The 491,085-nt window shown below is 44.5% G+C and overlaps 111 protein-coding genes and 2 non-coding genes across 113 annotated transcripts; 54 read left to right on the forward strand and 59 right to left on the reverse strand.

Moving 5' to 3' along the window:
- Positions 1-53,702: 53,702 nt before the first annotated feature.
- B0H65DRAFT_432727 (uncharacterized protein) lies at positions 53,703-53,864 on the forward strand (the record flags this gene model as incomplete). The annotated part of the gene is made up of 1 exon (XM_062825026.1): positions 53,703-53,864. A coding segment is annotated over one exon (162 nt), but the record flags the coding sequence as incomplete, so codon positions are not given.
- Positions 53,865-58,958: 5,094 nt separating this feature from the next.
- On the forward strand, positions 58,959-59,129 carry B0H65DRAFT_433832 (uncharacterized protein; the record flags this gene model as incomplete). Its single annotated transcript, XM_062825095.1, has 1 exon — positions 58,959-59,129. A coding segment is annotated over one exon (171 nt), but the record flags the coding sequence as incomplete, so codon positions are not given.
- A 32,001-nt stretch (positions 59,130-91,130) lies between these two features.
- Positions 91,131-91,220, reverse strand: B0H65DRAFT_t403. Its single transcript has one exon. It is a non-coding gene; the product is annotated as a tRNA-Pro (tRNA).
- A 354-nt stretch (positions 91,221-91,574) lies between these two features.
- Positions 91,575-93,125, forward strand: B0H65DRAFT_474973 (uncharacterized protein). Its single transcript, XM_062827277.1, has 3 exons — positions 91,575-92,302; positions 92,358-92,424; positions 92,482-93,125. The coding sequence occupies exons 1-3, from the start codon at positions 91,726-91,728 to the stop codon at positions 92,816-92,818; spliced, it is 981 nt and encodes a 326-aa protein (XP_062678320.1). The 5' UTR covers positions 91,575-91,725; the 3' UTR covers positions 92,819-93,125.
- A 79-nt stretch (positions 93,126-93,204) lies between these two features.
- B0H65DRAFT_285728 (uncharacterized protein) lies at positions 93,205-94,563 on the forward strand. The gene is made up of 2 exons (XM_062822942.1): positions 93,205-94,140; positions 94,292-94,563. The coding sequence occupies exon 1, from the start codon at positions 93,374-93,376 to the stop codon at positions 94,118-94,120; it is 747 nt and encodes a 248-aa protein (XP_062678321.1). The 5' UTR covers positions 93,205-93,373; the 3' UTR covers positions 94,121-94,140; positions 94,292-94,563.
- B0H65DRAFT_285747 (uncharacterized protein) lies at positions 94,231-94,905 on the forward strand. The gene has a single exon (XM_062822943.1). It carries the CDS (start codon positions 94,341-94,343, stop codon positions 94,803-94,805), a length of 465 nt encoding a protein of 154 aa, XP_062678322.1. The 5' UTR covers positions 94,231-94,340; the 3' UTR covers positions 94,806-94,905.
- On the reverse strand, positions 94,875-96,515 carry B0H65DRAFT_285765 (uncharacterized protein). The gene is made up of 4 exons (XM_062822944.1): positions 96,183-96,515; positions 95,785-96,095; positions 95,293-95,714; positions 94,875-95,197 (listed from the first exon to the last, which is right to left on the reverse strand). The coding sequence occupies exons 1-4, from the start codon at positions 96,342-96,344 to the stop codon at positions 94,944-94,946; spliced, it is 1,149 nt and encodes a 382-aa protein (XP_062678323.1). The 5' UTR covers positions 96,345-96,515; the 3' UTR covers positions 94,875-94,943.
- Positions 96,516-97,860: 1,345 nt separating this feature from the next.
- B0H65DRAFT_445218 (uncharacterized protein) lies at positions 97,861-99,930 on the reverse strand (the record flags this gene model as incomplete). The annotated part of the gene is made up of 4 exons (XM_062825728.1): positions 97,861-98,840; positions 99,054-99,709; positions 99,779-99,816; positions 99,901-99,930. The coding sequence occupies 4 exons, from the start codon at positions 99,928-99,930 to the stop codon at positions 97,861-97,863; spliced, it is 1,704 nt and encodes a 567-aa protein (XP_062678324.1).
- Positions 99,931-104,828: 4,898 nt separating this feature from the next.
- Positions 104,829-106,841, forward strand: B0H65DRAFT_445219 (uncharacterized protein; the record flags this gene model as incomplete). The annotated part of the gene is made up of 4 exons (XM_062825729.1): positions 104,829-105,224; positions 105,275-105,651; positions 106,136-106,171; positions 106,304-106,841. 4 exons carry the CDS (start codon positions 104,829-104,831, stop codon positions 106,839-106,841), a joined length of 1,347 nt encoding a protein of 448 aa, XP_062678325.1.
- Positions 106,842-108,909: 2,068 nt separating this feature from the next.
- B0H65DRAFT_392681 (uncharacterized protein) lies at positions 108,910-109,068 on the reverse strand (the record flags this gene model as incomplete). Its single annotated transcript, XM_062823755.1, has 1 exon — positions 108,910-109,068. A coding segment is annotated over one exon (159 nt), but the record flags the coding sequence as incomplete, so codon positions are not given.
- Positions 109,069-111,902: 2,834 nt separating this feature from the next.
- Positions 111,903-112,448, reverse strand: B0H65DRAFT_474984 (uncharacterized protein). Its single transcript, XM_062827278.1, has one exon. The coding sequence runs from the start codon at positions 112,249-112,251 to the stop codon at positions 112,021-112,023; it is 231 nt and encodes a 76-aa protein (XP_062678327.1). The 5' UTR covers positions 112,252-112,448; the 3' UTR covers positions 111,903-112,020.
- A 1,049-nt stretch (positions 112,449-113,497) lies between these two features.
- Positions 113,498-114,828, reverse strand: B0H65DRAFT_474989 (class II aldolase and Adducin N-terminal domain-containing protein). The gene has a single exon (XM_062827279.1). It carries the CDS (start codon positions 114,460-114,462, stop codon positions 113,659-113,661), a length of 804 nt encoding a protein of 267 aa, XP_062678328.1. The 5' UTR covers positions 114,463-114,828; the 3' UTR covers positions 113,498-113,658.
- A 241-nt stretch (positions 114,829-115,069) lies between these two features.
- Positions 115,070-117,813, forward strand: B0H65DRAFT_285926 (uncharacterized protein). The gene is made up of 2 exons (XM_062822947.1): positions 115,070-116,568; positions 116,644-117,813. Exons 1-2 carry the CDS (start codon positions 115,338-115,340, stop codon positions 117,633-117,635), a joined length of 2,223 nt encoding a protein of 740 aa, XP_062678329.1. The 5' UTR covers positions 115,070-115,337; the 3' UTR covers positions 117,636-117,813.
- On the reverse strand, positions 117,797-119,439 carry B0H65DRAFT_285852 (hemolysin-III related-domain-containing protein). The gene is made up of 4 exons (XM_062822945.1): positions 118,531-119,439; positions 118,236-118,466; positions 117,945-118,171; positions 117,797-117,889 (listed from the first exon to the last, which is right to left on the reverse strand). Exons 1-3 carry the CDS (start codon positions 119,146-119,148, stop codon positions 118,013-118,015), a joined length of 1,008 nt encoding a protein of 335 aa, XP_062678330.1. The 5' UTR covers positions 119,149-119,439; the 3' UTR covers positions 117,797-117,889; positions 117,945-118,012.
- Positions 119,440-121,624: 2,185 nt separating this feature from the next.
- B0H65DRAFT_432961 (uncharacterized protein) lies at positions 121,625-122,989 on the forward strand (the record flags this gene model as incomplete). The annotated part of the gene is made up of 2 exons (XM_062825032.1): positions 121,625-121,861; positions 122,159-122,989. The coding sequence occupies 2 exons, from the start codon at positions 121,625-121,627 to the stop codon at positions 122,987-122,989; spliced, it is 1,068 nt and encodes a 355-aa protein (XP_062678331.1).
- A 1,179-nt stretch (positions 122,990-124,168) lies between these two features.
- B0H65DRAFT_551727 (uncharacterized protein) lies at positions 124,169-126,318 on the forward strand (the record flags this gene model as incomplete). Its single annotated transcript, XM_062829838.1, has 3 exons — positions 124,169-124,255; positions 124,533-124,620; positions 126,245-126,318. 3 exons carry the CDS (start codon positions 124,169-124,171, stop codon positions 126,316-126,318), a joined length of 249 nt encoding a protein of 82 aa, XP_062678332.1.
- Positions 126,319-130,017: 3,699 nt separating this feature from the next.
- On the forward strand, positions 130,018-130,759 carry B0H65DRAFT_475005 (uncharacterized protein). The gene has a single exon (XM_062827280.1). It carries the CDS (start codon positions 130,474-130,476, stop codon positions 130,708-130,710), a length of 237 nt encoding a protein of 78 aa, XP_062678333.1. The 5' UTR covers positions 130,018-130,473; the 3' UTR covers positions 130,711-130,759.
- Positions 130,760-132,342: 1,583 nt separating this feature from the next.
- Positions 132,343-132,930, reverse strand: B0H65DRAFT_286091 (uncharacterized protein). Its single transcript, XM_062822948.1, has one exon. The coding sequence runs from the start codon at positions 132,835-132,837 to the stop codon at positions 132,520-132,522; it is 318 nt and encodes a 105-aa protein (XP_062678334.1). The 5' UTR covers positions 132,838-132,930; the 3' UTR covers positions 132,343-132,519.
- A 396-nt stretch (positions 132,931-133,326) lies between these two features.
- Positions 133,327-135,824, reverse strand: B0H65DRAFT_432509 (kinase-like domain-containing protein; the record flags this gene model as incomplete). The annotated part of the gene is made up of 4 exons (XM_062825009.1): positions 133,327-133,368; positions 133,564-134,321; positions 134,464-135,160; positions 135,792-135,824. The coding sequence occupies 4 exons, from the start codon at positions 135,822-135,824 to the stop codon at positions 133,327-133,329; spliced, it is 1,530 nt and encodes a 509-aa protein (XP_062678335.1).
- Positions 135,825-144,053: 8,229 nt separating this feature from the next.
- On the reverse strand, positions 144,054-144,321 carry B0H65DRAFT_551729 (uncharacterized protein; the record flags this gene model as incomplete). The annotated part of the gene is made up of 2 exons (XM_062829839.1): positions 144,054-144,174; positions 144,218-144,321. 2 exons carry the CDS (start codon positions 144,319-144,321, stop codon positions 144,054-144,056), a joined length of 225 nt encoding a protein of 74 aa, XP_062678336.1.
- Positions 144,322-146,544: 2,223 nt separating this feature from the next.
- On the forward strand, positions 146,545-146,936 carry B0H65DRAFT_432480 (uncharacterized protein; the record flags this gene model as incomplete). Its single annotated transcript, XM_062825008.1, has 2 exons — positions 146,545-146,761; positions 146,863-146,936. 2 exons carry the CDS (start codon positions 146,545-146,547, stop codon positions 146,934-146,936), a joined length of 291 nt encoding a protein of 96 aa, XP_062678337.1.
- Positions 146,937-151,631: 4,695 nt separating this feature from the next.
- Positions 151,632-155,939, reverse strand: B0H65DRAFT_475022 (kinase-like domain-containing protein). Its single transcript, XM_062827281.1, has 5 exons — positions 154,730-155,939; positions 154,410-154,669; positions 153,474-154,354; positions 153,049-153,417; positions 151,632-152,194 (listed from the first exon to the last, which is right to left on the reverse strand). The coding sequence occupies exons 1-5, from the start codon at positions 155,503-155,505 to the stop codon at positions 151,895-151,897; spliced, it is 2,586 nt and encodes an 861-aa protein (XP_062678338.1). The 5' UTR covers positions 155,506-155,939; the 3' UTR covers positions 151,632-151,894.
- A 146-nt stretch (positions 155,940-156,085) lies between these two features.
- B0H65DRAFT_475033 (translation machinery associated TMA7) lies at positions 156,086-157,489 on the forward strand. The gene is made up of 4 exons (XM_062827282.1): positions 156,086-156,259; positions 156,378-156,400; positions 156,653-156,719; positions 156,916-157,489. The coding sequence occupies exons 1-4, from the start codon at positions 156,238-156,240 to the stop codon at positions 157,008-157,010; spliced, it is 207 nt and encodes a 68-aa protein (XP_062678339.1). The 5' UTR covers positions 156,086-156,237; the 3' UTR covers positions 157,011-157,489.
- A 237-nt stretch (positions 157,490-157,726) lies between these two features.
- B0H65DRAFT_286351 (uncharacterized protein) lies at positions 157,727-161,686 on the reverse strand. The gene is made up of 3 exons (XM_062822949.1): positions 161,254-161,686; positions 160,632-161,171; positions 157,727-160,573 (listed from the first exon to the last, which is right to left on the reverse strand). The coding sequence occupies exons 1-3, from the start codon at positions 161,347-161,349 to the stop codon at positions 157,991-157,993; spliced, it is 3,219 nt and encodes a 1,072-aa protein (XP_062678340.1). The 5' UTR covers positions 161,350-161,686; the 3' UTR covers positions 157,727-157,990.
- Positions 161,687-165,858: 4,172 nt separating this feature from the next.
- Positions 165,859-169,839, reverse strand: B0H65DRAFT_499813 (uncharacterized protein). Its single transcript, XM_062827828.1, has 3 exons — positions 169,714-169,839; positions 168,666-169,645; positions 165,859-168,613 (listed from the first exon to the last, which is right to left on the reverse strand). The coding sequence occupies exons 2-3, from the start codon at positions 169,548-169,550 to the stop codon at positions 165,920-165,922; spliced, it is 3,579 nt and encodes a 1,192-aa protein (XP_062678341.1). The 5' UTR covers positions 169,551-169,645; positions 169,714-169,839; the 3' UTR covers positions 165,859-165,919.
- Positions 169,840-170,435: 596 nt separating this feature from the next.
- Positions 170,436-171,221, forward strand: B0H65DRAFT_551734 (uncharacterized protein; the record flags this gene model as incomplete). Its single annotated transcript, XM_062829840.1, has 2 exons — positions 170,436-170,892; positions 171,031-171,221. The coding sequence occupies 2 exons, from the start codon at positions 170,436-170,438 to the stop codon at positions 171,219-171,221; spliced, it is 648 nt and encodes a 215-aa protein (XP_062678342.1).
- B0H65DRAFT_286669 (uncharacterized protein) lies at positions 171,081-172,377 on the forward strand. Its single transcript, XM_062822951.1, has one exon. The coding sequence runs from the start codon at positions 171,246-171,248 to the stop codon at positions 172,083-172,085; it is 840 nt and encodes a 279-aa protein (XP_062678343.1). The 5' UTR covers positions 171,081-171,245; the 3' UTR covers positions 172,086-172,377.
- A 1,012-nt stretch (positions 172,378-173,389) lies between these two features.
- B0H65DRAFT_286749 (uncharacterized protein) lies at positions 173,390-174,080 on the forward strand. The gene has a single exon (XM_062822953.1). The coding sequence runs from the start codon at positions 173,570-173,572 to the stop codon at positions 173,960-173,962; it is 393 nt and encodes a 130-aa protein (XP_062678344.1). The 5' UTR covers positions 173,390-173,569; the 3' UTR covers positions 173,963-174,080.
- Positions 174,081-174,145: 65 nt separating this feature from the next.
- On the reverse strand, positions 174,146-174,818 carry B0H65DRAFT_475053 (uncharacterized protein). Its single transcript, XM_062827283.1, has 2 exons — positions 174,395-174,818; positions 174,146-174,331 (listed from the first exon to the last, which is right to left on the reverse strand). Exons 1-2 carry the CDS (start codon positions 174,587-174,589, stop codon positions 174,200-174,202), a joined length of 327 nt encoding a protein of 108 aa, XP_062678345.1. The 5' UTR covers positions 174,590-174,818; the 3' UTR covers positions 174,146-174,199.
- Positions 174,819-174,836: 18 nt separating this feature from the next.
- B0H65DRAFT_475056 (S-adenosyl-L-methionine-dependent methyltransferase) lies at positions 174,837-175,572 on the reverse strand. The gene is made up of 4 exons (XM_062827284.1): positions 175,417-175,572; positions 175,225-175,266; positions 175,070-175,164; positions 174,837-174,977 (listed from the first exon to the last, which is right to left on the reverse strand). The coding sequence occupies exons 1-4, from the start codon at positions 175,464-175,466 to the stop codon at positions 174,895-174,897; spliced, it is 270 nt and encodes an 89-aa protein (XP_062678346.1). The 5' UTR covers positions 175,467-175,572; the 3' UTR covers positions 174,837-174,894.
- An 836-nt stretch (positions 175,573-176,408) lies between these two features.
- B0H65DRAFT_475060 (S-adenosyl-L-methionine-dependent methyltransferase) lies at positions 176,409-178,299 on the reverse strand. Its single transcript, XM_062827285.1, has 6 exons — positions 178,015-178,299; positions 177,767-177,921; positions 177,654-177,695; positions 177,506-177,600; positions 176,994-177,439; positions 176,409-176,893 (listed from the first exon to the last, which is right to left on the reverse strand). The coding sequence occupies exons 1-6, from the start codon at positions 178,240-178,242 to the stop codon at positions 176,648-176,650; spliced, it is 1,212 nt and encodes a 403-aa protein (XP_062678347.1). The 5' UTR covers positions 178,243-178,299; the 3' UTR covers positions 176,409-176,647.
- Positions 178,300-180,390: 2,091 nt separating this feature from the next.
- On the forward strand, positions 180,391-181,845 carry B0H65DRAFT_591313 (uncharacterized protein; the record flags this gene model as incomplete). Its single annotated transcript, XM_062831096.1, has 4 exons — positions 180,391-180,559; positions 180,633-180,692; positions 180,719-180,995; positions 181,055-181,845. Coding segments are annotated over exons 3-4 (939 nt in total), but the record flags the coding sequence as incomplete, so codon positions are not given.
- Positions 181,846-185,930: 4,085 nt separating this feature from the next.
- On the reverse strand, positions 185,931-188,101 carry B0H65DRAFT_579994 (cryptococcal mannosyltransferase 1-domain-containing protein; the record flags this gene model as incomplete). Its single annotated transcript, XM_062830783.1, has 4 exons — positions 185,931-186,267; positions 187,049-187,083; positions 187,613-187,869; positions 187,925-188,101. 4 exons carry the CDS (start codon positions 188,099-188,101, stop codon positions 186,191-186,193), a joined length of 546 nt encoding a protein of 181 aa, XP_062678349.1. The 3' UTR covers positions 185,931-186,190.
- An 804-nt stretch (positions 188,102-188,905) lies between these two features.
- Positions 188,906-190,547, forward strand: B0H65DRAFT_475089 (glycosyl transferase family group 2-domain-containing protein; the record flags this gene model as incomplete). The annotated part of the gene is made up of 3 exons (XM_062827286.1): positions 188,906-189,374; positions 189,405-189,855; positions 189,910-190,547. Exons 1-3 carry the CDS (start codon positions 189,312-189,314, stop codon positions 190,545-190,547), a joined length of 1,152 nt encoding a protein of 383 aa, XP_062678350.1. The 5' UTR covers positions 188,906-189,311.
- Positions 190,500-191,663, forward strand: B0H65DRAFT_560274 (uncharacterized protein; the record flags this gene model as incomplete). Its single annotated transcript, XM_062830143.1, has 2 exons — positions 190,500-190,795; positions 190,923-191,663. Exons 1-2 carry the CDS (start codon positions 190,736-190,738, stop codon positions 191,661-191,663), a joined length of 801 nt encoding a protein of 266 aa, XP_062678351.1. The 5' UTR covers positions 190,500-190,735.
- A 116-nt stretch (positions 191,664-191,779) lies between these two features.
- Positions 191,780-192,322, reverse strand: B0H65DRAFT_433507 (uncharacterized protein; the record flags this gene model as incomplete). The annotated part of the gene is made up of 2 exons (XM_062825076.1): positions 191,780-192,133; positions 192,203-192,322. Coding segments are annotated over 2 exons (474 nt in total), but the record flags the coding sequence as incomplete, so codon positions are not given.
- A 127-nt stretch (positions 192,323-192,449) lies between these two features.
- B0H65DRAFT_551741 (uncharacterized protein) lies at positions 192,450-192,699 on the reverse strand (the record flags this gene model as incomplete). The annotated part of the gene is made up of 2 exons (XM_062829841.1): positions 192,450-192,577; positions 192,648-192,699. The coding sequence occupies 2 exons, from the start codon at positions 192,697-192,699 to the stop codon at positions 192,450-192,452; spliced, it is 180 nt and encodes a 59-aa protein (XP_062678353.1).
- Positions 192,700-200,262: 7,563 nt separating this feature from the next.
- B0H65DRAFT_511269 (uncharacterized protein) lies at positions 200,263-201,638 on the reverse strand (the record flags this gene model as incomplete). Its single annotated transcript, XM_062828472.1, is given in 3 exon segments — positions 200,263-201,255; positions 201,265-201,314; positions 201,617-201,638. Coding segments are annotated over 3 exon segments (1,065 nt in total).
- Positions 201,639-202,202: 564 nt separating this feature from the next.
- Positions 202,203-203,264, reverse strand: B0H65DRAFT_445238 (uncharacterized protein; the record flags this gene model as incomplete). The annotated part of the gene is made up of 2 exons (XM_062825730.1): positions 202,203-202,435; positions 203,144-203,264. 2 exons carry the CDS (start codon positions 203,262-203,264, stop codon positions 202,203-202,205), a joined length of 354 nt encoding a protein of 117 aa, XP_062678355.1.
- Positions 203,265-203,317: 53 nt separating this feature from the next.
- On the reverse strand, positions 203,318-204,214 carry B0H65DRAFT_287092 (uncharacterized protein). The gene is made up of 2 exons (XM_062822955.1): positions 204,211-204,214; positions 203,318-204,138 (listed from the first exon to the last, which is right to left on the reverse strand). Exon 2 carries the CDS (start codon positions 203,836-203,838, stop codon positions 203,368-203,370), a length of 471 nt encoding a protein of 156 aa, XP_062678356.1. The 5' UTR covers positions 203,839-204,138; positions 204,211-204,214; the 3' UTR covers positions 203,318-203,367.
- B0H65DRAFT_287033 (uncharacterized protein) lies at positions 203,853-207,602 on the forward strand. Its single transcript, XM_062822954.1, has 3 exons — positions 203,853-204,138; positions 204,218-204,417; positions 204,482-207,602. Exons 1-3 carry the CDS (start codon positions 203,932-203,934, stop codon positions 207,402-207,404), a joined length of 3,330 nt encoding a protein of 1,109 aa, XP_062678357.1. The 5' UTR covers positions 203,853-203,931; the 3' UTR covers positions 207,405-207,602.
- A 425-nt stretch (positions 207,603-208,027) lies between these two features.
- On the forward strand, positions 208,028-209,154 carry B0H65DRAFT_287107 (dolichol-phosphate mannosyltransferase). The gene is made up of 2 exons (XM_062822956.1): positions 208,028-208,355; positions 208,414-209,154. Exons 1-2 carry the CDS (start codon positions 208,240-208,242, stop codon positions 209,030-209,032), a joined length of 735 nt encoding a protein of 244 aa, XP_062678358.1. The 5' UTR covers positions 208,028-208,239; the 3' UTR covers positions 209,033-209,154.
- A 122-nt stretch (positions 209,155-209,276) lies between these two features.
- Positions 209,277-210,209, reverse strand: B0H65DRAFT_432272 (uncharacterized protein; the record flags this gene model as incomplete). Its single annotated transcript, XM_062824992.1, has 2 exons — positions 209,277-209,795; positions 209,859-210,209. The coding sequence occupies 2 exons, from the start codon at positions 210,207-210,209 to the stop codon at positions 209,277-209,279; spliced, it is 870 nt and encodes a 289-aa protein (XP_062678359.1).
- Positions 210,210-210,793: 584 nt separating this feature from the next.
- B0H65DRAFT_433667 (uncharacterized protein) lies at positions 210,794-211,828 on the forward strand (the record flags this gene model as incomplete). Its single annotated transcript, XM_062825084.1, has 2 exons — positions 210,794-210,906; positions 210,988-211,828. 2 exons carry the CDS (start codon positions 210,794-210,796, stop codon positions 211,826-211,828), a joined length of 954 nt encoding a protein of 317 aa, XP_062678360.1.
- Positions 211,829-212,184: 356 nt separating this feature from the next.
- On the reverse strand, positions 212,185-213,509 carry B0H65DRAFT_475111 (uncharacterized protein). The gene is made up of 3 exons (XM_062827287.1): positions 212,955-213,509; positions 212,697-212,858; positions 212,185-212,617 (listed from the first exon to the last, which is right to left on the reverse strand). Exons 1-3 carry the CDS (start codon positions 213,036-213,038, stop codon positions 212,306-212,308), a joined length of 558 nt encoding a protein of 185 aa, XP_062678361.1. The 5' UTR covers positions 213,039-213,509; the 3' UTR covers positions 212,185-212,305.
- Positions 213,510-214,285: 776 nt separating this feature from the next.
- B0H65DRAFT_287176 (major facilitator superfamily domain-containing protein) lies at positions 214,286-216,932 on the forward strand. The gene is made up of 5 exons (XM_062822957.1): positions 214,286-214,455; positions 214,582-214,815; positions 214,891-216,369; positions 216,457-216,630; positions 216,692-216,932. Exons 2-5 carry the CDS (start codon positions 214,770-214,772, stop codon positions 216,760-216,762), a joined length of 1,770 nt encoding a protein of 589 aa, XP_062678362.1. The 5' UTR covers positions 214,286-214,455; positions 214,582-214,769; the 3' UTR covers positions 216,763-216,932.
- Positions 216,638-218,723, reverse strand: B0H65DRAFT_287328 (histidine phosphatase superfamily). The gene is made up of 2 exons (XM_062822960.1): positions 217,989-218,723; positions 216,638-217,928 (listed from the first exon to the last, which is right to left on the reverse strand). Exons 1-2 carry the CDS (start codon positions 218,608-218,610, stop codon positions 217,102-217,104), a joined length of 1,449 nt encoding a protein of 482 aa, XP_062678363.1. The 5' UTR covers positions 218,611-218,723; the 3' UTR covers positions 216,638-217,101.
- Positions 218,724-219,773: 1,050 nt separating this feature from the next.
- Positions 219,774-220,844, reverse strand: B0H65DRAFT_434047 (sporulation protein SPS19; the record flags this gene model as incomplete). Its single annotated transcript, XM_062825105.1, has 3 exons — positions 219,774-220,478; positions 220,538-220,731; positions 220,790-220,844. The coding sequence occupies 3 exons, from the start codon at positions 220,842-220,844 to the stop codon at positions 219,774-219,776; spliced, it is 954 nt and encodes a 317-aa protein (XP_062678364.1).
- Positions 220,845-221,228: 384 nt separating this feature from the next.
- B0H65DRAFT_475122 (ubiquitin-2 like Rad60 SUMO-like-domain-containing protein) lies at positions 221,229-223,715 on the forward strand. The gene has a single exon (XM_062827288.1). The coding sequence runs from the start codon at positions 221,614-221,616 to the stop codon at positions 223,264-223,266; it is 1,653 nt and encodes a 550-aa protein (XP_062678365.1). The 5' UTR covers positions 221,229-221,613; the 3' UTR covers positions 223,267-223,715.
- A 567-nt stretch (positions 223,716-224,282) lies between these two features.
- On the reverse strand, positions 224,283-225,189 carry B0H65DRAFT_432624 (uncharacterized protein; the record flags this gene model as incomplete). Its single annotated transcript, XM_062825019.1, has 3 exons — positions 224,283-224,452; positions 224,518-224,825; positions 224,894-225,189. The coding sequence occupies 3 exons, from the start codon at positions 225,187-225,189 to the stop codon at positions 224,283-224,285; spliced, it is 774 nt and encodes a 257-aa protein (XP_062678366.1).
- A 444-nt stretch (positions 225,190-225,633) lies between these two features.
- B0H65DRAFT_287437 (uncharacterized protein) lies at positions 225,634-228,520 on the forward strand. The gene has a single exon (XM_062822962.1). The coding sequence runs from the start codon at positions 225,839-225,841 to the stop codon at positions 228,269-228,271; it is 2,433 nt and encodes an 810-aa protein (XP_062678367.1). The 5' UTR covers positions 225,634-225,838; the 3' UTR covers positions 228,272-228,520.
- A 715-nt stretch (positions 228,521-229,235) lies between these two features.
- B0H65DRAFT_287435 (translation initiation factor eIF3 subunit) lies at positions 229,236-230,646 on the reverse strand. The gene is made up of 3 exons (XM_062822961.1): positions 230,431-230,646; positions 229,378-230,167; positions 229,236-229,316 (listed from the first exon to the last, which is right to left on the reverse strand). Exons 1-3 carry the CDS (start codon positions 230,447-230,449, stop codon positions 229,301-229,303), a joined length of 825 nt encoding a protein of 274 aa, XP_062678368.1. The 5' UTR covers positions 230,450-230,646; the 3' UTR covers positions 229,236-229,300.
- Positions 230,647-239,447: 8,801 nt separating this feature from the next.
- On the forward strand, positions 239,448-241,071 carry B0H65DRAFT_287496 (mitochondrial alternative oxidase). The gene is made up of 3 exons (XM_062822963.1): positions 239,448-239,971; positions 240,087-240,192; positions 240,281-241,071. The coding sequence occupies exons 1-3, from the start codon at positions 239,613-239,615 to the stop codon at positions 240,902-240,904; spliced, it is 1,089 nt and encodes a 362-aa protein (XP_062678369.1). The 5' UTR covers positions 239,448-239,612; the 3' UTR covers positions 240,905-241,071.
- Positions 241,072-243,265: 2,194 nt separating this feature from the next.
- Positions 243,266-245,458, forward strand: B0H65DRAFT_551756 (uncharacterized protein; the record flags this gene model as incomplete). The annotated part of the gene is made up of 2 exons (XM_062829842.1): positions 243,266-244,427; positions 244,488-245,458. The coding sequence occupies 2 exons, from the start codon at positions 243,266-243,268 to the stop codon at positions 245,456-245,458; spliced, it is 2,133 nt and encodes a 710-aa protein (XP_062678370.1).
- Positions 245,459-245,793: 335 nt separating this feature from the next.
- Positions 245,794-247,063, reverse strand: B0H65DRAFT_580013 (uncharacterized protein; the record flags this gene model as incomplete). Its single annotated transcript, XM_062830784.1, has 1 exon — positions 245,794-247,063. The coding sequence occupies one exon, from the start codon at positions 247,061-247,063 to the stop codon at positions 246,128-246,130; it is 936 nt and encodes a 311-aa protein (XP_062678371.1). The 3' UTR covers positions 245,794-246,127.
- Positions 247,064-249,970: 2,907 nt separating this feature from the next.
- Positions 249,971-250,508, reverse strand: B0H65DRAFT_445251 (uncharacterized protein; the record flags this gene model as incomplete). Its single annotated transcript, XM_062825731.1, has 2 exons — positions 249,971-250,248; positions 250,292-250,508. The coding sequence occupies 2 exons, from the start codon at positions 250,506-250,508 to the stop codon at positions 249,971-249,973; spliced, it is 495 nt and encodes a 164-aa protein (XP_062678372.1).
- A 1,007-nt stretch (positions 250,509-251,515) lies between these two features.
- B0H65DRAFT_445252 (uncharacterized protein) lies at positions 251,516-260,077 on the forward strand (the record flags this gene model as incomplete). The annotated part of the gene is made up of 2 exons (XM_062825732.1): positions 251,516-258,170; positions 258,237-260,077. 2 exons carry the CDS (start codon positions 251,516-251,518, stop codon positions 260,075-260,077), a joined length of 8,496 nt encoding a protein of 2,831 aa, XP_062678373.1.
- Positions 260,078-261,973: 1,896 nt separating this feature from the next.
- B0H65DRAFT_287716 (uncharacterized protein) lies at positions 261,974-263,319 on the forward strand. The gene is made up of 3 exons (XM_062822965.1): positions 261,974-261,979; positions 262,141-262,808; positions 262,870-263,319. Exons 2-3 carry the CDS (start codon positions 262,264-262,266, stop codon positions 263,057-263,059), a joined length of 735 nt encoding a protein of 244 aa, XP_062678374.1. The 5' UTR covers positions 261,974-261,979; positions 262,141-262,263; the 3' UTR covers positions 263,060-263,319.
- A 1,229-nt stretch (positions 263,320-264,548) lies between these two features.
- On the reverse strand, positions 264,549-265,907 carry B0H65DRAFT_287674 (putative heterokaryon incompatibility protein). Its single transcript, XM_062822964.1, has 4 exons — positions 265,445-265,907; positions 265,257-265,375; positions 264,713-265,190; positions 264,549-264,551 (listed from the first exon to the last, which is right to left on the reverse strand). Exons 1-3 carry the CDS (start codon positions 265,649-265,651, stop codon positions 264,896-264,898), a joined length of 621 nt encoding a protein of 206 aa, XP_062678375.1. The 5' UTR covers positions 265,652-265,907; the 3' UTR covers positions 264,549-264,551; positions 264,713-264,895.
- A 993-nt stretch (positions 265,908-266,900) lies between these two features.
- Positions 266,901-270,519, forward strand: B0H65DRAFT_287737 (uncharacterized protein). The gene is made up of 3 exons (XM_062822966.1): positions 266,901-267,528; positions 267,582-269,772; positions 269,838-270,519. Exons 1-3 carry the CDS (start codon positions 267,199-267,201, stop codon positions 270,050-270,052), a joined length of 2,736 nt encoding a protein of 911 aa, XP_062678376.1. The 5' UTR covers positions 266,901-267,198; the 3' UTR covers positions 270,053-270,519.
- Positions 270,520-270,859: 340 nt separating this feature from the next.
- B0H65DRAFT_287756 (nucleolar protein,Nop52-domain-containing protein) lies at positions 270,860-272,443 on the reverse strand. The gene is made up of 2 exons (XM_062822967.1): positions 271,997-272,443; positions 270,860-271,801 (listed from the first exon to the last, which is right to left on the reverse strand). Exons 1-2 carry the CDS (start codon positions 272,040-272,042, stop codon positions 270,900-270,902), a joined length of 948 nt encoding a protein of 315 aa, XP_062678377.1. The 5' UTR covers positions 272,043-272,443; the 3' UTR covers positions 270,860-270,899.
- A 1,308-nt stretch (positions 272,444-273,751) lies between these two features.
- B0H65DRAFT_445257 (uncharacterized protein) lies at positions 273,752-274,460 on the forward strand (the record flags this gene model as incomplete). The annotated part of the gene is made up of 3 exons (XM_062825733.1): positions 273,752-273,815; positions 273,908-273,947; positions 274,154-274,460. 3 exons carry the CDS (start codon positions 273,752-273,754, stop codon positions 274,458-274,460), a joined length of 411 nt encoding a protein of 136 aa, XP_062678378.1.
- A 3,894-nt stretch (positions 274,461-278,354) lies between these two features.
- On the forward strand, positions 278,355-280,991 carry B0H65DRAFT_475146 (aspartate aminotransferase). Its single transcript, XM_062827289.1, has 3 exons — positions 278,355-279,116; positions 279,178-279,237; positions 279,515-280,991. The coding sequence occupies exons 1-3, from the start codon at positions 278,823-278,825 to the stop codon at positions 280,601-280,603; spliced, it is 1,443 nt and encodes a 480-aa protein (XP_062678379.1). The 5' UTR covers positions 278,355-278,822; the 3' UTR covers positions 280,604-280,991.
- A 763-nt stretch (positions 280,992-281,754) lies between these two features.
- On the reverse strand, positions 281,755-283,127 carry B0H65DRAFT_287794 (uncharacterized protein). Its single transcript, XM_062822968.1, has 2 exons — positions 283,055-283,127; positions 281,755-282,999 (listed from the first exon to the last, which is right to left on the reverse strand). Exon 2 carries the CDS (start codon positions 282,860-282,862, stop codon positions 282,086-282,088), a length of 777 nt encoding a protein of 258 aa, XP_062678380.1. The 5' UTR covers positions 282,863-282,999; positions 283,055-283,127; the 3' UTR covers positions 281,755-282,085.
- Positions 283,128-283,619: 492 nt separating this feature from the next.
- B0H65DRAFT_551764 (snare-complex protein syntaxin-18 N-terminus-domain-containing protein) lies at positions 283,620-284,812 on the reverse strand (the record flags this gene model as incomplete). Its single annotated transcript, XM_062829843.1, has 3 exons — positions 283,620-283,860; positions 283,924-284,639; positions 284,699-284,812. The coding sequence occupies 3 exons, from the start codon at positions 284,810-284,812 to the stop codon at positions 283,620-283,622; spliced, it is 1,071 nt and encodes a 356-aa protein (XP_062678381.1).
- Positions 284,813-288,933: 4,121 nt separating this feature from the next.
- Positions 288,934-292,210, forward strand: B0H65DRAFT_560298 (major facilitator superfamily domain-containing protein; the record flags this gene model as incomplete). The annotated part of the gene is given in 5 exon segments (XM_062830144.1): positions 288,934-290,169; positions 290,266-290,647; positions 290,657-290,930; positions 290,964-290,972; positions 292,162-292,210. Coding segments are annotated over 5 exon segments (1,686 nt in total). The 5' UTR covers positions 288,934-289,197.
- B0H65DRAFT_t402 lies at positions 291,754-291,860 on the reverse strand. Its single transcript has one exon. It is a non-coding gene; the product is annotated as a tRNA-Gly (tRNA).
- Positions 292,211-292,502: 292 nt separating the features above from the next.
- On the reverse strand, positions 292,503-294,872 carry B0H65DRAFT_287819 (ATP-NAD kinase-like domain-containing protein). The gene is made up of 4 exons (XM_062822969.1): positions 294,484-294,872; positions 294,313-294,354; positions 293,077-294,158; positions 292,503-293,011 (listed from the first exon to the last, which is right to left on the reverse strand). Exons 1-4 carry the CDS (start codon positions 294,665-294,667, stop codon positions 292,640-292,642), a joined length of 1,680 nt encoding a protein of 559 aa, XP_062678383.1. The 5' UTR covers positions 294,668-294,872; the 3' UTR covers positions 292,503-292,639.
- A 1,066-nt stretch (positions 294,873-295,938) lies between these two features.
- B0H65DRAFT_434068 (NMDA receptor-regulated protein 1-domain-containing protein) lies at positions 295,939-298,195 on the reverse strand (the record flags this gene model as incomplete). Its single annotated transcript, XM_062825106.1, has 2 exons — positions 295,939-296,105; positions 296,158-298,195. The coding sequence occupies 2 exons, from the start codon at positions 298,193-298,195 to the stop codon at positions 295,939-295,941; spliced, it is 2,205 nt and encodes a 734-aa protein (XP_062678384.1).
- Positions 298,196-298,845: 650 nt separating this feature from the next.
- B0H65DRAFT_475159 (caffeine-induced death protein 2) lies at positions 298,846-300,111 on the reverse strand. The gene is made up of 2 exons (XM_062827290.1): positions 299,676-300,111; positions 298,846-299,622 (listed from the first exon to the last, which is right to left on the reverse strand). Exons 1-2 carry the CDS (start codon positions 299,749-299,751, stop codon positions 299,105-299,107), a joined length of 594 nt encoding a protein of 197 aa, XP_062678385.1. The 5' UTR covers positions 299,752-300,111; the 3' UTR covers positions 298,846-299,104.
- A 1,063-nt stretch (positions 300,112-301,174) lies between these two features.
- On the forward strand, positions 301,175-304,060 carry B0H65DRAFT_287865 (ankyrin repeat-containing domain protein). Its single transcript, XM_062822970.1, has 2 exons — positions 301,175-301,658; positions 301,713-304,060. Exons 1-2 carry the CDS (start codon positions 301,513-301,515, stop codon positions 303,880-303,882), a joined length of 2,316 nt encoding a protein of 771 aa, XP_062678386.1. The 5' UTR covers positions 301,175-301,512; the 3' UTR covers positions 303,883-304,060.
- A 5,141-nt stretch (positions 304,061-309,201) lies between these two features.
- B0H65DRAFT_432601 (uncharacterized protein) lies at positions 309,202-312,763 on the forward strand (the record flags this gene model as incomplete). The annotated part of the gene is made up of 5 exons (XM_062825017.1): positions 309,202-310,179; positions 310,338-310,394; positions 311,216-311,719; positions 311,870-312,215; positions 312,321-312,763. 5 exons carry the CDS (start codon positions 309,202-309,204, stop codon positions 312,761-312,763), a joined length of 2,328 nt encoding a protein of 775 aa, XP_062678387.1.
- A 589-nt stretch (positions 312,764-313,352) lies between these two features.
- Positions 313,353-314,583, reverse strand: B0H65DRAFT_433486 (D-isomer specific 2-hydroxyacid dehydrogenase; the record flags this gene model as incomplete). The annotated part of the gene is made up of 2 exons (XM_062825074.1): positions 313,353-313,694; positions 313,834-314,583. Coding segments are annotated over 2 exons (1,092 nt in total), but the record flags the coding sequence as incomplete, so codon positions are not given.
- Positions 314,584-315,921: 1,338 nt separating this feature from the next.
- B0H65DRAFT_475176 (adenosylhomocysteinase) lies at positions 315,922-318,210 on the reverse strand. The gene is made up of 2 exons (XM_062827291.1): positions 317,949-318,210; positions 315,922-317,872 (listed from the first exon to the last, which is right to left on the reverse strand). Exon 2 carries the CDS (start codon positions 317,849-317,851, stop codon positions 316,373-316,375), a length of 1,479 nt encoding a protein of 492 aa, XP_062678389.1. The 5' UTR covers positions 317,852-317,872; positions 317,949-318,210; the 3' UTR covers positions 315,922-316,372.
- Positions 318,211-319,174: 964 nt separating this feature from the next.
- Positions 319,175-322,455, reverse strand: B0H65DRAFT_511302 (eukaryotic translation initiation factor 3 subunit-like protein; the record flags this gene model as incomplete). The annotated part of the gene is made up of 6 exons (XM_062828473.1): positions 319,175-319,736; positions 319,836-320,299; positions 320,412-320,580; positions 321,609-321,737; positions 321,798-322,125; positions 322,434-322,455. The coding sequence occupies 6 exons, from the start codon at positions 322,453-322,455 to the stop codon at positions 319,175-319,177; spliced, it is 1,674 nt and encodes a 557-aa protein (XP_062678390.1).
- A 722-nt stretch (positions 322,456-323,177) lies between these two features.
- B0H65DRAFT_433214 (mitochondrial carrier domain-containing protein) lies at positions 323,178-324,445 on the reverse strand (the record flags this gene model as incomplete). Its single annotated transcript, XM_062825053.1, has 3 exons — positions 323,178-324,019; positions 324,135-324,351; positions 324,413-324,445. The coding sequence occupies 3 exons, from the start codon at positions 324,443-324,445 to the stop codon at positions 323,178-323,180; spliced, it is 1,092 nt and encodes a 363-aa protein (XP_062678391.1).
- A 990-nt stretch (positions 324,446-325,435) lies between these two features.
- Positions 325,436-327,988, reverse strand: B0H65DRAFT_475189 (glutaminyl-tRNA synthetase). Its single transcript, XM_062827292.1, has 2 exons — positions 325,793-327,988; positions 325,436-325,733 (listed from the first exon to the last, which is right to left on the reverse strand). Exons 1-2 carry the CDS (start codon positions 327,647-327,649, stop codon positions 325,653-325,655), a joined length of 1,938 nt encoding a protein of 645 aa, XP_062678392.1. The 5' UTR covers positions 327,650-327,988; the 3' UTR covers positions 325,436-325,652.
- Positions 327,989-328,465: 477 nt separating this feature from the next.
- Positions 328,466-329,979, forward strand: B0H65DRAFT_288247 (uncharacterized protein). Its single transcript, XM_062822971.1, has 3 exons — positions 328,466-329,370; positions 329,452-329,480; positions 329,551-329,979. Exons 1-3 carry the CDS (start codon positions 328,565-328,567, stop codon positions 329,562-329,564), a joined length of 849 nt encoding a protein of 282 aa, XP_062678393.1. The 5' UTR covers positions 328,466-328,564; the 3' UTR covers positions 329,565-329,979.
- Positions 329,917-335,454, reverse strand: B0H65DRAFT_580035 (uncharacterized protein). Its single transcript, XM_062830785.1, has 6 exons — positions 334,619-335,454; positions 334,465-334,541; positions 334,316-334,406; positions 333,753-334,241; positions 333,547-333,675; positions 329,917-333,438 (listed from the first exon to the last, which is right to left on the reverse strand). The coding sequence occupies exons 1-6, from the start codon at positions 335,153-335,155 to the stop codon at positions 330,394-330,396; spliced, it is 4,368 nt and encodes a 1,455-aa protein (XP_062678394.1). The 5' UTR covers positions 335,156-335,454; the 3' UTR covers positions 329,917-330,393.
- A 765-nt stretch (positions 335,455-336,219) lies between these two features.
- Positions 336,220-338,745, forward strand: B0H65DRAFT_288278 (uncharacterized protein). The gene is made up of 2 exons (XM_062822972.1): positions 336,220-336,480; positions 336,536-338,745. The coding sequence occupies exons 1-2, from the start codon at positions 336,315-336,317 to the stop codon at positions 338,653-338,655; spliced, it is 2,286 nt and encodes a 761-aa protein (XP_062678395.1). The 5' UTR covers positions 336,220-336,314; the 3' UTR covers positions 338,656-338,745.
- Positions 338,746-339,103: 358 nt separating this feature from the next.
- On the reverse strand, positions 339,104-341,948 carry B0H65DRAFT_475201 (elongation factor 3). The gene is made up of 2 exons (XM_062827293.1): positions 339,589-341,948; positions 339,104-339,523 (listed from the first exon to the last, which is right to left on the reverse strand). Exons 1-2 carry the CDS (start codon positions 341,896-341,898, stop codon positions 339,497-339,499), a joined length of 2,337 nt encoding a protein of 778 aa, XP_062678396.1. The 5' UTR covers positions 341,899-341,948; the 3' UTR covers positions 339,104-339,496.
- Positions 341,949-342,081: 133 nt separating this feature from the next.
- B0H65DRAFT_475203 (armadillo-type protein) lies at positions 342,082-343,597 on the reverse strand (the record flags this gene model as incomplete). Its single annotated transcript, XM_062827294.1, has 2 exons — positions 342,959-343,597; positions 342,082-342,577 (listed from the first exon to the last, which is right to left on the reverse strand). Coding segments are annotated over exons 1-2 (651 nt in total), but the record flags the coding sequence as incomplete, so codon positions are not given.
- Positions 343,598-346,794: 3,197 nt separating this feature from the next.
- On the reverse strand, positions 346,795-347,502 carry B0H65DRAFT_475207 (uncharacterized protein). Its single transcript, XM_062827295.1, has 2 exons — positions 347,229-347,502; positions 346,795-347,131 (listed from the first exon to the last, which is right to left on the reverse strand). Exons 1-2 carry the CDS (start codon positions 347,349-347,351, stop codon positions 346,922-346,924), a joined length of 333 nt encoding a protein of 110 aa, XP_062678398.1. The 5' UTR covers positions 347,352-347,502; the 3' UTR covers positions 346,795-346,921.
- A 245-nt stretch (positions 347,503-347,747) lies between these two features.
- B0H65DRAFT_288302 (multicopper oxidase-domain-containing protein) lies at positions 347,748-351,152 on the reverse strand. Its single transcript, XM_062822973.1, has 9 exons — positions 350,298-351,152; positions 350,144-350,240; positions 350,054-350,077; positions 349,955-349,995; positions 349,340-349,883; positions 348,961-349,245; positions 348,777-348,898; positions 348,237-348,679; positions 347,748-348,091 (listed from the first exon to the last, which is right to left on the reverse strand). Exons 1-9 carry the CDS (start codon positions 350,730-350,732, stop codon positions 347,878-347,880), a joined length of 2,205 nt encoding a protein of 734 aa, XP_062678399.1. The 5' UTR covers positions 350,733-351,152; the 3' UTR covers positions 347,748-347,877.
- Positions 351,153-352,549, reverse strand: B0H65DRAFT_288306 (S-adenosyl-L-methionine-dependent methyltransferase). Its single transcript, XM_062822974.1, has 2 exons — positions 352,362-352,549; positions 351,153-352,299 (listed from the first exon to the last, which is right to left on the reverse strand). The coding sequence occupies exons 1-2, from the start codon at positions 352,407-352,409 to the stop codon at positions 351,574-351,576; spliced, it is 774 nt and encodes a 257-aa protein (XP_062678400.1). The 5' UTR covers positions 352,410-352,549; the 3' UTR covers positions 351,153-351,573.
- A 15,247-nt stretch (positions 352,550-367,796) lies between these two features.
- B0H65DRAFT_551786 (major facilitator superfamily domain-containing protein) lies at positions 367,797-369,969 on the forward strand (the record flags this gene model as incomplete). Its single annotated transcript, XM_062829844.1, has 2 exons — positions 367,797-368,490; positions 368,555-369,969. The coding sequence occupies 2 exons, from the start codon at positions 367,797-367,799 to the stop codon at positions 369,967-369,969; spliced, it is 2,109 nt and encodes a 702-aa protein (XP_062678401.1).
- A 472-nt stretch (positions 369,970-370,441) lies between these two features.
- B0H65DRAFT_288447 (histidine-specific methyltransferase) lies at positions 370,442-372,299 on the reverse strand. Its single transcript, XM_062822976.1, has 2 exons — positions 370,928-372,299; positions 370,442-370,856 (listed from the first exon to the last, which is right to left on the reverse strand). Exons 1-2 carry the CDS (start codon positions 372,189-372,191, stop codon positions 370,786-370,788), a joined length of 1,335 nt encoding a protein of 444 aa, XP_062678402.1. The 5' UTR covers positions 372,192-372,299; the 3' UTR covers positions 370,442-370,785.
- Positions 372,300-373,860: 1,561 nt separating this feature from the next.
- On the forward strand, positions 373,861-375,957 carry B0H65DRAFT_433795 (FAD binding domain-containing protein; the record flags this gene model as incomplete). The annotated part of the gene is made up of 4 exons (XM_062825092.1): positions 373,861-373,912; positions 373,978-374,268; positions 374,343-374,545; positions 374,605-375,957. 4 exons carry the CDS (start codon positions 373,861-373,863, stop codon positions 375,955-375,957), a joined length of 1,899 nt encoding a protein of 632 aa, XP_062678403.1.
- Positions 375,958-377,052: 1,095 nt separating this feature from the next.
- On the forward strand, positions 377,053-378,304 carry B0H65DRAFT_511316 (uncharacterized protein; the record flags this gene model as incomplete). Its single annotated transcript, XM_062828474.1, has 3 exons — positions 377,053-377,121; positions 377,348-378,118; positions 378,182-378,304. The coding sequence occupies 3 exons, from the start codon at positions 377,053-377,055 to the stop codon at positions 378,302-378,304; spliced, it is 963 nt and encodes a 320-aa protein (XP_062678404.1).
- A 961-nt stretch (positions 378,305-379,265) lies between these two features.
- Positions 379,266-381,317, forward strand: B0H65DRAFT_475249 (phosphoglycerate kinase). The gene is made up of 3 exons (XM_062827296.1): positions 379,266-379,760; positions 379,861-380,281; positions 380,345-381,317. Exons 1-3 carry the CDS (start codon positions 379,695-379,697, stop codon positions 381,112-381,114), a joined length of 1,257 nt encoding a protein of 418 aa, XP_062678405.1. The 5' UTR covers positions 379,266-379,694; the 3' UTR covers positions 381,115-381,317.
- On the reverse strand, positions 381,318-382,927 carry B0H65DRAFT_475253 (putative 26S proteasome complex subunit sem-1). The gene is made up of 3 exons (XM_062827297.1): positions 382,482-382,927; positions 382,009-382,120; positions 381,318-381,713 (listed from the first exon to the last, which is right to left on the reverse strand). The coding sequence occupies exons 1-3, from the start codon at positions 382,603-382,605 to the stop codon at positions 381,674-381,676; spliced, it is 276 nt and encodes a 91-aa protein (XP_062678406.1). The 5' UTR covers positions 382,606-382,927; the 3' UTR covers positions 381,318-381,673.
- Positions 382,928-384,868: 1,941 nt separating this feature from the next.
- On the forward strand, positions 384,869-387,364 carry B0H65DRAFT_432666 (uncharacterized protein; the record flags this gene model as incomplete). Its single annotated transcript, XM_062825020.1, has 2 exons — positions 384,869-387,012; positions 387,085-387,364. The coding sequence occupies 2 exons, from the start codon at positions 384,869-384,871 to the stop codon at positions 387,362-387,364; spliced, it is 2,424 nt and encodes an 807-aa protein (XP_062678407.1).
- Positions 387,365-388,452: 1,088 nt separating this feature from the next.
- B0H65DRAFT_288711 (uncharacterized protein) lies at positions 388,453-390,162 on the forward strand. The gene has a single exon (XM_062822978.1). The coding sequence runs from the start codon at positions 388,657-388,659 to the stop codon at positions 390,013-390,015; it is 1,359 nt and encodes a 452-aa protein (XP_062678408.1). The 5' UTR covers positions 388,453-388,656; the 3' UTR covers positions 390,016-390,162.
- Positions 390,163-404,521: 14,359 nt separating this feature from the next.
- On the forward strand, positions 404,522-407,697 carry B0H65DRAFT_511320 (uncharacterized protein; the record flags this gene model as incomplete). The annotated part of the gene is made up of 3 exons (XM_062828475.1): positions 404,522-406,094; positions 406,158-406,484; positions 406,535-407,697. 3 exons carry the CDS (start codon positions 404,522-404,524, stop codon positions 407,695-407,697), a joined length of 3,063 nt encoding a protein of 1,020 aa, XP_062678409.1.
- Positions 407,698-408,739: 1,042 nt separating this feature from the next.
- On the reverse strand, positions 408,740-409,570 carry B0H65DRAFT_433218 (uncharacterized protein; the record flags this gene model as incomplete). The annotated part of the gene is made up of 1 exon (XM_062825054.1): positions 408,740-409,570. The coding sequence occupies one exon, from the start codon at positions 409,568-409,570 to the stop codon at positions 408,740-408,742; it is 831 nt and encodes a 276-aa protein (XP_062678410.1).
- Positions 409,571-411,150: 1,580 nt separating this feature from the next.
- On the forward strand, positions 411,151-412,455 carry B0H65DRAFT_433093 (uncharacterized protein; the record flags this gene model as incomplete). Its single annotated transcript, XM_062825042.1, has 2 exons — positions 411,151-411,747; positions 411,820-412,455. 2 exons carry the CDS (start codon positions 411,151-411,153, stop codon positions 412,453-412,455), a joined length of 1,233 nt encoding a protein of 410 aa, XP_062678411.1.
- A 218-nt stretch (positions 412,456-412,673) lies between these two features.
- B0H65DRAFT_288837 (uncharacterized protein) lies at positions 412,674-414,309 on the forward strand. The gene is made up of 3 exons (XM_062822982.1): positions 412,674-412,706; positions 412,777-412,933; positions 412,988-414,309. Exon 3 carries the CDS (start codon positions 413,016-413,018, stop codon positions 414,045-414,047), a length of 1,032 nt encoding a protein of 343 aa, XP_062678412.1. The 5' UTR covers positions 412,674-412,706; positions 412,777-412,933; positions 412,988-413,015; the 3' UTR covers positions 414,048-414,309.
- A 1-nt stretch (position 414,310) lies between these two features.
- B0H65DRAFT_288817 (S-adenosyl-L-methionine-dependent methyltransferase) lies at positions 414,311-415,557 on the forward strand. Its single transcript, XM_062822981.1, has one exon. The coding sequence runs from the start codon at positions 414,596-414,598 to the stop codon at positions 415,397-415,399; it is 804 nt and encodes a 267-aa protein (XP_062678413.1). The 5' UTR covers positions 414,311-414,595; the 3' UTR covers positions 415,400-415,557.
- Positions 415,463-416,518, reverse strand: B0H65DRAFT_288758 (uncharacterized protein). The gene is made up of 4 exons (XM_062822980.1): positions 415,880-416,518; positions 415,740-415,812; positions 415,607-415,678; positions 415,463-415,547 (listed from the first exon to the last, which is right to left on the reverse strand). Exons 1-4 carry the CDS (start codon positions 416,235-416,237, stop codon positions 415,526-415,528), a joined length of 525 nt encoding a protein of 174 aa, XP_062678414.1. The 5' UTR covers positions 416,238-416,518; the 3' UTR covers positions 415,463-415,525.
- A 490-nt stretch (positions 416,519-417,008) lies between these two features.
- On the forward strand, positions 417,009-419,247 carry B0H65DRAFT_432862 (uncharacterized protein; the record flags this gene model as incomplete). Its single annotated transcript, XM_062825030.1, has 4 exons — positions 417,009-417,288; positions 417,368-417,584; positions 417,654-417,736; positions 417,839-419,247. The coding sequence occupies 4 exons, from the start codon at positions 417,009-417,011 to the stop codon at positions 419,245-419,247; spliced, it is 1,989 nt and encodes a 662-aa protein (XP_062678415.1).
- A 139-nt stretch (positions 419,248-419,386) lies between these two features.
- Positions 419,387-420,285, reverse strand: B0H65DRAFT_288746 (uncharacterized protein). The gene has a single exon (XM_062822979.1). It carries the CDS (start codon positions 420,133-420,135, stop codon positions 419,527-419,529), a length of 609 nt encoding a protein of 202 aa, XP_062678416.1. The 5' UTR covers positions 420,136-420,285; the 3' UTR covers positions 419,387-419,526.
- Positions 420,286-421,925, reverse strand: B0H65DRAFT_288891 (uncharacterized protein). Its single transcript, XM_062822983.1, has 4 exons — positions 421,620-421,925; positions 421,439-421,491; positions 421,175-421,343; positions 420,286-421,079 (listed from the first exon to the last, which is right to left on the reverse strand). Exons 1-4 carry the CDS (start codon positions 421,661-421,663, stop codon positions 420,437-420,439), a joined length of 909 nt encoding a protein of 302 aa, XP_062678417.1. The 5' UTR covers positions 421,664-421,925; the 3' UTR covers positions 420,286-420,436.
- A 262-nt stretch (positions 421,926-422,187) lies between these two features.
- B0H65DRAFT_511327 (Gar1/Naf1 RNA binding region-domain-containing protein) lies at positions 422,188-424,359 on the forward strand (the record flags this gene model as incomplete). The annotated part of the gene is made up of 4 exons (XM_062828476.1): positions 422,188-422,975; positions 423,479-423,525; positions 423,668-423,867; positions 423,940-424,359. 4 exons carry the CDS (start codon positions 422,188-422,190, stop codon positions 424,357-424,359), a joined length of 1,455 nt encoding a protein of 484 aa, XP_062678418.1.
- Positions 424,360-425,441: 1,082 nt separating this feature from the next.
- B0H65DRAFT_288936 (uncharacterized protein) lies at positions 425,442-426,476 on the forward strand. The gene is made up of 3 exons (XM_062822984.1): positions 425,442-426,116; positions 426,217-426,289; positions 426,360-426,476. The coding sequence occupies exons 1-3, from the start codon at positions 425,534-425,536 to the stop codon at positions 426,454-426,456; spliced, it is 753 nt and encodes a 250-aa protein (XP_062678419.1). The 5' UTR covers positions 425,442-425,533; the 3' UTR covers positions 426,457-426,476.
- Positions 426,477-426,496: 20 nt separating this feature from the next.
- Positions 426,497-427,706, reverse strand: B0H65DRAFT_433435 (uncharacterized protein; the record flags this gene model as incomplete). The annotated part of the gene is made up of 2 exons (XM_062825069.1): positions 426,497-427,376; positions 427,501-427,706. 2 exons carry the CDS (start codon positions 427,704-427,706, stop codon positions 426,497-426,499), a joined length of 1,086 nt encoding a protein of 361 aa, XP_062678420.1.
- A 1,364-nt stretch (positions 427,707-429,070) lies between these two features.
- On the reverse strand, positions 429,071-430,200 carry B0H65DRAFT_433903 (glycoside hydrolase; the record flags this gene model as incomplete). Its single annotated transcript, XM_062825098.1, has 5 exons — positions 429,071-429,433; positions 429,546-429,842; positions 429,941-429,970; positions 430,039-430,047; positions 430,108-430,200. 5 exons carry the CDS (start codon positions 430,198-430,200, stop codon positions 429,071-429,073), a joined length of 792 nt encoding a protein of 263 aa, XP_062678421.1.
- Positions 430,201-431,190: 990 nt separating this feature from the next.
- Positions 431,191-433,531, forward strand: B0H65DRAFT_289011 (heterokaryon incompatibility protein-domain-containing protein). Its single transcript, XM_062822985.1, has one exon. The coding sequence runs from the start codon at positions 431,519-431,521 to the stop codon at positions 433,466-433,468; it is 1,950 nt and encodes a 649-aa protein (XP_062678422.1). The 5' UTR covers positions 431,191-431,518; the 3' UTR covers positions 433,469-433,531.
- A 6,303-nt stretch (positions 433,532-439,834) lies between these two features.
- B0H65DRAFT_541864 (heterokaryon incompatibility protein-domain-containing protein) lies at positions 439,835-442,486 on the forward strand. Its single transcript, XM_062829190.1, has 2 exons — positions 439,835-440,511; positions 440,598-442,486. The coding sequence occupies exons 1-2, from the start codon at positions 439,986-439,988 to the stop codon at positions 442,445-442,447; spliced, it is 2,376 nt and encodes a 791-aa protein (XP_062678423.1). The 5' UTR covers positions 439,835-439,985; the 3' UTR covers positions 442,448-442,486.
- A 3,304-nt stretch (positions 442,487-445,790) lies between these two features.
- On the forward strand, positions 445,791-448,972 carry B0H65DRAFT_432434 (OPT oligopeptide transporter protein-domain-containing protein; the record flags this gene model as incomplete). Its single annotated transcript, XM_062825006.1, has 10 exons — positions 445,791-445,924; positions 445,980-446,140; positions 446,215-446,426; positions 446,488-446,818; positions 446,884-447,137; positions 447,190-447,234; positions 447,303-447,365; positions 447,419-447,872; positions 447,931-448,186; positions 448,243-448,972. The coding sequence occupies 10 exons, from the start codon at positions 445,791-445,793 to the stop codon at positions 448,970-448,972; spliced, it is 2,640 nt and encodes an 879-aa protein (XP_062678424.1).
- A 275-nt stretch (positions 448,973-449,247) lies between these two features.
- On the reverse strand, positions 449,248-451,159 carry B0H65DRAFT_475297 (uncharacterized protein). The gene has a single exon (XM_062827298.1). It carries the CDS (start codon positions 450,735-450,737, stop codon positions 449,304-449,306), a length of 1,434 nt encoding a protein of 477 aa, XP_062678425.1. The 5' UTR covers positions 450,738-451,159; the 3' UTR covers positions 449,248-449,303.
- An 8,453-nt stretch (positions 451,160-459,612) lies between these two features.
- On the forward strand, positions 459,613-462,408 carry B0H65DRAFT_551809 (uncharacterized protein; the record flags this gene model as incomplete). The annotated part of the gene is made up of 4 exons (XM_062829845.1): positions 459,613-459,961; positions 460,068-461,359; positions 461,904-462,063; positions 462,134-462,408. The coding sequence occupies 4 exons, from the start codon at positions 459,613-459,615 to the stop codon at positions 462,406-462,408; spliced, it is 2,076 nt and encodes a 691-aa protein (XP_062678426.1).
- A 558-nt stretch (positions 462,409-462,966) lies between these two features.
- Positions 462,967-464,353, reverse strand: B0H65DRAFT_475303 (glycoside hydrolase superfamily). The gene has a single exon (XM_062827299.1). The coding sequence runs from the start codon at positions 464,292-464,294 to the stop codon at positions 463,062-463,064; it is 1,233 nt and encodes a 410-aa protein (XP_062678427.1). The 5' UTR covers positions 464,295-464,353; the 3' UTR covers positions 462,967-463,061.
- Positions 464,354-466,336: 1,983 nt separating this feature from the next.
- Positions 466,337-468,438, forward strand: B0H65DRAFT_289208 (uncharacterized protein). The gene is made up of 2 exons (XM_062822987.1): positions 466,337-467,111; positions 467,233-468,438. The coding sequence occupies exons 1-2, from the start codon at positions 466,580-466,582 to the stop codon at positions 468,393-468,395; spliced, it is 1,695 nt and encodes a 564-aa protein (XP_062678428.1). The 5' UTR covers positions 466,337-466,579; the 3' UTR covers positions 468,396-468,438.
- Positions 468,439-491,085: the final 22,647 nt, after the last annotated feature.

A 491,085-nucleotide genomic window follows, 5' to 3' on the forward strand; every position in this document is an offset into this window, starting at 1 on the left:
CGGCTAGGGTATTAGGGTTTTTAATATCCTCAGGGATTATAGGGATAACGGACTCGGGTTCTACAAAAAACGGGGATATATTAATAGAAGTATTAATACGGTTATTAATTGCTAATTATACTATAGGATATTATTTATATTAATTATTTTAGGTTTAATTAAAATAAATTCTTAGGAAGGTTTATATTTCCTAATTTATTCTTTCCGTACTACCTGTCACAGGGCTACCGCCCAGAGGTTCATGTCAGGCTCTGCAGCCTGACTGCCTACTTGTGGCTTATACCTTGTGGTTCGCGACGGCGCTACGCCTCTACAGCGCCGTGTACGTACCTACAGCCCCCTTCAAAAGGCTGCAATTTATAGCTCCGCTTTATAGCCCGACTTTTCCCCCTTTCCTCTTTATAGAACCTTATCGATCTCATTTTGGCCCAGCATCTGTGCTATACACTGCTGTCCCCCTTACACTACCGTTAATTTAGGGTTAATAAATTATATTAAGTAATTATTTAATATTAATGAGCTTGTATAATTTTCTTCCAAACCGGCAGGTTTAATTCGAGCTCCGATTATTAATAATAAACTGGGGCTAACCGTAGTATTATATAAAATAATTTATAAATTTCTTAATATATATTTCGGTATTTATAGAGGATATATCGGTGGGCTGGAAAAGGCGACAACGAAAAAGGGCTTGATTGTTGTTATCTAATGGAAGAGGAGAAACGGAAACTAGGGCAGCCTAAATACCTGGAAGGGAGTGCCGGTGAATGGGCGAGGCCAGTGAATGGGCGGCCCAGGGCACGGACTTCCAACAGGATATGGGCTCTAATATAACGTTTTTACTAAACCGGTCCTTAATAACAAATAGGTAGGTATTACCTCCTAATAGTAGTAAATTTATAATAAAATTTATCTATATTTTTCTAAAGAATTAGTCGGGGATTAGTAATATTTTAAATATACCCCTCCTTTAATTTCTCTAACACTTAATAGAATTGTAAATATAATAGTTGTAGAGGAATTGCTGTATATATATGTTAAATAAAGGCTAATAAAAATAAGGAATAAATATTATTATAATGCCTTCTCTTCTAAAATATCCGAAAGTTTGGGAATTATAAATAATGTAAATAATACAGGTGCGGAGGGTATTGAATTCCTAGTTAAAATTAGAGAATTTAATAGCATCGGATTTAGTAATTATTAGGGATCTTGGGATCTAAAGCCAGCCTTAATATCGCAGCCGGCTAAATTATCGAGGGAATAATCTACAATTTAAATTTTAAATTTTTTAAAAAAAGAAGTAATTCTCTTTTATTATCTTTAACCGCCTGGAGGACCTATTAATATATTATATCCTTCGTAACCGTAGAATCCTAAAAGCGTTATAAATCCAAATCTTCAAATACCTTTACACCCCTCCCGCGGACCGTTCGAAAACTTTTAAAATTTATAACCGAAATACAAATATAATTATAGAAAGTCGAATCGGGAATAAATTAAAAGTTTCGAATATCGCAATTTTTATCAAGAGGCCGATCCTAGTCCCGATAAAATAGAACGTCTAATACAATAACTTCCTTATTCAGGCGGTATTAGAATTCGAAATTAAACCGGGAGAGGGATTCGGCCTAATAAGTTTAATATTCCGAAAAATATTAGCAGTTTATAAAATATTCTAAATTATAATAATCTATTAAAATAATAAAAGTCTTATAATTACAAAATTCTACTTACTATTCTTATAAATAATTAATAATCGTTAATATTTTTTGATTATAAATCGGGTAATTATATTCCGCTAACGCTAATTTTCTAGAATAGAAAATTACGGCCTTTCTTTAACTATCTACCTCTTACGTGAAGTAATTACTTAAAGCAAACCCGTTATAATCTATTTTTAAAAATATCGGCCGGTCCGGGTCCTAATCTATAAAGATATGAGTTTGAATAAATAAAGTTTTAAATAATTAAAAGGCTTCTTTATATATTATAATCTATTTGAACGGGATTCCCTTTTTAATTAGCGCTATAAGGGGAGCCGTTATAGAAGAGAATTTAAATATAAATATCTAATAATAATTAATAAAATTAAAAGAATTGCGTACGTCGTTTTAGGAAATAGGATCGGCCTATTCTGTGACGGCGCTGGCAGACTGGGTCTGGGCCTGGGTGCTATGCGCGATGGAATGAGGTATATGGAGGTTCTAGGCATAGCACGGGCCAGAGGATGCGAGCTATTCAATTGGCTATGCCAAAACTGGTTATAAGGTAGACCCTAGCACGTATAGGGGTTTATCCTACAAGTAAAAGGGATACGAATAAAGGGATTAGCTAATAGCAACCCGTATATGGGTCCCGCTATCGCTTATATAATTAAGGTATTTATTTAAATCTATATACTTATACTTAATTCTCTTCCTCTTTTCTTTTCCCTATCTAAAATCTTCTATTATAAATAGAATCTTAACTTTACCTTCGACTTACCCATATTATACCCTTACATTATTTCAAATCAACCCAATAATTACTTAGGAAGGTTAAATCCTAAACCGAATACGAAATTAAAAAGATTTATTATAAAAACTCAAAGTACCGAACATTTACAACAACAATACAATAGTACTACTACGCCAAATATATAATAACGCCGGTAGCTATAAAGGTATCGAATAGACCGAAAACTATAACGACGACCGTTATAACGATAATGTTTCGGACGACGACCTCTTTAATAAGGAGGGCGGAAATAGTAATAGAGAAGAAGGCCCTAACTCTTTTAATCTTAACCCTTTATAAGAGGAGGATATAGTTATTAAACCAAAATTTAAAAAGAAAATCGTCGTTAATAATAAAAAGCCTACTCCTAAACACTAAACTATCGATCCTATTATTAAAGATAACGCGCGCAAGGCCGTACATTTTAATAAAAAATACTATAACGGCCTCTACCCTAATAAGGAATACTCTCGTAATAAATTTATAATCCTTCGTAAAAAATCCCTACATTATATATATTGTTAGTTAAAAATAATCCGACGAAGTGTTAACCGATACAATTACTAATTTAAGAAAAAATAACGAAAAGTTAAAAATATTTTTTAACCTATTCCATTAATATATTATAATAATAATCGAGTATATTAAATCCTTCGACGCTCGTTTAATTAAATATAAAATTACCAACGATTTAAAATAAGAAATAAAAGAATTCGCTAAATTATTTATTTATAATTCTATTCTTAATATCCGTTTTTAAATATTATTCCCTTCTAACCTCCCGTTTTCTAATTACCTAATTAAAAAGAAGTTCGCTAAACTATACCGTACAAATCTATAAATTATATTCTAAAAATTTAAATTACTATTTATTATAAATATAGTACAAAAGGAATAAATATTGGAATTTCAATCGCTTCGTCTCCTACCTAAACATTAAATTCAAAATTATCTATAATTAAATCCCCGCCTTAGCCGACCGATACAACGCTACTAACCCCGCTATAATCTAATTATTAAAGGACTCCCTTATTAAAAAGGAAAATACGATTAAAAAATTAAAAGACTTTATTACTACTTTAAAAATCGGTAAGGGAGTAATTCAGAATAGAAATAAAAGAAAGGTTAAAAAAATAATACTCTCTAATATTAAAAAGGACGCTAATAAAACTCCCTTTAAAACTTTTACCTACTTTTCAACTTTATTTCCCGAAACTGACCCTAAAAACAAAAAGCACTCTAATAATTCCCGCTACTACAACGCTGAATAAACCGACCCTACCAAATATTATAACTAAAATAAGGAAAATAATATCCCTTTCGAAACTTAATACAACTTAATCTAAAATAAATTCGAAATCAACGCTAACTACTACTTAACCGACTATAATAAATTCCTATATATTAAAAGTCGTTTAACCAACTATATTTACTATAATTTAATACTATATTTATATAAAATCTACCTAAACTAAATGAAAACATTCTAATTTAATAATTTATTTATAGTACTAATATTATAATTTCAATTAAAAAGAATATACGCTTCAAAATATTACTAAATTAAAAATATAAAAAAATGTTAACTTCGATTTCTTAAAAAATAAATTTATTCGGATAATTCATAAACATTAACGCCATAAGACCGAATAAAAATAAGAATTATTTAAATACTTTCTAACCGAATATAAGAAATAAATAAATACGAAATATTACGACTTATTTATTTCCTTCGAATTATACTATATAAATCACTCCGGTTTTAAATAAATATTAAAAATTATCGCTAACAAAAATAAAATTACTTTTAAATCGAATAAAAATAATAATTTTAACGGAAATAATAAGGAATCCGGTTCTAACTCTACCCTTAAATTTACTAACGGAAATAAAAATATTAGAAGAAATACTATTTATTAAAATAGTAACCACTACGAAGAAATTATTCGATTATTTAATGAGGGTAAATACTTCCTCTATAAAAAAAAGGGTTATATTAAACGCGATTATCCCGAAAAGGAACGTTTTAATTACGAACGCCGCAACTATATTACCGCTATCGTTAACCGTAATTTAACTTACGAAAACGGAAGTAATTAAGAAATTCTAATTATTCTGGCAATTTTAATTAATAAATAAAAGAATTAATTACCCTAAATAAACTAAATTCCTTCCCAAAGGAAGTATCGGTTATAGAATAATAGACAAAGGATAGATAAAATTATAAAGGAAAGGAAAGATGTAATTTAATACCCTTTCTAAGAGGAGAACCCTTATTCATTCAATATACTTTAATTAATAATAAAATAGTTTTATCTATATTTAATACCTTAATCGATATAAGAGCAAACGGTTATTTATTTATTAGTATCACCTTTACTAAAAAGCTAAAAAAACGACTATTAATAAAATCTACGAATAACTTTCTAATTTAAAGAATTGACGATTACTAAAGAAAAACAAATTAAAATATTAAAAGAAATTATTGAAACCGCTTTAAAAATATAGAACTAAATTACCCCGCTCGATTATTTTATTATAATTAATATAATATATAATATTATTATCGGCCAAAAATAACTCGACCTTTATAATATTTAAATACATTATATAAACTATCGTCTCCTCTTTGCCCTAGAATAAAAACCGGACCCAAATTAATTAAAATATTTTAAGATTTAGAACTTATTAACTTCGGTTAACTTAACCTACTAAAAGGATTTAGAATATCGCAACGTATTAAAAATTTAAAAAAAATAAATAACGAACGGATAGGAATAATAATAAATAATTGGTTACCCGTTTTATAAGCGGATATATATTAATTAAACCTATCTTCAATAACCAATTCTTTCCCGACTATTGTAAGAAGGAATTCGATTTAGAAATACGAAATTAATACTACTATAAAGCCTACTAATATTAAAAGGATATTAAAAAACGGATTATAGAATTAGAAGCCGCCTCAATCCCTAAATCTAAAACGGTCCTTATTATACTAGCTAATTTCTAATATACCCGTAATAATATAAGAAAATTAAATTACGCCCGCCTGTATTATCTTTTTTAAAACCTTAATGTAATTCTCAAAAAGGCTAACCCTTTAAATAAAATAAAATATAATTCAATTAACTTTATTTACCTTATAATATTATCCCTAAAACTTAAAAAACTTTATTATTGAAAATAATCCGCTAAGGGAAAATCGAAATCGGACGCTTAAAATACTTATTAATTAAAATGTAATAATATAGATTAATATAAATATTATCCTACTTAAATATATATATTAAATAGAAATTCTTTTACACGTTCCGTTAAAAAAGAAAATTAAACGATTTATTTAATAAATATTTTCGAAATCGACCGATTCATTCAATAAAAATGAATTATTAATAACCCCGCTTAAAAACCGCTCCCCTATAATAAAAAGGAACTCCGCAATAAGGCCCTTCGAACAATTCCCTCCGAATACTATAATAATATCGAAGTTTTTAATAAATATAATTTAAATATATTACCCGAATACTACCCTTACAATTTTAAAATCGAATTTAATATAGGCTATTATTTAGAAGAATTTGGGTATAATCCTTCCTTTATATAAAATATGCTTTAACGATTTAAAAGTAATACGGAAGTATATTTTAAAAAACTTATTAAAGGGATTTATCGGAGCGAATTTATTATCCTAAGTAATACCTATTTTATTTATTAAGAAGGTTAATAATAATCTCTACTTCTATACAAACTATTAAAAATTTAATATAATTATTCGAAAGGACTACTTCCCATTACCATTAATTAAAAAAAACTTTTACTAAGGTAGCCAAAGTATAATAATTTATAAACATCGATATTCAACAAATATTCTACTATATTGGTATAAAATTAGAAAATAAAACATTCATTATATTCTATATTAATATAAAGGCTTTTAAATATAAAATATTACCGTTCGATCTTATTAATAACTTGGCCAATTTCTAGAATTTCATTAACTCAATCCTAAATAAATATTTAAATAACTTCTATATAGCTTATATTAATCATATCCTTATTTATTCAAATATTTTAAAAACCTACCAATCTTACGTCAAAAAAGTCCTTCGCCGATTAAAGGACGCCGGGCTCTAAACGAATTTTAAAAAATATAAATTATATATTATAATAATAAAATTCCTAAATTTTATTACAGGATGAAATAAAATTTCCATCGACCTAAAGAAAATAAAAATTATTCAAGAATAAACTATACCCTCTAACTTAAAAAGAGTCTAATCCTTTTTAAAATTCTATAACTTCTACCGAAAATGTATTAAAAATTACGGTTATATAGCTAAATTACTTACGAATCTTACGTAAAAGGGAAAGATTTTTATATAATCTAATAAATACTAAACTGCTTTCAAAAAATAAAAAAAAACCATTTGTAAAAACTCTACTTTTAAAATATTTTCGCTATAATATTAAAATGAAGGTAAAAACAAATACCAACAATAGAATCCTAACGGGAATTTTATCCTAACTATAAGAAAATACCAGAAAATAATACCTAATTACCTTCTTCTCAAAAACTATATAGGGCGCCAAATATAATTACCCTATTTATAATAAAATATTATTGATAATCATTAAAGCCCTTCAAATTTAGCGATTTAAATTTATCGGACTTTAATAAAATAAACCGCTAATAATTATTAATCATTATTAAATATTAAAATATTTTAATATTAAACGCTTTCTTAATTTACAATAAACTAAATAAATAAAATTTCTCTCCTAATATTACTTCAAAATTATTTACCGGCCCGGTACTAAAAATACAACCGCGGACGGACTATCCTACAAATCTAAAGACCTTAAAACTTAGAAGAATAAAAAGGATATATACTATATACTCTAAATATTTAAACCTATAAAAGAAAGAGGGGTCGAAATCTCTATAATTACTTCGATTTCAACGAAAAGGGGCCTTATAAAAGAATTAATCCCAATTATAATATTAAATAAAAAGAATATAAAATTAAACCTTATCGAACTAAAATAATACGAATTAATAAATACGCTTATAAAGGCCAATTACGAAAATAAATCCCTAAAAGAATATTACGTCCACGCTTACAAATTAAATTTTAATTTCGTAATATTCATTAACGGATTACTAATATATTAAAACCGTTTAATCGTCTCCAATTTAAAAAACCTACGCACCCGTATTATTAATAAAATATATTTAATATTATTCATGGCCTACCCCGGACGGAATAAAATTCGAATAATGTTTAAAACCCAATGCTAATAGCCACGTATAATTAAAAATATCAATAAATTCTTAAGAAATTATATAATATACAAAGCTAACAAAATCCCTAAAAATAAAATACTAGGCCTACTATACCTAATTCCCCCGCCAAACCGGAAATGGACGTTTATCGTTATAAACTTTAAGAAAATACTAAAAAATGAATATAATTTTAATAATACGTTAATAATAGTTAACCGCTTATGGAAATCATCCTAAATTACCCTTTATATAAAAAACATTACAATTCGCAACGCCACTCGAATATACTATAAAAGGCTATACTACATCTATAGTATACTAAAAGAAATAGTCTCCGATAAAGGACTACAATTCACGTGCGTATTTATAAATAAAATATTAAAATTAACCGGAACAAAATAAAAACTAACCACTATAGAATACAATTAAATAATAATTAAATAAAAGTAATAAACGCCTACTTTAATTAATAATTATAGCCGTTTATTAACTATTATTAAAATACTTAATCTAAGGCTATCCCTGCTTTAAATATTATATAAAATAATTTACTATAAAATACCGTAAATTTATCCCCTTATAAAATTATATTTGATTACCCTATAAAAATACTTTTTAATTAAAAAGCCTATACCTAAGACGCTAATATTCCCCGAATCAAATAATTTACCCAGGAATAAGTGTAAAATTATACTTAATATATTTGAAAATATATCGAATATAATAAAAAAATAATAATAACAGTATAAAAATAATAAATAATATAAATTAATAAAAAAAGGAAGGAACGTAATTTAAATTAAAAAATAGGGTTATTATTATTAAAAAACTCTAATCTATAACTACCCAACCTAATAACAAACTCAATTTCCCGAATACCTACCACTATTATAAATTTATTAAAAAAATAAAGTATTCCTATTGGCTAAAATTATTAAAGAGTTAAAAAAATACCAATATATTCTATATAGACCGCTTATAAAAATATAATAACGACCCGCTCTTAAGGTAAATTCTCGAATACCCCGACCTAATTAATATAAACGAAGATAAAAATCCCGAATAGGAAATTAATAAAATTACAATTTCTAAAATAAACTAATAAGAAACTCTTCTACTAAATAAATTAATAAAATTAAAACCCCAACCTAAAATAATATTCCGCTTCCAACTTCAAGTATATAGCGAAAATGCTTTAAAACTTTTACAAAATTAACCCGGATACCCCAGGCCTACCCCAATAACTAATAAACTAATTTAAAGAAGATATAAAATAATATAATAATAATAAATACCCTAAAGCGGAAAGATTAAAATATTTATAACGTATTATAAAAAAGAAATAAATACGATTTATAACGTTTCTATATAAATATTTAATAAAATTTACAAATAAATTTTCTATATAATGGGGGGTAATATAATAATACTAGTAGACTAAATTTAAACTTAAATACTATATACAATAAAATAAAATATATCAAGGTTTTAAATATAATATAAATTAAAGGATACGAATTATTTAATCAATTATATTAAAACTCATTATAAAATAAACCCTAGTACGTACAAGGGTTTATTTTATAAGTAAAGTGAATATAAATAAAGGAATTAGCTAATAATAACCCGTATATAGGTCCCGCTATTACTTATATAATTGAAATATTTATTTAAATTTATACATTTATACCTAATTCTCTTCCTCTTTTCTTTTCCCTATTTAAAATCTTCTATTATAAATAGAATCTTAGCTTTACCTTCGACTCACCTATACTATACCTTTATATATTCGAAAATTGCCTTTATTTTCTCTAAATCGATTTAAATTTTAATCCCTACGTAAATAATGAATTACAAATATTTAACCTTCTTAACAATAAATTCGTATTTTTCCGGGTTTAAATAACAATTAATATTACAAAATATTTAAATATTATCCGTACTTTCTTTATATAATTTTCTTAAAAGCCGTCCGTAAAAATAAAGATATTATTTATATATATTAGATAAAAATCGTTTGAGAATTTTCAAAATATTTAATTAATATACTATTAATATACAATTAAAATACTATATAACCCGAATAGTATAATTAATTATTTAAATAGCCCGTACTATATTTTAAATACCATTTTACTTTCTTCGCTTTTAATTATATAAATCTTTTATAAAATTTATATAAGATTTACTTTAAAAAATAGTTTATACCTTTAAATATTTTAAAGATTTCTTAAATTAATAGGGAAGGGTATTAATCGGTACGAATAATAATATTAAAAGTTTAATAATTATAATAAAATTAAAGAGCCCGCCAAACTTCTAAATAAAGAAGAATTAAACGCCCGCTTCGGAACTATTAGTATAGATAATCCTTCATCTATAAAATTCCAAAGGGTCTTCTTAAATACTAATAACTCTTCCAAAAATATATTATATAATAATCTATATAATAAGGGTATTATAAGGCAAAATAATATTAAACGTTAGGGGTAAATTAAAACTTATATATTTATACATGGAAAGAAAGAAACTATAAAATATATATGTAATTTATAAAGAATAAACCTAACGGTAAACCCATAATATATATATATATATAACTAACCCACTTACCACTTCAATACCGAAGCGGCAAGGCATTAACTATAATAATATAACTAATTAGAAAGCGTATATTAACCTAATAACTATTACCGTAATAATACCGCAACCAAATAATAATTATAAACTAACCCTATAATAAAAGGGAAATCTTTACCGTTTAATCCTTTTTCCAATTCAATTTTAAAATCGATTCTAAATTTATGATTATTAAAGCGGTCAGCCTCTTATTTTTTAAATAAAAAGAATAAATATAAATAAACTAAATAACTATAATAAAAAAATCAATAATAATAGTAATATATTAAATTATAAAGGAAAAGACTCGAACAATCTAGAAATCTAAAAATAAAGGAAAGGGAACCCTATACAATAAAACCATAACCTAGTAAAGGGAGCTATAGCTAGCCGCACGTAATATAGGATAGGATATTCTTAATATACCTCCGTAGACCGAAAAACTGTTAAATAAATTAAAGAGAATTAATTTAAACTATATTATTTATATAACAATAATTCTATTTAATATTTCTAACCCTAAAAAACCTTCTTTTGGATAAGGCTAATTAATTTTACGAACTTCGCATACTTATCCGCCTTTAATACCTTTATTAATCCGTTTATTAACATATCCTCTCCGGTTAAATAAATTGTATTAATCGCCTTCTTTTCCGCTTACTCAATTAACTACTTATACTATATATTAATATTAAATAGCTGATTCCTAACATTCTTACTATCTATATAAAGGATCTAATTAATATTAATCCTAAAACCTAAATCTATTAATATACTTCCAATCCATTCTAATAATTTAATAATAGGAACTAAATTTATAAATTCCGCTTCTATTATACTAATTACAATAAAACTTTACTTCTTAAATTTCTAATAAATAAAACTGTAAATAAGGAATATAACGTAGTTAATAATATTCTTTCTATTTAATATATTATTTACAAAAGAAATATTTGTATATACCCTAAACTACAAATTAATTTTAATATAATCGTTAATTAATAAAACGTATCCTCCAAAAATAATACCCAAATTTAAATAATTAATAAAATATTAATATAAATACTTTATTATAATAATAAAACGGTCGGTTAATTTAATATTACCCTCGTATAATTTAGTAATGATAAATGTAATATTGAAGTAAGTATTAATTAAAAAGTAATTTAATAAATTAATATTTTTAATATAAGCCTTTTACTAATTTAGAATTTCTTTACCCTAATAGATCTTAAAGTCCGGAGGCTAAAATATTTTTATCGAATAAAAGTATTATCCTTTAACAAACCCTTTTATAAATTTATGAATAATTATCCTAGTATATTATTTTTATAAAATAAAAATAGTACGCTTAATTCGATTTCTAATAATATTAAAGCCTAAAAAAGTACGGATAGGTCCCAAATATTTAAATTTAAACTATTATTTACAAACATCTTTAATATATTTAATAATCTTCTAATTAGCTATAACTATAAAGAAATCATCAATATAAAAGATTATAATAACCCCTAAAGTATTATTAATTAAAAAACAGAAATTAATATTAATAAGTGTAAAACCTAATCCTTTAAAGATTAGCAATAAAATCTCGAACTAAAAGAGGAGGCTACGTTTTAGTCTATATAGCGCTCGAACTAATTAATAAACTTATTTACAATTTTTCTTTTTAAAACCAATTAATTCTTTAATATAATAATTCTTACCGTCTTTAAAGACTAGTACGTTTAGAAATACTTTATTAAAATCGTTCTATTCACATTCAAAATCGTTAATAACTATAATACAAAGAAAATGCCTTACATTAATAGAATTAGCGACAATAGTATAAATATCCTATAACTCCCATTTATTATATTTGAAATTACTATAAACTACCCATTCAATACGGATTATATATTCCTTCAAATCGATAATATATTTTTTATTATATACTTATTTATTAAATAATATATCTATAGTAAAGGTACATTCAATTAAAAATAACTACTTGCATCTTCTAAAACTTTTACTTATTTTTCTATTATTAATAATTACTATATTTTATAATTAACTAATTTAATAATTCAATTATAATGTTTAAAAATATCATAATTTATTTTAACTCAAACAAAATTATAAAGAACCTTTATAACTATAAAACAATACTCTTAAACTCGTAAGTATAAGAAATATATTAATTATACTAAATTAAAAAGATATAAAAAGAAAAGGAATATAGAGGGCTAAAATATATAATAGTATGGGCTAATTAGGCCTACAAAATACATAATACCAATAAATAATAAAGAAGTAGAATAGACCTTACGATAATATGCTCCTATAGCCCGAAACGACTTCTAAAGACTTATTATAAATAAATAAATAAAATATTTATAACATTAAATTACGCTTAAAGAATAACCCTTTCATCTAATCTTAATAATCTAACGAATCTTATATATTTATCCGCCTTAAATAATTTTATTAATCTATCTACAATTATATCCTCCCCTTTAACATAAATAATTTCAAATTCCTTTATTTCTACTTATTCTATAATTTATTTAAACTATATATTTATATATCGATTATAATTGGAATTATTACAATTTAATACCCAATCTTTTATATTCTTACTATCCGTATAAAAGACTTTTAATAATCATTAACTAAGTTCTAATTCCTCTATTATATATATAATCTATTATAATAATTTGGCCGTTATTAGAAAATTTATAAACTCCGCTTCTATTATATTCATAATTACAAACGCCTATTTTTCAATTTTTAATATACTAATGCGCTAATAATAAATACAATATAGCCATTAATATTATAATAGGTTATAAAATTATTCATATAGAAAGTATCCCCGAATATTTTTTATATTTATATTCCCTAGGGAGAATTTACTTCCTAGAACGATTTCTATATCCGTATTCTTTATTAAATATTAAAATAAGTACTTTATAATAATTAGAAAACTAGAAATAAATTTTACGTTAGCCTTATATACTTTATTAATAGTAAAGGTAATATTTAGCCGGGTACCTATCGATAAATAATTCAAATTGCCGGTCCTTTTAATATATGGTTTCTATTATTTTAAGAATTCGTCCCCCTTTTTAAAATCCCTAACCTTTACATTTTATAATTATAATATATTAAGTCTATATAAATTATTATATCTAAACTTCTTAATAAATATTTTAGTATATTTAGTCTAGGAAATAAATATAATATACTCTTTTCGATTCCTTATAATATTAAATCCTAACAATGTTTTTACTTCTTCTATATATTTAAATTTAAAATACTAAAGTATTTAATTTCTAATCTTAAAAATTATTGTTTCTAATAGTATTACAATTCAAAAATTATTTATGAATATAGTATTAAAAAGGCCATTACCTTTCTATTATTAAATAAATATGTATCCGAATTTATTAATTCGAAGTTTAAATCCTTTAATATTAATAATAAAATATTAATTTAAAAAAATAAATTATTTTTAAATTTATATAATAACCTACGTAGTAAATAAATTAATTAATTAATACCCTTCGGTCCCTTCTCGAATCCTATTAATTACTCTATATCATATTTTCTCCCGGGAGGTATTACAATATTTAAAAACGCTATGTTAAAATTAAATTAATAATAATTAAAAAAATCTTTACATTTATTATATTCGCTACCGCCGTATAAATATTTTTGATATTGTAAGAACCCTATTTAAAATTGTTATAAATAATTTAATACGCTTTTAAATAGGTTATCTTTTAATCCCTATTTATATTCTCCTTCTTATTACATACTTATTTTCTAAATAAAATTTATATTCTTTCTTCAAAAGGCAATAATTATAAATATTCCGCTCCTCTAATACGATTAATTATTTTTCTATCGCCGGCTTCTAATAGGATTCAAAATTCTTATATTTCTTAACTTATTAATAATTCTTTAGAATAATCAGACTAGAATTAAAGTCGTATATTATTTTAATAGCTATAAAATAGAGGATTTCTATATTTTATTAAATTACCCCTTTCTTTAGTAAATTATAATAGAATTTTAAAACTTCTATATCTATAGGGTAATTATTACTATCTACTACTTTTAACCCATTAATTATAGAGCCTAATATTAGTATTACCTATTAAAGATAACGTATTCTATTTAGCAACGCCCCCGAAAATCCTTTAAATTATTCTATTATTATTATTTCCATTTTCATTATTATTACCTCTAATTCTATAATCGCTTAATATTAATTTATTATCGGGGCTTCCAATTCTATAAATAATAATTATTCGGCTAGGGATTTTATTTCTGTATCCGATATAAACTATTATAATTCTATTATTAATATCATTATTAGGATTTAAAGAGGTTTTGAAAGGGTATTTATTAGAGGGTTTAGCGACGACTATTTTATATTTCTTATTAAGATCGGTTTTTCTTCATTTAAATTATAAAGATTAATAAATAAAGAATTATTAAAAGATTCATACTTTTCCTATTTATTTACAATTAATTAGAATTTATCATCGTTATTATATTTAATCGACGTTATTCCTTCTAAATTCAATAGCTTTATTTTTTATAAAACCCTTAGAATTCCCTATATTCCTAATTTCTTTAATATTTACTTTAATAAGGTTTATTTTCCCTCCGGGCTTAGAATCTATTATCCTAGACCTAGGGGTGTCTCTATCGGACCTAAAATTTATTATTGTAAGCCTAGAATTTCATCCTTCGGTCCTAATATTTATTTTATTAAACTTAGTAATAGTACTAACGGTCTTAATTTAATATTTCGAAGGAAATTAGTAAAAATACTTTTTCTAGAATTAATTATCTCGGTTCTAATACAGGCATTACATTTAGAAATAATATAATTAAAGATAATTTAGTAATTCTCGGCTTTATACCTTTAATTAAATTAATTATTGATTATTCTAACGCCTTTTTAGGAGATAGGGCTTTTTCTAATTCTTTTTTTAGCGCCTTCTAACTATTTCCATTTATAATTTCCGCTAATTTTAATTAATTTATTATAATTTAAATTTCCTTTCTACTCTTAAATACTTTATTTACTTCCTTAATCAATTAATTAAACAATATTATAATTTAATTTAATACTTTTCCTTTAATAATTAATGTTTATTTCATTTTAGAAATTTAATTATGCTAATTTTAATTAATTCTTTATATTCTAGGTCTTAAATATATGTAATAGGCTAACGCCTAAAAATTATATTTAACTTTAAAAACCAAACTTCTACAAATATTTCGAGCTTATAAACCTTCTAAATAAACTATAGTTCCGCTTCCCCCTAATTGGCCAGGGTTCTAATATTTAAATTTTTATATAGACCTAACAAAGCCTACAAACCTTTTCCTCCTTATTAATAATCTCAAACTCTATTCTACCCCTACTACCATATATACCTAATAAGCCCGTAACAATATAAAAGATCCTCCTATTTAGATTAATATATCCAATTAAATAGCTTCGTTTTAAATACTTTATAAATTTATCCCCCTAAATTCGTTTTTATTTTTTAATATAATAATACGTTATATAGTAATATATTTTCAAATATTTAATATTTAACTTTAAATTTAGAATACCCGCGGCTTTATTAAGGATTTCGTATAAACTAATATATTTATTATTACCCTTAATAAAGAATAGATTTATTATTTAATTACCAAATTAATAATTAGTAATTAAAATTCAATAAGAATATTATATTTTAATATTATAGCCTTCGATTCTTCTATTATTACTCTACCCGCTCGTTTTAAAATACTATTTATTTAAGAAATATAAACCGGTATTTTAATAATTTCAATACTTTTTTAACGACCTTACGTAATTAATTTATCGTTTTAATAATTCCTAAACCCGAAATTAAATTCTATACTTCTATTTAAACCCAAAACCTTTACTTTTAAACTTATTTAAAGCTCGACCTATCTCCTCTATTTCTTAATAGCGACGAATCCTTCGCTCTTATCTTTTATCCATTTAATTTAAAAAAATCTTAAAACTATATATATAAAATATATAATATATTTAATTCCTAAATACCCGGCTATATCATAATTCTACGTATTAACCCTTACAAATTCTAGTAGTTTAATAGCCACCGGATTAGAGACTTTATAAATAATATCGGTTAATTTACTTCGAAAATATATATTATATCCTATCTTTCCAATATTTATTAACTTTATATTAGCATTTTAATATACTTTAACAATTTATTCTTTATTTACATATAGGAATCTAGAATATATTATTTCGTAATTAATTATAATCATCAATATTAATTTAAGCGTTTAATTCTTATATTTCTTATTAATATCCTTTAGTACCGCCGTTAAAAGAATTAGTAAGTTCGTAACCTAGTTATATTAAATTTCCTCCCTTATAAACCTTCCTTCCTTAAAAGTAATTCTATTCATTTCTATTAACTATATTATTCTACTATTCAATAAACCCGTCGTCGTAATTAAATTAATAAATATTAATAGAAAAAGTATAGCATTTTTAATTTTAATTAGATTTCTTTTTCTTAATTTAGTAGGAAGGCTTAATTTTATTACTTTTATATAATAGAATTTTATTCTTTCCCTATTAGTAATTTAATAAATAACTAATTTAGGTATGGAATATAATTTAATAAATTATTTAACGTTATTGAAAATATTTGATCTATATTTACTATTATATAATATTATATTTCGTATTACGATTATTACTTCGGGAACTTATTAAACTTTAACGAAATTATATTAAACGCTATTTATTTAATAATAAATAACTAATTCTAAATCCGCTAAGAGCTCTAATAAAAATCCTTTTCCTCCTATTCGTTATTAAATAATAATCCATTAACGCTAAATAGTAAATTAGAATTAACGGTAATAATAGGGGGATTATTAATATTATTATTATTATTTAGGACGGCGGCCGTAGTACTACCCGTATTTTTAAATTATATTAGTACTTTCTTCTTATTATTCTAAATATTAAATACTTTATCGGGTTTATACTATTAATATTTAAGGGTACTAAGAATATAATAATGATTATAAAGAAAATATTTTAAACTTTTATTAATTTTTTTACTATAAATATTATATATAATACCCTTATTTCTACCTCTATTATTCTTAATTTTAACCTTTTTAATCTCCTTAATTTTGATTTTTACCTACGTAGCAACTATATCAGTATAAATCTTCTAAATATTAACTAATATAGAAAGTTTGGCCAAAAAGAATACGGTTATTAATTCGTTCTTATTTATATTAGTAATTTATAATATAGCCTCGTATAGGAAGGATCGCTTAATAATATTAAAAGAATTAATAAATTCAACTATATCGTTGATGATATAACCAATATTCTTAACGCATTTATATAAAGATTATTAACGTATACGAAAGGCCTTTAAGGTAGCGAAAGAAAAATATTTAATAATCTAATATTCATTAAAAATATCGCTCTTAACCTTATTAATAATATTAAAAATACTATTCTTAATGAAATCGAATAAATATTTCGGGTCGTCATTATCCTTATGCTAATTATTAATAAAAAGGACGTTCCAAACCTTTTCGTTACAAATAATAAAATAAATAATAATTATAACTTTAACGCAATCTATATACTATTAATAATTATATTTCTTATCCTTATCTTTAATTTTATCATTAATTTTAAATTCTTCAATAATGTTAGTAACGTAGAACTTAAAACCCTAAGAGGCGAATTTAACTTTTAAAGCTCTAGCCTAAGTATCGATATTAAATTCGTCCTTTAAAGGAATTAAAGTACCAACGTTAAAAAATATAATATTTTAATTTTTATTATTTCAAATAAAAAAATTATATTAATTCTTATTAATCATACTTTTAATTATTGTTATTTTAAAGATGGTAATATAAAGGTAAACGTATTTTAAATCGTTTATAATCCTTATTAATTTTATTACTGAATAATTTTTATTTTTAAATTTCTAAAACTTTTACTATTTAATAAAGGTTATTAATTCGTAAAGGGTATTCGTAAGGGGGTATAACGTATATTCGATATTATAACGACGCAAAATCTTATTTTTTAAATAACTCGCACTCGATATTACTCGTCTTTTATTTTCTAAATAATTTATATTCAATATTATTCATTTTTTATTCTCCAAACAATTCGCACTCGGTATTTTTCGTCTTAATATTCGTAATAACTATATATAATAATATAATACAATACAATCGCGTATAGAGGGCTTATAACCTTTCAAATTCGGAAATATAAAAAATATATTAATTATCTTAAATTAAGAAAATAAAAAAGTAAAAGAAATAAAAAGGGCTAAAATATATAATAATACGGGCTAATTAAGTCTATATAATAAATAATACTAATAAATAATAAAAAGGTAAAACAAACCCCACTATAATAAATATTCGGAAAAAGGAATTATACAACTAACTTCCGCAATACTATAAAAGAAAGTAAATAAAATAAAATTAGGATCGATAATAATAATATTATTATTATTAGTAACTTATTAAATATTATTTAACCTTTAAATAACGAAATATACCTTTGCTTACTTTTAAAAGTACTACCGGGGAAACTTCTTTAAAAGGTTAATTACTTTATATTATCTCTAATTCGGTCAATTTATTTAACAATTATTAAAATTATTCTATAGAAAATAAGTCTAAGGATTTTAATTAGAATTCTAATTAGCGGGGCGGCTATTTTTATATTAGTGTAAGAATATTAAACTAAAATTTAACGATTTCGAATAATAAATTGGAAAATTTGATTTTAAAAGGGACGACGGTTTAAAGTACTTCTTATGCTTAATATTAAAGAATAAATTAAAATTAAAATATAATTTCTTCAATTTCAAATTTTTCGACTACACTCTCAAATCCATCAAAAGAATCATCAAACGTATTTTCTAATATATGGTTCTCCTTATCGAAATTATTGAAATTAATAAAATCATCTTTTTATTCTATAAATCGTATTAACTCATCGTAAAATTCAAGTAGGAGATCTAAAAATAACAATCCTAATATTCTAAACAATTCCGACTAAGGTTCTAAAGACTTTATTACTTCTAAAATAAAGTAATAAGTAAGCGGGAACTCGAAAACTATATCCTTCTTCTTTATAAGATTAATTTATTAATAATTTATTAAAATACGGCTAGAAAATTTACTGGTATATTTATACTAATAACGTTAATCAAATATTAAATAGTATTTTTAATAGTATCTTTAATCTTTTAAATAGTTTAATTATTAAATATAATACTGTATTAAACTACTTCCTCTTCTAAGGATTCTAATTAATTGTCCTTTTTAACGAATTTTATAACGCTAGTTCGAATAATCTAACCAATTTCAAAGTCCCAAATCCAATAAATATAGCCGTAACTATTATGATAATTAATTAAATAGCTGGGACAATTTTGTTCTTTATACTTATCGCCCTTAATACATTTTTAAAGTTTAATATAATAGTAACCAGTATAGAAATATTTATATAAGTATTTAATTTATAATTTAATTTCGTTTTCAAAGTAATTAAATATAGTTCTATAGAATAATTTATATAGATTTTTACCTTCTAAATTTAATTTCGAAGGCATCAAATTCATAATCGTAATAACGCTTTAAACTATAAATAATTAAGAATAGGGAAGTATCTTAAAATTGATTTTTAGGGCTCTAATAACTTCTATAATAATTATATTAATTCTTTTAAGTTTTCTATTTATTTATAGGGTATATATTATAATTTTATAAATTTATACACTTTCTTCGTTAGCCCAATTATATATCTAACTATTCTAAAAGTCGCTAATTAGTAAACCTTATTTTAAATTACTATTAAGGCTAATATTTTAATTTTGAAATATATTTAAAATTCAATTTATTTTTTAAATTATTTTAATTTAATAAATACTTCGCCCTTAGTCTTATAAAATTCAACCTAATAATAGCTAGAGCTTTCGTATATAAAGTAAATATAATAATATTATTCTAAGTAATTAAAATAATTATATTAAATAATATTAATTCGAATAAATTAGATGAGGATAGTAGTAATTATATAAGCGTACATAAATATAATATTAATAACCTTTACTTTTATATAGCCGTTATAAAAATAATTTTTTTCTATTATTAAGGGTAATACCTACTTCATAATAAACCTTTATAATTTATTCTTTACCTACGTATATTATTTTTTTATATATTATTACATAATTAATAAAAGCCAATATAACGTTCTTAATTTCAATCCTAAACTAATCGAAATTGTAAGGCTATATAACCGGAAGAATTACCTATTACCCCTAAGGATTTTAAATATACCCGGGACAAGGATACCGGGAAGTTGGGCTATGCTAGACCGCGCTATTTTCTTTAAAACCTTATTACGATTTTTAAAAAGTCCGACCCGTTAAGTAAAATAGAATGTAATTTAGTTAATTTTATTTATTTTATTACATTGTTTTAAAATTTAAGAAACCCCGTTATCGAAAATAATCCATTAAAGGAAAATAGGAATCGGACGTCTAAAGTAATTACTAATTAAAGCGTAATAGTATAAGTTAATATAAATATTATCCTACCTAAATATAATTAAATAGAAATCTCGTTATATAATCCGTTAAGAAAGATAATTGAATTGTTTATTCGATTAATATTTTCGAAATCGATCGATTTATTTAATAAAAACGAATTATCGACGACCCCGTTTAGGAACCGTTCCCCCGCAATGAAAAGGAACTCCGTAATAAAACCCTTCGTATAATTCCTCCCGAATATTATAACGAAATTGAAATTTTTAGTAAGTACGACTCGAATACGTTACCCAAATACTACCCTTACAATTACAAAATCGAATTCGATGAGGGTTATCGTTTAAAAGAATTCGGGTATAGCCTTCTATATAAGATATTCTTTAATAAGTTAGAGGCTATACGGAAGTATATTTTAGAAAATTTATGGAAGGGATTTATCGAAGTTAGTTTATTACTTTAGGCCGCCCTAATTTTGTTTATAAAAAAAAGTTAACAGAAGCCTCCGTTTCTATATAAATTATTATGAATTTAATATAATTATTCGAAAGGACCGCTATTTATTACCGTTAATTAAAGAAATTCTCGTTAAAGTAACTAAAGTGTAACAGTTTACAAAAATCGATATCTACTAAATTTCTTACTATATTTATATAAAGTTTGAAGACGAGGAATTAATAACCTTCCGTACTAGTATAAGAACTTTCAAATATAAAATACTACCGTTCGGCCTTATTAACGGGCTAATTAATTTCTAGAGTTTTATTAATTCAATTTTAGGCGAATACTTGGGAGATTTTTATATAACTTATATTAATAATATTTTAATTTATTCGGATATTTTAAAGGATTATAAAAATTATATTTAGAAGGTCCTTCGAAGGTTGAAGGAGGCCGGCTTGCAAATAGATTTTAAAAAATACGAATTTTATATAATTAAAATAAAATGTTTGGGCTTATTATAGGAAGAAACGGTATTTTTATCGATTTAGAGAAGGTGGAGGTTATTAAAGACTAGGTTGTACCTTCTAATTTAAGAGGAGTTTAAATTTTTTTAAGGTTCTATAATTTGTATTAAAAGTTTATTAAAGATTACAGTTATATAGCGTATTCCCTTACGAATTTAATATAAAAGTGAGAAGCGTTTATATAAATTAATAAATACCAAATTATTTTCGAAAAATTCAAGAAATTATTTGTAGAAGCCCCGCTATTAAGATATTTCTATTATAATACCAAAACGAGGGTATAGATAAATATTAGCGACGGAATATTGGCGGGAGTATTATCCTAACTATAAGAAGATATTGGAGAATGGTACCTAATTGCTTTCTTTTTAAAAATTATATAAAATGTGGAATATAATTACTTTATTTATAATAAGGAGGTGTTCGTTATTATTAGGGCTCTTTAAATTTAGCGATTTAAATTCGTCGGACTACGATAAAATGAATTATTTATAATTATCCTTAATTATTAGACCTTTAAATATCTTAGTATTAAACGCCTTCTTAACTTTTAATAAATTAGATAGGTAGAGTTTCTATCCTAGTATTATTTCGAGATTACTTACCGACTTAGTACGAAGAATACGGCCGCCGACGCATTATTTCGGAAATTAAAAGATTTTAAAATTTAAAAAGATAAGAAAAATGCGTATTGTACTTTTTAAATCTTTAAACCTATAAAGGAGAATAGGGTCGAAGTTTCAGCCCTCGCTTCTATCATTATTATTTATAGCCGTTACTAGAAGAGTCGGTTCCGATTATAATATTGAATATAGAAGAATTAAACCCCGTAGAGTTAAAGGGATACGAATTGGTAGATACTTTTATAAAGGCTAACTACGAAAACGAATCCTTAAAGGAGTATCGCGTTCGCACTTATAAATTAAACTCTAATTTCGTCGTATTAATTAACGGATTCCTAATATATTAAAATCGCTTAATTATTCCCAAATTAGATAACCTACGTACATGTATTATTAATGAGGCTTACTTAATATTAATAATAATTTACTTAGGAAGGAATAAAACCCGGGCGGTATTCAAAATATAATATTAGTAACCCCGTATAATTAAAGATATTGACCGTTTTATTAAAAACTATATAGTATATAAAGCTAATAAAGTCCCTAAAAATACAATACTAGGCTTACTTTACCCGATTCCTCCGCTAGCCCGGAAATAGACGTTTATTATTATAAATTTTAAGAAGATGCCGAAAAATAAATACAATTTCAATAATACGTTAGTAATAGTTAATTATCTATTAAAATTATTTTAGGTTACTCCATATATAGAAAATATTACGGCTTGTAACGCTATTTAAATATATTACGAAGGACTTTATCATATTTATAATATACTAGAAGAAATAATTTCTAATAGAGGACTATAATTTACGTCCGTATTTACAGACGAAAGATCGATATTAATGAAGATAAAATAGAAGTTAATTACCGTAGGATATAATTAAACGGCGGGCCAGGCGGAAGTAATAAATATTTATATTATTTAATAATTGTAACCGTTTATTAACTATTATTAAAACGATTAGTCTAAAGCTATCCCCGCTTTAAATATTATATAAAATAATTTACCATAAAATAGCGTAAATTTATCTCCTTCTAAAATTACATTTAATTGCCCTATAAGGATACTTTTTAATTAGGAGGCCCGTACTTAAAACTCTAATATTCCCTAAACGGAATAATTTACCCGGGAATAAGCGTAAGACTATACCTAATATATTCGAAGGTATATTAAATATACTAGAAAGACGATATTAAAAGTATAAGAATAATAAGTAGTATAAATTAATAAAAAGAGGAGGGAACCCGATTTCGAATCAGAAAATAGGGTTATTATTATTAAGAGGTTCTAATTTATAACGATTAAACCTAATAATAAATTCAATTTCCTTAATATTCATAATTATTATAAAATTATTAAGAAAATAGGGTATTCCTACTATTTAGAGCTATTAAAAAGTTAGAAGGGTACTAACGTCTTTTACGTAGACTGTTTACGGAAATATAATAATAACCCGCTCCCGGAATAAATATTCGAATACCCCAGCCTAATTAATACAAATGAAGATAAAAATCCCGAATAGGAAGTTAATCAAGTTATAATATTTAAGGTAGCTAACGGAAAATTCTTTTATTAGGCGGATTAGAGAGTTTAAGACCCCGATTTAGAATAATATCCCACTTCTGACTTTAAATATATACTGAAGGTACTTTAGGACTTTTACGAAACTAATCCGGATACCCCGGGCCCGCCTTGGCAATTAATAAACTAATTTAATAAGGATACGGAGCAATATAATAATAACGAATACTTTAAGGCGGAAGGATTAAAGCATTTATAACGTATTATAAAGAAGAAATAAACGTTCTATATAATTATTTAGTAAAATTTGCGGACGAATCTTTTATATAGGGGGGGGGTAATATAATGGCGTTGGTAGATTAGGTCTAAGTATTATATACGAAGTAATTGTTAGAATAAAGTATATAAAGGATTTTGGGCATAGTATAATTTAGGGGATACAAATTATTTAATTAGCTATATTAAAATTAGTTGTAGGGTAGATCTTGGTACGTATAGGGTTTATCCTATAGGTAAAGGGGATACGAGTAAAGGGATTGGCTAATAGCGACCCGTATATGGGTCCTGCTGTCGTTTGTGCGATTAGGGCATTTATTTGGGTTTGCGCGCTTGTACTTAGTTCTCTTCCTCTTTTCTTTTCCCCATCTGAAATCTTCTGTCATGGATGGAATTTTAGCTCTGCCTTCGACTTACCCATATTGTGCCCTTGCATAACTGTTTATTCGTATATTAATTAAAGTACTAAATATGAATAAGAATATTCTATTATTAACTAAAATATATTAAATAAATACAAATTCCCTTCCTAAAAAAGTTATTAAATTAAATCCTTCCGTTCCTTCATATTTCCATCTATCATTTTTCTATTACTCTATAACCGACACCTCCCCTAGAAAAGAATTTAATTTACCTAAAGTAATTAACTTCCTTATTCGTTAGTGGCTGAAATAATAACTAGGGCGGTTAAAGCTTCCTATCCGTTCTTATAAATTAAATAACGGTCAATAATAGTAGCAACGCAATTGCAACGTTTGTAATCGAAACGCTCCTTCTCGAAATAATTGTATTTAATATAACCTTTCTCTTTATACAAGAAGCATTTACCCTCGTTAAATAATCGAGTAGTTTCTTTATGATAGTTACTACTTTAACGAACGGCGCCTCCACTTCTACTAATTAATTTAAGAACGGATATAGATTTAAAACCAAATCGTTTATTACCTCTACTTGAATTATTATTCTTACTTAATTTTAAAATAAGTTCATTCTGGTTAACGATAATCTTTAATACTTATTTAAAACCGGAATAATTTATATAATACAATTCGAAGGAAATAAATAAATTATAATACTTTATACCTATTTATTTCTTATATCTAGCGTGGAAGCGTTAAAATAATTCCTATTTCTGCTTAAGTTTAAGATATGAATATTCGCTAATTATCCGAATAAACTTATTTTTTAAAGAAGTTGAAATTATTATTACCCTTTATTTTCAATTTAACAAAACTTTAAAGCGTATTCCCCTTCTAATTAGAATCATAATATTAGCACTATAAATAGGTTGTTAAATTAAAATAAATTTGAATTTAAGCTAGGTAAGTTTCGCATAAATAAAGTATCAAATTATAATATACGTAGCCGGCTAAACGGTTTTTAACGTATAGGAATTTATCGCGGTCGAATAAGTAATCATCAATATTAATTTCGAGTTTATTTTGAAATATATCGTACCAAACTTTAAATGGAACGTTGACCTCCTTATCCTAATTATAATACTTAGCGGAATCAACTTACTTAATATTATAATAATAGGAATTAGAATATTTTCCGTCATCCGGGTTAATTTCGGAGAGTAGGGTTAAAAAGTAAGTAAAGGCCCTAAGAAGGGCCTCGCTAATATCTCTCTCAATATTAAAAAATACTATTTCTTTAATTTGTCCTTTATTTTTCCTCTTATTTTTAAATACTCTTTTACTAATACTTATATCGGCAATAAAATTTCTTAATCCTTCGATAATTTCCTCTTTCTTAATGAAAGAATCCTTCAATTATTATACTATAATAGGATTAATTACAAAAACGGCGGAATTATAATAATGGGCTAAAGTAGGGACTTGTTTATAAATAATTTTAAATTTAACATTTAAATAGGAAATAAGGTAGTGAAGTTTTAACACCTACTTTACTCGTACTATATTTTTAATAAGTAGTATTTTAAATGCCTAGAATATAATTTAAAGGTCGCCGTAATATAATTTAATAAATTTGTTCGTAAAATAATCGGAAAAAGGGAAATTTAAAAAGGGGACGAATATTTAAAAAAGAACGCTAGGGACCAAATCGCGGATAAATAACTTAATAAATTCTTTTATTTTCTACTTTAAATCGTTAATAACCTCCTTCGGGGTCAAGCGGGCGTCGCAAATCTTAATATCCTCGACCACCTGAATAATATACAAATTAAACAAATCGAAAAATAGTTTAAAATCCTCATCGTCCTTATTATTAATTATCGTATCGGTTAATACCTCGTCGGGTAACTTCAATTAATATTATATATAATATAAAGCTTACTTACACAGAATTATAAATTTACTACAAAAATATTCCTCGTTTAAGTAAAAGCTATTATACTACTCCTTATCGAAATGTATAACCTTATACGTATTATCTTTAATAATAAAGTTAATAGGCTTATACTTATTATTAATAATAACTTTCTTCTTAAATTTTAATTTAATAGCCTTATATTCTTCTTATTTAGGGTCGGGATCCGGAAAGCTAAAGCCTCCTTCTCTATCGCCGTTTCCGCCCTCCTCATCGAAGAAGGTCTCGTTATAATCATCGCATCGTAATTTTTAATCTACTCGGTACTTTTGCAACTACTAACGCTATTATATATCAAACGTAGTAATACTATCGTATGATTATTGTAAGTATTCGGTACCTTAAATTCTTATAATAAATCTTTCTAGTTTCGTTTTCAGTTTAGAATTTAACCTTTCTAAGTAATTATTGAATTAATCTAAAATGATACAAAGGTACAATATAAATAAATCGAAGGCGAAACTAAAATTCCATCTATAATAAAAGACTTCAAATAGGGAAAAGAAAATAGTAAAAAAACTAAATACAAGCGTACAGACCCAAATAAATACCCTAGTCGCACAAGCGACAGCGGGACCCATATGCGAGTTACTATTAACTAATCCCTTTACTCGCATCCCCTTTACCTATAAGATAAACTGTTGGAGGTGTCCCGTGTCACGTGCGGCCAGCCATGGCTCCCTTCTCCCTTCACTGGCCATGGCCCCACCGCACAGGGACCTCCCTTGCCCTACTTTTAGACCTCCAGACTTTACACACAGTCTGACCTCTACTCTACTCAATACATCACCATCATCATTGATTCGTTCGTTGTCGTTCAGCCTATTCACATAAACCCTATACGTACTAGGATCTACCCTACAACCAATTTTGGTATAGCCAATTAAATAATTTGTATCCTCTAGACCGTACTATACCCAGAACCTCCACATATCTCATTCCATTAGCTATATCGCGCATGGCACCCAGAACCCATCGGCCAGCGCCGTTACAGAAGATATTCGAATAATTGAAAATATTACTTAGGCACGTCGGTTCGGTCTAAGAAGCGTTGCTTCTAGTTATGGTTTAGGGAGGCCGTCAATTAACTAACTTTAACGGCGTTTAACTACGAATCAATACGAACTCAATAAAATACTTCTTCGAATTTCGCGAAGAATACCGCTATAAATTCCTTAGAGCCGGATTTTAACGTAATTAATAAAGTTCCTAACTAGTCCGTTTGGCAACGTTAGGGTCCCCGTATATAAGACGGAGCTTATCGAGGAGGGCGGCGGGAGACCGTAACGAAGGGGAACTCGCGAACGTAACGAGTAGTTTCTTCACAGCAAGCGAAAGGTAGGCGAGTAACTAGTAGAATTGCGCTTCTGTATCGCTAATGGCGTATCTATTTATATAGCGCTTGGCCTGCGCGTTTAAAATCCTGGTTTTAAAATCCTCTTTATTCCTTAAAAATTTCTTAAGGTGGGGAAACATCTTGGAGTCGTGGGCACAAGTGTGTTGATTGTCCTAAGCTAGAGAAGAAAGGGAAAAGAAATGTGGAGGGCTAAAATACATGGTGGTGTGGGCTGGCTGGGCCCACGTGACAATGCCAGTGAAGGGGAGTGGGACAGACCCCACCACAACAAAACACCGTCTTGGGAGGTGGGGAGACGGCGGGCCTCGAAATGACTTCGGTCAATAACGTTTGGAAGGCGGCCGTGAATTATTACAAACGTTCCTGAGGGTCCTAAGACTAGGGGATCGCGGGGAAGGCGGTTGGTATTATTGTCGAAAGGGACGGAGGTCCGGATAGTAGCGGTATAAATAAAAATATTCGTTATTAGAGGAGACGAGAATAACGGGGAGGGGAGATTCTTTGGGCGTACTTGCGAGAGAATAATAGGTACAACGAATATTAAAAAGAGGGTTAAATATAATGTAACGGGTTTACAAGAGTATTGTACAGCGAGTAGTCGTATAAGGTTGAAATACTATATTTAATGAAGAGAGTAAGAAGGAAGATTATACTAGAAGGGTGCAATTGAGAGAAGGTTTTATATAGGGCGCTAAGGGCGCACGGGCCAGGCAGTTATGCGGGTCTGGCTAACCAAAAGGCTCGTATCGGCTTATCGGCTTATCGAGCCTGTAGGGATCCGGCTTGGCAAAGCCAAGCCAACACCCTGGGCGCTAGCCCCATGACATTAACTTTAGGTTTCTTAAACTTAAACTTAGTATTATATAAGATGTTTTTAATAACATAGCATAAATAGAAATATTATTATATATTAAGGAATATTTATATTACTAATTATGCTATTTCTTTATATTTGTCGGTTATAAGGACGGTTAATTTAGGAAGGCTATATTGTAATCGTGTTTACTTAGTAGCGTGGATAAGGAAATCGAAAGCTATTTACTTTTCGTTATTCATAATATTAAAAATATAATTGGAAATAGAATTAGTATTAGTAATATTAGAAATTTAATAAAATAGGTAATTAAAGCGATTCGTATTTGACGTATTACCGATAATTATAACTTTAAGGAATCGTTTAGCTATATAAAAATAACGTAGGAATATAAATATAATACTAAATAGCTTTATTTCGTCGTTTAAGTCTATTTTTTTAATATAGTCGACTTTATTATCATTTAAAGACTTTAATAAGGGTATTAGTAAGGGTATATATCACGTGGCGAGAGGGCACCGTTGGGGGTAGGGTAAGATATGCGTTGTTGTACGAAGGAGAGAAAGGGAAGTGTGCGTGGAGGACTGGCTATATAGGCGAGAGCCCAAGCAGGCCAGTCCGTGCGCGCGCACGTAAGGCTGCACGTGACTAAAGCATGTAACCAGTACGTAAGTATATGGCTTTGGGCTATAGCACCAGCTCTAGCTTGGCACATATACAGTCAGTGCAGTGCAACCACATCACAGGCTAGCCCTATAATACTATCCCCTCTCAAAAGAAGCTCGTAGAGTTGAAAAATCTATATACATGTGTAATCAGAGATTTATCCCTTCAAATCTAATATTCTATTATAATCCACAAACTGCGTCGTAAGGAACTTTCTTGACTATATATCCATCAACCGTCGTACAATCTTACTGAATACTAAATATAGTTTATCCTCTACCTCCTTATTGACCGTTATATTTATTTCGATTACTATGACCGAATCCGGGAGTAGTTTCGTTATGTTGATAACGGAGGCGGCCTCTCGGAAGCGGGCGGAACGGCGCCGTAGCGGCTCGGGAGCGGGAACTAGGGAGCCGGGGGCGGTTAGAGAGTCGGGGACAGCTAGACAGTCGGGGGCGGCTAGAGAATCGGAAGCGAAGCGATATAGGAGGCTCTAGAACTCTAGAAGGACCGATTTATCCGGGTTCTTACGGTAGAACTATTATAAGCAGTACTTACAATCAATAATATTACTAACGGGTTCCTAAGTTAAGTTCCCAATCTTCCACTTAACGTAATAATACTAGTGCGAATTACCGCCCAATTAGGCGCCATCAATAAACTTTTCAAAAGCCTATTCCTCGTATTCCTCCTAATCGTCCGTTCGAATTATAACGCAACCGTTATTTGCCCGGATATTTAATAACGTACTTTATCTTAACAATCCTTTACTAAATTATAACTATACTATAAAAACATAGAAAATTAGTGAATACTTTATATTAATCGGTAGGGCGAAATAAATAATATAAAATTTGGTTCGGGTAATCTTAAATAATCCTTCCTAACGAAGTAAGAATTTTACGTAAGGGTAATTATTAATAAAATTAATTATATTTAAAAGGACTATATTGCTAACGTAATATTTAAGCGAATCGATACGTTTCATATTACTATTATCTTTATACCATTCTTATATACATCGAAATTACTAGACTACGAAGCCCCAGATCTTTTAGAAGCAATTTGCGAATTCGTTAATTTTATAATACTTTCGAAGCTAAACTGGTAATAAGTCCGGCAATAGCAGGGTACGAAGCCTAATATTTATACGAGGGTAATAACCGTAATTCGTAAAGAACGGTAAAATACTTATAATCGAAGATATAGTATTATTATTTATAAACTCCGCGAAGGGTACCTATTTTACCTAATCTATTTGTACCTAATTAATATATAGGCGAAGGAACTACTCTATTTCTATATTGATACGCTCGGTTTAGGTATTAATTTACGGGTAGAAAACGGAAATTAATTTATAAATAATAAATAACCTTTTATGGAAGGAAAATTAGAAATGTAATACGAATTAAATACCCCAATTAGATAGAATATTATTTAGAAAGCTGTAAATTAAATAAATATAATCGATATAGTGGTACGCGAATTCTTCGGCCTTTCATATTATTATTAGGATATAATAATATATTTTAATAAAATAATTAATAGTAGCGGTGACTTATTTGAAAATTTATCCCAAATAAGTATTTTCCGGTAATAGGGTAATATAATCGATAGAAATAATAGTCTAGGGCGTAAAAGCGACGGCCACGGGCTTTAAATAGCCGGCGGAACCGCGCTTTAATAATTTTATTTTCGCATAAACTAAATTACCTTTAAAAGAGCTTTATATTATTATATATATTTTCCTAATAGAAATTACATTATAGGAATTTATATATAACGTCATAGCTATAGTAGCCCGCGCCGGGAGAATTATATTAACAACTAATTAATTACAACTAGAAATTCGTATCGTAAAAATTAATAATAATTCTACCTTACTACTTTACAATAATATTAACACCGTAATATTCGGAGAAGGCGCAATAGAAAACCTTTCTAATCGTTAAGGGCTATTACCGTTAGGACTCGTCTATTAAATATAATATTAATTTTTATAGAAAGACGGAAATTTCGTAATTCGTACGGATTAAATTATTAATCGATTTATTAACGAAATCGTCTATACCTAGTAAATATAACGAGAAATTTATAACGGGGTCTTCCTTAAAGAAATAACCGCTCTCAAATTAAAAAAGGTCTAAGAATAAGCATTTTCTAACCGTAAATCGGTCGTCTTCTACGTCGTTAGGGCAGTCGTTTAATTTACAATTCAACGCATTTAGGCGAAGGTTTTTAAAGCCCGGCGTATATTTAATTAAAAAATTAAACCGGGATAAGAATTAAAATTACTATACATAGTGTTAAATGAATTATTTATTAATTATAAAAGTCTATAAATTCTTATAATTTATTAAAATATCGAATAGCTATTAAGCTCCTTCGAATTCCGGCCTTTATTCTTCTAACGCTTTAATAATAGCTGGTAATTCCTTATTATAAACGTTATAATTATACTCTTAGGAAATATATTTAATTAAGAAGTAACTAACCGGGTGAAGGACGCCGTCGTTACTATATTATAAGAGGGTATCGCCGGCGGCCCAATTGGAAGTATCTATCTTAATATTTTTTTTAATCTAATTATAAATTTTAAATACGGGGCCTTCGGTAAAAACCTTCTTTAAACATTCCAGAACTTTTTAATAATTATTATTCCAAATCCAAACTGCGTTTTTTTTAATAGATTTATAAAGCGGGGTTATTATAATCGAAAAATCCTTTATAAAACGCCGATAGAAGTTCGCAAAGCCTAAAACGGATTATAAGGATTTTTTAAATTCGGGCGCCTACTAATCGGTAATTATTTTAATTTTTTTAGGTCTGTTTCGATGCCGCCCGGCGTAATAATAAGGCTTAAATATTTTATATATATCGTATAGAATTTATATTTATGGATGTTAATATTAAAGCCTACTTTAATAAAACCTTCGAATACGTTATTAATATAGCGTTCGTAGTTTCGTACGTTATTAGAGTAAATAAAGATATTATCGAAGTAAGCGGTCGCGTAGATATTAAAGATATTATAAAGGATATTATAAATATAATTCTAGAAAACCCTTAGGGCGCCTTATAAATTAAACGGTACTACTAAAAATTCATATAAATTAAACCGTATAATAAAAGCGGTTAAATATTCGTAGCCTTATTTAATACGGATATAGTTAAACGTACCGATTATATTGAATTTAATAAAAATTTTAGTATAATAGATCGCATTAAAAATCTCTTTAATTAATAATAAAAAGTAACGGAACTTAAGAATTACATTCTTAATACTTCTATAGTCGACGTATACGCGTATTCCGCCGCTTAGTTTCTTAATAAGTAAAACCGGTACTAATACTTCGGATTAGGAGGGCCTAATAAATTTCTTTCTAAAATTATCATTAATTTATTTTTTAATAATATTAAATTCGTCGGGGTTAAAAGCGCGGCCGCGAGAAGCAGGCAACGTAACTCCCGGGCGGAGTTCGAATTTGAAATTATAAAATCGAATGGGGGGAAGGACTTCAAAACCTTCTATTTAAACGTATTAATATAGTATTAATACTACTTATGGAATTTAATTTAAATTTAGGCGTCGGTCTTGGGAAGTTTGTTAACCTTTTTATAAAATTTAATAATATCCTCCGATATAATTTTATTAATAGAAACGTTATTAATTATAAAACAATTATTAATAACCTTTTCGTAGCGGGGAAAATCCTCTTCCTTACCGGTAAGGTAGATAGAGTTGGCCACCCTTATTATACGGAGCGTATCCTTATTTCCCTTACTAGCTAGAGCATCGATTTATTAATAGAAATAATTATTAAAGAATTATTTATACTTCTAACCTCTCCCTTCTAATACTTCCTTAATTATATCTTCTATCAAACCGTTACTAATATTTCTAGGGTCTAAGGGTCCTCCCTCCTCTTTTACTTTATCCTCCTCAACTATTCTCTTAATATCCTCCTCTATATTAATTCGTATTATACGGATAATTTGGAACTTATACTTTTTAATTAACTAATTAAAATTCGATATAAATAGCTCTTTAATATCGTTAAAATTAATAGGACCCTTATGGATACTATAAAATTTAATTAATATATAATAATTAACGTTACTAATATAGATTCCTTTAATTACCCGATAGGGAATTAGGGAAACGCGGGGGCCGGTTTAAGATAGTACGGCGGCGAATATAAATATTTAACCCGGGCTACTAAGGGTTTTACCGATAAGTATAATTCCTAAACAATTAATAACCTAATTCTTAAAACGGTTAAACTATTAATAAACGGTTCTCTTTACGATCGCGGAAATAAATAGACGGCGTATAAATTCCTACTATAGTAATAACTCCAATTCCCCTTCGTCGGGGACCTCCTTATAAGAAGGCTTCATATACGGGACGCGTACTAACTACTTTAATAGGAAGTATATACTATTTAACTAACGGAGCGTAACGAAAGTAAGCCGGAACTTCGTAAAGGAAGTAGCCGTATTATTCGTAAGCAAAACCGAAACGAAGGGAATCGCTAAGCTAATCGATACCGGGAATATAGTAAATTAACTAAAGATAACCTAAAATAATAAAGTTATCCTCAATTAAATCGTAAATAAATAAATCGATAACTTCGTAATAAATGCCCGCCTATATTATTAACTGGGAGAAGTAAATAATATTACTTTTAATATAGTTATTAGCAAAGTAAAGAAATTTCAAGGTCGCTAACTTAAAATAAGGGAATTAATAATAATAAACAAAACGGCGGTTAATAAACCTAAGAGCAATATAGCCACTATTAATAAAAGTAGAATAATATAGTTTATATAATCTATAGGATAAGTAAATAAAAAGACTTGATAAATTAAAGTATTTATAATAGTTATTTATTAAAAATTTATTTATTTTTATAATATTTAATTATATAGGGATAAACCCTTATCTTCTTCCTCTTTATTTTATAAATTGGGGCCTTTAAATATAATTTAGTTGGGAGGTTATATATTTCTTTAGTTATGAATAGAGCTATTCTTATTACTTATAACGGGACCAACGAAATTGGGCTAATAAATGGGGACCGGGTAGTAGTAACCGCCGGGGCCGGGGGTACCGGGAATTAGAGCATTTATAACCGAGGTAGCGCTTATAGTATTAATTTAATAGCTGCCGCCGTTATAGGGGTATTATTAATTATAATTATATTAACCCTAGGCGGGCTATTAACTACTAGTATTATTATTACCGCTATTTTTATTTTTATTCTTATTCTTATTACGGTTAAAAGGTTTAATTTCTTTTTTAAAATTAATACGAAAATAGTATTCGGGCGAAAAGTAACCCTTCTTACTATAGCGGGTATATATTTTATTTTTTGTACGGAATTCAAAAACCTTATTATTAATTATACAAAAAGAATTGGATATTAAAAGCGGATATAACCTTAAAATTTATAATATTACTACTTTAATTAATATTAGATTCGGGAATGGAGGCGTTAGTACCGGTAGTAATACCGGTTTTATAGAAGGGGTTAATATTCTTCTCGCGCTAATCTTTATCTTTTAAATTTTTAATTAAATTATGGGCTTTAGTAAATTATTCTTCGTATTTATTATTAGTGGGCTAATTGTTCTAATAAATAAAAATAATACGGATACGCTCGCTAATCTTCTAACGAAAGTAATAGACTTTTATACCGTTATTAAAATTATAATAGTTAATAAAGAAAGTAAACTTTTCTTCGAAATTTTACTACTTTATTCTTTTAATTATTTTCAACTCTTCTAATTCGTAACGAGAGTAAACGACGATATTAATATTATTATATTTTTTGTTGAATTTGTTAAATAGTTCGAAAATTATATTTTATTTAGCGGGCTCGCCGGTAAGGATTTTTTTAAATTTAGATAGTTTCGAAAGAGTCAGCAATTAATAAAAATTTAGTACGTTCGGTAATAAAAATTTTTAGTTAGTCAACCTAGGCTAATTTAACGTAGAGACGCTAGGCGCGGTATTTAGTAATATATTTAATAGAGGTACTTTTACTGTCGAAAACGGGAAATACAATAATACGTAATACTAATTTATAATTACTATTATTATTAAAAATTATTATTTCGGAATCTTCGGGGTCTTTGTCGTCGTTAGGGTCTTCGTTAGGGGGTAGGATAGCTTCGGGTTCGGGGATAGGTTCGGCCTTAGAGGCGGCGATAAAATATTAACGAAGGTCGTTAATATATTTAAGATACTTATCGCGTTATTTCTTGTATACCTTCTTTAAATTTACGCGGAAGTCGGCGAATTCTTATCTTAAGGCAATAATATTACTATTAAGGGTATTAACGATATTAGAATAAATATTATAGATAATAGCAAATTCGTTAGCGTAGCTATTACGAAGGTTATAGATAATTTTATTATAATTCTTAATTACCTCCTACGCGTAGAAGACGGTTTAAATTTAGATTATAACGATATTCTTATCGTAACGTTTAATATTATACTAGGTAATAGCGAATTTGGTTTCGTAAATTTTAAATTCTTTCTATACCTCTTAGGTTTAAATACGGACGGCGACAATATTGTCGTAGAAAAGGCAATTAAGGGCCCTAAAGATTACTTAAAAGACGGGGAATTAAATGAAGATAAATGTATATTTAGTAGCAATATTAATTTAAATTATTTCATTATTAAAGGATTTAAAGGTTTAAGTAATGTTAGAATAATATTTTTAATTGGCTAAGCTTAGAATAACGAAAGCGCCGACCGTAGTAATAGTAAAAAAATTTATTAGTTATTGGGGGAATGTATAAAATGATATCGTTAGATATTAATCGTTAAATTAATACGCTAGGTAAGTAAAAGGGAAAAGGAAAATATGAATTACTTGATAGCGATATTCGGCTTGGTAGTTTACTTAATTCGAGGCTAAGATTGCGACGCGGGGTCTTAATCGTATACGGACGAACTTTAATTACCAATTAATAATACTAAATTAGTAACGTCGTAACGATTAAAACTAATTACAATCGCTCTTCCTTTAGGTAAGCGCGCGTAGCGCAATAATTAAGTATAATAAACTATTACGGGGCGAGAGGGTATTGTTGGGGGTAGGGTAAGATATACGTTATTATACGAAGGAGAGAAAGGGAAGTGTGCGTGGAGGATTAGCTATATAGGCGAGAGCCTAGGCAGGCCAGTCCGTGCGCGCGTACGTGAGGCTATATGTAATTAAAGTATGTGACTAGTACGTGAATGCATGGCTCTGGGCTATGGCACCAGCTCTGGCATGGCACATGTGCAGTCAGTGTAGTGCAACTACATTATAGGCTAGCCCTGTGATAGTATAACTATTAAGGTTACGTCGGCGTATACGAGTGCGTATATTGTAAATATCTCTCCTCGTATACATTAATTCTAAGTATTCATTTCGTATAATAGAAGTATTTTTACGACTTCGTATAGTACTTAATTTAATAATATCGTTAATAGTTTTAAGCACCTCTAGCTTGATTTTACGGTATTAGGGATACGTAAATAAGTAGTAAGACTTCGTATAGTTATTATAACGGGTCTGAACCAGTTGAGCATAGCGAGTAGTCGTAAGGTTGAAATGCCATATTTGACAAAGAGAGCAAGAAGGAAGATTGTACCAAAAGGGTGTAATTGAAATAAGGATTTAAGGTGCGGGCGTACGGGCTAGGTAGGCCAGGTAGTCGGGCGGGTCCAGCCAACTAGAGGGGGTACATTAGCCTTAGCGCCGGCCAATTGCATGCAACTAGCTTGGTAATAACTAAGTTTAACCCCTAAGCTCTAGCCCTATAATATTACCCCCCTAATCCCCTTTAGAGAGTACGCCCCACCCTACTATATATGTCGTAGTTAAAATATACGAAATGACCAGAATCCAGCTCAACCGCACCCAACTAAATGCCTATTTAAATGACTTACTCGGGGGGCAGTGTCACTTTTATCCGGGGGCAGTGTTACAGTTAGATACTGAAGCTATCCCTCCGCCGGCGGTAGTCCCAGTTTGACGGGTGAGAGCGATAGTGAGGCTTCTATTATACCTCTAGGCTCTACCATCGAAATGTAAGTACCGAGACTAGAATCACTCTCCTTGTAAATCCATTTGCTTTAAATAACTCGATTCAAGCTCTTGCAGCGGCAGCATTGGCCGCAGCTCCCTTAAGCGACCCTCTTGCTCCCTCAAGCTCTAACGAATAGCTTGCCCGTAGGAAGCGTACTATAATACGTTCGTTAGCACCTCCAGCGGTAATTAGAAGCGGGAGGACTGTAAAACCCTTAAGAAAGAGGCTGGCAAAGTAAGGGAGAGAGAGCTGCTTTAGTTAGGTACTTAAGTAGGTAAATAATATTACTACTACTTAAATAGGCGACCTCAACACCAAGAATCTATTACCAAATATTATTAGAATATTGAAAACCACATGGAGTATCACAGGGTTAAGGGTTCCTGTGATACTGCCCGCGGATAAAAGTGACACTGCCCCCCGAGTAAGTCTCATTTAAATAGGGAAAATTAATAATACTAAGAAAAGTATATATACTAAGTCCCCAAATAAACGCTATACAACTACCTACCTACTACCCGAATCGGTAATAACGTACCCGCCGCTACCTATATAAAATTATGCCCTAATTGAGGTACTAAGATCAAATTAGGGGATATTTTTAAACATTACCTATCCGGGAATCTTTTTTGCCGTTAAATATATTTATATTTAGGAAGTAGTTGGAATTAAAGTTATTACCTAGTATTTCGTATCGTTTTACTTCTCCTACCGGTAGGAGCTTTATCTTTATTCCTATAAAGATAGCTTAATAGTTTTTGTGCCTACGAAATGTAACGTTTCGACTTGCTTCCTACGGCTATATAATTGAGGTAAATATTAATATTACGCTAGCTATATATAAAAGAGGTACGGGAAGGATTTTTACTTCGCTAATTATAAAACCATATAATAAAATGAATTAGTATTTCATTTATTACCTCTATAAAGATTTCGCCCTCCCAACTGCCTAATTCGGTTCTTCCTTCTAAATTATAATAGTATTCTCTCTACTATAGTTTTATTATGGTCGTTATTATACCTTCACTTAATTCAAGAGCCCCTCTTCTTAATCGTTACTATCATAACCGTTGAAACCCCCACTAGGTTATATTCGAACGTTATTTATCTTCGTCTTTTTATATTACTTAAACTAATAAGAGTTATCTTTATAATTCGTATACTTGGCCTCCCGCTTCTACTTATTCTTTTATTTTTAGAATAGTAAGGTTTTCAATAAGTTCGCCGAAATAATAATAGAAGTATTTATAGGGTCGTTACCTTTATTATTATTAATTGGGGTATACTTCGAAGATGACGAGGAAGTAGAAGTTAAAAGAAAGGTCTTACTATTAAACTTTCGTAGGTAAATGAATAATTCCGAATATTGTTTGAGTACGTTGGTTCGGCTTAAAAACTATTATTTCTAATTATAATATAAGGTAGCGGTAAATTAGTTAATTTTAACGGCATTAAATTAGGAATCGTACCAACACAATAAAATACTTCCTCGAAGTAGGCGAAGAAGGCCGCTATAAATTGCTTAGAGCCGGAATTTTAACGTAGTCAGTAAAGCTCTTAATTAACTCTCTTAGCAGCATTGGGGTCCCTATATGTAAGTTTAAACCTTTTAATAAATTTACAGGGTAAGCGGGTCTCCGGTGCGCTAGCGAAGGCGATTAACGGTTTTTTAACGGAGGGCGAAAGGTAAGCGAGTAAATAGTAGAATTGCGCTTTTATATCGCTAATAGTAAATTTATTTATATATAGTTTAGCTTGCGCGTTTAAAACCTAGGTTTCGAATTCTTTGTTTTTAAGAATTTTTTAAACTGGGGGAGTACCGATTTCGGGGCGGCGGGTTTCGAAATGACTTCGGTTAGTAACGTTTGGAAGGTGGCCGTGAATTGTTGTAGACGTTCTTAGGGATCCTGAAATTAGGGAATTGCGGGGAAAGTTGCTGCTATTATCGAGAGGGATGGGGGTCCGGGTAGTAGACGTGGTGGATAGAGATCGCGAACGAGGGCGGAGATTCTTTAGGCGTACTTGCGAGAGAAGGGCAACGGTATATTAAAAAGAGTGTTAAATATAATATAACGGTTCTAAACGAGTTTAATATAGCGAATAATCGTAAGGTTGGAACACTATATTTAATAAAGAGTGTAAGAAGGAAAACTGTATTACAAGGGTACAGTTGAGATAAGGTTTTAAGGTACGGGCGCACGGGCCAGGCAGGCTAGGCAGTCGGGCGGGTCCAGCCAACCAGAGGGGGTGCATTGGCCTTAGCGCCGGCCAGCTGCATGCAACTAGCTTGGCAACAGCCATGCTTAACCCCTGGGCTCTAGCCCCATGATAGTTCTATTCTTAATAATTAGGATGTAGATAAAAATATTAGAGTCCGTCTTTTAAATCCTTTTTAATAATAACTTTCTAATTATAACTATATTTCCTTAATACCGTCTTTCTAATTGTCGCTTTCAATTTGCCTAGTTAATTATACCGGTTATAGAAGAAGTAGTACCGTATATATTCGCTAGTTGGTACTTTGGGTATTATACCGCGGCCGTTTCTATGATTAACTATAAAGTTATAGTTTATTAACCGAATCGTAAAGGTCCTAAATCGTTACGCCGGGAGGTATAGTATTAGGAAGTAAATTAAAAATTACGTCCCTATAATCAATAATTATACCCTCCTCGTTTAAGTCTAATTCTAGATCGGGATCGTTGTCTTTATGTCCCTAGGGTAATTGCGTCGAGGGAGGTAGATTAGGATTAAGTGACTACGCGCTAGAATCGTTGGGAGAATCGCTAGGAGATTTGTTAGGAGAGTCGTTGGGAAAGTCGTTGGGAGAGTTGCTATTAGAAAAGCCTCCCTACTCTTCATCGATTTAATTAAAAGTAATTTTATTAATTTAATTAGTTGAACGGGGCATAGGCTAATCTTTTATAAAGTCTTAATGGTCGATAGCGAAATAATTAATGTTAATAAATTCGCTATTATTACTGCCCTCGTTATTATTATTATTAATGGCGTTATTATTAATATTATTAATTTAAATAAGGTCGATAGTAATACTAGTTGTATTTAAATTCCATAGGGGTATTTTGAGAGTCTCATACGTAATGCGCGTAGTATTTTGAAGCTTTAGGAAAGGTAGTAAATAGTTTTAGTAATTAATACGATTAATATTTACGTACCTACGGTCGATTCTAGGTTGTACTAGTGATTAAAAGTGGCTTGGTTGTAAAGACGGATAGAAAGAATGTTATAAAGGTTAAAGAAGTTCAAAATTACCAAGTGTAGAGATGGGGCTCGTGCATATGGGGCCCACTAGCTAACTGGGCTTGGTATTATCCTATATAAAAATGCTATTGTACGATTATTGTTTAATTATATGAAAGGGTTGAGAAAAATAATGTATACGTTAAACCCTCACCCGATTGGGGCTAGAATAGGCATTGGGGCCCCTATAATATAAGGCTGGGGCCGCCGGAGTAATTGCCTTATAATAGTATTACAATTAATTGGGTCTCCGAAGAAGGTTTAAAACCTATCCTAAAACGAAGCGACGTTTATTTAAATAATTTTAATTCTATTTTAGATAATGCTAATATCGTTAAGGTCCTGAATTTACTTAAGATTAAATATACTGATATCTTCCCTGTTAATTTTAATTTTAATATTGAAGTCGATAATATATAATGAGACTTACTCGGGGGGCAGTGTCACTTTTATCCGGGGGCAGTGTAACTGCCCGCGTAGGGATATTAGGGTAGGGATTACTACGCGGGTGGTATCACACTAATCGCCAACCCTATAATACTCCCTATAATATTCAACATTCTAGTGCTTGCCGTCGATATCTAGTAATAGTTTTTTGGTGTTGAAGGTTCCTATATAAAGTAGAGGTAGCTGAAAAGTCCAAATTCAATTTATAATATTATTTATTTATCTGATTAAAGTAGCTCTATCTTATTCTCCTAGCCTCTTTCCTGAGGGTTTTATAATTTTCCCGCTTCTAGTTACCGTTGGAGGTACTAAGGAACGTATTATAGTGCGCTTTTTGCGGGTAGGCTGTCTGTTAGAGTTTGAGGGTATAAGAGGGTTACTTAAGGGACTAAGAGCGTCGTTTAATGGAGTAAGAGGGTTACTTAAGGGAGCCGCAATTAACGTTACCACTACAAGAGTTAGAATCGAGTTATTTAAAGCAAAAGGATTTGACGAGGAGGGTAATTCTAGTCTCGGTATGTACACCTCGATGGTAGAGCCTCATCGACTATCTCAAACTGTGACACTGCCCGCGGAGGGATATCAGGGTAGGGATTACTACGCGGGCAGTGTACACTGCCCCCGGATAAAAGTGACACTGCCCCCCGACTAAGTATAATTGTCCAGTTTAAGGTTAGAAAGGGGCAATTCCGGTTCCTTATTAATTCAGAAAGGTAAATAGGGTCGGCTGGGGGTAACTATTAAAGTAGAGCAATTAAACAAACTTCCTAACGGTTAATACCAATTATTCTATAGGGTTAGAGCCGAATTATATACCGGCGATGAATACTATTGTAATATAATTATTATTAGGTTTAATAATATTGGCCGCGGGGTGAGATCCTTAAATACTCTAGGGGTTAAATCTTTAAGGATTCTATGATTAAAAATTAAATACTTAAATTCTAATTTAAACGGCGGTAGTATAAGCGGCGGCTTAGTCGACGGCAAATTAAACGGTAGCGGTACGGGCAATAGCAGTTTATAGAGCGGCTTAGGCAATGGTTTAGGCGGCGGTTTAATTATGAGAATTTTGCGTACTGGATTAGTTAATTTAGTTAGCGGGGGTATTTGAAGCCGAGAGATTCGAAGGAGGAAAGGGAAACGTTAGGACGTTAATATTCGTAAACAAAATAATTACCGGAATATATTATTAATATAGTAGTAATATTATCGGGGGTCGTTTAGGGGGCTGATTTCCTAATACAATAATAATAAGCGCCCTCAATCTTAGAGGGGGGGAATAACGAAAATCAGCAATTTGAAAGAAAGAATTAATCGAAAGTATTTATTATCTTAAATAATAGAATCGAAATTAAATGAGAGGATATTAATAGAAGTCCCTATAATATTCATTTCTCCCTTAATATCTTTTAACTCCTATCATTAAAATATTGTAATTATTTAAAATTATAATTTCTAAGTATTCAAGGGTGTCCTTACTCCCGCCTATCTTCGTTAATTTTACCTACAGTAATACTTTATCAAAGGTTAGGTCCGGTTCGGCTTTCATCTTTGCTTTACTGTTTAATAAATTAGTTGTAGGAATAGTTGGAATAATATTAAATATTTTTTCTTCCGACGCGTAAGCTATTTAAATTTATAATTCGTTATTGTTTTGCGGGGTTTTAAATATAATTCGCAATATCGTACGTATAATTCTTAGCACGGTAATTAGTAAGGGTTTTCTACGTTTCCCGCGGGTTAATACTTTCGTAGTTCCGTTAATATTTAATACGGGTTGAATTATAAGCGGGGTACCTATTTCGTCGTTTATTAGAGAGGTTAGACTTCCTAATAATCTTAGTGTAATAGCGTTAAAGGGTGATGGGAATTTAGGGCGCGGTTCCGTCGAGTCGGAAGGATATTTATTAGATATTTCCGTAAAGGGTTACGTTAATGGCGGGAAGTTATTCCGTAAATAAATATTACTATAAATTTTCTTAATGTTAACTAAAGTTAATAACAAGTTTAAAAACTTATATTAGTAGTAAATAATCCTTTATTTAGGTCGGTAATTTACAATTTAATATTAACCGGGTAAGAATATTTCATAGCCCTAAAAAATTGGTTGAATCAATATAACTATGAATAATATAAATAATATTTTTTAACGCGCTTATGCAAAATTTAACAGCGTATAAAAAAAGATTCGAAGAAAGTGAAGGAAGCCCGTTTAAAGGTTTAATACTTATCCCAAACGTTACTCTTAATTTTATTAATAATATTAGAAAGAGCTATGCTCGGCGCGTAGTGTCAGTTTTCTCCGCGCGCAGTGTACACTGCGTCGTTAGCTATATCTACCTTAATAGGACTACGCGCGCGGTATCCTAGTAATATCTAAGATATCTGTAGTTGAGGTATGAGAGTTAAAGAGACTTATTGACTTCGATATATCTAAACTCTTTGCTTGAAATTTTCTTACCGCGGCCTCTTCCAGGTCTAACGAATAGTTTGGCCATAGAAAATAGAAAATAACAACTTTGTCGGCACTCTTATTAGCACTTTACCTATAATTAGAAGCGGGGAGATTGTAAGGCCCTTTAAGAATGAAAAGCTTAGCAAGTAAATAAGGAAGGAAATAGAAGGGAGAAAACGATTTCTTTAAGGACATAGTTGGATTATGAAACATATATATATAATTATTTAAATCTGCAAGTTTCGACCATTATATCCTACCGTCGTTGACTCTCAATTCTGAAAAAACAACTAATAGATTAAATACTAAATATTACCTTTTAAAATGTATAAAGATATTGACTGTTAAAAGAAATATTATAGGATTAGAAATTACTATAATACTGCGCGCGGAGAAACGTGACACTGCGCGCCGAGCATGGCTCTATTAGAAATATTATCGCGAATTAAATTAAATGAATTGATACGGAATAAGTATCGAAGGCCTCACGATCCAGTAATGTGGTTAGTAAGGCAGTAAAATAAGTGATGATTCTTAGGAAGAAGAGGAAGGTCTGGAAGTAAGACCTTTGTCCTGGCTGTTAAGGACTAGAGCCTTCATAACTAAGCTAGGCTATTCTACAAGGTGCTGGAAACCCCCGGTTTCCTGTATCAAATGCCGCTCAACAAAGGAAAAGCCATTGTCCTCAATGGTTATGAACATCCAAGTCTCCTCCGAGATGTCCAAGGTTTCCTCCGATAAATGTGTTCAAGATAGTCGGGCTTTGCGATTTTCGGGATACTCCGGGGGCGGATCGGGATATATTAGTTTATTCGGGCGAAAATGCTATAAGGTCCGGTATTTATCCGTTGAAGTCCGGGGAACCGAGAGGTGGATTGGGAAGGCTATTCTATGCCGAGGTAGCGAGGGTATGGGAGTAAGGCTATAATGTTCATTTTATTATAGTTAGCCGAAAGAAAGGGGAAAAGGAGGCTAGTTGAAAGTGCTGTATAGTTTGTAAGAAGAAAGGAAAGAGAGGGTAGTTGAAAGTGCTAAAACCGTTGGGATTTCGGAAAGGGGGATTATTAGGTATAATAAAGTAAAAGGGAAAGAAATAGAAGCTAAAGAAAGGGGGTAAAGAGTTTAAGTTGTAGAGGCTATATAATAATAAGCTTTATAGTCTTTAAATATTCTCAAGTCTACTATTGTACTACGCTAATTAGTATCTTTAATCCTTAAAGGCTTTTTATTATTAATAAATATAAATAGGCGGTAATAGGCGTGTTCGTGAAGGTAGTTGAATAACAAATATCTTGGAGCAAAGGGAGTATTATAGGTACGGTAGGCAAGGTAAGGCGGCCTCGGACTAAGTATTACCGTTATTTTAATAGGAAACGGTACCGTTGTTATTTCGGGAATTACGGAAACGGGGCTAGGGTCTAGGGCGGGAATTAGAATGGACGGCGGGCGAATTATAGAAGGAGCTAGTAAAGGGGGACGAGTTGTAAAGGAAGCTAGGCAGCTACGTAAAGAAATAGTAACGTTTTCGTTGTTAGGGTAGCGTTTTTATTTTATTTTATATGTGTTTGAATATATATAGTTAAAGAGGGCGTTTCTAGAGCGAAAGTTGGTATTGCATTTCCTATAGGCGTGTTTAAGGGAAGTTTTGGGAGTAGGCGGTTTAAAAGACAATATCTTTACTATGGGGCCTTCTAAGTTACGGATTGCTTTACGAGCTGCTTTGGTAGTTTTACGATTAGTTCGAAGTTATTGCTTAATAAAGTGTAATACTTGCGTCGGTATAACAATATTCTTACTATCGTTAGGTTTAATAGAGACGGATTAGATAGTTGAAAGTATCAACACGGATATAAATTACTATAATTACTTTTATATTTCGAATAAAAGGTCTAGTTTTAGTTCTTCCTTTAACCGGGGCGGTAGAGGTATAAAGGTAAGCACTATTAGTTTACTAATCATAATAGAATAGGATTTTCTAGGAATAAGAACCTTACTTCAATTTTGAAGCCTAGTATGTTAAATTAAACCCTATTCTTTATTCGGGTTAATAAGAACGAAGTTTACAATTAACGGAAGCTTAAAGAGATATTAGTTCTAAAAGTAAAGCGTAAAAATATTATAGTATAGAGGGGGTTCCTACATAAATTTCTTTAGGTCTTCGAAATTTAAATAGTGAACGTTAGAGTAATTAAATTTAACGGTATCATACCTATAATTAGAAGTTCTAATTTGAATAAAAAAGAAGCGTTTAATAGTTTTAAAAGGTTATAAATCTAATTGAAAGTATTAGTATTAATTAGAATAGTGATTATTAATCAAATAGGCGTTTAAAAAGAAGGTACAGGGATTACGTGGTTTAGTTCTTGTACTTATATTTGAAGAAAGCTATAAAAAGATAGTTTCTTTATTTTAGATAGATAGGATACTAGTAACGGCGTAACTAAATTGGCTCAGGACGATGGAGGCTATATAGAAGTATTTTGAATAATTCGTTATTGTTAGTAGTAACTATTTAATAACGGAAAAGGAATTTAGTATTTTTAGAAGCCGTCTAAAAGGGAGCAAGGCAGGGAAATTACTAAATAGACTATAGAGAAGGTTGGGCGGCCACTAGGAGAGTTCCAACGTCTTCGTTGTCGGTAAAAGGATTTTAAAAAATTAGAAATCTAGTTCCGACGGGAAGAAGCAATTAAAAATATACAGAAATTATTCGTAAGACACAGGGAAAGTTAGCAGCTTAATAAGAAAAATAACGTCCTCGTTATTATTAACAACCGTTTAGGGGTAAAGAAATTGCTAAGCGGGTTGCAGGGAAAGTTGGCGGCTCGAAAGCAAAAGAAAACGTCCTCGTTATTAATAATGCAAAAAAGAAAACTTATCGTTATTAAAATCCGTTTAAAAGGAGGTACGGCCGGGAAGCTGCTAGAAGTATGCGGAAGAGCTAGTATAAACGAAAACTGGCCGTTTGGGCTAGCTATTTAAGAATATCCTTTACGGTTACTTTATTGAGGAGAAGAAAGTAGAGAAGAGAGGAGAAGAGAAGAGGGGAGGAAATAAGAAGCGAATAACCTTCATTCTTACTTAATAAAAGCGAATACTTAAATTCGTTACTTAGAAGAGAAATTAGTCGATAGAGGAAGCAAAGTACTCTTATAAATCTAAATTTTAAAAAGAAATTAGATTTGCGAATTAACTTCTCGAAGAGAGCCTTAATTGTAATTGGCGTTTCGGCTAGTGAACTCCGGATAGGGTTTCTAGTGATTTAACGGATCTAGTAACGAGTGTCCAGTCAAGGTAACAAATGTCCAATTAAGGATTCGCCTAGTATTTTATTTCGTAGGGACTTAAATTCGCTACAGTAGTAAATAAGGCCGTCGCTTTTTATTGTAAGCGAAGTATAGTAATTAGGGTAACGGCGGTTAAGAATCGAACGCGCGGTCGGTCGAGCTAGCTAGTACAGTTTGAGATAGGTAAGCTAGAAGGTCGAGGAGCGAGATTAATAAAAAATTTTATAGTTACTATTTAATACGGAATAAGTATCGAATGCCTCGCGATCTAATAATATAGTCAGTAAGGCAATAAAAGAAGTGATGATTCGTAAGAAGAAGAGGAAGGTCTAGAAGCCAGGCCATGCCCAGTTAAGACCTTTGTCCTGGCTGTCAAGGACCAGAGCCTTCATAACTAAGTTAGGCTATTCTATAAGGTGCTGGAAACCCCCGGTTTCCTGCATCATAAATACTTCGGGTCGCTATTGACCACGTTCTAATTATTAATTATTAGAATAAATTAAATATTATTATTATTAATGGTCAAATAAATAATACTTATAACCTTAGCACGATTTTTATAGTATTTAATTAGCGCCTTCTCGTCCTCAATCTTCGTAGCCGCTTTAACTTTAAACGTAGGGATAATCGTAATAATATACAGCTTCAAGCCGAAGGAAATAAAACAAATTTATAAGGTGTAAGCCTAAATATTAAGGTTAGACTCGCCCTTTAAAGGAATGAGGGTCGAAGTAATATTAAATTCCATTATATGGTAATCAAAGTCGATAGGAATAACGTTATCAGAGGGCTAAGTTATAATTTTAGGGTTCGTTGTAATATAAAAATAATTCATTATAGAATTACTAAGAATCTTTATTTCTTATAATAAATCGCAGTTGTATCGTAGGCTAAAGTCGATAACATTTATCAGGAGACTTCCTCGGCGGGCAGTGCTATAGTAATCCCTAACCCTAATAAATCTAAACTTAATACGTTGAATTTAGCGATTTGTAGCCCTCGTCAGATTCCAAAATTACGCGATTTCTTTGCAACGTAGAATTAATAAGACCGTACAAGCTAACCCTCCTACTGATTACTATAATTCTACTAAAACTAGTCGTATTAATACGATTTCAATGTTAGTATATTCGTTGTATTGTATTTAATTATATGCTGATTGTCTTTTATATAGTATGTCGTCGGCTATCGAGTTTAGTAGCGATTCTAGTTCTTATTATATAATTAGTAGAAATAAATTCGTACTAACCTCTCCCATTCCTACTTCGGTTCCCGCTCCCGTTTTAATTCCCGTTCCCGCTCCGGCTCCCGTTCCTATTACTATTATAACCGCGCTTACCCCTACCTTTACTTAGTACGAGAATTTATTTAGTGATAATAGTTCTTTAGGTTCTAAGAACGATGAAGGGGAGAAGTTTACTTATAACGAAGAGGATATATTTAATTTAATAATTGAAGATATTATATCTAATCCCCTCCCGCTCATATAAATTGTATGAAATACCTTTAATGTATAGGGACGTTATTATAGCGTAACTTTTAATTGTATATAGGTCATAAATTATCGAAATAACTAGTTAACGTACTACTATTTGAAGTGCGACCGCTATGGCCAATTTCGTCCTTCTATTACTAAGTTTAGAAGGATAAGAAGTTGCAAATATAATTGCTAATGATCTAGGGTAATAATTGCCCTCTAGAGAAATAATTAGTAATAAATTTATTAACCGTTTGCCGATTTTAAGTATTATATTTATAATTACCGAGGCTCTCTATACGATTCCATTCACTTATAACTCCGTAAAAGGATTGATAAGGTATATATAAGAGTGGCCGCCTTATTTTACTAACCTAATATTAAATTACGAAATATTTTAATCATTATTAAACGCGAGTTTAACATTACTACCTTTATATATAAGGATATTAATAATTAGCGTTAGCGTATTAAAAAATTGTAACGCTATAATTACGAGGCTATTACTACTATTATTAAATATTTCGATGAAATTAGCATTGTTTACGTTATTAAATAGGTTAAAAACGACCCTAATTGTTTATTTGGTATTATATAGTCTTGGAAGTTCTATTTAGGGTAATAGTAGAATTACTTAGAGTATTCGGGTGTAAATAATATTTATAAGATTAATTGGTATAGCCACTTACTTCTCTTTATTTAATTTCTTTTAATTTATTGTTATCCCTATTATAATACGCATATAATTATTAAACATAGTTACCCCTTTACTATCGTTATTGGTATAATGAATACTAATTCTATTTATCTTGCCGCGTTTAGTTTAATTAATAGTGAGAGGGCTGATAGCTTTACCTAGCTGGCCGGTGCTTTTGAAAAATTGCGTATTAAAGCGAGGGCAATTAAATTAGAGGTTATTATTATAGACTTTATTAATTAGATAAAGATGGCTTTGGTAACGGTATTCTTAGACGCTTAATAATAGATCTATATATTTTATATTAGTTATAACGTTCTATTATAGGTAAAGAAGAAATAGAAGCGGGCCGACGGCGAGGATAGCGATTCTAGTAGCGAAGGCGAGTAAGAGTCCGTTATTCTCAATTAAATTAATAAAATGACTTTATAAACGGTAGTTAAAACCCTAAGCTCCTAAACGGTGGCTAAAACCTCAAATTCCTAAAAGGGCGTTGAATACATTTATTATAGTCTTTTTAAATTTTGGAAGACGGTAATCTTTATATTTAATAAAGCTATATTTATATAACGATGGAAGTAATTGATTATTGACTTTATTAAATAATAGAAGATATTACTATATTTAAAAGATACGTATATATTATATTTCTATTAGTAGACGCATTACTATATTTATTAGTACTGTAATTTTTGGTTAATGGTTATATCCCCTAACGAATTAATTATTTCCCGGATAAAGGGATTCTTAATTAATGGGAAGACGGATCTTTTTACTTTAGTCTCCTCTATTTACGCTATAATTTAAAAGGGAGTGTAACTAATGGAGTAAAGATATTATTAATTAAAATATAAAGATACGAAGCGAGTATCACGGGGCGAGGGCACCGTTAGGTATGAGGTATGATCTTTGTTGTTGTACGAGGGAAGCAAGAAAGGTGTGCGCAGGCAGGGCAGATATAGGGCATGGGTGAGATCCACCTGTGGATCTACCCCGTGACCCCTGCCAAGGCTGCCCAGTGCCATGGCTCTGTCATGCAGCAGTGCAGTGCACTGGCCAATGGCAGCCATGGCACAACTGGCAGAGGGCATGTGATCTAGCCCTGTGACAGCGAGTTCACTAGGCTAGGAATAGAAGTATTGGGAAATTTAACCTAGCGAATTATATATTGTAGCCTTAATTTTATTTGTCGTTAATTATATATTGTTTAATTTAGAATACCTTCAGGAAAGAAATTAGTACAGGAGTTGGGGGAGTATTATTATACCGTTTAAAAGTAGTATAGTATTGATGGAGGCTGGAAGGCGACAACGAAAAGGGCTTGATTGTAGTTGTCTAACGGAAGAGGAGAAACGGAAACTAGGGCAGCCTAAATACCTGGAAGGGAGTGCCGGTGAATGGGCGAGGCCAGTGAATGGGCGGCCCAGGGCACGGACTTCCAACAAGTATCCTTTATTATTATAAAATTTTAATAAAATTTAAGATTCAAAACTAACTTGGCCGTTAGGATATTTACTATTACTATTATATCCGGGTACTAATAGTACGTAATATCCTCTTTACTTCTACTCTCTTCCCTTTTATTATTTTCCTTTCTATTCTCGTTAATTATTAATATTCTATTAATATTAGAATAAATATAATCCCTATTTATATATTAAAGACCTTGAAATTACCGATAGAACTAGGGGACGCCTAAAGCATAGTACGGTAGAGCTACCGTACGATTAGTAAGTTCCTAATATTATAAAAGGGATAGGGAAGGGGAAGGAGAAGGTAAGAAAGAAAGTAGGAAAGAAGGGTATAAAAAAGGGTATAAAGAAGGGTATAAAGAACTTGGCAAAGACTAATTAAATATTAAAACCATCGCTCCGCCGGCGCCAATCTCGCTGGAAGATAATTAATAAGGTTAATACGGGCGATAAACCTAGTAAAGCTTTTATTATAGGTTCTGCTATCGAAGTGTAAGTTTTAGAAGGATTACCCTCCTCGTTAAATCCTTTTGCTTTAGACAACGACTCTACTTCTAACCTTTAAATTGCCGCGCCCTTAAGCGATCCCCTTACTCCTTTAAATTCTAACGAATAGCCTCCCCGTAAAAAACGTACTATAATACGTTCGTTAGTACTTATAGCGGTAATTAGAATCGGGAGGCCTATTAAGCCCTTAAAAAGGAAGTTAGGAGAGTAGAAGGGAGTTTAGATAGGTAGTTAGAATATAAATACTTGAATTTCTTTTGTACAATTTGCTTATATCAGTAGGTAACCTCAATACCAATACGTTATTACGAAATATCGAATTTTAATACTACCAGAACGTTAAACACTATAAAAAATATGATAGGGTTTTATAGAGTTTTACAGGGTTAGGTATTACTGAGACACTGCCCGCCGAGGGACTCTCTTTATCAGTAGGCGGGGTTTTATAATGCGACGTATACGCAAATATAGTACGACGACGTCTTAATTGATTCTTATTAAATACGCGTAGTAATAGCGATACGATACGCAATTAGAGGGCTTATAACCTTTTGGACTAAAGGGCAAAACGATGTATAGATATATGTGTTATGGAGAAAAGACTAGAAACGGAAAAGAACTGTGGAGGGTTAGAAAATATAGGAAGGGTGTGAGGGCATAGACCTACACGATAAGACAAGGGAGGGGTAGGGACATGAACCCACCCGACAACACTATGCCATCCTGCTGCTGGTCGATCATGACCTTTACGAAGATGACGAAGACGATTTTTGCTGCGGGCGGGCTTACGGTGGTAGCAGAGTCTATATTGTCTCGTCGTCTCGCTACCATCCCGCCCTTGACACACCGGATTATTACGTTGCCGGTAGCATTGACCTGGGCCATATGTGGCCCGCCTCACATTGCCAAGCCTTCGTGGAAGGCGTCTGCTCCCTACTTGGGGGCTTCTAGGCGCCAAGCTTTCTTTGCCCCCTCCATTTCGTCAATATAGGGGGCGCCAAAAATTTGGGACAGTATTTTAATCTAGGACACCCCACATAGATATTTACTAGCAAAGTGTCCCATCTATATACTAAACACCCATACTATATACTACGATTTATTAATACAGCGTAATTAGGAAGCCTAATAAATTACTTAGATAGGAAATATATACATTGAATAAGAGATTTAATAATTTATTTTATTTATTTAAATATATTCTATAATATATACTACTAATCAAATTAAACCCCCTATTCGTACCTCCACCTCCTATTTTAATAAATTAATCCCGGCTATTGCCCGCTTAATTACCTTATTCTTAGTCGGACCGTACCCTCGATTAACGATTTTATGTTGAGAGGGCCGTCCCTGTCACGTGCCTCTGTGCCGTTGCGCCCTTTACCTATCTGGGCGCACGGCCCTAGCTCCCTCTCGTGCCCTATTTCAGCCCTCCAAACTAGCCGCCTCTCTCTCTCTCTCTATAACATCACACAATATAATCAATAACCTATACCTATTCACAAATTACAAGCCCTCCTATAACATCGTGTTCCGGGGCGCCAGCAGAATTTAACTAAAGCGCAGCTGTTATATAGGTCTAGGGTAGTATCTCAATCACCAACGCTAAATTTTAGTGGTCTACCTTAACGCTAAGTTAAATCTCAATCATTAATTCAAATTTAGGCGGTCTACTTTAAACGTCTAATTAAATCTCAATCTTATATAACTCAAATTTTAGCGGTCTGCTTTAAACGCCAAGTTAAATCTCAATCATTAACTCAAATTTTGGCGGTCTACTTTGAATTCTAAATTATATTCCAACTTCCAACGCTAAGGTTTTGCAATGCTTCCAATACTTTATTCCTTTATCGCTTCTTATTACTTTGTATTATTTTATTACTTTATTACTTTATTGCTTTAATACTTTAATATTTCAAAATTTCTATTTCCTTTTCTTCTTTACTAGGGGGACACCCCCCTAGACCCCCTATAGTATATATGGATTACGCGAAATTCAATTAATCTAAAGTACGGATTTACCTTAAATTTAATCAATTAAAGAACGCACTCTATAGAATAATAGGCAACGGACCAATTATAGCACGAAAAACTTACAAGGGTATTTAATAGGAGTTTACCCCCATTATAGAGAAGCTCCGCTGTATTTGCTCATTTCGTATTAAAATATTTCTTTCCCTAGACTATAACAGCTGCGCTTCAATTATACGCGATCTTAATCAATTGAACGTATACTCTTTAAGCCAACCGAATCCTTCGCTAAGAAAGATAGCGTCGAAGATTACGTACTTAGGTTCAGCCGCCTCGCTACCTTCAATCTTCTGCGACCGACAAGCGCGTACCCAAGCGCCCACCTCCAATAAGGGCGTGTTTGTTTCCCCTGAAATGGCCTTCTGAAGTGGGTTTTCTGAAGTGGCTTTCAGAGGAACAGCACAGACCCTCCTAAACTGGATTTTGGCGGTAAATGCCGAGATTTTGAGCTCCACCCTGTTCCTGTTCAGAGCGGACTTTCTATGTCCCGTTTGGCGCACCAGAATCAGAAAAGTCTGGATTTCGTATTTAAAGGTCCATAAATCGATATAACAATAGACTGTGCACCTCTTTAACACCCTCTTTTATACCCTCATTTATTATACCCAAAATAGCTAGTAATACCGGCCAGCGCCCTCCTCTCCCCTCTATAACACCCCTATCTATACAATCTAGTTAAATTATTAGCCAGACCGCTAGCCATATGGTAGCTAATTAGATAGCTAGTCAAATAGCCGACTAGACCGCCAATTAGACCGCTAGCTAACCGACTACGATTAGTAAAGGTAAAAAGAAGAGGTTATGGTAGTAGAGCGATAGCTAAGAGGTTATTGTACTTATTATATTAAAGGGTATAGTCGATAACGGTTTAATTAATCAAGGTAGTTATAAGGAGGTGGTATATAATTTAGTTATTAAAGCTCTCCGCAATAAATATAGCGTTGAGTTCGATATTCTACAAGTATGTAATAAGGTGGACTATTTTAAGCGTAAGTAGGGTTTATAGTAAGCCCTCGTTGGCGCGGTGGGATAGTCTGGTTTCGGGTACGAGAACGGCGTGTATATTGTAGACGATTCTATTTGGGATACTTTTCTTAAGGTTAATATTTACTCCTATACTATATTTAATCTGGTTAATAATTTACCTAATTATATTCGTAGAGCTATAAAGATTGTACGTAATTCTGTAGTAAGGAGCTACCCTATAAAGAATTAATAGAGGAGGCCTTCGTTAACGACTAGGGTGCTAGTAGGGGTAAGGCGCTAATATTAGGTATCCTACTTAATTATAAGGAGCGTCCTCTTATAACCGCGCCGTACGAATCTTTTAATAAGGACGTAGCGGGGGAATTTACAATGTCCGCTTATATACGTAACGGTAAGAAAAGGGTTACTTCTAATTTTAATCCTAAAAAAAGAAGAAGAGGAGTAATGGCGAGGCTATCGTTAAGTGCTTTAAGTATCTAACTAATACTTTAATTGCTAGGGGTAGCGAGGACCCCGCTCCTATCGAATTGTATCTATAGTTTACAAAGGCGGCTAAAATATTTGAGAAGGATTAGGAGTATAAAGTCTATCTAATTATTAGCGTTTATACCTTACGTAAGTAGAAGGATTCTAAGGCGGACGTATATTACTTCGTAATTATTTCCCAAAATATAAAGTAAGCGTACTTCGATATATTAAAAGAAAAAAAATTAGGTATTTAAAATAAAGAGCAGGAGGAGGAGGAGGAGGATTTGCCCGTGTTATAATTATAAGAAGAGGAGGATTCTTTTAATATTAGTTTAGTTGACCTAGCCCTATTTTCAATTACTTTACAATTAGACGACTTAGACCTATAAATACGCTATATTATAACGTACTATAGTAATTTATTCCTATATAAGGTTCCTATAGACGGGAAGGAGTAAGGAAGTAGGACTTACCCCGGATTTGATTTTTTTTTTATTTTTTTATTTTTCTTACATACTAAAACACTGATACGGAAAGAAATCGTATATATATAAAAAAGGTAGCGCTATAATCGCTAGATTAAGCCGAATCGATATATTTACTTTATATTAATTTTGAAGTACTTTTACCAATAATATAAGTGATTCTATAAATGTCTTCGGTAGAGGGTACGGGTCGCCAAGAGTATACAAATAGCGCTAGATAGTGCTAATATCGATTAATATATTAAATATATCGTTATATTTCAAATCTAAACTTTTTAAACTTTGTACTTTATATTTATACTCGAAGTACCAATCTTTTAAGAAGGCCATACTCTAGGGTATAATCGAGCAGTTTGAATTTATAGTTCAATAAATACGATTCTACTCGATTTAAACGATTTAAGGGGTAATTTAGGCAGCTAGCGCTAGAAGTATATATTTACTCCCCATTGTTAATTATCCTCCTCCCCCCTTCTACTTTATACTTCCCCCCTTTTTATAAACTCCTTATAATAATTCTTCTATATCCTTTTTATAATATAGTCGTAATAAAGATTCATTTGATTATTTATCCCTACAATCCGCTATCGCTATCGAAAGTAAGAAATTTACTGTCTCCTTTACAATTTGACGGGCCGCGGGGTCTACAATATTATATACTATCTCCTCCACTTCGAAATTATACCCGTACTAATCCAAAATCCAATTCAACAACGCAACAATCGCGTATACCACCTTCACTTACGTAGCGGGGTTGAAAATTAGTAATACGCAATAGATTCCAAACGTCCCCTTCAACCGACTAATCGTCTTCTTAATAATAATCCGAGCTTAAGAGTAACGAAAATTATATAATTCTTAATAAATTATTAATCTCAAACCGGCACGCTCTATTTCCTTTAAGTAGTAACGTACGTTGCGGTACGGTACGAAGAGTTTAGAATCATTACTATAGCTCGCATTAATTAAGTAAACCCATCTTTTAGGGATATTACAATTGTTAGCGTATATATGGTTTAATACCTTTATATCGTTAACCGACCCCTCCTAATTAGGCTATATATATACGATCCTACTAGAGAAATTACAAGCTAATAAAACGTTTATAAAGATACCTCCTTTATAGTTGCGCTAAAGTCTTTATTCCTTATATAGTACTTTCATATCGAAATACAAATTATCGAGAACTCCTAATACTTTACGAAGGTACGGGAAGAATTTAGGGTTAGATTCAATTTCGTATAGGGTAGCTAAGGGAGGGAGCTTAACCTTCCTGTATACTAGTACAAGGCAAGCATTAAGAACCTTATAGAATATCCTAGTATTGAGGTTTAAAGTAAATACTCTATACGATAACTACTAGTAAAGATTACTAACCGGTATACTATCTCCAAATTAAAATTAAAAATATATACGGTTATACGAAAGGTCAAGCCCTGTATTACAATAAAAAGAAAGACTAATACCTTCTCATATATCGTCGTCCTCCTCGAGCCGGATAAAGTAATATAATTACCAAACCACATTACTAACCCGTAGAAAGTACGCGGCGTTATCCTTAATAATAATTGGAAGCGGCCCGGATGCCTATAGAGGAGCTCGTATATCGTTAACCAACTATTTCTAGTAGTATTTATAGGGATACGGTAAGCCTATAATATTAAATTAGTACAAATAAGTATTACGACTACTTATATTGTACGTATACGACGGCGATATAATGCCTAACGGTATTATATTAAAGTACTAGCGGGTATAGCAATCAATTTTATCGATTTCTATTAACGTCAAGGGTAATTACGTAGCGGTTGAAAGTGTAAAAAATATGCTTTTAGAAAGCCATTCAATAGCCATCTCGATTTTGAGCAGTTCAGAATCGGTCAATTTGAATTTCAGTCGATGCACGCAATTCTATTAGCTATTTCAATAATGTGGGGAAAGAAATTTTAGAGTCCCTTTTTGGTGGGGATTCCAGTACTAAAAATTTCAGCGCGTTTCTAAACAGTACTCTAAAAAACGGCTCTGAACGGTTCAGAGCCACATTTCAGGGGAAACAAACACGCCCTAAACTCAATAAAATCAAGCCCTAGGTCCAGCCGCCTCGCTACCTTCAATCTTTCCCCTCCCCTTATTACATATTGCCTATTTTACGCTAATACGTATGAACATTTAAGGCTATAGTAAGACAATCTACTACTTAGCTACCTTACCGACCGGTCCAACCCAAAGATCCAATATAACCAATCAACCCTCCATCTCTTTCAAATTGTATCAACCCGTCAATGATATAAGCGAACCGTTTTCCCTTATCCGCTTTATAAGCGAATCCAACCTAAACGATTAATAACGCTACTTCGAAATTAAATTCGATAACTTCGATATTCCCGACTATATTTTTAGCACCGTCGAAGAACCTAATAAAGAAGAAGAGCTAAAGGATTACAAAAACTAGTGTATATCTAAAATTAAAGTATATAAAATATTATTTTCTACCCTCCGCAATAATAATATTATTACTACCTTTAAAATCAATAGCTAGGACGGTAAGAATAAAGATTCTAAATACCTATATAAGCTTATCTAATCTTATATTAATTGTATTATTAACGAGATTCGTAGCGAGGTATTCGTTAAATTCCTCGCTTTTAAGTGTACTTCTTTCGATTTCTATATTCTTTCTTTACCAGTTATATTATTTTACGTAAGCGCGTTATTATTAATACTAAATTTAAAATCGATGACCATTTCGAAATTACTTTATTATATAATACTGTTAATACGAAAGAATTAAATATTAAAAGCGGAAAAAGCTCGCGAAACGTTAAAACGCGGGTTTTTAGTCGACGACGATAGTAAAATTATTTTTGATATTAGAATCGTATTTAGGACGTCCGATTACCCCCATTTACGATGTTGTATTAATTGTGTATTGAAGATGCGGGTGTTGTGGCGGTCGGGAACGCCGGCGGCGGTTTAGCGACGAATCGATACGCGCTCGGAAATTCCGCGACTAGAATACCGACGACGACGACGACGGTTAATAGCGCCGAACCCGAAGTTTTTGCGGCTCCGAAACCCCCTTAAGAAAATAAAGAAATTCTTTTTAAGAATTATAAGTTTCCTTAATATCGATAGCCCGTTCAACGCTTACGTAACGTAAGTAGAAAGATTTTTTAATATTACTAAGGATATTTTGTATATATAAAATTAAACGTTTTAATTTTGTAATATTATTATTAAGTAATTTAAAAATAATATAAAAGAGTTGAAGAAAATAGTCGCCGATATTACAAAGAAGTAGGTAATTTTTTTGCAAATTTAAGTTGTTATAGTTGCGGATTTAAATATTCGACCGACGGGCTTAAAAAAATCCCATTTCGCCTTAATAAATACTTAAAGTTTTATCCCCTTACGAATTGAATAATGTTTAATAATTAAATTGAACGATGTATTACTCTTTATAGAGTAGGAAAAGCGTATAATAAATAACGTTATATAAATAATTAATTAAAAATATTCGAAAGCCGAAGTTAAAATTATTACGAAGTTATATTTTAACGGAAATTATATTATTATATTCGGAGAGGAAGGGAGGAAACAATATTTAAACAATTACATTTAAATAATATATATTTTCTATAAGGATGCAATAATTACATTCCATATAGTTTCGGTAATAATTTCTGGTGTATTGTAGATTTTTACTAATAATTTTAAGCGGGAGAAATTGGTTAGGGAAATATCCGAAACGAATAAAATTAAAATTATTAGAGCGAAGGTATTCCGGAGGAAGTATAGGAGCGAGAAGGGTTCTTTCCTCCTAGAGGTTACTATTATAGACGATAGGGTTCGTTTTATTACGGATTCCCTCTTTTAAATAGGTAATATATTTTATTATAAATTCTTTAAGTATAATATAATCTTTTAATAGTATTATAATTATTAGGAGTTCGGTTATTTATATAATTATTATTTTAAGGAAAGAAATATATAATATTTTTATTGTGCCGAAAAGAAATATTTAAGTAAAATAATAAAGGATATAGAAATCAATTACCCCTTTAATTAACAACCTAATTTTGTAAAATATTTCCTTTATAATCATAAAAAATATTTTGTATTCTTTCGTAATTACCCGCTTATAAAGACGGCGTTCGGTCGCTCTTTTATAATATTTATAGAACGCTTATACGTATTTACTTAATGGACGAAATTAAATATAATTAATAAAATACTAACCTTTAGGTAATTTAAAATTATTTAACCGGTTAATAAAGTTATATAGTAGTAATTCTTTTAGAAAATATAAATTATAATAATATAGGGATTCGAAAAGAAGGACCCTTTCATAACGTTTATTCGGTCTTAATTTATACCCGTTAACGAAGACGGTAATTTAAATATCTTAAATATAGATTTAAAAATTCTAGAGTCCGAAGAATAATAAATAATGGTTAATAAAAAAAGTAGCCTTTATATAAAGGTATAGAAAGAATTCCGTATTAAATTAAATATAATTAGAGTGAAATATTAAAAGAGAATTCTTATAATATTAAATATTATTACCAAGTCGAACTTTCAATTATATTAAAAGAATGTTACTTGAACGTCTATTATATGAATTTAAGGATTCTATATTAGAATATAATAATGATCTTATTCACGCTTTGACTATTCTAATCTAGTCGCCTTATTTAGGCATGCGGTCCTTCGTCGTTCAAAGCCGGGCGGAAAAACCGTATATCGCCGAATACCGGATAAAAACCTCCCGCGTCTTTACATCTAATATCTATCTTCATTCAATCCAAGCCTTCCTTCAAGGTCCTCCAATTGCCAGCCCCTCTACCCCCACCGTTTCTTCACCGCCCAGATACGTCTTATTATTGGGGTAATATTTTAGGGGGAGGGAAGAGGGGTCTTACGGATTTCGATCGGCGTTTCTTAAAGTCTTCTTTCGGCCCGAGGGCTCTAATTTAGTAGAGGCGAGGAAGCAAGCATTACCCTGCTTGCTAGTAGGGAATCGTACGCTAATTGGGCGGAGGAGCTGTGGTGCTGTCGAACGGGGTAATTACTTTTCGAAGTGGGGAGAATCGACCCGAATCCACTTTTCGGCGGGGTACCCAAAGTTTTGGATTAGGGAGAGCCCTGCAAGTTTAATTACGTGCTTAGGGTGGGGGAAGAATTCCATCCGATCTAAGAACCAGAAAAGATCGGATGGAAGAGAGGGGAGCGGGATTCGAACTTACGACCTCACGGAAACAACCGCAAGGTAAACCAAGCCCAGATCTTCCCAACTGAACTATCCCCCCTATATTAGAATATAGCGAAGTTATATAATAGGATAAAAGTTATATTAGAAATAGAAGATTATAATATTATAACGTTCTAAAAATTAAATTAAAGTACGGCCGTAAATAATATCCCTAATATTAGGGCTTCCTATTAATGGATTAGATAATATTAATTAAGGATGCGCGGTATTGTATATAAATAAATGCTTCGCAATTAATTGATAGAATTATAAATAAGGACAGGATTAGGTAATAATAAAAATCGTGGAAGGGGATAACGAAGTAAGGGTATAATTTATTTATTTATTAATTTAGGATTCGGGTCCTAAAGGTACATAATATACCCCCCTTAAAAAAATTACATCGAAATTGAAAGGAAGGGATATTATACTAGGGGATATAAACCTTTATTACTCGATATAGAATATTTATAAAAGGACGAATAGGGGTAATTATATTTTCTTTTTACTAGTAACGAATTACCGGTTCGTATTAATAATATTATAAAGCGAACCGATATAATTAAAGAAGGAAATATAGCGGGAATTTAGTAATACTATTAATTATATTTAAATAACGGAAATATTATATACTATATACTAAATAGTAGAGGACGAAGTCTTTACCGGATTAAACTATTAAATTTAATTGATCCTCATTTATATTGAAATTATTAAAGAGCCGGAGGATATTATAAAAGGTTATAGTTAAATATTTATAAATATTTAAAAAAGTTAAAGAATTTATGAAAGAATATATTATAATCCCGTCGGTAATTACTATAATCGCCGGGTTGGAAATTATAACCGACCGATTAATAGAGGAATTAATTAAGGTTACTAACAAAGCGGTTCCGAAACGGAAAAAGGGAAAGGGTAAGTATATTAATTAATCGGACTTGAATATAAAGGAGGCCGTTAAATATATAAGAAGGATAGCGAAGGCTTAGAAATAAAAGAAAATATTAATAAGGAAGCGAAAATTGGAGGAAGCGAAATAGAAATAAATTGAAATTATTTAATTTATGTAAACGAAACGGTAATATACTTTTATAGAAGATATATTAAAAAGCCGAAGAAATTTTAAACGTTTAAACGGTAGGGTAGAATATAGAATTATTTATTTTCTAACCCCCCTAAAATCCCGGCGTTATATTAAAAAAAATATACAGGAGAAACGGGGTTATAAAAATAAAGTAGAGATCTTAGTAGATATATTCTTCTTAGGGGTAAAAATACCGATAAATTATTTACTAGATTAAAAAAGGAGACGAGGGATTAAATTATTAATAAATTATAAAATTAATACGGATGACGTAATAACAATACTATATTATATAACCCCTAATAAAGTTTTAAAAAGCGACTAACTCTCTAATAAATTATTTAAAGTATATAGGAAATAGCTAGCGGAAATATTAATTATAATCGCTACCGGGAGCTTTATCCTTAATTTATTCTTAATATAGTAGCGTTATACGAAAGTAATAATATTACAAAAAACCTAAAAGAATAATAGTATAAAGGAAAATAGCGGGAATATAACGCCCTATTATATTTTTAAACTACGTAGGAAAAGTATTAGAAGCGATAAGTATATAATGGTTCGCCTTTATAGCGGAGGAATATAAATTCCTATTAAAAGGCTAAATAGGGAATAGAAAAAGGAAATTGATAGAATTCGTAGTTAGGGTAGTAATAGAAATGGTATATATAGCGTAGGAATTAAGGGCGGTAGTATTATTATTATTCTTAAATTTTAAAAGGGCGTTTAATTGGGTTAATTATAAGTAATTATTTTATACTGTATCTGAAAACGGGCTTCTATATTAATTATTTTATTAAATCGAAAATTTCTTAATAAATTAGAAAGTAAATTCATTCTTTGACGGAAAATTATTTCGGGAATTTTAAGTATTTGCAGGAATATTATAAAGCTCCCCCTTTTCGCCTATCCTCTTTTTAATTTTCATTACTATTTTATATAAAATACTAAAGGAATTAAGGAGGATAGTAATAATAAGGTTCGTAAATAATACTAATATTTTAACCTTTTCGAAATCGATAAGAGAAAATTATAATAAATCAAAGGACGCTTAATGGATTTAACATATAATTGTGCGGAAGAGTATAAAATAGAATTTAAGGTTAATAAGTCTGAATTTATCTATTTTATTAAAACCTAGCAACTATAGACCAAAATTATCGATTTCGGAGGGTGCTAATTAACCCTTACAAAATTAGTACGGTTCTTGGGGATATAATTAGACTATAAATTAATTTACCGGGTATATTTTTAAATAGTAAAGAAGAAAATATTAATATAAATTTTCGCGTTTCTATATATTATAGCGAGAATATAGGGTTATAACCTCGTTCGAATAAAGGAAATATATATAAAGTCAATTCGTAAGGCGGTAGTTTATAGAACGGTAATATATTATATATTAATGGAACCGTTAAGGGAATTACGCAATTTCGCGAAAATTCTCGCAACGATTTAAATTAATTACTTTAGGGTAATTCTTAATATTTATAAGGTAACGTTTACGTTTAATATCAAAACGTATATTTTTTACCTACCCCTTAACCTTTATTTTAATTAAAAGGTTAGAACGTTTAAAGACTAATTTATCCGCTTACTAACGGTGGCTTTTATTAAGAGGACGCCGGCTTAGGTAAGAGCGGAATTACAAAGCGAAATAGGGTGCGCCCCCTTATAATTTCTTCGTCCTGTATGTAACCTTCTCCCGAAAAATACTTTTCTGAACTGGCTCCGGCCAATTAGAATTGTTCTCCGCGGAGTAAACCAATTAGGATTGGGTATCTTGAATTGTCGTTTCAATACCAATACAACTATTACAACTTTCTACTACTACGAGAAGGGCCCCGAGTCCGATGTTTCGATAATTTGGCTACGATAGCGCCCTTTATAGCCGATATCGTAGCTACCCTACGTAAAGTTAACGAGGAGTTTATTTAGGAACTCTAAGCGCGATTAGAAGTCGCCGAAATTATTATCGAAGCTATCGATAACGTTTACAAAGGCTTTAAAACTCCTGTATAATGAAAAGCGTCCGCCCCCCTCCGAAAATAGTTTTATTCCCTCTTTAATTCGTTCTTCTATATCGATACTTCGGGTAGAACGTCCTTACCCCTTACTTACCCGGTAGCTATTAATTAAATTAATTAATTAAGACCCTTGGTTGAGCGTTAACGAAAGGATTTGACCCTACCGGTCATATAACCTATTTTGTAAACCGGTTAATTTACTTTGTAAAATACCTTTATATTGGCTAACTAGAAGACGCTATATATACCCGCTAAGGACGCTACGAAAAAGACTATTTGATAGGAGGTTAAATTAAAGAAGAATAATAAAAAGGTTAAGATAACCGGTCCGATTCCTACCGCCGACCCTACCCGCCCTACCTAAGGTAATAACCCTACCGTTTATAAAGAGAATTATAAATCTTTTTTCAAATTTAAAGAGGATGTAGAATTTTGGAAAGCAATACTTGAAGAAATTATTGCTTTCTTTATTAAAGAAATTAAATTCCTCCGCTAATAAATTAAACGCGTTTACCCTATTTAATTAAATTTTTGTATCGAAACTGCTAAATTAAATTAACGATAATTATTCGTAGACTTTAATAAAAAAATCCTAAAATATATTATTAAATTAAAAATTATAATAGTTATTTATTATTTTACCGATGTCCTTCGATATTTTATATATATAATAGCGTTCGTTCTACTGAACTATTTATTATTTAAGAAGTTTAAATTACTATTAAATAGGAGGCTAAGATTTTTACGGGTAAGAAAGATGGGGATTATATTATTATCCTTTATAAGAAGATATTTCCCTTCTAGATTTTTGGATCCGAACCGGCCTAGTTTATAGAATGTGTTTTACGTATTTATACGTACGAAAAATACTTTGGTTATTATTATACCGTAAAATATTCCTTCGCGGAAATTTATAAGGAATGTAGTATATTGAAAGTATCATAAATATATATATAAGCCCGTTCCTTAATACTCTAACTATTTTAGACCTTATAAATTTAGATATAATGATTGCCTAATTTTCCTAACCGTTGTTAAAGGCTTTATTAAAAAACATACCTAAAAATAACGCGCCTGCGTCCGTAAGGCCGGTAAGGTAATATATAAGACTACTATGAAAAAATGGAAGGAAGAAACGACGAAAGCGTCCTAAATAGAATTCGATAACGCCGAATCGGACCTAACCGACAAATAAAAACTAGATAAGCCGGAAATAACTATTACAACGGATACACTAGCCCTAAAATGGTTCCGCCCTAATAAAATGATCCTATTTAATATCTATAATAATTCTAAGGCCCCGACCCTAATATATTTTTAAACTTAATTTTGTAGCTATTTCTCTATTATTATACCCGATAATACTAATTGCCCCGGTACTATAAAGGTTAAAATCAATTAAATATTTCATTTAATCGAATCCGCCGCCCTTAAAGAACTTAGCCCCGACCCCTTATTTTAATAAAAAACAATATTAAAGTTATATCCGTTAACGTATAAAAATCCCTCGTAAATACTAATAGTATAATTGAATAGGCAATTTCTAATCGGGTCTTTATTATCTATATTTAGGAGTTAGGTATCGTTAAAGGCCGAATCTATAAATATTCCGGTTTTTATATCGTCGGACTCGACGATTATAATAAAAGGGTAGTAATTTATATTATTAAAATATACAGTTATACTATTCCCCTCCCCCTAATTATATATATAACTATAGTTATTATCAAGAGCGCTATAATTATATACGCCTATTAGTACCCTTATAACCGGCAAATAAAAATAATTAAGACCTACTTTTCGAATATCCGGTTCCGCTACTAATTTATTATTAGAGTTTTTAATACCTACTATTATACGTAGGACTTACAATTTTAACTTATGCTACGCGGCGAATTCTTTAATAATTTTATAATATTATAGGGATTTTACCTCTTTAACCCCCCTAGTACGCTAACATACCGATATGTATAAAGTTAATCTACTTTAAATTTTATATTTAATCCGGAAATTGCCTACGCTAGGGTAGGTTATTAGGTTTCTAATTACCGCCGATTCTTTATTACTATTTTAACCGAACGGAATATACCCTTACGTAAAATTTATATCTTCCCTACATTTTATATAGAGAACGCTTACACGGCCCTTATAAAAAATTGTTAAAATCCGTCCTGGTATTATAATTAGTATTTAATTTTAAAGAAACTATATAATTCTTTATAAACGTTTTTGAAGGAACCTTCTATAAATATTCAATTTCTATTAGAAGAAGACCGAAAAATATACTATAGTAGAATAATTATCTTGTTAATGTATATAATTTGGACTTGGCTATTTTCTACCAAATTTATCGAAAAATTTAGACCGATTTTTACCGAATTAAAATAAAGATTATTAAAACGCTAAAGGATTTTAGTTTTATTTTATAATAAAAAAATAACCACTTATATAACCGAGCTACTTTTATTAACGGTTAAAACGATAAAATTATAAACCCGGAAGAAATTGCTGTATATTTTATTGGCGCCGCCTTCCGGTTTACTAACGAAGCTCTACTTCCTCTTTACGAATATACCGGCCCTATCCTTCTATCCGATATAGTTTAATAAGTCTTCGATTTGCCCGATGATAATAAATTCCGTAAAATTTTCTTCCGATATAAAGTAAATACTTTAGGTCCGGATAGAATTACTCTAAATATATTTAAAAACTCTTAGGAGTTAATCCTACCTTCTATCCGAATTATTATTTACGCCTCCTTTTTCTTTAGGAAATTCCCTACTACTTTTAAAAGGGTATAAGTTGTTACTCTCTTTAAATTGGGGCGAGATTTATATTTATATAAAGGATAGCGACTAATTATATTCCTTTCTACCGTTAGTAAAAGTATTGAACGCCTATTAGCTAAATAAATAGTTACTTTCGCCTTCGTTAGAAATTTCGTCCTACGTAATATAGTAGGCGTAATCCCTATACCTTCAATTATAAATTTTATAATATTATCATTTTATAATGCGGAAAGAGTAACTTATATTAAATAGTATAGAATTATTAACACTTTCGATATCGATTCTATATTTGTTTCTACCCGGGTAGATAAATTAACGGAAATCTTCGTTAATTAAAGTTGGTTAGCCCGTTTAATTACTTTAATAATGGATTTGTATATAAATAGGAGTTTTATTTTCCGATGGGCTAAGATTAGATTTTCGTCGAATAATGGCTTTTTGTAAGGATTTTTATAATTTCCTATCTTTTTCTTTTTCTTTACTACTTCCTGTCCTCGACGATGGTAAAGGTCCGCCTTCTTTTATGTAAATAATATAATACATTTTACCGTTAGAAAAGATACTATTTAAATACTCTACCGCCTCCTATAAAGCCGTAGATTTTTATTAGCGAGTACGTAATTTCGGTTTCTGGATCGATTATTATAAAATAGAAATATTTTACTTCCCTCCCTATAGACGGGATATTAAATAAGTTTGAAGGGACTTTACCCGGATATTTATCGAAACTTTATTCGGCTCGGTCCGCCCGCAATTAGAAATGAAATAATTTAATGTATATTTAAATATTATATTTTTATTCGCTATATAAATATATTTTTACTCTCCGAAAGTTTCTATAATTGTAGGGCTTTCCGCGTGGATCAATTAAGTAGTACGTAGCCTCGACCTAATAATGGCCTAATATTTTTTTACCGCCGCCTTCCTATTGACCTTTATATACGGAGCGGTAATATTTTTCCCCGGCTATATACGAATTGGACGGAGAGGTGGACAAGTTTCTACTAATATTAAAACCGCGCTAAATGAAATCGAAACCGCTACATTAAAAGCGTTACGGAAAATAATACCCGTATAGTATACGGTACCGAAATTGGTCCCCTTTTAGTTAGCCGGAATTACCCTACCCGAAATTATTGGACGAAAAACGGTTCGGACCGCCGTATAGCTCTATACCTTCCTAAATAATTATTTACTTAGTAATTACCCTAGTCCGCCCTATATAATTAATCCCGTTTCTACTCCTTTACCGAATCCTAACCCCCGTCGGATAAAAATATACCAAACGAAATATAATTCCCTTAACTACCTAGATTCTAATAATAATTCGCCCTTGGATTGGCGGCCCCGCTTTAACGCCGAAAATTATAGACCCTCCCCCCGAAACGGATTTAGAATTCTGTTAGTTTATATATAGACTATTTTATTTTATTAATTTACCTTAGTATTATAATAACCTATGTTTCTATTTACCCTAGAAATACTTTATAAAGTAAATCGGCGAACGTATAAGCTATTAGGATTTCTATTCTTACTACGCCCGCTTTAATTACCCGGTAGAAATATTCCGTATTTATATTTATAGAGAATTATACGAAAAAGGCCACTTTTTCTAATATCCCTTCGTTATATAGAAAAACCCCCGAACTATATCTGATTCGCTATACGCCTTCGGTACTAATTACGCTACTTTCTTTGTTAGGATTAAAGTTTTAAAGGACGAAGGTTTTATTAGTATTACCGTTACCGCCGATAGTAAATTCTTCGGTACCCGAGGCCGCCGGTTAGAACCTAACGATTTTAACGACGAATTATTACTTATTATCCCCCCCCTCCCCCTTCCTAAATCCGGCTTTCTTACGTTATATACCCAAAATAGGAGGATAATCGGACCGTACGATGCCGCTATCCTAGCGGAATTTTAATAAATACGCGACGACCGATAAAAATACATAGGGTTCTCCTCTACCGGCTAATACGTATATTAATTTAACGATAGAAAGGTTTTCCCATCCCCAGCTAAGTTAACACCTAGCTTATAGGATGTTTTACCTTATTTATATATTAATACCCTACCGCCGACGTAGGCACGATTTAATATTATATATTGGTAGAACGTAATCGTAAAATACATTCTTCTTCTTCTTCTTCGTCCTATAATTGGCCGGTTTTGAATATTTTGTAGCGAAATCCGTAATTTGGATTGGTCAAAATTTTACAGTCCGTACACACCACGGGGGGTCTAGGGGGGTATCCCCCTAGTCTTGGCGCCAGAAGTTTGAGCGCCGCAGGCAAAGGGGGGGTCCCGGGGGGCGCAGCCCCCTGGTAAATAAGAAAAAGAATTAAAGAGCACCTATATAATGAACCAATGAAGCAATGGGGAGCAATGGGAAGCAATGAAGCAATGGGGAGCAATGGGAAGCAATGAAGCAATGAAGTATTGGAAGGATTGGAAGGATTGGAAGCACTGAAAGCATTGGAGGCATTGGAAGGATTGGAAGCATTGGAAGCAAACATTGGAAGCATTGGAAATATTAGTTAAAAAGAAGAAGCATTACAAAACTTTGGCGTTAGACATTGGAATATAATTGTTAAGTGTAGACTGCCAAATTTTGGCGTTAATAATTACGATATAATTAAGCGTTGAGAGTAGACCGCCAAGTTTTGGCGTTAATAATTGGGATTTAACTTGGTATTTGAATTAGACCGCCGAAATTTGGGTTGATGATTGGGATTTAACTTGGCGTTTAAAGTAGACCGCCAAAATATGAGTTGATGATTGGGATACTGCCTTAGACCTATATAACAGCTGCGCTTCAGTCCAATTCTGCCGGCGCCCCGGAAGACGATGTTTAATTTTTACCCAGCCGTTAATTAGGGGTAATTATAATTATTTACTTTTCCTGAAATTAGATACGTGCGGGCCGAGTACTATAGGAAAAAATATTGGCGTTTCTAGTCCGACCTTTATTATATAGTAGACCCGTTAGCGATTAGTATATTCTTATAACCGACCGATATGTATTACGATATATATTAAAACTATTAATAAAAGTAAGTACCAGATAGTTTAAAACTTCTAAAGTAGGATTTTTGACCTAATCCCAATATTATTCGAAGATTTCCTAATTATAAGTTTTAAATTCGATTTGTATACGAAGAGGTTGGGTTAAGGTTAGTAGAATAATCCTTCTACTACTGATGATTTCGTCCTATAAAGTACGTTTAATTAAATAATAGCCCCTTCTCTTAGTATTCTCGAGTACGGTAGTATACTTTCGAAATAGCTTTCTAGGCTCCTTTTTAAATATTTTGCCTATCTTAGTCGTATCGATTAGTAAATTTGGATTATTCAATGGATTACTATTGAAAAAGTCGATTTGTATAGGTGTAAAACCGTCGGTTAGGTATTAGGGAATTTAATATTCTTATTCTATACGCAATATTAATTCGTAACTTTTAAAATTTTTATTAATTTATATATTAAAACTAATATTAGGGAATTTATTATCGATGTTTTTAATTATTAGGCATTCTTGTATAATAAGGGTAACTTCGCCAGGATAGTAAATATATTCGTTAGTATAATTTTCGCTAACGGTTTTAATACGGCCGATATAGAGTATATAGTTTATATTCCTAAGGGGTAGTCGGCATAGGTAATTATAATTATCGATATTATTAAGATAATGGAAAAAAAGTAAAATCCGATAGAAAGATAGCTTTTTTAATATTTTTTGAATTAGTTCGATTATTACTAATAAAATGCGTATATTAATTAAATATTATACGTATTGACTTCAATTAGTATAATATATAGTATAGTTCTATAGGGTTGTTAACGAAGTAGGTTATACTCCTATATATTGCCGCGGCCGTATTAGAATTTAAAGAGGTTTGGAAAAGGGTTTTGGGATTTATGAAATATAAGTCTTATAATTATAGATAGGTCGTTGTTTTCTTTATAGTTGGAACCCGCTTTTTATTATTATTTACCTCTTTTTTTTTGCGATTAGCTAAGTCGGTCTTTATTTTGGCAATTTATAGCGGTATTTATATAATATATATATTTAGTAGTAGTAATTTGCTTGTAATCCTCTTATTGAACGTTTTGATTTATTTGGGTAGTCGTTGAATAGTTAGGATTGGTTTATTATTTTGTTTATGTAGAGTTTTGAGGATATTCAGCTATATTTTGTATGATTTTTTAGATATACGATTGAGGTGGGCATTTAAATTAAGCGTTAATTTAAAATTTAATAGTTCCTCTTATTAATTATAATAGTGATAGATTAAGGTGGATGTATTTGTAATACGGTTAGCAGATGTAGGAATTTGGGTAGTAGCCGGTTTTTTCTTTCTTTTTTTATTATTAATTTAATTAATTAAGTTTTTGTTGAAAGGTATCGATCGACGAGTGGATACGGTACGAAGGTACGGTCGATACGGCTGTGTGGAGCGTTCAAATTGGAGCAGAATGGTATGTAGAATGTGGGGAATGGTGGTAGATTGGTCGAGATATCGATAAGTGAAAAAATCTACATTGGTTTTCCTTTTCCTCGAGGGAAGCCCTCTTCAAATAGACTTTTTGGATCAATGAGTCATCGGGTGACAAAACCGTTTATACCTTTGGAATCGTCATTTTCCGATCATTCCAATGGTGTTACGTATGTCTTCGTACGCCTGACGTCGAGGCCGGAATTCTGCTTCGAAGTTCGGACTCTGGAATTTTCTTCCGGATTTTATCCAGGGTTGATCCCTGTTGTTGGCCGGAGGTTTTCTCCGGACCGGAATTTTTCTCCCGTTATATATTTCATAATTCAATGTAAAAATATAAAATATAAAACTATATTTTTAGTATACTTGTATAGTATAATATAAACCTGTAAATCCGTTATAAGTCTATAATTATTGTATATATATATATTTAGACTAACAGTTTTCGTCGGTAAAATCTTCGTCGAATACGATAGTATTAGGTCCTTTATTATTAAAGTCCCGCTTGGTATACTTTAGATCTAGTTGTAGTTAGTCTTCGTTAAACCCGGCTAGTAGAATTTCGTTATAATTAATATTATTAATTATTAAGTTTGTAAATTAGGTACGAAGTAGTGTATTTTCTTAGTTGATAGCGCCTATATTAGGTTAGTAATTAATAAGTAGGATAGGATTAATATTAATCTCACCTTTATTTTCTTTATTATTATTCTTATTAATATCCTCCTCTACGCTAGATATATTTGTATTATTATTAAATAGTAGACTATAATTTATATAGTTTAGTAATCTCTAGTTTCGTTCGTCGGGTTGTTATTGTTGGTTGGGCTTATTTTGTATATTTACTCGAAGTACGTTACGATTAGCATGACCAATGTTGAACGGTTTTCGTTAAGATCTAGGGTAATTCGGCCTAAATGAGCGAATACTTTGGGTATTCAAAGGCCGGGCATTTTGGCGTTAATACTACGGACTTGTGTTTAATAAGAGTAATAATAAAGATAAGGTAAAGTTGGGTGGGTTGTAGAGGGGAGAGTTTGTAAAAGGAAGAGTAGAGGGGAGAGTTTGGTAGAGGTGAAAGAAAGTGTAGTACTTGTAGGGGTTATAAATTTATTTACGCGTGTTTTATTTAATGTTGATAGTAAATAATTTGTATTTGTGAAGTATATTTATGTATGTTTTATATTAGGTAGAGGTAGAAGTAGTAAATAATGTTTATATATTATATAGTATAACGATGGTAAGTAGGTAGTAGCCTTTTACGTCCCTGCGGTCTTTATTTGGGAGGTAGTACGTTATTATTTTAATCCTTGTTATTATTTCGGTGGCTTGTGTTTTTTATATCTTTATTTAGTTTTAATAAAATATAGTATTTATTGATAGATTCATTAAAATATAAATCCCAAAGTGGATAATGTGAATTTGTAGTGGGGCGGGAATATAGGGGTAGTAGGGCGGGCGGGTTAGGGGTTTAATTGATTGTCGATGATTTGGTTATTTCTATTGGTCGCCTTATTGTCTTTCCCTTGTTAAGATTGCTTTTATTGTAATTTAGATGACCTTTACCCTATTACGAGCCGTTTTTGAGACTTGTTTAAATTCTTATTGAATAGTGATAGATAATCGTAAAACTATTAATACTATTAATATTATCATTATTTACCGGTATTAACGAGTATTATTAATATTACCCCGCGATTTTATTTGGTTTTATATTGTAAATAATATGAAGATTGTTTTGGGTACTTGCGTTAATACGGCGGAATTTGGTAGAATCTTCTGGCTTGCGTTGGCAGTTCTATTTATTGCCTTGCTGGCTGCCTCTGAAATTTATTGTATTAAATTCTTTCTATTTTATCTCTTCCTCTTCTTTTTTCCCCCTTCCTCTTCTTTTCCTTCGTTGTAATATATAAGTTCGTTAGATTAGGGCACGCTTTGTATAAGAATATTGCGCTTAAGATAAGACTATTGTGTACGATTTTGTAAGATTATTGCGTGTATTATTGTGCACGATAAGATTATTGCGGGCGACGATTTGATAAGATTATTGTGTATAAGACTATCGCGCTTAGGGTTATTATGCGCGGTAAGATTATTGCGGGCGTTTTGATAAGACTATTGCGCATAAGATTATTGCGTGCGATAAGGTGATTGCGTACGATAAGATTTTCGATCTTGCATTCTATCCCCGATTATAAATTTGCCGGGTTTTTAGTCCGCCGTTACCGTGAGTTATACTAACTATATTTGAATGACTATGACCCTTGATTAACGATTAGATAGACGATGATTGGTTGGAACAATAGACCTTTCCCTGACGCCGATGACAGTGATTTAGAGAATTGCGAGGTATTAGAAGAAGAGGATGATTTCGATAACTAGCGCCCCAAGGGGCTTGCTATGAATATGGCGACTATACTGGCAATGTAGTAGCGTGCTGTTATTGGCCATTTACGAGTCCCTTAAGGATACGGTTAAGTAAGTAATTAATCCTAGGTATATATGCATTGATTATATTGTTTAACTTTATTTTTATTTTAATATTATAATATTTCGTCGCCTAATACTACCGGCCGTCGAATTATAATTAATAAATAATTAGGTTATTATATTGAATTAACTACGACTTTATTAACCAATCCCCTTTAAAGGGATAGTTAAGGTTGACAATAATAACCTACGAATATAATATTATATAGCCGTTACGATATTTAGCAATAATATGGGTAGCCTATAGGTAATATACAATATAAATAGGGTTTCTAAAGCCAGTTTAGTCCCTAACCTTTTCGCGGTAGTTTCCGCAGTAGAAGTACTATGCCTCCTCCCCTAGCTTTTCGAAATCGAGGTCGAGGTCAAGGTCCTATACCTCCCTAATTGTTTCGAAGGCGAGGTTAAAATACTATATCCCGAGGATAATATCTATTAAAAGTAATAATCGAAAAACCTTCTACAAAATAATTAGAGTATAGTTGCTACCAACGATTCTTTAGATATAGGATTCGACGATTTGTTAGCTATAGTTTAATAACTAAGGTAATAAAATAAGGACAAGCGGTAAGAGAAAGGTAGGTAGAAGGAGCCTGAGGTCCTAACTACCCAACCGGTTACGATTAGTTTATCTATACCTACCGGAACCGTTACTAGATTACAAATTCTTCGAATTAATATTCGTTTACTTATACTTACCGGAACCGCTACTACTAATTCAACTTCCGCTCATACTATTAATTATAGTTCTATTAATAGAAATTCTAATAGGGGCTAGACTAGCTATACCGGTTATAGCGAATATACGGGAAACGACTATTCGGCTTAAGGGTTTAAGGCCGCTTTTAATACTAATTTTATTAATAAGAATTAGTTATAGTCCTAATATAGTACCTAATTTTAGTATAGTATTTAATTACGGTCTAGCACCCAGTCAGGCGGCAATCAGTCATAATCCCAACATGGTACCCAGTCCTAGTATAGCACCCAGTCTTAGTATAGTACCCAGCTACGGTCTAGTACCTAGTGAGGCGGTAATTAATTACAATCATAGTTAGGCACCTAGTCCTAGTATAGTAATAGTATATATAGTAGTAGTATACTATATGGTTTTTAATAAGGATGTTAATAATATGGTCCTTAAGGCTGGTCTCCCTAATTTGGTTGGCCCTACTAGGGCGATGTTTAGTATAATTAATATAGTAATGTATATGATTAATACGGTAATCTATATGGCGGTCCTTAGTATGATGGTTACTATTATGGTCCTCAGTTTCAGTATGGTGGTTAGTATAATTAATACGGTAATCCATATGGCGGTCCTTAGTATGGCGGTTTTCAATAGGGCGGTCCTTAATACGGTCCCGAACCACCCTATACACTTGGTGGTAGTCGTTAGTTTGGAAACCGTGGCCAAGGTTTTGGCTAAGGTTCTAATAGATTTGGACAATTAGTCTTTAACGACCCGAATGAGCCTCCTTTGGAAGAAAGGTTCTTTAAATACTTTTTTTGCCTACCTGTGCTAATATAATGGAGTTAAAGAGAATAGGTACGCCTAACCGTATAGATTACGACCCTATTAATAGTGATATTAACGAATCCGAAGTAAGTGTTTTATAATCTATTCCCCGGGAAGAAATTAAGGAGGTTATTAACGAAATTTATCGAAATATACGCTAATATATATTTATGTACTATTCGAATTGGTTTATTAATTGGGTGGTTATATAAGTTATACTTAATATTAATACCCGTTCTTCTAAATTGAAACGCCTTCGTATCTATATGAAAAGAACGTTCAAAATTTAAAAGAGCTAGTTCTTATAAGATAAATTCTATACTTACTTCGTTATTATATTTAAAGATTATAATTAATTACTAGAATTCGATTCTAATGACCTTGAAGACCGTTAAACTTTCGAAGAATTAGTAGTGCTTTGGATTAATGCTTATTTTTTCTAAGAAGTCTTTCTTGGAGGCTGGAAAAGGCGACAACGAAAAAGGGCTTGATTCTACAGTTGTCTAGCGGAAGAGGAGAAACGGAAACTAGGGCAGCCTAAATACCTGGAAGGGAGTGCCGGTGAATGGGCGGCCCAGTGCCATTCACTGGGAAGGGCACGGACTTCCAATATACCCCCGTAGGCTGGCCTGACGAGACCTGGCTCCGAAGAAAACCTCTAACTGGCTATATATATTGTAAAATCCTTTCCCAAAAGGGCGAAAATGAGGGTATCTCCATCTCCTTCTCCTTTCCTTTCTCAGTGTCCTCCGGCTCTCGCTTTTGCTATCGTGTTGTCACTTGGCTCCATTCGTGCTCTCTGGCATGGGCCGACAATCGGGCTCCGGCTTTCTTGGCCTTGTGGGACGGGATTTGGATCGGTTCCTCGGGTTCTTTTACTCCTCCTCTCATCTCCTTGGTTTACTCTTTGGGATCGGGGTTTGGTGAAATACTCGAGTTGGCTTCTTCTTTTGGTTGTTACCCTTGGGTACTGGCTTCTTTGGATCGGTGCCATCGAAAGGATGGGCTTTCGGTTGCCATCAAAACGAAGGATGGACTTGTCGGTTGCCACGAAACTGTGTGGACTTTAGGGGGGAGCCTGTCGGTCGCGATGCAACGTCGAGGGCTTTGGTTGAAAGAAAGAAAGCCGGGTAGATGAGAAGGTTAACTTTAGTCAAGTTTTGGTTGATGAATGAAAAGGGTGACCATCTTGGTCAAAGGGGATCTTCTGATGAGATCTAGAAAAGGTGACCGTTTATCTTTGGTCGAGGTTGATTGATCTTGAGTGATGACTGAGATCTGAGATTATCGTAGTTGCTGCAATATTTGCAGGAAGGTCGTTAGCGGGGTAACTGGCCGCTAAAAGTCGATGGCGGAAAAAACGTCGCCGTTGGAGTTGTCGAGGCGATTGTCGCCATTTCCTCCTTGAAGACGGGGATTCGCTACCCTCCTGCACCCCCGTAGATGGAAGAAGGCGCAGGAGGCTAGAATAGCTTCCGAAAAGGGTGCGCGCGATGCGCGAGGGCTCATAACCTGTTGGAGGCTGGAAAAGGCGACAACGAAAAAGGGCTTGATTGTGGTTGTCTAGCGGAAGAGGAGAAACGGAAACCAGGGCAGCCTAAATACCTGGAAGGGAGTGCCGGTGAATGGGCGGCCCAGTGCCATTCACTGGGCAGGGCACGGACTTCCAATAGTCTTTTTATATATTGCCCTTTGTATTAATTATTCGGCTACTTTTACGGATAAGGAAGATTTACCATATTTTTACCTAAAGAGTATTATTATCGATTTAGGTATTATAGTTTGTAGGGTTATTTAGGCCGAGAAAGTATTGAACGTTGGTTATAGTCTTGGTATTAATTTGGTTAAGAAAAAGGATGAGAATATTAGGATCGAATATAGGTCGATGTTTACCAGCCTTGGATTTTACGATGCCTTTATCGAGGTAGATAGGAGAATATTTAAGGAAATCCCTTTCGAGTTTGTTATTCTATAAGTTATTCGAAATAATATTGATTTGGAAATTTTCGAACGGTCTATTATTAGAGATCCGCCCCCCAGGCGTAATAGATTAGGCGATGCTAATTAGAATCTATGGCGGCCGATGCTATTATATGCGGCTCCCGAGGGTGGCTAATCTGGTGGTTAGGCTGGTGGCTAAGGAAGTGGTGGTTGTTAAGGAAGTGGTGGTCGTTAAGGAAGTAGTGGTCGTGCCGGTGGCGGCTAAAGTAGTGGTCTTCGTCGTATTTTTGGGCCTGGTTCTATATACGATAGCCCTCGCGATCGTGGTAGTCCGTACGAGCGTTCCCATGATCGCCGTGGAGATACTAGTGGAAGTCGTAGCTAGTTATGCTTTATATTTATAGAGGACGATTCTAGTTAGCGCTAGAATGTGGTGCAGGAGTGCTAAATTCTAGTTAATTATGGTCGCAATGACGATGATGACGATGATTTCCCTAACCGCCGCTATAACCGCTAGGGTAGAGATTGTTGTATATTGTCTTTGGCCAATGTCTATAAGCGCGGTAGTTGTACTGATATTGATAATACCGCCAATATTATATTTTATATTCCGAGGCGTAATTGTAAGTTGCTTGTTGCTTTATTAATTACGTTGGATTCGGCTATTCTTGAAGAGGGTTGTCAAAATGTATGCAGAAGAGGGTGGAAGAGAAGCCATAAGATTCAACTAGACTAGATAGACTACGATATGACTACCTTCCTTTTATACCCGCTTGCCTTATCTACCCTTAGAACACCCTTATCTACCATATACCAATACCTGGTAAGGCTCACGGATAAGGCTCTACTCACGTAAGCCCACGAAGCCAAAGCTCAACACCATAAGTGGCCATAATATTTGGCACTCCCCCTCAATGGACACGAATAGTACTAAAACTCCCCCTTACTCTATACCCCCGTACTTCAATATTCGTCGTCACTACTACCGGAGTCCAATTCTCATACACCAGGCAAATTCCCCGTACCTATTTTTTTCCCCCTTAAAGCTTCCAAGCACCCTACTCCTATCGACAAGGCCAAAACTATTCTTAAAACATAAAAACTAATCTTTAGCAAACGGTTTAATCAATCCATTAACTATCTATTCTTCTATTAGCATATAAATAAGCTCAATAGTACTTTCTTCGACCTTTTCTCATACGAAATAGTATTAAATATTAATATACTTCATTCTTTAATATTATATCGGTTTTTTAGCAAAAGATATAGCGCCGTTATTATCACAGTAGATAATAACTACCTTATTATTATCGTTATTACCTTCCCCCCTAAAAGTAGAATTAAATTCCATATATAATCTTTTTAACTAAACGGCCTCTTTAATTACAAATATCTATCCTATATATTCTACCTCTGTAGAAAATAAGGCTACAGTCTACTATCGCTTTAAACTCCAACTAATAACGCCACTTCTAAAGTTAAATACTAATCTAGAAGTAGATTTCCTTATATCGTAATTATCAGCCCAATCCAAATCTAAATAACCCTCTAGGGGGTTCAAATTCCCAGAGAATATCAACGCCAAACTTTTAATACCCTTAAACTACTTAAAAATCCTCTTAAATACCCGGAAATATACTTTAACAAGATTGGCGGCGTACCAACTAATTGCTAAGATAGTATATATAATATCCAGCTTCGTACCAAATATAATATATATTAAAAAACTATTAATTAACTAATACATTATCACTAACCTTTTTAGCGTACCAATTATTACCGGCCTTCTTAAAACGGTCGGTTATTATTAGAATATTAATTAGTATATGAAATACTATACTAAATTAAGCTAGGACTTTATTAATATACCCCTATTAGTCGAAATAAATAATCTTTTCTCATCGGTTTCGAATAATACGTATACCAAAATAATAATAATAGGGTCCCAAATCTATTATTTGGAACTTAGTATTTAACGCGTCTTTTAAACTCTAGATCTCGATTTTATCCTTACCTACAATTAGTAGGTTATTTACGTAAATAACTACGAAAGTACCGTTTTTAAAGAAGATGTCACAGGGCAAGATTAGCTGTGACATGTATTGTCCTGCTTATATAGTGCGTGCATTGTAGTTCTATCTAGCGAACAGAACTACGTTCCATCTTTTATAGTATGGTGTTACGGTAGTGGGCATTGCACGCCCTACTCCGTGATAGAAGATTCCGTAATCAATAGTAATAGGAGTATAGCCTAACTCTTTCAACGCTATTATTAAAGTATTGAACTAGATTCTAAGTACTTATTTTAATCCGTAGAATACTTTATATAGCTTACAAATTCGTCCGGTCTTATCGTCAAATTTTAAAGGTTATTCTACGTAAATTATCTCTTCTACATTCCTATATAGAAATACCGTTTTAATATCCATTTATTCAATTTTAAAATCTAGAGCTATAACGATAGTAAATAAGATTTTATAACTTATTAATTTAATAACCGAGGCAAACGTTTTAAAATAATCCACGCCCTCAATTTATTTGAATCCGCGGACTACCTATCGAACTTTTCGTTTAATAATTTCGTTATTTAGCCTACGTTTAAACTTATAAACCTACTTACTACGTAAAATATATATTTGTACCGTAATTATAACTAATTCCTATATATTATTTTCAATAAATAATTTATATTCATTAATTATAAGTTCTAATTATCCGTCCTAAAAGAAATTCTCTTTTACTTCCTTCAACGTTATTAATTCTATACTTTTACTTAAACCTTCGCCTCCAATATACAACATATAATACTAAATAGGATAAGTGTAGTCAACAACTCTATTCCTCAACGGGTATTTTAATTCTGGGTGACCATTAACGCTTTAGCTACTTAAGGAGGCTAGTATTTATATTTGCATACTTATATACGTTTTTAATTCGTTAATCGCCGTTAAGATACCCGGGGAGGGGTTATTTAATATTCGCTATTGACCTATTGGTACGATTCGTCTAATAATAAATCCCTAGCGTTATTATTTATAAAGTAGGGACTATATTATTAGTAAGACTAGGGTAAACGAATCAGGAGACCCCTATTTACCTTCATAACCCCTTAGCCTATCCTAACTAATTAATTATCTACTTTAGTCCGGGGTCCGGGGTTACCTACCCTACGGATTTATTTATTTACCTCCGGGAAGACTTAGTTGCTTACTTCCGAAACTTATTTATTTACCTTTATCCGGCGCCGTAACGTCGGATTTAGGCTAATCCGGATTCGGGGTTATTTGCGTAGCTGCGTCTTTCATCCCGTATCTAACTAATACTACTTCTATTTTAAAATAAACGTTATTTAATTTAATAATTCGACTATTTAGTATTAAGAATTTATAGACTATATATCCTTCGAATCCAATTAATATGTATTTAAATACTTTTTCGTCCAATTTCTTCCTATATATTTTTAAAATTAAATACCAAATAATAGTACCAATAGCCTTAATATTACTAATATCTAATTTTTATCCGTAGATTAGCTCGTAAAGTTTTTTATTAAATATTGAATAGGGACTCATATTCTTAAGGTAATTAACCGTTTTAAGGATTTCTAACTAATATTCCTTTAGAATATTCCCTCCAATCATAATAAGTAATAACTTCTCGCGGAAATATAAGTTTAAATTTTTTACTATACTATTGGATTAATACTATTCTATTATCGAACGTTCGATTTATATACCTCTCTTAGCGGCCTACTCATTAAATTTATTGCTATTAAATTCTTAGGTACCATTAATGTAGATAATACGACACTTTCTCCTTTAAGGTTCCCTTACTTCTAATATTTATATAAAAGTTTAAATAAATTACCAAACCTTTACCCTATTTCCAATTATTAATAAACTATTAAATTTACTATAGCCATCGATTAATATAATCTAATAGCGTTCTCCTCAGTACCCTACAATATTAAAAGGCCCGTAGATATCGGTATAGATTATATTTAATATATATTTAACCTATCTAAGTTTATTACGATATAATAATTCTTTTATCCGGCCTCGAACGTATACTTCGTACGTATAGTATTGCTAAGCGTTTTTTATTCTATCTATTATATTTTCTATTTTAGCGAAGTTTTCCTCTCCTGAAAAACTTATACATTCATACTAAAGTCTCATCTTTAAATTAACCGAATATAAAACTAAGACTTATTGAACTATATCAGTAGATTATAAAATAAATAAGTTATTAAAACGGGTGGTTTAAATGCCTATACCCCATTTCTCGATACGCTAGTAGTTTCTAAATAATATTATATTAATACTATAGTTAAAGAATTAGATTATAGAAATCAGGTTAATACTAAGGTCTAGGTTAAAGAGAACATTATTAAATTGAACTATAGTAATTATATTATTAAAAATATATTTCTTTTCTACTATATTAATGCCTTTTATAGGAACCTTTACGCTGCTGATACTAGAAATAGTACCACTATATGGTTTAAAATTAATAAAATTATTTCGAACGGTTATTATATATTAATTACAACCCGAACTAAGGAAATAAAACGTTTAAATTAAGTAAAGTATTTTCATCCCGTCGTAAAATATATTGTTAAAAGTGGATATAACGATTATTTTCCGTTTAATTGTAAATAAGGAACGAAGTTGGGATTGTAGGCCTTATAGTTGCAATAAAAACCGTTTGGGTTGGGGTTATTATAGTAAGAATTAATATTAAAAATATGTTTCTATCCTTTTTCCTTTATTTACGGGCATTATATTCCTTTTTTAATTTTGGGTAAAGCTCCTAATAGCCTTCCTTATCATAATATTGCTTATTATAATATATATAAAATTTATTGCGAAGGTCGTTAGCGAACGGAGTAAACATTATACTCTATTTTTTTACTAATATCGCTATCGCTACTCTATTATAGTTGCTTTCGGCGCTAACGCGTATGAATTTACCTTTGGTTAAATATAATACGTTTTGAAAGGTAGGGAATTACTTACTATAAGTAGCCTAGAAGTTCGTCTTTTAGGCGTTATATTATTTTTAGTTAAGCGTTTATAGTAGTTTTAGAATTAATTAGTTTTTAAAGAGTCGGTACTCTAAATTAATAATAGTATATTCTTCCTATAGGGAAGAGATCTTCTAGCCTGAAGTTCGAATATTATCGAATCTAGCGAATTTTAAATTATCCTACTCTTATTAAATCCGTTATAGGATATTAATACCTTCGTTTAAATATTACTGTTTAACTTTAATAAAGAACCTAATTATAATTATTTCCCCCTCTAATAATTTTTTAACTAATTCGCTAAGGGTTATAGAGAGAGTTTTAATATAACGGCGTTATTTATTTTTCTAAGCCTTTAGAAAATTAGCGGGGACTTTATCTTTAGTAGAATAGATTTCTATAATATTATAATTACCCATAACGTCGATTATAGATGATTAAAAATGGTTTTAAGCTTTGTAGTTGTCTTTTCCATTTAATTTTGGATTAGTATTAACGTTAATACTAGTAAGGGAAATTGGATTAAAAATGACTAAGGGTCTTATAATAGTTAGAACGATAAGCGGAACTACCCATCTTGTGGCCGGCCCGCTTTCTATATTAGACTTATTGTTTCTGCTAAATTTATCTAGAATCGAAGCTTTCTCGAACTGGGAATTATAGGTCTCGATGGTTTCCTTACGATCGTCTTCATTGTTAGTTCTAATACGTAGAGCTATAGCATTAACATTAATAGGGTTAATAAAATAATTATTCATATTTATTTAGTATATTAGATAGGTTATAATAATATTATTATTATAAAAATATATTATTCTAAATTAGAATAGAGATTCCGTTTATATTTGTAAATCTAATAGCAATCCAGCGGTATTTAGGGATCTGGCTTCGGTACCGAAAATATCCCTATTATTTAAAGCCTCGATTTTACTAGTTATCTCTACTTCGTAGTCCTCTAATACTAGAGATAGCGTTCCTACCGGCTCAAAAGTGCTATCACTTTCAATACCTACAAGGTTCTATAGATTTCCGTATTTTAATAGGCGTTCGATAGTCCTAACTAGCCGTAGGAATTCGTTTTATCTTATAGTGCGTATAGCGGTCGGCGGTAAGGAGCGTTTGCGTCGATAGCTACGTCGGCTATTGCCCTTACCCGCTTCCGGCCCGTTACTTATTTCTATATTTAATATAAGACGAGATTAACGGTCTGATTTTTGGAATGAAGGGATAAATACCCGATTTTTAATGGATTTTCCCGTTGGTTTTACGTTGTTTTAGTTATTTTAAATATAAGGGAGACAAGATGAATATATTTATTCTAACTAAATAGAATGTAGGGTTGGAATTAGGTTATTGTTTATTCGGAAGAACGTATTTGCCGATACGCTAAATTAAAAGCAATTTAGCGGCTTTCTAGCCCGTAGTATCGGTATAACTGCCGCTCAGCGGGAGCCGGGCTTATAACTTGTCAAAATATATATAGAAGAGGGTGGAAGAGAAGCTATAAAATTCAACTAAATTAGATAAACTACGATATAATATTGGAAGTCCGTGCCCTGCCCAGTGAATGGCACTGGGCCGCCCATTCACCGGCACTCCCTTCCAGGTATTTAGGCTGCCCTGGTTTCCGTTTCTCCTCTTCCGCTAGACAACTCTAGAATCAAGCCCTTTTTCGTTGTCGCCTTTTCCAGCCTCCAACATATAACTACCTTCCTTTTATGCCCGCTTGCCTTATCTACCCTTGGAACACCCTTATCTACCATATACCAGTACCTGGTAAGGCTCACGGATGAGGCTCTGCTCACGTAAGCCCACGAGGCTGAGGCTCAACACTATGAGTGGCCATGATGTTTGGTAAGGGTATGGGATCCTTGTGCCTTTGAGTTTTCGGTTTTTAGCGTTTAGCGTTCAGCGTTTAGTGTTTAGTTTCCTTGTCCTTTTATTGTTGGATTTCTGTCGTGATATTTATGATTGTATGCGATAGTTCATAATAGTATATTTAGTAATACTGTAATATGTATTATAATATGTATTATATTAAGTATTGTAACGCTTATTATTGTATTGCTCAATAGTATAGTATTTTATGTTGGTATTGTAATCTTTAATATTGTAATTAGTATATTAGATTATTGTGTATTAGTTAGTTGGTTTTATGTTTAAGTCGGAGGAGCGATGTTATTCCGTGTCCTAATATGTTTAGTTTAAATCGGAGGAGCGATGTTATTCCGTGTCCTAACGAGTTTAATTAATTGATATATTTATTTACGTCTATCCTATTGTCGCTATGATTGTTTTTGTTTTTGTTTTTGTTTTTGTTTTTGTTTTTGTTTTTGTTTTTGTTGTTGTTGTTGTATTTAATTGAGTAATATGATTGGTCGTTGTAATGGTGTGCGACTGTGTCGCAAATGCATTGTCTTGATTATTAAATGTAGGGGTCTAGTAGAGTCTGTAGTATTGATTGATAGGGGTCTTCGTCTAGAACGCTCGTGCGCGGGCGAGACCCGTGGTTTTGGTAGCGAGCGACCCGTAATACCCGCGAAGGGATTTGAGGAAGGACTTCGAGTTTGCCTAGCGATTTCCTTAGATGTGAGTTGGAGTTGCCGTTTAGAGATTGTTGAAATGAGCCAACGGTCTGCGGACTGTAGTTATGTATGAACTGTAGATAATATGGTAATTGCAACCAAGATCCAAACCGTAATTGTGGTTTGGAGACGGTAGATATGTGCCAACCGTCGAGGGATTGTAGTCTATAAGGTACCGTCATTTGACGGTCGCGAGGCGGTTGAGCGGCCCCTATATACGCCTAGTTAAGGTGCCCTAATTAATATCTAATATCGCCGCGTACGAGGCTATCGGCTTTTTTATACAAAAGGAAGATAGAACTTAATATAAGAGGGATAGTAGAGTACTATATAGTTGCTGGGCCAAAAAGAGATTGATAAGGTTCTATGAAGAGGAAAGGGGCAAAAATCGGGCTACAAAGCGGAACTATAAACTATAGCCTTTTAAAAGGGGCTACAAGTACGTACACGGTACTACAAAGGCGCATGCGCCGTGCTATAGGGTATGAGCTACAGGCAGTCAGGCTGTAGAGCCTGACATGAACCTCTGGGCGGCAGCCCCGTGACAAATAAATAGCGTAAACTAATAAGAAACGGAAGGAACCCGATTTCGAATTAAGAAATAAGGTTATTATTATTAAGAAATTATAATTTATAACAATTCGGCCCAATAATAAACTTAATTTCCCTAATATTCGGAACTGTAAAATTATTGAAAAAATAGGATACTCCTACCGTTTAAATTACCAAAGAATTAGAAAGGCACCAATGTCTTCTATATAGACCATTTACGGAAATATAATAATAACTTACTCTTAAGATAAATATTCGAATACCCCGGACTAATTAATATAAACGAAAATAGCGACCCCGAATAGGAAATCAATAAAATTACAACTTCTAAAGTAGCTAACGAGAAACTCTTCTACTAAGTAGACTAGAGAAATTAGGACCCTAATCTAAAATAGTATCCCGCCTCTAATTTCAAATATATACTGAAAGTATTTTAGGACTTTTATAAATCCAATCCGGATGCCTCGGGCCCGTTCCGATAATTAATATACTAATTCAACGAGGATACGGAGATTTACGACGACGACGAATTTTTAGAAATAGAAGGATTGAGGCGTTTACGGCGCATTATGAGGAAAAAATAAATTATAACGTTCTATATATATATATTTAATAAGACCCGCGGACGAATCTTCTACGTAAGGAAGGGGGGGGGGGGGGGGGGGGGGGGGGGGGGTAAGGGTAATATAACGGCGCTGGCGGATTGGGTCTAGGCCTGGGTGCTATGCGCGATGGAATGAAGTATATAAAGGTTTTAGGTATAGCACGGGCTAGAGGATATAGGGTTTGTCCTGTAGGTAAAGGGGATACGAATAAAGGGATTAGCTAATAGCGACTCGTATATAGGTCCCGCCGTCGCTTATGCGACTAGGGTATTTATTTGGGTCTATACGCTTATATTTAATTCTCTTTGTCTTTTCTTTTCCATATCTCAAATCTTCTATTATAAATAGAATCTTAGCTTTGCTTTCGACTCACCTATACTGTGCCCTTGCAATATTATTATTATTTATACTCTAATTAGAGTATATAAATAGTGAAGAAGTAAATAGGGTAGGGAATAAGGCTCTGCGCGAATTTATATATAAATAAAGGGACGAATTAAGTAAATAGTTTCTAGATATGCGGCTTTATAACCCCGCTTCCCCGAGTAAACAGTAATATTATTAATAATAATAAATAAAGTCGAAAATTAGTATTTTACCCTAAAGACGTCCGCCAAAATACTTCTATCGAACCTTTGAAAATGTAACGGGCTGACGCCCAGAGAGTATGCCTGGCTCTGGAGGCCAGGCTTCCAGAGATGCCTCGGGCTTACAGCTTCTGGGCGGGCCATGGTCGCATGCCTTCCTGATTGGCCGGCTCTGCAGGCCACCTGTATTTAGCTGTTTCGCTGCAGGCCTTCCTGGGCCTGCAGACCTTTTCCTCCTTGTCAACAATCTCAAGCTCTATTCCACCCCTACTGCCGTGCATACCCAGTAGACCCGTAATATATTGTTGACCCTCTTCATTAATCTTTACTTTCCAGACCGCCAATCGACGTCTGCCTAGAAGAGCCCTCGACCGTCTGCACGACCTTTTCTCTTGTCTGCAGAGACCGCTTCGCTTCCCCGCGTTTGTACGACCCCTTTTCCTCGTCGTCTTCGAAGACCGCTTCCCTACGGACTCGACACCTATCGAACGACCTTTTTCGTCGTTTTTAGTGGCTGCACTTAAGCCTCCAGTCTATAGCCGAAGTTAGTCTATTTCGATAAGTTTTAAGGATCGCTAAAGAAGAAGCTAAGCGGATACCGCCGCGGTTACGCCCTTGGTGATCTGGAGAGTCCGTTCCTCGCTCTAGCCCTTTCACCGTTCGATTCCGAGAGCTAGAAACCCGCCGTCTCGCTCCAAGCTTTCACTACCCATTAAGACAGCGCTGCTCCCCTTGCTACCTTGATGGTTACAAAAACTTTTTTTTGGGGGGCTGGAGGCTGCTTTTTAGCGCCCGTAGAATACGTTAGAGGTAACTTAATATAGATCGGCGCTACTAGAATAACGTAAGGAAGGATGGGAACCGTTGTATAGGCTGTAGCTCTTTTTAGTATTGGATAAAGGAATGTTTATAAATATGGCAAGGGTAAAGCCGTTTTGCGGTTGCAGCTACTACTCGAGCTGCATGGGAACTTGTTAGAGGATAACGAGATTTATAATGAAGACGAATATTGAGAAGTCTCTGGGTAGAAGTTGGCCTTCTGGTTGTAGAGACGACGCCGCTATTACCCGGGGAAGTCGAGAATTGGCCTGGAAATACCGCGTTCGATGGCTGCATATGATGCGCCTTACGATGGTCTTTGTTTACGGCGATGTTAGACCGTAATGGATCATAGCTATATATAGTGGTCTAGCAGTTATTGTAAGGAGAAATAGTATTGAGTTGTCCTGGTTACGTTTAAACTGTTGACAATTATATCGAGATTTTATATTGAGGCCCTATTGTTATTTTACGCTTCCAAGGAAGTAGGAAGGTTATAGAATACTATTGTTTAGATAGGGTAGTTTTCAAGTGTTTGCAGCGCTTCTTTGGCAGTATAGGATGGGGATTTGTACGGATGGATGGGCTGGGTTATATATGGTGATTTGGGAATGTACGTAAGGGAGGACTGACGGGTCTTTCGTTCTGGCGCCCGCGTACGCGTGCAAGTAAGGTGTTGAGATGTTATGGTTCTTGGAGGTTCGCTTCCAAGATGGGTGTAGGTAGTGTTGTTTTATTTGTTTATTTGACTGTTCGGGCTTCGTATTCATAGGTATTTGGTTGATTAGGGAGCGTTCGATGTGGAGGAGCTGGGGCACAGATGGGAGTCCGCTTGTTAGGTTCTGGGGACTTAGATTCAGACTCTGGGGATATTTTGTGTATGATAATTTTCATTCTTGTGCGTGCGGAGGAGAGGGAGGAGGGGGGGTAATGTAACGAGCTGGCGCTTAGAGAGTATGCTTGGTTTGGAGGCCAGGCTTCCAGAGATGCCTCGGGCTTACAGCTTCTGGGCGGGCCATGGTCGCATGCTTTCCTGATTGGCCGGCTCTGCAGGCCACCTGTATTTAGCTATTTCGCTACAGGCCTTCCTGGGCCTGCAGACCTTTTCCTCCTTGTCAACAATCTCAAGCTCTGTTCCACCCCTACTGCTGTGCACACCCAGTAGACCCGTGACAGAAAATAATTTACTTTCGCTTTTCAATTTGTTATGTTACTGTATATGATTTTTACAATTAAATTGTCGGTTTCGTCTTATGTAAGAGGGTTTTATTAGTGAGGGTGTTGGAATTGCTAGATGAGGCTGCAGTTGAATGATCTTTGAAATTCTAGGTATATGGGTATACCGATGAAATAAACCCGGGAATATAGTATCGGGACGCGTTAGGGATAAGGCCGCTATAGTATAAGTGATATCTAGCTAATTAGGTCGCATCGTAAAACTCTAGCGTTATCGCTATCTGTTACGCACGTAGATCTCGAGGTAAGGGACACGAATAATCTGACGTTGTTGATAAATAACTAAAGATGAAGAAGAAGGAAAGAAGCTAGTCTACATCGGATGGAAGGAATAACGTCCTTATATGCAGTGCCAGATGGGATGATGACTGAACATGCATGTGATCTGACACATGTCTGGCCACGCCATGACATTACCCCCCCCACCCTCGAAGAAGATTCAGCCCTAGAGTCGAAAAGAAGAAATCAACGCTGTTTTTGGTGTTTTGAATAATGAAAGTAATGACATGTGAATGAAGGGGACCTGACAATTTGGAAAATAAGGAAAAGGCCCGACAATTTGGATGGGTATTGATATGTGAAAAGGAAAAGTTTTATCTCAATATTTAGTGCGGCTCCTATATGCTATGCGCTTAAGTTTGCGCTCGAAATCCGGTTCCGAATTAGTAGAATGGTCGTATCTAAACTCGTGCCTAGAATTATTTGATTTATCATCTAATGGTTCTTCATTAGACGAAATCCCTTCAATGAGGTTCAGCTGTGCCCGTGACGACGAAGGTTGTCCCGAATGTCCCGACAATCTGGAAGGACCCGCTTTGGTTGATTTGGTTGAAGATGAGGCTTTGGGAGTAGCTTGGCTAAATTCAAGAGACGAGATGGAAGCCTCGATTACATTCAAATCCATGGAGTCGGGATCCTTGGCGTTCTTATAACTCCTAGTGAAGTGGATAGAGTTTAGAGCCTCTTTGAGCTGGGCTACGAACTCTACGTACGTTGTCGGTATTGGCTGGAGTTGTAGGGCTCGCTTTCGGGTCTCGTTGTTGAGAGTTTGGCGGAGGATGAAAATCTTGGATTCTTTTGTCTACTGGTTAGCGCGGGATTTATAGAAGAGTCTTTTAAATTTGGCGATAAAGATGGCAAAAGCATTATCGTGTTGCTTAAGAGTAAGGAGAGCATTCTGAGCTTGCTGGACTTTGTTGGGATTATTGAAAATCCGGTTCAACTAGTCAATGAGCTCTTCCGGGTTGAAAGAATTAGCTTCGGAAGCTTACTGAAGTTAAGGTATAACTAGGGTTTGGATCTTATTATCTAATTTATTATAGACATAGAAAAACTAAGCTTCACTATTACCAATAGCGTCTCTATTAATGCGGAGCTTAGCACGAAGGTTAGGCAATCAGGTTTCGAAGGAATAGTTAGCTCCGGTGAACTTATCGATATCTGGAAGAGAGGGTTTTGGCTTCGGCTTTTCTTTATCTTTCTTGCCAATAGTCTTGAAAAGAGAGGAAAGTTGACTGGTGAGATTGGCAACGTCGAATTTGAAGGTATTAATCTCGTTACGTTGAATCTTAATTTGAATGACGGTTTGGTTAATAACTCCTTGCACCTCTGACAACTCGTTGGAAGCTATGTCCTGGAAGTCCGAAGGTTCCCGATGATGATGGAGATGATGATAGATGTGAGATCGGACTTGATTGAATGCAAAAGGAGATGGTCCGATGTCGAAAAGAAGAGATGGAGGGTGATTAGACCCGATTGAATGGAAGCGAAGCGATTTGCTAGAACGCTGATGCAGTCCGATGTGAGGTCTGATGTTGAAGAGGATGAGAAGAAGGTTGTTGATGTTAAAGATGATCGAACCCGATTGAGTGGAATGATCGACCGCTAAGATAAAAAAGGAAAAGTGTGGTGTGGGGAAGTGGAGTAGGGCCCGGGTTTAGGGCACCGGTTGTCGCATAGACCTATAAGTATTCTTTAAACTCCGTCGGATCCGTTGGGGCGCGGTGCCTACAATTGAGATGAAAAAACCCTAATGTAGTGATAGAGTTTACTAAGCGGTCGATGGGGGCTTCGGCGTTTAATTACGATAACGAGCGGTCCTTACGATCGGGTGAAAAGGTGGGATGGTGTTGTACGATTTGCGACGGTGAGATGAGATGAGAGGCCGTAGCGTTAATTAGATTAGACTGAAGAAGAAGGATCTTTAGTTACGTGTGACGTACGTAGATTTCGAGATAAGGGATACGAATAATTTGACGTTGTTAATAAATAGCTAAAGATGAAGAAGAAGGAAAGAAGCTAGTCTATATCGGATGGAAGGAATGACGTCCTTATATGCAGTGCCAGATTGGATGATGATTGAATATGTATGTGATCTGATACATGTCTGGCCACACCATGATACTATCGAAGGTTCGATTTAAAGAGTATTGTTTACAACCCAACTAGTCTCTATCGAAAAAGATTAATCTGTGAAGGAACTTCTTATAATATCACGGCGCAATTAAACGGTACGAGTATAAGGTGATAATTGTACTATTTAGTTAACTTAGACTAAAGATAAGAAGTTGAAGAAGGAAAAAATCCCAAAAGGGAAGGCTCGATGGGAGAGGCGAGGTTTTATACCCTAACTGGGAGGCAGCTAGAGCCAAGCCCAGAACCTGCACTATAAACCATACCTGTAAATGAGACTTGTGATGGTATGTGACAGCTTAGCGGGTACTGGCCATTATAGGAAGACTATTTTTAGCTTCTACTTAGTTTGTCAAATAATAGTAAACCTGTTGTTATAAAAGAAGAAAGCAGTTAAGTCATTATGGCATTAGAAATATGACAATCGAGTTTGGAAAAAAAAAAGAAAAAAAAAAGATGGGGCCACCCGGGGATTGAACCCGGGACCTCTCGCAACGATGCTCAGGATTGAACCCTAAGCGAGAATCATACCACTAGACCAGCGGCCCTTTGATTTGTGAAATCCCGAGGCCAGATTAGACCCCCATATACGCCGACATGTGAGGCGCTCAGTCACACGTAAGTGTTTTTTTTTTTTTGTGATGTTGCAAACCATAACAAAGAGCTGTGCATATATGGAAATCTCAAAGGTTACCAACGTTATTGCCGTAGAAATAATCTCAGACAGGGAGTCGCCATTGGCTGCACTGCTGTAGACGGGAAGTGGGAGGAGTGCACGTGCTCAGGCACTCAGGGTCCATCTGGGGGCAACAGGTGACGTGCGTGCCTGCCAAGCAAGCCAAGATGAGCTGGGACCGCGACCCCTGTTGTGCCGGCGGTACCTGCTTTGCACAACACGCCACCAGCAAGCCACCGGATGTCAAGGGTCGAGATGTGCGACGGGATCTGCTGATTAGCTACCCCTTTCCCAATTTTTATATTTTCTTTCATTCGTGTGTAGGCGCACGTTTCTGTTGTTTACATCTGCTGCATGCATCGGACGGATCTGGAAAGATGGACGCAGCTTTGGAGATTCTCGATCCTCTTGTGCTGGACAGACTATACGCATACCTGTTGCCAGCTGTAACGACTCCCACGGCCGACGGCAGCGTGCTGGGCAATGGCTTCGACAACAGCACGTCTGCATTTTCAAAATCGCCATCGCAGAGTTCCTACGGGTCGGCATGGCCACGGGACAACATCCTTCGACAATGCGCCTCCATCCTGGTGATCACCCAGGTTGGTGCTACGCTCCTATACTGGGTGTTCAGCGCCTTCTCGTACTACTTCATTTTCGACCGCCGTCTTGAGTACCACCCGCGCTTCCTCAAGAACCAGGTGCGCCAGGAGATCATCTCATCCATGACCGCCGTCCCTTGGATCAACATCATGACCCTGCCATTTTTCCTGGCGGAGGTGCGCGGCAAGAGCTTCCTCTACACCCGCGTGGATGACTATGGCTGGGCATGGATGGCCATCTCAACAGTGCTCTTCATGATCTGGAATGACGTGATGATTTACTGGATTCATCGACTTGAGCACCACCCCAGTGTTTACAAGTACATTCACAAGCCACACCACAAGTGGATTGGTAGGCGCACACCCTCTGTACGCTATCCCAGCATTTTCCAGCTAACACGACATAGTGCCGACGCCGTGGGCAGCTCTGGCTTTCCACCCAGTCGATGGATATGTTCAGTCCCTCCCTTACCAGTGAGTTTCTTGCTTCCCCTGGGCTCCATTGTGGGCGACCTTTTAACGTGGTGATAGCGTGTTTGTCTTCTTTTGCCCGGTGCAAAAGTACTTGTACATGGTCCTTTTCGTTCTGGTGCAGGTCTGGACGATTCTCATCCACGATGGTGACATGATCTCGGGCCACTGGCTTGAGAAGTATATCAACAGCCCGGCCCACCACACACTGCATCACATGTATTTCACTGTCAACTATGGACAGTACTTTACATGGGCCGACAACTACTTCGAGTCGCATCGGGCGCCTCGTCCCGATTTGGATCCGCTTCATGACGCACTCAAAGTCATGAGAGAGAAGGGGCTGGTAGACGAAAAGGGACACCCAATTCCCCAGAAGAATAAGAAGGACGAGTAAATATGGTGTGACGGATGACGGAAGATGAGGACGACCAGTAATGGATGAGGTTGTACATGCGATTGATGTGTTATAGCGATGGGAGACGAGAGTACTCACGTACTAGGGAACGCCTGCCGCCCTTACAACAAACATATAGCTGCTACTATTGGAGCTAACTAACTATAATATTTGAATACTATTACACGAAAGGTCCTTACCTGACCTCTATATATCAGCCACGTCTCAGCTGCTGTGCTTTGTCATTGATAAGATACTGGAGACCTTGCGCGTTTGTCGCTGAGGATTGGAAAGAGGATGACCGAGCTACTAACAGTTTTATGTGCTAGCTCCGTATATCCTTGTTAGCGTATCCCGCTTACTAAGACGCGGGCCAACAAGCGTTTGCGCCATGAAGCTGCAGGCAGGCACCTGCTTGCATCTCTTAACACCAGCACCTGCACAGCACCGACTGACGATTTATCCATCAGCACCATCGTACACGCACACGGACATTCAGACGCATCCTTTATGGAGCTGAAGTAACAAACAGCAGCACTCTGCACGTCTCCGGCCATGCCACGACAGCTTCCCTGGAAAGTTGAATCAACCCAGAAAAAGTCCAGCGGGAGAAGCGTTGCCGTGAGGGGTGGGGTAGCTCAATCGACATCTACTGCTGCTCCCGACTCAGAACCCAGCGCATCCTCACCCTCGGCTCGGAACGCACAATCATCAAGCAAGGCGACGCTGAAGTCGAACACGGGCGCAGATGGGCTCAATATTTTATCTAGCAAAACAGCACGAGACTCAGACACAAGTCGTCGTCCACATCTGTCCCGGTTCCCATCGACATCGCCGCCGCCTGAGCCTCTGAGAGAGGAGTTCATGATTGAAGGCCCCCGCTACGATGACAGGTATCGCATGGTGGAGGATGAGTTTCTCGCCGTGGCCGGCGAGTTCACCCGTCATTTGCACGCCGCCGAATACCAGCGCCTCAAGAGCCTTGCCAGCTCCAAGAATGCCGAGACAATTGATAACATCTCACGTCCTGTCACTGGCGCACCAACGGATGCTGTGAGGCAAAGGCATGCCAGACTCGAGACAGCGGCCAGGCAACAGAAAGGGTTAACCAAGGTCTTGGGGAAACGGGTTGACCACGACTCGGACTCTGGAGACAAGCCATGGACAGGCACCTCGCTGCAGGGCCTGATGGATAGCCCGAGGAAGAAGAAGGTCCCATTAAATCGCTCATTGAGTTCCTTAAGCGCTCCAGCCCCTGGATTCTGTCAGAAAGCACGGTTGAGTGGATTGATTCAACGATAAAATGGGTAAATCTCTATATTGTATGTGTATGTCTGGGAAGAGCGCTGTGGAACCAGAGTTGGGGGCTCCCAGAATATTAGGGGGGTCTACAGCCATTTGGGGAGGCTGGGAGGCTAGTCCTCTTTCAAAACCCTCTCCTTACTAGCTGGATTTAACCCTCCAAACTGACAGATTCCGAGCTGCAAGACGGCCGAGTCCGTCGCTGGATCGGGCCGTACGTATGCAAGGGAGAGTAGGCAATCGAAAGCCACCAAGTGAAGACGAGGGCGACGACAACGAAGATGATGACTCGGCTTTGGATGGGCACACGGCGTGGTCCCCAAAGCTCCATAGGGCTCGAGTTACCGAAATGTCGTCAGTCTCAACGCTCTCTGCCCGGAATACCACCGAAAGTAGACCGTCTCAGACACCGGCGCATGCTTCGCGTGCCTCCAGTGATCAAGGCACGCGGTCAACGAGGATTTCCCTTCCTATTGCTCGTTCTCACAAACAGACCAGCAGGCTCAACAGGAATCATAGTTCCAGCGATCAGGATGAAGAGGAAGACGACATTGATTTGTTCTCTCGAATCCGTTCCCGCAGGGCAGGCCAGCGACGAAGACCCGGCTCTCCAGTTATAAAAACGGAAGTCAAGACGGAGGACAGCCAAAGTGCCACTTCATTGCACGAGATACCGTTCCTCTAATACACCACAGCTCTCTGGATAGATCTGACTTCATATACAAAACAAGCCCGCTAAAGTACAACACAAAGAACAACCTCAAAAGGACAACGCTTCTCGGATATCGTCAATACAAAGCCACTCCACTCCTTCACCCAGCCTTTAGGCCTTGGCCTGGAACGGGGTCTCATACGGCGTCTCAGCCTGGGGGGTGATTCTGGCCAGATGCCTCCTCTGGCCGTCCTTCCAGTCCACGAGTGCCGAGTGCTGAGTAACCCGGTTGTCCCAGACGACGACGGTGCCCTCCTCCCAGTGGACGCGTGCTTGGAAGTCGGCACCATAGGCAAGATGGTCGTACAGGAACTTGAGAAGAGTATCCGATTCCTCCTTCTTGAGACCGACAATCTCACGAGTGACTGCAGGAGCGTGACATGCAGATTAGCTTCTGTCTGGAATATGTTCTCGACCTCCGCTAGGCGTTGAGAGCAGCCGGGAGCAGAGGGCGACTTACACTGAGGGTTGACATAGATAGCCTTCTCGCCCGTGGCGGGGTGTGTCCTGATGATGGGGTGCTCGTTCACAACAGGCTCACGCCTCTTGATGCCGCCTCTGGCAGCCGCCGAGTTGACTTGCTCGATACCAGAATGAGTGGCCTTGAGGCCGTGCAGACGCTCCTGGAACAAGGGGCTGAGGCGGTTGTAGGCCTCCACGGCATCGACGAAGAGGGTGTCACCACCGGTCTCGGGCTTCTCGAGGATGTACAGGAAGGTAGTACCTGGAGGTTGTTGCTCATACGAGACATCCGAGTGCCAGGCGACGGATGAGGTGCGGTTGGCGAAGAAAAGGTCGACGCTGTTGTCACCGGCGCTACGATGGACCAAGTGGACCTCGGGGAAGCCTTCAGGGGAGCCCGAAGTAGGGTGGATGTGATGACTGCGTTTCCCAATATCAGTCAAATTACTTTCCCGGGTTGAAGCATGATCAGAAGATTTCCAAGACCTACCGGCCAAAGTATTCGCCAAACTTAAGGCCTTCCTCGATGGGCAGATCGGCAAAGTCCTGGCCACGGAAGGCGACAACCTTGCGCTCCGCCACGAACCGAGCAAGCTCGTCCTTGCCGGCGTTGGTCAAGGCGCTGAGCTGAATGCCCCTTACCTCGGTACCAATGGTGGGGGTGAGGTGAGTTACGGTGGTGCCCTCTGGGAGCAGGTTCTTGTACGAGGTGTCGGCATCCTTGCCGTGCTCGTAGTGCTCGAAAGGCTCCAACGGGGAATACTTTTGCTCTGGGTTCCAGGTAGGGAGGTAATGGGGATACTGCACAGGACGATTAAGTCAGCACTGGCTCTATGGAAGAGCAAAATATGTCCATCCCTGCCGTCCGCAGGGCTTGATATGTCGTACCTTGGCGGCCTGGAAGCCTTTCTTGCCAGACAATTCGGCCTCTTTGTCGAAGGCGACAGGGGCGAGCTCCTTATAGACGCCTCTGTGGTGCGCAGACTGGAGCTTCACGGGGTTCACTTCGGGAACCGGGACGATGACGGCCTCGACAGCGGAAGGGGCCATGTTGTGAAGGTTTGACTTTGTCCGACGTTGTTTGTTGGTGTAGTGTGCGGTGAGTAGTTTTCTGCTGCCAATCAGGACGGGTGCGGATTCCCTTTTATACAGCTCGCCATGGCCTTAGAATCCATCTTCTCGAGCTGTTCATCAAAACGACGTCGGTTCATTGTTTGCGGGGTTGATATGCCCATGATGAAGGGCATGGATGATATTGCGTGAGCAAGCTATGTTCCAATCAAGGATGTTGCCGAACATGAGCAATGCAGACACGGGTTTCGATTATGGCCCGTTGCTTTCGACTCTATGCGAACCGGTGCCGATCCGGTGCCTTGTTGGAGGATATGGGCGGCTACTGAGTGGTGGTAGAGTGTGAGGGGAGCGCCATGATGCTGTTATCTAGGCCTCTAGAAGCCAGCCCGCTGAGGAAGTGCATTCGCAGGCCGTTCAACCGTCCTACCAAATCGGCATGATATGCGTCGTCAATCAGAGTGTCTCGGGAGCAAATGTCGCGTGTTGTAAGCGTGCGTATCATTGGGCATTGGTGTAAAGGTGGTGATGTGAGACGCGGAGTGGATCACGCAATCGCGTCTAGTGGTGACGGAGTAGGGAGCACGTCATGGCCTTTAACGATAGACAACACCTGAAAAGAGGCAAGATACACTTATCGAGAGTCGAGATAGCCCGCGAAGCTGGCGCTTGGTAATCAGTTGTCGATGAGAAATATTTGAGGAACAATGACTTCGTGAAGTGAGTAACGGTTATGTGGGATAACTGACCGCCAACTATCATTCATTGACCTATATGATATTACAGAGGATATTCGTGGAAGCAAATGCCAAATCCATGATGAGACCTCCCTGCATCTTCTCAATTTGTTACTGAGAATCATAAAATGATCGCAAAGCCAGCTGCTATTAGGTATAACGTGCTTTATGGTGTCATCCCTCCAATTATGGTGGTGAAGCTGGGCTTCGGGAAAGGTTTGGTCGGCGGAGGGGCCGTATAACGGGATAATGATGAATGAACAGACGTCCCTTCGCTTCCAGCGCTTCTACTGTTGCGGACTAGTTCGACCTCCCATCATGTTGAATCCGTAATTAATAAGACAGGAGCGTGTTTTGACATTCGATTGAGTTTTCTAGCGGTTATCTTGTCCTCACTTGATTTTACGTGATGTTAGCTCGCTGTCACGTCACCTAGCATTGGCTTGAGTGTGATCTGGCACATCAGAAAAGTGTATGCTAGAAGAAACCAAAGAAACTTGAAGGTTTGGTCGGAAACTCTGACTTGCCTTCAACTCAAGGTGTGTGTAATTCTACTCAAATACAACGAAAAAAAAAAGTACTGTTAGCTTGGGAGTTGAAGTCGCTGACCTTGACATTCGTCCACAACTGAAGACCGCTTATATTGCGCCCAAGATTTCAGTCTGGATCCACCTCACTTCGAGCCTTCCGGTTGGGATAATGGGATCCCTCGGGTCCCTTGGTAAGCTACTCCCACACGCCGCTGACCAGTTGAGCCGCTAACCAGGCAACTCGTTGATGTGCTGGAGATGATCCCCACCGTACGGTTTGTATGTATGTCCCATAGCATAGCCCTGACCTTCCGAAGCCTCGGATATCAGCGGGGATGGCTGGAACGAGGCATGACTTGTGGTTGCTGGAGAGAAGGCCGAGGGTGATACCGTGTTTCCGTGTAACTCTGAACGCAGAGACCATGGACGGTCGGTCTGGGGGTCGAGTTCACTGATATTCGGGGACGCATGGAGATCTTGCGAGTTTCCCCCTGGCGAGATTGGCGACTTGGACTCCTTTCCTAGCACATCATCGGCCGTGTTTGCAGACCCGTCGGTACCAGACGGGCTGTGATCATCCTCTGCTCTTCGTCGGCGGACTATGAAGAAGATGGCAAGGCCAACCAGTACCAAAATGGCGCAAAAACCAGTTAAAGAGATGCCCACGATGGCACCGGTGCTGAGATTCGAGGAGTCATCAGTCGAGGAAGTTGCTATTGGTCCAGGTGGGACAGCAGATGGAGTAGACGTGGAAGAACCCGTGCCAGCCGTGGAGGTTGCCTGGGAGCTTGCTGAATCCAGAGAGGAAGTGATTGTTGGGGTCGAAGTGGTGCTGGGCGTGTGGTATACCGAGGATGGGTCGGATACGAGCCAGTTGAGGCTGCTCTTGTCCAGATCCTCAGGAAGCTTGACGACGTTGGATATAACGCTGGCAGTGAAGGTTGAGAGTGCAGGAGAGACGTCGGTGTTGGGACAGACTTTGTCCTTGTCGCATTTGGCTGGGTTTTTTGTGATGTAATCCGGATAGTCGTTGTTCTGGATGCACGGCATCCACTTTTTGTCACCGTCACAGTAGATAAGGCCGGACCAGACGGTGGCATCATAAAACTTTTGGGGGCAGATGGGATCTTGGTACTCTTTGTCTGTGCAGCCAGCGACGTAAGTGGTGACGAAATCTGGGTTGAAGCATGCACCTTCCTCGAGACAATCTGTCTCGCAGAAAGCCATCAGTCTTCATCCTCTCACATACATGATCTCAACACCTCGCACACACCCGTCCTATCCGCCCTCAGGATGTTTCTTTGCCATATGCCTGGTGAGGGATGTGAATGAAAACATCTGGCCGCAGACCGTACACTTGACCTTCACATTATGTTCATCTCGGTTATGCTTGTCAAAATCCAGCTTTGTTGCAAATTTACCTTCGCAGCCAGGCACCGTACAGTTGTATTTCTCATGTATGCGCTTGGTATGTTCGGTAAGTTCACTCTCTGTTGCAAATGCCTTACTTCTGCAGCCAGGCACCTCACACTTCAACTTGTCCTCAGGATGTTTCCTCACCATATGCCCGGTGAGGTGCTTCTTTCTTGCAAATGTCTGGCCGCAGAGCGTGCACTCGACCCTCACACCATGTACCCCTCGGTTATGCTCGCGAAGATCCTTCTCCGTTGCAAATGGCTTACTTTTGCAGCCAGGCACCGTACAGTTGAAAGGCCTCAAATTCTCATGTGTGCGCTTGATATGATCGGCGAGGATTTTTTCGGTTGTAACCTTATCGCCGCAGACCTTACATTCGAACCTCAAGTTCTCATGTTCGGTGTTGATATGCCTGGTGACTGAACGTTCATCCTTATATGTCTTGGGGCAGCCAGGCACCGTACACTTGAAAAGCTCCGAGTTCTTATGTACGGTATTGGTATGGTTGGTGAGGTGTCTTTCTATATTAAACTTCCAGCCGCAGCCAGGCTCCGTACACTCGAAAGGCTTAGGCTTAGGAGTTTCCCAGTATTGTTTGTCCTTAGCCGGTTGGTCCGGAGATGGCTTGTTTACGCTAGGTTGATCCGCAGCAGGGGGGTCGCTATATTATTAACGACAATGGTTAATCCATTCCCCAATGCTATCGAAATGAAAGTTGTATATTTCGTACTTGAAGTGGGCTGATATCTCTTCCTTATAGTCCGATATCTATAAACTTAAATCCAGTAGAGGTATAGTAAATCTTGCTACTGGGGGTCAGGGTCCGGTACCGGTAGTCGTACTTTTGCTTACCCATCTGCACTTCCCTAAAGAATTATCCATTTGCTAGAGGGGGGTTTGTACCGGTACTATACGTAGGAGTGTAAGAAGTTTGGGCCAATAGTCGATACTATAGAAGCCTATCCCTATATTAGTAGCGCTACTGTCTATTGTGATTATGTATTTCGTAAGGTTGAAATCGCTAATAGGGTTGAAGGCTATACCGTCCGGGTGAGAAACGAGGCTGAAAAGCATCGTAATACTATGCTATTAGACGATTAGCTTGGTTCTTTAATATATTAGTATGGTTTAGTATTTACGTCTTGCTTTTTGTAGAACGACGCAGAAAAAATATGGCGCATCCATAATACAATGGGCAAACCCTACCGGTCTACTAGACGCTAAGTAATGTCTTCTATTATTTTAGCCTCGCTAGAGTCCTTAATCTCTTTAATCTTATCATATATCCAGTATGTTATCCAATAAACGACGCGGCGCTTGTCTATACCCATCTCGCCGAATCCAGCCTTCTCCCTATAGCAGTTGCAGGCCTTTCTTAACCGGGAAAGCCTCTTACTCGCAAAATTAAACAAAGAAGACTAATCCCAGCCAACCTCTTTTGCTAAACCCCTTATCCGATACCAGAATAAATAGAATACTCGAGCACCAGATGGGGAATCAACGAAGTATAGTTCGTCGAACTCGTCGGGGCCTATAGTATACGCCGCTACGATCTTCTTTATATTGTTGTAGACCTTGGTCAAATTAATACCAGCCGTTACATGAATTCCCCGTTGATCTATAGAATAAAAAAGCTCCTTTACCCCAAGCTAATCTAATTCTTCTCGTCGCTCAAGAGTTAAAATCCCGGTTCGTACAGTATTTACCATTTCCTTAAGCCTGGTACTATCCCAACGTGACCATTTAGCTTGCCTATTTTAATAGGTACCTCCGAAATAGAAGAGGCGGTACATAGAATAAAAATTATCCGCCGTATTGAGAGTCCAATCCTTCTACGACTTATCCGTAGTATTCAGGAACGATAAAATAGTAAGTAGAACTAGTATTACATAATTTCTCTTAAGCATATCGAGAAATATTATATCTATAATAACATTCGAGTGTACGTAGTATTAAAGGCGTCCGCCTAATATAGTAACTAGGTATGTAGCTTCAATCGAGTAGTAGCGTAGACCTAAGCTCCAAAATATTACTTAACCGGTATAATTATAATACCGCTTTTAATAATCGTCGTTACCCTCTACTATTATTATAATAGAAGTTAAGCGTAGAATAAATTCTTCCGTAAATTTGCTAATACTTTCTTTAGTAGTATTAGGAAAGGATTCGTTTGTAACTCTTAGGTTACAACGGATATTGGTCGTTATTTCCTAAAGAGCCAAGTATTGTAGAACGCTCTAGACTAAATAAGAGTATAACTTTGGGGGCTGCTTCCCGACGTAGAAGAGGCCTTCTATATCCGGCGTTATTATTAGTGGTGCCTCTGCTACCAGCGACTCGACACTACGCTCCTCGTCCTCAAATAGCTATTCGTCGTCGACGTTAAGGAGCTATGGATCGATTAAATCAACGTATTCGTCATTGAAGCCGATATTCTCGTCGCTACTACTGTTACTATTAGAATCGTAGCCTAGATTATCCTTAACGCGCTACTTCTTAGCCGATCTTTCGGTAATGGAAGTGGATGAGGTGAAGTTTACAGCTATTAGTAAGTATGTTAGCAATTTATTTACCCGCGGAAACTTATATAATAAACTTATATCTCTTCTTTGATAAGGAGAAAGAGGTTTTACCATTTTGCAAGCTGGAAACGGTAGGTCTACGGAGAGCTTCGAAGTAGTCAATATAATCGTCCGCTGTTACCTCCCTATTATTCGAATTACAAATCTATATAATACCTATAGCGGCTGTAGTATTATTATTATTGTAGAAATTAATTCGTCCGCTCCTTATTAAGCAACTAAATACTAAATCTTACTTATAAACGCCGTACTATAGTTATAGTATATTCGCTAGTTGGTCGACGCTATAATCTTTATCTAATAGCCTAACGCCATTACCTATAGTTATATGCTTCTCCCTACTAGCCATCTCGTCACTCTGGGTGATAATATAGAATTCTTCAACAATAAGAGCTATTATACCACCGAAGTACAATTCCACGCTACAGCTAAGAGCCCATAGGCCGCACAATAGGCCTTCGCTAGAAACATTTTCGCGTTTATAACTGTTAGGGAAGCTATAGTGAAACTTGGCGATTATTTCTTTAAGTCTAGAGAACTCTTCTTTGGTAGGACTGTATTGTAGTGGGCTGCTTGGGGTTGTTGAAGTGCCAGTGCGTATAGTGCCGGAGAGGGTGGTAGGAGTAAAAGATGTGGCAGGAGTTTTGGGGGCTTCAATATTAGGCGTATATGAATCGTTAGGGCGCCCCTTATTCGCGTTTCTAGTACTTCTGCGTAGGGCCGGACTCTTCTTGCCTTTTGCCATAGTATTTTGAGAGAGAGCGGCTAGTTCGGATACTATAAGCAGTCAATCTCCCGCACTGGTAGTATAAGAGGGCGTTTTACTAATAGGAGGGGGTCTTTAGTGAGCGCCGTATGGATCTTTTGGTAGTAGAATCTGACTTGTTGGTGCTAGCTGCTAGCTTGGACGTACGTCGAGTACTGTAACGGGTCGTAGTAGTTTGTAATTCTTCTATCGTAACTGGTTTTAGGATGACGATCCGGAGTGAGCCTTCAAGGCAGCCGGGCACTTAGAGCCCCGCTCGTAATTAAGGAAAATATTCCCCAACCGTATTCGGAGAGTAAATGTGGCTCTGAATATACCGACGACCTCTTGAAACAATATTCTAGAATAAGTCAACTATGGAGACAACGGGAGCCCTCGGGATTACACGCTCGATTCGTCTTATTTAAGAGACTTCAGTGGTCTTCGATAGGGTCTTCGGAGAGGCGATGGCACTATAAGATACAGTACTCCTACGATGAAGAGAGAAACGCGAGAAAACGAGGATTTGGATTTGTGGGCGGGCATCTTGACTTACCACAATCTAGGGTAACCCTATAGGGGGAAGGAGCAGTCGTGGTCTGGCTATGGGCTGCGAGTGACCAATTTTGATCGTGTCCTGGCGATTAGAGGCGGAAGGAGCAATCGTGCCTGCTTGGTCTGGCTATCGCAACATGACCCAGGTCTCATGCTGTTTCGCTCGCAGCATCGAGTGAATCTGGTCCAACATGTCGCTATCGTCATTCTATTAATGCTTTTTTCTGGCTTCAAGAGAGCAAATGCCGGCTCACAGAGAAAGGAAAAACATTGTCCTCGATGGTCCTAGACGTCCAAGTCTTCGATAAGTTCCAGGTCTCCTCCGATATGTCCACTGCCTCCCCCGACAAATCTGTCCATTCGGGATGCTCCGGGACGGAACGGTATACATCAGAGTTGTATTAACGGAACGGTCGAAGGCCGAGGAGGTCCGTTGAACTTCGGGAAGCCAGGTGGCAGTCAGGGAAAGCCAGCTTATACTAAGGGAGCGAGGGCATGGCTAAGAAGAACGTAGGGCATAGGAAGGCCATACCAGTTGGTTGACTGACTGAAAGAGAAGGGGGTACTCGAAAGTGTCAAAACCGTAGAGAAAGCTGGTTCCATGGATAAATAAAAAAGGAGTGAAAAAAGGGGTGACAACCGACAACTTGCTGGGTCTCCGACTGACTGGCAGAATGAGCAAGGGGGTGAGCGAGCTGCTGACTGCCAAGGAGGGCAGATGAGTTGTTTATAAAAGAAAGGCAAAAGCAACGGCCCAAGCGGAGACCCAAGTCCAGGGCATGAGGTTGGCGATGTGGATGCCTTGGTGTTGTTGTTGAGAGAACCGGTTGGTTCATGGCTGTTCAGAAAAGCAAAGCAGGCAAAGGCTGCCCGCGGAGAAAGAAAGAAAGCAACGACCTCGTCGCTAAGCTGACAAAAGAGAAGCTATCACCATATCTTGGTTGGTTGTAGACCGATGGGGAGCAAGGTGGTCGCTTGGGGAGGTGGTGAGTGCTACTGAAAGCTCGAAATCCGACAAGAAAGTATTATTACATGGACAAATCCCTTCAAGCTGCAGAAGCCACTGCAGTGAGCTTAAGGCCTGTTCGGTTCCGCGTTAGAGGTTTGGGCCTTAACCACCCTCTTACTATGTAGGGTCCGCAGCTGCACTCTGCAACATTAAGACAGCGTTAAGGCATGCCAAGACCCCCATAATAGCCGTCTTACTGCGTTGTGTTGGTTAGTACTAGTTTAAAGCGATACTGAACGCCTAGCGTAGTAAGCTAGTAAAGTCGTGATACTTGGTATGGTGTTGAGGTCCCTGTTTCTGTTGGTATGGCTTTGATTTAGATGAATATAGCGGGCAGATGACGAAGTCCGTGTTGACTAAGCTGGTGTTGACTAACTACCCAACACTAGGGCATAGTGTGGTTGATTGACGTGTATATAAGGGCGAGGTTTACTGTTAAATCGATTACATCTTTCTCTTTCTTATCATCACCCCCCAGCCAGCACAGCCAACAACACCCTCAACGTTATGGGCCGTGTGGCCAAGAACACCAAATCCCCCCCTTCTACTTCCTCTAGAGCCAAGGTTACCGCCAAGGGTAACTCCAGCTCCCAGAAGGAGGTGCAGTTGCCGGTCCGTGGCAAGGCCACCCCCAAACACCAACAGACCCAAGCCTAGTCCCAAACTATCCCCTCCTCTAAGCCGTCTCGTTCCTAGACCGCGCGCGCTAAGCCTAGCCGTTATAAAGATGATATCTCTGACTACGAGAGCTTAGAGTCCGAGGCGGAGGAGACCCCAGCGAAGGATTCTGATGACGAGGGCAGAGGCCAGGGCCAGGATCGCATCTACAACTCGGACAGCGAGGAGGATCAGTCGTCTGTTGAGGAGGATCACGGCCTGGATGACGGACATGGAGGAGCTGAGGACGAATTTTGATGAGGGCGTGGATGACGACGACGACGACGACGAGCCCAAGAAGCCCGTCAAGAAGAAGTGCACCCGGGCCAACTATCCCAGAGAACTGAGGAGAATGGCCCTCGATGAGATCCTCGTGGCCGACGGCTTGGGATATCGCCATAACGGTACCTTCAAACCCTCAGTTTACATCCGGGCCGCCGATAAGGTTAGCGAGAAGTTCCCTAACTTCGAGATTACGACCAAGAACGTGAAGTCTATCGTCGAGGCGTACAAGAAGAAGTATCGTGTCTATCAGCGCTTGGGTCGTCTGTCTGGGATCGGTATTCGGATCGACGCGACTGGGCAGCAGTACATCTTGGACAACGACGTTTGGGACAAGCTGATCAAGGTTAGTATATATCTATGTAATGATATTGGACTGGACTAACCATCATCTAGAAAAACCGTGAGTACGGTCAATTCAAGGGCCGTCCTTTCCCGGAAGCAGGGGTGTGTGAGCGGCTCTGGGGTGACGTGCCCACCGCCACTGGCCAACTTGCGAGCTCCAGTGCCAACCCCGCCAAGCGCAAGGACAAGGATGGTGATGGTGATGGTGCTGGCGACGGCGACGAGGACGACGAGGACGGCGACGAGGATGGCGATGGTGACGGTCCGTCTGCTAAGAAGCAGAAGGTTAAGGAGACCCCCCGCAGAGAGGCACTGCATGCCCTGGCCGGCATCTCCAAGAGCCTGGAAATCCAAGCTCTAGCCTCTCAAACCTTGGCGGAAAGTCGTGTCAAGCGCGACGCCTTCGAGCAGGAGAGATTCAAGGAGGGGTATGGTGAGCCCGGTTACTGGATGCGCAAAGCGCTGGCTCTTCTCGATAATCAGCATCGTAACCAACCCATCCTAGTGACGAGGGAGCTGTTCGTCCTGTGGAGGCAAGAGGCTGTGGCCATGCAGTTCGCTCTGATGAGCAAGTCCCAGAGGGTCTTTTTCTTGAAAGACACTGTTGATCGACTTGTCCCGAAAGCTGCCCCGCCGTCTGCCCAGCGCGCCCCCGCGGCACCGATGGGGCTCTTTGTTGATGACGACGAGACCCAGGATGATTGGTGATCTCGCCCTGGTTGATCACAGCGTTCATGTTGTCAGCCCTGCAAGCTTACTCATCTCACTTCTTCAACCTCACTCAACCTCATTCCACAGAGGACAGCTTAAAGCTGGTTCATCTCCAGCGACTCAGGAGAAATTGCCAAATGGATCAAATCCGTTGCCGACCTTCAGGGACAGTCTCACAAACAGAGGACATCACCGGTGCAGGCAAAAGCTCTATGATCAACGCCGTCTTGGACCAAGGTACGCACCACCCACCACCCTTCTGTTCATTTCATTTCCACCAGTCACTAACCCCTCCTCACCTCCAGGTTGCCAAGGAGAACCCAGAGTACAGGATCGTGCCGTACGATGAGGAAAAGAAATCCATTACAGGACCAGCAAGTTGCCTACCAGACCTACCCTCGTCTCGCCCTCTCGAAACCATACTTTCTTCGCCTACCTCGGCCTCTCCACCCTGACCTTTTCCATCGAGGAAAGGACGTCCCTTCATTTCATGATGACACTGGGGCTTCGGCCCAGGACATCGGCGCTCCAGACCCCAACCACCAACTCTTCCAACATTCCTAGCGATCAAGTCAACAACCACGTCGCCAAGCCGAGAAGGTCAACTGCCAAAAAGGCTAGCTACGTAGAGCCTCAGACGACCACGGATAAGGACGAGTCGGCTGCGTCTGTCGACTACGACGCCTTGGATGACTCTCCCACCGACCACCTGGCTAAGAAGACGCGCACCACTCCCATCAACCAGCGCTGCAGCCGCAACAAGCAAATCAAGACTGCTTCTCGAAAGCGGCATCTTCAGCATTCCATCACTCCATCTGGGGTGGTGGCTGAAGATGCTCGACGTCAAGTCCCCAGCGACCCATCAAGCTCGGCGACCAGCGAGCGAGGACATCAGCGCTCCAGATGAAACCATCAAGCGCTTTAGAGGATGGTGGTGTTACATCAAAGTGAGTTCATTCTCATTCAATTATCTACTTCTACCCTTCTCCCTTCCTCCATTTCTCTCCCCAAACACAAACCCCCACTTGATCACATCCTTCCTCCACCCCCTAGGTTGCACCTCTGAACCATAAGTCGCGTGTAAGACCTAAACCGATGGAAGGTGCCAGAATGCCGCATCAACACCCCACTGCCCGCGGGCAAATGGGGATATGATCCGAGCCGAGGCGGGCAGATAAGCGCAGTGCCATGTGCCACAAACCCAGGGATTCCCCTTCTGTCTTTTTACCTTTTTTCTTTCCTTTTCCCCATGGCCAGTATGGTTGTTAGTCCAGAGTAAGACCTTAACCCGACGGAAGGGTAAGCTGGTACCGTGTCCTCTAACCCACTGCCTGCGGGCAAATGGGTTATGATACAGGTAGAGGCGGGCAGATAGTGCATTCCCTACTTGGCCATGGGGAGAAAAAAGAAGAAAGGAAGGAAGCAGAAGTTATGCCTCATCACCTAGTCCATCTCCAAGCCCATGCTTTTCCTACCAATCTACTCACATATAGTCCGCAATCTCCTTACGAAGACGGTACATTTCATTGGCCTCCCCTACAACCAAATTATCCCTATTGAAGTCATTTGGCTAACCCTCTTCTTGACCCGGCGTGGCTACAGTGATCAACCTCGACCGAACCCGAAATTCTGTCCTAAATTCTTCTTGCAACTCCTTGTACTCGAGCCTAAAGTTGTAGAGGCCAGCGGTAGCCAAGATAATATCCTTCTGGGTCTCGACGGGGTATTCCTGATCTGTGCGATGGATGCGGAACTTCCTGACCAGCAAACCCTATACGATTTCGATATTGACCCGAAGCGAGCTGTGGCGTTTGTTGAATAACAACTGTTTGTCTCGAAAGGCGCCATGGCCCTGTTCCGGCACATGGTATCGAACACCACGATATGGGACCAGCATCCTCTTCATCGCCGGATAACCAGTATCCCCCAAATAATACCAGCCGTCAGGGATTCGGAAATCGTCATTCACAGCATCGTGAAAGACGCGAGAGTCATTGGCAGAGCCTTCCCAACCCACGCACAGATACGTAAAGCGCCCGTCCGTATCAACAGCACCCATCACGTTCTGGGCAGTGAAGCCTTTCCGGGTAATCCATGCCAATATCTGGTCAGGGCTCACACGTGTGGCAAAGAGCTTCCCATCTACTGCGCCGAAGCAATTCTGGAAGTAGGGATACCATTTCTTGGACCGCCGGATTCTGGGTTGGACTTCCGGATCGGGTTGTTTGATGAAGACAGTCGCCAGCTTGTTGCCATGGGAACTGCCAGGGGTACTCGTCGGTTAGCGGAAAGGCTAGCTGGGTAGTCCCAAAATACGATACTTTGTGCAACGGCGGACGATGTTCGCTTGATAGGTTTCGTTTCGGGTTGCTTGCCAAGTGGTGTAGCGTCGGTGTATGTGTTTGGCTTGGATTTGAAGCAGGATGTTTTGTTTGTACAAGATATTTATATTAGATGTATGTATTATTCGTGCTCGCTTACGATGTCGTCACACCGGCTCCGGCACTTGCTCAGCAGTAGTAAAAATGGACAGACGTTGAGATTCAATCTGATAGGCGTATATTTATATATTCAAACTCGGGGTAACATCTAAACTCAAGCTATTAAGCCCCCTCAAAAATCAATATGCTCCTCGTTGTATAAGTTCCCCCATACACTCAACTTATCGCATTCAGTGAGGAAATTAGCCCGCGACTCCCTTCCTTCGCCTTTTCCTCCTCTACTAACTTCTTCTCCTCTTCTATAAGTTTCTTCTCCTCCTTTGCAAGCTTCTTCTCCTCCTTTTCCTTCTCCTTCTCCTCCTTTTCCTTGATCTCGAAGATCCGCCCCTTCTCGTTCAGCTCTACAAGTATGTCCCGGAGTGCCTTTACTTTACTGAATACCTGCTCCCCGTTCTTTTCGTAGTAAACCTTGCCCTTGGCTACCTACTTATTTGCTTGGTTTACTTCCTTTTTCGGACCCTCAAGCTTACTGGTAACGTTTTTATCTTTAACGATGAGGAAACCCGACTTTTGACGAGTCAATATAATGTTAAGCCGATTTTCGTCCGAAACGAAACCGGTGCTAAGACCTTCCTTAGTACCGGTAATAACTACTGAGATCGAGCCCTCTCGGCCTTGAAAGGAATTAGTAGTCTATATAGGCAGTATACCTTCCAGCTGCGGGAAGCGTTTTAAGATTTTGTTGCCATACTCTATATTCGGCTTGTAGGCCAAAATGACAACAAAGTCCCTTAGGGATACGCCTTTGGAGCACTTAACGAAGTTAGAGAGCAGCTTCAAGGCGCCCTTCACCTACATCCGGTTAAGTTTAAACGTTCCAACCGAATAGACCTTTGTATTCAGCATATGGAAGAACACAAGTAAGAGGCTACCTACCAGGCTCGGAGTCAAGGATTACTAGCAGCCGGCGAGGTATTTTTCGAAAGCCATACCTACGGCATAGCTAGTATAGGACGGATCACACGACTCGCTATACTCTATTTTAGCATAGTCAGAGTAGAAAAATTTATTCGCTAAATTGAACATATCTTTGCACATCCTCAACTATCGAAGTAGCCGGAACGTTAGGATCCCCGCAGCCTATAACTAGGCCAAAGCTGAAATACGACCACATATTACAAAACAGTTTATATAATTACCGTTCTCGTCCTTATTTTCGAACTCTATTATTATCGGCGGGAATTGTTTGACGTCGCTGGCAAAAATAATAGGCCTCAAAGTATTACCCTAGATCGAATAGAAGTCGGCCTTATACATATAGCCTACCTCGTCTATGGCGATAACCTTAGTTGTAGCCTAAATTTCGTAGAACTATAGCGATTATACTCCGGCCGGGGTGGTTATAATAATATCCGCGGCGTTAATAATCTATTGCAATTATTTCTCTAGGAAGTATTTGGCTGCTATAGCCTTATTGCAATAGGCCTCCTACGTTAGTTCGCCACGGGCAAACTATATAATACGAGCCACCAACCTATCCGTCCCGCCCAACGTATCGATCTCTTTCTAGAGTTTATATAAGGAAGGTACGTACTCCGGAATTAAAGTTTTGACGATACTAGCTTCCTTACTCTATTTAAAAGGCTTAGACCTTAGAACAGCTAGTAACTAATTTAATAGCGATAGCGCTAGCCGCTAATGAGGCGTGTCGTTCGGGTTTGGGGACTTGTATGTTGTGTCGTCCGCGACTTTGGTCTTGAGGATGTTTTTGAAAGTATTTAGCTTAATCTTATTCGAGTATCTGCGTACAATAAGAGGATAACGATACTGGGGGGTTGCTATATTAGATAAAGGTATGTCCTTATTGTACTTTTTGGCGACGGTATATCCCCTTGCGTAAATTCGTAATGCGAAGTTGGTGATAGCCGTGTTGGTAGGGCCCGACCCGTAGACCTTCCTACTGCCTGAATAATTGAGACTTCCGAGCATTAGAGTATTAAGGGTTGTCGTTTTCCCCGTACTACTAGGTACGCTAACTAAGGCGACGTTATAATAGCAGTTGGTTCCGTAGTTTATTATCCTAGATTTAGTATTGGGGAGTGCGTCATTTAAAATAGCCTTCTTGAGGACTAAATTTCTAATTTCGAAGAAATTGAAGATAGGAATAGAGTAGAGGGGCTTAGTCGGTCTTACTTCGTTAAGTATTAAGGTATATATTGCTTCGGAAAGGGGTTCGTAATTACGGTTTGAAGTATTGTAAAGACCCGTACCGCGCATCAAATCCTTATAGATAGCTATCCTAAATTCGAATTTAGGGCGATAATCTTCCGAAATTTTAAATAATGGGTAAAATTAATTATTAGGTAGGAAAATCTTAGCAATATTAACCTTATACTCTAAATTAGAGAGGTAAATAATAAAATTTAGCATAACGTTATTTTATTACGCTGCACTTATTTAGTAGATAGTTAGTAATTCGTTACGTTCTTTAATATATAATAAGAACGAACCTTAAATGCCTCTTCGGCCTCAATACACTCTTCGAAAGTCTTTAAATTATTTCGGTAATTATTTAATACTGGCACTTGAATAATAAGGTCGAATTCAAATTACCCTACGATAGTATACTAATTTTCGAGAGCCGGTAGAGTCTCTAGACGCTATATAATTCTATTTCGGAGATTATAATAGTTAACGCTTTTAAAATTATAAAGGTTAAGGGAAACTAATCCGTCCTTCGTCAAGCGGCTCTAGTACGACTTATATTAGTCGCGAAACGTTTTAATTAAATAAATTATAGCTAAGTATATAGTAGTGTCCAAATCAGCCGGCTCCTCGTTATACTTGTGAACGAAGTATATGGGCACTTTATTTTATAGATGTCGCGCGAGGCCTTATATAATTAGTAAGTATCTATAATGTAAGCTAAGCTATTACTATAAATACTCTATGCGTCGTTATCAAATATATAAGTAGGCTTAAATCGTTCTCTCTACAATAGTAAGAATTAGTAATTATATACGCAAGGGATACTATATGTATATACTTTATTCTTCTTAATTATATCTCTGAATGATTTAATATTGAACGATTGGCTTTCGAAGAAGAGGTAATCGAATAGGTAGTGGAATGGCGTTATTATCTCTCTTTTTCCGAACTGGATGGACTATTCGGCCTTATTAATAAAGAAGGTAAAATTATAACGACGGAGGAAATTAAGGAGATTTAGGCTGCTAATAATCGGCGTATTCTAATTGATCTAGCCGTCGCTCGGATGGTTAGGGTTGGCGAACGGCTTTCTGAAGCCCTCGATTGAGAACTTGCCACCATTAAGAAGGTCGATGTATACGTAGGTGACCTTAGAAAGTATACAGATCAGCTTAGGAAGTTCGTTATTACCTAAGATATCACGCTTGGTAATTTTGTATTCGTCTTTATTATTGGGGAGTTTGACCTGATATAAGGTTTAGTTTTATAGATATAATAGAAATCAATTATATAGGAGTAAGAATTTACAACGATGGTGTGTTGCCGATTAAGTTCGAGACGGGCACTGTCTGGATTTGCGGTATTGGGTTGATAACGGACCCTAAACCCGGTGGCCTCGTTAGTTGCGCCGTGGTCGAAGCTCAATTCGAAACCTTCCTAGGCGCTTTTTCCAGTAGGGTACGAGGTTACAAGGGTTATACCCACGTCGCTGCCTAGGTTACTGCCGAGAATGAACGCTGGCTTCGTATCTTTTTTATTACCTGGTGTCTTGTAACCGCCGATGTATGGGCCACTCAAACCAGACATGTAGATGACGGTTTGGGCGCGTGTTAAGGTATGGCTAGGGCGTGTTCCCTTTTCCTGCCCCGAAGCTATAGCTGCAGACATTGCGAAGGGTATCTGACGGTGTTGCTGGAATGCTACTGAATCGGACCGGACTACGTAGTTCTCTCACTGCCCGGCACTCCCCGTTCCGCTCACCCCGATAACACCTCGACGCGATGTTACTACCAAGACCCAATATCTTGCTAAGCGATTAAATACTCCCCAACCGGAGTCGGAGAGTCAATACTGAGTCGAGGCGTTATAGCACCACGCAAAGATGATGCTGAAGATCCGCAAAAAACAAAGGAGGATGGGACAGCGAGAGAAGTTTCGAGAACGTAGGCAATACTGGTGAGCATTACCTGGTGACAACTGCGTATGCTGGCGATATGCTGGCGTGGCTGGTTGTTGCGTTCAAGTATTGTTGAAGTTGGTGGTTGTAGTGTCTTGGACCAGAGGGAGAAGACTAGAGAAGAAAGGGAAAAAGAATGTGGGGGGGCTAAAATACGGGGGCATGGACCCACAGGGCTGGACAAGGTAGGTGGGGACATGACCCACCCGATAAGATAGTGTGAGTGCGGCCCTGATAAAGCGACTGTGTGCGATTCCAAGCGGCTTGTATGGGGACGCCCGTCTGACCAATAGCAAAGGTCAACAAACACCCCCAGCTTGGCATCCAGTGCATCGTCGCTCGCGCTGTCGGTGTCAATTCATCACCAAATGCGCACTCGAACATCGCGACAAAATTGCGACAACATCACGACCACAACATCGCAACAACAACGTCCCAATGAACACTCCTTTACAACGTAAAAGATACACTCTTACGCGGGGGCTTCTCACTAGCTCCCTGCACCCCCGGAATTAACCCTAATACTAACTTTCTGAAAGGCCCGATATAACTCTGCCATTGGTCTGACAGGCTCCACATAGGCCGTTTGGGGTGTGATCTTTTTCAGGCTGCTAGAGCTGCGCAGTTGGCAGGTGGAGCTAGCCGTTGTACCTTTTTCTAGACTGCCAGGCCTGGCTGCTTCACATTGTTCGGGGGAGCTCCAGTGTGATTTCAGCAGTCTGGCAGCAGTTTGGCACATAAAGTCTTTATTTGATTAATTGAACTTTAACGTCTTAGCAGTGTACAGTCTGACATTTCAGCCACACTTACTCCATTTGCCAAAGCCCTAGTCTCTCATAACAGAAGTTCCCAAAATGTCAGCCCCTATTTTTTCCCCCTCCGGTGGACCGCCCCGCAGCCACATGTGGCGCGTGTCTTGGAGCCTGCGGGTCCCAATGGTGTAACATCATGATTGGTGGGTGGGGGGGGGGGGGGGAAGAAACCAGGGGCCGGTGCAAGTGGCTGAGCGAATGAGACCACAATTGACATCGTCGCGCGCGCTGTCGGTGTTAATTCAACACCAAGTGCCATTACCCAGATGCGCACTCAGGTCGAACATAGCAACAATAACGTCCAAATTAACGTCCAAAAGCTCCCACCTCCCTGACCCACAGTTCCCATGGCCTGCTGATTGTGCCGGATAACGTTTCTGCTGCGTTCCAAGCTTCTGATCGATTTAGGTACCGAATGGCTGGTGACGGCGAAAAGTTATTTGTTGCGGCCGATGTTGCACTTAGGGATAACGTAGCTGACTGTATAGCGGCATTCTTCATGGTGTAGATGGCTCGAAACACGGCGTCCTCGATGGATGAAGAGATAGCAGTGAACCCATGGCCACGCATCAAGGTCACAACGTTTCCACCGTCGAAGGACTTGGCAAGACTCCTCCCCAGATGCTCATGACGGACAAGCATATCAGGAATATCGCTGCGGAGATAATGGTCGGCGATGTCCCAGACAGGCGGTCCATCGGTGCTGAGGAAGCCAGCCATGTGGTAACAGGGACGGAGAGGGACGCCTGAAATGGTGAAGGGGATGACGGCATCCGCATGGGCATGGACGACGGCAGTGACTTCATTGTGCCGCTTGTAGATTTCGGAGTGAATGAGGCGCTCGACGTACCCTTGCGGAGCGCCCTCCTCGACAGGCTCAGCGTTTTCGACCCAGTATTGAATCAAATCGTCTTGCGAGGAGACGGCGGCCGGGGGCATGTTCTTGGCCATAACAAAGATTTGGGGACGGAGTGGATGACGGAAGGAGAGGTGACCGTAGGCGTCGACAACGCCATGATAATGGAGAATATGACACCCGTGGATGAACTTGCGGATGGCACTCTCCACAATGGCAGCAGCTTCTGTGGTTGTCATTGCTGCTGTGGGCATTGTTGTACCAGTCAATCACTGATGCTACAGATGGACGGTGGTTATCATCCTCCAGCACACTCAGTTCAAAGGAGACACACGGGGTATAAGACCGGTCAAGCTCCCTTAGAGAATGAGAGTCATGCCGGAGAAAAAGGCATAACCGTAACACAGGTGGCTCTTCGTCTCGGGATGTTGGTCAGTCGGTGGCGGGAGTACGAGGCGTCGTGGTCGAACAACCTTTTCGGTGATGTATGCCAATCACACTTTCGGGTGGGGAGATAATCGAATCTGCAAGAGGAATGTTTGCGTTGTACTTCTAATGAGTGTGATGCGAGTTGTGTGCCCATTCGATGCACAAAGTGGTGATGTGGTTGGTAATGAGAAGTCAGGGAAAGGGGAGAAATGGAAGGAGCGAGGTCAGAATTTCCTGTAACTTGAGCATGAATGCCATACAAGACCCTAACCCCGATCTACTTCCTTTCCTGGCTGGACCAGCGACGTCAATTGCGGGGTTGCGGTTTGGCGATCAGGAACCCGGCGAGCCTAGAATCCACTGTTACAGGCGGTAACTCCACTAAAAATTCACTGGCGTGTGCTTGGCTCCACCCATGCTCCCTCATTGTATCTTCACCTTTGTATCAACCTCAACTTCAAGAAGTTGGAAATTTTGGAACTTGAAATCCCTCGAGTTCAGAAAGACTATACAAGAGGAAGAAGCATCAACCGGCCCGACATTGATACCGGCATCGTTAGTCATGAGCTGATCTTGACGGGCATTGTTCAAGTTTTGTTCTTGTCTCTGCCTCTCAAGTGCACCAGGGCGTCTCGACGACAAACCAAATACCCAAGGGGAACGGACAGAGACGAAAGGCCAAGTGCTTTTACTCATCGACATGGCTCGCCGAACCACAAGAGGCATAAAAAAGAGCTACGTCGAGGCTCCCATCATTTTCGATGATGAGGACGAACCCATCCCCGTCACATCCAAGGACTCGGATGATGAGGATTTCGCTGCCCTGGAGCCAGCTCAGGAGGAAGAGGAGGACAAGGATGAAGAAGCCGACATGGCCGATCCCACCAGTGAAGAAGACCAGGCCGAGGACGAGGACGATGAAGATGATCGCGACGCCGACGGCAAAAAGAACGATCCGTCCTCCCAGCCCAAGAAACACCGTAATACGGGCGCTGGCATGATCCAGAGCCGCAAAGGATTTCATGACATTCCTCATTATCCCCTCGAGACACGCATTGTAACCCGTGTCTACGCAGGTCCCTTGAGGCGATATGCGCGGTATAGTGCCCTGCGCGACTCCATGTACGGCCCAGAGTACAACCGTATCAAGATTATATGGGACTTGGAGATGCGATGGGCCGAATTTCCCGCTCTGCCACCCAGGTACTTGCCTCACGAACCCCAGGGCATCTGTCCCAGTCCATGGCTCGCGCCCGCCTTCGAGCGGACACAGGAACAAAATGCTGCTCGATGGTACAGCAACTGCTACGCCAAGAGTCCCGAGGTACAACAATCCCATTTGCTTTCCAGCCATGAGGGAGAGCATCTCATTCCTCAAGCCGGAGGCGACCTTGTTACCTTCATTGGGCCCTGGGATCGCCAGGCAGAGCTTCGGTTTACCCAAGGCCAAAGTTTACCGATAACGGCTTCTGGTCTCCCCACGAGCACATCCGAAGACCAAGAAAAGAGCTCGACCGGCTGGATGCTCGACATTGGAAGTATTCCACTTGCCATGGGCTGGGTTCCATCACTCGTCAATACCAAGCAAGTTCTCGCCATAGCAAGCATACCCTTCGCGGATCAAGAACCTAGGAAACAAGAAGACGGTGCAGATAAGCACGAAGCCCCCGATGCTATGGCTGAAGGCTGCGTCCAGCTTTGGGAGTTCACACCCAAAGAGGCAGGCAAAACGCTGGCTCGACCTTCCACCACCCCAGCGCGGCTGATCAGGACATTATGCTTCAACTGGGGCCGGCCAAAGCGACTGCAGTGGTGCCCCGTGCCTTACGAGTCAGTCGGTAGTTATGGGCTACTAGCCATACTTACAGGAGATGGAAAGGCGCGAATTATTGACGTCAAGATGGTTGAAGAAGGGAGCGCCCCCATTTACGGTAAGTCAGACGCAGTCAGATCCTTCTTCCACCCCGTGTTCTCAGGACTTGCTGGCTGATAGAACATTTATGTAGAGTGGGTACAATCTCCCGTTGTCACCCTTGGCATCGATGATGATTACAACAACAAGGTGACTTGTCTAAGCTGGGTGAATATCAACCGCATCGCCCTCGGTCACTCGGATGGTTCTGTCACACTGTGGTCCATTTTCCCCCGGAAGATGCTACAAAGGGTCGGAGTACACACCACGTATGTGATCGATATCTGTTCGGCCTACCCGTCGAATCCCTATTTGGTCGCCTCGATTCCCGTTGGCGGATGCGCAACCTTGACCGACCTGTCGCAGCCAAGCTCCGAACTCACATACTTCCCTGTTCCCGCTATCAGCTTCCAGCCGAACATGCTTTGCTGGAACGAGTCCATGCAGGGTTTCATGGCTCTCTACCCGTCCTCCACGCCCAACACTACCATTGCGTTCCTGCACCACCGCTTCTTCTGCCAGGCACGTAGTATTTGCACGGGTCCGAACACCATCACTTGCATTTCTGCCGGAACAACGCATCCGTTCGTGTTGGCTGGCTGCGCAGACGGCTCGTTGTTCTCTTGCAACGCGCTGCAGAAGCTCTTCAAGCAGAAGGGGGAGCCTTTGCAAAAGATCAAAGTAATGGAGCACGAGTACAGGCCGATTAGACGTCCTGAACTTCAAGGAAAAGACAGCGCTCGTCCCGTCAGAGGTGCGGTCCGGATCTTGCAAGGTTTTCTACCGGAGCCCAATGACGATCCCAGGACGGAGAAGCGCAAGGAGCTCGACCGGAAGAAGAAGCTAGAAAGAATGAAAACGGCGTCTGGCAAGAAAAAGGGCCGACCAAGGAAGAATGGAGGCACCGTAGAAGATCTGAATCGGGAGGCCGAGCTTGACGACAAGCTTGCTTCGCGCGTGGTCACTCATGAGCCACTGACCAGGTTGACGACGATTGTATGGAATCCGAACATGCAATACAGCTGCTGGGCGGCATGTGCAATGGCTTCGGGTATTATCAAGGTGATGGATCTTGGAGTGCAATAAACTAAGGATCTGTCGATTTTGACTAGCCACGGAGCGAGTAATGCCCAAGAAACAAAAGCGAGAAATGGCTATCACACGATCAAAAGCGTAACATGGGTACTATGCAACAATCCGCCGGACGGAGAAATAGGGTATGCACTTGGACTGAAGAATACATGTCAAACTCACAAGTTAACTCCGAATCATGACAGCGCCAATTGTATCAAGAGAAAAAGTCGGCTTCTTGTTACACATCTCGATTCGCCTCACTTGCCCTGGGCAGTGTCAGTTTCGGAAAGATGATTGAGTCTATCGCATCTACCTAGCTACCTATCTATCTATCTTTACACGCTCTATGTTTCTAGTGTGTATTGAACATGCGATACTTGTGCTGGGTCTCAGCAAGTGCCTCCCATGACGGCATGATGGTAGTCGAAAGCCTTGGCCATGCCATACAAGTGGGTGGCTGCGGCCAGGACGACAAAGACATGGAAGATCTGATGGGAGCTGCCCCAAATGTCAAAACGACCGGGATACCGGCATTCAGGCCATCGAACCTGGCGTTTACTCTAGTTAGAAAATGGCAGTGACGGTATAGAATTATGGAAGTTGAAGACTTACAGCATACAGGAAGGCACCAAAGATGTACATGGCTCCCTGAAGCATGACCCATCTGAGTCCCATGCGCTCATCCAGTTGACTGAAAGAGTTGAAGGTCAAGGCGTGAAGGATGGGAACGACTCCGGATGCGCCGAGACCGACGAACATCATGGCGCGGTAAGGGCGCCAGGCGGGAGTGCGGAAGTGCTCAAACCAAGAAACGGTGATGCACCCAAGACCCAGGAGACAGATCTGCGAGCAAAGAATGTTTTGTTAGTACCAGCTTGACAAGTGTTTCACTGTCATCAAGACTTACCATGCTCAGGTAAAAGGTCAATAAGCTAGGATAGTAAAAAAAGCCATAGTACATGGTTGGCACATAGCTTCCGATAATGAGAAAGACGATTCCGGTGTAATCCAGCTTGTTTCCCCACTTGGCCACCTCGGGGCTGTGGTTTGACAGGGTATGGTACGTAGCGCTCATACCCAGGCAGCAGAAAGCGCCCAAGAAGAAACAGGTGAAGACGAGGACGTCAGACTCGGAGGCGGACTCGTATCTCGGGGCAATGACGTTGTAGAGGAAGAAGCCGCCAAAGGTGAATAAGATGGCGCCCAGGAGATGAGTCCAGATGTTGACAAACTCATTGTGCAGGTAGAAGATGGACCAGAAGGACTTCTGATAGCTGTTGGAGGTGCGGCGGTAGCCCGAGTGGATGAAGTGGTTGTCGCGACGCCATTGGGGGAGTTCATCCCACAGCATCAATAAGGCGTCCTCGATCCGGTGTTCGACATCCTTGGCGGTTTCCAAAAGGGAGTCGGCGGCGGAGGAAAAGACTCCGGAGGCGGAAGCGGTTGAGGCGGTCGAGGGCCGGCGGCGTTCCCGGAGTGAGACGTCGGGCTGCCGGGGGTCGGATCCCGAGTCTCCGGCCGGCATCTTTTTTTATCGCGGTTGCGCTTGGATGGTGTTCGTTGTTGTGGCTTGTTTTGTTTCCAAGTCAAAACAGTGGTTGTAAAGGATTAAGATGCAGGTGAGATGAGAATCAATTTGCTAGCAGAGCTACTTGTAGCCAATGTTTTATGCACATGTCAAAAGGCAGATTCCAACTTTCTGTTGAGCTGGCCTTGGTGGGCTGTCATGTTTCCATGATCCTCAACTATTTCCACCATCACAGATCCGGACGGAGGCAACGGGAAAGATTCAGGCCAGGGTCCCCACTGCTCCGCCGAACCGCCGTGTTAATCCAGAGGAAGCTTGCAGTGGCCGCTACAAGAAAGGAAGTACACTTGGCGACTTACACCACCTTACAAAGCGATAGCTTTACAAGCTTAACTGTAAAGAGATTCTGGTCAGGCCATTTGACTAAAACCATTGGTATGTTGGATCACTTGCTTTTGAAGAAAGAAGCGCTTGTTGGGAAGACGTATCGTTGTTTGGTGTCCATGGTAACACTTTTGATGCTTTCATTTTGTGTTGGCTGCTTTGCCCGTATTTTTGTTGGGTTGACACTTGCTCTCTTTCACAAGTCAGAGCGAAAGAGTCTTGGCCCGTTGGCCGAGGCATGGGCTCTCAAGGTCTGACAGCTGTTTGCCGCCTGGTGACCGCCTGGCAGCAAGGTGCTTGGGCGCTGTAGTGTGGAGGAAGGAACGCTGTCTGGTACGACCTTGACTGGAAGTGATTGAGGAAAGATCGATTCACATTGGAAGTAGAAGCGATTTTTCTCTGGAATCTCCTCCATCGCATGCCCAAGCGGACAACACTCCGTCGCCGTTCCCTATCTGGCTACCACCTGCCATGTTGCTCCTCAAAATGATGGGACCAAGTGTGCGATTGGCTTCAAACTCTTTATTGTCAATGCAAGTGCATAAAACCATTCACTAACGATATCACATTTCTTGCCTCTTTCCCAACGACGGGATAGGAATGGGCCGTCAATGGCCTGTTCCTATTTCTGTGCCTCTCGGCCCAGACTTCTGCAGTCAGCTCAAGTGCCGATGGGAACATGACATTCCCAGGTCAAGAGAGGCACAGACAACATGACAACACTCACGGAGACACGAGGTGAGAGCTCAAACCTACCCGCCATCGTGTTCCTGGCAGATTCCCATGTGCTGTGCCGTACGAACAGCTTTCCCCGGAAAAGTCAACGGCCCCAGATAACACCGGAGGGGAAATGGAAACCAAACTCTATGTTTACCTGGATGAGCTCGAGAAAACAACCCACACGGAGCAACTTTATCTCTATTCTTGGAGACAAATTTGTGTGATCCTCAGTCTCGGCCCTTCTTCACTATACATTTTCGTTATCACATTGGCTTGGTTGGTCTGCGTCTGTTCGTCTCTGATGATGGGGTGGTGATATCTTTATCATGTTTGAGAAGGACAAGTGTCCGTGGAAAGTTCAATGGCACCTTCAAGTTCGGTTAAAAGACGCCATGCGCCCACGAACACCCAATTGCGTTTAGGCGGAAGAACTACTGATCAAGTGTCGAGACGATCCGTGTCTACTTGACGAGAGACAGCTGAGGGCTGTTGGTGAAAAACAGACAGACAGGTCGCCGACTCTCATCACTTCGGCATCATCAATCTCTTACAGAGCAAAAGTGTCCCAAATGCAACGCGGTCTCCATCTTCCAACTCCTGGGACAAATTTTACGGGTCGCCGGGAGTGTGCGCTGCAATATCTACCATCATTTATACATGAACCACGGATGGGAAGCAGCACGTCGTCCGCGCCAAGTTGGGTCAAGGTGGGTGAAAACACCACGTCAGTCCAAAAATAGCCCGTCCCCTTGCCCCTATCCATCCCTTCGCCTGAACCCCGACCAGACCACAATACGGTTGACCGCGGCCTTAAGTCGCCGCTCGACCCAAAACTGCATGCTAACGTCGACTTCAAAATGTCAGTCTAAGGTTCTGCATGTCCAGCTGCGAGTCCGGGCCACAGGTCAACAAAGCTTGGGACCTTGTGCCCTTGGGTGACGATGCCGGCCAGCCGGGTAAATAAAGCGGTTTATATCACCACCGGGCCTTCAACACTTGGGATTTCATCTATTACATATTGCCTCGATATTGTCGCCACCAAACTTCCATCACCATATCGCCATATCGCAACATGACCCACGTCCCATGCTGTTTCGCCCGCAGTATCGGATGAATCTGGTTCAAAATGTCGCTATCAATATGCTATTAATATTTTTTTTGAGATTTAAGGGGAGGTTAATGACGGCAACAATGGTCCTTGGCATACGTCGAACGACGAGCAACCGACGACGCCATGTCTATATCAACAAGACCAAGACCCGTGCGTCAATCGTGCTCAAGAGTTGCTCTCTACGGACATGGACTTTGCCCAGATCTGACGGATACCAACAACAACTAGCACCGGCAGTCCTCCCATTCCTCCGCCATCATGGTCGGATCAAGCCTCACTCTGTCACTTCTCGGCCTTGGTGTCGTCCATGCCTTGCCAGCTTCCAAGAAGGTGGAGGAGCGCCAAACCCTCATAGGAGGTGGCTGGAGCGACTTCCATCCCGGTGACGGCAAAGCCCCCCCAACCTGCTCCATCAACATCCCCATCTCTCAGCAAGCCCCCTGCATCTTCTTCCCCATTCCGGGCACCATCAGACCCGGCAAGGAGAAACGACAAGTTCTTGGACCCGGCTATAGCGACTTTCATCCGGGTGATGGCACCAGTATTCCCCGGTGTGAAATATCCCTTCCCATCAGCCAACAACCACCATGCTTCTTCTACCCTATCCCTGGACAAATCATACCAGGAAAGACAAAGCGGCAAATCCTTATCGGGCCCGGGTCCGGCGACTTCCATCCCGGTGACGGTGACGAGATCCCTACCTGCGAGATTTCTCTTCCCATCAGCGAACAACCCCCGTGTATCTTCTTCCCCATTCCGGGAGAGATCACGCCAGGAAACGGCAAGAGGCAGACACTTGGTCCTGGCTGGAGTGACTTCCACCCCGGGGATGGCAACACCATTCCCACTTGCGAGATCTCGCTGCCCATCAAGGAACAGCCACCCTGCATCTTTTTCCCAATCCCGGGGGAGATTAGGCCAGGAAAGCGATCTTTCAGCCTCCCGGCGGACTATGCCACCAACACCAAGCAAGTTATCCTTCAGCTTGAGAAGCAGCTGGTGGCTCTCCAAAACAAGAAGAACAAGACTTCCGAGGACATCGACGATATTCGCGCCATCAAGGCTGCCCTCAAGTACTTGGCAAATATCGATCAGATTTCCGCATCGCCTGGATCCGAGACTGGCTTCACTCCCGGCAAGCGGTCCTTCTCCCTGCCTGGCGATTACGCGAGCGACACCAAGAAGGTTATCCTGCAACTCGAGAAGCAGTTGATTGCCCTCCAGAACAAAAAGAACAAGACTGATGAAGACTTGGCTGATATCCAAGCCATCAAGTCCGCACTCAAGTTTCTAGCCGGCATTGACCAGATCTCTGCGCCCCCAGGAACTGAGACTGGTTTCGTTCCCGGAAAGCGCGATGCCCTCTCCGTTGGCGCTTACGCTTCAGTCTGCCCTGGGCTGGAAGGTGCTGAGATTGCTCTCGAGACTCTCTTGCACAAACCCAAGCCAACAGTGCAGGAGTACATCATCATCCAGAAGTTGACCAACTTCCTTGCCGGATGTGGCATCGCCATCGTCAAGTCTCCTGATGGCACATGGACTATCATCAAGCCCTCCGACAAGAAGCGAGGTGTCGATACCGAGGTCGCCGTTGCCACCCTTCCACTTGAGAGCAGGATGTAGTTGATGAAAGGGATGGAGTTTGGTAAGAGCTTATTGCAAAAGGGGGGGTACAGCGTTGGTGCCCGAGAGAAAAGAGGTTGCCGGTGATTTGGGCGCAGTGGGTAATGATGAAGCACCATAATGGGAGCAGCTCACAACAGCAGCTCATGGAAGGATGATGATACCTGTCGGTGTTTACCGCCGATAACCTGGGTGTGGAGGGAGAAGGAGACCTTGGCCACTCCTTTCTCATTGTGTCAACGCCGGCCTTTACTACTATTTGTTCTATCATTTCCCTTCTCTAAGACGAAAAGTTTTCTTGTATCTTCTTTTTTTTCTTTTTTTAAGAGTACCACCAAAGGCTTGATTGATCTCTTACCTCCTGATCCCAAATTGCTGTGCCCCGTGAGCTCGTGCCTTAGTCCCAGTGGAGTGTCAAGATTGTTCCTGCCCCGAGATAGCAATGTAGTCCACGACGGCAACTAGCTCCAGGCCGGAGATGGTCTCCAGGCGGTGCCGTGTGTACCGCCATTCAGCGCTTCCGTCAGTAGTATTGGACTTTGCGCCAAGCTTCTCATCACCCCAGGAGCATGTGAGATTCACATCTGTACTTGTCGGAATATGTCAAAGGTCCGTTGTCCCAACAAGTCACTTCGCCGTGGCCATGAAAGATTGCGGTAGCATCCGAGAATTGCGAATCTGATGTCATACATGATAGTCAATTTTGCTTGCCATGCGATCGCGGATGTATATGCTCTCGGGATAACCGCTTACTAAGACCAGAGGTGCAGAAGGTCAAAGCAGCGTTGTCGTCCGATGGATAGCAGAGCCGAAATTATCAGCCAACCTTACCCAGTAATGGCTCGTAACACTGGAAAACACTTTTCTCGAACTACCAAAGGCCGCATCCGATTAGTCAAACCCTCCTCATTGGGACACTCGGAGCATTCTGGCGCACATGTTGGAACGGTTATCCCAGTTACGACGATACTCACCGGGAGGCTTGACCATCTCTATTCGTCCCGAGCCTTCGAGGAACACATCGGATGGTTGCCCCATTAACATCCGCCCAGGGGACCCAGCAACCTGTCCACTCTCCAAATTCCATAGAACAACACGGTCGATGCGCCCACACGCTTGCTTAGCCCACTCGGAGATAATCGGAATCACAAATCTTCTCTCAGGCCTCGTACCGTCCATATGGCTACGGCTGCCGTCTTCGCTGAGCTGAGCGTCTGTGCGATTCCGGTGGACCTGGACCCCGAAGCGCTCATTATGCATATACTGGTAGCGTATAGGATTGAAATGTGATATTATTCATCCGATGGTTGACTTCATGTTTCCTTTCAGACACGGACTCTCCACGGTGTCTCTCAGCTCGGTGAGCAAGGCTAGAGTCAGAACTGATATCAGCTTGACTATCATATGAAACACTGAACCCGTAACGACGTAGTGTGCTTTCTTCCATGCATAAGACATGCGTCAGAAATTGATGGCCTTGACTTGCATTGCTAGATTAGTTTGCTTCGCATACCAAAGCGTCTAACCTGACTACCCTTTCTAGAACAACTACAAGACGCATGTTTCAATCTACGGCTACGGATACGGAAACTCGTATGAAAGACGGTATATAGACATGGTCTCAAGCGCTGGTAAGCCGGTGACTACCAACCGTGATTATCCATGCCTTGAACACCATCAAATTCAATCCGTCGTGATCATCAACTGCCGGACTCACACCTCGCCGAGGGCGCACTACCTGCCGTATTCAAACAAAGACGAGGTTTGGCTTCGGCAGTGATCGTCTATAATTGTCTCACTTAGCCGACCGATTGAAGCTTTCCCATCGTCCCGACGGCACACATATGACCTATGACATAAGATATGGCGCTTGAAGTCGCTTGCGCCGGACGGGAGCGGTTGACTTGGGCTTTAGTGCCGAGCTGGTAAGAACCGGACTTTTGGGAGTCATCGTGTTTCCGTTTCGTTTCCGTGCCTTTTCGGTGCGCCACGCTCGGTCATATCGTACTGGCTCTCTTTGTTGTCAGTGAAAGTACTTCTAGTCACTGGCGAAATTCGACTGTTAAAGTGGCTGATCAATAAGACCAAAGCCGAACCAGAGCGGCTTTACCTGTCTCCCTCATCTTTCTTTGTCTTTTTCGCTTGTTCGGAAGCCACCGCCAACGGCTCGGACTCTACCATTGAGGCAAAAGAGCCTCGTTCGATGCGTTACGCGTGTTAGCCAAGTCTAAGACAGACATGATCAGCGAAACCGAGACCACACAAGAGAGTTAAGGGACTACTTGTCTCGAGTCCGAGACTACTTTAAATTATCGAGTGAGTACATGACTATCCACGAACTATACTCCAAACGCGTACTACCTCCGAGCCTCGAGACACACCACCGTTCCATCTCGTCGTCTAAAACAAAGGCATGGAAGAGGAGGCCAAAGCCCATGACCGAGCCGCTTCGGTCGACTCTCAACCGTTGTTCACTTTCCCGTCTCACGGCTCGGTGGCTTCAGCCTCACTCTACCGTCATCCGGGATGGACCAAGCTCGGAAAGTTTCTTGTTTATGCCTTGCCTTTGCCCTGCTTTATCTTAACACCTCTCAGAACTTGGTAACCAACCGAGATCGACAGTAATACGCAGAGTAAGCCGGCTGCAGATCCCGCCTGCTAAGACACGGCGCGGCTGAAGTTGGGCCTTACTGCCTCCTTCCTCTCCGAGCCTCCGAGACAGCGGTAAGCTGCAAGGCCATGCTTGTTTCATGGACGGGACCACGGCCTTGCATGGCTATATGGGTTTTCACTTTGTCTAGGACTTCAGTGAACCCTACACGAGAGCTGAGCGTGCCGCTATAGATGGCGTAGAGGGATCATGCCATTGGTGGACGTAAAGAATTATAGACACGCAAACACACAATATCTGACCACTGAAACATCATCAGATGGTTGCTCCATGGGGGTAAGAGTGAGTGTATTGCTTAATACTCGGTGTACGTGAAGAGGAGGATCACCTCAAACATATCAGCATCATATGTTGCAATCAGTTCATGCGCCTTACTATCAACAAACCACCACAAAACAGCTGAAGTTACCAAGATTGAACGTGGTGTACGCCTCGCTGCCATGCCTTCGTGGGAGGACTGATATTGCTTGTGCATAATTGTGCTGCTCACAAAGAGGCACAGTCCACACAGAACACAGAGAGCCTGTGTGCGTAGCCCAGTGCATGTGCTTCCTTATGCCGTGACTACACTCTTCGTTAGCCAGAAGCAAACGGTGAGGAGGTGGAGGACGAGGCCGTGAAGGAGCAGGAAAACGGACAAACCGGCACACCCACCTAATCGGCAGCCCGGCCCTTCCGTCCCCTCCCCGCCGTCCACCTGAACTGCACACGACCGGAAACGGTCGAGACTGACTGGAGACAACCCTCACAAGCCGGGAGCCGAGATAAGAACGCCCAAGGGGGGAATGATACGATAGATCACCCAACCCACATCTTCCGGGGGGAGGAGGAGGCCCTTGCCCGAGTCCATCAAGATCAGCTCTTGAGGGTCCGGACGGGGATAGATGGAGGGGTGAGACACGGACACAAGCCAGCAACGACAAGCACCAGTAACATGATGGTATCCGTAGTCAGTAACTCTCATGAGACGGGGCCCAAAGGGCTAGACTGCCCGTCACCTCCTTCACCGCCATGTGAGGGAGCATTTCCCCTCTTCCTGTGACAGATGATGGGGAGTTAGCGGCCGAGTACCCAGCAGCAGGAGAGAGAGCTCCAGCCAATCCTGCCGGAAAGGTAGTAGCACCGATGAGATGCGATGGGGTGTTGATGGATCACCGGGCGGAGGCTTAGGGCGCAGCATAGCGGCCTTCTCTCTCTCTCTTTCCCTCTCGTTCACGCTTCACGGTACGCCCGGGCCAGTGGGGTGGCAATGCGAGATGCATCTTGGGATGGACGGTTTGTAGGTATGTGGTGTTGACGATGGTGGTTGGTTGTTGGGTTATCCAGTCCCAGTTGTATGCACGACAACAACTGTTGTTCATGCCGCTTGTCGGCTATCCCACCCAACCACCACTCAAAGTGCCTTCACACCCACGCACGCCCATGGCACTCCATGCTCGCAAGGTGCCGCATCACGATTGGCTGACAACCCCGAGGCACGATGAAGGCCGGCCAGTGTAGCCGACTGCTTGGTAAAGTACGTAGCACCCAGCAGGATGGAGAGAACGGCCGGCGACGACGATGGCGATGATGCTGAGACAAGGACGGGTCCGATCCAGTGCAGTCTCACTTGTTGACTGGACGAAAGGAGCGGAAAACAGACGCCGTCTCCTCAATCCTTCTGCCACCGGCCCCAGCCCCAAGCCTTTCCCAAGCCCCAAGATAATGCGCTAATGCAAGCACTTTAACAGCTTGATCCATGAACGCGCGGAGCTAGGGCGGCGGTTGCTTTCTTACCCCATTTTCCTGATGCGGTCCAAGCTCCAAGCTAACCCATGTACGTCGGCCCAGTTTGCTAGGTTTTTGTCGTCCGAGGCATCATGGTTTCAGGCCCTTTTCATGCTTTCGTGGTCTTTCGTCTCGTCTAGACCACTGCCGATCAATGATGTTCAGTGAGATGGCCCATTGGGACCCATTGGGACTCCGAGATCTAACAGCTATATCGGTAACATCGGCGGTTTTTTGTTTGAGAGATGGCGATCCGTTTCGTCCGTCCCCCTTCGGAGTCTCCATCAAATCATGCCGCTCTGGCATGACTGCACAGAACTGCTGCGTAGCATGTACGGGGAATGCAGGACAGCGTAGCAATACGAGACCGGTGATCCCGTAGAGCGGGCGGCACGAGAGCGGGAACAATGCCTTGGAAGATGCTCAAACATCCAGGCACGGAGGCACGGGCAGCTCAACAGGCCTGGGGCCGGATTTGGTGATAATTCCCGGTCCGGCAGGAGAAGCCGCACGCACGGTCCTTCCGAAATATTGTGACGGACTTCCGGCCGAATAAGTTACTGACACAGCCGAAAGTTTCGGCCCAAATTCAAGTGTTTGAAGGTTGCTGAATAGGCTCGACAAAGAGACAAACATGCACTCTACACATGGCACTGGGGGCGGGAGAGGCGCGGGATGTCCAGATAGCTGGGTATCTCATCGGTTGTTGGAGGCTCAAGGGGTGGAATGTGCGATTTTGTTTGGTTGATTTGGTCAAGATGTTTGATAATGAGAGCCTGACTTACAAGTGCCGAAATCAGGTGCTTCTGTTAGCGTAGAGCTGGTAGCTTCATATTCACACTAACACAAAGTACATGCGCTGTAATCGATACCTAAGCCGTGGAGTGCTTGTTGCCGATCTCAAGAGTGAAGCGTTAACATGCTACCGGCAACCGAGCATCCGGAAGTCCAAGGAATGCCCGACTGTAGTGCCGGCAAACAGCTACGACGCCGTCGACACGGCGTGGAACTCGGGTACTGAATGAGCTGAAGACAACTGTCCACTGCGCTGCAAACGACCTGCAACGCTGACTCTTGCGGTGAGTATCCTAGTGGAGGAGAAGGGACGATGGAACAGCTCATCAGTTCTCGATACTGATCACAAGGATTGAAGGAGTTTCCACAAGAGCCAAACAGTTGCAGATAGTGGTGAGAGCCTTTTTCTGAATGGAGACATGGTTGCAAGGACAACACAATGCCTGATTTGGTAATGAGAAAACAAACACGTTGAGGACTGACAAAGTCGATTGGCCAGAGACAAGAGCCATTTTCCTGAAAAGACTCTGTGAGTGGCTACCGTGAACTCTTCACCGACTTTCTGTGATATCAGTTGCTGCAACAGCTGCTGGCTTCTGGAGCCTCTTGCTAGTCAGCAGTAGTGCCAGCTGCCAGCCCAAAGTCGATGCAGCAGCAGCTTTTTAGGCCCAAGCTGGAGGGGTGGTGATCTCTCAGTGGATGTTTTTGTGAGTTGGGCGTTGGAGTCTTTGGAGAGGGCATCAACAAAACTGGAGCCCCTCCAGAGATTCTCCGTCTCCGCCCCGGAGGAACGAAACAGGTCGGAAACCGATGATCGATCAGACCGACCAACGACAGGGGCATTCCACTTTGTGAGATAGGAGTGGATTCTCACTGTCTGGCAGAGTGCCAGTGGGGTGCTTCTGGAACTCTCTCTTCGGCAGCCCCTCCAGCTCCTCCTCTGCGGCTTTTGCCAATGCCATTCCTTCTTCCTTCTTTTTTCGTTGTTTTTTGTTGATGCTTGGCTGGGAATTGGATCGAGGACCCCTGGCTCTTGTTGATGCCCCTGACCTTGTCGTTGTGACAGTCAACAGTACACAATCCACACTCAACCGAGAGGCCCAGCCAGAGGAGCCGACCGGCCGGCGTCGGCAAGATTTATCTTTTGCTCTTTTGGACCATTTTTCCGATATCTCATGATGGGTGGCCATGGAAATGGCGAAATCCTTAGCTGGATAGACTCAAATCCATGCGTGGATAGACTAAACCCACTTTTTTGGGCGCCCAGCCAATCTCTGGCTCCCAACCGCGCCCATCAACCTCACCATACCGCCAACCAAGTGCAAATCATACACACCCTCATGCTGCAATTCATTTGAAGCTATCGTCGTCTCCGTCGCTATCGATATCGCTGTCGCTGTCGATGTCAGTGGCAATGATGTCGTTGTCATTGTCGTTGTCTCCATTATTATAGGATTACCCCAAGTGCCAAGTGCTTTTAGTAAGCTGAGTAGGAGGGCGTAGAGGGCGAACTTCCAGCACCCTCCCCGGCACTTACACAGTACCTAGGCAGCACTAACAGCGATGGCTTCACGTGCAACACCCGGACCAAGGCAGCGTTCAGGTTTGAGACAGCAGTACCTCTATAGGAGGCGACAGCTTTGACGACACTGAAAAACTTCACAAACATCGTGGATTTGGTAATGCGCCCCGGAAGGTCCATTTTGCGGTGCTTATGGCTGGGCGCCCAAAAAAGTGGGTTTAGTCTATCCACGCATGGATTTGAGTCTATCCAGCTAAAGATTCCGTGGAAATGGAGAAAGTGAAAAACGAAGAAAAGGAACCCCACTGTACCATCGTTTCGTTAGGCTTGCTCCCCACTGTGAATCCTTCCCGCTTGCCGGCCCACGCCGTCGTGTTCCAGCTCCAGGGCAGAGGTAACAGAAGCGAGTTTCCACAGTTGGGCAACTTTCCGGTCCCAGAGTCAAAGACCGTCCCAGCAATCATCTCCCTCGCTTGCGTGCAGTGCCGTGAAGTTGTGCACGCACATGGCCGCACGTACGGGCAAGATCTTGATATCCCGAACAAGGATATCCACGTCTTGTTTGATGTGTGATGATTTGAAAAAAGACAATATCACAACGTTGGAATGAACCTTCTGTTAGAAACACGCAGATTAACTTCCGAGAATGGCATAGTGGTCCGAGGTTAACAGCCATATTCGTCAAGGATTATCGTGTGATTGTTTGGTTGAATTAAAGTGCTGAGAGTGATGATGATGATGGTGGTAGTGGTGATGATATTGATGATGTTGAATGAAGGGGCCCTGTGGGGATCTTCCCAACCACCAAGCCCCTTCCTCCTCAGAGCTCCTCCTAGGCATATTGCCTGGAGGCTGCACTGTGCCACAGCAATGATGATAGATGACGACCGTCAGACCGTCATCACCAGCTCGGGAAATTTGTCCGCGAATTTCTCCTTGCCGTGGTTGTTGTTGATCCCGCTGTGATAAAAAGTCGGATAAAATGATGAATTCCCATATTGGGATGGATGGATGGAGGGGCAGATGGGATGCTCGTCGTCGAGGATGTCACCTGCTTCTTTCCATGCCTTGTTGTGTGGGAGTCGGGAAGTCATGATGTCTGTGCCGTGCCGAGCAACGACGATGATGCCCTCGTCTCCAGCCTTTCCTCCCACTCTCACAGTGTCTTCCCTGGCCTCCCAAGGAACCCTACCCAGCAACATATCCAACCAATCATCAGTCTAGATGAGACAGCCAACATGCGAAGCACGCCTCACTTTTCCTTCTGATTCGTCCTCCCATCTCATCTCAATTCTCAACTTCCCTCACGACCCAGGCGACCAGGCGCAAAGCCAGTGTGAGAAATGCAAGTGCCCGCCCGCAGCAGCACAGACTCACACCCACCAGCCCACCCACACCACACACCTTCTTTCGTCCCTCTCATTTTCACTTCAGCACCAAAAAGCAGGGCGAGGTGGCACCAGCATGAATCAACCAATCGCCATCCTTCACTTCAAACAGGTCAAGATGTTCAGTCGTCGTCTTCGCTCTCTTGCGGCTTGGTTGCTTGCGCCCATTCTTCCCAACCACCGACACCAACAACAGAAGACTATCTGAGACTACCAACGGAAACAGTGAGAGCAAACATTGAGAGCAGAGACAGAGGGGTCCCTTCCTTCTTCCTTCGATGGGACCCTTTCTTTGGCGGTAGTGACTGATAGTAGCCGTTTCGTTCTATCGCTCGGCTCGGTTCAGTTCAGTTCCTATTTTCTGTTTTCGATATCGTGCATGATCCAAGGTTGAGACACACACACGCTCAAGATTTCATTCTATACCTGTTCTGGTTATATCCTGCAAACAGCTGCGACGCTACTGCATACTACGCTTACAGGAATGTATCCTTCTTGCTTGATCTTTGGTATCCTTTTTGCAGAAGAGTTCAGAGGTGCAGTGAAGTGCAGCAAGGCAGACAGGCAGGCGCCCGCTCGATGCCATCGGGCGATACGCATAACTTCTAGCGAGCGGTAACAGGGACGAGCAGCAGCAGCAGCAGCCAGTGAGGTTAGGTGCATACTTGACTGGTAGGGCATTGTTTACTCCACATTTGAGGGCGCAGGGGCATCAGCAAGCGGTTAGTTGAGGTGTTAAGGCAATATCGGATCCTCCGTCGTCTTGTCCGTCTCGAAGTCCGTCGGGTGACGGGTCTGTTGTCGCTTCCACTACTTGCGACGATAGCTGCAGGAGAGTGGATGATATTCCACTTGACTGCTAAAGTGGTGGTGGTGAGTGCCCTGCCACCACACAAAATGCACCTGTACCTTGTTTCTTCTGGCAACTGCTGGGCGCTGTTGGAAACGTTGGGAACATCTGATAGTGGAGTGACAGTGGGTGGTGTGGGTATTTGTTAGTGAGTGATTTGTAACCTTGTGTGAAAGATTGCATGTGTCACTGGGTGCAAAAATTCGTCTGCGTCGTGCATCTCGGCGTCCACACCTTTCGCTGCCAACCCCTGAATGGGCCAGCCGGGCACCAGCAACCGGCCCTTTTGCCCACCGGCACTCGTTGCCCGGGTGCCCAGCTACGGTACTGGGTCGGGGAGGGCAATTCAGGAGTGGTAAACATTGGTGCCATGCAACTATCACCAGACACCATCTCACTGCAAAAGTGCACAAATGTGTGTGTTTGGTGTGTCTCAACCATCATTTATTTGTATTTCTCTCCTCCCAAGCAACCGAGATAAGCGCGGCTGCAAGAATGAAAGCTGCTCTACCAAGCAAATTTCTTGATCAAGACAGCTCATTCCTTTTCCACTCCGTCCGTATGTACATGTGTTCCAGAGTGTATGTAAAAACGTATTTGTCTTTGCGCGCCAGGACCTCTTCCAAAGTCGCGCAATATAGCACAAAGCAGGGCTCTTGACCCGAGTAAAGTTCTAAAAAAATATGTTCGTATCCCATCATTTATGTCATTCATCCATGTCTTTTCGTCAACTCCATCATGACCCTGAGAAAAAGAAAAGAAGAAAAAAAAAACCCCCAAGAAAACAGCCGAAATTCCACTTGCCAACCCCAGTTTCGAGAACTTCAAAAGATGTACAACGGGAAGTGGTATCATTCAGCAGAAACAACGCTCTCTAAACACCACTCCGTTTCTTTCCCGACCTCCGTTTCTCTAAACAGACTTTCTGTCCACCGCAGAAAAAACAAGAGTAGCCGACAACAAGGCAAATAAGGGAATAAAAAACACATGTCTTCTAGACCCCAAACAGAGCGTAACGTTGCGTCGTGAAACCTCCAGATCTTTATATTCCTCCCCGGTTTTGTTTTTGTTGCGCCGAAAACGGAAAAATGGGAGTCTTTTCGCCCCAAAAAACCATGCAAATAATGATGGTCGACTGAAATCGACCCAGTTTTCCTTCCCAATCCCCCCTTTCCACATGTAGAAATGCGGTTGACAAACCCCAAACTCCAAACAGTGTATCGAAAAGCACAAGAGCCATCCCACCCCATCTTCGTATGTGTACAATAATACAGGTTGTTCTTTCAATGAAAACGTATAATAAAAACGGAAACAATTCCCACTGGGAAAACTTGCCGCTCCTCTTTATCCCGGGCTCCTGGGTATCATAATCCGGACAAAGACCATCTATGTGGTGGGATATTAGTTTAATCGCGAGGGAAGAAGTAACATGAAATATCTCCGGCGCCCGTGTTTGCCATCGGCCGTGGCATGGAGACATAAAAAGCTGAACGAGGTATAGCCTTTCGGCCAACCCCAAAACGTATTGCAGAATCTTGCGACCGACTAATAACAGCCTTGGATATGCGCAAAGAAAGGAACCTGGTGGAAGGGAGCGTGGTGTGAATGCGTATAGTACTTGATCGTTTCCCAAAGGTTTCCAGATGGGTACTTTGATGGTGCATAGTTCGGCTGGACCGAAATGGGCATCATCGGCTGCTGGACAGGTTGCGGGACCGTTGTTGGGTAAGGCTGCTGGAAGTAGTCGTGTTTGTACTGCGTCATAACGTTGGGATCCTCCAAGGGTTCGAAGATCACCGGCTCTCTTCCCTGCAATGGCTGCTGTGGCGGCGGTGTCTTGATCTCCGGAATATCCGAGACCAAGTCATCATCATCGTCCTCCTCCAAGTCCTCAATACTCGAGCATGCCGAGGTAAGCGACCCTTCATCCGAGGAGCAAGTAGAGCCCTCATCAGACATGGAGTCCGACGAAGAGGGTGACATGGGCGACGGGTATTCCTCGGCGTCAACATATGTAACTTGCTGCTCAAGTGATGCGGGCGACTGGGTGAACCTGGAGCAAGCAAGAATCCGGCTTCGCAGCTCGGGCAAGGTAATCCTGTGGTCAGGATTGGGCGTGAAAATCCTCCCCAAGATGTCGTTCAGTTCGTCCGACACCGGGAGAATGGTCTTGAGGAAATCCTTGCTTTTGACGTAGGCCCGGTAGGTGGAGTCCTCAAAAGACGCTTGCTTCCATGGGTTACGTCCACAGGTGAGATTCACCAGGATGACTCCAAGGCTCCAGACATCATTCGGCGCGCAATAATAGAAAGGCCTCCTTGCTGTTTGATCCAGGCACTCTAAATGAACAAGAAAAGAAAGAAGTCAGTTTGTTGTCCAGGGGATCGGATGGAAAGTGAGAAATGAGAACGAGGAATCGCATGGCCGAGATGGGCTAGGGGAGATTGACATGAGAAAGTTCGCAAAAGCATGAAAACCTACCTGGCGACATATAAAATGTTGAGCCACACCCGTAGTCCATAGATGTTGCCTGTTGTATTGCGAGGCCGAAATCTGCCAACTTGACAGTTTCGCCGTTGTCAGAGACGAGGATGTTCTCTGGCTTTAAGTCCCGGTGGTAAATTCCCCGGCTGTGGCAGTGTCCTACGGCATCCAGGATCTGGAGGAAAACACTCTTGGCGAGCTCATCTTTACCAACATATTGCCCACGTTCGGTGATATTATAGAACAGATCACCCTCCGGGCAGTACTCCAAGACAACGTAGATGCAGTCATGTTGTTCGATGATCTTGACCATCGAGACTACATTAGGGTGCCCCGAAGCCTGGTGGTGCAAACGTATCTCCTGGCGTTGAAACGTAATCTGGCGAGCATCCAGCGGGGTCCCATCGGGGTTGAACTTGCTGAGGCACTTGACGGCATAGCGAACATTGTCCTTCAGGTCGACGGCTGAATAAACCACACCATATGCACCAGACCCCAGGATCCCTGAGAGTTGGAGCGAGTTGGTGATGAACATGCCTAGTCGGTCTTCGGCTGGCATCGGGACATAGTGATGTTGCTGTAGCTGGTGAGGTGGGGGGAAGATATACTGCTGGTCGAATGATGCTGGTGATGCCGGCGGAGTGAGATATCCAAACTCTGACACATGATGCATGATCTGTTCTTGCTTCCTTGACTCCTGATACTAACTCCTTTCAGGCCTGGTTTAGGCTAAGCCGACGGTGGATGGGCGCAAAGTTAAGTCCGGAAAGGAGAAGAAATGGAAACAGCAGACAGGAAGAGAACAGAAAGACTGGATGGATCCTGCTCCTGGTTGGGTATATCCTCAAGAAGACCAAAGAAAATGAAAGTCCGGGTAACGTCCTTTTGCTCCTCTGGAATGGATGGAATGGCACTGGCTCGAGCTTTGTCCTGATGGGTTGATTGTAAATCCTAAAACGTCCAGGCTTTGGGTCGCAAACAATCCAGATGTTGACTTCGAGTGAACGGGTCAACAAGTTTTGGGTGAAGAAGGCGTATGTCTGTAAGTCGTTGGTTGAGAGTTGTTGTTTGAGTTAAGAAGGACGGAATATCATGGGAGTCGTTGACGGAGTTGTTGTGAAAGAGGATAGTCTCCACGGACACTGGACCTGGAAGAAGAACGGGGGAGTAGGAGGTGAAAAGAAGATGCCAAGTGAAGTGAGTGTCGAAAACGGTGACGATGTTGAACGAAGCTAACAGCACGAGGCAAGAGCGTAGCAAGATGCGGACCGGAGATCGTAGATATTTGACGATGCTCTCTTTCACTGGCTGGCGGGCGAGCTTACCCTGCCGCCCCGTTCTCTGTCAAAGGATGGCATGGTGCAATGCGATCCTCTTCGGCTTGCGTGGTCTGGGTGGCTTGATTGGTCCCCAAGTGCCCCATGTCAGGCTGGCTGTCCATCCACCCCCGAAGTCGTCCCAAAGACTGTGTGCAAGGGTAGGAGAGTACGAGGATACCGCGGTACATGCAGGGTGTGGTCGGTACGACGGTAAGATGGGAGGTACGAAGGCACGGAGGGTGTGAGACTTGGGGGAACCTCTGAGGAGCACCGATTTGCCCACACCCACTCACCTCCCTCTCTCCTCGCTGTCGGTACCCTCTTTTACCTTTCTCTCTGTTGCTGGACGCTGTGGCCACCGCCCGGCTCAAACCAGCGCATCCTTGCCGTGAGTCCCATGGGACCACAATGCACCATCCTATTCTTAATCTTGGGTGGACGGCACTAGAGCGGAACGAGTATGGCGGGAATGAGGGTGGATGAGGGTGAGGGATTAGAGGCGTGTGGGGCGTCTTGGAAGGTTGCGAAGGTCCATGGAGCACCAAGGAATGGCCCAATGCCTGCTTGGGGCGCCCGCTAATGCGCAGCAAGAGTGATTTGTGACGACGAGCAATAACGAGGACAAGGGTTGTCTGACACAGATCACTCAAACGCCCTGTGTCACATCTTGCCCATGCATGCGGACTAACGTCCAATGCTCATCATACACACGCCCCCCTTTCATCCTCATGCGCCCCCAGGCCGTTGATTGCTCATCAAAGAAGCAAATGGGATGTGGAGGATGATGAGATGCTGTCCTTGTCAGAGAAAGAGGGGGGTGAGCCGAGCTGCTAGTTATCAAGACGAGCACTGAGTGCAAGACGGAAAGGATCAGAGCGGCATCCACCATCGTTCAACAGGAGGACGGCGAAAACTGAAAAGCAAAAGAGCCCAGCCCAGCGCGCGTGACAGCGTGTGACGCACTCTGTTGTGCCCATTCCCGCTGTGTGAAGGTTTGCAACTTGCCCTTTGTTGTTGAGAGCAATTCTTAGTCGGCCCGTGACTTTGCGATTCTTACGTTTTCGCCGTTTGGGTGATGAAAACGTGTTTTATGTCCGTTTACACACAGCAGACGTTCTTCGCAAAAGAACAGCGGAAACATGTACGCACACAGCCATGAACGCAGACGCAGACACCTACAGGCTGCACATGAATTTCAGTCCCTGAATGAGTCCGACTGTTTGTTACCTGTTATCCGATGATGCCGTGCACTCGTAGCCGCGCTGAACCGCCGCCTTTAGGCCAGTACTCTTCAGCAAGGCGTTGTTCGAAAATAATGCTGTTACTGATACGCGTAGTGCTGATAGGAAGTGGCAAAAGGTGAACAACGGGAGGGAAGTTTGTGATTGGCATGCGGCATGTTTCTGACGGTTTCTGAAGGCAGCGCCCTTGTAGGGGAATAAGTTTCAACGCGACGAGTTGCAGCACAATGCGGCCAAGCGGCTCCAGAATTCCGATGATGTCGGGGCTCGCGGGGCTGGTGGAAAACATGCCTTTGTCTGCTGACGAATGCCTCGCCTTCAAGCCGTACCTACCGTATCGTCACCGCAGTCACCTGGACGCCCCAACGCCCCTATGGCACCGTTTAACGGAAAAAAGATGGGCGGCCTTGCGGCGGTCATCATTCATGCCTATGCCTGTCTTGCCCTGGTTGATTCGACGAAGACGTCTTGACAGATCCATGCCTGATTGGCTATGCAGCCTTCGCGGCCCTGATTCGAAACTTGATCTGTGGCCATTATGTATCTCGGCTGAAGTGCCAGTTCTGAATTGTGTAGATCGGTTATGATAACGCCTGCTAAAACCAGTACCAAGCACTATTGGACTTGTTAGTGTACATAATAGCAACCTCAGGACTCTTTATGAGATTATTGAACATCCGCAAAGTGCATGTATGGTACTGAATGGGACTGATACTGGCACGTCCCTCTACAATAACCGTTTCAGCTCAACTTGTTGTATGCCTACGGGTACGGCGGTATAGTCTCTCAAGGCAGTAGAGGATGCCAGCCGGTCGAAGCAGGGAGAGAGCCAGTTCCGACATGTTCACGCGGAGATGTTCAAGTAGATGCCTACGAGTAGTTTGCCTAGATATCGGACGACTCGGTGGGCGAGGCGTGTCCGTCCGGAGCTCTGTGCTCATATGGAATTTCAGGTAGTGAGGCTCGGGGCTTCCATATTGGGTATATAAGTGGTGAGCCAGTCCGGGCTCTTGGTTCGATGGCTGGAGATAGGTTCTCTTGCCCGAATCTTCGCTCTTGCCAGATGCTTTGGGCACCAGGTATTGCTGTATCGAATCGTATGTAGTCCGTCATACGTTGGTCACGTCTCCTGTGAGGAGGGCGAGTCAAGCTCGTCGGGGCATGTCTAAGCTCCGTTAGAGTTTTGAAGTCGAGTCAAAGAGTCGAATCTGAAGGGTCTGGATGAGGCAATGGTTGCAGTGTTTTAGCGTGGTGGATTTTCAGGCTTCCTGGACGGGTCTGAAGTTAGCGCAAGTTGCGGCTGGCTTCCAGTGGTACGTAGAGGGTGGTAAGGTGGGAGGACATGGACCAAGGGCTGGTCCCAGAAGAGGAGGGTTGCAATTCCTCCATCCTTCTATCGATTGCGGACATTAGACAGTGGGCGGTGGATGGAGATGATCGATGGCCGGAAATGAAGGCAATCAAGTGGAAGATTATCACTTGGTACGTTGTGACGGTTGCGGATTGGAAGTTGGGAATGAAAGTGGATTGGTCAAAAGAGTCAGGACGGGTGAAGAAGGCTGAGAGTTTGTTGTTGCTGTGTTTGCTTTGTGGTTGGTGGAAGTCGAAGAGACTGGAAGAAAGTTGACGCCGAGTGTCAAGCCTTGTGTTTGAGTGACGTCTAAGTGAATGCCGGCCGATAACAGTCTCGCTATGGATTTGCAGCACACTTTGTTAGTGGATGGCAGGAGCTGCACAGACCTGTGAGCCATTCCCACACTCGAGCGCCTTGTCAGTTGCCAAGACTTTGCTAAGCTGGCTATAACAACTAAGCGAGAATATATATATATATATTGTAAAATATCGTCTTTTTACATAATTTCTATATAGAATTAAAGCGCTACATAACTTCTTTTATTATACAAAGTAAATAAAGCAATTATATTTTATTAACTAATTGAACTATCGTAACAAAACAATGTCTCCTAAGTCGATCTTAAAAAAGAACCAGAAGCGGACTCGTCGCGCCAACGTTACTTCAATCTACTTCGACGAAGATTAAGGTTCGAATCCAATACGCACCTCCACCCGCCCTACGAAAAAGAGCCGTATTCTTATTAAATTTAAAGAGGGGGGAATTTATCGCTAATTTATTTAAGAAGGCTGCCCCTAAAAAGGCTACCCCTAAGAAGGCTACCCCTAAGAAGGCTACCCCTAAGAAGACCGCCCCTAAGAAGGCCGCTCCTAAGAAAGCCGCCCCCAAGAAAAAGGCTACTCTTAAAAAGGTTACCCCTAAGAATAAGGGGAAAGGGAAGGCACCCGCGCCAAAACCTTTTCTAAAATTAGCAATAGCGTTTCTAAAGCCCGAAATTAAAGCTACCCCCATATTCTCCTCCCCGCCTATACAACTAGCCCCTATCAAATTCTCTAACAACCCTAATAACGACCTCGATAGCGAACTCAATAACGACAAAGAAGAAAAGAAAGAAGAAGAGGAACAACAACTCCCTAATTTTCTTATCTGCTTTACCATTAAAAAGAAGGCTATTAATATATTATTTTACTTCTTTAATAACAATAAAAACGTAATATCCCCAACCTAACCGTATATTTTAACCTAACTACGTACCCGCAAATAAATCGTATTAGTTCCTAAGCCCGCTCTCCCTTCTTATATTTAAATAAAGTTTACAATAATAGGGTTATGCCCTACTACTCTTAAAATCAAACCTCCCACTATTCTTAACCGCGGAAACTATTAAAAAATCGAAATCGAATAAGAAAACGGTAAAATTTATAATTAACGGTTTAAGATAACCGTATTTAGTAAGGTCCTTCGTTTATAAATAAAATATACCTAAAAGATTATCGCTAACGCAGCCGCTGCTAAAGTTAAATATTAAGTTATCCTTTATAATATTACGTATACTACTAATATTTATAATAATAATAAGAAGAATAAAATTATAATTTATATAAAAACTATTATAATTACTTAATTCAATAATAATAATTATAACTTTAATAGCGAAGGTATTATAAAGGTATATATCTGTAATAATACTACTTAGTACTATACTTTTACGCTTGCCTTTACTTTTACCTTCGTCGACCCGCTTATTATAATATTAACGCCTATCCTTATTATTAACGTACCCTTTACCCCTACTCCCTTTCGTAATATAATTAATCCCTTTATAACTATTACACTACAATTATTATTATACGCGTCTAATACTTCTAAATCTAATATAAGGAGGAAGAATATAATTAATATGATATTAAAGGAAATTAATAAATTTAATAAATAAGATTACGAGTAAGAAGTACGCGGAGAGTATAAGTCCTATGGTACTACGTACTATAAATTCTTTTAAACGTAGAAGTATAATATTAGGTATAATTATAAGAATTATAATAAGGGAATTAACTATTAAATATATTACTTTATTAATAGTAATAAAATATATTATAACTTCTCTACTAAAAATGTAGGTAAGTAAGTAAAGGTTATTGCGGCTAGGTATATTACTATACGAAATCCCTATATTTTAATTATTTAAAAGATAATTATAATAAAGACCGCTGCAGTTAGTACTAATTCGAATAGCGGGAAATATAGCAGTAATAAACTCCTAATATACATTAATATTATTAATATTATTAATAGTAATAATAGTAATACTAATATAAAATCTATTAATAATCTTTTGTAAACAACGTTAAAAAGAAAGAGAGGCTATTAATACTATATTACTCCCTATACTAATTATACCTATACCTACTATATTAGTTAATATATTACCCTCTATATAGTTACTTTTATTACCTAACTCTCCCGCCTCTTCCTCTTTTCTCTATTATAACTACCTCTACTATTACTATACCGGCACTGGGTACTATAATAACCCTACTAAACGCCGCTTTAAATATACTATTTAATTATTAGATTATTACGTTCTATAATTACCCTATTAATGATAAAATCCTAGTGGTTAAATATAACCTTCTACCCTCATTTACTATATTTATACAAATACTCTTTATTTTACTTTTAATTATACTTCTAATACCTTTTTAATTATACTACCTTTTATCGCCGACGAAAATAAATTAATATAGCCGTAATCCCTTCTAATTCCTTCCTCCCCACTACCGCCCCCGCTATATAACCGTACCCTAAGCGAACTCATTATTAAATTCTTCAAAACCTTCTGCCAGGAATATTATTTTAGGAAAATTATAGTAGCAGCACAAGCATTGCGGGTTCTAATTATACTATAGGAAGTATTTAAAAAATTAAACGCCCCCGTTACGGATATTATAGCGCTCAAAGACTAACTAATCGAATAATTTATAAAATTAGGTTTTATAATAAAATTCTATACTTTCCTAAAAAATAATATTAAAACCTTCTTTAAATAAAAATAATTAATAATCGCCTGAGTAAATAGCTTCTATAATATACCCTCTACCCTTTAATTAATAAATTTAATTAACTATTATTATATACTAAACTCCCAATACGGCTTCATAATACGACCGACTAATATTACCACCTTCGAACTTAGCCTTATAAGAGTATTTACTTCTCTAACGGGTAATACGACCGCTAGCGGTAGCGTACTAAATAAATTATAACGAATCAATATATAATAAAAGAAGTAAACTATTCTAATTATAAGGAGGGATTTTATATATTTCTAGTACTTTTATACACTCTTTTTATTATTATATAATTAAATACTACTACTCTACTTAATATTTCTAATATTTTTAGCACTTTTAATACTTCTAATACCTTTAGTATTTTTAGCATTTTTGGTACTAGATTATAGGAAAAATCATACATTAACCCTCATATTACCTAGTTACCCTCCCTATCTACCCTCGCCTAATAATATTACTAGTCTTTTTAAATTCTTCTAATTAGCTAGTATATAAAATCGTATAATTTTTATTAATATTATTAATACCCTTTATAATTAATTTCGCATTCTTAAAGTAGCTACGGATCTATTATACTCTATACCTAATACTTTTAATAATTCGATAGAGGAAAATAGGGAAATCTTTATTAGCTATCCTATCGCTACCCTCGTCGTTATATACCCGCTTTATATACTTCTTAAAATCGCTAAAGTATACATCGATCGGGTTAAATTCTAGGGAATATAGCAATAAATACTAGAATAATATACCTATACTTATATACGTATAATAGAATCTATTACGTAAATACCAATTCGTATTATCTATTACTAAAATACTATTACGACCAGGAAAGGGATTTATTATAGGGAGGAAGCGATTTCTCAACTATTTAATAAACCCCAAGGCATTTATCTATCCCTTAAAGACTAATATTTCGAGTACACTATCAACCAATATAATTAAGAGAATATAATACTACTTACTATACTTAAAGCAGCTCGATATTATTATAACAGTATTACGGGGAATCTAACTAATATAATAAGCTCTATCACATCGATTTATACTAAATTTATTATAAAAAACGAATATCTTTATAATAAATAATAATAATTTTATTATCTACTCTATTACTAGCCTAGGCTCCTATTATACTACTTTAAACGCTAGCTTCTTTTTCTTCTAACGCTCCTAATATAGATAGCGCCGTATAATTTCAATCAATACGTATACATCGTATTCGTTAGCTAAGAAGCTATAAATTTCGTTGAAGTATAAGGATAGTTTCAATATTAATAACTTTATAACCTCCTTTACGATGTTAATAATAATATAGTGATTACGAACGGTTACTATAATTACGAATATATTTCTATAGCCTACATAGGGAACTTTCTAGAATTTTAGGACGCTCGAAAGGGTAGTATTAACTTACTAGTAATACTAAAGTTGCATTTATATCAATATATTATATGCTCGTAAACGCTAATAGTTATAGTGATATCTTTAATAGGTTTGTTGTTATAGAGTATTAAGTTTACGACGGTTCGCTAATTCGAATTAAGAAAGTTTACTATATTATATAGCATAATAAGAATAAATATAATAAAAACGCTAAATAAAATGATAGCTAATATACTAATATTAAAATACTAGTTTTTTGGTGCAGATTTCAATATTTTACAATGCAATATAATTAATTTACGTTAATTAAAACGGTTAAATCTAATCAATCTATCAAATTTATATTCAAGTCGGTATTGTGGCCAACTCAACACAACTAGCGCGCCAAGACTGATAAGGCGTTTGAGTGTGGGAACATCGATCAGACGCCCCAGTGCAAGTTAATCGAAAGATGTCCCTTGAATCGGCAGGTGCCCCGCATCCCTTGAACTTCAATTACAAAACACCAGTGTTCGCTCCTGCCATGTACAACTGCAAAACTGAAGAGTCTTTTCAATTGTAATATTTGATTGGCCAGGCAGCCATCATGAGCTCTTCAGTCTACGCAGGCAGTACCTCTAGGCAGTAGGTCCTTCCTCCTCATCTCCCCGCTAGCAGGAGGTAACGTAGAAGTCCCATCTCGATTCCTTCTTCCTCTTTCCATGAACCAAGTGATAGGATGCAACCACGCTCGCTCTTTCACGGTTCCATTGCAGCAAATGATGCGCAGCTTCCTGCATCCCTCATCTGTCAACTCTCAACCCTCCCCCCATCCCCCTTCTCGAAATTTATCCTTTGTTGGATGCTCGACGGCTGGGCGGGCGTCTAGGTAATTTCACCAGACTCTCCCAGTTTGATATCTCGAGCCGCTTGCAACATGGCCGTCGAAGCCGTGGCCCGCCGTGGCCGCATCCCGACAAGCTTCCAAGGCCTTATCCGAGTATCCACGAGTACAACAGATATGATATCTGCAAGACCGTCAACAGGTGCTCATTTCAGGGCCTGCCTATTTTAGGAAGCATCGACGACGAGCAGAAAGAAGCAACAACAGAAAGCTCCCTGGTGATCCAAGTCTGCAGTATAGGGTTTCATTATTGGCCGCCTCCCTGCAATTCCTTCCATTCGAGTGCCATTCGACTCCCACACTATGAGAATTGGCAGAATGCACTCATCACACTGACGGCACAACAATTGGTGGACCAACAACCTTCTCGTCAGCCGAGGCCACCCCTTCTTCCTTTTCTTCGACGGCCATAACCACGCCCACGCCCACGGTCCCACGGGTGGCGGCGCTGTGACGGCGCTAACTGTGGCAGCTTGAGACGGTCCCAGAACCACTCCGGCGGCATGTTCCAGAAGGCCGGGTCCCGTTTTGAATCTCGGGCCAAGACAGCCTGGTCTGAGCGGCCCACGATGACGACGGGCACGGCGACGAGCATGGCTTTATGAAGATCTTCCCCGCCCATACTACAGCCGAGCACATCAACTAGTCCCCGCATAACGCCCGTCAATCACGGCTCACAACATCATGCCGGCGAGTCCATGGGCTGCTGAGTCAGACATCAATCTCGCCATAAGTACGCTTGCTTCGAGAACCCTGGCCGAAGGATCCGCGAACACCAACGAATTCTACCTCAAGATATCCAGGCGCCTATCATCCCCAAGAACACTTTTGTTGACGCACCGCGGTCGTCGATCTCGATGGAAGCTCGTCACCGTCGTTAGGAACAGACAAGGCGGGGCAAATTACCATCCTGGACATTTACATCATTTGCAACCACTCACAAGTTGCTCCCTTGGAGGGGAACTACAGCCGCACGTCATCGGTAACGGCCGATCTGTGACCATCCACTGACTCTGCATGGCGGTGATCAGAAAATAATTTGGGCTAATCGTGCCAGCTTCCAACCAAAGCCTCCAAACGGAAGAAACGATTCCGGATTCCCGTCTAAGCCAGCCATGACCAACTTCCAGCTACGCCGACCGGAGCCACCGTGATTGTCATCTTATGCTCTTCTCGCTTCCATGTAGGGCCTCCCCGTATCATAGCAAGGCTCTATCAGCTATGGTCCATGAATGGTCATGCTGTCTTCAAAGAAACGGAACAAGCTTCATCAAACCCAATCGAACCCCGTCAGGCGTTATGTCAGGCATGAATGGGTGGGGTCTAGATGGATTCAGTGTAGAGGGCGCGGCATATGTCTCTCACATCATCCAGCATGTCTGTGTACGCACGTGTTCAGGCTGGTGGAAGGAGGGCTCCGTGGAAATGCAAAGCTTCCACTACTCCCTCCTTCTAGGTAGCCCAACCATCCAAGTGGCTCGGCCTTGGGAATGGGTTGGCTGTGTGCTCATATTTCAATAGCCAACCGCAGCATTGGATTTGATATAGGGTTGGACGAGCCACTAGTGGATGGGCAAGCGCTCTCGCCAACATCACGATACTAGTTGTCAAACACGGCATGTACAACCCCGTGACTTCCAGGACATGCAAATCAGCATAGCCGCATTTCGCGGAGTTCGGAATGCCATCTCAGCGAGGGCCAATGCGAAACAATGATCGCCGCCTACCATGATCTGGCTCACTCGTCCCTTCTTCGACTTGGGGCGTGAGAACTAACTCGTCGTGTATCCTTCACCTCATATTTTTCCATCCAAAATGCGTAAGTACGCAGGCTGACAGGAAATTACTTCGTACCAACAAGAACACCTGAACAATTCTCTTTTCACCTAGCTAGGAGCGCTGCCATCATTAAGTCTGAGGCATTGTGGTACGTCTCTTCTGGTCAACTCATATGAGAACCAAATATTCGGCAGGACCACGCGTTGAGCACGTCAAAGCCTTAATAAGTGCCCTGGTATTTCTTTTGCTTCTTGGACCCGGCCACCTCCGATGTACACAAGTTTCCAATAACAAGCAGCTCGTCATTTCACAACAGTCCTAAGTCAGTATCAGCAATTGGCAGCAATATATCCACAATGGTGCTCCCATTATATCTTCAATATGATACTAAAAATGGCATGAGCAGTACTTTCAAAGAAATGCAGCGAAGAGAAGTCAATCAGCTAGGAACACTGTACGATGCGAAATGAATATCTGGGCTCTGTCACAACGGTGCAGATGACTGAAAAAAAGGCAGGGCGAACTCTGAAGAACTTCTGTATACGGATATTCACACCGACCTGTCCGCAATTGGACTCAAAAGAAGGTCAATCTCCACCGAAACCCGGTAACGCTCGTGGTCGCCTCACAAAACAACGGAATAATACGTTGGAACCCCGGTGGTGACATCCTACTGAAGTGCATCGCAATTGTACGACTTCGTTGGTGCCGTTGATAGGGGCGGCTCTTCCTGTTTGAAGGTTCAAGTAAGGCGCTCCATCCAGTGATGCCAGGCGTTGAACTAACCTGGTCATCACATCTCGATTTCATCACTCATCGATCACGAACTCACCTTTAGCTCAATCCCAATCTCGGTGGCCCTGCTTCTTCATCAGGCCTGTTGCGCTACGCACACACCTACAAAGGCCTCATATCGGCGTGTATCTGTGCCCTACGACGACAGCAATCGCACATTTTAGCTCGTGGCACAGTCGGAAAGGGCAGCGTCAACTCAACATGACCGATCCCTGCCAAGAATTGGCTCCGAACCAACAGCAGCATGCACGGCAGACAGGAGGGAGCACATAGAAACGCGGTGGAACAGTTGAGGCCGCCGCAAGATCCTGTCGTGATACGCGACACTCCGCTCGAGGGTCGAAGAAACTGGACACATGAACCAACCAACTTCACGGTGAGACTTGCGAGATCGGGTGGACGGTCTTCAGAGTCGAGACAGCGAATGGTCTTCTTCACTAATTTCGATGCTGTGGCCTTCGGTAAATGGGGAGCAAAGTTGCTAGCAGTTGTCAGTTTATTGATCCAGGCCTGTCATGAAAACATCAACCAGAAAGGGGCCACCACCCGTAGCAAAGACAAGATATTGACTTCTTGATCAAGCATATCAAGCCGGATGAGCCCAACTTGCTGTCCACGCTCGGGGAGAAGATCTGAATGCGCAAGAAAGGGAAATGAAAACTCGATTTGGACCTACTGACATTTTGGGTACCTCTAGTCTATACCCAGCTTGACAATTCCAAGTTGAACATATCCTTTCCACAGACAGCACCCTCCTACTTCTGTGATCTCAACGCACGGCTGAAGGAATATCAGAATAACCCTTGTACGGCGACACCCATTATGTAGCTACCCGCTCACAAGCTACCCGCCGTCCCGGGGTGATACTTCCAGCAGCAGTAGCAGCACTTGAAGGCAGGGCGGACAATCGACTCAACAAAACATACGAATCCGAAATCGCATACTTACTTACACCTACCTCCCTTGCGCTCAATATCAGCAGTTCCCGCTGGCAGGCGTCGACCTGAATGGCGTCCCGAGCGAAATAGCGGCCTATGCAGTCATTGATCTGCCATCATAGCCTCCTTAGCGGCACCCTATCTCCAAGGGCGTCCCGATGTGTCACACATACACATCCACGCACTACATTTGCACTACTTGGCTATTTGCCCTACCTGACTGGGTTTTCGCCAGATGTACAACACTGACTGCCTGCGCACAGGTATTTCCCGGGAACTGGACGACGTTGTGTCCGCGAAATTCTCAGCTTCGTCGGGCCTGTCATCCGCCTTACCAGCCGACTGACCTAAAGCCGTGGGTCTGTACGCCGCAGTATGCCCCGTATAGAGGCGGGCTCTGTACTTGTGAGCCGGCGGGAAAACAGGATGCGTACGCATGCTCTACGTTTTTGCTCCCTGCGGGGAAGAATGGACGGCAACAGTAACACTCACTTATCGGTCGGGTCCGACTCAGGATGAGACAAAACCATGGTTCTCTATAGGTTAGACACTGGACGCTGTCTGGCTCAGTGGCTGAGTGACCTTCTCAGTGTTATGTTGAGCTAGATTACTGACATCCGTCGCATATTGTGAGCAACGAGTCTTTGCCACAGTTGCCATTACGTTGCTCTTCATAACTGGCTTGTAGGGAAGTCATTGCATGTTCCGAACCTCCGTGCTCCTAGAATGGATGATCTCCAGTCACATAACCCTGTGATGATAGCCCTCGTGAAAAGGGCCAAGCCATTCAAGCCTCTGGAGTTGTCCGTGCCACCTGTCGAACAGGAGCCTCCGGTTTATGACCTGTTAATAAACACTTAGCCGCAACTTAATCAACGCAGCAAGAATTACTGTTTGACCCATATTGATTTAGCCTCATGGAAATACCACCTCTAATGGAGGACTCGTTCTCCGCAAGAAGGGGTCAGTTTCACTGGTAAACAGTATTCCGGGGCCTCGCCACCGGCCTTGGACACTTGAAACACGCCCCATAACCACGTTTACCGTTGGTACTCATTTCAGCGTTCATTAACATAGATTAAATAGTCTGGCTATAGAAGCCGTATGGCGGCGCCTCATCTTATAGATCTCCAGCTCCGTCTGTCGTCTATCGCAGGATGTAACACGACCGAGCAATGACTGTCTTATGGCTAGGTTTTGCTCACTCAAGGGTTACGGCTTACAGAATGAATTCTGTCACTTCTTCTCATTACGGGGGCATTGCAATTGAGGCCAGAGCACACGAATCGCCGCCTCACTCGTGCACGCCACATCTGATCTCACTTCACTGCTGATGAGCATTTCACCAACGGCACAGTTGTCTGCAATTCGGAGTTTACACGGAACAGACGATTATCGAAGAAGTTGTTTCAGTGTACGGCCAACCAATAACGGACAAGCAGGCGGATGAGCGGTTGATCACCACAACACCACAACGGGAGATCTCCCGCGGCTGATGATGTTGGTGGCGGGCATGTAAAAAGACATGGCCAGTGGTTGGTTCGTCAATCCCAACCAGCCAACGTCAGGTGCGTGGAAAAACGAAGGCAACTCTCATCATCAACGTCCTGGTACATGGTCAGTCCAACGTCAAAGAATAGACACCAACGCCATTGACTGGCTGTGTGTTGACAGAAACACCACAATCCGGCTGTATAGGATGTTCCATCCGGACAGCATAATCGTACAAGTATCACACAGCCAGCAATGGTAAGGCGGATTTACTTTCCCGTAGTATGCTGCTGTGCACTGGAAACACAAATGGGCCCAGGACTGGAAGAAAGAGGCCCGTTACCAGACGGTCAAGTGCGCCCAGGTTATGTCCATTGCTGTGACTACAGGCCCCTTTTCCCACCAGGCAACTTTCCGCTTGATCGGATGGTGATGAGCCAGCTTTGTGCACCACTCGATCTTTCAGAGTTGGATATGCTGGGGTGGTGATGAGGATCTACCGTGACACTTGATATGGCGGGGGGCTCACACTATCCCGTAACTCCTTGCTCTTGAATTCGCCTAGCCACTCGCTGCATCCTATAGTGAAAGGTTGCCAACCAAGCACGACATCCCTCAAGGCAAAGAGGATTAGACCACCGGATGTCTATTCCAGGCAATAAACCCCGAACGCATATCGACCTACTTGTCACCAACCTCAATTACTAAGACCAACACAGCGTCAAACATGGTCACTGCTCCCGAACCAAAACCTGGACTAAACCCAAACCACATACCCTATACAACAAGAGACACCGAGAGAAGGTCTTCGCGCTCCTTTCTGTTTGACGATAGATGGACAAACTTTCGAGACCTACATCCTTCGATACATAAAACAGAACCTCCACATCCACTGCTTCACCAGTCACCACAAACTGAATCCAAACGCACCGAACCGAACCGGCAGAGACACACCGAGGTCCGAAACAGGAAGCGCCAGAATAGTTAGTAGAGCATTACTTGGAGTATCCCAAAAGCGCACAGGTGCTACGGAGAATAGATTGCGATGTGCTACGGTACGGTGTCAGTGCGGTCGGTCGGTAGATGGAAGGAGCAATGTTTTACTTTTACCACAGAGCAAGTGAGCCAGTGAGTGAGTGAGTGAACACTGAAGCGGGTAAGTGAACACTACCTACCTTAAACACGGGTCCTGATTGAAGTCAAGGTAAGCAAGTAAGAGCAACTAGAAGTGAGCAAGTGGCACGCCCCGGCCGTCCGAGATGTCTGAGGCGGGTAACTACACTGCACCTTGCTACACCACATGAGAGACAGAGAGAGACATAGCAAAGCGGCTGGCTGCCGGTCCGGTAGCCGGGACGCACGCGCGCGGCCTACCAGGCTGAATGACTTGACTGAGTGAGTAAGTGACTGAGGCGCGAGGAGGCGACGCGGGAAGAATTACAATACACACTTTCGGGTTGTGATTGATCACTTTTTCTGTGTGCAAGTTTCAAGCCAGCAAGCCAAACTCCGAGGGTGGTAGTGAAGCCTCATTTTCAGGACAAGGTCCAATATGGAGGCGGGTGAGAGTGAGATTGTATCAGATTCAGATTGTGCCCTGGCGAGAGATTGGCGGCTTCCCGCTATGTTTCCAACAGGTCCGGAAACGTAGAAATATGCATGGAAAGAAGGAAGGAACGGCGTGGGGTGAGACTGTAAGTGACTTGAAGAGATTTTTCTTGATGGACCCTTGATGTGAGGGGCACTTTCCTTGAACATTTTATCACGGGTGATGATATTTTGTTGCGCAGTTCGCGCCTTCCATAATTCGAAGAATTGTCACCAGTGCTTGCAAGATCAGACCGAGACTTACGTATGACTTCATGTCTCCGCCAGAAAGAGCAAATAAAGAGCGTCCAGTCCGAGTCCGGTCTTCATAACATTCATTCCCTCGTCCATTTTGCTATTCCAGTCCCGCTTTCACCATGTGGTATCTTACGTATTTCCAACCTGAAATCAATCCCACTCAGAACGAAGAAATCGGATAGCACCAACAAATGCATCAAGATGGATACAAGTATCTACACCGTTTCGTCATACACTACCATGTACAAGACACTTGACGGCCCTTGAGGCTCCTCAAACTCAAATTCAAAGGGACCTGTAGACGGCCTTCATAGAACGACTCCCCTCCCTCCTCTTCCTTCCAGGGCGTTAATTTCCATCAGGAATGTTAAAGTTACCAACGGACATATTCAGCATAATATCAGCACAGATACACGTACCCCAAGGCAGAAAGCAGAGTTGGTATAACATAGGTACCTGTTCAGTCAACCAACACCACACACTATCACCAAGGCAGAATGTCCACCACTGCTGCACTTCACTCACTCCTTCGTCCTTCACGCCTCTCTATCCCTGCTGTGCTTGCTTGTTCTCATCATTCGGACTTGTTGGTGTTGGTCCGAATCTCCTGTGATATGAAACCAAGCAATGTTGGAAATATTAGCCCGACTATATGTTATTTTGTTGACCTGTCATTTTTTATACCCGCTCCCTCTCGGCTCCCTGCGGATCCAAATACAGGCACTAACAACACAAGTTGGAAAAAACCGAGTGAATGTGTGATGTGATGTGACGTCCATCGGGATACGCTCCATGCGGCTTCCCGGCGAGGCGAGCGAGATGCTGCTGCTGCTGCTGCTGCTAGTTGGGACGGGAAGCGGCAAGGGGAATTTGGAAATATCAAATGTGTGGACGGGATACGCAACGAGATGACGGTAAAGCATAGCACAGTATAGCACAACACACAAAGTATCTTTTAGTGGGAAGAGAAAGGGAGAGCCAACAGACAACGACCATGCTGTTGGGCTGTATGGAAGATTCAGCTTGAATGGATGTGCGGAAGAGGATGCATGAAAAAAGTAGTAATGAATGCAGTTAAGCGATTAATTAACGCCGTTCGCCTCCTTCTTGTATGTGTTTTATCTCACCTCACTTCACTGTGTGTGTACAACCGCTCTATGGAAGTCCCTATCGTACTTGTCGCTCACGAAAGCATCATACCTATGCTCAGCCTTGCCTAACAGCATATGCCTAGTCATATACAAAAATGATACCTTGATAATATAGTATACCGATATACCATTCACGGCCAGCCACACGTCTGCCTCAAAATATGCCCATCTAAGCTCTGGCATGACCCGCCGTGCGCTGCGCATGCGCATGAGCGTGGCCATGTGAGAAGTGACTTGAAGCCGACGGACCCGCTGCCGTCGCCGCCACCGCCTGGCCGAAGAAGGGATGCTTGAGGGCCTCCAATGGCGTGATCCTCTTGTCCGGATTGAGCGCCAAACAGCGTTCCAGGAGGTCAATAAAGTGGTTGAGCTCCTTGGTTTCCGCATCGCTCATGCCGCTGGAGGCGGCCAGGAGACGGGCCCGCAGATCGCGGGTCGGCTTAACGGTGGCCAGGGTCTTGACCGTGGTCTGTAGCAGGAAGGAGCAATAAAGTTAGTTTGATGCTCGATTCGGGTAGGTATATTTGGCAAATATTGTTGGAAGAAGAAAGGAAGTGAAAAGGGGGGATGTGTGGTCACGGAGTGGAGGTGTGAAGAAAGCGTATCGAAGAAGCAAAGCGTAGCAGTCGTTTCCCGCGTGCCGCCGTCACAAGAAACAACGACAACGGGAAGGACTGCATGCTCTCCAGTTGGGATAGGGGAAGAAGCGCCACGATGCCCCGGGGGTATGCGGGTGGAGTTACATTGCCAAGCGGTCAATGTGAAGACGAGGCACAGCACGACGCCCACTGGGGATGTCATCAAATCCTCTCTGTCCATCCCTTCTCTCATGCACGTCGGAAGATTGCTGAGCAAACCAACCACGCGGGATGTCCACATCGGATCTAGGATGCAAGCCGCCTAGCCTCATCATCCTCTCACATCAGATCCTCATGATGCCGGAAGACCGAACCAACAAGAGAGGGAGAGGATGAGGTGATACTCAGACAACACCGCAGATGGGGATGGGAGACATCATGCCGGGCCGCACACAAGCGCCGTCCCAATCAACCGACCTCCGCGTCCAGACCAAAAAAAGAAGCGCGGCAGAGGCGGCCAGAAAGGTCCGACCTGATGCCAGGGGCATCTCCGGTCACCCATTACCATCTTCCGTACCACCCTCCTCCATAAACAGAAGCGAACATGGTGAACTCGGATGGTGACGGTCGGGGAATATCATCTCATGGGTTGGTTGCAATGTGATTGCCTCCGTGCCCCGTGCAGATGCAGGACGGAAGCGCTCAGGAAAATGAAAACAGACAAAAAGGAAAGAAAACAACGTACCTTTCCAAGGACCTTGTCCCGCTCAACACTGAGGAAGTTGCCCATGTCGTCCCAGTGCATGCCCCATAAGTCACCACGGCGGTACAACTTGGCGTTCAGTTTGCCGCGAATCTCCATGATGGTCTTCAACATCTGGTTGTTGCTGTCGCCCGTAAATAGAATCTTGCCCGTGTACAGCTCATATAAGGTGCAGCCAATGGACCACATGTCTACCGAGTAGTCATATGGTATGCCTAGGATGACCTCTGGCGCGCGGTAGAATCGACTGACGAGATACGGTGTCACCTCCGTCGAAGCCGTGGCCGCGTCAGACCGGTCGATCGCCGTACCCAAGTCACAGATCTTCAAGAGATTGCGTGCCTCATTTACCTACATCAGAAGTTAGCATCCTGTCTCTTCATCGCAGTGTGTTCGAGAGGACCTACCAGGATATTGTCAGGCTTCAAATCAGCATGAATGATGCTGCAGTTGCGCATATGCGCAAGGGCAAGGAAGATCTGGTAAGCGTAGACGCGTGTGGCACGCAAGTTGATGCCAACGTTGTTTCCGAACTTCTTTAGCACCTCGCGGAGGTTCATGCTTAGATTTTCAAATACCATGCACAGATGGCTCTTGTACTCGAAGGATCGCTCAAACCTGACGATATGCTTCTTGTCCTCAGGATCAGCTTCATTCAGCTTCTGTAGAATGGCAATTTCGGTAAAACCGCCCTTCCGCAAAGCGTCGTTGTTACGCATGATCTTGATGGCGACAGTCTGCTGCGTCGTGAGGTCCAAAGCGCGGGCGACTCCCGAGAACATACCACGACCGAGAGCCGTCGACAGCTGGTATCGTCCGTCCAACAGCTCGCCGGGCCTAATCTTGTAGTAACCGTCTTTGTCGTCACCTTCAAGCTTACCGCCGCCGCCATTAGCCTGGCCATCGTTTCCAGCTTTCTTCGAAACTGCAGGAGCCAGAAGCTTCTCTTCGTCGAAATCGTCTGCGAACATATCAAACTCGTCGTCGTCGTCTCCGCCCTTCTCAGGCTGCTTCTCATCATTTTGCTCTTTGGCAGCATCTGCCAGAGCAGGATGTTTAGCTTCTCCATGCAAACCAACATGTCCGTGGCGCAGCTCGTCACGACGCTCGTCTTCCTTCATATCAGCGGTAGGATCATAATCAGCGGCAGAGGGGCCATCAACTTCCACTTTATCGTTTCCGTTGGCTCTCGCAAGATCTTGCTCAGCCAGGAAGAAGTTGAATGAAGAAGGGGACATGGCGTCTGGCACCTGGGCGGGTGACTGGATAGGCGACGTGGTAGCATTTGCTAAAGATGGTTAGCGGCTGGAGTAGACAGGTAAAAGAAGGACTTGGAGACTTACTCGACTTGGGACTGCTGGGCTCTGTCTTCTGGGGAGCTGGAGTATTGAAGCGGCTCGACGAGGGGGTGGGCGATGGCTTATCACCTTGTAATGACTGGACACTGGGGCTTGCCGCACCCAGACCACGCTGAAGAGCAGCCTGTCTAGCGCGTCTCCGTCGCTCGATCTCGGCTTGGACACGGGCTTCCTCGTCCATTGCCTCAGACGGGTCCCAGTCCATGTCGGGTTCGGGCTCTTTAGATGCCTCCTGTTGATGTTGACTGTATGTAATATTAGCAAGGTATTCGACTAGTAATGAAAATGACAACAGAATAACCTACCCGTCCTGTGAGATAGCAAGTTCCTTGACGCCTCGTTCAACCGGGACACCCTGACCAGATTTAGCATTTTCCTTGGTAGAATAAGAAGCCGCCGTGTGAGCATTTCCTTTAGACATTTCTTGTCCACGCCTGTCATCCTTGCCATCTTGGTAGGTTCCTTCTGGTTGAAAGGTAACGACGCGGCCCCTATTATCACGCCGTCCTCTGTTTCGGTTATTGCGAGGCCTCTTGGTGGAGTATGAGTCGTAGTCGCGCTCGCGGTCGTAGTCTAGTGGCTCGCGGCCACGGCCACGGTCATCTACACGGTCGGCGGCCGGACGAGAGGGAGGAGGGGCGTCCCTGGCTGAGGCGTACCGGCTACGGGCCGAAGATGACCAGTCGTCATTATAAGTTGTCGAGCCGCGCGAGGGCGGACGGTCTAGGTCGCGGTACCGGCTACTACCCCTATCATCGTCGTGGTGAACGCGGAATTGTCGGGGATCGCGGCGGTCCCGGTCCCGGTCTCGGTCTCGGTCATGGCGATCATCATCGCGCGGACGCTTGAAGCCCCTGGGCGAACGGGGAGGAGGAGGAGAGCGTGGCGACCTGCTGTGACGACTGAAGGAGGCGACTCTTGGTGACTGACGATGGTCAGGGAGCTTGGAGGGTTCGGGAGTGCGCTCGAGTCTGGCTCTTGGTCTGCCGGTCCGGTCAATATCACCGTTCAACTTAGAGTGAGGCAGGGGAGTTGCCTCTGCGATTTCCCCATAATCCAAGCCACCATCGGGAAATGCCATTGTGTGCAAACCGACCGCTTGAATGTGAACGTCCGACTTTAGAGAACTAACGCAAAAATAGCCCGTCTGGTTGTGCCAGCTTTGAAGAACCGAGAGAACTGAACAAGAAGCGATTTCGCTGCTGGCTGTTTTGGGGGAATGGGCAGATGGGAGAAAGTGTCAGCTTCTTGATCGATAAGCAGTGATTTCGTGAGACGGAGAGCAGAGCCCGACCAGTTTAGCTTTTCAACTTCGTCACCGAAAGTGGTAGCGTTGAAGATGGAGTTGGAAAGTGTGTTGTAGGAGACTTGGTTGGAGTGGCCACTGAAGGCCGAAGACGGTGCTGGATGGAGACTTTGGGATCATCTGGCAATGGACGATAATGACGGAACGAGTTGCAATCCAAATGCACTGAAGTCAGTCGCGCTTCAGGGGTTACGCAAAGCCTTACAGCATGCTGCACTAACAGCTGACCCTATTCACTGCAGTGCTTAGCTGTTAGCGGCCAAGCGCGGCCGAAGTTCAGCCGCGCCACCGCCCAGTCGCAAGGGTGCCTTTGCCGTTCTAGCCTTCTTATCGGCGGCCGCTTTCACCTGTTGATCGGTGGGGCACTTTGTCTTTCTCGCCTGAAACCATTTCCCCAAATCGTCAATTCTTCTCTCTTTTTGTTGTCGCAAAGACTTCAACGTCCCACCAATAAACAGCACCTTCTTCCTCTTTTCTTACTCTCTATACCAACCGTAAACCGACAAAATGGGTGGCGCTGACAGAGCTGGTATGTTTTCTCCCTTGTCGCTTATTGGTCATCGCTCGCTGTGCTGTGCGACGGCGCTTACTCTGGTGATCAACGAAAATCTGGTGACAGCCTCATGCTGACATTATTTCCTCTCTAGGTGGCAAGGCCAAGCCCCTCAAGGTGCGTTCTTTCGTGTAACGATTTAAGACAACGAACTATGGACAAGAGCGGACGACACTCGATATCACTGAGCCGCGACTACTGGAGGGATTAAACACTTGCTGGCGGCTCTTGCGGACAATCATCACCATAGGAGGTCGCGGGAAGCCTTCACAGAGTGTCCAAACTCTCCTTAGCCACGGCCCAGTTTGGCGGAAATACCACAGATCTCCGGCGACGCAGAATGAAGGACTGACTCTGGTTCACGAACAGGCTCCCAAGAAGGACAAGAAGGAGCTCGATGAGGATGACAAGGCTTTCCTCGAGAGGAAGAAGGCCGGTACGCAACGCACCCATCACATCTCCCTCCCTCCCTCCCTACAGCATCGCATTGCATTGCACCAGCATACCGCATAAACACTTCCATCACTTTCAGTCTACAACCACTCTATTCCCACCACCTACACAACCATCAAAACCCCAAACACCCGAGCAAACAAAAACACGAGGCTAACATATTCCACCCCCAACAACAGAGGAGAAGGCCCGCAAGGATCTCGCCGCCAAGGCCGGCGGCAAGGGCCCGCTCAACACCGGTGCCCAGGGCATCAAGAAGTCCGGCAAGAAGTAAAGAATAAAAATCCATCTATCTTCATTACCACGAACCGAACCGGACCGAACCGAACCGCACAGACAATAGGAACGGACGGATAAGATGGACGGATGAACGGACATGGAGAAGCAGAAAGGAAAGTGCAGTGTTGTTACACAACGGCGTTTTTACAGAGCAAAAGGGTTTAACGGGATGTTTTTTGCGTGTCTTCCAGAACGCAGTCTTCCCTTTATTGATGAGTTAGAGCATGCAGCGAGGAGCGACAAAAGATGGGATACCAAATGGGAATATATATGAATGGCACGTACAGTTTTGGGTATATTTCGCGTGTTTTTGATATTGGTGTGACATGTGTTGTGTGATGTGTTGGTGTTGGTGTCGAGCGTTTATACTTAGCCAACCGAGGTGGTTATTTGTTCGATGTGGCATTGATCCTCCTCTGTTACAACTTTGGGAACACTCAATGTCCATCAACGAATTAGTATACAAGTATAAATGGTTTGTTCTAAGTACCGTAGCTCATTCCCGGCAATGTATGATGTAAAGCGTCTAATTAAAACATATTATGTATATAAACGTTTTCTTGACGCCTTCTTGGGCCTGCTGCTGGTCTCTCTATGTCAAACTGAGAGTTCATATAATAGAGGCACCAGCCCATCTTTGCTTTTGCTATCCAAAACCCAACAACCCTTCCAGGGCATTTTCAGATTCTGATTCTCATGATCTATCGTTTCTCACATACCCATATCAAAACGCCGAAACAATGCTTGTTAAGGGACCTAGAATGCCCATAAATGCAAACTGCCCGTCCTAAGTCTCTTTCAATGATCCCCGTTTCCGGGAGATGGGGAAGCCAGCCGTTCATGCTCCAACTCGGCAGTCCTCCTCCGCATCCAAAACTTGAGGATATCCCTCTTCCTCCCCTTATTCAACGAAGACGACTCAACGCCTTCACCAACCGTCCTTCTCGACCTCCCTCTTCCAGAAACACGGATCTTCTAGTTCCCGCCCCAGAAGCTATTTCCGCTCACGCTCCCATTTCCACCCCTACCCGGCGCACCAGGCGCAGGTCCCTGCCGCCTGTTCCCCCTGAAATAGTCATACTGCATGGGGTCGTTCTGGCCCTGATTCGGCTGGAAATGTGGGCTTTGCATCGCGTTCAGCGGCGTGTGCATCATGTCGTCGTCCGTTTGCGGCACGTTGCCGTAACCATATCTGGAAGTACCCAGCACGCCTGGCGCGCGTGGGTTGGGGATACTAAACCCGCCCAGTGCACTGCGAGACCCCGGCCTGGAGCTATCGAAGCTCCGTTCCCGGTGGAGGCCAGCGTCGGAGACATCGACACCTGCTGGTGTTGAAGTCGGCATGCCCGCCGCGTTATAGACGAGGTTGCTCGAGCTATCGTTGCCGTTGTCACCCATGTGATACAGGGGGCTTCGGCCTCGACCGGGCGCCTCGCCGGGACCTAGCGTGGGTGGTGAGTAGGGCGCCTGGTTGTTATACGAGTATTGTTGCGACGGAGACATGTATCCGCCACCATAAGCGGTGTTAGCCATATCGGACTGGTTCGAAAAGAGTCTGCGGTTGGTGCCAAAGCCCATTCCCCCTACTGGTGTACCTGGTCGAGAGTTGTTGTCGGATCCCGTAGCTATGGTTCCTGGTGTGTCTGGCCGGACGATATCAGATGCATGTCCAAACAACTCGCCAGCACCATGGTCCGCAGCAAATTCGTCGCGATTCTTGTAGAACTCAAAGTCCAGTCGGGACTCGGGGACGACCTCGAACCCGGGCACCGTGGACGACAGTTTCCCGACCTTTCCAGAAGCCATACTGTCCAGGGCAAAAGTGTCGCTGTACCCGCTCACAGACATTGAGTCGCCAGGGCCTGCATCACGGCCATCGGATAGCCGGCCCTGGTAAACGCTTGCCAGTATATTCTGAGCTTTGGCGTGTACCATGGGTGTGATCAGTGGCTTGTATAGGGCAGGGTGGCCGAAGCGCGAGGCAAGACGATCGTTTCTGGGGGCTTGTTCTTTTAGGCCGAAACCTTCCTCACCGTTGCCGTGCTTGATGATGCGCGTCGAGTAGTACGTGAGCTTATTATCGTACATCCATGAGCAGACAAACTTGAAGATGATCATCAGAAATGGTAGCGGGACGACGGCGTACGCTTGAGTTTTGTACCCAAAGCCTCTAACCCACACTACAAGGAAGACGACCAGGTGAGATAGCATCAATCCAAAGAGGATGCGGTTGAACAATATGCGCCAGAACATTCCTCCGCTCTCCGTTTTCGTGACAAAGACGTACATCAGCAAATACTTTTTGAGCGCAACGTCAATGGCGAAGTACATGCCTGCCGCCGGGAGAACAAGCGGCATGATGGGAGCGTAACAGAGGGCGGCAGTGGCGTAGAAGAGGAAATAATTATAGTAGCTAGCGTAATCGAAAGGCGGCGGTGCCGTGAGCTCGATCAGCTCTCTGGGAGTCGGATTCGTGAACTTTCGCATAATAGAGCCGTAAATCAACTTCCAAAGCTGCGATAGATCGATGGCAGCACCTAGTTGACGCTGAATGAGCCAAACAACCCAGAAGGGCGAAATGGAGCAAAGCGAGACGAAGACGGTGGTCCCAAAGTCCGCATCAAGGATAGCTTGCCACGCATCATGATCCGTGGCAGTGTTCTTAACCACCGTGGCCCCGAAAGACCAAAGAGCGCTGAACAGAGAGAACACAAAGAGATTGTTAAAGACGAAGAATGAGTATAGTTTGGCGACAACGTGGCGTTCTCGACCGGTCTTGGTCATGTCGCCGGCCTTCATAGATAGCCGCCGGAAAATGATGGGGAGAACCATATAAACCAAGGAAGTCAAGGCTGGAGAAGCAATACCCTGTACAATAGCCCAAAAGTTTCTGTTCTTTTCCAGAGACTTCTGAAAGTCGGGCCAAACACGTGCGAGATTGCTCAGGTTGACCAAAAAGATGGCGATCATGGCGTTGGGAGCAACCCATACCACGGTGAGAACAGTAATCCATAAGTTGTTCCACAGTGTCCTCGTAAAACGAGAGGCCGAGCTGAGTGGCATATTTTCCCAGACGATGTCGTTAGGCTTGGGAGCGAGAGTAACTCTTGCGCCTAGTGGTTTTTTGCTTCGGCAGAGATAGGCAATTGCATGCGCTTCGCTTATATCAGAATAAGACGCGAAGCCGTACGGCATGGAACCTCTCTTGTCTATCCGTTGGCGAACCTCCTTGATCTCGAGCTCCAGCAACTTGATCCGTTGCGTGAGATAGTCGATAGCATCCAGTTTCTTGTCCTTCGGATAGGTTGAGAATGAAGGATCTTGCTTGGAGGGCCGGCAGACTGGCCTAGTAACTGGGAGGTTCTTGGGGTCCTTGAGGTACTTGGCTAGCACCTGTTCCAGCTTCCGGACGGTCTTTCCGTGCTCCTCGATCAAAGTGGGCAAAATCTTGACGTCGCGTGCGACAGCAGTCCTCGAGAAGGATGAGCTCGGTGCTGCGCTGTCAATGATTCGAGCGATACCTTCATCTGAAGTCAAATTTTTGGGGATGTCGTACAACTGGTAGTCGTTTGGTTAGGACAGAGAAACGATGTGATGGGGGACGGGTGTAACATACCATGAGCGTACGGGCGTGGAGGCTCTGCTGGTACTCCTCGCTTTTGAGATACTGGATCCTTAACTGACAAACCTTGCTGTAGTTCCACCAGAGAAAGAAGCACACAATCAGGGTAGTTACCCAGGACATGACGACTGTGGCCCATTGCCACTGGTTCCACACGTTCATGGGCGTAACCTTTTGCAGCCAAGGCGACTGAGGTGCAGCGTTCTTATACCAGTTTATGGGAATTTGAATGCAACAACACAGGACGGCTAGGCACAAGAAGATATTGCGACACATCCTGGTGAAGCGCATGAAGATGGTGGCGTCCATGCCAACCAGCCTCACCAAATCCTGCTCCGTGGTCGTCCACAGCGGCTTGATCCAGGAGAAGAAGCCCTTCCCGAGCTGGGGCGGGGCGTGCTTTTCGTCGGCATGTTTGAGTTTGGGTGCGTATACGACAGTGTTGAGTGGCCTAACCAAGGAGAAACCCAAGGCGACGGCGGCGGTGATGCTCACGGAAGAAGCAAGGGCAGCGTAGATGGAATTGGAAGAGAGCTGAGAGCGCAGTTGCATCAGCAATCTGTAGGTACGAGCATGACATGACTACATATTTTCTGGATAGAGGCATGACACGTACCTGGGCGGCAAAGGGATCCTGTAAGAGTTGGAGGAATTCGCTAATAGGGTCACGGCTTTGGAGCACGTTGGCCTTCATGCCCAGCATTTCCACCATGTTGTTTGCCAGTAACGAGCCCAACCAGGGCAGTCGGAGCAGAAGTTGTGATCAGAGCGACAGCGATCGAGGGGGGGTGGGTTGTAGTTCGTCGAGATAGCCGTGTTAGCGCAGGCCCGTGAGTCGTCTGGTCGACAAAGCGCGAGTTGGGATGAACTGGTTTTGTTCCACGACTTTCAGTTGGTTCGGCGGATTCGAAAGACACCGATAGATTCAAAATCCCTTCCCCGTCTGCAGTTATCGCCAAAGAAAGATGTTTGTTGTATGTAGGCGTCGAATGCCGGTTGGAGGCGTGCTGTTGATGGCGAACGTGACCGGCTCTATTTCAAAGGCGTGTCGCGCAACCACAAACAAAGAGATCAGGACTCTCTTTGGCGCCGGCGATCAAAGAGAACAGTTTCGTCGTATGCTGTGCGCATAACAATTGGAACCGAACGATTGTCGTCGTGTGTAACTCGTGCCGGGGCACTCGGACAGAATAGGGTCAATAGGGAAAAAGACCACCACGATCTGGAACGAATGTGACGTATGGTGGATGCCAAGTCCCAGCGCTAACAAATTGATTCTGGAAAATCCGTGGCCGATCGGGACTCTGCCGCCAGTGCTGAATAGGAGGAGAGGGAGCCCAGTCAGTAAGCGAGAGGGGCGACAAGAGCCGGTATTAGTGAGGGTATTCTAGTAGCAAGGTCTTGAGGGTTGTTGCTTTGGTCGAAGGTTGGGTACAGTGGGAAAAACGAAGGTGGTGGTGGTGGTGGTGGTGGTGGTGGATGATAAACGAGCGTCCAAGTCGAGTCCATCAGATCGGGCCCATGTCATTGATTGATGGGGATGGATGATGATATCAATTCGGCCACTTGTGCACGCGTGTCGGAAGATCGTCAAAAGGATGATGGACAGCGACAGACACTGCACAGGCAAGCAACAGGCAAGTGACAGCCAAACGATTGGGGATGGACGGGTTCTGGAAGGAGGGATGAACGGGCCAATAACTGCTTTTGCCCATCTTTGTGCATCAATCATGGGGAGGCTTCGGGCCGCTAAGAGGCTCGTGTGGTGGTTCCTCCCCCTGCTCGCATCCACATGCCGTTGGATCTGTGACCGCCCGTGGGGCCGGATTGTCAGATTGGCAGTGTGTGTGCGCGTTGCAGCGACTGCAGTGTGCTAAGAATGGAACTTGGAACTCGTTGCTTCCCGTTCACAAATGGAGTTCAGGGTCTTTTACCTTAATTAGCTCCCACATCTTCACCCCATATTCAACGCTTTCTTTTTCTTAACTTCTCCGTCGTCCATCTTCAAAAGGGTTCTTCTGTTGATCAAGGGATTCCATCACGCTCCAGTAGTTATTGGCTGCCCCTGACATAACATAATCCACCAAACGGCAGCAAAGCGGCTCAAGAATGGGCCTGGAATGGACACTCCAAGACCTCACCCAAGACCGCCGCGCCGCAAGGTTGCCGCCCTGCCGTCGTCAGGCATTGGAAGTGGAAGCCAGGGAGGGTTTTGGCATCAGCCTGTAACAAGCAGACGACCCAGTCAAGATCCAAGCAGGCCAATCACCGGTCAGATAAAGGTTGTCATGTCACACGCTGCCAACTGGCCGCTGTCAAGGGTGTCAGTGTGTGTCTACTGGCGGCCATTTGAGCATGTCAGCATGTCCCACCACATTCCATTCGAACGCTTCAGAGAGAAATACGAGGATTTGGATCCCTTTGACGATTCCGTACATGAAGATCTGACTGAGAACGCGATGCAACAAGTCAAGATCTTCACTGTCCAGGTACCAATGCAACATTTCCATACGAGACTGAACTTTTACAAGACTGTTCATCGGCTGCCTCTCTTTTTAGTCTTTGCTTCTTTCCATTTTCCACGACTCCAACGATACCGCAGTGTCCATCCGGCATGGTTTCCGCGTATCAGACTCTATCCGCTGCAAGACTGTCGCATCCACAAACAACTCCTCAGGACATGAACAAAGACCCATCCTAGAAGAGATCGGCGCAATATTAAGCAGGGTCGTTGACTCGTTTCGTCCTTCGGTTTAGCACCTGGAGTTTGTTTGACCTTTCTGGGTCTCAACAATGGCATCTATGGATGAACCTTGGGCACTTGTTCCTCGGCCTATCTGTTATCGCTGTCGTTTCATCAAACAATCTAATGAGTCAGGGATCACTTCAGCAACGGCGAAACACCGTCGTTTTCAGTTGTATAAACGTGGACGGAATCCATTTAAGGTAACTATCATTGAGCGCATTCATTCCAAAGGTCGAGAACCGATCACCGTCAGATCCGGCTAAATGTCCGAATTTCCATATCCATCACAATAAACTTAAACACAGTGTAGCGAACTGAGGGCGCTAGGGGCGGGCAGAAGACATATATACACCGGCCCCTCAGAGACAACTCTCGAGCGACTCCGACACGAGTTTGTTGAGTCGAAATACAGTCTCGTAAAAATTCACCGACACAGTGTCATTGTCTATCGAAGTGGTCTTTCAGCTAGCCGCTGGTTAATACTCATCCCCTCTTTTGATATAGAGACTCATAGAGACACCACTGCCTCGACTTGGAATGTTGTGCATTGAGAAAAGGAGACAACGTCTTTCCCGATTCAGCTGGGTTTGTGTGCAGACAGTTTCCGGCCTATTAGTCGAAACTCATTCGCAATGCACCACTAAGAGGATTCTACCTTGAAGTTATGGACGGACAGACCCATGATGTCGCGTTGTAACTATAGAGAGCTCCAGCAACTCGATGTGTTAAGTTAGTTGGTTCATTTCAGTTGGAACTACTGTGTATGGACACAGCACATCTGTCCGCCTGTCCGTTCTTTCCATCGTAAGTGGTGGCTGGTGATCATGCCTACCTCAACCCGCCTCTCGTTGGTCGGTCCTGCCGTTAAAGGACGTAAACCTCTTCTTCCCCTCTATGATATCTCGACTGATTAGGAAGAGTACAAATGACACTATAATCATATTGATCGTTTGTGTTAACGAAAGCCACGAGCACATGTAGACCTTATCAAGTAAGTAACCCGATCTCTTCAGTTTGTAGGTCGACAAAGTAGGACAAGAAATGTCAAAGGAATGATCCAGAGGCTGTTCAAGTATTTGACCCATACCCTCTGTTCTACCTCTCTCCGACATCACTCCCACTCCTCCCAGAAGCAACTCGCCATTGACCAAACCAGAAAACATTTGGAGTAATTAACATATGCAGAGGAACATACATACCTGTATCCATCCATATGTTCCAGGACCTCAAGGGGGCTATTCAATAACCTCGGGTTTAGGCGACTCAGCACGTGAGCTCTACTAAGTATTCGCCCTCTTCCTTGACTCCGAAAACCCACACGTTTCAGTTGCAAAGGAGAAAAACAAAAAGAAGATCAATTATATCCCATTGTCATCCGCGGAAACACGTTAGCGCGCCGCCAAGTCCCCTGACCCTTCAATTTCCCGATTCTCAAACCCAACTGCTAAAGCAGCATCATCCCAACTCTCCCTCACAGAGGTTGCAAAGTACAACCCGCCAACCATTCCAAAAGTAACTCGGCTACATAAGCAATGGAACTGCGCAAAACAAGCACATACGACCACAGATGGTAGAAAACTCGGGATCCCGTCCGCTCTCCCATAGATAAGCTACCAATCGGAAGATTATCTTTGGGAGTAGTTTTTTACAGGGGTTTGGATGACTGAGGCAAAAATGCCGCCGCCGTGTCTAGAAACGTTTTCATCGCCTTCGCACACGCCAAGCTCACCGTTCCACCCACTCATGCCAAGCCCAGCTGAGGCCATGAAGCAGAGCTGAACGTAGGGGATGCCGGATTCGTTGGTGCACAGGCTCCATCCAGCGGGGTTTGGTAGCTTATCCTTTTGAGGGATGCTGCACGAACCATCGGGGGAGTTAATGCAATATGACCATTGTCAGTCTGGCAACCTGCCAGACATCAACTCAAAGCACTAAGCCTATGACACCCACGAATGGGCGTGGAGCCACTGAAGACTTGTTCACTAGATATTTCGCCCCAACAGAGACGTAAATTTAGAAAGGCAAATGATATCGCAGATCGCTTCAGAGAAATCTTTGACTGGGTTATCATCATGGCGAAGCAAGCGAAGCACTGGTACGAGGCGGGCGCAAACACCAGGCGTTTGGACACCCCCAAAGTACAAGCCGAGCGACATGGTGTTACTAGAATACGACTGTGACGGCGTGGCCTAGCCACCACCGTGCCTGACACTGGTTTAACGCCGACCTGGTATGGCTTGTGATGTGTGTAGTTGCACAAGGGGAGGAAAGTGGGAGTGTATGCCTAGCTGGGAATAAGGGCACTAGTATATCCTACCAAGGCACGTAACAAGTACGTACAACGTATACTGGTAATTGTATTGGGACCACCAAAAGGCTTCACAGCTATAAAAAGGACAAGAAGACCCAGCTAGCCAGATAATTCTGCAGTAAGCAATAAAGGTTGTTCACCACCGAGAATAGTATCTATAATTCGCAAGCGATACTCATTTTATACCTTTTGGCTATACCGAACAGCACCTGATAGTCTTTACCTTCAGCTATCCCATTTAGGCAGATCAGACCTGCCGTTCGTCACACCCGTAGATGAAATCCCTTGCCTTGCTCTTGTCACCATGTTCATAAACTCCTTTCCATCATCAATGCTAGTACTTTCGACCCATTCTGGCATGTTAACGTAAGATCTCTTATCTATAACATACCAACTCCACTGCTCATCAAAGCTACCTCGCAAGAGAAATTTGAATAGTGGTTCAACAAACGGCCTATTAAGAAGAGTAGTGTAAAATTCCTTATATCTTCTTAATAGAGCCTCTGCTAAGTCGCCTGCACGTTCGGATTCCAGTAACAATGCTAGGGCCGTAAGAACGTCGTTAGATAAACTGGACTGAGCTTGCAAGATACGTAAGGCAGCCAGTCTAACAATCCTGTTCTCGTCTCCTAAACGTGCTATTACAGCCGTAATGAGCTCGTCGGATAAGCTCGACTGGGCTTGCAAGACACCTAAGGCAGCCTTTCTAACATCCCAGTCCTCGTCTCCTAAACGTGCTATTACAGCCGTAATGAGCTCGTCGGATAAGCTGGACTGGGCTTGCAAGACACGTAAGGCAGCCAGTCTAACATTACTGTCCTCGTCTTCTAAACGTGCTACTACAGCCGTAAGGAGCTCGTCGGATAAGCTGGACTGGGCTTGCAACGCAAGTAAGACATCCCTTTTCCCGGTTATAAATTCGCCGTCTTCTAGCCAAGAAGTAACCAGGATGACGATGGGTGGCGGGATCGTTGGTCGTGTTGCTACCCCCTTCAAAATTCTGATCTTTTCATCGATCCCTACTTCCTGCATGGTGTCCAACAAAGCTGACTCTGGAAATTCCACCTCGCTTGCTAGACGTGTTTTGCCTGTGAATTTGTATTCAAAGAGTAGCCACTCTTTTAGCTTGACTTCCAGCCTCTTTCGCAGTGACATCTCCGTCGACACTTCACTCAAACAATGCATAACCAGCCGTTGGTGCGTAGGACCTAACAAATCATGCGGTTCGTCCTCGATCGCTTGGAAGAACTTCTCTGCCTTGCCCTCGGCATCAAGCAAGCCGGCAACAAAGCGCCATAGGATGTCGTAACGGGCTGTGTATTTGTTCTCGCCAAGAAACTGGATAGCCTCGATGGGAGTAGGATTTTCATTCTTCTGACCATTGAGTGCCAGGTATTCGAGGGGCTTGTTAGCCTTCCATTGCCGTACAAAATACCTAGCCGCAAAGTATTCTTGGTAGGTCAGATGTAGAAAGTGATAGGTTCGGTGGCTGGTTTCCATCAAGAAATCTGATGTTCGGAGAAAGGAGAGGTGCGGCATGGTCTTACTGGGTAAGAAACCGGGTGAGATGTCGGCAAAGTGGTGCAATATTTGGCTGAGATGTGTTGAGTCGAATTCAATTGTATCATTCTGCAACCCAGTAAAAGCAAGGATCTCTAGAAACAAAATCTCGGTTGAAACGAGATTTTCAATTTCGGTCCAACCAGACTCTTGGATGTAAGCTGCTTCCACTAGCTCGTTGTCGTGCTTCTTTCCTAACCGTAGGATATCCTTCTTCCATAGACTTTGATCGATGGCTTGGTAAACATCCGTCATGGTGTTAAGTTCCGAGCTGGAATTAATACTTCCGTTCCAGGCGAAACAAAGCGCATCTAGCTGGATTGGGATCCGCATAAGGCCTTGGAGAAGGCTGCGAGCTTTTAGGAATGACTGAACGCGGACAGCTGTGTCTGAGTATTTGGTGAAAACCTTGTTGATATAAGCCTCCACTTGGTTTGGATAAAACCCGATCGTTTCCAATTCGAGATGCAGGCCAGCCAGAGGCTTGCCGTACGGCCGGGAGGTGATGATGACATTCGGCTGATCTAGCAACACATCAAGGAAGCTAGACATACCGCCTTCGCTCAAGCCTTGCGATACCTCATCTAGGCCATCAAGGAGAAATAAAGTCCTGCTCCTCTTCTCCGGTGCATCGAGCAATGTGTTGTATAATGCTTGGGCAAGGTCCTCTCTGCAATTCGACATGGAGAAATATTCATGAATAAAGAGGTCGGTAAAGCGGTAATCAGCCCGGCGTCTGTCTTCCAGCTTCAGATTCCGCAGAGGTACCCAGAGTACGCGGTCGAATAATTCAGTCCATTTGGGCAATTCGCCATGCATGAATGAATAGACAATCTTCTTACACAGAGTAGTCTTCCCTACTCCAGCGCGTCCTCGAATCAATATTCGTCTTGGTTGTATCTTGCGACCGTCAGGTTCTTCGCGTTCCTTGAAGAGCGATGGTAAGTCGACTTGAATTGTTGCATTTGGCGTTTCCACTTTCAATGGAGTGTTGAGTGAAAACGGGGAATATCGCGACGTTAACTCCGTTTTTGTTTGCTTTTCCGAACGGTCTTTGTTTTCGCCAGTCGACTCTATAATGGAAAGGTTGATGTAACACTGATCCATCGACAGTGACTTGCCTGAGAGCCGTTCAATGTTAAGCCTTTTCTCCGTATAGACTTTCTCATGTATCCAAGCATCTGCTTGCTTGAGAGGCGTTCCATTACGGATCTTCTCAAGAAATTCTTCAATTTTTCCAGCAACAAGTTTATAATCAGTGCATTTATTGCTGTCGAACTTATTCATCAGAACATGGGGCCGACTGAGTGGTAGTGGATTTCGAACAATGTCTAGTCTTGCTGAGGAACTATCAACTAGCTGGCAAGCGTTAGTTATAGTACGGGAGACGGTGGTACTTTAGGATTCTTACCGGTTTTCCTTTGAAGAACAAAGCCGGTAGCCAAGGGAATAACTTGCGCCACAAACTCGTCCTTCCAAGTTCATAAAAGTTGAATACTAGAAAGGGCCAGTTCGGATGCTGACACAATTGTGTGAATTCGGATACGAGTGTGCCAAGATCAGAGGTCGAACCCTTCACACTGTCGAGTAGCTTGCTCACTGTTCGGCCGCAGATGAATGCCCATGCGGTCAGACCTGGATCTGCCCAGAACGCTACATCTTCGAACGAAGTCCCTCGAAACGGGGTAGCGAGGAAGATAATGCCACGTGTTGCTTTCCTGAGGCAATAACAGCTCGTGGTGCATTCATGATCGGCGGCGGTTGTGAGAGCCCTCATTAAGATGATTCCCCCAAGACAAGAAGCGATAAAGAGGATCGGTCTGTCTCTTGTCTTGTTCTTTGCCAAGAGTTCTCTGTCGATGCCATCAATTAGGAGCGTAACGATCTCGCCATCAAGCTTCGGGACTAAATCTGAGGGTTGAAGTAGGTCGGCAGGCCAGTCCAAAGTAAAGATACGTGCCTTTTCTACGTCGACCGGGAGCAAATCGGCTAGCCAATTGACGCTAACGTTGGGATTCCGCCGATCCCGCCATGTCCACGTATCCGGTGATTTTGTATCGAGGCCATGGATAGCAATAATGTCAATGTCGGTGTCTCCATTGTCCTTGTTGACTTGATTGAGATGGACGCCTCGCTGCGTGGATCGTGTAGAATCTGAAGCAGGCTTCGCTAGAGACGACGGTGCGGTACCGGAACCCGCTGGCGCATAGAACCAAAGCCAAGCGGCGGTCGCACAGACAAAAAGACATAAGACAGTGGTCCATACCGCCAAAGAAATGCCTTCATTAACGTCCATGGTAATCAAGGTTCGGCTACCGGGAGAGGAGCTTGTACGGCCACGACTGAGAATGGTACTAGTATATACCCGTACGGCGGATATTGCGTATTGCCCTTTGACAAACGTTAGCGGGGTTACTCCCAAGTGGATATTGCTTTGGCCTTTGTGTTTAATAGCGTACATAAAATGTTTGATAGCGCAGATGGAGTGTTTGATACCGATCGCTTCTCGTAGGCAGAGGCTCAAATGCTTGGTGTTAAAAGTCGATATCTCGATCTGAGGGGTTAGATATGAGGGGTTTGGTGCCCCCAATGTTGACTTGGCTTATGTGCTAGGCTGGAGCCTTTGACTGGGTGTATGTAACCATCGAGACTAGCTCGGTTAGGTACACTTTTGGTTGGCCTACCAACGGCGCCAGTAGGTTAGCGATTTGAGACTTGGAGGATTGGTTGTGCCCTATGGTGCATCTGCTGCTGTAGTTGAAATGATAGCGCGATGGGCTTTAGGCAATGAATTAAACTTTAATGGGCTGGAGGTCCTGTTGCGCGGGTAATGGAGGGTATTTGAAGGGGATCTTTTTATTTTTCTTTTGGTATTACGCTCTATCTATATATTTTCTTACTTTTATAAAAGCATCAACCGCGCAGTTGAAGTTCTATTGCAACTACATCGACGTAGCTACCACCGACTGAAGACGGGAAACGGCACGAAATACCAACGCCGCGAGCACGATCATTATCACCATAAACGCGATAGCTCCTGAGCCGGACATGGACCAAAACCCCCCATCAAGTCCAAACCGGATAATATCCTCCGACAGTTCCAAACCTCAAATCCAAATGACGTACAGAACAGTACGTCCTACCAATTGCCATCCTCATCATTCACTTCCACTTGACGTCCATGTCCTCGCCGAGCATTAACAGTCCATCCTATCAGGTATCATCAACTCCTTTCCAAACAGCCCTCTTTCCCCTCTCCTTTACCACCCACTCCACCATCCATTCCACTACCCACCCTCCCTCCTCAACATCCTACACACACTTCTTCCCAGCCTCGCACCGCAACATCCGCCCTCATGAAGCAATCGACGACCTCGAATCGCTTTACAAAGGCCCTTCGCCCTCTTTTATCGCCCGCGAATTCGACCTCTCCCGGCTACACTCCATTCGCCATCTGCTCTGGCTAGCCGGGCGTCCGGTACCGCCCCACCCTTTGCACCAACAAGTGCTTATGAATCGGGAGCCGATAGTGACTAAAAAGCTCGACCAACACTTAGTATGGGGAGGAGGCAGGGTGTTTCTGAAGCCTGTCAGCAAGTTTTTGTTTACGAGGGAGTTTTGGACAAGGGAGTTGACATGTAAAGGCAAAGGGGGCTGTTGAGGAGGAGTGGTGGAGCTGGGTGACGGGGAACGGGAAAGAGAACGGGAAGCAAACGACAATGCACGAAAGAAGGATGACGCGGGAGTATGCAAACGATGCGAAAGCCGGCAAGCAGCGCTTGGGTTTTTGTTCAGTTATGTTGGTCTGGTGCAAAGGGAGACCGACTTTGATCTCGCCACCGTCAAGGGCCTCCTCCCGCGCGAAGTAACCTGGGGTCAATGGCGTCTCTTCGTGGACGAGCTGCTCGCCTCGCCAGACGCGATATACAAGAACATCGCCGTTCGGTTCATCTACGGCGAATTATGACTGAACCGACTTAACCTCATTTACATGTTCACGCGGGGGCCTTTGTCTCCATTCCCTACGGCCAACACCTTGGGGCTGTTGGTGTCAGCGGCCTCCCCGGCTCTACGGAAGATTCTCCTGGCCCAATACCATCGTGGTTACACTTACGGTCACCATCAAGCCCCGCCGCCGACTAGTCATAAACAGTACTTCCCTGCCACAGCCACTTACGCGTCGGCTCCCAACCCCTACAGCGATCCTACCGCTATTGGTGTAGGCAGTCAAGTTGCTGATTATACGGCAGCGGGGTACCCGCCGGTGCATGCCATGGCTCATGAGATTGTGGGTATGGTTCCTAGTTGGGGTTCTAGAACAACTACTCCTTATGGCGGTGTATATATGGACTCAGCTCCAGAATCTTACGGGGGATATGGCAGCTCGAGCCTCGTCCATTGCCCGGCACCCTATAGTGGTGCCCATTATGGCCACGGAACTCCTACTACAACCGAATCCCAGTCCCCCAGCTTTTCCTTCTCCGGTGCTGCGTCCCTACCTACCACTAGTACCGGCGCCGGTCGCTTATTGCCAAACCCCACAGCCGGAACCGGTACCTCCCACTCCTCCCTCCCTTATGCCGGCGGCACAGCCATGAAGACCTCTTCCCAACCAGGAGTATCGAGCCCCCCCGCCAATGTCGCTGCTTCTGCAACTGCCTACGGCGGCTTTGATGGTCTTCCCGCGTCTTACGGATCAGCTAGCACCGTCAGTGCCGGACACACCTCATTGGTCCGCCCCCACTCTACTTCTATGAATTCGTCTGTTTCGGAAACAAGCACAGGCGCCGGGGAACCTCAAAGCACCTTTGGCAAAGAGGGAGGTCACTGACCATTATTTGCATTCGTATCTGATAAGTGCAGACGATGCGCATTCGCGAGGAGGGAGGATGGGGGTGGTAGGAGGTAGGATGGCCGGAAGGGGACAGTTCGGGCGGGTAACTGGCCCAACTCGTGACCTTAATTCGAGTGCCCTCAATAAGTTTTGGCGGCATCAATGGTCGGTCTCCAGTCTCAAACCTCTTTGTTAGCCCGTTGCTTGACTGTCTTTGGCTTTTTTTGTCCCGCCTCGGTTAGTTTGGTGAGAAAATTTGTGTTGAGAGGAAGGTCGAAATAAGAGTCGGATAACAGCATGACAGGAAGGCGCCCGTCTCTTCATAATCTCGGCGTCAGCGCAGGAAGGCGCTGTCATCTATATGTTTCTAGGATTGTGGAAGGAATAATGGTTAGGAACAAACTGTTTAAATGATATCGAACAACCTTAACTCCTCGTCCTGCTCCTCGTCCTGCTCCGGGGTCTCGGGAGGTTGACGCGGACAAGCATGTCCGGTCCATGGACATGGAGACGGGTACTGGGTGCTGAGGCCAAATCTATCCGTATCTGATCTACCCGTCGTCCACTTACACCCACTTGACATGAATTCCATCCTTGCGGTTGTTACGGCACTGGCGGACAGGGTCTGGGATAGCCAGCACTGGAACTGCTGCGTGCACGTGGAGGATCCACCGCACTGGCCGCACAAGGCTCTGGGTCAAAACCCTAGACCCTGCCCACACCTTTGCACGTTTTTCTCTTTTCTTCTTTATCTTGTGATTCTAGTATAGACCTGGAATCAACGTGTTAAGCTTGTCTCTCGTGACCACGTCGCTCGTGACAGCGGTGTTGGTACAGGTGCTCATCAGGGCAGGTTTTTGAGTTCACTATAGAAACCCCATACTACGTTTCAAAAAAAAGTTTTAGAGCGTGCGGCTTAGCTTACACCGCGAGTGTAACGGCCATGACGAGGCTCGACTAGGATTGGCAGGACTGCGACTTATGCAGCCTTGTATGATAAGATAAGGATTAGCCAAGTTGGGTATGACTTCTACGCGTCCTGTACCAATATTAGCGGCAACATCCCAACACCCTTTTAGAAGCTACGGGTAGATCCGACCGTCCCATTCAGGCACCAGGATGTGGGGCAGCTCTTGTCGATTGGCTTGAGAGAGCTGCAGGCTGCGAAACGGGGGTAGCGTTGAGAGCGACGAACCAACCACAGCTCTTGGATCCGAAGCCGGCAGCCTACAACTCCACTTAGAATATGCACGTGCCCGACTTTTCACTTGTCTGCCTTGACCTACCTCCTTCATCTTCCTGCCGTAACCTGCCTGCATTTGGCTGCCTCTTTCATCTGCCTACCTTGCCCTACTTCCTTGGTCCGACTATTCGTCGCTCGGTAAAATCTAACGCCCGCCAATGAGTAGGCTGGGCAGACAAAAGTAGCTTCGGCGTAGATGTTGTAGCCGCGCTGCTGTTGGTCGTTGGCACCTCCAGACATGTTCAGCGCGTTGGCGCCGGAAAGACCGTTCGTTTCAAAGAAGGGGAAGATCCTTGTTGTTCAACTCCTTCTTCAAATGCTGGATGTAGATGGTGATCTCTGTAGTCCACCCCATGACCTTACCAAACATGAATTGATATCACGGGGCGAGAGGGCACCGTTGAGGTATGGTAAGATATGCGTTGTTGTGCGAAGGAGAGGAAAGGAAGATGTGCGTGGAGGACTGGCTATATGGGCGAGAGCCCCAGACAGGCCAGTCCGTGCGCGCGCACGTGCAGCTGCACGTAACTGCTGTGCATGTAGCCAGTGCGTGCATGGCTCTGGGCCATGGCACCAGCTCTGGACACGGCACATGAGGCAGTCAGTGCAGTGCGACAATGTCACAGGCTAACCCTGTGACAATTGAAGAGTACCTTCAAGGTCTTGGGTAAGCATGGTATAGAAGTATGTTACGATCCAATCAAGGATCACTTATGTAAGCCAGACTAGGTAGAACCAACAGACCAATTAGGTAGGACCCGAAGCGTTCGGGTCCGATATATTCGGGTCCCTGAAGGCCTAGTATATAAGAAGGCCCCGGCCTTCTTATATAGAGGGCTCTTCAGCAAGCAACAGTTTCTACAATCAATCAGTACCTTTTGGCTACTACTACCGTTGTTCTTATTCCCAGCGATATACTCTTGTGCTTGTAGTGGTTCATCACAAAGTAGAGACCAACTTCGTACAACTTCTTGTCCTTGGACCATAGGGAGACAGAGACCTACAAGTATCCCGTAGTTAGAGTCTCTGGGATAAGTAGACGTTGTGGAAGCGGAGAACTTACCTTATAATCCTTCGATACTATATTTACAAAACCTGCCTCTTTCATTACGTTTTCTATCATGTTGTTACTGTGCAGATCAATTTCATACCCAGTCTTCCTCCCACCCTCCTGCCACATGGGGCTCCATTGGCTCAGGGCATGAACCTTATTATTCAAGGAACCATCGTCCGAGAGAGCAGTACCGGAGGCGTCCATATGCTCAATGTAACCGCCTAGCTTGCAGCACCAGTAAGCCTCCTTATAAAAAGCAGACCAATCCTTGACCGTACCACTAATCCAACGAAGGTGGATGAAGTCGAAGAAATCAGACTTATAGGCCCATTCCTGTCATGGCGGTGGCAGACCACTACGCTAGCCAGCCCATGTCCCAGCAAAAGGGTACAAGTAACCGAAGCTGGCAATTCGGTTGCTCAAGTGGTCTTATATAGTTGCGACGGATGACCAGGCCGTCACAATTCCTTATTGTAGTTGTTAATCTCGAAACGGAGATTGGGAGGTATCTAACTGGGTTGGATGGGCGAGATATCAGTGCCGATGACGTTGCAGTTAGGGAATTCATCGGCAAAATCGATTGCCCACAGCCCTAAATGTCGAGTTAGTATTTAAGGAACAACTAAGTACCAAGACAATGCAGAAGGGGAACAACCACCACGACCGTGCAGAAAGTCGGCGTACCTGTGCCTGTGCCAAGATCAATTGCATTCTCGGGATTTTTTGGAAGAGGGGCATCATAAAGCCTGCCATCCAGACAAATGGTCATCGCATGATGGCTAAGGTAGGCAATATTTGGTCAGCTGTGAAACCGATGGTGGGAAGCATGTTTCATTCACAAAATATCCAGCATTTCATTCTGCTTGTCGTCGTTGGGGCCCCTGCATGAATGTTTCGTTAGCGTTGGCTGTTTCCTTCCACATGCGCAGTGCTTCATCCATACTCGTCTGGGCTAGAAACGCCTCACAAACCCAATGCAAAGGTCAGACTGGGCGCTTCGAGCCCTGACGAGTAATCCCAAACAGACTTACCAGTACTCTCCATCCGTTACGCTGTCGCTATGGTAAGTACGGCCGTTCATGGTACGGTATTTGAGGATACTCGAATTAATCGAAGCAGTCGAGCTCTTGACATCACTTCCAAGGGTCGAATTCCCATCATCTCCCTCCTCTTCCGGAAGTCCCTGTAGCGCGTAAGTAACCAAGGTATGTCAGTAAAAATTCCAATTATGATTGGGCTTGTGACCGGGCAACGGGGAACGTGAGAGGGCCGTACCTGTTCAGCTCAGTGAGATCCAGGAAGAGGGCCAGTCGTTTCAGCAGCGGGAGATGCAGGAGCAGGCGTGAGTTCTCTCGCAGCAGCGGGAGACCGGGATGCAGGACTGGGCGTGGGTGGTTTGGGTGCTGGCGACTGAGCCTTTTCCGCCGGAGAACTCATGGTCGAATCTTGGATACCTTATCTTCTACCTGAACTTCAAGTTCGGGTGAAGAAGATGGAACGGCCAAGAAGTGGTTCGGGTGCCAGAGCCGTCCCATTTATAGAATGTATCATCTACCCCTCACCACTTAAATTGGTATTAGTCTAGGTAAGGAAGGAAGCATCCTACACAGTATGTGGTATAACCGCAGCGTCTCACCAAATAGAACACAGTCGCTTCAAAATAGTACACAGTCGATTTATCAGGCCCAAAGTTCGCCGTAATGAATATTGTGCAATATCCTCACCAAAAAAAGTCGTTGGTTCTTGCTTCCCTTGCCCTTCTACCGCCCTCGCTTCCTGCTCTCTTTGGCTCGCTACGATCTGTACCCTACTTTTGGCCATGCTTCTACCACCCTGCACGTACTAGTACTCTACAGCATCTTGGTAGAGCGGGAGGCCGGGTAAGGCTGAAGGCATACGCACGATCTGGGATCTACCCTGTTGAACAATTGCGAAGGTCACCGGAGGATTCAACCACCACGTATGTTGTCATGGCAGTACCAGACATGTGCCAGATCACATGCATGTTCAGTCTTCCATTTTATCTGTTATTGCAGACAAGGATGTCATCTCTCTCATCCGATGTAGACTTGATTCTCCTTTTTTCTTCATCTTTAGTTAATTACCAACAACGTCAGATTATTTGTGTGCCACGGCCGCTAGATCCACGTGCGTGACACATGTCAGACTATGTACAGAAAAAGGTATGAAGCTTGTCCCAATCCAGCCGCCTATTGTGATAAGAACAACCAGCTCCGGCCGGTGATCTCGTCCAGCCACACCTCAATCCTCAGCATCCAACGGCTTCTGTGCGTACACCACGCGGAAGTCGATGAGCCCGTGAAGGCTCATATTCTTCAACTCGGCTCTCAAGTGGGCCAAGTAAATGGCAATCTGCTCTTGCGGCCAGCCCATGACGGTGCCAAACATATACTGGCAGAGGCCCTCAAGATCTTGCGTGTAGACGAGGTAAAAGAATTGGCCGAACTCCTTCCTCTTCTCCTCCTTGGGCCATTGCGAAACCGGGATCTGATATGCAACAGATTTTTCTGGTTAGCTTCTTTCGTTGTTCTTAGAGACAAGTCCTTCAAACAGCTTATGGGATGAGAACAAGAGATGTACAACTTACCGGGTAATCCTTCTTCGTAACATTTACGAAACCGGCCTCTTTCATGCCCTGTTCCTGCAAATTCCTTTCGAGTAGATCAACTGGGTTTCCGGATTTTCTTCCAGCCTCCTGCCAAATCTTTCCCCATTGAACCATAGCATTTTCCTCATTTATAGTATTGTCCTCCGAGTAGATCGTACCCGACGCATCGATGTGTTCGATCCAACCTCCAGGCTTCAGGCAGCGGTAAGCCTCCTTATATGCAGCAGTCCAATCCTTGGTAGTGCCAGTAAGCCAGCGCATATGGATATAATCGAAATGGTTAGATTTATAGGCCCACTCTTTAGTATAATCGTCGATGTCGAAGCGTAGATTAGGGGGTACCCAGGTAGGCTGAATCGGCGAAATATCGGTACCGATCACAGTGCAGTTGGGAAACTTGTCGGCAAAGTCAATAGCCCACAATCCTATACACTGAGTCAGTACCTCTATCTGGTTACTCATTTCTGGGGATCCTTGAATACATGGCTTACCCGTTCCAGTGCCAATATCAACAACATGCTTAGGGTCATCTGTAATTGGAGCCGTATACAACTGACCATCAAAGACAAGAGTCATCGTATGATGGCTAAGCGTGGGTTAGTAAGCTACCACAGAATTTGATTGTTGACGTCTACTCACTAGATGTCCAGCATCTCATTCTGCTCCTCATCATTGGGGCCCCTGTATCATGAAATGGTAGTTAGCTTCAGAAGCGCTACAACACAGTTCCCCAGGTCCCAAAAGAGACTTGCCAATACTCTCCGTTCGTAACAGTATCGCTGTGATAAGTGCGGCCGTTAAGAGTACGATAGTGGAGGATACTCGAAGCAATCGAGGCAGTCGAGCTCTCGGTATCGCTTCCTAGGGTTGAGTCCCAGTCACTCTCTGGGTTCGCTGTCGGGAGGCCCTATGAGGCGTGTGACACTTGTGTCAGTAACAAGCCCGGCAATCTTAACCGTTACGCAAAGGGTGGCAATGGGCACAGAGAAAGAAAGCATACCTGCTCCAGCCAGTGAGCGCCAGATAGAAGCTCAGGGATTTCTGGTGCCGGCGTGGACTCTCTCGCAGCCGTTGAAGTTGCGGGAGCAGGTGTGGGTGATTTGGGTGCCGCCGATGATGCTCTCGCAGTAGCCGGGGACGCAGGACCAGGCGTGGGAGAGTTCGCCTTTCCCTTTGGCGAAGCTGCTTCGGGTGCTGGCGACTGAGCTTTTTTCGCCGGAGAACTCATGGTCGGATACGCGATGACTTCTCTCTGAAAAGTTAGGTATGGTTGAAGAAGGTAAAACGGCCAAGATGTCCTTCGGGTGCCAGAGCCGCCCGGTTTATGGAATCTTGCCAGCCCCAAAATCACCCGGCTCGTTACAATCCTGTCAAATGTGACAGTGGATGCGAGCTAGAGCGGTCAACCACCTCAGTTCGTTTTGATAAAAAAAAAAAAAAAAAAAAAAAAAACGGTGCTGTCTGATAGAACAACAGTACCTAGCCAAATGAAGACGTATGTGAGCTATGCTGGTTGGCTAAACGGGGTACTACACCGGCCTACCAACCTTGTTTTGGATTAGTTACTCTTCCTTATCCTTGAGCACTTTGCCCTTATCCAAAGTTGCTATGAGCAAGGGTTGTGCCTATCCGGAGTTATCTCGTCTCAGTAAAAGCCGTCCACCATACCAATTTCCACTCAACGTGCATGAGATGCCGGCAGGGTCACAGCACTATATTGTGACCCGGCAGCACCTGACCAGTGAGAAGCAAGACCGTTCTAACCCAACTGTTTGGCCACTATAAATTCACGCTTTTTATGGGCAGTTGTTCATTGCCGACATGACCAGACTGGTTCCGGTATCCGGTACCCAACAAGGGGTCGTGGCGTGCAACCCCTGCGAGACGGTAGACCCCGCTCGGGGTACAGCACACCGGGAAAGTGTTCCGCAACCCCCCTGAAGCCGATTTTGATACACGGCTCTTATTTCACAGTCCGGTTGAGTGATCTCGAGTTGGTGGTGCTATGCCGTCCATGTCGGGCCGAGGTGCGCGAAACAGAGACTTAGCTCAGAAACAGTGGCATGAAACAAAGCTTCCGATCTTTGTTGCCATCGTCAGCATATGCGCCATACCTGAACATTGGAGGGCCCAAAGTACCCTCTCGATATGTGACCACTCGGAAGAAAGCGACGCATGCGCGGGGCACCATGGGCGGCCGAGTGGCTTGAAGTATTGTCTGTCCCACATGAGAAGATGAAGAGCGGAAGGGGATCGGACTTACAAGAGAAGGCATGCTGGGATCTTGGACAAAACGCCATCAGCGATAATTGGTTACCGAGCAGCCACATTGGCTCGAGATTGCGCCACAAGGACCTGGGAGGGTGTGAAGACGGCCCCAAAGATGTGAGAGAAGCTGGAGGGGTTGTGACGGCGCGGCTCAACCGCTGGTCAGCATTGCTCCCATGGCTGCATTTAGCGCAGTGGCTCCACCGGATCCACTGCAGGGTTCTTGGTAGCGCACAGGATTATATCCTTTGCGCCGCAGCTATTCTTTATATTCTAGTTCTTCTTTTTCCTCATCTTTCGATCTTCATACAATAGTAGGGTCATTGTCGCTTTGTCGCATTCCTTCTCCGCTATTTGCCATGACAGGTATAGGCTATATATAAGGTACTGAACACTACGCAGTAAGATGGCTATTATAAGAGTCTTAGTATGCCTTAACGCTTGCATTAATGCTGTAGAGTGCAGTTGCGGACCCTGCACGGTAAGAGTGTAGTTAAGGCCCAAACTTCTAACGCTGAACCAAACAGGCCTCTAAGGTTTTTGACAGGAGTAATACCAAAATTACATTCGGTTAGACCGGGTTATTTAAGTAGGTTGTGTAGCAGTTTGGGCCCATTTAGAAGGCTAGCATCGCATTTCTAACCGCCAAGTAGGCTGCAGAGCTGTGGTAGATGAAGGGGCTAATAGGAAGGGCGGTCATCTAACACCCTTGGGGCATGCGGAAGTGGACAGATCTTAACTCTGGTTATTGACACAACATCGTGCTTATAGGACAAAGAAACGTCGCAAAAAAGCACATACGACCATATATGGTAGAAAACTCGAGATCCCGTCCGCTCTCCCATAGATAAGCTACCGATATAGTAGTTTATCTATCAGAGTCAGAAGGATATGAACCGGGTCTTTTAATCACGTGGTAGGGTCAAAAAACTGAACAACAACCTCCCGTATCTATATCGTTCGGATGGAAGCATTATGGTGAGTGGGGAGCCGGCGCTAAAAAGATGAATATAATTGGGCGGATTACGAGAAAAGTTGACCGTCCTGACACTGCGGCTAGCCCCGTTAACGTTTGTCAAAGCGCAATATCCGTGGTATAGGTATACTAGCACAATTCTCAGTCGCGGCCGTACAAGCTCCTCTTCTGGTAGCTGAACCTTGGACTTTAACGAAAGCATTTCTTTGGCAGTATGAACAGCTGCTTTATGTCTTACTGTCAGTGCGATCGCCATTTGGCGTCGGTTCCATGCGCCTACAGGTCCCAAAGGAAATGAAAAGTAAGGTATCAATGCATTGTCTGCTTAAGGACACTAGTTATCGCAACGGCTTGGTTGTTGACAGCACTGGCAGCCTAGGCTCTACTGCAATTTGCAGGTTCCACTCGGATTTACAGCCCTACCCGCGCCACGCCCCCATAAGTGATGCAAGCTACCAGGCCGCTGCTGGTACACAATAGCCAACCCTGTAGACCCCGTGACAGAAAGCCACGACCCTCGCCCAAGTCGAGTTTATTGATTGGCGCCCTGAAGTCTCTGGGCCCAGAATGCCCGGCCTCTAGAAAAGAAATGTCCTTTGGGCTATTGGCGTGTAGTTGGGAGGGAGCCGCCAGCCATCCTACGCCTAACAAGGTGACAACACAGAAAGCCCCATGCTCCATCATGGCCTCGAGAAAACACAGTGTTCTAGTTTCTTTTCCTTTTCTTGTCCTAGATGGTAGGAGAGAGGAATTCCCGGCACTTTCATAAACTCGATTTATTAATCATCAACCATAGCATCCTCACCGCAGTCAAGACGTTCCTTCCTCAAAGCTACGATGCCTCGACGACTGCGCTCATGGTTCCAGACGCATTTCAAGCGACACGGAAATGCGGAGGATAGGGAAGGTTCTAAGGACCAAGAGCAGTCTCGCCCTGCACCTCTGCTCGAGTTGCCGACGTCTACACAGCACATCCCCGCCACTCCCTCTACGTCCTCCCTCCCCCTCACGGCCGCTCTGGCTACCGGTTCTACCGACGTAGAGACGTCCGCCTCACGGCTTCGAGTCGCTCCGGCTACCGGTTCCATCAACATAAAGACGTCCACCCCACGACCCCCAGCCGCTCCAGCTACCAGTTGCACCGACGTAGAGACGTCCGCCTCACGGTTCTCAGCCGCTCCGGCTACTGGTTCCGTCGACATAGAGACGTCCGCTGGTACGGATGACACCACTACCAGCTTACCTGTACGACTCTGGGAGTGTGCCTATAATGAGCTTAAACAAGAAGAGGTCAAATTGGTGGACGCATATGAGAAGATACTGTCCCGACAGCTACAGGATAGCCCCGGCTCAACGGTGCCCGAGTCCCAGTCGAACACCATCGCCCAAAACACCTTGGACAGGCGCCGCCAAATGACCCAGCTTATCAATGCTGGCCTAGCCAAGACTGAGAGGGAGGTCAAGGTGAAAGAGAGCCTTGGCGTGGCCGTAGATGTCGTTCTATCTGCAAAGAACACTATAAGTGCGGCAATCCAGGCCGTGCCCCAAGCCGCGCTCGCTTGGACCGGCATTTGTATCGCTTTAGAGGTATGTCTACTTGGAGCGTGATACTTCACATGCTAACTTCTGCAGATATTCATCAATCCTATAAAAGCGACCGAAGCCAACCACAAAGGGATCGACTACGTTGTTAAGAGAATGGACTGGTATTGGAATTTGTCGACTAGCCTTCTTAGGGATCCCATCAACAACATCAGCGAACTCGATGGAATGAGAGGCGAATTGGAGATCCAAATTGTTGACCTCTACAAAGCACTCCTCTCTTATCAGATTAAGAGTGTTTGTGCTTATTATCGCAACCGCGGCTTAGTCTTTCTGCGGGATATAATCACGCTTGATGACTGGAAAGCTGATTTGGGGGCTATCCAAGACGCCGAAAACTGCTTCCAAAACGACACCCAAACATACACCAATCAGCAAGTGACGTCTCGTCTCGAGCAGCTCGTTAGCTATACAAGGCACCAAGAAATACAACAAATGTCAGAGAAGGACCAGCAATGTCTAAAGCACGTACGCCTTACCAATCCTCGCCACGATAAAACCCGCATCGAACAGACCAAAGGCGGCCTTTTGCAAGACTCGTATCGTTGGGTCCTCGATAATGCTGACTTTCAGCGATGGCGTGACTACCCGCAGCATCGATTACTATGGATTAAGGGCGACCCCGGCAAAGGGAAGACTATGTTGCTGTGCGGCATCATCAAGGAACTGGATCAAGGCGATACTGCCAACGCGCGCCACTGCAATGTGGCCTACTTCTTCTGCTAAGCTACCGACTCTCGCATCAACAATGCAACCGCCGTACTGCGCGGCCTAATCTACCTGCTTATCGAGCAGCAGCCATCTGTCCTCCCACACCTGCGGAGGGAGTATGACCGTGCAGGCGAGAACCTCTTCAAAGATGCAAATACGTGGGTCGCCCTATCGAACATTTTCACCGATATTTTACAAGACCCAAGCCTCCGAACAACCTACCTAGTCATTGACGCGCTTGACAAGTGCATTACAACAGACCTGCCACAGCTTCTCGACTTCATTGCTCAGCAATCATCATCTGGATCTCGAGTCAAGTGGATAGTCTCAAGCCGTAATTGGCCGCAAATTGAGGAACGGTTGAAGAAAGCCGCAGATAAAGTGAAGGTCTCCCTGGAGCTAAATGCGGAATCCGTCGCAGCGGCTGTTAATGCGTTTATTCTGCAGAAGGTGGATTACCTAAAAGAGCTGAAGGAGTACGACCCAATTACGAAAAAGACCGTTCAGGACTACCTGTGCTCTAACGCGCAAGATACCTTCCTTTGGGTGGCGTTGGTCTGCCAAGCGCTTGAAAAAGTCCAGAAAGGATTTGCCGTAGAAAAGCTACGCATGTTTCCATCTGGACTGGATGCTCTATATGCGCGGATGAGAGAGGATATGAGTCAGTTCGATGAATCCGATTACTGCAAGCACATTCTTGCTGTTGTCGCAATTGTTCGCCGGCCAATCAGCCTTCAAGAACTAGCCTCTCTCGCTGAGTTGCCCAATACCATTTGCAACAATCTTGAATCTCTAAAAGATATTATAGGGCTTTGCGTTTCATTTCTAACTTTACGAGAACAAACCATCTATTTTGTTCATCAATCAGCCAAGGACTTTCTATTGGGCAATGCTTCTGATAAAGCTGGTAACCAAGCTTCTCTGGAGACATTCAAGTGGATTTTTCCTTCTGGGAAAGAAGATGTGAATTATACCATCTTCTCCAGGTCACTTAAAGCCATGTCTACAGTATTGCGACGCGACATGTACGGCTTAAGCGCACCGGGATTTCCGAGCGACAAGGTCCAAGTACCAGATCCGGACCCGCTAGCGATGGTGCGGTACTCGTGCGTCTACTGGGTTGATCACTTGTGTGACTCAGTTTCTGGCACGAATACAAAACGGCATGATCCTTTACGGGATGAGGAGATTGTCCAGATATTTCTTAAGACGAAGTACCTTTACTGGCTAGAAGCTCTAAGTCTACTCCAAGCTATGCCTGCGGGCGTTGTTGCTATTAGAAAGCTCAAGGGCCTGCTAGTAAGTATAAGTCTAACTCCGTCCTAGGAACTTGGTCTAACTAAAGATATAGGGAGGTAATGATCAGTCGCAGTTATCAAAGCTTGTTTGAGATGCTTACTGGTTTGCTCTATCTTATAAGTCAATAATAGAGCAAGCTCCACTTCAAGCATACATATCAGCGCTTGTATTTGCTCCAAGCGGTAGCTTGATAAAGAGGAATTTCAGGGCAGAAGAACCTGAATGGATTCGAACTAAGCCGGCTGTAGAATTGGATTGGAATGCATGCCTCCAGACCTTAGAAGGCCATAGCGACTTCGTTACCTCAGTGGCATTCTCGCCTGATGGCCAGCGGCTTGCGTCCGGTTCGGCGGACAACATGATCAAGATCTGGGATCCAGTGTCGGGGAGCTGCCTCCAAACGATTATTACTAGTACTATGATGACCCATATATCATTTGACCATACTAATCGCTACCTACGTACTAACGTTGGACGTATTAATATAGTTACAGAAACTACCAAAAGCCAAGTTGTACTAGATAATCCAGAGAGCCATGGCTATGGCTTGGGACAGGATGGGTCTTGGATTACTTGCAACAGCCAGAACGTACTCTGGCTGCCACCGAATTACCGACCGTCTCGTTGTGACCTCCAGCAACGGATGATATCCATCGGCAGCGTATCAGGACGGGTTTGGTTTATTGATTTCTCACAAGACATATAATGTATTCCATGTCTTTCTCAATTCCTTTCCCTTTGTTTCATTTTTCTAGCGTGCCGCCAGAAAGGTCTGAGGGGATAGGCAAATTTATAGGAATCTTGTAAATTCTAGTAACTTCTATTAATGTCAAGATGACGTATTCCATTACGAAGAAGCAAGACTATTCCATCCCTTGACTCTCCTTTTGCAGGTGCCTGTGCGGTCCAGATGCCACGGGATTAACCCGTGACTGCCCAGTCATGGCCAAGGTTGGTACAACGGTAGAAGCCTCGATTCTCCTCGATCGGATAAGTGGTCTCTTCCTTGGTGGTGCTTGGGTGAGCTAACACACTTGCAGTAGCTTCGTCACAGCTACATGGTCTTGATTTGGATGCAGGGAATCGCGGTTTAACCTGTGGCTTTATACCACTGACTAGGTGTTGAAGGTACTCCAAGACTGACTTCACACTAGGTAGTAATTCGGCTCGTATAGGTGACGAAATGCTATCCCTCTTTCTGGATTAACCATGCTGACTGATGGGAAGAAGCTCAGTCTTGTGAATGGTCGTTACTGCCACTCCGACATCTCCGGTTCAGAATTCCGCCTGCGGCTTTGAACTTGGTTGTGATAACCCAGAATAGGACAGCGAGTTCTACAACTTTACGCCCCCGCCGCTGGAGGATAAAGTGAGGAACACTTGTGATCTATTGCGCGGTGGAGTCTACTATAGGCCTAGGTTCTTAGGTTCTAGTCGGATTCGCCTGCCCAAATATCTCGGGTTCTTACGCTTCGTAGTGTCGGCGGGGACGTTTTAATTGCGAGAAGGACGGCTCCCAATCTATCGTTCTGCGAGCGTAGCTGAGGGATGTTGCAGTAAGGGCAAAGGGAATAATGGTTGAGTATTTCTAATCGTCGGCCTGGATTTTGTATCGGCTGTCGATGCGCTGAGGTTGAAAGATGCAGCTTCACCCAAGTGTGCGACGTGTCACGGTTGAAGCATCGTAGGTATGCGCCGTTACAACTATATGAGACCACTTGAGCGACCGAACTGCCAGCTTCGGTTACTTGTATCCTTTTGCAGGAACATGGCCTGGTTAGTGTAGTGGTCTGCCACCGCCGTGACAGCTATCAGTGTCGGTTGCGGTGATGCCCAAATCAACGTTGACAGCAACACGAAGGATACTAATACCGATACCGATATCGAATCAGGTCGTCAACTCGCAAGCCTGACGATAGACAATGATGCGATCTTGCGATTCATGTCAATCGTATACGCTTGGGACAGTGCGGACGTCACATTGAAAAGCTCGTTCGCCTCGAGAAAGCCTACGGACGAGTTGTCAACTGCTAAGCACTACGATAATCTACGACGAAAAGCACAAAATCTCAGTATTTTGTACCCCGTTTTGGGCATGTCAGCCAGTTTTCGGCTTTCCAAAGTCATGAAAGAAAATCAACATCGACATCGAGCAAGCGGAAGTTGTATATCAGCTGTGTTAGCAGGTCGTGGCATCGAAGACACTCCTAAAGCGAGGAAGGCATTCGCGAGGGAAATATCTGAGGCTCGGAAGATCATGAAGATGGTAGAAGGATACGATGGGCTTCTCTGCTTTTACCCCTTGGGTTTGGTAGTGGGTTCACGTTAAGAGCTTTGACGAGGTTTTCGAACAAAGACCTCGAGACCTTCCGTGCCACCATTGCTTGGTATAAAAGCCTAATGTTGTTGAGTGAGGTGGGCAATGAGTTTCTACTCTCTGTTTGGGGTGAAGGAGAGTTCAAAGAAAGATTGTTCCAAAGGAGACAGCTTGGCGAACTGCAAAACCTACCCAACGAAGACCTCATTAAGTTTCTGACACCCATTCAGCCCGAGGATGGTATATAGGGTAGTCTCATAAGGCTGGACATTGCGTTCAAAATAAGCAGTATCAACCGTAGCTGTATGATTTTTTTTTCTGCTAGTTTTTGTTCTTAATCAAGTCCCTCGTGGTACAGTTAGCGGGACTCGAATCCCGAACACGCAAATCAGCACTGCGAATCTTGTACGATAGGTGCCATAAACACCATCGTGAACGCAATTGATCCATAGAATCGCGTAATGAAAAGATGCCCAGGATGTGCTTGGTTGTGTTCGCCTTCTAGTGGAACAAATCCAGCTCCGACAACTTGGACGTTCGCTTTGGAAGCCGATAGTCCGTTTATTGAAGTGTCGGGTGCTCCATAAGGTGTTGAATATTCCCCTTCTAACTCGTTTCATACGTAGGCACAAGAGAAAAGTTGGGACAGATTCCCGTTCCGGGCTGAGAAATGGCGTTTGCTCGTTCTTTTCTCGCATCTCTTTAATCAATCAATCCTTCGAGAGAGGTGCGGAAATGTAGCCGATAGTGATTGTGGGGAGCTGTGTTTCTAGATATGGCGGTCAGAACCCTAACCCTAGCGCTGGCTGAGCCAGAGTTAGGGTTAGGGTTCCTCAACCGCAAAGAAGAAAAGGATGTTACCCCACAAAACAGGCATGCCGGGCTTGATAACTATACTATATCTCAAACATTGATAGGGCCTGCAAGCGAGAAAAGCTAGTAGCCAGAGAAGGGGTGGGGTTAGAGTAGCTAGGTACTTGGTGTGTTTGGCCCTAGAATGATTTATCACAGCATAAATGATAGTATTGCATATTAGGAGGAGTGATGTACAAGCGCCCGATGGGCATGAGGTCCTTCACCTATTCCCCGAGAGAAAACCGTAGAGACTTCTGTCGAATGAAAACCGCCGCCCCTTCCCCGGCTGTAAGGCCGGCCCCTACATTTCCTACCGTAACGTTGCTTCACCCACCGCCCGGTGAATATACACAATTAGCTTAGTATCTTCAACCCTGGTTTCTACGAGTTTAATATCTATTATATATGAGTTCTGATTTCTTAGAAGGACTTCCCACTAAATTACACCAGCTCGTCCTATTCAAGAGCGAAACAAAGCTTCTTTTTAGGGTTCTTGGGTCGCGGCCGACATAGGTCCAATCCATAGCGCATGTCATGTCAGCACCGAGGAAGCGACGCTGATGGACTAACTCAAGAATATCATCTGTGCAAGCGGCAACATCGTTAAGGAAAATAACAGTCATGTTTGCTTCGGCGGGATAGAGCTTCGAGTCCTTAGGGTCGAGCATGGGTTGCAGCGCCAGATTGCGGAGTTCGGCGAGCTTCTCAATGCGGGCTCCTTGCTTCCGGTTGATGTCGTTCGATTTGAAGTAGTATGCTGTGGTCAGGGCATCAAGCTCCGGACGCAATGCCTCCAGGACCTCAGCTGTGCCGTCATGGGAGTTACTCTCTTATGATGGAGAGTGCACAGCTTTGTGGACCGAAGAACCGGATGGCTTCTACGATGCTTCCAATGAAGCGGGGCAGCAGATGAAGGCATTCGCGGAGGTCGAGGGCAAAGAGGTATTGGATCCCCGATGAATCAGCATCGCCATCACCGTCTTGGACCGCAAGATATTCGTATTGCAAAGGATTGAAGGCGGGATATTCGAATCGTGGAAGGTTCTTTTCAGGGTTCATGATTGTGACGACGCAGGCAGTGCGGTTTGCGGCCGAGAGAACGGTCGGATTCGGGACTGGCACAGAAGGACATCAGATAAAGATAACATCAAGGCAACTGAAGGACTCACCATTGTTGGCGGGCTTGGTTGTGGTCACTCTGGTGGCGGTGATGGTCGCAATCGTGGTTCAAGTAAAAGATATCTCGGTGGGAGAGACGGAGCCCCTCCTCAACTACATTAACAATCGAACCCTCAGAAACTTCCGAGCCTGCTTGGAATACAGCGTTTTATTCCGGGCTAACATTGTGTGAATTAGGGCACGAAACGAACGTCAACAACTGCACATTATCGCACCACGGTCTAGCGGGCTTTCGTTATTTATTCATTGCCAACCTTTATTGCTCGGTCCGTCCGCACAGCACCTTCACCTCACCTCGATCATCCTTTTGTCTAGGAAAACCCGAAAAAATCATCATTCCCTACTAAGCCATAGGAGGGAAGGGAGGGTCGGGCTGCCGTCATCATCATGGGATTAAAGAGTTATTTCATAGCAAAAAAAGCCCGAGCCGGCTGCCGGGCAGAATGAGAAACCACAACGAGGTCGACCACCTGCCACCGGGGATCCGATATTTAATCCACTGACTCCGAATCACGATGTACTCGCTCTACCTCACGCTCACTATAGTGCCAGAGCCCGCTCGGAAGCACGCTCGTTCCTGTCGACGACGAGCTCGATAATGCTCGAAGACATCAAGCATGAGATCATGGTCAACTGGCTCTATCAGCAGCAGTGCTCCTACCTCTGGGTAGCAAGCGGCAGCGGCGATATTGAGGGCGTGATGCTTCGAAAGTCAAGAGGTCGATATATGACCTGCCTGCCGACACTTGGGAATTCTCCCTTGGCTGCTGCCTGTGCTGTGCTCAACGTCCAGGTGAGAATGATTACCCAGAATATGTTCAGGTGTTATGTGCTGACAAGGGGCTTGGAATAATGTGCCATGTCGGTCAACTCACGAGTCATCAAAACGTTCCTACAGTGGTCTCCGGAGGCTATCGAGGTTCCTCTTAACGACGGCTTGCGCATCCAAATCCTTCCCACCGTCGACGATCTTCTTCGTGCCCGAAAACATCAGTTTGCGGCTTTTGTTGCCTCAGAAGGCTTGCTCGTCGTTTAGGATGACGATCCCCTCCATCTGATTCCCAGAGCCAAGCATATCGAGTCAGCGCTCATGCAGCTCGTATGGAAGGACGGCAATGAGGTTGACGACGAGGAGGAGAGTGCTCCTCCCATGGTGGAATGAATCGTTGAAGTCGATGCGGAGAGCGGCGAGCCGAAACGAGAAAAGCGACCGGTTCACTTGCTCAACACCTATCTCGTCAGCATCACGCTCTTGATCGTTACAGTATCCCTTAGGTCCGCCTGGAGGCAGCTCGCTATTGAAGTCATGGTTGATGGTAACTTTGTCCGTCTTGCTCTCGTCGTCCTGGCACCGGTCCAAATCTTCTTCACTCTATTCTTCGCTCAGGTCATTGTCGGCTGCTTGGCTCAGATATTTGGACCTATTCAACAGCTCTCGGTCAACTCAAAGTTTTACTCGGCCAAACTGCCGCCGAGGCTGCAGACCCCTACCCTGCCTCACGTTACGGTGCAGTGTCCTGTCTACAAAGAAGGCCTCGCCGGTGTCATTGCTCCCACAGTCAAGTCGATCAAGCACGCCATCTCCACGTACGAGCTCCAGGGTGGTGCGGCAAACATGTTTATCAATGACGATGGTCTTCAACTGATCTCCGAGGAAGACCGCCAGGAACGAATTGAGTTCTATGCAGACCACAGCATCGGTTGGGTTGCCCGCCCTAGGCACGGCGAAAACGGCTTCCAGCGCCGTGGCAAGTTCAAGAAGGCACCCAACATGAACTTTGCCCTCATGATCTCGTGCAAGGTGGAAGAAAAGCTTAGCCAAATCCAGAGATCCCCGGAATGGTCCCAGCATGACGAAGCTCAAGCCTATGAGCGCGCCCTCCAAGAGGTTCTCGAGGAAGATGGCCGTGCCTGGACTGACGGCAATATTCGGATGGGCGACTACATTCTCTTAATTGACTCGGATACCCGTGTACCGGCCGACTGCTTGCTTGATACTGTCTCGGAGATGGAGCAGTCCCTCGACGTTGGTATCATGCAGTTCTCATCAGGTGTTATGCAGGTTGTCCACACGTATTTCGAGAACGGTATCACCTTCTTCACCAATCTGATTTACAGCGCTATTCGGTATACCGTCTCCAACGGCGATGTTGCTCCCTTCGTTGGTTACAACGCCATTCTTCGTTGGTCTGCCATCCAGCAAGTCTCGTACGAGGATGAAGATGGCTACGAGAAGTTCTGGTCCGAGAGTCACGTGTCGGAGGATTTCGACATGGCTCTACGAGGCCTCTGGTTGGTCGAATTAGTCACGACTTTCCATTGTTGAGGTATTTAGACCTGGGATTGGCAACCCATTCCTCTTCTCTCCCTCAAGCCACCAATCAAGCATTTTCCCCATCATCGGAATCACTTCGTTTCACCGCCTGAAAAAGCACACACACAAATTACGCACACACAGATACCCAGATACCGCCACTCCGTAGCCTTGTCCGAAACTCGTTTAAGATCCGCACCATGACAGGACTACAAGACCGGAATCGAGAGTTTCTGCCTCACATAGAAGATACCAGAAAGGTAAGGCTGGGGTTCCTGCTAGGTATTACACATCTAGACTCACACGTGAAATAGACTAGACGAGCAGCACATTTTCACCACAAAGACGCTTGGATTTCTCATCCACCCAAACATCCGGATCACCTAGCCCACTGCCAAGATCGCAGACATAGGTACCGGTTCTGAGGCTTGGCTTCTCGACGTCGCCAAAAGCCTGCCGTCAACATGCCAATTCACCGGTTTTGACCTGAGGTCATCCGCTTTTCCTCCACGAGATACCTGGCCGTCAAACGTGTCATTCAACATCCACGACATGTACCTCCCCTTTCCAGCCTCAGAAAGAGGGACCTATGATGTGGTTGCCGTCCGGTTCATTAGCAGCGTCGCCGGGCGTGAGGAATGGGCTCGTTCCATTGCGAACTTGATAACGTTGTTGAAACCGGGCGGCTGGCTGCAGTGGATCGATTCCTGCAATTTTGCACTCTACAACTCTATGCCTGGCACGTCCCGTGCCGCGTGCCAGGAGATCTATGACGGCCTGGACCTCTTTCGCGACAAAGCTGACCCGGTAATTGGCCTCATGATGCAAGAGACGAAGAATCCGAGAAGGGAAGACGTATTTCGAGGACTTGGCTTGGTGGATGTCCACGAAGACGTCTTTTCGTCGGACAGATTGCAAGACCTGGAGGCGAACGCAAGGGATAAGGGGACCCGAAATATTATCGCTTGCTTTCTGGGATGTTTGGAGGGCTTGGTGACGGTTGATGGCAGTGGATGGACGGCTGAGAGAATTGAGAGGCTGAAGGAGGAGGCGATGAGGGAGATTGATAGCGGGGTTTACCATACACTCAATCAGGTGTGTATTATCGGGAGAAAATGTGAGGCTTAGTACTGTTTCACAGGAGGATTTTGGGTTGATGTACAAGTTCTGGGCCAAATCACCTACTTGCTCAGCATGATCTTGCCAGAGGCCTGCCATCCTCCGCACAGCTCCTCTTCCAGTACTCACAACAACCACGCCATGAGCCCAACGATACTTTCAATAACAATTGCACTCGTTGCAATTGTCGTCAAAGCACCAATCGCGCCGTTTCCTGTTTCTTTCCTGGTTTCCCTGGTGCCAGGTCCCAAAGGATTCACAACTGCACGTCCCGATCTCGAACTTCGAGGGAGCCGGGATGCCTGAGCAGCGCCTGATTCGGCACCCCGACCATCCGCAGCTTTACCGGTGCCAAAGCCAGCAGCACCGAGGACGGGACCGATGAGCAACTTGGGAAGTGGTATACCAAAGCCTTCGGCCACCAAAGTCAAGCCGACAGGGACTAGCCCTCGTATCACCTTTCGTTCGGCTGGGGATGCCTAAACCGCAGGGTATCAGTCTCTCTGTCGGGGACGAAGTATCGACGAGAAATCGGGGGTCACTCAAACCTGTTCATAGTGCCATTCCGCGTTCTTTGCAACCTCTGCAGCGTTGTGAGCTAATCCGGTGGCAGTAGGAACAAAGTGGTGAGTACCCCAGTGGGCGACGTGTCCGGAGATCTGAGAGCTGTCAATGAACGATGCTGAATAGGATGAGACATGGTGTCTCGATGTTGATTCCGGTTATTCAGTCCCCCTGAAGGAGCCAAATAGGGCGGAAGCAATCGCCATTATTGCCGTTCCAAAGCCCAAATGCCTATCCCAACATCCTTCCTAGGGTTGTGGGAAGGCCAGCACTTGTGACTCCCAGATTTTGGAGGATGCCAACCCACCGACCGCCGGGAACAATTCCAATCGAGGAGAGAATCCAGGCCGCAATAGATACTGTGTTTGGCGGCGTAACAATGTTAGTAGACACTCTATGTTCATGACTTCATAAATGGGTAGCACTCACCAGCCTTGACGCCAGCGGCAACCCATTTCAGGATGGATTGAACCCAGTACATTTCGGAGTATCTTCAAGATTTGCTTGACGGGAAAGGTTAACATCGGCTTTGATGTATTTGCACTATCAAAACTTCACGTTAAGTCGTACGAACTTTCGTGGTTTTGGTCACCAGTGAGGAAATTAACTGAGGAGTATGTTAGAGGCGGTAGCGTAGAGAAGAGGTCGAAGGAAAAGTTGGCGAAGAAGTGAGAAAGTGTCTTCACGTTGAGCTGATATAACGCCAAAAGCCTTCTGTAGGCGTCATTCCGTCATGATGGTAGATACGCAAACGACGAAAGCCGGCGATGCAATGACCAACGTCATGTCCCCGTCCGGAGGCCGGAGCTGGATGCAGGATCCCGAGTGAAGCGAGAGCCTTTCCATGGGAACTGACTCATGAAGTGACGAAACAAATAGCGGAATGGAAACACCGAGAGTTCCATATGTATAGCCAACAGCACAGCTGCTCCATAACCCGACTTCCCGCGAGGGATACGCATAGCCAGAGTGATAACGAGCAAGTTCTGACAAGGCGTCCACCAAAGAAGGATAAAGATAAATATTGTCATGTCTTTTGTGAATCCGAGTAACGCAACATATTTCCGCCCCAGACTGTTAGCATGATCGGCACTCGTCTGATGATGCCTTTTCTCCTCACTTCTTGTCCTTTCCGCAACCCGAGATCAAGCACTCAGCACTGGAGATTCCAGTAATGAGCAATCCGGCTCCTTGGACAGCTCCGTTGACAATTGCGGCACCGTATCCGCCCATCGCAGCACTCTGAGCAATAGAAAAGGCACTTCCAGCAACAGCATTGCCAAGGGCGGCCTGAGCTGCGGCTGCGGCAGTTCCTGGTTTATATCAGCACTTGATCACCGACCAGAACAGCATAAATGCGCTTCATGTGTAGGTGGCACTGACCAGCAACGGGCCCAGCGGCACCAAATCCCAGTGCGGCAAGAATGGGTGCGGTAACTATCGCGGGTGCAGCGACAGCGGCTAGCCCAGCAATGACAGGAATCAAAGGAATCTTGGGGGCATGGTCAGCTCTGGCACAAGCAGGAATGGGAGTAGAGAGTTCTCAGTGTACCATCTTGAAAAGGGTTGTGCAGTGTTCAGTGCGATAAGCTCTTCGTGTTTCAAAAATGCAGGATGAACCGGTGACTTTGAGATGAGTGTTGGTGTTCGTCTCAACGCCTGGAATCTCGAGCCCTGCGTGGAATTTTATAGAGAGCCAGTTTCTGTAACACCACTCGGCGTCTTCCTATACAGATGTACGATGCAGCTAGAAGCTTTAAGCAAAACCTTTCTGTGGCAAGGCATTCAACTGATGATGGCCTTCACAGGACAAGATCGGTTACTAGGACGTCAAAGACCTCTTGTCTTTCGTGGACAAAATCGATGACTTCACAAACGGAAACATGAGAGGCCTGCCGAAACATAGGGAAAGATGACTGCTTTCGTTGTTTGTAGGCAAACGCTGTAAACATGTTCAGGCCTGGGTAGAAGTCGTTGATGTGTCGGCCGCGTGATGACAAGAATTCTCGGTGTTTCGATTGGTAATGTTGGTACCTGCAGCGTAAACGCAAGATTCAACCGTCCTCTGCCTGCTCCTGTTCCCGGAAGTACGTAAATGACTCTCGGGTATAGCCATTCATAGGAGGTCGGCCGGGAGGCAAGCAACATCGGCACGGCCGGGAATGTGATTGGCACAGGTCTCGGATGTCGTTGATGACTTGGATCAATGCCGCATCACAAACAGCCGGGCAGAGGGTACAAACACTCAACTCCGGACTCCGTGGTCCACTCGGTTGACGGAGTGAGGCGTGCTCGGTGTCTCGTGTGATGCAGGGATGTTGACGCCTCGCTTGGGAAATGCCAAGAAACTCATCGACATCTGATCGAGGGCATTCCGGGGTGAGTTGACAAGGCACGCGGAGTAGGCGACACCGAGAGGCAGTCCGGAGCTCAGTCCCAGGGATGGCATTGCCCAAGCTGTCGGGAGCCATTGCACGCCATTCGACGCCTTACGCCTTGTTGACTCTCGCCTGGGTAACCCCGCCTGACCACCCAAGGACCTCTTTCCTGGTTCAGCGCAAACAAAGAGCAGCTGACTCGGTCCGGAAGTTGTGGAATGGTGGGTGAAGTAACGAACAGCGGCGCATTCTTTCTCGGGTAGGGACCAGAGAACAATTATAAGTCTTGTGAGACGCTCTTCAACTTTGAGACTCGCCATCCAATCTTCCCTCACCCAAAGTCACCATATTCCAGAATCCATTCTCATATATCGATCTTATAACGCAGCACTATCGACCTAGTCCACCATATTAGATAAACCATGAATCTGGACAGCTACTCATGACTCATCCCCTCGGACCAAGACGAGGACGTCAAGGCAGAGAACAAGGCTGGCGCGATGCTCGTGGCGCTCTTGATGCTCGTTGGGGTCCTCACGCTGGGCGCAATGATGTGGCACTGGAACAGCTAGAGAGTTGAATCGCTGAAGCGTTTCTGTAGGTGCTCAGACTACAACCCCGTCTTATTTAAAGGTATCAGTTGTCCTAATGAGAGGAAGATCCAGATTCGAAGACCAGCGACAACGGACGGGGCTGAATAGCCAACCGGAGATAATGTCGAATGAGAGCTCGCTGGTCATGAGCTGAGGGACGGCTGGAGGACGACTTGATTATATCTTGGATTACGGGCGGGCGGGCAAATTGATAACCAGGTCTGAGGAACTGGATGGAAGTGGAGGGAGGAGGACATTGTCGATTTCTGGATGATGGCGTTTTGGAGTTTCGAGGTTGAACATTCCTTAGGTGTAGGACCCGGAAACTCCAAACGGTCCTCCTACGGTCGATTGACGGTCGCACTATTTTAGACGTCTTATTCTCTAAACTAAAGATTTCCCGTTTCCTTTTCGGTAACAGTTTATATATATAGATGGTCGCTCTAAGGATAGACCGTCAATTATATGTTTATTAAAAGTAAGTAGTCGAAGAGCAGTTAGAAAAGTTAAACGTTTGGGAAAAAAGACAGTTTATGCGCTGAAACGTCCCTTAGCTAAGTATATTTAAACTTAGTAATCCCACTTCAAATCAGTTACGTACAAGCCATAATACGTATTACTAATTCTATCTAGCTAGCTCCGCACCTACACCTAGCGTACGTACGTACCCCAGGTATTGCCTAGTACGCCCCCATACAGCGTACTTAGTATTCTAATTTTTAATATACATATTTTTATATATACTACTAATTAATAATACGTGGATAGAAGGGAGTATATTCAATTGAAAATAGTAATAAGTATATGAATATGATTAGAATCATCCTTAAACTATACGTAAATTAATTTATAATATATTACTACCAAATAGGGCCTATCTAAGAATGAAAGAGCAATTATTTATATCGTCTTTAGTAAATAGTATTAAATACTCTATTTTGAAACTAAAAGAAAAAAGACTGATATGGACTGCTTTCGCCTCAAAGAACAACCCTGCAATTGATGTAAAAGCAATGATATTATTCCTGTGTAAAGCGTGATATCCAAGGAAGGATCAAGAAGAGTGGGAGCCGCGCGCAGATGGATTGAGGTAATCCGTCTAGGCGGACCCATTTCCTTATCTTATCCTTATCTTATCGCCAGGACCCACCTGTCTTTGATGCAATACTATATATATATATATAAATGATCCGTATCAAAGACTAATAACGACTTACTTATTAGATAAAGCATCCTTATTACGCAATAAAGTGATACGTAACCATGATGATAATAGGATTGATAATGATTGTTAGTACTGCTAGGAGCCTCTACCTAGAACCTTATATAGCGATTATAAGTAATTGTGTAAGATATGGTAGATAGATGATTGATTGATAGTTAGAGTTAACGCCAAAGGCGATAGTAAAGTAGAGCTGTCTTATATTATAATAATAGGAGCCTAATTTAATAAAAGTAGGCCTAACTATATTATAACTAATTCTAGTAAAGTAAGTCAACTATGATCTATAACAAACTATAGTATCTCCCCCTTTCCTAGAGAAAAAATTAGTTATTTATCTATTAAAGACTATATATAAGTAAAATAGGTTTACGTTAAGAAAGTAGAGTAATATATATATAAATTTTATATCCTCTATTAAAAATATTTATTATCATATGGTTGGTAAAAGCATGATCCTACAAGTGATAAGACAACAAGACTAGAAGCCACAAATCAAAGTAATATTAAGTGTAAGGAGGAAAAGGAAGCTGTCAAACGAGGGCATCACGGTTCTGGACATATAAGTCAGAACTGCTACTCGTTTCCGCCTTCCCTTTTCGTACGGTCTCATCGATAAGAACATGAGCCTCATTCCATCTGATGTATTATGGTGCCCTGTACCCAGCACCCCATTGCCCAGTGGCCAGTGCTCTGGTAACCTGTCCAGCTATGCCATGACACAGTTTTTTATTTTACATTTCTATTAATAAGTCCTCCTCTTTATTTTTATTTATTTTGAAATCTATTTTGTAAACTAGACGCATTTACTAATAATTAGGTTTGAAGAGATTATTATTAAGAGTAAATTGTAGCGTACGATACTTTATAGAAGTAATTATTTAATTTTTGGGATAGTTTAGGAATGACGGTTTTTAATAGTAGAATAAATAGTAATTAATAGAATTAGTTAATAGGAAACTATTATGGAAGGATTGGGATATAATTAATTACAGACGTAAGGTAAATAGGCGAACGATAGAAGTTATAATTTTATTAATTTTTGTTTGTACTTATTTTTAATTTTTTATACGTTTTGTCACAGGCATTGCCTACCTTATTCCTATATATAAGTGCATATGCACATGTGCTGCATTAGTGCAGCCAGCTAAGTACAGCTGTCTGGCTGCAGCACATTCACTAGTCTAGGCACAGACTGGCTGTCATATGACATAGTGGCTCTGGGTGGGTCCATGTAGTGGACCCACTGCCCCATACCCTACATAGTTCTCGTGCGCGCACAGGACTCTCTTCCTGTTCCTCGCACAACAATCAAAGTCTTACCATAGTGCTTGCTCGCGCCCCGTAACACGTTTATCCTTAATTATTTTATTTATTTTGACGTGAGAGATGCCAGCGGGAATATTAGTAGGAATAAATAATATTTAGCTAATATTGTAAATATTAATAGTATTAAGTAATTAGGCCTAAGTAAAATCTATTATAGTTAGAATATTAATAATAGTATTATTGAATTTATCATTAGTATTAGCGATATAAAAGATTACAATATGTATACGCGAAAGTATTTTCTTTTTCTAATTAGCTGTACGAATTAATTTAAAAATAGTATAACGAAATAAAATAAGTATATTATTGAAGTTATTTTTAACTTTGTGAATATAATTCGTTTAAGTAAAAGATTAATTAAATTGGAAGATTTGAAGAATATTATTAATATTATCATCTCTAGAGAATTTTGCGAAGTAAATACGAGATTTATCGTAGAAGTTTTATTATAGGGTAGTTAATTCGGGGGTATTTTTATTAAATTTAAATTTTTTGGCCTTATTATTAAAGATTTTAAAGTATTTATTGAAAGAAGGGTAGGCTGGTTTGTTTTTGTTGGTTTGAGGGCGCTTTAGAATTCTTTTAAATTCTTTTAAAGTAATAATAAGGTTAATAATTTAAAAAAGTATTTAACGAGCCTTATTTTTAATTTAAAATTACGCTAGATTTAGCTAGGACCGACGCAAACAGGTCAACCCGAATGCTTATTGCGAGGTAGTCGAATCCATTAATGACTGAAGATTCTAGGGGAGGAAGTAAAACAAGGAAACACGCAGAAGGCCTACGATTGTATGACTTGTCAAGTGCCAAGGGTAAATAACTTTGGATGGTCCCAACCAATAGAACCAAAACGCAGGTGACCATCGTATAATGCATTCGAACCGACCAGTCATAGCACCGCCGAGCACCGAGAGGAAGTTTTGCCCAGGAGCGTGGAAGGGCCGGGCGGCGCGTCATTCCGTTGAGATAGTATCGATTATAGCCGTGGCTAGAATTCCCGGAACAGGCTCTCCATCGCAATTGGTCCTCGCCATCTATTGCTGAAAGATTAAGCGTGTCTAAGTGTCTCGGAGACCGACCGAAACGCGATTTTACTGTAAGCGGCATCAAGCGCGGCCGCGGCCGCCCACGCAAGGTGCTGACAGGGGATAGAACAGTACGTCCTCTCGACGATGGGCCGATCACCAGCTACCTCACCCGAAATACGGTACGCTCCCGGAGTACACCGGCACGCTCGTCTTCGGGCGCCGGAGGGATCACCAGGAGCCAAACAAGGCCGGCGACAACGAGACCAGAGGGAACCCCTTCTTAGAGTAACTAATGGTTAAGTCGAAAATACTCTATTGGAACGAATACAGAAGAGGAAAGGTGCGAAGGCTTGTGCGGGATGGAGCCAATAGGACTGCGTGCATCACTTGCCATTCCCTTGCCACGCTCTCATCAGATTCGGCGACTAACTGCATACACATAACTGGGCCGAGGAGTACTAGGAACCAATCAGTAATGGTCTTCTGACCGAGTGCAATCTTGGTGTTACCCGTGTAAAAAATCTAGCCGCAGTGTTGGGACGGTCAACTTTTCTCGTAATCCGCCCAATTATATTCATCTTTTTAGCGCCGGCTCCCCACTCACCGTAATGCCTCCGTCCGAACGATATGGATACGGGAGGTTGTTGTTCAGTTTTTTGACCCTACCACGTGATTAAAAGACCCGGTTCATATCCTTCCGACTCCGATAGATAAGCTACCATATCGCCTGACTAGTAGTTGGGTCGGTGACGACCAGCGAATCCCAGGTGTTGTATGTTTTTTTCTCTTGTTTTCCCTTTTTTTCTTCCCTTTTTGCATGTCATGCTTCAATCGTTGTTTCCGGCATTGCATGCTTCATTTCCAAATGTTCGTGTTCAACATCAATTTCGTGGCGATAGGTGTTGCGAAAAAAAATGGTCAACTTTATTACTGTCTCGCCTCTCGAGACTTATGGTTTCGACGCTGAACGAGCTGGTTGAAGCGTAAGATGTGTTACATGCATTCGTACTTGAATGTTTTATCAACACTGTTGCTTCCAAGATGAACATTGGAAACAAACAGGGGGATGTATAACATGAACAGACCTATTCTGCTATCATCCGGATTTCGCTTGTCCACCCACCATCCACCCAGCTATAACAGTATAAGTACTGAACCATCCATTCTCGTCAACGCGAGCAAGACAGATAAACGCCCGGAACAGAAGGGAGAAATACACAGACAAACAGAAAACGAAGCGGTAACTAGCTAATTGGTTGCTTTATACCCAAGTAAGCTTTCCATCGCTGTTACCAGAGTGCCGAGTTCCATCGGCCAACCTCCGGTCCTTTAGCTATAACGTAAACCTTTCCCTTAAGCCAAAAGATACGCCTCATCACTGTTTCCCACGTGCCCTGCCTCATCGTACAACCTGACACTTCCCATTAGCTCACCTTTTGTGTATCTCGCTTCTTCCCCCTTTCACCCCACCCAGAAACTTGGCGAAACCAAAATTTAGGCAGGCCCCTGACTCCTCGTCTTCCTCTGCGTCATACCCACAGGCCTCAGAATCTTCCTCGCCGCCTTATTAACCTTATCCGCCGCCGTCTTCTTGGGTCTTCCCGGCGCCCTCTTCACCGGAGATGTTGCACCATCAGCAGCGCCATCACCATTCGTCTGCTCAGTCTTGGCCTTCTTCGCTTGGCCATTGACCGCCTCGTTATCATCGTCCTCATCGTATTCCTCCGCCTTCCTCTTCTTACCAGCAGCAGCAGCAGGAGCAGGAGCAGCCTTGACCCCTTCCTTGGCTTGTGTAGGATCCGAGGCTTTGGCGATGGTTTCCGAGGGGATGTTCTTCATCTCCGTATCGCCCTCCTCGTCCTTCTTTGCGGCACCAGCTACTTCGTTCGTGCCGTTCTCTCCCAGTGGCGCAGCGGCTACTGGTTGGCCGGGGTTGGTCGCCGCAGCCTCCTTTGCTTCGTTGACTTTCTTCTCGACCTTTCCCTCGGTAGACTCCTCCTTGGCAGCCTTCTCCACATCCGGAGCCGCCTCCCCGTTAGGCAGAACCGTCCCTGCGCCCGCGGGGTCATCGGCCAAGGCGTTTTCTATATCTTCTATATCGTCCGGCAAGCCGTCACCGGTGGGCACGGCATCCGAGCGAGGGTTCTCGTGAACGAGATCCTGTTCGGGAGCCGGGTCGAAGATGGCGTGGGTCGGGGCGGAGGGGGTGACGGTTTCGAAGCCGTGGAATTCGGAGCCGGCGTGGACGGGCTCTAGAGCCATCTTTGCGGCGACGACTTCGTCTTCGGTGGGGAAGGTCTTGGGTTTCTCGGCATCCTTCTTGTCGTCGGGATGAGCGTCGGTGGCGGGTTTGAGGTTGTCGGTTGCCGCAGTGGGCTTACTTTCGGTGGTGGTAGCGGCTACGTCTGCCATTGAGACGGGAGCGGAGGCCGAGGCGGAGCCGGTGTCGTCTGGTTTGGTGGTGGTGGTGGAGGGAACGGTGGGTTGCTGCTCAACTGTATGATGAACGCCAAGAGGAAGGAGGCTAGGTGTCAGTTTGACTGTAACTATTGTGTTTTGGGGGTTGCTCGGGAGTTTGATCGGTAGTTCGATTGGAATGGGCAATGGGAAATCGGGTGTCGAGGTTGATGTTGTAAAGGTTATTGTTGTCAAGGGCGGATGGCGCGTGGGCGAATCAGAAGAGGAGCGCACAGGGATTCGCCAATGCGCTCCGTGTAACAAGTAGATGGCGCGAAACCGTGTAGTCCCGTCTCTTTGATGACGAATTCGAAGCACCAGTCTAAATCCTAAATCCAATTGTTCTCATACAGAATATTGTGCTCGTGTCGCGAGGGCATCTCCGACTCACCTTTGTTGACTTGGGCGGACATCGTGATGTTGAAGAGGGCGATGACGTAGTTCGGGAGGATACCGCGTAGAGTGGGTGCGCTGTGTGATTTGAGTGGAGGAGGAAAGGCTCGGCGGGTCTAGAATCTGGGGAAATGCGCAGGGGTTCGTTCGACGTTGGGACGGTGATGCTGACGATGGAAGCAATTGCTGATAATGTCGATGATGGAAAGCACGCAAAAACGATGGTTGGTTGTAAAGTTGAAAAATGTCTTGAAAGTCGGATATGGAATTCAGTTGCAGGAGCATGGTCAGGAACAGGAAGATGGACAACATGGAAGGTCCGCGGTGGCTTCCAGGGTTCCCGTTATGGCTGGTGATGTGCACTGATCGACTGCGAGATCCCCCATTCGTTCATTAGAGCTCCTCGGGCTGACGAATCAGATGGCGAGAATAGTCGGAACAATAGGAGGGCCGGGAGCTGGTTATATGTACGAGTTACATACCTCTACCTTTTTGACTGTGTTATGGAGGCATTGATCACCACCACAAACTGGAGAACTGTACCCCTCCCCAGTTGCGGAACGGGAGGACCAGAGGATCAGGCATCAGGACAGGCACTCGTACAAGAAACGAGCCTCATCAACCATGACAAAGTTGAAGCACTTGGCGGCTGAACTTTGACCTTGACGTTCCAAAAATGACCAAGCCATGGCCTCCCCAACAACCTTGAATATACGCGCCGCAGAACAATCGCTCACAATCGTGTTTGACGTGATATTGGGTCGTCTTGCTCGGTGTTCGGTCGATTGTGTATAAGGGACCAAATACTTGGCTCCACCTACCGTGGGAAGCTTTCCCCGCCATGACGTGAGCTCCGAGCTGACACAGCATCTGAGCTCGGGTAATACTCTGACTCAACGCCTAACGCTCTTGAGGCCTTTGTCTGCTTCACCACGAGCTGAACTGAGCTGATCGAGCTGAATACCTTCCAGAAGGCTGGCAATCACACAAAAGGAGATACTGACCTTCCCAAATCTGTTAGGATTCCAAACCGAAGGCAAGCGTATCTCGTGGTCGAGATTCCTTGGCTGCTTTCTAAGGCTGCACACCAAGACCCATCCAGACTCAAGATATCGTGCTTGAGAAAAAAAAAAAGGTTATCAATGGCGTCAGTCAAGGATGCCAATGTGAACCGCTCTTGGTGTTAGTTGAACCGGCAAAAGGGTGAGCGCCAACACTAACATCGACCACCTCTTTCACTTTCAACCTTCCTGATTTCATCATAATTTCCACAACCAGCGACCTCCATAGCTTCATCCCAACCCCGCGATTCCACCTGCCGGCACTCTGACCGTAAATAGTTTCCATCCCATTGCGGCAGCCAAGCACGACGCCAAGATGGGCCAAGATGGGCCAAGATGGGCCAAGATGGGCCAAGATAGGGCCAAGAGAGATTCGCGTCACGTTCTTCGCCACGTGAAGCATTCCGTGGATGAGATCCTCCGCCAGCGCCAAGAGTGCTATCAAAAGGGGGCTGTGTACGTACCTGGTCGGTGCTGGGCGTTCTCGGCCGTCACATTCCTTCGAAATGCGGTTCCACCATGCGCCGCGGCGGCGCATGCATGGACGGCGCCGTCGACCACGGAAACCCCACTCTTGCGTGCCATGTAAACCCTAGTGCTCCGTCCGGCCTTCCAGAACGTCAAGTCGGTCACACCTCCCAAGCCAACGCCGAGCCTTGGTGCCAAGACCGATAACTTCTGAGAACATCTATGCCAAGAGGCTTCGCTTTATCGAATTCCCGCACTTGGAGAACTTGGATACTCCATTGTCTGAGGTTGAGCTCATCGAGATTGCCACTCCCTTCCCACCACTGCAACAGGGTCTTATCAAGCCCAGGCCGAATCTCACTGGAAGAACTGCTCTGCCGCGCCCAAAACCTTCTTGGCCGGGAGCATCAAAGATCTTGGGCGACTGGAATAAACTTCTTGGTGTTTGCTTGGCTGTCGTTATGCCCAGACATGTCGCTGCGAGGTTGACCGGTGGGTGGTTGAAGATGTTGGAAGTTGGTCCCAGCTTGACGGCACTGGGGAGAATCGGCGGAGAAGCAATCATGACGGCGATGCCCGCGTATGTACTTAAGAAAGTCATGTACCCAACTTCCGAATTGACCTGAAAACACCTGTTGATGTACCCCAAATTCCAACTTGGACCCCTCCTCCTCCAAACGAGGCAACACATCTGTGAGCCGTTCTCAGCTCAGACCGTCAACCATTTTGCAATATTGGCGACAACCCAGAGTGCTGTTCCAAACCCGTCAACCCAACTGCCATAATGGCAGAATCCCAATACCCCAAACACCCCTTCCTTCTCTCTGTACCAGAGGTCGAGAAGGCCCTCGACACACGAATCGACAATGGTCTCTCAACGAACCAGGTGCCAAAGCTGCAGGAGCAGTATGGCGACAACGAGTTGGACGTAGGCAATACCATTGCCTGGTATACCATCTTCATCAGACAGCTATGCAATGCCATGGTTTTGGTTCGTACCCCATTCCCCCAAATCCTCCCAGCCATCGTACCGGTAGAGCTCAATACTGACTTCTGAATATATATGCTAGGTCTTGATATTCGCCATGGCTCTGAGCTTTGGTGTCCAGGATTGGGTCGAGGCGGGCGTTCTCGCGGCTGTCATCATCCTCAATGTCGGAATCGGTTTCTGGCAAGAATATCGTGCCGAGAAGAAGATGGACGCCCTTCGCGCCCTCTCCTCCCCCAGTGCTAGCGTACTTCGTGATGGCAAGACATCTGTTATTCCAAAGTAAGTTGCAGACACCCGCCGAAAAGACAACCGAATAGTTTGCTGACCCATGACCGTACCACAGCGCTCAAGTAGTTCCTGGTGATATTGTCCTCCTCAAGATGGGTGACACCGTTCCTGCCGACCTCCGCATCTTCGAGGCCATGAACCTGACCTGCGACGAGTCCTCTTTGACGGGCGAAGCCGAGCCTGTCGAGAAAATTACGACCAACGATATTGTGGTTCCGGGCACCGAGAAGCCAGCACTCTCCGAAGGCGACCTTGGCATCGGTGATCGCATCAACATTGCGTATGCCACCACCATCGTTCGCAAGGGCCGCGGCCGCGGTATCGTTATTGCGACTGGCATGAAGACCGAAGTTGGCAAGATCGCTGCTTCCACGAATAAGAAGCAACGCAAGGCCGGTAGGTCGATGAGCACCAAGCATGGTCACCTCCAGCCGGTCAAGGGCGCTGGCTTGCGTACGTGGGATTTCATCGGCAAGTTCCTCGGTTTGACCGAGGGCACGCCGCTCCAGATCAAGCTGTCCAAGCTTGCGTATATCCTGTTCTTCTGCGCCATCTTGCTGGCCATCATCGTCTTTGCCGTCAACAAGTTCAACATCCCCACCGAAGTCATTCTGTATGCCATTTCCACTGGTATTGCCATCATCCCGGAGTCTCTGGTTGCTGTCTTGACCATGACCATGGTCGTGGCCACTGCTGTTATGAGAAAGGCCAATGTGGTTGTGCGAGATCTCTCTGCTCTCGAGGCCCTAGGAGGCGTTACCAACATTTGCTCCGACAAGACGGGCACGCTAACACAGGGCGCCATGATCGTCAAGAAGGCATGGCTCCCACCGTCCAACGTTTACACCGTCCGCGATTCCACCAACCCCAGCAACCCAACTGAGGGCAAGGTAACTTTCTCTCCGGATGATGGCAAGGCCAAGAAGGAGGAAAAGAAGCGCGATTATGACCAGGAGAGAACCACCCAGGCTATCAAGTTTGATGTACCGGAAAGCGAGAACGAGAAGCCGAAACAGCCCAAGACATCGGAGATCGATGCCGAGGTCACTCCTGAGCTCAGGTTATTCCTTCATGCGACCGCGCTCTGCAACCTTGCCACGGTCCGGTATGACGAAGAAGCTGACGGGTGGAAGACCACCGGAGAACCCACCGAAATTGCCATTCAAGTATTCGCCCACCGGTTTGACCACGGAAAAAAGTCCCTCGAGGCTAAGGGCTGGAAGCAGGTTGCCGAGTTCCCTTTCGACAGCAGCATCAAGCGCATGTCGGTCGTCTACAACGCGCCCAAGGACAACGAGCTCGAGTATTCTTCCGAGAACAGCATTGTTTTCACCAAGGGTGCCGTTGAGCGTGTCCTGGATTTGTGCTCCCACATTGGAACCGGCGACGCCCAGCAGCCCATGTCCGAAGATGTTAGGGATCGCATTCTGGACCAGATGACTGACTTTGCCTCCCAAGGCCAGCGTGTCCTTGCTGTGGCGTACAAGCCGTGGGATGGACAGTACTCTGCTCCGGAGGAAGCCAACAAAGGCGATGATTCCGTCCGTGCTCAAGTTGAGAAAAACCTGGTACTGCTTGGTCTGGTCGGCATCTACGACCCGCCTCGCCGTGAGACGACTGGTTCCATTCACACCTGCGCCGAAGCTGGTATCAAGGTTCACATGCTCACAGGAGACCACCCGGAAACCGCCAAAGCCATCGCTAGGGAAATTGGCATCATTCCTCGCAACCTTGGTGTGCTGCCGGCGGGCGTGGCTGAGAGTGCCGTCATGAAAGCCACCGATTTCGACAAGCTGTCAGACGAAGAGATCGACAACTTGCAAGAGCTCCCCCTGGTTATTGCCCGTTGCGCCCCTGAGACCAAGACGAAAATGATCGAGGCCCTGAGACGAAGGGGGGCTTTCATGGCCATGACTGGTGACGGCGTTAACGATGCGCCATCGCTCAGCAGAGCGGACGTTGGTATCGCCATGGGATCTGGTTCGGATGTCGCCAAGTCGGCGGCCAAGATCGTGCTGACTGATGACAAGTTCAACAGTATCGTTGCCGCTATCCAGGAGGGTCGCCGCATGTTTGAGAACATCCAGAAGTTCATCCTCCACTTGTTGAGCAGCAACGTCGGCGAAGTCATCTTGCTCATTGCCGGTCTCGGGTTCCGCGACCAGGACGGATTCTCCGTCTTCCCCATCTCGCCTCTTGCCATTCTGTGGATTAACATGGTTACCTCGTCCTTCCCGGCCTTCGGCTTGAGCAAAGAGCCCGCTTCCCAGGAAGTGATGAGGAAGCCCCCGCACGACCGCAAGAGGGGTGTGTTCTCGAACCAGATCCTGTGGGACATGATCGTGTACGGCATTCTTATGGGGACCTGCACGCTCATGACCTTCGTCATAGTCGTCTACGGCAAGTACGGCGGAGATCTGGGCAAGGACTGCAACCGCAAGTACAGCGAATCGTGCATCCCCGTGTTCCGGGCCCGAGCCGCCGTGTTTGCGCTGCTGACCTGGTTGATCCTGCTCAGCGCCTGGGAGTTCAAGAGCATTCGCCGGAGCATGTTCCGTCTCAACTCGGACAACCACAAGAAGTTCGCCGTGTTCCACGACCTCTGGTCCAACAATTTTTTGTTTTGGGCCGTCCTCATCGGCCTCATCAGCGTGTTTCCCACCGTCTACATCCCCGGCCTGAACAGGAACGTGTTCAAACACACCAACATCAGCTGGGAGTGGGGCGTCATCATCGGCATGTCTATCGTGTATGTTGTGGGTATCGAGTGCTGGAAGGCCATCAAGCGCCACACGGGCATCCTGGATGACCACAAGGTGCCCAAGAGCGCGTGGAGCCAGGGTGATGATGGTGGGAGGAGAGAGCGAACCATGAGCTTCTCACTTTCTAGGAGCTTTGGGAGGACCAAGAGCTTCTTGGCCAGGACCATGACCAGCTCGACGGCAGGAAACCCTGCTGCTGATGATCGACAGGCCTAAAGGGCGCATGTTGATGTCTTTGACGTTGTTGTCTTGATTTTGAGTTTTGTTTTGTTGTTGTCGTTATGTTTGCGACAGATACCCGGCCTCGGCTCGACTTGCGAGCACCTGGCTAACGAGTGGATGCCTGATGTTGGGTCTGATATTGCCCGTGGTGGTTGGATATTGTTATGGCCCTTTTTTTTTTTTTTTTTTTTTTTTTTTTTTTTTGGATAGTTCGATGTTGACGAAGATGAGGGATGCCATAAACGAGTGTACGATTTATTTTCTTGTCATGTGTTCCAGCGTTGATACCACGACATTCTGTGCCTTATTGTTCCGAGTGTTGTTTTCTGTATATAACGAAGAGGTAGTGAAGTCAGAACACTTTATGTAGCGTAGTTGGAAATGAACGAGTCGTCAAGAACATGAAACTTGCCTCGTTGTTGTCTTCTTGATATCGTCCAGTGGTGTGACGAGTACTTCATCTATGCTCGTCTCTTGGTGGTGTTTCTCCTCCAGCAAAAAAAAGGGGGGGCCGTTGAGACGTTGGGAGCTTATCGATAAGGGAATCAGCGTCACCTCAGGGGTAGATTTCAGTGCGGCCCTGGCCCTGGCAGGCATTAATTACAGGGCAGGCACCACGTAGCCTAGCGCTTCCCCAGCGTAACAGTGACCGGGTCCCCTGAGCCAGCCCGCGTAAAGGACACCTCGAACCTCCACTGACGCGAGCATCATCCATCATCGAGACATCGACACCCCTTCCTTCCATATCACGACAATTCAATTCCATCCACTCCTTCGTCGACAGCCGCTCGTTTCTCCAAATTCGATAATTCCGTAATAATCACTCACCATGGCTCCCACCAAGACCACCGGCAAGGATGTGTACTCGGTCATCCTGCCGACCTTCAATGAGCGCCAGAACCTCCCCATCATCACCTGGCTGCTCAACCGCACCTTTACCGAGCAGTATGTCACTTGTCTACCAATTGGCGTCAATGTAGTCTACTAACTTGCCTTCCGCCAGAAACATCGACTGGGAGCTCGTAATCGTCGACGACGGCTCCCCCGACGGCACCCAAGATGTCGCCGCCCAGCTCGTCAAGCTCTACGCTCCCCACGTGCAACTGCAGACCCGCACAGGCAAGCTCGGCCTCGGCACCGCCTACGTCCACGGCCTCCAGTTCGCCAAGGGCAACTACATCATCATCATGGACGCCGACTTCAGCCACCACCCCAAGTTCATCCCCCAGATGATCGCCAAGCAGAAGGCCGGCAACTACGACATTGTCACGGGCACCCGCTACGCCGGCGACGGCGGCGTCTATGGCTGGGACCTCAAGCGCAAGCTCACCTCCAAGGGCGCCAACATCTTTGCCGATACCGTGCTCCGTCCCGGCGTGAGCGACTTGACCGGATCGTTCCGGTTGTACAAGAGAGATGTGCTGGAGAAGCTGTTCCAGAGCACGGATATCCGTGGTTTCACCATGCAGATGGCTCTGGCTGTTACGGCAAAGTCCCAGGGCTTCTCGATTGCCGAGGTGCCCATCTCTTTTGTCGACAGAGTTTATGGCGACAGCAAGCTTGGTGGCGAGGAGATTGTGGAATACGCCAAGGGCGTCCTGCAGCTTTGGTGGTCCACGTAAACAGGACAAGGAGTGCGTCAACAACACAAGCAAAGGAAGCTACAAGATATATAAAAGCTAATGGTTGGGCTGGGCCGATGTACAAGTAAGGTTGGGATCTGGGTTGCATGGCGTTTTCGTTCTCGTTCCGCGTTACATATCTTTCTGGGGGGTTCACTAATTGACTGATGATAACGTCGAGTTTTGGTCATGAATCATTTGGATATCTCGCTTTACGCTACAACATAACAACAGCCTCAAACGCTCAGCAATTCCTGCCGCCCGTCACGCTAATAGTCTGTCCAGAGATGTACGAGCTCAGAGGTGAAGCAATGGCAAGCACAGCACTGGCAGCCTCAGTTGCTGAACCGGGCCTCCTCATGGGGATATCCGCAAAGGGGACCGGTTCGCCAGTCTTCTGAGCGTTCTGCTTCTGAGGAATACCCAAAGCAACCTTTTGACCATCAACCTCGATAAACGCACCAGCCTCCTTGTTGGCAGTCAACCGGGTCTCGATGTGTCCGAAAGCAATGGTGTTCGCCCTGACACCGAAGGCCGGACCCCATTCCTTGGCTATCGTCTTGCTGAGGCCGACCACGCCGGCCTTGGCCATGGCGTAGTTGAGCTGGCCGGCGTTGCCGTGCAGACCAGAGGTAGAAGAGATGTTGATGATGTTGCGTGGCTCGCCGTCCTTGACGCGGAAGAAGGGGGCGGCTTCGCGAATGAGCTTGAAGGGGGCCGTGCCGTGGAGGGCGATGATGGTTTCCCATTGCTTGTCGGTCATCTTTTGTTTGTACCCGTTAGCATGAACAACTCCTTTTCCCCCCAATAAGAGATCTTGTCCTACCTTGTGAATGACAGCATCCCACGTGAAACCGGCATTGTTCACGATAATGTGAATCTTGCCATTGCCAAACTCGGCAGCCTTCTTCACCAGCTCCTTGATATAGTCGTCCTTGAGAAGGTCACCGGGGACAGAGATGGCCTTGCCTCCGTTGGCATTGATCTTGTCCACAGTAGCTTGGGCTTTGGCGGCGTCGATGTCAGAGACAACAACCTTGGCTCCTTCGTTGGCGAAGAGTCTGGCACACTCGGCTCCGATACCTTGGGCGGCACCGGTGATGATGGCTACCTGGCCGGCGAGGAGGCCTTGTGGGTAGTTGAGGTGGCTGGCGATTTGCTTTATCCTGTCGGCCATGGTGATGGTTGTGTATAGTTCTCTGGTGGAGTTATGCTAGGATCACCATTGATATGTACTCCAACACCTTCAACAAGGGATAGAACCAAGAAGCCGAGGTACCCCATACCCCGCATATTTGATCTGAAGGTTGCAGATGTCATCCCATCGGCGCTTAACCCTTCCCATCTTGTGGTTCTCTTTCAGATGGAGATATTGGACATTGACTTTTTCCTCTTTTTTCTGAAATGCTTGACGTCTTGAATACCACACAGTTTTCTCTCAAAATGAACTGTCAACTTCCACCGAAACTTTTGTTGTTTAATAGGGATATCAATGGATAAACAAACATGACCGGATCACGGCAGTTGTTGCCCTGGCAATGTTTCTCCAGGCCATCAGGGTGTCAAGGCACGACCTGGCACGCAACAGCAACCCTGCCACAGCGTGGAGAAGCCGCCGTGCTGCCCCGCAACCCACTGCGGGAGCGACTCCATCCGATTGACAGTGACACAATCCGCGATCCTGGGGGGTGGGCAACCGTGACTGGATTTAGCTCCCAACATCCAAAGTCAACAAAAACACCACACAACACACCAACAGAGATGCAGAGAAACAAGACCGGCAGAACGCCCTCAGGGCACCAGTTCTCACGGCTGAAGCCCGCCGAGATCGATCCTTTGGCCGAATATGGCCTCCCCTCTAAGGGAGAGAAGAGGTGATGTTCTACTCTTAACTCTAGCTTACCTAGCTCTCACGAAAGCACGCCCGCTGACATCATCAACACCAAACCAAACAGACTCCTAAACCACAAAACCCAAGAAGCCTACTACTCCAAGATCGCCGAGCGCTACCTCGCCTTCTGCACCGACGCCGGCGACCGCGACTCTCTCCAAAGGCAATTCTCCCGTCTAGCCCTCGGCGACAGCACCAACACCAACACCAACACCTCAACACCGCTCCTCCCAGCCGGCTCGACATCAACACCGCCATCCTCCTCGCACTCCCACGACTCTCCAACACCACGACTCCCCCCACCCTCGGACCTCTCCCAAATCCTCTCCGCCCTCCGCAAGCTCCGCGAAGCCCTCGTCGCCTCCTCGCGTCTCGACGACTTCACCACACAAGTTTACCTCTTCGCCGTGCGCTTGGGGATTCTCTCCTCCTCCTTCGAGACCTACCTCCCCTCTTTACTCTACCTCCTCCGCGTCATCCACCGCTCCCCCACGCACCCCCTGACCTCGGTCGAATACCACGAAGTCGTCTCGTATCTTGTGTTGGACACAGCCTGTCGCCGCGGCGACCTGGCCGAGGCTTATGCGCTGAGGAATCGGTATAAACTGAAGGACCCAAAAGTGGATGCTACGCTCAAGGCGCTGGTGATGGATGACTGGGTCAGTTGGAGACGGACGAAGAGGAGCGTGGATGGGTACAGAGTTAGGTTGATGGAGTTTGCGGAGCCGGGGGTTAGGGGACATGTCCTGAAAGCGTTTGGGAGGGCGTATTTGAGTGTGGGGGTGGAGTATTTGGAGGAGGTGATGGGGATGAAGTGGGAGGACATGGTGGAGAGGTTTGGGGTCGGGTGGGAGTTGAACAATGGAAGGGTGGTGATTAGGAAGATTGGGGGGAGGACGCAGTGAGTGAGTGGGAGGCAGTTTGGGTGGGTGGCAGTTGAAGTAATGGGAGGGTTGTGATAAGGGGGATTAAGGCCAGGCAGGACACAAACGGGTGTGAAGCGGTGGGTGGTGAGAGTCCGAGGATGGATAAGAAGTGGACGGCTTGGGAGAGGTGAGGAGTTGGCGAGCGTGCTTTGTTTATGGTGCGATACATTTACCGGATACCCCTTTTTCCTTGCTATTTCGTCAGAGGTTTTGTACAAGTCGAGGTGCTGGGTTGTTGGTTGTGCGACTGCACTGAGCTCCTGGTGTATTCTTGTTGCCAGTTACCACTGCTTTCTTCATATCAGTTGCCGTCTTCACAAACATCGTATAACGGTACGTAATAAAAGTTGCTGTGGTATTATCATTCCATTATATCGTATCCTGTTCTCATACATATCCAAGGTCCGTCACCCCATCATGGCCATTAAATATTACGTATCCAACCATATTCACCCCTTAAAGAAGGGCAACGGCAGCCATGAGGCCACCAATGGCACCAAGACCGGCAGCGGCAGTCTGCCTGGGGCCGGGGTTGCTGCTGTGGGTACTGCTAGCCGCGCTGCTGGCAGCGCTCTTAATGCTGCTGGCGGCCGAGGACACGGCAGCGCTGTTGGAACCAGTGACGGTAGTGGCAGCAGCGGTACCGGTACCGGTGGTGACGACGACGGCGGTGGCGGTAGAGGAAGCGCTGCCGGTAGAGGTGGTGGCAGCGGCGGTCGCGCAGGTGGCCTTGGTAGGGAAGTTCGTGGCACCGTTGTTCTTGCAGAACTGTTTGTGGAAGTTGAGGGTTAGAAGCTGATCTAATGCGAGAGGAGAAGAGGACCGCATTAACGAGGTGTAAACTTACAGTGACAGCGAAACTGGCGGCAGCATCGATCTGGTCAGGCGAGCACGTCTTAATGAGACAGCATTGGATGTCCTTGATGAAGGTCTCGTCCGTGCAGATGCACTTGGGGTCGCGACCGCAGTTACCGATGCCGTTGGTGAGGTAGGGTGTGGCACATTCGGTCTGTTTATGGGTTGTCAATATTGTTAATTCCACTCTTCACTTCAACGGGGTACGATTACAGAGTATGGAAGGCGACCAAGGTGAATGGAAACTTACAGCGCAACTGGGGAGGTTACCAAGGTCCTGGGCAGCAGCGAAGCTGGCGAAAGCGAGGGAGAAGAGGGCAGCGGTGACCTTCATGTTTGCGGTGTTTGTGATGATGGTTTTGGTGGTTGGATGGGATGTTATTGAACGGAGGAGACAGAGGAGGATAAAACACAAGAGAGACAATACAACACGAACGGGAATGGGGATTCAAGTCATATAAAGATCCGGTGTCATTCTCCCCCAATTGGCGATGCCCATTGAAGGGACGGACACCAATCAAGGAACGCCCCCAGAGTGACAGCGGCGGCCGCGGGCCCCTGGCAGCTCGCCTGGCCACTCGATCCAAGCCAAGATGGAGGTACCTGACCGTAGTGGTACATGGTGGTAGACTAGTGGAAACCAATGAGAAGCTGAGGTTGAGCTAGGCAACGTGGTGAGAAACCGGACTGACGCTAAGCCATTGTGTTGAAACACTCCCTTTTTTTCACTTTGATCAGATGCTTGGGTGGAATAGAAATGTATTTGTATATTTACCCGCCCCTTCAACTTTGTAGAACGAAGAACGTGAACCGTGTTACCTAGAAACCATAATTGCGTATATCCGATGGTGTTGATGGAAAACAGGACCCAAAGGAAAACGAACCATGGAATGACGGTGACCAATAGAGCTGCTGATCGGGCCCGGAGTTACTCTCTCGAATGTCTCACCATGTAGGGATCTTTGACACCTGGAATCCGATCTTCGGTACCTGAGCTTGGCTGACCGACCGTCTGACTAGTGGCGGGCCCGTTTCTTTTCAAACCGCAAGAATTGCAACTATCCTCAACTATCGTTCAGCCACAGCGCATTTATTATATGAACTACATGTGGGAAAACTTATAAGCTTCCACCGTGTCGGGTTATGCCCTGTTCACGATCGCCAAAATGATGGACACCGACTCCGCTACAGCGCCAATAGAACGGTGGAGAGAGTCCACTAACTGAGTCCAGCTTTCAGGGGCTCCATGGTTCCGGGGTTCAATGCAGTCCCCAGATTCTTTTTCGCGGGTTGCTGATCATCCAGGGCTGAATCGATAGCGTATGTTGAGAAACCGCAAGTCGGTCAAGATGGCGGTGGTTTCACTTGAATGTCAAGCAAGAAGAAATGCCATGGATATTTACAAAGCGAACATAACTGGAGAAGAGCGGTACAGTAGAAACCCCTGCAACTGCATCCTCCAGAAACTGCATATACACCAAAATATGCCCTCTAACTGCATCCCCACGCGTGGTCACAAAATCCCTGTCTCTCACCAAAAGTCAGCTCCCTATTCTGCATATATGCTAGTTAGTGCATGAGTTTTGGAGGGCCCCCATAGTGCCTGAATTACACGCAGTTTCATGGGATTCTACTGTATCTCAACAAGTAAGACCAAAATCATCAGATCCGGCACTCTCGTGAGATTTTGGTGGCTGACATCTGCGGCACTTTTCCCGCCAAGACACAAAGACACTCGGTGATATTGGCCGGTAAGCTCCGAGCAGGCGTGTGAATAGCCCTGGAAAAGGGAACCTTGGGTTTCAGCAGCTAGCTGGAAGACCAGTCAGAGACAGTTCCCGTCTCCTCGAAATTTCCACTTGCTTACATGCAAGTAGACAAGGCCTCGTCGACATCATTGTTGTGTTTTCTTGCCGTCATCATAGCTCCAGTTTGACGACCTTGACGGCACGAGCCACGCACCCAGCAGGGAGTCTGTCTTGGTCGGGATGCCACTCACGCTTTGAAAGCTTCTCGAGCTCTTTATCTCACTTAATCCACACCCGGAATCATACCGAGGCGCAAGATGGGTTTGGGAATTCTCGAGGATCGAGTCCTCGAACATGTCCCTGGTGTGTGAAGATATTCATGGTTCCCAAGCCTTCAACAACTCAAACAAACTGTGTGCTAACCAACCTACCTACCAGGCACAACACAATACTTCGATGACCCAGAGAGACCACAATATGCCACCGACGGCACTCATGAACACCTCAAGTGCGACCGAAGCGGCCCAGTGCCCATCGTCCTCGTCCCTCAACCAACAGATGACCCAAACGATCCTTTGAACTGGCCGCTCTGGCGTCGCGACCTCATCACCCTCGTCCTCTCCATCACTTCAGTCTTCGCCACCGCTTTGGGTCCCATCCTCGCTGCCGACACCGTTCTGCTGGTTAGCACCCTCAAAGACGTCACATTCGTCAAGGCTTCCCTCCTGACTGGTTACTTCCTCCTCGGTTGCGGCGCAGGTGCCTTCCTGTTTGTCCCATCCAGTCGCATATGGGGCAAAAGACACTTGTTTGTCCTGGCCACGATCCTTTTGATTGTCACCAGCGTGTGGACAGCTGCTTCGGGCAGTAAAAGCTATACGAACTTCCTATGGTCGAGGATCATCCAGGGCGTTGCGGCCGCCCCCTTCGAGTCCCTCGTCAACGCGGCCGTTGGCGACCTGTACTTCGTCCATGAGCGCGGCAAGCGCATGGCCTTCACTAATCTGGCTGTCTTTGGAGGTGCCTTTTTTACACCCATTCTTGTCGGCAAGATCAGCAATGACATGGGGTGGCAATGGACTTTCTACTTCGTCGCCATCTTCTCTGGCGTGTGTCTCCCGGCTGTTTACTTGTTCTGTCCGGAGACCGCCTACCGTCGTGACCCGACACCACGCTTCTCGGCAACGAAGAACGGCGACGCCCCCAAAGATGGTGTTGACCAAGAGCAGGAACCCAAACAAGCTCCACCCCCATATCAACAAACCGCCAGCACAAGCACCTCCAGCACCGCTCCCGAAGAACCCACCGCCACCAAGGACGAAGAACAAATCCACACCTCATCAGAAGCCCCCATCGACACCACCGGCACTCACACCACCATCCCACCAAAAGCCACATTCCTTCAATCCCTCGCCCTCTTCAACGGCCGCAAATCCTCCGACTCCTTCTGGAAACTCACCCTCCGCCCTCTCCCCCTCCTCCTGCACCCCGCCTTCCTCTGGGCCTGCCTGATCCAAGGCCTTCTAATCGGATGGACCGTCTTCATCGGCGTGCTCATGGCCTTCTTCTTCATCTCCGTTCCCCTCTGGTGGGACGAAGTACAGACGGGGTACGCCTACACCGGTGCCTTTGTCGGCGCGCTGATCGGGTTCGCTATCGCTGGTGGGTTGTCGGATTGGACGGCGCGGTTGATGACCAAGTGGAATGGGGGTGTTTATGAGCCCGAGTTTAGGTTGGTGTTGGTTATCCCCCAGATGGTGCTGGGGTGTGCGGGACTGTATGGGTTTGGGATTACGTTGGATGGCATGTTGTTTGGCAAGTATCATTATGCGGTGCCGTTGACTTTCTTTGGACTGGAGGTTGCCGGGATGGTGATTGGAGCGGTGGCGGGGAGTCTTTATATTGTTGATGCTTATCGTGAGTTGTTCCATGTCCTTGGAAAGAAGTTGGTGGCCGCCCGGGGGCGTTGAAGACTGATTGCTGACTTAACTTTTTTGAAAACAGGTGATGTTGTGATCGAAGGGTTTACGGCCATGATCATCTTCAAGAACTTCTTCAGCTTTGCGTTGACGTTTAAGGCCTGGCCTTGGCTTATCCAGAGCAGTGTTAAGGCTGAGAAGATCTTTAATGCCTTGGGGAGTGTGCAGCTTGTTGTTTGCTTGCTTACTATTCCGCTGTGTAAGTTGATCGACCAAGTTGAGAAAATGGATGGACTACTTACTGACAACTTGATGTCCAGATATCTACGGAAAGCGCATGCGCAGCTTCTCCTATCGCCACGACATTCTGGAGCTTCTCCATTTGCGATAGCCGGCTGGCGGCACCATTATTATTAGTACACGATTTAATCTCTAATATGATACCCTCGTTTTTGTTCTGTACGAAGTTATGGGAGAGAAGATGTGAAGAGGTTGCTCATGATGGTTCTTGGATATGAGACGCTGGTATGAATCAAATACACAATCACCATATCTCTTACGTCCATCACCGTCATGTGAAAACGTCATCGTGATTCTGTTTCAAGCGGGTATCTGCTTTTCACTCGCTATAACATCCCCTTTTCTCGCTATCATACTCATAACAACATGTCATGTCATCATATCAATGTCAACATTAACATCAACTACCATTCCCCTCAACCCCTTTGACTTAAACCTTCTGAACAGACGAAGTATCGGAAACGCTAGTTCCCTTAGTAGCCGGCACCTGCATAACTTCACCGGTACCCTGCTTTCTCCTCTTAGTCAACCTCAAACCACCAAAACCCAGAATCAAAGCCTGCAGACCAAGCACAACACCCAGGGTAACCATAGCGCCAATGACACCAGCAACAGCATTGCTCATGCCACCCTTCTTGGCCTCACTCACGCTCGCACTCCCCTCAGGGAAGTAAGCAGCGCATTGCCCCGTCGTCTCCCCACAAGCATCACACCACTCCTTACTTCCTCCCTCGAGCGCAATCTTGTTCATCTCGCTGACAAAGGTCGTCCACGGCAACTCCGTCTTGTCCTGGCCGAACAAGGGGTAGGCCTTGGCGGGGTTGCTATCGGAGGCAGTGCCGTTGGCGAACAAGAAACGGACAAAGACCTCGTCTGCCGAAGGGGTAGGAGAACCAGAAGTGGTGAATAGCTCAAAAGTCATGGAGCTGGCGTAGTCGACGATGGCGGTGAAGTCCTGCGACACGGCAGGGAGCTGGGAGAGGCCGAAGAAGGAGGTGAAAGTGCCGTAGGGACCGAATTGGATGTTGAGCTTTTGGGAAGAAGAAGGAGAAGAGATGGAGGAGTTGAGGGTGGAGACGATGTGCGAGGCCAGGACGGAGCCGACGACGGCGCGGATGGGCGAGGAGGCGTTGTAGGCGAGGCCGAACTCGTGGATGTTGGCGAGGTCGGAGAGGGTTTGGAGGGTGGAAGGGGTGAGGAGGTTGGAGGAGGGGATGGTGGCGTTGTGGATGGTGGAGACGTGGACGTAGTCGAAGACTGTTTTGACGGTTAGCTACAGGCGAATGGGCTGAGGGGAGGAGTATAAGGGATACGTACTGCTGTAAGCGTTCTTGAAGGTGGCATTCGCGCTGGGGAAGGTCGACTCATAAACGGGCAACAAGTTCTGGTAGAACTCCTTGGTGCTCCCCAGAAGCTCGAGGTACTCCTTGCTCTGGAAGTACGCCTGACTGCTGTTCACGGCAGCCGGGCACCCGCTGTTTCCCTGCAACCAGGCACTAGACTCGGCCTGGGTGGTGGTCCCCGCCGCCGCAGTGTTGACGGGAATGTACTGGTATCCGCTCAGAGGAGCCTCGATGGTGGTGCCATTGGCAAGCTTCTGAGAGTTGACAGAGCCAGCGGGAGGGTACAAGCCCTGGAGGAAGTTGCCTGCGCTACCCTGGAGAACATTGTCGACGGGGGCAGTGACGGAGAGCTGAGTGAGATCGGCGAGGTCGGAGGAGATGCCGTTGATGCGGGTGGAGGACTTCTCGTCGATGTAGCGGGAGCGGTACCAGGAGCCGGAGAGGTAGACTTGCTCAGCACCGAGAGCAGTGAGCTTCGTTGGGGAGTAGGCCTTGGTGGTGCGGTCACCGTGACGGCTGAAGATGTAGGCACCGAGGATAGTCTCGGCAGCCGTAGCCGCGGGGATGGAGGCGAGGAGAAGAGCTTTGGTGTGCATGGTGACTGACGGGTGGTACTATACCGAATTACCGAGATGTGATGACCAAGGCGATGGACAAGACCTCCAGTGACAGGCTTCTTTTGTGAAAGAAGCTTGAGCAAGAAGAGAGAAACTGTTTCTCAAAGCCAAGGGCAGAAGAGTTTTATTTAAACCTAGCCTGGACTTCAAATCGTATGATAAGAAAGAGAAACTATCACGCCCGAGCACGCCGTTGCCCCTCATGTTCAACCACTGATCGACATGGTGGGAAGGAAAAACAGCATGGCAAGCATGGCCAACCCCACTTGGAAAGCTTGTTTTTGGGCATCGAACACGGATTTGACTTCTTTCTTTGTAAAGTGCCAGTGGACTGGACCAGAGAGAGTGGACAGCAGGTGCCACTGAGGAGTCTGGAGATGCAGGTGTTGAGGTTGGCAGGGGGTGGCCATTGGCCAAGGATAGAGCACTTCCTCGGGGGATTCTGTGTGCCTCCGTTGGAGTTATCGTGTTGTGATACGACCTTGAAAGCTGACTAGCTCGGGATATTTGTGGTGATGTACAGAGTGATGAATCATCACTTTGAGGGAAATTGAGAGAAACAGGTATAAAATACCAGATTACCGCGGAGAAACGATTCATCTGTAGTCAAGATATAAGCAGATCTGGAAGAACATAAACAAAAGACACTCAACAACATCCACATCATATCTGAACCGCAAATGTGAAATTCCATCAGATAAGCCCTATAAATTTGTCAAGGGCCCTGACTAACGGGTATTCTTCAGTGGTGGGGTATCTGATCGGGCTCCCGGCTCGCCCTCTTGAGATTTTTAGTGACCAGGGAATCGCCGCCCCCGGACTGCCGGCAGCGGAGATAACACTATCAGGTCCCGGTGTGGATCACGAACCTGGCTCGACCCGGGGACACATGGAACTCGCACCTCACAGTCTCGACCGATATCCGTCTTTGTAGCTGCTCATGGTTTGTCTGGAAACACTCTTCAAGAATCTTTGTTTGATTTGCCTGATATTTGCCTGAAAAAGCACCGAATTCGTGAACAGTAGCTGAGAAATATGCAATCATTTAGCACGCCTGCTCCGACCCAAACGCCTTGCATGGCCCGATGGTATCACAAACGCTCCGGTGTGACAAACTGATAACACTTTTGGAATCCTATGTTTTAGAGCTTGGACTTGGGCTTTCTTCCGTCCTTCAGGTTCTTGCTGATCTGGCCAGCAAGCAGGAAGTCGGGATACTCCATGCCTTCGTCAATGCCAATGTTGTTTCCTCCCTGTCGCCTCCAGCCAGCGCCATCAACGACGAGAGTGGTACCGTTGACGTAGTTGCCGGCATCACTGAATAGGTAAACGGTAGCGTCGGCAATGTCACGGCGGCTTCCCCATCTGCCGCTGGGAACGGCCTTGGTCATCTTCTGCTTATCGACAGCGCTGCTGGCGAGACGCTCCATACCCTCGGTGCCCTCGATAGCACCGGGAGCAATCACGTTGGCAGTAATACCGTAGGGGCCGTATTCGAGAGAGACGCTGGCCATGAGGGAATCCACGGCGGCCTTGGCAGCGGCCACATGGGCCTGCAGGGGCATGCCTGTGTAGTGGAAGGTAGCGGAGATCGAGATGATACGACCGCCAGTGAGACCATTGGGGTTGGGGTTCGGGTTCCTGGCAGCGGACTCAATGAGGTAAGGGATAGTGGCCTTGACGGTGTTGAAAGTACCAATGGTGTCGATGTCGATGACAGTCTTGAAGGCGTTGGGGCTCAAACCGGCGATGGGAGCAATGAAGTTTCCAGCAGCACCAGCGACGACAAAGTCGATGGCTCCCAGCTCCTTGACGCAACGCTCAGCGGCCGCCTTGAGGTTGTCGAACTGTGAAATTGGTCAGCGAGACTTGTTCAACCATGATTCATCCAAGCAACAACACTCACGTTCCTGACATCAACATTGCCAATGCCAATGACACGAGCTCCAGAGCGGACCTTGGCAATGTCTTTGGCAGCCTTCTCCGTCTTCTCCGGGTTGCGACCAATGATGCACGCATCAGCTCCCAAATAGACCATGGCGCGAGTTTGCGCACTGCAGATGGTACCGGCACCACCGGTGATGAAGAGCACCCGGTTGGCTGTGACCATGATTGTTAGCTATACTGTCTTCTCCGCACGAATTCATCCGGGACTTACCAAAGATGCCGGGCGCCCATACGGAGCTGAGATATTCTGATTTGGGGACACTCATGTTGGCTGATATTGACCGATGGAAGATGCAGTCACTAACAATTATTTGTTGTGATGTTGCTGATGGAAACAGGCAAGCAACCGAGATGGAAACAGATGGAGTATATAAGACAACCAAAATATCGAGATCCGATGCCAAGAGGACCTTCAACACCACGTCAACTGTTTCATTCGTTCCTTTGGCGAGTGCGAACTAGTGCATGGGGTCGGGGCGGGTGTTAGAGAAGCCCGGGATCTCCATCTTCGCCCCGTCCATGGTGGTGGACTCGATGGTGGTCACTCGGCAGTGTCAGAGGTACCTCGGCTAAGACCCACCTTCTCCAGACCGGCCCAGCCTTGCGGTCCCCCACCCCCCGCCGCGCTGTCTGTTTAGCGACCACACTGTGCGTCGCCCAGCAAAGTTCGGATGGTCTGCCGTTAGCGGATCGCATTTTGCCCCACTATAACATTCATCAACGCCTTCTTTTTTTGTCCAGCCTCGTCTTCTTTGATTCACGATATCTTCAACCTAACAGCCAGACGAAAATCATTGTACGAACCTGCACGTCCGAATTTTCGACGCGACTATAAACAAACCCCGAAAACAATCAACAACCGACCCTTTACTTCTCCCTCGACAACAATCCATCACCACCCTGTTGGTCATCCCACTTTCTCGTTTTCTCTGCGCATCCGAACCGCATCTACATAGGTTTGCGAAACATCACTGCGCACCTCACCTCACTCTCTCATTTCTTTGTCTAAACATACCACATCACCATTTGCCCACCATGGACACGGCAACTGACGTACCAAAGAAAAGGAGAGCGCTGCCCTTCAAGCGCACCGTTGCACGCACACCAGTCAACGAGCCACCCCCAAGCCATGCGCCAGAGAACAATTCTGACGAAGATGACCCTCTCGCCTTCTTTCGGCGATCCAAGGACGTCTTCCCAATGGTCCTGGAGGATCTGCAGCGGGCATCATCAGAAGAAAAGGTGAAGCCTTCCGAGTCGCCAAAGGAAGGACATGTCAACAAGAAAAGGAGGGTGTCGTCCAATGCCGAAGGTGACAATGAAGCACCTATCGGCGCCAGCTCTTCCAGCGTATCAGCACCAAGCAGAACGTCTGCATCGCGCGTTGACTCGGACGATGATGACTTGATTATGGACGTCAAGGGCAAAGGCAAAGAGATCGTACGACCCGACAAAGCCCGAGTACCGACTCCAAGAAAGCCGCTTTCAACCACACCACGAAAGTTGGGGACACCATCCAAGAAACGTTTCGCCTTTAGCGACGACGAAGACGACCACGGAAAGGATGACCTCTACTCCCCGCACTCCAAGCGTCGCAACCCCGACCGCTTCTCTTCAAAACCCACCGCGCTCGGCCGCAGCACCCGGGCCACTCAGCGCGGCAGCTCGCCGTTGGAAGGCTTCGAGACATCCTTCAACCTCCCCGGCGCCTCCTCCACATCCAAGCGGAGACCCTTCCAATCCGCCGCCCTCGACTCCGACAACGACTCGGACCTCGAAGTCTCCGAAGTCCGTCCCAAGAAGCGCTCCGCTTCTTTTTCATCCTCCCCACCACCAGCATCATCCGCAGCCGACCCAGATAATGAAGCCGCCACCGTCGCCGATAAGGCCGACGACGACGATGACTTCGCCAAATGGGTCACCAAAGCCGCCGCGCTAGAAGCCGACCAGGCCAACTGGACAATCGACGTTCTAGTCACTTCCCGAATGCCGCACACCAAGCCGCTTACTGCGCGGCGACGGATGAAGCAGGGCCTGAAGCTGATCCTAGACACGTGGATCCGACAGCAGGTGATCAACGGTTGCGAAATCCCAGAAGAGATATTGGGCAAGCTGTTCTTGACGTTTAAAGGGAACCGAATTTACAGCAACAGCACCATAGCTTCGCTGGGCGTCAAAGTGGATGCGAATGGCGTTTTGCAGCTGCCTCCTGGGGCCATGACTAGTAGAGAGGCTATGGATGGATATGTCATCCAGGGGAGGAATCCCGGGCTCGTGCTGGAGGTTTGGCACGAGGAGTTTTACGAGGAGGAACTTGCAAAGGAGAAGAGGCGGAGGGAGAGGGAGTTGGGGCTGATTGATGATGATGAGGAGGAAGATCAGCAAAGCGGAACTGGTGCGTCTGGTGCCAATGGGATGTCGCGAGGTGGAAGCGAGGCTGCTGAAGTCAAAAAGACCAAGATTAGGGTGGTTCTCAAGGCGAAGGACTTGCAGCCGCTCAAGATTGCGGTCTATGAGGACACGCCGGTGGGTACCATGGTGCAAGTTTTCCGGAAGCAGAGAGATATTAAGCCGGAGCAGACTGTTGTGATACAGTTTGATGGCGAGGAACTGAGGGAGAACATGCTCGTTGGAGCGATGGATATTGAGAGGGACGAGACCAACCAGTTCGAGGTCTACATCAAGTGATATTCGGCCTGAAGCACCTTGCTCTATGTACTTGCTTTGTGTCTAGTTGCCGTTTGCAGAATATTACCATTTTGGAGGAGTTGGGAGGCGGGATTTTCAGAGTATATCTTTTAACGATGGGACACAACATCACTGGGGAGTTTCTAAGGATTCGGATCAGATTCGCGTTTGCCAGGTCAACATGGCTTGGGGGCGCGAAGGTATTAGCTATTCATAATGATGCCCATACCTTATTTATGAAGTCGCTTTCTACTACAATTGCTGCTCTTCACTGTCTCTTGATTAGATAACGTAACTTCTACATGAAACCTCACCGGATATAGGGCACAGAAGACATCTTTTTTTCGTTTAGCTCCGTGTGATATAATCACAGGGGACACTCAGGATGTGGTTGTTTAGTATTTGTCAGAGAATCATGTAGTAGTAGCCGAATTCACTTTATCATGTCCGAACTCTTCACTATTTCCTCAAAAGCATTTGTGATCATGGCCTGAAATTCTGCCCCCCCAGGTTATGAAGCCCACTTCTGTCTGATCAGCAACTCAGTATCTACGAACATTTATGACGTGATTTTCGCTTCACGTTGCTAGACAAAACGCACACGGACTCGCTCTTTTTGTTGTAAAATGCCTTTAATTCTCTTCTCACTTCGTCCCCCCCGGGTATAGATCATAACCACACATTGAAAAAATCGCAAGGCGGTAGCTCCCCAATATCCCGTCTCCTCTTCCCATTTTTCCACACACCTTCGTAGATATCTCCAGCATGATTGATTGGATCGTCCATTTCAGATCCTCCAGACTTCAAAACAAAAGCATAAATCGACTCCTGAACGCCAGAACCCTTTTTAAGTGTAGCTCCCGAAATGCCACCTCCGTTCCCTTATGTGATAAAAAAACCGTCGATTTTTGTTGACTGAACCGTACACCACCCCGCGCGTGAACCATTCATTAGGTGAAAATAGCGGCAACAGCATTTGACACAAACGATAATTGCCTTCTCGTGAAAGAGAGAGCTTAGAATCTCTCCTTTTGCCTCGAGGCAATGATCCTGAGGTTGTTGTACACCTTGCCGGGCTGGTGACCGAGAATGAGGGAGACGACGGACTCGCGGGCCATGCCAATGTTCTCGAAGGCGCCGAGGATGTGGACGCGGGAGCCGGCGAGGACGATTCTGGTTTTTGTGGCTGTTTTCCATCTTGTCAGCATCTCTGTGCATTTTCCTCAATTCTCCTCCTCCAGTAAAACATACCGTTCTCAATCGCAAACTTGGTCTTTCCGTCCTTGCCTGCAATACGACCAATCGCACGTCCCAAAGCATCGGGGCCGAGGGTCTGGCGGACATCCTTGACGTCGAAGGACTGGATATAGAGCGAATCGAGACGGAGCAGGGCAATGGCGTCGTCAATGTCGAAGCCCATGGCGAAGGCGGAGACGAAATCGGCGCCCATCTGCAGGGACTCGGGGGTGGTGGTGTGTCTGCTGGAGCGGAGCTCGACGCGCTTCTCCTTGATGTTCATGCGGACTTGGAGCTTGCAGTGCTCTACGAGTGGGGGGTAGCTGATTGAAAACAGTCAGTCTTCCTTGCCGCCCAAATATTCACATGTTTCCCGTAGTTTCTCCCTCACATCTTGGTCCAGTTGGCCTTGAGAGCCGACATGCGGTTTGGCGGGATGCCGATCTTTCTGGTCTCTGCGCGGCGAATGATCTGGACGTCCTGGCCGGGGGCGAAACGGGGGCGGCCCTCCTCGTCGACAGCCATCTGCACATCTTGGTCGTTGGAAGGGGGAGCGGCGGCGCTGGGATCGGTGAGGTTGGCGGCCTCGTTGACGTCGAGAATGAGCTCGTCCTCTTGCTCGGTCTGGATGGGGATCTGGGCGGTGGGAGCCTCGACGGGCTGACGAAGTGCTGTTGGCGCAGGCATATTGGGCGAGATGTGATTATCGGTGGGTGATCGTCAAGGTGTTGAGTCGAGTTGTTTGTAGAAGTCGGCGATAGTATTCTCGGAAATCGGCGAGCCAAGAGGGATGACAGAATCTATCGAAGAATTGGCGGAGGAGAGACTGGTGACGGGCGACGGGAAGTGGTGTCGGGATGCTGGGTTGCAGTCGTGAATTACGGAGATCTGGGAGTCGAGGTCTGCCTTTTGCGCCGTCGGTCTCTTAGAATTTTGTTAGTGTTTATCGGTTTTGATAGCGCAGAGGGGAAATTCTTGACAAAAAGCAGTGGGCCCACAAAAGAGCGCCAGAGCGAAGCTTATCGATTGGCTGGACGTGGTTAAGGCCGCTAGGACCCTTGCCAATCGCAACGCCCATGCACTAACATTCACTGAGGAATCCCTGTAATCACAAGGTTAGCGTCATTGACGCACTTTCAGCAGCTTTTTCAAACTCCAGGTTCTTGGTCAGAGCAGCACCACCTATGTCATTCTAAACTCGGCCACCACCAAGCAACAACATCTTCACCCTCGAGAACCGACCATGGATACGACACCTAGCTGTCGTCACCACCATCGTCGCTGAAAGCAAAAAGAAACAGGGTCCCTTCCTCCGTCGACAGTATGAATTTCAACAATGTCTTCTAGCGCTACGACGACCCAGCTGGGCCGCCAGTTATGGTCTTCCATACGCGATCCTCACGTCACCTCGACTCTCTTCACAGCCGCGATACTGCTTCCAACATGTCAGCCATTACTTAGCCGTCACCGCGTTGGCCTCGGCCACTGGAATTTGTTTGGGACACATCAACAATACGGACAACAGCAGAGCACGCGACAATTTACCTCTTCCGCAAGTCGCTTTTTCTCCCCAGCAACAAAGTCGCAAAGACTACACTATCAACAGTCACAACCATCCCATAATGTCCGACGAAGCTGTACCTCCGGAGGTCTACTCCTCCTTGGGCTCACCACCAGCCCCTCTCCAACGAGTGCGGTAGAGGCGTCCGCACTATCCGGCAATGCCGCGCAAAAGGCAAAAATGAGCCACCTGGCTCGGCAGGCTCTGCTCTTGCGAAGGATACGAAACATCACAACCGCAACGATATGTATAGCAGGAAAGCGATATCAAAGTTCTGGCAAAGAGACCAAGGGCGACCATGACGAGACCAAGGCCGAAGCCAAGGCTTCTACAACGTCTCCTCAGCAAAAGTCCGAGCAACCACAGCAACTACCGCATACCGAGACGACTTCCGGTCCTGGTCCCCATCCGACTCCTGAGCATGAATCACTAGCAGATTCCATGTCCAAATACCTCCACCTTCCTCACCTCCCCCATCTGCCCCATCGACCAACAAAAGAGGAGCTTCTGGCGGCAGCAAGCGGGTTCTGGTCACGTCTCAAGGTCCGGTTCAAGTGGTTCTCCATCAGGAGTATGCGCCCCTGGAACGCCGACGAATGGGGAGCGTTTGTCTCTTTCTTCTTGTTCGGTCACCTGGTCTGGATTCTTGTGGGAACGACTACCTTCTTCTCCCTCATCATCCTCTTTATCAACACGGTGTTTGCCCAGGAAACGCTGGCCAAGTGGATCGGAGACTACCTGACCCAATCTGCTGGACTTACTGTTGTCTTCGAGTCGGCTATTGTGCCCAAGTGGGGAGATGGTGTCATCACTTTCCGCAATGTCTTCGTTTCTCGGAGACCTGGTCAGCTCAAGTCTTCCGTCAAGAAGGGTTCTTCCGAAGCTGCGGCCGAGGCAGCGGCTGCTAAACAAGCCGCCGAGCAAGAAGGCACTGCCGTGGAAGAGGACGATGGCAATTACACCCAGTTCGACATCACTATAGACACCGTGAACGTGGCATTGTCATTCCTTAAGTGGTGGAACGGAAAGGGTCTCCTCAAGGATGTCGAAATTAAGGGTGTCCGAGGCGTTGTTGACAGGACTTCGGTTGTCTGGGGCAACGAGGACCTCAACCCCCTTGACTTCAGACAAGAACATAACCCTGGCGACTTTGAACTGGATTACTTCAAGATGGAAGACTTGCTGGTCACCGTCCACCAACCGGGCGGTTTCCGGCCCTTCTCCGTGTCCATCTTCTCCTGCGAGCTTCCTCAGCTACGGAAACAATGGCTTTTCTACGACTTCCTCTCAGCAAACCATATGTCAGGCTCCTTCGATGGCTCACTTTTCACCATTCATCCCAGACAGATCCACGGTGTGTCCTCAGCAGACAACGGCCGTCACCACCAAGAAGAGTTCGGTTCTCCCTCGGCCTGGAAGAAATTCTCCAGACTACGGATTGATGGACTAAAGATCGACCACCTGAACCGCGGCGTCGAAGGTCCATTCGGTTGGATTTACGAAGGCAACGTGGACATTGTCGCCGACGTCATGTTCCCCTCGGACCCCGATGAGGGTCTAGGCAAGGTCGTCGCCGAGTTCTACGACAAGATGGAAGAAGCGGTAACCAGCAACCGCTACCTCAAGATCCTAGACGGCAACATCTCCCCCAACAGCCGTATCAACACCGACAACACCAACACCAACAGCCCTACCCTCGAAAGCGGGCCAATCCCCGACTCTGCCTCTGTCATGGACCTCACCGGCCACCACGACGAGCTCCCCACCTCCGAACAGCACTTTCCCCCCTTGATCCCTCCCGCGACCCCCAAGGAGCCAGCCCCTATCGAAGAAACCCCCTCCTACCTTGTAATGGACCTTCGAATCCACCTCAACGACGTCCGCGCCGCTGTTCCGTTGTTCAACAACCCGCACATGAGTTACGTCAACCAAGCCCTGGTGCGGCCCATCGTCGCGTACATCAACGCCAAGCGCACATACATCCCCATCAGCTGCCGGATTGTCAAGCGGCTGACGGACTTTGACGGGGCCTGGACCGTCTGGGATTGTGGCCTGATGGACGATCTGGGTGCTGAAGTCTACTCGGCTTTTGCAAGGAACGTAGAGGATCAACAAAGTCGGGTGAGGAGATTCAAGCGCGTGGGACTCTGGACAGTTAGTCTGGTCGTGCATGCGTTGTTAGCAGGCGTGGCGGGGGATTTGGTTTGAGCTGTCATTGAATATGACACTCACGATATAGACCTTTGGCCTGTGTTTACCAGGCGGATAGAGGAGAAGTCCTGTTTGTGACGATACGGAGTTGTACTATCCTTTCTCTCTCTTCTCTACTTTACTGTTGGGGGTTATCAAACCTTTCCAAGCGGTACTTTACTGTACTATACATACCTACATATATGGCTCTGAAAAAAAAACAGGCGCACGAAGAAACAGGCAGGCAGGCAGACAGGTTATGGTTATGGATAGGAGGGAGGGGAGGTGGAACTGTTTACGCTCTTAATGACCCGGACGGAAAGATGATTACTGGCTGGATTCATATAAAGGCGGGAGGCGGGGTGTTTTGAGTGTACGGGTTTTATTGTTAGTTGATGATGCACATCATCACCACCGGAGTTTTAGTGTTTTTGGTTAGGGTATAACAACATTGTTCAAAAAGTTCATATGGTGTTACTGGTTTGGATATCCACTTGTCTTGTGTAAAGTTCCGAGATGGTTACTGGAGTAGGGGTTGAGGATCAAATTCTTAACAGTGACATCGACAGCATATCTCACACCCATTTAATATGCAATCTAGGCTTTCAGAACGCAATGCTCGCCTTCACTATCGAATGCTCCATAAATCTTCCCTATGCTATATGGTATCTGCCAATTTTCCCCTCCTCCACCCCATTCGCGACTCGATCACTGCCCCAAGAGGCGTTCGTCCACCTTTTATTTGGCCTGACTAATGACGCCCGCTGCTCTCTAACCCATCCAATCCAAGACATCATGCCACTGAACCATGCGTCCGGACGCCGGACGCGCCATGACCGTTGCGCGGGCGTCGTGGTAGTCTATGCTTCTTTTTTCACGCCATCAAACACACGCAACCGCTACTTCTTGCTTCGCTGAACGCTCCCAGATAGGGATGAGGATTCTACTGGGTGATAAGGATGGTTCTACATCCTTTTAGGGGGAGAGAGGACTCGAGGCCTCTCTTCCACACGAAGCGGACGATCGTGATTTTTCGGTAGAAGCCTTTCACATGAAGTCGTCACTAGAAGATGGGTTAGCAATCAAATCCGAGAAAGGTATCTCTCCACTTCAAGGCAACTTACTCTCCGAAAGCATCCTCCTCGTAGGTGTCGTGAGCCTCAGCCATGGCACCACCACGGCCAACACCAGCGAGCGAGGTCTTGGTCTTGGCAGCCTTGCTCTTTTTGCCACCCTTCTCGGCAGCCTTCTCCTCCTTGAGCTTCTCGTTGCTGAGAGCAGTCAAGGTGCTAGCAATCTTCTTGATCTCGTCGCTCTTGAGGTCCTTGGCGAGCTGCTTGGCGAACTCCTGGAGGAAGAGGGTGTAGTGCGGCTTGGGCGAGAGCTTGCCGACCATGGGGCCGAGGGTGGTGCGGAGGGTCTCGAACTGGGTCTTGGTGGTGGGGTTGAAGAGGGCGAGGGTCGAGATGTCGATGGTGTTGTTGGGGTCCTTGGGGTCGATCTGGACAATGGTGCCCTTGCTGACGACCTTGCGGTCGTTACTGATGCCGATGCCGGAAAACAGGTCCTCGGCGTGCTTGAGATCGGACTCCTTCTGCTCGCGGCGGAGGCGCTCGCGGCGCTCGGCCTCGGTCTCCTCCTCCGCATCCGAATCCTCGGCCAGCTGGCGGGCGCGCTCGGCCTGGCGCTCGGCGATGCGCTGCGCCTTGGACTTCTTGTTGGCGGCGGCTTCGGCCTCGGCCTTGGCCTTGGCCTCTTCAGCCTTCTTCGCCTTCTCGCGCTCTACCTCGGAGTCCTCGGCGGCATCCCACGAGTCGAGAACGTCGCTCTCGTTACCCTCCTCATCGTCGAAGCGGCGGCGGCCGGGGGCAAGGACGGGCGAGTTGGGGGCGGAAGACTCCTCCTCTTCCTCGTCTGTGGTGATGAGGGGTTAGTTAGTCTGGGTTTCGAATAAGGTGGTGGCGCAACAGGAAAGTCGACGCGCAAGAGTTGTTTCTTTGGTTGGTTTATATATATATATATGGGCTGCCAGCGCTGGAGGCATATGGCAATGTGACGAAGACTATCGCAAGCAGGAGCAGGCATCAGGCAGCCTTGCCACAACCATCGACGGCTACTGTTCGCGGGGTTCGTCTGGCGCAAAGAGGGAAAAGGCAAGCAGAGCGAGGAAGACTTACCCCACTTCTTTCCAGGCATGTTTGCGATTTGGTAGTGATGATCTAGAAAACCGAACGGGTCTTTGCGACAACGATGTCTGGCGAGACGAGGAAAAGTTTGCGTGGTGGTTGTGTCCAACTGCAAAAGAGAAGCCGATCGCTGTCTGAGAAGTCGAAAAAGCGAGCAGGGTTCAGGCACCTTGTGGTTCAGGTAGTGGGCGAAATAATTGTTAGCGGGGTTGGAGGTGTCAGATTCTAGGGTGGCATTCTGGCTAGATGTAGGTTAGATGCCAGAGTTCCAGCCACCTGATTTAACAGGTCTTGGCAAATATAGGTTACCCCCAGAACCCTCCATACCAGAGCGCTCAAGTTAGACACACAGAATCAATTAATTACGAGCAAATCTGACAATTAACAATCTGATATATAACCTATTAATACAATAATTAGTATATTTAAATAATAAATAATAACCGAATTATAATATCCCTCTCAAAGCTTACTAAAACGAAAGAAAATGTTGCTTATTTTAAAGATAGTAATAATTAATTATAATAGGAGTTTATATTCTAGTCGAAATATATCCTTAATATCTTTAAAGACTAGCTTTAAAGAAAAATTAAAAAGACTTTCCGCACTGAAATAGCCTTATCCTAATTACTACCCCTTAATTAAGAAAGTAAAGACCCGTATTAATAATATAAAAATAGAGTTCCTATATTTTAACGGCGGTATTAATACCTAATTCGTTATTTATAAAAATGGAACTAACTATAAAGAACCTATTAAATACTACGACCGAAATGAAATCGTAATCGACACTTTTATTACCGAGGACGACTCTATTAATAAACAACTTTACAAATTAAAAATTAATTTCTATCCTGATAATAAAAAAGATTAGAAGGAATCTGTAATTAGTAATAAAGTCGTATATATTTAAATAAAATCGTTAATTAATTATAAATTATAAAATGGAATCATAAAGAAAGAATATAATATTAATAAATAGTATTAAAATTTTAAATAAATAATGAACTATCAAACGGTCGACGATTAAATTAAAGTAAAGAAAATATATTATAAGACTGTCGCTATCTTTACGGAAGAATCTAAGAATTAAATTAATTAGTTATAAATTTAATCTACTGCTATAAGTAACAGTTAGAATAAGGGAATCGGAAAGATTTTTATTGTTAGCTTATAGTATTTTAATTTTATTAATGTAATTAAGATTGTTCGCTTGGAATAATATAATAGCGCTTAGAAATTCAATAAAGAAATAGCTGCTAATACCTTCAAATATATAAAAGTTTATAAGGATTTTAAATGGTATAGCATCGATAATACCAGTTGTAAGGTCGCTGCTGGAAGAGGAAGAATTTATTGGAATACTTTTAACGTTAGTGAATAATCTAATATTGAATATAATAGTTAAAAATATAATAATAAAAATTATAATTATATTAAAGATAAGGACGCTCGTTACGAAGGCAAAAATAACAAGCCTAAGGGTTTTAATACTAAGAAAAGAAAACTCCCGTCGAATAAATTCGAAATTTAATTGTATAAGAAGAGTAATAATATAATATACAAAACATATTAAAAAGGCCATTATTCTCTTAAAAAATTATTAATATATTAATTTAAATATAAAGTCTTTATATATTAAGTTATACTCCTCTATTAAACGTATTATTAAAACTAACTTTGCGAAAAATCTAACGCTTACTAAAAAAATAACTAAATTCTCTAAGAAAGAAGAGCAAATTAAAAAGAAAGAATTAGTGTTAATGTGATTAATTGAATCGGACTCATAAAGTACCTTTCTAAATTAATAGAATATTTAAAGTTAAAAATAAAATTTAGTTTTTTTAAAAATTTAGTAATATTTAATTTAAATAATTTGTTTTATATATTTAATAAAACCATTCATTTTCTTCATTTTCGTTATATTAATTCGGATAATTTTTTGTAAGTTAGTAATATTTAAATAGAAATTAAAGGGTTTAAGGAAATTAATATTGTTATTAAGGGTAAAAATGGTCTCTTAAAGCTACAGTTAAAGGAAATCGCTTTTTACCTTAATTTTATTACTAATTTCGTTTCTTATTTTTAATTATAAAGGTAAAGTTTTTATTAGGATTATTGATTATTAAATAATTATTTAAAGAAGGTTAACAGTTTATTCTTTTATTATTTGAATACTATTTATAATTAAATAATTATTGAAATTATCACTCTTTTATTTATTAAAGCTTCGTTTGTAGCGTATTATTATTAAATTAATTTATATATGCGATAATTTTCGAAATAATTGATAGAAGTATAGTATTAGCGGTTCAGTTACTTAAATCCTTAAACATTCAACTATTTATAAAATATTAATAGAATACAACTATATAATATATCTTTAATTAAATATAATGTATATAGGATGGTAAAAATAAAATGATAAATTAGCTGCGTTTCGAAAGACCGAAGCTACGGCCTAAAAAAAGAATTCGCCGTCGACTTCCTCGACTTTAAATTAGAATTTAAAAGATCATATTACTTTCTTCTAATTATTTATCGATATAACGAGTCTACAAGAGTGTTGCACAGCGAGCAGTCGTGTAAAGTTGAAATACTATATTTGATAAGGAAAGTAGGAAAGGAAGATTGTACTAGAAGGGTGTAGTTGAGATAAGGTTTTAGGGTGCAGCGTACGGGCTAAGCAGGCTAGGCAGTTGGGTGGGTCTAGCCAACCAGAGGGGGTATATTGGCCTTAGCGCCGGCTAGTTATATACAACTAATTTAGTAATAGCGAGTTTAACCCTTGGGCTCTAGCCCTATAATATTACCCCCCTGTTCCCTTTTGGAAAATACGGTTTATAATATAAGGTACCGTAGCCTACCCTATAAAATATATTGTAGCTAAATATACGAAAATAATTAAAATCTAGTCAATTAACCGCACCTAACCAAATGCCTATTTAAACGGGGAAGAAATTAATAATATTAAGAAAAATATTTACATTGAGCCCCTAAATAAACGTTATATAATTATTTACCTCCTACCTAAATTGGTGACGATGCGCCTATCGCCTACCTTTATAGAATTATACTATAGCCTAGTACTAAAACTAAATTAAGGGATATTTTTAGATTTTACCTAATTCCGGAGCCCTCTTTTACTGTATTATATTAGTAATTTGTAACGGAAATAATTAGAATTAAGGCTATTACCTAGTATTTCATATCACTCTACTTCTTCTGCTAGTAGTTAGTTACTCTCTCGTTCCTTCGCTAAGGAATAATTTTAATAATTCTTATACCTACAAAATATAATACTTATTCTCTTTAATAGTACGTCTAAGTAGGCACTATTAATATAATTGGGCGGCGAAGGGTACTACTCTATAACCTACCTATTTAATTAGTAAATAGTATACCGTAGCAAACTAACCAGCGAATATAGTAGTATTCCTTTACCCCTAATATTATTAGGGTCGTTTTCAATAAAACCTTATTTAATTTAAAAACTCATCTTCTTAATTATTATTATTGTAACCGCCTAGGCCCCTAATTAAACTATTAATTCGAACGTTATTTATTTTCATCTTTTTATATTATTTAAATTAATAAAAGCTATTCCTATAATTTATATATTTACTCTCTTTCTTTTATTTATTCTTTTATTTCTAGGAGGGTTCGGTACTCCTCCTTATTTTTATTATAGAAGCGTTGATCGAAGTATCTATAGGATTTCCACTGTTATCGTTAACTGGAGGCTTCGATATCGAGGCTAAAAGAAAGGTATTATTATTAAACTTCCTAAAGTAGGGAAGTAATTAAGAATATTACTTAGGTACGTCGGTTCGATCGGAGAGGCGTTACTTCTAATTATAGTTTAAAGTAGTAGTAAACTAGTTAACCTTAGTGGCGTTAAATTAGGAATCTATACAAATATAGTAAAGTATTTCCTCAAATTGGGCGAGGAAGGCCGTAATAGATTCCTTAGAGCCGGGCTTTTAATATAATTAGTAAAGCTTTTGACCGGCTCTTATGGCTGCGTTGGGATCCCTATATATAAATTTGAATTTATCGATAAATTTATAGTGAGAACGAAAACTATAAATAATAAAAGTAACGAGTAACTTTTTAATAGCGGGTAATAAATAAGTAAATAAATAGTAAAACTACGTTTCTAAATCGCTAATAGCTAGCCTATTTATATAGAATTTTATTTACGCGCTTAAAACCTAGGTTTCGAAGTCCTTTTTATTACCCGAAAATTTTTCGAAGTAGGGGAGGATTAGCTTCCGTATTGGTTCGTAGGGAGCCGAGGTTTTGAGGTTGGAGATTTCGAGGATTAATTACTCAATCGAAGAGGCGAATTATCGTTAGTATTCTTAGGAATTCGTAGATTAAACGATTTGAGGGAGCGGCTATTATTGAAATATTGTGGATGGGGTAGGGAATTCTTTCGGGCGTACCTACGAGAGAATAATAATAGAAGTAATGAAGGTCGTTTTAAAACGAGGGTTAAATATAATGTAACGAGTCTGTAAGAGTATTGTATAGCGAGCAGTCATGTAAGGTTGAAATACTATATTTGATAAGGAAAGTAAGAAAGGAAGATTGTATTAGAAGGGTACAATTGAAATAAAGTTTTAAAGTGCGGCGCACGGGCCAAGTAGGCCAGGCAGTCGGGTAGGTCTAGCCAACTAGAGGGGGTATATTAGCCTTAGCGCCGGCTAGCTGTATACAACTGGCTTGGCAATAGCTAAGCTTAACCCCTGGGCTCTAGCCCTATGACAATCGATAATCAAAACTAATCTAGGATTACTACTTATTAAATTGAGAAGCTATTACGATAATTAATATTTTAATTAACTATATTTAAATATATAAATACTGATATAATATTAATGTTAAGACTGTCGAATATAATAATAAATTTATAAATAATAAAATTAAGGATAAATTCGCCCAGTATAATATAATTTTTAAACTTTCTATTCCTAATACCTAAGTATAAAATAAAAAGGTAAAATATTCAAGGGGTATAATTAAAGAGAAATACTATATAATATTATTAAAGTTAAAAATATTAGAAGATTTATAGCTAAAAATCATTTATACGGCCGTTTACTTTATTAATCGTTTCCTTCGTTACTTATATAATTAGAAATTTCCCTTTAAATGATTCTATATTTATATTACGAATTAATATATTTAATAAGAATTACGTAAACTAAATTTAAATTACCTTCGAATTTATAAGTATAAAGTATTTACTATAATAAACGCTACTTAAAAGAAAAAGTAAAGATTTTAAAAGTACAATTTAAAAGCGTAGATTGGGTATTTTATTAATTATTTAACGACTTCTATCTATTGTATATAAAATCCCTATATAAATTGGATCGTTTAGGTTAAAGATGTAATATTTGATGAAAATATTACTACCTATTTAAATATTAAAAAATTTAAAAACGATTTCAAAATTACTAAAGAAGAATTTACCGACCTACTTAATAAAATAAATAAACCCGCCAACTAACCCTCGGGAATATTTAAACTATCTTATATCGAAAATTATATACTACTAAACGACGTTAATAATAGTAATATTAAACCTTTCCCGTCGAATTTCCTTAATTAAAATTAAGAAGATTATTAAAGGAATTAAAAGGTTTTCTAAAATAAGAGTAATCGGTTATAGGAAATAATAATTTAGAAAATTTATTTATAATAAAATATTTATTGAATATATTATAGGTTTATACCCATCACTTTTATTTACCCCACTAATTGTACTTTATACTAATTATTCTATTAACTGAATTATCGATTAATACTCTTATTATTAAGAATTATAAGAAGTTACTTTTAATGTAGGTAGATTAGCCTAACTAATAATTAAAATAAATGAAAAGATAATTATTAAAGTGGAAATTGAAAAATTAATTATAAAATACAATCGTTTTAATAAGGTATACCGACGTAATCTTCCTCTAATACTTAAGAAATACTATAATTTTAATAATTATATATTATATATATTCGGTTAATAATTTAAGGAAGTAGAGGAAATTTATTTTAAAAGTTATTAAGATATAAAAATATAAATTAAAGTTGATAAAAGTATCCGTTATTTTAAATACAAATAAATCTTCGACTATATATAGGTTTATACTTACAAATTTAATAAAAACGGGATATTTAATAAAGTAAAAGCGAAGTTCGTCGTAAGGGGTAATTAATAGAAGAAAATAGGAGCAAATATATATACGTTTACTCTAATTAATCGATTATTTCGTACTATTATTGCTCTTGCTATTCGCTTTAATTTCAAATTTATTTAATATAACGTAATTAACCCTTTCGTAAATACTTACCTTGATAAAGAAATTTATATATATATACTACTAAGGCATCAAATACCTAAGAAAGTTCTTAAACTTATTAAGGCTCTATATAATCTCTAATAAATTCCCTTACTATAATAATAAAAACTAAGTAGGGCATTCAAATCGATAAGATTTAAAGCAATCCCTAAAGACCTATATATTATAATAAAAAACAATATTCTCATACTATACTACATCGATAACATCATTTTTATATTCGATAAAAATAAAATAGAAGAGGTTAAGAAGTATATAATAGAATTATAATTATAATATTATTTAATAAGAAGAAATAAATTCTAATAATTTTTAAGTATTAAAATTATATGTAATTGAAACTAAGGAAAAGTCTAGTTATTTTAAGAGATATATATCGATAACATTATTAAACTATTCAAATCCAATTACCGTCCTACCCTAATACTTATAGGATATAAGGAATTAGTTCCTTATAAAAGTACTACTAATTATATAAAAATATAAATGTATTAAAATAAGATAAATTCTTTACTATATGTAATAATTAATATTCGAGCAAATATCGGGTTCTTATTAGATAAATTAATTAAATATAATTACAATCCTAATCCTACTTACTTAGCGGCGAGCGAAAAAGTTATACGGTATTTAAAAATAATACAAATATAGGTATTCTATTTTGGTAAGAGTAATAAATTCGAAATTACTTTTAACGCCTCTCGTTTACTAATAATAAAAGTAACTACAAGAGTTCCTAAAAAATTTTAATTAAATTATATAATAATTTAATCTACTAGGGAATAACTAAATAAATCGTAGTTACTACGTTAATAGTAAAAATAAAACTATATATAGTCGAAAAGGTGGCTAAGGAAACCCTTTTTATAAACTAACTAATATTAATATTAGGGGTAAATTTATTAGAGGATCCTATTCCTACTCTATATTATAATAATTAATAAACTATTAGGGCATTCATAGAAAAAACGCCTACCTTCAACATAAAAATAAAGCACGTAAATATCTACAAATACTAATTAAAAAGAGAGATTTTCCGAAAAAAAAAAACTTTTAATATCGAATATTTAGAAATGAAGTTAATGCCAATAGATAGACTAATAAAGGCACTAAATATTCTAGAATATAGGAGATTTAGGGAGTTATTAGGTATAGTTGAGGTGCCGCTGTAAAGAAACGGAGGAGGAAATAATCTAATACTGGAAAAAATAGATTTTGACGATTTAAATAAAATATTAGGACTAGGGATATAAAACAACGAGAATAATGTGTAAATAGCTTCACTTTTGACCTCAAAGAGGAAAAAGAGGTCTGTAAGTAAGGAGGTATATTAAATTCTAGGGTGGTATTCTAGCCAGATGTGAGCTAGATGCCAGAGTCCTAGCTACCTGATTTAACAGGTCTTGGCAAATATAGGTTACCCCCAGAACCCCCCATACTAGAGCGCTCGAGTCAGATATATAGAATCAATCAATCACCAGCAAATCTGATAGGAGGACCAGCATAGGACTCGGAACTGAAACAGCGCTTCACAAGTTCTTCAAGGTTCTTCAACGTCTAGGATTTTAATACCATGCCAAGACCTTCAGTCTCAACTCCGGTTGCACCTTGAAGACTCGCATATGTTCGATGCTTTACTGCATCTCGAAGTCGTCTCTTTTTTTCGGACTTCTTGTATATGCACGAAATATTTATGGCTTCGGTCAAGCGAGTATCCGGTACCTAAGCCCTCTGCCATGTACCAGGTGCAGCCTCGAAGGACGGCGGTTTGTTAGACGTTTGTTAACACATGTGAAGAGAGGAATTCATAAACAGCTAGATAGAGACTAAGGCTTTAAGCTTCGACATGATATCCAATCCTTGGGCCACTGAGAAAGGCTCTGCGCCGTCAATATTCCGTACAGCACTCACGCCCCACTTCCGACGCGGGATAATATTTGGAGGCTTGCAATTATTCCTACCGCTCCTCGATCTCAAACTGTACCGACAACTATCACTAACGTCACAGCAAAGTTGAAATTCAACATGAAGCCATTCGCAACACTGCTCGAAGAAATTTTTTTAAGTTTGGAGGTCTGGAATCTATCAAGCCAATTCCCGATCTTGCTGAGTGTCCTATGACACAAATTTGACTGACGTTCCGTTTCCCTCCGTGCGCTATTACTGTCAGCAGAAGCTCCAGTACACAATTCAAGAAATTGCCATTTCAACCAACCAACCAACCACCACTGTTCCGAGTCTTGTGTGGTTGTCTTTGTTCTAGAAAATGTTGCGGAACTGCGCCCTGTCGCTTCTCAGGGGCTCGCTACACTTAGTATAAGGCTGGTCCCGAAAATGTTGCGGAACTGCGCCCTATCGCTTCTCACCCGGGAGGTCCCGACACCGCAAAACAAAACACTGCAAACCAAAAACATCCAGCTGACCATCACAATTAGATGCCCGGTTGCCATTTTGAGAACTGAGACGGAGATCCCCATCCTGGTTGATGATCTGGTTTCCGAGTTCCCTTCGTGAGCGGCCGCTTGTTTGCTAGTTAGTGAGCACGCGGCGGTATTCCCAATTGTCCGAATGCCGTAAGCTAGGGATCGCTTGTGTAGTGTCGGAATCCCCTATTGCTCCTTTGAGACAAGAGACGGACGAACTCGGTGATTTCAGTCAGCTCTCGTATTCCAAGGGCTCATCGATATGAGCTGCAACTAGCGGTAAGAAAGGATGATATAAACGTCGTGTGTCTCTTGTGCTGTCTTATGGACCACCATCACAAACCTCAAGCCAGATTACATCTATACATCACTCTTCATACTCTCGATGAACACCCCCAAAACAAATCTACTCTACGCTCCAGGACAAGCGGCGCACCTAAGCCGTGCCCTGATATCGACCTGCCACACCCGGCCTCTCCTGCTTGGTGGTCTTCGAGTGACCACTTCTTTGCATCCGACACAGACAAACCTCTCTTCACCACCACCTCGCAGCTTCACGACAACAAGCGTTGCTAGACTGAAGGACTTCTTCCCAGCCAAAGAGACGGCATACATCCGGCAGACACCACCTGCATGGCCTCATCATGGATGGACTGAGGAAGAGATGACCTCGGTTGTTCCCGAGCACCGGAAACCCGAAACTGTGGGCGACTGGCTCGCATGGAAACTCGTTCGGATCTGTCGGTAGGTTATTCCCCGAGGAAGTTTTTCCATTTTACTCCTCAAGAGCCTTGCAGACGCGGAAGCAGACGCAGAAGCAGACGCAGAAGCAGAAGCAGATAGTTCTAACATCGAGCAGATGGGGTACCGATATAGCGACCGGCATACGTCCAGAACAGCAAGTTGACAAAAACCACCCGACGACCGCCACCAGTGCGGATAAACCTCTGACAGAAGCCCAATGGGTACGTCCTGTGCAGCCCTGCGACATTCATGATGAAAGTCGCCATTAAGTAGCACATCACTTGCTAACAGAATTTCTCGATTTTATAGCTAGTCCGCTTCATCTTCCTCGAATCCATCGCCGGCGTTCCCGGCATGGTAGCCGGCATGCTCCGGCACCTGCACTCCCTCCGGCGACTCAAACGAGACAACGGCTGGATCGAGACTTTACTCGAAGAGTCCTACAACGAGCGAATGCACCTCCTCACCTTCATGAAGATGTGCGAACCAGGCTTGCTCATGAAGACGCTCATCCTCGGCGCACAAGGCGTCTTCTTCAACGCCGTGTTCATCAGCTACCTGATCTCCCCCAAAATCACCCACCGGTTCGTCGGCTACCTTGAGGAGGAAGCCGTGCATACCTACACGCGGTGCATCAGGGAGATCGAGGAGGGGCACTTGCCAAAGTGGTCCGATGAAAAGTTTGAGATCCCGGAGATGGCGGTCAGGTATTGGCGCATGCCGGAGGGGAAGAGGACGATGAAGGACTTGATTTATTATATCCGCGCGGACGAGGCGACGCATAGGGGCGTTAATCATACGCTGAGTAATTTGGATCAGAAGGAGGATCCGAATCCGTTTGTGAGCGACTATAAGGAGGGCGAAGGGGGGAGGAGACCGGTTAATCCGGCGTTGAAGCCGACGGGGTTTGAAAGGGCGGAGGTCATCGGTTGATCTTGGGCGGAAGGTTTTGACAGATGGTTGTGGTTTGGGTTCATAAAGCCAGGCGTTTTTGGACTACATGTAAGTTGTATTGGGCGTGTTAGATATCCCACTCTCTTTGCTGTTTGTGGCGTTTTGGTAGAAGATACTGGGTTCTATCTGTGCAGCTAGCTGTTCACTGTTCCAAGTGTGTATGTACTTTGGATCTTCATCCCGAAAGTCGTTGGTCTCTTATGAGGCAGTATATCAGCAACAAACCTGATATGTCAAGCTTTCTCGTTTCGTCCCCCGAATAACTGTCTGGTCCGAGTTCACACATCGCAACTTCTACCAAATGCATGGAAAATTAGTCGATCGTGCTCAGTTGAGTTCGATCAAGGATCATGTGCTCAGCCATGATCAACTGAATATATCGTGAAGACGAGTTAGGGACCTTCATGTGGTATGTTGACGTATAGGATGATAGCTCAAGACTTCCATTAGAGTGTCTATATTTACACACACGTCTAGGCATCCTCGAAAGCAATCGAAGAATGATGAAACAGTGGTATTTTGGAGCGATATATCGGTGTCAATAAGGGCTCGAGGAAGAAATGGTCGTTGAATGAAATTGCAGGGCTGTGGCTGTGTACAAGCCACTGAAGTGCAATTTGTTAGCGTGGTGAACTTTTGGTAACAGATCTTGCCGGAGATCTCACCATAGGCTGATAGCGCCGAGGACTAGACCCACCAGAGGATAGAACCGACGGGATGGATACGACTGCAAGGTACCAGCAAGAACAGATGAGCCAGAATAGGAACATTTCCAGGAACCGGAGGCTGAGGCTGAGGCTGAGCACCGCGATGGACGGGATATGCCCAGATGGATACTGACGGCGCGTTTCAGAAGAGCCGTTGGGTCAAGTGCCTTGGCAACGGGCATGTCAAGTTCACGATGTCGACCTGTTGCTTGCTTGTCCATGGTACCTGTCCGTGGTACCGGCCCGAACGAATACCACGGTACTCTTGGACGGCCCCAATCTCGACATGTGAGTGGTCCGCTGACGAGAAGATATTTCTTCACTAGGTAAGAATCTGGAAGGGTTGTGTTGCAATTTCACTCATGACACTGAGGGCCACCCTTCACAGGCACTTGACGATGACAGCGAGATCCAGGCATGCCAGGACAGGCCCCTCCACACCTTCCAGGCTCTGTGCCTGTGAGTGGACGGAATGCGAACCGGCAGAAGGAGTCCAGAAAGACAGGACAGGTTATCCATGCCCAGGAAGATCAAGTTGACATTGTTCCCGTCGTTTGGGGGTTCATGCCCAGGGATTCTCGCATTCATTGCAAAGAGAAGAATGAAGAACACAAGTTTGGGCATCAATGAATTGACTTTTATAAGCTCTGCAAGGTACCTCTACCTCTTTAAGACGCCAACCCGAGCGGCAGCCCCACCAAAAGCAGAGTGGGTCTACTCAACAGCAGCCTTACGAGCGAACCCAACCATTCAGAGAATTGACAGCGTCTGAACCCCAATCACCCCAACTTGTCCCTGCCATGCCCTGCCATGCCCTGCCCTGACCAGCGTACGACCCCGCGGTTGTGGTTTCGTGCCTGAAGTGGAAGCCGAGAAGGAAGCAGCAAAGCTTACAACCTTCCATTCCCGATTTCCCCTTCAATCTCGACTCTTCCCGAGTCCAAGTCACGGTTGTCGTCGGGGCAAACGAAGCAGAGGACGGACCCACAACGACATTCATACAAACATAACATCCATCGCATCCCCGAGCATCCATTCACTCATCATTCGGCTAACTGGGATCATACACTATTCGTCCTCCAAACGCAACAAACTTGTGATCCCCTTTCGTCGTCGGGTCAAAGGGTCCAGTCCACTCCAGTTAACCAGTCCAGTCCTCCACGCAACCACTCAAACCCGACTTCCTCACAATCACAGTCCTAGGCACACAGGCGCTTAACACGGCAACTGTACCTACTCTTTCGTCATCCCGATCACCCTAGAGGTATCTCAATCAACCAAGTCCCAACACTGCACATCCAGTGTAGCTTTCAGTTTGGACCTTCCACAGCCCAGCACTTGAGCCCGGAAATAGGCTCCGGATTCCATCATTTGGTCCTAATCGCCCGATCCCGCACTGCTCACGAAGCTATTATTGCCGGTGTCAGTCCCATCACTGACTGGTTGACCCGGTGTTCTCTGGTGTCGCAAGCTTGTAAGCACAGCCCCAACGCACCCACGCACCTAGCGCACTGCCACTGTCCCGGAAGGCTGACTCGAGGGAAACTGCCTCGCAACTCGCAGCGCTTCTAAAGACAGAAACACCACACACTCTCCATCCCGTCCGCTTGCCGGCGGCTACCACGCGATCCCCATGGACCAACACTATACCGACGCCCGTGGGCGATCGCTTTCGGCCGCGTCCACCGACGGAGGACAGGTCCACGATCAACAGCAACAGTCTCATATAAGGAACCACTCGCCGTCTCCGGCTCCCTTTCCCAATTCGAACGATGGCGTCAACACCGGTTTGGGACTCGGCCTTATCGATCCCTCTGCCTCACAGCCTTTCCAACCTGAATTCTCCTACGGCGGCCCGAACCCGTTCCAGCAACATTCGCCCTTCTCTCAGCCTGGTTTGGATTTCAACCAAGGTTATACAAGCCAATTAGAAAATCAGGACAACTCGTTCGGTGGTCTGTCGCAACCCGCCTATTCTCCGAATCTCATGGCGTCAAACTTTGGCGACGCCGACTACAGCCTTTTCCCCACGACCACGACCGCGGGCCAGTTCAACGGATCGCTCTTCATAACCGATAACCAGTCCCTCAACAATTCTGATCCAAACATGATGGCCCAAGGCTCTCACAGCCCGGAGCCGCCTCATCTGCTCAGTCCCGAGATGAACTCTCCGGCCTTTGCCCAGGGCCGTTTCCCCATGACAGCAGGAAGGCATTCGCGCAATGCGTCTCTGGGTCCAGAGGCTGCTCTTCTTCCAGGGCAGGACTGGAGCCATATGCCTCAGTTTCAGGGTCACCGACGCTCAGCCTCGGAGCTTAGTGATGTCTCCTCGGTAGCCCATTCGCCCAACCTTGGCGGATTGGATAGCTTCGACCCGATTGAGAACAACCACTCGCCTCTTCAAGGGCCGCAGGCCGATGCCCTGTACAATCAGTTGAACGGGATCAGCAACTTTAGTCTGTCGGACGACCACATCGGCAGGAGTCCGTCACATAGTCCGGCGGTCTCCCCTCGTATCCCTCCCCAGCAATCACCGGACGAGAACGATCCGAACCATCCTAGCCATTTTATGCTACACACACCAGCAAACAGTTTTGGTCCGCCAGCGACATACATGCAGCCGCAACAGGAGGCTTTCCCGCAACTGTCACTGGACGACCCATCTGGTATGCAGGCCCAGCAGAGCATGCCAGCTCCTCCGGCGATCAACATCGATTTCGCTCCAGCGCCCACTAAGAACGGGCTTGATCAGCCCAACAACCTGGACAATAATTCACTAGCCCTACCAAACAGAGGTACGTAGCCTAGAGATAATGCGATGGAAAACGGGACATTAGCTAACGATTTGGTGCTAGCTCGAGGGCGGATGCGACCACGAGCGGTCACGGACCCTTTCAACAATGGCGGTTACCGGTCTCCTTCTCCTTCGGGAGGCCTTTCGCCGAGCTCGGCTGCGGACCTCAGACCGTCAAACGCGCGTTCACTTTCGCCCATGGACCGTTCCGGAGCCGGCTCTATTAATAGTAGGAGACGCCAGTCCACGTCGTCAGTACCCAACAACGTGATAGCACTTCGTCTTGCCGACCCCAACTACAATGGCTCTGGGGAGAATGGGGGTGGCCCGAGAAGGGCTCAGAAGCACCCCGCTACTTTCCAATGCAAAGTATGTCCCAAGCGCTTTACCAGGGCGTACAACCTGCGCTCCCACTTGCGTACACACACCGATGAGAGGCCCTTCAAATGTACCGTCTGCGATAAGGCTTTCGCGCGCCAGCACGATCGCAAGCGTCACGAAGGTTTACACTCGGGCGAGAAGAAGTTCATATGTAAGGGTGAACTTCCTGTTGTTGGTCAACAGTGGGGCTGCGGCCGAAGATTTGCGCGGGCGGATGCTCTGGGTCGCCATTTCCGGTCGGAGGCAGGAAGAATATGTATCAGACCTCTTCTGGAAGCCGAGAACCGCGAACGGCAACGTCAGTATGCTGAGGCAATGCAGAATGCAGCCCAAGGCATGATGCAACACCAGGGCGGTATGATGATGTCGCCCGGTATGGACCCCAATGGCGACTTCCAGATGGACCCCTTTGTGCTTCCACAGGCGCTGTTGGCACAGTATCCTGCCCTGGCCCTCCTGCCCGCTGGGCCTGCTGCCATGGGTGATGGAGCAGGCTTAGAAGAGGATTTGGCAAGTAATTATGAAGCTAGCGACTACGATGATGTTGAGGAGGGAGGCTATGTTAGTGGTCCAGGGACAGGGTTCGGGCCCGGAAGCATGCAAGAAGGGTATGGGGAGTTGGGTTATGCGAGTGACTACGGCGGCCGTTAGTTTTAGGCAAAGCTTCGCAAGTTTTCAAGTGATAACCCTTTAGGGACAGAGAGGGCGTTGGGAGGTATATTCTTTTTGCCGCTGAAGTTCAATCATTGTTTGGGTGAGATGAGCTTGTACGGTGCTGCGCGGTGTGGTTATCTTTGTCTTATACATACACTTGTCTGTTTTGATACTCTTATTCCCAGCGTTTTCACAATTCCTCTTTTATTATTTTGGGTTTATTCTTGGCTATGAGACCTAGGCGGTAGCGGTTGCATGCGCGGATGTTGAGCGAACATAGGAGAGATTGTCTGATGCGGCCAAACCAATGCCACACTATCAAGATATACTCCTCGTTGTTCATATAGAGTTGTCGAATAAACCAACTACAATACCCATACCTTTGCAGACATTAATATGAAGAGCTTTATAGGCGCCCTCCATTAGTTGAATTCATCATTCGTGCTGATAGATCAAGTTCATAGACAATACGACTGGTAAACCCGTATTCACTTCCTTGTTCCCTAAAAGTAGTCTTATTCTGAGACCTCGCCCCAAGTTATGCAATGACTACCGCCCCGAATGTCATGACTGGTCACAAACCCGCCCATACCATGGCACATCAGCGCTGATACCAGCACTATATCACCATCACCATCCCTCTCACCCATCCACCCATCCACCCATCTAACTCTGCTGTATCTCCTGCAACAAAGTCCTCCCCCTCCCCGTCCCCGACGCCGCCCCAGACCCCTTGGACGACCTCAACTCCTCCATCCAATCCGCCACCACCTGATCCACCACCCGCTGCAGAACCTCCTGGTGACCCTTTTCGAACTTGGCCTTGACGAAGGGGCGCACGATGGCCGGACACTCGATTGTGGCGATCTCGACTAGTTCGTACTCGTAGTTTTCGATGCTCGTGCCGGTTGCTTTGTTGATTAGTTTTGTTCCTGGGGGTTTGGATTTGCTGTTGGGGTTGGGGTTGTTCGCAAGGTCGTCGGGGCCGCCTTTTCGGAGGCCGGCTCTTAGACCTTGACCTAGTCCCAGCCCTACTTCTTCCCTATCCTGCTGCCCTTCTTTCCCTGGTTGCTGCCCACCACTGCTCTGTGCTTCTGCTTGTGCTGCTTGTGTTTGTGGACTATGCTTAGGCCGATACCGATGTCTCACCTCATAGCTACTCCTCACCACTACCGCCCCCGCCCCAGCTGCCGCAACCGCCTTACAACGAACTCCGTACCCGAAACTCTGGAAGGTACAAGGTACCGAGACTTCTTTACTCCCCAAGAGAGAACCACCGCCTAGCCAGTCGGGAAGCGGGAGAAGGGGCACGGAGTCGGTGATGAGGTAGGAGGCCGGGTTGTAACCGTCGGGACCGGAGGGTTGGAAAAATTGGGGGTCGTCGGTGAGGGAAGGGGGAATGGGGTGGGGATAATCAGAGGGGGAGGGGGAGGGGGAGGAAGAGGAAGAGGAGCCACAGGGGAGGGGAAGGGAGATGTAGGATTTTAGGTAGGGGTTGGCGGTTATGAGGGGGGTGTACGCGTGGAGGGCGGAGAGGAGGGTGGAGGGTGGGGTGGGTGGGGGGAGGGGGATGCGGGTTGTTATTTTGAGGGGGTGGGACATTTTGTTGTTTACTGTTGGGTGTTGGTTGGTGTTGAGGGTTGGTTTGGTGATTGTTGTTGATGGTTGATGGTTGAGGAAGCGGTGGTAGGCTGCTGTGGTGATGAGAGTGCCAAGTCCGTACAGGACACGGAGGCCGATGCGGAGACCCGACCGGAGGAGGTGAACAGTGAACGGGGCCGGACGTCGATGCCAGGGTGACTGCAGTACCAATAGGTTGATGAAAGCTTCCGCTTTACGTCAATTTCAATGGAGGATGTCTCAAAGACAAGAGGTTGATATCAGGCTGTTGAGCTGGGCTGGCTGGGTCGACTGGACAACCGGAGGGTGCTTTGGGTTGTAAACAGGTAGGAGTGTGGGCGATGCCTGATCAGCGATGCCGACAAAGCGTGTATCACGAACTGATCACCAAAAATCTGTGACTGTATATGAGAGTTGAGATGCTTTGTATAGGTAAGCAAACGATAGGAAACCCAAACAAAAGACCGATGTGCTCTGTTTTAATCTTGGCAGCCAGTCCGAAACATAAGCACAGCTCACGAATAGGCAGCCATCGCGACCCAATTTTAGCGGCTGAAGTGGACGTTTTGATGTCGGATCGTTTGAGATGTAGGAGGGGCGGGACAAGCGAGTATGTAGTAGACAGCGCCTATATTGCCCAACCGGTAGCTAGAAAGCCTCAAATCGTGTCTTGATTTGCTATTCTGGTACGGAGCTCAGTCAGCTGTTGTTGCTGCGCCATCATCGCATCATTGGTGATTTAATGCTGTGTGGTTCACGCTGATGCATGAGGTGGTTGTTAAATTGGACTGTGAAGGAACTAACACTTGGACCTGGTTAAAGGCTGGTTGACGTGTTAACGCACTATCTTATCTTGGGGGTGTCTGTGGCTCCAATCAGGGCCCGGAGTCGGCCGGAAAGTCATCCGGTGTCTTGGTTTGTCGGACCCGGAAGATGAACGGTGTTCGGGGTCCAAGCTCCGGGTAGCTTACGGGCCGTGCCGAGGTTCCTGATTGTTCATGACGGCATCCATACTTTAGTCTATGGTGTCCGTTTGCTGAGAACGACGAGACCTCCAAGAAAAGTGAAGAGCGAGGTCGGACCGCAACATCAAATCTGTTTGCGAAACTGCAAGTGCAACTGAAGTTGTCCTCCTGCTCGCAAGGAAGGAGCTTCACAGACCTGAAGCCCTAATTCAGGGCTTTGCTTTTCCCTCTCTCATTGTGAGCTTCCATTTTCGCCGCTTGAAAGCTTCCACTTCTTTGTCTCTTGACTTCTCAGACACCAACTCTCCATTTCAGACATACCTCTACTCAACTGAGCACAAACAACACGACCACCCTCCCGCACCCAATTCCATGAGTTTAGATCCAGAAATTGCAACTTTGCAATGAGTATCCCAGACACAACTCTTCGCCTCCTCGGGTTGGTCGACCAACTGCAGGCCAAACAAGCGTTCATTTGACGCTCGATTCCAGAACAAGGACGGGAAAAGTTTTGGCGGTGAGCCCCATGATCCAATCCCGCCAAACCCGCTGAAGCTCAAGGCCTTCTGCATGCAGTGGACCGCTGTCGACAAGGCGGAGACAGCAGCAAGGGACATCGAAGTATCTTCCCCGCATCCCATGAACCCAAAAGTCCCTCGATCCCTCTCGCTATCCACCACTCATGACGCAGACTTGTTGACGGCTTCAGGTTCCCGCTGAAACATGCCGTCGAATTGCGCCGAAGAGGGTCTGTCGGAAACATGCCAGTTCATCCGAGCAAACAACAGGACGAACGACTCCTGAGTTACCCGAGAACAGGGAATATTCGCATTCGACTCCTCCATCATCGTTCCTCCCCTCCACGGCCACAGGGCCGTTATCAAGATGGAGCCCGCCGCAAGATGTCGCGCAGCGTTCTGATGCAGCCCAACTATCTCGCGGGCCCAGTGGCTACCAGGTCAGGAATAGCTTCCTGCGCTACCCGTCAAAGCAGCCACTCTTGTCCCTCGCAAACACCACTCGCTGTCGCTGCTCGGCCATGTGCAGTAGTTGGGTACGGGTAGGCGCTGTCACTGCCGCATGGCTCGCATGATGCGTGCTGCAAACTGCAAACTGCAAAGGCCAATTTCGACATGACTCCAATTGCACCTTTGCCGTAGAGGAAGGCCCAGGGACCGTCAATTCAAACTCTCATTCCACAGCGAAGAGCAAAGCTCTTTATATCGTCTGTTCCGGGATCATGACGCCATCCCTAGCACACATGGCTTGTCTCGAAATGACGGGCAGTTCTGGGATGATAGACCCACCAGCACTAACACTGGCCCTAAAAGTTAGCGGCTCCAGCCAACACCAGATGGAACCTACAAGCAAGAAGTCGCGGAGCCGCCCACGGCGCGATAGGCACACAGCGATAGGGAGGGGTCGTCGAGTCAATGCCTTTTTTTCCACCTCCTCAAAGCCAATTTCTCACCTAGACCGAAGCCCATTGGCTATCCGACTTGAGGCAATGGTGTGCACCAGCAGGTCAGCAGGTAGCAAGAGGCTGCCGCGACCGGCCTCGGGCTGCATCAAGTAGCGTCCAACAATCGGGCGTGATGCAGGTAGGGTCCGATTCAGTGGGCGACTGGTCTGCCTGGGCGGGGAAACTACAAGCTTATCTTTTCTTCGCCAACTTCAAGGTAAAATACTTATCAAAATGTTGAGGGGAAAGCTCGGCAAGAAAATGAGAAAATGGACAAGTTGAAACGGTGGGCTGTCATCAGCCTGGATCAACTGGATCATCCCGCCCTTCAACTTGACTGGAACCAAAAGCACCCCTCCAGATACAACAGCCAATAATGCTTCTCCCCAGCCATCCAACAAACACAGCCGGATACACCATTTTCACCTGGTGAAACAGGAAAGCATTGGTGCCATGATGGTGTCAACAGGGGTAAACCGCACCTCCAGACTGACAGTGCCAGACAGAGCCTCTGCTGGCCCACCTTGCTGCCAACTTCGTGACTCGGCCGCGCTTATCGACCTGCCTTCTCTTCATCATAGCCGAGCCGGGGGAGGGGGTCAATTGGAGCTGGGTTGGATTCGAACGAGTATCCCCGCAGATTGTAGCTTCGAAGCCGAAAAGAGTTGTGTTCTCTTGCCACTTCAACGGTGTGTTCAGAAGCTGGAGAGCGACACAGAAGAGAACCAAGGCCAACACCACTACATTCGTATATCGTCGCGTCCCTCACCGCGACTGTGTTACCTCTGCGCCTTACAGGAGCAAATGGTACCTCAGTGTACTTGTTGTCCTGCATGACTACTTGACGGTCTTGTCTTGCCGACTGTCGGCCTCTGTTTGGCGATCGCCCCTCAACCATCAAGCTGTTCAGCACGGCTTCTTTGCCTCCCTTGACTCCCAGCTGCGCCAGCGTAGGAGGCAATCCGAGAATAAGATTAACTGCGGTGTGGTCGCACAGCATAACCAGAAAGACGCATCTTCCCTCGTCCAACCCGTCTTCTCTTCACGATCCGAGCGGACCATTGGCTCATTTTGCAACGCCAATTACAGCCAGGCGACGAACCTCATTCCAGTAAGGAAAAAAAAAAAGTTTGTGCAAGTCAAAGGGGAAGTGGGTGGAGAGACTGAACGAGAGAACCGGAATCCCAAGAAACAGATGTCCGTCTATCAGAATACTATACCAGATTCTGTTTGACTGGTTGTTTGTTTCTTCGAGCTACTTGGAGAACGAGCCGATGGTGATTTTCTCTCCGGAGAGTAGCCTCTTTACGCGCCTTCTTCGAACCTCACCTAACAACTCTCGCCGTCACTATCCAACTTCTCTACTCGACATTGGCCTCCGCGCATCCACCAAAACGCCTCATGAATTGGTAGTTTTCTCAACGATCCAGATCAGTAGGCCCAACTGCCGATATGGCCGCCGCTCAAGTTTCGACATTCCGCGAGAGCTGGGCAATATGCAACACATATGAGTCGGGTACGGGGCCTTGTCCGGCAGGGCCAACATGGCGGTATGGGTGGAATAAAGAATTGGAAGAGACTGTGAGGAGCGATGTGATAAAGTCGAGGTTGAACATAGTTGCGCAACGCTGGGTAGAGTTACGTGGTCCAAGAACAGTGAGTTTTATATACCTTCAACTTTCGTCCCAACCTTGGCTGTTCTCGTCTCTGCCTTTGTGGAACTGCCCCAGGGGATCGCCTCTAAAACACTGGCGTGCTTCGGACTTCCATGGTGGCAAGTGGAAAATGGGGGCCTGGGGTGCTCCAAAACTCCACTGGCACCTCCGCCCGCACGTTGCGTGGTGGGGATGCTTGACCCATGTCGGCCCGCTCGATCTGGAAAGTCACCAGATCGTCTGGTCTGGTCATTAGCTCGTCCGAACTCTGGTTTATATATGCTAACCGGGCGCATCACAGCGAGCTGTAACGTCTCCCTCACGTTCCCATCCAGTCACCACGCTCGACGGAATGTCAAGACGATCCCGCCTCCCATCATCATTGTATGCCCCACAAGAAGAGGACTTGGGATGGTCTTCTTATACTCCCCGCGACCCGACTGCAGCCGCTCAGCGGGCGCAAAAGTCACAGCCCTCCCGGAGCAACCTCCCTAGACCTGTCTCCAGCAGTATCCCCCGACCGGCTGCGACAATATCTCGACCCGATCCGAAGCGGCTTGATAAAGACGATGGTTCATATCCCGACTCGAGTCCATGGCCTTGGCTTGACCCCGACGAGGATGACAATTTTCGACAAGTTGGAAAGAAGAGTAAACAGAAAAAGAAGGCCGGAGGAGGTGGTGGTGGCGGTGCACAGCAGCCCAAGCAGACAAATAATGATGGTGGTGAAGGTTCGCAAAAGGAAGGCGCCGATGATGGTGACGACGGCAAATCCAATGGCGGCGATGCCAGCAACGGTCCTGGAGGAGGTCCAGGCAAGTCCGGCAATGATGGAGACAAAGGCGACGGTGATAAAAAGGACGACAAGCTCAAGAAAGAAGCCGTCGACGATGATGACAAAAAGAATGATGACGAAGAGAAGAAGGCAGAAAATGCAAATCAATCGCCGCTCGACGAAGACTGGAATCAAGCAACCAGCAAGATAAGGCAAAAAGCAAAGCGAGGCGATGTTATTGGTTCTGTCACCGAAGATAAGCCTACCCCGCGGTCATTGGATGACAAGGCGAAGAGTCATGGCAACTCGGACAAATCCAATGGCCTTGATGAGGTCAAACTCAACACTGCAACCTCAATAAACGCCAATCGCGTCTCTACAGACAACGCGTCCATCGACAACCGGTCTTCAGGTAACAGCAGGATTGAAGAGACCAAATCTTCCGGGGAGCGAACGTTATCAGATAGCAAACCTGCCGGATTTCCCTGGAGCGCTCTTTGGGGCGGCGGTCTCAAATGGGGAGCGAGCAGCCACAAGGAGCAGCCGAAGACGCAGGTGAAGCATGAAGACGAGCTTGAAAGCAACCCGTGGTCAAAGTCCAAGAACACCAAAACCTTCCCAGGCTCTTTTGATGCCGCTGAAGAGACAAAGGAGGAACCTGCTGTAACTGAGCCAAAGTCGGAGAAAAAACGCGACCTGGACGAAAAGGGACAAGATCGTGATGAGAAAGCGCGCCGTCAAAAGGACACCAAGGACGACAAGGACGACAAGCAAAACGGCATTAATGAAAAGTACTCGGCAAACGAGAAGAAACAAGACAAGGACGATGAGAAGTACCGGGTCGACAACATGTATGCCAAGGGGGTAAAGAAGGATGAGCGCAAAGATGATCACGATGACGGCTTCGTGGTTTCCACCAAGAAAAGCAAAAAGTCAAAGAACAACACTAGCGCATGGGATGTGGAACCAGATGCATGGCAAGAGCCAGGAGTGGAACCGAAAATAGAGCCAAAGCCGGAGCTAACAAAAACCACTGAGCTCGAGCCTGAGGATGACTTTTTCGAAAGCTTTCCTGCTGTGAAGAAGAATGAGAAAAGCTCGACTCGGTTGGGACAATCATCCTCAAGGCTCGCACCATTCGCACCCACGCTCAAGAAAGCGAATCCAGATCCCTGGGAAGTCTTCGGCGCCAAGAAGAATAAGGCGAGGGTCGGCGCCGCCGAAGAGCCTATGGTTAGGACACGGAAGGCCGATCCGGAACTGTTACCGGCAACACGATCATCTCCCATTCCCGAACCCGAACCTGAGATTGAGCCAGAAGACGATGAAAAGCTGGAGCCAATCTTGCCCTACAAACCGCCAACGAAAAAGGCTTGGTGGGACGAGCCCCCAGCTCCACCGAGCCCCGTGAAGAACAAAAAGAAGAAAGGTAAGTACGATGTTGCTGACGAACCTCCCAGGGACCCAGATCCGGAACCGAAGCCCATAGAAGAGTCCAAAGTTGAGACCGATTTGCCAGTGGAGGAGGACGATTTCTGGGGCAACTACAGTAAGACGGTCAAGAAGGACAAGAGGAAGAGCAAGAGAGCTGGACTTTCAGAAGAACCGGCACCGCCGCCACCACCACCGCCGCCACCACCACCGCCGCCGCCTCCTCCGGTAGAACCAGCCGAGACTTTTCCGTGGGATGATGTCCCGATCAAGAAGACCAAGAAGGGGAGAAGGGGACAGACGGAGCCTGAACCACCACCGCCACCGCCAGTCGAACTTGAACCGGTAGCTGAACCGGACCCGGAGCCCGAGCCAGTTTCTGGGCCGCCCCAATTCCCTGAATCAGATGAGGAGGACGAGCACCCCGGCGGCTGGTTTTCCTCTTTTCTTCACAAGACGGATAAGAAGAAGATCAGGCAAACATCTCCCATGCCTCCACCTCTTGAAGAGCCAGAACCGGAGCCTGAGCCGGTCCAACCAGAACCAGAGCCGGAACCGGAGAAGGAAGAGGACGACCCTTGGGATTATCCCATCTCAAAAAAGGACAAGAGAAAGAAGAAGGGAAAAACCAGTGAGCCCGAACCACCACCGCCACCACCGCCTCCTGAACCCCCAAAGAGATCCAAATCATCAAAGTACGACAAGGAGGATGAATACGACTTCTGGAGTGGTTCAACATCGAAGAAGAACAAGAGGGACAAGAAGGGGCACGCCGAACGTGTGTCATCTCCTGAGCCGTATGTCCCTGAGCCAGTGGAAGAGGTCATCTCTGAGCTGGAGGACCCAGAGCCCGAGTTTGATGCGGAACCCGAGCCGGAAGCACAACCTGAACCCGCTGCTGTGTCGGATCGCGAAGACAGACTATCAGACGACGGATGGGGCTACTCCAAGAGAGACAAGGACAAGAAGAAGAAGAAGGGCATTGAACCTGAAGTCAAGTCAAAAAAGGAGTCCAGGTCAAGTCGAAAAACCGAGCCAGAACCCGAGCCCGACTCAAAACGGAAGAAAGCGAAAGACAGCATCTGGAGCTTGCCTAGTGACCCAAAGAAGGACAAAAAGAAGAGGAGAGGTGATTTGGATGAGGACAGCAAGCCGCTGGCTTCACCTGCACCAGACCCGCCTGATGTCTGGGATGACGACTATCAGGACAAGAAGAAGAAAAGCGCCATCTCGGACGAATGGGCAAATTACTCGAACAAGGATAAGAAGAAGGGCAAAAACGCCATGGATGTCCTCATGGGGCTAAACAAATCGGGCGATCCACTAGCTGACTCAGCTCGGCAATCACCGCCAAGCCCTCCTCACCGTACCGGTGGCTTCTTCGGATCTTGGGAAACCGACAGTGACCGTGACGACAACCGTAGACACAGAAAGCGGTCCAAAGACAGTTCACAAAAGCCATACAGCATCGAGGAGCCTACTTTAGACGACGTCTGGGGCGCTACCATGCCCGGCAAGCGCAAGAAGAAGGCTAATGCCGGCACCGACAACGAACCGGTGGAGATAGTGGAGGACCTTACCCCGGACCCCATCCAGCCGGACTCTGTGGAGGAGACCAGGGACGACAGATACAACCAGGAAGACAGCAAACCCGAAAGCAACAGCTATGGCAGCAGTTTCTGGGGCTGGGGCGGCTTCGCCAAGAGCAGCAGCAAATCATCCAACAAGGAGTCATCGCTTCATGATGAGCCAGCACCACCTCCGCCGCCACCTCCAGCGCCAACTCCTCCATTAGACGAACCGGAGCTCGACATCTGGGCCGATGACGATGACGAACCTCAGCCGGTTGTCAAGGCTGAGAAAGAGGACAAGAAAAAGTCCAAGGACAAGAAGTCTAAGGACAAGGAGCCCAAACTTAGCGAGAAGGAGCTGAAGAAGCTAGAGAAGGAGAAGAAGAAGGCCGAGAAAGAGGAAGCGAGGCGCAGACTCAAGGAAGCCAAGGAGTTGGAGGAAGAACTGAAACGCAATGCTCGAGAAGCAAAGGAGTTGGATGAGGCCTTGAGGCGGAAGGCTGAGAGGGAGAGGGAGTTGGAGGAGCAAGCTCAGCGTGAGGCTGAAGAGCAAGCAGCCCGTGAGGAAGAGGAGCAAAGACTGCGAGAGGAAGAAGAGCAGAGGCAACGAGAGGAAGAAGAGCGTCGACTTCAAGAAGAGGAGGAGTGTCGACAACGGGAGGCCGAAGAGCAAGCTCGGATCGCTGAAGAAGAGGCTCGCATTGCTGCCGAGGAGCAAGCCCGCAGAGAGGAGGAAAAGAAAGTTGCAAAAGAGAAGGAAAAGCTCGATGAAGAAGCAGCGGAGCTCGAAACACTTAGGCTCAAGAAGGAGAAAACGCCTCGGAGATTCACGACAAGAGAGCAGCGCCGGCTCGACATCCTCGCTAGCAAATTCGAGGAGATAGCGCGCAAGCGACAAGAAGAGGAAGAGGAGCGGCAGCGAGCAGAAGAAGAAGCAGCCCGTATCGCCGAAGAGGAGGCTCGCATTGCTGCTGAAGAACAAGCTCGGAAAGACGAAGAAGAGAGGATTGCCAGAGAAATAGCAGAACTTGAAGAGGAGGAGGCTGAGCTTCAGGCACTCCGGTTCAAGAAGGCAAACTCGCCGAGAAGGTTTACAACAAAGGACCAACAGAGGCTTCAGCAGATCATCAAGCAACGCAGAGAGAGGAAACGCCTGAAGCAAGAGGAAGAGGAACGCAAGCAACGAGAGGAGGAAGAGGAGAGGCAACGGCAGGCTGACGAAGAAGCCCGTCTTGCTGCCGAGGAACAGGCGCGGAAGGATGAGGAGGCCAGGCTTGCTGAAGAAGCGAGGATCGCAGAGGAGGAAGCTAGGATTGCGAAGGAGGAAGCACAACTTGCGAAGGATGAGGCCGAACTTGAAACCCTCACAAACAAGAAAGCAAAAACGCCTCGCCGGTTTACCCTCATGGACGGACGGAGGCTCGATGTCGTTACTAAGGATGTCAACCGGCGACGGGAGGAGAAGGCTGCTCGAGAGGCTGCGAAGAAGGCTGCGGAGGAGGTTCCGCCAGAGGCTGCAGACCAGCCCGGAGACGAATGGCAAGACGCGGATGAAGGTCAAGGTGCAAACAACGACGAAGACCCCGAGGCAGCTGCTCTCAGGGAAGCAACAGAGAGGGCAATCCGCCAAGCCGAGGAGGAGGCCGAAGCCAAACAGGCAAGGAAAGCGAGCAGAACCAAGGGCAAATCCAAGGCTGATCCACTCGACGACATCCAGCTCACTCCCGAGCAGGTTGACGAATTGCTTGGAGAGTCTTCGAAACGGGACAAAAGTGTTGACAGCCAACCTAAGGAGGATAAGCCTGATAACAACAACCACAACAATGCCGCGCCTGGCGGGTTCAGCCTCTGGGGAGCTGCCAAAAGGGGCATCTTTGGCTTTGGAGGAGGCGGCGGATGGGAAGACCACAATGAGCAGCCTGCTCCGGAACCTGAGCCGTCAGCCGAAGATGATAAGGCAGCTGAGTCATCCAGAATGGTAGAGGCAGCCATGGCTGCTGGTGGTGTGATTGGAGGCGTTCCTCCTGGGCTATGGGATGCAACCCCCAAGGCCGTCTCACCGTCGCCTGAACCAACTGCTGAGCCAGTGGTCTACCCCGCCAAGCCCACCAAGTCCAAGAAGGCTGCGGGGAGCAAGAGCAAGAGCAAGATTGCCGACCGCCTGCGCGTCTTCGAGTCACTTGACGCCGGGGCCGACACACCTGCTGATGCTGATGGTGGCCCACCAGCCGCACCGTCGACGCCACCACCACACTTTGGTCGTCCCCCTCCCCCGCCCGCGCCATATATGGTGCGCTCGCCACCGTCACCTGCCATCTCACCCGTTGTCGCAGTTGCCGTATCTCCGCCAGCGCAGAGGGAGGAACGACGCAAGTCATCAAGAAAGAGCAGAGACAAGGACAATCACGACTATTACTTATCGGTCCCTCCACCATCGCCGCCGCCTGTTGCGCCGTCGGGCGCACCACCTGGGGGTTTCCCCGGCGGATTTCCGACCGACAACGATTACCGACCCAGTCGCGACATGCATGGTGATCACCATGATAACGACCCCGATAACCACCGAGAACCTGAACTTGTCGATTCTGCAGCCGAACGCGCAGCCGAACGAAGAGCAAAGAGACGATCGAAAAGAATCTCGCCGGAAGGTGTCGAGTTCGACTTGCCGCCTGCGCCGCCCTCACCCCCACCTCTCGCGCCCGATGCGCCAATTGACGACGAAATGGCAGAGTCAAAATCGCCTCGAAAGGAGAGGCCCAAGATAAATCGCCAAGGCACAGCTTGGGGTATGGATGGAAAGAAGCCATCATCGAGGCCCAAGGTCGAGCGAGAGCCAAGCGCAAAGAGGAAGACTGCGCACATCGAGACGCCCGAAAAGCCACCACGGTCCAGAGATAAGGAAGCGCCAGCACCGACGGCGCCAGCTCCGATGCAAGCGCGCTTCGCTAGCGTGTTCACCAGCACCCCTCCATTGTCGCGATCCATGTCCCAGCGCGAGAAACGCCTTGGTCCCAACGGCAAGCCCATCGCACGCAGATATTCGGATAGCACAAATGCCGTCGCAACCCCTCCTGCCCCTGCTCCTCCGCCAGATGATATCTCATCGAAGGCGGCAAAGGTCTTAGGCGTCGGTGCCCGCGGTCTCGGAGTTGGCCTTGGCCTTGCGAATGGAATCCTTCCCAATGGCTTTGGGCGAGGGGCTCCTGCTGCACCTGCGCGCAACAAGCAGGGTAAGTTTTTGTGTTGCCGTTTGTTGTGAGACAAAGATGTCGCTAACTCGTTTGTGCAACACGCAGACTTGAACGACAACACGCCTGTGTCAGGTGCTATCGATCCCGATTTCAGCCCGACCAAGTCGGAACGACGCAGGGCAAAGGTATGCGACAGCCCAACATTCGCCGCGTCGCAATCGAATCAGTCAGTTGCTAATAACAAGTCACAACAGCAATACATGTCCGAAGACGACCACGTCATGTTCGAGATGCCCGATGCTGCACCCCCCGCTCGTCCCCCGGTTCGCCGCGTCAGCACCAGCAACGCCAACAAGAAGCCGGGCTTTAGCCTCTTTGGCGTCTTTGGCTCGAAGCAACAGCAAGAACCGCCACCACGCCCCGAACCTCCTCGTCGAAGCCGAACAGTTCCCACATATCAGACTACAGATGATGAAGGTGGCCGACAGCCCGCAGCCGCATTCGTCCCCGAGACCGACGCCGATCGCGAAGCCCGCAGAGCCGCCCGTCGCGCACGCCGTGCAGAGAAAGAGGCAGCCGAGAGAGGCGCCGCCGTACATTCTGCTGAAGAGGCTCGTCGCCAAAAGGATGAAGCCCGTCGCGAACGGCGCAGAAAGCAGGAGGAAGAGGAAGAGGCTCGGAGGCTAGAAGAGAAGGAGGCCCGTCGTGCCGAACGAAGAGCCCGTAAGGCCAGAGAGGAAGAGGATCGTCGTGCGAGAGAAGAGGAAGAACGCCGAGCTGAAGACCAAAGGGAAGCTGAGCGCGCCGAGCGGAGGAGGATACGAGCCGAACGAGCTGCTGCCGAGGCCGACGCCGGACACCGTGACGTCAATGGTGGTAGACAAGATGAGCGACACCGGAGCAGTCGGCGCATGCCTCCTGAGTCTGACCGTGAGCACGACCGCGACCGCGAAGATGACGAGGAACGGCGAAGGAGGAGAGAGGCCCGCCGCGCTGCCAAGGCCGCTCAGCTTGCCGCTGAAGCTGCTGCCGATGAGATGGACAGGGCCAGGAGGGAGCGAAGGCCGAGGGAAAAGAGCACTGCCAGACCCGAACCGAGAGATGCGCCGCCAGATGAATACGTCTATCCAACATCAAGGCAGCAATCCAAGGCTCGAAAACATGGGCAAGGACAACATGATGGATGGCCACACTCGGGAACCACGTCCTGGGTCAAGGACCATGCTGACGCTCCTGCTCCTCCATCGCCGCCCAGACCTCCAGGTACCTTTGTCGACGACCATGCCAACGGGCACGCCAATGGCGGTGCACCACCACCGCCTCCTCCTGTTATGCGTCACGAGCTAGATGAGGAAGAGGCTGCTCGGCACGCAAGGAGGGAGAGGAGAGCTCGCAGGGAGCAGAAGTATCATGCCGCTCAAGCGGCCGCTGAGGAAGCCGAGCGCGAGCGAGAGCGCGAGAGGGAAAGGGAGGGGGCATATGTTAGTGCGCATGATGATGAGAGGAGACGGAGGAGGAGAAGACGCGGAGATGAAGAACGACCTGAGCGTGCCGAGCGCGAGCGCGAGCGCGAGCGTGACCATCCTCGTGAGCAAGACCACAGAGATCGCGACCCCAGAGACCGTCCCGAACGCAGTCAACGCGAACAAGACCAACGCGAGTACTACAGCGCCCGCGACGACAGGGAACAGCTTCCCCGGCCTCGGGAGCGGAAGCGTGGAGAACGGGCGGCCGATTACGATGACCGTGACCCCCGGGATCCTCGCGAATACCGCGATTCTCGCGCGGAGAGGGGAGAAAGAGGAGACCACGGCGGGGACCGGACTGGATCCGGCTCCGGCAGTGATGGGAGGGAGAACAGGAAGAGTGGTGGTGGTGCTGGGTTTGGGGACCAGAGTACCACGCCGAGGAGTAGTTGGTGGAAGAAGATTGCTAGGTTTGGCTAGTTGATCTTGCTTTCCCTTTTTCTCTCCATTTGCTTGTTGCTTGTTTGTAACGAATTTGGTTCGGACTGGAGTTCTATGTTTGGGGGTTATTGTTGTATGACTTGATGGCTTAGGGCATTACCACCATATGTGGATGGGATGATTGTGGGAATTGGGAGGGGCATGGAGTTTAACGGATTTCTCTGTTGGGTCGGTTTGGAAGCAAAGGGCCTGGTGTCTGTCCCCCGTCCGGTCGCTTGTTACATTTCTTGTCCTGAAGTGTCATGATATATACGGATGATGATGAAGAGATGAATGATGATGCTGTTCAACAACAAGATACTACTACGGATACAGGTGTATGGAGCTATTACTGCAGGACAACTGTTTGAATTGTATCTGTCACTGTGTCATTGTGTTGTCACCGTTACTCTCTACTTGTGCGATTGTTGCTGTGCCGATGGGTTGGTATTGAGTAGTTCATCTCGTCTTTGTTCTTATCTCGAGAGCTTGTGCTGCGTCCTGTCCTGGATGGAGTAATCACACTAAGAAGTGAGAAGAAGAAGTACGCACATGCTGCCTACTTATTGAATTCACGAGAGACGAGAGATTGGAAACTGGAGAAACTGGAGGCTGGAATTTTGTTTTTTTTTGTTTTTCACTGAGAGAAAGACCTAGTGTACGCTGCTAGTGTTCCGACCGGAGTGAGCGGTGAACTTCTGGAATATATCCACGGCCCGCCATTACGCAAGGGGTGTTTTGAACCATGTGGAGTTCCTTAAATCCACGATTGAACTTTGAGGGTCAGAGGGTCAAAAGAGCCCCTAACCACAACATTCTTAAAAATCTGAGTAACCATACTCGTGGAATACTTCGATCATTCTCGAGTTGAGACAAGAACTCTACGGCGAAGCCGTTGCCATACCACATTCCGCACCGAACGCAGCAATAAACCAGCCGCCTCCTTCCCCATTCATTTCTTCCACTCTTCCATCAAATCCCAAAACTCCCAAAGCAATCCCAAAGTAGTCAAACTCCGCTCCGAAAGAAAACATGAGGGGGCTGAGAATGGGATGCGTAGATTTCCACCATGCAAGCCATCCCATTCAGCTTACCACCCTGCCACCTCATAAACTCCATAGGCCTCCATTAAAAGTCCATTCAGGTGTTCCCCAGCACGCCAACACTAACCAATAGGGGGTGACGGCTTACACCAGTCCCCTGGACTATCACTACCGTAGCTCCTCCGTAGTCACTAAAAAGATCCACGGATCGACAAAGCCAAGACCGGGAAGAGACTAAGGGGTCCCTCAATTCAGCTCAGCTCGGAGCTCATGCAGGGACAAATCGAGGTTTTTCTTCTTTTCTCGTGATCTTCTTCGGGGGTCGGGGTCAACAAATTCAAGTACAAGGCCAAGGCCAAGCACAAGGGAAGGTCTCACAACAGCACGAGACATGAAAGCACCAAGCACGAAGCACGGTAGTGTAAGTAAGCATGTCTCAAAATCATTGGCGGCTCTCGTTCTTTGTATGACCCCCAAAGTATATCAACCGAGTCGAGTGCCATTCATTCTTGTTTCCACGCGGGACCGGGCACAGCTTGTTGGGATCTTACACCAGCCATTCTTTAGCCAGGTACAAGTGAGCGATATGTGTGATGTGACCGGGGAAATGGGTGATCTAAGTGGACTCCTTGACATGGGGTTGTTTTTTCAGCTACGCTACGCAAAGAAGAACGCGGTGTGGAATTTTATCTCTGCCAATATTTCCACCGGGACATGTGCATAGGCGGGAAGGGGAAGGGGGAAGAAGATCTCAGATCAGATCCGGCATGGAACTATGGATCTGGGTACCTTACTAGTCAGCTCCACGGTTCGGGGACCTTTGAACCGGGGATCTTTGAACCGGGGATAGGGGATACAGGTACGGAGTTTCTGTTGATCACACAGATTCACAGATGGCTGATAACGCTACCTACGTTCTCTCGGGGGATATATAACTCTCACAACGTCCTCCCATCTCTCTGTCTCGTCCCTCCCTTTTGTTGTTTCCTCTCTAGCCCACTCACCATCTTCAACCCCCAGGCCAGTCCAACCAGCCAGCTCCGGCATTCCTCTCGAGAGGATCCAGGACGAACTTCACATCCATCCATCCATCCATCCATCCACCTTAATATTTAATACCCTTAATTCCAATAAACCGTCAAAATGAAGTTCACCCTCCTCTCCACCGCCCTCACCCTCCTGACCGTCACCGCCGTCGCCCTCCCCACCGGCTCCTCCTCCTCCTCCTCGGAGAAACTCGACGAACGCTCCTACGTCAACGCCTCCTCCACCGCCACCACCTGCCCCCACCACCCCTCCTCCCCCTCCTACTGCGCCGGCACCAAGGAAAACGCGACCCTCGCCACGACCTACATCTGCGGCGACTCCCGCCTCGGCCCCGTCGTCCTTCCCCAGTTCTTCCTTCCCTTGGACCCCATCCTGGACATCTACGACCGCTTCGGCGGCCTTTGCCCGGGAGCCTTTCTGGAGAAGTGGTTCAACAAGACCGGAGGCGGGTGGTGGGATTACCCGCCTCAGAGCGGGTTCAGCGTGGATGATGAGGGGGAGATCATTGCGGCCAACTTGACGCTGCAGGTCGGGACTTTCCTGGATCGGTTCGGAAGTGAATATGGCGCCTTTTTGGCCCCGGCTGCGGCGCCGTATTTGCAGAGGAGTTTGCCGCCTAGTAACTTGAATGGGGATGATAAGTGAGTTTTGTTTCCTGGGGTTGGTCTTTGAAGGGAGAGAAATGCTAACGGAAATGATTAGGTTCCCATACAACTACCACGTCTACAGCGTCATCAAGCCCTTCAAGGTCCTTGCTGGACCCATCGCCCCTTGGTTCGGTCAGCCTGGTCAGGGCGTGCAGTACCAGACTACTGTCAACGTTGCGACGCTTATTGCTGATGGGTATCTGAAGGCTGAGGATCCCCAGAAGTTGGTTCCTAAGCACTACTAATTGGGCAAGGTGGTGAAGATGGTGAAGATGGTGAAAAAGGGGTCGTGGATGGATGGGGGCTTCCAATGTCCTTGTTTGACATGGTTAACGGTTTTGTAATGGATAATGTCTGGTTGTATATACCCAGGGGTGAAGTGGAAACGGGGATCATGGAGAATGATGATCTGGTTTGGAGTATTCATCACAGTGTATGGTGACTGCCGTGACTGCCTATAGAGCGATCAGTGAGTGAAGACGTCAGACTTCGTGGGGGCTTCTTTCGATATATGTAAGACAGTGAGATCCGCGCCAGACAGAACGGAAACCTTGAGAGTGTTCAGTTCACCCTCTCAAGCGGCCTATACTGAAGGGGAGGATTGCTGCTGCCGATTCTTTCTTCTGCACAAGCCCTCAAGTTTCATATAGCAAGGTGGAAGATACCCAGTGGCGTGGCTGAGCGAGTTGTGGTCCTTGTCACTTATGAACTTGATGATGATGTTGTCATGTTGTTCTGTCGGTAGCTTGTGTCGGTAACAGCTCGATGTGGGATTTGATGCGGTACCGTCTGTCCTCAACCCAGTGGTCGAACCACCAACCACTCGCTCTTGATCGTGCAATATTTTTCTTTCTGTGTCCCGTGTCTCTCCTTACAGGAAGCTTCCAAACAGGGCTTCAAGTCTGTATGTCAGTCATATCTTATTTCCCTTCCTCTCAACTTTTTATCCCAACTTCCAGCTCATTCCCCGGTCCCGTGCCTGCCTCCCAAACCCGCCGCTGACCAACTGAAGCCCAGTGCCCCCTACGGGTAACACTGATAAGGGGTATATGTATTACCTCGACCGCACCACATCACAACGCCCCCTGGGGATGAACGGTGCCCTGGTAGTGGTGTTGCCCTTCCCCAATCTTCCCTTCCCTTCCTTGAGCCCTCCGCTAAGGCGTTCGAACCAGGGTGGTGGCACTTCCATGAAGTTTTTTTTTGCAGTTTTTTTTCATTCCTGTTTTCCGGGAGACCGACATTGCCTTTTGCTTCCTGTCTGCTTGCTGCCCTGCTCTTGACGTAAATGGCTGGCTTTAATTCCCAGTCGGGAGTGTGGCTCCATCCGCCACACGCAAGTAGTCGTGTCTGGAACTGAAGGGCCCAAGGAGAGAATGAATGACTTATAGATGTGTCTGCATAGAGATGTGTGTTGATAACGGTTTTTAATAGTGTCTTTGGACGGGAGAAATAGAATACTAGAGGAAGAACACAATGGTAGTAGGTGGTCTCATATGCAATGCTCATTGTCTGGACTACCAGTCGGCTGGCCTTGTCAACAAGCATGAAAGCGTTCAAACCCAGCAACAATCGTTTGAAAGGCCCTTCTACTCCAGACGAGTACAACCACGAGTAGACAGTAGGTCGACCATGGTCGTCACCGTGACCGTGGCCAACCAGCAGAATGTGTAGAAGGAGGACTTGACGGCCACATGACTACCAACACGGACACAGCTCATGTCAGGCATGGAGACACTGTCCTGGTCAGCTCCACTTCAGTCTTGATTAAAAAGGAGGAAGCACCGATGGCGACATAAGACAGGCTGGGAGTGGGTATTCAAGAATAGGCATTAACAATACCAGACACCACGCAACGCGATGCGGACTAACTACTACTAATGATAAAGATAACTGACAGACAAAAAGGCCTGCGGTGCTACGGTGCTGCAGCCCCCTCTAGCCCGTGATCGTCCCGTCTCTGGCCGGACGGGAAACCGGTTCCGCCTCTCGATATAGGTATAAATGCTGGCTCGTTATTAAATGATATTTGGCGCCACCTTGCCGTCGCGTCGTGTGCGTGTCTTTTGGACGTTCTCCGTCTATTTCTTGATGCCCTTGCTGTCGAGGAAGGCCTTGAGGATGTTGACAAAGTTCTCGAGAGCGGCAAGGTACTCCTTGAGCTGAGCGTTGACCTTGTCCTGGTCATCGCCGAGCTTGCTGTAAAAGTCGGTGCGGTAAGGGCAGGCGCTCATGGCGGCGCTGAAGATGGGCTTGATGAGGAAGCTGTGGTGGGGCTTGAGGGTGACATCGTAGGCGGCGCGGAAGGAGGTAGAGAGCTCCTGGTCAGCGGCGGCGACGTTGTTGGCGAGACCCTTGCATGTGAACTCGAGACCTCTGGAGGATTGCTTGTTAGCATACCGTTCCTTCTTCCTGGAGCCGTCTATTCTAATGTTCCCTTACCTGACGAGCCAGAGGAGGGCCTGGCCGGCCTTGTTCTGCTTGGCCTTTTGCTCGTTGTTAACAAGGTCCTGGAGAGTCTCGGACTCGGTCGGGGTGGCAAGAAAACGCTGGCGGATTTTCTATAACAAATGAGAGCACATTGTTAGCTAGCTGTACTCGGCGTATGCTGGACAGGACAGTTGACGCACCTCGACATTGCCGAGCATGTCGCTCTTAACGGGGGAGAAGGCGGTAGAGCCGAGGACATCGAAGATGGAGACTAGCGACTCGGCAGCCTCGAGGAACTCGGTGGTAGGGATGGCATTCTCCTTGTCGGCCTGGACGGGGACGTCGGTGAAGGAGCGCTTGAGGGTGTCGAGGTAGGTACCTCCGGGGGGGATCTGGACGGTAGACATGGTGGTGGTTGTTGTGTGGGTTGGTGGTGATGGATGGTGATGACGATGAAGATGGTTTGGAGAAAGAGAAGAAAGACAACTTGAATGTTTAGAAACAGCAACGGACTCGACGGGACGAGGTGGGAAAGGGGGTCCCAGGTCGGTCACTGGCGAGTGGAACAGTGGAACTTGAAACTGTCACGATCCCCAATCATTCGACCGTGCCCCGCCCAGAGCTAGGGGACAGGTACCTAAAGGCGGCTGTGCTAGGCTCGCTGGGGCAAAGAGTACATGCCCTGAGACACGGCAAGTTTCCCCTCCCCCGCAAATCTGATGTGTCCCAAGTTCATCTACTGAAGTCGATGTTCCATTGGACACGGAGTTGAATGTTTATGCGGGGTTACAAAAACAGAGATGGAATGGAAACGTTCAATATGTCTGATTGACAGGTTTTGAACACGAGAGACACATTGAGAGCCCTTGATGTGGTGTTGATGAAAGCTTCTCCTTGTTGGACTCGTAATCCTTATCGATTAGGGAGGAGGACCCTTGTGGTTCAGGCCACCGGTAGGCACGGGATGCCTTTTAACATGACGAGGATACCGCGGACTGTTAGCTATTCAGTGTCTGTCTTCCCATTGGTCAACGTAGGGTTCAAGACCCACTATTTACGCTGGAGCTTTCCAGTGGACTCGCGTTCCTGAAAGTCTCGAACTTTGTCTTTGACTCTGAGAACTTCCATGACTGAAGACACTCTTTCCTTCCATGACATCGAGGCGCAGTTGTCTTGTCTTGGACCCTTAGGGTCTCTTCAGAACATAACAATTTCTTTGATCGACATCCTTAACTGGAACCGGTTCAATTCTTTGAATTTGACGGAACAGCATGCGGTGCACACACACACATGCATTTACGCACACAGGCCACCCGGTCGCATCAATGCATTGCAGCAACACAAGAATTGCTAGCATGACGTCATTCCGAAGCGGTGTTAGTGATGAAGCCTCCCAACATGCTCTTTAGCCTCTTCCTTTGATGTTGTTTTTCCACTCTTTTAACCCGGTCTGTCTTTGCGCCTCTTGTGTATTGGCCTTTTCACTCGGCCAACCACAAACACGGGAAGCAAGAAAAGGCATGACCAAGTCGGATCAGAGATGCCGAGGGTTGGGGAAGTCGCATCACTCGCATGTTATTCCGCCCTGAACCGTCCCTCTCCATCTTTTTCGGCACCACCTGAACACCCTGGGCACACGTATTTTCCGTATTCTCGAACCTGTTATTCTCCGAGTCACCTTGCTTTCTCGACTCTCGTCATCCTCACCCTGGTCCAGCGGGCTTCCCTTCCACTCAGCATCCTTGCTGCGCTTACCGTTCCGCTTCCTAAAAGGAACATGATGCTACGGCTTCCGTCGTTATAAACGCCGGCCCTACCTATCATCCAGCACCCTACGTACTTTAGCGCTCCCGTCTTGCTGGCCAAGAACTCCTTTGATACCCTTTCGATTCTTTACCAAAGTAAACATTGTCTCTCCAGAGTGTACTTCTGAGGACCAAGCACTACCACAACAATGACTACCGAGCTGGCTGCAGGTGGTCCTGCTCAAAGCGGTAAACACGAGCACAAAAAGAGCACCAGCGAAAAGCTCAAACATCCCATTCGTGAGATCCGCGAGAAGCTGGCCAACAGCAGTTTACACGAACATCTGGTCCATGAGAAGAACAAAATCGGAAAGTTCAAGAACTTGATCAATCCCCAGCATCGCCATGACGAGGCCCACGAAAAGGCCTGCGACGACAAGCGAACAAACATCTGCCTCTCCCATCGGTTCGAGTCCTTCTTCCCCGAGCGTGATGGCAACAATATCAAGTGGTATGTCGACGGCAGAGACTACTTTTGGGTAAGTTGACTTCCTCTGATCATTCAAATAACTCCAGCTTACAACCATTCTAGGCTGTCTCGGTAGCTCTCGAAAAGGCAAAAGAGACCATCTACATTGCCGATTGGTGGCTTTCTCCCGAACTCTTCCTGCGTCGTCCTCCCGCCTATAACCAAGAATGGAGGCTCGACCAAATCCTCAAACGCCGTGCTGAAGCCGGCGTCAAGATCTATGTCATCGTATACCGCGAAGTCGAAGCCGCGCTTACTTGCAATTCTGCTCATACCAAGCATGCCCTACAGGCCCTCTGCCCAGAAGGCTCACCAGGACACGGAAATATCAAAATCATGCGCCATCCCGACCACAATGTCTTGGAAAACGTTGCCGACATGACCTTTTACTGGGCCCACCACGAAAAGTTCATTGTCATTGACTACGAGATGGCCTTCATTGGTGGCCTCGATCTCTGCTTCGGCCGTTGGGACTACCATCAACACAGCTTGGCAGATATGCACCCTGAAGGCGTCGCCAACGAGATCTGGCCCGGCCAAGACTTCAACAACAATCGTATCATGGACTTCAAAAACGTCCAGGATTGGAAGCAGAATGAGCTGTCCAAGGCAGACCATGGCCGTATGCCGTGGCATGATGTCGCCCAGGGAGTGGTGGGTCCCTGTGTCTACGACATTGCTGAACACTTCGTCCTTCGCTGGAATTTCATCAAGAGAGACAAGTACAAGCGTGACAAGCGCTATGATTGGATTGAGCTACAAGGCCGGCAAGGGCAAGAGGAAGATCTAGTCGGAGTTCAGAGGCCCAAATTCCCCGTGGGCGAGTACGTCGTTCATCCACTCACTCCCCTCACCAGCAAACCTATCGTAGACCGAGGCACCATACACGCCCAAATCGTCCGCTCCAGTGCTGACTGGTCGAGCGGAATCCTTACCGAACACTCGATCCAGAATGCTTATAGCGAGATCATTCGCAACGCACAGCACTACGTTTACATCGAGAACCAATTCTTCATCACGGCCACTGGAGACCAACAGTCACCCATCCACAACACTATAGGCCGCGCCATTGTAGACGCCGTAGTCCGTGCTGCTAAGGAAGGCAGAAAGTTCCGCGTCATTATTATCATCCCTGCTATTCCTGGATTTGCGGGTGACCTTCGCGATAATGCCGCTTTGGGTACCCGTGCCATCATGGACTACCAGTACAAGTCCATCTGCCGTGGAGAGCACAGCATCTTTGAGCAGATCCGCAAGGAAGGAGTTGATCCCAACCAGCACATCTTTTTCTTCAACTTGCGAAGTTACGATCGACTAAACAGGACCGCTGCCGAGAAAAAGATGGAAAAGGAAGCCGGACTATCATACCAGGAACTTCAGCGAGCCCAGGCGGAAGAAGTCATGACAGAGGGAATCCACGGCACCAACGACCCCCAAGGTGGCCGTGACTCTCACATGGGCAGCCGAAGAGACCAAAACGGCACCCCGCAGGAATCCGAAGACCAGAAGCACAGCCGTGATACGAAGAAGCGGTTCGAGGAAGCTAGGAACAAAGTAGAGAAAGAAGGGACCGGCGGCGATGAAAACGTGAGCGCATATGTCAACGCCGACGGCGAGCTGGATGGCAACATCAACGGAGGCCACTTCAACGGCAGCAACCCGAACGCATCAGAAACGAATAGCCCTCCTAGGGGTAAAGATAACACCCGCGCCCAATCCAGTTTTACCGTCGCCCACCACGCCATGGCCCGCACAGGATCCGTAGCCGAAGTCACATGGAACGGCGACCCGGAAGACGAAATCAACAACTGGATCCAGGAGGAGCTCTACGTGCACGCCAAGGTGCTCATCGCCGATGACCGCATCGTCGTCTGCGGCTCCAGCAACCTCAACGATCGTAGCCAGCTGGGCTATCACGACAGCGAGCTGAGCATCGTCATGGAGGACAAGAAGACGGTCCAGACCACCATGGACGGCCAGCCGTTCGAGGCCGGGTGGCACGCTACCTCGCTGCGTCGGTACTTATGGCGGGAGCACCTGGGTCTCCTGCCGCCGCAGGACCTGGACGCTAGTAATGATCCGAATGCGCAGCCACCGGGCGATGACTCGCCCAATGATGCGTGGGAGCGGGATGAGAGCTGGAAGCTGGTGGAGGATCCCCTGAGCGATGAACTGTGGGAGATGTGGACGAGTAGAGCGACCAAGAATACCGAAGTGTTTAGGCACTTGTTCCATGCTGATCCTGATGATCATGGTAAGCTTTTCCCTACCTACAACCCCTCTTTTTCTCGTAATGACTCACTAACCATCAACAAAAAGTCAAAACCTTCGACGACTACAACGCCTTCCTCCCCGCCAAGGGTGTCAAACCAGGACACATCTTTGACCGATTCATGCCGCCCACCGACGCCCGGAACAAGCTGGAGCAAGTAAAGGGGCATCTGGTCTGGATGCCGCTCGACTTCCTCAAGGATGCGGACATGGCAGAGCGCGGGCTTCAGGTGAACTCGTGGACTGAGAGTGTTTATACTTAGGTGGGCGTGCCACGGTGGGTGCGATTGAGGGTTATTGACTGGATTGAGAGAGTGTATGTTTGAGTACTGTGGAAATGAAGGGGGGAAGCTTGAGGAGGTATGTTTTATAAGTGATGTCTTACGACAGACAGGTTCTCATAATGATGATGAATGGTCTACAAACGGGAAATGGATGGGTTGGGTGGCGCGCGGTGGTATTGTTATCATTCCTAGGTGTAATATTGTTAGTGAATATGAGTACAATGACTGATAATGTATCTGGAGTGTACTCGTAGTATGTTGGTCGCTTTCTGAATGGTTAAGGTGCTGAAGAGACACTGGTGATTTAGCAGGACCAAAGGACGGCAGGGTGCACAGGGTGAAGGTCGTTAGTTTTAAGGTACCACCACAACTACAAACGGAGAGCAAAAAAGGAAACCCAAGGCAAGAAAACATGTAGTTCGATTCGAGCAGTATCAACATGCATGATGTTGCGATGGTGGTCAAGGAGAAAAAAGTTGCAAAAAACATACAACACCAGGGATTCGCTGGTCGTCACCGACCCAACTACTAGTCTGGCGATTGGTAGCTTATCTATGGGAGAGCGGACGGGATCCCGAGTTTTCTACCATCTATGGTCGTATGTACTTGTTATTTTCCAAAGCAGTACCTATAAACACAAATGGGATCCGTCGGTTAATGTTAACTACAGAAACTGTCATTGAAGCTCATTATTCAACACACCAGGTAACATACATCACGACAAATACCAAATCTGCTAACAGATGATTAAACAGAACAATCAAACAAGCACTCTATTACGCCAGCCATGATATCTCCAACAGAAACCATTATTCACAAAACAAAATCAGTTATCAAACCCGCCCCATCCCTCATCCTCCTTCTCCTCCACAGGCTGCTTGTCATTCCCCGGTAGCCTCTCATCCGCCAACGAGTCCTTGGACCTCACCCTTATCGCAGGGCTCACCGTGCGCTGCTCCAGCTCCTCGATCTTCTCGATGATCCGCTGCACAATCTTGAGCGCCTCCTCGTCGCCCTCAAAGTCCAGCATGCCGACCTTCTCGGCCTCGTCCACCCAGATGTCCAGCACGTGGATCTTGAGTCCGGCCGGTATCTTTTTGGCGAGGAGGTGGAGCGGGTCCCGGTTTTCCTTCTTCTTGGGTTTCTCTTTCCTGAGGGATTCGTGTTGGGGCTTGGCGTCTTCGTCGTCTTCGGATTCGGGTTCTTCTTCGGACTCGCTGCTGTCCTCCTTGACGTCCTCGTCCAGCGCAAACGGCCACTCGGCGAGCATGTCGAGGATCTGATCGACTCTTTTGGCGTCCCACGCGCTCTTCTCCTTTCCGCTTCCCTTCTTTCCACCCTTTTTGGTTTTGGTAGCAGTAGCAGCACTAACATCCTCCCTCCCATCCTGCGCGCCCTTCATCCACCTGAAAGAAGCACCCACCACCCGTCTGACCAGCAACAGGAACTTCTCCATGCGCAGCACGTCGATCGACGTCCACTCGCGCGACATGGTCGCCCAGAACCCGCGGAGCCACGGCACGACGGATTCGCGCGGGAGGATGTAGATGAGGTCGGCTAGCTCCTGGGCAAGGGTCTGCTGGGGGATGGCGCGGTCGCACATCCACATGGCGTAGAAGAGACCCTTCCACAGCTTGAGGATGTCGATGGGCGAGAGCGTGGTGGCGATGTGCTTGGCGGAGAGGAAGGTTTGCAGGGAGGTGAGGGCTGATTTGCGGATTTTGCTGTCTGTCAGGCGAGGAGGGAGAATGTCAGTAGTGAATGGGTAAACATTGAGTTGTTGGGCAGAATCCGATTGATTGTATGTAGGAGTGGTAGGAATTGTCAAGAGGTATAAGGTAGGTATCCCCGGTGGTGATGTAGCTTGTACTACTACAATCACATGGCAGCGATTTACTGGTGGCCGGTGGGATGTAAACGTACCGCTCGAGGCGAGGTTCTTGATGAACGGCATGTTTTGCGACGCCATCTTGACTGATTTTGTTGTGGTGTTTCCACTCAACTCTCTTGTTTTGACGGTTTGTTGTTGTGTAAAACTAAACGCAAATTGGGTATACGCTGTGTGTAAAAAGACGAAGTACTGGGATCGGTTTCCTAGAGGCGACGAGATGCTGCTGCAGGGCGGGCTGGAGATGATGGTGGATGGAGTTCAAGCCGATTGAAACGAAATCTTGTCCGCCCGGCAGAAAAAACTGGTGGACCTAGGTACCGTACCTCTAAGCTTCGAGAGGTGACGATTGGAGATAAGCAGCTGATAAGACCCCGCGGCAGGCATTTGGCTGTCCAGCTCGCCAAGATGCGGAGGAATGCGCTCGCTTTGTGATTGGTGAATGACAGTTATGGTGGGGTAGATGTCTCAATACGGGAATGATCAGTGGTCACAGGTGACAGCCGAGTCGATGGCAGAGTGAAGCATGGCATCCAGTCGCCAGCGGCCATCGTCGGCAGGACGGCAGGGCGGCAGGACGGAAGGTCCATCACGATGATTTCGATGATCCGTCCATGTCGATTCCGGCTCCATCCATTCTCCTCGTCTTCCCCGCCTTGCCCGCCCACCCGCCTTCCGCTATCCGGATTCGGGATCTTCTCCTTCCCGCTTGCCGGTTCCCCTGATCCCCAGACTCTGTCCGGACTTCTTCTGGAATCCTGCTTCTTTCGTCCAAGCACCGGACCTAACGTCGTCCTCACCGCATCAACTGTCATGTGGTCCAGAGACTGTGCTTTCATTGAAGGAATTAGTTTGAAAACTGGCGGTCTTGCTAGTCACTTTGATACTCTCAAACTCTCGGTGTTTCTCAGTCCTGCAAATGGTCATGTGAACTTGGTGCTATCTTTGTCTAGATAACGTATTCCAGCGGGCCGTCAAGCCTATCAAATTCACATGAAGTCAAGGGGAACCGAGGACCAACCAGTGTCGTATTTCAGGGCTGTGAACCGTTGACCAATGGACAAAAACAAGATCCAGTGACAATCAGGGGTAGATCGACGCTCTAACCCCGCGGATACATACCATTGGCGATGGCGGCGGCGGCAGTCTTTACCCCGGATTGCGGTCGGGTTTGTCCGGGGCGGGGAGAAAAACTTGAAAAAGAGGCTTGTGACAAAAAGGAAAGCGCGGGGACGTATCTGACATTGTATCGTCTTATTGGAGCGCTTGCAGGTGGAAATGCGCCAAAAGATAAAACAAGCTCTCTCAGCCAAGTAATATCTACATGTGTTCGACCTATCTGACCACTTGGCGTCTCTTTTAGTTTTGATTATCGGGGTTGATTCGGAGACATATCGAATGGTTATCTTGACGGTATGGTACTTTATCTGATACGAGATTGTTGTGTTGTGTTGGAAAGGGGAGACGTCCAAAACCCGGACTTTGGACGAAAACAGCTTGATTAGTGTAGCGGTCATCAAAATCTCCTACAGCTTCCGACAACCCTGGTTCGATCTTTTCTGACATTTTGACCGTCATGAATCGCTTCTTTTTTGTTCTCCAGAGTCCAAGATTGCCAAAAGATTGTCCAGTCCCAAAATAGCCGATTCTCCACAGGTACCACGCACGTGCCAAGCACAGCCTGTAAAGTCGCAGGTGGTGGAGGATTCTGAGGTCACTGCAATGTTTGGTCTCCACGGGCAGTGGTCCCCACCGTTCGTGCTTGGACGGGACGCCGTTATGTTCCCGCCATGCTGCAAGTGCTGCAAGCTCTTTGTGCAGTGGAAGCACCTTCCGCATTCCTCGAGGCTCTGTGTGCGTTGCTTGGCGTTTGGGCCCTGATCCGGTCGCGCGCGCAACGTCCTCGAGGGGGGAAGAAAGTGACCAAATTGCTTATTTTAGTATAGTGGATTCTTTACATGGATGGGCATTTGTACTGCAGATTTGGTATGTGGAACCACCAAGACTGGCCAACTCCAAACGGGTATAATATACTAGAGTGCTATATAGAGTAGTCAAGCTACTCTCCAGCCACTGTATAGCTGGCTGAAATCGATATTTTTATTATCTTTACTATAAATACTATAATTCGTATAAAGTACTAAAAACTCCTAATATCGATGACAGCGAGTTTAATAATCGATAAAATATAGCCACTACCCTCCAGGCAATATCAATACCCTTAATAGAGCTCTCAACAGCTATCATAGTATCCCCAGCACCCTTAACAACTATTATAGTACTCCCAACAATTATTATAATATTTCTAGCACCCTCAATAGCTATACTCCTAGTAGTCCTAGTACTCCTAGTACTCCTAGTACTCCTAGTAGTCCTAATACTAATACTCCCAGCAATCCTAATACTCCCAACAATATTACCCTTATTAATCCCAGTCTTAATATACCCTCTAGTCCTAATTCGACTCCTAAAACAATCTCCTATTACTTTAATAATTAAAGGATTTACCCCGCTATAAAGAAATTATTATCGTAGACGATATTTTTATATATAATAATAACAAGGAATATATCGTTAAAACGATTAATTATTATAAACTATATTAGTTTGCTAATACTCCTATTTTTTTTTTTAATAATATTAAACTAGAGAATAACCCTATTGCCTGCGCGCTAAATAGCAAGGCCCCCGTCGAAGTTAGCGATAACGATAACGCTTAAGATTTAATACCTAAAATACAAAAGCGTACGTAGCGGCCTAATAACAAGGGTACTAATTAAACCCCTAAATTTAATAAGAAGTAAAATTCTAAATATATTTAGACTCTAGTAGCGTAGTATAAACTTATTAAATTCACTAAAATTGCCTTCAATTAGAATAAATTCGAAATGATAAAGTCAGGTAAAGGGTTCTTGCGTAATATATACGAGGAGTAGGCAGTTAATATAATTAAATAGATCCGTACTAACGAATTTAATAAGGAGAATCGAATAATTTTTATAGACTCCGTTACTAAATAATAGAAGAAATTGAAAAAAAGACTAAAATAATAGAATAGATAGTATACAGTCGTACTAGCACCTCTTTTAACTTTGAATTTAGTAAAATTTAGTATTTTAATACTTATTAGGATTTATATATTAAAAAGTAAGGTATTAAAGAGGGTAATTAAATAAAAAGGAACATATTTATTTTACTAGGAAATAAGAAATATAATTTTTTAATAGAAGTACTATATAGAAAGACCGTTATTAATTTATAATATCAGTCTATAGAAACTACAATAGGAAACGATTTTGAAGAAACTAAAATAAAGGCGCGTCGTTAAAAAGTAAGAGAGTAAGCGAATGTTAAACGTAACGAACGTAAAATTAAAATTAACCCCGACCTCGCTTTTAGTAAATTTAGTAATAAAAATACAGAGGCGTTCCCTATTATTAACTATACAAAAAGAATTTAGCCCGTAAGGAAAGTAACAATAGGATAGGGTAGCGCCCTTATCACAAAATCGATTAGTTAAGTAGTCAAAACCTTAGGTAACGCGAAACCCATTAATACCGTTAATATAGAAACGGCCGTAGCGGACTTCTAGAAGAACTATACGAAGGATCTATCGCTTAATACAATATTGGATATTTCCGAAAAATTTAAGAATAAAAAAAAAATTATCGTTTAGAATACTTTAGAAGCTAGGTTTAAGTCCGCTAAAGTAAAGCGATTTATTAGAATAATTAGAAAGGAGAGGAGGGTAAAAAGAAGGGCGCACTATAATAATAGCGGTAGTAATTAGAAGTAGAGGAGGGGTGGCGTATAATATAAAGTAAAACGTATAAAATCTTAAAATATTTAAAAATCCAAAAATTTAATATATTAATTATTATCAAATTTATACTCAAGGTTTATAGAAACTACTTCCCCAGATTATTTATAAATAACTTACTATATTTAATAACTTATATTTACTAATATAAACTATTTTATTAATCTGAATTTTTAATATCGTATTAATTCCTGTCTTAGTAAAGTCTTTAATACTATAAATTCAATTCTATAATTATAATCTATATATTTATACCTTATAATTTATATTTATAATTTATACGTTCAACGCATCTTTTTTACATTTATTTCTATATTATTTTCAATTATAACTCCTTATTTTCAATTAATCCTTCTATAATAACTAAATACCAACTACGACCTTCAATTGTAAAATTTTAACATTATCTTCTACATACGTATTTACTCTTACTTTAGCGGTAGCAAATAAAATTATAAATACTTCCTCCTCTTTATATAATTTTTAATTATATTAATAATAGATAAAACTATATAGTCCCATAATAATATATATAAAATCGATTTAAATTAGTAATGGGTATTCTAATACCGATTCCCGTAATAACCTCGCTATACGCTTTAACTAACCGAATACTTACTCAACCTTAACGCGACTCTAATTATACCACTTATTATATAACTCCTTCCTAATTTTAGGAATCTTATTGCTAAATACTTCGATTTAATTTTAAAAATAGTATCAGATATTAGAGAATAGGATTCTAATACTTCGTTATATTACAAACCCTATATTAGCGAAGTAATACCGGTTAAAAGGGATTTTAAAACCGTATTATAATGCGAATCTTAATAACTTCGAATTTTATATAAACCTTTCCACCCCCGCTAATATATAAGAAAGGATTTATTAAATCGAATAATAATAAATACGTTCTAAGAAGTAAATCCCTTTCTATTATACTAGCGCTATACTTTATTAGTAAATACTTTTATGTAGATATAAATGCTGTCGATAGTACCGATAGCGCTAGTAAACTATTATTTTACTAAGTTAAATTCGATTTTTAGCGAAATATAATCGTCGTCGAATTATACTACATATATAATATAAAAGCGTATAAAGGCGAACAATATAACGTTAACGATACGGGAAATAGAGGATTGGCCGATCTTAAAGAAGTATACCGCTTACCATTGATTTTTATTAAAAACTACAATCTATAAGAAGATTATAACTTTCAAATTTAGAATATAATATTTATTATTACCGATACCGCTATTATTACGCAGCTATATCGTTAAAACTTTATACTCCTCCTTCATTATACGAAAGAGTTTAAAGAAGTATTTACTAGAGCCGTTAAAAAAGTATTAAGTATAATCATTAGCGGTTTCTAATCCACCCTCGTTATATATATCTATAGTATTATTATTTATTCTACCGCTAAATAATATAGAAACGGCGGCGATTACCTATATTAAAAAGAGGATTAAGTGATTCTTCCTCTATAAATTGTAATCGGGTTTAACTGCTTCTTCTAGTAGTATAATAACTAATTTATTAATATCGAAGGTTATTTTACTAGATTGCCTATATAAATTACCGCTATTAGTAAAATATTACGGCCGCTAATATAAATGGTATATCTCGAGCTACATAATTACGTATTATATAAGCCCAGTTACCTATATTCTATATGAGAAATCCACCCTCGCCACTCGAAATACCTATATCCTCTCCTCCTTTTACGTACAAAACCTATTTTAAGGGAGGATAAGGAAATAAATCCCATCCTACAATAATTCTACTATGAATAAAATTAACTTTACCTCTTTAAGAAATTATTAAACCTTTCTAAGCACTTGTATAAACTCTATACTCGAGGTACGAGGTGGGTTTTGTGTATATGTCCCCCGATGGATACGAACTGAAAAGGGCTCCATTTTGCGGTCAAAAGAGGGAAAGTCAGTTCCTCGCTAAAATTAAGCGAGTGTATATATCCCCCTCTGCCCTCTCCCCCAAAGGTGTACGCTCGACCGGATCAGGCCCTTGGGCAGTGGAAACTCTGACTGTCTCGAAATATTCAATCATCTGGCATCACGATGCATGGCAACTTGGGGTTAGTGACAAAGATTTACTCACCGTCTCCTCCCTATTATGGATCTGGGAAACCAGGCCCGACAGGTTTTTCAAGTCACAAGAACGGTTGGCAAATCTCACAAGGGCCTCAAGGGGAAGCTCAGCTATCCCAAGTCCGACTTCCGAGCAAAGTCCAGTGTCATTGGGCTCCAAGTGGACCAGATGGGGACCTTGGGGTGGACTACTACAGTGGGCATCCTCCACATTCAGTCACGCATTGTTAGTCCGTTGACGAACGTCTTCACGATGCTTCCAAGCGTTCCAGGCTCGATGAAAATCCACGTTTATCCGTATAATTAGAGGGCCAACAAGGTATCGCGCTGGATCCGTCTTAGGAAGCTGTCAAGTGACGGCCCTTATCATGCGATTCATCATGCCTCGGTCGCAAATCGGCCGGACCCGGTATGGGCTTCACATGCCGCCCCCGAGTGGCCTGTATACTGTGAATCTGACCTCATACCAAAACTACATAATGTCATAGTCCTACGGGCTGTTTGCTCTGTCTGTTCTCGTAGATTCCTACTTTTGAAACAAATCGGCTTGATTCTCGTCTGTCTTGACATCCTACTACTACGGCACCCTACCGCCTAGACACACCATCCTACACAACAACTACCCACAAGACCAATCGCACAGTCCGTGTTAGTCACGACTTGCAAACCTGGACCAGAGTGCTACGATCCCCAGCTTCTAGCCAGAAAGAAACCAGTCATCTTCCCGCCCTTCCGTACAGGCTGAAGAGCTAAAAGGAGAACCGCTTACCGACCGTTGAACCTTCCTTGTTCGACCCGAACTTCTGGCCAGATCCGACCGAGTCTGCTGATTGTAACCCCCCGAAACTTTGGCCTGTTCAATCCCCCGTCCGTTGTCGGTGTATCAACATACCTCTACCGAAACCGCCTCATATACAAACAGACAAGATGGCGCCTGCCTCGAGTTTATTGCTTGCTGCCGCTCCCGCTCCTCACGCCCACACTTCCTTCTCCTCCCACCACACACCAACGTCATCGTCAAATCGCACAACCATTACCAACACCAACCCTACCACCACCTCTTCTACTCCCCTCCTCAGAATCCAGACCATCGCCAAACACATGGCGCTGCCACAAACAACAAGTTTCCCCGCCCAGGTGGTGCCTCAAGCCCCCGAGGATCCTCTCTTTGGGTTGGCGAGAGCTTTCAAGGCGGACACAAGTCCCCAAAAGGTTGATTTGGTACGTTGCTTTGCGTCGCGTGGTGCAACTATCACAGCAATTGCTAACTTGCTGCTTCCAGGGCATTGGCGCGTACAGAGATGAGAATGCGAAGCCGTGGGTATTACCAGTTGTCAAGAAGGTGAGTTTCACTTTATTTCTATTTCACTTCCATCTGGCCATGTGGCGCAATGGAGTTCCCGTCAGTTCCATCGTGAGAACTGTCAATCCGGGGAAGCCTGTAGGCGTTTGGGCGGGATAGGGTGGTCCCCGCCCTGAAGCTAGGCACCTTGTGCGACATACAGAACCCCTCATTTGGACCCCTCCTCCACCTTCCAGGGCACTTACAGCTCTCCCTGCACTATCGCCATCATCACCGTCGTGCAGCAAACAGAACACTAACTTCCTAAAAAAAACAGGCGGATGAAATCATACGAAATGACCCCGAAGCCAACCACGAATACCTCCCCATCGCCGGTCTCGCTTCCTTTACCAGCAAAGCCGCCGAGATCGTTCTCGGTGCCTCCGCTCCCGCCATCGCCGAGGGGCGCGTCGCCTCGATCCAGACCATCTCCGGCACCGGCGCCTGCCATCTCGGCGGTCTCTTCCTCTCGCGCTTCTACAACCCGTACGGCAATGCCTCCAAGAAGCCCACCGTCTACCTCAGCAACCCAACATGGGCCAACCACAACCAGATCTTCTCCAATGTCGGCCTCCCCATCGCCCAGTACCCTTACTTCGACAAGAAGACCAGGGGCCTCGACATCGTCGGCATGAAGAAGGCCCTCTCTGACGCCCCCGAGCGCTCCATCATCCTCCTCCACGCCTGCGCCCACAACCCCACCGGCGTCGACCCTACGCCCGCCCAGTGGCGCGAGATCGCCGAGATCATGGCCGCCAAGGGCCACTTCCCCTTCTTCGACACCGCCTACCAGGGTTTCGCCTCGGGCGACCTCGACCGGGACGCCGCCGCCATCCGGCTCTTCGTCGAGCTCGGCTTCGAGCTCGTAATCGCCCAATCCTTCGCCAAGAACTTTGGTCTCTACGGTGAACGCGCCGGCTGCTTCCACTTCGTCTCCGCCCCTTCGTTGGACGCCGCGTCCGTGACCACCCGCGTGGCCTCCCAGCTCACCCTACTCCAGCGCTCCGAGATTTCCAACCCGCCCATCTACGGCGCCAAGGTGGCCTCGATCGTGCTCAACGACCCCGCGCTCTTCGCCGAGTGGAAGGAGAACCTGCGCACCATGTCGGGCCGCATTATCGACATGAGGAAAGCTCTGCGGGCCAAGCTCGAGGAGCTGGGCACCCCGGGGACGTGGAATCACATTACCGACCAGATCGGCATGTTCTCGTTTACCGGGTTGAATGAGAACCAGGTGGCTAAGATCAGGGAGGAGTTCCATATTTACATGACCAAGAACGGGCGCATCAGCATGGCCGGTCTAAATACGCGGAACGTGGATTACGTTGCGGGAGCGGTAGATAAGGTTGTTAGGGAGGTGCAGTAGACCCTGTTTACCTCTCTACTTTATTTTCTGCTCCAGGTCTTTATTATTCTTTGGACATGTCTCTTACTTTTTCTTGTTCTCTGCTTTTCCCTTTTCGTCAACGAATAAGCGGTTGTCAGGTTGTCATGCTGTCTGTCTGCTTGGGGATAAGCGAAGATTACAGCTATCTTTTCTTTTATCATTACTACGGGTTGTGTTTGCTGGTTGTTGGTGGGATATTATATGGTAACGAGGTCCAAGATGCCTCATGGGTATTACTTGCTGCTGAATGGCAACAGTCACGGGGAGGTTGGGAGACACAGTACCTATCGATACTTAAGAGGATTGATAGGACAGAGGCACACTAGATATTTACGTGCTCGAATGGTTAATCAAAATATTTGGTTTGTTTTTGGTCCTTGCGGACTTTCTGATCCGTCAAACTATTGTTCCTTTCTTCGTCCCTTGACTTGTGTGTGATGTGACTGGTAAAGCCTTTGGTTCCACTCAGCCCCTGACATGAAGTAAACAAACTGTAGGAGGATATCCACAACTGAGGACGGGTACGTACGGTCATGATCAACATTACTCACTATATGGAAGACTGGCTGATCTCTAAACTGACACCGCAATGCCCACCAATCTCACTTGTGTACCGGCCCCAGAACTGTGCACAATCCCGTATAAACTCATCAAACTCGCCTATCCGTTCTGCCACGCTGCTCTGGGATAAGGCAACTAGACGGCCGATGAAGCACATTCGCAGATGCTGTAAAATGCTAGGGAACGCAGGGGATCTGGTGGAAGTCTATGTGTTTCTGTCGACCCTGAATTCTTTGTAACTGTTTTGGCGTACCCAAGCCTGTAACTGTCTATATGGGCATCACCAAGTCTTATAAGCACAGAACGGACAGACGAGTTTGATGAGTTTATACGGTATAGGCTGTATCTAAAGTGCTACACAAAATCCGCTGTTATCGCTTGCAACTCATCACCATAATCCCTCGCTAAGTTACTCCCAACCCCAATCCATATCCTGCACCGTCTGCGCCCTTTCGTCTACTTTTCCACCTTTCAACCGACCGGTGAGCCCTTCCGCCCAGTGACCATCTTCCTTCTCCTATACTGCCGTGACACAACGATCCAAAATTCCTCACCAACCGAACGTGTTTCCAACGGTGATCCTGCCCGTTTACCCGGATGCCATACCCCCAACACGCTCCATGGTTGAAAGCATCCATATCGGGTACTTCAATGTTCATGCTGATGTATTGGTTAGCGAAATTCTGAAGACGACACCAGAGACATCTGTGGGGTTGGGACAGGGGAGGAAGTTCGACGGCCACGACAAATGAGACAGAGCCACTCGTCAACCGTCCTTGCTCGATACAAGTAGGAAGGCCCCCATTACCCTGAGAGGTAGACAGCATCGCTTGATCCGGAGTGTACTGTGTATATGTGCTTTGATGTCGGGAATCTTTCAATGACAAAACCCACCGATGATTAGTTATTTCGTTCCGCCATTCGCATCAGCCCTTCACGAGTTATCACTTCCAAGGAATTTATAGGAGGCACAAAACCTCTGAGATCGATAAACAGCCTCTCGTCGTCAGCGTCCCGAAGCCACATCAAGGTGTGTGGCCAGAACCATGCCATCGTCGCACCATGCCGTGGCCCTTCGCCAAACCCCATGCCTATGATGGGGCCGAGGTTTAATAATATGGGTTCGTAAAGTCCCGCCATGTGCCTATTCATGTCATGATTATTGAGGATAATACCTTCGATGTATCTGTATAGTCGATAACCGAACCGGAGCGTGGGTTTGATCAACCTGATCAGGAGTGGATAGCATGGGAGTATCCCCAGACGGGGGTAGCCGAAGCAGGGGCATGGGACTAGGTCTACTAGGTCGTGGTACATAGTATGACCTCGAGGTCGATCTCGATCTCCTCGAATTCTATCGTCAACTGCCAGCTCCGTCCGAAGTAACGAGTTGAAAAGTATTTGCTCAAGGACCATGATGTTATGGTTGCGTTCGACGAAGCTGGACACGGTGTCCGGGTTGCGTACGGTGAAGCGCCCGCGTAGGGAAAGGTAGTGCGTAGTTATCGGAAAACTGAAATTGTCCACTGTTGCAAATAGGTAGAACGCCAGGACCTGGGCGGCAGTGAAGAAGACAGTGCCGGTTACTTTCGACGATGGTGACTTCCACGCATTTGCAATATTCACTGTCGAGCATACATGGTGAAGGATGTTCGAGGATATTTGACTAAGCGACATTTTGAACGGGATGTTGACACAACTGTTTTGGAAAATCGAAGAGAAGTTGAAGCTGGCCTTCCTGTAACAGGAACGCGTGCGTGGGCGGTCGGAAGCGAGGGCTTCGATAACGACGAGAGTATAGTAGTCGTGGTCACCTGCTCGTAATCGATTAGATTTTGATCGGCAAAGATCTCCTTGGAAGACACTTACAGGCACTTTTCACTTTGATTCAGCTTGCTCCGAATGCTGGTGTCCATGTGTACTCGGAAGAACTTGATCTACCACTGCTGGATGATTGACGGCGGCAGCAGCGTGATGCAGAATGGGATCCGAAATGGAAGGAATAAGCAGAACCAGATGAGAAGAGTCCAATAAGCCCCGAAATAACAAGCGTTCCCGGTGATGAGGATGGGGTCGACGTCGAGGAGTAGATGATACTTGGTACATCTGAACAAGTCAAAGTTGACACGGCTTGGTGAAGGGGGAATAAGACATGATTTATCAGATGAGGATTATGAGTACTAGTTGGGCAAGCGTCGAGGAAGGAAGGGACATGTGGTTTCTGATGATGGCAACACAAGAAGCTCCTGCACTTTGCAGGTTGAGGGTAAGACAAACTGGAAACAACAACTGCCAACACAGTCGAGTTAACGCAGAAGGATGTAGTCAGTGGGAGAAGTAACGATGGAGTAAAATCAGTAAGTGGCTTCCATTTCAACCCGAATTTTGATCAAGCGCTTGCCGCCTATGATCCGAATTGCGGAAACCAACGATCTTAAATGATCAGATCCCATATAACAAGGAAAGCGCAGAGTCCAGTAGCAGCAAAGAAGGTATACCGAGCTGGACTGGCCCTGTTAGTGCTCTTCTTGAGCTCCTTGTTACCCCTGTCGACGCCCTCCGTGGTTTCGAAGGACTCAGCAACAAGCTGGTCAATATGCGCCGATTGAGTCGTGAGGTTGCTAACCAGCATGTTTTGTAGTTCGGAAATCTCGAGGAGTGATTGTTCGGCGGCCCTGTAACGCAATTAGCCCCTGATACAAATCTGGATAGTCCTCCTTTCTAGACATGCTCCATACCTGACTTTGTCCAGCGTGCTTTCAAAGTGCTTCACCATATCCTGATTCCCTTTCTCGAACATTTGTATTTGTTCGTCCGTCAGGTCTTCTGTAGGCAGCGACGATTTTCTCTCGTGCTCATCCACAGGCAGATGAGAGGCATTCCCCTGGGCCACGCTTCCGGACCGCCTCCGTGAGCCAAAGTCGTTTCCAGCACCAAATCCAGCACTGCTCCTCGCCTTGGCCAATACGCTCCTGTTCTTTTCCATCTCCCGTGTTAACCTGGTCTCCATCATAGCTTGCTGTGTCCTTGCTGTCTCCTGCAGGCGCTGCCTCAAGTACCAGATAACACTCTCGCGATGTGCGCCCAGCTGACGGGCAACGGCCTCGGCAGCAGCATGTTCTTTGCTCTTTGAGCTTCCTACCGGGCCACCGCCAGCAGCCCAGGATCCCAATGCGCCAAGCCCGCGGGCATATTTCTTCTGGATCAGGGCAGTCTCGGTGCTCTGGCGCAGCTGCTCGGCGTCCTCGAGGGCGCGAATGCGGGCATTGAGGTCGCGCAGTGTCGCTTTGGCATTGGCATCGATCTCCTCGCGGTCGCGATCGCTAAGGTAGACTGGCTGGGAAGAGCCGTTACGAGCGGATGTGTGAAGGTGTGTCTTGCGCGGAGCAGCAGTCGAGAGGTAGGCTTGGCGAAGATTGCGAAGCTCGGAGTGTAATTGGGCGACAAGAGTGGTCTGAGCATGTACGTTAGGATAGTTCCGTGGAGATGTCAGGAGTGGAGGGAATGGCTTACAATTCTGTAAGCCTCCTTCAGGAACTCGTCGGCGGTATCAGTAGTAAAGGGCTTTGTGGGAGGTGCATCGTGGCCTTTGAGGAGCTCGTTGAAGGTGGAGGTAAGGTCCGCCATGATGTCTTGAAGTTGGGGGCTTTGTATTAAGAATTATGGCTGATATAGTGTATTTAGAGAGCACCTTGTCATGCAGGTCCGGAATTAGTTCCCGAGGCCATCAAGGTGTCACGATGTCAGAGGGAAGTTGAACTTGGAGACGGGACGATCCCATGCTGCCGCTGCTGTAGCTCAACGTGGCTGGAATGACGCCAAGCGATGACGGAGTGCATCGACGACGAGCAGTGGCTGATGCTTGATGTGGCTTTGGCATCAGGCGTAAATTCCGTGCCTGCCAAGAACACCAAGATGCCAAGATGCGCGTCTTGCCGTTGTGGGGTGTCGTTGGGCCCCGACCGGAGCGGGAAAACGGCAAAAACGGCACCGATGTCGTCAAGCTCGGTGTTATTTCCGCCGTTTCGGCAACTTTTGCATTTTCATATCATTCCTACAGACAAACTCCAATTCAAGATTCCAAAACTGATAGAATCGATATTGCCGCAAAGAGAGCAGTGGTACAAAAGTGGAGAGTTGTCGTATCGAGGTATTCGTACGTTGATATGAACGGACGTTGAGTTAATCTGTTGACCACGGGCACGGTGTCAAGTGTAAACATGACATCTCCATTGAATGCTTTGTGCTCTACTTGGGGGGTTCTGGGCGCCAAGCTTTCTTTCCCCCCTACTCGTTAAGTAGGGGGTAGCGAAAATCTAGGACAGGTTTTTATTTTGGGACATCTGAAATGTTAGCGTTCACCACAGAAAATTGTTAGCGACAATCGCGATGAACCATTCAACCACGAAACCATTTTTTAAAAATCTGAAAAAAGTCAGGAAGCAAAAGGAAGTATTCAAGAAGGCATCCTCAAAGTTGCATCAATTTTGAATGAGGCGTTGGTGAGAAAACGCGAGCGCTCTCTCTTTTGCTGTTAAAATGTCGGTTCGGTTTGGCGGTTGGTGCAACTAAGAAACGACGACATTGGTGGTTGATAGAGATTCCGGAAGCAACCAATTACTCAATTTCCTAGATGAAGTCTCCAAACTTTGAGATGCAATTCCTCTATGTTGGGTATTGCTTCCAAAATTTTCCTAGAATTTTAGAAAATAGTGGTGGTTGAAATGGTTCCCGTTCAATGCTATACTAACAGGTTTCTTGGTCTTTTGGCGCCAGTTCAGATGTCCCAAAATAAAAACGTGTCCCACGTTTTCCGTGCCCCCTACTTAACGAGTAGGGGGGAAAGAAAGCTTGGCGCCCAGAATCCCCCAAGTATAAGTCAAACTTACATTGCCCAGATTCATCTCTTCAACTGCTGTTACGGGGCTGGCGCCCAGAGGTGTTGGCCTAGCTTGCACTCGTGTAAGCCAAGCCTATGCTTGCCATGGGCTTGCCTGCTACGGGCTTGCCTGCCATGGACTTGCCTACCGCGGGCTTGCCTACCGCCTGTAGTCTTTTGGTACATTCTATGCCCCACCTTTATTATATATTTAGCTATGGCTCTGTGCTGTGCTGGCACAAATCCTCATTTTTCCTCTTTATCGATAATTACAAGCTCTTTTCAAGGCCTACCTATATATATACTATGTAGAACCCTTATATTATTATCAAACCTCTTCTTCAATTATTTCTCTAACTCCCTCAAGCGGTTTTATAGCTTACTCGCCGCCGCCTATTGAACCCGTGTCTCTCGAGACCCCGCCTGTTTATTACTCTGTATTTCTCGATATTCCGTTCGTCATTTCCAACTGCCAAAAGAGTCTCCTATTCCTGACCATTACGCTTGCCAAATTTTTTCTCCCTAATTCATGACAACAACCATAGCTTTTATTACTTAGTTTTAGAATGCTAACAAACGCCAATAGTAGTTTACTATAGCTATTTAGACCTTAATCGGAGAGATTAGCCGTCTCTAAACCTCTACCCCGAAGCCCATTTTTCTACATTTCGATAAATATTCTGGGAATAAGAAGGAATTCGATACTTAAATTTATACAGCCAAAACTAAACTATACGTTAATAGTCACGCTATTAGTAATTTAGAAACCTAATTCCATTACTTCTACTCTAGCTTTTTACCCGACGTCCGCTGGATTTTATTTTCCTTTACTTAATTCTCGGCCAACTATATACCAGCCAAATTATTAAAGAAATTCTATATTAAATACGGGGAGGTAAACTAGGATAAGAAGGCCGGGCTCGAATTTTTTATTTTATAATAGAGGTCTCGAAAATCTATCTTATCCTTCTTTATTCGTTTCAAAGAAATTCTTTACTGGGCTAAAACTAATATTTAATTAAATTAGGCTATTATTAATTCCTTAATATCTTTTTTAAATAACGAATAGTTCGGGCGCTTCCGTAGACGGCTAAAAGCTTTAAATAATTATTCGGAATTATACACTTACTTCTAGCGTCTTAACGGTAATAATTTTTTAAATTCAGCGCCTAGCACCGCCTATAATAATAAAGGGGAGCCGATGGAAATTGGTATTACCCGGACTCGGCTTACTACTTAAATAAGGAATTCTAATAGCCTGGCATCTAATATATAACGAAAGAGGTAGAAGAAGAAGGGTGCTTATACTACTTATGGTTTACCTTCATATTGGGCTAAGGAATATACGGCTAAGACTCGTATTTAGTACGTTCGTATCGACCTAAATAGGAGCCTAGAGGAAGACAACGAGATTTACAATAACGATAAATATTAAGGAACGAGAATAGTTTAGTAATACTATTATCAGGGAGGGCTCTAATTCCTAGACCCGGTGGTAATTCCTACCGAAGAGGTAAGAGTAGCCCTTATATACCCTATTTATACAAGTTTAATCGTTAAAAATCCTATTAAAATATATTGAAACTTGCCATTACTAAGGATGGTTTCTATAAAGAGATTAGCAGGACGGAGTATCTTTACGGATGGATAGAATTAGGCGTTACGGAATTAAAGTTTACGGAGCTGGCCCGCTATAGGTTTGGAGGTGCCCAAAACACTTGATTTAGTATGGCGGCTGCTGTTGCAGCTCGAAGGTATTGCTAGTACTAACGTATGCGTAAAAATAAGATATCGAAATTAAAAAACTTTCCTAGGAATTCGTTTTATTTTATAGTATTTTTATCGTTAATTATGTACTTAATTATTATTCTCTTATATAAACCTAGGTATTTGGAAGACTAGGGAGCGGTCGGCTCGAGGGTTCTAGAGACGTCGTCTTAGGATATTGGAGAGTACTAGTTCTGTCTTTTATGTATCTAGCAGTTCTTTTCTTTAGCTATATTAAGGGGGGAGAAAGGGAGTAATATCATGGGGCTGGCGCCCAGAGGTATTGGCCTAGCTTACACTCATATAAGCTAGGCCTGTGCCTACCACGGGCTTGCCTGCCGCGGACTTGCCTGCCGCGGGCTTGCCTGCTGCCTGCAGTCTTCTAGTACATTCTATGCCTCACCTCTATTGTGTATTTAACCATGGCTCTGTGCCATACCGGCACAGATCCTCCTTTTTCCTCTTTGTCTATAATTACAAGCTCTTTTCAAGGCCTACCTGTGTGTATACCACGTAGAACCCTTACAACCGCACAACTGGCAATCGATCATACTGAGAATGACACCTGGTCAAAGGAAAAGACACAAAGTGATCCATTCGCTCTATACGTTCTCCAAGTGACCTCGCACAATCGTCATGGCCTCCGGACTTCAGCTACTATCACGGAGGGCATTACAAAAAGAAGGTTTTATCATGTGATAAGTTCCTGTTTGTATCTTTTCAGTAAATTACATATTAGTGTTAGAGTTAGTTGGAGTTAGTTAGGGTTAGTTAGGGTTAGTTAGGATTAGGGTTAGCTCTGGGGGTGCAGGGGACCGGTGAGAGGCCCCCGCGTGTGAATGTCTTATCAATCGAACATATATTAGTCATATGCTGGTCATATGTCTGTAAATTACCGTAATTACACAAAGGGTACGGCCGGTACTTTTTCATGAATAAAAGTGGAATACGCACGGACCTTTCTGGTGCCCCCCGTTACCCACCCCCCGGACTTCTGCCCGCCGTCCGGCCAGTACGGATCGACATGATTGGACGGATGCTGACCGAGTTGTTAGTGATAAGCCCAACCACCTTCCTCCTCTGTCAAGCTTAACAATCCTCCATTTTTAAGTCAGACACTTTGCGACTCGTACATCCATCTATCTATCCAACCCCTCACTCCCCTTCCTCTTTTTGTCCTCGCTTTTCAAACACAGATTGGGTCTCGCTGCCAGTGTAAAAGTAGTGGCGGTGAGTTTTAAAATCCAGCATAAGTATTCTGGGTCTTTCGTTCCCTTCATAGAAGCATCAGACATCCTGCTCTATCTCTACCTAGCCACAACCTAAAAACAAACCCGCGCGGGTTTCAAGACTAGAACCACCCATCATGAGTGGTTCCCGTCCTTCATCAGTCTCCTCAGAGGCCTCAGTAGGTCGAGGTGTCGATTCCTCCAACTCAACACTGCAAGAGCAGCAGCCAGCAATAATAGCATCCGCACAAGAAAAGGACATCCCAACAACATCACCTAGCAATGATTCTCACTACCGGCCGGGCCCCCCCATAGCCGGGAACGAGCCACCGGACAGCCAAGAAGACCCCCGTCCGGGCCCGTACCCGAATCCAAACCCGGACCCAGACCCCGACCTATTATCCTCCTCAGACACCAACACCAACCCCGACCCCGACCTCGACCCCGAAGCCAGCCTCACCCGCCTCCCCTCCGGGCCCGCCTACACCGTCTTCCCCCCCTCCACCCGCAAATGGATCGTAACCATGATCACCTTCGCCGGCTTCATCTCTCCCATGACGGCCAACATCTATTTCCCCGTTCTCGACGCCGTCGCCACCGACTTGTCGGTCTCCATCAGCAAAGCCAACCTGACACTAACAACCTACATGATCATGCAAGCCTTTTCGCCCACCTTGTACGGCGACTTCGGGAACGCGGCCGGTCGCAGACCGGCTTTTATTATATCCTTTTTGGTTTACATTGCCGCCAACTTGGGATTGGCGCTGCTGCAAAAGAATTACGCGGCGCTGTTGGTGTTGAGGATGGTGCAGAGTTTTGGGTCCAGTGGGAGCTTGGCGCTTTGTTATGCGGTGGTGGCTGATGTCGCGGTGTCGGCGGAGAGGGGCAAGTACATGGGTTTTGTAAGTGCGGGGACCAACGTCGGGCCGTCGTTGAGTCCGGTGATTGGCGGGCTGATAGGGCAGTATCTGGGGTGGCACGCCATCTTTTGGTTTTGTCTGATTTATACCGGGGTGTGGCTGGTGCCGTATGTTTTGCTGGTGCCGGAGACGTGCAGGAATGTGGTGGGTAATGGGTCGGTGAAGCCGCAGGCGTGGTGGAATATGACGGTGGTGGATTATGTGAGGGGGAGGAGGCATCCTCCGCCTGCTGCTCCTGGGTCTGAGGAGGAAGAGGAGGAGGAGGAGGAGGAGGAGGTGATGCAGAAGGCGAGGAAGACTGCGAGACCGAAGTTGAGGTTTCCGAATCCGTTTAATACGCTGAGGGTGGTGTTCAACCCGGACCTGGGCCTGCTGATTTCGTACGGAACGATCGTTTACCTGGTTTTTATCCTCATCTGCGTCACGCTGGGCACCCAGTTCGCCGATCGGTACGGGTACGACCAGCTCGAGACGGGACTGTGTTATTTGCCGTATGGCATCGGCTGCACCGTCGCCGCTGTCGTGCAGGGCAGGATCCTGGATTGGAATTATCGCCGCTTGGCCAAGAAGACGGGCATGACGATCGACTACAAGCGCGGCGACGACCTGTCCAAGTTCCCGATCGAGAAGGCCAGGTTGCAACCTGTTATTCCCATCTTGGGTGTTGGTGTCATAGCGACGATCGGATACGCCTGGGCACTCGAGACTACCACGCATGTGGCCGGCCCGTTGGTGCTGTTGTTCGTTGTCGGCTTGTGTGTCACGGGGAGTTTCAGTCTGGTGAATACCCTCGTCGTGGACTTGTACCCGGAGGCGCCGGCGACGGCGGTGGCGGCGACGAACTTGGTCAGGTGCTTGTGCGGCGCGGGGGCGACGGCGTTTATCGATGCCATGTTGCAGATGATGGGCGTGGGCTGGACGTTCACGTTTTGGCCGCTGGTGGTGGTGGTGTTTAGCCCGATTATTTATCTGTTGATGACGAGGGGACCCGGGTGGAGGGCGCAGAGGAAGGCAAGGTTTCAGAGGGAGAGGGAGAGGAGAGAGGAAAGGGAGAGGTTAGCTAATAAGGAGAGTTTAGAGAGCTCGGATAGTTCTTCGGCGAGTGTTAAGAAGGCGGAGGACGGTGAAGGTGAGAAGAGGGTGGAGGATGGGATACAGGTACCCGTGGTTGACGGGAAGAAAGGGGAAGGCTCAAGCAGCTAGGCCCTCCTTTGTGGTATTTTCATTGTTGTGATACCTTACGTTTGTGCATGTTGAGCGTTTGAGCGTTTGGGTGTTTGGGTGTTTTTTTTTTTTTTTTTTTTTTTTTTTTTGTGGCTTGCTGTTCTTGATGATGATACCACAAAGCACAGAAAATGGATGGCCTTAAATGGATAGAAAGGGGCTGCGCACGCATGGACGATGAACGCCATTGAATGAAGGACGGGGAGGAACCCATAGAGCGAGGAAGCATGAAGATACGCATATAGATCGACGGGCAACTACCTTAGCTACCGTCACCAAAAGTTATAGCATTGCCCTTACAGTTTTAGTCTTAATTTCGTAATCCCGACGAGTTACCTGTTTACGTTACTTCATATCTGGTATCTGGAAGTCAGCCTCGGTGTAAGATATGGTTTCACTCTCCAAGTGTCTTGCGACCTGCAACTGTCGACTTCCGCGGACTCTACTACAAAACAAGAAAGCAGAAGAAGAAAAAGTCCAGCAACATTCTGGATACCTGGGAGCCTCTTTAGACCCAAATATAGACGTGCAAAAAAGAAAAAAAAGTTGTGCTAGAGCCGGGATTCGCACCCGGGTCTCCGCCTGAATCTCCTTGCCTCCCCCTTTTCGGGATCGGTTTGGGAGGGCGACGAGTTAAACTACTACTCCACTCTAACTGTTTTTGTGCTGTTGTTATTAGGGGTCAGATGTCGGTGCTTATAAACCGGCGTGCTTGGTGTAAGTGACGGGTAGGTGCCGTGTTTGCCTGAGGTGGTGATGGTGGTGAAGTGCTTGTCCCCGCCGGCTGGCGGCGGTGGTGATGCCAGCTGGTAAGGTTTCGAAAGCTTCATCTTGTCATTCAAGGGCGTCAGGTCCAGTGTACTCCGGTACCGTTTGCTCTGTGCCCAGCTGGCTGGTAGTCTTGAGTCCATTCGGATTAACTAGAAAATAGGTGTGCCATGGTATTCTGATTGCCAGTCGACAGCCAGCTCTCCCCATCATCATCAACAAGGAATCCAACAACTAGCACAGCCACGAACGCATTCTTTTCTCAATCTAAACACATCTGAAACGCAAAGTCTTTCGCTCTATCTACCATCTTCGCTTATCAACAAAGGGTATCATCAATATTATGTACTTGAACCTGTATCTCGCCCATATCTCGTCCACTCTTCCAGCTGAGCCGACCAGCCCAGACCCGCAGCCCTCCTCATCAAATATCAACCACCTTTTCTCATAACCATCCTATCCCATTACCATCCCGCTCACGAAAACCCATCATAGCCTCCTACATTAGCAGCACATTTTCCCATTTCCCATTAGCCTTCTTCGTCCACTCAGCATCATCACTCCCCCAGCACCAGGTCCCTCGTGGACTGAACCTCACGCTGCTCCAAACGCTTCCCATGATGTTCAAAGCCTTCCAAACTCTCATCCTCACCGCCGTCCGAACCGTCTAGGCCCTCAGTCGCTCTGTCGTCGTGACCTCATCCCACCCATGCGGCCCCGGCGCTTCGAACACACCCCTCTTACTGAGGGTCAGCCCAAGGCCCTTGTGTACCTCCACCTGGAAGGGGGCAAACGGTCTGGCCTCGCCGTCAATGCTGATTACGCCGTTCGGGTCCTGGTATCGGGGGGTCAAGCGGAAGGCGGACACTTTGCGGTAAGAAACCAAAGGGTTGTCGAAGAAGTGGCCCGATTCGACCCCGAGTTGGAGGTTGATGTTCTTCCAGAGAGAGATGTCGCCGTCGGTGGTGATCACGTCTAGCAAACCGTCGTTGGCGAGGGCGGCGGAGAAGAAGTTGGCGTCTGGGGCCATGTAGGCCATCTGTGGGGGTTGTTAGTATGACTGAAAGAGCAAGAAAAAGGGTGTGTGTGGGGCGGAAAACGCACATTACCGCAGTAAAAACTGCCCAACTTTTCATGAGGAACCACCTCCCAATCCTCGGGCAACTTATCATTCACCGTCCCGTACTTCAAACCCGGCATCCCGTCTCCCTCTCCCTCCCCTTCTCCTTCCCCACTAGCCTCCCCATTCCCAACCTCACTCTCGGCCCCCTTCACCCCCCTAGCATAATGCCCCCTAATCTCCTCCTTCCCGACCACCTCCACCTTCATCGCGACATCACACGGATACGTCTTCTTCCTGATCGCCAGCGTCAGAAACCCGTACGTAAACCTCGCCGCCCCCATCCACCTCAGATGCTCTGTAGTAATATCCAAATCGGCAATCAGGCCGTACGCCTGGCTCAAAAAGCTCGTCAGGCGCTCTCCATCTTGCAGCGTGACGCTGCACAGGTCCAGCTTCGTCGGCACGCCCTTGACGATGGCTAGCGCCGCTAGCGAAGGGCGGTGCGTGCCGTAGAGGTTGCATGACATGGCGTTGCCGGAGCCGCAGGGGATGTGGCAGACTGCTACTTTGGAAAGCGCCCTTTTAGCGTCGGGACGCTCGGAGAGGCCGTTGAAGACTTCGTGTGGTAAGCCGTCGCCGGAGCAGGGGACTGCGATGTCGTACCCCGAAATATCCAGGTCCTGAGCGAGAGTGACGGCTTCGCCTGAGTAGGTGGTGCGGATGACGGTCAAAGGCATGCGCGCCGCTTCGAAGATGGGGCGGACTTTCTTTTCGAAAATCTTGTCGGCGCCGCCGGGGCCGGCTTGGGGGTTGACCAGGACCCAGGCGCGCTTGCGGCGCTGGATGGGGGAAGGGTAGGCGAGGTCGAGGACGCGGGCGACGAAGGCGTCTAAGGTGGCGGCGGAGGGGGGAGGGATGGAGGGTGGTGAGAGAAGCGGCTCGCGCTCATGGGAGGTAGCTGAGGGGAGAGGGAACTCGAGTTGGCGGACGATGAGTTGGTGTTTCTTGGGAGAGGTCTCTTCGGCGAAGTCGATGCAGAGGTAGTTGCGGTCGGGGGTGATGTAGGCCCAGAGGATGTTGTAGAAGGGTACGGACCCGGGAGGGAGGCGGCGCGGAGGGGTGACTGTGGAGGAGGGGAGGAATCGTGTTAGTATACTGTCGAGAGGGATGTGGTTTAGGAATCCGGTTGAGCTTGAAGGTTGGGCCTCTTCCCAGTGGGCGTTTGTGTGACTGTAATGAGGATTCTTGTGTAAGAGGGACTTGATGTTTTTATATACCTGAACAACACGAACGTGACTTCTTGGTGGCAGCGGCATGTTCTGTACATGCGTTGCGGTTAGTCTAAGGACGAACGTAGGTCTTATGAGGAAGAAGAAGAGATGTCCAGTCAAAGAAAATGTGTATGTAGGAGTGATCAGGTGTGTGAAGTATATGGAGGGTTGACCTACCTTGAATAACCAATTCATCCTTCTCGCAAGTGAGTGTGACCGCAGGCAGTTCGAGAATATTGACATTCTTTCCCGAAGCAGAAGTAGTAGCTTGCGATGTCAAGGCCTGAATAGACGGCTCTTGTGCGCTCGCCTTCGCAATGGCTGCCGCGTGTTCGTCTTGTAGTTGTCGAACGTCCCCCATATTTTCCTCTGTGTGTTGCGATTCTCTTTCGACTTTCTTTGGTGTATATAGTTCTGTTTGTATCACGGTGACGGTCAGGCAAGAACCTCAATGGATCCTGTGCCGAGGTATGCGCAGAGGAGTGTACAAGTGGAATGGATGGATGCGGGTGCCTTTTTAAGCTTAACGGCAACGCGCGGATCCCGGCAACGGAGCTGATGATGATGGGCCACAAAGAAGCCAAACGACAAATTCGAAACCTCCAGACCAAAACACTGAAGATGTTGAAGAGTGAAAGTAGAGATCGGATGAATGACAGACTTGTTGCTGACTCGGGTCGCACTCTCGGACGAAAGCACCGTTGACACTCACTCAAAAACAGTGCTTGGCTTGGCACTTCGTTGTTGAGACAGGGGCAGGGGCAGTTTCTGTCAGGGGTCAACTGTGGACCCCGTCATCGCTGGCTGCTGGCTGCTGCACCTAAAAATCGTGCATCCATCAACTGCAGCAGGAAGCATGCCCGCCGTGCCCGCCGTGCATGGCGGGGTGGCAGGTGCTGACGGCGACTGGTAGACTGGACGAATCGCTCCCGCACCGCGGTTGGGCCTATCCGGGCAAATGCCCGAGACCCGGCACCGCTTAACCGCTAAGCGACAGCACACCCGGCACCAGATACGCCGGATATTTCGGAGATTAAACCGTGCCTACTAGACATCTTCGTGCCTCTACGTAGCCCATCACAGCTAGGTAGGTACTGAGAGAGAACACCGCTGAACAGATAATGCGGTTTGTGTATATACCTGCACAAAGAAAAAGTTGATAAAAACTCCGGCGTCCAAAAGAGTCCATGCTCCCTCGCCTCGCCCCGTCTACATACCTTCCTATAGGCAACCAAGTATGCAAATCAACCTAACTTTTGGAATACCTTTCTTTGCCCCGGCCGGATAACCCTCCTGCTAGTGAAACTCTGATCCTTTTAGTCAACTCAGGCAGTCCCCGCTAGCTGTATCAGCCACTCATACCCATCTACCTCGGTCCATCTCCCGGCACATATGAAGTAGTGAATGGAGATACCTCAGGACCTCTGATAACCTAGTTCTACTCCCCAAGCTTTGACTCTGCGGCTCGTTGGCTTTTAGGCTGGCTGACGGCTGACTTCAAATCTCGAGGTGCGAAAGCGCATCGCTCACGTATTTCGACGGCGTTGATACGGGTTCGGCTGGTGGAACTTCCCGCTTGTTCAGGTCCGACTCTGCCAATATGTCCATAACAGCCCACCAGTCCTGCTTCCTCTAAGAGCTGAACTTGGCCTTGAGCACTTCCTTGACCTTGGCCGACTGAGCATCGTCAAGAGACTCGACCGCCTTCTGAAGCTCAGCGAACTGCTCCTTAACACGAGGGTGCTCGGGGTTGAGCGCCTGAGCAGCGTTCAGGCAGCGCAGTGCAAGAAGGTACTTCTCTGTAGAATTTGTTAGTAAGAAATCAGGTAGCGGGGCTGTACCAAAACTTACTCCTGCGCATGTAAACATCGAATCCAGCAATCTGGCCCTCAATGTTCTTGGGGCTGAACTGCAAAATGTTGTTGAGGAACTTCATGGCATCGCCCAAAGGATCCGTCGTGGCAGCGAGCTTGAGGCCGTTCGGGTCGTCGTCTTTCTTCTTAGGTTCCTCGTCCTTCTTGGCCGTCGCCTTGTTGGGATCTTGCTTGGCAGTCTTCTCAGCGGCCTCGCGCTCGGCCTTCTGAGCCTCCTTGCGGGCCTTCTTGGCAGCCTTCTTCTTCTCAGCGGCATCATCTCCGTTGGTGGCCTCGCCAGTGCCGTTGGTGCCATTGGCGGCAGCCTGCTGCTTCTCGAACATATCGAGGTACAGCTTGACAGCGTCAAGAGCAGCGCGGAAGTAGAAGGGGTGCTCGCGGATGCTATCCTCCCAGCGGATCATGTCGACATAGGCACGGATCTGACCCTTGCGAAGGGAGAAGCTGTGGAAGTCGAACTGGTCTTCTTGCCAGATGTCGAAAATGTTGTTGATGGTGGTGAAACGCTTGAGGGCCAAGCCGGTGTTGCCGCGCCGTTGCCAGGCCTCACCGTCCTCAGTCAAGAACCACATGCACTGCATGTCGGTCAAGTCAGCGAGGGGTCCGCCAACGGTCTCGGCCCTAGTGAAAAGACCCATGGTCTCGAGAGCCTTCTCGTTCTCGTTGTTCCGTAGCTGGTACTTGGCGGCCTTGGAGTTGATGTAACGATCCTTGGTATCGAGCGAACGGGCATGGTCCATGGCCTCGGAGGCCTTGGCGGTATCGCCCTGGTGCTTGAATATCCTAGCCTTGGTCATGTGGAAGTCGACGTTCTTGGGATCGAGCTCGATAGCCTGCTCAACGTACTCCATGGCCTTGGCAAGGTCGCGGCTGAGGTGGTAGTTGTAATGCTGCGCCAGGAAGTAAAGAGCAGCACCGACACCCTTGGAGCTGTCGCCGTTCGCTTGCTCAGACCCCTTATGCTCCTTCAGATACTCCTCGGCGAGGGCGAGGACGGCCTCCTTCTTGGCAACATCAGAGTAGAGGTGCTTCAGGTTGGCGAACACCGAAGGCACACCCCTGTCCAACATGTTGGTAAGATAGCTCTTGGCAGCAGCCTTGAAGCTATCGCCAGTGAGGAAGTTGAGAGGCAACCTCTTGGCGGCATCCGAGCGAGGGTACTTGGCAGCATACTCGTCGTAGATGGCCTTGAGGGCAGCCTCGTCCTTCTCGTCAATCTCCAAAGCCCCAATCAGACCCTCGTAGTACTCAGGGTGCTCGGGGTTCCTGTCCAGCAGTGCCCGCCACGCCTTTGCCGCCTCCTCTTTCCTGTTGAGCTGACCCAAGTAGCGCGCCCGCATCTCCATAACAGCCAACCTGTCCAGGCAGTTCTTGCAGTCGGAGTCGAGGTGCTCGAGCGCCCGCTGGATGTCGCCCCGCTCGGCAATAATGGTGTTCTTGTAGAGGAGAGCCTCAGAGTGCTCCTGGTCGGTCTTGAGGGGAACGTTGGTCATGGACTTCTCGTAGGTGGTAAGGATGTTCTCGGCCTGTTCGAGGCTGCCTTCGAGCTGATAGGCGATCGCAAGAGCAGTCCAGTTCTGGCGGAGATGGGGCTTGGCCTTGAGCATGGCGAACCTGCTCTGGACGTAGCCCTGGTAGTCGCGGATCTGGACCTGGAGGACGGCGAGGTCGCGCTGGATCTGTTGGGACTCGGGCTCGAGCTTGAGGGCGAACTTGTAGGCCTTGATGGCCTCGTCGAAGTTCTTGTGCTGGCGGTAGAGGATGCCGTAGACGTGCCAGCAGATGTGGGACTTCATGTCGATGGTGAGAGCCTCCTTGGCGAGGGCAAAGGCCTCCTCGGTCTTGCCCTGGGAGTTCATAATCAGAGCCTTCATGGACATGGTGTCGCCATGCCTGGGGTTCTTCTTGAGAATCTGCTCGGCGGCCTTCAAGCCGCGCTTGTACTGCTTCTCCTCATAGTGGCGGATGACGGTACGAAAGAGGTTGGCCTCTCTCGTGCTCAGGGTTTGCGGCATCGAGGAATGGACTGCGGGGTGGGACGATGAGGGACGGTTGTGTTTCGGAGTCGAAGATGACCGCGGGGTTGGGTTGCGGCGGGGGAACGGTTGTCGCGGAGTGTGTTGTTGTTGAGCTCGGGAGGATGTAGAGGTAAACTCGCGAATTGAGTCGGAGACTGCCACTATGTCAGGTCAGGGATCAGTTCGTGGGGGAGGGGGACGAGGGGCCGGCCGAGAGTGGACTGGTGGTTTTGGTGAAAGTGGGTGTCGCTGTTCGGTGTCGGGGAGTGGAGCGGAGCCTGGTGGGACAACTCTCTTGCTCTGACAGCCAACACAGAGGAACACAGAGGGTTTGCACCGCACAAGTACCGGAACCACCTAAGCTTGGGAAATGTGTATACTTACACTCTGCAGCAAAAGGAAATACGCGTGACGGCCTTATGTGCTTGACAGACGTGACTATTCCAGTCCTTGTCGGCGTCGACGTTGCACTTTCCCCAAACTGCAAGTGGGAGTTTACAGCTGACAATTTGATGAGATGGCGGCGGCAGGCGCAGAAACAAAAAGATACTTTCCGCTGATTGGCCAACAGTCGGCGAAGCTCTCCCACTCACCTCCCTATAAGTGGGGTCAACCCTTTATGTAGCTAAACTCCGGCTCGGCCCTCTCGGTAACGACACCGAAGACACGGAAGCCTCCCGCCAGGCCCCGCGACAACTCCTTCCGAGACAATGAGGCATTCTTACAAGCTTGAGTGTAGATGGTTTCGCTTTTTTCTTCCCATATCTCTACAATTACAATCATTCCAGTCATATCGTTACAAACATCCCAATACGCCATACCCAATGCTATACAAACACTTCACTTACACCTCTTCCCTTTATACCTTCCTGCCTTCATATCCCAACCTCACCACCATCATCATCATCACGCCAACGGCAAATGCTTATCCCTCCTCCACTCCCCCAACGCCTGCTCCCACGTCCTCCCATCACTCCCACACCTCTCCCCCACAATCCCCCACGTCCTCGTCCGAACAATATTCTCCACGCCCTGCTCCATCCTGATCACGCTCGCAAGTTGCTCCGTCCTCGGCTCCCTAGGGAAAAACCTGGCCGAGTAGGGGTCTAGCCGCTCATTCACCACCCTCTCCCGATCCTTCTGCTTCTCGGCCTCCCGGATCGCCGCCTCCGGGTCGTCCGGATCCGGCGAGGTGGCCACCAGCGCGCAGTAGCTGAGAACTTGCGACCGCGCTTGCCACGAGGGGAACAACACTTGGTCTTTGAATTCTTGGCACGCCGAGGGGTCGATTTGTCGGGATAAGGGCCGCGGAGCCCGTTGGGTGGTGGAGGAGGGGTCGAAGCCCGCGCGGGAGGGAGTGACGAGGGCGTTGAGGTTTTGGGTTATGGTGTCGTCGATGGCGGAGCGGGAGACTCGTAGGAAGTCTAGGGTTATTAGTGAATGAATGGTAAATGTAATGTTTGTAAGGAGATCTTACCTCGTAGGGTTGCTGTCGAAAAGCAGAACTGGGGAGTCAGCGCCGGCGCGGACGGCGTGCTTGTTGGCTGGACCATGGTGTTCTTGGGCTTGGGCTTTTCGGCTGGAGGCGCTGCAGTCTGGCCGGTCGTTGCAGCAGCTTCCCCCTTTTGCGCTGTCCAAAGAAGGTTCGCCACTTTGTCGCTTTTTGCTGAATGTGTTTACTGAGGGTATCACGAAGGTTTTGCCCTTTGAAGTCGAAATGCGCTGATAATCGTTGATATGGTAATAGGGTATCGTACGTTTAACGATCTGTCAAAAGTCCCAATGACGATGGAAGCAACTGGTGACGATCATGGAAGCGGCTGGGTGGGGAGCTGCTGTGGAGTAAGCTGGGGTAGCTTTTGGAGCCGGTGCCAACCAGCTGCCAGCTGTCCGCCAAGCGAGTTATTTTGTCATGTACACACCATGCCGTCACCATAGCGATATCATCTCACCTCTCTTCGGCGTCGTCCATCAATCACATCGTGATCCCACGGCTGAAGAGTCCCAAATCTCCCGAGAGACAACCCACTTGCTATGAGATTGGTTATGCACCACTCTGAATCTCCCCTTTCTTCCACTCGACCCTCTTTCTATTAGCTCATGATCACATCCTCTCAAATACCATCCGTCACCATCCCCAACTTCACCAAGTACCTCTACTCTACCTATCCTATCTACTACCACAACCCTCATCGAAATCCCAAAAACGCCAGGGGATTCTGCACGTCAACCTCAAAGGCTCAGAAAGAAAGAAAGAAAGGGAAAAAAACCCCTTCCGACCCCACTCCCAGATCCGAAACCGACGCCGCTCGCCGTTTAACCAACACCGACCATCTGCGATCTGCCCGTCTTGCGTCTTGGTTTATTCCGATCGATATCCCCCAGATTTTGCGTTATCGTCCGTCCTCCTCTGAGGGTCCAGTCCGGTCCCCCTCTCGTTCAAGCCTCCAATCCGGGGCGGGCGGGCGCCGTTCCCTCAAGGGCCTCAAGGGGACGGACGCCATTCAGCCATGCAGACATGCAGCCATGCAGACATGCAGCCATGCAGCCATCTCCCCCCTTCAAAAGAAAAAAAAAAACCCTTCTTCCCGACAGCCTCTTCTGAACCGAACCCCCTTTTTTTCTGAACGGGCATGAGATTGGAAATTACCTGCAGAAAATATCAAGTGATGTTTACATACTAGCCCATTAGTCCTATGGTCTCAGCCAGCCATCTTTTTGTCTCTGGTGCACCTTTGGTGTCATTCAGCAAGCGCCCCACGAACGCCTCAATTGGTCCCGATTGGGAAATCCCCCAAGAGATATTGGCGACGATGTGATTGCACATTGCGGGAAGTTAGTCTAACAAAAAAGAGGCGCCGCACCTGATGTCGACGCCTCTCGTCCGACGCTCGGTGAAAAGCCACCAATTTCCCTTCGTTTTTTTAGTTCGATGTGCTTGCTTGCTGTTGAAGAGAGAGTTGAACTAGTAGTTCAACACTAGTGCTGAGTGCCGAACATTTGTAGGATTGGTACCTGACTAGTACACGAGGTAAACCAGGTCTTACCAGGCAACCTTTCTTTTGTGATCCCACTAGCGTGGTTGGTCGGTTGGTTTGTTTTTCTTCCTTGGTTAGACTCCTTGTCTGGTTGCTCGGCGAAGGTGGACGTGGATTGTTTATAAGCTACACAATTGTACGACATGTCGTCGATCTGCACATCTCCTTCCCCTTTTCGCTTTTGCTTCATTCATTTTACCTTGTTTACCCTTTCGTACGTAATTTTGTCCAATTCATATGTTTTAATGTCTATGTCCGGAGTCAACAACAAAAGCCATGTTTCATCACGTCAGACCTTCAAGGATAGAGCTAGACGATGGCCTCAGTCTCGATAGCGGTCTGGGCATGGCGTCTCAGCCATCCTCGCCCATGACCCCAAAGCACCTCGCATCTTTTGAGTATATGACGAGGAGCTTGTCGCCGTAAGTCAGAAACCTACCCTTGGTCCTCAATAATTTTACTAAAAAGCTGGTTAGCACGAACCCATTCAGCACAAACCCGTTCAGCGATGATGCTGCCGCCGGTCTAGACGACCTCTTCCCTGGCGAGGGAAGCCAACCATCACCAGTACCACAACCGAGCACCCCATTGAGGGGACTCACTCACCCATCCACACCAAAGACTCAACCACAACCACACACCAGCCCCCTCCTCACCGCAGACCGCCGGGTAACCAGGACCCTATCACTCAAACTCGGTCCAGTACCAAAAAAGCGTCGCCAAAGCACCACCCAACTCGCCGAGCAGCTTCACCACGCCATTGATAAGAACGATACCGGCGCAATCCTCAAGCTCATCAAAGAGGGCCGCATCGACCCCAACATCCAACGGCGGGGATCAAGCCTACCACCCCTTCATGAGGCCCTCGCCGCTCGTTCCATCGATGCCGCCAACTTCCTCGCCCTCTCAGGCGCAGACCTAGAAGCAACCAACAGGACGAAAGAGACAGCCATCATCACCGCCACCAAGAACGGATTCCCCAGTGCATCCATCACCTTACTATGCGAACTCGGCGCCAAGGTAGATGCTGTTGACACATTCGGCCGATCAGCGCTTCACTACGCAGCAAGCAGCCACGGTTCGGCTTCGTCTCCTCCATCCTCTTCGTCTGGGAAATCCAGCGAGGATGACAAGGTAGAAACGGTCAAGATCCTCTGCTCCCACGGCGCCAACCCAAACCTGCCAGACGAAACAGGCCACATGCCTCTCCACCAAGCGGTCCATAACATCCACCTAGCCGCAGCCAGGCAACTCCTTGACTGCGGTGCCGACATCAACGCCGCGACCAAGAGTGGAAGAACCCCTCTTTACTTGGCCATCGCCAAACGCAGCACCGACATTGTCTCCCTTCTCTGCGAGCGTGGTGCCGTCATCAATCGCTGTGTTGGCGATTCCATACCCTTGCTGGCCGCCATCACGGCGGGTTGTACCGACATTGCTCGGGTGTTGATACAGGCAGGTGCTGCCGACCCTAACCTGTCTGGAGGGAAGGGGAACTTTCCCTTGCTTATGGCTTCGGCACTGGGGAATGAGGAGTTAGTTGAAATGCTACTGGCTCATGGTGCTGACGTTCATGTGGCGAGCAGCTCGACCGGGATGACGCCGTTGCATGTGGCATGTCAAGGTGGACATGAGGGGATAGTGGGCATGTTGATCAGGGCCAGGATGCCAGTGGATGGTGTAAATAACGACGGACTGACGCCTCTCGCGCTGGCGGTGGAGGGTGTCCATGATGAGATTGTGCAGATGCTGTTGATGCATGGCCGTGCGGATCCGAATCATACTTATGCTGAGCAGTCACTGCTCTGGAGGGCTTTGAAGCGACTGATTGCTGCCGCCAACCTCGCCTCCAGGACTACAAGCAGCCCGGGGACCTCAACAGCGGTAGCTCATGCCAAGTACGTGACGGTGACTGCGATTGAGAGGATCATCCATCTTCTGATAGCGTCCGGCGCCGATGTCATTGCTCCGCAGGGCGAGCTCGGGATCACTCCGCTGCATGAGGCTTGCCGACTAGGGCTGGACTCGATCGTCGAGATGATGCTCTCCCCACCACAAGGTGCCCACGCATCCGCCCCGTTCCACAGCGAGAAGCATGGTCACAGTGGTATCGTCGAAACACATCTCTGGTCAGGCCACACACCCCTCTTCTTCGCCGTTGAAGGTGGTCACTTGACCACAACCAAGCTCCTAATCGAGAAATACCACGCGGATATCAACGCCCGAACAGCAGTTGACGCAACCGTGCTATGGGCGGCTATCGGACACCCACATATACTACGCTACCTCTTAACCCTGAAGCCTTTGCAAGGACAAGGGGTTAACAGAACGGGAAGTGTCCGCAAGCGGCTAAGGCTGATGAGCTTTGGGCGCAGTAGCGAAGATGGGACATTGGGAGCAGAAGGATTTGGGGTGAACCATAGAGATCATGGAGGAGCAACGGTTCTTCATGCTGCCGCTGCGGCGGGTCAGATGGAAGATGTGAGGATACTGCTAAGGAAAGGGGCAAAGCAGTTTGCTGCTCATGAGGTGTATGATGATTTGGCGGGCAGGAAGGGAGGTACGTACCGACAAGGAACACCGGCTGGGATTGCCAGACAAAAAGGCCATGATAGGATTGCGGAGATGATAGAAGGCTGGCGGTAAAAAAGGGTTTCTTGGTGACTTGGGGGCGCGGTCAGTAAGCGCATTTGGTTCAGCGCATAGTCAAAGCACCAGTTTCAATATGGTATTCCCCGCTTCCCTCTCTTTCAGATCATCGGTAGTGACTAACGGCAAAGCTTTGAACCTGACAGTGTAGATGCCCTTTGATGTTGTGGTTTCCGTGTAGCTTGCTCACACATCATTTGCGAGTGTGATAGGGACAAAAAGTGATTTGCAGCTCGTCGATATTGCATCTCTTGGATATTTGAAGAGCGAACCCTGGGGAATATTGGCCAATAAAGCACTCACAGAGTAAACAACACTGTCTGGCCTGTATACCTTGTCTCATCACGGGAACATGTCGCATCTTTCCCGAGCCATATGGACACGGACGCGACTCCGTACATCGTCTAGCACTCGCCTAAGGGACAACGGGTGTTCCCGTCGACACTCGTTTATCCATGGGTGCTGGCTTCTGGAAGCTCCGGGTGGAAGAATACGAACTGGCAGCCCGGGCCGCGATGCATGGCCAAAGCACGCAGGAGCACGTAAGGAACCATCTGTGACGCTTTGATGAACACCGGTATTAGAGGGACATATTGACCAGCGCCACGGTACCGGTAAATGGTTGAAGAAGGTGAAACAGATATTGGATGTGTCTTTGTTGACAGGGCAATCCTTGGCCGCCGCGACCACACCACCAAGCCATCGGGTCTTGGTTAAGCAGTGCCGGGAGAAGCAGATATGTCGTCTGTTACATTTGGGTAAAAACAAACGAAAACCATGAGCTCAAATATGGCTGTATAGCGAAGGGGGGCTACACGGACGGGATGAGTAGCCGCTAGGCGCAAGGTAACCGCGGTAAGCACATCCGCTTCAGACGGGCCGCACAGCCGAATCGACCACACGAAACATGATGCATATCTTCCGTGCCCGGCTCTCTACCAGCCCTTCACCGGCCCTACGGTAGATTGACCCACAGAACACCCAGTTATGTAGCGTCTCGATAACAGACCTTCCGAACTGCCATGAATGACGGATGGAAAAGCCAGGACAGAGAAATGGGGGTTTGTGTTTTGAATCAACAAGCACAACTCCTCGATCAGATCATGTCCCCCGGTATGCAAAAGCCTGAAGGCCGCATATGAGAAAACGGGCCAAAGCCGTGCACACACCTTGATGGGCACGAATCGTAGTTAAAGGGGTTCGTTTGGTCAACGGCATCCAGAGAGGCACAAGAGAGGCATCGAAAAGGCTATATGCCACGTTGAGTTCAGCCGGAACCCAGCAATTTGGCCGAAGACATGTCCGTGGCCTCTTTGATCACGGGAAGTATGCAACACAAATCAGGGGATAGATAAGGGGAAATGACGCCTGTGTCCAAGGTACGGCTACTCCGAGTATCTTGACAGAAGCGTCGAAGGTCTGAAGCAGCCGTCCACCAGGAGCTGTGTGACGGACCGGTTGAGATGCTGAAATGTAACCGCTTGGGGCAGCTTTCTCCGTCTTGAGGAAGGGAGATGAGGAGAAGACACATGGCAACTTGCTTGTATCGTCACTATCGTGTCCTGAGGGAGAAAGAGGTGTGAAGGCATGGAAAACTATTGGCGGTCCTGGATGCAACCACCACCGCCTCCATACTCAATCGCTAGGCGAGAACCACGACGTCCTGAAGACAGCCAGAAGGCCGGATAATCTTGCTCGACGTGGGGCGTAGCCGCTGGCGTTTCCAAGATCGACATCTTGATGTTGACACCCATTGCTATTGTAGCACTTGTCATCCTGGACGGGTTCACCCCGTTCCGTGTGGTCCGACCTGCGCATGTGGGTTTGGACTTTGGGCCAGTGGGACTCCACGATGGTTGGGTTGGAGCAGCTTGCTTGTGAAATTCGGAGTTGCAATCTGTTTACGAGAGAGAAAGCATGTGATCCGTGTCTTAAGTTGTCTCTTGACTGAGAAAGTATGGTTGACTCGGAGTTTAACTACCTTCCAGGTTAGTTTCCATCAAGCCGAAACAAAAAGAGGGCCGCAAGAATACTCTGAGATGATGAAGAGATCATGGTGAAGAAGCCCTGACCTTGAAGATCGTACCGCGATACAATCTTTTTGCATCTTTGGTCGCGAGCCCCCGGCAAGGCAGGTGTACCTTGCTTGGGCTGGAGTAGGGGAGTAGTAAGGTACCGTTACGGTCTCCGCTTGCAGTGCACCTGCACCTGTCAGAAACTGACCGAGGCTGATTCTGGAAGCTGCACGACGTGGTGCCTCATCTAGGACAAAGGCAACATGGATTCAACAAGGGCTGCATCACGGATGCCGTCGGCGTGCAGAGGTACGATGAGACGATGAGGGCTTTGCCGCGTTGCATGGCGCTTAGACACACGACTGGACCGCACACACAAGAAAAAGAAGGTTGTACTCGACAAAGTGATCGTCGTTTGAAGGCAACAGGGGGACTGTAATCATCTGTAATTGTTGCTCCGATGAGCCGTTGAAGAGAAGTGAAATCGGAGGGATCAAGGGAGAGGGGAAAGACTGCCGTGGGGTGGAAGTGGAAGCTGTGTGGAACTGAAGTGGAAGGTCGTGACTTGTGTGCCCCTGGTGCCCTAGAATTAGGTACCTCGATGGCTCCTTCCTTCCGCATCGTACACCAGGATCAAGATCAAAACAGCACCTGCCTTTTGAGTCTCCAAGTGGTCCGTCTCCTGGCCGCCGTGGTCGGAAACTAACAGACCATCCGTCTCGATCTTGACGGGAGTGATCAAGATCACATCACTGTGCAGTAGTAGCAACAGCCGGCCCGTTTCCTGTCAACTCTAACTGAGAAAAGCACTCACTCAGCACGGACAGAGGGCCGGACAATCATCTCGGCCCCAGCCCCGGCCCGTCAAGCTGCGAGTGACGGGACTGACCGTTACCCAAGAATTAATACATAGGGCGGTCGACAAGAAGAGCGAATCTTCATGATGGTGCGCATCCGGGCTAGTTTCTCCATCAAATCTTGCAGAGTCGGTCCCTATCTGGCAATGACTTGACGATATTAATCCCGGGGACTTGCTATACGGACGATCATGGAGGGATCTTGGAGGGAACATGAGGGCACTTGGACAGAAGGAGGGACGCTTTGGAGGATGGGGGAGCACGGTAGCACAGGCGAGCGAAGATTCGACAGAGGTTCCTGGCGAGTTCTGGCGAGGTTCCTGGCTGGGCGCTCGCTAATCGGAAAGCCTCATGGAGATTGATGACGGTCTCGCTCGAGTGGATCTGAGACTGCGAGCATCACACTCACCCACAGACCGTCCCTCCAAAGTCCAAACCGTTCAAGCCGTATTGTGTCGATCCATGGATAGCAGTCAAGTGGCTCTCTCAGGGGGTAAAAACAGTTGGAACAGTTCCGCGGCCTTCTGCCAGTTGATCCGGGAGTGTCTGTGAAATTGTCAAGTGCCATAAATACTCGTGAAATTACTCTTCTCCTATTTCCCTTCATCTGGTGTCAATTGACGTGTGGATTTGCCAAAGACTGCGCCTCCTTTTGACGGGACGAGCTTCCCCGAGTTCGCTTGCCGTGCGCCCTTTTGGCTATCCAAACCATGCTGACTAACCCAGTCTAACTCGGTCTGTTACTTCAACTCGCTCAGATGCGGCAGGCGTTGCGTGCATTCGTACCTGACACACTTCACCGTTCCTGAGTCCCTGTTTTTTGGCGGACAAGGAGGAGGACCCACGGACCCACTAGTCCACTCGGCTTAAATTCCCACTCGCTTGTGCCCGTGGTTGGCTCCAAAAGAAGATGCAGAAGGTACAGTTTGTGCCAGGAGGGAAGGAGACGGGAGTTGGAGAGACGGGAGACGGAACAAAGAGTGGAAAACAATGTTTTTCACTTGAAGTTTATGTTGATCTTTGCTAGCCTACACTGGATAGAGTAAAGACTTGCGAAGAGTCAAGGAACTTGCCGCGTGTCTTGCACTCCCATCTTCTCTCCGCATCACAAGTCCCGCCCGTTCAATTCGCGTCTCTCTCCCACCTCGACGACGAGGATCATGGAAGAAGATCCACATTATTCTCTCCAAAGGCTCGTCGACCCTGGACAGGGGCTACATAGCGTCGTACTGTACACCCTCCTTCCTCCTCCGCCAAAACGACGAGGTTTTGGACGCCCCTTGGCAACCCGCTTAATCGAATACCAAGAACAACCTCGTGGAAATCCCCGGTCGAACATCGGAAGAAACGGGGTTAAAAAGATTGCGTTAAGCTTCTTTGGCACATTGTGTCTCCATCCTCAGGTCCCATCTGCACCTAAAATCCAAACTGGGGCCTGCCAACGGTCTGGATTCCTATTTTAGCGGAGCCAGGATCGTGCGCAAGGGAATGGTGACCCCTCTCTCCAAGAGAGCCCACACCAACCCACCACCCCCTCGTATAGGTAAGCCTCGTTAGGAGCATCTGCCATTGACATTGACCTTCCCCCCTGACGACTGTACCTAACACCACTTGAACTGCACTCCAGGAACAAGGGGACCTACATATTGTCTTTCCACCACTTGTCTCTCACTTTCAGACCAGCATATTATCGACTAGCCCCAGGGGTCAGGGGGAACAAGCCAAGCAATTCCGTCTCTTTTGTCCACTGCAGTTCACAGGAACTGGAGAGTAGGAGACCGTGAAGGAGAGAGACAGAGAGACGAGGAAAGGGACAGAGAAGGGGGAAAAAAGACACACACCCACACCTACACACAGTACGTACATACATACACATACATATGTAGAGTCTGGGACATGCAGCTTCTGCTTGGATGCTTGGGCGCTGCAGCAGTCTGTCTGGCCGTCGTCGTATCGGCTGCATTCGCTGAGAAGCGCGCATTGCATGTTTCCACAGATTCGGCCCATTCCCAAGATAACCTTGGATGAGTCGAGGAAGAGCCCCCCATTCACCAATCCATTGACCACTCATTGACCATTCACTTTCGACCGCAACAGGAGCCCTTTTTGTAAAGTTGGACGGCAAGGTACCATACCACCTTACCTTACCACCGTACAACCACCTCCTACACCCTACACCCTACATCATACACCCTACACACATTACACCTCGTACCTACATACCTACATACATCCCACACTACATACGCCTACCTGGTAGAAAATAGGCTCGTCAAGTAGGTAGACTACCAATCCGCAATCCGCTCAGGAAACCCGGGCCAGGAGAGCCAGGGTCGCGTCTGCCCCTAGCCCTCCTAGCACTCCCTCCCACTCCGTCCCCCGGTCGCTTCTCCTGGCCCTTGCTAGGAATCGGTCTCCATTAAAATTCTAATTAAATTCCCAGTATGGCTCAACGGAGAACTGTAGAGGCGATCCAGTCTCGACCGTCTACCCCCCAGCCTCAAGACTCCAGTCTGAGCGAGCCGCACCCCGACCAGTCGGCCCAGGACGAAGGGAAGCATCGACATCATCTACAACAAAAGCTCCGATCGCCTGCACCCCAACCTGATCAAGAAAAACCACAACCACTTCCAGGTCCCTCACCTTCAGCGTCACCAGCACCGGCACTACTAGTACCACAACCCTCCTCCGCCGGATCAGCACAGGCACAGACATTGTCATCCACTCCAGGGACAGCCACAACAGCTACATCAACAGCAACAACAACATCAACAACATCTACTCCGGATCTACAGCAACCAAGCAAAGACGCGAGCTCGGCTACCACTTGCACGCCTCCGGTTGAGATAGTCGAAACAGGGGCTGGACAGAGCATCACCACCAGCACTCACCAAGATCCCCGCGCGCCCTCGGAAACCGCTCCTCCTTTGGCCGATACGGTCTCCGGGCAGCACCAGCAGTATAACCAGCAACAGATCGGAGCACCGCACAACGGCAGTGCACCCCGTGTTCTAGTGCCCACGCCCATGTCCCATCCGCAACAACCACCTAGCCCACCTACTCCTCGCCAGACACCGACCATGAACTATCCCGCCCCGTCTCCGTATCCGCCTGCGGGCATGCCCCCGGGTGCGCAGTACGCCTACGGAGCGCAAGCGGTTGCCCATGTTGACCCCTACCGAACGAACCAGACGGCGCTCCCGAGCATGCGGACGTTCGACCATGTACAGCAACAACACCCTCAACACCAGATGCCCCTACCGAACCATATGACGGTCTCGATGGCCCCAAATCAGATGAGCTACTACGCGCCGATGCACCCAGCATACCAGATGCATCCGGGACAGAGCGTGGTACACTATGCCTTGACAGGCCTCACGCCGGATCCGCGCATCGCTCTGAGCGGAGGAAGGCACAAGAAGGTACCTATACACTGCACTGCTATAGCCCGCCGCAATATAGCCCTCACATGCCACCCTCCCCTCTTCCCTCTCTTCTCATCCTCCTCTTCCTGGGACCCATGCTCGCTCGCGCAACACACTAGAGTGCTGACCGATGTTGTTTGTTGCGTTGCTGACAGGAGATCAAGCGCCGAACCAAGACGGGGTGCCTAACGTGCCGCAAGCGCAGGATAAAGGTGCGTCACATTCTCTTTCGGATCCATTTCCTGATTTGCCTTTTTCGTATTCTGTCCGATTTCTTCCATCTTGGGTTCCTTTTCGGACCTACTGCAACGAGGCGGGGGATGGGGTAGGATGGGGTTCGGGCCGGACGGTGTCGAGCCAGGGAAGCGACGCGCGGAGGGAGTGGGTCGTCATGTTGCAATTGGGGCATTCGGTTGAAGAAGCGCCATGGTTCGATGTGACGATAACGGGTGTGTGCAAAAGGCGCGCTCGCTCGCTTGCTCGCTTGTGGTCTCGATCGTTGGGGGTTGTTGCAAGTGCAACTGGGGGAGCGCATGCGCTGGGGGAGCAGTTGGGTTGTGGTTGTGTTGGTTGGGTTGTGTTGCCTTGACCGACGGCTTGCTCGCTTGACTCGGGTGTCGGGTCTGCACTGAAGCGAGCAAGCCCACGGCAGTGTTCACAGTGACGGCTGCCAACCCGCCATTTGCCTGCCCGCCTGTCACTGCCCGCTTGCCCTCGCCTACCTCGCTTGCCTGCCACAGCAAGCGCAAGCGACGGGAAGCAACCGCAACTTCCATGTTTCGGTCGGCGCCGACACAAAAGTCCCCGCGGCGAGCGAGCGATCAACGCACCTGCCGGTTGTTAGGCCCACCCTGAGCTCCAGCTATCTGCTATCCACTACAAAAGCACCTAGAACCTCATCCCTGCAACACTCTCGAGCTCCATCATCTCATCGCTCTACAAGTTGCAAAGCCGCAACAAACCATCATCTTCCCATTATTTTTCTCACCAGCATCAAAGTACTCGACATCGTCTAACTCGGATTTTTCTCTAGTGCGACGAAGCCCATCCCGCCTGCAACAATTGCAAAAAATCGAAGCGTGATTGTTTGGGATACGACCCCATCTTCAAGCAGCAACAGCAGCAACAACAGCAACAACACCAGCAGAATCTTACTGCCCAGTCGACTCCCAAGTCTCAACACTCTGCTCCCGCTTCTCTCACGTCTACTCCGACTGTTCCATCTTCCAGCGTCCCTCCAAGCCCATACCAGTCACAGGCTCAACCTTACCAGCAGCAGTCTCCGCCGCCTCATCACTATCACCAGCAGTCACAGCAACACCTCCCTGCTTACCAACACCAACCACACCCTACCTCGTACCCCCCATCTCATTCCTCCAACACACCCTACGAGTCTCCAGTGTCGTCCACTTCCCCGGGGTTCGATTACGGAAGTGCCATTGACCCGGCCCTCTCAGGCACCGACACGCCAAGCGCTTCCGGAACGCCTACACCAAACTCGCAGCTGGCTAGGCCTGACGACAGGAATTTTGGGACTGTGGGTCATTTCCAAGGCGGAACTCCTGCTGGCTCCCCTTTGTCGGCTTCGTTTGCGCACCAGAGATAATCGAGTCTCGCGGTGTCGAGGGATCCGCTTCAGAGCTGTACGACTATTTTACCCAACATGACTGGCTTACCCACCAACAAGAAAACGGTGGATGATCTTATTGCGCTGGGGGGCGCAGAACCTCCTATTATGAACTCTCCGCCATCACAGGCCGTCATCCAGGAGATCAAAAAACTGTATGGAGAGATATACGTTACGGGGCTATCGTATTTCTTTGAGACGCAGTGGTACGATTTGAAATACGACAGGGGCATCCTGGCGCACCATTCCATCCAAGTCCTACTTAATAACCAGCCATTGATGGGTCTTTTTGGTTCCTTTGTCGAACACATCTCCCAGCCCCGGGCGGACCACAAGTACGCTTCCCAGCTGGAGGAGTGTATCGTCTGGGGGTTAGCAAAGCTACCCCTCTGTACTAGAGGTAGAGGTTTGGCTCTCCCCGGAACTTCAATTTCTTCAAACCCAATTCCGTCCCTGGATGATCCATACGAAGCGTTAGGCCGTGTGCAAGTGTTCGAGGCGTTCCTGTTAGGCAACAACTCCACGTTGACGGAGAATCCGCTTTGTAATCCTATGGTGCTCGGGGATCTCAACACCTCACGGCGCAATGAGCTTGAGTTCTGGTGGTATCTGGCTGAGTTGGCCATTAGAAAGCCCAACCGTGACCTCCAGAACCTGCGACGCCTACTGGACGGTCAGGAGAACCGTGATTTCCTGTATAGCCTCGCCGTGCTTCGCGAATATTCGCATCATTGGAATCCTGCCAACATCGAGCAACAGTTGCCGTCGCAGTTGGCCGAGTCGGACCCGCGCTGCAGGCTTGCGGTGGCGGCCAGGTTTATTCGCACCGCCATGGAAGAGGGAACCACGAACGTGGTGAGGCGGTTTGCTCAGCTTGCGTATCGTGCGTACGTTCATCCGGGAGCCAGTTTGCCCGCGAACGCGGCTTGGCGCTACGAACAGGAAAGCGATTAAGTGATTGCAAGTCGGGAAATGGATGGCATGGTCATCGGCTTTGGGGGTCTCTTTCGTTGGTGATAGAGTCAGGCTAACCACTCTCGTTGGGGGTTGATGCCATTGAAGATAGATAGCCCGCTCGAGCGTTTCTCTCTTCATCTTTAGGTGGTCTCTCTGTCTTTTTGTTTCTTTCATGTCTATACTTGCATCGGATAGATGGCGTTCTTAAAGGTTTTTTTTTTCTCGACTTTTTTTCTGTTCACTCCTTCTATAGCATCTGGGAGGCTTCGCCATGGATTTCTCATTCAAAAAATTGGGATGCTCTCTGTTTTTTCCCAACCGTTTGTTTGTATCAAGTGGCATTCTTTCTTTCTTACAGCATTATGAGAGCGACTAAAATTGGGGCGCGGCTTATATAAAATTCAACACCACTTAGTTTTACTTGCTGATACACGATAGTCTGAAGTTTGTCTTTCCTGTCCTGCTCTTTACTTAAGCTGACTTGAACGTGAAATGTTGTCCTGGATGATCAACTCTGGCTTATATACGTAGAGACTAACCAAGTCTAGCTCTATCCTGACTTACATCCCTACACACACCAATTCCCTCATTGCATATCCCTCTGCTCCGGCACAATACTCCTCAACTTCCCTTCCTCAATCGCCATCCGCACATTACTAATCGCCCACTCCTCCATCTTGGTCTCCGTCTCGACCGTCCACGTCCCCATGTGCGGCACCAACATGACATTCGGGTTCGCCAGCAAACCCGGGTGAATTTCCGGCTCGTTCTCGTACACGTCCAAACCAACCGAGTGCACCTGTCCAGACTCCAACGCTTCCACCAGCGCCGCCTCGTCCATCACCGCTCCGCGAGCGGTGTTGATGATGACTACCCCCCGCTTCATCATCGCGAATTCCTTGGTGGAGATGATGTGTCTTGTTTCGGCCTGTTTGTTTGTTTTTTTGTTAGCCCCCAACCTATCTCATCCTCCATCATCACCCCTCGGGGCATCAAGCAAAAAAAAAAAAAAAAAAAAAAAAAAAAAAAAAACCGAAAAGAAAGAGAAAGGAAAGAAAGAAACTCACATTCAAAGGCAAATTCAAACTCAAAACATCACTCCCCCCCAAAAGTTCCTCCATCGTCTCAACCCACTCAACCTCCACCCCTTGGTCTCTCAACTCCCTCTCCCCCTCCTCATCCCTCCTCCGATTCAAGTACCTCACCCTCATCCCAAACGCCCCCGCCACTTTTCGCGCCAAACACTTGCCAATCCCGCCCATGCCCAAAATCCCCAATGTCTTCCCCCTAGGATCCCTCCCCAGTCCCGGCATCCTCACCCCCCTTTTTTGTGTCTGCACCTCTTCCTCGGTCCCCCCGCGCCACTCCCCCCTCCTTAGCGCCGTCATCCCCGCATTGAAATTCCTCATAGCCCCCAACAACAAAAAAAGCGCACAATCGGCTGTCGCCTCGTCCACCGCGCCGGGGGTGTTTGACACCTTGATCCCGCGCGCGGTAGCAGCGGGGATCGAAATGGCGTCGTAGCCGGCGCCGACGTGGATGATGAACCTAAGAGAGGGGGGCAGGGCGGAGAGTAACTGGGAATCGAGGGGGCCGGTGAGGGAAGTGGAGTCGAAGGTGCGGTAGGCTAGGAGGCAGGAGGAGAAGGCGCCCGAGGCACATTCTTGGAGGAAGGACGAGCGGGAGGTGGATTTGGGGTGGATGATGTCGGCTATTTGGGTGATGCGCGACCAGGCGGCGTGGGCGCTGGAAGGGGAAGTGTTAGTATGGATGGAGTTGGACGGGTGGAGGGAGGTAAGGGAGGTAAGGTAGGAGGGTGGGAATGGGAATGGGCAATGGGGACCGATGATGAGGTGAGGTGAGATGATGAAGTGTTGTAGCTGGCTGGAGCCTGTAATGAGACAGTGACGAGATAATGCTTCTTGCTGTTGCTGGTGTTGAGCGCAATATCTCGTTCTCTTGTCACCGTATCGTCTTGAATGGTTCAAAGCAAAAGTGTGAAAACTTGATAACTCACTGCTCAATAGTACCCAGCAACAAGATCTTAGGCTTCTGATGCTCTGCGGAACCCATTTTGAACGTCTTTTCACAATTCTCTTGACTCTCGATCGTATTGTGTTTTGTCTTGTTCAATCGTCAAAGTATCCGCTTAGCTGCCGTCTGAAATGGGATTTTCAACACCGAGTATCCACGGAGTTTGGTATCCGGAAGTATGATGCTCTGCAGACTATGTCGTAACCGGAAAACTGGCTAGAAGGAACTCGTCTGTGGCTTGAGGTCTTAAGACCGTTTGTCGTCGTTCAAAAACCCGAAACCGGAGGCGTAAGAGGGCGTCAGGGTGTGTAGGACCAAAGCCGGTGACGTATATACCGTTGTGACGTTCCGTTCGCTCGAGTTGGTGTTACGGAAGACGAAAAGAAAGCTTCCGAGTGTGTGGGTGTGGGTGTGGGTGACACTCGTGGAGACTCAAGGTCTTGGAAGTAATTTTGTTGCATTTAACACCTTCTCTCCCTTTCACAAAACAAGATAACCTTCAAAAGTTGCTGGAGCGTTAATAACAAGTCAACTAGTTCGACTTTATATATCGATCAACAACCCAAACCCGGACCAGCTTACCAAATCGAGTCAAAACAAAAGAAGCAACGATGATCGCGGGGTTATCTTCGACCGGTGAAAGTGGTAAACTACATGACATGCTACCAAGAGAGCCAATAGCGGGGTAATGGCTGGGCTGATAACAACCTGGAAGAAGTTAGACAAGTCCAGTGAAAAGAAGTTTTATGCAGAACACTTTTTTGGTAGGAAGGCACGCTGCTAGGTCCCGTTGCAGGCACCTAGGTAGTCATGTAGTATATAAAAGGCGGCGATGCAATTATCGTGGCATGGAACGGAACGGACGCCGAATGGTTGAATAAAACCACAACATGCAAGATCACTATTTGTTGTGAGTGGAAGCGTCCGTTCGCGGGCGGGAAACCAAAGACGAAGCGTGAGGGGTACTCGGATGATTGGAGAGCCAAACTTACCCGCGTGGCTGCTGCGGCCGTTCGTCGTAACACGCAGCAACCCCTTGCTTCCCCGAGAGGAACAGTGTAGCAATAGAATACATAGCGATACAAAAAAACAAACACAAGTCACGTAACAGAAAGTGTGAGTGTGAGCCATAACCACATATTATTAACTTCGGTGGCTTCTTTGGTACCACAAAAGACATGCCCAAAAAAACATTGTCTTTCTATCCCGTATCTAATTGTTCCCAGGCCTCGGTTGACGGGCCTTTGATATAACCTTCTTCTCTTTATCGTCTCCTTGCACTTCGTCAGGTGCAGCACCAGCTACTAACGTTTCGAAAACACACCCGTCTCAAATGCCTTGAGGGTGTGTGTTGTGGGATATCATGTGCCAAAGCCAACGCCGTACTTTTGTTGAAAATTTGTACCCGAACCATCCCTAATATTCCTTTTTTGAAAACCCCTAGTGAAAGACCCCCATATTGAACCCGGTTTTGTCATGCAAATCATGCCTGTTGAAAACGATGCTTTGTGGAAATCCCAAACATGCCGCTGAGAATGTTTTGTCCATAACCCAAAGTGTTGAAGGAGATCCTCAGTAAATTACCTCCCCCTTCCTAGCCAAATACGGCGGGAGAGGGCGGATATATGGTATTGAAAAGGAAATTAGTAGCGGTAGCTGTGACTTGGTTAGCATGTTGTTCATCAGACACGAGAGAGAACAGGGAATAACATACTGGTCGCTCTTGTAAGGACCCTCGGAGGCGAGGCCGAGGTACTCAGCCTGGACGTCAGTGAGCTGGGTAAGCTCGACGTTGCAGTGGTCGAGGTGGAGACGGGCGACCTCCTCGTCGAGGATCTTGGGAAGGACGTAGACCTGCTTCTCGAGCTTGCCGGTCTTGCCGAACTCGACGTACTTGTTGGAGAACTCCTCGTCGTTGGCCTTGAACAGCATGATCTGGGCGAGGACCTGGTTGGTGAAAGAGCAGGACATGACGAAAGAAGAGTGGCCAGTGGCGCAGCCAAGGTTGACAAGACGACCCTCAGCAAGGAGGATGATGTGGCGGCCGTTCTTCATGAGGAAGCGGTCAACCTGGGGCTTGATGTTCGAGACGGAAGCAGCGTTGGCCTTGAGCCACGCGACGTCGATCTCGACATCGAAGTGACCAATGTTGCAGACAATGGCATCGTTGGGCATGGCCTCGAAGTGCTTGCCGACGAGAATGTCACGGCAGCCGGTGGTGGTGACGAAGATCTGACCAAGAGGAGCAGCCTTCTCCATGGTGGTGACCTGGTAACCGGCCATGGCAGCCTGGAGGGCGTTGATGGGGTCGACCTCAGTGACGATGACGCGGGCACCCATGCCGGAAAGGGCCATAGCGCAGCCCTTGCCGACATCACCGAAACCAGCGACGACAGCGATCTTGCCAGCAATCATAACATCGGTGGCGCGCTTGATACCGTCGACGAGGGACTCACGGCAGCCGTAGAGGTTGTCGAACTTGGACTTGGTGACGGAGTCGTTGACGTTGATGGCGGGGACAAGGAGCTTGCCCTCCTTGAGCATGCGGTAAAGGTGGTGGACACCGGTGGTGGTCTCCTCCGAGACACCGAAGCAGTCCTCGAGCATCGCGGGGTACTTGGTGTGGACGAGGTGGGTAAGGTCACCACCGTCGTCGAGGATGAGGTTGAGCTTCTTGTTGTCCTTGAAGGCAACGAGCTGCTGCTCCAAGCACCACTGGTACTCCTCCTCGGTCTCACCCTTCCAGGCGAAGACGGGGACACCGGCAGCGGCGATGGCAGCGGCGGCGTGGTCCTGGGTGGAGAAGATGTTGCAGGAAGTCCAGGTGACCTCAGCACCGAGAGCAGTGAGGGTCTCGATGAGGACGGCGGTCTGGATGGTCATGTGAAGGCAGCCAGCAATGCGGGCGCCCTTGAGGGGCTGGTCAGCGGCATACTTGACGCGAGTAGCCATGAGACCAGGCATCTCGTTCTCAGCGAGCTCGATCTCCTTGCGGCCGAAGGCGGCAAGGGAAAGGTCGGCGACCTTGAACTTGTGGGCGGGAGCAGACATGTTGGGTGGATATGGGGGTATCTGTTGATGAGGGTACAGGTTAGAATTGGTGATGTTTTGAAGGAAGGACAGACAGATGGGGGGCAGGAGCACTCACGATGAGGGGGATGGATGGACAAAAAGTGAGAATGCTCTTCCTGGCAAGGGGAGAGCAATGGATTTATTTAAAGGAAGGGAGGGGGTGAAAAGTGGATATCAAATGGCACAGCTCAGCACAGGCAGAAGAGAGGACACGGGGGAGCAAGGGAAAGGGGAAAGTCCAATGGCACAACTCACAAGCAAAATGTGCAGAGCCTGAACTGCCTGACTGACAGAAAGCCAAAACTGCCTGTGCAGACTGTGCAGAAAGTGGGGAGGGGTCGACGGGGTTCAGAAAAAAATGAGAACCCCGCGGATCTGTCGAACCAGCAGCTCTGTCGGTGTGCATCAGACAAGGAGCTAGGCCTAATTGAGCTTGTTTCCCCACCACAATGCGAGTGCTTGCCCCTCCTTTGCCTGCCAGCCGTTCTCGTCGACGCGGCAATGAGCTTCTGCCACCAATTCGACACCACGTTGTTCTCTTTCAGCTGCCTGTTATGGCTTGCTAGCGCTGATGCCGCCGGCCCGGGCGGATGGGCAAGGACATTCATTCACTTTTGTTTCGGCCGACACGTTGCGAAGACATCGGGTGAGTTTGAGGTTGAGTTCAACAATTGTTATCGGTGATCATCGTATCCGGCCCCGAATGCGGTGCCCAAAGCCAACCTCCCGTCAACAGGGTCTGCTGCAGCAAAGCGCGGACATGGCGTCCAGCAGATGTCCAACCAAAGCCATCCCCGATACCGATGAGACAACCATTTCATAACAATTCAGTTTCGGACTTTCTTTCTCGGAGGTCTTCTCTTCAAGTCATCCCATCCCGGCCGCATCTTTTTCATGATTATAGGCAATTCATTACATATACGGAAAGCTGAAAAAAGGCTGGCCCCTTTAACATAGTAGAAGATAACGGCTTATCGCTTGATTGACGGAATCTCATGTCTGATAATTCATCCAACGCGTCCCTCCTCGCTTTTTTGGACGCATCCCTTTTTGTTTTCTCTAGTGCCTCAATGCCTCCCCCCACGTCAGATCAGCAAGGCCACCACAAGATACTGGATGTGATTGCAGCTCTCCCTCCCGTCCCGCTTTACGTAGGCTGCATGGCCAACCTTGCCCTAGACCTTGCAAGGTAAATAACACGCCGACAACCCGGAACGCCAAAACCAAATGCGGCTGAGATATCGTGGCCACCGTCCTCTATCGTCCCATCAAAAAACACCACCACAACCCCTGGATCCCCATTTACTCGGGGAGAAGGTTGCCCCGGACGGCGAACATCTTGGCCGTGATGTTGGCCGTGAAGGCATCCACTTGCCTGGCGTACTGGTCGACCTGGCGGGCGTTGAGCATACCCTCGAGTCTGCTGGGCTCCTGGGGAAGCTTGAACAGCCTCTGCCACTCGTCCTCGGGAAGGGGCTGCTGCTTAGCCGCCAACCGCGCCGCGTTCTCAGCCTTGCGCTTAGCCTGCCATTGGGTGATCTTGAACTGCTCACGGGTGAGCTGTCTCTGGTAGTACTGGTGGTTGTTCAGGTCGGTGTAGTGCGACTCGATGCTGTCGAGGAGCAGGTCGCACGTCTTCTCGAGGAAGGGGTCGATGGAGAGGTCGAGAGACTCGAAGCCGGGGTGGGCGGGGATCTGGACGGGATCGCGGCGGATGTCGTCGAGAGATGCGGGCATGGGGATCTCGGCGCTCTTGGGGGGAGCGGGTATTTGGTGGAGAAAGGAGGTAAGGAGGTGGGAGTTGTGGACGTTGACGGGGAGCTCGACGAAGATGTCCTTGTAGGTGAGCTTGGAGTTCCGAAGGCTGTATCATGTAAGGTCAGTCATGTGTGCTTTGTGACATGCGATATGCGACCTGCGCCCCAAAAGATTGGCGACGGCAGGATCTCGGCGGTGTGCTGACCTCTCGGTGGTGAACTTGGCCTCCTTGTAGGCAGTCATGAACTCGGGGGAGAGCTTGAAGGCGCGAAGGCTGAGGGCGCCCTGGGAGCTCCTGCTAACATCGTGGACGAGGGCGACGGTCTTCTCGTTCTCCTTCTGGTAGTGGTACTGGTTCTCGATGAAGCTCATGTTGATGAAGTTGCCCATGGTGGCGCTGGTGTACCAGCCGACGTTGTTGGCGTCGACGTTGACCTCCTTGAGGTGCCTGATCATCTCGTTCTGGTAGACGATGTTGGCCTTGGCGCGGGGAGCGGCGGCGGCGAGGGACGAGGCATCGCTGTGGCTGTCGCTGCTGGAGGTGTCGACGGTGGGGAACTGGAAGGTGTTGGTGACCTCAATGACACCGTTGTTGTCCATGCCAACGACGGAGCCGGTGGCGACGGTAGGGAAGCTGGTCGAGCAGTGCTTCACGATCTTCATGACCACCTATGGTGCCGACGCTGGTTAACAAAGGGGGCCTTATGGCGGGCGGCAGGCATGGCGGGGCTCCGGCGACAGGAGAAGACGACGACGTAGAAGAGAGCTATCTCCAACTTACAAGGGCCTCGACCTGGACCGACTTGATCGGCGCATCCTTCTGAACTTCGGCCATGATTGCGGATTGACGGGACTCGATTCTCACGTGAAGACGCGACGGTGTGGTTGGGTATGCCGTTGCGGTGGTAAGGCTGCTGCTGGGGGAGTTCGTCAGTCGTGGAGGACTTGAACTTTTCGCAACTGAATTCTCTCGCTTCGTTTGTGGGCACCGCTGGGCGCTGGCCACCAACCGGCTGCACTGGGGTGTCCTGCCGGAAACAGACTGCCAGCAAAGATTGTTGCCGGCGGCTGGCAGGTGGCGGGCGGTCGAGACTCAAAGAAAACATGTCGTGGCCTGTGCTTTACGATTGTTTGGCTGTGACTTTTGTTTTAGGCAAGGGACGTACCGCGGAAGTACCTCTCACCTTCAGCTGCGAGGAACAGTGCTCACTCGGTGTCTGTCGCACTGCCGACTGTGTGGTCTCAGAGCTCAACCCCACTGACCAAATTTGGTCCCACTTGGACATCTCGTCGACTTCTGCAATGATGGAGTCTGGGGAGAGCATCCACTCTTGACGAATTTCCTCACGATGCGGAGAGCACTCGAGCTTCAATGAGAAACCCCTCCTTCAAAGCCCCGCGCGAGGTCACAACTTCCACAACGGGACTCGGACTTTGGTGGTGGTCGCCAACTCGCCATAGTGGTGATCCGTGATTCGACATGGAGCAAGCAACATCCCACGCTTCCCCCACGCCGAGCCTAGTTTCGCTCCTCGCCTTCAAGTTCACGTCATCTTTAATATACGACACCGACGTCTTCACTGGACTCCTCATCAGACCCCCCCTTTTCTCTCAACTTTCACCCTTGCAAATATTCTCATCACGACTTAAAAGTTCACTTCAGCTCTCAACTTGAAAGACAAAGCAAGAGTCTATTCTACTAGGTATCGATGCCTCTAAGGATGTCTCTATTGTCATCACAATCATCATAATTCCCTTCGATGTATGGTTACCACATCGCCTTGTTACCGTCATTTCCCACCTAAACGCCAACCTCGACGCCCAACCCGTTCCCAAGTCCCAACCGTCATGTCCAGCGTCCAGCACCGGAGACAAGTGTACCTTGCCTCTATTACCTCACTTCCACTCGGTGAGATCCCAGCTCTCAACGTTGTCTCGGATGGTCAATCGATGGCGATCAATCTGCCAGAAGGAATACAGCGACCTGGTTGCTCCGGCCGCTTTTCGATGCGCAGGGCCAGTGCCCCCCTTCTTTGCATCTTCTGGGGATCTCCAGATGCAAGTTGCAAGGTTGCGACGCTCCTCATTTGGCGTGCCGAACCAATACCTGAACCGTCACTGTTAGCTTGCTGCTTGCTGCGGAGGAATATGGCTGTTTGTCACTCACTTCAAGAACCCTCCACTCGCAGTGGCTTCAGCATGGGCAGCCTTGTCCAGCTCACCCAGGTCCGCATAGTTCTCGACTGTCGACTCCAACACTTGCGACCGGAAAGCGACAACAAAGAAGGAAGTCTCCTTCCACGTGTGGTTACGTTTTTGTGCGAGTGCGCGAACGTGTTCGATGATCTGGTCCCAGTTGAAGGTGTCGCGGTATGGCGCAGTTGCGTAGTCCTCGCGAAGGCACGTCAACTGAGTTAGGGCAAGTGCCAAGATCTGGTTCTCGATGTCAAGGGTTGTGAGGTCGAGAAGGTGTTGTTGTTCGGTGTAGGGTGATACTACAATGTATCGCTCCTTATCCGGTAGCTCCTCGGGTGTGGTTTGAATCTCAATCTCAGAGATGATGCTGGAAGTCTTCTCAGTATGGGCCAGCACATGATCGGCCACAGCTACGCTGACGGGGCCTTGGGATATGGCCATGGTGTCGAGAAGCAGATGGTCAGGCTGATGCAGCAGAAGGGGAACGAGATAATGCGACAGCGTTCGCACGAGGACAGGGACTTTGGGTGAAGTGATCTGGGGACAGCAAGAGAATGGACTAATAGGGATGAACAGGGACGAACCGGTACGAACTCTGGTGACATACCGCTCTCGAATCGCGAGTTCATATGGATGTGATACTCGAGGGATGCGGCCGACCGCGCGCATGCACAATTGCTGATCGCGCAATCGGTCACAAGGGTGGTGCCATATCAAAAACCCCAAGCTGACTCGGGCGGATCCTTGGTCATCATAACCAAGAAAACTCAGAGTGAAACAAATTGCACATCACTTTCGGGCACTCCTGTTTGAAGGTCTGGAAGGGACGATGGGATTGTGCGGAAAGGATGGGTGCCTTTTCCATTCAGTTTGGCGCTTCACCGCTGACTTAGTCCGGGGTGGCCGGTTCCCGCAATGATGGGATTGCAATTGCGAATCTGACAGCAGCGCTTTCGTCAACAATGGTCAGGTACACAAAACCATGAACGTGGCAGTCCCGCTGCGATTTTGGCTTGTTCTTTATCTTGTCCTTCACTGAAAAAAAGCCTTTGTGGTGCCGACTCGAGTCCAAACCCAAGTCAAACTTTAGCCGGGCGGCCAGTCAATGTGACAAGACTCAGTCGATAAGGGCGATTCTCGAGTCATGAAACCTCCGGCAGCGGCTTGATACCTCATTTTTGACCATCAGATATGAACGAAGTCTTGCTCGTCTCTGCAGCGCTGCGCGGCCAACGGCGATTTCGGAATTCGGACCGGCTACGGACATCAGATAAGACGGAATTGAGCCGGGATAATCGATAATGGAGAGGTCGAGCATACCAAGATACCAGCCTGTCATCCGAAGCATCTATCATTCCTTTTTCAACCACACCTTGGCCACCTCATACGACCCGAGATAGAGACCGCTGCCGAACGCCGCCCACGTCGTGCGCAACGCGCCGCCCCGAAACAGCCCTCGGATCCCTCGCTCCCGAAAAATCTCCTTTGCGACCTGGAATCCGCTTGCGCCGCTTTTGCTTTTGCTTTTGCTTTTGTGCTGTTGTCGACCTTGACCATTCTCGAGGAGCACCTTCTTCTCACCAGAGGAAGAGGACTCTGGCTGCTTCTGCTTCTGCTTCTTCTTCTCCCCGCCGGCCGCAAGCATCATCCGCGTCTTGACCACATCCATAGGCGTCGTCACAAACGCAGCCAGGGAGCCCGACACGGCGGCGCTCAGTCCGGTGACTAATCCCGTTTCGACCAGACTTCGACTTCGTTCGACTTCGGACCGATTGTCGTTCTCTAGAGGTACCCTGCCCTTCTTCCGATCCCGATCCCGATCCCTAACCTCCCAAATTCTCGTTCGAACCCCCTCAAATAACGGAAACTGCAGAGCCGTAAACGGCAAATTCCTCGCCGCCAGCGCTGTGTACCCCGAAAACAATCGCCTCCATACGCCGCCTGAGGTGTGGCGGAGCATGTTGAGGGCTTCGAGGGAGGTTGATTTGCTCTGAGAGCTACCGGGGCCGCTGGAGGATCGTCGAAGCATTTGCGCGTTTTGCTTGATTACTTCGGCAGGAGTGAGGACGAGGCAGGAGGCTAGTTCGGCGCCGGCTGAGGCGAGGGAGTGGGTGAAGGGTATTGGGATGGATGTGGGGAGGGTGGTGGAGAGAAAGGATTTGGAAGATTCGTAGGTGTAGAAGAAGACGCCGGCTGTTTTGTGGATTGGTAAGTGAGTGAGTGAGTGATGACTAGATGGTGGGTTCATGTGGGGTAGGTCATGATGAGGAGGAGGAGGTGAAAGAAAGGTAAGGTAAGGGAAACTCACCAGCAGGCAAAGTAGCAAAGATCACACTGCCTATCCCCTGGTATAACCCCTTGAACAGCGCTCGCTTGGGAGGCTGCACGCCTAGTGCCCCCTTTATCGCCGAGTTCGCTTTCTGAGAAGCGTAGACATCTTGGTAATCGCGGCTTTGCATGCGGGTCTTGATGGTGTCGAGGGGGTAGACGAGGAGATCGACGGTGAAGGCTGCTATTGAGCCGGCCTGGTTGTGTAAGTGAGTGAGTGATGTGAGGCTGTCGATTTTAAAGGATATGAAGACTCACGATTAACACCTGATGCGCGGCACTGTCGCCCATCTCTACTCAATAATTCAATTTTTTAAGGAAAATGTGAGGCGAGGTGAGGTAGCAAGTAGCAAGTAGCTAGAACAGAACCTCCAGAGTCTAATCAGAAAGTATCAACGCGGCTTTGTACTACGCAGCAAATGCAGACACGTGTGAGATTTGAGATGAGATGAGAAATAGCAGGCAATTAATCTAGGCCCGTTCCGAACTCTGTCTTCTGGATGGGATCGAAATCTGTCATATGCAAAAAGGGACGGACCATGGGATGGGATCGTCAATCGGTTCGATGACATCATAAGCATTGGATATGGGCTGCTGAGTCAGCCGAAAAGGGATGTGTGTAAGTGTTAGAGACACAATGTCAAAAAAACGCTGTTGCTATTTAACAGATGGAGAATACTTCAAATGAAACATCTTGAAACATTCTTGAACTTTGCTAAGTGTAGACGGAAAGATCACCAACCACTATTACTGCATCATAAACGGTCACGACATTGATGTTTGAAAGGAAGCGCTAACAGCACAACCACATTCGGTCTTTTGTGGTCTCCCTTGAGGAAAAAGGAACCTAAACCCCAAAGCCTAGTCTGGTCTCATCAAAGTCCTTCTAACAAGAACTGCGCGTCGAGGAGAATATGCCAAAAGAATCCAGTGCAGACAATGAATGGCCATGTCTTGAGTATGTCTGTGCTACCGAGTCTGTACCCAGAGCTTGAACTAGCTAGCCCGTGTAAACCAGAATGGCAAGGAGTATCCAACTGCAAGGAGTATCCAACTGCAAGAAGTAAGTCGTAAGCCGGCTTGCGTGATGCGCTATTTGCCCTCTCAATTCTGTACGGAAAGTGGATTGTGCTAGGTAAGCATGGATGAGCATGGGCAAGTGAAATGTGTACACAATAGTTGAGGCATTGGCAGTTGTTGAGCATGATGGTGACGGTTCCCGATAGCAGAGACCAACAAAAAGATTTCGGCAAAACAAGCCAAAGAGTTAGGAAAGCGAGGAAAAAAAAAAAAAAAAAAAGGGCGTGAAAATCAACGTACGACAATGGTTGATCGAAAAGTAAGTAGATGTGATATCATTCCATTTTTAACTCCACTACTCCATCTGGACACCGTAACCAAAAAACATGATATCTTCGGACTGAAATCTGCTCATACACTCATCATCATTCTATTCTATAATTTTTTTCGACAATTTTTTTGCTTTGCTGACAAACGCTTAGTTCTTCTCCTTATCCTCCTTGAGCGAGACAATACGGTTAAGGATGATCTTTTCATCGGTGCTTTCCTTGTCAAGAGCCTGCAAAATAGTCTGTTAGCCACAATCGCGACATGTGTGTCGGACAAGGGAGAACTTACAAAGTAGGCAACACGCATAGCCTGGAAGCGGACACTCTCGGGACCGCCCTTGCCCAGCTCGCTCTCACCAGCCGCCTCAGGCCAAGGAGCACGGCGCTTGACCTCATCAAAGCCAGACTCGATGAGGGCATCAGGGTAGACGACCTCGCTCTCGGGGTTGATGTCGCTCAACCAGCCGCCCTCAGCAGCAGCGGGGTTCTCGGACTTGAACAGGGGGTTGTAAACGCGGACCTCGCACTTGCGAGAGCCATCGGTGCCGACCCACTGGATGAAAGTCTTGGGCTTCTTGGTCTCGCGGTCGAAGACGGCGCGGATCTCGGTGACCTTGCCGGTGGTCTCGTCCTTGGTGAAGCTGGTGGCCTTGATGGGGAAGGGGGCCTGGAGAAGGCCGACGGTCTTGCCGGGGGCGAGACGGAAGTAGTCCTTGCTGTCGACCTCGCGGAAGTCGGAGCGGTCGATGTAGACGGTCTTGGTGAACTTGATCTTGTGGTCGCCCATGGCGGCGTTCTTGGACGAGAAGGGCACGGTGAGCTCGGAACCGTCGAACTCGTCGGCGTCCTCGATCACGACGGGGACGGGGTCGAGCACGAGCATCAGGCGGGGCACGGTGCGCTCGAGGTAGCGGCGGATGGTCTGCTCGAAGCGGACGATCTGGATGATGCTGTTGGAGGTGGTGACGCCGAGCTCGTTGACGAACTCGAGGATGGCGCCGGGAGGAACACCTCTGCGGCGAACGGCGATCAGGGTGTACAGACGGGGGTCGTCCCAGCCGCGGACGATCTTGCGGTCAACCAGCTCCTTGAGCTTGCGCTTGGAGAGCACGGTGCCGGACAAGCTGAGACGGCCGTACTCACGCTGCATGGGCTCGTAGACGCCGAGGGACTTGTTGAGCCACTCGTACGAGACACGGCTGAGAACGAACTCGGTGGTGCAGAGGGAGTGGGTGATATCCTCGAAGCTATCGCAAAGACAGTGGGTGAAGTCGTAGGTGGGGTAGATCTTCCACTGGCTTCCAGTCCTGTGGTGAGGCTTGTCAAGGACTCTGTAAGCGGCGAGATCCCACATCTGGGGGTTGCCGTCGGTGATATCCTGCTTCATGCGGAGGAAAGCTTCCCTGGGCTTGTATTTCCCGTCGCGCATGTCGCGGAACTTCTGGAGGTTCTCCTCGATGGACTGCTCGGCGTGCTTGCAGCGGAAGCGCGGGCTGGCGCCCTTCTCACCTCCGCGCTGGAGCTTGATCTCGTCATCGTTGCAGTGGCAGACGTAGGCCTTGTCGAGGCCAATCAACTTTTCGGCCAAGTCGTACAGCTTCTGGAAGTTGTCGGACGAGTAGGTGATCTTGTAGGGGGTGAAGCCGAGCCAGCGGACGGTGTCCTCGATGGCGGTGAAGTAGATTTCCTCCTCGGCCTCGGGGTTGGTGTCGTCGAATCGGAGGTAGCAGTTGCCGCCGTGGTATTTGGCAAAGCCGAAGTTGATAGCGATGGCCTTGGCGTGGCCGATATGGAGGAAGCCGTTGGGCTCGGGAGGGAAACGGGTGAAGACGGGCTTGACGGGGCGCTCGTTGTAGACGTCGTTAAGGAAGCCCTGCTTGAACATGGCCTGGGTGTCGATGGGGGCCTCTTCGGGCTTGGGGGTCTGCTTCTTGGGGCCGGCACCGTCCTGGGCAGCGGGCTTCTTCTCGTCCTTGTTCTTCTCCTTGATGGCCTTCTTTGCGCGCTTGGCCAGACGCTTCTTGAGCTCTCCCTTGGAGACCATCTCGCCGGTCTCCTCGTCGAGAACGAGCTTGGGGGCGTTGGGGTCGACGGGGCCATCGGCCAGCTGCATCTTGGCAGCGGCATCTACTACGGCGTCGGTCATGATGTGTTTGTGTGTGATGTGCGGTTTGCGACTGGGCGGTGTGTGTGGCGGTCGTGGGCTGTCGCAAAGTCTCTCAAATGTCGAGATGCGATTGCGATGCGCAGAAAGACGGGCGGGCTCTCTGGAGGGTATATGGAGGACGGCGACAGGACCTGCTATCGCAACGGGATAGAGTCAGCCGGGGTGATTGTCGGTCGGACAGAGGATGGCTGGGCGGGCGGTGATGTGTGGTGGTGAGTGAGTCAAAGGACGACGGCAACACTCGAATCAGACGGCGACAAGTTGGAACCGCGATAAGTTAGGCGGCTGTCTGGCAAAATTGTCTGAGACGGGTAGACACGACGGGCGCCAGCGAGGGAGGGGTACGGGCCAGAACGTCCAGGTACCTACAAGGGGCATGAGAGTATCCCTAGCGCTGTACCCCGCCTCAGCCCGCCTACCTATGCTAGGGGCGGTGACACGAGATAAGATAAGGACTGGTACCTTATCTTTCCTTCCTTCTATCCCGTCGACCTTCCGTCATCCCGTACAACATCAACAGCCATATAGATGACCAACTGACAAGTGGAATGACTGACCCAGTTGTTGTTCCTACACCAAACCACCAAGCGTTGGATGTCATGATGGAATTTTCACAGAAATGGCAAGAAAGTGCTTGACTCAACAGGGGCATCCTTTGGGCTTGAGCTGGTGAGTCCAGACGGGTGTTATAGCAATGACACCGGCGTCGGTTTCCCTCAATGGGCCTGTGCGGTCGGAAGGTGTTCAACGTCATTGGCCCTGCCTCTCTTTACCTCTCTACTCATACGAGTACTTATAAGCTTATAAGGACTATGTAGCATCAACTCTTCTCCATCCTCACTTACCCACAACTTATATCTTTTCTGCACAACCATAGACCATTTGCTACCATTCATGTCCTCCGCTCGACTTTTATCCCGGGTGTTTCAAGTCTCCCTACGTAATCAAAGTCGACGTTCACTCACAACTCGAACTGTTCCAACCATCACAAGTACACTTACCTCACAAGCAACGAGAAGTATGGCGTTCTCAGCCCGTGTAGCGGCCCATGAGATCCCCAGCATCCATGACCTCTACAGCAAGGGCGTACTCCCCAAGGAGGCTTTCTACGCGGCAGAGTCCAAGCAAACGCTCCCCGTTGTCGTCAACGGCGGCCCTATTGCCTTACCTATCCCGTCGCCTGAGCTCAACAAGCGCCTTGCCATCCACAACGGAGACATCACCAAGCTCCAGGTTGACGCCATTGTCAACGCCGCAAACAACTCCCTCCTTGGTGGCGGAGGCGTAGATGGCGCCATCCATCGTGCCGCCGGTCCCCAGCTGCTTCGCGAGTGCCGCACCAAGCGTGGATGTGACACCGGTGACGCCGTCATGACTGAAGCCTACAACTTGCCCTGCATGAAGGTCATCCACACGGTCGGCCCCATCTATTCATCGGCTAACCACCAGGAGTGCGAGAAACTCCTGATCTCCTGCTACCTACGCTCTCTGCAGACAGCAGCAGAGGCTGGACTCACCACCATCGCTTTTCCCGCCATCAGCACCGGCGTCTACGGTTACCCGAGCAGAAAGGCAGCTCAAGCAGCCCTTGGTGCCATTCGTCATTTCCTGCTAGACCCCAAAACACAAAACACAATCACAAAGGTCATCATTGTCACCTTCGTCGACCAGGATACGCGTGCCTACCACGAATGGCTACCGTGAGTTATTATCGACACTCCTAGTGTAGAACCAGCAAGTTCAGTGTCAGAGACATGAGTGAGCTAACAAATCACCTCCAGGACCTACTTCCCTCCCTCAATTTCCGAAGGTAAGAGAAATTCTTCCCATACATCTCAGGGGTGACGAACCTACAAGCTCACCAAAAGCAAAAGGTGAAGATGGCAGAGACTAAATGAACTTCCAGCCCTGATGGCCACGAGGTGCGTTGTCCCTAATTTGCCCCGCTGGCATCCTCAACAACCCTTTCCTTGGATGTTTGAGGACTATACCCCTTTTCTCGACGCAGTAATCGAGGAACACATAAGGAATGGCTTCAGAAAAGCGAACGAAGGGTTGGTGGCAGTGCCAGAACAATTCCGGAAAGTAATCAAACAGAAAATCATCTGGACGCGGATGGAGGCCCAGGCGGCTCTGCAAAACCGGCGAGTTGACTCAGGAGGAGGAAATCGACAGGCCTCAGAAGTAGCTGCAATCGAAGAGGAGATTGTAAAATCGGTCAAGATGTTTGCGTCTTTGTATTAGCAGACATGCAAGTCCGAGGGAATCAGGAACGCCAGTGGGGGACAATAGTTCTCTCTGCTCGGTTTTGTTTAACACTCAGCGCGGTCTTGGTTCGATAAGCGGAAGATTTGGTTTGCTAGCGACTGGCTCTTTTTCTGGACATCCTCGTCTCATTAGTTACCACTAACGGTATAACACAATCATACAATAGCTAACAATTACAAACAGAAGTCGATTCCCCCAAAAAAAAAAGGCCAATGTGTCTAACTAATTAACCAAGCATAAAACGCAGAATATACCACAAACCCAAACCAAATCACTGACCCGGTCATGTTGCGCCATCCCAGGTAGTCGGCCCTCCCGACTTACATAACTGAATACAACCTGATTTCACCCCCCCCCCCCAAGCCTCCATCCTCCATCCTCTATCCCCTTCCACCAGCTTCGTACCCTCTCAACAACCAGTCATGTCTCCTTCCCATCCTCATTACAACGGCGACCTACTCTATCCCATCATCCATATCCAAATCCTCCCTCTGCCCTGCTGTTTGACTCCCCTCATCACCAAAAACATCTCCCAGACCACCCCACCCGACACTTGGCCCTCCAGCATTCGCACCAGTACCAGCCCCTCGAGCACCCCTACCACCCCGAGCACCCCTCGGAGCACCAGAAGTACCCGTTCCACCCGTCCTACCTCTCGGAACATTCGGAATACTCATCTCAGCAAAGGGAGCTCTACGCCGCTCATAGATCCCCGTGCCCCTTCGCCCGGGCGCTGCTCCCGCTCCAGGATTGACAACATTCCCCCGTCTAGGCGCCGCAGGTGCCGCAGGTGGAGAACCACCACCATCACCACCACCATCACCACCAAAAAAGTTCAACCGCCCCAAAGGAGCAAGTAACCCCCGCATAGCAGACGTCGGCGTCCTCACTTGTGTGGGAGAATCTCTACCCCTCGGAGCCCGAAGCTCAGGGGACGAAGGCGTGCGAGCATTGCGAATGTCGCCGTCGGTGGCAGGGCGTCCGCCACTGGGGCTGCCGAGGCCGCCGCTGAAGCCAAAGAGGCCGCCGACTGCGTTGAGGAAAGAGGGCGGGGGAGTTTCGTTGGGTTGGGCTTGACGGCGAGATCGGCCGCGGGGGCTCTCAAGAGGGGAGTGACCGGGGGACCGGCGACGGGGGCGAGGGCCTTCCATAATGTGACGTGGCGTTTGGGAGTGTACGGGGGGAGTCTTTTGGTAAGCGGGGGGAGGGGTGCGGTAGGGGGAGCGGGAGGGGGCGCGCATGTGGGGGGTGCGGAGGGGGGTGGTGCGAGGAGGGGGGTTACGTTGGGGAGTGGTGGTGGTAGTGGTGGTGGTGGTGTTAGGTTGAGGGGGGGCGTCCATGAAGGGGTCGGCGAGGTTGGGGTCGTTGGTTACGAGGCCGGTTTCGGATTCGGAAGAGGAGGAGCAGGTTGAGCAGTAGGAGGATGAGGAAGAGGAATAGGAGTGGGAATGGGAATGATGGTGGTGGTGGTGGTGGTGGTGGGTAGAGGAAGAAGGCGCTGCTTGCCTTCTTCCTCTGCTGCGTCCGTTGCCGCTGTCGCTGATTTCCATCGGATCTCCGGGGCTGTAGCCAGGCTCGGGGCCCTCGGGGATCTCGGGGCTCCTGGGGCTGCTGCCTCCGCTATAGCTCCCTTCGGGTATCAACTCTTCGTCTTCGGAAGCACCTTCCGCACCAGCACCTGGTGAACCACCAGAGCTACCACCAGAATCACCACCAGGACCACCACCGGATTCATCACTAGAATCATCACCAACACCATCATCAGACCCAGAACTAGAAGAAGAAGTCCAAGCAGAACCGGTAGCAGAACGGGAAGCACCAGCCGCAGGAGACGTAGACGGAGCAGCACCAGCAGCACCAGGAGCACGAGCAAATCTCTGCGGCGGGAGGACCTGACTCGGGCGCAGCTGTCGTTTAGTAGCGGGCAACTGTGGTTCATCGTCATCATCATCGTCCCGTCCGCGCTTAGCGCCGGCCGCTGATGGTAAAGGTCGTGACCTGATTTCCAGATTTCCAAAGTTATGGCCTGAGAAGGTGATTCCTTGCCCTGGTAGGTTGTTGCTAGCCCGAGGTGGTGGTTGTCCTCCTGCCCGTGGTCTAATCTGCAGCCCTGCAAAAGCGTGTCCTGACAAGATTGCTTCCTGCTCTGGGTTGTTAGCCGACATGACTCTTGTCGTTGGCCTTGGTGCCGGTGCCGGTGCCGGTGCCTGTGGGAAAGCTGATCTTGGTGATCTTCTTGATTGCGGGCTTCTGAGGGTAAGTCGTGATAGTGACAGGTCAGAGTCATAGTCGGTGCCAGGGCTCCTCGCAGCCTTCTTCTTCTTCTTCTGCTTCTTCCTGTATGGCTTCACCCTCAACGTCCCCGTGCGAAGTTTCGTCGTGATTCTCCCAAAGATCACATGGAACTTATCCCACAGCTGACGAAACATGAGCGGCATGTTAAACACCTCTCGCTGAGCGATCTTCTGCAGGCGCTGGGACCGGTTGCGGAAGACGGTGTCCCCAATGGAGGGCATCGTCTTTGCTATCTCGTCGAATTCGCGCTGCGAGAGGGTGTTCTTGTCCAGGTAGTTTCTGGTCCGCTTGAGAGAGTGGAAAAGCAACGTGATGCTTGTGATGCTCTCATTGATGGACGAGAGGAGCTGGTTATCGAGAAACACGATTTGCGTCCAGCGTGTGATCTTGGCTGGGAGAGACAGGTTCATGATTCTGTGCACTTTGCGCCCGTAGGACTCGATCCGCTGCTGAAGCTTCCAGAGCTGAACTTGGAGCCAGCTCTTGTCGAGGTCAGATAGCTGCAGATATTCGACCGCCATGCGCTGGGAGTGCTGGAGCTCGGCTAGCACTGAACTGCGGAAGTCTTGCAGGGCGGAGAGCAATTCCTGGGTGGTAGAGCGTGCGTTGAGCTGGGTGACGCTGACTGCGGCATCTCCGGGCATGCTCGACAAGGCGTTGTCTCCGATCTTTTCCATTTGTTCTTTCACCTCTGCGTCACGGCTAGACCACCGCTTTTTCTCCTCGTCCCAGCGGCTCTTGGTCCTCACGCCCACCAGCTCCTCGTCGATGAGATGGCTGAGGTACTCAGATACCATGCCATATCCAGCGGCCCTGAACGCTCTCACTGCCAAATTGAGCCATTTACCCTTGGATTGGCCGAACGTTTCGTACCAGTCCTGTTTCCTCTGTTCCGCATCGTGCGGCACGGTAAAAGAAGGTCTTCCGGCGGTGGTGAACCTCAGAGCCCTGTGGCCGTAGATCGGAACGTTGGTGTCCCAGAAGCTCTGCTGGAATAGTCGGTGGACGTCCTTGAGCTGGATAAGTGTCCCGACCCGCGATGTGGGCAAGACAGCGTCGCGGAGGTAGTTTGCGCTGTTCGCGTAGTCCTTGTCGTCCGGTGGGTCTGGCCATTGCCAGAGGCTGATGTCTATGGGCCAGGTACGGTAGGGATAGAATCTGGCGATGCCGGTTTTGTGAGGCGGTTTGAGGGTGCCGCCCCATAGCTGTGTTGGTTGTCTTGTCAGCATCTACATATCTCGGTGGTATCGTGTAAATGGTTAAGTGACTAATGGCCACGGTCACGACGGGTTGATAGGTAGTGATTTGCTTACTTGGTTCTCAAATGCATAACCGATTTCAGCTTTCCCCTCGTTGGCCCAGAAGGGATCGTCCCAGGCTCGACGAACTTCTGGGTTTAGAGTGTCTGTGGTATTGCAATACATGGCAAAATGGGCGGCATGCTATCAACGACGGACGGTGCCTGAGTCAGCTACAAAGCGGCAGGACATTAAAAAAGGATACGGGGCAAAAAACATACAGCCAGCTCGTGAAGAATGACAGTCGCAATGACGAGTGAACAATTCTGTTTTTCGACGACGGTGTACTCCGGAACAAGCAGAGGCCACATGATCTCGGCTGCAATCGCGACTTCCAGACGAAAATTGACAGCGTCGCGTCGATGGTATGGCTGCGTCTCACCGAAGAGGTCGTCTCCGTTCAATCCCCATTTATATGCAAGCGTAAATTGATGGCTTGACTTGATGCTGAAGCTTACTCTTTCTTGGATATATTCGAGGGCGAGGCTTGCCCTCATGTGAGCGCCCTGCTTCGTGAACCAGTCCTTGGGCTCGTTGGGGTCGATGTAGATGAGTCTTTTGTCCTTGTGCTTCTTGCTTTTGCGATGAGGGGGAACTTCGATCCCGCAGAGAGAATCCAGACATGCGCGCCAGAAGGGATGGTCCATCTGCAAGACCCGGGTGACGAGCTGGAGGGCTGGTTGTAGGGCTTTCCAGAGTTCTTCGTCGTTCTGTAAAGATTTCAACATTCATATCCTTCTACCCAGTAGTATGGTGGGAATACACCTAGATGCTGCTAACGTACCACAGAATATTCGCCTGTCTTGCCGCAAATATTGTATCTCGGCCGACCGCCCTCGTCCATATTCAGCCATTTTTGGTCTCGTGCGAGCAAACTATAGACAAGTCAACTCTGCTGCTCGTGCCAATCGCAAGTTAGGGGTCAATGCGTACTCGTGAAGTTTCCCATTGAGGTTACTCTCCTGAGGCTCAAAGTCCGGGTGCAAAGGCTCAGCTTTCCAATCGATTCTCTAAACCAGTGGACGTCAGCTGTTCTAATCTCTTGATCACATTATCGGGCAGGGTAACCAAATGTGGTTGAAAATACCTCTTTGGTCGTGAATCCATAGAACAAGGCCCTTTGATAGTCCTCATCATCTGCATAGACCTCTTCTTCTACAAATTTGCTCTTGAAAGCGGCAATGTTTGCATGCGAGTACGATGCCGGACCTTGATCCAGATTCTGGAATTCGTGCTCGAAAGCCTCCGTTATCGGGGACATGCGTGACCGGCCGTGTCGAGGACCACGGAAGTCATCATCGGGGAAAATGCCATATCGCAGGGCATATCTGGTAGGATTGTGCGCCCTGTCACCGGGCAGGAGAGCTGGTCGCAGCCGAGATGTTGCGTCACCCTTGATGACAGCCGTTGAACCGTCCTGCGGGACTATTTTTCCTGGGGGGAGTGTGACGCCCTCGTGTGGCCAGTTGGAACGGGTCCATCGTGGGACAAGAAAGGGAGCGTTCGGATCCTGCGTTGCCTCGAGGACTGTGTCATAGGTGTTCTCCTTGATGGTGTTGATTGCTCCTGAGAACGGTTCCCATTTCCAGTCCCTGATGTCGTCGTCGGACTCGTCGGCGTTCATGTTTGCGAAATTTGGTGGTAGCAATGACGGAAAGAGGAAAAAGCATGATGTTGAGCAAACGAAAGACGTATATTGAGTATATCATGTACATAACGAGTAAACTTTCCACACAAAGAGTTTGTTGCTGGCGTCGTGAAGCTGGCCATTCTTGCCCTTGTTCGATTCCGCTTCCGGCACGCTTTGACAAGCCATGAATGAAGACAATGGTGAGAGAGGCTCAAACAACGCATCTGGATGTATCAGGTATCTCTCTGTCAATGTTCTTTGGATTCATGATTTGGAGTTCAGGACATGAAGATGTGAAGGAGGAGAAAACAGAAAGAGAGGTACGTACCTCGCATGTTGTCGTTGAGTGTGGACCCAGCCCAGCATCTGTCAAGTGCCAAGCTTGCTTGCCCAGCTGTCAGCTGTCAGGTACCGCCGTGGTTCATGCACGCACTGTACCGGCACCGCAACTCCTCTCCACTGCAGGTCGGGTTCTCCAATTGTTAGTGCAGCTGCTAGCGTACCTCTAGTGCTACTGTTAGTGTTAGTGCAGTTGTTACTTGTTAGTGAAGCTGTTAGTGTTTATCTCCTCGATCTCCTAACAGTCAACACGGCAACGCTCGAGAACCGCGCATCAACATTACATGTGCAATGAGTAATGCACGACGGGATGTAGATTAAGATTGATCGTCTCTGCGACCTTTCGGATTACTTGCTCTCGTATTTGCCTTTCCAATGCTTCCCAGAGTCGGCATCCGTTCTCTGCATCGACGGACCATGGTACCCCATGTTTACCCCCCTTTTCTCGGAGTTTTCCCGCTAACAGATGCAACTTCCACCTTCCGCAACGAGAAGGTGACTCTGTCGTCCCCTGTCTTCACGCCTTTTTTACTCTCCGTCCGAGTTCCAATTTCTCTTCAACTTCCAGGGGTTTATGCACCATGGCCGGGACCGCCAGGCACAAGTCCTCGAAATGGTTCCTAGTTGCCGGATTCTATCCTGGCTGGCCGGGCTCGAGCCGGGGACTTATTGCGTGATATGACAAGAGACGGCGTTGAACCGCTAGACTAGTTCTAGATCGCAAGGTATAAAAGAGTCATGATGCCTCCAGAACTGGAGGTTTGGCTCTTGGGCCTCTTGTTTACGCGCCGTCAAGCCTTTCCCAAGTATCAAGATGCGTGGACACTTCTGGGCCGTCCCGGCCGTACTGGCCGCCGTCATTGACTCGGCCGCTTCCAAGCCAGTCACCACCACAACGGCCAGCCCAACTGTCCCTACCAGTGAGCCTTGTGCCATTGTGAGCAGCTCATGGGCTACCCAGAAGGCCGCCAACCCGGCAGGTGAGTTGAAATATCGACAAACTATCTTCGAGAACGTAAGCTGACAGACATCAAGCTACCCCGACTGTGGCAGCAGCTCTTGCTTACGAGTGTCTGAACTCGATCCCTCTCGGAAAGGCTGCCGCCATCGAGCTCGTGGATTCGCTCAGGCCCTACCTCGACTGGCAGAGTGACTCGGCCTACAAGGCCAAGCCGCCCAGGGAGTACCCTTACCCGGGTTACGATCTCTTCGGCGCTCTTGACAACGTCAAGGCCAAGCTGCAGGCGGACAAGTACGCCAACGAGTACCAGTTCCAGCAGGAGCTGTACACCACCGTCTGGGGCCCCGGCCACGACGGCCACTTCGTCTTCTACCCGGACGCCCTGACGCGGGTCTTTGAGTGGCGCCGCCAGCGCTCCCTGGTGTCCATCAGCGAGGATGGCAAGTCCCTACCCGTCATCAAGGTGTACGAGGACGTCCTCGCCAACCCCAAGACCGCCTCCGTCGTCAAGCTGATCAACGGCATCGACGCCGCCACCTATCTGGCCAAGACCATCGACGCCGCCGGCTTCAGCCAGGACCCCGACGCCAACTACAACTCCATGTTCTACCAGAAGGCCACCTTCGCCAACAGCGGGTCTACCGGCTACTTCGCCAACGGCGGCCGCATCCGGTACATCTACCAGGGCGCCAACACCACGCTGACCTTCGCCAACGGCACCAGCTTGACTCTCGAGAACCAGGCGGCCGTCAAGGCCGACATGACGGGCGTCACCTCGGGCGCGGCCTACTACGCCAAGTTCTGCGACCCCAACGGCGTCTCCACCGTCGCAAGCACGGAGTCCGCCGCCGCCGCTCCCGCAGCGAACGTCCCCGGCTATCCCAAGCCGGTGATCATCACCTCCGACGCCGTCGTATCCGGCTACTTCCTCGAAGGCGCGGGTTACGAAGACGTAGCCGTGATCGCCCTCCTCGCCTTCGAGTCCAACTCCATCGCCGAGTTCCAAGCCGTCGTGCAGGATTTCATCGCCGAGGCCGTAGCAGCCGGCAAAACAAAACTAATCGTCGATTTCCAGAACAACGGCGGCGGCTACATCCTCCAGGGTTACGACTTCTTCCGCCAGTTGTTCCCCTCCATCGTCCAAGACGGCTACTCCCGGTGGAAGGAAACCGATCCCTACAACGCCATGGCCCAAATCGTCAGCGACCGCGTCGCCGGCATCAATCCCTATACCAACCCCGACGGCGACCTAGTAGAGGACTACGAGTCCTCGTTCAACTACCGCTACGACCTCAACCTGACCAACCAACCCTTCCGCTCCTTCGACGCCAAATTCTCCCCGCATGTCTACCAGGGAACCAAATACACCAACCTGATGCGCTGGGACCTCAACGACAACCTGACCACCACCAACTCCACCTACGGCATGGGCATCGAGATCACCGGCTACGGCTCGCTCAACCCCTCGGCCGTGTCCCAACCTTTTGACTCCGAAAACATCGTCATCCTCTACGACGGCGTGTGCGCCTCCACCTGCACTCTCGCCTCCGAGTTTTTGCGAGTCCAAGCAGGCATCCAATCCATCGCCATGGGCGGCCGTCCCAACCACCGCAATCTGATCCAAGGCGTCGGCGGCGTCAAGGGCGCCCAAGTCCTGCAGTATCGCAACATTTACTCGTACGCTCAGAAGTACCTCCCCCTCGCCAAGACCGAATCCCAAAGGGAAGCTCTCTCCCAGTTTTCTGACCTACCCATCAACCGGAGTTCCTCGGCGGCCGTCAACGTGCGCGACCAGATCCTGCGGGATCACGTCAACGACGGCACGCCCGCGCAGTTCGTGGTGGAGGAGAGCGAGTGTCGCTTGTTTTGGACGCTGGATATGGTTAGGGATGTGAGCGCTGTGTGGAAGCGGGCGGCGGATGTGGCTTTTAACAAAGGAAAATGCAACGTTGGTGGGATTAAGCCTGGTAAGGGCAAGGGACCTAAGCCTACGAATCCGGGTCATGGTAATGGTAATGGTGGTGGACGGCCGGGAGCCGGTAAGGGCAATGGGAAGGGTGGAAAGAGATTGTCGGAGATTGTGAGGGAGGAGGAGTCGAAGATGGGTGTGTCGAGCTTTGGTGGAAAGGGAGGTAAGACGCAGCAGCAGATTGAGGATTGGGAGGCTGTTTATCGGTTGCAGGTTATTCCTTGAATCGGGGTAAGATGTTTTGGATATGAAGAATTGGATAAGGGAAGGGGACGGTGTTGTATATATGAAGAGGGGAGTACTTCTTTGTATAAGCGAACTGCGTACATAGTGATACCCAAAGACAATGAACAGCACGATGCTAACTTGCCCATTGTTGTGAAGTGTGAATAGAGAGGTGACTCGATGTATCACTGGATACCGAGCAACAAGGATCGCTTTTTTACCTTGTCGAACCTGCGCTGCTTCACATTGTCATTGTTCATCAGGGGACGAACAAATGTGATCGTCAGTGCTGGAGACGTGATGTTGAAACTGAAGTGTCGTGTCGCCAAAGATCTGCCCGGTCTTTATCTTGATGTGTTAGTCACGTGACGTCTTCCGGCTGGCTCAAAACACAGAAGAAATGCATCCAAGATATCACAAGATTCAAGTTCAAAAAAGACAAAGCACATTGCACAAATAGACATGCGTTGTTGTAATCAAGTGTGACTTTTAAGTCGTCTATCATCTAGAACATCATGCATCTCTTTCGTAATATCCACGTTGGGTATCCTCCTTTTTTCCTCCATACGGGCCACACCATGAAGACATCAGAATGGACAGGACCATCTCGGGGGTCTCCAGTCCCCAACCGTTCCCAATCCTTGCCTCCCGGTCACCCAGTAGAACGATACGCTGCAACGGTCGTCACGCAAGAGAAATTATGATCTAAAAAGCTCATAACACCGAAGTAGACGCAAAACCCACGATGCCTGACCATGCAAACCGGACCCAGAAAAAGCAACTTTTGATCTCCGTTGACAAAGTGAAATCAGTCTTGTACCACCCATCAGCAACGAGTGATTTAGAAGTCGTCCTCGTCAGAGAAGACCTATTGAAAACGAGTTAGTGAACCTGTTGACAGAACATCAAGGGACAGTGGATTGTTAAACGTACCTCCTCACCACGCTTGCGGCGAGCCATACGCTCCTTCTTCTTCTTGCGGAGCTCGGCAGAAGAGAGCTTGGCCTTCTTCTTGGTGGAGACGATCTTGTTGCCCATGGCATCGAACTTGTCCTCCTCCTCGCCATCATCCTCCTTGAGGCGGGGACCAGAGCCCTGGCCCTGGACCCAGTTGTGGCCGGAAGGAGTCATCTTGCCGTCCAAGACAGCCCAGACTTCCTCAGTCAAGTCCTTGGTGAACTCGGCAGAGTGAGTAATGATGATGACACCACCCTCGAACTTCTTGAGGGCCTTGGAAAGGGCACCAAGAGAGTCACGATCGAGATAGTTGGTAGGCTCGTCAAGGACGATCAAGTGAGGACGCTGCCAAGAGCAGGCGGCAAGGACGACCTTGACACGCTGACCACCGGAGAGACCGCGCATGCGGGAGTGAGAAACAAGCTCGGCATCGAGACCGAAGTTGGCGCAGTGAGACTCGATCTCCTTGCGGACAAGGGGACGGAACTGACCGGAGGCGAGGGCCTCCTTCATATCGACATCGGCAACCATCTTCTGGTGAGAAGCGAGAAGCTCGTTACGGGGCAACCAAGCGTTGTCAGCGGTCATCATGGGGACCCAGCGCTCGTTCTTCATGCCAATGTTCTCGCCGAGGGCGAAAGAGCACTCGTACTCGTAGGAGTTCTTGAACTTTCTACGGCTGTGAATGCCAATGACACGACGGGCAGTACCCTCGACCTTGAAAACCTTGTTCATGGCCTCCTCATCGGCCTCGGTGATGATCTTGTTGGCACGATCCATGGTCTCACGATCCTCACCAGTCTGGAAACGCCACTGGATGTACTCGGAGGGAGTCTTGTCGAGGTGGTTATCGATATGGGCGAAAGCGTGCTGCTTGATGTAGGCGATACGGATGTTCTCGTGCTGGTAGATCTCACCTTCGGTGGGGATGAGCTCACCAGTGAGGACGTTGATGAGGGTGGACTTGCCGGCACCGTTGGGGCCAATGACGGCAATACGGGAGCCGAGCGAGCACTGGAAGGAGATGTTGGAGATCTGGGGCTTGGCAGTACCGGGGTACTGGAAGGACATCTTGGTGGCACGGAGAATGGCCTTGGCCTTGGTCTTGACACCCTCAAGGAAACCGGGCTCGGGGAAGGAGAACTCCATCTCGGAGGCACCGAGCTCGTAGTAGGACTTGGCAGAGGGGACACGAGAGACGAAGTCCTTGAGGTTACCACGGTAACGCTTAAGCTTGAAGCGCTCGTAGTGGATAATGTGCTGGCAGACGTTGTCGAGGAAGCCAGAGTCGTGAGAAACGATGATGGAAGTGCAAGGGGAGCTCTTGAGGTAATCCTCGAGCCACTTAACGTTCTTGACATCCAAATGGTTAGTAGGCTCGTCGAGGAGAAGAATATCGGGAGCCTCGAAGACGGCACGGCACAAGGCAAGCTTCATCTTCCAACCACCGGAAAGAGCAGAGATGTCGTTCTTGATCATGTCGGTGCTGAAGCCGAACTCAGCGAGCTTGGCCTCGACATCCTCGCGGGAGGTGTCGACACCAGCCTCCTTGAGCTTCTTCATGGTCCAGTCAATGGTGGTCATCTCAGTATCCTCGGAGTCAAGGTCGTGCTCAACGAAGACGGTCTTGACCTCGGACTGCTTGGGGAAACCCTCGACCTGCTCGTTGTTGATGGCGCGCATGAGGGTGGACTTGCCGGAACCGTTGGGACCGCAAAGACCGTAGCGCTGGCCACGCTTGAGACGAAGGTGGGTCTGGTTGAGAAGAATCTTGGCACCGTAGGCAAGGGAGAAGGTGCAGTTGCAGAGATCCTCACCCTCCTCGTCGTCAGCCTCAGCCTCATCGGCCTCAGCGGCACCGGGGGTAGCCTTCTTGCGGAGGGCATCGGTGAGAGCCTCGGACTCAGCGTCACCAACGATGACAGTGAGGTAGGGCTTGACGGCCTCAGCCCAGATGGAGGACTCGGTGGCCTTCTCGTCGACAAGCTGACCGGCAACGGCGGCAACGTACTCGACAATGGGGGCGAACTTGTCGAAAGCAGAGGCGTACTTGCTGCCGAGGATCTCCTTGAGGTGGGCGAGGACGATGTTGACATCACCGGGGTTCTGAGCCTCGGGGATCTTGCCGTCAACAACGTTACCGACACGGGTGAGGGTGTCGAGAGCCTGCTTGGTCTTCTCACGGGCCTCGGGATCAGCGAGGTTGTCGTAGTTCTTCTGGAGACCGGGCATCATCTTGGGCAAGAAAGGAGCAACGATGTTGGGGTCGTCGACGAGCTTGCACATGTTGTCGACAATGACAGCGGCCTTACGCTTGATGGCGGTGTCGCGCTCACCGAGACCACGATCAAGGAGAGGAACCATGAGGGCAAGAGTGGGCTCGGTGACCTCAGTGACGAAAGTGGTGGCACCGAGCAAGTGAACGGTCTCGGGGACGTTCTCGGGCTTGGCGATACACTTGATGAGCTCGGGAATGAAACGCTCGATATCGCGGTTGACGATAAGCTGGCAGAGCTTCTCCATGGTCTGGTAGGCGCGGTCCTTGACCTCCTTCTTGGTATCCCACATGGCCTCAGAGACGACGGGGATGAGCTCGGGGACACGGAGACCGAGCTGGACGGGGGCGGTGCGGATGAGGGTATCGATGAAGTCAAGGGCGGTCATCTTCTCGGGCCACTTCTGGGCGTTGCGGATGGTGTCGATGAGGGGGTTGAGGGTGGCCTTGACAGCGTTGGGGTTGATGGCCTCGGCGATGGCAAGAGCGGCAGCAATGGCGGCGTTCTTGACAGCGGTGATCTTGTCACCAGCGGCAGCGAAGACGCTGGGGAGGAGGGAGATCAGGTAGGGCTCAACATGGGCGGAAACCTCGCTGTGCTGAGCGATAGCCTGGATGGCAGAAAGAGCCTTCTCGCGAGCGGTGGCATCCTTCTTGTTGGCGAGCTGCTTCTTGAGCGCCTCGACAGTCCTATTGGTGATTCACATGTTAGCACAGGGTTCTCCAAATTTTTGGTGTCTGTGTTTGTGCGTTGAGGGGATTGCCCGACTGGGACACTGGTGCCTGCATCGAATGCACAATGCTCATTCGACGTCGGTTCCTCCAATTCGGCACCGTAGTGCTGGGAGGCCACCACTGGTGACCGATCCTTCGGAGAGGCATTTGTGGTCCATGTCTTTCAGCACCAAACACAAAGCGAGGCCCCACTCCACTTTTGGCGGGGCGGGCACGCTTCGAGCGCTAAATGCGATGCTGAAATTTTTCCCAGCGCCAAGGCAGGCGCCATGGGAGGGCAATCGAGGGGCTGATGCGACCCAACAAAATTCAAGGGAAAATGTGAGGGAGTCTTACTTGACGGGGGTATCAAGGTCCTCGATGCGACCGTTGATGAAAGAGGCAACAGCTTGGGAAGCCTCCTTGACGGCATCGGCCTCGTTGGCGATGGTGAGCTTCTGCATGAGCTCATCAAGAACCTTGAGGCTCTGGGCGTTCTCCTTGGCGGACATGATGACTGATTTGGTCGTGGAGTCGACTGAAAAAGTTGTTGTCTAGGTCGGAGATCAAAAAAGAACAAGTGCCGTCGGTCTGATCGAAGCAAGCGACTTGAATGGAAGAGTCGTGGAGGTTTTCGATGGAGGGTCGAAAAGGATTCCTGACTCGAGATCGGCTCTTCTGAAGAAGTCGCGCGAAGAAGTAAAAGACTGAGTGGAGGGCGTTCGCGGAGAACGAAACAGTCGGGTAGAAAAGAATGGAGGTCAAACCTGAGAAAAAAGGAAGAGGGAGGAGGGCAGTGGATGGGGCCGGGGGACGGAGCAAAATATTTAACCAAGTCCCTGTGGAGTGGTTTTGGCTGGGCGGCGGATTTTGCTGCAGGCGGCGACGGATGTGCGCACAGGCTTTTTTCGGTAGTCGCAACCTTTTCCAGCAGCAAAAAAAAGCTTGGGTCGGGTGTGGTGAAGTGGTTGAGGGATCCACTTGTATGGCGCTGGTGGAGGGGGGTAGAGGGGCTAAAGAGGGGGGGTCTGAGTCTAGGAGGCGGAGCGATTGGAGGGGCGTCGTGGCCGAAAGAAGTTTTTTCTCTTTCCCTTCACTCCGTCCGTCCAGTCTCTGGGCCAGGTTTTGCTGCAGCCTCTTTTCGTTCGCCGGCCAGGCAAGAACGGGAACCTGGACAACGTGGCCAGGGTTTTACAAACCCCCCAGCCCACGCAACCGGGTCCAATTCACTGACTTCACGGATTGGCATCACCAAATTTGGGATTTTTGCCTCTCGTCGGCTCTGCTACTATTACTTCATGTCTCTGGGGCAATCCCAGTTCTTCGGTCTGAACTCGGGCACTCTTGGCACTCTTCCAACTGAAGCAAAATGATCACAAGCGTCTGTGGTTGACAAGAATTCAACGACTCCCTCTCTTTGCCCCTCCATTGATTGGCTCCAGGCCCAAACACGCTACCAGACATCCCTGCTTATCCTTGACGATCCCTGCTTATCTCTTTATCAGACGCCCCCACCATTCCTGATTTGGCCGTCGAGGAGGGCGGTGAGCCGGAGCGTTATGCAAAAGTTTGAGTGCTGGCCAGAAATTCACACTCGCCGTTGCCTCTGCATTGATTATCATCATCGTTCATGTCTGTCCGTTATTGGAGACCCTTCCTCGGCAAAAAGGGCCACGGCAAAAAGGGCCAAGCACTTCGAGTCCCAGACGCTCAGCATCAAACCTGTGTGGCAAGTTGATGGGGTTTGTTCGAGCGCACACTCCATCGCCAACGCCATGGCCGCCTTGGTGGGGCAGCGGTTTGAGCATCTGGATGGGAAAACAAGCAATGACAAGTGTCTCCCTGCTTCTTCACTGCAATCCATACCACCACCTTTGGTGTTTTTGTGTGTACATCGTACCAGGACAGTTGAGGCGCGGCGGACTGTACAATGCAATTTCGGGGATAGGCCTCACAGAGGTTGGGGAATCACAAGCAGCACAGTGGACGTGGGATGGTGGGTGAGATGGATGATTTCGATAGAAGACATCAGCAACAGAAACCAGATCCGGATGCGACACACTCATCACCTTTGATCCGTATTCTGCCCAGAAAGTGTACAAATTGGTACCCTTTACCAGCCTCAGATATGGTTGCACGCCGACGAGACTCATAAAGGACCAGTCCTTCTCTTGTTCTTTCTTTGCCACACAGAGTACTATGTACGTTTCCTCGTTCATTCGTTGCCTTGACGACAATAATCCAGCTTATGGTACCTGTTGAGATTTGCCCACACAAGCCATCTGGCTAGAGATATCTTTGCCTCCCTACAAACGTTGCCACCGAGGCCAGTCTCTGCTGTCTGGGATTCTGACAAAGAAAAGCCAAAGGGTAAAACTTCGAGAACACTCCTCAAGTTGTTAGAGAGACGGGCCTCGTCCGTTTGTCATGTACTTCCCGGTACCTACCTCCTGCCTATCAAAGGTCAGCTCGCATCCCACATGTGCGTACGGGACCCGCTTCATGCCATCCAGCGGGCAGCTGCGACACCTCACTTCTACCGACCTGAAGTCCATTCGTCCTCCAACCCCAATTTCCCATTACAGCACATTTTGGCCCTGCTTCTCTTTGCTGGACTCCGGCTGTGCAGCCACGTCTCTCACCGCATCTTTTCCTTCCAAACATCGTCCCTTTCTTACCATCGCGAATATCGATGATGCTCATGATGAACACGTATACGGTACCCCTCTCTCTTACACATAGACACCCAAGTCGGGTCTGGCCCCTCCGTTCCCGTCTGCCAAAATCCGGGGCATACAACGATGCCTGCTAGCTCACGATAAACAATGCAGTGTCAACTTTTCTATGGGTCCTTGTTAAGGCACTGCGGCAGCTGTGGGGAAGGTGGAAGGGGGGGTCGGGAGATTTCTTTTGCTGCTGCGTGTTGCATCTTTGCATGCTGACCTCAGACACTGCAGCAGTGCAGCGGTCTCGTTGCCCTACGGTCCCGTGGGTCCCTTTGCACATTTTTGTCCCTGGCAGGCTGCCGCGGCGGCAGGCAAGTGCGTCTCGGGCGGCAGGGCCTCTTTGTGTGTGCGTCTGTGTGCGCGGCACTGCGGTTCAGGCGTGTGCCAAGACCTCAAAGAGATACCCAGGGCCCAGGACTAGATGAGTCTTCGAGAATGTCTTGGCAAAGCCTTGTTGAAACTTTAGCCCAACGGGCTTTGTCTCGACCCCCCCAAGAACAAACTGACAAACGAGATGTTTCGGAACTTCCTCTTCCAGTATTCCTTCGATACCCGTCTCAAGCCGCAAGTCCGACCCGTGCAGTCTCGCCACCACGCCCGCCGTGCGCCGGAACGGGTACCATCACCGCTCCGGCCGACAACGACGCCATCCGGCTTTTATCAGGCAACATCAGGAGTGTTTGCCCCGGTATAGATCCGGCTTGGCCGAGAATATCGGGCGGTTGCGCCGGCGCCGCGAGTTGCGGTCCCGTGAACCATCACGAGGACTTCTCATTCGAAGAGCGATGGTGATTCACCTCTTCCTGTTCGTGTCGCCTTAATCTGGGTTTCGACCGAGGTGTCTCTCAAAGTCTATACTACCGGGTCTGGACAGCAAAGATGAAGGTTATCAAAGCTGGGAACTCATACGTAATCAGCCATCAAGGTCCTCAAACGACATACTTGCTGTCATAGGAGGCAATGCCTCTGACCTCTTCAAAAGAGGATTGGATAATCTACTGCAGCAGTCATCATGGACGCAGTTCTTAGACTAGACACTTGCGATTATCCACGAGTTGCCATGAAAGAAAAACCATTTTATCTACTTTCTCAGCAGATTAGCTTGCCCATGACACTACCTATCCATGACCGGCATATCTATCCTCTTGAGCGCCAGCCAGACGGATAGTCTCCTCTTCAGCTCTCTGGTGAATACCTTCTTACAAGAATTGGTGAAAAAGTTCCGAAGAATCAGTTTTGGGCTTCATTTGCCAAGAGACCGAGATATCCTGACGAACGCCTGCCTGCTGGAGTTCAAAGTTGAAGTATTCCAACCACGGAACATATGAATGACCGCAAAAACATACGTATGTGTATGTCACCTCAGGACTGTCAGTAAATTGTCTGTCTTCGATTATTCAGCCCTCTCGAAACAGGCAGATTGGTATCGTTCTGCAAACACCCTTATCATACACCCCCCCCCCCCCCCCAATCCACCTAATTATACAGTCTCTGATGTCTCCTTATGTCGTAAAATCATTAAACTTCCTTCTCTCGTTCTTTCATTCCTCCCTGTATCCGCAGCATCAAAAACCTCCATTCTTCAGTTTACTCCTTACTCCTGATGACTCTTACTAGCCGCCCCCTCCTTCTTCATCCACTCGCAGCCGGTAAGCTTGCCCGCCGTCTCCTCGACCGATCCGTACCCCGACGCGGCCGGGTCGCGGCCCTCGGACGCCGCTTGTAGAGACGCCTTGGCGTGCGCCTTGTCTTGCTCGCCTGAGGTGGTCCAGGCGTGGGAGCCGGTGATGTTGCCGATTGCGGCCTGTCGCCGCAGGAAGCAATTGTTAGTATCCCAAAGAGCTAAGCTAGGTGGTTTAAAGGGCAGGCAGGGCAGAGGAGGGCAGAGGAGAAAGACGAACCTCAGCAGCGCCCTTGATGTACTCGGCGTGTCCGGCGATCATGCCGGGCTGGGGCTGGTTGGCGTTGGTGTTGGAAGAAGAAGGGTTGGTGTTGGTGTTGGTGTTCTGGTTGGAGGAAGACATCTTGGTGGTGGTTTTGGCTTTTGTTTGTTGACTGAGTGTATTTGGAGTATTGTTTTGGTAGTCTTTGATGTATACTTTGACGGATTTGGAAGAAGAAAATTGCGAATTGGGAAGAGGAGTGTTTTGTAGTTTGCGATTGCGATGCGAACTGAACCGCCGCTGTGGAAAGGGAGGGTCTAATGATGACGTCGATTCGCTGACGTCACTGGGTACCTCTACGGCATCGGCATCTGCACCCCTGAGGCTCTCCGACATCAACGGCACCATTCCGCTTCTTTAGAGACGGAGTGACATTGAGATTTTCGGTATTTCAAATCGAGGAACTGATATAGATCGATTTGAGATCATCGTGGTTGTGTTTGGATGTTTAAAGCATGGGCTAAGTTGCGGTCAATCAACATGGGAAGCAGCCACTTCATGCACGAGCTAGGTCTAGATCTAACTAATTCCCTCCCGTTCGAGAGGTTCACAATAATCGTAGCTCGTTCGAATCAATCTGGCGGTCTCGCCACTCACTTACATATACCTACACGCCCGAATCATCCTGGAAATGCTTCGGCTCCTCATAATCCCACAGATTCCTCGGTTCCCCATGCCACTCCCTCCACTTCCTACACTTCTCCTCAATAACCGGCTTATCCTTCTCCATAATAGCCGGAATCAACTCCTTGTTCTCAATGATTTGCATAGCCAGACCAGAGGAAGCATGGAAGGCGATGTGGCAGTGGAGGATCCAGGCGCTGTTTGAGTTGAGGGTTAGTCAGTAAGTATGGAGAGAACAAAGGTCAAATCGAGCAAGGTAAGGTGGGGAAAGGGGGGGAAAGGGAAAAGCAGAGGGAGAAGAAAGGGGGATGAAAAAAAAAAAAAAAAAAAAAAGACACATACCCAGGGTTATCAGCCTTAAAAGCAACAACCACATACCCGCTAGCCGGCAAAAGCACCACGTCCCTCCTAGTAGGATTGTCACAATCCAGCCTCTCATTCTCGCAATTCAACTTGTCGGGGGTAAACCACCTCCCTTCGCCAATGTGACTAATATCCGGATCATCATACCAATTCTTGCTACTCTGCCTCAACACCGCAAAGTCGTGGCCATGCAAGTGAATCGGGTGCGCAGCGGGGAAGAAGATCCTTTGTCCCTCGGTCGGGACCTTGTCGGGAGCGGTGATCACCATCCAGATCCATTTGTCGTCGTTGGGATCGGTGGTGGGGAGGGTGACGATGTCGAGGTGCGGTTGGGTGATGAGGGAGTCGAGAGAGGAGAGGGCGAGGAGCGTGGGGTCGGAGAAGTTGATGCGGAAGGGGGCGATGTGCATGTCCCAGCGGGCCTGGTGGTACGTTAGTAGTAGGACAAAAGGGAAGGGAAGGGGAAAAAAAGGGGGGAGGGGGAGGGGGAGAGGGCGTTGGTGGTGAGATAATACGTACGTAAGCCTTGTCATCGGGGATATAAGGCGTGCTGGTGTTGGGACCGCCGGACATGGTCAGGCCGACGTTGAAGATGTAGCGCTTGTTGGGTGGGAGTGTTGTTTGGTTGACGACGTTGGGATCTTGAATCATCGGTCAGAACCAAGGTACCATTTATTCCTCCGGACACATGCATCGAACTCACCGATATTCACCGGATTCCCAACCGTCCACGGTATCTTCGGCACCAGCTTTTCCAGTGGCTCATCCGCACAGGTAGTCTCGTACAGAGGCGGTTCCGACATGGGATCAGGCGCCTTTTCCATGGTCTGGAAAGTCCTGTTATACCTGATGATACCCATCTGCTCATCGGGACCGTAGGTGAACTTGCTGCATTTTCGTGCCGGGGTCACTCTCATCCAGTAGTTGCCGTATCTCTCGGCTTCGTACGGGTTTTTTAGGCCGTGAACGAGGACGTGGTATCTTTGGCCTTCATGTGTTTCGCTTCAAGTTAGTACATGTGCCTAACGAGACTGGTTGGAACAAGAAGGGGGAAGGAGAAGGAGAGAAAAGACTGAACCCACCAATACCAATCTTGAGATTAGTAGTATTATACGGCACGATCGGCACAAAATCCATCTCAATAACCTCCATCGTATGATTATCAATCGAGAAAACAAACGTCGTATCAACCGCCGTGTTAATCAGAATCAGCAAGTGCTTCTTCCTCTCGTCCAAATAAAGCGTATACTTCTTCTTCTTACTCCCAGCAGAGCCAAACTGTCCCACCCCGTTAATCAGGATATTCGTCATCGACGGCGCCACGCCCGATTTAAGCATAAGCGGCCAGTCCTCGAACACGCTGCGATGGTTCCAGTCTGTTAATAACAAAGGCTTGAACGCTTCGTTCGCCTCAAAGTTGGCTGTCGAGGGGCCGTAGATGGTGATGGGACCTAGCAGGCCGTCTCCGTATTGTAAGGAGTAGTGGCTGTGGTACCAGGCTGAGCCGTATTGCATGGCGCGGAACCGGTAGGTGAAGGTGTCGCCGGGGGCGATGGGACATTCGGTAATGCCGTTGACGCCGTCCATGTGGAAGGACTCTAATTGGCGGAAGCCGTGCCAGTGGACCTGATGGGATTTGTTAGTGGTGGGAAAGGGAAAGGAGGTTCAGGGAGCTGTGAAGTGGGTTGAGAACTTACGGATGTGCCGTTCCAGCGGAGATTGTTCTTTACGGTTACCTCTGTGGTCCTGTCAGTGACAACAACCTTCGTGATGGGTGGGAATGTATGTGTACGTACCAAGCCAGTCCCCCCAGCACGCCTCTGTTTGCGATCAGTCAGCATGGAGCTATTCTGAAGGGCTTCTCGAAGGGGATGGATGCTACTTACCAATCCAAGGCCCTGGATATGTGCGGTTGAACACCTTGCCATGTTCCATCGTGGTACCATCCGGGGAAATAGGTTGCTCCGAGACTTCCAAGTAGAACTTGAAGATGTGTCAGCTCTGATACCTCAAGACAAGTGTGGATGATGATATACCAACCTTTCTAACCTTCCCCTTAGGAATCTCCCACTCATTCTCATAATCAGTCATAATATCAATTCTCTTATCCTCATACTTATGCTTCAGCCAGCACGTCCTATTCTCAGGGCCATAGCAAGGCTCCCAATCCTTCATGTCGGGGTAATGGCAGTTAAGCCCTCCGCCGGGGCCTCCTTCCTGGGGACTCTTGGGTGTTCCGACGACGGGGTGGTCGTTCACCATGTAGGAGCGTTCTTTGCCGCCGGTGTAGAGGGGGACTACATCGTCGACGGCATTGTTGGAGCTGGGGGGGAAAGGGTGGTGATGATGGACATCTTCCAGTGCGATGGGGACTTGGGGACGCTGTGATGAGAGATCACTGCCGTCCTCTGGGGAAGAGAAGGTGAGGAAACTGAAGACCTGCACGACGCTGGTCCACACTGAGGCGAGCCTCATGGTGGGCGTCAATGAAGGTTTGGGGCGTTTGAGTCAAGGACAAGAAGATTCGTGAAGGATGTGATTGATATAGCTTTAGGCGAGAGAAGGGGTATAGGAAGCGAACAAAGTTAGACATGTTCTCCGAACCAAACAGCTCAGCTTTGAAGCTCTTTATAAGCTTTCACCACCTCGTCTACCAGATGTCTCATCCATAAACATGGCGGTCTCGCCTATGAGCTGTGTCAGGTAGCCTCAAACCGTTAGCATAGTGCTTGTGGGGTAGGCAGACGCAGAAAGGTTACAATGCAACCTGTGATATAAGGTAAACTATTGAAGCTACCTGTTCAGCTTCCCCGCCGTCTGTACCTAACCGTCAGTATGTCCCAGAAGTGATGGGCCAGCGTGAGGGGTTGTGGGTTTTAACGTAATGATCGACTCTCACAGGTAGCCATGATTCTCGCGGTTTCAATCGTTGACCAATGAAGCATGAAAACACAACACAAGTTCTCGGATACTCTAACAATGAATTATCGTGTGTCTTGGACCCTTGTGCCAGAGTGTCTTGCGCGGCTCATGCTAGAGCCAACCCGGTCATCCACTCACTAAGAAAGCAGCTGTAGCTCCATTGAGCGGTAGCCCGATGAAGAGGCGGGCTGAACCGTAATGTTCCAGAAAAAAGTAGCGTCTAACGCCTCAACAAGCATGTCTGAGGTGTGATATCCCATTGTGGACAGCTGAATCTGGGGTTTGTGGCTGGCTGGCGAGTCTCTCTCCCCCTTCACAGGTTTCTGCAGTGATCAACCGCGTTATTCCCGAGACCATGGGTGTCAACGTCAAATGGGTGTATAGGAGACTTGATTCAAGCTTTAACGCCCACGCACTCAGTAATCTCCAGAGCATCCTCATTGCCACTCGGCTCCCAGCTCTTGATAGACCTGCTGTTGTATTGCAGATTCGGATTTCCCTTCTCTTCGGAATTCTTGTCAAGCTCTTGCTTCTCGGCAACACTGGCTCTGACCCACTCAGCATATGGCGGGTTTCCCGGTAGGATCATGTTGTCGGCAACCAAGACGGTGCCTGGGCCGACAAGACCGAGTCTCTCACATCGCTTGAGATCACTGGTGTAGCTTGGCTTGTGATGGTCAAAGAAAGCCATGGCAAGCTGGGACTTGAGCGCGCCTGAATCGTAAAGACGTTGGATACCCTCAGCACCAGTGCCAACAGTGATTCTGACGACATCCCTGAGGCCAGCCAAGTCGACGAGACTTGCGGCAACAGCGGCAAAGAGGGGGCTTTTCTCGACGCTATGGTATTGCTTTCCGCCAGCCTTTCTCAGGGCGTCACCGAACATGATGGCAGAGTAGCCGACATAGCCGCCCAGCTCGAGGATGGAGTCAGGCTTATAGTCGGTAATGAGTTTCGTGACAACAGCGCCTTTGGTCTCGCCAATGTTGATCAGGCCGGTGACAGAGCGGGCAAAGTCGTCGATGGCCTGTAGGACCTTTTGTGGGTTCCCGCGCAGCTGGTCGATGTCGGGACGGCTGTAGATGGACTCGAGCAGGGCAACTTCGCGGCCATCACTATGCTGTAATGCTCATGTTAGCCATGCCGTCACAGGAGGGAATTGAGCAAAGTATGACTACCGACAAATTTGCCGTCCACCTCCCAGCTAAGGTAGACCTTGGAGCGGTCCATGATACGAATCTGCGTTGATGTGCGTAGACTTTCCCCTTGTGGTGTGTGTAACCGTTGAAGCTTTCACTCCTGTCCCGAACTTGGGTAGGTGGAAATGTCTTGACGCTGGAATGAGGAGTAGAAGCGGATTTGTACCTCTCTCTAGAATGTGATCCGAAGAGGTGCATGACACAGAATGCGGACTTTTACCAATCTCGTCTCGCGGGTTCTGCGGTACACGTGTACGATCCTGGAAGCAGCAATGAGGAGTTGTACGCAACACGGAGCTCTCAATGTGATGGTCAGCGCGGGGGAGTGCAGCCGCAGCTCTGAAGGAAGCAATTGACTGGATGAAGTTGCCAACTCGGTAGCTCTCCGTCCAGCCCCGTGATGTCGCCCCAGCTGAGCCCGACAAGGTACGGTCTTTCGCTATCTTCCATGGCACGGGGACAGATCATTCAATGATCATCATTGATTGTGACTGCTGTAGCACGCACTTGACAGGACAGCAGCCGGGACAAGAATGGACAGTCGACCGGAAGTAGAGGGAGCTGAGAGCGAAACCCGAATGGACAGAGGCGTGGTTAATGAAAACCGATGATGATATGCGGGAGTTGCTGCTTATTGGCATCTGGCATGTTGAGTGGTGCGGGAGGAAGATAAATCCGAATGGACTTGCCGATTGGAAGTTGAGGCCGACTGGCCGAGAAAGGAAAGCGGAGATGAAAAGGTACGTACCCACCGGAACTCCACCCCTCACTCTTGCCTAATCTCATTGGCCAATCTTCACTTGCAGGCGGTGATCGACAGCAGGGTTAGGGGCTGAAAAGACAAAGTGGCTGTCGCTAAGACTGCGACAAGGTTATCGCCCCACACCGTAAGCAAAATCCAGCCGACTTCGGAAGCCTTAACAATTAATTTTGACTATTTCCAATTGTTGCAAATAAAAAGATTTTACTAAACTAATTGGGAACTAGTTCGGAACTAATTATACCTTAGTACATTTAGAATGTACTATACAAATACTAGACTTTAAAATAATAAGTATAAACTAGTTAGGAATTAGTTGAGAATATGTCTTTGCTTAATTAATTTAATTAAATAAAATAATAATTTATACTTTATTAATCTTACTATATTTTATAGTTACTATAGTATAATTATATTAATATAATACTTTATATTAGAAAATGGATTAATAAATAACTTTTATATAGAAAATTTAAATAAATTCTTTTTATTTATAAAAAAGTATATAATAGAAACCTATTTAATAGAAATAGTGAAAATACTACTAATAATTTACTAAATAAAAAGTTTATATTTTAGAAGACTATTATAATTATTTTTTATAATAAATTTAATAATTAATAAGTATATAATCCTAAATAGTGCCTTTATTATAAAGATATTAATTTAACGCCTTTAGAACTAGTTCTGAACAAGTCTTCTTATAATTTAAATAATATTAGAAAATTAATAATTAACGTTATATATATTAATTATATTAAATATTTCTTTGGATATATATATTATATTCTTATATTTTCCTCTTAATATAGGTTTTTAAATTGCTATTATATAAAGAAATTTAATAAATTTCATTTTTAAAAGAACAAAATATAAAAAAAGAGTTTTCTTGTAAAATGTAATTAAATATGATAAGAAAGATTAAAAATATAATAGAATTATAGTTAATAGGTATTATAAATAACGATTTAAATTAATTAAATAATTTATATAATATATAATTTTAAATAGCGCTTTTATTTTAATAATTTTACTTTATCACCGTTAGAACTAATTCGGAACAAGTTCCTTTATAAGTTAAGTAATTTATAAGATTAATATATAACGGCGTTTATATTAATTATAGTATATCTTTATTTATTTATATTTTTTCAATTATAATTCTCCTTATTATTAATAAAGTTAATTTTGTTACTTGAATAGGAGATATCCTAATATATTTCATTTTTAAATAAAAAGAATATAGAAAAATGTTCTATTATATTGAATTAACAAATATAATTCTTAAATTTAGAAATAAAATACATATAGGTATTAATAGAATATTATTATTCTTAGTTTTATTTAATTGAGTAGTGTATATAATATATAATTTTATATAGCGCTTTTATTTTAATAATTTTACTTTATTATCGTTAGAATTAGTTCGGAACAAGTTCTTTACTAATTAAATAATATTATAAGATTAATATATAACGCTATTTGTTTTACTTATATTTTATTTATTATTAGATATTTTTCGAATTATGATGGTATTTATTTGTAGAAAAGATAATTTTATAGCTTATATATAAAAAACTATAATAAATTCATTTTTAAGGAATAAAGGCTAGAAAAAGAAGATTTTTAATAGAAAATAATTAAATAAAATGAGAAATATCAAAAATATAATATATATATATAATAAAGGAGTAATATAATTGAAAATTTAATTTAATAAAGTAATTTATATAATATATAACTTTATATAACGATTTACATTAAGAATATTTATTTAATGGTTTAAAACCAGTTTAGAATAAGTGCTAATATAATTTAAATCATGCTATAATACGAGTGATTAATACTAAATATATTTATTATATTCAATATTAAAAAATATATTTCAATAAAATTATTATTTTCTTTAGTATTAAAACGGGTTATTAAATAAGTTTTATAAGAAGAGTTCTAAAAAATGCTTATTTTAAATAAAAAGGATTAGAGAAAGAAGTTCTTTTAAAAAATATAATTAAATATAACACGAAATAGTAAATATATAATATATACATATATATTTAATAGGAATTAACTTTCAGAATCTTAATTAATTTAATAATTTACATAATATATAGCTACTATTAGAACTAGTTCGGAACAAATTCAATTACAATTTAATTAATATTATAAAATGAGTATTTAATTATATATCTTTTATATTTTATATTTATTATTATACTTGAAAGGAATTATATTATTATTTAATATTAAATAAGTTTATTTTAAATTATTTATGAGAAGAATTCTCTAAATTAATTTAACATAAATATATTTTAATTTTAAATATATTATGGAATTCATAATTAAAATTATATTTAAATCATATCCAAAGGTATAAAAATATAAAAAAGGGAATTGAAATATAATATTGAAGGGTAACTAAACGAATATAATTAATACAATATAGAATATTAAACAATCTTTATATTAACTATATTATATTAATATACATAAAGTTATTTTAAAATGAATTTAATTTTTAAAGAAATTTATATATATAAAAAATTAATTATTTCTATAATAAAGGATAGATAAACACTTATTAATATATTTTGATTTACCATATATTTTAAACTATAATAATAGTACGACCAAATAAATTATTATTTATATTATTGTTTTATTAGATTAATTCTAAATTAAATATATATTAATTATAAAATTAGTAATTATCGATTTGCTTTTGAATTTAATATTATTTAATTATATATTACATGCAATATTATATATAATATCACATGCAATATTACGTATATAATTACGTAATATAATTAGCGTGATACATTACCTTTGGTAGAATTCTTGGGTATAAAATCCCTCTTCGAATTTTATTTCTAAATTTAAACCTTCTCTTCTTTTCTTCCTATATTAACCTTATTTCGATTCCGGTACGTGTGACATCTTTCTCAGATTCTTTTCAGATTTATTTTAGAAATTCTTTAGATTCTTTTCACTTTAATTGAAAATACTAATATTTAATAGTACTAATCCAATACTAATTAAAGACTAATTAGAATTATAGCCCCTAACTACTCCAAATATAACGTTTACTAGCGTTATATTACTTTGGAGAAGCGTCCGGAGAGTTTCCCTCCTTTTATTTTTAATAATATAAATTTAATTTATTATTAGTCTATAATTAATTTAAAACTAATTCTTGATTTATTTTAGAATAGAAAGGTTTAGATCGCTATTAGCAAATTCTTCTACCGTTTTGAATAGCCCGGTAGTACTATATTAACCGACGTTATAAATTATATTTATTCATAATTTATTAATTACCAATCCCTATTTAATATTATATTAATCTTATTTTTTTTTTTTAATATAAGTGGAACTTAACTTCTAATTTACGTAAGTACGTAGCAAAGTGTAAACTACTTAATAAGACCAAAGTTATTATTAAGAGTAATAGCGTTAGTAGCCCCTCTTTAAAAGAAAATTAGGAATTTATTAGTAAATAATTAATTATAATTAGTCTTTAATTTATTCGAGATTAATTTAAAATAGACTATTACGTTAATTTAATAAAATTTGTCGATAATAATGACGACGAATCCGAAACTAATTCGGACGCTAATTTAGCCCTAGCCCCGCCTTCCCAACCGAAGAAGGGGAAAGGTTTTAATAAAGAAGCGTACTATAGATAAAAATAACGAGGGTAGTAATAAGAGTAGTAAGGACGATAAAATAGTTCGTTTTCCGAAGAAGAAAGCGAAGATTTCTTTTTCCCTTTAATTAATTTAGAATAAGAATAGTATAATAAGTAATCTAGATTTATTTAGAATTAATTACGAATTAATATAGAATTTAATGTATATTTAGTTTTCGTACTATTAAATAAGGAAGGCCTTTATTAAGAACGTCCTTAATAAGCCTATAATTAAGGATATAAAGGTTCAGAAGTATCCGGGGTATATCAGATTCGGTATTTCGTATAAAATTTTTAATTTATCCCGGACTCGTTTAGAATTAATATAGAATTAATTTAGGCACTAGAATTAAACGTCCTCTTAAAAACGAGGAGGAAGAGTATAATATATAGAAGTATTTCCCTTTTAAGCCGGAGGCTAAAGATAACCTTAGCACTCTCTTAATAAAGAACGCTATTAAGAAGTAAATTATTAATACTTTTTTAAAGCTAAAATTAGTAATAAATTTAATTAGGTACAATCCTAGATTAATTATTATAGTTTAATTCTTAATTATGACCGGTCAAATTCTTTAATATATTAATTTTATATTATATTTATAATTGCTAGTGAATTTTATATACTACTATATAATACTAATAAGTTTTTAAGTATAAATTTAATAATATAGTAATATTTAATTGGAAAGATTAGTTCGGAACCCGTTAAGGACTAGGAAAAGACTAATTTAAAACTAGTTCTATTAAATATTATTTATAAGATTTTATGAAATATATAATTAATTATAAATATTCCTTATAGTAAAGTAAAAAAGTATATAATTATATGATTTAGCATAAAAAGGTTTAATTTTTTAAAACTTTAATAAATTATATTCTTTAGGTTTAATAAATTAAAGAAATTAAATTTATTTAACAATACCTATTATTTAAAGAATATTAATATCTATTATTATATTATATAATATATTACAATAAATTATATTATATTCATTATTATTATTAATATTATTATTAAATTATATTAATTTAATTACATTAATTATAATCTAATTCTAATTTAAATCCCATTATAATATATTAATTTACGTAATCTTATTTATATCCTATAAATTACCCTAACTATATATATTCTTATTATTTTTTTTATATAATAAAAGAAATTATATTTTATATTTTATAATACCCTCGCTATATAAAAATTAATAAAGAAGAAGAAATCTAACTTTTAAATCAATATTCTAAATTTAATAATAGAAATATTTATATATATATATATATATCCAATAACATTTAAATTCTATAAATAATGTATTATTAATCAAAAATCGATTAAGAATTATTTTAAATTTATTTTATATTAATACTAGAAGAAGATATTAAAATTATTGAGAAATACCTTTCTATATAATTCTATATTAGTAAAAAATCAAACTTAATTGAAAGGGTAAAATATAAATAAATTTTAAAAAAGTAAGTATTTATAGCGAATTTCTTATAAGGTCGTACGGTAGGATAATAAAATTAATAATTAATATTTCTTATTTCTCTATAATAAATGAATTATAAATTAATATAAGGATATAGGTTAGAGGGCTTGGGGAGCTATTTATATATATATATTTAGTAGTATTGAAAATAGGAAAATTTAAATCTAATAAATTGAAAGCGAATTCAAAATCAAAATAGAATGAATTCCCCTATTATTTCTTTTATAATTTAAATATTTAAATATTCACTTTAATCTTTCTTTCTAACCACAATCTAATTATTCCAATTCAATTAAATTTAAAGTTTTTAAATTAAAATATAGTTAATTAAAAACAAATTTAAAACTGAATTAAAACCGATTCCTTTCTTATTTCTTTTGTAATTTTAGAATTTTAAGCTTAGATTTAGCCTTTTTAGCTTTAACTTCAGCCTTTTCAATTTTAATTTTAACCTTTTTAATTTTAGCTTTAACTTTTTCTATTTCCAATTCTAAAATCCTTAGCTGACAATCTTCTCCTTTACTATTATACGGTATTGGTTTAGATTCTAATCGCTTCTATTTCCTAAGAAATTTGTTATTATTTAAGAATTCGTTAAGAACTAATTTAAAATTCATTTAGTAATAATATTAGATGAAAATATTAAAGCTATCGAAAATTGCCCTTCTATATTACTTTACGCTGGCGATAAATAAAGGTTAATTGAAGGGGTAGAATATAAAGGTAAATTCTAAAAGAAATGATTATTTAAATAAGTAAATTTCAATAGAGTAAGTATTTGTGGCGAATTTCCTATAAGGTTATATATTGGAATAGTAAAGTTAATAATTAAATTCATTACTTCTCTATATTAAATTATTTCTAAATTAATTTTTAATATACTTAGAATTAAATAATTTACTAATTTTATTATTTTACCATTAGAATCCTCTTATAAAGCGTTTATTCTTCAATTGAAATTTGTAATTGAAATTAATATTAAACTTCCTTTTAATTTTAGTATATTAAAGAATACTCGTATCCAACCGAATATTACTAAATATTAATTATAAATTAATTTGAAATAAATCCAAAACTAGTTCAAATTAAGTATTTTACTTATTTATATATAGTATAAGGTCAACCAAACGAGTATTCTAATTATATAATTATTAGTATAGAATTTCAATAGTATTAATATAGGAATTTATTTAATTCTAATGTTCTAATGGTATTTTAGAATACGCTAAATTAAGGCTAGCCCAAATAATTGGGGATAATTTATATTTAGCCTATTTTTAAATTTTGATTTATTTGTTATCTAATACTAAATTAGTTCTTAATTAATCCCGAACTTATTCTATACAAAATATACCAATTAGCTATTAGCAAACTAAAATATAATTATTTAAAATATAGCACTTCGAAAGATTTAATATCCGTTATTCTAATACTTTATTATTCCAAACAAACCTTTTTATACTACGTTGAAAATAAATATAGTATAAGCGAACGTTCTTTTAAATATAATATAGCTAATTACGGCCGTATTAATCAAAGTTAGAAAGGTAGTTTTTAAAACCTAGTAAAAAGAATATTAGTATATAATTTATTTGGAACTAGTTCTAAACCTAATATAAATTAGAAAGAAAATAATATTAGTAATTACTTTATAATCCTAATTAATAGCAATACTATGTAGGCCTTTCACGTAGAGGTTTACCTACTTTACTTTATAGCCATATTATTTTTGAAAAATATTAAAAACAATTTCGAAAATATATTAATATATTAACGTAATATTAGAGTTTATTAGGATTCTAATAAGAGGAATAGTTATAAAAAAGATAAGATTAGTTTAAGGTTAGTAAAGAACCTGTACGGAATTAATCTAAAATTAATTTAAATATATATTTCGTTATATTAATTCAAAATAAGTACCCTATATAATTTTACAATTATCCTTCCTTAAAAAGTATTTATAATTTATATCCAAGTGAAAGGATTTAAGTAAATCCTTTCTAAAAAATTCTATTTGGTCTTTATAGAAGTAGATGATAATAAAGTTTTTACCATCGTCGAAAAAATGCTAAATATATTATAAATATATTAATTATGAATTCTAAACTCGTTAAGAATTAATATAGAACTAATTTAAAAAAAATTTGAAAAATTTTTATTCGATTAGAATTGTTCTTATATCGAACTTGCTACTAATAAGCGATGATAATATTAGAAGTACTAAGCGGCTAATAAATTACTCGATACTTTTTAATAAGAAGTTATAATTGTTTAATATTATTATAATTTGAATGTAATTTATGAATAGTAAATTTATTCTATTTCGCTAAATATTTTTAAAAGAAGGGATTCCGAGTTAGGCTAACTATAAGAAGGAATTTAGTCTTGATTAGTTTAGAACTAAATATAAATTAGATTAGAATTTAATTCAAATTTATTATAAATAATATTCGGATTATTAATCCGGCTAAGAAGGTAGGAAATTTCCTCTTGGATTTTTTGTAGTATCTTAAATAGTAGGGGGCGAGGGTAGTAATAAAGATCGTAAAAAGTAAAAATAATATAACGAATATTATTTTGATCTATTAGAATATAATAATTCTAAATTACTTTATAATTATTAAATTGTATTATATTTCCTTATCCTTAGGGATAATCGGTACTTAAAACCTAAATTAGTCTCGAACTAATTCAAAAATAGAATAGAACTAAAAAAAAAGTTAATATATATTATATAATTTCCGGCGTTAATTATTAGAAGACTATTCGGTATAATTCTCCTTTTTAATTACTTTTTGCGGTTAGGTAATTCTATTAAAAATAGGCTTTATTAATACCTAAGAAGGATAATATTTTTGAGGTATAAAATGATTCTAATAGCTTTACGAACCGCTTTTCTAATTTAAATATTTTAAAGAATAAATAAATTGACTATTATACTACCCCTTTAAAAGAATTAGTTTATATTTAATTCTTAATTAATTAGTTATTATTATTTATAGTAAAATTATATTATACGAAGCAGTAGCTATTAATAATTATAAAATAGCCTTTTTTATACTAATCGTTAATTGCGGCTAATACAAATCTAAAAATAAAATTTATTGGTAATAAGTCTTAATTAAGTCTAGAATTAATTTATATTAAAAATAGAATAAATCTTATAATATTACTTAATTTCCTACTAAGCTATTATTCCTAACCATTTGAATTTAGAACCTTATTTCGATAAATTTCTTATCGATTTTATGAGAATTACTATTCTTATAAAGTTCCTAAATCTTCGAATCGAAATATTAATAATATTTAAATCCTATATAAATTAAGACGAAATAATAATAAGGAGCTCCGCCGAGAAAAATAGAATTTATTAATTTCTTGCTCCCTATTTACTCCTTATAACATTGGAATTAAAATAATTATATTAGATCCGAAATAAATATAGAATTAACTTAAGATTAATTTATATTAACTTTGATTTATATCCTGGTACGGCTTTTCAATTATACTAGGGATGAGAGTTTCCGTATTAATTATATACCTAACGCTACTAATAGATATCTTTAAGTATTCTAGGAGGATAGATATATAAATTAAACGTTCTATTTTGACTATTTATTCGGAATTCTTTCTATTTAATAATATACAATACGGCCCAACTTCGTTGACCTAGATTCATTAAATTAAATTAAATTCAAAACCTATCTTGAATTAGTCTTAAATAAGTTTAATAAAATAATAAATAAATTAATGAAATATTAATTTATAAGGCTATTATTTGTATGGGTTAAATTTAGAACAGTACATTTAATAATTACGTTGTATTAATTATATTAGGTTATAATAAAATTAATTATATTGTTATTTTTAATAAGATTCTTCTATTTAATAATAGATTTAAATTCTGTATTAGTTTTGGATAGGTTAGGTATAGTATTGTTACTATAGATGAAAGAAATATAGGAGTTGAAAGTAGTAAAAAATATATTGAGAATTGGTTTAGAATAAATAACGAATTAGTTTTGGATAAATGGGTTTATATAAAACTTCTTAATAAGTTTAAAATATTAAGGAAGAAGTTTTGGAAAAAAAATTCAATTTCGAAAAAGATTATTTAAATTTTAAAAAGTTATATAATATTAATGACAAATTATTTATAGCCCTAATCCTACTTACTAATATATAGTACTAATTCCAGACTAATTTAGAATGAATTTGGTATATAAAATTAATTTTAATAAATTATTTAACCTTTTTATAATTATATAATTTTTTAAAATAAAAATTTTTTTATTTAATTATAAAAGAATTAGTTAAGGATTGGTCCCGAACGAGATCTGGATAAGTTCGAATATTTATTTTAAATTCTTTTATTATTAGTTAAGATTATTAATTTTAAATTTAAATATTACCAATCCTAAATAAATTATGAACTAATTTAATTCATTTAGCCTTATTCGTTAAAATATATATACATATATATATATAAATATAAAAGCGGTTTATGAATTAAATAATATTTAATTTAAAACTAATTATAAATTAATTTATTAGAAGAATTAGTTGATGATTGGTCCTGAACGAGATCCGAACAGGTTCGAATGCTTACTTTAAATTCTTTTATTTTTATTTAGGATTATTAATTTTAAATTTAAATACTATTAGTCCTGAATAAGTTACAAAGTAATTTAATATATTTAGCTTCATTCGTTAAAGTACATATATATATATAAATATAAAAGCGGTATATAAATTAAATAATATCTAATTCAAAACTAAATGTAAATTAATATATTTAAAGAAATATAAAATAAAAAACCCTTCTATTTAATTTTTAACCTTCGGCTTTCTAATACGAGTCGATATACGAGTAGGGCCTACTTAGATTATAATTTATTTATTATAAAAATTAATACCTTATAAATCCGGAACTTATTTTAGACCCGTTTTTATTTAATCCGTATTCTAATCTTTTTATATTTAAATTAATTCTATAGGCTTACCAAGATTAATTTTGAAAAAGTACTATACTAAGTAAAAAGGTTAAATAGAACGAATAGGAATAAAACCTATAATAATTCAAAATAAATTTCATTTTAATTGCAAATTAATAAAATATTTACATTTCCTACTCTGTCTTTAATAAAGAGGACACTTAATTAATACTATACGAATATCTAGCCAATTATAAAATTTAATTATTTACCGCTTTATAATATTATAATTAATTTTTAAATTAATATTAGTATATAATTAGTTCGGAATAAATTCCTAATAAATATAAATAATATTTAACGAATAATTTACTTAATTCTTCATCTTTAAATTACTTTTAAAAAAATTTATTTCGAACAAAATTATAAGTCTCTTATTATACTATTTATAGAAATAATAAAGCGGAGAAGTAATAGTATTAATTCGCAATAAATTCCGGATAAATCCTACTTTTCCTTAATTAAATAAAGGTTCTTCCCTTTAATTAAATAATTTGGAGGTAATAATATTAATTCGTAATAAATTCCGAATGGGTTCTACCTCTCTTTAATTAAATAAAAATCCCTCTTTATTAAATAATTCGGGGATAATAATATTAATTCGTAACCGTTTCCAAACAAATTCTACCTCCCCTTAATTAAATAATTCTGGAATAATAATATTAGTTCGCAACCGTTTCCGAACAAACTCTACTTCCCTTTAATTAGGTAATTTGGGGGTAGCAATATTAGTTCGTAATAAATTCCGAATAGGTTTTACCTCTCTTTAATTAAATAGAAATTCCTCTCCTTAATTAAATAACTTAGGGGTAATAATATTAATTCGTAATTATTTTTAAATAAATTCTACTTCCTTTTAATTAAATAGTTTAGGGGTAATAATATTAATTCGCAATAAGTTTTAAATAAATTCTACATCTTCTTAATTAAATAAAGGTTCTTCCCTTTAATTAGATAGCTCGGGAGTAATAATACTAATTCGTAATAAATTTCGAATTAATATATCCTCCCTTTAATTAAATAGTTCGGAGGTAGTAGTACTAATTTATAACTGATCCCGAATTAATATTTTCTTTATAAAAGTAAATAACCGATTATATATCTCTTTAAAGAGAGATAAACTGTCGTAAATATCATTGTTAATACTATTTATTATTTTATTATAATCGAAAGGATATCCGGACCCTAAACTATAATTAATGTAAAATTAATTAGGAATTTATTTTAAACAGAACTATAATTAACCTTTATTAAGTTATAAAGGTAACGAAGGGGATAAGACTTTATTATCCCTTATTTCTATATATTCTTTTACTCTTTACGCTTTTAAGGCTCTTGCCTCTACTAATCGTCTTAAGGCTTTTTACCGCTTTTTTATTTATTTCGTAGATAGCAATTTCTTTATTTCCTTTTTGACAGTTGTAATTTTGCTAGTAAGAGAATTATTATAATATTTAATAAGCTAAGGATAAAAGGTTATAAGGAATTAATCCCGAGTTTATTTATAATTAATTATAATTTAATTACGAACATTTAATTTCCTAATAAATTTCGACACTCAATTTAAACCCCTTCTTTATAATATTATTCTTATTAATACTATTTTAGGAAACGATTTTATAGAATTTACTTCTTTTATTGCAATGCTGCCTAATATACTTTAAAAAAGTATTTTGGTTATAAAATTATTATTAAATTAATTCGTAATTAATTATAAATTCATTCGGGAATATTAAATATAATCACTTACGGTATTAGTATATAAATCTTTACTAATTCAAACTCGGTAATATACTTTACTTAAATAAATAAATAATTTTCCGTCCTAAGAATCTTATATTAGAATTGGTTCCGAATTTGTTATAAACTAAATATAAATTAGTATTTACCTTATTTTAGTCAAATAGTAGAAGGCTTTTTAACCTTTTACTATTATCGCTCTTTATATAATATTTAAAGGTATTTAATTATTAATACGCTAGTATTATAGTACGTTAGAGGTGAACGAATTGTAAATAAGTTTTATATTTATTTTGGGTAGAAATAGAAGAGGATTGAAGATAGAGGAAGTGGATGAATATTAAAATAAAAATTAATTTCAATTAATTTGGGAATTTATTTGAAATTTATACCTTTTTTTAATTATTTCTTTTATTTGCTGATTGGAATGGTCGTCGTCGTTTGAGATTGGTTTATTAATAATTATACCTATTTATCATTATAACTAATAATTATACCTAAGACGTAAATCGATATAGGATAGATTTAGTATTAATTCGGTATCGATTATAAACTTTTAGTCCTATTATAATCTAAATAATAATATCAGTTATAATTAGTTGGCCGCTTATATATTGCATTAAACTAATCCAAAATCGGTATTGGTTACGAGATTTGTAATAAATGACTAAAATGATACAATATAACTAATTTTAAACTAATTCCAAATTAAGTATATAATTCGATTAATTATTTATTATAGCATATAATTAGACTAGTTTTAATTAGGCTATAAGTATAGTAAATAATTAAAATCATATAATAATTTAAATTTAATATTAATAAGAAGTAAAATATATATACGGAACAGGTTCGGAATTAGTCGTTAAATACTTCATTAATTTAATTCCTATATAATTTTTAATTATAATAACAGTTTAAGAATTAATTAATTCCGAAATAATTTCTTTATATAATATTTAATTAAATATAATATTAAATTTCAATATTAATCAATAGGTAATTCTTACAAAAGTTTTTAGATAAAATCTTTATAAAATTTCAATAGGTAGACTCGTTCTGAATTAGTTCGCGTCTAGTTTCAAACTAATTTTTCAAAATTAATACTAATATAAAATAGGCGCTCATTTATTATTTTTAGTAATTTGAAAATAAACGAGTATAAATTAATAGCTTTTATAACTATTATTTATGAATTTATTTATAACTAGTTCTGAACTAGTCTTATATAAATAATATTAGTCTTAAATAGGTAGTTACTATAGTTTCTCCAACGTTAATTATTGTTAAGCGAGCACAGTATAAATTTACATTTCTATATACGTTATAGTGCTCCGATTGAGGGCCGAGGTCTGTCTTGGCGCGTCTTGGCGCCCTCTTGGCGCTCCGATTGAGGGCCGAGGTCAAGGGCATGTGTGAGGTGAGCTAGTAATTCGACATCCTTGCGAGACTCTCTGCCCATACCATCCAGACTATTGGTATCATGCTACGTTACACGAAAGTCGGTCTTGGGCGATTCCAAGCCATTGTGGTGATGACTGCAAACATTTTGCATTGTCGTGGGTTTCAGACCCCCACTCCATTTTGCTTCTCTTGAATGGATATTCCCAGTCCTGAAGAGTTGCTTCTTCAAGCTGTTTGTTGGGCATCAAATTCGACCATATGAGTGTGAAGATGGAGGGCTGAGACTGTGTACCTGACGGGTCAAAGGCCGGACACGGTGGAGTGGACGCGTCGACTCTCTTCTCGACGACAACGATGAAATCATCACTTCCTCCAGCAGCTCCTGTCCAATGGCCTCTCAAGCTCACCACAGTGAGGTCTGCTCAGGTATGAGACATGCTTCGTTGTATTGGTTGGCTGACTGCCTGGCTGGCTGGCAAAAGGGGTGGGAAAGGGATTCGAGTCATTATCAGAGAACAAAGGCTGCCAAACAGAACAGGACCAATGAAAAGATCGTTTTATCAAAGCTGACAGTTGCTAGGTGGACAGGCTAAAGGCATCAGGAAAGTTAGGATTAGCCATCCTGCTCTTTATTACCTCGTTACATCTTCCCAACACCATACACACACCGAGGACCACATCATACAGCCGTATTGGACTGATGAGGAAGGGAAGGTACAAAGAGTAGCAAGTGCTTGATGCCGATCACAATTTCCTTCGACGTTCTGATGGCAGCAAAGGAAGCCTTCGCTGTCATGGTTGCCTCTACGGCAGACAATGGGGCCAGGCACGATCGGCTGTCCGATGAGCCGACCCGCACTGAACCCTCTAATGAAGAAGAACGAATTCGAGAAAAGTGCAAAAGGAAGGAACGTGGTTTGGACAAAGCAAGAGGTATCAAGCACAGAAGTCCGTAATTTCCACCACAGGAATAGCAAGAGCGACAACCTTCTCACAACCGGCCACGGAACTGGAGGGGGCAAGGAAATATTTCTTCGATCGATCTGAGACCTCATCTAGTTTCAGCTAGACATTCATTGTAAGACACTACGCCATGGAAAACCTAGAAAATCGCACCCCAACAGCAGTAGTTGCACAACGACATGGAAACCTAGAAAATCGCACCTCAACAGCGTAGTTGAGTAAGCACCACTGCACAGAGTGTCCATCCCTCCTGTCTTCATCCGTGCTATCCCCAGGGTTAAAGCGTGTCAGACAAGTGGGTAGTAAGAGTAGAGGGATCTAGCACCCCAGATTTAGAGTTCAGGGCTGTCTATGGGTTATAGCTCAAGCCAGCAAGATGAACGTATCTGGCTTCAACGAACAGCGGCCTGAAGCCGACGCGCTCGACGCGGTTGAGGCCATCGACGAGCACACCTCGCTCCTCCACCCACCACCAACACCACCATTGACATCATCATCATCCTCCGCCTCCTCCCTATCAATAACCACAGCCGAAGCCATCTCCCGCATCATCAAACCCCAGGCCAACTTCCACCCCCATCAAGACGAAGAAAGCCAGGCCACCACACTCACCAGAGATGACTCCCTCTATCATCGCGACTTATCCCCTTCTTCTGCCTCAACGCTCATCCACCCCGACCGAAACCACTATGACCACCATCCCCACCACCTCTCAGGCGGGCAATGGAGGAAGAACCTGGTCCTCCTCCTGGCCGTCTTCCTCGTCAACTCCGACAGCGCCATCCTCCTGGCCATGTTCCGCCAGATCGCCAGCGATTTCGACAAGCTGAGCTCAGCGAGCTGGATCATCACCTCGTACATCATCGGCGTCATCGTCACTCAGCCGTTGTTTGGAAAGTTGAGCGACATTTACGGGAGAAAGCTAATGCTCATCATCGCTTACATCTTTTACATCCTCGGTGGTGTTTTGGCCGGTGCTGGGTTTTCCTTTTGGGGTGTTTTGCTGGGGAGGGGATTGTGTGGCGTGGGCAATGCTGGGATTACGGTGTTGATTTCTACGTTGATTGTTGGTAAGTTCCTTCAGTCTCTACCATCCCTACTGGCGGCAAATCTAACGGGTAAAAAAAACACAAGACCTCGTCCCAATCCGCGAAGTCGCCGTCTGGCGCGGCTACGTCTACGCCATCAACCAAGTCGGCCGCGCCATCGGTCCCTCCCTGGGCGGAATCATCTCCGACACCTTCAACTGGCGCTGGTCGCTCCTTTACCAAGTGCCGCTTAACACATTTGGCCTCTTGTTCATCTGGTGGAAGATGTCCTTTCCCTCCCCGTCGTCACCCTCCTCCTCTTCAGTCTCGACCCCCTCTTCCTCAGCCTCAAGCGCAAAATCCAAGCTCAAAAGAATCGACTTCTCCGGCTCCCTAGCCCTCGGTCTCTCCAACGTCTCCCTACTCCTCCTCCTCGACCGGATCCAACACCCTCCCAGCACCTCTTCCACCTCTTCTTCCATCTCCTCCCTTGCAACCTTCCTCCAAGACCCCTACACAATAACCGCCCTCTCCCTCTGGCTCTTATCCCTCACCTTCTTCTTACTAATCGAATCCTTTTGGGCGCGCGAACCAATCCTCCCTTTACGGCTTTTATTCCTCACCCGCAACGTCCTCTCTTCCTACGCCATCCAGTTTTTGCAAACAGTGGCGCAGATGGCGCTTTTCACCAGCGTTCCGCTTTATTTCAGGTTGGTGAACGGGGATTCGTCGGTCAAAGTCGCGATGCGACTGCTGTTTATCACCGTGGGCACGGTGCTGGGTGGGCTGGTGAGCGGGGTGGTGATTAAACGGACGGGGTTGTATAAGTGGGTTATTGTGGTGGCTGTTGTGCTTTCGGATGTCAGTTTTACTGCCATCTGGCTGAGGTGGAGAGGAGGAGGGGAAGGGGGCACAAACTGGTGGGAAACGGGGTACGGGTTCCCGGTTGGTGTTGGCTTTGGAGTAAGCTTGTCGGCGGCGTTTATTGGGTTGACTTCTGCTTTGGAGAACATGGGGAAGAAGCCTGGTGATGGGGGCAGTCAGGTGGCGGTTGCCACGTCGGGCTTCTACTTGAGTCTGAATCTGGGAAGTCTGTTCGGGGTAAGCGGAGCGAGTTTGATCATTAGCTCGGTTGTTGAGAAGACACTCAGAAAAGAGTTGGATGGCATGCCGGGAGGAATGGATATCATCAAGGAGGTGATGTCGAATATTGACAAGATTGGGGAGTTACCCGGTTGGTTGAGGGAGGTGGTGAAAGGGGCGTATACGAGGAGCTTTGTGTATGTGTGGTTGTATGCGTTGGTTGCTGGGTGTTTGGCTCTTGGGGCTAGCTTCATTATGAAGGAGGGCCAGTTGAAAGACAGTCAGTTGAGTCATCCGCCATTTGCTAGAAAGAAGAGAGGTAGCCGTCCTGGTACGGGAAGGCAGGAGGAGCGGGTGCAGAGGATTGGATACGACACTTTTGGAAACGGAGGAAACATGGACAGTGAGGAAGATTCACATGTTGCTCAATCGGGGTGAAGGCGTGTACGTGGACGGGGATCTAGAGTTCGGGTTGTGCGATATAAACAAAAGAAAGGGAAACAAAAAAGGTGGAATGTTGGTTTGATGTAATAACAAGTAACACAGCGATATAGGACATAATAATTGTTAGACTATGTACAAATGAAGAATTGAGAGAGAATGGATGATAGTGTCTCGGCAAACCTAGAGGTGGTTTGATCTTCGCTTGTCGTCAAACACTTGTGGTCACTAGAGTACTACAGAGGCCACAGTTTATTATCATCACAAGCAACCAGTGCAAGAAAAAAAGCCAATTTCAACACTGATCAACAGAAGCAACTCCAAGTGCAAAAAGAAGACAAAAAAAAAAAAAAAAAAAAGCTCAGCGGCCTCGAGCAGGGTCGAACCTGTCCACTCTAGACACGCCTACGAAAACTGTACCACCGTTACCACGCAACGAGTAATGTTTATCTGGCCCCGCCACATACCGCTTGACCACGAGGGAACTTGGAGTTATTAGAGGCTGCGGAAGCGGGACCTTATAAGGCCCAAGTGGAAGAAGGTCCAGGGCCTGGCAGGCGAGTAATTGCACAGGTTGCGTTGGTTTGAATGATGTATGTAGTTCCACGATTCCCTTGAACGAAATGTCTAGAAAGCTAAACGCCCAAACTCCTTAACTCCATTGTATCTCCAATGTCTTTCCTTGTACTAGCCAGTGTTGACCCTCGTCTCGATGTGATGAATACCTACACACCTAGCATTTCATCTGACATTCATCCCAATCGTAAAAGCCGTTACGCCCCCAACATCTAGACCGACCCCAGTCTATGACCTCTACTCCTCATCTTCCTCCATCTCAATCCCACTATCAAGCCTCTTCTTCCCCGGCTGCAGCCAGTAAACACCTGCCATATCAAATATTTATTAGCACAATCATCAATCAGTCCAACTGTACCGATAAAGAAGGTTCACTCACCATAATCATCCCCCTCAGAATGCCAACTCTTTTTTAGCTTTAGTCCCGGCCCCTCACAAATTCCCTGCACATCCCTCGCCGTCCACTTCCCGCTCCCCAACACAAACACCTTCTCTCCTTCCTCCAACACCAGGGGCACTTTCTTCCCCCCCTTACATGTAACCACCGCCTCCAACTTTCTCTTCGGAACCAAGTAATTCTCATACCGCTGCCTCTCCCCATCCCACCTGCCCTCAAACTTCCAGTTCTTTTCGTCAAACATATCTGAATCTCGGGGCTGTAATTGTAGCTGCTCCCCAGCCGCCTCCAAAGCATGCAACACCCACCGTCTATTCTCTCCCCCAGGCGCATTATACGCCCTCTCCACTTTCTCTTGATCCAAACAACCATCTACCCCCAACAGGAAACCGGCCAAGTTCTGCATCCCGTAACCATTTTGGCTACAGGTAGTGAACTTGGCCAGCAAGTCGGATGCCTCATCTTTTTCATAGTTGGCGATGCTATTCCCCAACCAGACCATCGTCTTCCTGTACGGCGCCAAGTCCGGCTGACTCAACCAGCGCGCTCCATCCTCGTAGGTACCTAGAAGCGAGCGGAGTTCGATGTTTTTTAGGGCTGGGGCTGTATGTTTGCGGAGTTGGTGCAGGGAGGAGGAGAGAAGGGTGTGGTCGACGTCTAGGGCGTAGTAGACCATTTTTTTCAAACCCGCTCTTGATGAACCTGAAGAAGAAGAGTCTTCTAAACACTGATCAAGCGCACTAAGAAGCAAAGCAGTCTTGGAGAGATTTCCCGCCCCGAGCTCGACGAGGATGTCGGTGGTCGAAGAGGCAATGGTGGAAGCGATGTGGCCGATTTGTTTTTGTAGCAAAGCGTTCTCGACCCGGTAGGGATAGTAAGAAGGCGTGGCGAGGATGGAGTCGTAGAGGGATTGGCCCTTTTCGTCCCAGAGGAGGAGGGAGGGGAGGGATTTGCGGCCGGGGGGTTGCAGGAGGGAGGAGAGGGTTTGGGTGTCGAGGGTGTCGAGGAGGGAGGTGGAGGAGGAGCGGATGTCGAGCATGTCGGAGGCGGAGGAAGTGTTGGAGGAGGAGGGGGTGGAAAGGTGGTGGTGCTGGTGGTGGTGGTGGTGGTAGAGCAGGGATGGAAGTGTTCGGGGGACGGACATGGAGGATGGTGCCCCTGGGCTGAAGGAGGAGACATTTCCGTCTTTGGTGTTTTGGTGGAAAGGGTGTGATTCAACACCGGGAGAAGGTAGGACTTGAGCCATGGTGGGTTGTACTTGGGTTGAGGTGGTAAGACAACGGGTGTGAAGTGGCGGTTTTGAATTGTTGAATGTGATGAGGTGTAACAAGTGATGCTCGGGTTTGTCGTGTTGAAGCCGACTTATCCTGAAAATTGGTGTTGATGTGTCTTTGATGGAGAAGATGTGTGTTACCTTATAAACCACCGTCAACACGGGGAGTATTGAGCCCACGAGGTCCGATCAGCCTCCTGTTGTGCTCTCCTGTGGCCATCCTGCGGGAGTTTTTCCCCCAATCGACCTCTCGATTCCGTACATGCAAGGTGGTACATTCAGGAGACTGCCTGGCTGTCCATCGTTGCACATTAGCTGGACGATGATGATGTGCTTGCCGCAGAGACTTCTGGCCCGAAACAAAGAACCCTTTTCAAGTAGTGATGTAATCGACATTCTACACCGAATGTTTGTTTCCTAGCCCAGAGGTAATGCGGACAGAGATCGCGTATGTGACGTTGACCCCCATGCCTATGGTGTCCATGATGGAAGGCAGTTGGTCGGATAGTCAGACTTCTGGTGATGGTGATGGATGAGTAGGCAGAGGTACACAGTACACTGTACCGAAGGGAGATATGGTGTTCAAAAGAAAGCTCCTGTGAGCAGGAGTTGATCAGTAGAGGTAGGTAGTCTCCAGAGCGTTCAATATGCCGCTGCCCGGCGAAGATGGCAATCTTCAGCTTGGAGAGCCAACGCCACCATGGTGAGTTGAAGGGAGGAAAAGGGAACCAGAGCGTTCAATATGCCGCTTCTTCAGCTTGGAGAGTCAACGCCACCACGGTGTAAATTCTAGATCGCCAATTCGGGAGCATATCCGTCTGGGCACAGGTTCGTTGCTGTGCTGGTGAGTTGAAGGGAGGCAAGGGAATGCAGTGAGTGAGACAATGATGATGGAGGTTGCGTACCCATTGGAGGAAGCGGCGATGGTTGCTGTGGACAGGGTCTTCCTGTGCAACTACAAAAATGAGGGGTTACCTGCACCTCAACTGTGTAGCTTACTATCCTTTCTTGTACGACGTTGAGCTGGTCTCTCCTTCCCAGATAGGTACACCCTTTGTGACGGATCATGGAATCGGACAGACCTAACAGGTTAGTTCCTGCCCGTGTCCTGTAAATCCATGCACCTGTCCCGTCACAACATGAACATTCCTTCTATCCACTTCAACATTGGATTCCTTTGACTCTCCAGCAGAATTGCCCAACGCCTCTTTCAACACGGTGACGTTGAATTTCCAATTGAAAAACAAATGGTCAAACAAACATCTGGAAGACTTGGCTCGGAACTGAGACACCCAGACACGACGAACCGTCCAGGGCTGTGATGGATGCTTCCGCATTTTTACTAACTGGGAATATGATCCGTGAACATGATGTGCTCCAGGCTTATCCAACCATCAAGGTTCCAGCCAGCCGACTCGAAACCATTGACTGGGCCCAGCCGGGATTGTACACCGCGTTTATGTCGTGGTCTCTGCAGACGCTCGGAGTAAACAAATGTGCTTGGGGCTGAAGGGCGGGCATGAATGGAACTGCTCGTCTTTCCACAGGTATTGACTAGAGGTAGCTTATGACTTGTACTTCGCCTGAGCTTCTCATACCATCCATGTCCTCCGCATTAAACAACCAAAGGTTGTTGTTCGAGATGAGTGAAGTCAAAACAGTAGATGTTCTCATTATTGGTGCTGGACCAGCCGGTAAGAACAAACTCCAGAATCCTCAAAAACGGCGGAACATAGGCTTACATTCATTCTCCTTATAGGTCTGGCCCTAGCCAATTGGTTCCGAAACTCCAACATCAACGTCCTCCTCGTTGACAAGAAAGCCGTGCCTACACGGCGAGGGAAAGCCGAGGGGCTAAAGTCAACAACAAACGAGATCTTTGACTCGTACGGTATCGGACCTCAGATCGCAGCAGAATCATGGAGACTGGAAGAAATAGCCATCTGGGGCCAAAAGAAGGACGGCGGCGAAAGTGGGATCGAGAGGGAGCAGCTGATACAGGATAAAGTGGAGGAGTTGGGCAAGGTACGGGAGACGATGTTGCAACAATGTAGGTGCTTCATGTTTTTTTTCTTTCGAGTGTCTGATTCCATTCACTTGCTGATTGTCGAACCGTTCGAACAGCAAGAGTCGAATACCACATGCAGCAAAACCTGCTAGGCCACAAGAACATCACGATCCAGTATGATACTCAGCCTGTCGAAGTCAAGATCGATGAGTCCTCGCTGCATAGTGAGGATGAAGTTTATCCAGTTGAAGTGCGCTTGGTCAAGACGCAGGTTGAATCCGAAGGGGCCTCGAACATCCTGGAGAACTCAACACCACATGTGAGAACATCCAATGTCACCAGCACAGTGAGCCACATATTGCTAACAGGCCTTAGCAGACCGCGAACGGGGATGCCGAAGAGGTCGAAGAACGAATCCGAGCCAAATACATCGTAGGCTGTGACGGAGCTCACAGCTGGCTGCGAAAGCAACTCCAAGTCCAACTCGAAGGCGACCTAACAGACTCTGTTTTCGGCGTCGTCGACCTAATCCCCAAATCCAACTTCCCCGACCTCCGCCGCGTCTGCTACCTCCGCGCCTCCACGGGCACCATCCTCCTCGTCCCGCGCAGCAACAAGGAAGTCCGGCTGTACATCCCCGTCGAGAGCGGCAGTTCTCTTTCAGACCCCAAGGACCTCACCTTCGACCGCATCATCTCCGCCGCGCGCAAGATCATGTCCACTTACACTTTGGAAGTGGGCTCGGTCTCGTGGTGGTCCGCCTACCGGGTCGGCCAGCGCGTAGGCAGCCATTTCTCGCGCCACAACGAGCGCGCCTTTTTGGTGGGAGATGCAGTCCATACGCACTCGCCCAAGGCGGGGCAGGGGATGAATACTAGTATTCAGGATGCGTATAACCTTGGTTGGAAGTTGCGACTGGTGTTGCAGCAGAGGGATAAAACCCAGCTTCTTGACTCCATGGCTGCCAGCAAGTTATTGGCGACGTACGAATCCGAGCGCCGACCCGTAGCCCAAGACTTGATATCCTTCGACAGAGGCTACCTCAAGCTCTTCGCCGCTCCCTCGGCGCAGTTCGACACGGAGTTCTTGCGCGCCATGAAGTTCACTACGGGATTATCGATCCGCTATCCTCCCTCGTGCGCTGTACAACTCCCAAGGGGTGTGGAAACGGCGGAACAGTTAGGGCCGAGTTTGCTCAAAGCCGATTTGGTCCCCGGCAAACGTTTACCGGATTTTCAGGCGGTTTACCAAGCGGATGGCATCACGGCTTGGATTCATAGGCGGTTACAAGCCACGGGTAGTTTTCGGGTTATTGTTTTTGCTGGGGATATCGCTACCCACAAGCACTTATCGACAAATGTGCAGAAGCTGGGGGAGTATCTTGCTGATTCGGAGGATGGGTTGGGAGCCTTGACAGCTGGAGGAGAGGCAGCGCCGGTGGAGGTGCTCATAGTGCATAGTGCTGACCGCGACAAGGTTGAACTACTTGATTTGCATGAGGTCTTTAGGCCTTGGAGCGATAGTGAAGGGTATGATTACTGGCGGGTGTTGGCGGATGCTGAGAGTGTGCATGAGGGACATGGGAGGGTGTATGAGCGGCTGGAGATCGATCCGGAGAAGGGGAGGACGTTGGTGGTGAGGCCGGATGGGTATATCGGTGCGGTACTTGATGTTGATGATTTTGAAGGGCTCGGGGAGTACTTTAAGGAGCTGGGTTTGCTGTCAAAATAAGTAGAGACATGGCCAGTCTGTTTTGGTGTTGGTGATCCCAGGCGGGCATAAGTAGGTAACTCAAGTCATCTGACCAAAGACACTTGGATATTCTGATCTGTTTGTGATGATACATACCTACCTGACCGAATAGACCATCGAGGACATCACAAGCTTGCACTTTAGAGGTATGAATGCCACCCACTCACTCACTGCTGAGTCTTCATCAGCTCATGGGACGGTCGGTTGGAAGGTGTCTGGTGTGGAAGGACGGGTTCAAACCGAGCAGGGTTAGGGTTTAAGCAGACGAAGCTGCCACAAGCACAGTCCACCGCTAGCCACGTGCTGCTGCTTGCTGTTGCTGCGTGTCGGACCTGCTGAAGAGAAGCAGCATGTGCATGAAGTCCTTCTCAGAGATGCGATAGAAACTTGTGAAGCAGCCGGTTGAAGAAGATGAGAATGCGAGCCAAGCATTCCGTCTCATGGCATCTGGCCGAACTCTAGCAGCCGCTCCCCGCGGGCACATGAATGTATGTAAGCAACCCGACGCGCGGCTGGTGACTGAAACGAATGAAAGCAAAGGGCAAAGTGTCAACTCGGTTGGTCCCTGAATTCTCACCTCGACATCTTCCTCTTTGTCAATCTGTTCCGCCGACTTGCCCGACAACAATCGCCATCACGACGCAACGTGTGGAACGCGCTGTGGCATCTCCGAATTGAAAGAAATAGGCAACGGCAATCGATTGGGTCGTCAACACTGCGATCGGGTCCGCCTTGTGCGCTAGCTGCTTATCGCTGGGCGCTACGTACGATAAGGGACCAGTGGCCGACGTCATCGACCCTCTCTCTTCGCAACTCGCATCGACAACAACTCTTGGTCGACCATCAGTTCTTGGTTTCCAGTCCAACCAGCAACACGGGTTGTGTTGTTTGTCTAGGCTGTCGTACTTGACAACCGACAACTGGAACCCGTGTCATTGCGGACTATTGATTGACTTCACGAACCAGAAACCTTGATTCAGATCCTTTCTCTATTGGACCCTGAAACTGTCACTCATCTGTCATCCTTTCCCGTTGCCACCTAGTGCGTGCCTCCTCCCTCTTCTGATCTTCGTCATGTCCTGGGACCTCACTCGTCGTCGATGGATGCGACAGTTGAACAGCAAATATATCTTTGACCGCTTTGTAGGTGTTGTTTTCTGTTTTGGCTTCATCCCATCTCTTCCTCTTTTTTTCTTTCAGAAATCCAAGTTCTGGAAGATTCGCGTGCCCACACCTTTTACACGAACATCCATATTCCACCTCGATTTTCACTTGGCAAAAAGACATCCACCAACTGCATATTTTCGAACCGCAGTTGATCTGATCAAGTACAACGACCGAGTGCTGACTGAACAATGATGACGAGTAGCCCTTATTGCATGCCATCATCTTCATAATCGAAATGTCCATCCTCGCCCGGCTCACGAGCCGGTTCAACCAGTACTACAATGAACGACCTGGTGCGTTTAATAAGTCCCATTCTCCTAACGCGACGAGATTCGAGTCGGGTCGATGTTTTCACACTTCGCGCACTCTTCTCGTTGCCATGCGCAACGATTATGCTAACAGAGGCGCCATGGCAGTGCTCACCATGATGGTGACCAATGCGGTCCTGGGTGGAGTCGCCGACACGGTAGCCCAGTCCATCACGGCGGTCCGGGAGCGTGCCCTCCGCAAGTACCCACCCGGCCAGGGCCCGAACCCGCGCGACGACCCCGTCGCCTACGAGATCCACGAGCTCGACCGGAAGAACCCCCTCCTCGAACAAGACCTGATCCCCGAGTCGCGGGACCTGCCGCCCCCGTTCGACTTTGAGCGGCTGGTCCGCTTCATGGCGTACGGCTTCTGTATGGCGCCCTTGCAGTTCAAGTGGTTCGGCTTCCTCGAGAGATGCTTCCCCATCACCAAGAAGAGCGCCTACATGCCGGCTTTGAAGAGGGTGGCTTTCGACCAGCTCATCTTTGCGCCCTTTGGTCTCGTGTGCTTCTTCACTGCCATGACGCTGGCCGAGGGTGGTGGAATGAGGGGCGTAAAAGACAAGATGAGGGACATGTATGTGCCGACGCTCAAGGCCAACTACATTCTTTGGCCGGCGGTCCAGGTTATCAACTTTCGGTTGATGCCCGTGTCGCTCCAGCTGGTGAGTTTCTCCGTTCTGATAGTTCGGAAAGAAGATGTTGCTAACAGCGTTATGCCCACATAGCCATTCGTTTCCACCGTTGGTATTGCCTGGACGGCCTACCTTTCACTCACCAATGCCGCCGAGGATGTGCAACAGACCACCACTCGTCCGGCATCTGGCTCTCCCAACATTCGTCTGGCCTAAATCAAGGTTCTTTCTCTCCTCATGCATTCCATCATCACAAGTCGCCAACCGGCGCAACACCTACCTACTACCGAGTATCCGCACAACGAATGGAGGAACAGTACATCTGCCGGGTTGCCTTTGTCCCCGTGTTTTGGGAGGGAATTGTAAAAGAGTTCTTAGGGGAGGATACTATACCACGGCTTTTCTTTCATACAGCCAACCGACCTAAAGGCGTCTTGGAGTTTTTGACCAAGGGTGATATCGCCCTTTCCTTTCGTTGTATTTAGCTAGACCGGCTTCAATTGAAACATGGAACTGTCTGATGTTACATAGTCAACAACACCCGACCGCTTGTGATGTACCTGGCGCGATACTCAAAAGCGTAACGTGTTAGACGGTAATAAGCGGTCGGGAGATGTACACATGAAAGTCTTCCGAACATGAGATCGTGTGAAAAGGTTATTATACTTCCAAAAACTGATCACGTTGTCTCTCATTCCTCCCCGGTAAGCCGAAATCCGGGTTCGTTGGAAAGGATGGTACGACTTCGACCCGGGTCGAAGGAACTGGACGAAGAAGCCGACATATTCTCGACTTGTCGATCCGGTTCCGAGGTTAGGTAGTCATGTTCCCGAATAGGTACAAGTTGTCGGGTATGGAATGGGAATGCTTGACCGCCATGTGAAGCTTGAGGCATGTTCGTGCTGCCTGTCCAAAGTTGTCAATGTCGCGACGGGAGTTCCTGCGGTTGCTGCTGTCGTCTGGAAAATAAAGGCAACTTTTAAAGAATACAAATTTTCACTTTTGAGATCGTCTAATAGTCCCCGTCTAGACTTTGCCTCTAGGCATATCGGACCGATTTAACATGTTCAATTGCGACAATCGGAGCCCTTTTGGCACTAATCCCGTGTTGCATATACTGCCCGCCGGGCTGTCATTGCCGTCGCTGTTGTTGAAGGACCCCAGAGGCCCAGAGGGTCTTCAGTGGAAGGATCACCCCATCCAGCAGCAGACCCGCAAATGCCTCGACGTCACTGGCCCCCGCCCTCTTTGCGAATTGGCCCCACAGGAGCTCGGTGTTACCCCTCCATTATCGATTCGCTTACCCCCTCTCCCATTGCGACCACTCTTCGGGGGACCGCCCCGGCGTTGACAGAAAAGTTTCCGTCTTGTTGAGTTCTGAAAGAGATTGGCCAAGCAACGGGATTGAAACAATAAAAAGCTGACCTATCATCATTGCGTCTTTTCGCATATCCACCTGATTCCCCCCCTTCGCTTCCATTCTGTTGATAATAAGACAAGCTAGTTTTCTCTCTTCTCCTTCAGTCATCCTCTGTGTTTGTTCTCCTTCTTGATCTTCCCATCGTCTCTCCAATTCGTAATACCTAGTCACATACAAACCGCCATCATGTCTCTCTCCAACAAGCTCTCCATCCAGGACGTCGACCTCAAGGGCAAGCGCGTCCTCATCCGTGTAAGCTTCAGCTCTAGCTAGCTCTTGTGTTGCTGTGTGATTCATTCATATGGATGATGATCAGACAAAGTTCAAGTTCTAACATGCCACACCTCTCCAGGTCGACTTCAACGTCCCCCTTGACGCCGACAAGAAGGTCACCAACCCCCAGCGCATTGTCGGTGCCATCCCTACCATCAAGTATGCCATCGACAATGGCGCCAAGGCCGTTGTCCTCATGTCCCACCTTGGCCGTCCCGACGGCAAGCCCAACCCCAAGTACTCCCTGAAGCCCGTTGTCCCTGAGCTCGAGAAGCTTCTCGGCAAGAGCGTCACCTTCGCCCCCGACTGCGTTGGCCCCGAGGTTGAGGAGATCGTCAACAAGGCCGACAACGGCGACGTTGTTCTCCTTGAGAACCTCCGCTTCCACATCGAGGAGGAGGGCAAGGGCACCGATGCCGAGGGCAACAAGATCAAGGCCGACAAGGCCAAGGTTGAGGAGTTCCGCAAGGGCCTCACCAAGCTCGGTGATGTCTACATCAGTGAGTTTTCCAGCCTACTTGGCTTTTAAGATTGGGCGCAGCAGCTAACACCAGGTCTCACAGACGATGCTTTCGGCACTGCCCACCGTGCCCACTCCTCCATGGTCGGCATCGACCTCCCCGTGAGGGCCGCCGGTTTCCTCATGAAGAAGGAGCTCGAGTACTTCGCCAAGGTGCTCGAGTCTCCCCAGCGCCCCTTCCTCGCCATCCTCGGCGGCGCCAAGGTCTCGGACAAGATCCAGCTGATCGACAACCTGCTCGACAAGGTCAACACGCTCGTCATCTGCGGCGGCATGGCCTTCACCTTCAAGAAGACCCTCTACAACATCCCCATCGGCACCTCGCTCTTCGACGAGGCCGGTGCCAAGACTGTCCCGGACCTTGTCAAGAAGGCCGAGAAGAACAACGTCAAGATCGTTCTCCCTGTCGACTACATCACGGCCGACAAGTTCGCCCCGGACGCCAACACGGGCTATGCCACGGACAAGGATGGCATTCCCGACGGCTGGATGGGCCTCGACTGCGGCGAGGAGTCCGTCAAGCTCTACACCGACGCCATCAACGAGGCCAAGACCATCCTCTGGAACGGCCCCGCTGGTGTCTTCGAGTTCGACAAGTTCGCCAACGGCACCAAGAAAACCCTCGACGCCGCCGTCAAGGCTGCCCAGGAGGGCCGCACCGTCATCATTGGCGGTGGCGATACCGCTACCGTCGCTGCCAAGTACGGTGTTGAGGACAAGCTCAGCCACGTCTCCACTGGCGGTGGTGCTTCCCTTGAGCTCCTTGAGGGCAAGGCTCTCCCTGGTGTTGTTGCTCTTAGCGAGCGTCAGTAAGTTCGTCCTTGCTTAGATTCAAATGGAAGCGGGTGCGGGCGGCTGTGTGGAAATAATGATGCTATGATACCTCCTGATGTTGTGGGAGATCATGACTGATGGATCAAAAATGATGATAAAGGGTCCTTGGACGGATCAGCAGGGCTAGTCTCTAGGTACTTGAGTCTCAAGCCGATAAATAGAACAAAACAGTTAAAGTCCATCTATGGTCCGAAGTGTGATCTGAGAATAAACTTGATGAATCAGGTTCGTGGTAAGATTGTTCAAGTTTATGCCCCAAGTTTCGGGACAAATGTCTATTTGGACGTCAATCTCAGCCCTGTGTTGATACCCAACGACCACTCACGTCCCCAAGTCTCCGAGCCATGACACCGTAGTCAAAGGGTCAGCTTGTCTACCACTCGCATATCGAAGCTTCGCAAGGCATTGCCGAGCCTTTAACCGCGAGTCGCCCATCACCTTAAATCCCCAAATCGAAATCGGTAAAATATTGTATTGATGCGCCCTCCTCCCCTTTCTCCCCTCATATCATGTTTCGTACAAGCCCGAAGTCCTCCGATTACCGCTTCTTGGCAGCCTCGACCTTCTTCAGCTCCTCCCTGTTTACCACACATGTGTGTTAGCATGGTTCCTTCTGAAAAGTCTTTGGGGTTTAAAATCTGAGTCTGAGTTTAAGCCTGAGTGAGTAGCGCGCTTGGTACGCCGTGTAGGGGTATCCTCCGGCGCAGTCTTTACATATGGGCTCTGCTCTGCTTGACTCTAGCATAGATGCTGAGAGGAATACCTCAACTCCCAGAGGAAGAGGAAGAGGGGGCGAGGCGGGAGAAAGAGGGGGAGGAGAGGGTGGTTGGTGGGTGGTGGGTGGATTGTGGTGTAGGAAATTTCGAAACGTACTTTAGCTGCGAGGAAAAGTCGTCGCTCGTGTCATCGTCGTCCCACGACTCCTCCCATAGGTGCTTGGCCTCGTTGTTGCCCTTGGCGGCTTCTGTGTCTTCGGCTTCCCAGTCTGTTGAGTTGTATACTTGTTAGTTTATGGTCTGTACTTGGAACTGGCTGGTTAATCCAGCGTGAGCTTTGGGACTTGGGGGTTTGCGATAGTGAAGGTGAGGGATCAGGAGGAATAAGACAGGAAGGAGGAGGAGGAGGAGGGGAAAGGTGGTGGTGTAAGTGGTGGCGTTGGTGATGTGGTGTGTTAGTAGCATGCGCAAGGAGTAGGAGCCTTCGGATACAGCTCGCTTCCAACGTGAAGGGAAGGGGCGGCCAAGTTTTGTGATGGTATGATATGTAAGAGGTTCGTGATGCGGTGGTGTTCGGGATGCGATGCGGCATCGCAAAAGGTGCTTCTGGCCACGGCAGGCAAGACTAACCATCAACGGGGAAGTCCTCGAACTCGTCGTCTTCCTCCAACACGGCGGTCTTCTTCTCGGGAACGGGCTGCTCGGGCTTGGGCTCGGTCGACTTGGCGTCGTTCTTGGGTTGTGTTGAGGCCATTGTGAATGTGGTGTTTTGTGTGTCTGTTTCGAGAGTCGGATGGACCAGCTGGACTGAAGCTGATGACGCTAGACGGATGAATTATCGACGGGTCGTTCGAAAGGCGGGCAAACTCGTCGGTGTGCTTTGGTCGCGTCGTGGTGATGATGCGCTTTGTTGTCTGGTATTATGCGCGCGCGGAGGGAAATCGGAATCGTCGGTTTGGCGGAAACAATGTTGGATGGTGGTTGATAGCTTTGGTCGTGTCGTGACAGCTTGAGATCTTGTCGTTCGTTCCGTCCAGTGACGGGATGGGAAGCAATCAAGCTGGAGTGCCTGCCCCCAACCCCAAGGCGGCAGCGGGACGACGTGCTGGCGTCTGGCCGAGCAAGGGGCGGCAAGAGCACGGGCCATGCCTTGCAGGTCTTGGCAGAAAGCTTAAGGGCCCCACTTTGGTACCCCGCCGAGCTGCGATGTGCTTTTGGTGTGTCTTGCATCGGCATGTCTTCTTGTCTGCATTGGAGGAGCATCACAGCCGAGTTGACATTCAACGCTGCAATTTAGGCATCGCATCCGTCCGAACCATACTGACAATTGCAGACGGCTTCTCATTCTTGCATTTCATGCCTGCAGTTAACATGTCCAGGTCAATAGGTACGCAGAGCACGAGTCAGCTCACCAGGGCATCTCTTGGTGACAAACGACAAGAGGGACTCCCTGCTGGTTGCAAACAGCTGTTTTGGTATGGTGCGGCATCAAACCAATCTTCTGAAACCTTTGTTCTTTTCTCTCCTCTCGTTGCTACAATCGGCCCAATCGAGCAATTGCGGTAACCAGTTCGAGGCTGCCATGTTAGCAAGTGGTAACACGACATGAGATGCCGATATCCGCTTACATCGAATCTCACTTTGAATCGATTGGCCTTTCCCATGGCCATTCGTCCTGTTGGACACTTGAGTTGATAGATCGTCATGGCTGGAGAACTTGACCATATTCTCGGATAATGCAAGACCGAGGGTCATGATACGAGATGTGGTCGCTTTGCTCACCTTGCATTGTACCGTAAGGTGTGCAGAAGCGCGCGGCGTAGACGTGCCGGCTGCGTTGGATATTATCTCCAGTATCCGATACTAACACGACACAGTATCAAATGAAGACAACAGCAAAATCCCGGGCAATCGGACCTATGACAGTTTATGACACCGTTTGTCCCAAGTTCCAGGGCAGCAACCTGGATTCCTGGAATGGAACAAGGGGTAAAAACCAGGGACGGCATCGGGGAATTTTCGATTGTCTTTAACAGCTCCGTCTTGGACGCCTCGTCGCCTCTTTCCCCTCGTTTTTTTTTTCCGGGGCAATGCTAGTTCTTTCACGTACTTGGGCGAATCTTAATAAGGCTGACTTCGACGCACTTTCAGGAACAAGCCGCAGCTCAGCCCAAGAACGAGAACCTGACAACAAACCTACATACGAACCTCCGGCATTTCTCCTCCTTCTCCTCTAAAGTTCCTACATAACCGTTCATGCCAGGTCGCCCAACTGATACCCCAAACCATTCCCTCACCCGTTCGCTTGATATCGACACTCCTATACGTATCGCCGGGCAGGCATACCGTATCTCCCTCGACATCGACGACCTCCCATTGGCATTGCCTTCGGTGGTCAACTGAAACCCCACCTTCCCACCTAGTTCTCTCGCGTCTGCACGCTCACAGTCCCGGCCGGCGCTGAATGCCTGGACAAGCTGGATCGCGCTGAAAGGATATCCAACATCTCCACCACAACCGCCCGGGCACCAGTCCGCCCACTCGGCTTGGGCCGCAGCGCCGCTCCCAGTCAGCGCCAAACAAGCGCAACGCCCAGAACCCCAGGTTTCCTTGTTGGCAGTTTTTGCCAGGTCTGCAGCACCGTCTTAGATCCGGTTTCACCGACCGGGCTTACCGGCACCCCTGTATATATATCGGTCTTGCCTCCGGTCTCTATTTTTTTCGAGTTCTGTCAGAGCGGGGTCTGGATTTCGCTGTTTTTACCCTTTCCCTCGGCCTGTGAAAAAGTAGGTTTTGTCGCTATTTTCAACACCAAAAAGTCTTGACGCCGGCGGCACCATACAAGTGATCCCGGACCTCCGGTCTTTGCTTGGCGACCCGGGCATCCGGTGCCCATCCCCCGCTTCCCGTCCTCGGCGACGTGCAACACCAATTCAACGGCTACCGTTACAGTACACGACCCGACCGCACACACCACACAAAACGCAGGGTCACACAACCACCCGAAACTTGCCAAAATGTCTGCATTGCGCTCTTGGTTCCGCGGATCGTCCGCACCCTCAAAACAATCGCCAAGTGCTGCGCCGAGCCCGGCCGCCAGTTCTACTTCCTTGCGCGACCACTTACACAACCATGGGCGTCCCAGAACCGCCTCAGTTAGCGCTGCCCAGCAGGAGGCGAACAACATTGAAGATGCCATGGCAGCAGTAGCATTGATTATGAACGACGATATCGACGGAGCCGAAGCAATGCTGCGATTGCGCGAAGATGCCTCGACATTCCACCAGCTTGGTCTGGGCGTGTCGACATTCTTGAGGAGTATCTTGGGTTTCGAAAAGGAGATCATGAATGAGACGACAACCAGATTGGGGGAGACGGAAACACGGGCATGGAACGATATGAAGAAGGCCCAGAAAGAGGCGGAAAAGCATGGGGTGTACGCTGGTTCGGTATACCCCCAGGGTCATGCATCAGGAGGAAGCCACATCTACCCTCCGGGTTCTGAATTTGCGCTCGTGAACGCAGAGGCGCAACTCATGGGCGCCGTGGTGGCTGTGATGCACGAAAGTCTGACGGAGGCAATCAAGGGATTCTACAAACTGAGAAAGGCGTACGCGACCTTGGACGGTATCATGACCTCGGAGTTGCTGTATCTGCAAACATTGGAGAAGAAGGGTATCACCACGAGCGCAAGGTCAACCAAGACGAGTGTCGACGAGATGCCTGGTGCATTCAGCGACTCGGAATTTGCCAGCCTCGAAAACTCGAAAGGCGCAAACACTCCCTCGCAAAACGGTGCCGTGGCAGATTCTGCCAGCGCCGCCAAAGAGCCTTCCGGTCCTCAGACACCAGCGTCCGCATCGGCTTCTAATGTAGCGAAGACGGCCGCAGATGCGGAGATACTCGACGAGAAATTGGGTCATCTCCAACTCGACACGGATGCGGCAAGCGTGCAGAGCGTGCCTCAGAATGCTTCCCCGGAAGTTACGACACCATCGACACCCCAATTCTCTCACCTAGACCAGCTGAACAAGTTCGGCGCCGATAGGTCAATCTTCAAATCACCCGTTGACATCTTCGTCCACAGCGGCGCAAGCATGTGCTTCGGTATTCTCCTGCTCATCATCTCCATGGTTCCCCCAGCCTTCTCCCGCCTTCTCTCCGTCATCGGTTTCAAGGGTGATCGCGACAGGGGAGTCCAGATGCTCTGGCAATCAACCAAGTACAACAACATCAACGGCGCCATGGCCGGTCTCGTCCTCCTCCAGTACTACAACCTCTTCTCCGCGTTCGCCGACATCCTCCCCAGCGAGCTCGACATCCAGCAATACTCCAAGTTCGCCAACGGGGGCGCCGAATTCGAAGCCGTCGGCTACCCCCGCGACGAGTGCACCGCCCTGCTCGCCGAGATGCGCCAGCGCTACCCGGACTCGCGCCTCTGGCGGCTCGAAGAGGCCCGCGTCATGGCCAACGCCCGTCGCATCGAGGAGGCCCTGGCCATGCTGGCCGCCAACAGCGACAGCAAGATGCGCCAGATTGCCGCGCTCAACAATTTCGAGCTGAGCATGAACTCCATTTACGCTTTGGAATTCCAGTCCGCGCCCGCCCACTTTTTGCGCTGCGTCGAGCTCAACAGCTGGAGTCACGCGCTGTACTACTACCTCGCCGGTTGTGCCGAGCTGGAGCAGTACCGCGATCTGTTCCACAGTGGCGAAGCTAGCAGCTCCGCTGCCCTCAAACACAAGAAGCTGGCCGAGGAGTACTTCCGCAAAGCCCCCACCGTCGCTGGCAAGAAGCGGTTCATGGCCAAGCAGATGCCCTTCGAGGTGTTTGTGCTGCGCAAGCTGCAGAAGTGGGAGGAGCGCGTCAAGGCGTACGGGCTGGATCTCGCGGACGTGATCTGCGTCAGTCCGGCGCTCGAGATGATTTACTTGTGGAACGGCAGCAAGCGGATGCCGCCTCACTTGCTGGAGAAGGCGCGGACGTACCTGGCTTGGGAGCGGTGCACGGCGCCGGCGGACAAGGGGGTTGTCGCGAATGTCAAGAGCCTGGAGCAGGATGAGGTAGCTATTGGACTGCTGGCCGAGTCGGCGCTGTTGAGACAGCTGGGTAAGGGCGCGGAGGCGAGGAAGTTGGTGGAGCCTCTGTTGGGGGTTGATAGGTATGTTTGTCTCTTTTTGTTCTCTCACCTGATTTGATACCGAATATTTTGCTAACTGATATGCTTTTTCAGATCCGTCTTCAAGGGCCCTACAAGAGACGATTACTGCGGCGCCGCAGCCCATTACGAAGTCGCGGCCGTTGCCTGGATGGAAGTCTGCAACCCCGAGGCCTGGCCATCAGCCCCCGAAGAGGTCGAAGCCTTCCGCAAGCAAAAGACAGATGAGTGCCAGCTGTATCTGGACAAGGTGTCCAAGTGGGATGGCTTCGTTCTGGATGCCCGGTTTGGCATGAGAGTCCAGGCGGGTATCGACAGCGTGAGGTGGCTGAAGGGCAAGAAGGGCTGGATGTGATGGAGTAGTACCTAAGGTACCTACCTTCATCTAGAAGGATGTGTGAACCTTGTTGCAAGCCATGTTATGATCCTAGGTGTTTACGGGTTGGCATAGAAAGGGCGGCGTGTAAAGGGGTTAAGCGGGCCGGGCGGTTATTGTGTTTTCTTCAGTTTCTATCAGTTTTACGGGTAACTTGGCTTCTTGGATGCTAGACCGCGATGTGCATTGCACAGCGAGTTTTGGTGTTTTGTGTGTGTGTACACATATTTTTATTGGTTCATGTCTTTTTTTGGTCATTGGTGTTTTGGGTACGGTTTATACATATATTATATGCATATAAGGAAACAACATATGGAGGAGAGGGTCAACAGAGCTTTTTATGATCTACGGCGATCTGAGGACCTTGAATGTCGGGACCGACGTGCACCCTGCGGTGTGTGCCTGCTGGGATGGCCAACCCAACCTGTACACATGCCCCGCAATGAAGGAATGGAAGTAGCCATCGATATAAGCAAGGTGTACCCCATTGTGAGGAGGCTGTCAATAGGGGCGGAAGGAAGCCATCACGAAGGGGAAGGAACCCTGGGCATTCAAGGAAGGAAGCAGTTCAGAAGGATAAGCCAGACGGCTGATTCAAAGTCTGGTTGGCGCCAAGAATCGTCTCTGATGCCGGGCTCCCCAGCTCTTTTGGCTGTCTTCTCTTCATCATCTATTCAAGCACAAGGCCTCATCTCCTCTGGGACTTCGAGACACTTCGTTCGCATCATGCGAATCGCATCACCGGCAGGCAAGATGATTCTGCCAAAATTGACCGCCATCTTGACCCAATATCTGTTGCCGGCCGGCAGCGGGACGGGGCGGCTAGGACGGCAACAACCCCGGCTCGACGTCATAGGCTGTGATAATTCAGCGATGGAATGAGAGCTGTCAAGGTTGGTTCATTTGTGTAACACAGGCAACCAACTAACAAACTCGTCGTATACACAGATCTCAGAGTGAAAAAAGCTTCAAGTTCGGAGGGCGAATCCCTTCATATGTTCAGCTCACAATATCTTCATAACAGTGAGCTCAAATCTGACTTGTAACATGGGCGGCTCCAGTCTCCACGCGACACGTTGAATGGTCAGTTACAGCGCATACTCACATTTTGACCCAAAGCTGTCAACAACCCCTCTTTCTCAGCCCACATTTTGGACCCTTTCGAATTGGAAAAGTTCGTACCTCTTTGGGTTTAAAACCAAAACACGACCGGATGTAAACAAACCTCATTCTGGTATCACAAGCTCCAGGCCCTGGACACCATTGTCAATATGGCCTCCCTTCTAAACCTCCCCTTCGTCTCCTACTTCCTCCCGTCCTCCATGACGGCCTGGTCCACCTCGCTCAACCTTTTGTTTTTCTACATGACCTGGACAACCTTGGTCCTCAGCCAATCGACCTTCAAGCTCGAGATCCTCGGCACGCTCGCCATCCGCCTCATCTTCTGGCTTTTGCCTTCTCTGGTGTTTCTCCTCTTCGACACGCTCTGCCCCGGGATATCCGTCTCGCTCAAGTACAAGGGCGCCGTCGATTTGCAAGATCGCCATGTCCGCACCCACGCCCGCCTCATAGGTCTGGGGGTGTTCAACCTCTTGACCTCCACCGCCGTTCAGGCTCTTATTTCGTTTGGGGTCAGCACACTGATTAAGGCTCCCGTGTACCGGACGACCACCACGCTGCCGTTGCCGTGGCAAATGGCGAAGCATATCGCCATTTTGTTTTTGCTGAGGGAGGTTTTGACTTATTATATCCACCGCTTCGTTTTGCACGCCCACGCCCAAGACTCGAAGCGCGGCTCCTCCCTCAGCAACCGTTTAACCGACTTGCACATCCGTTACGCCCACGCCAATAACCCACCCGCTTCGTCCTCCACCACTACCTCTTCCTGGCGCAAACCTTCTTCGTTGTCCCTTCAACCAACTCAACCAACCCCCCTCACCCTCTTCGCCGACCACCCCGCTCCCTCCCTCCTCCACCGCTTCCTCCCTCTCTACCTCCCTCCCCTCCTTTTATCTCTCTCCTTCCACTTATCTCCCTTGCTAGTCCCCTATATCCCCATCTCCGCCATTCCGAGCTCTACTCACCACTTACATCTGTTGACAATGCATTTGTTTACTGGTTTGGTTACGCTGGAGGAGACCTTGTCTCTGGCGGGGTACACGACGCTTTTGACTCTGGTGCCTATCCCGGGAGTGCTGGTGGGTGGAATAGCGAAGAGGCAGGGGAGGCATTTTGGGACAGTGGAAGGGCTGAAGGGGAGGAGTGGGAATTTTGGGGCTTGGGGGGTGGTGGATTGGGTTTTGGGCACGAGACTGCTGAAGGATGAGAGTGGGGAGGGGGTTGTTGTCGAGGGTGAGAAGGGGAGTGGTAGGAGGAGCAAAGCTTCGGCGAAGACGGCGGCTGGTGAGAGTGGAAGTGGAAGTGGGAGAAAGACTAGGACGAGCACGCGGAGACAGAGGGAGGACATGAGCAAGTCGTTGGAGGATGAGATTAAGCAAGTGGCTGAGGGACTGAGGGATGTCGGAGAGGGGATTGTGGATGGGATTAAGGAGTTTGGGGAGGGGATGGGGGTGAGGAGGAGTGGAAGGATTAGGGAGAGGAGCAGTAGGGCGGGGTCGGTGATGAGGTGAGGTGATGGGTTTGGATGAAAAGGTGGATGGGTGGATGATGATATGATTTTGTATGATGGATCATGGATGATTTTTTTACGACTGGGGGGGTTATCGTTTTGGAAAAGTTGGTATTTCATTGAGTGTTTGGATATCTGGTGGCTGGCATACGTTTGTTTTCTTGGGCTTTCGTTCTTTCTTTGCACTCCTCCCCAAAACTTCAACCAGATAGTAGACGACTTCTTAACGTAGATATCACGATGATATCAGCGACCAAGATGGCCCAAGCAGTCAGAAAGCACATCACAATAGCTTCTACATGACCCATGCTCCCTCTCGTCTCAATCCCGTAAAACCCCCCACCAACCGAAACGACCACAAGAGTTCAATCTCGGGTAGCCTTCCCGACCCATTATTCGTCTCGTCTTGTTCTCGTTCCTGGATCCCGGTCCCGCGGCCGTTGGAGCACAGGCCGGTTATAATGGACGGAAGCGGGAATGATCTGGGTTGATCTATGGGGTGGTGAGCAGGGGGTTTCCTGGTTGGGGACCGTGGTTCGGTCGAAATCCATGGACAAATAGACCCATTTCCGTGCGCACATAGTCCCCCCCATATTTATCGCTGAGTCAGCCGCCTAGCCGCGCTAGTATACCGTACTGTGCACATTGCTGCCCAACCGCCGTACCGCCGTCGCGCTATGTATTAGCGATAATTAGTATTATACAATTAAATAAAGCTATCATGAAACTTTACTTTAGTATTGAGTAACCGTTTATAGCGATCATTTGTCGTCTTTATTATTATTTTGTTGAATATCCTCGACCTTGTAGTATTCGCGTTTATTAATATACTTCGTCCGCCCGCCTGCCTACCGTACGTTGCATATTCGCCTAAGTAAATTAGACCCCTAATCTAATCGATTAAAATAATTAGCATTAACAGGATTTAACTAGAATCCCTAGCTAAAATACCTTTAAGTTCGAGAAGTTTGTCTCGAATAATTACTCCTAATAGGAATACGACTCCTCTTATTGAATTTTAATCGCTATTAATCCGCCGCCTCCGCGAACGACGAATAAAAATACGGTTACCGTAGCCCCTTAGCAAACGCGTTATTAAATAGCGGTCTCTAATATTAACAAGGTTTTTAGTACTAGCGAGGTGTTAGGCTCCAAAAGGGCTAACACCGTACTGGCAGGCATTTGAACCGAAGGACTCCGACGAGCCCTAGTAGGAACGCTAGGTATTGACGTCGTGTAGCGTTGGAACGGCTCGGAGATCTTGCGGGCTGTGCTACTATAAAATGGGTTTTAATATATAAATAAATAATTATCAGAGCTTCTTCCTTTGGGAGAACGGTTTAAATATTAAAATACTCTTTATTATACCCCTAATTCGTAATAGCTCTTTGCGTAAATGCTCCGTCCATAGGCACTTCAATTTACCTTCTTCTACTAGTCCTAATATATTAATATTTCTACCTTTTAAGAATTAAGCCGTTATTAATAGGATATAAATACGTAGCGGACGTTCCGTTTTTCGGGTTGTCAATAATATTCCTTTAGGATAATTTCTATAAGAAGAATTTCCTTCCGATTTGTTTACTATTCCTATAATTATAAAATCCGACGTTATTTATTTACTTCCTCCTTCGTTTTAGTATTGCTAGCCGTTTATTAAAGAAGTAGACGACGACGGCTTTAACGATAATTAATATTCTTATTCTTTTTATACGTATTATAACCTTCTTTTCGAAGATTGTAAAATAGAATTTAAGTAGGCCCGTTACGAATTTCGTATCAAGGCTATTAAATCCCTTATATTTATTTTCCCTTTGCGCTTTTCTCTTTAGGAATAAAATAGTTTCGTAGAATTTTCTACTTGCGATTAATTTAGTAATCATTCTCTTATTCCTTACGGTTTCCTTTATTAAAATTACGTTTTTTATAATTAACTTTATATTAATATCATTCTTGTTACCCCCTAAATTATATAGTTATTCTCTCTTATTTTTATTTAATTGGCGCCTTTTGATAAATCTTTATTCTCCTTATTTAATCGCCTTAAAATCAACGCCCGTTCTTATAAAAGTAAAAATTTGGTTCGTTTAAAGGAATTTTTCTATAATATAGAGAATATTTTCTTCCAATCGGGTTTGGACGTTAACGAATAATTGTACGTTTACTTCGCCGAATTCTACTTCGAGGGAAACGCTAAAAATTCCTAAATTAATTATTGTTAATATATTATATAGTAATTTAATTATAATTATATTCGTAATACCCCTATTTAGAAGAAATTTCGTTCGTTCTTTAAATGGGAATATAGTAGCGATATTTAAATTAACGAATATATTATTTTATTCAATTTCGAAAATATATAATAAGGCCCGACCGAAATTATATACGAATTTTATTAATAATTCCGTACCGAAGAATTTAATTTATTATATACTTAGTTAGAGTTTTTATATATTTTATAATGAATAAATTAGTTGTAGCCTTACTTTAATTAAGGAATTTTATTAATGTATAGTATTAATATATTATAAGAAATTATAATGTATATAGAGAGAATTTAGGAATTTGAAAATTAGTTTTTAATATAGTAATAATAATAGTTCCGTTATCCTTAAATATTTCGCTTCTAATTATTGTCCCCTAATCCCATTTTTACCTCTAATCTTATTTCTTTTAGCGTTCCGCTTATTTCCAATTTTATATTGGCGTAATCGACTACTATTTATAATAATTGCTGTCGGAGCGGTTATATTTATAATTAGTATTAAAAGGAGAAGTTGAAGGGTATTTATTTCGAATATAATTAAATTAGATATTTAGTATTTATTTACTTTAATAGATTTTATTATAAGTATAACGGTAAAGGATATAAAGTATATTAGTATATTTCCCCAGGAATTAGCTTTAGTTAAAGAGCGAACGCTGAATTGATTGTATCAATAAGAATGGTTACTACGCTAATTTAAAAAGGCGTGGGTAAATTGAAATTGTATTTGAATACGAAGTTAAAAGTAAGGAAGCCTTAAAGTTAGTGGGCGGTTTATAAATTAATAAATTCTGAGTTAAAGTTGAATTTTATCTGTTGGTATCTATTCCTCGAAGGTATTTAAATTAATTTTATAAATTACTTTTTTTTTATTTCTTTTTTAAATCCGTTCTTATATATAATTTGATTATTTTTTTTTAAATTACGTAATTCCTTTAATATTAAACGGTAATAGCGGATAACGTTTACGGTTATTAATTCTCTTAGCGTTAATATTATTTTCAATTATTTATAGTTATATAATTTCAATTCCGAAATCGATTAGCAGCGAAGGAAATTCCGTTTTTGTATTGAAGTAAGTGATTTTATTAAAAATAAAAAATTTACGAAGGATATTTATTACGCCGCCGCTATTTTAATAGGTTTATCTTAGAATTCGATTTTAATAATAGTTATAAAAGATACGAAGAATTAGGTCTTTAATAGTTTTTCTCTACCCTGGTATTTATTGACTTTATTTAAAATTCTACCTTTCTTTCGTATAGAATTTTTAATTCTATTAGAATCCCCGAATTCCCCCGATAATTCCCTATTTCTAACGGAGGAATCCTTCGGAAATTCTTTCTATATTTTTAAAATTATATTAGATAGAGTCTACTCTCCGTTAAAATTTTTATTAGAATTAGTATTATAGAAGACGTTTATCCCGGAGTTATTAATAGCCGAACGAAGTAAATTAATAATTCCCTTTAAATACGAAGAATTTAAATAGGTTTTCGAAATATTATCCGTACCCTTCCCTTAATATAACCGGTTAGAATATTGAATCGATTTTGAAGAAGGAGAGGCGCTTTTATTTAGACCGATTTATACTTTAAATATTAAAAAATTAGAAGTCTTCTGAGAATAAATTATAGAAGCGTTATTTAAGGGTTGGATCCGGCTGTCTAATAATGTAATAAGGGCCCTTATTATTTTTGTACTAAAGAAGCGAAGTAAATTAAAGTTGTATATTAATTATTATACGTTTAATAGAATTATAAAGAAGAATTGTAGCATCTTGCCGCTTATTTAAGAGATTTTGGATTAGTTATCGTTAGTGAAAACTTTTATTAAATTAGATTTGAAAAACGTATATTATTATATTCGGATTAAAGAGGAAGACGAACATAAAACGGCGTTTCGGACGTATTATAGGCACTATAAATTTTTAATTATCCTTATAGGGTTAGCGAATACTCTAGCTATTTTTTAAGCGTATATTAATAATACTTTTATAGAATTAATTAACATTATTTATATTATTTATTTTAATAATATTATAATTTATAGTAAAAATAAAAAGAATTATTATAAGTATATTAAGGAAGTCCTTCGGCGTTTATAGGATTGTAACCTAAATATTAATTTAAGGAAGTATAAATTCTATATAATTGCAATTTCATTCCTAAATTATATTGTCTTTCTAAAAAGTATTTTTATAAATTTTAAACAAATGGTAATAATTATTAATTAGGAAACCCTAATAAATATTTACAATATTTAGGTCTTCTGAAGGTTTATAAGGTTTTACCGACGGTTTATAACTATGTATTTTAAAATTACGGCGCTATTAATAAAGTTATTAAAGGGAAATAAAAGGACGGTATTCGAATTAATAGAATTAGCGCTATAAGCGTTTGAAGAATTGAAGCGGAAATTCTAAGAGGTTCTAATATTCTACTATTTCGACCCGATATTACTAATTTAAATAGAAATAGATACGTCCAACTTCGTGGTAAGCGTTGTATTAATATAATTATTTAATATATAATAGTACCCAATTATATTTTTCTTTCCGAAGAAATCCTTCGAAAAGACGCGTTATAACGTAAGCGACGGCAAATTATTAATTTTAATTCAAAATACTACGAAAGTAAAGGTTAAATAAGAATTTCGGATAATTAATATAAGATTTATAATAAATCTCTTATAGTCCGACAATAATAATTATAATAACTTTTTTATAATTAATAATATCTGTAAGAGCCTAATCATTAAAATTAGTAAACGCTTAAAAAATAAAGCGAGCCTATAACCGTACTTTAAAGAGCGTTATAATAATAAGTAAATTATAAGTACAGGAATAGCGAATACGTTCGTAAATAATAATCGAATGTAAAGCGGCGCTTAGGAAAGAATATTAATAAAAATAAGAAATCGAAGTAAAATATACTTACACTTTACGAAATAAATAAATTCGCTAATAAATTCGAAAAGGAAATTATTGTTAAATTCTTTGGTACTCCCTACGTTAATAATAACCTTAATAAAATTAAACGTATAAATTATGTAAGGAAAGAGGCGCGTAGTATTATAAAAAAAATTAATAAAGCAGGGTAATAAAAGATAATTATAGGGATATTTATAATTAATTGCTATTCGAAGGGACGTTTATAATATAATAGCGCGCAAAAGTAAAGCGTTCGTTATTAAAGAGGTAGAGGGTTATAATATAAAAATTAATAAAATAAATAGTAGTAGCAATAAAAAGAAGAAAAAAGAGAAAAGGGAGAAGAAGGGAAAAAGAAGGGTTTTTATACCTAACGCAGAAAGTTATCCGTAAATTCTAAAATATAAATTCGTATAAGCCCCACGTTATTATAACTGCTAAATAACTGAAACAAATATTATATAATTGTAATTAATTTATTTAGAAGGTTTAAAACAGTCAGATAGAGCGTAATAATAAACGAATATTAAATAATTAAAATTTCAAAGGTAGCAGAATATATTCTAACCAATTACACCGCTAAATGAGGATAAAGGAAGAGAAGATAACCCTAAGGTAAATAACGGAATATAATAGTATTAATATATAAAATAACAACTATTTTAAAGGTAGTAAAACAAAATTTAATAAATTATACTGCTAAAGAAAGATTAACGAAATATTAAACAATTACCGGCTGAATAGGAAGCCGAAGCTGCCGTACTAACGAGCTGAAATAGAAAAGGAAGAACGTCGATGTAATAACGGACCTGGACAAAATTAAGGGAACGTAAATATTCGGGATAGAAACCGGACCAAAAAAGGTTTTTAAAATAAAAATCTATAAGGGAGGGGTTTATATTAAGTTTTAAAAGGGCTAATACCGCACTGGTAGGCATTTAAATCGAAGGATTCCGATGAACCCTAGTAAGAATACTAAGTATTAGCGTTGTATAGCGTCGGAACGGTTCGGAAATCTTGCGGGCTACGCTACTATAAAACGGGTCTTAATATATAAATAAATAACTATTGGAGCTTCTTCCCTTGGGAGAACGGTTCAAATATTAAAATACCCTTTATTATACCCCTAACTCGCAATCGCTCCTTACGTAAATACTCCGTCCGTAGGCACCTCAACCTACCTTCCTCCACCAGTCCTAACACGAGGTCTCTAATACTAGCCCGGCCTTTATTTACTTCCTTTAATTACAATAATAAAATTACTACTTTCAATTCCCTATAAGACTACGCTGTATAATAGGGATTTATCATTGTATCGACGGGCAATATAAAGAATAAGAAGAGAAGGGAGGAAGGAGTTATTATATAAGTCGATTATTATTGTATATACGGCGGTATTTATAGGGCTTTTAGAAAGGGAATTCGAAATATATCTTCGAAGTACTTTGATTGCCTATATTAAATGAAAATTGTATTGAGAAAAAGGTAGGGTAATTAGTAATTCGTTAAGGAGATTAATAATATTTATAATTACGAATTAAATATTATTAATTTCGTTGGTAATATTATTTATCGGTAATAGATCCGATATAATTATAAGGAAGTTATTAATATAGTTGTTGAAAGGTTGTTTGGTATTATTAGAATGAGCGCCCGTTAGATTATTCATTATTTGAGTAGTACCTTCGAGGATAAAAATATTGCCCCTCTTCTTAATATCGTTAAAAATTAATTAGTTATAAAATTACGTAGTCTTTAAATCCTTATTATAATTTAGAAAGTTTAGAATATTCAATAGGGTATTCAATATGTAAAGTATAGTTTTTATTTTTCGATAAAGATATTTATCGATTCATTAGAGTAGTATAAGGCTATATACGGTATTGAATATTATATATATTGGGATTTAATTGTTTTAAATTAGTAAAGGGTAGCGCGAACTTTTTAGACTTTCGAATAATATATTGAAATATAGAAAAAGAACCCGTATATATTGTTCATAAATAATATATATAAAATATTATTACCTTTATTAATTATTTATGGTTTTTAATTGACCTCTTTTTTTTCTTTATAAATTAACCATTTTAATTTTCCCTTGTTTAACGTTACGAGTATTAATACCCTAAGCTATAATTTTAATATCGTTTTTAGCTTCGCTAACAATAAAGGAGAGGATAATTTTATTTAGTAATTCATTTATTTAAAAAAGATTTAAACTAACTATAAAATCTTAAACCCCGCCGTCTTTATTAGCGGTTTTAATAGAGGGTTTAAAGAGGCTGCTATTATTATTTATTTAGATATATTATATTAATTGTATATATAGTACGTTATAAAAAATATAAATTATTATATTAAGAAGAAGTGGGTTTAGTTAGGGGGTATTCAATTAATTTCCAATATTGATTTATTAAATTCCTTATTAATTATTTAGGATTTAGATAGTAACGGCTTTAATCCGCTATTATATAGAGGCTTTATAGCCGTACCCGAGGACGAAGTTATTACGGACGAGTATATCGACGATAATTTAGAGGAGGAGGACCCGGATAAAGTTAAAAACGACGCTACTATTAACCGTCTTATTTAATAAAACGAGGGTCGAAATAATAAATAGAGAGTTTATAGCGTAATTAATTAGCCGGACCGCGGTATACTTATTTTTAATCCTAGCTGTCGATTTTATTTTAATTTATATAAGGGGTTTTAAATTATTTAGAAGAAAGTAGTATATGTTAACAATGAGGGTTATTTTAAAAGGGTATAGTAATTATTAATCTATAAATTTAAACGCTAGATTCGTACGTATTCGATATTCCTCTTCCTCGTATTCGATATACCCCTTTCTGTTTATAATAAATTATATATTTTTTTCGATCCCTCTTTTTTTCTTATTACTATTAATTTATTATTATAGTATTGTTTATTTACTTTTATAAATATTATTTCCTATAAATTAATGAGTTTGGAAATTACGCCGTTTTAAATTTTAAGAATTATAGTATTAAGATAATTAGTCGAGTAGAATTAGCGTATAGGGTAGTTAAGCGCTTCTTTAAGACCCGTTTTTGCTCGTTAGATTAATTCTATAAATATATACGGTTTATTTACTAATTATAGAAGGATTGCTTTTATACTTAGTTAGTAGAGGTATGGTAGTCCTTTTTATATAAATATAAAAGGGTAGGGATATTTAATAGATTAGTATTTAAAGTCGCCCCCTATTCTCTTAAATTAATATAACATTAATATTATTATATTTATAATAATTAGCCTAAGGATTCGGGTTAAATTCTATATATTAAATATAAGAAGGTATTTACAGCTTAGTATAGCCTTCCTTATAAGTACGTTATTTTAGAACTATTGTAAAGGAATCCCCTAGAGGCTTTCATTATCGAGGATATAGATAATTATTAGTAGTTGATATTAAATAGGAGCGATAGGTTAAATAAAGTTCAATAACATAATTTTGGTTAGTTTTTATTTTACCCCTTCCTTTTTTTATATATATTAATTAACTTTTTATATTAATAAGTATTTAAAATTTAGTTATTTTATTTAATTGCCAAAGGAAGACGGCTTTTCCCGACTTTAATATAGAGGATTATATACGTAGTATATTAGCGCGTAAAATTATAAACCCGGAATTTAATAAACCGTTTAATATTGAGGGTCTTTTTATTATTTAACTTATTGCGCCCATCGACCGCAATTAATATAATAATGCCCGTATACTATTATACAATGAAGAGCCCCGCTGGCTAATATAATAAAATATTTAGAGAGGAGGGAGGAGAGGAGGTATATAGAGAAGGGGTATATAGAAGGCGTTTTATACCTATAATAATATTACTTAAGCGGATTTATAACGAGCCGTTATAGAGGTAATTAATAATACGGTTAATAATACGGTTAAAATTATTATAATACAGTTAATTCTAGTTCTAGCTCCTTCTTTAGTACCCCCGCCTTCGCTTTTTTACCCTCTAATTCCTTTATAGAGAGTTTTAGCGCCCTCCCTATCTCCGTATCCTTAAGTTTAATAATAGTTATTATGTAATTAATTTTAATACTTGCTAGTATAACGGGTCTGTAAGAGTAAGGCACAGCGAGCAGTCGTGTAAGGTTGAAATACTATATTTAACAAAGAGAAAAAGGAAGGACTATACTAGAAGGGTATAATTAAGAGAAGGTTTTATATAGGTTGCTTAGAGCGCACGGGCTAGGCAGTCATACGGGTCTGGCCAACCAAAAGGCTTGCATCCCTATTAATAAGGTAGGCTCCCTATCAATAATATAAGATACGGCTTAGCATCAGCCAAACTTAACCCCTAAGCTCTAGCCCTATAACATTACCCCCCTACTTCCCCTTAAAAAAGGCAATCTACTATATAAAGTATTAAATATAATCAATTATATAAAATTAACAAAATTTATCAATAACCGCTTCCAACCAAATACTTATTTAAACGAGGAAGAAATTAATAATATTAAGACAAATATCTCTATTTAAACCCCCAAACAAACACTACACAACTACCTAATCACTACTCGAATCAGCGGTACCCTACCAAATACCTACCCTTACAGAACTATTCCTAATATACAGGAACCAAAATTAAATTAGGGGACATTTCTAGACCTTACCTATTAAAGACTTCTCTTCTACTGTAATATATTAATAATCAATGCTGGAGATAGTTAAAATAAGGCTATTACCTAATACTTCGTATCGCTCTACTTCTCCTACCAATAGGAACCTTATATTCACCGCCGTAAAAATAACTTAACAATCCTTATACCTACGAAATATAATATCTACCGCCCTCCTACAATTATATATTATAATAGATTTTCCTAAAAATACGCGTAAAGGGATACAGTAAAATTAATTAACCCCTAACTAATAAATACTATATTCAAACAATTATAAAGCTCATTCCTTCATAAATTTATAAACCTCTCTCCACCGTAATTTTATTAAAGCGTCTCCATCGAAGTTAACAACTCCAATAAAACTACTACTTAATAAGACCTCCTCTTCCAAATTATCGCCATCATAACCGTCTAAGCCCCCACCGGGTCGAAATAAATTAATTTCATCTTATACAACTAATATCGCTCCTTAGACTAAAACTACTACTACTATTACCCTCTCTCCTCCTCTATCTCTTTATTTAAGCAAAACTCAAAATTTTCTTCACGACGCTAATTCAATATTTTGAACGTTTTTAACCGGGTATACCTGGTAGAAGTAAAGGCCAAAAGAAAAATATTACTATCAAAATATTTAACAACGGGCGAAAAGCAAGCAATAAACTTATATCGCAAAAGGCGAGTCCATCTATATAGAGGTTTAAACGCTCGAAATCTTAAAGTAGTACCGTTATTAAAAAAATAGGAATCCGGGCAACAGCGGCTAAAATTAAAGTAAATCGCAAACGAACGGGGCAGATCGAACGAAAAGAATATCGCTAAAGATCGTAAGAGCGGTAGAAACTCTTCTAGCATGCCGGCGAAAGGGAAGCGATATAAGAAACGTAAAAGAAGGGGTACTATCGCTAAAAGAGACGAGAGCAGTATGGAAAAGGGGACTCTTTAGGCGTACCTATAAAAAATAATAAATGCAACGGAGTATTAAAAAAGAGGGTCAAATATAATATAACGGGTTTATAAGAGTAAGGCACAGCGAGTAGTCGTATAAGGTTGAAATACTATATTTAACAAAGAGGAAAAGGAAGGACTACACCAGAAGAGTGCAGTCAAGAGAAGGTTTTATGCAAGTCGCTTAGAGCATACAAGCTAGATAGTTATACGGGTCTGGCCAACCAGAAGGCTCGCATCCCTATCGATAATGCAGAACACAGCTTGGCATCAGCCAAGCTTAACCCCTAGGCTCTAGCCTCATAACAGCTAGCGTTTATTAGGTAGCCGTTTAAATTTCCTATCCTTAATTTAGACGGTTATTAGAATTAGTATAGGGATTAGGTATTAAATACGGTTAAATTTGAGGGTTATGTACTTACTTAGCTAGAAGTAAGGGAGGCTTTGGCAATTCGTATTATAAATTATTGTATTAGGCCAATTGATTTTATTATTACTTAGGCACTTCCTAGAGATTTAGACTTCGCTCTTCCTCCTTCTAATTAATTATAATATAATTTATAGTGCTACATTATATTAGTAATATAATATAATTAGACCCTTATAGCTATAGTACTACTTTTAATACTTATATGGGGCGGAGGATAGGCGTTGGGGGATTTGAGTAGGAGGGCAAATCTTTAGCCGCCTCCTTAGTATTTTAAGTAGTATTTATACGGCGGGTATTAAAATTAGGGTAGGTACGTACACTCTAGGTCTGGGCGGTAAGTATAGTATATATAGTAATAGGGTTAGTATAGAGGATAGTAGTATTATTGGTAATTATAGTATTAACTGCCTTAGTAGTAGATAATTAATTAGATTGATAATTCTAAATAATTTTACGTAAACAAAATGACGCTAACGACGTAAATTTGGCGATGCGCAGGTATCGATTATATGGCTTCAGTTGTACGCGGTGTGCTGGCGCGGCTAGGCGGATAATTTAGCGATAAATATGGGGGGGATTATGTGCGCACGGAAATGGGTCTATTTGTCTATGGTTTCCGTGGTTCGGTTCCCCGTTTCGAGTTGTTGCTTTTTTGGTTGGTGGTGTTGCTTTTTACCGTTCGAGGTTACGTACCACAGTAGGTGGGAAAATTGGGATGGATGTTCTGGATGGATGTGTGTGCCCTACCTAACCTCGTTCTGTTCCCAAAAATATGAATGGCACTGGCGTTTTTGTGATCTCGTATGTATTGGAGTACAAAAAAGCAGTTGAGTTGGACGAACAAACACTGCTTCCAGACCTACATGTACCATTCTCCTTATAACACGGCTACCATACCATCCGTCATATCAACAAGGAACTGAAGTCAGAGGCGGGAAATTCGTTCCACCCGCCCGACCGCCCTTCCAGAAGCTTTCATGTTCTTTTTTGGGTCGTTTCGTTTCGTTTCGTTTCCTTGCGTCGGGTCTGGGACGAGCGGGTTCGGGTCCGGTGTGATGGGTTGCCGGTTGAAAGCTCAAGCCACATTTTCCCAGGGTCCCGTACGGGGAGGAGGGGGGTGCAGCTTCCGGTCAATTGACAGATCGAGACCCCCAGACGTTCAAGGCCACTCTGATAATCCAAGTCCAGTCAAATGACTGTATGAATATGGGAAACGTCCGAAAGCTTCTTACTATCAATTGACTGTCCGATATCAGTTAGGAAGGATCAATACGTTAAAACCCCCCAACGTTGGAAAGAATGGACGTCTATCGGTTTTGAACAATCCAAGTCCCGTCCATGAAATATCGAACGGTCAATTGACGGCTCGCTGGACCTCCCTCCTCCCAGTACGAACACTTTTCCCAGAGTCCTAGGAGGTCAAAATCATCCACGTCAAAAGTACCTACCGGCTACCGAGAGGAGTAAAAAAAGAGGTTGCAACCTCATTTTGTTCGCCATGCCTTGTACACCTCGTACAGTACCGTTCGTTCCTTGATGTTGCATTCCGACTATCCGAGGGGGGGGGGGGGGAAGGTTGCTGGGTCGAAAGTGTACCTCTAGACATGGCCAAAAAGGGAATATTTAGGGGCAGCACGAGGTTCAGTGGAGGGATCAGTCAGGGCAGGGAGAAAGACAGGGACTGCACCAGGGAAAAAGACTGAAAAAGAATGATGAGGGGTCGGGGCGGTGCGCTAAGATAAGGCAAGACGTTAGACGACAAGTCCCTGCGTCTTTCTTTCCCAGACGGGAATCTTCCCCGGTGGATCCAATTTCCATGGTTGACTGTTAGGGAATTGGGTTGTGTGAAGAGGGAAGCACTAACAGACCGGCATTCCGGGGCATAGGAGATCGGAGCTTTGGCCTCATGTTCTTTGCTTTTGCGGCTTCTTGCGGCACGCACTCCCACTTCATGTGAATAGCTCTGTGCGCACCGTCTCCAAGTCGCTTTCCATCACTCCCGTCAATCTAAGCCGCCAATCATTCCAGTTTCCAAGCATCGTTCCCTTGAAGGTCACAGATCCTCATCTTGCCTTTTTTTTCTTTCAAATCCCACCATCCCGTCCAGCTCATCCTGTTGGATGGATGATTGATGTCCTTGTTCCGAAATTGAGTTGGGCAAAGTCTTCAACCACCACAATGGAAGCACAAGCTTTTCCAGGTCCCCACCATCACCGGCGCTAAGGTATTAGCGGTACCTGCAGCAGCATTGCAGCACTGACTGCAGCAACTGGGGCAACTGGAGCAACCTTCGAAATCTTGGAACCGAAGGCATTCAAAATCATTGGAGCGCATTGGAGGGTTCGGAGGGTCACAGCACTGCAACGGGGACGTCACAAGCACCAATCCCACCTTGGATCATCTTGTCACCCTCCCAGCCATCATCCCAGGTTTCGCGAATTGCGTCCAATACCCCATTTCTCTTTTCGCTCTTTTTCCCGTTGTGACAATGAAAGAAGCGACCAGTCCGGGATTAGGGTTCATAGATTTGTTCATGTGTCCGGGGTCGTTGTTCAGATTCGGCGAGACTCGAACAGATCTTCTTTTGGGATTTGTTGGAGACTTGGAGTCCGGCACTTTTTTTTTCTGATCTTGCCGTGTCTAATCTCAATTCTTTTTCCAAACTTTTTTTTTTACCTCCTTCTATCGTCCGTCGTCTGTCGATATCGATATGGTCACGGTCTGAGGAGGAAAAACTCTCCCGCTCCCACTCTGCCACCTAGTTCGACAAACCATATCGACGCAACTACCACAACCTAATATCATACCTCGCTACGATACTCGGTGCTTCGAATTGCCTTTAGGAACACTATTCTAACTCTTAATACTTATTTACCTAATACCCCTACGGCGACAGCATCAACACATCGACTTGTGACTCTTGCGACGACCCGATCTCGATTGATCATCCCACACAAAGTTTGCCATTCCATCCCACCTCATCGGTTCAGCCCAATCGCTTGGACGTACCTGCAGACGCAAAGTTGATTGCTTGCTTATGCAGCCCAGCGACCTGCAGCGGGATAAGGTCATGGTCCAGAAAGCCGGTTGTTACCAAGCAGTTGTTACCAAGATCGACGAACCATACAGCGACTCTGAGACAATCCAATATACGCACGACTCGTTACACTGCCGCTTCCCAGCTAGGAGAAGTTAGAGGTTGGAGACGTCCCCAGCCGCCCGCCATAAGCAAACTTTGGATCCTCCATCCTCGTCGTCGTCAGTAAATAATGGAGCAGCACTTGTCCGAGTCGGCTGCCTACCTGGCAGAAGCACCCCCTATCCCCCGACGATCCCGCGAACGAGACCGCATTCGAAACCTCTCTGACCAGCAAGACGAAACCAAGAAAGTTGAAAAGACAAGTGGACAAACTTGGAGGCAAACATTGGAAAACCACCGGCAGAGAGATCCCAACCGAACCCCCGTACGGACCCCCGACCGAAAAGACAAAGACCGACGCACCGACCACATAGACCACGCGTCCGCCGCCAGCTTAGCAGCCAGCGCCAACAACGCCAACCCCAACCGAGACAGGGATCCCGACCGGCCAATCCAACCCGCCTCTCCTGAGGTCATCTCGTCCCTCATCACATCCCTCGAAACCATATCGCGCCCGCTGAGCACCCATTTCGAGTCGTCCTTCTATCTCGAGCCCATAGGCCCATCCAGCCCCATCGACCTGTCCAAACCCGGTTCGTTCGGTGTCGACTACGGCGCATACTCCAAGCCCTCCGACAGTCAGTGGCAGCACGAACATGCCCCCGTAACTGCAAGCCCTCCCGTTGTCCGGACTGGCAGATCTCGCCCTACATCCAAGATATCCGTGTCCTCCAAGGGCCCAAAATCACCAAAGAGCCCGGCACACTCTCGCGAACCCTCCGGTCTCAGGAGCTTGCTCTCGCGCGGTAGCAGCAGCGCCCTGTCGCGATCGTCGAGCAAGGCCTCCCTTGCATCCGCAAGCGAAAGCATCGGCAGGTTGAGCATCGAACGAGGAAGCGAACCGGTTTCTCCCGTTGGGACCGACCCAAAACCATTGCGCCGACAGAAATCCGCCGATAGTTGGAATTGGAGGACAGCAGGTCGCAGTCAGCGCGGGTTGATGTACATGAGCAGCAAGGAGAAATTGCGCGAACAAGAAGTTGAGAAGAATAAGAGGGCGAGCGTTATTGGTATCTCGGCACTGGTTGCAAGTTCAACAACAATAGGACTGGTTGGAACGGGCACAACAAGCGGCAGCTCGACACCCCGTCTTGATCCGTTTTCGGTAGAGAGCATCATCAGCGAGGAACCAGGCAGCGATATTCCTTCTACGCCCAAGCTATCGACAGATTGGGAACCTCCAAGCGGCTTTGGGAGCTCCCCGCCAGGTATTCCAACCAGGGAGTCATCGTTAAGGAGGTCACAGAACCCTAAGCGGTCGTCTACCAGGGCGTCGCGCATGTCAAGACGGAATAGCGAAACGGGCGCAGACGACACCATCCACGAACTCGAAGAGTATCCCAGCGAACCCCCCGAGGCACGAACCGAGAAACCGAAACGACGCGAAAGGAAAATGTTGGACCCCTTACGCCTTTCTGCAGACTTACGTATGAAACCAGCATTATCCTCACCTACAATCAACATGTTCCCAGAATCCGAAACCGACGATGTTGCGCCCTCTCCCGCTATCGCCCAGTCACGCCCCCAGGATCGCGATGCGGACCCAAAATCGAAACGAAGATCAGCCTTTCTGAACCCAGACTCTTTGGTCGGTAACGGTGATAGTAACGGGAATCTGGATGTGAAAAACAAGCGAGCTAGCAGTAAGCTTAAACGACTCTCCAGCTCCAAAAAACCTGGAAATCCTGACAAATCTTCTTCGACAGAGGGAATCGGACCACATGTTACATACGAAAGGCCAAGGAGCGCAGACAGCATCGATGACTCGGTTGAGGCTTACCTATGTAGTCCCCGACTGAGCCAAAAGATCCGACACCCGCAGACAGGTCGCGTAATCAGCTTCAGCGAAGTGGGCGATCCTAACGGGAGCGCTGTCTTTTGCTGTGTGGGCATGGGTCTGACGAGGTACATTACGGGGTTTTACGACGAGCTGGCTTTGACGTTGAAGCTCCGGATGATTACCCCTGACAGACCTGGAGTGGGCGATAGTGAGCCGTATAGTGATGACAATACCACGCCTTTGAGCTGGCCTGGTATGTTTCTCTCTTATGGTGTTCGAGTGTCAAATGCTAATTTTCGACAGACGACGTCTATGCGATATGTCAAGCCCTCAAAATCACAAAATTCTCGATTCTCGCCCACTCCGCTGGCGCCATCTACGCCTTAGCGACCGCGCTACGCATGCCTCAACACATCAGAGGAAAGATCCATCTACTTGCGCCTTGGATTCCTCCATCCCAAATAAATGTCATCGGAGGCGGTTCTCAAAACCCCTTACCACCCACCAACGCCATCCCTACCAGCCAGAAAATTCTCAGGGCCCTACCAACACCCATCCTCAAAGTCGCCAACAGTAACTTCATGCAAGCCACCAGCTCAAGCATCACCTCCTCCCTACCCAAACAAAAACGCGCCAAGCGCGACAAGAAGAAAGACAAATATTCTTCGTTGGGCATAATCGAAAACAAAGACTCCGATCGCCCCGCCACTTCCTCCGGCATCATCAGTACTGAACCAACCGGCGCAGATGAAGACATGGACCGCATCCGCCCCACCATAACCAACAGCAACAAGGGCATCGGGGGCGGCAGCGGCAGCGGCAACGGCCACCGCCACCGCCACTCCCGCTCCAAATCTACCAACCTAGCCGGCATCGACGAAAACCCCTCTCGCCACTCCACCTCCGGCCTCTCCGACTCCGAAATCGCCGCCGCTTTGGCGGTACTCGAGCGCGAACGCCAACAACAATACGACCACCGCCTGACGCACGCCATCTGGCAGTTAGCAACCACAGGCGCCAACCCGGCCGTCGACCTCTTAGTCTGCTTAGAGCGGCGCCACACCATCGGCTTTCGCTACGTGGACATCACCCGTCCGGTGGTGATCCACCACGGCAGTCGCGACACGCGGGTCCCTGTCGAAAACGTGAAATGGCTAGGCAAAATGATGAGGCGGTGCGAGGTCCGGATCCTAGAGGGCGAAGGACACGGGTTGATGGCTAGCGCGCAGGTCATGGCGGGAGTGTTGATGGAGGTGAGTAGGGAGTGGGAGGAGTGGGGCCGGGTGACGGGGCAGAATCCGGGGGTGTTGAGTGAGAGGGGGGGAGCGACGGGGACGGGGAAAGGGGATGTGAATGGGAAGCACGGGCACGGGCACGGGCATAGGAGGGGCACGATGGATCGGTTGGGGATGAGTATGGGGATGAGTTTTGGGTTGGGGGGCGGGGGAGGGAGTGGGAAGGAATGAGTGAGCCGGCAGCAATCATATCTGTCTCATGCTGTTTTTGGGTACGGTCTTCTCTTTTGGTTTACTACCTTGATGCCTTGATGGCATGGTATGGTTGCCCTGGGCTTGTGGGCTGGGCGAGATTTTTGCATTAACGGCTTTCCCTTTCCCTTCCATCTCATCTTTTTTTTTCTTTTTTTCTTTTTTTTTTTTTCGTTCTCTTTCTTTGATATCATCAAACGACTGTCACGCAACGTCAGCACTCATTCTCACATATATCATGCATGCCCTCCTATTTCTTCTTTCATATTTTCCTCTTTCTGAGTCTCATGTCTTGATATCCACACACTTTTTTTCAGCTCTGGGGTTTTATCTCGAATAGTCGATTGGTTTTTAGAGGCTGGGAGGTTGGGGTCTAACAAAATCTGTGTACTATACTAGTAGTAATGTCCAATTTGGTAATGCGAGCGAGCGCGTCGAAGGGAGCTAGGATAGGATATCGGAAAGCGCTGGAGGTGGTGGAGGAAAAGGGAATACAAAGCTGGGCATTGTTGCAATGTCTTGATCAGCAAGCGGTTTCCCGTTCTCTTCTTTTTCTCGTTATGGTGATTTTCTGCTAGTTTGTTTGACATTTGCTTTTACCAATGGGGCTTTAAGGGTATCATTCTATTTTGTCTATACTTCCAAACAGGTTATATGTTTCCCTTCCTCCTTCTTTACCATCCTGATTCATGCACTAACCATTTGCTTCTTCGTAGACACCATCGCCGTACAAAAGCACCAAAACATGATAGACCTTACAGGCACAGATACCTCCCCAGGACGACAATACTGATCAACACCAAACCCTTTTTTGCGTCTCCCACAAGCCACAAACAAAGTACCATCGTCAAATTCCATACTTTCCAGACATCTCCACAGTTCATCTCCCACTCGAATCGACGAACTTATTCCACCAGGGCAGCAAACATCAACATCCCCCTACCAATAACCCACACCCCTCAGTACACTACCCACACCTCTTCCCATCTCCCTCATTCCTACTACTTAACCCCCCATCAGCTCAAACCTGCGGCGCAGTCCAAGTAACCTTCATCTTCTCCTTCTTCCGGCTCCTCCCCGTCACCCGTCTCAGAAACCTCTTGACGGCCCTCCTCGCCGCCCGTGGGAACTTCTTCACCCTCCTCGAGAGTTTGGAAGAAGTCGACCTGCCCGACCTCTTGGAAGAGATCGTCGTGGAGGTGTGGACTCGCTTGTTGGTTACTCCCGGAATCGGCAGGCCATGGTTGGTCGTCCCGGCAGTGAAACCGGCGTTGGCGGTGACCGTGCCGTCTAAGCCGTGGCTACCACTAGCGGAGAGGGGGTGAGGATGAGAGGCGGAAGGGGCGTTAGTGGTTCGGTAGAGGGGGTGGTGGGGTTGGGGAGAAGATGAATCGGAGGGGATGGTGGAGGGGGTGGAAGAACCGGAGGGTGAGGGTTCGACGATGTGGGAGGGGTTTTCGAAGGGGTTGGTTATGTTTACTCTGCTGGAGGAGGCAACGGGGGCCGTGGGGGCCGTGGAGTAGGTATCGAATGTGGAGGTTGTTGAGTGTTTGTGGGAGAGTTTGTTGCTGTTGCTGTTCAAGAGGCTGTTATGGTGTTTGTGGTCCATGTTGTTTGGACAGGAAGAGGAGGATTGCTGCTGGTCGTAGTCGCCGTCGTCGTCAGAGTAGTGGCAGGAGTTGTTGTTGTTGAGGTTGAGGTTCTTCATGAGGCTGGTGCGAGCAGCGCTGTTGGTGCCTGTGTGGTTCTGCGTGCCGGAACCAGAGGCGATGACGAGAGGCTCAGTGTCTGAGGGCCGTCTCTGTAGAGGAGGAGAGCGACGAGGAGTGCGAGATTGGGAGCGAAGGAACATGACGCGCTTGCGGAGTTGTTCTTCTTCGAGGAGGGTAAGCACTTCGGTTTCTCTTTGCAAGATGCGAGCGGACTGGGTCATGATCGGTTAGATGGCAAATAGCTAGACTCGGAGGTCAGCGAGAAGGGCCATGAGAGGGTTCTTGGCTCTGGGACATACAGGTATGGGCCTAGGAGGAGAGATCAGAGGTACTAAAAGGTATTGATAAATGGTCGACCTATCGATGTTCGGGCAAAGTGGCGGGTTTTATAGGATGTTTGGGGACAATAATCGTGGTAAAGACAAGAGTAGGGATTCAGAGATGATGGATGGAGGTGTAGAAGAGAAGTTTGTCCAGATCCAGCACCTCGACTTGGTGTTGGACGAGCATCCTTCGTGCCTTCCCCATGGTTGTGCTCTCTTATCTGTCGGGCCCGAGTTCGACCCTTACTTGAAAGGAAGGGAAGGTTCACTGGGAAGACTGGTTGTAGACGGCAGGTGCCTCCAAGCCGGAGCACATTGGAGTCACGGAGTGGAAGCCACAACTCGAAACACGGGCAAGTCCTCCCCGATGGGGAGTTGTTCTCAGACCACCGTCGAGGAGTTTTTTTTTCCATCCACCGTTTGATCAGGAACCGCAGCGCCATACCTCGACGATCGGCAAAGTCTTGAAATTCCAGACTCAGCTTCGCAACAAGAGTAACATATTCTCACAACACTATGGTCGCCTGCACATCCAGGTAACCCTCCCTTCTTTCAAGCTTCGTTTAACCGCACAGAACCCAACTCCATCTTTCTGACTTGATTGCAGATCACCGATCCACTGGAAGCCACCGTTGATCTCCTCCATCCAGCTCAGCCTCCGCGACATCGACGTTGAGATCTGAAACCGCTTCCAGAGACACAAACGAAACCACCGCCGCCAAGGTAGGAATCAGTGCCATTGCACCGCGAAGCAAGAATGCCATGGTGGGATGGAACCCCTCGAGTCTTTGACAGCGTACGGCTACCTATGAAAAGGGGCATGTGCGCCTGGGTCGGGATTGTGGGTGAAGGTCTGGAGCAATCCCCGAAATCTCGTCCCCAGCCCTGTTTGCAGTGCCAGCCACAATTGCCAAGCACGCTCAGTCCCGCTATGGTTGACACCATCTCCTCCTTTAGTGTAACATGGCGCGCTTCTTCCTCCGCAAAGTTGGCGTCGCTGATTGGGGGCCTTAGACGACCCGGCCGGGGTAAGTTTGCTAGGGCTGACAACACCCCTGATGAAGACGCTAGGAAAGAAACGATAAGGTCACGGTCTGCCGCCCTACAATCTTCTGATGGGCTCCGCGCTTCTTTTGTTCTACCTTCCTCTTTCTTGGGTATCAAAAATCACGTTGAAGGGTTGTGTGACCTGATCGTCCCCGTTACCATACCCGACCTCACCAAACAGCTTGGATTACCACCCGAATCCAGGAGGATAACATTGCCTTGGTGATCACCGCGGTTTATCGGTTGGGATTCAAATTCTACGCCAGGTCGGAAAGCCAAGACACCACGACGAAGAGACGACGGCCGTTCAATAAACACACCGAAGCTTTCACAATAACACCTACGGCACGATGGCCTTGGCGGATAGAGTCAATCTCGGGCCTCTCACCACGGTCTTCACCGCGCCTGCAGCATGCTCCACCGCGATCTTCGCAGACAACAAGCTCGGATGGAGGGGTCAGTTGTGCGTGGATGATGGGCAATCGATAACGGACAACACAGACTGTTGGCCGGGAACACAAAGAGGTTTCTATTCCCCGGGTTTGTTCTGCCCAGAAGGATACACATCAGCCTGCACGGCGAGCGCCGTGGATGGCGTCACGTCAACCGGGTGGAAGGCGCAATATCCGCTTCAAGATGGCGAGACCGCTATTGGGTGCTGCCCGACTGGGTTCCGGTGCGGTGACCTCGGAAGCGAGGGCCAAACGTGTGTTCTCAGATGGGGCACCTTGTCCATGGAACAGCCTACCGCAAAGTGCATCAACGGACAGTTGACGGATTTTGGCACCATGACATTCCCATCTCAGAAGCCGAACCTGTATGCAGGCATGGTCCAGATCAACTGGAAGGCTTCAGATCGGGACGAGTCTGCCACTACTACCACCACTTCGGCCAACTCCGACTCTACATCCGGTTCCGCTTCCGCCAGCCGCAGCAACCCCGACCTGGTCACTGTTACGAGGACGGTTTCGGGATCGCTCACCACTGAGACTTTGAGCAACACGGGAGAGACACACGAGGGCACGGATAAGCCAGCGATGGGTAAAGGAACAGTTGCTGGCACTGTTGTTGGTGTGATGATGTTCGTGCTTTTCTTCCCGATAGGGTGGTTATTCCGGAGGAATCGCCAAAAGAAAGCTTCCGCCGAAGCTTCTGCTGAGGGCGGCCATGACAGTGATTCAGCTGCTGACCCCACGAGGTCACTTGTGGGAATGGCGGCAGCTTCCAGAGCCCCTGGTTCCTCAGCCGCTCAAACGCCTCAGCCAGGCTACGCAGATCACCCAATGCATGAGGCTCCAGGGGATTATAAGCCTTATACGGTTGGCGTGTACTCCGTCTCCCAACTTGACGACAACAAGGTCACGCCCGAGTTGCCCATGCACCATGAGATCCACGAAGTATATGCCCCTGGTGCCAACACGATCCCTGAGCTGCCTGAACACAGCGAGGTACACGGGGTTCACGTCCTTGGTGCCCATACGACGCCCGAGTTGCCTACTCAGCGTTCGGCGTATGAGGTTGCTGGAACGGCACCAAAGGGACCCATTCATCACTCAGTCAATGACGCCCCTTGGTCACCAGTTGATCCGTTTGAGGTGTCAGCGACACCGGTAGATCCCAACCGACCGGGATCTGGGGCAGCGGGTGGAAGGTGATGAATGGAGGAGGAGCGTTCTCTGTTTGGTCAAAGTTCGTTGCTTTTTTCTTTTTGTCCTTGCATGAGCGTTTGATGACGATAGAGATGTAATGTGCTAGATGCTGTGTGATGTTGTATGAGACTTAGATGTAAGCCTGTCGTTGTCTTCAAAATTATCCTTCTTTACCCTGCAGTCACTCTTGCATTTTTGTTGATTCACGCTTGGTATTGGCCATTCTGGACATGCCAAAGCAAAAGTGACCTTTTTTGGTATGTGGCACACCTTCTCTTCTTTCCCGCAGGCATTATCTTGTAACACAACGCTTACAAGCTCTTGAAGTACTTGTTTTCAGGGGCTTGGTAAACAATCATAACGAGGGTTAGGGTAAATGACGGTGCGATAGCGAAGGCCGGTTAGCGCCGCATATCGGAGGGATCAGCCCGCAACCCCTCACGCATCTCACCCCATGCCATCAACCTATACCAAACATCTCAAAGTAGGTATCTTCCACTCTACAAACGCTCTCAATCGGGATCCTGAACATCAAAAGCTCATCACAGAAAAGGAACACCACAACCATGGCATCCGAGCAAAAGAGAGGCGACGTCTCAATCCGCCACTCCATCCGCTGGTTCTCCACCACCTCCTCCTCTTCCAGCAGCGACACTCCCCCACCTTCGGAGCCAACCTCAACAATCGTCCTCACCTCTCCCGGCGGCCGCTTCGTCGACCTGCGCATCCTGAAAGAAGACCCTTCCTCCCCCGATCACACCTCCGTTTTTAGTCCCCAACCCCAACCCGCATCCGAAACCGAAGCCGAAGAAGTCAAAACCCTCACCCTCTCCCGCCTGGACTGGGCCATAGCCGGCACCTCCACGCACACCCCCACCCGCCCTACCATCGGGTACTACGGGCAGAAACTGATTCTGCCTGATGGGCGCACGGTTAATGGGAGTGTGGCGGACTTGAAGCAGGGAAAACAGCCGTATCAGAGGGGGAGGTGGACGCATTGGGTTGATTCTAGGGTTGTTTATACTGGGGAGGGGGCGGGGGAGGAAGTGGCTGATGAAGGCGATATGTACCGGATTCCTGGCGAGCACAACGAGAAGCTTACGTTGGAAAAGGGGAGGATGGTTAACCCCGAGACGGGGAGGGAGGAGGAGTATGAAGAGGTTTGGGGACCGGATGAGGAAGGGGTGGCGGAGCCTCCGTATGTAAAATGTGTCGTTTGGGAGCTGGATAACGAGGCGGAGAATAGAGGTGCGGAGGGGAGGGTCGTGAGGGTTGGGAGATGGACACAGGGAATTTTGAGACGGGGGAATGAGCTGTTGTGCGAGAGGTGGAGGTGGGTGGGTGGTGAGGATGAACGGACTAGATGGAGGTTGGAGGCGAGGGTTAGGGGGTATGTGGGTGGCGAGGAGAGGGAGAAATTGGATATTGAGGCTGGGAGATTCAATCCCACTCTTAGCTGGCCTGGTCAAGAGCTGGAGTTTTCAAAGGGGCTTATTGCTGATGTGATCGGTGTGGGAGACCCAGGAAAGATGGAAGTTGGGAACATGGTCCAAGAAAGAAATGGTGATGTGTGGACGCTGGTGGAGTGGTGTCCTTGAAAGGCTGATGATCCTTTTACCTGTATTGCGTTACCATGAGGCAGCAAGGGGTACACCCGATCGGGTTGTTACCTGTATGAACTTGCGTTTTCGGCGTTTCTTAATACGACGATGATAATGATCATGTTTTTTTTCTTAGGTACAGCTGCCTCCTGTGGACTGCTACCGGCCAACCATACCGTACAGAGGATCGCGGGTCACGCCATCTTATAGATCATGGCATCACCTATTTAGTGCCTGGGCTTCAGACTATGGTACTGTTCAGCATCTTCAAAGCCGAAAACAAACGCCTCCCCACGACATTTCTTTTAGGAAACTTTCATCGATGGAGGCAGGAGAGAGGGTTAAGTGCGCTAGCTACATGCTACCCAATAGTTGCTTACATAATAGTATTATCCCCCTTCTCCAACTTCCCCTCCTTTTACATTATTTCGACGACTCATCAACATTTCAGCAAGATTCTCATAGTTGGACTCAGACTCAACCGCAACCTTGACTCCAATTTCACCTCCGAAGTTACCTAAATCACAAACCTTTGGCCTTGCAAGATGGCATCCCAAACCACAGCCACAGACCCAACCCCCACCACCGGCACCGGCAACGCCCGCTTCAACACCGACGCCGCCAACTGGGACTCCAACCCCTCCATCCAACTCGCCACCTCCCTAGCCTTCGAATCGTACCTCTCCCGCTTGCCTCCCCCCTCCGAGCTTTCGTCCTTCAACGTCCTCGAAATCGGCTGCGGCACCGGTCTCCTCTCCCTCCTCTTGGCCCCGCACGTCCGCTCCCTCACAGCCGTTGACGCCGCCGAGGGAATGATCGACGTGCTCACTCACAAGTTATCGTCTGTCGGGTCTCATGCCCAAATAAAAAATGTTCGGCCGGTTGCTTGTCTGTTGGAAGACCCGGAGGACCCTATCATCAAAATCGATCCCGTAACTGGCGAAGCATGGGACGGGAACATGAAGTTCGATTTGGTTATTAGTCATTTGGTGCTGCACCACGTCGCTGACCTCTCTGCCCTCTTCAAAACCATTTACGGCACTCTCAAACCCTCCTCCACTCATGGCCACCAAAAGGGGGGCGGAAGGGTGATAACGACAGACTTCGAGAACTTTGGACCAGAAGCGAGGAGGTTTCATCCCGAGGCCAAGATGGAAGGGGTGGAGAGGCATGGGATTACCAAGGAGGAAATGGAGGGGGTGCTAAAGGGGGTGGGGTTTGAGGAGGTGAAGGTTGAGAGGGGGTTTGTAATGCAGAAAAGGGTGGAGAGTGAGCCGGGGAAGGGGGATATGGAGAGGGGGCCGGTGGTGGAGTTTCCTTTTTTGGTTTGTGAGGGGAGGAGGGTGTAGGTTTTTGCCGTGGTTGAGGTGGGAGGTGGGAGGTGGGAGTTGGGAGTTGGGAGTTGGGAATTGGGGAGGTGTGATGAAGAGTGATTGCTGTTGGGGACCGCGTGGAAGGGGAGTGCTTGTTGTGGTTCAGTCAGAGTCTGAGAGTTTTCTGGATGGCAGATATGTCAGTCTTGGGCCAAAGAAAGGTTACTGCTGGGATTGTCGGACCTCAGTGCTTGCTTCACTTTATTGAGGGTTGCTTCGATCTCGTTGATGTTGTCTTCTTGGCTTCTCGTGGTGCTGAGCGTGACCAGTCAGTACGGGATCTTATCTGATGTCAATGGTGGACGGGAATAAGTACATGAGGAGGAAAGTTAACTGGATGGTGTTTAGGTGTTGAAATTGTGTCTCGATCGCAGCCACGGCACCCATTACTGCAAGCTTCGATCAGCAATTCGTCCCGTGGAGAGAAGAAGGTAAGGTAGCTCAAGGGTAGGTTACCGTCAGGCCGATTATACCACCACCAGTGGTGCTTTTTGCTGTTTTTCTCGAGCTCAACTGTTGCTTTTAGATGATAGTCCTTAATTTTGTTGAGGGTCATCAAAAAGTTGCTCCTAATCTTACTACCTTCCCAGTCCGAGTGCGCCTCGTTCTCGAGCTTGTTAAAGTGGTCTTCTATCTGACTGATGTGGCATTCTCTCGCTTGCAGCTTCTCTTGGATATCCTCGATCTCCCTGTCCGCGCTGTGTGTGATAGAAAGGAAGGTAACAACGAGTGTGAGAAGTCCAAGAGTGAATGTCAACAGGCCAACGACATTGCTGAGAGTGGACAAAGGGCTGTCGCCTTTGTCATCGGACATTTTGCTTTCTGGTAAAGATGAAGCCTTGATTGAGATTTCGGCGGGTTCGGCAGGGCTGAGAAGATAAGCATTCTACGGCCAAGCCTGGTGGAAAGTTTCGAAGACCGCAAGAGCCGCGGAAGTGCGACGGAAACGAGGGGTCTAGTATTTCAGGTGGTGTGCAAATCACGAAATGCTCAGACAACGAAGATCATGGAAAACGCCAAAGTAGACTGTCAGCGTCCAAATTCGGTTGACATGTGCATGGACACTCTCCTCGGACACCCTCAGCTGGAGGCATTCAATGGAGCATTTCAAGCCACAATGTCATGGTGGACTGAGTGGTATCGCCATTGGTGGCTGCTTCCTTCCACGCTCGCCGATCGAATGGCTGTGTAATGGATGTGTGGCAGTCGTCCCCCACCACTACCATAGTCCTTCCTGTTTTTATTCTAGACTGCGGGGTTATCTCCCTCACCCGGATTCTTCTCCCCGACAAGCATCCAATTAACACAATCTTCCCACTGCTTTGCCTCTTCTTTTTAGGATGTGTGTACGACAGGAGTACCATGCATATCAGCCTCGATCGGTACTACGCGAGTGAGTGGCTCAGCTATGATGTGTACCACCCATCTCCGCGGTGTGACCATCAACAAGGCTCAGCTATGGGCGGCCCATATATGAGGGGCCCCTATATGGACTTTAGAATCCCCAGGATACCCCCAAGCTGATCCATCATTGCTTGGTAACGGTCAAACTCCTCATGTGCATCATCCACCGTCAAAAAAGAATATGACTGGCGACAAGACGATCGAATTAACTCGAAGTGATGACCAGTCGATCACCGTCTCTTCGGGAACGGACACTTTCACAATCGCCTTCTGCGAAGTCCCCAGAGTGAACGACAATGCAGAACGTCGCTTTCAACGCGTTAGAAAGCCGCTCGTGGACATCAACGAAACCAAAGAAGACTCTTCAGGACCCTTTTTTCCCTTCACAATCTATGGTCCTCCAACGGAGGGTAGTACCAAAGGTGTAAAGAAGAGTGGTAGCCACTTCCTTGTCATCAAAGGTACGTCATCTTAGTCGATTGACTCCCACAAGGATCATTCTTTAGGTAGGCAATATGCTAAAGAAAACTTATCTTACAGATGACAAAGCATTTGCAATCCGCATGGTTGGGAACTCCAAAGAGTCCGCCTTCAAGGTGAAAGTGAGAGTGGGTGGTGTCAATGTTCTCCAGCACACCACACATGGGGAAAAGAGTCAGGACTACTTTGTCATCTCCGAGCAGAAATGGGTATGGGGGAAGCAAGTCAGCAAGGATACTGCGCGTCAGTTCCGTGTTTTCCGTCGTGGAAGAGAAAGGTACCTCTATGTACCATTGCCCGTCACACTCCGGATCCGAGTTCTCGTCTGACTTGTGACCCTCTGCAGACTGTCTCTCCGATACCAGCTTCTGAATAACAACATCAAGAAAGAAGTAGAGATTGAAATCACTTCCCGGCGTCCGCGTCAACGTTGGCGGCCGATTTACATGACTCTGGACGGGGAACGGTCTGCCTCAGATTCCGGTATCATGCCACAGCCCGCGCAATCACCACCACAGCCAGCTTATCAAGCAACTACTTGTCAATATATCGCTTCCTCTGCCCCATACTCAGCTTCCATGTGGATGCCAGCACTGCAAACAACCTTTCAAGAACCTGCTTTCAACGATACAGGTCCGTCAACCCCCTACGGCTATGGCATGCTACTACCGCCGCCGCCGCCGCTACTAACAACCTCTCACGAAATTGCTTACGATGACCTGGTTCCACCAACAATATTCGAACAGGCCATACCACCACCGGTGATACCAACCTACCAACCCCAAGCATCTCAAACTGCACCCACGGAGCTCGTTACCCCTTTATCCAGCGGCGACCGTCCAAGTAGCCCACCATCACCGCCACAACAAATCAGTCAAGCAACTTCTTTGGTTGACGCAGATCATATCGACCACATTTACTACGACTATATGGCACCAACACCGCCGCTACTATCCGAGTTCCTATCCCGACCCAGTCCTCCCCAAGCATCCTACCCTAGCTCCCCGGAGCCCGTCCTCGGTTCACTGAGCTCACCACCATCACCACCATCACCACCATCACTACCAGCACCACAGGCCCCTTATCAGGCACCCACCCACGGATATAACGACTTTACCGGTTCCGCTGCCCCCTACTTCAGGTCCCTTCGATCATCTTACCCTAGCCCTCCGGAGCCCGTTCTTTGTTCAGTCCGTCCATCACCACCACCAGAACAAGAAGGAGCACCAAAAACCCCCAGCGACCAAGAAAGCATCCACTCCGACCCCGAAGAGGACATGCTCCCGCACCAAATGGTCGTCGGAACCGGCGGCCTGATCGAGCAAATCGTCCACACGGACAAGCACCCAGGCCCCGAATGGATCGACGAATGCACCGTGACGCTCAAGTTCAAGATTGTCGACCCGGACTACTTGAAGAAAGAGGCCGGCGTGAAGAAAGTGGGTATTCTCGGTGGAAACTACCGAGAGGTGCCCAACCCACCTAACGGGACATTTCGAGGACACGCGCCGGTTGTGACGGACCCGGATGGATTGAGGCGGGATATTAGGTCGCCTATGGAGATGGAGATGGAGCTGAATCGGAATGCGGGTGGTAAGGATAGGGATAGGGAGCCGCCGGAGTCGCCCAAACGGGAGTCGCCGGTGGATTCGGGGGTGGGCTTGGTGGGAGAGGTGGAGGGGGACGGAGAGGATGGGGGTGAGCAGGGAGACCAGGAAAATATGAGAGAGTTCAAAAGGCTTAGAGGTGAGGCGAAGAGTCAACCTCGAGGGTTGATGAATGATATACGCATGAAGAAGAAGAGGCATCAGCAGCGTAAGCGAGGTGGGGTGAGGATAATGGCTGTGAAGCGGAAGGAACATGAACCGAAAGGGGAGAGAAAATCGAGATGGCGGACATTTGTCGATGCTATGAGGCGGGTTTTGACATTGGGTCGGTAGGCTGTTTGGTCGTTGTTGATGATAAATTGACCGAACATGAGCGGCGGCTTAGGACGGTGAGGCGCTAGGCGTAGTGGTTGCGAGAGACTGAATGGTCGGCTCCAACTCGAGAATTCTGGTCGTTTGGTGGTTGGGGTTGCTGAAAGCCTCATGTGAGGGTATGTATGCGCAACAAAGCTTTGGAGAGTAGGTGGGTGCCTACTCTTGGAGATGGACGATGTTTAATCCTTGGATCAGAAGGACGTAGGAGTCAAGCTGGGCGACGATCGCCGAGACTTTTCACCAGGTTATCAAACTGTCAATTGCTTGGAATGAGCACAAGTGTGAAAAGCTTTCATTCGTGAGTGAGCAGTGTAAGCCGGATAGTCTGAACTTACACTCTTTGTAGTTCTCCTCGAATGTCTTCTTCTTTTCGCGCCATATTTTTGCCTGGAAGAAACGTCTCCAGTCTGTCACCAACATATCGCAGAAGCCCTTGAACTCACCAGACAATAAGATTACAATCATTGTTTGTATGTGAAGTCCCAGAGAGGGAGGGAAGTCATAATCCGGCATTTTTTGGACAATCTGCTTGGGCCTGCCGTAACATTGGTCGACATCCTCCAATATTCTGTCCACTGAGTCTTCATGCGAGCTTGGGAGAGTTTCAGCCACTACTCGTTTTCCTCTGAGAATGCCCCTCGCATCGAACAAATTGAAATACGCCGATTTCAAATGAAGGAGGCGCGCAGACTCCATCCACTTTGTGATCCTTCGCTCCTCGAACATCAATCTTTCGCGCTGAAGAATCCGAACTATCAAGAGGTTAATGGCCGAAAGAGCAAAGGTGATGAGGCCGATGATGTTTGCAGCCGTGGACAGACTGCTGTCTTGTGAATTGTCTGACATGCTTGTGGTTATTGTTGCGTATGGCAGGTGCTAGGCCGTTGGAAGACTGAAAACAAAACTTGATCAAGACTTCGTCTCGAGTCGTGGAATACATGATGGGACAAAAGTTCCCACAGCCTGGCATGTACTTATACACGTCTGCGACAGATATCGTTGTTACACCGAGTCAGCCCACCCACCACGGGCCAGACTGAGCACTCGCCCATTGGTAGGTACCCAATGCGCCTTGTACAGCTCTCCAGCCACCGTCCATAAGCCAACCAAAGTAGCACATCCACTTCATCATCATCCTGCCTACGGCTCAGTTCAACTTCTTCTGCGCCTCCTCCTGCGCCAACACCCTCTCCAACACATTCATCTTAAACATGCGATACATGACCAAATCCAACAACCAATCGCCAAAGAACGTGCCCGTCCAGACAAGCCTCGCCCACCCGCCCGCCCAGAAATAATCCGCCCTTCCAAACCAGCTCCTCAGACCCAGAGGCATCTCCCCCTTGAGCGCATTCTTCACCAACTTCCTCGCATAATCCTCTGTCTTCAAAGTAGCATTGTTCTGCGAAAACGTCAACCTGCGCTCAAAGAACTCCTTGACGCGCATGTAGATGCTGTTCTCCGGCAAGGTGCGGTGCGTCTTGGAGGCGATTTGGGACTGGACGGTTCCCGTCATGGTGGTCATGACGCGCACACCGAAGGGCTTGAGTTCCAGCCGCAAAGTGCGCGAGTAGGAGACCACGGCGCCCTTGGTGGCGCAGTAGACGGATCCAAAGACGTAGGGGGTGATGGCGGCGAGCGAGGCGATGTTGATGATCAGACCCTTCGCGGCGATGAGCTGGTCGGCGAAGGCTTGGCACATGGCCATGACGCCGAAGACGTTGGTCTCGAAGGTCTCGCGGACGTCGTCGAGATCGATGTCGGTGGCGGGGTGGGTGTGGGTGCGGCCGCTGGGGGTTGGGGGTTAGTATGGGTTTTGGGGGGGGGGGCGGGGGGAAGGGGGGAAGTAAACAAATGGGATACTGGCAGCACGGGATGGACGTACGCGTTGTTGACGAGAATGTCAAGCTTGCCGCCGGTGATCTGGGCAACCTCCTCGTGGCAGGTCTTGATGCTCTGAGGGTTGGTGACGTCGAGGGCGAGGGTGCTCATGCCCATGTCGGCCATCTCGGCCAAGACGGCTGGGTTACGCGCCGTGGCGATGACATGTACGCCTTCAAGAGTGTTAGTATTTTGTGTGATAAGAACTGATAAGCAATGGGCGGGATATTTTGTGTAACTCCGGGAACGGGTAGTTGGTGGTACATACCTTGCTTGTGAAACTCGAGGCAGAGGGCATGACCAATGCCGCCTGGCGTGCAGCTATAATGGGAATGATAAGATATGGTCAGCGATTTGCTATCACGAATCCAGAGGATGGATGAGTGAAACGCCTAGAGGACATATCGTTGACACTCTCGTAAATCGAGTGAACAGCGCGATGAACTCACCCAGTGATCAAAACGGTCTTCTGTCCAGGTAGAGGGCCAGTCATTTTCGCGCTTGACTGAAGGGATGATGATGTTGAATGGTGGTGAGATTCGAGTTTGATGAGCTTTCACTTTTGGTGAAACGCCCCGCTAACAAAGCTACCCCTAGAGAGATGCCGAGGCTTGTGAAGCCAATTGATTGCAAGGGTTAGGGTTGTATTGACTCGATCCCTTCTTTCTTTTCACCTACCCGTGAAGATATGGCGTTGAAAACATGCTGAACTGCGGTGATGGTAGGTAGGCTAGAAACAGGATACGATGCCTGAAGCCACCTAATATCAGGAAATCGTAAGAGGGGAACAGCCAGTGGCATCTCTGGGATAAAGTGCTCCCCGCAAGAATTCATCAATGCCCTCCATTTATCCACGGCAAACCTGCTCATGAATCTGGGTCAAGGATCAACGATCGGCAGAGTCTGTCGGCTCATGAGATTGAGTACTTAAGTACTCAGCCCGAGCAGCATAGATCAGAGCTGTCCGTACCGGAAGCAGCTACTCTATCACGGCCAACCACCTACCTTTGTATCATCATGCTGTCCAGAAACACACAAGACATGGTCTTGTTGACCATCGCCTACTTCCTCGCATCCATCACTTCTGTGTTCGCTGAGTGTACCCGGGAGGGTCTGCTAGCAGCAGCCAACAGCTATGTATCCGCCTTCTCCGCCGGCAAACTCGACGGCCTCAAACTTGACTCGAGCAACTTCACCTACCAGGAGAACAACAAGGCAGCCGACATCAAGCGCGGCGTTCTCAGCCAGTCGCACAACATCAGCCTCAACCGATCAACCGCCGACACCGTTGCCTGCGCCAGCTACACCATGATCATCTCACTGGGGAGTGGTTCCAACTCCAAGCCGTACGTCACGGCAACGCAGATCCGTCATCCAGCCGACGGCGACACCTCAGTCATCTCCTCCATCGACACCATCGCCGCCACCGCGGGTTCCCTTTTCTTCAACGCCCAAAAGACGCTCGGGTACATCCAAAAGGAGAATTGGGGCGTCATCGATACGGCGGCGAATCGGCCAAGTCGAGAGCTGCTGAGAAAGGTGGGCGATGCTTATCTCGACATGTGGACGGATGCGAAGGCGGCTGATAGTATCCCGTGGGGTACCGACTGTGAGCGCGTCGAAGGATCGCAGTATACCAGACCGTGTGGTGGTCAGTTACCGAGAGGAGGCAGTTCGAAGCGCAACGGGAATCGTCGATATGTCATTGATGAAGTCATGGGGTCGGTTGATGTGCTGTGCTCGTTTGATGCGCTGGGGAATATGCCGGATAGTCATGAGATTCGGGTTGAGGGTGGTAAGGTCAAGTATGTCCATACGATTACGGTAACTTGAGGGCGTCGTGTAATGAGACGGATAGCTGTAGCTCCATGTTGAAAGAATGAATGTTGAAGCGATGAAGTTGAAATTTTCCTGTCAAAGTTACAGGGCTGCAAGTGATGTTGAAATCCCCACATTGGCGTTTGTCAAGGCCCTGGGCACGGACCCGCAGTCCACACCGGCCGCTGGCCCCGGTCGATCCACAGTTCCTGGTGAGCCAATGCGCCGCCAGGAACCGTCTGAAAGTGGGCTGGCCACGGTGGGGTGGTGCGGTGGACGTCTGTAATGGATTGCCGGCCGGGAAAAATTCCTCGTCCTTCAGTCTCCCAGGAACACGGAAAAATTTCAATTGTCTGCGCCGACGAAACGACGATTGTCAACATCTCACTCCGAACCCGACGGTCCTACAGTTCACTGACGCGCGAGGAGACGCAAGACGCACCCTTGCAATAATATCAACCCAACCCAACCAACAAATCATGTCTTTCAGAGGTCGTGGAGGTGGTGGTGACCGCGGTGGTCGTGGCGGCTTCAGAGGTACGCCTTATTATTCTATTATCAACCGTTATCTTGTACCTTGATGTCGTCGCCTTGGTCGCACTTTGCCGTCAACCATTGGCGCATATCACACATACTTCCACCATGGACAGTAATAACTAACACACCCCTCCTACAACAGGCGGCCGTGGTGGTTTCGGTCAGCGCGACGATGGTCCCCCCGCCCAGGTTCTCGAGCTCGGCACCTTCGAGCACGCCGTCGAGGGCGAGATGTTCTACAAGTCCACCAACCCCAAGATCCCCCATTTCAACGCTCAGGTCTTCCTCGAGAACAAGACTCCCATCGGAAAGATCGATGAGGTCCTCGGTCCTCTCAACCAGGTGCGCACTTCCCTCCGAAACGTCGAATCCCTCGAATATAAAGACCTTAGGCTAACACTCTGCTTCCTTCAGGTTTACTTCACTGTTAAGCCCCAAACCGGCATCGTCGCTACTTCCTTCAAGCCCGGCGATAAGGTCTTCGTCGGTTCCGAGAAGCTCCTTCCTCTCGAGCGTTTCCTTCCCAAGCCCAAGGTTCTCGGCGCCCCCAAGGTGAAGAAGGCTGGCCGTGGTGGTGCTGGTGGTGGTCGTGGCGGTCCCAGAGGCGGTGCCCGCGGCGGTGGCCGTGGCGGCTTCTCCTCTCGCGGCGGCGGCGGCGGCTTCTCCCGCGGTGGTGGTGGTGGCTTCTCCCGCGGCGGCGGTGGTGGTTTCAGCAGAGGCGGCGGTCGCGGTGGCAGCGGCGGCTTCTCGAGGGGTGGTGGTGGCGGTGGCTTCTCCCGCGGCGGTGGCGGCGGTTTCTCCCGTGGTGGAGGCCGCGGCCGTGGTGGCTACTAAGCGGTTGCGACGGTTGACGACGACAACGACGAAAGCGCATGCCAGTGCTGCTGCTGCTGGCGCTGCTCGGAAAGGAAAGGGAGTGGAAGAAAGACTTGCTGCTTTACCAGGGTCTTGGGTTTTGTTAAACATGGTCCTCAAAATGGCTATGGCTTGTGGCGTTTATGGAAGGGACAAATTCTTTCTGCCGCATCAGGAGGGTTCGGCAAAGTTGTGTTTTTATCTCTGTAGGCATCTCTCGGTTTTCTCTGTCTGCTAATTTCGGTTTCTTTGGATTACAACACATCAAACTGAGCGCATCTGGATTTGGTCTGGCAAGTCTTTACGTTGACGATGGATGAAATTGGGGGATCAAAATGTCTTTGGCATGGGCATCGAGTCATGTTCGGACAGACAGCTTACGTGTCCGGTCGTTTGTGAACGATCACAGGCAGTACCCAGTCGCAGACGTCGCCATCTCCCCCGAATGCGATTCTCGGAAACACACGACATGCTCGCGGACCCCAGGTTGGACTGGACTGCGGCTCCCTAGCTGGGAGAAATAGAGGCTTCAGTTTAATGTCTTCGGCAATGCAGCAACCAAACATCAACCACATCCCGAGAGCCAACCCGCCAGATATTTAGCACCGACTGAACGCCCAGCACCAACGACCTGCCACCTATCCCTCCGAATGAAAGCATCCCGCAACCCGAAATCCGTTCTCCGTCTTCACCCACTCTGTCCGGGTATACCTACCCATCACTCTTCCAACACCACAACTTCCACAACACCCCTCCCGAGAAGAACCGAAAAAAACTGTCGAGCCTATTCGCGCCTATTGCCGCCGACTATACGCACACCATGTCACAATCCGTTGCCAATGTATTCATATTTCAGACAGCAGCGTATGGTCGTCCGCCTTTCCATCTTTCCGACGTTTTGTCGTGGCTTGAGAGCTGATTGGTGTCATTGTGGCGTGTGGCTCTAAAGGGCCCATGCAGGCTGCGCTCGGGGCTGATGTTGACCCGTGGTGGACTGCTCCGGCGTATGTCCTTGTTCAGCGAGCGTATATAGATTAAAAGTAACTCAACCTTCCTTCTAAAGTTGTCAACTGCCCGGGACCCTTCACTAACTCGTTCCACCATATCATGACATCATTTTCATGCATAAGTACCATCTCTCCAGGATCGCAAGATGGCTGACTGTTGTCCGGACAGCAAACTCTCCACAGCCGCAAACATCATCGGCCTCCTCACTTTCACTCTCTCGGCGCTCAATCTTTTGATAGTCCGAGTTCTTCGAAACGAAAGCAAGATAATCAAACAACTCCGGAAAGGGGGGTGGAAGAATTCCCTCAACGCCTTGGAACAGAAAATACGTTACATTCGGCTCTTTAATCCGGCTTTCGCGGGCTTTGGAAGGGATAACATGCATCCCGACCACGCTTCCGGAATCCCTCGGGTACCAGATGTCGGAGCACCCGGAGAAAGGTCAGACCTGGAAGAGAAGCAGCCAGAAGAACGGTTTACCGAAATCTTAAAAGATGTTCAGAGATGTTACGACCAGGGAAAGGTCACCATCAACGAAACAGAAGCCATTCAGCACCTTCTCGCCGAACAGATTAGCCTTGCTGGCTACGCAAGAGCTACGAGACGATTGATATTGCGATGGGATGTGGAGAACTTTTACGAGGCATCAGTGTCGGTCTGCAGACAACTCTACAATTGGCGAGAATCGCGTGAGGCTGTGGATAAACTTGAGGATAATTACCAGGAGTGTAAGTGCACACCAGTCGACTTTTTCCCTTTCACTCTCGAGCACAAAAGTGAGTAGAGGTTCATGACTGACAGGATGAATTAAATATGTCGCTCTGCCAGTGAATTCGATTGTAGCTCACGTTGACTCTCTAATCCTGGTTATGCAAGGGATTAAGTTACTGCAACTACAAAGGTGATTCCTATCCCGACGAACCATACACTTATTGAAGCAGCTGTTGTTAATACCAACATTGAGCTGTTAGGACAATCGATCGTCAAGCAAGCACCATAGTCGACACAGTGAACACCATCAACACTCGCTCACCAACAGAACCTACACCAAGCGCACCACCATACTAGATCACATCATTTTCCCTTATCATTCACTCCCCCGTCGCGACTAAGCCACCCACTGTCCCGGAGTCAAAACCCTCCTCATCGCCTCAAGAAACTTTCGCCATGTGCTTCTCCTCCCATGTGCATTATTTACCGGCCCAGCCCGCTGGTTCAGAACCATTATATGCATCACACCCGGCCGTCGTTCCCCATCTTTCTTCTCCCTCTTCCCCTCGTTGTTTTTCTTCTTCTTCTCTTTCCGATTCCCATTCGTGGTCTCTAGCTCTCGCGGTTGACTCCTAGCCTCACCCATAAGCGCTGCAAACCGATTCCTTTCTTCTGGGGATACTTCCTCGTCTTCTTCTTCCATCTCGCTCGCCCTCCCCATGGCCACACCCGAGTCTAGATCAGAATCCATATCCACATCCTCGTCCGCTTCAATCTCCTCCGGACTTCTAATATCCTCCCTCATCCCCTCCGTATCCTCAACCACAGGCGCTCGTCGCCTGAAAAACTTTTTTGCAGGGTTCGGTTTCTCATTCCAGTTCCCTCCCGGGTTGCCGAGCCGGAGTCCCGTCACCTTTTGGAAGTGCTTGGGTTTCTGGGGGTTGAGGATTTTGAACTTGAGGGTTATGGTGTCATCGGTCCAGTCTTCTGGGTGCTTATCCTTCGCGATGACTTGGCGGATCAGACCGCCGGTGCCGATGACCATTTCATGTGGTGATGCTTTCTCGGTTGGGGGCCGCTGATTGGAACTGGAGCTGGATGCGAAGGGAACAAAAAATTGCTGCGGATCTGATGGTTCATCTGAAGAGCCAGCCAGTGTTGAAGACTCCGAAGTTGTATCCGCCTCACAGGTTGGTGGTGTTTGACGTCGTGAAGTGATCTGGATCTCGACTTCTTTGACAAGGTTGTTCTTCCGGAGTTGTGATCGGAGGGAGAGCCTGCAGTCATTTCAGATGTTAGAAGACGACGGGACAGATGTTGTATACCTAGGTAGGTACCATGCTGTCATGATGCGCACAAGATCATGCTAACAGATTCATAACACCAGACGATGACACATACCTCTCTCTATGACGACCAAACACGCGGAACTGGCGTGCGGTATCCTTCCCGACTTGCGTTCCCCATATCCACTCCTGCTCCGAGACGACGAAGTAGTCTTGTGGTAGTGTGTCCTTCCCGTCTGTGGTGGTATGCTGGATGACATTCACCCCGCCCACGCTCACTTTCGCTTTGAAGGCCGACTCTGAAGAGGTGGTACCTGACATACGGATTGCGAAGGCTTTGTCATCTGTTGAAAGGCCCAACAGGTCATTAGTTGTCTGTCTCTTTGGAGAAACCCCATTGAGAGTGGACTGTAGTGAAAAGGATTTACCTTTAATGGCAAGCGCCCGGCTATCCTTCAGTGCCGGGGAGTTATATATCGTGAAAGGAAAGACAGGCTGTAGACAGCCTTCTCTGCCTCCTCCTCCATACGGGTCATGGACTCGTTGATAACTACGTTCTGCGTTGTCTTGCGCTCGGGGAACTTCACAGAAGGAAATGGTGAAGCTGCTCATGCTCCCGTAAGAGATGCTGACTGACGTGTTGTCTGGATCTTGCTTTAGTTCGATCATCGTGTCGATTGTTGTCGAGGTAGTTTTGGGGTGTGATATGATATGAGATGCAGAAGATCGGTGCTATTGATCGACTCCAATCCATCATCTGGAGTGTGTTAGGGGGATCACGGAGCACAAATAGGCATCCCTATGAGAGGGGCCGCCCGCTTCTCGGGATAACACCGCGGAAATAGTTTTTGCATATGGAGGATGAACCACCCACCCAGTTGTAGATCATGGAGGCTGATATGCATAGAATTAATGTCGTACAGACATCCATTTGACAATCACTCGACCGGGCAATGTGGAAAACTGGAAGCGACCACCAATAAGGAGAGGGTTGGATGCAGTCATATTGTGGCTTTTGACCGGTCGACGGGATTCGTTTGGCGGAGGAGGAGTCCGCGGGGGAGGGGGATCTGTTGATGCATCGGCTAACCCGAGAAAGAAGCCGAGAGCCTGCTTTTTAGGAGGCTGTAAGTAGACCCTTTGTTATCTGCGCCTTTCTTGGCCCGCAAGCAATTGACGCACCAAACGCATCATCTCCGCGGCTCTCTCGCGATTGTTGCGGCTCTCGGCACTGGTTTACATTGAGAAGGTTGTGTCATGAACTTTTATCTCTTCGGTGCTGCCGACGTCAGTCTCTCTGCCTACTGACATCACCCACAACGTACCTTTCAATCTGAGAGAGATGGCGATTGAAACACGAGACAGTCCTCTGCCCACCATCAGCAATGTTGCTGGCCTCTTAACGTCTGCGATTGGACTACTTAGAGGTACATTTTCTGTAGTTATATACAAGCAACGACCAACATTATGGTCCGATACAAAATAGTGTAGATATGTACTTGAAGAAGATATCACCTGTCAGTGGTCCACGGTCCACGAAGCAGGGTACAGAAGTCCGTTGAACTTTGGCTCCAAATCCGGTATGACTGGTTACCGGCAGTCTGCTTCAGCTGAGTTCAAGCATCGAAGTGCCGGTCACTTGTACTTCGGCCTTTGTGTTTCTCATTGCGAGTCAAGCAAGCCGTTTAGCAAGTAAACACAGCAGGGCCAGGGATGGTATAAGTAGTAGCTGCACAGTAAGGTATTAGTAGACACTCTTCTTTTATGACATCAACTTGGAAGAAGTAGAACTCACCCTTATAAGCATCATAAGTAATTCCCGGATCAGTACTCTTATACGCCCCCGGAAAACTGACCAATCCCGAGCTGGGGGTCTTGGTTCCCGAACCCGTAACCTGCAACTGATGGCATCCCGGATAGAACTGAGCACCAGGATAAGTGTAGGCAGCGTGCAGCGCAATGATCTCATGCCTAACAAGATAGTAACCGGGCTTGAGGCAGGACGGAATGGTGTACTCATAGTTGGCCGGGGCGGTCATGAGGGCGGTCTGTTTTTTTGTTGTTAGTATCAGTCCGCGTTTCCCTTGTTACCAAGGATAAGATCGAGCGCAGCGAGCAAAGCAAAAAAAAAAAAAAAAAAAGAAAACAAGGAAAACCCACATCAGCCCAAACATTACTAGTCCCCGTCCTCCCGCCCTCCTTAACCTTGAACCAAACCTTATCACTGGCGCTAGGAGTCCAGTTCTGGCACCCACTATCCGGGCAGCGGGCCATGTACGTGATAACCGGCCCCATGTGCGAGTCGGGCCAGAGGGTCCAGCGCAAGGTCACAGTCGAGCCGGCGGCGACGGGGGCGTGCAGTTTTGCGGGCGCCGAGTCGGCGTTGCATTGGATGGCGAGCGAAGTTAGGTCTTCGACGGGACCGTTGCCGGGGATTTTGCGGGAGATGCGTTCGGGCTGGTGGAAAATGTTAGTAGGTATATGAGGATCTGGGGGGTAGACGCACATGGTGGTGGGAGGGATAGTGGAAGGGGCGATGTTGGGAGGAGACTTACGGCGGTGCCCATGTAGGGGTCCTGGTAGGGCTACATAGTAGGGAGTGTGAGCTGTTGAGATATAGTCGTAGGGGTCATGGTGATGGTGATGGTATTACCTGGTAGAACTGTGAGGTTTTTAGCATGTTGTCCAGGCCCTTGATAAGAGTTCAAGTGTTCATACATACCTGATAGAACTGCCCACCAATAGTGGCGTTATCAACATAGCCATGAGCGGCCACCAGGCCAACGGAAGCCAAAAGAGTCGCAAAGGTCTTCATCTTGGTCTTTGTCGAGTGAGTTTGAGCTGACTTGACTGTCCAACCTGTCTCACAACAAACCTCTTTCATCCTCCATCCGGGTTCTCAAGGCCAGTTTATATATCCTTCAAGCATGCGGCTGTTCCCCTACCCAATTTAGACCCAAACAACATCTCCGCAAGCATAAGAAACAAGTCCACTGTCCACCCACAATTTGCAAATCCGGCTTCTCGCGCCTGGCAAGACGAACTCAAACCAGACATTCGGATCGTTCAACGCCTCGATCCGGGTGACATCGAACCAAGAGACAAGGGGCGGAGGCTGCACCATCCACCCTTACCCTCGAGGATAATTCTCCGAAGTCTAGGGGGAAGTAATACCGACAGGGCGAAATGGCCGTCTTTGATAATGCTCCTCCCAGAAAACAAAACGTCGCGTGGCAATGGATGTAAATAGAAACATCTGGTAATGGTGGTGGTGATATACGCAAGTTTGAGGTTTCTTGCTTGGAAGAAAGAGACGCTATTGACGAACGGGGTACGATCTTCCGAGCTTTTGCTTCACTGCTGGGATTACCGAGGAGAATTGACCCACCAATGGTACAACACCAAGCATGGGAATTGGGAATTCAAGAAGCGTTTGTTCGGAGGAAATACCGTGCTCTTGAAAAGCGCATCATCATGATGGTGAGGGGAGAGCGTCGACGTTGAAGTCACATGCTTGATGAGCAGTCCATTTGTGATCCAGATCGGATCAAGATCCCGTCGACAGTCTGGTTTCCATGTCAACAAGAAAAGTGACCAAAAGAGGGGAAGAAATCAGGAAACTGTTCCCGCGAAGCCGTTATAGACTGGTGATTGGGACAAATCCCCAATGTTGGTGTCTCGAATTGTAAAGGCAATTAGCTTGGCTACCGTAGTTGGCAGATGATCCGCTGAATCCCCGGGCCCGACCGACCCCCACTCGGAACCCCGATGCCGGCCGACCTCCGAATTTTGGGATCCGCTCCTCCGTACTGTACCGGGGTCTTGATCATGGCCCCGTGTCCCATCGACATTCGGATATCGATAAAATATCTTCCACTTGTCAGACTTCTGTCATTCCCCAGTGATGAAGAGGGCTTGCGACTGACAATATGTAGGACATGACAATTGCAAAACATCAATGCCATGGGTCAACTTTGGGGGCAATGATAAGCGCTTGCTCCACCACCACTGCTGACGCTTGGAGAGCCAATGGAATGGTCAAATCGTGGAGCCTCATGAGCTGGCAAAAAGCCTCGAGATTGGGCTCAATCATCGGCTGACCGATAATCCCAAAGAGTCACACAGAACTGCTCATGAATAACCAGCGAGCATGGAGACTCCTGAGGAAGCAATCGCCGGGTGAAACGCTCCTTCCGCCGGTCAATTCATCGGCTGACGAGATCCGACTTCTCGACATCTTTCCATCCGAAAAAGACTCTTCTCCGATAGCATGCAGTTACCGCGTCATCAGCCTGAAGCCGAGCGAAGGGCAACAAATCCCCTGTTACGAGACTCTGTCCTATGCCTGGCAAGATGTCGGCAGCGACCCGGAAACAGAGGCGCCTCAAGTCATCATTGACAGTAACTCTTTCCCGGTCTCGGGGAGCCTTCTACGAGCGCTGCGGCGGCTTCGACTTTCGGACCGGATAAGGACGCTATGGATAGACGCAGTATGCATCAACCAGTCCGACGATGTCGAAAAGACGCAGCAAGTCAACCTGATGCGCCGCATCTACGCCTCATGTACCCAGTGCAACATCTGGTTGGGATATCCACGAGATGTAGGTGTCTCTGAGAAAGACGCACAAGCGGCTTTCGACACCATCGCTTGGATCACCGTCGCAGGCGAAGCGCTGGACGCCAGGTTTAGTGGGGTTGATGTACCTAACCCGTCTCCGCTAGCTTGGTTCCAGGATGTTGAAGATGAGGGCACTGATGGGCATGAGTTGCGACTAAGGGCTGCCGAAGCATTCTACAAATTCTTCAGGACGCCCTGGTGGTCGCGAGTGTGGACCGTGCAAGAGGCGGTCCTTCCTCCTGCGGCGACGGTCTACTGGGGCGCCTGTGAGATCTCATGGCATCTTCTTGACATGGCGTCAGAGGCACTCATGGCGCCTACTGACGGGAAGCGAAATGAACATGTTGGTGATTTGCTGCCAGATGGACTATTTGACAAGCTCAGGCCGGACGACTACCTGATTGCTTATATGAGGGGTATCGGCATCTCGTCTGGTGGCGAAGAGCCTGTATCCACGCTGTATCGCTGGCGTGGAAGAAGAGCCACAGATCCGAGGGACAAAGTGTACGGGTTGATGGGATTGAAGGGTAGAAATGTTGATGAGGAGGCGGCTTTTCTCCCCGGCATCCCATCTTGCGACTACACCCTGGACACCCAAACACTTTTCTGCCGTGTCTCATGGGCCCTTATCGAACAATCCAACAGTCTTGAACCTCTCATGGGCCGACGGGGAGAAGCGGCCAAGTTGGAGGGTCTTCCGTCATGGGTGATAGACTGGTCGCAAGACAGATGGTCGGATGGATTCATCCACTTTAATACGGAAGAAGACAAGGTACCGGTCCAAGTGCCGGGAGCCGATTATTTTAGTCATGAGGAACTGTACTCCAACTATTGCGCTGATGGGCCCATTATGGTGGGAAAGGGCCCGAGAGTTTTGGATGAAACTGGACGAGTACTTGGATTGGACGGCTTCTTGGTTGACAGAATCGCGGTGGTGGAGCAGCGAGAAGTTCTTGGGAGACAGGAGTTTCCGGGCGACCAGGTTCTGGTAGCGAACGCGGTGCGATATGGAGAGCTCATTGGGCGATGCCACGACTATTTCTCGTCGGCAAGTGAGGAATCACGCAGGCGGTGGCAGAGCGGTGGCTGGATGCAGGAATACCTCGGCGTCGTGACGGGCCAGCTTGATCCAGCAATGCCAGGTCATTGTCCCCTTGACCGGGACGAGTGGGCGTCCATATATCTCCAACACCATCTTTTGTTCGTCACCGAAGGAGGCAAGGTTGGATTCGGGCCCGTGACGTCTGAACCTGGTGATGAGGTCTGGATTCTCGAATTGTGCAGGCTCCCGGTTGTGCTTAAGCCTTTGAAGTCCGAGGATCAGGAACGAGGTTGTTCGACTCCCGTCGACGGGGCAAACCGGCGTGATGTTACTTGGGTGGGCGACTGTTGCGTGTACGGAATAATGATGGGAGAATTAGTCAAAGGGAAGGAGGATGCTTGGGTTGAGGTTGCGGTATACTGAACGGAAGGAACCTTAAAATCTTATAACCAATATTCGCCTAGAGGTATCTATCAGATGTGACGGTGCAGACTTGATTGATTAAAGAGTGTGTGTGACTAACTCGCCCAAAAGGTATAGCGGGTGCTAGGGTAACCCAGATATGCCTAGAAATCAGGCAATATTAGGTGGTTGGAGCGCTAACCTCTATATAGTATGGTTAAAACTACCCTTAAATCTGATATACCCCCTTACTTATAGACCTTCTAAATAGGGTAAAAGTGAAGCTATTTACAAAATCTCTCTTCTAGTATGTTAATTTCTCTAGCCGAACTATAAATGTTCTCTAGAACATTATCCGGAATCTCCTTATTCATCCCTATCTCCTTACGAGCTAATATATTTATTATTCTTATTAATTCCCGGAATTTCTCGTAATCCAATTGTCCTAAAACCTTCATTAATCTATTGGCTAATATTTTCTTTATTTCTAAATATTCAACTTTAATCCTTCCCTCTATAATTTCTTACTTTAATTAGTAATAATAGATATCGACGTATTTTAATTTGGCTATTAGCTTTACTACTTTAATAATTAATATATAAATTGTTTATATATTATTATAACTAATTATAGGTATTTCTTTATTAAAAGGAATATTAATTTCTTTATATAAATATATAATAGTAATAAATTCCTTAATAATGTTTAAAATCGATGATAGTTCTACTTTTATTATTAAAGTAAATACTGTCTTTTATTTAGTTGTACCCTAATGAATTAGATGATTAAAGAATTTAATTGTAAATCTATACGAATTCTTTCAATATAAAAAATTATCGGCGTATAATATCTTTAAAGCGATTTCGAATTTCGTTAATTTATTATAATAAAAAGAGAAATCAAAGTAGTATTAAAAATAGTATAAAATTTTATTAATAGCTTTACGATATTAAGGACCGAGATTGTAATTATAGCGAATTAGTCAGCTAGCGGCGAAAATAATATTAAGCCGGGTAATTATAGCGATGTATATTATAGAAGCGATAACGATTTAATATTCCCGGATTTTATCGAAGGAAGTTATACTATTATAAAAAATAAATTCTTTATTATTTATTAGGACAAAGGCGAAGGTATAGGAATTCTTAATTAATTTAATAATTTTGTAACTATATTCCCATTAAGACAATTAAATATAGCCTACCTCTTAGTTTCGAATAATTTCGATATTTAAAAACTATTAAAAGTTATTACTACTAGTAAATTTATACTTCTCTTCTAATTTTTTCGTAATCCGGGTAATTTTATTATATTATAATTTATTAAAAGCGAGAATAATATCGTTAACGTAGTAGAAAATTAAGATTCTATTACGTTTAAAGATATACGGGTCCTCAAATAACGGTTTAAATCCTAAATTTTCAAAGGTCCCATTAAATTCTTATTACTATAGTAAAAGAATTCGTCGGAAATTATAGAAGGCCGTAAGGATTTTAAAAATAATACTATACTTTCGATAATTAGGAAGTATATATATATAAATTTCCTTATTCAGGTAGGCGTTAACGAAGGCGTTTACTATATTATATTAAATAACTTCAAAATCGAATTTAGCAGCGTAGGCAATAATTAACCAAAATAAGCAATTAATTAACATAAAAATATACGTCTCCTTATTATAATTATATTACTAATCTCCTTTAATTATAAAGCAAACTTTTACCTTTAATAACCGACTATGTTTATTAAATTTGTATACGTATACTTATATATAGTTAAAGATTTAAAGACCTTTAATATAGGGAACGTTTTTGTCGATTTTAACCTATAACCTTATTTCTTTATAACTATCGAAATATATTTCCTTTACTTACTTAAAAACATTATCCAAATTATAATATTCGAAATTACAATAAATCTTTAAGATTAGAGGAAAGTTTTAACATTTAATGGAATTTAATTTGCCACCCTTGGAAATTAGGAAGTTAATTTCTACCTTTATAATTATCTTACCTTACTACTACCTAATTAATTAAATAAATCTCTTAACGTTAAATACAACTTCCTATAGTTCGAAAGTTAAGAAGGAGATAAATTCTAGTAAATTTATTATAAGGCCGGTAGTAAGAATAATTAGTAATATATTTGGCGAGGTAAAGTAATTAAATATAAAGTCGATAAATATTTTATTTTGAATAGTAGGCTCTATTAATCTCGAAACGGTTTCGTTATGATTTTCTTAAAATTCGTTATTAAAGAATAACAGTAAGAGAGTGGTAAGACCGTTATTTTCTATATTTTAAGTCGCGCTAAGGGGCTCGAAATATTATATAAATAATTAAGGAAATTAATTAATTCGGTTAAATAAATCGGTAACTTCATTATTAATTAGCTTTAATCCTTCTTTACAATTATTAAAGTTCCCTAAATAAATTGAATTTTCATTAAAAATACATTATAGGTATAAACAATACAATTAGTTTGCAGGTTCTAAATTTAATAAATAGAGTAGGCTGCGTAACTAATTAAAAATCCGATTTAAACTTTTAATTAAAATCTCTTACGCTATTACTTTTCCTTTTATACAATACTTATTATTACGTATATTTTATAATTATAAATACATAAATAATTAAAATTAAATTTATAAGATTCGGTTTATACTCCCTTATAATAAATTACAAAGGTATAAAACTATTCGTATAGTAACTTCTAATTATAGAAATACTTAAGCAATCGGTTAATAAAATAAACCGAAGTTAAAACGATTTAAAATTAGAAATTATAAGGGAATTTAGCGCTATTTATTATTATATACGCCTTTTCTTTAAATATACCTCCTAAACACTTAGTACCGCCGTTTTAAACTTGAATATTAAATATTAAAAGTTCGAAAATAATAAAGCGTATAATTAATTTATCCTTAACGTATTAACTATTAAATTCGTTATTATACTTAATATATTTAATTTTAATATTATATTAATAAGGGGGGTAGCTCAGCTGGGAAGATCTGGGCTTGGATTTGCCTTGCGGTTTCCGTGAGGTCGTGGGTTCGAATCCTGCTCCCCTCTCTTCCATCTGATCTTTTCTGGTTCTTGGATCGGATGGAATTCTTTCCTTACCCTAAGTACGTAGTTAAACTTGTAGGGCTCACTCTAGTCCAAAACCCTAAGTACCCTGCCAAAAAGTAGATTCGGGTCGATTCTTTCTACTTCGAAAAGTAATTACCCCGTTCGACAGCACGACAGCTTCTCCGTCCAATTAGCGCACGATTTCCTAAGCAAGCAGGGTAATGCTTGCCCTCGCCTCGAAACTAGGGCCCTCGGGCCGAAAGAAGACCCTAAAGAAGAACGCCGATCGAAATCCGTAAATCCCCTCTTCCCTCCCCCTAAAATACTACCCCAGAAAAAAGACAGACGGTCCCCGGGGCGGTGAAGAAAGGGTGGGGGTGGAGGGGCGGGCAATTGGAGGATTTTGAAGGAAGGTTTAGATGAATGAAGATAGATATTAGATATAAAGACGCGGGAGGTTTTCATCCGATATCGGCGGATATACGGTTTTTCCGCCCGGCTTTGAACGACGAAGGACCGCATGCCTAAATAGGCGACTAGTTAAATTAAACAGTTAAGCGTGAATAAGATCATTATTATTATTATTATTATTAATTAATTATATTGATAACTGAAAAGAGTCTTTTAATAATAACCTTAATTATTCGGTTCGCAATATAAATATCCTAAACAAATCCAATCTATCGATAAATAATAAATATAACGTATTTAAAGCCACCTCTCCCTACTTTATATTCGAAGAAATTGACGGCGAAATGCTCTCCTAAACTAAATCCTTTATTTTGTAATTTTCGTTTAATTTATTATTTAATTTTTAAAATATTATACGTATTGTATTAATAAGTAGCGGGCCCTTTAAATTTAGCGCCTTCGACGCTATAGAAGTATTCGAAGACTTAAAAATTATAATAACTGAATTATTTATATTAGAATTTAGTGGGCATTTTATATACGCAATGGCTAGTAAAGGAATTAAAATAATTTTAACGAATAAAAAAAGCGGTATAATTAAAGGAGAGGTGTAGGTATTCGAAGACCGTTTAATAATAGATTTTTTAAAGGAAACAAAAGAATAAGCCATCTAGCTGACGGAAGCAATTATTGAGGGGTTTATAATCCTAAGAAAAACTTTACCTTCGAAGTAGGCCTAATAATATAAAATTTATAATAAAATTAGGGTAGAAGGCTACCTCTTTTAACTATAACTTTAAAATTCCCCTCTTTCCTTATATTTTTACGTTAATAATCCTAAAACTTTTAATAAGTATTTAAAATTTATTAGCGTAAATATAATCCTTTAGGGACATTATTCGAAACAAAGAAATATAATTAATTTCATTAAAAATATAAATGAAACCCCGGAATCGAGGATTATAGAATTCTTAAATAAATAAATATTACCTTTACTACTATTCGCGTTGAAAGTACTTTATTTAACGAAAAATATTAAATCGTAGGTACTAGTTTCTCGTTTCCTTTAATTTTCGAAGTAGTAATCTACGTAAAGGGAATAAAACGGTCCTATATTTAGTTCTTAGCCTTTTTAACCTCTTTATTAATTTCGGAATATTTTTCGAGATTTTTATTAATAAACTTCTAAATAAGGCCGTTTAGTTTCTATTTAGGATTATCCTTAATTTTAGGTATTAAATACTAGTAGCGCGTTATTAAGTAAAGCTTTCGTTCGTAAATTTTATAAAGTAGCGTAGCGCTTTTTCTCTTTTTCGGCCGTAAAGAATTTTTCGCCGTAAAGAATTTTTCGCATTATTATCCGCACTACATTTCTTTTTTACATTTACTTTCCGTTTTTTTTTTTTTTTTTAGAATTAAGAGCGTCCTTTTTATTAAATACGAACTCTTACGAGCCAAAGCGGCCAATACCCTAAACGCTACGAACCATAACCTTCTTAAAATTAATTAATAGTACGGTACGTTCTAATATATTAACCCTTTTAAAATTAACGGATACGTCCTTATATTTTAAAAATATTTCTTCGAATTCGTTATCGAATTTTTAAAAGTTGTTAACTTAAATAAGTTTATATTTACGGACTATATTAATAAAATTAGTAAATTATAAAGTAGGGGAAATTACTTTATTAATTCCGAATCTCTTCCCGTTTATAATAAGGATTTCCTAATCGGATAATTACTTTTCGAAGTCCTTAGGTTACTTCTTTATAGTTTCTTTAATAAAGGTTTAATAGTTTCGACGAATTTTAGCGATTTAATCAATAAATCGATAATTAATTTAATTCTTAATTTTTCTAAACTAATTGCGGGTAGATTTATCCTATGCAAATAAAGTATCAGTATAGTAGGCAGCGATATAAGTATTTATTTAATTACAAATTCTAATATTAATATCGTTGAAGTCTTTTTAATACTTATAGCGAACATTGTACGTATTATTAATTTAATCGTATACTACTTTCCCGGCAATTATTAAATCGGTAGAAGGGTTAATAACTATATCCTCCCCAATATCCTACTCGGTATAGCATTTATTATCCTCCTCTTCCTCTTCTTCTCCCAAACTTCCTTCCTTATCGTCTTCGTTAGCGCCGGCGGCAGCTTCTTCTTAAAATTAGGTAGTAGGAGTAGTTTCAGTAATAGTACTATTCGTATAAGTAGCCGTAATAGTAATAATTATTATAGTTATAATTACGGCCTTCTTAACCCGGATTCTTCTATTAAATTTAACGAATTCCTTCTTTACCGCTAGAAGGCAGTCCTTTATTTACTTAGTAAAGAAGAAATCTTCTGGCTTTAAAGGTAAAACCTTCTAAATTACAAATCCTCCCTTGAGTAACTAATTACTAAAATCCTAATTACTGCCAGCGAGTCTCTTAAGAGTTTTATACTAGCTGGGCCAGTCAGTAAGGGTATTAAGGATAACTATAATAGCCTTATCGGTAGATTCCTTTAATAAGGATATAACTAACGTTATTAATTTCGTAAAGATATTATTTATAATCGATAATCGTAGCGTTAAACGTGAATACGCAAATCAAACTTTTAATTATTAAATATAATAGTACAGAATTAATTAATTAAAAAGTGTATATAACTAACTCGCCTAAAAGGTATAGGGGGTGCTGGGGTAACCCAAATATGCCTAGAAATCAGGCAATATCAGGTGGCTGGAGCGCTAACCTCCATATGGTATGGCTAAAACCACCCTTGAATCTGACAGTATCGATACAAGGAAAGAACCTCAAGGAAGGAAGATCTGTTGCGTGATTTCTGTCGTTGATTGTGGCTTCCCGATTGGCTGGCGTTTGACAGCTGCAATGATACTGCAGGTACACACCAACGCGTTTTACCCCTCCTTTGCTCTCGATGCAACTTCATCCGTGAACCACCTCTTTTCAAGCTTCTTCCCGTCTGCTCCCTCCAGTTGAGACCTCTTACCGCCACCACCGCCGTCCACAGTCCGGGCCTCTCCTGTGACACACACAAAATGGGTCGGCCATGCCCAGAGGTGGATGAACCCCACTCTTGCGCCTTCTGTGAGGAACACCTCGCTCTCGATTTCAGCAAAGTTGATGGGGCCATATCGCCCACCCGTCTGGAACAGATGCAGAAACGGCTCCTTCAAGTAGGGTTTCTCGGTCAAAATGAAAGCCTCTACGACGACAAGTACGCCTGGTTTCGACTGGAGCTGGAAAATTATCATATATATGATATGAACCTTAACCTGTTTTGGTCCGAGGTTGTGGATGCTTGCCCCTTGGCAGAGAGGATCCGCAAACGCATAGGCCAGAGAAAGGAAAACGACGAACACTACCTTCTAACAGCAAAGATCAAAAGGAACTATCATGATGAACAAGATATTGTCAGCATCTCCTATGACAACGTGAAGATTGAACCAGAGACCCGCCCTTTTCAACTTGGATGGCGCCTTCAGAGGAGTCATGAACCATTACTATTCTCTAGCAGTGGGGAAATGGGCTCAGTTCTGAGAATGGAAATTATGGCTGACGAAGGTATGCACTGTTTGGCTTCTCAAGATCTGAACACCTCTCGGCATGTCTTGATTTTGGTTGAGACAATAGCTTATGTACTGTTTCAGGAAGCGTAACGGCGCGAGAATTTCCCCGGCGTGCCATAAACCATCACCCGCTTGAGCACACGCTTGAGCATGCGCGTGGCTGGCTAGAGAGCTGTCTTCGTGACCACCCCGACTCTTCCGAAGTGCCCAAGTACATACCGAAGCGGCTGCTTGAGATATCCCGAAGCCTTGATGGCTCTTCATGGGTTACTATTGTTGATGGCTCCACGCCAGTAGCATACGCTGCTCTCTCATACAAATGGGGCGGAATCCACGAACCGAGGTTGACCAGATCAAGGCTCAAGGGCGCTGCCGCTTCAGCTCTGCAGTTCGACCTAGAGGTTCTGCCCAAAACCATCGCCGACGCCGTAAAAGTGACTGAGGCATTCGGAATCAACCATCTTTGGGTTGATGCCCTGTGCATTATACAAGACGATGACGCCGATAAGGCCAGGGAAGTTGGCCAAATGTCCCAGATATACAGTCAGGCCACGGTCACCATACTTGCTTCTAGGTCAAATTCGGCTTCGGAAGGGTTCTTGCACTGCCGCCATGGAAGAGAATGCCATGAAAGCGCAGAGAAAAGTTACCTTTCCAAATGGGATTTCCGCTTACCATACCGCACCTTTTGCGGTGAGCAGGGCAGTATCATCATTACAGAACAGGGTCTTGACCCGTATCATCAAGAACCTCTGGACACTCGTGCCTGGGCGTTTCAAGAACTGTTGCTGTCCCCCCACATTATTAGCTATGGTACATTGTGGACAGTGTTCGATTGCTTACGTGTAATTCCGTCCCTCCCGTCACAAAGAAATCGCGTTAGATTCAGCGATGACGGCGACATAATGCCGTACGATAAGTTCGGTCCGAAATGCATACGTCGAGACATTCGTGAGGTATTACACATGCCTTATAAAGGATCGGATCACAACTTGAATACTAATCGATGGGGGAGAGACCACGATCAGCCAATGGATGAAAGCCTATGGGAATTGAGAAGAAAAATGGAAGGCTACCAATCGTTATGGGATCGGCCGCATTATCACGCTATGTATTTGTGGCAAGTATTGTTGTCCTCTTACACCAGTCGAGGGTTGACAAATCCTCAAGACCGCCTGAATGGGTTCGCTGCCGTGGCTGAGGTCTTTGCAAGATACTTGAAGGACGAATACGTCGCTGGATTCTGGCGATCCGACCTGTTGGCAACCCTCATTTGGGCGCGGAAGCTGACATTTGGGCGGCACCCACAGAAGCGACCGACAGAATATTGTGGCCCAACGTGGTCTTGGGCCTCGATTGTCGAGCCTGTCTGCCATCCTATATCCCCAGGTTTGCTGCGTTGGGATCGAAATCTTTTGATCTTGGATTGCCAGGCAAAGCTCGTTGACGAAGCAACCAAGTTCGGCGCAGTATCTTCCGGGTTCCTCAAGGTAACAGGGAAGATAGTCCACGGCACAATTGCGATGTGTCCCTGTTGTGCGGTGAAGGCCAGCCTCCCAGAGGAAGATGACCCATTTGGAGTGAATGTCAACTGGCCAACGGAATTTGAACCCGAAGGTAAAGTAAGATGGGAGGACCTGGGATACCATTATCGTCCGGACGTACTGGAGCAGGACTTCCTGGAAGGCGATCACTCCATCCCAGTAGTCTTCTTGATCATCGGCTTTGGCCTTCGTCAGGTATGCTACTGTCTCGTCCTTAGAGAGGCTTCGGGAGGTCTATACACACGACTAGGCCTGCTGGAATTTATGATGATCGAAAGCACAGGAAAGTTCCCGAATATGGTATGTGTATTGATGAGAAGCGTTGGGATCAAGCTTTTCCTGTCGAGACACTTACCATCATATAGAAGGATTCATAGACCAAGCTAGGTAGACAGGTTCCAAAACAGGAAACACTTGGGTAACTAGGTAACTAAGCAGTACGCTGTGCCATGATGCTTCTACCACGAGAGCATTTGCTCTTGAGGACCGACCAATACTATGTGCGTCAAACATCAAGAGATTCTCACTCTAACACAAACTACCTGTACCTATTTTTCAAGATGTCCATGATCAGAAGAACATTTCATCCACAAAACCCCAACCCCCTGCTCAGCATCAACTTGACCGAGCAGCAGTTCACATGCCAGATCTTCCAAATGAACAAGATATCCACCAACACTTACTACCTTACCTATACCCCAAGACTACTCCAGTCAACTGTCCAGTTAACCAACAAGTCATCCCAAAACATCCACCGAACACGAAGATACACACATACATACAAACATACGCACGCACGCACATTACTTCCGGCAGGATATGGCTGGCTACTAAAACCACCTGCCACTAACAGCCTCCCTTCATTTTGGGGGCAATGATCCAAAGAACATCGAGTTTAGTTCAAGGAAGACAGGAATTAAGGTCTCTCGTTGCCCTTTCCTGCCCCATTGCCATTGCATCATCCTCCCTCCCCTCGCCTTCTCCCCTTCTCTCCCCCCCACAAAAAACAAAAAAAAAGAAAAAAAAAAAAGAGGAAAACCTTCACAAACCCCCAAGTTTTAAAAATAATAAAGCATAAAAAAGGGGAAACCGCTTGTGTTTGAGACCACCTCCAGTTGTCAGCTACCTCTACGTATCGACATTGACCGTCATCACCTTCGGCACCTGAGCAAGTTGAGAAGGAACCTAGGTAAGATAATAAGAACATCACGAGACGCAGTAGATATCTACGTCAATAGTTTCATTCTCCATGTGAGCATCAATTATCCGAGACCTGTGCTGAGCGCTTCACATCTCATAATGGATTGAATCGTACAGCTCCCGAGACTCTGGCAAGAGGTGCGATTTGCTCGAACCTTGATGACCAGCATCAACCGATATCGCTGGCAGGTCAAAAGTGAAGGCGTCGTCATGTCGTCTTGGCAATGAGATAGGGTTAACTGTGTGCTGGCAGGTGCTCATGTGCTCAGGGTTGGAGGACATTTACATGTACATTTGCTGCATTCGGTCGGGTTTACCCGTCCCGTTGTGGAGAGAATGGCCGGTCGCCCGGGTGGGAGGAAGTCTTTACCACCTTCCTAATGAGGGCGCCGAGTAATGAGCTCAGTTCTTGGCGGCATTGTAACAACCTTTCTCCGCATCTTTCAGCTTTTGGTGATACCGATTGATCATCTAGAAAATCATTTCCCAGAACCTTATCTCTATTTGTGGCTAACGACCCCTGTTTTGGTCCTCTGTTCTAGCCACGAATAAGACGGGAGCGCGCCGTTGTGGTTTGGCGGTCCGACCAATGTTCAAGCTCGTGCAACCCCATAGTCTTAGTTGCTATCGCGACCATCGTCTAGCATCCAATGACCAACATCAACACAAGAAAAGCCAAGGTACGCCAAGGGGCCGAGAAACACCAACGACGAGAAACAGACCTTAACCTCCTCCCCGTTTGAGTGCTGATATCGTCTTTGTTGTTGGGGGCTGGAAAGAAGATGTGATGCGAGCTAGTTCGCATAAAAGTTTTGGGACGAAGGTCTTGGTCACTTGGTTATTTTTGGTTCAGGTAGGTCCAAGACTCCAAGACGATGATCCGCCATGACATGCAGTCTTGGCTATGTCGAAGCTTCAATGGCTCCATGCATCTTTCTCTTGTCTCCTTCGGAATGCGGACAGCGCCCCATGTCGGGGCCCTTGTTTGATTCGGGTACTCTCATGCAATTGTAGGCTGTATGTCGCGGAATAACTAGTCTATGTTGTGGTACCTTCATATACCTGGCGGATACGCGATTGGCGGTTTCACATGGCGGCAAAATCCAGGAGAAATGGTCTTGTCTTTCCATGACTGCTTGGTCTATCACGCAATAAAAGGAGCACTTCGGTGTTGATCGAGACTGATCTTCAAGTGGTCTGGAAGTTAAGAAGAAGTTAGCGTCTGCAACGAAAGGAAAGATCTTCTGGCACCGATATTTCTCTCTCACAAGACAAGAACGCACGTCGTTCCTTCCAGACCTTACACAAACGTCCTCAGGCGCCTTGATCCCTGGAAAGGAAGGAACAACGGACCCTAGGTACGCAAGTGCGGACCTTATAGCTCGAGGGCAAGGGTCGTGTAGCCAATGTCCTCCTGAACCGTGACCACCAAAACGTTTGTCCGGACATCGTCACTCCTGAGCAGGGGCCTGGGTCTAGGCCATCAAACTAACCTACCTACCTAACCTTCATTGCTGAGGACTAGACACTCGTTTGTGGGCGCTTCTTTTGAAATGCCTTCCCCCATCATGTGAGGCCTTGGTCTCATGCACCCTTCAATGCTCTTTCCCCCGCTTCACCAACTTCTTCACTATCGAGTCTCGACCTCTTGGTGGGGATCCAGAAGAGGAAGTTGCGATTGAAGAGCAATGAGGTCGAAGAATGTGCGACTGAAGTGTCTGTGGTTGCGGAGTACCCTCCGTCGAAGCTTTGACCTCCCCACAGCTCCAAGAGCATGCCTCCGAGTTCGCAGAGCATACTGAACACACTGCATTCTCCCGTCATCGGCTTGCACTGCACTTCCATCATTCCTCGCGGCTTTTCCTCCGCCCTGTCACGATATCCCCAAAACCTTCGATGCGGGCAATGGGTAGCCAATATCTGGCAGCCCATTGGCAATCATCTCGCCTCCTTTATCATCACCCTTGTGTGTTCGAGAACCTTTCATGTTCACAATCGCCCTCCCAGCCGCCACCCCACCATGTCTAACCCAATGTCTTGCCCTCTCTCGCCGTCTGGGCGTCCATCACTGTGAGCCAAGATGCAGCGCCCAGACGGGCTAATTGCTGCAAGAGTTTGACAAGCATGGGATGCCTCCTCCGAAGTTTCAACAGCTACCATAGCTCACGTTATCTTCCTCATCCAGAAGTATCTTGTTCACACATTCTCTTGGCCCGCCCGTCTGGGAAGGTCATTACCACTGGGCACTCACACCCTTTTCTGGTAGAGAGGCAAGGCCAAGATAAGCCAGTCGGGAGAGTTGGAGCATGCAGGAGTACAGCTTCATGTAGGTGTTGTGAGGTTGAGGCATGTGGCGTGCTTCCCCAAATGGTCTGTGATACCACGTATAGAAAGGGAGATATCAACCTCCTTTCCCCCTCGTTTGTGACATGCAGCCATCCTTCACGTCTTGAGGACTTGCTCCTGACTGTCCATCCATACCACATCTTTCAACAGTACAGCAGCCTCATCGGCGTGTTGACAGCACGCCATGGCGACCACCAAAGATGAGAAGGCAGTGAACATCACTCCTGCTCTTTCGGAGAAGTATGATGAGAAGGTCGGCGGCGTTCACGAGATCGGCCTTGACCGCATTGACTCGGAGGAAGCACAGGTTCTTGAAGGGTAAGCCGAGTTCACTCATCTCCCATGGAACCCATCCCAGAGACTGACTGTACAGACATCTCGATGTTACCGAAGAGGATCTCCTCCAAGCGAAGGCTGCGGCTGAGACCCTCAGTCTCGAAGATGTTGTCAAGTTGATGAAGAATGTCGTCAGCATGCATGGACGCGATCCCAACTTTCCGCACGTGGTTCTTGAAAAGATCCAGGAATTCCTAGGTGAGTGTCTCCTTGCGTAGTCCATAGCCAAGCCATCATCTGCCCTGGGCTGGTCTGACAGGTCCATAACACAGCCAACGAGGAAAACATCCTCTCGAACCCGGAAAAGCACCATGAGATCATCACCGAGATGAAGATTGAAGCTGCTCTCATCCAGAGCAACAGTCCCTATGCCGAAGTGCGCGCCGTTGTCGACAACACCGACGACCCTTCTACACCGTGCTCAACCATTCGTTCGTGGACCATTGGCATCTTGTTCTCTGTCATCCTAGCCTTTGTCAACCAGGTAGGTCCCAATTTTCTTTTTCGAAAGTCCTCACATTTCTCACGACTGACCATCATCACAGCTCTTCAGTGTCCGCCAGCCCAGCATTTCGATCGAATCCAACGTTGCTCAGCTCCTCGCCTTCCCTCTAGGCAAAGCCTGGGAAAAATGGATGCCCTATTACGAGTTCACCCTGTTTGGCACCAAGCATAACCTCAACCCGGGGCGGTTCAGCAAGAAGGAACACATGCTGATCGCCATCATGGCAAACACGGCCAAGTCGCTGCCCTACACGCAGTACATCGTGTGGACCCAGGTTCTGCCGCAATACTTTAACCAACCTTATGCGAACAGCTTTGCGTACCAGATTTTGATTGCGTTGAGCACCAACTTCATCGGCTATGGCCTTGCTGGTGAGTGACAGCCTTCCCTCCGCGATATGTGATTGGGTTCGAGTGACTGACAAAGAGGAAAATAGGTATTACTCGCCGCTTCATCGTCTACCCTTCCTACTGTGTCTGGCCTGCATCTCTGGTAACTATCGCCCTCAACTCGGCTCTGCACCACGAGGAGAACCATACGGTTCCCGGCCCATTCAAGAGGCTGTACAGTATGTCGCGCTTCAAGTTTTTCATGTGGGCTTTCGGCGCCATGTTCGTGTACTTCTGGTTCCCCAACTATCTCTTTGAGGCTTTGACATTCTTCTCCTGGATGACATGGATTGCTCCCAACGTAAGACAAACCCACTTGCTTCTGTGGCGAGAAGTCAAGCTGACTTTGGAAGAATCTGAACCTGAACATTCTCACTGGATTCCAAAACGGCACTGGCGTAAGTACTATTTCCCCAGTTCGGCAATGAATGTCGTCGTGGTGTCTTGATACTGACTTTGCGCATAGATGTTCAACCCCTTTCCTACCTTCGACTGGAACGTTATGCTTTTCGACGCCGTTGACCCTCTTGTGAGTCTCCTTGTAACTCCTGTCTTTCAAAGCCTCGTCCTAACACATGCCAGATGGTGCCTGCTTTCACCACCTTCAACAAAACCTTCGGCATGGCGTTTTTCGGCTTCATCATCCTAGGCATTTGGTACACCAATGTCTGGAATACTGGCTATCTCCCAATCAACAGCAACCGTGTGTTTGACCACCACGGGAGCCTGTACAACGTCTCGCGGGCCATCAACGAGAAGGGCATGTTCGACGAGGCGAAGTACATGGACTATAGCGCCGCATATCTTTCAGCCGCCAACACGATTGTGTATTTCGCCTTCTTCGCCATCTATGCGGCCACCATCAGCCACATCATTCTTTTCCACCGGGCCGAGATCGCCATTGGATTTAAGAACATTTGGAAGGCTGTGAAGCCCAAGAGCTGGATCAAGAGAAACGCCGCCGGAGAGAGTGTCGAGGAAGAGGATATTGGGTACAAGGATGTGCATAACCGTCTGATGGCTGTTTACCCCGAAGGTGAGGACCCTTTCCTGGGAAGAGAACGAGAAAGGATTACTGACAAGCCCCACAACAGTTTCGGAACTGTGGTACTTGGGCTGCCTCGTCATTGCCATGGCCCTTGGCTTTGCTGGTGTTGCCGCCTGGCCCACATACACCACTGCTGGTGTCGTTCCCTACGGCCTGTTCCTTGCCATCATTTTCGTCATCCCTATTGGCATCATCAAGGCTATGACGGGTATCGAGGTCACCTTGAACGTGTTGGCCGAGTTCATCGGTGGTGCTTGGGTTGAGGGTAACGCCTTGGCCATGAACTTTTTCAAGTCTTTCGGGTCAGTCCTTTCCCTTCTGTCTTCCTGTAATCAGCTTTAAAGCTAACTCTTCACAGCTATGTGACCTGCGCGCATGCCATCAGCTTCGCCAACGATCTCAAGCTCGCTCACTACATCAAGATTCCTCCCCGCCACACTTTCACCGCCCAGATGGTGGCCACCCTCATTTCCACCCTCATCTGCACCGGTGTGCTCAATTTCCAAGTCAACATCGAGAACATATGCCAGCCCAACGCGCCCATGCGCTTCTTCTGCCCCGGCATCAACACCTTCTTCACTGCCGCCGTCTTGTGGGGAACCATTGGTCCCGTCAAGGTGTTTGGTATTCACGGACAGTACAAGTGGCTCCTTCTGGGCTTCCCCATCGGCCTCTGCATCCCCATCATCTTCTGGCTCGTCATCCGCAAGTTCCCGCGCAACAAGTTCATCCGTCAGTTCCACCCCGTGGCGCTGTTCTACGGTGGACTCAACTGGGCGCCGTACAGCATGAGCTACTGCTGGCCGGCGGTCCCCATTGCGTGGTTGAGCTGGATCTATGTGCGCAACAGGTACTTGGCGTTCTGGTCCAAGTACAACTTTGTGTTGAGCGCGGCCTTCAGCGCGGGCATTGCGGTCAGTGGTATCGTGATGCTGTTCTCGGTGCAGTGGGCTAGAGTGAGCGTTGAGTGGTGGGGCAACACCCAACCGTATACGGGCTGTGAGGATACGGCTTGCACGATCAAGACGCTGTCGGAGGGAGAGAGGTTCTTCCCCTGGTGGGACGCCACCAAGGTCCCGGCCCCTTAAGCTGGTGAAAGGAGTCTGTGTATTTGGCTGCGGTGTTGCCGTGGCAGGTGGTTGAAGCGGAAGGGAGTCTGGAAGTGTGTGGACGCTTGTATGCGAGATGACTGATGTTCTGTTTTTGTTGATGATATCCAACTGTGCTTTCGTTATCAGACCTCTCTAGCGGTATACGGTAGCCGATACCTAGTTGATAATATTTGTTGTATTGATGACATGACCCCCAGTCCCTGTTCTGCTGTACCAGTGTGTGCGTATGCAAGAGGTGATAATATCTAAGGAAAAAGAACGACAAAAAAAAAAAAAGGCAAAGAGAAACAACGCCCCGCTCATGTCCTCAGCACCACCCATACTTCTCATTAGCAACCCACTCCACATCCTCCGTCCTCCCCCCCTCCATCCCCTCAGCCCCGTACCACATCAAGCTGGGAATGCTATCCATATCCCTCTCCACCATCTCATAACCCCCCTCAATTTTGGATTGCTCAATCAGCCGACTCACCAACGGACTCGGATTCCACATCTGCACATCCTCCACCCTCCACTCCGCCGCCTCCCGCTGCGCCACTTGCATAATCGCCCGGAACGCTTCCACCAGGTATTTTTCGGTCTCTGGGTCCTCTGTGACTACTTTTCTGAGGGACTCCTCATCCCCCAAGTCCTCTACCCCTTCCATGACGAAACGGAGGATGTGCATGTGATTCCCCTCGATACTTTCACTTTCCAGTCCCCTGTAGTATGATCTCGTCCAAACGGCCCAGACCCGTTTTCCTTTTCCACTTTTTCCTTCCCCGTTGTCACCGGAGGAGGGGTAGTCGTTGGGAGAGCTGTCTGGAGGACTGTAGATGGCTCCCCGGATGGTGGGGGTGCGGTGGAAGATGTGTTGCGTCATGAAATCTTCTCGCAACAAATGCCAGAGGAGACAGTCGAGGTCTGGCAACAAGGCGACGTGGGTTTTGGAGGGGTGGAGACGGGCGAGGGTGGGGAGGGTTTGGGTGAGGAGGTGGGTGGTGTCGAGGGTGCAGAGGGGGGGGAGGGTGTGATAGCTGATGGGGTAGAGGTTGGGAGGGAAGTTGGGGGAGGTGGAGGTGGTGGGTTTGATGGGTTTAAAAGAAACGTGCGCCGAGGGAAACGCCCTCCACCCGTTTTTGGCATAAAAGGATTTGCCTATGTCGGAGTAGAGGACTGAGAAGAGGGTTGTGTTTGTTTGTTCTTTTCCCTTTTTCCCCCCTTTTTCCCCGTTCTCGCCGTTCTCGCCGTGGTCAGAAGAAGGAGACTCAGACTCAGGCCGATCCTTCTTATCAACAACCTGCCAGTTCCTCAACCGCCTCCCCACCTCCTGCATCATCCTGTTCGCGTACCCCTTTCCGCGGTACTGAGGATCCGTAAACACGGAACCGATGCCGTGCGAGATGCCTTCGGTTAGAACGACGCGGTCGGAAGAGGCGTCGTAGCGAGCGGCGACGGCGTGTTTGCGGAGGGTTTCGCAGGAGGAGAGGATGGGTCGTTCGCGGTTTTTTTCTGAAGAAGAGGAAGAGGGATCGGTGTCGGTGTCGGTCAAAATCCAGTGCGTCAGGCCACCGTCTTTGGCGAGCGGGAGAGTCGTCATAAAGTGTTCACGCGCGAGGTATTCGGAGTGGGAGAGGGCGGGTCCCCACATGGGGTGGGTGAGGGACCATGTTTTGGGACGCTCGTCGGGGTGGGCGAGGGTGAGGGTTAGAGAGGGCGAGGAGGCTGAGGGAAGGGGGGTGGTGGGAGTTGTAGAGCCCATTTTGTGGTTGGACGTTGTTGGAGAGGGACGATTCGGTCTCCGTGTTGCTGTTGGAGTTGGCGTTTTGGAGTTGTTGGTTTAGGTTGGTTGGTATGGAATGCTGAAGGTTGTCGAGCCGGTGGCCGTCAAGGTCCCCCCATTCGAAACGAGCAACAAACTGAGCTTGTTACGGGTTCCTCACCGAGGAGTCAAAGAAAATGCAGAGTGGTGATGCTTGGCGGACGAGGACAAAGAGGAGACCTAATCTACCCCCCGGAGAAATACACGAAAAGAAATAAACAAAAAATAGGTGATGCCCAGAACGAAGCGGACGAAGGGGGAGGGTATCAAGATAAATGTAAAGTCCGGGGTCCAAAGTGGAAACACTTTTGGAAGCTTCCACGAAACGAACGAACGTGTGGACCTTTGACAAGATCGATCGTTGACATGTGGTGACCTCGAGGGGAGTTGACCTTCCCCAACTGCAACCGAGCCAGTGAAAACCCCTGTCGCAGCCCTAACACCTGCCCCTACAGCGGAAACACTAACACGCTATTGGTCGCTCGCCAGTGGTCCGAACCATCATGACATAATACGGATCAGGGATTCCCCTAACAGTGCGTTAACAGCGGTGCTCGGGTACCTAACCATTGGACAAACACTCGCCAACAAGCAAGCGACAAGCAGGAGCCAGCGTCACATTTTGGAGATAATGGCGGTAAGCAAATGCAAATAGTCGCCTAGTATCGGCTTTTGGTGACAGTTCCGACATCCGGAATTCGCTCCGGGATGTACTTTCAAGGTCTCATGTGACGGACCGTCTTAGGTAACAGCCTTCCTGCTGTGCAAGGGTCTTGTCTGTCCGCTGTCCATCAATTGGTCAATTGAGAGGACCATCTGACCCGGGAGGACCGTCTGTGTTTGCGCTCTGCTTCTTTGTCCAATTGAGGTCTGGGTCAAGATTGTGGCTTCAGTTTTGTGTCGCGATACTTTGATCGAGTCGAGGTAGAGCGGCTGATAAGTGATAAGGAACAGATAAGGGAAATGGTGATGTCAGAGGCCAGGGGATCCACTGGGCGTGCACGTGCCCAGTTGGGCTGGGATATGCGGGATTTATCTAGATGCCAAAGCTTCGAGTCTGCAGAGCCAATCTTATACAGACACACACAATCAAGCTACGTTGAACCCCATATCAATTATTACCTATAATATTACAATTAACAGTTTTATTAATTTAACTATTAAAATTATCGCTAGTAATGACAACCAATTAAACGAATACCAATAATATCTACGATTAAAATTAATAACGTTACTCTCAATAGCCTTAAGGATTAGCCGGCCTAAGAAAATGCCTTTATCTCTATAACTCAAAACCTTAGTCTCTAAAAGCATATCGATCCCAACAACCATATACCTTAGCTAATTAAACCTACAAAGCCCAATATCGCCAACTACTAAAGAGAAATCCCAACTAAAAAAACTAAAAAAGCTAAGAAGGATAAAGAATCTACCCTATCTACTATTACTAAATTTTATAGCTTCTATTATAAGCGTAACTACTATAACTATATAATTAAGAAATCGGATTGGCATACAAAAATCAAGACCTTCTCTAACCTAAGCATTAAAAAAACTCCGTTAAATCGCTAGATGTCTAAAACCATTAAAAATAACTACTATAAAACTAATTTTACCAAACGTACTAATCTATACGAATAATATAGTAAATTTAATAAATCTACCGCTTTTAACGATTATAAAATAAAAAAGCTCGCCTAAACTAAACTTCTTAATATTTTTAAACCCCCTAACAAAACTAACCGTAATTAATACAATTAAACCTTTTATTAAGAGGCGGCTATAACATTCTATATTACTAGAAGAATTATTAAAATAAATAAACTAAACTTATAATTTCTAAAATTCTATTTAACTATGAAATCGAATCCTTATACCGCCTAAACAAATAATTACTAATTCTAATACAATAAGGAGATTAAAAGAAACTTTAATTTCAAAATCTTTTTCTATACTGTAATTAAGGACTTTCGTAAAATAATAACAACGAGTACCACCTAAGGAAAAGGTTACGCCCTCCTACTTAAAGGTATTTATTTGCAATTATATTAAATAATAAATCTACTAAAGAAAACGCTCCTAATAACGAATAAAACCTTAACCAAGAAATAAAAAAACGGAGAAAGGCTTTAAAAAAGAATAATAAATTTAGGAAAAATATTAATAAGAATAAACGCACTTCCTCCTTATCCTTACTAACGAATAAACGACCGTAATAATCCCTATACAAACTCTATAAGTAGCCGGGCTATAATCTAAATAAATACTATTATACTAAGTTATAATTAACCTATAAGAATTAAATTAAAAGTCCTATTATTAAAAAACGCGCGCTCACTAACTTAAAAAAGGACAAAATACTTAAAAAGGCTATTAACCGTCTACGAACGCAATGGAACGATAAAGATTAAAATAATTAACTTTATAAATACCGGGTAAATAAGAGCAATTTCTTAATACCTAGAACGAAATGCAACGCTATATACCCATTAAAAGACTCTATAATCCTCAATTTAAATACAATAATACATATCTTTAATAAAGTTAATTAGTTTAAAGACTTTACCCTATTAAGTACTAATAATTATATATAGGTTAAAAATAAGCGGATTCCTATCGAATGGTATAGGATTATTATAATTATAATCTAGGACAACGCTAAAAATAAAGAGTTTTAATTTCCTAACATTATCTTAATACTAAGTATAGTTTATAACCTCATTTCCTTAAAATAATACGAAAATGAACAAATTTATTAAGATTATGAGAATAATTACCTACGCTCCTATCTTATAAACTCTCTTATTTATTATATTTATTTTAAATACAAATAATTTATTTTAAAATATATTTCTCTATAAAACAATACTAATAAATCTTCCTTTATTATATAATATATAAATTATATTAAGCGGAAGCCCTAAGAAAATAAACCCCTCCGCTAGCATCTTCGACTTAACTACTTAGGACCTAAGACTTTAATTAAACTAATAAAGCAAAAATATAATATACAATTTAAAGGACTAAGTATAATATACTACGAATTATATACTAAAACTAAATTAAAGCGTTAAATACGCAAAGAAACTTATAATTACCTAAAGGGCCCTAAATTACAATTAATTATTGACTTCTTCTCCTACAAAAAAATATAAATAAAGGGTTAAAAATATTTAAATTTAATAATAATCGTAGACTAATCATCTAAATTTGTCTAAGTATATTACCTAAGTAATAAAGAAGCCGAATCTATCATTACATATTTAAAATCCCTCTATACAAAATTACAAACTCAATACTAAATTATATCTTAAATAATCGAATATAATAACGACATAACTAATAGCAAAAAAATTACTACCTAATTTACTACTAAAAGAACTAATATCGAACCTTCAACGCCTTATACACAAATTTAAAACGGCGGCGTAAAACGCTTAAAAAATATAATAAAAACTAAAAGTATAGTAATACAATTAAATATAAATCTTCCTTACAAACTATAAATAGAAATCACTAAAGCAGCTACATACTTATACAACCTAACCCCTAAAGCGGAATATCATTAAAATTTTTTCTAAAACTAATTCGAAACGTACTACCAATTTAAAAACAATATTATTCCTCTATCAAACCCCTCCCCTACTATTATACACTTCAAAATATATAATTATAAAGCCATTACTCTTATAATAAAAATTATAAAAGAATAAAACAAATTAATAAAATTTAACAACCGCGCCTAAATCAATTATCTAATTAAATACCAATTAATAAATATCTATAAAATCTATAATCCTTATACTAATTTTATTATTATTATATAAAACATCGTATTCAATAAAAACGAAGTCTTTTCTCGTAATAACGTTAAAGAAATTTATAATACTTTTAATATTTCCCTTAAAGAGTTAACTATACAATTAAAAAAGCTTTATCAAATAAATATCATATAAATAAATATCCTATAAATCGAAACTATACCTATCGTAAATAATGGAATTCCTAGCCCTATTATCTAAAACTTTCCTACCGAAACCGAAAATATACTAAAAGAAAAGGAGGAATTAAAAATTTTAAAAATATAAACACAATCTAAATCTCTAAAAGTCCCGTAAATACTAAAAATACAACTATAAAATCTAGAACCCTTACTATTACTACCCGTACAATCGCCATCCAATCTCTAAAATACAATTTTAAATTCAAAGGATAAAAAAGAAGGCTATCTCCCTACCCCTTCTAATAACCTAACTATATTTCTAATAATTAACTTCTCTTATTTGAATAAAAAATTATAACCAACTATAAATCAAAACCTTTAGTAAACCGCATCGTTCCTATCTATAAAAAATAATCGATTTATAAACTTCTAAAGAAACAAAATTATAGACTACACCTTCTTAAAATTAATGAAAAAAAGAATATTAATATCAATCCCGGCTACAACCCTAAATTAAAAAGTAATAAAAGAGATTATTAACTACTATAAAATGAAAAGTATATTAAAAACCCTTTATCGAACTAACTTTCTACCCCTTCTAAAACACTATAATAATTTCAACTTTTACTCCTTTAAAAAATCCTTCAAAAATACAAAAAAGAAACACCTAAATAAATATAAGGACAAAAAATTCTAAAAATAAATTAATATTAAAGAGGTAAAAAACAACGAAATACTCAATTCAATATAAATATACACTTACAAATTCAACTAAAACAACCGGTTTTTTAAATATAAAATATATTTAATAATACGTAGGGACTAACAATCTAAGGATAGCGTACGTAAAATATACGTAACAACTCTAACAATTAAATCATTTTATATTCTAATAATTCTAACCGTCTATTTCAACTTTAACTTGACCTAATACAATATAAAGAATACCTTTATTAATACTATACTTAATAAAATAATATTTATAAAAACTCCCCCTAAATATACTAAAAAAAAAACTAAGTACGCTAACTACTATATATATTATATAATCTATAAAGATCTCCCCTCCTCTAATACCAAGAATTCACTAAGACCCTTATAACTATAAATATAAACCCTCTCCCTATAAAACCCAATATCCTAATCAAAAATAATATATTCTTCTTCTTCTACGTCAATAATATTATTATTACTTCCAAATATAAGAATAAAGAAATTACTATAACTAAAAAGGTAATAGCTGCTATAAAGAGGAAATATTAATTAACAGGTAAAGAACTACTAAAATAGTTCCTAAATATCAAAATTATTCGAAACCAAAAAAAAAAAAAATTTCTAACTATTACAACGCAACTATATCCAAAAAATCGTAAAGAAGATTAAACGTACTAAAAAACTATATTCTACGCCTATAGCCAAAAAGGAACTCCTACTTTACTAAAATAATATAGCCCCATATAAATTTTATATGTATTAAATTAAAATTAATGCGATTTTCTATATTACTATTATATCGCGACTAAATATAATATTCCCAATCTAATACATTATATAACTATAAATCAAATACTATTCTACCTTTTTACAACTTAAAACTATACCTTTCAACTAAATAATAAAAACTACTAAAATTTCTATATTATAACTAATTCTTTATTTATAAACAATTCTCTTAATCGAAAGAGCTTACAAATATTTATACTTAAACTCCTAAGTGCTACAATCGATTAACGAGCCAACAAACAAAATACAATTATAACCTTATTTATAAAGGCCAAACTACTATCCCTCAACTAAAGAACTAAAGAAACTATCTATACTCGCTGTCTCTTTAACGAACTTACCCTAAAATTCGAAAATCAAGAAGCCACACCCATAAACTATAACAATAAGCAAACAATATAATTTATTATAAAGGAGGCAGTTCAACTCATAACTAAATTTAAACACATTAATATATATAAATATTAATTAAAGTAAGCGTAAAGAAAGAAGTTAATAAACGTAATCTATATACTTATTAAGAAATAAATCGTAAATAACCTTATAAAGAGCCTCCTTCCCGCAATATATTTAAAATCTATAAAATAATTAAAACTCGTAGAATTACAACGGCCACAAACTTAACTATAAGAGCTTAGCAACGGAAATATCGCTATAGGCCGCCTAAAAGGTATAGAGGACTCTATAAAAGAGGATTCGGATAACGAATGGGCAAATATAACTACAAATATAATAAAATAAGACTCTTACGAATAGAAACTTAAAAACTACCGTAACGAGGAAGTAATTTAGGAATATCATTATTTCTAGCCAATTTTAGAAGGATTTCAGGGCATTTCAGGGTATATTTAGGTAGATCTAGCGTAGTTTATGCACCAGATCTAAGGGGGTGTGTTAGAAGCTAGGGGATCCACTGGGCGTATACGTGCCTAGTTGGGCTGGGATATGCGGGATTTATTTAAATACCAGAGCTTCGAGTCTGCAGAGCTAGTCTTACACGGATACATACAATCAAGCCACGTTGAACCCCATATCGATTATTACCCATAATATCACAGGTGACGGTGGGCCTTCGTGCCCCACCTTTTACACCTTTTTCCAACGACATCCCATCTTCCCCTTCGTGCCTTCCTCCTCGAGTCACTTCACATCGCTATATCATGAGCTTCTGTGGATACTCCAAGGTTCTGCAGGTGTCATTCCCATCCAGTAAGGGCATTTCCTCTTCCTGAATTCTTCTTCTGGACAAGCATCCCATTAACCCAATTGCCCATGCTTCGCCTTGCTTTCTTTCAGCTTCACGCGGTGACGAACTGTTTTATATGGTCAAGCGATCTGTTTCGTACATGTGGATGTTGTCCCGAACTGCTGCTCTGCGCTTTTTCTTATTTTTATTTTTTCCACGCCGATCTCCCTGGTTTCCCTCCCCATTCCCTGCCATTCGCTACCTCTAGCAAGACATAGACAGTATCTCCATGTCACGTAACATCCCCTCCGGGTTCACAACCCGAACTCGAAACAGTCATGGGGAAATAATCTTTGCGCTTGCCTACCTCCATCATCGTTAAGCAAAGGTTTCACCAGACCTTCCCTTGCATTCCAGCCGTTCCGATCTGCCCCAAAAGCCCGGTACCCCGGCAGTGCCTAGGAGCCGGTCCGGGATCTCTACTTTTTCCTCCAGAGGGAACGGCATCCTCTGCCGTAGTGCCGCACCGGCACACACAAATGTACTTGTACAAGGACAACGTTGTCCTGAATCAGGGACTTGTCGTTAATTCAAGCATTTGCGAAGAACATTTGCGAAGAAGGGAACTGTTAGCAAGCTGATTGCCCTTGTACTGAGTACCTCTAGGGTGTTGCTTGGTTCAGTTGGCTGACTACCTACGCTGACCTCTACGCAAGGTTGTGCCCGCTTTGGTGAGGCGTGAGGAGATGGTTGCAAAAGACACTTCTTAACAGGAATCACCTCCCTGATGATTGAGATCCTAGTGGCTCAAGAGATTGATCTTCAAGATAAAAAAGCGGTGGATGATTTACGCCGTTGGGTACGTGTAGAGATGCGTAGAGCAGGGAGAATGGAAAGATGCGTATATGGGGCCACAAGCGCGATTGGAGACGCCCTTCTTTTTCTTTTCCATTGTGAGTTCGGAATGATTGGAAAAGTTAAAACATTTCAGTCACAAATGTGTTCTGGCGTCGGCTTATCTGTAAAACGGACACTTTCTACTTGATCCTGGTCCGTACAACCAATAGAGACAACGGTAGCGCCGGTTCTGACACTCTTGATAATAGGGGAATGCCTGTTCTACTGTTTTCGAATATCCGCATTTCAGTGTCACTACTTTCAGCCCGCTGTCGATGCTCAAACTTGCACAAACTGCGAGTGTCCCTTCAGAGTCACAGACTTATCACTAGGACAAACTCTCATGCTTCAGGTTCCTAGGAAGTTCCAAGTATGACTGTATGATTGGTGTGACTGTTGAAGTCGTTTGGCTGTCAAATACAGGTTCCAGGTTTAAGCACTGAGTGGTCGTGGGGATAAAAACCCGTCCTCCGTTCACCTACCCTGACATGTTGGGAATTTTCTCTTCTTCAGCTCAACGTCTCCAGGTCTGGTTGTCCACGGTCCAGTGAGCCTTGGCTCTCCAGAACCTTTGGACAGTGCTGGGCTCGTTTTCATCCGACTGTCACGAAGAAGGCGTTGTTGCTGTAGTGACGGGCCACTGCCCTAAAATCCGTTACCGTATCGTCGTTTCCAAACCACCGCAGCGTATACCTCTTCCTCCTCACTGGTTTAACTCGCGCCTCGCCTAGCTAAGCGGACGTATATACAATCGTTTTTTATGCTACAGCTCCTGGCCTTTGAGCTCGCTCCTACGATCTAAATCTTTCTGCGTGAGTGGCAGCTTGGAGTCATAAACATCTCTCTCTGGTTGATATCGCGAAGTACCTCTGGTGAATGTGCCAACCCTAGGCTTGCACTAGCTCAAGGTTTCGTCGACGTTCAAGCCCCTTCACTCGCATATAGCTTGGCGTCCATTCGCCTATTCTGTGGCGAAGCGGCTATTCACTGTACGCTGCCAGTGGGGACTGAGGCCGAACCTGAGGCTGTCACGTCCAAGCTTTTCGGTGAAGGGCCCCAAATTCAGGGTGGATCGAACCGTTATAAATATCTTTTCTGCCCACAGACTCCCTCCCAATTCCTCCTTCCTCCTCCATCGAACATCGACCTCAAATTTTCGGTCAACTTGACAACCCCTCAACCTCGATCACTTGTCGCAGGCTAGCTATTATTTAGCTACGCCGCCACAACGCGATCATCGACTCGATCATCTTCCTTCTATCTTCTAACCTCACAACAATAACACTATGTCTTCGCAAGAGGTCAACAACAAGAACACCACCAAACGTCACGAGGTCTCATTATGGCATGAGATCAAAGACCACGTCCATGCCTCGACAGCCCCGTTGAAGAAGGCCGGCGCTCCCATTGCCAATGCAGCTGTTCCATTCGCCAGATGCTATGTCTGCCTCGATGAACTGGATATTAAAGGGATTCCTCCCGTCGGCCCCGCAGCCGAAACCCGCGCGGGATGCTTCATTCCCTGTGGCCATTTTTTCTGCGTCATGTGTTGGAAGGTTTGGGTGCGTTCGCTTAAAGAGCCGGTGAAGTGCTACATCGGCCCGACAAACCCTATCCCAGTCAATGGTATTCAAGGTAAGTCTGTTGTTTCTCTCTCTTTTTTGAACAATTTTCCCAAGTTGCATGATTGCTAGCACGGGGTGGACTTGTAACTAACACTTTCTTGTCCTGTCTCACACAGACAATCTCAAGCTCACGACTATGGATCTGTCGGAGTGCTACAGATACGGCCAGTCAAAGCCGTACCGCGAGTTCGCTTGCCCCATCTGCAAAACGGATTTGCATCACTCGGGATGCTGCTGCGAGATCCGGCCAGTTATGATTCCCACCAACAAGCCCAAAGACCGTCTAGCCAATCTCCTGGCGCTTCCGAGAACGTTTCTAGAGGTCCTTAGGGATACCCGCGCTACTGTCAACGATAACGATACGGCCGAAGACAACGAGGAGAATACGGACGATGAACAAGACGCACTGGACGATGAACAAGACGCACCGGACGATGAACATGACCGGGGAGACGACAAACAGGGCAAACCGGACGATAAGCAAGGCGTGCCGGACGAAGAGCATGTTACCACCAACGAGGAGGCCGACGTGATTATTGAGGGCTACCGCCAAAAACTCACCCCCGCCTACAACAACCACCGTGTGAGAAGGTTCCCGAACTATTCTGACCTAATCCAACAAGAGTCCGGCGGTTCGACGGTCATCCTCCCGGCTAGACCCTTGGTCTATGACATTCAAACCATCCCTCAACCCGGGTTCTACCCAGTAATGCGCCTCAGAGCTCAATACCCTAACATCCAGGACCCCAACGGCTGGAACTGTCGGGTCACAGGCGGCCGCCTCGACAAGGTCGTCGACCCCGTTTGCGGCCAATGTATCCATGATCTAACTCGATACCGCTTCTTGCAGCATAAGTACGACGAAGCAGAGCCGTATTGGCCTGGATACGACGCCCACTGCTCAACCCTTTCTGCGCATCTGGACGGTGGTGGGCTCAGGCAATTCTCCGGCCTGTCATGGAAGCACGCCGTAACATCCGTCTACCTCAAGGCAGACAACAATGACTGGACCACAAAGCCCACTTGGGGCCGCTGGCCCATAGAATTGGATTTCATGCTCAAGGCTCGCGGCTGGACCAAAGGCGTGGACTTTGTCGACTGGAAGAAGGGATGCTCGGAGCTGGAGGGAGACTGGGTGCCTAAGCCATCCTTCAACGGCCTTCGTTCCAGGTTTGAGCTGGAGGGAATGGGATATTATCCCGACTGGGACGAGCTGCTTGAGCAGCCGTACTGGAGGGCTCGAGGTATCACTAAGATCCCCCGTAACCACTGGAGCGATCATCATGCCCTGGGTCGCTGGGTGCCGGGATTTGGCACTGTCATCCTCAAGACGGCCAAGTTCAGCTATACTGCAAGGTATACGCCGAAAGAAGCGAGGCAATCCTTAGGGGAGTTGGACGTTAAGGGAGTTGAGCTTGAAGAGGGTTGGATGTAGGGGTCTTGAGAATGGACAGAACGTGTACTGTACGAGACTGGTTGCTTAGATTGGACACTCCAGGGCCTTTTGGGCTTCTTAATGATGGAGATAAGGTTTCCAAGATGCCAGGTAGTAAGCTAAGAATAGGAGGTCCTTGGCTGACTGGGCCAGTGCATACTTGGGCCGCGCTCAGCCGTATTTGGCTGAGCCGACCCAGACACAGCACAGGGCAGTCAGCTAAATAGGTAGTCAGCGATTCCTTTTTCTTTACTATAGAGAAGGAACTCCTAATTAAACAATCAATCATCTAACTACACGCAGAAGAACCTGCTTAGTGACACTGCTTGTTAACACGAGTCCTGGGTTGATTGAGAATGTTCCTCAGACAAATCACGACCTCACCCGTACCGGTAGCTCAAGAACAAGTACAACGAAATTGAGCCGCAGTAGATGGATGGACTACGACGTCCCCAGGTCCACCGTTCCTGCGCATCTACCCGGCGGCGGGCTAAACCAACTACGCGGTCTATCCTAGAAGCTCGCCGTCACTGCCGTCTACCTCTCCGCAGGGCAAGACGCTAACGGCCACTGGATAACCAAGCCGACTTGGGGCCGCTGGCCTAAGGAACTGCATTACATGTTGAAGACCCGAAACTGGACGCGCGGAGTCGAGTTCGTCGACTGCAAGAAGGCTTGTGAGATCCCCGACCCTGAGGAGCCTGTCACAGAGCGCGACTGGACCCCCAGTGAGCAGTTCCTTAACAGCGAGCGGCCTTTCTTTGTCGGATATGGAGGGCATGGGCGATTACCCTGATTGGGACGAGCGGCTGGAGCAGCCGGAGTGGCAGGCTCGTGGCATTAGCAAGATCCCTCGCGACCATTGGGGTTATGGACCTAGACATGTCATGGGTCGTTGGGTGCAGGGACATGGAGAGGTCATTTTTCAGACTGACAGGTTCAGCTATTGTGCCTTGTATCGGCCGGTGGAGGCGACTACTGAGGGCACTGGTCAGACAGGCAACTCGAGCCCTGAGGAGTAAGGAAATTCGACTTTAGGGGGATGGACATGGTGGTCACAAGGAATAGACTGGAACATGTAGTGTACAATACTGGTTGTTTGAGTAGAACCACTCAAGGCCTTTCTAACTTCTAGATGTTACGACATCTTTGACTGACTGGGCCAGTGCATACTTGGGCCAGACACAGCACAGGGCAGTCAGCTAGATAGCCAGCGATTCTTTCCAACTCAAGAGAAGGGACTCCTAAGGTAGGTAGTTAATCAATCGATCATCTAACTACAACCAGAATAATTTTGCTCAGTGAAACTGCCCTGCTCATGGACACGAGTCCTGTGTTGTGATTGACAGTGTTCCTCCGACGAATCACGAACTCAGCTCCCCGGTTCGTAGTAGACAGTACTCCATTTCAAACTCTTGATCGCATGAATGTCGAGTGACTGGAGTAAAGAGCATCTGGCATAGACTGGATAGATGAAAGACATATTCAAAATTAAGTGGTGCGTCGACAATGATAATAGAGCGTGTGTTATGGTACTCGGTATGTGTAAGGCAGTTTGGCTTTGCGACCACTCGTGATATTGCACCACATCATCACCAGCATCTCGGCACAGGGCCTGATTTCTTTGATAGTACCTCTTACTCCAGAGGTGTTCAACCCGGTGCTTCATTCGCCATTAGAAGTTGAGGTACACTCTGCCTTCCCAGGGCTTCAATGTGCCAGTTTCCATACTAGACATGTCCTTCTTCTTCAACGTAGTCACCAACAATCGCTCCTCCCCGTGTTTGCAGCCCAATGTTGCTGCCACATCGAGGTTATGCTCCAGAAGGCTGGTTGGCTGCCCAGAGAAGTTCATAACCACTAGTGCCTTCCTCCTCTTATCTGCCTGGACAACATCACCCTCTTCGAAACCTTGGTCGTCCTTGACATAGACAAACAGCGTCTCATCCTCTTGAAGTACAGACCTAAACGCTCCATGCACAAACAACCCGCTGTATTCCTTCCTCAACTTCAAAATCTTCTTGTAGAAACCCAGAATCGACTCTTCGTCCTTCTCTTGTCTCTCCACATTCAGATCCTTGTACCCATCATGCACTCTCATCCACGGCGTCACTCCCGCAGACGTAAAGCCCGCATTAGGCGACGCATCCCACTGCATCGGTATCCTCGAGTGATCCCTCGCCAGGATCCTCAGACCCTCCTCCGTCTTCCTTATCCTCTCCGCATCCCCCGACGCCCTCGCCTCCTTGTAAAAGTTCAAGCTCTCAACATCCTTATACTCCCGCTCAATCGGCCACTCCTCCGGCATATTCACCATCCCAATCTCCTGCCCCTGATACAGAAAAATCGTCCCCGTCAACGTCGCCTGCCACAACGCAATAGTCTTCGCGCTCGCCTCCCACGCCTCCACAGTCGAACTATCGTCTCCAAACCGCGACACCGCCCTGCCATTATCGTGGTTCTCGCAAAACACCGTGTGCCACCCATCCGTTCCCTCCAGCCACTGCTGCCACGTCGCCACGTAGCTCTTCAGCTCCGACAGCGGGAACTCTCGATACAAATACTTGCCATGAAACGGCCCGCCCGTGCCCAAGCGGATGGTGCTAAACTCAAACACCATATCCAGCTCCTTGGCCTTGGCAGAGACATACGGCAGGACCTGTTCCCGGGGCAGCGGGGTGTTGGACAACTCGCCCACGGACACGGCGTTGTACGGTGCCAAAACCTGCTGGTTCATCTCGCGGATGAACTCGTGGATGCGCGGGCCGTTGCACCACATCTCCGCGGCGGGCTGGTCCGTCTCGCCCGGCAAGGTGACGGGGGCGTCGGGGAAGTCGACGCGCTTGGAGTACTTGTTGACGGTGTCGATGCGGAAGCCGTCGACGCCGCGGTCGAGCCAGAAGCGCATGGCCTCGTCGTAGATGGCCTTGCGGCAGTCTGGGTTTTCCCAGTTAAGGTCGGGTTGCGAGGTGTCGTACAGGTGCAGGTAGTATTCTTGGGTCAGCTCGTCCCAGGTCCAGGTCGGGCCCGCGAAGTAGCTGCGCCAGTTGGTGGGCGGCATGCGGCGGTTCCCCGTGTTCGGGTCTTCGTAGCGGGCCGACTTCCACATGTACCAGTCGCGTTTTGGGTTGTTGGTTTTGGAGGAGCGGGATTCTTGGAACCACGGGTGTTGGTCGGAGGTGTGGTTGATGACCAGGTCGAGGATCAGCTTCATGCCGCGGGCGTGGCAGGCGGAGATGAGGTCGTCGATGTCGGAGAGGGTGCCGTAGCGCGAGTAGACGGCTTGGTAGTCGGAGATGTCGTAGCCCATGTCCTTCTGGGGGGACTCGAACATGGGAGAGAGCCAGACGCAGTCGACGCCGAGTGAGTGGAGGTAGTCGATTTTGGCGATGAGGCCGGGGATGTCGCCCCAGCCGTCATTGTTGGTGTCTTTGAAGCTGGCTGGATAGACTTGGTAGAATACGGCTTCTTTCCACCAGGGTGTCTTGCCCAGGCAGAGGGAGGTGTCGTTGAGGGAACCCATGGTTGAGTGACTTGAATCAGCCTGGGGATGACGGTCGTAGAGAATAAGCTGACCTGAATGACTTGAGTACAGACGAGGACACAAAGTTGAAGAGGGAAAAGTTTCTGAACTGATCTTCACACAACATTGTGAGGAGAGAGGGGTACGATCCTACACTACTTATCCACGGAGAGCATCAGGGATCTGAAGCCAGGAGTAAACAAATGCTTATCGGCGAAACCCAAGCAGACTTGCGACTAGCCGAGATTCCACCGGCTAGGAAAGCCGGAGTGTCCGTGTCGGAGTCGGAGCTCTGGTGCTTTGAAGATATCGCCTCGGTCCATCTCTTCGCCTGGTTGAATGATGTTCCTCTGGTGTTGGTGGTTGGGACTGTAATTGCCACTGTCCTTGATCAGCGTCTTTCACTCTCCGATTCCCTTGTCGTCTTCCAGATCCTCTTTGTCCATCTTTCTGTGAGCTTGGAGATACTGTGACACTAACAAATTAACACCTATTAAACGCTAATCCACGGAGGTAAAATGATGATACTCACCAAGTATCTCAACGTCACCACTGGTAGCAGAAAGTGTTCCAATTGGTTCAACCCCCTCTTAATCCCAAGCTTGTCCCTCAACACGCACAAAGGGACAGCAACTCCGACACCCCTGCCTCAAATGCAACCTCATCCATTCTGACATCTCCACAGACGTCACCGGCTTGACTTCTTCCCTCGACTTTATTGGTTTTTCAGGAAATTCTTGCACAGTCATTCATACACTCACCAGGCCCAGCACTCTGGCTCGTCTCGAAATCGCCATGTGCCATGTGCCGGGGTAGACGGGGAAAAACACGAGCAACAAGGACGGAAGAGATGATCCCCCTTACCCCGGATTTGTGACCTGGGCGATTAAACGTGGGGTCCGGGGGAATGGAGGTGAGTGCAACCTTGAGCGGAGTTCTTGGGGGGGTAAGATCTGGGGATAAGGTCTGGGGTTTGCTCCGACACTGCAGTCGGTCAACGGTTTTTGCTAGTCTTCGTGGGAAGTCCTTCTTCCTACTACTCCTGGAGATGATACAAACACCGGAAACTCGCAAGAATCCAGTGTCTGTCAAACTCCCAATATCATATCATATGACCAACCGTCTGAGCTGCAGAATATTCCCTTTTCGACGGGATGATGTGTGTGATGTGACGTCACCCTAGATGGTAACGGCAAGACTTGAGTGAAGCTATTGATCTTTTGGCTTATCGTCAGTCTTCTTCCGTTCAGTTTTGGGTACAAGAGCAACCATGGTTGCCACACGCGGAGAGCGGAGGCTGGCTTTTTTTTCTTTCTTGGCAACGCGGGCTGGCCTGGATTCTCTGGGCAATGGCAATTACAATGGCAATGTCGACGACGATCCACCTACCGGCAGGCAGACCACTAACACCGTCTATTTGACCCGTTTTGGGAATCTTCCTCCCCGGCCCTTGGTCACCCTTGATGCTGGCACCACGATGGCTCATGGCTGCGGTCGAACACATAAAGGCGCAGGATTTCCGTCACCTTTCTTGCCATGCTTTCCGTCCTTTCCTTTTCCTTCCTTAAGCTCTTCTAAGAGTTAGATCTTCTCTCCTCCTCTCTTCCTCCTGATCATCTTCTTCATCAATCGGTGTCTGAGGTCTGACCACCTCACACCCTCCCACCACAATGGCGGACCAAAAGCCCCTTGCCTCCGTGCCCTCGCCTGAAAAGGCCACAGAGGCAGGCACCACCACCACCACCACCACCACCACCATACCCCAAGCCCAAGACGACGTCGTCCTCGTCGAAGCCAAACACGCCGCCGACACCGAGCACGAAATGACGCTCCTCCGCGCCATCCATCTCTACCCAAAAGCCATCGGCTGGTCCGTCCTGCTCTCCTCGACCCTGATCATGGAAGGCTACGACCTCGCCCTCTTGGGGAGTCTGTACGCCTCGCCTGTCTTCAACAAGAAGTTTGGGGAGCTCACAAACCCGGCCACGGGCAAGTACGCTGTGTCAGCCGCTTGGCAGTCGGGTTTATCCAACGGAGCAAGAGCGGGAGAGATCTTTGGACTGATCTTTGCGGGTTGGGCAGCTGATCGGATTGGGTATAAGAAGACGACGATTGCGAGTCTGGTGTTGATGATTGGGTTTGTTTTTGTGTTGTTTTTTGCGCCGGATGTGAAGGTTTTGGTGGTGGGGGAGGTTCTTTGTGGTGAGTTATGCCGTTTCTTGTTTGACTGTGCATATACTGTTTCTTCTCAAGGGTCACTAAGGTAGACTTACATAAACTGGAAGGTTGAAGTTGTATGCTAACTCTGTCCGAACCAAAACAGGTATTCCCTGGGGTGCCTTCCAGAGCGTTACACCCGCCTACGCCTCCGAGGTTGCGCCGCTGGTGCTTCGCCCGTACCTGACCACCTTCATCAACATGTGCTGGGTAATTGGCCAGTTCTTCGCCGCCGCCGTCAACAAGGGCTCCGTGGGCCGGACCGATCAGTGGGCGTACCGTATCCCCTTTGGAGTGCAGTGGGTGTGGCCGATTCCCATCCTGGCCGGCCTCGTCTTTGCGCCCGAGTCGCCTTGGTGGTACGTCAGACATAACAAGCGGGAGGAGGCTAAGCAGTCGCTGCTCCGTTTGACGTCAAGGAACCAGCCTGGGTTCAATGTGGATGAGACGCTGGCTATGATCGAGCATACCAATGAGCTCGAGAAGCAGCTGAAGGAGGGTGTTACCTTCCGTGACTGCTTCAGGGGTATTGATCTCCGCCGTACGGAGATCGTCGTGGGCATCTGGCTTGTGCAAACGCTCGGCGGCCAGAACCTCATGGGCTACTTCTCTTACTTCCTCACGCAAGCGGGCATGGACCCGAGCAACTCGTTTTCGCTCTCCATGGGCCAGTACGCCCTTGGAATGGTCGGCACCGCTGGCTCTTGGTTCCTCATGTCGCGCGTCGGCCGGCGACGGATCTACTTCAGCGGTGTCTGCGCACAGTTCTGTCTCCTCATCATCGTCGGTGGTCTCTCCTTCGGCGGGAACAAAGCCTCCGTGTGGGCCATCGGTGGCGTCCTCATCGCTTTCACGTTCGTCTATGACTTCGCCGTTGGACCTGTGACGTACTGTCTCATTTCGGAGCTGTCGTCGACCCGTCTAAAGGCCAAGACCATTGTGCTTGCTCGTGCGGCGTACAATGCTAGCAACATCTTTGTCAATGTCATGACGAATTACCAGCTGAGCTCGACGGCGTGGAACTGGGGCGCCAGGACGGCGTTCTTTTGGGCGGGCAGCTGCTTGTTGTCGGCGATTTGGGTGTTCTTTAGACTGCCGGAGCCGAAGGGGAGGACGTATGCTGAGTTGGATATCTTGTTTGAGAAAAAGGTTGCGGCGAGGAAGTTTGCAAAGGCCAAGGTTGACCCTTTTGATCTGCAGAGTCACGGTGGGAAGAAGATGTCGCTTGAGGAGACGGAGAGTCATGAGGGGAAGGAGACCAAGGCTTGAGAGGCGGGATTGTAGAAAAGTTTGTTAATGCGTGATTGATGGCGAGTTAATGATACCTTTGGTGCATTTGTTTTGTCGTTTCCTGGTTAAAGTCTGTGAGGAAGTGCGAGTGTCTCAGACCATTTGTAGAGAATGGAGTCAAGTTTGGGGCTCAGTAACCTCGTCCGGTCGTGGTTTTGGGACTTGATGACGGCTTGGACCTGGAAAAATATATCTTGCGAAGAGCAAAGCTGAGAGGAGCCCATGTTGACGAGCTGAAATCGACACCGACACGTAAACGGATGCTTACCAGAGACACAATATCTGTTGATGTCGTGGATGCTTACTTCCGGACCACCTCTTGTCTACCATTCTAGGCGGCCGCTCTGTTTCCCTTTTCAGGCGACTTAGTGACTCTTTAGGGGCTAGTGCCAAGTCAATACAGTCCAATACTGGAAAGTTTGTTAGCGTGATACTTAGCAGGGGGAGGAAACAGGGGAATTGATTGGCCTTGGAGGCTATTTCACTGCTAAGGTGGAGAATACACTTCGAACTCACGCACAACGACCACTTCTTTACTCCACTTCTACCACCTTGAACACGAGTACTCACATGACCCGACCCCATTACTAAAGCTTCCTAACCTAAGTAGATACGCTAAGACTGACCCTATACTATGAAAAATCTCTCATCCGACCCTCGCCCCCTTAATATTTTCTTTCCCCATAGAGAAATAATGAATCGCTTGCTCGAAATTTTCTATAGAGAAACAATATTACTCGCGTTTTTAAATACTCTTCTTAAATATTAACGATCGTATATCCAAAAATAATTATAAACTCAACGCGACCAATATCTCTTCGTTATATACGAATAGCCTGTAAATTATTTCTAATATATCCTTAAATTATTTCTAATATATCCCTAAATTATTTTTACAAAATGGCTAATAATAATATTCCCAATGCTGATACTTTGGCTATTATTGCTAAACTTAGTTTCATTAAGTAGAATAATATAATCTTTATTGAGCTATTAATAATATTTGACTTAGAATAAATAAATAATATAGCGGCCGAATTCGATAAGTTAGAAGAATTGAAGGATACAACCCCTCCTAATATATCGATACTAACCGATTTCCTAATAAGTAGATAGATATAATACTATCCGATTGTAATTATATTTTTTATAAATTAATAATATAATACATTAATTATTTAAAAGTCGAACTTATAGGTATGATATTTATTTTATCCGATAATATTAATTATTACTCTACTTTTATTTAAATAATATATTATATTATAATGATTTTTAAATACCTTGAATTTTCCGTTGATAGCGTAGCTTACGTCTTATATATTAAAAATTTGAATAAAGCCTAAATTGAAGCTTTATAGTAAGAAATATATAAAGAAGTTATTATTAAATAAATATTTTTATAGATAATTCTACTAATTAATCTACGATATTATAAATCCAATACTATATCCAATGGAAAATATTTACTAAGAATATTTCGTCGAGTTACTTAAATAATACTATATACCGTCGTTTTACTTTTAAATACAATAATATTAAATACTATAAATATTTAGACCTGTGAATTTTATAAACTTATTAATAAGGTTCTACCCCCGCAATTAATAAGGAGGTTATGAACCTTTTATTTAAAATCCGCCTCCGATACAATAAGGTCCTATTAATTAAGTAAATTATTAAATCCGGACCTATCCTTGATTTATCCCTAATTCATTATTCCCAAGCTACTTTCTATATTACTTTAATTTAATCCAAAATAATTATCTTCGACTAATATTATTTTAATAATTAATTAGGTATAGGCAATTAGGAAGCGTTAGGAAATATATAATCGTAAAGAAATAAGGGCGTTGTATAAATTCGTTTAGTATATGTTGAAAATAAATATTTATTTACAATATATCCCTAATAAATCCGCGTTATATTTAATACTTATACCTATTAAAATATTAATCAACTATAATTACTATTATTTAAAATATTAGAATTCGAAAATTAGAAAGTATATATAATTTTTCTATTTTGTCCCTAATAATCTCTATTAATATTAATTACATATTAAATTAATTATTAAAAGCTATTCGAAATATACTACATTTAATTCATTGCGAATTGAAATATATACTGAAGTAGAATTTAAATTATTAAAAAAGTCGCGCTATAGTAAATAAACTTTTATTTAATATATCTAGGACTATTTATAATTTATTATTAGTAAATTAGAGACCGATTACCCTTAAGGCTATAATACTATAACGATTCGATTTTACAATATTACCCTTAATTATTATATTCCTATCGATACCAAAACTATCCTATATATCGTTATAACTTCCTATAATCAATATTACTACCTACCCCTACTACCTGATAAAACCCCTAAGCAGATTATCGATAATTTAATACGGGTATTAAAAAGAGTTAATAACCTTAGTAAAATTTAAAATAAATTAATTTAGAATATATTACCGATAAATTAAAGATAAGCTAATTATTAATTGAAAACTTAATGAATTTAACCAGCAACTCCTACTTTATTCAATTCTTTAATAAATATAGTACTAATACTATTAACTAGGATTATCCGAATTTAAATAATATTAATAAAGTTTACTTAGTAATTAAAATGTATCGCGCTCTTTACTAACCTTTAAGGACTTCGAGCCTTAAAACTATAATATAAGAATATTAATTAAAATACTAAAATTTAAACTTTCGTATAAATTTATACGTCCGGTATTTTTAAAAATGAATTATTAACTTTCTCCTATAATATATTTAGAGAATTCTTAGTAATAGGACTAATTTTATAATTATTAATTTTTTTAAAGAATAAGTAGAATTCTTTCGTAAAGGCTTTATTAAATCCTTCAAATTAAATATAAATTATAAGTATCTTTCTAGTGGATAAAATAGGGAGGTTATTTAAAGCTTTTACTTACAATAAATAAAACGATATAAATTATTAAATTATTCTAGATTTATCGTTAATATATTTCTAATTTTAATAATTATCCTTCTTATCCGGATCTTTACTAATACCGACTCAGCGAAAATATACGTACTTACCTTTAAAATAGTATTTAAAATCTTCGAAAAGGATTATAAATATACGGTTCAATAGCGTAAATTATTTGGAGAGGGTCTTTATAGTATTATTATAAATTAAGACTTCGAAGTAATTATAAGTACGTTATTGAATTCTAAAATCTTTATAATATATTACTATTTACCCTCTTATTAATTAATATAGGTTTTTCAGCATATATATCTAAAACTAATCCCTACTCCCGTAGGGCTATATACTTTACTTACTACATAGTACAATTTTACCATATCTACTTTAAACGTAGTATTAAAAGGTATATAAAAAATAAATTGAAATTTCGCTCGTACATAGAAGGGTTATTTACTTATTAAACCCTTAATAAATATATATAATTTTACCAATATTTAATATATAAATTAATAATTATTTATTTTTATTTTTCTAATTATATATTTAATTAATTATTCTCTAAATAATTTGCGAAAGGAAGTTCGGAATTAAGCGAAGAATAAAATCATTCCAACGGTTCGCACTAAATATATTTATACTTGTTCTAACAAAAAATAAAAAAATATAGAATATAGTTCGACTAAATATTAATACGGTCGAGATATTATACAAGTAATCCTACTATTAGAACGAACGGTTCGTATTATTACTTTCTTATATTTATAGGTAAATTATTAATTAAAATATATTACTAATATATTAGAAATCTATTATTTATATATCGTAATTAATATATTAATAGGAATATAAGATTCGATCGCTAACTTATAGTGTATGAAGATATTTAAGCAAAATATAGTATTAAATTTAAGTATCGAATTAATTCGCTAATAGATCGATTAAATTGTAATATAACGAAGATACATAATAAGTTAATAATAAATTAATAATTTATCCAATATATTCACGGTTAATTTAATATAAATAAATAGAAGAAGGATAATACGTTTATAACGGAAAAAGCAATTAAAAAGGTATCGATCTTCTTTAACTTAATAACCCCTCCTTATCTTTTAATTACCCCCTCTATTTCTATTCTATAAAATATAATAGGGTTAATTTTTAATAATTCCTCAATTGTATTTTTATTTCGAGCTTTTAACAATTATTAACCCTTCGTAGAAATTATATTTTTTAATATTACTACTTTAAAATTAATTTTATGCATTTCTTAGATAAGTTAATAAAACGTCCCTAAACATTTAATATATATACTAGATATTAATTACCCTAAATACTTACCCTACGGCTATAAATATTAATTTAAACGGTAAGAGAAATATAAGCCAAAAAGAGAAATAAAGAATTAATACGTACTACCGAATTTGAAAATATATTTACAAAGCGAATAGAAGCGGACATTGTAAATACTAAAATATAAAAAGAAAATGCCGAAATATAAATGAAGTTATTTTAATTAATAAAGGAAGGCAAATTTTAAGAGCAGGAAATATTTATCCTAATCACTAACGCAAGTTATATACTTCCTATAAACAATTTACTTTCGCTAGGTAATATATTATATACAATTATAAATTTATATAAAAACCTAAAGTAAATAATAATATTTATACGTCTATAGGGCTACCCTTATAGAACCCTCCCTATATATGGCTAATCCTACCTTTATATAACTGGAGATACTATAATAATTATAATTATTAAATATTTATTACATTAGTATAATTAATAAATATAAAAAATAAATAATTATAAAGATAATAAGGATACTTTTATTAAATATTTAAAACGCCCTATATAAACCTTCAATTAAAATGTAATATTTTTCTATAGGGAAGGTCTAACCTAATTAATATCCTATAGTATTTATTCTCTTCGAAATAAACTTATATACGTAGGGTATAAACCCCCCCCCCCCCCCCCCCAGGTCGTCCCTTCCTATCCTTCTTCTTCCTCCTTCTTATAATTCGCGCCTTCCCTTTTGTTTCCCTATAAAGAAATAATTTACTAAAAACCCCTAATTAATATTATATTACCCTATACAAACAAATTTACAATTATAATCGAATAATAAACTTTTTACGTAAAAGAATAACGTCCAAACAAATTTACAATTATAACCGAATAATAAAAGTTCTATACGGAGAAATAACGTACTATAAATAATTCTAATACGGATAATAATTAGAATACCGTCCGGTCCGGGCGAATTAATATAATAAAAAATTCTACTTCGAACCTCCTTTTAATTTTCTTTGACAGTATTAATTTCGTAATATTATCCTACTTTTATTACCCCCCCTTTTCCTAATATCGCTTAAATAATAATAACTAAGTTAAGAAATATAAGAAAAATTATTGCGAAAATATACTAATCGATAAAGGATACCTACTCTATATTAATTATTATGACGTAAAAATAATTATATTATAATTTATCTTTAATAATAATAATAAAATTCCTAATTATTATAAGGGAAATAATATATACCCGGTCGTCCGTATTATCCCCGAGCCTATTAACGCTAAATATTAACGAAAAGAATTATTATCGCTCTTTAAAACTTTGTTACCTAAATAGATTATTATATTTGAATTAAAAGTAAAGGCCCCTTATAAAATCAAAATTATTATTAATATATTAAAATATAATAATATACGTACCTTAACGTAATATACCGATACAAATATATATACCCTTCGTATTAAAATTTTATTTACCCTTTCTTTATAGAAAAGAATATTCCTCTCCTTATATTAATTTACTAATTTATATTTAGTAGCAAATATTTTTAATCCTTTTATATATTTAAAAACCTTTTACGAATTCAGTAATAAATTTTAGACCGGCGCAACCTTTAATAATTAAATTAATATATTAAAAACCATTCTTAAATACTTTTATAATAAATAATACGGGTATATTTTAATAACTATAGTATCATAGGACGAATTAATTTATATCCTATATATAATTCGGATTAGGGATTTAAAAAACCTTACCAAACAATAGTAATCGTCGGTATACTAATAGAAAATCTATATAATAACGACATTTTACGTTATATATTTAGCGTATTTTAAAACGTTTCGTACCGGAATTAATTAATTTAAAGAATTCTAATATATTTAAAACCTCCGTAATAAATAAAATAAAAAGGGTTATTAAGGAGGCTTTCCCGCCGATAATTAAGTACGTATAATAATATACTATATTTATATTATTAATCGTTATACTACGAAGATTTACTATTTAGCCGGTTGTAATTGTATATAATTCAAAAAAACTATACTTTATTAAATTACTTTTTTTAAACGACCGGCTGGGGATCCTGAACTACGAGGAATATAAAAAATCAATAAACAACTTCGCTTGAATTGTTATTAACCGATTATATTTAATAATACAGGATAGCCTTAAAGTTATTAATAACCTTTCGGACCTTGATAAATTTCGGGTATTAATTTAAAATTTAAACCGCTTAGAAAAATTAATATATAATTTGATTATTTTCTAATAATTAGGTTAGACTTTTCTAGAATTATTAAAGCGGAAGAAACTTACTAAAAATTAGAAGGACTAACTAATTCGCTAAGGCGCGTAGCAATTTTCCAATTTATATTTTAAAATATTAATTCTAATTTTAAAATCGATACTTAAAGTTTTATTTATACAACTTATAACGCTTCTTCGAAACCGCTCCAACTACGTTTACCGGTTTATTATACTAATAGAAGGTAATATACTACTTAATATAAATTAAATATATTTTATTTTCTTTAACGAAGGAAATTTAAAATATTATATATAATACGACGAAAATAATAAAATTTAAAAAAAAATTTATATAGCGATTAAAAGAAAATATAACTACTTATTAAGGAAAAACAAAGTACAAAACCGAAATTGGTAATAAAAATATAGACGGGTAAAATCGATATACTAAAGAATAATAAAAGTACGGTTTTATTATAACCTAATTATAATAATGCAATTACCTATTCAAGAAATAGTACTATAATCGAATTACTAACTAAATATATAATATAATAATTAATTGGAGTCGCCCCGTTAATAAGAATTAAATATACCCGCCCGAAGCGGGTAAATCTATAAATTTCGTTACTTTAAAAGGCTAATATAATTAAACAAATCAAGACTTAAATAATAAAAGCCGATCCCTATTACTATATTAATTTATTAGTAAACTTATTCAATATTTATTCCTATTCACGCTTCTTTATACTTTCTTTATGAAACAACTATTCGAAACTATTATATATTATTAATTCCTATTCCTACCTCCTTAGACTTTCCTTATAGGGAAATAATTTAAAACTATTACATACTAACCTCGCGGTTTAAATATATATATTATTCGCTAACTTAAATAAAGCCTTCTAAAAGCCGCTATATTAACTAACAATATTAGTATTAGAAAAACTATTATATATATAACAGCAATCTGTATATATATAGATAAAGTTTAAAATAACTATAATAAAAGGATTCCTACTCTAATATACCTATTATTAATTCTAATACTAATTTTATTCATCGTATAAACCTTATATAAATATACTATAACGTTTGGTAATATATTAACTTTTAAAAACTTTTATAATTATAGGGTAATTATAAGTATAAGAGACCCGCGGGTACAAATAATATTTATTTAAATAAAATTCGACGAATTTATATAAAATATAATTATTAACCGAAACGATATTAAAACGGCGTATATTATTATTTTAATAGCTATCCTAACGTACTACCACCGTTAAATAAATAAATATATATAGAAAAATAATAGAAAAATAGAGGATTCGTACGAATTATATAGCGTAATCCCCGTTAATACGTTTATTTAATCTAATAAACCTATTAAAAAGACTAAGATTAAAAAAGCTTATATAAGAAATGGTATTACTAAGAAGGGTTTTAAAAAAATTATTATAAAGAAAAGTATTTTTAAAACCCCTATTCAATTTAGCTTCGAAGAAAATAAAAATATTAATAATAATTTATTAGAAATATGTTTAACCGAAAAGAAAATCGATAAAATAGGAGATATAAATAAGTAAATTTCCCTATAGAAAAATAACGCGCCGTATCGAAATTATTTTAAATTAACGTATGTAGAAACCTTATTTTAAATAATAGGATTAGAGAATAAATCTAATTCCGTCACGAATTATAAATAAATAAAATAGAAGGTAGTAAATTCTACCGGGTCATTTATAATAAAGTATAATTCTTATAAAACCGAAATTCCATAATACAGCGGTAGATTAAATTTATGTTTAAATATACTATTATTTTCGTATCAGTAATACCTTTCCTAAATTATATTACTAATTTAAACGCCTTCGTTAAAATAATTTAGGATAACGCTGGCATTCTTATTATAATCCCCGATATTATAGAGGGATAAATTTTAATACAATTAGAGAATTTTAATTATTCCCCTAGGACTTCTAATTATTAATTCTATAATAATACTTTATATTGTATATTTATATTTTTACGAGAAATCGAATAGGAATAGGGATTTAAATAGTAGGCCCTTTTAAATTATATTTCAATTTTTATTATAAATATTAGCGCAATAGTATCGGCGGATGTTATTAATATTATTTCTAATTATAAATATATTTAATTATTCTATAGAATAATTATTATAATTATATTACCGAACGGCCTTATAATTTATCCTTCGGCGACTATTTTATTAATAATAATTAAGCGCGTAAAATTCGGGTATTAATATCTCGTTAATATAATATCGATTTTAACCGATAGGTTATTAAAATAAATTTACGTCGACGCGGTTATTATAAACGGCGATAGCGACGGCGATAAAGTAGGCCTAAAGGGATTAAAAATAGCGTATATTCGCGCTATATAATATTTCGCCTAAGATTATTATATTTAAGAATTCCTTGATATTTATAATAAAGTTGTAAATATTCCGGTAATATAGAGATAGAACTTCCTAAACTGTAATTTAGAATTCCCTATTAATAATAATATTATTAGCGATAATAATAACGAAATTGCTACGAAATTCGGTATAAAAACCGTCAAAATACAAATTAAATAGAATTGTGATAGGGGTTTAATATATACTTTCGTTTAATTTAATTAAGACCCTAATAATTAATTTTCCGTTAAATTAAAACGAATAGTAGGGTTTAATTATTTAAAATCGCCCCTCTAAACCTAAATTATTTAATAGTATTTCTAATAGAAATTATAGTAAAAGCGTGTTCTTATTATAATTAATTCCCCTTAAATATAAATATAAATAATATTTTTAGGAAATTTTATAATAGTATTAAATTAATATTTTAATAGAACGTTCGTAATTATTCTAAAAAAGTATAATTTTAATACCCAATCTATCCGCTCCTAATAATCGTAATTAAAATAGACTATTATTATTATTAATTAGAATTCGCCATATACTGATATTAACATCCTAATCCTAAATTCCAATATTAATATAGTCGGTTTAAATATATATTGATAATATTATATCGGTATCAGTCTCTCCGTTATATAAAACGTCCCTATAATTTTATAGTACATTAGCTATTTATTCTATATTAAATAAATAAAATTAATAGAATAGTATTTTCCTACTATTTATAAGATTTATTATAGAGCTAGCCTGTAATGTAGTTACACTATAGTAACTACACATATACTATACCAGAGCTGGTACCATAGCCCAAAGCTATATACGTACGTACTAATTATATATTCTAATTACGTACAATCTTACATACGCGCGCACGGACTAGCCTACCTAAGCTTTCGCCTATATAACTAATCCTCTACGCACACTTCCCTTCCTCTCTCTCGTACAATAACGTATATTTTACCCTACCCCTAACGGTACCCCCTCGCTTTATAATAATTTATTATACTTTACTATTACGTTACGCGTACTTATTTAAGGGAAGAGTAATTATAATTAATTAATTTTAATTGTTATAACGTCGCTAATTGAATATTATTAATTTGAAATTAAAATTTATTTCTATATAATTAAGACCCTATATTATAATCCCAACTTCGAATTAAATAAATTACTAAACCGAATATCGCTATTAAGTAATTTATACTCTCTTTTCCCTTTTACTTACCTAGCATATTAATTTAATGATTAATATTTAATAATATCGTTTTTTATACTCCTCTAATAACTGATAACTTTCTTACTATTACTATAATTAGCGCCCTCGCTATTCTAAACCTGGTGAATTAAAAGTATTACTCCAACGTTACTTAAACTTTCGAATGTCTTAATAATTCAATAATTTAAATCGATATTGCTACCGAATACGTATTTAGCCTTACTTAATTCCCCGCCTTTTAAATAATTTTTAGAGCCCTTAATTACCTTTTCTATAACAATATTATCCCCGCTTATATTTAAATATAAAAAGTATAGGAAGAATTCGAAGTATCCGAAATTAAATTTCCTACCGCTTTATATAATATTAAACGTTGTAATAATAATATTGCTATAATTTAAATTTAAACGCTCTTCTATATATAAAAAGTAATTAAGAATTACGATAAAGCTATTAATGATTTCTATAATAATTACGCCGACGAATTTAAAATTATTTACGATACTTATTTTAATATCGTTAATTCCCTTAATAACAATATTATTATATTAAGGTAAAAATTCGCAGACTTTCGCGCTAATTTTAAAAAGGTGTATAAAATATAATACAGTAAGTATTTTAAATATATTAATAATTTCTATTAATAATTTATCGCCGCTTTTAAAGTAAAGCCCATCCTCGAACCCGAAGCCGTTATTCCGCCCCTACCCTCCGAAAATCCTAGTAACGATAAAGACCCCGAAATAATAATTTCCAATAATAATAATAGTTATAAATTACTATTACGTATTATTATATCTCCTACTTTCGATAATACAAATATTTTTATTAAATGTATTATTAAATATTATATTTAGTATTTTTATATTAAGTTAATTTAAGTTGAAGAGCCGAAGATCTTTATTATTAAGCGCACTAAATTTTTATTAATTGCCTACTCTATTAAAAACTTTCCTTTCAATACTATTAAGACCGAGTTTAATAAGGTCCTTATTAACAAGCCCGCTAAATAAAGTACGGCCTTTAAACTACTTGACGAATTTAATAAAAAGTATAATAACGTTAATATCGTAATATACTTTTATTGCGAATTAAAAGAATTAAAAATAATTAAAGAAATAAAATAGTAAAACTTCGAGGAGAAATTTACCTTCCTTATTGATCGTTATAATTTTAATAATAATATAAAGATTTATTGCCTTCGTTATAGAATTAGTAAATCTATCCATATTACTTTCGTTTATTAGAGTAATTAGCCTATTAATAATAAATATAAAGAATGATTCATTAAAATTTGTAATTTAATTAAAAACTTAAAGGATAAAATTTAGCGTAAGAAGAATACTAACCGTTTCTATAAAATTAATACTGCTACTAGCGCTAGTAAGAATACCTCCGCCCCTAAAATTAATATTAATTAAAGTAGTAACGCTATAGATTTTAACGCTATATGTACTTCTAGTATCTAACTCTCCTATATAATTAATAACAAAGTTTTCGAATTCTATATAAAGAATAGAATATATATTCGCTATAGTAAGAAAGGTTATTTCTCAGCAGAATACTATTTTTATATTAATTTTAAGAAAGAAGTTAAACCTTTTAACCGTAATGAGAATAAGAATAAAAATAAAAATAGCGGTAATAATAATAATAATAGTAATAATAATAACAGTAATTAATAACCTACCTAAGGTTAATGTAATTATAGTTAGGAGCGTCCCTATAACGGCAGCGGTTATTAAATTAATATTATAGGTACTATTCCTTTTATAAGTATACTAACAAGCACTTTAGCTCCCGGTACCCCTGGCCCCGGCGGTTATTATTACTTAATTTCTATTTATTAGCTTAGTTTCGTCAGCCCTGTTATAAGCGACGAAAATAGTTCTATTTATAGTTAAGGAAATATATCGCCTCCTAATTAAATTGCGCTTAGAAGTATTAATTTATAGAATAAGGAAGAAAATAGGGGTTTATTCTTATATAGTTAAATATTATGAAAATAAATAAATTTTTAATAAATAGGTGTTATAAATATTTTAATTTATTGAATCTTTTTATTTACCTATCCTATAGACCGTACAAATTATATTACTCTGCCTTCGTTAATAGCGGTAATACCGCTCTTAATTTTATTAACCGTTATTTTATTTATTATTACTAACTTCCTTATTTTAAATTAACGACCTTTAAACTCCTTTATTTTACTAACGGCTATATTAAAAATAATAGCACCCACTTTTCAAAATTAATGATATAAATAAGCGTTTACTACAAGATTATCGACCTATTTATTTATAATTTAATAAAGGATAACCCGATCATCTTAAGCTACCCTTAATTAATTTACTATATTCCCGGTATCGATTAACTTAACGACTCCCTTCGTTTTAACCCCGCCTATAAATACTGCAGCTACTTCCCTTATAGAGTTCTAATTTACTTTTGTTACGCCTTGCTAATTAAATAATATACTTTTTTAATAGCCCCGAAAATAGTTAGTATACGTCCCGCGTATAGGAAGCCTTTTTATAAAGAAGTCCCTAATAAAGAAGAATTAGAATCGCTACTGTAATCGGAATCCGTACGTTGCCTTTCTATTTCTACGACCGTAAGGAAGGCCGTTTATTAACGGTTCAACTATTTTAAAAATCGAATCGCTAACTAATTAAAGATTATACTCCTTAGTAAAACTCTTAACGGCCTAGGCTAGGTATTTATATTCTCCGCTTTACCCTTAGCCAGACCCTATATATTTCTAATATTTTATTAAATAATTAGAGGGGTTTATATTAATTATACCGATTACCGAATATTAATTAAATTCTATAATATCTCTAAAAGCCCTATTAACTCTAACGATATTAAGGAATTATTTACTTCGAATTTTAATTAGTTAGCCGAAAAATATAAATTGTAAATTATTTATATAATATAAATTAATATGGAGAAAGATATTAAGAGGATAATTAAGGAAGATAAAGTAAAGGAGGAGGGAAGAGCCTTAAACCCTAAAAAGAGTAGTAACGATTTAATAGAACATATAATTAAGGAAGTATTGGAAGGGAGAGGCTAGAAGTATAAATGATTCTTTAATAGTTATTTTTATTAATAGATCAATATTTTAATTGGTAGAGGAAATAAGGATATACTCCGTATAATGAAGGTAATTAATTTTATTTACTTTATTAGTAAAGAAGAAGATTTTCTCCGCTACGAGGAAGTTATTAATAATTACTTTATAATTAATGATATTTTTATTAATAAAATTATATCGGAAGATATTACTAAATTTTACAAAAAGGCTAATAAACTTCCTAAAACCGATTCTTAAATTTAAATTAAACTCCTTAAATAGTACTAGTACTATATTAATACGTTTAAATAGGAAGGTACTGAAGTCCTTCCCTCTTATTTAGTTTTATAATTTTAAATTTAAATTCCGCCCGGAAATTACGCTGCCCACCTTTCGCAGTCGCGCTTTTAACCCCGACGAATTTAACGTTATTAAAAAATAGATTAATAACAATTTTAAAAAGAAATTTATTGGGCCCTCCTAATCAGAAATATTGGTATTAGTTTTACTCGTTAAGAAGTCAAGCGGCGGAATATACGTATATATTAATTATAGAAATATTAATAATATAATTATTAAATCCCGTTACTCTTTACTATTAATTAAAAAAACCCTTAATATGATTTATTATACGAAGACTTTTATTAAATTTAATGTAATTGTAGCTTTTACCCGTATTCGTATTAAATAAAGCTATAAGTAATTAAGTGCTTTTATTATATAGTTTAATTTATTTAAGTCTTTAGTAGTACCTTTTAGTTTATAAGGCGCTTTAAGGGCTTTCTAGAATTATATTAATAATATCTTCTATAATATCTTTAACGTCTACGTAACCGTTTATTTTAATAACATCCTTATTTATTGTAATAATATATAAAATTATAAATGCTATATTAATAATATATTCGATAAATTCCCTAAGGCAAGCCTTAACGTTAATATTAATAAGTACGAATTCTATGTAATACGTATAAAGTATTTAAATTTAATTATTACGTTAAGTAGCATTGAGATGGATGTAGAGAAAATTAAAATAGTTACGGAATAGTGGGCCCCTAAATCTAAAAAGTCCTTATAATCTTTTTTAGGTTTTACAAACTTTTACTAACGTTTTATAAAAGAATTTTCGACTGTAGCGACCCCACCTTATAAATTTACTAAGAAAAATACGATTTAGATTTAAAATAGTAATTATCGGAAAGCTTTTGAATCCTTAAAGAAGGCCTTTATTGAGGGACCCGTATTGAAGATTTATAATTAGACTAAGAAAATTATTGTCGAAACGGATACTTTTAATTAGGCCGCCGGCGGTACCTTATTATAATATAATAACGATGGCGTCCTTTACCCCATTGCCTACTTCTCGGCTAAATATACTTCCTAAGAATATAATTACAATGTATATAATAAGGAATTGCTCGCTATTATTAAAGTATTAGGAGAGTAGAAGTTAGAATTTAAGGGTGCTTAATAGCTTTTCGATATTTTAAGAAATTATAAGAATCTATAGACCTTTATAACTAATAAATAGTTCATTTAGCGCTATATATAGTAGTTTTAATTCTTATCCCGTTTTGATTTCCTAATTAAATATATATCGGGTTTTAAGAACCTCCGCCTAAACGCGTTAAGCTGTAAATCAAACGACCGTCCCAACGACGCAAAAAACAATAAATTCGTAGTATGTAAACGGGTCCTATTGGACCCTTTATAATTTAAATACGGTTATCTTTCTAAAGAAAACCCTATTACTAGTTTCTCTCTATACTTATTAAGTATAGACGACTTTAATAATAAATCGACTAATGATTTAATCCGGGTAAATTACGAAACTTCTATTTTCTTATAGGAATTAGTCTTTTACTTAATAGACGAAGCAAAGTGCTAGTAGCCGTTAATAATCGGGAAGGTTTTCTATTATACTCTTTTAAAGTACTATGTCGTTAATAATATTACGAAATAGCGGGATGAAATTATTATCGACCTTTATAATAAAGAATTCTAACTTTAATTAATTAATTATTAATACAATTCCCTAGGCGCGAGCTACCCTAGCTACAACGTTACTTACGAATTCTTATAATGCGAATTCTATTAGGAGGGTATATACAATAACGTAAGGATCTTCTATAAAGGATGCCTTTCCTACGTAAAGATTAAATTAATTAAACGAAGCTCCGCTAATTATTTTAAACCCGTAGCCATATCCTTAACGCTATAGAAAGACGTTATAATCGATTACATTACCCCGTTACCAAAGAATACTTACTTCGGCCAAACCTTTAAATATATTACCGTTATCGTTAACCGCTTAATTAAAATACGGTAACTATATTCCGACTATAACCCTAGAAGCCGAAGAGCTGGTAGACCGCTTTATAGACTATATTTACTTAATTTATAGTTTGCTAAATACTATCCTATCCGATAGAAGTATTTAATTTATATTACGTTTCTAATTCACCCTTTATAAAAAATTATTTATTATTTGCAAACTAACGTCCGCTTTCTACCCCCAAGCCAACGTTCAAACCGAACGAATTAATGCCGAAATAAAATAATTCTTATAGTTCTATATCAATTAAGTATAAATAAATTGGGCGAAGTAGCTAGCAATCGCGGAATTCGCTAATACTAATACCGTATCGTTATCAACGGGTATTTTCCCTTTCTTTACTAATTATAATTATTACCTGCGGATAAGCACCGAACCTCGCATGCTACCGCCCTCCGATTTATTACTAACCTAATTAAAGGAATACTACAAGGCTTTTAAATTGATAGACTATTTCCAAAAGATTTGAAACTTTATAATATAATAAATTCATTATACCTAAAAATAATATAAAGATAACGCTAATAAAAAATGCGTCGATTCCCCTAAATACCATCCTAGCAATATAATTTTATTAAATACAATAAATTTCGCTAACGGCCGCTTACACTTAAAATTTTACCTTTAATAGGAAAGACCCTTTAAAGTTATTCGAACCGAATCTTATACGATTTATTTCGCCCTACTAATTAATATAAAGTATTTGTTAACTTTCTACGTTTCTATAGTACAATTATAATTCGGCAAAGGATTGCTAGGATAAAGTACGTTATTGGACGTAAAGGTAAGTAACGGCCGCATTATAATTCGGACGGATAATTAAAAGGAATATAAAGAATAAATTTTCGAAAAGTTTATTAACTATGTTCAATTAAGCGGTAATTTATATTAGTATTACTATATTAAATAAAAGATTAGGAACCCAACCTAGGAACCTGTTAATAATATCATCGATTACGAATACCGCTTATAATAATTCTATCGCGAGAACCCGGACAAGCCGGTCCCCCTAGAAGTCTAAAGCCTTCTATATTACCTAACTTCCAATTCTCTTACTACCCCGACTTTCTAGCGCCCGCCCCCGCTCCCGGGCCTCCGCGCTAACGTTCCGCCTACCTCTAACGAAAGACTACCTTAATTATCGATATAACAAAACTACTCCCAAACTCGGTTACAACGGTTAAAACGGATATAACATTTAGTAAAGAAGTAGAAAATAAATTATATTTAATATTTAAATAAATCATACAGCAATTAATAGATATATAGTTAGGAATATTGCCCCTAATATAGTTCGTAAATTATAATAAAATATTAGATTTAAAGCGATGAATTTATTATTATACGTATATATAGATTTTCTTAGTTCTATAAATTTCTTTTAAGGGGGAATAGTATCATAGGGCTAGCCTGTGATGTAGTTGCACTGCATTGACTACACATATACTATACCAGAATTAGTACTATAGCCTAGAACTATATACGTACGCACTAGTTATATATTCTAATTACGTATAGTCTTACGTACGCGCGCACGGACTAGCCTACCTAGGCTCTCGCCTATATAGCCAATCCTCCACGCACACTTCACTTCCTCTCCCTCGTACAATAACGCATATCTTACCCTACTCTCAACGGTACCCCCTCGCCCCGTAATAAGATTATTAATTACTAATAAAAAGAACGTATTATATATAAGGTTAATATTTCTTTCCCTATAGAGAAATGATACAATTACTTATTAATATATTCTAATAAGTATATTCCCTATAATTAGAAATCAGGATTTAACACGTTAAGAATTCGTATTTATAAACTATTTTAACATACGAAATTATTAAGGCGTCGATATCCTATAAATTTAATAAGTATTTATAAGTAGCCTCCCTTCCTTAAAACGTAAATCATTATTATATTACCCGTACTATCCGAATTAAAAACTTATATTCGTTTATTATTTCCTTATATACCCGGGACCCTTACACAGTTAAGGCCAGTTTAATTTATAAACATCTTTTAGAAATATTTTTTATTTTTAGCCTAATATTCATTGAATTTTATTTCCGCAACTAACCTAATACAATCTTAACGCTAAAATAATTAATCGAAATCACTTAATGATCGGTCGGCTAAATCGGTTTTACTTAATAATTTATTAAATATATTATATAATACTAATAGTCATAAGAGGAGAGGAAATTATTCTTAATCAGTCTAACGAATATTCCGATCGGAATAGCGAAGGATAACGTTTATAAACGTCTCGTTATTTAAATTAAATTCGTAAACGAAATTAGTTACATTAATATTAAAACTAAAAATAATAAATAATTAAATACTTTACGAAGTAGCGATAGTAAATTAGTAATTCGGTACTTAGCCCTAACGACGCTATTAAAATTTTAACCTTTACTTTTTAAATATAATATTAACGGGGGCAAAAGTTTATTCGCACTAATTTTCAAGCGGCGCCGTTTAGGCGCCGACGGCGCTTTTAATACACTTAACGGGTAAAACCTAGAATTAATAAAAATTTTTATAGAGAAAAAAAGTAATTATTCTAATTTACCTTCGTTATTTACGAATTTATATAGACCATATTAAATTAACAGGTAATTTATTTCTATTAAGAATACAGTAATTATAAATACTAATTTTATTAAGAGTACAGCAATTATAAATACTAATTTTACTATAAAGAAGGTAATTATAAATATTAATCTTATAGAAATAGATTTTTTTACGGAAAAAAAAAGTAATTACCCTAACTTACCTTCGTTACTTATAAGCCTACTCGGGCAACCCTAAACTAATAAGTAAACTCTTTTAATTAAATTCGAAATAGCCGAAGAGGCTTATTTTATTCCTAAAGAAGAGGCCCGTTTTATTATTTAAGTAATTAAAAAAATATTCGTCTTATTATTAAAGTAGCCGAAGAAAATACTCGTTTTACTATTAAAGTAGCCGAAGAATAAGAAAGGGCCCGTTTTACTATTAAAGTAACCGAAGAAAATATTCGTTTTACTATTAAAGTAACTAAGGAATAAGAAAATGCCTATTTTATTATTAAAGTAGCTGAAGAATGAAAAAAGGCCCGTTTTATTATTAAGGTAGTCGAAGAATAGGAAAATAATTTGCAAGTTTTGCCGAATACCCTCGTATATAATTAAAGTAATTATTTCGATTAAATAAAGTTCTTCGTATTTACTAGCCTTTTAATAAAAACTCTTCGCGTAATTATAATTAAAATTACTAAATTTAATATTAATAGGACAACGACTATAAAATTCGTATAATAGGAATTCGACATTATTATTTTATTAAAGAATTATACGGCCTATAAGGACGATAAATAGAAGAAATATAAGGTTAATAGCCCTTCGTATAATATAGTAAAATATTTTAGGGCCGAAAGGGATTATATCTAAACGTATAAAATACTTAGTAAGGAGCTTTAAAAAAGTATTTATAAATTTAACATAATTTATTTAATAGTTACTATTATATTGTTCATTTAATTAAATATAAAAGATTATATTATAAATAAGTACGAGACTTTTTTAAATTATTAAAAGAGTTATAATAATAGCCCGGTTTAGTAGGTAGGATTAGTTTTTCTAACCTTCATTTACTTTTTACTTTTACTATTTGATTAGTCGGTTGTAAATAGTAGTTATAATTTTTATAAGGGCTATTCGTTCGGGGTTCTAACGATAATATTGGATAAGGGATATATTTGTTTACTTTTAATACTCAGGTTTCTATATTATTTTTGATATTAGTAGTAATAATTTTTTATATTATTTCTACGTAGGTAAGGCCTTTATAATTTTTTTCTCTATTTATATTTTATATTGTAATTTTATTTATATGATTAATAACGGAGGGTTATATATAATAATTCTAACGCTATTTTATATTTTACCGTCGTATATCATACTATTTATTTAACTTTATAACATTATCTACAAGTATTATAATTAATAATGAATCGGTTATAATAATAATTAATATTAACGGAGCCTATATTAATAATACCCGATTTATTCTTTCTCTATAGAAAAATAAATTCTAAATACTAATTTAAATATTAGTACTATTGTTGGTTTCGTTCTTATTTTATTATATCTATAATTTAATTTAAATAAGCCTTATTATATATTAATTATAGCATTATTATTAATTATCTTCCCCTAATCCTTCTAATCTAATACCCTACTTACTATTTTTCTATAGAGAAATAAACTCTTTATATTAATAGTATTCTCTCGTTTTTATTTTATTATATTAATAATTTAATCTATATAAGCCTTATTATATATCAATTGTAGTATCGTAATTAATTATCCTCCCTAATTCTCCTAATATTTTACTTACCGTTTTTCTATAGAGAAAAAAATTCTACGTATTAATAGTATTCTTTCATTTTTAATTTCCTTTATTATTCCAAAAATCTTATTTAAATAAACTTTATTTTATATCGATTATAATATCGTTATTAATTATCTATAGGTATTTCTTATTCTTAATAGAAGGCTCTAAAATAAATTATTATTTTCGAAATCGAATTTACATTTTATATTTTCCATATAAAATAAATTCCTTCATTTCTATTTTACCCTATCTTGTTAATTATAGTTCTGGTATAGATTAATTATATTAATATATTTACTTTAATCTTCATAAAGCAATCGAATTAGATTCGTAGGCCTGGAATCTACTAAGTAATTAAACAACCTATCAATTCTTTTTTTATTTGAGTCTTCAATAGTTTTAATAATATTAGGCTATCTTTAGGCATAGGGCGTAGAATAATTTCGTTTATAATATATTTAGCGAATACGAAATTGTTCGGTTAGGCTATTTATTGATTCGGCTTAGTTTAGCTATTTATTATTTTCGGTTTACTGTTTAAATTTATTCAGTATTTTAATTATAGGCCCCCGCTATTTTTATTACTCAATTAGGTAGGCGCCTTCCGATATTAGGACCGGAAATATATACGTATCCGGTTAAAATTATTAAGTTAGTTAATTTATTATATTTGAAACGTTTCGTTATATATTAATACTTTTTATATATTATTCGTAGCGTAATAATTCTCTATTCGGTAAAGGAATATAAATTTTAGTGTTAGCACTTAGGCGGGTTTATATTATTATAGAATTTTACCAACTATTCGTCTTATATAATTGTAATTAAATAGCACGCGCGTAAATGGGTAATATATAGTATAACGTGGCTTTATAGTATATTAATAATTAATTAAATATTTGTAAGGCGAGATATTAAATTATAATATTTTTATATTCTAAGACTAATTTAAGTATTATTATATACTAGAATATTTATATTATATATATTACTAACCTACCGCTTCTTTAATAGTTGTCCTATTATATATATAATATAAATTTGTAAAACGCCTAAGAATGTAACGCTTTAGGGGCTACTACACAAATTAATTAGGTAGACCTTAATACCGTCGTCGTTCGCGTTAAATTAATAAATAAGTTTAAAGATATATAGTTAAAATTAGCTAAGTTAATCGGAATTTAATCTTTTATTTATATTAGCATAATAAATAAACGAATTAAAAATATATTATACCTTTATTATTATATTCTTATTATATTTCATAATTTTAGTGAATTTTTATGAAATATTCTTATATCTTATTCCATTCGTTTAACGGGTCTTTCTTTATTCGCTATTTATTCCTTTATATTTTATTGATATTTAATATTCGTATTTATTTTACTATATTACCTCCTCTACTAATACTTCTCTCAAGTACGATCTATAACTATTATTTATTTTTAATTTTTACGCTAAACTTTAATTATTTTATTGGTTGTAGGGTTGGTTTATAGATAAATTGGGATTTATAACCCTATAAATATATTTTTCGGTTAAATTTTATTTATTTTATTAATCCTCCGTATTTACTTTATTATATTACTTCTTTACTATATTACTTCTTTTACTATACTTTCTTCAAATATAACCTATACTTACCGTTTATTTTTAATTCTTATACTAAGCCTTAATTACTCTATTAGTTGTAAACTTAATTTATAAATAATTTAGGATTTATAGCCCTATAAATATAATTTTCGGTTAAGCTTTATTTATTTGTTAAGTATAGGCTTCGTTATAAATAAGTTAAGTAAAAACGAACGGTATTATTAATGTAATATTATTAATATATTATCTTTAGTAAAAAAAGAAAGTAGCTGGGTAAATAACCTAACGTAATTAACGATAAGTACGTAATAATTACGCGCGAAATATAATATTCCTAACTTATATATTATATTAAATTCTACTAATTAACCGAAGCTTCGATTATTTTAACTATAATACGGCCGCTATTATTGGTATAGCCTGTAGAAAACGCCGACGAGAACGCCGGATACAGTAAAGAATCCGGATAATTACTATAGAAGAAGAAACGTAGTACGGAAAAAGTAATAGAATAAGATGAAGCGGTAGTACGGTTGACGATAGAATATTGAAAATTCTCCCTATTTATACTTCCTAAAGTATATACTTTTTTATAAGCTCGATTCGTAATACCTTATTTTATAATTTATATTAATTCGTCGAATATAAATAGAAATATTTACTTTTATTATTAAATAATTAAGTTCTCCTTTTTATACTTACGTATTAAAACCCTCTATTATCCGGTATTGTATTTTATATTAAATACGTTTAGTTAGTTCGCGAAGACTATTTATTTATTCCTATTTAACTATTCAAGTAATAATTTATTATAAGTCCTTCTATATTCGCCGTTTTAAAAGTTTCGACCCTTAAATTTTAGGCGGCCGTTCTTACTACTCTACTTCCTAATTAGAAAAATCCTACTAAAAATATTCACCAGTCGGAATATTTATAATTATATTTTAAACTAGGCATTCTTAATTTATTATCGCCCGATTATTAGTAATACAAAAGAAAATTTAACCCCCCAACATTATATTTCTAATTATATTTTAAAGAATATTAAATAAATTAAATTATTAAATGCATATTTATTATTTTTACCAACTGATTAATAACCGTTCGGATATTATATTTAAAT

Source organism: Neurospora tetraspora (assembly GCF_033439725.1).
Source record: "Neurospora tetraspora strain CBS 560.94 chromosome Unknown B0H65scaffold_7, whole genome shotgun sequence".
NCBI lineage: Eukaryota > Fungi > Ascomycota > Sordariomycetes > Sordariales > Sordariaceae > Neurospora > Neurospora tetraspora.

What these genes read in the sequence shown, in the direction of transcription:
- B0H65DRAFT_287794 (XM_062822968.1), bottom strand. Translation starts at nt 282,862, where the DNA reads ATGTCGCTTAGTCAAATATCCTCGAACATCCTTCACCATGTATGCTCG.
- B0H65DRAFT_286351 (XM_062822949.1), bottom strand. Translation starts at nt 161,349, where the DNA reads ATGGTGGAAATGCTGGGCATGAAGGCCAACGTGCTCCAAAGCCGTGAC. An exon ending in AGGATCCCTTTGCCGCCCAG is followed by an intron (nt 161,172 to 161,253) that starts GTACGTGTCATG and finishes CTGCGCTCTCAG; the next exon opens with CTCTCTTCCAATTCCATCTA. An exon ending in TCCACGCCCGTACGCTCATG is followed by an intron (nt 160,574 to 160,631) that starts GTATGTTACACC and finishes AACGACTACCAG; the next exon opens with TTGTACGACATCCCCAAAAA.
- B0H65DRAFT_285728 (XM_062822942.1), top strand. Translation starts at nt 93,374, where the DNA reads ATGCCACGACAGCTTCCCTGGAAAGTTGAATCAACCCAGAAAAAGTCC.
- B0H65DRAFT_287737 (XM_062822966.1), top strand. Translation starts at nt 267,199, where the DNA reads ATGACTACCGAGCTGGCTGCAGGTGGTCCTGCTCAAAGCGGTAAACAC. An exon ending in ACGGCAGAGACTACTTTTGG is followed by an intron (nt 267,529 to 267,581) that starts GTAAGTTGACTT and finishes CAACCATTCTAG; the next exon opens with GCTGTCTCGGTAGCTCTCGA. An exon ending in TGCTGATCCTGATGATCATG is followed by an intron (nt 269,773 to 269,837) that starts GTAAGCTTTTCC and finishes ATCAACAAAAAG; the next exon opens with TCAAAACCTTCGACGACTAC.
- B0H65DRAFT_287496 (XM_062822963.1), top strand. Translation starts at nt 239,613, where the DNA reads ATGAACACCCCCAAAACAAATCTACTCTACGCTCCAGGACAAGCGGCG. An exon ending in AAACTCGTTCGGATCTGTCG is followed by an intron (nt 239,972 to 240,086) that starts GTAGGTTATTCC and finishes AACATCGAGCAG; the next exon opens with ATGGGGTACCGATATAGCGA. An exon ending in CTCTGACAGAAGCCCAATGG is followed by an intron (nt 240,193 to 240,280) that starts GTACGTCCTGTG and finishes TCGATTTTATAG; the next exon opens with CTAGTCCGCTTCATCTTCCT.
- B0H65DRAFT_286669 (XM_062822951.1), top strand. Translation starts at nt 171,246, where the DNA reads ATGTTCACGCGGGGGCCTTTGTCTCCATTCCCTACGGCCAACACCTTG.
- B0H65DRAFT_475056 (XM_062827284.1), bottom strand. Translation starts at nt 175,466, where the DNA reads ATGAACGGCCGTACTTACCATAGCGACAGCGTAACGGATGGAGAGTAC. An exon ending in GTAACGGATGGAGAGTACTG is followed by an intron (nt 175,267 to 175,416) that starts GTAAGTCTGTTT and finishes ACATTCATGCAG; the next exon opens with GGGCCCCAACGACGACAAGC. An exon ending in AATGAAATGCTGGATATTTT is followed by an intron (nt 175,165 to 175,224) that starts GTGAATGAAACA and finishes TGCCTACCTTAG; the next exon opens with CCATCATGCGATGACCATTT.
- B0H65DRAFT_475122 (XM_062827288.1), top strand. Translation starts at nt 221,614, where the DNA reads ATGGACACGGCAACTGACGTACCAAAGAAAAGGAGAGCGCTGCCCTTC.
- B0H65DRAFT_475033 (XM_062827282.1), top strand. Translation starts at nt 156,238, where the DNA reads ATGGGTGGCGCTGACAGAGCTG. An exon ending in GGGTGGCGCTGACAGAGCTG is followed by an intron (nt 156,260 to 156,377) that starts GTATGTTTTCTC and finishes TTTCCTCTCTAG; the next exon opens with GTGGCAAGGCCAAGCCCCTC. An exon ending in CCTCGAGAGGAAGAAGGCCG is followed by an intron (nt 156,720 to 156,915) that starts GTACGCAACGCA and finishes CCCCAACAACAG; the next exon opens with AGGAGAAGGCCCGCAAGGAT.
- B0H65DRAFT_475253 (XM_062827297.1), bottom strand. Translation starts at nt 382,605, where the DNA reads ATGGCCTCAACACAACCCAAGAACGACGCCAAGTCGACCGAGCCCAAG. An exon ending in CGAGGACTTCCCCGTTGATG is followed by an intron (nt 382,121 to 382,481) that starts GTTAGTCTTGCC and finishes ACAACTCAACAG; the next exon opens with ACTGGGAAGCCGAAGACACA. An exon ending in GACTTTTCCTCGCAGCTAAA is followed by an intron (nt 381,714 to 382,008) that starts GTACGTTTCGAA and finishes TGTGGTAAACAG; the next exon opens with GGAGGAGCTGAAGAAGGTCG.
- B0H65DRAFT_286091 (XM_062822948.1), bottom strand. Translation starts at nt 132,837, where the DNA reads ATGATACCACTTCCCGTTGTACATCTTTTGAAGTTCTCGAAACTGGGG.
- B0H65DRAFT_475297 (XM_062827298.1), bottom strand. Translation starts at nt 450,737, where the DNA reads ATGGGCTCTACAACTCCCACCACCCCCCTTCCCTCAGCCTCCTCGCCC.
- B0H65DRAFT_475303 (XM_062827299.1), bottom strand. Translation starts at nt 464,294, where the DNA reads ATGCGCTTCTGGCTCGACCGCGGCGTCGACGGCTTCCGCATCGACACC.
- B0H65DRAFT_288758 (XM_062822980.1), bottom strand. Translation starts at nt 416,237, where the DNA reads ATGTCCGATGACAAAGGCGACAGCCCTTTGTCCACTCTCAGCAATGTC. An exon ending in CAGTTAACTTTCCTCCTCAT is followed by an intron (nt 415,679 to 415,739) that starts GTACTTATTCCC and finishes GGTCACGCTCAG; the next exon opens with CACCACGAGAAGCCAAGAAG. An exon ending in AAAGTGAAGCAAGCACTGAG is followed by an intron (nt 415,548 to 415,606) that starts GTCCGACAATCC and finishes TCTGCCATCCAG; the next exon opens with AAAACTCTCAGACTCTGACT.
- B0H65DRAFT_541864 (XM_062829190.1), top strand. Translation starts at nt 439,986, where the DNA reads ATGGGTCGGCCATGCCCAGAGGTGGATGAACCCCACTCTTGCGCCTTC. An exon ending in GGAAATTATGGCTGACGAAG is followed by an intron (nt 440,512 to 440,597) that starts GTATGCACTGTT and finishes GTACTGTTTCAG; the next exon opens with GAAGCGTAACGGCGCGAGAA.
- B0H65DRAFT_285765 (XM_062822944.1), bottom strand. Translation starts at nt 96,344, where the DNA reads ATGGCCCCTTCCGCTGTCGAGGCCGTCATCGTCCCGGTTCCCGAAGTG. An exon ending in AAGGCTTCCAGGCCGCCAAG is followed by an intron (nt 96,096 to 96,182) that starts GTACGACATATC and finishes CGTCCTGTGCAG; the next exon opens with TATCCCCATTACCTCCCTAC. An exon ending in TTTGGCGAATACTTTGGCCG is followed by an intron (nt 95,715 to 95,784) that starts GTAGGTCTTGGA and finishes TGGGAAACGCAG; the next exon opens with TCATCACATCCACCCTACTT.
- B0H65DRAFT_288837 (XM_062822982.1), top strand. Translation starts at nt 413,016, where the DNA reads ATGGCATCCGAGCAAAAGAGAGGCGACGTCTCAATCCGCCACTCCATC.
- B0H65DRAFT_288302 (XM_062822973.1), bottom strand. Translation starts at nt 350,732, where the DNA reads ATGAGGCTCGCCTCAGTGTGGACCAGCGTCGTGCAGGTCTTCAGTTTC. An exon ending in ATATCCAGGGCCTTGGATTG is followed by an intron (nt 350,078 to 350,143) that starts GTAAGTAGCATC and finishes GATCGCAAACAG; the next exon opens with AGGCGTGCTGGGGGGACTGG. An exon ending in TAATCTCAAGATTGGTATTG is followed by an intron (nt 349,246 to 349,339) that starts GTGGGTTCAGTC and finishes AAACACATGAAG; the next exon opens with GCCAAAGATACCACGTCCTC.
- B0H65DRAFT_474973 (XM_062827277.1), top strand. Translation starts at nt 91,726, where the DNA reads ATGGACGCAGCTTTGGAGATTCTCGATCCTCTTGTGCTGGACAGACTA. An exon ending in GCCACACCACAAGTGGATTG is followed by an intron (nt 92,303 to 92,357) that starts GTAGGCGCACAC and finishes AACACGACATAG; the next exon opens with TGCCGACGCCGTGGGCAGCT. An exon ending in GTTCAGTCCCTCCCTTACCA is followed by an intron (nt 92,425 to 92,481) that starts GTGAGTTTCTTG and finishes ACGTGGTGATAG; the next exon opens with CGTGTTTGTCTTCTTTTGCC.
- B0H65DRAFT_288247 (XM_062822971.1), top strand. Translation starts at nt 328,565, where the DNA reads ATGTCCTCCGCTCGACTTTTATCCCGGGTGTTTCAAGTCTCCCTACGT. An exon ending in GCCTACCACGAATGGCTACC is followed by an intron (nt 329,371 to 329,451) that starts GTGAGTTATTAT and finishes AATCACCTCCAG; the next exon opens with GACCTACTTCCCTCCCTCAA.
- B0H65DRAFT_287107 (XM_062822956.1), top strand. Translation starts at nt 208,240, where the DNA reads ATGGCTCCCACCAAGACCACCGGCAAGGATGTGTACTCGGTCATCCTG. An exon ending in AACCGCACCTTTACCGAGCA is followed by an intron (nt 208,356 to 208,413) that starts GTATGTCACTTG and finishes GCCTTCCGCCAG; the next exon opens with AAACATCGACTGGGAGCTCG.
- B0H65DRAFT_287176 (XM_062822957.1), top strand. Translation starts at nt 214,770, where the DNA reads ATGGGTTTGGGAATTCTCGAGGATCGAGTCCTCGAACATGTCCCTG. An exon ending in TTATATTGTTGATGCTTATC is followed by an intron (nt 216,370 to 216,456) that starts GTGAGTTGTTCC and finishes TTTTGAAAACAG; the next exon opens with GTGATGTTGTGATCGAAGGG. An exon ending in CTTGCTTACTATTCCGCTGT is followed by an intron (nt 216,631 to 216,691) that starts GTAAGTTGATCG and finishes CTTGATGTCCAG; the next exon opens with ATATCTACGGAAAGCGCATG.
- B0H65DRAFT_287674 (XM_062822964.1), bottom strand. Translation starts at nt 265,651, where the DNA reads ATGTCTACCGTCCAGATCCCCCCCGGAGGTACCTACCTCGACACCCTC. An exon ending in ACATGCTCGGCAATGTCGAG is followed by an intron (nt 265,376 to 265,444) that starts GTGCGTCAACTG and finishes CATTTGTTATAG; the next exon opens with AAAATCCGCCAGCGTTTTCT. An exon ending in GCCCTCCTCTGGCTCGTCAG is followed by an intron (nt 265,191 to 265,256) that starts GTAAGGGAACAT and finishes GCAATCCTCCAG; the next exon opens with AGGTCTCGAGTTCACATGCA.
- B0H65DRAFT_288306 (XM_062822974.1), bottom strand. Translation starts at nt 352,409, where the DNA reads ATGGACCGCTCCAAGGTCTACCTTAGCTGGGAGGTGGACGGCAAATTT. An exon ending in GGGAGGTGGACGGCAAATTT is followed by an intron (nt 352,300 to 352,361) that starts GTCGGTAGTCAT and finishes TGAGCATTACAG; the next exon opens with CATAGTGATGGCCGCGAAGT.
- B0H65DRAFT_287437 (XM_062822962.1), top strand. Translation starts at nt 225,839, where the DNA reads ATGTCTTCTAGCGCTACGACGACCCAGCTGGGCCGCCAGTTATGGTCT.
- B0H65DRAFT_475053 (XM_062827283.1), bottom strand. Translation starts at nt 174,589, where the DNA reads ATGGACGCCTCCGGTACTGCTCTCTCGGACGATGGTTCCTTGAATAAT. An exon ending in TAGTATCGAAGGATTATAAG is followed by an intron (nt 174,332 to 174,394) that starts GTAAGTTCTCCG and finishes GGATACTTGTAG; the next exon opens with GTCTCTGTCTCCCTATGGTC.
- B0H65DRAFT_288817 (XM_062822981.1), top strand. Translation starts at nt 414,596, where the DNA reads ATGGCATCCCAAACCACAGCCACAGACCCAACCCCCACCACCGGCACC.
- B0H65DRAFT_475249 (XM_062827296.1), top strand. Translation starts at nt 379,695, where the DNA reads ATGTCTCTCTCCAACAAGCTCTCCATCCAGGACGTCGACCTCAAGGGC. An exon ending in GCAAGCGCGTCCTCATCCGT is followed by an intron (nt 379,761 to 379,860) that starts GTAAGCTTCAGC and finishes ACACCTCTCCAG; the next exon opens with GTCGACTTCAACGTCCCCCT. An exon ending in GCTCGGTGATGTCTACATCA is followed by an intron (nt 380,282 to 380,344) that starts GTGAGTTTTCCA and finishes CAGGTCTCACAG; the next exon opens with ACGATGCTTTCGGCACTGCC.
- B0H65DRAFT_287865 (XM_062822970.1), top strand. Translation starts at nt 301,513, where the DNA reads ATGTTTCATCACGTCAGACCTTCAAGGATAGAGCTAGACGATGGCCTC. An exon ending in ATGACGAGGAGCTTGTCGCC is followed by an intron (nt 301,659 to 301,712) that starts GTAAGTCAGAAA and finishes AAAGCTGGTTAG; the next exon opens with CACGAACCCATTCAGCACAA.
- B0H65DRAFT_475201 (XM_062827293.1), bottom strand. Translation starts at nt 341,898, where the DNA reads ATGTGCAAGCTCGTCGACGACCCCAACATCGTTGCTCCTTTCTTGCCC. An exon ending in GCCGCAAGCGTGGTGAGGAG is followed by an intron (nt 339,524 to 339,588) that starts GTACGTTTAACA and finishes CGTTTTCAATAG; the next exon opens with GTCTTCTCTGACGAGGACGA.
- B0H65DRAFT_475189 (XM_062827292.1), bottom strand. Translation starts at nt 327,649, where the DNA reads ATGACCGACGCCGTAGTAGATGCCGCTGCCAAGATGCAGCTGGCCGAT. An exon ending in CTATGCGTGTTGCCTACTTT is followed by an intron (nt 325,734 to 325,792) that starts GTAAGTTCTCCC and finishes ACTATTTTGCAG; the next exon opens with GCTCTTGACAAGGAAAGCAC.
- B0H65DRAFT_288746 (XM_062822979.1), bottom strand. Translation starts at nt 420,135, where the DNA reads ATGTCAGACAATTCACAAGACAGCAGTCTGTCCACGGCTGCAAACATC.
- B0H65DRAFT_285852 (XM_062822945.1), bottom strand. Translation starts at nt 119,148, where the DNA reads ATGCCGGCCGGAGACTCGGGATCCGACCCCCGGCAGCCCGACGTCTCA. An exon ending in TGACCTTTTACCTGAGCATG is followed by an intron (nt 118,467 to 118,530) that starts GTAAGTCTTGAT and finishes CTTTGCTCGCAG; the next exon opens with ATCTGTCTCCTGGGTCTTGG. An exon ending in TTGGTGCCTTCCTGTATGCT is followed by an intron (nt 118,172 to 118,235) that starts GTAAGTCTTCAA and finishes AGTAAACGCCAG; the next exon opens with GTTCGATGGCCTGAATGCCG.
- B0H65DRAFT_289208 (XM_062822987.1), top strand. Translation starts at nt 466,580, where the DNA reads ATGGCGGACCAAAAGCCCCTTGCCTCCGTGCCCTCGCCTGAAAAGGCC. An exon ending in GGTGGGGGAGGTTCTTTGTG is followed by an intron (nt 467,112 to 467,232) that starts GTGAGTTATGCC and finishes GAACCAAAACAG; the next exon opens with GTATTCCCTGGGGTGCCTTC.
- B0H65DRAFT_287033 (XM_062822954.1), top strand. Translation starts at nt 203,932, where the DNA reads ATGGCAGAATCCCAATACCCCAAACACCCCTTCCTTCTCTCTGTACCA. An exon ending in TATGCAATGCCATGGTTTTG is followed by an intron (nt 204,139 to 204,217) that starts GTTCGTACCCCA and finishes TATATATGCTAG; the next exon opens with GTCTTGATATTCGCCATGGC. An exon ending in AAGACATCTGTTATTCCAAA is followed by an intron (nt 204,418 to 204,481) that starts GTAAGTTGCAGA and finishes ACCGTACCACAG; the next exon opens with CGCTCAAGTAGTTCCTGGTG.
- B0H65DRAFT_287328 (XM_062822960.1), bottom strand. Translation starts at nt 218,610, where the DNA reads ATGCACACCAAAGCTCTTCTCCTCGCCTCCATCCCCGCGGCTACGGCT. An exon ending in CTTCAAGAACGCTTACAGCA is followed by an intron (nt 217,929 to 217,988) that starts GTACGTATCCCT and finishes CCGTCAAAACAG; the next exon opens with TCTTCGACTACGTCCACGTC.
- B0H65DRAFT_475022 (XM_062827281.1), bottom strand. Translation starts at nt 155,505, where the DNA reads ATGGCATTTCCCGATGGTGGCTTGGATTATGGGGAAATCGCAGAGGCA. An exon ending in GCCCAGCAGTCCCAAGTCGA is followed by an intron (nt 154,355 to 154,409) that starts GTAAGTCTCCAA and finishes AACCATCTTTAG; the next exon opens with CAAATGCTACCACGTCGCCT. An exon ending in GGGACAAGGTCCTTGGAAAG is followed by an intron (nt 152,195 to 153,048) that starts GTACGTTGTTTT and finishes TTCCTGCTACAG; the next exon opens with ACCACGGTCAAGACCCTGGC.
- B0H65DRAFT_288447 (XM_062822976.1), bottom strand. Translation starts at nt 372,191, where the DNA reads ATGGCTCAAGTCCTACCTTCTCCCGGTGTTGAATCACACCCTTTCCAC. An exon ending in TTCTGAGGGGGATGATTATG is followed by an intron (nt 370,857 to 370,927) that starts GTGAGTGAACCT and finishes TTGATATGGCAG; the next exon opens with GTGTTTACTGGCTGCAGCCG.
- B0H65DRAFT_288891 (XM_062822983.1), bottom strand. Translation starts at nt 421,663, where the DNA reads ATGACTGGCCCTCTACCTGGACAGAAGACCGTTTTGATCACTGG. An exon ending in AAGACCGTTTTGATCACTGG is followed by an intron (nt 421,492 to 421,619) that starts GTGAGTTCATCG and finishes TTCCCATTATAG; the next exon opens with CTGCACGCCAGGCGGCATTG. An exon ending in CCTCGAGTTTCACAAGCAAG is followed by an intron (nt 421,344 to 421,438) that starts GTATGTACCACC and finishes ACACTCTTGAAG; the next exon opens with GCGTACATGTCATCGCCACG.
- B0H65DRAFT_288711 (XM_062822978.1), top strand. Translation starts at nt 388,657, where the DNA reads ATGGCCTCCCTTCTAAACCTCCCCTTCGTCTCCTACTTCCTCCCGTCC.
- B0H65DRAFT_289011 (XM_062822985.1), top strand. Translation starts at nt 431,519, where the DNA reads ATGAATAACCAGCGAGCATGGAGACTCCTGAGGAAGCAATCGCCGGGT.
- B0H65DRAFT_475146 (XM_062827289.1), top strand. Translation starts at nt 278,823, where the DNA reads ATGGCGCCTGCCTCGAGTTTATTGCTTGCTGCCGCTCCCGCTCCTCAC. An exon ending in GTCCCCAAAAGGTTGATTTG is followed by an intron (nt 279,117 to 279,177) that starts GTACGTTGCTTT and finishes TGCTGCTTCCAG; the next exon opens with GGCATTGGCGCGTACAGAGA. An exon ending in TATTACCAGTTGTCAAGAAG is followed by an intron (nt 279,238 to 279,514) that starts GTGAGTTTCACT and finishes TAAAAAAAACAG; the next exon opens with GCGGATGAAATCATACGAAA.
- B0H65DRAFT_475207 (XM_062827295.1), bottom strand. Translation starts at nt 347,351, where the DNA reads ATGTCTTCCTCCAACCAGAACACCAACACCAACACCAACCCTTCTTCT. An exon ending in ACATCAAGGGCGCTGCTGAG is followed by an intron (nt 347,132 to 347,228) that starts GTTCGTCTTTCT and finishes CTGCGGCGACAG; the next exon opens with GCCGCAATCGGCAACATCAC.
- B0H65DRAFT_474984 (XM_062827278.1), bottom strand. Translation starts at nt 112,251, where the DNA reads ATGTCTGCAGCTATAGCTTCGGGGCAGGAAAAGGGAACACGCCCTAGC.
- B0H65DRAFT_285926 (XM_062822947.1), top strand. Translation starts at nt 115,338, where the DNA reads ATGGCTCGCCGAACCACAAGAGGCATAAAAAAGAGCTACGTCGAGGCT. An exon ending in AGGGAGCGCCCCCATTTACG is followed by an intron (nt 116,569 to 116,643) that starts GTAAGTCAGACG and finishes ACATTTATGTAG; the next exon opens with AGTGGGTACAATCTCCCGTT.
- B0H65DRAFT_474989 (XM_062827279.1), bottom strand. Translation starts at nt 114,462, where the DNA reads ATGCCCACAGCAGCAATGACAACCACAGAAGCTGCTGCCATTGTGGAG.
- B0H65DRAFT_287819 (XM_062822969.1), bottom strand. Translation starts at nt 294,667, where the DNA reads ATGGGGGACGTTCGACAACTACAAGACGAACACGCGGCAGCCATTGCG. An exon ending in GGATGAATTGGTTATTCAAG is followed by an intron (nt 294,355 to 294,483) that starts GTAGGTCAACCC and finishes ACGCATGTACAG; the next exon opens with AACATGCCGCTGCCACCAAG. An exon ending in GTCACGTTCGTGTTGTTCAG is followed by an intron (nt 294,159 to 294,312) that starts GTATATAAAAAC and finishes CCTCCTCCACAG; the next exon opens with TCACCCCTCCGCGCCGCCTC.
- B0H65DRAFT_475005 (XM_062827280.1), top strand. Translation starts at nt 130,474, where the DNA reads ATGATGATGATGGTGGTAGTGGTGATGATATTGATGATGTTGAATGAA.
- B0H65DRAFT_580035 (XM_062830785.1), bottom strand. Translation starts at nt 335,155, where the DNA reads ATGAACGCCGACGAGTCCGACGACGACATCAGGGACTGGAAATGGGAA. An exon ending in AGACAGGCGAATATTCTGTG is followed by an intron (nt 334,242 to 334,315) that starts GTACGTTAGCAG and finishes AAATCTTTACAG; the next exon opens with AACGACGAAGAACTCTGGAA. An exon ending in TCATTCTTCACGAGCTGGCT is followed by an intron (nt 333,676 to 333,752) that starts GTATGTTTTTTG and finishes CGTCGTTGATAG; the next exon opens with CATGCCGCCCATTTTGCCAT.
- B0H65DRAFT_285747 (XM_062822943.1), top strand. Translation starts at nt 94,341, where the DNA reads ATGCAAGGGAGAGTAGGCAATCGAAAGCCACCAAGTGAAGACGAGGGC.
- B0H65DRAFT_286749 (XM_062822953.1), top strand. Translation starts at nt 173,570, where the DNA reads ATGTTCAGCGCGTTGGCGCCGGAAAGACCGTTCGTTTCAAAGAAGGGG.
- B0H65DRAFT_287756 (XM_062822967.1), bottom strand. Translation starts at nt 272,042, where the DNA reads ATGGCGTCGCAAAACATGCCGTTCATCAAGAACCTCGCCTCGAGCG. An exon ending in CAAGAACCTCGCCTCGAGCG is followed by an intron (nt 271,802 to 271,996) that starts GTACGTTTACAT and finishes CTCGCCTGACAG; the next exon opens with ACAGCAAAATCCGCAAATCA.
- B0H65DRAFT_287716 (XM_062822965.1), top strand. Translation starts at nt 262,264, where the DNA reads ATGAAGTTCACCCTCCTCTCCACCGCCCTCACCCTCCTGACCGTCACC. An exon ending in AACTTGAATGGGGATGATAA is followed by an intron (nt 262,809 to 262,869) that starts GTGAGTTTTGTT and finishes GGAAATGATTAG; the next exon opens with GTTCCCATACAACTACCACG.
- B0H65DRAFT_288278 (XM_062822972.1), top strand. Translation starts at nt 336,315, where the DNA reads ATGCGTGGACACTTCTGGGCCGTCCCGGCCGTACTGGCCGCCGTCATT. An exon ending in GAAGGCCGCCAACCCGGCAG is followed by an intron (nt 336,481 to 336,535) that starts GTGAGTTGAAAT and finishes ACAGACATCAAG; the next exon opens with CTACCCCGACTGTGGCAGCA.
- B0H65DRAFT_475060 (XM_062827285.1), bottom strand. Translation starts at nt 178,242, where the DNA reads ATGAGTTCTCCGGCGAAAAAAGCTCAGTCGCCAGCACCCGAAGCAGCT. An exon ending in GTTACGAACGGAGAGTATTG is followed by an intron (nt 177,696 to 177,766) that starts GCAAGTCTCTTT and finishes TTCATGATACAG; the next exon opens with GGGCCCCAATGATGAGGAGC. An exon ending in AATGAGATGCTGGACATCTA is followed by an intron (nt 177,601 to 177,653) that starts GTGAGTAGACGT and finishes ACCCACGCTTAG; the next exon opens with CCATCATACGATGACTCTTG.
- B0H65DRAFT_475111 (XM_062827287.1), bottom strand. Translation starts at nt 213,038, where the DNA reads ATGAAGGTCACCGCTGCCCTCTTCTCCCTCGCTTTCGCCAGCTTCGCT. An exon ending in GTAACCTCCCCAGTTGCGCT is followed by an intron (nt 212,859 to 212,954) that starts GTAAGTTTCCAT and finishes ACCCATAAACAG; the next exon opens with ACCGAATGTGCCACACCCTA. An exon ending in CCGCCAGTTTCGCTGTCACT is followed by an intron (nt 212,618 to 212,696) that starts GTAAGTTTACAC and finishes TTCCACAAACAG; the next exon opens with TTCTGCAAGAACAACGGTGC.
- B0H65DRAFT_475176 (XM_062827291.1), bottom strand. Translation starts at nt 317,851, where the DNA reads ATGTCTGCTCCCGCCCACAAGTTCAAGGTCGCCGACCTTTCCCTTGCC.
- B0H65DRAFT_287092 (XM_062822955.1), bottom strand. Translation starts at nt 203,838, where the DNA reads ATGTGTTGCCTCGTTTGGAGGAGGAGGGGTCCAAGTTGGAATTTGGGG.
- B0H65DRAFT_499813 (XM_062827828.1), bottom strand. Translation starts at nt 169,550, where the DNA reads ATGGACGTTAATGAAGGCATTTCTTTGGCGGTATGGACCACTGTCTTA. An exon ending in TGTTCTTCAAAGGAAAACCG is followed by an intron (nt 168,614 to 168,665) that starts GTAAGAATCCTA and finishes AACGCTTGCCAG; the next exon opens with CTAGTTGATAGTTCCTCAGC.
- B0H65DRAFT_288936 (XM_062822984.1), top strand. Translation starts at nt 425,534, where the DNA reads ATGGCTGACTGTTGTCCGGACAGCAAACTCTCCACAGCCGCAAACATC. An exon ending in TGAGGATAATTACCAGGAGT is followed by an intron (nt 426,117 to 426,216) that starts GTAAGTGCACAC and finishes TCGCTCTGCCAG; the next exon opens with TGAATTCGATTGTAGCTCAC. An exon ending in AAGTTACTGCAACTACAAAG is followed by an intron (nt 426,290 to 426,359) that starts GTGATTCCTATC and finishes TTGAGCTGTTAG; the next exon opens with GACAATCGATCGTCAAGCAA.
- B0H65DRAFT_475159 (XM_062827290.1), bottom strand. Translation starts at nt 299,751, where the DNA reads ATGGTCCAGCCAACAAGCACGCCGTCCGCGCCGGCGCTGACTCCCCAG. An exon ending in TTCGACAGCAACCCTACGAG is followed by an intron (nt 299,623 to 299,675) that starts GTAAGATCTCCT and finishes TAATAACCCTAG; the next exon opens with ACTTCCTACGAGTCTCCCGC.